This window comes from Mobula birostris, unplaced genomic scaffold (assembly GCF_030028105.1).
Source record: "Mobula birostris isolate sMobBir1 unplaced genomic scaffold, sMobBir1.hap1 scaffold_348, whole genome shotgun sequence".
Lineage (NCBI taxonomy): Eukaryota > Metazoa > Chordata > Chondrichthyes > Myliobatiformes > Myliobatidae > Mobula > Mobula birostris.
In genome coordinates, this window is record NW_027276549.1 from 9,576 (window position 1) to 586,291 (window position 576,716).

Below are 576,716 nucleotides of genomic sequence, written 5' to 3' on the forward strand. Positions count from 1 at the left end.
CTGTCACTCGTTGTTCATCAGTCTCACTCTGTCCTGTCACTCTCCATCATCAGACTTCCTCTGTCCTATCACTCCCTACTCATCAGTCTCAGCCTGTCCCATCACTCTTTGTTCATTAGTCTCACTCTGCCCCGTAACTCTCTACTAAGTCTCACTCTGTCCCGACAATGTCTTCCATTAGTCTCACTCTGTCATGTCACTCTCTACTCAGTCTCACTCTGTACCGTCACTCTCTATCATCAGTCTCACTCTGTCCCGTCACTATCTATCCCCAGACTCACTCTGTCCCGTCACTCACTGTTCATCAGTCTCACTCTGTCCCATCACTCTCTATCATCAGTCTCACTCTTTCCCATCACTCCCTATCATCAGTCTCACTCTGTCCCGTCAGTCTCTATCATCAGTCTCACTCTGTCCCGTCACTCTCTATCATCAGTCTCACTCTGTCACGTCACTCTGCTCAGCAGCGTCCCTCCGTCCCGTCACTCTCTGTTCATCAGTGTCCCTCTGTCCCGTCACTCTGCTCAGCAGTGTCCCTCTGTCCCGTCACTCTCTGTTCATCAGTGTCACTCTGTCCGATCACCCTCTATCATCAGTCTCACTCTGTCTCGTCACTCACTGTTGATCAGTCTGACTCTGTCCCATCACTCTCTGTTCATCACACTCATTCTGTCCCATCACTGACTGCTCACCAGTCTCACTCTGTCCCGTCACAGTTTGTTCATCAGTCTCACTCTGTCGCGTCACTCTCTAACATCAGTCTCACTCTGTCGCATCACTCCCTGTTCATCAGTGTCCCTCTGTCCCATCACTCTCTGTCATCAGTCTCACTCTGTCCCATCACTCTCTATCATCAGTCTTACTGTGTCCCGTCACTCTTTGTTAATCAGTCTCACTCTGTTCCATCACTCTCTGTCATCAGTCTCACTCTGTCCCGTTACTCTCTATCATCAGTCTCCCTCTATCCCGTCACTCACTGTTCATCAGTCTCACTCTGTCCCGTCACTCTCTATCATCAGTCTCACTCTGTCACATCACTCACTGCTCATCAGTCTCCCTCTATCCCATCACACACTGTTCATCAGTCTCACTCTGTCCCGTCACTCTCTATCATCAGTCTCACTCTGTCCCATCACTTTCTATCATCAGTCTCACTCTGTCCCACCGCTCTTTGTTCAATAGTGTCCCTCTGTCCCGTCACTCTTTGTTCATCAGTCTCACTCTGTCCCATCTCTCTGTTCATCAGTCTCCCTCTGCCCCGTCACTCTCTATCATCAGTCTCACTCTGTCCCATCACTCACTGTTCGTCAGTCTCACTCTGTCCCGTCACTCTTTGTTCATCAGTCTCACTCTGTCCTGTCACTCTCCATCATCAGTCTCATTCTGTCCTGTCACTCTCCATCATCAGACTCCCTCTGTCCTATCACTCCCTACTCATCAGTCTCAGCCTGTCCCATCACTCTTTGTTCATTAGTCTCACTCTGCCCCGTAACTCTCTACTCAGTCTCACTCTGTCCCGTCAATGTCTTCCATTAGTCTCACTCTGTCACGTCACTCTCTACTCAGTCTCACTCTGTCCCGTCACTCTCTATCATCAGTCTCACTCTGTCCCGTCACTCTCTATCATCAGTCTCACTCTGTACTCATCAGTCTCAGTCTGTCCCGTCATTCTCCATCATCGGTCTCACTCTGTCCCGTCACTCTCAGTTCATCAGTCTCACTCTGTCCCGTCACTACTTGTTCATCAGTCTCTACTCTGTCCCGTCACTCTTTGTTCATCTGTCTCACTCTGTCCTGTCACTCAGTGCTCATTAGTCTCACTCTGTCCCGTCACTCTCTGTTCATCAGTCTCCCTCTGTCCCATCAGTCTCTGTTCATCAGTCTCCCTCTGTCCCGTCACTCTTTGTTCATCAGTCTCACTCTGTCCCGTCACTCTCTGTCATCAGTCTCACTCTGTTACATCACTCTCTGTCATCAGTCTCACTCTGCCCCGTCACTATCTGTCAGACTCACTCTGTCCCATCAGTCTCACTCTGTCACATCACTCTCTGTTCCTCAGTCTCAGACTGTCCCAGCACTCTCTATCATCAGTCTCACTCTGTCCTGTCACTCTCTATCATCAGTCTCACACTGTCCCGTCACTCTATGTTCATCAGTCTCACTCTGTCCCATCACTATCTATCATCAGTCTCACTCTGTCCCATCACTCTCCATCATCAGTCTCACTCTGTCCCATCACTCTCTGTTCATCAGTCTCACTCTGTCCCGTCACTCTCTATCATCAGTCTCACTGTGTCCCGTCACTCTGTCATCAGTCTCACTCTGTCCCGTCACTCGCCGCCCATCAGTCTCACTATGTCCTGTCACTCTTTGTTCATCAGTCTCACTCTGTCCTGTCACTCTCCATCATCAGTCTCATTCTGTCCTGTCACTCTGCATCATCGGACTCCCTCTGTCCTATCACTCCCTACTCATCAGTCTCACTCTGTCCCATCACTCTTTGTTCATTAGTCTCACTCTGCCCCGTAACTCTCTATCAGCAGTCTCACTTTGTCCCGTCACTCACTGCTCATCAGCCTCACTCTGTCCCGTCACTCTCTGTTCATCAGTCCCACTCTGTCCCATCACTCTCTGTTCATCAGTCTCACTCTGTCCTGTCACTCTCTGTTCATCAGTCTCACTCTGTCACGTCACTCTCTACTCAGTCTCACTCTGTCCTGTCACTCTCTATCATCAGTCTCACTCTGTCCCGTCACTCTCTGTTCATCAGTCTCCCTCTGTCCCATCATTCTCTGTCCCGTCACTCTCCATCATCAGACTCCCTCTGTCCCATCACTCTCTATCATCAGTGTCACTCTGTCCCATCACTCTCTGTTCATCAGTCTCACTCTGTCCCATCACTCTCTACTCATCAGTCTCACTCTTTCCGGTCACTCACTGCTCATCAGTCTCCCTCTGTCCCATCACTCTCTATCATCAGTCTCACTCTGTCCAGTCACTCTTTTCTTCAGTCTCACTCTGTCCCGTCACTCTCTATCAGCAGTCTCACTCTGTCTTGTCACTCTCTATCAACAGTCTCACTCTGTCCCATCATTCTAGTTCATCAGTCTCACTCTGTCCCGTTACTCTCTGTTCATCAGTCTCACTCTGTCCCGTTACTCTCTGTTCATCAGTCTCACTCTGTGCCATCACTCTCTGTTCATCAGTCTCACTTTGTCCTATCACTCTCTATTTATCAGTCTCCCTCAGTCCCATCACTCTCTGTTCATCAGTGTTCCTCTGCCCCATCATTCTCTGTCCCGTCACTCTCCATCATCAGACTCCGTCTGTCCCATCACTCTCTATCATCAGTCTCACTCTGTCCCATCACTCTCTGTTCATCAGTCTGCCTCTGTCCCATCACCCTCTAATCAGCAGTCTCACTCTGTCCCGTCACTCTTTGTTCATTAGTCTCACTCTGCCCCATAACTCTCTATATCAGCAGTCTCACTTTGTCCCGTCACTCACTGCTCATCAGTCTCACTCTGTCCCGTCACTCTCTGTTCATCAGTCGCACTCTGTCCCATCACTCTGTGTTCACCAGTCTCACTCTGTCCTGTCAATCTCTTCCATCAGTCTCACTCTGTCACGTCACTCTCTACTCAGTCTCACTCTGTCCCTTCACTCACTGCTCATCAGTCTCACTCTGTCCCGTCACTCTCTGTTCATCTGTCCCTCTGTCCCGTCACTCTCTGTTTATCAGTCTCACTCTGTCCCATCACTCTCTGTTCATCAGTCTGCCTCTGTCCCATCACTCTCTATCATCAGTCTCCCTCTGTCCCATCACTCTCTATCATCAGTCTCCCTCTGTCCCGTCACTCACTGTTCATAAGTCTCACCCTGTCCTGTCACTCTCTATCATCAGTCTCACTCTGTCCCATCACTCTCTGTTCATCAGTCTCACTCTGTCCCATCGCTCTCTGTTCATCAGTCTGCCTCTGTCCCGTCACCCTCTGTTCATCAGTCTGCCTCTGTCCCATCACTCTCTGTTCATCAGTGTTCCTCTGTCCCATCATTCTCTGTCCTGTCACTCTCCATCATCAGACTCCGTCTGTCCCATCACTCTCTATCATCAGTCTCACTCTGTCCCATCACTCTCTGTTCATCAGTCTGCCTCTGTCCCATCACCCTCTACTCAGCAGTCTCACTCTGTCCGGTCACTCACTGCTCATCAGTCTCACTCTGTCCCGTCACTCTCTGTTCATCAGTCGCAGTCTGTCCCATCACTCTGTGTTCACCAGTCTCACTCTGTCCTGTCAATCTCTTCCATCAGTCTCACTCTGTCACGTCACTCTCTACTCAGTCTCACTCTGTTCCTTCACTCACTGCTCATCAGTCTCACTCTGTCCCGTCACTCTCTGTTCATCAGTGTCCCTCTGTCCCGTCACTCTCTGTTTATCAGTCTCACTCTGTCCCATCACTCTCTGTTCATCAGTCTGCCTCTGTCCCATCACTCTCTGTTCATCAGTGTGCCTCTGTCCCATCATTCTCTGTCCCGTCACTCTCCATCATCAGACTCCCTCTGTCCCATCACTCTCTATCATCAGTCTCACTCTGTCCCATCACTCTCTGTTCATCAGTCTCACTCTGTCCCATCACTCTCTATCATCAGTCTCCCTCTGTCCCGTCACTCTCTATCATCAGTCTCCCTCTGTCCCGTCACTCACTGTTCATAAGTCTCACCCTGTCCTGTCACTCTCTATCATCAGTCTCACTCTGTCCAATCACTCTTTGTTCATCTGTCTCCCTCTGTCCCATCACTCTGTGTTCATCAGTCTCACTCTGTCCCGTCACTGTCTATCATCCTTCTCCCTCTTTCCCGTCACTCTGTTCATCAGTCTCACTCTGTCCCATCACTCTCTATCATCAGTCTCACTCTGTCCCATCACTCTCTATCATCAGTCTCACTCTGTCCCGTCACTCTTTTCTTCAGTCTCCCTCTGTCCCGACACTCTCTGTTCATCAGTCTCACTCTGTTACATCACTCTCTGTCATCAGTCTCACACTGTCCTGTCACTCTCTATTCATCGGTCTCACTCTGCCCCGTCACTATCTGTCAGACTCACTCTGTCCCATCACTCTCTATCATCAGTCTCACTCTGTCACATCACTCTCTGTTCCTCAGTCTCAGACAGTCCCAGCACTCTCTATCATCAGTCTCACACTGTCCCGTCACTCTATGTTCATCAGTCTCACTCTGTCCCATCACTATCTATCATCAGTCTCACTCTGTCCCATCACTCTCCACCAGCAGTCTCACTCTGTCCCATCACTCTCTGTTAATCAGTCTCACTCTGTCCCATCACTCTCTGTTCATCTGTCTCCCTCTGTCACATCACTCTCTGTTCATCAGTCTCACTCTGTCCCGTCACTCACTGTTCATCAGTCTCACTCTGTCCCATCACTCTCTGATCATCAGTCTCACTCTGTCCCGTCACTCACTGTTCATCAGTCTCACTCTGTCCCATCACTCTCTGATCATCAGTCTCACTCTGTCCCGTAACTCACTGTTCATAAGTCTCACCCTGTCCTGTCACTCTCTATCATCAGTCTCACTCTGTCCCATCACTCTCTGTTCATCAGTCTCACTCTGTCCCATCGCTCTCTGTTCATCAGTGTTCCTCTGTCCCATCATTCTCTGTCCCGTCACTCTCCATCATCAGACTCCGTCTGTCCCATCACTCTCCATCATCAGTCTCACTCTGTCCCATCACTCTCTGTTCATCAGTCTCACTCTGTCCCGTCACTCTCTATCATCAGTCTCACTGTGTCCCGTCACTCTGTCATCAGTCTCACTCTGTCCCGTCACTCGCCGCCCATCGGTCTCACTATGTCCTGTCACTCTTTGTTCATCAGTCTCACTCTGTCCTGTCACTCTCCATCATCAGTCTCATTCTGTCCTGTCACTCTGCATCATCGGACTCCCTCTGTCCTATCACTCCCTACTCATCAGTCTCACTCTGTCCCATCACTCTTTGTTCATTAGTCTCACTCTGCCCCGTAACTCTCTATCAGCAGTCTCACTTTGTCCCGTCACTCACTGCTCATCAGCCTCACTCTGTCCCGTCACTCTCTGTTCATCAGTCCCACTCTGTCCCATCACTCTCTGTTCATCAGTCTCACTCTGTCCTGTCACTCTCTGTTCATCAGTCTCACTCTGTCACGTCACTCTCTACTCAGTCTCACTCTGTCCTGTCACTCTCTATCATCAGTCTCACTCTGTCCCGTCACTCTCTGTTCATCAGTCTCCCTCTGTCCCATCATTCTCTGTCCCGTCACTCTCCATCATCAGACTCCCTCTGTCCCATCACTCTCTATCATCAGTGTCACTCTGTCCCATCACTCTCTGTTCATCAGTCTCACTCTGTCCCATCACTCTCTACTCATCAGTCTCACTCTTTCCGGTCACTCACTGCTCATCAGTCTCCCTCTGTCCCATCACTCTCTATCATCAGTCTCACTCTGTCCAGTCACTCTTTTCTTCAGTCTCACTCTGTCCCGTCACTCTCTATCAGCAGTCTCACTCTGTCTTGTCACTCTCTATCAACAGTCTCACTCTGTCCCATCATTCTAGTTCATCAGTCTCACTCTGTCCCGTTACTCTCTGTTCATCAGTCTCACTCTGTCCCGTTACTCTCTGTTCATCAGTCTCACTCTGTGCCATCACTCTCTGTTCATCAGTCTCACTTTGTCCTATCACTCTCTATTTATCAGTCTCCCTCAGTCCCATCACTCTCTGTTCATCAGTGTTCCTCTGCCCCATCATTCTCTGTCCCGTCACTCTCCATCATCAGACTCCGTCTGTCCCATCACTCTCTATCATCAGTCTCACTCTGTCCCATCACTCTCTGTTCATCAGTCTGCCTCTGTCCCATCACCCTCTAATCAGCAGTCTCACTCTGTCCCGTCACTCTTTGTTCATTAGTCTCACTCTGCCCCATAACTCTCTATATCAGCAGTCTCACTTTGTCCCGTCACTCACTGCTCATCAGTCTCACTCTGTCCCGTCACTCTCTGTTCATCAGTCGCACTCTGTCCCATCACTCTGTGTTCACCAGTCTCACTCTGTCCTGTCAATCTCTTCCATCAGTCTCACTCTGTCACGTCACTCTCTACTCAGTCTCACTCTGTCCCTTCACTCACTGCTCATCAGTCTCACTCTGTCCCGTCACTCTCTGTTCATCTGTCCCTCTGTCCCGTCACTCTCTGTTTATCAGTCTCACTCTGTCCCATCACTCTCTGTTCATCAGTCTGCCTCTGTCCCATCACTCTCTATCATCAGTCTCCCTCTGTCCCATCACTCTCTATCATCAGTCTCCCTCTGTCCCGTCACTCACTGTTCATAAGTCTCACCCTGTCCTGTCACTCTCTATCATCAGTCTCACTCTGTCCCATCACTCTCTGTTCATCAGTCTCACTCTGTCCCATCGCTCTCTGTTCATCAGTCTGCCTCTGTCCCGTCACCCTCTGTTCATCAGTCTGCCTCTGTCCCATCACTCTCTGTTCATCAGTGTTCCTCTGTCCCATCATTCTCTGTCCTGTCACTCTCCATCATCAGACTCCGTCTGTCCCATCACTCTCTATCATCAGTCTCACTCTGTCCCATCACTCTCTGTTCATCAGTCTGCCTCTGTCCCATCACCCTCTACTCAGCAGTCTCACTCTGTCCGGTCACTCACTGCTCATCAGTCTCACTCTGTCCCGTCACTCTCTGTTCATCAGTCGCAGTCTGTCCCATCACTCTGTGTTCACCAGTCTCACTCTGTCCTGTCAATCTCTTCCATCAGTCTCACTCTGTCACGTCACTCTCTACTCAGTCTCACTCTGTTCCTTCACTCACTGCTCATCAGTCTCACTCTGTCCCGTCACTCTCTGTTCATCAGTGTCCCTCTGTCCCGTCACTCTCTGTTTATCAGTCTCACTCTGTCCCATCACTCTCTGTTCATCAGTCTGCCTCTGTCCCATCACTCTCTGTTCATCAGTGTGCCTCTGTCCCATCATTCTCTGTCCCGTCACTCTCCATCATCAGACTCCCTCTGTCCCATCACTCTCTATCATCAGTCTCACTCTGTCCCATCACTCTCTGTTCATCAGTCTCACTCTGTCCCATCACTCTCTATCATCAGTCTCCCTCTGTCCCGTCACTCTCTATCATCAGTCTCCCTCTGTCCCGTCACTCACTGTTCATAAGTCTCACCCTGTCCTGTCACTCTCTATCATCAGTCTCACTCTGTCCAATCACTCTTTGTTCATCTGTCTCCCTCTGTCCCATCACTCTGTGTTCATCAGTCTCACTCTGTCCCGTCACTGTCTATCATCCTTCTCCCTCTTTCCCGTCACTCTGTTCATCAGTCTCACTCTGTCCCATCACTCTCTATCATCAGTCTCACTCTGTCCCATCACTCTCTATCATCAGTCTCACTCTGTCCCGTCACTCTTTTCTTCAGTCTCCCTCTGTCCCGACACTCTCTGTTCATCAGTCTCACTCTGTTACATCACTCTCTGTCATCAGTCTCACACTGTCCTGTCACTCTCTATTCATCGGTCTCACTCTGCCCCGTCACTATCTGTCAGACTCACTCTGTCCCATCACTCTCTATCATCAGTCTCACTCTGTCACATCACTCTCTGTTCCTCAGTCTCAGACAGTCCCAGCACTCTCTATCATCAGTCTCACACTGTCCCGTCACTCTATGTTCATCAGTCTCACTCTGTCCCATCACTATCTATCATCAGTCTCACTCTGTCCCATCACTCTCCACCAGCAGTCTCACTCTGTCCCATCACTCTCTGTTAATCAGTCTCACTCTGTCCCATCACTCTCTGTTCATCTGTCTCCCTCTGTCACATCACTCTCTGTTCATCAGTCTCACTCTGTCCCGTCACTCACTGTTCATCAGTCTCACTCTGTCCCATCACTCTCTGATCATCAGTCTCACTCTGTCCCGTCACTCACTGTTCATCAGTCTCACTCTGTCCCATCACTCTCTGATCATCAGTCTCACTCTGTCCCGTAACTCACTGTTCATAAGTCTCACCCTGTCCTGTCACTCTCTATCATCAGTCTCACTCTGTCCCATCACTCTCTGTTCATCAGTCTCACTCTGTCCCATCGCTCTCTGTTCATCAGTGTTCCTCTGTCCCATCATTCTCTGTCCCGTCACTCTCCATCATCAGACTCCGTCTGTCCCATCACTCTCCATCATCAGTCTCACTCTGTCCCATCACTCTCTGTTCATCAGTCTCACTCTGTCCCATCACTCTGTGTTCACCAGTCTCACTCTGTCCTGTCAATCTCTTCCATCAGTCTCACTCTGTCACGTCACTCTCTACTCAGTCTCACTCTGTCCCTTCACTCACTGCTCATCAGTCTCACTCTGTCCCGTCACTCTCTGTTCATCTGTCCCTCTGTCCCGTCACTCTCTGTTTATCAGTCTCACTCTGTCCCATCACTCTCTGTTCATCAGTCTGCCTCTGTCCCATCACTCTCTATCATCAGTCTCCCTCTGTCCCATCACTCTCTATCATCAGTCTCCCTCTGTCCCGTCACTCACTGTTCATAAGTCTCACCCTGTCCTGTCACTCTCTATCATCAGTCTCACTCTGTCCCATCACTCTCTGTTCATCAGTCTCACTCTGTCCCATCGCTCTCTGTTCATCAGTCTGCCTCTGTCCCGTCACCCTCTGTTCATCAGTCTGCCTCTGTCCCATCACTCTCTGTTCATCAGTGTTCCTCTGTCCCATCATTCTCTGTCCTGTCACTCTCCATCATCAGACTCCGTCTGTCCCATCACTCTCTATCATCAGTCTCACTCTGTCCCATCACTCTCTGTTCATCAGTCTGCCTCTGTCCCATCACCCTCTACTCAGCAGTCTCACTCTGTCCGGTCACTCACTGCTCATCAGTCTCACTCTGTCCCGTCACTCTCTGTTCATCAGTCGCAGTCTGTCCCATCACTCTGTGTTCACCAGTCTCACTCTGTCCTGTCAATCTCTTCCATCAGTCTCACTCTGTCACGTCACTCTCTACTCAGTCTCACTCTGTTCCTTCACTCACTGCTCATCAGTCTCACTCTGTCCCGTCACTCTCTGTTCATCAGTGTCCCTCTGTCCCGTCACTCTCTGTTTATCAGTCTCACTCTGTCCCATCACTCTCTGTTCATCAGTCTGCCTCTGTCCCATCACTCTCTGTTCATCAGTGTGCCTCTGTCCCATCATTCTCTGTCCCGTCACTCTCCATCATCAGACTCCCTCTGTCCCATCACTCTCTATCATCAGTCTCACTCTGTCCCATCACTCTCTGTTCATCAGTCTCACTCTGTCCCATCACTCTCTATCATCAGTCTCCCTCTGTCCCGTCACTCTCTATCATCAGTCTCCCTCTGTCCCGTCACTCACTGTTCATAAGTCTCACCCTGTCCTGTCACTCTCTATCATCAGTCTCACTCTGTCCAATCACTCTTTGTTCATCTGTCTCCCTCTGTCCCATCACTCTGTGTTCATCAGTCTCACTCTGTCCCGTCACTGTCTATCATCCTTCTCCCTCTTTCCCGTCACTCTGTTCATCAGTCTCACTCTGTCCCATCACTCTCTATCATCAGTCTCACTCTGTCCCATCACTCTCTATCATCAGTCTCACTCTGTCCCGTCACTCTTTTCTTCAGTCTCCCTCTGTCCCGACACTCTCTGTTCATCAGTCTCACTCTGTTACATCACTCTCTGTCATCAGTCTCACACTGTCCTGTCACTCTCTATTCATCGGTCTCACTCTGCCCCGTCACTATCTGTCAGACTCACTCTGTCCCATCACTCTCTATCATCAGTCTCACTCTGTCACATCACTCTCTGTTCCTCAGTCTCAGACAGTCCCAGCACTCTCTATCATCAGTCTCACACTGTCCCGTCACTCTATGTTCATCAGTCTCACTCTGTCCCATCACTATCTATCATCAGTCTCACTCTGTCCCATCACTCTCCACCAGCAGTCTCACTCTGTCCCATCACTCTCTGTTAATCAGTCTCACTCTGTCCCATCACTCTCTGTTCATCTGTCTCCCTCTGTCACATCACTCTCTGTTCATCAGTCTCACTCTGTCCCGTCACTCACTGTTCATCAGTCTCACTCTGTCCCATCACTCTCTGATCATCAGTCTCACTCTGTCCCGTCACTCACTGTTCATCAGTCTCACTCTGTCCCATCACTCTCTGATCATCAGTCTCACTCTGTCCCGTAACTCACTGTTCATAAGTCTCACCCTGTCCTGTCACTCTCTATCATCAGTCTCACTCTGTCCCATCACTCTCTGTTCATCAGTCTCACTCTGTCCCATCGCTCTCTGTTCATCAGTGTTCCTCTGTCCCATCATTCTCTGTCCCGTCACTCTCCATCATCAGACTCCGTCTGTCCCATCACTCTCCATCATCAGTCTCACTCTGTCCCATCACTCTCTGTTCATCAGTCTCACTCTGTCCCGTCACTCTCTATCATCAGTCTCACTGTGTCCCGTCACTCTGTCATCAGTCTCACTCTGTCCCGTCACTCGCCGCCCATCGGTCTCACTATGTCCTGTCACTCTTTGTTCATCAGTCTCACTCTGTCCTGTCACTCTCCATCATCAGTCTCATTCTGTCCTGTCACTCTGCATCATCGGACTCCCTCTGTCCTATCACTCCCTACTCATCAGTCTCACTCTGTCCCATCACTCTTTGTTCATTAGTCTCACTCTGCCCCGTAACTCTCTATCAGCAGTCTCACTTTGTCCCGTCACTCACTGCTCATCAGCCTCACTCTGTCCCGTCACTCTCTGTTCATCAGTCCCACTCTGTCCCATCACTCTCTGTTCATCAGTCTCACTCTGTCCTGTCACTCTCTGTTCATCAGTCTCACTCTGTCACGTCACTCTCTACTCAGTCTCACTCTGTCCTGTCACTCTCTATCATCAGTCTCACTCTGTCCCGTCACTCTCTGTTCATCAGTCTCCCTCTGTCCCATCATTCTCTGTCCCGTCACTCTCCATCATCAGACTCCCTCTGTCCCATCACTCTCTATCATCAGTGTCACTCTGTCCCATCACTCTCTGTTCATCAGTCTCACTCTGTCCCATCACTCTCTACTCATCAGTCTCACTCTTTCCGGTCACTCACTGCTCATCAGTCTCACTCTGTCCCATCACTCTTTGTTCATCAGTCTCACTCTGTGCCGTTACTCTCTATCATCAGTCTCCCTCTGTCCCGTCACTCTCTATCATCAGTCCCCCTCTGTCCCGTCACTCACTGTTCATCAGTCTCACCCTGTCCTGTCACTCTCTATCATCAGTCTCACTCTGTCCCATCACTCTCTGTTCATCAGTCTCCCTCTGTCCCATCACTCTTTGTTCATCAGTCTCCCTCTGTCCCATCACTCTCTATCATCAGTCTCACTCTGTCCAGTCACTCTTTTCTTCAGTCTCACTCTGTCCCGTCACTCTCTATCAGCAGTCTCACTCTGTCTTGTCACTCTCTATCAACAGTCTCACTCTGTCCCATCATTCTAGTTCATCAGTCTCACTCTGTCCCGTTACTCTCTGTTCATCAGTCTCACTCTGTCCCGTTACTCTCTGTTCATCAGTCTCACTCTGTGCCATCACTCTCTGTTCATCAGTCTCACTTTGTCCTATCACTCTCTATTTATCAGTCTCCCTCAGTCCCATCACTCTCTGTTCATCAGTGTTCCTCTGCCCCATCATTCTCTGTCCCGTCACTCTCCATCATCAGACTCCGTCTGTCCCATCACTCTCTATCATCAGTCTCACTCTGTCCCATCACTCTCTGTTCATCAGTCTGCCTCTGTCCCATCACCCTCTAATCAGCAGTCTCACTCTGTCCCGTCACTCTTTGTTCATTAGTCTCACTCTGCCCCATAACTCTCTATATCAGCAGTCTCACTTTGTCCCGTCACTCACTGCTCATCAGTCTCACTCTGTCCCGTCACTCTCTGTTCATCAGTCGCACTCTGTCCCATCACTCTGTGTTCACCAGTCTCACTCTGTCCTGTCAATCTCTTCCATCAGTCTCACTCTGTCACGTCACTCTCTACTCAGTCTCACTCTGTCCCTTCACTCACTGCTCATCAGTCTCACTCTGTCCCGTCACTCTCTGTTCATCTGTCCCTCTGTCCCGTCACTCTCTGTTTATCAGTCTCACTCTGTCCCATCACTCTCTGTTCATCAGTCTGCCTCTGTCCCATCACTCTCTATCATCAGTCTCCCTCTGTCCCATCACTCTCTATCATCAGTCTCCCTCTGTCCCGTCACTCACTGTTCATAAGTCTCACCCTGTCCTGTCACTCTCTATCATCAGTCTCACTCTGTCCCATCACTCTCTGTTCATCAGTCTCACTCTGTCCCATCGCTCTCTGTTCATCAGTCTGCCTCTGTCCCGTCACCCTCTGTTCATCAGTCTGCCTCTGTCCCATCACTCTCTGTTCATCAGTGTTCCTCTGTCCCATCATTCTCTGTCCTGTCACTCTCCATCATCAGACTCCGTCTGTCCCATCACTCTCTATCATCAGTCTCACTCTGTCCCATCACTCTCTGTTCATCAGTCTGCCTCTGTCCCATCACCCTCTACTCAGCAGTCTCACTCTGTCCGGTCACTCACTGCTCATCAGTCTCACTCTGTCCCGTCACTCTCTGTTCATCAGTCGCAGTCTGTCCCATCACTCTGTGTTCACCAGTCCCACTCTGTCCTGTCAATCTCTTCCATCAGTCTCACTCTGTCACGTCACTCTCTACTCAGTCTCACTCTGTTCCTTCACTCACTGCTCATCAGTCTCACTCTGTCCCGTCACTCTCTGTTCATCAGTGTCCCTCTGTCCCGTCACTCTCTGTTTATCAGTCTCACTCTGTCCCATCACTCTCTGTTCATCAGTCTGCCTCTGTCCCATCACTCTCTGTTCATCAGTGTGCCTCTGTCCCATCATTCTCTGTCCCGTCACTCTCCATCATCAGACTCCCTCTGTCCCATCACTCTCTATCATCAGTCTCACTCTGTCCCATCACTCTCTGTTCATCAGTCTCACTCTGTCCCATCACTCTCTATCATCAGTCTCCCTCTGTCCCGTCACTCTCTATCATCAGTCTCCCTCTGTCCCGTCACTCACTGTTCATAAGTCTCACCCTGTCCTGTCACTCTCTATCATCAGTCTCACTCTGTCCAATCACTCTTTGTTCATCTGTCTCCCTCTGTCCCATCACTCTCTATCATCAGTCTCCCTCTGTCCCGTCACTCACTGTTCATAAGTCTCACCCTGTCCTGTCACTCTCTATCATCAGTCTCACTCTGTCCCATCACTCTCTATCATCAGTCTCACTCTGTCCCATCACTCTCTATCATCAGTCTCACTCTGTCCCGTCACTCTTTTCTTCAGTCTCCCTCTGTCCCGACACTCTCTGTTCATCAGTCTCACTCTGTTACATCACTCTCTGTCATCAGTCTCACACTGTCCTGTCACTCTCTATTCATCGGTCTCACTCTGCCCCGTCACTATCTGTCAGACTCACTCTGTCCCATCACTCTCTATCATCAGTCTCACTCTGTCACATCACTCTCTGTTCCTCAGTCTCAGACAGTCCCAGCACTCTCTATCATCAGTCTCACACTGTCCCGTCACTCTATGTTCATCAGTCTCACTCTGTCCCATCACTATCTATCATCAGTCTCACTCTGTCCCATCACTCTCCACCAGCAGTCTCACTCTGTCCCATCACTCTCTGTTAATCAGTCTCACTCTGTCCCATCACTCTCTGTTCATCTGTCTCCCTCTGTCACATCACTCTCTGTTCATCAGTCTCACTCTGTCCCGTCACTCACTGTTCATCAGTCTCACTCTGTCCCATCACTCTCTGATCATCAGTCTCACTCTGTCCCGTCACTCACTGTTCATCAGTCTCACTCTGTCCCATCACTCTCTGATCATCAGTCTCACTCTGTCCCGTAACTCACTGTTCATAAGTCTCACCCTGTCCTGTCACTCTCTATCATCAGTCTCACTCTGTCCCATCACTCTCTGTTCATCAGTCTCACTCTGTCCCATCGCTCTCTGTTCATCAGTGTTCCTCTGTCCCATCATTCTCTGTCCCGTCACTCTCCATCATCAGACTCCGTCTGTCCCATCACTCTCCATCATCAGTCTCACTCTGTCCCATCACTCTCTGTTCATCAGTCTCACTCTGTCCCGTCACTCTCTATCATCAGTCTCACTGTGTCCCGTCACTCTGTCATCAGTCTCACTCTGTCCCGTCACTCGCCGCCCATCAGTCTCACTATGTCCTGTCACTCTTTGTTCATCAGTCTCACTCTGTCCTGTCACTCTCCATCATCAGTCTCATTCTGTCCTGTCACTCTGCATCATCGGACTCCCTCTGTCCTATCACTCCCTACTCATCAGTCTCACTCTGTCCCATCACTCTTTGTTCATTAGTCTCACTCTGCCCCGTAACTCTCTATCAGCAGTCTCACTTTGTCCCGTCACTCACTGCTCATCAGCCTCACTCTGTCCCGTCACTCTCTGTTCATCAGTCCCACTCTGTCCCATCACTCTCTGTTCATCAGTCTCACTCTGTCCTGTCACTCTCTGTTCATCAGTCTCACTCTGTCACGTCACTCTCTACTCAGTCTCACTCTGTCCTGTCACTCTCTATCATCAGTCTCACTCTGTCCCGTCACTCTCTGTTCATCAGTCTCCCTCTGTCCCATCATTCTCTGTCCCGTCACTCTCCATCATCAGACTCCCTCTGTCCCATCACTCTCTATCATCAGTGTCACTCTGTCCCATCACTCTCTGTTCATCAGTCTCACTCTGTCCCATCACTCTCTGTCATCAGTCTCACTCTGTCCCATCACTCTCTGTCATCAGTCTCACTCTGTTACATCACTCTCTGTCATCAGTCTCACTCTGTCCCATCTCTCTGTTCATCAGTCTCCCTCTGCCCCGTCACTCTCTATCATCAGTCTCACTCTGTCCCATCACTCACTGTTCGTCAGTCTCACTCTGTCCCGTCACTCTTTGTTCATCAGTCTCACTCTGTCCTGTCACTCTCCATCATCAGTCTCATTCTGTCCTGTCACTCTCCATCATCAGACTCCCTCTGTCCTATCACTCCCTACTCATCAGTCTCAGCCTGTCCCATCACTCTTTGTTCATTAGTCTCACTCTGCCCCGTAACTCTCTACTCAGTCTCACTCTGTCCCGTCAATGTCTTCCATTAGTCTCACTCTGTCACGTCACTCTCTACTCAGTCTCACTCTGTCCCGTCACTCTCTATCATCAGTCTCACTCTGTCCCGTCACTCTCTATCATCAGTCTCACTCTGTATTCATCGGTCTCACTCTGTCCCGTCACTCTCAGTTCATCAGTCTCACTCTGTCCCGTCACTACTTGTTCATCAGTCTCTACTCTGTCCCGTCACTCTTTGTTCATCTGTCTCACTCTGTCCTGTCACTCAGTGCTCATTAGTCTCACTCTGTCCCGTCACTCTCTGTTCATCAGTCTCCCTCTGTCCCATCAGTCTCTGTTCATCAGTCTCCCTCTGTCCCGTCACTCTTTGTTCATCAGTCTCACTCTGTCCCGTCACTCTCTGTCATCAGTCTCACTCTGTTACATCACTCTCTGTCATCAGTCTCACTCTGCCCCGTCACTATCTGTCAGACTCACTCTGTCCCATCAGTCTCACTCTGTCACATCACTCTCTGTTCCTCAGTCTCAGACTGTCCCAGCACTCTCTATCATCAGTCTCACTCTGTCCTGTCACTCTCTATCATCAATCTCACACTGTCCCGTCACTCTATGTTCATCAGTCTCACTCTGTCCCATCACTATCTATCATCAGTCTCACTCTGTCCCATCACTCTCCATCATCAGTCTCACTCTGTCCCATCACTCTCTGTTCATCAGTCTCACTCTGTCCCGTCACTCTCTGTTCATCAGTCTCACTGTGTCCCGTCACTCTGTCATCAGTCTCACTCTGTCCCGTCACTCGCCGCCCATCGGTCTCACTATGTCCTGTCACTCTTTGTTCATCAGTCTCACTCTGTCCTGTCACTCTCCATCATCAGTCTCATTCTGTCCTGTCACTCTGCATCATCGGACTCCCTCTGTCCTATCACTCCCTACTCATCAGTCTCACTCTGTCCCATCACTCTTTGTTCATTAGTCTCACTCTGCCCCGTAACTCTCTATCAGCAGTCTCACTTTGTCCCGTCACTCACTGCTCATCAGCCTCACTCTGTCCCGTCACTCTCTGTTCATCAGTCCCACTCTGTCCCATCACTCTCTGTTCATCAGTCTCACTCTGTCCTGTCACTCTCTGTTCATCAGTCTCACTCTGTCACGTCACTCTCTACTCAGTCTCACTCTGTCCTGTCACTCTCTATCATCAGTCTCACTCTGTCCCGTCACTCTCTGTTCATCAGTCTCCCTCTGTCCCATCATTCTCTGTCCCGTCACTCTCCATCATCAGACTCCCTCTGTCCCATCACTCTCTATCATCAGTGTCACTCTGTCCCATCACTCTCTGTTCATCAGTCTCACTCTGTCCCATCACTCTCTACTCATCAGTCTCACTCTTTCCGGTCACTCACTGCTCATCAGTCTCACTCTGTCCCATCACTCTTTGTTCATCAGTCTCACTCTGTGCCGTTACTCTCTATCATCAGTCTCCCTCTGTCCCGTCACTCTCTATCATCAGTCCCCCTCTGTCCCGTCACTCACTGTTCATCAGTCTCACCCTGTCCTGTCACTCTCTATCATCAGTCTCACTCTGTCCCATCACTCTCTGTTCATCAGTCTCCCTCTGTCCCATCACTCTTTGTTCATCAGTCTCCCTCTGTCCCATCACTCTCTATCATCAGTCTCACTCTGTCCAGTCACTCTTTTCTTCAGTCTCACTCTGTCCCGTCACTCTCTATCAGCAGTCTCACTCTGTCTTGTCACTCTCTATCAACAGTCTCACTCTGTCCCATCATTCTAGTTCATCAGTCTCACTCTGTCCCGTTACTCTCTGTTCATCAGTCTCACTCTGTCCCGTTACTCTCTGTTCATCAGTCTCACTCTGTGCCATCACTCTCTGTTCATCAGTCTCACTTTGTCCTATCACTCTCTATTTATCAGTCTCCCTCAGTCCCATCACTCTCTGTTCATCAGTGTTCCTCTGCCCCATCATTCTCTGTCCCGTCACTCTCCATCATCAGACTCCGTCTGTCCCATCACTCTCTATCATCAGTCTCACTCTGTCCCGTCACTCTTTGTTCATTAGTCTCACTCTGCCCCATAACTCTCTATATCAGCAGTCTCACTTTGTCCCGTCACTCACTGCTCATCAGTCTCACTCTGTCCCGTCACTCTCTGTTCATCAGTCGCACTCTGTCCCATCACTCTGTGTTCACCAGTCTCACTCTGTCCTGTCAATCTCTTCCATCAGTCTCACTCTGTCACGTCACTCTCTACTCAGTCTCACTCTGTCCCTTCACTCACTGCTCATCAGTCTCACTCTGTCCCGTCACTCTCTGTTCATCTGTCCCTCTGTCCCGTCACTCTCTGTTTATCAGTCTCACTCTGTCCCATCACTCTCTGTTCATCAGTCTGCCTCTGTCCCATCACTCTCTATCATCAGTCTCCCTCTGTCCCATCACTCTCTATCATCAGTCTCCCTCTGTCCCGTCACTCACTGTTCATAAGTCTCACCCTGTCCTGTCACTCTCTATCATCAGTCTCACTCTGTCCCATCACTCTCTGTTCATCAGTCTCACTCTGTCCCATCGCTCTCTGTTCATCAGTCTGCCTCTGTCCCGTCACCCTCTGTTCATCAGTCTGCCTCTGTCCCATCACTCTCTGTTCATCAGTGTTCCTCTGTCCCATCATTCTCTGTCCTGTCACTCTCCATCATCAGACTCCGTCTGTCCCATCACTCTCTATCATCAGTCTCACTCTGTCCCATCACTCTCTGTTCATCAGTCTGCCTCTGTCCCATCACCCTCTACTCAGCAGTCTCACTCTGTCCGGTCACTCACTGCTCATCAGTCTCACTCTGTCCCGTCACTCTCTGTTCATCAGTCGCAGTCTGTCCCATCACTCTGTGTTCACCAGTCTCACTCTGTCCTGTCAATCTCTTCCATCAGTCTCACTCTGTCACGTCACTCTCTACTCAGTCTCACTCTGTTCCTTCACTCACTGCTCATCAGTCTCACTCTGTCCCGTCACTCTCTGTTCATCAGTGTCCCTCTGTCCCGTCACTCTCTGTTTATCAGTCTCACTCTGTCCCATCACTCTCTGTTCATCAGTCTGCCTCTGTCCCATCACTCTCTGTTCATCAGTGTGCCTCTGTCCCATCATTCTCTGTCCCGTCACTCTCCATCATCAGACTCCCTCTGTCCCATCACTCTCTATCATCAGTCTCACTCTGTCCCATCACTCTCTGTTCATCAGTCTCACTCTGTCCCATCACTCTCTATCATCAGTCTCCCTCTGTCCCGTCACTCTCTATCATCAGTCTCCCTCTGTCCCGTCACTCACTGTTCATAAGTCTCACCCTGTCCTGTCACTCTCTATCATCAGTCTCACTCTGTCCAATCACTCTTTGTTCATCTGTCTCCCTCTGTCCCATCACTCTCTATCATCAGTCTCCCTCTGTCCCGTCACTCACTGTTCATAAGTCTCACCCTGTCCTGTCACTCTCTATCATCAGTCTCACTCTGTCCAATCACTCTTTGTTCATCTGTCTCCCTCTGTCCCATCACTCTGTGTTCATCAGTCTCACTCTGTCCCGTCACTGTCTATCATCCTTCTCCCTCTTTCCCGTCACTCTGTTCATCAGTCTCACTCTGTCCCATCACTCTCTATCATCAGTCTCACTCTGTCCCATCACTCTCTATCATCAGTCTCACTCTGTCCCGTCACTCTTTTCTTCAGTCTCCCTCTGTCCCGACACTCTCTGTTCATCAGTCTCACTCTGTTACATCACTCTCTGTCATCAGTCTCACACTGTCCTGTCACTCTCTATTCATCGGTCTCACTCTGCCCCGTCACTATCTGTCAGACTCACTCTGTCCCATCACTCTCTATCATCAGTCTCACTCTGTCACATCACTCTCTGTTCCTCAGTCTCAGACAGTCCCAGCACTCTCTATCATCAGTCTCACACTGTCCCGTCACTCTATGTTCATCAGTCTCACTCTGTCCCATCACTATCTATCATCAGTCTCACTCTGTCCCATCACTCTCCACCAGCAGTCTCACTCTGTCCCATCACTCTCTGTTAATCAGTCTCACTCTGTCCCATCACTCTCTGATCATCAGTCTCACTCTGTCCCGTCACTCACTGTTCATCAGTCTCACTCTGTCCCATCACTCTTTGTTCATTAGTCTCACTCTGCCCCGTAACTCTCTATCAGCAGTCTCCCTCTGTCCCGTCACTCTCTATCATCAGTCTCCCTCTGTCCCGTCACTCACTGTTCATAAGTCTCACCCTGTCCTGTCACTCTCTATCATCAGTCTCACTCTGTCCAATCACTCTTTGTTCATCTGTCTCCCTCTGTCCCATCACTCTGTGTTCATCAGTCTCACTCTGTCCCGTCACTGTCTATCATCCTTCTCCCTCTTTCCCGTCACTCTGTTCATCAGTCTCACTCTGTCCCATCACTCTCTATCATCAGTCTCACTCTGTCCCATCACTCTCTATCATCAGTCTCACTCTGTCCCGTCACTCTTTTCTTCAGTCTCCCTCTGTCCCGACACTCTCTGTTCATCAGTCTCACTCTGTTACATCACTCTCTGTCATCAGTCTCACACTGTCCTGTCACTCTCTATTCATCGGTCTCACTCTGCCCCGTCACTATCTGTCAGACTCACTCTGTCCCATCACTCTCTATCATCAGTCTCACTCTGTCACATCACTCTCTGTTCCTCAGTCTCAGACAGTCCCAGCACTCTCTATCATCAGTCTCACACTGTCCCGTCACTCTATGTTCATCAGTCTCACTCTGTCCCATCACTATCTATCATCAGTCTCACTCTGTCCCATCACTCTCCACCAGCAGTCTCACTCTGTCCCATCACTCTCTGTTAATCAGTCTCACTCTGTCCCATCACTCTCTGTTCATCTGTCTCCCTCTGTCACATCACTCTCTGTTCATCAGTCTCACTCTGTCCCGTCACTCACTGTTCATCAGTCTCACTCTGTCCCATCACTCTCTGATCATCAGTCTCACTCTGTCCCGTCACTCACTGTTCATCAGTCTCACTCTGTCCCATCACTCTCTGATCATCAGTCTCACTCTGTCCCGTAACTCACTGTTCATAAGTCTCACCCTGTCCTGTCACTCTCTATCATCAGTCTCACTCTGTCCCATCACTCTCTGTTCATCAGTCTCACTCTGTCCCATCGCTCTCTGTTCATCAGTGTTCCTCTGTCCCATCATTCTCTGTCCCGTCACTCTCCATCATCAGACTCCGTCTGTCCCATCACTCTCCATCATCAGTCTCACTCTGTCCCATCACTCTCTGTTCATCAGTCTCACTCTGTCCCGTCACTCTCTATCATCAGTCTCACTGTGTCCCGTCACTCTGTCATCAGTCTCACTCTGTCCCGTCACTCGCCGCCCATCAGTCTCACTATGTCCTGTCACTCTTTGTTCATCAGTCTCACTCTGTCCTGTCACTCTCCATCATCAGTCTCATTCTGTCCTGTCACTCTGCATCATCGGACTCCCTCTGTCCTATCACTCCCTACTCATCAGTCTCACTCTGTCCCATCACTCTTTGTTCATTAGTCTCACTCTGCCCCGTAACTCTCTATCAGCAGTCTCACTTTGTCCCGTCACTCACTGCTCATCAGCCTCACTCTGTCCCGTCACTCTCTGTTCATCAGTCCCACTCTGTCCCATCACTCTCTGTTCATCAGTCTCACTCTGTCCTGTCACTCTCTGTTCATCAGTCTCACTCTGTCACGTCACTCTCTACTCAGTCTCACTCTGTCCTGTCACTCTCTATCATCAGTCTCACTCTGTCCCGTCACTCTCTGTTCATCAGTCTCCCTCTGTCCCATCATTCTCTGTCCCGTCACTCTCCATCATCAGACTCCCTCTGTCCCATCACTCTCTATCATCAGTGTCACTCTGTCCCATCACTCTCTGTTCATCAGTCTCACTCTGTCCCATCACTCTCTGTCATCAGTCTCACTCTGTCCCATCACTCTCTGTCATCAGTCTCACTCTGTTACATCACTCTCTGTCATCAGTCTCACTCTGTCCCATCTCTCTGTTCATCAGTCTCCCTCTGCCCCGTCACTCTCTATCATCAGTCTCACTCTGTCCCATCACTCACTGTTCGTCAGTCTCACTCTGTCCCGTCACTCTTTGTTCATCAGTCTCACTCTGTCCTGTCACTCTCCATCATCAGTCTCATTCTGTCCTGTCACTCTCCATCATCAGACTCCCTCTGTCCTATCACTCCCTACTCATCAGTCTCAGCCTGTCCCATCACTCTTTGTTCATTAGTCTCACTCTGCCCCGTAACTCTCTACTCAGTCTCACTCTGTCCCGTCAATGTCTTCCATTAGTCTCACTCTGTCACGTCACTCTCTACTCAGTCTCACTCTGTCCCGTCACTCTCTATCATCAGTCTCACTCTGTCCCGTCACTCTCTATCATCAGTCTCACTCTGTATTCATCAGTCTCAGTCTGTCCCGTCATTCTCCATCATCGGTCTCACTCTGTCCCGTCACTCTCAGTTCATCAGTCTCACTCTGTCCCGTCACTACTTGTTCATCAGTCTCTACTCTGTCCCGTCACTCTTTGTTCATCTGTCTCACTCTGTCCTGTCACTCAGTGCTCATTAGTCTCACTCTGTCCCGTCACTCTCTGTTCATCAGTCTCCCTCTGTCCCATCAGTCTCTGTTCATCAGTCTCCCTCTGTCCCGTCACTCTTTGTTCATCAGTCTCACTCTGTCCCGTCACTCTCTGTCATCAGTCTCACTCTGTTACATCACTCTCTGTCATCAGTCTCACTCTGCCCCGTCACTATCTGTCAGACTCACTCTGTCCCATCAGTCTCACTCTGTCACATCACTCTCTGTTCCTCAGTCTCAGACTGTCCCAGCACTCTCTATCATCAGTCTCACTCTGTCCTGTCACTCTCTATCATCAATCTCACACTGTCCCGTCACTCTATGTTCATCAGTCTCACTCTGTCCCATCACTATCTATCATCAGTCTCACTCTGTCCCATCACTCTCCATCATCAGTCTCACTCTGTCCCATCACTCTCTGTTCATCAGTCTCACTCTGTCCCGTCACTCTCTGTTCATCAGTCTCACTGTGTCCCGTCACTCTGTCATCAGTCTCACTCTGTCCCGTCACTCGCCGCCCATCGGTCTCACTATGTCCTGTCACTCTTTGTTCATCAGTCTCACTCTGTCCTGTCACTCTCCATCATCAGTCTCATTCTGTCCTGCCACTCTGCATCATCGGACTCCCTCTGTCCTATCACTCCCTACTCATCAGTCTCACTCTGTCCCATCACTCTTTGTTCATTAGTCTCACTCTGCCCCGTAACTCTCTATCAGCAGTCTCACTTTGTCCCGTCACTCACTGCTCATCAGCCTCACTCTGTCCCGTCACTCTCTGTTCATCAGTCCCACTCTGTCCCATCACTCTCTGTTCATCAGTCTCACTCTGTCCTGTCACTCTCTGTTCATCAGTCTCACTCTGTCACGTCACTCTCTACTCAGTCTCACTCTGTCCTGTCACTCTCTATCATCAGTCTCACTCTGTCCCGTCACTCTCTGTTCATCAGTCTCCCTCTGTCCCATCATTCTCTGTCCCGTCACTCTCCATCATCAGACTCCCTCTGTCCCATCACTCTCTATCATCAGTGTCACTCTGTCCCATCACTCTCTGTTCATCAGTCTCACTCTGTCCCATCACTCTCTACTCATCAGTCTCACTCTTTCCGGTCACTCACTGCTCATCAGTCTCACTCTGTCCCATCACTCTTTGTTCATCAGTCTCACTCTGTGCCGTTACTCTCTATCATCAGTCTCCCTCTGTCCCGTCACTCTCTATCATCAGTCCCCCTCTGTCCCGTCACTCACTGTTCATCAGTCTCACCCTGTCCTGTCACTCTCTATCATCAGTCTCACTCTGTCCCATCACTCTCTGTTCATCAGTCTCCCTCTGTCCCATCACTCTTTGTTCATCAGTCTCCCTCTGTCCCATCACTCTCTATCATCAGTCTCACTCTGTCCAGTCACTCTTTTCTTCAGTCTCACTCTGTCCCGTCACTCTCTATCAGCAGTCTCACTCTGTCTTGTCACTCTCTATCAACAGTCTCACTCTGTCCCATCATTCTAGTTCATCAGTCTCACTCTGTCCCGTTACTCTCTGTTCATCAGTCTCACTCTGTCCCGTTACTCTCTGTTCATCAGTCTCACTCTGTGCCATCACTCTCTGTTCATCAGTCTCACTTTGTCCTATCACTCTCTATTTATCAGTCTCCCTCAGTCCCATCACTCTCTGTTCATCAGTGTTCCTCTGCCCCATCATTCTCTGTCCCGTCACTCTCCATCATCAGACTCCGTCTGTCCCATCACTCTCTATCATCAGTCTCACTCTGTCCCATCACTCTCTGTTCATCAGTCTGCCTCTGTCCCATCACCCTCTAATCAGCAGTCTCACTCTGTCCCGTCACTCTTTGTTCATTAGTCTCACTCTGCCCCATAACTCTCTATATCAGCAGTCTCACTTGTCCCGTCACTCACTGCTCATCAGTCTCACTCTGTCCCGTCACTCTCTGTTCATCAGTCGCACTCTGTCCCATCACTCTGTGTTCACCAGTCTCACTCTGTCCTGTCAATCTCTTCCATCAGTCTCACTCTGTCACGTCACTCTCTACTCAGTCTCACTCTGTCCCTTCACTCACTGCTCATCAGTCTCACTCTGTCCCGTCACTCTCTGTTCATCTGTCCCTCTGTCCCGTCACTCTCTGTTTATCAGTCTCACTCTGTCCCATCACTCTCTGTTCATCAGTCTGCCTCTGTCCCATCACTCTCTATCATCAGTCTCCCTCTGTCCCATCACTCTCTATCATCAGTCTCCCTCTGTCCCGTCACTCACTGTTCATAAGTCTCACCCTGTCCTGTCACTCTCTATCATCAGTCTCACTCTGTCCCATCACTCTCTGTTCATCAGTCTCACTCTGTCCCATCGCTCTCTGTTCATCAGTCTGCCTCTGTCCCGTCACCCTCTGTTCATCAGTCTGCCTCTGTCCCATCACTCTCTGTTCATCAGTGTTCCTCTGTCCCATCATTCTCTGTCCTGTCACTCTCCATCATCAGACTCCGTCTGTCCCATCACTCTCTATCATCAGTCTCACTCTGTCCCATCACTCTCTGTTCATCAGTCTGCCTCTGTCCCATCACCCTCTACTCAGCAGTCTCACTCTGTCCGGTCACTCACTGCTCATCAGTCTCACTCTGTCCCGTCACTCTCTGTTCATCAGTCGCAGTCTGTCCCATCACTCTGTGTTCACCAGTCTCACTCTGTCCTGTCAATCTCTTCCATCAGTCTCACTCTGTCACATCACTCTCTACTCAGTCTCACTCTGTTCCTTCACTCACTGCTCATCAGTCTCACTCTGTCCCGTCACTCTCTGTTCATCAGTGTCCCTCTGTCCCGTCACTCTCTGTTTATCAGTCTCACTCTGTCCCATCACTCTCTGTTCATCAGTCTGCCTCTGTCCCATCACTCTCTGTTCATCAGTGTGCCTCTGTCCCATCATTCTCTGTCCCGTCACTCTCCATCATCAGACTCCCTCTGTCCCATCACTCTCTATCATCAGTCTCACTCTGTCCCATCACTCTCTGTTCATCAGTCTCACTCTGTCCCATCACTCTCTATCATCAGTCTCCCTCTGTCCCGTCACTCTCTATCATCAGTCTCCCTCTGTCCCGTCACTCACTGTTCATAAGTCTCACCCTGTCCTGTCACTCTCTATCATCAGTCTCACTCTGTCCAATCACTCTTTGTTCATCTGTCTCCCTCTGTCCCATCACTCTGTGTTCATCAGTCTCACTCTGTCCCGTCACTGTCTATCATCCTTCTCCCTCTTTCCCGTCACTCTGTTCATCAGTCTCACTCTGTCCCATCACTCTCTATCATCAGTCTCACTCTGTCCCATCACTCTCTATCATCAGTCTCACTCTGTCCCGTCACTCTTTTCTTCAGTCTCCCTCTGTCCCGACACTCTCTGTTCATCAGTCTCACTCTGTTACATCACTCTCTGTCATCAGTCTCACACTGTCCTGTCACTCTCTATTCATCGGTCTCACTCTGCCCCGTCACTATCTGTCAGACTCACTCTGTCCCATCACTCTCTATCATCAGTCTCACTCTGTCACATCACTCTCTGTTCCTCAGTCTCAGACAGTCCCAGCACTCTCTATCAACAGTCTCACACTGTCCCGTCACTCTATGTTCATCAGTCTCACTCTGTCCCATCACTATCTATCATCAGTCTCACTCTGTCCCATCACTCTCCACCAGCAGTCTCACTCTGTCCCATCACTCTCTGTTAATCAGTCTCACTCTGTCCCATCACTCTCTGTTCATCTGTCTCCCTCTGTCACATCACTCTCTGTTCATCAGTCTCACTCTGTCCCGTCACTCACTGTTCATCAGTCTCACTCTGTCCCATCACTCTCTGATCATCAGTCTCACTCTGTCCCGTCACTCACTGTTCATCAGTCTCACTCTGTCCCATCACTCTCTGATCATCAGTCTCACTCTGTCCCGTAACTCACTGTTCATAAGTCTCACCCTGTCCTGTCACTCTCTATCATCAGTCTCACTCTGTCCCATCACTCTCTGTTCATCAGTCTCACTCTGTCCCATCGCTCTCTGTTCATCAGTGTTCCTCTGTCCCATCATTCTCTGTCCCGTCACTCTCCATCATCAGACTCCGTCTGTCCCATCACTCTCCATCATCAGTCTCACTCTGTCCCATCACTCTCTGTTCATCAGTCTCACTCTGTCCCGTCACTCTCTATCATCAGTCTCACTGTGTCCCGTCACTCTGTCATCAGTCTCACTCTGTCCCGTCACTCGCCGCCCATCAGTCTCACTATGTCCTGTCACTCTTTGTTCATCAGTCTCACTCTGTCCTGTCACTCTCCATCATCAGTCTCATTCTGTCCTGTCACTCTGCATCATCGGACTCCCTCTGTCCTATCACTCCCTACTCATCAGTCTCACTCTGTCCCATCACTCTTTGTTCATTAGTCTCACTCTGCCCCGTAACTCTCTATCAGCAGTCTCACTTTGTCCCGTCACTCACTGCTCATCAGCCTCACTCTGTCCCGTCACTCTCTGTTCATCAGTCCCACTCTGTCCCATCACTCTCTGTTCATCAGTCTCACTCTGTCCTGTCACTCTCTGTTCATCAGTCTCACTCTGTCACGTCACTCTCTACTCAGTCTCACTCTGTCCTGTCACTCTCTATCATCAGTCTCACTCTGTCCCGTCACTCTCTGTTCATCAGTCTCCCTCTGTCCCATCATTCTCTGTCCCGTCACTCTCCATCATCAGACTCCCTCTGTCCCATCACTCTCTATCATCAGTGTCACTCTGTCCCATCACTCTCTGTTCATCAGTCTCACTCTGTCCCATCACTCTCTGTCATCAGTCTCACTCTGTCCCATCACTCTCTGTCATCAGTCTCACTCTGTTACATCACTCTCTGTCATCAGTCTCACTCTGTCCCATCTCTCTGTTCATCAGTCTCCCTCTGCCCCGTCACTCTCTATCATCAGTCTCACTCTGTCCCATCACTCACTGTTCGTCAGTCTCACTCTGTCCCGTCACTCTTTGTTCATCAGTCTCACTCTGTCCTGTCACTCTCCATCATCAGTCTCATTCTGTCCTGTCACTCTCCATCATCAGACTCCCTCTGTCCTATCACTCCCTACTCATCAGTCTCAGCCTGTCCCATCACTCTTTGTTCATTAGTCTCACTCTGCCCCGTAACTCTCTACTCAGTCTCACTCTGTCCCGTCAATGTCTTCCATTAGTCTCACTCTGTCACGTCACTCTCTACTCAGTCTCACTCTGTCCCGTCACTCTCTATCATCAGTCTCACTCTGTCCCGTCACTCTCTATCATCAGTCTCACTCTGTATTCATCAGTCTCAGTCTGTCCCGTCATTCTCCATCATCGGTCTCACTCTGTCCCGTCACTCTCAGTTCATCAGTCTCACTCTGTCCCGTCACTACTTGTTCATCAGTCTCTACTCTGTCCCGTCACTCTTTGTTCATCTGTCTCACTCTGTCCTGTCACTCAGTGCTCATTAGTCTCACTCTGTCCCGTCACTCTCTGTTCATCAGTCTCCCTCTGTCCCATCAGTCTCTGTTCATCAGTCTCCCTCTGTCCCGTCACTCTTTGTTCATCAGTCTCACTCTGTCCCGTCACTCTCTGTCATCAGTCTCACTCTGTTACATCACTCTCTGTCATCAGTCTCACTCTGCCCCGTCACTATCTGTCAGACTCACTCTGTCCCATCAGTCTCACTCTGTCACATCACTCTCTGTTCCTCAGTCTCAGACTGTCCCAGCACTCTCTATCATCAGTCTCACTCTGTCCTGTCACTCTCTATCATCAATCTCACACTGTCCCGTCACTCTATGTTCATCAGTCTCACTCTGTCCCATCACTATCTATCATCAGTCTCACTCTGTCCCATCACTCTCCATCATCAGTCTCACTCTGTCCCATCACTCTCTGTTCATCAGTCTCACTCTGTCCCGTCACTCTCTGTTCATCAGTCTCACTGTGTCCCGTCACTCTGTCATCAGTCTCACTCTGTCCCGTCACTCGCCGCCCATCGGTCTCACTATGTCCTGTCACTCTTTGTTCATCAGTCTCACTCTGTCCTGTCACTCTCCATCATCAGTCTCATTCTGTCCTGCCACTCTGCATCATCGGACTCCCTCTGTCCTATCACTCCCTACTCATCAGTCTCACTCTGTCCCATCACTCTTTGTTCATTAGTCTCACTCTGCCCCGTAACTCTCTATCAGCAGTCTCACTTTGTCCCGTCACTCACTGCTCATCAGCCTCACTCTGTCCCGTCACTCTCTGTTCATCAGTCCCACTCTGTCCCATCACTCTCTGTTCATCAGTCTCACTCTGTCCTGTCACTCTCTGTTCATCAGTCTCACTCTGTCACGTCACTCTCTACTCAGTCTCACTCTGTCCTGTCACTCTCTATCATCAGTCTCACTCTGTCCCGTCACTCTCTGTTCATCAGTCTCCCTCTGTCCCATCATTCTCTGTCCCGTCACTCTCCATCATCAGACTCCCTCTGTCCCATCACTCTCTATCATCAGTGTCACTCTGTCCCATCACTCTCTGTTCATCAGTCTCACTCTGTCCCATCACTCTCTACTCATCAGTCTCACTCTTTCCGGTCACTCACTGCTCATCAGTCTCACTCTGTCCCATCACTCTTTGTTCATCAGTCTCACTCTGTGCCGTTACTCTCTATCATCAGTCTCCCTCTGTCCCGTCACTCTCTATCATCAGTCCCCCTCTGTCCCGTCACTCACTGTTCATCAGTCTCACCCTGTCCTGTCACTCTCTATCATCAGTCTCACTCTGTCCCATCACTCTCTGTTCATCAGTCTCCCTCTGTCCCATCACTCTTTGTTCATCAGTCTCCCTCTGTCCCATCACTCTCTATCATCAGTCTCACTCTGTCCAGTCACTCTTTTCTTCAGTCTCACTCTGTCCCGTCACTCTCTATCAGCAGTCTCACTCTGTCCCATCACTCTCTATTTATCAGTCTCCCTCAGTCCCATCACTCTCTGTTCATCAGTGTTCCTCTGCCCCATCATTCTCTGTCCCGTCACTCTCCATCATCAGACTCCGTCTGTCCCATCACTCTCTATCATCAGTCTCACTCTGTCCCATCACTCTCTGTTCATCAGTCTGCCTCTGTCCCATCACCCTCTAATCAGCAGTCTCACTCTGTCCCGTCACTCTTTGTTCATTAGTCTCACTCTGCCCCATAACTCTCTATATCAGCAGTCTCACTTGTCCCGTCACTCACTGCTCATCAGTCTCACTCTGTCCCGTCACTCTCTGTTCATCAGTCGCACTCTGTCCCATCACTCTGTGTTCACCAGTCTCACTCTGTCCTGTCAATCTCTTCCATCAGTCTCACTCTGTCACGTCACTCTCTACTCAGTCTCACTCTGTCCCTTCACTCACTGCTCATCAGTCTCACTCTGTCCCGTCACTCTCTGTTCATCTGTCCCTCTGTCCCGTCACTCTCTGTTTATCAGTCTCACTCTGTCCCATCACTCTCTGTTCATCAGTCTGCCTCTGTCCCATCACTCTCTATCATCAGTCTCCCTCTGTCCCATCACTCTCTATCATCAGTCTCCCTCTGTCCCGTCACTCACTGTTCATAAGTCTCACCCTGTCCTGTCACTCTCTATCATCAGTCTCACTCTGTCCCATCACTCTCTGTTCATCAGTCTCACTCTGTCCCATCGCTCTCTGTTCATCAGTCTGCCTCTGTCCCGTCACCCTCTGTTCATCAGTCTGCCTCTGTCCCATCACTCTCTGTTCATCAGTGTTCCTCTGTCCCATCATTCTCTGTCCTGTCACTCTCCATCATCAGACTCCGTCTGTCCCATCACTCTCTATCATCAGTCTCACTCTGTCCCATCACTCTCTGTTCATCAGTCTGCCTCTGTCCCATCACCCTCTACTCAGCAGTCTCACTCTGTCCGGTCACTCACTGCTCATCAGTCTCACTCTGTCCCGTCACTCTCTGTTCATCAGTCGCAGTCTGTCCCATCACTCTGTGTTCACCAGTCTCACTCTGTCCTGTCAATCTCTTCCATCAGTCTCACTCTGTCACGTCACTCTCTACTCAGTCTCACTCTGTTCCTTCACTCACTGCTCATCAGTCTCACTCTGTCCCGTCACTCTCTGTTCATCAGTGTCCCTCTGTCCCGTCACTCTCTGTTTATCAGTCTCACTCTGTCCCATCACTCTCTGTTCATCAGTCTGCCTCTGTCCCATCACTCTCTGTTCATCAGTGTGCCTCTGTCCCATCATTCTCTGTCCCGTCACTCTCCATCATCAGACTCCCTCTGTCCCATCACTCTCTATCATCAGTCTCACTCTGTCCCATCACTCTCTGTTCATCAGTCTCACTCTGTCCCATCACTCTCTATCATCAGTCTCCCTCTGTCCCGTCACTCTCTATCATCAGTCTCCCTCTGTCCCGTCACTCACTGTTCATAAGTCTCACCCTGTCCTGTCACTCTCTATCATCAGTCTCACTCTGTCCAATCACTCTTTGTTCATCTGTCTCCCTCTGTCCCATCACTCTGTGTTCATCAGTCTCACTCTGTCCCGTCACTGTCTATCATCCTTCTCCCTCTTTCCCGTCACTCTGTTCATCAGTCTCACTCTGTCCCATCACTCTCTATCATCAGTCTCACTCTGTCCCATCACTCTCTATCATCAGTCTCACTCTGTCCCGTCACTCTTTTCTTCAGTCTCCCTCTGTCCCGACACTCTCTGTTCATCAGTCTCACTCTGTTACATCACTCTCTGTCATCAGTCTCACACTGTCCTGTCACTCTCTATTCATCGGTCTCACTCTGCCCCGTCACTATCTGTCAGACTCACTCTGTCCCATCACTCTCTATCATCAGTCTCACTCTGTCACATCACTCTCTGTTCCTCAGTCTCAGACAGTCCCAGCACTCTCTATCAACAGTCTCACACTGTCCCGTCACTCTATGTTCATCAGTCTCACTCTGTCCCATCACTATCTATCATCAGTCTCACTCTGTCCCATCACTCTCCACCAGCAGTCTCACTCTGTCCCATCACTCTCTGTTAATCAGTCTCACTCTGTCCCATCACTCTCTGTTCATCTGTCTCCCTCTGTCACATCACTCTCTGTTCATCAGTCTCACTCTGTCCCGTCACTCACTGTTCATCAGTCTCACTCTGTCCCATCACTCTCTGATCATCAGTCTCACTCTGTCCCGTCACTCACTGTTCATCAGTCTCACTCTGTCCCATCACTCTCTGATCATCAGTCTCACTCTGTCCCGTAACTCACTGTTCATAAGTCTCACCCTGTCCTGTCACTCTCTATCATCAGTCTCACTCTGTCCCATCACTCTCTGTTCATCAGTCTCACTCTGTCCCATCGCTCTCTGTTCATCAGTGTTCCTCTGTCCCATCATTCTCTGTCCCGTCACTCTCCATCATCAGACTCCGTCTGTCCCATCACTCTCCATCATCAGTCTCACTCTGTCCCATCACTCTCTGTTCATCAGTCTCACTCTGTCCCGTCACTCTCTATCATCAGTCTCACTGTGTCCCGTCACTCTGTCATCAGTCTCACTCTGTCCCGTCACTCGCCGCCCATCGGTCTCACTATGTCCTGTCACTCTTTGTTCATCAGTCTCACTCTGTCCTGTCACTCTCCATCATCAGTCTCATTCTGTCCTGTCACTCTGCATCATCGGACTCCCTCTGTCCTATCACTCCCTACTCATCAGTCTCACTCTGTCCCATCACTCTTTGTTCATTAGTCTCACTCTGCCCCGTAACTCTCTATCAGCAGTCTCACTTTGTCCCGTCACTCACTGCTCATCAGCCTCACTCTGTCCCGTCACTCTCTGTTCATCAGTCCCACTCTGTCCCATCACTCTCTGTTCATCAGTCTCACTCTGTCCTGTCACTCTCTGTTCATCAGTCTCACTCTGTCACGTCACTCTCTACTCAGTCTCACTCTGTCCTGTCACTCTCTATCATCAGTCTCACTCTGTCCCGTCACTCTCTGTTCATCAGTCTCCCTCTGTCCCATCATTCTCTGTCCCGTCACTCTCCATCATCAGACTCCCTCTGTCCCATCACTCTCTATCATCAGTGTCACTCTGTCCCATCACTCTCTGTTCATCAGTCTCACTCTGTCCCATCACTCTCTGTCATCAGTCTCACTCTGTTACATCACTCTCTGTTCCTCAGTCTCAGACTGTCCCAGCACTCTCTATCATCAGTCTCACTCTGTCCTGTCACTCTCTATCATCAGTCTCACACTGTCCCGTCACTCTATGTTCATCAGTCTCACTCTGTCCCATCACTATCTATCATCAGTCTCACTCTGTCCCATCACTCTCCATCATCAGTCTCACTCTGTCCCATCACTCTCTGTTCATCAGTCTCACTCTGTCCCGTCACTCTCTATCATCAGTCTCACTGTGTCCCGTCACTCTGTCATCAGTCTCACTCTGTCCCGTCACTCGCCGCCCATTAGTCTCACTATGTCCTGTCACTCTTTGTTCATCAGTCTCACTCTGTCCTGTCACTCTCCATCATCAGTCTCATTCTGTCCTGTCACTCTGCATCATCGGACTCCCTCTGTCCTATCACTCCCTACTCATCAGTCTCAATCTGTCCCATCACTCTTTGTTCATTAGTCTCACTCTGCCCCGTAACTCTCTATCAGCAGTCTCACTTTGTCCCGTCACTCACTGCTCATCAGCCTCACTCTGTCCCGTCACTCTCTGTTCATCAGTCCCACTCTGTCCCATCACTCTCTGTTCATCAGTCTCACTCTGTCCTGTCACTCTCTGTTCATCAGTCTCACTCTGTCACGTCACTCTCTACTCAGTCTCACTCTGTCCTGTCACTCTCTATCATCAGTCTCACTCTGTCCCGTCACTCTCTGTTCATCAGTCTCCCTCTGTCCCATCATTCTCTGTCCCGTCACTCTCCATCATCAGACTCCCTCTGTCCCATCACTCTCTATCATCAGTGTCACTCTGTCCCATCACTCTCTGTTCATCAGTCTCACTCTGTCCCATCACTCTCTACTCATCAGTCTCACTCTTTCCGGTCACTCACTGCTCATCAGTCTCACTCTGTCCCATCACTCTTTGTTCATCAGTCTCACTCTGTGCCGTTACTCTCTATCATCAGTCTCCCTCTGTCCCGTCACTCTCTATCATCAGTCCCCCTCTGTCCCGTCACTCACTGTTCATCAGTCTCACCCTGTCCTGTCACTCTCTATCATCAGTCTCACTCTGTCCCATCACTCTCTGTTCATCAGTCTCCCTCTGTCCCATCACTCTTTGTTCATCAGTCTCCCTCTGTCCCATCACTCTCTATCATCAGTCTCACTCTGTCCAGTCACTCTTTTCTTCAGTCTCACTCTGTCCCGTCACTCTCTATCAGCAGTCTCACTCTGTCTTGTCACTCTCTATCAACAGTCTCACTCTGTCCCATCATTCTAGTTCATCAGTCTCACTCTGTCCCGTTACTCTCTGTTCATCAGTCTCACTCTGTCCCGTTACTCTCTGTTCATCAGTCTCACTCTGTGCCATCACTCTCTGTTCATCAGTCTCACTTTGTCCTATCACTCTCTATTTATCAGTCTCCCTCAGTCCCATCACTCTCTGTTCATCAGTGTTCCTCTGCCCCATCATTCTCTGTCCCGTCACTCTCCATCATCAGACTCCGTCTGTCCCATCACTCTCTATCATCAGTCTCACTCTGTCCCATCACTCTCTGTTCATCAGTCTGCCTCTGTCCCATCACCCTCTAATCAGCAGTCTCACTCTGTCCCGTCACTCTTTGTTCATTAGTCTCACTCTGCCCCATAACTCTCTATATCAGCAGTCTCACTTTGTCCCGTCACTCACTGCTCATCAGTCTCACTCTGTCCCGTCACTCTCTGTTCATCAGTCGCACTCTGTCCCATCACTCTGTGTTCACCAGTCTCACTCTGTCCTGTCAATCTCTTCCATCAGTCTCACTCTGTCACGTCACTCTCTACTCAGTCTCACTCTGTCCCTTCACTCACTGCTCATCAGTCTCACTCTGTCCCGTCACTCTCTGTTCATCTGTCCCTCTGTCCCGTCACTCTCTGTTTATCAGTCTCACTCTGTCCCATCACTCTCTGTTCATCAGTCTGCCTCTGTCCCATCACTCTCTATCATCAGTCTCCCTCTGTCCCATCACTCTCTATCATCAGTCTCCCTCTGTCCCGTCACTCACTGTTCATAAGTCTCATCCTGTCCTGTCACTCTCTATCATCAGTCTCACTCTGTCCCATCACTCTCTGTTCATCAGTCTCACTCTGTCCCATCGCTCTCTGTTCATCAGTCTGCCTGTCCCGTCACCCTCTGTTCATCAGTCTGCCTCTGTCCCATCACTCTCTGTTCATCAGTGTTCCTCTGTCCCATCATTCTCTGTCCTGTCACTCTCCATCATCAGACTCCGTCTGTCCCATCACTCTCTATCATCAGTCTCACTCTGTCCCATCACTCTCTGTTCATCAGTCTGCCTCTGTCCCATCACCCTCTACTCAGCAGTCTCACTCTGTCCGGTCACTCACTGCTCATCAGTCTCACTCTGTCCCGTCACTCTCTACTCAGTCTCACTCTGTTCCTTCACTCACTGCTCATCAGTCTCACTCTGTCCCGTCACTCTCTGTTCATCAGTGTCCCTCTGTCCCGTCACTCTCTGTTTATCAGTCTCACTCTGTCCCATCACTCTCTGTTCATCAGTCTGCCTCTGTCCCATCACTCTCTGTTCATCAGTGTGCCTCTGTCCCATCATTCTCTGTCCCGTCACTCTCCATCATCAGACTCCCTCTGTCCCATCACTCTCTATCATCAGTCTCACTCTGTCCCATCACTCTCTGTTCATCAGTCTCACTCTGTCCCATCACTCTCTATCATCAGTCTCCCTCTGTCCCGTCACTCTCTATCATCAGTCTCCCTCTGTCCCGTCACTCACTGTTCATAAGTCTCACCCTGTCCTGTCACTCTCTATCATCAGTCTCACTCTGTCCAATCACTCTTTGTTCATCAGTCTCACTCTGTCCCGTCACTGTCTATCATCCTTCTCCCTCTTTCCCGTCACTCTGTTCATCAGTCTCACTCTGTCCCATCACTCTCTATCATCAGTCTCACTCTGTCCCATCACTCTCTATCATCAGTCTCACTCTGTCCCGTCACTCTTTTCTTCAGTCTCCCTCTGTCCCGACACTCTCTGTTCATCAGTCTCACTCTGTTACATCACTCTCTGTCATCAGTCTCACACTGTCCTGTCACTCTCTATTCATCGGTCTCACTCTGCCCCGTCACTATCTGTCAGACTCACTCTGTCCCATCACTCTCTATCATCAGTCTCACTCTGTCACATCACTCTCTGTTCCTCAGTCTCAGACAGTCCCAGCACTCTCTATCATCAGTCTCACACTGTCCCGTCACTCTATGTTCATCAGTCTCACTCTGTCCCATCACTATCTATCATCAGTCTCACTCTGTCCCATCACTCTCCACCAGCAGTCTCACTCTGTCCCATCACTCTCTGTTAATCAGTCTCACTCTGTCCCATCACTCTCTGTTCATCTGTCTCCCTCTGTCACATCACTCTCTGTTCATCAGTCTCACTCTGTCCCGTCACTCACTGTTCATCAGTCTCACTCTGTCCCATCACTCTCTGATCATCAGTCTCACTCTGTACCGTAACTCACTGTTCATAAGTCTCACCCTGTCCCGTCACTCTCTATCATCAGTCTCACTCTGTCCCATCACTCTCTGTTCATCAGTCTCACTCTGTCCCATCGCTCTCTGTTCATCAGTGTTCCTCTGTCCCATCATTCTCTGTCCCGTCACTCTCCATCATCAGACTCCGTCTGTCCCATCACTCTCTATCATCAGTCTCACTCTGTCCCATCACTCTCTGTTCATCAGTCTGCCTCTGTCCCATCACCCTCTAATCAGCAGTCTCACTCTGTCCGGTCACTCACTGCTCATCAGTCTCCCTCTGTCCCATCACTCTTTGTTCATCAGTCTCACTCTGTGCCGTTACTCTCTATCATCAGTCTCCCTCTGTCCCGTCACTCTCTATCATCAGTCCCCCTCTGTCCCGTCACTCACTGTTCATCAGTCTCACCCTGTCCTGTCACTCTCTATCATCAGTCTCACTCTGTCCCATCACTCTCTGTTCATCAGTCTCCCTCTGTCCCATCACTCTTTGTTCATCAGTCTCCCTCTGTCCCATCACTCTCTATCATCAGTCTCACTCTGTCCAGTCACTCTTTTCTTCAGTCTCACTCTGTCCCGTCACTCTCTATCAGCAGTCTCACTCTGTCTTGTCACTCTCTATCAACAGTCTCACTCTGTCCCATCATTCTAGTTCATCAGTCTCACTCTGTCCCGTTACTCTCTGTTCATCAGTCTCACTCTGTCCCGTTACTCTCTGTTCATCAGTCTCACTCTGTGCCATCACTCTCTGTTCATCAGTCTCACTTTGTCCTATCACTCTCTATTTATCAGTCTCCCTCAGTCCCATCACTCTCTGTTCATCAGTGTTCCTCTGCCCCATCATTCTCTGTCCCGTCACTCTCCATCATCAGACTCCGTCTGTCCCATCACTCTCTATCATCAGTCTCACTCTGTCCCATCACTCTCTGTTCATCAGTCTGCCTCTGTCCCATCACCCTCTAATCAGCAGTCTCACTCTGTCCCGTCACTCTTTGTTCATTAGTCTCACTCTGCCCCATAACTCTCTATATCAGCAGTCTCACTTTGTCCCGTCACTCACTGCTCATCAGTCTCACTCTGTCCCGTCACTCTCTGTTCATCAGTCGCACTCTGTCCCATCACTCTGTGTTCACCAGTCTCACTCTGTCCTGTCAATCTCTTCCATCAGTCTCACTCTGTCACGTCACTCTCTACTCAGTCTCACTCTGTCCCTTCACTCACTGCTCATCAGTCTCACTCTGTCCCGTCACTCTCTGTTCATCTGTCCCTCTGTCCCGTCACTCTCTGTTTATCAGTCTCACTCTGTCCCATCACTCTCTGTTCATCAGTCTGCCTCTGTCCCATCACTCTCTATCATCAGTCTCCCTCTGTCCCATCACTCTCTATCATCAGTCTCCCTCTGTCCCGTCACTCACTGTTCATAAGTCTCATCCTGTCCTGTCACTCTCTATCATCAGTCTCACTCTGTCCCATCACTCTCTGTTCATCAGTCTCACTCTGTCCCATCGCTCTCTGTTCATCAGTCTGCCTGTCCCGTCACCCTCTGTTCATCAGTCTGCCTCTGTCCCATCACTCTCTGTTCATCAGTGTTCCTCTGTCCCATCATTCTCTGTCCTGTCACTCTCCATCATCAGACTCCGTCTGTCCCATCACTCTCTATCATCAGTCTCACTCTGTCCCATCACTCTCTGTTCATCAGTCTGCCTCTGTCCCATCACCCTCTACTCAGCAGTCTCACTCTGTCCGGTCACTCACTGCTCATCAGTCTCACTCTGTCCCGTCACTCTCTACTCAGTCTCACTCTGTTCCTTCACTCACTGCTCATCAGTCTCACTCTGTCCCGTCACTCTCTGTTCATCAGTGTCCCTCTGTCCCGTCACTCTCTGTTTATCAGTCTCACTCTGTCCCATCACTCTCTGTTCATCAGTCTGCCTCTGTCCCATCACTCTCTGTTCATCAGTGTGCCTCTGTCCCATCATTCTCTGTCCCGTCACTCTCCATCATCAGACTCCCTCTGTCCCATCACTCTCTATCATCAGTCTCACTCTGTCCCATCACTCTCTGTTCATCAGTCTCACTCTGTCCCATCACTCTCTATCATCAGTCTCCCTCTGTCCCGTCACTCTCTATCATCAGTCTCCCTCTGTCCCGTCACTCACTGTTCATAAGTCTCACCCTGTCCTGTCACTCTCTATCATCAGTCTCACTCTGTCCAATCACTCTTTGTTCATCAGTCTCACTCTGTCCCGTCACTGTCTATCATCCTTCTCCCTCTTTCCCGTCACTCTGTTCATCAGTCTCACTCTGTCCCATCACTCTCTATCATCAGTCTCACTCTGTCCCATCACTCTCTATCATCAGTCTCACTCTGTCCCGTCACTCTTTTCTTCAGTCTCCCTCTGTCCCGACACTCTCTGTTCATCAGTCTCACTCTGTTACATCACTCTCTGTCATCAGTCTCACACTGTCCTGTCACTCTCTATTCATCGGTCTCACTCTGCCCCGTCACTATCTGTCAGACTCACTCTGTCCCATCACTCTCTATCATCAGTCTCACTCTGTCACATCACTCTCTGTTCCTCAGTCTCAGACAGTCCCAGCACTCTCTATCATCAGTCTCACACTGTCCCGTCACTCTATGTTCATCAGTCTCACTCTGTCCCATCACTATCTATCATCAGTCTCACTCTGTCCCATCACTCTCCACCAGCAGTCTCACTCTGTCCCATCACTCTCTGTTAATCAGTCTCACTCTGTCCCATCACTCTCTGTTCATCTGTCTCCCTCTGTCACATCACTCTCTGTTCATCAGTCTCACTCTGTCCCGTCACTCACTGTTCATCAGTCTCACTCTGTCCCATCACTCTCTGATCATCAGTCTCACTCTGTCCCGTAACTCACTGTTCATAAGTCTCACCCTGTCCTGTCACTCTCTATCATCAGTCTCACTCTGTCCCATCACTCTCTGTTCATCAGTCTCACTCTGTCCCATCGCTCTCTGTTCATCAGTGTTCCTCTGTCCCATCATTCTCTGTCCCGTCACTCTCCATCATCAGACTCCGTCTGTCCCATCACTCTCTATCATCAGTCTCACTCTGTCCCATCACTCTCTGTTCATCAGTCTGCCTCTGTCCCATCACCCTCTAATCAGCAGTCTCACTCTGTCCGGTCACTCACTGCTCATCAGTCTCCCTCTGTCCCGTCACTCACTGTTCATCAGTCTCACCCTGTCACATCACTCTCTGTCATCAGTCTAACTCTGTCCTGTCACTCTCTGTTCATCAGTCTCCCTCTGTCCCATCATTCTCTGTCCCGTCACTCTCCATCATCAGACTCCCTCTGTCCCATCACTCTCTGTTCATCAGTCTGCCTCTGTCCCATCACCCTCTAATCAGCAGTCTCACTCTGTCCCGTCACTCTTTGTTCATTAGTCTCACTCTGCCCCATAACTCTCTATATCAGCAGTCTCACTTTGTCCCGTCACTCACTGCTCATCAGTCTCACTCTGTCCCATCACTCTTTGTTCATCAGTCTCACTCTGTGCCGTTACTCTCTATCATCAGTCTCCCTCTGTCCCGTCACTCTCTATCATCAGTCCACCTCTGTCCCGTCACTCACTGTTCATCAGTCTCACCCTGTCCTGTCACTCTCTATCATCAGTCTCACTCTGTCCCATCACTCTTTGTTCATCAGTCTCCCTCTGTCCCATCACTCTTTGTTCATCAGTCTCCCTCTGTCCCATCACTCTCTATCATCAGTCTCACTCTGTCCAGTCACTCTTTTCTTCAGTCTCACTCTGTCCCGTCACTCTCTATCAGCAGTCTCACTCTGTCTTGTCACTCTCTATCAACAGTCTTACTCTGTCCCATCATTCTAGTTCATCAGTCTCACTCTGTCCCGTTACTCTCTGTTCATCAGTCTCACTCTGTCCCGTTACTCTCTGTTCATCAGTCTCACTTTGTCCTATCACTCTCTATTTATCAGTCTCCCTCAGTCCCATCACTCTCTGTTCATCAGTCTCACTCTGTCCCATCACTCTCGGTTCATCAGTGTTCCTCTGTCCCATCATTCTCTGTCCCGTCACTCTCCATCATCAGACTCCGTCTGTCCCATCACTCTCTATCATCAGTCTCACTCTGTCCCATCACTCTCTGTTCATCAGTCTGCCTCTGTCCCATCACTCACTGTTCATCAGTCTCACCCTGTCACATCACTCTCTGTCATCAGTCTGCCTCTATCACATCACTCTCTATCATCAGTCTCACTCTGTCCCGTCACTCTTTGTTCATTAGTCTCACTCTGTCCCGTCACTCTCTGTTCACCAGTCTCACTCTGTCCTGTCAATCTCTTCCATCAGTCTCACTCTGTCACGTCACTCTTTGTTCATTAGTCTCACTCTGCCCCATAACTCTCTATATCAGCAGTCTCACTTTGTCCCGTCACTCACTGCTCATCAGTCTCACTCTGTCCCGTCACTCTCTGTTCACCAGTCTCACTCTGTCCTGTCAATCTCTTCCATCAGTCTCACTCTGTCACGTCACTCTCTACTCAGTCTCACTCTGTCCCTTCACTCACTGCTCATCAGTCTCACTCTGTCCCGTCACTCTCTGTTCATCAGTCCCTCTGTCCCGTCACTCTCTGTTTATCAGTCTAACTCTGTCCCATCACTCTCTGTTCATCAGTCTCCCTCTGTCCCATCACTCTGTTCATCAGTCTCCCTCTGTCCCGTCACTCTCCATCATCAGACTCCCTCTGTCCCATCACTCCCTATCATCAGTCTCACTCTGTCCCATCACTCTCTGTTCATCAGTCTCACTCTGTCCCATCACTTTCTATCATCAGTCTCCCTCTGTCCCGTCACTCTCTATCATCAGTCTCACTCTGTCCCATCACTCTTTGTTCATCTGTCTCCCTCTGTCCCATCACTCTGTGTTCATCAGTCTCACTCTGTCCCGTCACTGTCTATCATCCTTCTCCCTCTTTCCCGTCACTCTGTTCATCAGTCTCACTCTGTCCCGTCACTCTCCATCATCAGACTCCCTCTGTCCCATCACTCCCTATCATCAGTCTCACTCTGTCCCATCACTCTCTGTTCATCAGTCTCACTCTGTCCCATCACTCTCTATCATCAGTCTCCCTCTGTCCCGTCACTCTCTATCATCAGTCTCCCTCTGTCCCGTCACTCACTGTTCATAAGTCTCACCCTGTCCTGTCACTCTCTATCATCAGTCTCACTCTGTCCCATCACTCTTTGTTCATCTGTCTCCCTCTGTCCCATCACTCTGTGTTCATCAGTCTCACTCTGTCCCGTCACTGTGTATCATCCTTCTCCCTCTTTCCCGTCACTCTGTTCATCAGTCTCACTCTGTCCCATCACTCTCTATCATCAGTCTCACTCTGTCCCATCACTCTCTATCATCAGTCTGCCTCTATCACATCACTCTCTATCATCAGTCTCACTCTGTCCCGTCACTCTTTGTTCCTCAGTCTCACTCTGTCCCGTCACTCTCTATCAGCAGTCTCACTCTGTCCTGTCACTCTCTATCAGCAGTCTCACTCTGTCCTGTCACTCTCTATCATCAGTCTCACTCTGTCCCGTTACTCTCTGTTCATCAGTCTCACTCTGTGCCATCACTCTCTGTTCATTAGTCTCACTTTGTCCTGTCACTCTCTATCATCAGTCTCACTCTGTCCCATCACTCTTTGTTCATCAGTTTCCCTCTGTCCCATCACTCTGTGTTCATCAGTCTCACTCTGTCCCGACACTGTCTATCATCCTTCTCCCTCTTTCCCGTCACTCTGTTCATCAGTCTCACTCTGTCCCATCACTTTCCATCATCAGTCTGCCGCTATCGCATCACTCTCTATCATCAGTCTCACTCTGTCCCGTCACTCTTTGTTCATCAGTCTCACTCTGTCCCGTCACTCTCTATCAGCAGTCTCACTCTGTCCTGTCACTCTCTATCAGCAGTCTCACTCTGTCCTGTCACTCTCTATCATCAGTCTCACTCTGTCCCGTTACTCTCTGTTCATCAGTCTCACTCTGTGCCATCACTCTCTGTTCATCAGTCTCACTTTGTCCTGTCACTCTCTATCATCAGTCTCACTCTGTCCCATTACTCTCTGTTCATCAGTCTCACTCTGTGCCATCACTCTCTGTTCATCAGTCTCACTTTGTCCTATCACTCTCTATTCATCAGTCTGCCTCTGTCCTGTCACTCTCTGTTCATCAGTGTTCCTCTGTCCCATCATTCTCTGTCCCGTCACTCTCCATCATCAGACTCCGTCTGTCCCATCACTCTCTATCATCAGTCTCACTCTGTCCCATCACTCTCTACTCAGCAGTCTCACTCTGTCCGGTCACTCACTGCTCATGAGTCTCACTCTGTCCCGTCACTCTTTGTTCATCAGTCTCACTCTGTCCCATCACTCTCTACTCAGCAGTCTCACTCTGTCCCATCACTCTCTACTCAGCAGTCTCACTCTGTCCTGTCAATCTCTTCCATCAGTCTCACTCTGTCACATCACTCTCTACTCAGTCTCACTCTGTCCCATCACTCTCTATCATCAGTCTCACTCTGTCCCGTCACTATCTATCACCAGACTCACTCTGTCCCTTCACTCACTGCTCATCAGTCTCACTCTGTCCCGTCACTCTTTGTTCATCAGTCTCACTCTGTCCTGTCACTCTCTATCAGCAGTCTCACTCTGTCCTGTCTCTCTCTATCATCAGTCTCACTCTGTCCCGTTACTCTCTGTTCATCAGTCTCACTCTGTGCCATCACTCTCTGTTCATCAGTCTCACTTTGTCCTATCACTCTCTATTCATCAGTCTCCCTCAGTCCCATCACTCTCTGTTCATCAGTCTCACTCTGTCCTATCGCTCTGTTTATCAGTCTGCCTCTGTCCCGTCACTCTCTGTTCATCAGTCTGCCTCTGTCCCATCATTCTCTGTCCTGTCACTCTCCATCATCAGACTCCGTCTGTCCCATCACTCTCTGGTCATCAGTCTCACTCTGTCCCATCACTGTCTACTCAGCAGTCTCACTCTGTCCGGTCACTCACTGCTCATGAGTCTCACTCTGTCCCGTCACTCTTTGTTCATCAGTCTCACTCTGTCCCATCACTCTTTGTTCATCAGTCTCACTCTGTCCCATCACTCTGTGTTCATCAGTCTCACTCTGTCCTGTCAATCTCTTCCATCAGTCTCACTCTGTCACGTCACTCTCTTCTCAGTCTCACTCTGTCCCGTCACTCTCTATCATCAGTCTCACTCTGTCCCGTCATTATCTATCACCAGACTCACTCTGTCCCTTCACTCACTGCTCATCAGTCTCACTCTGTCCCATCGCTCTCTGTTCATCAGTCTGCCTCTGTCCCGTCACTCTCTGTTCATCAGTCTCACTCTGTCCCATCATTCTCTGTCTCGTCACTCTCCATCATCAGACTCCCTCTGTCCCATCACTCTCAATCATCAGTCTCACTCTGTCCTATCGCTCTCTGTTCATCAGTCTGCCTCTGTCCCATCACTCTCTACTCAGCAGTCTCACTCTGTCCAGTCACTCACTGCTCATCAGTCTCACTCTGTCCCATCACTCTTTGTTCATCAGTCTCACCCTGTCCTGTCACTCTCTATCATCAGTCTCACTCTGTCCCATCACTCTTTGTTCATCTGTCTCCCTCTGTCCCATCACTCTGTGTTCATCAGTCTCACTCTGTCCCGTCACTGTCTATCATCCTTCTCCCTCTTTCCCGTCACTCTGTTCATCAGTCTCACTCTGTCCCATCACTCTCTATCATCAGTCTGCCTCTATCACATCACTCTCTATCATCAGTCTCACTCTGTCCCGTCACTCTTTGTTCCTCAGTCTCACTCTGTCCCGTCACTCTCTATCAGCAGTCTCACTCTGTCCTTTCACTCTCTATCAGCAGTCTCACTCTGTCCCATCACTCTAGTTCATGAGTCTCACTCTGTCCCGTTGCTCTCTGTTCATCAGTCTCACTTTGTCCTATCACTCTCTATTCATCAGTCTCCCTCAGTCCCACCACTCTCTGTTCATCAGTCTCACTCTGTCTCGTCACTCTCTATCAGCAGTCTCACTCTGTCCCGTTACTCTCTATCATCAGTCTTCCTCTGTCCCATTACTCTCTATCATTGGTCTCCCTCTGTCCCGTCACACTCTGTTCATCAGTCTCACTCTGTCCCATCACTCTCTGTTCATCTGTGTCCCTCTGTCCCGTCACTCTCTGTTGATCAGTCTGTCTCTGTCCCATCACTCTCTATCATGCCTCACTCTGTCCCATCACACTCTGTTAATCAGTGTCCCTCTGTCCCGTATCTCTCTATCATCAGTCTCACTCTGTCCCATCACTCTCTATCATCAGTCTCACTCTGTCCCGTCACTCTCTGTTCATCAGTCTCACTCTGCCCCGTCACTCTCTGTTCATCAGTCTCACTCTGTCCCATCACTCTCTATCATCAGTCTCACTCTGTCGCATCACTCTCTGTTCATCGGTGTCCCTCTGTCCCGTCACTCACTGTTCATCAGTCTGTCTCTGTCCCATCACTCTCTGTTCATTGGTGTCCCTCTGTCCCATCACTCTCTATCATCAGTCTCACTCTGTCCCATCACTCTCTATCATCAGTCTCACTCTGTCCCGTCACTCACTGTTCATTAGTCTCACTCTGTCCCGTCACTCTGCTCATCGGTGTGCCTCTGTCCCGTCACTCTGTTCATCAGTCTCACTCTGTCCCGTTACTCTCTGTTCATCAGTCTCACACTATCCCATCACTCTCTGTTCATCAGTCTCACTCTATCCCGTCCCTCTCTGTTCATCAGTCTCACTCTGTCCCGTTACTCTCTGTTCATCAGTCTCACTCTGTCCCGACGCTGTCTATCATCCTTCTCCCTCTGTCCCGTCACTCTGTTCATCAGTCTCACTCTGTCCCGTTACTCTCTGTTCATCAGTCTCACTCTGTCCCATCTCCCTGTGTTCATCAGTCTCACTCTGTCCTGTCAATCTCTTCCATCAGTCTCACTCTGTCACGTCACTATCTATCACCAGACTCACTCTGTCCCTTCACTCACTGCTCATCAGTCTCACTCTGTCCCGTCACTCTCTGTTCATCAGTCTGCCTCTGTCCCGTCACTCTCTGTTCATCAGTCTCACTCTGTCCCATCATTCTCTGTCTCGTCACTCTCCATCATCAGACTCCCTCTGTCCCATCACTCTCTATCATCAGTCTCACTCTGTCCTATCGCTCTCTGTTCATCAGTCTGCCTCTGTCCCATCACTCTCTACTCAGCAGTCTCACTCTGTCCAGTCACTCACTGCTCATCAGTCTCACTCTGTCCCATCACTCTTTGTTCATCAGTCTCACTCTGTCCCATCACTCTCTATCATCAGTCTCCCTCTGTCCCGTCACTCTCTATCATCAGTCTCCCTCTGTCCCGTCACTCACTGTTCATCAGTCTCACCCTGTCCTGTCACTCTCTATCATCAGTCTCACTCTGTCCCATCACTCTTTGTTCATCTGTCTCCCTCTGTCCCATCACTCTGTGTTCATCAGTCTCACTCTGTCCCGTCACTGTCTATCATCCTTCTCTTTCCCGTCACTCTGTTCATCAGTCTCACTCTGTCCCATCACTCTCTATCATCAGTCTGCCTCTATCACATCACTCTCTATCATCAGTCTCACTCTGTCCCGTCACACTTTGTTCCTCAGTCTCACTCTGTCCCGTCACTCTCTATCAGCAGTCTCACTCTGTCCTGTCACTCTCTATCAGCAGTCTCACTCTGTCCCATCACTCTAGTTCATCAGTCTCACTCTGTCCCGTTACTCTCTGTTCATCAGTCTCACTCTGTGCCATCACTCTCTGTTCATCACTTACTTTGTCCCATCACTCTCTATTCATCAGTCTCCCTCAGTCCCACTACTCTCTGTTCATCAGTCTCACTCTGTCTCGTCACTCTCTATCATCAGTCTCACTCTGTCCCGTTACTCTCTATCATCAGTCTCCCTCTGTCCCATTACTCTCTATCATTGGTCTCCCTCTGTCCCGTCACTCTCTGTTCATCAGTCTCACTCTGTCCCATCACTCTCTATCATCAGTCTCACTCTGTCGCATCACTCTCTGTTCATCGGTGTCCCTCTGTCCCGTCACTCACTGTTCATCAGTCTGTCTCTGTCCCATCACTCTCTGTTCATCGGTGTCCCTCTGTCCCATCACTCTCTATCATCAGTCTCACTCTGTCCCATCACTCTCTATCATCAGTCTCACTCTGTCCCGTCACTCACTGTTCATTAGTCTCACTCTGTCCCGTCACTCTGCTCATCGGTCTCACTCTGTCCCGTTACTCTCTGTTCATCAGTCTCACACTATCCCGTCACTCTCTGTTCATCAGTCTCACTCTATCCCGTCCCTCTCTGTTCATCAGTCTCACTCTGTCCCGTTACTCTCTGTTCATCAGTCTCACTCTATCCCGTCACTCTGCTCATTGGTGTCCCTCTGTACCGTCACTCTGCTCATCGGTCTCCCACTGTCTCGTTGCTCTGTGCTCATCAGTCTCACTTTATTCTGTCACTCTCTACTCTTCTAAACCCTGTTGAGTTGGCTGTTTCCCACCTCTTCATTGGCGAGGGCTGTGATGAGGAGTGAAGCCCGTGACAGCCTGTGGGTGGTCTGCAGCTTGCGGGCAGCCAGAGCCTCCTTCTGTTCCAAGGCTTTGTTGAAGGCCTGTTGTAGTGACAGCTGATGGTCCTCAACCTACAGGGTAGAATGGAAACCATGTATTGACTTTCGTAATGCTGACCAGGCAGAGGTGAATAGGAAGGATGTCTAGGGTTGCTGTGAATGGGCTCATAAAAGTGGTCTGGGTAATGCTCATGATTTCAAGGCACTTCTAACAGCTTCGACTTAGTTGGCTCAGCTTCTTTCATTGGTTGGACTGGTTTGTCCTCCTCCCTTGATAGCTTGATCCCACTGAGAAGGATTGAGATATGGATCACCACACCATGAAATGTGGCAAGAACTTTCCCTTGAATCTTTTCTGGAAATTCCCTTCTGTAAAACTGATGTTTTCCATGTTGGTGATTGATTCAACTGGAGTTCCCATTCACAGAGGTGTGCACATGTGTCCTTAAGTGCATGGGCATACTCATTTTATGTGTAGGCCCATGCATGAATCTGCAGGTTGCATGTGTAAATCTGTGTGTGCTTGAGTGAGAGAGTGACTGTGCCTATGCCTACTTGTTTGAGGTGTGCGTACACCTGTGTGTTTGTGTGTTCATGCATAAGTGCATTTATTGTGTATATGTGTACGTGTGCATGTGTATATATGTGTCTGAACACCTGTGTATGCGTACATCTGTATGTGTGTGCACGTATATCCGTGTGTATATGTGTGCATGTACGAGGGGTGATTGATAAGTTCATGGCCTAAGGTAGAAGGAGTCCATTTTAGAAAACCTAGCACATTTATTTTTCCTACATTTACACACTTAGTCCAGCGTTCGTGGAGCATACTGATCCCTTCTTTGTAGAAGTCAGCGTCTTGGACCTCCAGAAAGTGGTCCACAGCAGGGGTGACTGATAAGTTCATGGCCTAAGGTAGAAGGAGATGAGTTATACAGCTCTCGTGCAGTTTGAAGTTATTAACTTGAAAGTGTGAGTGTGCATGTATGTGTGTATATTTGTGTGTGTATGTATGTATTTGTGAGTGTGAGTGTGTGTGAGTGTGTGTGTGTGTGAGTGTGTGTGTATATGTGCATGTGATTACTATCTGAATGATATCAAGTTAGGAAAAGGGGAAGTACAAAGAGATCTAGGTGTTCTTGTTCATCAGTCACTGAAAGCAAGCATGCAGGTACAGCAGGCAGTGAAGAAAGCTAATGGCATGCTGGCCTTCATAACAAGGGGAGTTGCGTATAGGAGCAAAGAGGTCCTTCTGCAGCTGTACAGGGCCCTGGTGAGACCCCACCTGGAGTACTGTGTACAGTTCTGGTCTCCAAATTTGAGGAAGGACATTCTTGCTATTGAGGGAGTGCAACGTAGGTTCACATGGTTAATTCCCGGGATGGCGGGTCTGTCATATGTTGAAAGATTGGAGCGACTGGGCTTGTATACTCTGGAATTTAGAAGGATGAGAGAGGATCTGATTGAAACATATAAGATTATTAAGGGATTGGACATGCTAGAGGCAGGAAACATGTTAGTCATAGTCATTGATCCCGGGGGAAATTGGTTTTCATTACAGTTGCACCATAAATAATAAATAGTAATAGAACCATAAATAGTTAAATAGTAATATGTAAATTATGCCAGTAAATTATGAAATAAGTCCAGGACCAGCCTATCGGCTCAGGGTGTCTGACCCTCCAAGGGAGGAGTTGTAAAGTTTGATGGCCACAGGCAGGAATGACTTCCTATGACGCTCTGTGTTGCATCTCAGTGGAATGAGTCTCTGGCTGAATGTACTCCTGTGCCCACCCAATACATTATGTAGTGGATGGGAGACATTGACCAAGATGGCATGCAACTTAGACAGCATCCTATTTTCAGACACCATCGTGAGAGAGTCCAGATCCATCCCTACAACATCACTGGCCTTACGAATGAGTTTGTTGATTCTGTTGATGTCTGCTACCCTCAGCCTGCTGCCCCAGCACACAACAGCAAACATGATAGCACTGGCCACCACAGACTCATAGAACATCCTCAACATCGTCCAGCAGATGTTAAAGGACCTCAGTCTCCTCAGGAAATAGAGACGACTGTGACCCTTCTTGTAGAAAGCCTCAGTGTTCTTAGACCAGTCCAGTTTATTGTCAATTCGTATCCCCAGGTATTTGTAATCCTCCACCATGTCCACACTGACCCCTGGATGGAAACAGGGGTCACCGGTACCTTAGCTCTCCTCAGGTCTACCACCAGCTCCTTAGTCTTTTTCACATTAAGCTGCAGATAATTCTGCTCACACCATGTGACAAAGTTTCCTACTGTAGCCCTGTACTCAATCTCATCTCCCTTGCTGATGCATCCAACTATGGCAGAGTCAAGCGAAAACTTCTGAAGATGACAAGACTCTGTGCAGTAGTTGAAGTCCGAGGTGTAAATGGTGAAGAGAAAGGGAGACAGACAGTCCCCTGTGGAGCCCCAGTGCTGCTGATCACTCTGTCGGACACAGTATTGCAAGCACACGTACTGTGGTCTGCTAGTCAGGTAATCAAGAATCCATGACAGCAGGAAAGCATCCACCTGCATCGCTGTCAGCTTCTCCCCCAGCAGAGCAGGGCAGATGGTGTTGAACGCACTGGAGAAGTCAAAAAACATGACCCTCACAGTGCTCACTGGCTTGTCCAGGTGGGCGTAGACACGGTTCAGCAGGTAGACAATGGCATCCTCAACTCCTAGTCGGGGCTGGTAGGCGAACTGGAGGGGATCTAAGTGTGGCCTGACCATAGGCCGGAGCAGCTCCAGAACAAGTCTCTCCAGGGTCTTCATGATGTGGAAGCTCAATGCCACCGGTCTGTAGTCATTAAGGCTGCTGGGGCACGGCGTCTTCGGCACAGGGACGAGGAAGGACGTCTTCCACAGTACAGGAACCCTCCGGAGCCTCAGGCTCATGTTGAATACATGGCGAAGTACTCCACATAGCTGAGGGGCACAGGCTTTGAGCACCCTGGTACAGACACCATCCGGTCCTGCAGCCCTGCTTGGGTTGAGACGTTTCAGCTGTCTTCTCACCTGTTCAGCCGTGAAGCCCATCGTGGTGGTTTCGTGTGGGGGAGGGGTATAGTCATGAGAGCAGGGTGGGGGACTGTGAGGAGGGGTAGGAGGGGAGAGTGGAATATGTGTTGGTTGGGGGCCGACAACAGATGGCTCACGTGGGGGATGGGCAGGGGCCACAATGTCAAATCTGTTAAAGAACAGGTTAAGTTCGTTGGCTCTGTCCACACTGCCTTCAGCTCCTCTGTTGCTAGTTTGCCGAAACCCAGTGATGGTCCTCATCCCACTCCAGACCTCTCTCATGTTGTTCTGCTGGAGTTTCCACTCAAGCTTCCTTCTGTACCTGTCTTTAGCCTCCCTGATCCTGGCTTTCAGGTTCCTCTGTATCGCCCTCAGCTCCTCTCTATTTCCATCTCTAAACGCCATCTTTTTAGCATTCAGGATGTCCTTAATGTCCTTTGTCACCCATGGCTTGTTATTTGAATAATAAAGGACAGTTCTTGTTCCCGATGTTGGGTGAGTCCAGAACCAAAGGCCACAGTTTAAGAATAAGGGGTAGGCCATTTAGAACAGAGTTGAGGAAAAACTTTTTCACCCAGAGAGTTGTGGATCTGTGGAATACTCTGCCTCAGAAGGCAATGGAGGCCAGTTCTCTGGATGCTTTCGAGAGAGAGTTAGATGGAGCTCTTAAAGATAGCGGAGTCAAGGGAGATGGGGAGAAGGCAGGAACAGGGCACTGACTGTCGATGATCAGCCATGATCACAGTGAATGGCAGTGCTGGCTCGAAGGGCTGAATGGCCTATTCCTGCACCTATTGTCTATTGTGTGTGAGTGTGAGTGTGAGCGTGTACATGTCCGTTTGTATTTCTATGTGTGTGTATTGATATATCCAAGCATGTACGTGCATGTTTTTTGTATGTGTGTGTGTGTGTGTGTGTCAGTGTGTGTGTGTGTGTGTGTGTCAGTGTGTGTGTGTGTGTGTGTGTCAGTGTGTGTGTGTGTGTGTGTGTGTGTGTGTGTGTGTATATGCGCGCATGCCTGTGCATGCGAACAAGGGGCTGTTTGCAAAGACGAGTAGAGCTGCAGAGAATCAGTAGGCAGCTTATCCCTCCATGAGAGAAGGAGGAAGGTAAAGGGGTGTGAATGGAAAATGGTGACAGCTTCTTACCAGCTTCAGGGCTGTATTCTTTTCTCGAAGGTTATTCCTGGCGATTACAAGAACTTCCTGGGCGTCCACCACTTTCTGCTGCTTCGGCTCCATTGCCTGTCACACAGAGTTGGACGGGTTACTGTGGCGGTTTTGAACTGGGTGACACCACTTCAGCCTGCAGGTCACATACCAAGCACTGCAGGCACAAAGAGCTCCTATCTTCAGCTTTCCAATGGGCTCACGTGGAGTCAGACTCTTGTATATGGCTGGCTATTTCACCACCTTCACCTCTAACCTCCTGTGACATGGTCCACACATTCTGTGTATCATGGCTTGGTATGGCAACTGCTCTATCCAAGACCACAAGAAATTGCAAAGTTGTGGCCATTTTCCCGTCCCGTCTGTCATGCATACCAGCCTTCCCCTTCGTGACTCTGTTTACAATCCCCACTGCCTCAGGAAAGCAGCCAACATAATCAAAGACCCACCCCCCCCCCCCACCCTGGATGCTCTCTCTTCTCCCACCCCTCCCATTGAAAGCATGTACCACCAGACTTGAGGACAACTTCTATCTTGCTGTTATCAGAATTTTAAATGGACCTCGCAGTTGATAATGAATTCTTGATCTCCCATTCTACCTCATCTTGTGTCTTGTTTTGAATTCTCTGTAATGGCAACACTACTGTTTACATCCTGTTTCCTTTTTACCACCATGTACTTATGTCTGGATGGCATGACATACAACAGAAGTTTTTCCACTGTGTCTCAGTACATGACAAAAATAAACCAATTCTGCAATCTCACTGGAAAAATGTGGAACTCTATAGTCAGAGACCAGAGAATTGATGATGGGGCAGGAAGAAACAGCTGAAGAATAAATTGTGCCCATAATGGAGAACAAAAGTCCAATGCAAATAAGGAATAAATCAATCATTTTATCAAAAAATATGAAGTTATTAAGCCTCAAAATTGATAAACAACAAGGACCCAATGGTCCAACTCTGAGAGATCATAAACAGGAATGTGTGGAGACTAGAAAATGTGAACACACCACTCTTTTCATAGGGCAATGGAGTAACTGTGGAGTTGATCTACCTGACTAGGATGTCTAAAGCTAGTGTTTAAGGTCTCAACATAATGGGTCATTAATTCAGAATTATAATGAGAAAAACATTCCTGCAAGCAACAAGCATTAACGCTGATATTCCTGAAGTAAGACGGCTATTGAAGGGTGAGTTGCTGAAGGCATTAGTCCTGGTTGCCCCTTTGTAGGAAGGAAGTGGAAGCTTTGGAGGGGTGCAGAAGAGGTTTGCCATGATGGTGCCTAGATTAGAGGGCATGTGTTGTAAGGAGACGTTGGACAAAGTTAAGTTGTCTCCTCTGGAGTAGTAGAGGCTGAGGGATGACCTGATAGAGGTTTATGTGATTATGAGGCATCTACAAGGTAGGCAGCTGTTATCTTTTTCCCAGAGTCAAAAAGCATTGGTCAGACCGTACTTGGTGCATTGTGAGCAGTTTGAGGAAAGATGTGCATACATTGGAGGGAGTCTAGAGGAAGTTCACAGGAATGAAAGGGTTAATGTACGAGGAGCTTTTAATGGCACTGGGCCTGTACTCACTGAAGTTCAGAAAAATGAGTGGGGAGCTCATTGAAACCTATCAAATATTGAAAGGCCTAGATAAAGCGGATGTGAGGAGGATGCTTCCTATATTTACTCAATCTAGGATTTTTATTCTGCCACTGATTTTTGTAATAACTTTTTCGGGTCTATTTAGAAGATTGAGGGGGGATCTGATTGAAATGTATAAGATCCTAAAGGGATTGGACAGGCTAGATGCAGGAAGATTGTTCCCGATGTTGGGGAAGTCCAGAACGAGGGGCCACAGTTTGAGGATAGAGGGGAAGCCTTTTAGGACTGAGATTAGGAAAAACTTCTTCACACAGAGAGTGGTGAATCTGTGGAATTCTCTGCCACAGGAAACAGTTGAGGCCAGTTCATTGGCTATATTTAAGAGGGAGTTAGATATGGCCCTTGTGGCTACGGGGGTCAGGGGGTATGGAGGGAAGGCTGGGGCGGTGTTCTGAGTTGGATGATCAGCCATGATCATAATAAATGGTGGTGCAGGCTCGAAGGGCCGAATGGCCTACTCCTGCACCTATTTTCTATGTTTTCTATGTTTCTATATTGTGGCATCTGGGACCAGAGGGCACAGCCTCAGAATAGAGTGGCATTCCTTTAGAACAGAGATGAGGAAATTTTTTTTAGCTGGATTGTGGTGAATCTGTAGAATTAATTGCCACAGATTGCTCTGGGGTCATTAGGTATATTTAAAGTGGAGGTTTATAGGTTCTTGATTAGGAAGGGTTATGGGAAGAAGACAGCAGTTTGGGATTGAGAGAGATAATAAATCAGCCATGATGGAATGGTGGAACAGCCTCAATGGGCCAAATGATCAAATTCTGCTCCTATGCCTTATGGTCTTCTGTCTCATAGCAAAGGGTGTGCATTTAAAGTAAGATGGGGTACCTGAAAAGTGCTGCCAGGGTTGGTTGTAGAGGCAAATTCAACAGAAGTATTTAAGAGGGATATGAATGTGCACAGAATGGGGGGCTAGGGACATTGTGTAGGCAGAAGGGGATTGTTCAGTTAGGCATTTAAATTACTTATTGAATTAGTTTGGCATAACAGCAAGGGCCAAGGGGCCTGTTCCTGTACCGTAATCCTCTGCAGAGTCCTCTTTGATCTCTCAGTTTCATGTCAGCACTGTTGTGCTCTTTGTGGATCTATCAGCCAAGTTAGTTTGACTTATGACAATTTTAAAAATTTAAACCTATAAATAGTCACATTCAAAATCATAGAATTGCAGTGTCATTAGGCATGAAATCTGGCCTTTTGGCCCACTGAGCTCATCAGCCATTTACACTAATCTCATTTTATTCTCCCCCATTCTTATTAACTCCCCCTAAACTCTACTATTCACGTAGACATTGGTGGAAAGTTACATTAGCCTGTTAACCCAAAAACAGAATATTCAAACTGCAGACATACAAAAAGACAACAGTGGATGTCAATATTGAATTTAGGTGACTCAAGACATGAACTAGCAGCTCTACGAAATTATGCAGGATTCATCTCCTCCCACTCCTGACGCTTCAACCCATCAACAATCCTTACACCCATGTACAGCACAGCACAGCACAGGAATAGGGCCTTTGGCCTTTGATGTTGCATTAAACTAATTAAGCAAGTAATTAAAAGACTACTAAGGCAACACGCCATCCTAGTGTCTCTTTCGAGACCAGAGATCCTCCTGTCCGTCTCCTATCACTATCGCTCTGCCTGGCTTTACCTTTTCCTGCTAAGCCTCAAGATCCAGCCTCAGTGCCACAAGCCTGGCTGCTGCCACTGTGCCTAATAGGTCATTCCCCCACCAGCAGTATCCAAAGGGATACACTTGTTGCTGAAAGGAATGGCCACAGGGGAACCCTGTACTGACTGCTTATTCCCCTCATATCTCCTGGTGTTCACACATCGACTATCTGATGCCTGCACGCTGAGTGTGACCACCTCAGTAAAAGTTTCATCTATGACGTTTTCTGCTTTCCAGATGGTCCCAAGTACATCCAGCTCCAGTTCCTTGACATTGTTAGTAAGGAACGAAGTTGGGTGCACATACCACAGATGTAGTCATCAGGGAGACTTTTGGATGCCCTGATAGCCCACGTGGTTATAGAGTCATATAAAACTGCAACACAGAAACAGGACCTTCAGCCTACCTATTCCATGTCAAACCATTTAACCTGCCTACTCCCATTAACCTGCACCTAGACCACAGCCCTCCATAGCCCATCCTAACTTCTCTTAAACGTCAAAATTGAAATCACATCCACTACTTGCACTGGCAGCTTGTTTCACACTCCCACTATCCTGTGAGTGAAGAAGTTCCCCCTCAGGTTCCCCTTAAACATTTTACTTTTCACCCTTAACCCATGACCTCTAGTTGTAGTCTCACCCAGTCTCAGTGGAAAAAGCCTGCTTGCATTTCCCCTCTCTATACTCCTTATATTTTGTATACCTCCATCAAACCTCCTCTTAATCTTCTACGTTCTAGGAAATAAAGCTCTAACCTATTCAATCTTCCCTTATAATCAGGTCATCCAGTCCCAGCAACATCCTTGTAGATTTTCTCTGTACTCATTCAATCTTATTTATATCTTTCCTGTAGGTAGGTGACCAAATCTGAACACAATACCCCTATTTGTGCCTCACCAAAGTCTTATACAACTTCAACATAACATCCCAACTCTTGTATTCAGTACTTTGACCTAGGAAGCTTTCTGAATGACCCTACCTACCTGTGATCATAAGACCACAAGATATAGGAGCAGAATTAGGCCATTTGGCCCATTGAGTCTGTTCCTCCATTTCATCATGGCTGATCCATTTCCTGCTCAGCCCCAGTCTCCTGCCTTCTCCCCATATCCCTTCATGCCCTGACCAATCAAGAACCTGTCAACCTCTGCCTTCAATACACCCAGTGACTTGACCTCCACAGCTGCCTGTGCAAAGAATTCCACAGATTCACTATTCTCTAGCTAAATAAATTCCTCCTCATCTCTTTTCTAAAAGGACACCCCTCTAGTCTGAGGCTGTGCCCTCTGGTCCTAGACTCCTCCAACATAGGAACCATTCTCTACACATCCACTCTATTCAGGCCTTTCAATATTCAGTGAGGTCACTCCCTCATTCTTCTGAATTCTAGTGAGTACACTGACGATGCAATAGTCTCTGCCCTCCACTCTGTCCTGTCCCACCTGAAAAATGGGGTCCAATATGCCAGACTGCTGTTTATAGACTTCAGTTCAGTGTTCAACACCATCATAACTAGTGGGGCAACTGTCCTCGCCGGGTCTCAACATCTCGCTCTGCAATTGGACTTCTTAACAGTAAGGCCACAGTCTGTCTGTGTGGGCAGCAATGCCTCTAGTCCCATTACACTGAGCACTTGTGCTCAGTGAGTGGGCCAATGAAGGAGTGGAGCTTTGTGGCTTTGACTCGAGAGGCTTCGATGAGAAGAGGCGGAGGACGAGCTTGTTCCCAATTAGTCTTTATAATGACTCCTGAGACGGTGATGCGCCTCTCATGTGAGATGTGGCAGTCGTGGGGGAACTCCCCTCTCCCGCAGAGTTACATCTGCCAGAAGCGCATAGGGCTGGGCGATCTGGAAGATCGTGTAAGGAATCTGGAGCAGCAGCTGGATGACCTTCGACTCGTAAGGGAGAATGAGGCAGTCATAGATGAGAGCTACAGGGATGTAGTCACACCTAGGCTGTCGGAAGCAGGTCGTTGGGTGACAGTCAGAGGGGGGAAAGCGAAGGTGAATAGACAGGTAGTGCAGAGCACCCCTGTAGCCATTCCCCTGAATAATAAGTTTACCGTCCTGGATACTGTTGGCGGGGACGACTGACCAGGTGTGAGCCACAGTGACAGGGCCTCTGGCATTGAGTCTGACCCCGTGGTGCAGAAGGGTGGGACGGAGGAGTGCTGTTGTCATTGCAGACTCTATAGTCAGGGGAGCAGACAGGAGATTTTGTGGACGTGAGAAGGACACCCACATGGTTTGTTGCCTCCCGGGTGCCAGGGTCCGGGATGTCTCTGACCGGGTGCATGACATCCTGGTACGAGAGGGAAAGCAACCATAAGTTGTGATACATGTTGGGACCAACGACATAGGCAGGAAGAGGGATGAGGTCCTGAAGTGTGAGTTTCAGGAACTAGGCAGAAGGCTGAAGAGCAGGACCTCAAGGGTGGCGTTCTCAGGATTGCTGCCAGTGCTACGTGACAGAGATGGTAAGAATTGGAGGAGATGGCAGTTGAATGCGTGGTTGAGAAGTTGGTGCAGGGAGCAGGGTTTTAGATTTTTGGATCATTGGGATCTCTTCTGGGGAAGGTGGGACCTGTACAGATTGGATGGGTTGCACCTGAACTCGAGGGGGAGCAATATCCTTGCAGGTAGGTTCGCTGGCATGGTTCGGGAGGGTTTAAACTAATTTGCAAGGGGGATGGGACCTGGAGCAATAGAGCAGTGGAAGAAGTGCGTGGAGTAAAGCCAGATCTAACATATAAAGAGTCTTTGAGGAAAGAGAAGCAGAATAAAGCGTGTAAAGGTAGTAAGGTAGAAGGGCTAAAGTGTGTGTACTTCAATGCAAGAAGCATCAGGAACAAAAGTGATGAACTGAGAGCTTGGATACATACATGGAATTATGAAGTAGTGACCATTACAGAGACTTGGCTGGCACCAGGGCAGGAATGGATTCTCAATATTCCTGGATTTCAGTGCTTTAAAGGGGATGGGGGGGGAGTGGAGGAGAGGTGGCATTACTGGTCAGGGATACTATTACAGCTACAGAAAGGGTGGGTAGTGTAGCAGGATCCTCTTTTGAGTCAGTATGGGTGGAAGTCAGGAACAGAAAGGGAGCAGTTACTCGATTGGGTGTATTCTATAGGCCCCCTGGTAGCAGCAGAGATACCAAGGAACAGATTGGGAGGCAGATTTTGGAAAGGTGCAAAAATAACAGGGTTGTTATCATGGGGGACTTTAACTTCCCTAATATTGACTGGCACCTGATTAGTTCCAAGGGTTTGGATGGGGCAGATTTTCTTAAGTGTGTCCAGGACGGATTCCTGTCACAGTATGTTGACAGGCTGACCAGGGGGAATGCCATACTAGATCTAGTATTAGGTAACGAACTAGGTCAGGTCACAGATCTCTCAGTGGGTGAGCATCTGGGGGACATTGACCACCACTCCCTGGTCTTCAGCATTATCATGGAAAAGGATAGAATCAGAGAGGACAGGAAAATTTTTAATTGGGGAAGGGCAAATTATGAGGCTATAAGGCTAGAACTTGCGGGTGTGAATTGGGATGTTTTTGCAGGGAAATGTACTATGGACATGTGGTCGATGTTTAGAGATCTCTTGCGGGATGTTGGGGATAAATTTGTCCCGGGGAGGATGATAAAGAATGGTAGGGTGAAGGAACCATGGGTGACAAGTGAGGTGGAAAATCTAGTCAGGTGGAAGAAGGCAGCATACGTGAGGTTTGGGAAGCAAGGATCAGATTGGTCTATTGAGGAATATAGGGAAGCAAGAAAGGAGCTTAAGGGGCTGAGAAGAGCAAGAAGGGGGCATGAGAAGGCCTTGGCGAGTAGGGTAAAGGAAAACCCCAAGGCATTCTTCAGTTATGTGAAGAGCAAAAGGATGATAGGACTGAAGGTAGGACCATTAGAGATAAAGGTGGGAAGATGTGCCTGGAGGCTGTGGAAGTGAGCGAGGTCCTCAATGAATACTTCTCTCGGTATTCACCAATGAGAGGGAACTTGATGACGATGAGGACAATATGAGTGAGGTTGATGTTCTGGAGCATGTTGATATTAAGGGAGAGGAGGTGTTGGAGTTATTAAAATACATTAGGATGGATAAGTCCCCGGGGCCTGACGGAATATTCCCCAGGCTGCTGCACGAGGCCAGGAAAGAGATTGCTGAGCCTCTGGCTAGGATCTTTATGTCCTCATTGTCGATGGGAATGGTACCGGAGGATTGGAGGAAGGCGAATGTTGTCCCCTTGTTCAAAAAAGGTAGTAGGGATAGTCCGGGTAATTATAGACCAGTGAGTTTTACGTCTCTGGTGGAAAAGCTGTCGGAGAAGATTCTTAGAGATAGGATCTATGGGCATTTAGAGAACCATGGTCTGATCAGGGACAGTCAGCATGGCTTTGTGAAGGGCATATCATGTCTAAGAAGCCTGATAGAGTTCTTTGAGGAGGTGACCAGGCATTTGGATGAGGGTAGTGCAATGGATGTGATCTATATGGATCTTAGTAAGGCATTTGACAAGGTTCCACACGGTAGGCTTATTCAGAAAGTCAGAAGACATGGGATCCAGGGAAGTTTGGCCAGGTGGATTCAGAATTGGCTTGCCTGCAGAAGGCAGAGGGTTGTGGAGGAGGGAGTACATTCGGGTTGGAGGGTTGTGACTAGTGATGTCCCACAAGGATTGGTTCTGGGACCTCTACTTTTTGTGATTTTTATTAACGACCTGGATGTGGGGGTAGAAGGGTGGGTTGCCAAGTTTGCAGCCAACACAAAGGTTGGTGGTGTTGTAGATAGTGTAGAGGATTGTCGAAGAATGCAAAGAGACATTGATAAGTTGCAGAAGCGGGCTGAGAAGTGGCAGATGGAGTTCAACCCGGAGAAGTGTGAGGTGGTACACTTTGGAAGGACAAACTCCAAGCAGAGTACAAAGTAAATGGCAGGATACTTGGTATTGTGGAGGAGCAGAGGGATCTCGGGGTACATATTCACAGATCCCTGAAAGTTGTCTCACAGGTAGATAGGGTAGTTAAGAAAGCTTATGGGGTGTTAGCTTTCTTAAGTTGAGGGATAGAGTTTAAGAGTCGCGATGTAATGATGCAGCTCTATAAAACTCTGGTTAGGCCACACTTGGAGTACTGTGTTCAGTTCTGGTCGCCTCACTATAGGAAGGATGTGAAGCATTGGAAAGGGTACAGAGGAGATTTACCAGGATGCTGCCTGATTTAGAAAGTATGCATTATGATCAGAGATTAAGGGAGCTAGGGCTTTACTCTTTGGAGAGAAGGAGGATGAGAGGAGACATGATAGATAGAGGTGTACAAGATAATAAGAGGAATAGATAGAGTGGATAGCCAGCGCCTCTTCCCCAGGGCACCACTGCTCAATACAAGAGGACATGGCTTTAAGGTAAGGAGTGGAAAGTTCAAGGGGGATATTAGAGGAAGGTTTTTTACTCAGAGAGTGGTTGGTGTGTGGAACGCACTGCCTGAGTCAATGGTGGAGGCAGATACACTAGTGAAGTTTAGGAGACTACTAGACACGTATATGGAGGAATTTAAGGTGGGGGGTTATATGGGAGGCAGGGTTTGAGGGTCGGCACAACAATGTGGGCCGAAGGGCCTGTACTGTGCTGGACTACTCTATGTTCTATGTTTTCCCCAAGGCTGTTCACACTGCTGATGTCTGACTGCGTTGCAGGATTCAGCTCAAAACATGTCATCAAGTTTGTGGATGACACAACAGTGATTAGCCTCATCAAGAATGATGATGAGATGGAATATAGAGAGGAAGTGGAGCAGCTGATGGAATGATGTCAGAACAACCTGAGCCTGAACATGGAGAAGACAAGGGGAATCATTGTGGACTTCAGGAAGGCGCAGACAAACTTTCCCCCTCTGTAAATATATGGCTCCTTCTTAGAGAGTGTTAAGTGCACCAAGTTCCTGGGAGTTTGTGATGCCACTTTAAGTAAACTGTAGACATAATTCCCAGATCCCTTTGTTCTACCTCCCTCCTCAGTGCCCTACTGCTCACTGTGAAAGACATACCGTGGTTGGTCCACCCAAAGTACAACACCTCACATTTGTCTACATTAATTACCATCTGCTATTTTTTCAGCCATTTTTCCAGCTGGTCCAGATCTCGCTGCAAGATTTGATAGTCTTCCTCACTGTCCACTACTCCCTCATTCTTGGTGTCATCTGTAAATTTGATGATCCAGTTAACCACATTATCATCCAGATCATTGATATAAATGACAAACAGCAGTGGACTCAGCACCCATCCCTTAACAGTCCACTAGTCACAGGCCTCCAGTCATCTGCTTCCACTCTCTGGCCTCTCCTGCAAAGCCAATGTCTAATCCAATTTACTACCTCACCTTGAATGTCAAGCAACTGAACCTTCTTGACCAACCACGCATGCAGGTCCTTGTCAAACGCCTTACTGAAGTTTATGTAGACAACATCCACTGCCTTGCCTTCATTAACTTTCCTGGTAACTTCCTCAAAAAACTATAAGATTGACTAGACATGACCTTTTGTGCACAAAGCCATGCTGACTATTCCTAATCAGTCTATCCAAACACTTATATATACTGTCCCTTAGAATACCTTCCAATAACTTTCCCACCGTTGATGTCGGGTTCACCGGCCTATAATTTCCTGGTTTATTCTTAGAGCCTTTCTTAAACAGCAGAACAACATTAGCAATCCTCCAATCACCTGGTGCCTCACTTGTCGCTTAGAATGATTGAAATATCTCTGCAGGGGCTCCTGCAATTTCTGCACTTGCCTTCCACAAGATCTGGGGGAATACCTTATCAGGCCCTGGGGACTTGTTGACTTTAATTTGCCTAAAGACAGCAAACATCTCCTCCTCTGTAATCTGTATAGGGTACATGAACTTGCTGCTGCTTAGCCTCACTTCTATAGACTCTGCATCCATCTGCTGAGTAAATACCGATGCAAAGTCCTTTTAACATTTTCCCCAACTCTTTTGGCGCCACACATAGATTACCCTTGTAATCTTCCAAAGGAGCAATTTTTTCCCTTGCAATCCTTTTACTCTTAACCTATCTCCAGAAGCCCTTAGGATTCTCCTTCACTTTGTCTGCTAGATTAACCTCATGCCTTCTTTTAGCCCTCTAGATTTCTTTCTTAAGTGGTCTCTTGCATTTTTATACTCCTCAAGTACCTCATTTGTGCCTACCAAGCTATACCTGCTCCACACCTTTTTTTTCCCTTAACCAGGGCCTCAATATCCCTTGAAAAACAATGTTCCCTAAACTTTTATCCTTACTTTTATTCTAACAGGCACATACAAGCTTTGTACTCTCAAAATGTCACTGTTGAAGGCTTCACACTTATCAAGTACACCTTCGCCAGGAAACAGCCTTCCAATAAGAATCTCAGTTGAGGACCAGACCTAACTTTTTCCATAACTACCTTGAAACTAATAGCATTATGACAACTAGATGCAAAGTGTCCCCTATACAAACTTTTGTCAGCTGGCCAATCTCATTCCTAATAGGAGATCAAGTCTTATACACTGTCATTGGGACTTATATGTACAGATTAAGGAAACTTTCCTGAACACATCTGACAACCTCTATCCCATCCAATCCTTTTACAGTATGGAATTTCGCGTCACTGTGTGGGAAAGTTAAAATCACCTACTATTACAACCTTATGTTTCTCGCAATAGTTTGCAATCTGTCTACAAATTTGTTCCTCTAAATCTTGCGGATTGTTGGGTGGTGTATAACATAGCCAATGTGGTCATACTTTCTTATTTCTCATTTCTACCCATAAAGCCTCACAAGATGAGTTCTCCAGTCTGTCCTGACTAGTCCATAACATCTTCCCTGACTAGTAAGACCAACCATCAACTTTTAATCCCTCCCACTCTGTCATGTCTAAAGCAATGGAGCCCTGGAATATTGAGCTGCAAGTCCTACCCTCCTGCAACCAAGTCTCACTAACGGCGACAATATCATAATTCCATGTGTTGAACCATGCCCTGGGCTCATTTCCCTTTCCTGCAATAGAAATATGCACAATGCAGAACATTAATCCCACTATACTCAGTCTTTTGATTCCTGACTTTGTCTGACGTCTTAACAACATCTGTCTCCACAACCTCTCCACTGTCTGTCTGGCACTCTGGTTCCCATCCCTCTCTTTGGCTTTTGTTGGCTTTAACTTCTCTTGTTGGCCATAGTTGTGTCATTTTGCCTTTAAAATACCTCTTCCTTTTGGGATGTATACACTCTGCACTTTACAAATTGCTTCCAAGGGCTTCTCCCTTTGATAGCTTGTGAACCCCGTTTGTCATGAGGTCGAATATTGGCTCGTAGTGGAAGTGGGGCTGGAATCAAGCACAGACCATGCCTTCAGTACAAGAGGAACACCCCAAAGCTGCACAGAAATTATAGGGGTTACTGCTTTGTTTTTGGAACATTAGTACAATTGTGTTATCCATGTTATTTTGTTTCCTGTGAGATATTGCCCAAATACTTGTCTATAATGGAATCATTGGGCAACACAGCATGGATACAGGCCCTTCAGCCCTACCAGTCTATGCCAACTACGATACCCATCCAGGTAGTTCCAATTTCCTGCTCTTGGCCCACATTGCACTAAGCCCTTCCCATCCATATGCTTTTTAAATGCTAACAGGTACAAACACTTCCTCAGGCAGCTTGTTCTATATAATAATCCTCTGCACGAAGAAGTTGCCCCTCAGGTCCCTTTTAAATCTTTCCCCTCTCACTGTGAATCTATGTGCCCTAGATTTGGACTCCCTTGCCTTGGGGAAAAAACTGTTACCATCCACCGTACCTATACCCATCTTAATTTAAATACTTCTATAAAGTTGCCCCTCATTCTCTTACATTCCAAGGAATAGAGACATAGTTTGGCCGACCTCTCCCATAACACAGACTCATCGACCTGGCAGCATCCTTTTACATCTGGAGATACAGTGTACCCTCCCCTCCAATCCCCTGTACCAGCCATCAAACCTTCTCCTACTCTACACACTGACCCTCCTGGAATGAACACATCGTGCCCCCAGCATCACCTGCTCGAGTTGTCAGTACAGTCTGAAGTATTGAAGGCCAGGTGACATTGTCACAGAGGAGTTCCCAATCCCACAGGAAACAGGAAGTATGAGCGATCATTCGCTGCCCCTACCTTGCGGACTTCATGATAATGTTCCAGCGCCAGCACCCACTGGCAGAGGGAGCGGCAGGCAGTCGAAACCTTACCCACTCGCTCAGGGCTGAAATCAGGCTGCTTCGAATAAGTTTTTAATTTCAAGAACACCTGGAAAGTGGAAAGTGAAGTTCCACATTAAATATGATGGTGGTTCAGGACAGTGTGTGTGTTTGTGTGTGTGTGTGTGTGTGTGTGTGTGTGTGTGTGTAAGAGAGAGAGAACTCAACTTAGGAGTGAGTATATATGTAGGAAGGGGGGAGGGGGGTAGGGAGGTAGAAGGGGAGGGGGAGGGGGAGAGGGGGAGGGTGGAGAGGGTGGAGAGGAGGGAGGGAGAAGCTGGGAGGAGGCAGAAGCGGAGAGGGGGAGAGGCGGGAAGGGAGAGAGGAGGGAGGGGGGAAGGGAGAGAGGAGGCAGAGGTGGGAGTAGGGGAGGGGGAGGGGGGATGGGGCAGGGGATAGCGGGAGGGGGAGAGGGGGAGAGGGAGGAGAGGGAGAGGGAAAGAGGGGAGAAAGGGGGGAGGGGTGGAGAGAGAATGAATGAATCTCACCTTCTCAGGTATTTTATCCTTGTCTAGGCTGAGCAGGTGCTTCAGGAAGGAAGGGTCACTGAGCAGTAATTTAGCTGTTGCCCACTGGGGTGGTTTCTGCAGCAGCACACACACAGCATTCATTACAGTCAGGACCAGAGTGGGTGGGCTGTTGTAAACCCTGTACACATGACAATAAGATCAGCGTTGTCAAACAATCGTGGTCATACTGGGACAATGCACATTGACGGAGTTGCTAGATGATGGCAGAAGAGCTGGATTTTCATCAGCAGTTCGGGGAGCAATGTGTTGGGGCAGGGGTGTTTACTGAGGAACAGTTTGAGAAGTTGGATTAATATCAGTAACGATACAGTGACAGAGGGTGTGGGAGAGAGTAGTTATTGTGGTGCTTTGGAGGGATCCAATTGAGCAAATAAAGAAGAAATCCCTTATTCCCAGATTAGCCAGCCCCTACAAATGACTGCCAAGGTTTGGCTGTCAAAGCTGCTTAGGTTTCCAGTGTTGAACTGGTTGAAATGTAGAATTAGCAGCACAGGAGAGTATTTGCTCTACTATCCTTGGTACATTCACAGACTTGTAGAACCACTTTTGCTCAGGGGATGGCCATGTTCATCTCATTTTTCAGATTTTTCAATTTTCCACCTCAGGTTACTCCAAATCTTCAATATTTTTCCTTGTAATCTAATTTCTCCATATTCTCATCTACTGTCCCTAGATTCTACCACTCATCTATACACTATGGGGACAATTTATAGCAGCCAATTACTCTACCAACATACAGGTCTTTGAAGGAAGCTGGCGTACCAAGGAGAAACCCTATCACAGGGAGAGCATGCAAATTCCACAGAAACAACATGTTGCTCTTCTATTTGCACCACTGTTCCATTCATGGTGTCCTCAGGGATAGTGGTGACAGATGAGCCTTAATGATAGTCAGTAACTGTTTTTCTTTAAATTCAGCTGTAACCACCCTTCCATAAAGCCATTTGCACTTGCAACTCCAGATTACTGGTTCAAGCTTCTCTTTCTTGTCAATAACAGACACTAAGTGGCCATTTTATTAGATACCTCCTGCAGACCATACTCTTCAAGGTTCAACGTGTGAGCTCAGAGATGCTGTTACTTTTGGTTATTCAAGTTATTGTTGCCTTCCTGTAAATTTGAACCAGTTTGGCCATTCTCCTCTAACCTCGCTCATTAACAAGGCATTTTTGCTCACAGAACTGGTGCTCACTGTATGTCTTTTGCACTATTCTCTGTAAACTCGAGACTGTCGTCATGAAAATTCCAGTTTCTGAGATACTCAAACCATCCCATCTGGCACCAATTATCATTCCACAATCTAAGTCATTTAGATCACATTTGTTCCCCATTCTAATGTTTGGTCTGAACAACAATTGAGCCTTTTGACATGTATTTATACCATGAGTTTCTGCCACATGATTGACTGATTAGATATTTGCATTAATGACCAGGTGTATAGGTGTACCTAATAAAGTGGCCACTGGATGTAGTCATACTGCTACTGTTCACTGCACCTCTCTTCCTAATGTACAATACCCAAAATTAAACCATATTCACACTGACACATAAGAGTTTGCTTTCACATCCTTGCTTCATCATAGTCATAGAGTTGTAGAGTGCAGAAACATGTTCTCCCCACCTAATTAAAGTCCTCCAATCCAGGCAGCATTCTCTGCACAATCATATCTCTTCCTTTAGTGTGGTGACCAGAACTGTACACAATACTGCTAATAAGATCTAACCCATGCTTTGTAATGTTGCAACATAATATCAACTTTTATATTCTCTGTCCCAGTCTATGAAGGCAAGTGTTCTATCTGCCTTCTTCACCATCTTACCTACCCATATTGCTACATTCAGGGAGCTATAGACTTGAAATTAAGGATGTTTACCAACATTCCTGTATCCTTTCATTCACCTCATACGTATTGGGGTTAAATTTTATCTGCCAGTGCTCCAACAAACTTACCGTCTGATCTACATCCTGAGGAGTCTTAATATCTTTTTCACTACCCACAGCACCACCAACTTTCCTGTCATCAGCAAACTTACTGATTATATCTCCTAGATTCACATTTAAGCTGTTAATATATACCAGAAAGAATGAGGGTACCACATAGTACAGTGGATTCTGGTTAATTGGGACACATGAGGATCAGTACATTTTGGCCCAATTAAGTGGCTGTTGTGATTAGCCAAAGTTTCATGGAAATAGTTAAAAACAAAAAAGCCACACTACCATTTAACTGAGTAACAAATTATGTATTTAAATAAAATATAGAACAAGTTAGAACACTAGGAATACTGCTATAGAACTATACAACAGTGTATTAGTTTCTAATAGTTATCGATAGAGGAATTTATCCAGTGCATGCATTCTTTTGATTGACTGTAAATGAACAAAATCTGCATGGACACCTAGTGCAGATAATGGACTATCTTCATACAATTCCATCGATGATTGCATTCTCCAAATCTTCATTTTCATTGTAATACTCAAGATGAATTTTTCATAGTCCTAACTTGTTGAAGTAGTAAAAATGTTTCATTTTCACCCCTGGCCATTTCTGGCATTCCAAGCCTGAATGCTTGAAGACACAGTAAGCAAAACGGTTCTGAATTGTCTTACTGCTTGGTCCTCATCAACGATCAGTGATAAAAATCACTGCTTTTTGAACACAAGCGCATACAACTGACACTATTTAAAAGCTGTTTGCTCTACGCATGGTGCAGTGTCTAACAGCTACACAAGTGCACATGTCTGAGGCTAGTTAGAAAATGTTCAGCAACAGTCTCCTGCCCCAATTAAGCGGCAGGGTGTCCCAAATAAACAAATGGAATCTCAGCTATTTTCTTGATTAGTTTTTGTTCTTTAAGAATTGTCCCACATAAGTAGCTACCCCAATTAACTGATAGCCCAATTAGCCGGAATCCACTGGCATCCTTCCAGCACTACCCTCTTCCCCCTATGACCAAGTCAAGTTTGAATCCTTTTAGCCAGCTTACCTTGAATTCAATGTGCTTTAAACTTCTGGTCCAAGTTATCATGTGAATCCTTGTCAAGGCCCAACTAATTGTAATTGTTAGATGGTTATATGGTTAAGATCTATTTAGAAAATGTCGACTGCCATCAATCTTCTTTAGTTACCTCCTCAAAAATACCCTATCAAATTAGTGAAACTAATATTTTTCTGCAAGAAGCCACCACCTCCTTCCTGTAATGGGGTGGCTAGAATTAAACACAATACTCTAAGTGCCAAAGTTTTATATCACTGCAACAGAACTTCCTTACCCTTATACTCAGTGCCTGAACCAATGAAGGCAAACATGCCATACACCTTTGGGAAAAAAGTACAGTCGACGTTTCGGGCCGAAACCCTTTGGCAGGACTGGAGAAAAAAAGCTGAGGAGTAGATTTGAAAGGTGTGGGGAGGGGAGAGAGAAACACCAGGCGATAGGCGAAACTCTCTCTCACTACTCCCCTGCTGCAATCCCTGCTGCCTTCCAACCCTTTGACCATGTGCTTACCCAGATCTTCTACTCCTCAGCTTTTTTTCTCCAGTCCTGCCGAAGGGTTTTAGCCCGAAACATCGACTGTACTCTTTTCCATAGATGCTGCCTGCCCTGCTGAGTTCCTCCAGGATTTTTTGTGTGTTGCTCGGATTTCCAGCATCTGCAGATTTTCTCTTGTATGCCATATACCTTCTTTACCACCTTATCTACTGAACTTACGTGCTCACTTTCAAGGAGCTATGGACTTGCACCACAAGATCTCTGCACATCACTGCTTTCAATGGTCCTGCCACTTTCCTTTTACATTTGACCGCCTAAACTCAACTCCTCACATTTGCCAAACCTGCCAGGGTGCTAACTGTACCTTCAACAACCTATTCTTCACGCTCAACCATTTGTGTGCATACTCCTCAGATGCCTGCTCCCACTTCAAAACCATTCCACTTAAAGTTGTTAGTCCTGACATTAAACAGTTTCGAGGTTTGGTATACCATGGTTCCACCTGGCGCGGACAATGGTAGAGTTTGATGTGACACACCTGATCTCTGAAATGTCGCTCTTGTCCAGTGCTTGGAGTGCACTAATGGCCTGGCCCAGGATGGGAAGAACATTTTTCAGCTCACTGGTTGCCTGCTGCAGATCAACAAAGGAACAAAACAATGCATACATCAGGATGCTCTTCATTGATTACAACTCTGCATTCAACACTATCATCCCCTCTAAACTAATCAATAAGCTCTAAGACCTAGGACTCAATACCTCCTTGTGCAACTGGATCCTCAATTTCCTCACTTGTAGACCCCGGTCAGTTTGAATTGGCAGCAACATCGGTGCACCCCAAGGCTACGTGCTTAGCCCCCTGCTCTACCTGCTTTACACCTATGACCGTGAGTCTATGCATATCTCCAATGCCATACTTAAGTTTGCTGATGACCCCTTTCATTGACCGGATCAAATGTGGTGACAAGTTAGCATATAGGAGGGAGATTAAAAATCTAGATGAACAGTGCAACACCTATTGTACCTCTCAGCAAAACCAAAGAGCCAATTACTGATTTTTGAGGTGGAAACTGAAGGTCCATGAGTCAGTCCACATTGAGGAACAGAAGTGGAGAAGGTCAATAAGTTAAAATTCCTCAGTGTTATTTCAGAGGATCTGTCCTGGGTCCAGCATGTAAAGGGAGTATGGAGGATGAATACAGGGCCCTGGTGGAGAGCTTGGTCAAATGGTGCAAGCTGAATCATCTGAAGGTCATCATCAGTAAGCCAAAGGAGATGGTGATGGACTTCAGGAAGACTAAGCCTACACAGCTCCCTGTTACTATTGATGGTGAGGACATGGATGTGGTGAGGACCTACAAGTACATGGAGGTGCAATTGGATGGCAGACTTGAACAGATCATCAACTTAGAGGGCTGTGTATAAGAAAGGCCAGAGTCACCTATCCTTCCTGAGGAGACTGAGCTCCTTTGGAGTATGCAGGCCTCTCCTTCACATGTTCTACCAGTCTGTTGTTGCCAGTACAATTTTCTATGCGGTGGTGTGCTGGGGCGATGGCATCAACACGGGTGATGCCAACAGGCTCAGTAAATTGATTAGAAAGGCTGGCTCTGTTACAGGAGTCAAACTGGACACAGTGGAGGCTGTGGTAGAACAAAGGACCCTGTGGAAAATCCTGGCAATTCTGGACAATGTTTCTCACCCTTTGCATGCCATCTTATCATAACAGAGAAGCACTTTTAGTAATAGGCTAAGACAACTGCACTGCTCCAAAGAGTGCTATATGAGGTCATTAGGCTCAATAATGAGTCAACCTACAGCCAGGGAAGTGATGACCTCCTCTTGTTTTTTATTCTTTCTTACTTCTCTTCCAATATTTGTATATCTGTGCACTTGTAATGCTACTGTGACACTGTAACTTTCTTTGGGATCAATAAAGTATCTATCTATCTATCTATCTATCTATCTATCTAAAGAAGGCATGCAAGCAACTCTACTTTCTTAGAGGTTTGTGAAGATTTGGCAATCCATCTGAAACCTTGACAAACTTTTAATAGATGTGCTCTGGAGAGTATAATGACTGTTTGCATCATAGTCTGGTGTGCAAACACCATACCCTGGAATGGAAAAGCCTATAAAAAGTAATGGATACAGCCCTGTCCATCACAGTAAAGCCTCTGCACCATTAAGCATATCTTCACAGAGTATTGTTGCAGGAAAGTGGCATCCTTTATCAGGGACCCTCATCACCCACCTCACCCACATCGTGCTCTCTTCTTGCTGCTGCCACCAGGAAGGAGGTACAAGAGCCTTAGATCCCATCGCACCATGTTCAGAAAGAGTTATTTTCCTTCAACCATCAGGCTTCTGAACCAGAGTGCAAAACTTCACTTACCCTAACACTGAATCATTCCATCTATGAAATCACTTCCAAGGATTCCACAATTCTTGATCACAATGTTATTTATTTGTTTGTTTGTTTATTATTAATTATTTTGTTTTTTCTTTTTGTATTTGCACAACTTGTGGTCTTTTGCACATTGGCTGTTTATCCATCTTTGCTGTGTGCAGTTTTCATTGATTTTATTGTATTTCTTTGTAGAATTCTGGATGCTCCCAAGACAATGAATCTTAGGGTGACATGTATGTACTTTGATAATAACTTTCCTTTGAACTTTGAACTGGTATAAATCAGTGAATGAATGTCAACAGACATGGTCAATGCACACAGTCTCCTCCCCAGGGTGGGGGAAATCAAGAACTAGAGTGCATAAGTTTAAGATGAGAGGGGAGAGATTGAACAGGAAGGACAATTTCTTCACCCAGAGAGTGATCAGTATGTGGAATGAGCTGCCAGAGAAAGTGGTTGAGGCAGGAACATTAACAAAATTTAAAAGCCACTTGGACAGGTTCATGGATAGGAAAGGTTCAAAGGGATATGGGCCAAACACAGGCAAATGGAACCAGCTTAGATGGTTATCTTGGTCGATACTGACCAGTTGAGCTAAAAGGCCTATTTCCATGTTGTATGATTCTATTTTCATGATTTGTCCAGGGCTCACAGGTCTTGAGCACCTTCCACAACCTCAGGGCACTCCAGTCAGGACTTGGGAGCTGGAATTTAGGTTCTGATTATGGTGACAGGTGATTTCTGCATGGCAGATTCCCACATATGGCAAAGTGAAAATGACTAAACAATCTGCATTTACGATGCTGATTGAGGAACAGGGCAGGGGAAGCTCTTCTGGTCTAAGAATCTTTCATGTGTGTAGCTGAAGACATAAGCGGGTCTCAGTTGAAGCACTGCATTCAGAAGGCAGAGCAGCATTAGTGGGCTGCAGCTTACCGGGGTTCACTGGCACTGGGTAATGATGGGCTGAGGTCAGCTAGAACATCAACACTGGGCCAGTGTCAGATTGAAATAGGCTGAGATTTACTCACTCTGGGCCAGTATTGGGCTGAAACTGGCTGGGACATTGCTAGGACTGACTGAAGCTTTGGAACTGCCTTAGGGGGCCGTAGGAATATTCAGTCCCTGATTCTCTTTGCTCTTGTAGTATGGCAGAGCTGGTTTGAATGGCTGAATAGCCCTGAGTTGTGTGCTTCTTATGTCCTCAGTACTGATTACTGCAGGAAGACCTAGAACATGACTTCACTACTCATTGCCAACAAATTTATCGATGTCATATCTTACATGTTTCTCAGTAATCCTCCAGTGACTTTGGGCATCAATTTCCTGACTTCTGGTGAACAATTCCCTGTTCTTAGCACATTGATGCACTCTACTGGTCCGGGTCAAACTGATAAATCAAATTTTGGCTGCATGATTAGCAGGGAGGATGAACTTAGACAGCAAGAAGATATCGGTAGCACATTGAATTGGACAGTTATGCTCTCTGTAAAAAAATCTTGCTCTGCACACCTCCTTTAAATTATCCTCTTCTCACCTTAAAGCTATGGCCTCTAGTATTTAACATTTCTACCCTGAGAAAAATACTCTGACTGTCTACCCTTTTCTACCTCTCAAAATTGTATAAGCTCTGCCATGTCTCACCTCAGACTACGATGTTCTACAAAGAACAATACAATTTTGTCCAGCCTTTCTTCATACAGTATCTAACACTCTTTAATCCACACAACTTCCTGGTGAACCTCTTCTGCACCCTCACTAAAGCCAGACCCTTCCTATAATGTGGCAACTAGAACTGCACATTATACTCCGAATGCAGACAAACCAAAGTTTTATATTTTGGTTGTGTTGCTAGGATTGGGAAATTGTATTTATGAAAAGGTATGATGGAACAATCCTACATTCAATTGATGCCACTAAAATGCACAGAGAAATATCAACTAATTAAATGTCACAAGAAAAGCCAAGGCACAGCCACATTACATCACTGAATAACTAGCAACTTGAAAGATAGACATGCAAATTTCAGGCCAATGAAACATGGGAAAAGGATGGAATAGAATAATTTGCTTACCTCGGCGTATTCCTGCACAACTTGTGTCTTCTCAGCCATAATCTCCTCCTCCTGTTTGACTATAGCTCGAACCTCCTCCATAGCATCAGTGTCATCCTGAAGTTTCTTCATTAACTGTTCAACTTCCTGGGGAGAGCAGATATCAGTCAGTTCACTCGGTATGTGGCTCTCGGCAGAGAGGGACACTTAGATAAATTTCTACTTTGTGTTATGAGCAGTCAACAGAGCACACAAGCATCCAAAGTGATGATGGTTAATCAATGACTATATCACACTACAGCTGTCCAGAAATGCCCATCTCCAATGTCCAAACAATTATTGTCCTTGATGTTTCACCATTATTGTCCACAAAAGGGCTATTCTCTTCAAATACTGTCCAACCAAGTGACCGTTCTTGAAATCCCAACCAATGTCCCTCTGAGTAACCATTCCCAATTTCCTATCAGATATCCTATCCCAGGGGTCAAAGATTTGTATCTGAGGAAGTTAAACTTCCAACCAATGTTCCTTGTTTAGCTTCTTGTCGTAAACAAGTGAATAGGGTCCTCAGCGGCTTAATTAAAGAATGCATTCAGCTGGTCTGATGAACATAACTGAAAAACATCACATGCGTGTGATGTCACCAAACAGCCAAAAGAGTAAAATGTTAAAGAGCAGTCAGTCTTGTTAGGAATGGTTAAGGAACAAAAAGAAGAATGACAGATAGGGTGACTAGAATCCATTTATTCTGCCTTTGATTTCTGTGAAGAGAACTCAGGGCTGTGTGCTAGGGAGATTCTAGGCAGTTTCTAGAGTAAGTTACATGGTTGGCACAACATTGTGGGCTGAAGCGCCGGTAATGTGCAGTAGATTTCTATGTTCTATGATCTATCTGCAATTCACTGGTATGTCTTTTTAACTTATAGGAATTGTACCTGTATTTTGGAAATCCTTTGAGTTTTAGAAATTGCTTGTAATTTGGAAATTACAAAATAGAAATCCTCTGTGAGCTTTAAGTGTGTTTTAAGAATTTTACCCAAATTTGAATAATTGGGTAACAGTTCATTTATATCACTAAAAAGAAATGAACTGTGTTTAAAATACTTTGTTAGCTGTAAGTATCTCATCTAGGTGGAAGGTGGGGTGACCTACAGCTCAAATAGTGGGTATAAACAACTAAACTCCCTTTAGTGAGGGTACCCATAGCTATCTATATTAGATAGGACCTAAGACCTTCATTTGAGTTCAGAACTTCATGGACAGCAAACCCTATACAATCACATTTGACAGCCAATGTGATCACATTATATCAAAATTATTAATTTCAAAATGGTTGTTATTTAGACCATACGACCTCAGAGCAGAATTAGGCCATTTAGCTGATCGAGCCTACTTCGCCATTCCATCGTGGCTGATTTACTTTCCCTCTCAACCCCATTCTCCTGCCTTCTCCCTGTAACCTTTGACACCCTGATTAATCAAGAACCTATCAACCTCTGCCTTAAATATACCCAATGACTTAGCCAGCACAGCCATCTGTGGCTAATAATTTTGCAGATTCACTCCCTTCTAGATAAATAAATTTTTCCTCATTTCTGATACTACATTGATTGGCCTAATCTCAAATTATAACAAGGCAGCCTACAGAGAAGTCATCACCCTGACACAGTGGTGTCAAGAAAACAACCTCTCCCTCAATATCACAAAAACAAAGTAGCTGGTTGGGGACTACAGGAGGCATGGAGACAGGCTAACCCTATTGACATCAATGGATCTGGGGTTGAGAGGGTGAACAGCTTTAAGTTCCTCAGCATACACATCACCGAGAATCTCATGTGGTCTGTACGTACCAGCTGTGTGGTGAAGAAAGCAAATAGCACCTCTTTCACCTCAGAAGGTTGAAGAAGTTTGGTATGGGTCTCCAAATCCTAAGAACTTTCTACAAGGGCACAATTGAAAGCATCCTGACTGGCTGCGTCACTGCCTGGTATGAAAACTGTACTTACCTCAATTGCAGGACCCTGCAGAGAGTGGTGTAGAAAGCCCAGCACATCTGTATATATGAACTTCCCACTATTCAGGACGTTTACAGAGCCAGGTGTGTAAAAAGGGCCCGAAGGATCAATGGGGACCTGAGTCACCTTAACCACAATCTGTTTCAGCTGCTACCACTGGGAAACAGTACTGCAGCATAAAAGCCAGGACTAACAGGCTCCGGGGACAGCTTCTTCCACCAGGTCATCAGACTGATTAATTCATGTTGATACAATTATATTTCTATGTTATATTGACTGTCCTGTTGTACGTACTATTTATTATAAATCGCACATTGCATATTTAGATAAAGACACAACGTAAAGGTTTTTACTCCTCATGTATGTGAAGGGTGTAAGTAATAATGTCAATTCAATTCATCCTAAATGGACATACCTCAATTCTGAAGCTATGCCCTCGATTCCTAGACTCCCCACTATGGGAAACATACTTTCCACATCCACTCAGTTCAGACCTTTCAATGAGACCCACCCCTCATTCTTCTAAACTCCAGCCATCAAATGCTCCTCATATAGTATGTTAACCCTTTCATTCCTGAGATCATGCGCATGAACCTCCTTTGGGCACTCTCCAATGCCAGCATACCCTTTCTTAGAAAAGGGACCCAAAGCTACTCACAATGCTCAAAGTGCGGTCTGACCAATGCCTTATAAAGCATTGCATCCTTTTATATTCTAGTCCTCTTGAAATGAGTGTGAACAATGCATTCCCCTTTCTTACCACGGACACAACATGCAAGTTAACCTTTAGGGAATCCTATACAAGGATTCCAGAGTCCTTTTGCACCTCTGATTTTTGAATTATCTCCACATTTATAAAATAACCATGCCTTTATTCGGAATCAGAATCAGGTTTATTATCACCGGCATGTGACATGAAACTTGTTAACTTAGCAGCGGCAGTTCAATGCAACACATAATCTAGCAGAGAGAGAGAAATAAGAATGATAATAATAAATGAAACAAAAATAATAATAATCATCATAAATGAAATTAAAAAATAAACAAGTAAATCAATTATGTATATTGAGTAGATTAAAAATGTTCAAAAACAGAAATATTGTATATTTAAAAAAAAGTGAAGTAGTGTCTAAAGATTCAATGTCCCTTTGGGAATTGGATGGCAGAGGGGAAGAAGCCGTTCCTGAATCACTGAGTGTGTGCCTTCAGGTTTCAATACCTCCTACCTGATGGTAACAGTGAGAAAAGGTCATGCCTGGGTGCTGGAGGTCCTTAATAATGGATGCTGCCTTTCTGAGACACCACTCCCCGAAGATGTCCTGGGTGCTTTGTAGGCTAGTGCCCAAGATGAAGGTGACTAGATTTACAACCTTCTGCAGCTTCTTTTGGTCCTGTGCAGTAGCTCCTCCCCTGTCAGAATGCTCTCCAAGGTACAACTATAGAAGTTTTTGAGTGTATTTGTTGACATGCCAAATCTCTTCAAGCTCCTAATAAAGTATAGATGCTGTCTTGCCTTCTTTATAACTGCATCAATATGTTGGGATCAAGTTACATCCTCAGAGATCTTGACACCCAGGAACTTGAAGCTGCTCACTCTCTCCGTTTCTGATACCTCTATGAGGATTGGTATGCGTTCCTTCGTCTTACCTTTCCTAAAGTCCACAATCAGCTCTTTCACCTTACTGACGTTGAGTGCCAGGTTGTTGCTGTGGCACCACTCCACTAGTTGGCATATCTCACGCCTGTATGCCCTCTTGTCACCACCTGAGATTCTCCCAAGAATGGTTGTATCGTCAGCAAATTTATAGATGGTATTTGAGTTATGCCTAGCCACACAGTCATGTGTATATAGAGAGTAGAGCAGTGGGCTAAGCACACACCCCTGAGGTGCGCCAGTGTTGATTGTCAGCGAGGAGGATATGTTATCACCAATCTGCACAGATTGTGGTCTTCCAGTTAGGAAGTCGAGGATCCAATTGCAGAGGGAAGAACAGAGGCCCAGGTTTTGCAACTTCTCAATCAGGATTGTGGGAATAATGGTATTAAATGCTGAGCTATAGTCAATGAACAGCATCCTAACGTAGGTGATTGTATTATCCAGGTGGTCTAAAGCCATGTGGAGAGCCACTGAGGTTGCGTCTGCCGTTGACCTATTGTGGCAGTAGACAAATTGCAGTGGGTCCAGGTCTTTGCTGAGGCAGGAGTTCAGTCTAGTCATGACCAACCTCTCAAAGCATTTCATCACTGTCGATGTGTTGGCGCGTGGCCAACTGGTTAAGGCATCAGTCTAGTGATCTGAAGGTTGCTAGTTTGAGCCTCAGCTGAGGCAGCGTGTTGTGTCCTTGAGCAAGGCACTTAACCACACATTGCTCTGTGACGACACCAATGCCAAGCTGTATAGTTCTAGTGCCCTTCCCTTGGACAACATCGGTTGCGTGGAGAGGGGAGAATTGCAGTATGGGCAACTGCTGGTCTTCCATACAACCTTGCCCAGGCCTCAGTCAACATCGAAATCGATGCAGCCGAAGAAGAAGAAGACACTGTCGATGTGAGTACTACTGGACGATAATCATTAAGGCAGCCCACATTATTCTTCTTAGGCACTGGTATAATTGTTGCCTTTTTGAAGCAAGTGGGAACTTCCGCCCATAGCAGTGAGAGGCTGAAAATGTCCTTGAATACTCATGCTAGTTGGTTGGCACAGGTTTTCAGAGCCTTACCAGGTAGGTACTCCATCAGGACCTTCCGTCTTGTGAGGGTTCACTCTCTTTAAAGACAGCCTAACATCAGGCTCTGAGATGGAGATCACAGAGTCATCAGGTGCAATGGGATTTTCACAGCCTTTAGCTGTAGTTGTGTTCTCCCTTTCAAAGCGTGCGTAAAAGGCGTTGAGTTCATCTGGTGGTGAAGCATCACTGCCATTCATGCTATTGGGTTTCGCTTTGTAGGAAGTAATGTCTTGCAGACCCTGCCAGGGTTGCCGTGCATCCGATGTTATTTCCAACCTCGTTCAAAATTGTCCCTTCGCCCTTGAAATAGCCCTCTGCAAATCATACCTGGTTTTCTGGTACAGGCCTGGGTTGCCAGACTTGAATGGCACAGATCTAGCCTTCAGTAGACGATGTACCTCCTGGTTCATCCATGGCTTTTAGTTTGGGATTGTACAATAAGTTTTTGTGGGCACACACTCATCCACACAGGTTTTAATGAAGTTGGTAACAACTGCAGCATACTCATTCAGGTTCGAAGATGAATCACTGAATGCAATCCAGTCCACCGATTCAAAGCAGTCCTGTAGGTGCTCCTGTGCTTCCCTTGTCCACACCTCCTTGGTCCTCATTGCTGGTGCTGCAGTCTTCAGTCTCTGCCTATACTCAGGGAATAGAAGTACAGCCAGGTGATCAGACTTCCTGAAGTGAGGGCATGGAATAGCATAGTAGGCATTCTTGATGGTGGTGTAGCAATGGTCCAGTGTGTTGTTTCCTCTTGTATTGAAAGTGATCTGTTGATGGTAGATGCTTAGTGATTTTTCCAGACTGGCCTGGTTAAAATCTCCCAAAACGATGATGAGTCTGATTCGTGCATGTTGATCTCATTGCTCAGATCATTTAAAGCCTGCTTGACATTGACCTGAGGTGGAATGTAAACTGCTACCAAAATGACCCCAGAGAACTCCTGTGGTAGGTAAAAAGAATGGCACTTTACTGCTAGATATTCCAGGCCTGGTGAGCAGAATTGGGACAGCACTGATATATTCATGCACCCAGAGTCGATCATGAGGCAAACTCCTCCACTTCTGCTTTTGAGAGACTTCTGCCAAAGTGCATGACTATGTGCTTCCTTATACTATATTCCATTTGCCACTTATTTGCCCATCCCGCATTCTGTCTAAGACCTGTTTCCTCAACACTAACTGCCCCTCCACCTATCTTAATATCATCTGCAAACTTGGCCACAAAGCCATCAATTCCTCCTTCTAAAATCATTGACATACAACATGAAAAGAAGCTGTCCCAACACCAATCCCTGCAGAACACCACTAGTCACCAGAAGCCAACCAGAAAAGGTCCCCTTTATTCCCACTCTTTGCCTCCTAGCAGTCAGCCAATCTTCTAACCATTCCAATACCTCTCCTATAATACCGTAGGCTCTTATTTCGTTAATGAGCCTCATATGCAGCACCTAATCTAAGGCCTTCTGAAAATCCAAATAAACAGCATCCACTGACTTTCCTTTGTCCATCCTGCCCGATATATCCTCAAAGAATTCCCACAGATTTTTCAGGCAAGATTTCCCCTTTAGAAAAAATCATGCTGACTCTGGACTATTTTACCACTCGCCTCCAAGTACCCCAAAACCACACTCTTTAATAGACTCCAACAACTTTTTAGCCACTGAAGTCAGGCTAAATGGCCTATAATTTCCTTTCTTCTGCTTCCCTTCTCTTATTAAAGAGTGGAGTGATATTTGCAATTTTCTAGACCTCAGAAATCATTCCTGAATCCAGTGATATTATAAGGATCATTACTAATGCCTCCACAGTCTCTTCAGCTACCTCTTTCAGAACCCTGGGGCTTAGATCTTCTGGTCCAGGTGACGTATCTAGCTTCAGACTTTTCAGCTTCCCAAGCACCCTCTCCTTAGTAGTAGCAATGACACTCACTTCTACCCCTTGACACTCCCCCATTTCTGGCCTTCTGTGAGTGCTTTCCAACGTGAAAACTGACACAAGATACTTACTAAGTTCCTCTGCCATTTCTTTGTCCCCCATTACTACCTCCCCAGCATATTTACCAGCGATCTGATATCCACTCTCATTTCTCTTTTACCCTTTACTATCTGAAAAAAACTTTTTTTTTTAACCTTCATTTATATTATTGTCTGGTTTAGCTTTACAGTATACTTAATTGTTTCTTGCCTTATGGTGTTTTAGTTGCCGTCCATTGCTTTGTAAAAGCTTCCCAATCTTCTACCTTCCCACTAACTTTTGCTATATTATTTTCCCTCCCTTTTGCTTTTATGCTGTATTGATTTCGTTTGTAGGCCATAGTTGCCTCATCCTCCCTTTAGAATACTTCTTTATCTTTGGGATGTATCTTTCCTTCAGCTTCTCCCAGAAACACCAGCCATTGCTGCCTGCTGTGATCTCTGCTGTGTCCCTTTCCAATTAACTTTGGTCAGCTCCCCTTTCATGCCTCAGTACTCAACTGTAAAACTGATACATTCGATTGTAGCTTCTCCTTCTCAAGTTGCAGGTTGAATTTTATCATATTATGATCACTACCTCCTAAATGTTTCTTTACTTTAAAACTTTCTAATCAAATCTGGGTCATTACATAACATGCAATCTAGAATTGCTATTCACCAAGTGTGCTCTACCACAAGCCATATTGTAGACATTCTACAAATTCCCTCTCTTGGGATCTAGCAGTAGTCCAGCTGAAAGAGCTTTTCACAAGTGCCGCAGCAGTCCACCTAGTACTATAAAATGGCTGAATTCCTGGTTCCAGTAGCTGTCCAAGCATTTGCTGGTCAATATTATGAATATGTTAATATTATAGCAGAAATATTGCATAACACTCCAAATGTTCCTCAATTTTTAAAAAATTTTCTTTGCTCAGCATAACAAAACTTCCAATCTACAGGTACATTTACATTTCTTCCCCTCACAGATATCAACTATCAGAACACTTCCATCAAAATACAGACATCACCCCAACATCCTACACAAAAGCCCTTATTAGTATAGCAGACAGATTTACATCTACATACTGCGGAAAAGGTTGCCATGTTTTATGAAAACTATTTGCTTTTGAGTGTACCATACACGTCAAAAAGTCCAAAGGAATGTATTCCATGATTAATTTACGCTAACCAAAAAGTCCAGGGGCCTTGTTGGGTATCCAACAAAGTAAAATCTTCTTCCTCGTACATAAAGTCAGCATGTTAAAAAGTTTTTCTGATGTGCATTAATAATATGACTGCTGAGTAAGCCTAAGAGAAAAGACACTGGATCCAGTTCAAGCTCCACCTTCAGAATCTTTTCCATTTCACCCAAAATATCACTCCAGTATGCCTGAGGCTTGGGACAAGTCCAACAACAGTGGGTGAAAGTTCCAGTATTTACTTTACATTTAGAACACATTGGAGAAACCCCCGTCTTAAATTTTGAGAGATGAACTGGAGTCAGATGGGCTCTATGCAGAACTTTGAGTTGCAGTTTTTTAGTTCTATTACAAACTGAAATTTTCTTTGCATTATCACAGATGTCTTCCCATGTTTCAGCTGTAATTTCTACTCCCAGCTCTTCCTCCCAGACCCTTCCCAGCTGCTCAGCCTCTCCACAAGAATATTCCCTCAGGATGCTGTAAAAAGTACGAATGGAGACTTCACCCTTAGAACAAAGCATCCTCTTTTCTATGTCAGAACTACAGAAATCAGATAACAATGATTTTTTTCTGTATATAATCTCTTATCTGAAAGAAACGAAACATATCCTTGTTGGGTATGTTAAATTTCTGTACTATTTGACTAAAAAACATCATTGTTCCTTCATCAAACAAATCTCCTAGATGGAAAATATCCTTAGAAATCCAAAGTTTAAATCCAGAATCCATTATGCCAGGCTGAACATCTGGACTGCCGGTTATTGGAGTGAAGGGTGATATTTTCGCTGCGTTGCCCTCAATTTGTCGCACTGCCCTCCAAGCCCTGACTGTATTAATTGTTATTGGATTGCGACAATATTCCTTAACTAGTTTCATCTTATTGAGGAAAAGCAAATTAATAAGAGGGCATTTTGCTTGTGAAGCTTCAATGTCCAGCCAAATTGAGGAGGGGTCCCTGCAAATCCAGTCAACCACATAAGATAAAAAGGAACTTAATTGATATTTTTTGATGTCTGGAAAATCCAGACCCCCTAGACTAATGGGAAGCTGTAACTTAGACACTTTAATACAGGGTTTTTTTTTGTTCCAAATGAAAGAAACAAACCAGCCATTTATTTTTTTAAGTATTTGTTGGGTAAAAATGACTGGAATCATTCGTATTGGGTAGAGCAGACGAAGGAGAATGCTCATTTTGAGCAAGGATATTCGGCCAAGCCAAGAAATGGGAAGAGTGCTCCATTGCTCAAGATCCTGTTTGATTTTGTCAAATAACTGTGTAAAGTTAGCTTTGAACAATTAATCGAACGTAGGTGTGATAAATATACCCAAGTAAACAAAACCTGTCTACGACCATTCAAAGGGGAAAACACCCTAAGTGTCAGGTACCTGCTGCAGATTCCCCAGAGACATAGTCTCTGATTTAGTAAAGTTTATTTTATAACCTGAACAGGCGCTAAATGAATCGATGCAAGGTGGTTCACTGATATAGCAGGGTTTGATAAGAAAATTAGAACATCATCTGCATACAATGTAATTTTATGTGACTTTAGTCCTATGTCTGAAACAGATATTTTAGGATCTCGCCGAATCGCCTCAGCCAGTGGCTCAATCACTAGTGGTGATAAAGGGCAGCCCTGCTGGCTGCCCCTCAGAATACTAAAATTATCCAACCTAATACCATTAGTGAGAATCACAGCCAAAGGGTCATTATAAAGAACCTTCACCCACTTAATAAAATTATTGCCCAAACCAAATCGTTCTAAAGTAACAAAAAAGATAACAGCCATTCAACACCATCAAAGGCCTTTTCTGCATCTAAGGAAACGACCATGCCGTCCACTGCCTGTTGCTGACATGCCTGAATCACATTAAGTAATCTTCTGATATTGTTAGATGATCTACGTTTTTTTACAAAACCCGTTTGATCCTCTCTTATGATAAAAGGTAACACAGTTTCTAATCGCAATGCTGAGGTTTTAAATAAGATTTTAAAGTCAACATTTATTAATGAAATAGGCCTGTAGGAGGCACAATCTTCAGGGCTGTTTCCTTTCTTAAGAATTAGGGAGATATTAGCTTCTCTCAATGATGGTGGGAGGAGACCACAATTAAATGCATGATTGAACATGTTTAGCATAGGCTCTGATAATAACCCTGTGAACTCTTTATAGAATTCACTACCGAGTCCATCAGGACCAGGGGCCCTCCCACTTCGGAGCTGTCTCACAGCTTCCTGTATCTCATGTATAGATAACGGAGCATTGAGGAGGGACTCTTGTTCAGAAGAAATGCCTAGGAGATCCAAGTTCCTGAAAAAGGACTCCATTCTGGATTGTCCATCATTACATTGCTGAGATTGATACAATTTAGAATAAAAATTCTTAAATACAACATTAATCATTTTAGAATTACTAGTGAGGGCTCCTGTCCCATCCCTAATTGAAGCTATAGTCTGAGAGGCATTTTTCTTTCTAGTTAAATAAGCCAAATACCTACCTGGTTTTTCACCATGTTCAAACAATTGTTGTTTAGCAAATGTCAATTTTCTTTTGGCTGCTTGTGTAATTAAAGAGTTTAGTGTACAGCGTACGGCTGTGATCTTCTATAACTTGGCTGCAGAAGGCTTATTAATATAATCCTTTTCAGCTGCCGCAAGCCTTGCTTCCGCTAGGTGCTGCCGTTCCGCAGCTTGTCACTTTTTGCTAGCAGAGTAGGAGATAATTAATCCCCTTGCATAGGCCTTAGCGGTTTCCCAGAGCATCGATGGACTACTAGCTGATTTGGAATTAATAGATAGGAAAGTTTTGAATTGAGAAGTAAAGTAATCTATAAATTTATTATCTTTTAGAATGAAAGGATTCAGCCTCCAATGTCTAGATCATGTTGAATTATCTTTGGGCTTACTATTTTAATATACTGCTGCATGGTAAGAAATAGCGATATTTCCAATTGTGCATGATACAACTAAATCTAGGAGCATTTTGGGGGTTAGAAAAAAATCTATTCTGGTGTAACACTTGTGTGGATTAGAAAAAAATGTGAAATCTTTGTCTGAGGGATGTAGCAACCTCCAGACATCCACAAGTCCTAGTTCTCCACATGGGCCCATGATTTGTTTGGACTGTGAGGAGAGCAATGGGGGACCACTATTCACTCTCTCCATCAATCGGTCTATGAGCCAATTAAAATCCCCACCTACAATAATGTTTTGTATTGAAAAGCTTGTAAGTTTGGAAAAAGCATCTATTAGGAATTTGAGAGGATGAGCTGGAGGGCAGTAAACATTGAGAATACCATATTCCTCTCCATATATTGAAGCCTTAACAATCACAAATCTCCCATACTTATCCTTAATGCAGTCTAGTAACTTAAAAGGTAGGTTCTTCCTAATTAAAATGGCCACCCCCATACTCCTGGTATTAAAAGATGAAAAATAAACTTGATCAAATTCACTCTGTTGCAGTTTTAGATGTTCTTTATCATTTAAATATGTCTCCTGCAGTAAGGCTATGTCCACCCTTCCTTTTTTTCAGGTTTAATGGGATTTTCTTTCTCTTGATTGGTGAATGATTCCCCTTAAATGTTCCAAGTGCACAATTTTAATATATTACTGGTCATAACCCTTTATAATAATCATTTGACTCTGGAGGAGAAGAAACTCAATTTAAGATCAGCTGAGCAGCAATAAGTGAATGAAAAAAAACACACAAAAAAAAACAAAGCGCCAACAGCGCTGAACAAGAGGACTTACACCACACTTAAAGGGGATATCTGAACCTTCTAGCACCCCATATTCTGTCCCACTGCCAATATGGCATTTAAGATAGTCAAAAATGAAAACAGGACATAATTTATCAATCCACCGATTTGTTACCGTCATGTTTAAGCTCCTTCAGGCTGGAGCAGCACCGCTAATTTAAACAAATAATGAAACTATATTAATGAAAACAAATACGTTACCCATCCTATAAGTTATCTTGTTGTCGAGTAATGAAAAGGTAAAATAAAAGTGACCATCGAGCATGTTATCGCCCGTAACCAGGGCTACACAATATATACATTCTTTAGCCCAACGTGTCTACAAAAGTTTTAGCTTTGCCAGGAGAATCAAATATCTTGGTGGTCCCATTGTAGGTGATTTTCATTGCCGCTGGGTACAGCATAAAGTACTGGATTCCGGATTCCCTCAGCCGCTTCTTTACCTGATCGAGTTCCTTGCGCTTCCGAATAACGGCTGCCGAAAAATCTTGAAAAAACATAAGCCTGGATCCCTCATATGTTAAAGCCTGGGCACCAGTCCCGCGGCATCTCAAAGCCTCCATCACTTTTTGCTTATCACCGAAATTATGGAACTGCATGAGGACAGGTCGAGGGTGTTGGTCTCGGCCCGGTTTTGGAGCCAGCGTATGATGAGCTCTTTCTACTTTAATGCGTCCATCCTTGGTTTCCAAATCAAGGAAATTAGGCAGCCAGCCCTCAAAAAAACTTCGTTAGCTGGCTGCTTTCTGTACCTTCAGGTAGACTGATAATTCGAATGTTTTTCCTCCTACCTCTATTCTCAAGATTATCGATATGGTCCGACAGGCTTTGAACTTGCTTTTCTAGCGCTCGGATGCGGCTTTGGGCTTGATCAGCTACAGTCTCAACCGCAGAGACTCGGCCCTCAGCCTCGGTCGTTCTCTTATCAAGATTTTTAAGCTCCAATGTGCGGTTCTGGAGTGTTCGAGAGAGTGGACCCAGCTTCTCGTCCATCATTTTGGATATGTTCTCTGTAACTTCCTGAATTAGTTGATGAAAAGCAGGGTCCAGCGTGTTAGCAGAGCTAGCAGCAGCTAGCTTCTCAACCCCGGGACAGCGCTCTGTGCAGTCCATCATGGCCGCCTTTTTAGTGCTTTTGGATGGCATGGTGTTGAAGCAGCTCAAAAAAAAATACTCATCAATGTTCATGTTATTAAATCCGACACTTCGCCATTTAAAAAAAAGTTGAAATGGATAGGCTTATATGCGAAATTATCAGAGTTGCGGTGCTGAGCTCAGCAAAGCAGACCTTTCACTGTGCCACCATCTTGAAATCCGCTCCTCAAATTTAACATGATGAATATTTTATTCTTCAAGTCAAAGACAGGAATGATGAAGGGATTATAAAATGACTTTTTAATAGAGACTGAAATTGAACCTCATAAGTTGCAAGCACATCCTTTAGGGAATCATATGGCTCAATTTGCAGAGGCCAAAGCTCTAGAATCATGTTTGAAACAAAGTCAATACACCAGAACCAGGCTTGATATGTACTGACTCTAATTATGTTAGGAATGCAGTAGAAAAACATCTTCCGATCTGGTTAGCTACAGGATGGAGAACACACAGAGATAAGCTACTTACACATTTGTTGGCTTGGAAGAATACTTATGAATTATTATTGACTTGACCATTTGTACAGGTGTTACACATCCTGATACATACTCCAGGCCACTTACATGGCTATAGTAATAAACTAGCTGATGAACAATCAAAACACATAGTCAGGATGGATCTTACAACAGCAAGAGAGGCTAGGCTTTTGTTAGTAACCAGGATTATGTTTTAAGAATTTTCCTGGATACTACCAAACCTAATCCCAGAAGATCTCCCACACAGTACAACTATGAAGCTGATGCTGAAGGTAGGTTTTCAGAAGATCTCCCACACAGTACAACTACGAAGCTGATGCTGAAGGTAGGTTTTCAGAAGATCTCCCACACAGTACAACTACGAAGCTGATGCTGAAGGTAGGTTTTCAGAAGATCTCCCACACAGTACAACTACGAAGCTGATGCTGAAGGTAGGTTTTCAGAAGATCTCCCACACAGTACAACTACGAAGCTGATGCTGAAGGTAGGTTTTCAGAAGATCTCCCACACAGTACAACTACGAAGCTGATGCTGAAGGTAGGTTTTCAGAAGATCTCCCACACAGTACAACTACGAAGCTGATGCTGAAGGTAGGTTTTCAGAAGATCTCCCACACAGTACAACTACGAAGCTGATGCTGAAGGTAGGTTTTCAGAAGATCTCCCACACAGTACAACTACGAAGCTGATGCTGAAGGTAGGTTTTCAGAAGATCTCCCACACAGTACAACTACGAAGCTGATGCTGAAGGTAGGTTTTCAGAAGATCTCCCACACAGTACAACTACGAAGCTGATGCTGAAGGTAGGTTTTCAGAAGATCTCCCACACAGTACAACTACGAAGCTGATGCTGAAGGTAGGTTTTCAGAAGATCTCCCACACAGTACAACTACGAAGCTGATGCTGAAGGTAGGTTTTCAGAAGATCTCCCACACAGTACAACTACGAAGCTGATGCTGAAGGTAGGTTTTGGGTATGCCACCCTAAAAAAGATAAGAAACAAATAGCTCCTGCCCACAAGCAGCAAGCCTGATTCAAGAAGCCCATCAAGGATTCGGACACAATCATGGTGGTGGACAGGACACTCACGTGAAATTAGCATGGTATACCGATGGCCTTACATGTTGAATGATTGTAAGCAATTCATTGCAAATTGTAAAGAGTGTCTGTCAGGCCTGTAATAAAGGAGCAATCACAAGACCGCCTCCTAAAGACAAACAAAACTAACTGCACCAATGAGGATGTGGCCCATTTTTGACATCCTAAGGCAATCCATTTTATCGGAAACCTAAGAGGTATATTTATGTGGTAGTTGATATTTGTATGGGAGATATGTGGTTAGTCCCCACAACTTCTTGTAGCGAGGCTACAGCCATCATAGCACTCCAAAACTCCATATTCCCACGTGCTAGCACTCCTGCCAGCATACATGCTGACTGAGGGTCTTTTGTTGTTGCTAAAGGCTTTCAAGCCGTGTGAACAAACAGGCATACAAATGGATTACCACACTTCATTCCACCCTCGATTCAGTGGTACAGAGAGACAAAGTAATCTAGAGATTAAGCAAAGCGTGGCAAAACTGGTCTATTTTAGAAACCAAGAGTGTATTACACTTGTCCTTGAAGTGCAACTGTCCGTAAACAATATGATAATTGCAAAAACAGGAGTACATGAGAATTTTACACCTTATTTGATAGTGTACAGTATACAGCTAAATATACTCTTGATTGCTAACTCAGGCCAACCATCACCTACATCCAATACAATTTTCCCCAAGGAATTGACAGCGTTTATGAGAATTCAAGAGAAAGCAAAAGAACCTGACAAAAAATTTGGATACCACAAAAAGGGGACTGGGTTCAAGAAAAGTAGTTCCATAAAAATTTTTTCCTCCCTAGTTTCTGTCCTAATCAGAAACCTCTTTCTCTTGTTACTAAGGTTATCAATAAATACAGCTGTGATAACTAAGACCAGTTGTGTAAGCAAGACTTGGTAAGTAAAACTGTCTCCCTAGATAATATCAAATCTGTCCCAGAATGAATTGGAACTCTCATATTAGACTAGTACGAGGGTCCACCATAGGACTGCTACATCTAGATGGGAGGTAAGATGTATTGAAAAGATAAAACACATATTTAAATCTAAAAAGAAGCATAAAAATCCTATTCAATTGAGGAAAATCTCATAGATACATTGCCCAGGAATAATACTCAAAAAGTGTTGTTACTGGAGTAAGAAAGACCCATACTCCAGGAAGAAATGTTGCTCTTGCTATACTTTTAATATCTGTGCTTACAACAATATTATTCAGTGCTGACTTACTTACCACTTTTTAGCAGATGAAGTAGCATTTACTATGGAAATTGTCTCATCTGGTTCAGACCCTAAACTTAATGACTTAGAGAATATTAGATTAAGAAGATCTGTAAGCAATGATGATTCCTATCTAAATATCACCATATGGTCCTTATCCCTTGGTCAAATGTGGACTAATAGACTGAAACCCTTAATCCTTCCCTCTGGCAAAGTGCTTGCTTTGTCCACTTCTTTAATTACAATATAATTCCTTTATTTAGTGATTCCGCTACCATGCCACCCCCGCAACCCCAGACAAGCCAATTAACCCTAATCTAATCACGGCACAATTTACAATGACATCTTTGTGGGAGGAAATTGGAGAATTAGGAGAAAACCTACGCGTTCCAAAGAGAGGATGTATAGAGAGTCCTTACAGTGTAGGAATTGAACTCTGAACTCGGGAAGTCCCTGAGGTGTAATAGTGCCACACTCACCATTACATTATCGTAGCGTTAAATTAAATAAAATTAAAATTCAAACATTCACTCTGACTGCATTGCGAATGAAATAAACATTTCATGGGAAGGCAAAGAATCACTTGTGAAAATGATTAATGATACCCTATCAAAACTGAAAGATTCCAGCCCAAATATTGAAGGTAAACTAATAGAGGAATCCCTTGACATCAATCCCTCTACACTTGAAGAAGTGTATAGACACTGTTATGTCATTGAATGGTCCCATTGATGGAAACATGACATTGAAACCATTAGACTAGAACATTGTGAAAAATAATTTTTAAATTAAGATTTTTCTACATTTGACAAATATCTCATTGCACTTTCCCTTTATGGTCAGCAAGTATATGAACAGACCTACTACAAAGATTTTAGACTTTTCCATTTCTCCAACTATGGACACTATTCCACTCCATTGTCAAATGTCAAAGGTAATTTGGCACTAGTAGGTTATATTCTAAATAGTTCAGTGAAGCCCTTGATCTGGTTTTTGTATGGGATAATAAGATGGAAAGATGCATTGAAGTAGAACGTAAGATAAAACAAAAATGTTTTCCTCTCTGGTCAATGAAACTGATAAACCCAATAAGCCTTTTTGAGATTTTAGTCCCATAGACTATTATATCTACCCAGATTTCCTATTTTCCCTTAATCAACGAGTCACAAATAGTTCATACAGTACTATTTTCTTGCAATAGGCTTGTATCCCTCAACAGCCGTCCTATACATGTGCTTGTCCAAACACTTTTTAAACATAATTGTATCTTCTCCACTATCTCCTCTGACAGTTTGTTCTGAATATTCACCTCCCTCTGCGTGGAAAAATCTACTCCTCGGTTCTTGAGTTATTTTAACTCTACTCTTCATGGTTTTAAACCCAGCTATTAAAAGTACCCCTTAACCTTCACTTCCTGAGGGGCTCTCCAATTTCTCCAAAGTTGAAAATATGAGGTAACCCATTAAGATGAACAAAAAATGTTTGTTAAATGATGAGAGATCAGGTAATGTTGATATTCAAAGGGGCCTAAATGATAATAATAACAAATATCTTGGTGTAAATTACTAGATTTTCCCCTCTCCATGTTGTGTTATTTACAACATCAAATGTCTTTGTCAACCTCTAACTGCCCTATTAACAACCTATCCTTTCAACAACCCTGACCAGAACTTATCACGTATACTTCCTTTGTCCAAACAATCCTTACCTGCCCCCCACCTTCTCTACATCTTAAAGCTAACCCTCTTCCCTCCTTCTCAGTTTTCATGAAAGGTCCCAAACCTGAAATGTTGATTCTGTCCCTCCATTCACAGATGCTGCCTCACCTGTTCAGTATTTCTAGCATTTGTTTTGTTTCAAAGAGACCTTGGTGTCTTTGTGCACCAGTCACTGAAAGTCATTACACAAGTGAAGCAAGTGATTAGAAAGGCAAATGGTACATTGCATTCTATTATGAAAGATGTCTTACTACACTTATATAGAGATGACTCCCATCAACAGTTTGGTCTCTGTATCTACCTCTCTTAGAGGGAATGCACCAAATTTGTTGCAGAGACAGTGGGTTTGCTGTATGAGGAGAGATGGAGCAAGGGGGGGTTGTATTCTCTACAGTTTAGAAGAACCAGAGGAGATCTTATGGAAACCTACAACAAGGATGCTTCCTCCTGACTGGGGAGACAAGCCCAGGGGGCACTGATCTGAGGAGAAATTCCCTCCCTCAGAGGGTGGTGACTCATTGGAATTCTCCCCCCCAGAGAGCAGTGGAAGATTAGTCAATTGGTTCATCCAAGCACAGATCCAGAGATTCCTGGAAATAAGCAAGTGAAGGGATGTGGGAATATTGCAGGGAAATTGCATGAGATATAAGATTAGCCATGATCTTGATGATTAGTGGAGTAAACTCAGGGGGATGGGGGGGGGAGCTGGATAGCTGACAATTGCTTTTGGTTCTTGTTATGTTCTTGCATTCTTACATCACTGAATGTATATATTTCCAGATATATTTCTGGAATGTGAGTGATTGTAAAGAATGAGAAACATATTTCTCAAACACCATTTGGCTGCACAGTACAACATTTTACTTCTGTGAACTTCCAAATGTTCATTCAATAGTACCTTGGTTTTCTTCTTTATCTGTGCTCCTAGTGGCACCAGTTCTTCCTGCATCACACCAATCAGTGAGCTGGCCTCTGATAGTTTCTCTAGACCATTGGCAAAGCGATTTCTAGGAACACAGCACAGAGTGGGGTGAAAGGTTGTGACTTGAAATGTTAACACTGTTTCATTTTCCACAGATGCTGCCTGACCTACTGACCAAACCCATGCTTTGTAGAGGCTCATTGTTACCTCTATTTATCCAAGCAAGCATCCTATGGGACCACTGGTCTGTTTTCTCAGTCTGACTTAGAGCAACACGGCATGGAAATAGGTCCTTTTGTTCACCTGATTTGTGTGTCCATCAACCCATCTACACTTATCTCATATTAGTCCCACATGTTTTATAATTCTTACATCCTTATCTGCTCCTTGGAACTCTTCAAGGATTAACCAAGAAGATAGATAAGGGTAGGATAATGGATGTTGTCTAGGGGAGATAATGGATTGGATTCATAATTGGCTCAGTGGTAGGAAGCAGAAGGTAATGTGTGACAGTTCTTTCTCAGATTAGAGGCCTCAGGATTTGGTGCAGGGCCTTTATTGTTTATAATATGTATATAAACAATTTGGAATATACATGGCATGGTTAGTAAGTTTGCAGATGTTACTAAAATAGGTGGTTTAGTAGAAAATGTAGAAGATTATGAAAAATGATAGAGGGATCTTGACCAGCTTAGTAAGTGGGAGAAGGATTGGTAAATGGCTTTCAGTCCAGATAAATATGAGCTACTGAACTTTGGAGGCTTTGGGGAGTGTTGTGGAACAGGGGGACCAAGAAGTTCAATGCTTAGTTCACGAAGCAGGCAGAGTAGTTCAGTAGATGACTGACACACTGACCTTCATTAATCAGGGGATTGAATATAGGAGTTAGGAAGTTATATTGCAGTCATCCAAGAAGTTGGTGAGGCTGCACTTGGAGTATTGTGTACAGTTTTGGTACTCCTGTTATAGGAAAAATGTTATAAAACTAGAAATAATGCAGAAAATATTTACCAAGATGTCACCTGAACTTGATGCCTGAGTTACAAGGAGACCTTGTGTAGACTAGGAGAGTCAAAGGGTGACCTGATGGGAAGCATATAAGTTCATGAAGGGTATAGACAGGATGAAAGCATACACACTCTATCCTAGGGAGTGTGTGCTAAAAATGAGGAGGCATAGGTTGAAAATCAGAAACAAAAGATCTGATCTTTTGTTGGTAGCTTCTTCACAGAATTGATGGCAGCTTCTTCACAAAAAGGGCGGTGCGTATTTAGAATGAGCAGCCAGAAATAGCTGATAATGAGGGGCATGTTAGCAACATTTAGAAGTCATCTAGATAATTACATGGGTAGGAGATATTTAGAGGGCTTTGGGTCTAACACAGGCAGATGGGACAAATTGGGCCAAAGCACTCGTTTCCATGTTGTATGAATCTATGAGACAAAGATAGTCATTGACCTTCATACCATCACCTACAAAATAGAGGCAATTTACTGTGGTTGTCCTGCTGCTTTAAGATTCTTCTCGTACAAAAATAGTGAATTTTTAACCTCACGGTTTTACCTTTGTAGTATCTTGATGTACTTGAAATGATCTGTATGGATGGCATGCAAAACGAAATTCTCTACTGCATTTCTGTACATGTGACAGTGATAAACCAATTCCATCTCCCTACCCACAAGTCTTGGGGACATGGGAAGAAACATAAGCACCCAGGGAAAACCCACGCAGTCACAGGGAGAAAACATACCTCTGACATTGTGAGGCAGTGGCTTTACTATTCTCCTTTACAGAGGGAGGACTGGATACAGTTCTGGTCACCGCACTACCAGATGAATATGGTTAAACTCAAATGGATGTGAGCGGATTTACAAGGATTGGGTAGAGTTGGAAGATTATAACCTCTAGTGGAGCCTGGCTAGGCATTCCGTTATTTCCCTTCAGATGAAAGGGACTGTAAGGACATTTAGTTCTCGTGTGTAAAATTGCAAGATGCTTAGATGGGTGAGAAGTGTCAGTAAGCTGGGACATTGATTTAAGTTAATTGTTAAAGGGCAGAGGGGAGAGGAGAAAAGTATAATTTCATTTAACATGTGGAAGTCACCTTGAGTGGCGGAAGCAGAAACAGTCCGGATAAACACTGAAGAGCAGTGGACTGCCGGGTGCAGACCCAGAAATGGGATGTGGGGTCACCTAGTACAGGCCATGAACTTTGCCTGCGCTGTAAGTTTCTGAATGTCTGGATGTCTTATTTATTCAGAGATACAGTGCAGAATAGGCCCATTTGGTGCTTTGAGCCTTGCCACCAGCAATGCCCGATTCAATCCTAGCCTAATCACGGGACAATTTACAATGACCAATTAAATTACTAACAGGTACATCTTTGAACTGTGGCAGGAAACCAGAGCACCTGGAGAAACCCACACATTCCACAGGGAGGATGTACAAGCTCCTTATAGAAGATGCTGGGATTGAACTCGAGCTCCGATGCCCTGAGCTGTAATAGTGTCATGCTACCATGGCACCATTATGAATAGTAAAAAGTGGATTTGGTAGGATAAACCCAAAGATATAATCTTGGAAGGAACGTTATCTTAGAAAGAACATTATCTTGGAAAGTAATCCCACTTTGGGTTTATCCTTCAAATACTGTTAACCTCAGGAGAGATCCAAAGAACAAGTGTTGGTATTATCCTAGATGGTCTAAGCCAGCAATTTTCTTACCCTATTGATCTTTGGTAATTCAGTACCAATATTCATCAATGAACAAATACACATCCATGAAATGATCTATTACCAAAGTACTGTTTTACCTTGAGTTCAAGATCTTCTTCTTCTTGGTTGTAAGCAGATTGGAGAATGTGCGTATCAGCTCCATGTATTTGCTGGGGGTGATGTAGTAGTGCCTTCTCATCTGCTGCCACATTTGCTCCAATGCCACTGAAACGCTGTTGTGAATGTCAACACAAGCCTTGGCCACCTTTTCCTTCAATACCTGAAATAACAAGTGACAGCCCTACTACTCAGCCTGAAGCAATACTTCCAACCAGGCAACACTGGGTCTGGAAATGACAGGAAACTAATATACAACAGGACAACCCATAGAGGCAGGAGTATTGGAAATAATCAGTGGGTCAGTCAGCACTTGTGCAGAGAGAAACAGAGAAACTGGAGAGATAAATAGAGTTAATGTTTCAGGTTGTGTTAACTGAAGATACGACTGCAGATGCTGGAATCTGGAATAACAAACAAGATGTTGGAGAAATTCAGTAGACTAACCAACATCTGTAGAGGGAAATGGACATTTTACATTTCAAGTCAAGACCCTTCAAGGTCTCAGTCAGAACCATCAATTGTCCATTTCCTTCCACAAATGCTGCCTGACTGCAGAGTTCTTCACATTGAATAAATGATTGAGTTAATGTTTTTCCTAAATCTATTTCTTTTACTTGACTGACATTATTTATTTTATTTCTGAATTCCAGCATACATAGAAACATAGGAAATAGAAGCAAGACAGGCTGTTCAGCTCTTCCAGCCTATTCCATTATTCAACTTGATTATGGCTGATCATCCAAATTTAGCGCTCTTTCTCCCCATTTTCCCTCATCTCTTTTCCCTAACAACAATATTTAAACTCCTTACTGAAATCACAATTTGGGTTTATTTGCTTTCTGTGATGAACAATTCCACTGGTTCTCCAGTCTCTGAAGGTGAAAACATTACTCCTCATCTCAGTCTTATATGGCTTCCCTCTTGGTGACCCCCCCAGTCCAAGATTTCCCTATCATCAGGAACTTCCTTCCAGCATCTAAACCTGTTTAATCCTGTCAGCATGTTGTAGCTTCTGCTGAAATCCTGTCTCGCTTTTCTAAATTTCAGTGTATATAATCCTAATGGTCTCAATCTCTCTTCATGTATCAGTGGTGATAGTAGTGATTCACAAGGTGAATCTTCACTTTGTTAGGGAATTGTCTGTATGTCTGTAATAAAAGGACATAAATGGAAGTGGAAATATAATACACAATAGGAGAATTTACCTTAGCTGGAGAAATTTTTGCCAAGTGAGAAGTTTTTACCAACTTGTAGGTTAATCTTTGATACTGTGCAGTGGTTTTGCGTTAGTCTTTTCCTTGCTAATATCAAGCAACAACCCTCCTTCACTCTAATTCCGTTACCACCCAAAACTCTGCTAGCAGTGTCCTAACTCACACCTCCTTCATCAGTTAATCTCACAACACCATTTCTGTGATCTCCAGCCCTTCTGTCTCCATTTCTGTAACATTTTTTATTCCTTGATCTTTAAGATTTCTACACTCTCTAATTGTCTCCCTGAACTTAATCGCTGTCCCACTGGAGGTGGTGCCTTGTGCTATTTCTTCTTGTGACCTCCACTCTTAAAACCTCCCTGTATTACTGAGATTTTGGTTACCTATTGCCTTTGGTGGCTCAGTGCCTTTTCAGTTTAATGGCACTCCTGTGAAGGGCCTCGGGGATGTTTTAAGGATGTGATACAAATGAAAGTAAATGTTTGTGACATGTTCGTCTAGATTAAGCTTTCTTCTTTATTTGTCCACTATTTTTTAAAGATCACCAAATGATTTCCTTTATTGAATCTTATATTTGTATACCCAGAAAATGTTCTAATCCCAGGACTTCCAAAACTTCACCCCAAAAGAAAAGTTCACAGCAAGAAAGGAGACACAAAAGATGCAGATGCTCAAATCTGGAGCAACAAAAAATTTACTGGATGAACTCATTGGATCAAGCAGCACCTGTGGGGTGAAAAAAGAACTGTTGATATTTCTGGTCAAACCCTGTCAAAAACCTGAAACATCAATAATTCCTTTCCCCCTCAGGTGCTGCACAACCTGCTGAGTTCCTCCAGCAATTGTTTGTTGCTGCGGCATGGAAGTTTCACTTGAACTGCTGTATGAATATACAGCACTGATTCACACAGACAGGCTAACCTCATACCTCCACAAGCTCTGCATGTGCGAAGTACGCATTGGCCACCTTGAGCTGAGCCTCCTTTGGCCACAGGTCATACCAGTCAATGGTGGAGCAGCTGACAAGGGAAGCATTCATCCGACAGCGCTGGCGAAACATCGGGCCAGTTGTGCTTAGAGCCAGTGCAATGTGCAACCTGTCGTGTACACGCTGGGAAAGAAATAAATAAACAGTGTCACTGAAGGATACTCGGTGTATCAGAAGGATAGGAAGGTAGGCAGAGGGGGAGGTGTGGCTTTATTGGTAAGAAATGATATTAAATCATTAGAAAGAGGTGATATAGGATCGGAAGGTGCAGAATCTTTATGAGTTGAGCTAAGAAATCGCAGGGGTAAAAGGACCCTGATGGCAGTTATATACAGGCCTCCAAACAGCTGCAATGATGTGGACTACAAATTACAACTGGAAATAGAAAAGGCTTGTCAGAAGGGCAGTGTTATGATAATTGTGGGGGATCTTAACATGCGAGTAGATTGGAAAAATCAGGTTGGCACTGGATCTCAAGAGAGAGAATTTGTAGAATGTCTGCAAGATGGCTTTTTAGAACAGCTTGTTGTTGAGCCCACTAGGGGATCGGCTGTACTGGATTGGGTATTGTGTAATGAACCGGAGGTGATTGGAGAGATTGAGGTGAAGGAACCCTTAGGAGGCAGTGATCATAACATGATTGAGTTCACTGTGAAATTAGAAAAAGAGAAGCCGAAATCTGATGTGTCGGTGTTTCAGTGGAGTAAAGGAAATTACAGCGGCATGAGAGAGGAACTGGCCAAAGTTGACTGAAAGAGACACTGGCGGGAAAGACAGCAGAGCAGCAGTGGCTGGAGTTTATGTGAGAAGTGAGGAATGTGCAAGACAGGTATATTCCAAAAAAGAAGAAATTTTCGAGTGGAAAAAGGATGCAACCGTGGTTGACAAGAGAAGTCAAAGCCAAAGTTAAAGCTAAGGAGAGGGCATACAAGAAAGCAAAAATTAGTGGGAAGACAGAGGATTGGGAAGTCTTTAAAACCTTACAAAAGGAAACCAAGAAGGTCATTAAGAGAGAAAAAATTAACTATGAAAGGAAACTAGCGAATAATATCAAAGAGGATACTAAAAGCTTTTTCAAGTATATAAAGAGTAAAAGAAAGGTGAGAGTAGATATAGGACGATAGAAAATGATACTGGAGAAATTGTAGTGGGAGATGAGGAGATGGCAGAGGAACTGAACAAGTATTTTGCATCAGTCTTCACTAAGGAAGACAGCAGGATACCGGACACTCAAGGGTGGTAGGGAAGAGAAGTGTGCGCAGTCACAATTACGACAGAAAAAGTACTCAGGAAGCTGAATAGGCTAAGGGTCGATAAATCTCCTGGACCAGATGGAATGCACCCTCGTGTTCTGAAGGAAGTAGCTGTGGAGATTGCGGAGGCATTAGTGATGATCTTTCAAAAGTCGATAGATTCTGGCATGGTTCCAGAAGACTGGAAGATTGCAAATGTCACTCCGCTATTTAAGAAGGGGGCAAGGAAGCAAAAAGGAAATTATAGACCTGTTAGCTTGACGTCGGTGGTTGGGAAGTTGTTGGAATCGATTGTCAAGGATGAGGTTACAGAGTACCTGGAGGCATATGACAAGATAGGCAGAACTCAGCATGGATTCCTTAAAGGAAAATCATGCCTGACAAACCTATTACAATTTTTTGAGGAAATTACCAGTAGGCTAGACAAGGGAGATGCAGTGGATTTTGTATATTTGGATTTTCAGAAAGCCTTTGACAAGGTGCCACACATGAGGCTGCTTAACAGGATAAGAGCCCATGGAATTACAGGAAAGTTACATACGTGGATAGAGCGTTGGCTGATTGGCAGGAAACAGAGAGTGGGAATAAAGGAATCCTATTCTGGTTGGCTGCCGGTTACCAGTGGTGTTCCACAGGGATCAGTGTTGGGGCCGCTTCTTTTTACATTGTACATCAACGATCTGGATTATGGAATAGATGGCTTTGTGGCTAAGTTTGCTGACGATACGAAGATAGGTGGAGGGGCCGGTAGTGCTGAGGAAACGGAGAGTCTGCAGAGAGACTTGGATAGATTGGAAGAATGGGCAGAGAAGTGGCAAATGAAGTACAATGTTGGAAAGTGTATGGTTATGCACTTTGGCAGAAAAAATAAACGGGCAGACTATTATTTAAATGGGGAAAGAATTCAAAGTTCTGAGATGCAACGGGACTTGGGAGTCCTCGTACAGGATTCCCTTAAAGTTAACCTCCAGGTTGAGTCAGTAGTGAAGAAGGCGAATGCAATGTTGGCATTCATTTCTAGAGGAATAGAGTATAGGAGCAGGGATGTGATGTTGAGGCTCTATAAGGCGCTGGTGAGACCTCACTTGGAGTACTGTGGGCAGTTTTGGTCTCCTTATTTAAGAAAGGATGTGCTGACGTTGGAGAGGGTACAGAGAAGATTCAGTGGAATGATTCCGGGAATGAGAAGGTTGACATATGAGGAATGTTTGTCTGCTCTTGGACTGTATTCCTTGGAGTTTAGAAGAATGAGGGGAGACCTCATAGAAACATTTCGAATGTTAAAAGGCACGGACAGAGTGGATGTGGCAAAGTTGTTTCCCATGATGGGGGAGTCTAGTACGAGAGGGCATGACTTCAGGATTGAAGGGCGCCCTTTCAGAACAGAAATGCGAAAAAATTTTTTTAGTCAGAGGGTGGTGAATCTATGGAATTTGTTGCCATGGGCAGCAGTGGAGGCCAAGTCATTGGGTGTATTTAAGGCAGAGATTGATAGGTATCTGAGTAGCCAAGGCATCAAAGGTTATGGTGAGAAGGCGTGGCAGTGGGACTAAATAGGATAAAATGGATCAGCTCATGATAAAATGGCAGAGCAGACTCGATGGGCCGAATGGCCTACTTCTGCTCCTTTGTCTTATGGTCTAAATACCATGAGCCACGATCATTCCACCAGAATATACAGAGTCAGTCATATCACTGGAATGCCCTGGGCCAGTGCCATAGCCATGAAATATCTAGAACCAGAGCCAGTAAGATATCACTAGCATACCCAGATCCTGAATAACATCACTGGAATGTCCAGAATCAGTGTGATATAATGAGATATCACTAAAATACCAAGACCCTGTGTCATAGCAGTGGAGTATTCAGAGGAAGAGACATCATTGGAATACTCTGGAGTAGTGAGGTATCACTGGAATCCTAGGAAGCAGTGACATATCACTGGACTACCTACAGACAGTGATGCATCAGAGACAGTATGGAGTGTAGCCTGTCTGTTAGTACTGAGAAAGGTATATGATATCCTTAGCTGTGGGCCAATGACCAGAAGAATTCTCTGGAAGGTCAGGTTGCATGGATTCTGGGGAGAGTTGGCTAATCAGATACACAATTAGCTTGATGGTAGGAAGCAGATGTTGATTACAGTGTGTTGGCGCATGGCCAAGTGGTTAAGGCGTTCGTCTAGTGATCTGAAGGTCACAAGTTCGAGCCTTGGCTGAGGCAGCGTGTGTCCTTGAGCAAGGCACTTAACCACACATTGCTCTGTGACGACACTGGTGCCAAGCTGTATGGGTCCTAATGCCCTTCCCTTGGACAACATTGGTGGCATGGAGAGGGGAGACTTGCATCATGGGCAACTGCCGCTCTTCCATACAACCTTCCAAGGCACAAATCCATGGTCTCACGAGACTAACGGATGCCTATTAATTAAGGGCCCACCTGCAGGAAGAAATGGTACAGAGCTTCCTTGTTGTCAGCGATGTTGCCTTCATACACATATTTCTTCAGCTCCATGATGACATTGTCCAACTCCTGACTTTCAAAGAGACCCGGCACCTGCCCCAAGTTCACCAAGCAGTTCAGGTCCTCCAGGAATGAATCCTGCACACAAAGAATACACCTGATCACCAGGGCTCCAGGTTCCACCACAGCTCCTTCATCGCTCTGAGCCACTAAGTAAGAGGGTTTGCTGTGGAAGCCTCCACAATTCACTGCACTCCTAATACAAGACATGGGTACACTGTTGGATATGTGATGTCTGAAATACTTCAAGCTCAAAGCATTAGAAATATGGCCCCAAGGCCAGATAGGGTAGATTAGACACCACATGGAAATCCTGGGTCAAAGTTCATTTAGATCACCGATTCCAGTTGGAGCATCTCTTGGATCATGAGTTGGGATACCATTCCCTGTATGAATCTAGCTCTAAGCCAGTTGGGATAGCATTCCCAGCTTGGAGTCACATCCACCTGTCCAAGCCCAGGTCATAGAACTATACAGCACAGAAACAGGCTCTTTAATGTACCTCACTCATGCTGACCACTGCCCATCTAGAACACTACAATTTGCTTGCATTTGGCCTATATCCCTCTAAACCTTTCCTTTCCATGTAACTCTCCAGCTGTGTTGTAAATGTTGTATTTTACCTGCCTGTACCATTTTCTCTGGCAGATTGTTCCATATACTCACCACCCTCTGAATGAAAAGATTTCCCCTTAGATCCCCTTTAAATCTTTCCCTGCCCTCTAATTTTAAATTACTCTAACCTGGAGGAAAGATTGTAACTACTGACCTTGTCTATGCCTCTCATGATTTTATTTCCCTCTATAACATCACCTCTCAGCCTCCTACACACTAGAGAAAAAGCCATTGCCTTATCCAACCTCTCCTTATAGCTAAACCCTCCAGATGGTAAAATCTCACAAATTGTTTTGGCAGCATCTCCAGTTTCATGACATCCTTCATGATAATCAGAACTGTACACAGTGGTCCAAACGTGGCATTACCAACATCTTGTACAAGACGTCCCAACTCAATATTCTGACCAATAAGGGTAAGCATGCCAAATGCCCCTTTCACAGCATTGCCTCACCCTGTGCCACAACTTTCAGGGAACGATGTACCTGCACCACTAGTGCTCTCTGTTCTACGACAGTTTCCAGGGCCCTACCAGTTACTGTGCAAGCCCTGCCCTGATTTGCCTTCCCAAAATGCAACACAGAGCATTTACCTGAATCCGTCTGACATTCCTCATCCAATTGGTCCAGTTGATTAAGATCTAATTGTTGCCTTAGATAACTTTCTTCTCTGCCCACATTAAGTTTAATCCTCAGACTGAAGGGCTCTGATGGGTAACACATCTTTTTCTGCTTTTCTTACCTTGAGGAGGTCAAATTCTGTCAGCAAGAGGACAGTGTTGACTCCATGGACACCGGTCTGCTTGAAGACTCTCTTCAGGTCCTCTCTGAAGTCACTGTGGTTATAATTATGTCCGATGGAGAGTCTGAAGAGCTCACAGCCTGCTATATAACAGGCCAGAGAGGAGTTGGTTATCTTGCCAGTGTTGTCCAAGCCAACCTGTTCCATGAAAACCACCAACAGGACAGAAATCCCTTCTTAGAACTCATTGAGCAAGGCTTTCATGTTTGGAAAAACACAGTATGCGAGGAGTACGAGTGGGGATAAAGAGAGGTAGAGAGTGTGTGAGAGAGGGAGGAAGGCACAATGTGAGTGGAGGAGACAATGTGTGGGTGAGAGTGTGTATGGGGTAGACTCTGTGAGAGATGGGGAGAGAGATGTAAGAGTGGGTGAGGGAGAGAGAGAGAGAAGGTATGACAGAGAGAGAGACACAGTACGAAGGGGGAAGAGTGTGAGGAGAGATACTGTAAGAGAGGGAGAAAAACAATGCAAGAAAGGGAGAGACAGAGTGAGAGGAGGAAACAAGGAATGAAGGGTGAACAGTGACGGGGGAGGGAGATGTTACCATCATGAGGTTGCCGCTGGGCTGGGTGAAGACCCGAACAGCTCTGACGATGTGCTCCACTGCCTCCTTGAAGAACACAGGCGGAGTGACCTGGTGGAAAACACACATTATTAGAGCCAATGGAACTGTTGTCTGTGCAACACAAGAACTATACAGTACAGAGCACAAGTGATCACAGAACGGGATGCAAATAGTATAGGTACCATGCAGAATGGAAACTATGCAGGGCAGGTACTGCACGAGACAGAACTTACTCGACTTCTATTCCGGTTTAGGATGGCGCTGGTGAAGCACTGTAATGGATGACTTGCTGGCAGCAAACAAACCTATTAACTACTTCATTAATGACATTTTTTCTCAGAAACAATCGCTGCAAACTTCCCTTTCGGAGTTGAGCTTTTGAACTGCCTGTATGACTTTCTATTTTTGCAGTGTGAACTGAAGTCTCAAAGATGCAGGATCGTTACTGCGTAGCGGGTGTGGGCCGAATTGAGGTGGTGGGGCCCAGGCCCAGGCCTGGGCCCTAGAGTAAGGATTGAGCCAATGTTTGGCCATTGCTGGAATGGACTTGGAGACGATTTGATGCAGCAATACCGAAGCGAGGCAGCAGAGCCCAGGCCCAAGATTAAGGAATAACCCACTGTTTGGTCAATTTAAGCACTGAGCCAGATCGGAACGGTTGGGTACAGGCTCAATCGAGGCAGTGGGGCCTGGGCCCGAGAGCTTATCAAGTCAGCGAGGCCTGGGTCTGAGAGCAAGGTGTGGTCAATTTAAGCACTGGGCCAGGGTGTTGGGGCCAGGTGGGAGGGATGGGCTGGCATTTAGCTCACTGCTCCGCGAGATTTACTCGTCTCTGCTCTGAACTGAGGCTGTGAACTGCAATTAACAAGCTTCTGGATTGGCTGTAGTGATGACTGGCTTCATGGCTGTGGACTCATTTTCATGAACTTCAGTTCTGAATGTTACTTGCTTACTTTTAACGTTTGCACAATTTGTTTATTTTTCCCCTGCACATTGAGTGCTTGACGGTCTTCTTTTCTAGTGGGTTCTACTGGATTTTTTGTCTTGTGGCTGCCTGTAAGGAGACGAATCTCTAGGTTGTATATAGCTTCATACTTAGATAATAAATGTACTTTAAATTTGAACAATGCAGGGGTTATACCAAACATCACTTATGTAGTTAGCTACTGCACGGTACAGATGTTGTATATAACAGGGAGTAAATGATACAAGTATTACACAGAACATGAACTACAAAGTATAGCTGCTGTGTGATCAGTATGATATTGAGCGATATAGAAACTATATAATAAAGGTGATGGGCTGGACAGGAAATATAGTGTACAGTACACAGTATAAGCACTGAGCAATACAGGAAGTACACAGTTCAGGTGCTAAGTGGTACAGGAATGCAATACAGTACACGTACTATTCTGTACGAACTCTACAGAGAACACATATTAAGTGCTATGAGAAGAACCAGTACACATGCTGCATGATACTGTAAGTACGTAGCACAAGTGCTGTGCAGTACACAAAATACACAGCACTGGTGCTGCTCAGTACAGAAAGTATACTATAAACACAAGATACTCTGCAGGCACTGCAACTCCAGCGTAACACACATAAAATGCAGGAGGAACTCAGCTGGTCATTCAGCATCACTGGAGAAGAATAAACCGTTTCAGGCTGAGACCCTTCATCAGGAAGTCCTCTCCATTGATGCTGCCTAGCCTGCCAGTTCCTCCACCATTTTGTGTGTGTTACTACAGAAAGTACCGTGTTGGTGCAGCACAGAACAGGAAAATGAAAATCCACGTGCTGCATGGAAGAGGAACGACACAGCAAAGGAACCAAGCAATACTGGTATAGCATGCTTCTGAAACTACACATATACAGGCTGTGTAAAACAGGAGCTACTGTATGCATTACAGTATAGGTGTTTTGCCAAACAGGATATTCTCAGTACAGTTGCTGCACAATATGCAGTCTACACACTGCAGGATCCACACTGTAGAGGTACTGCACAGTACAGGACCCACACAGTGGATTTACTACATAGTACGGGATCTACACACTACAGGTGCTGCACTGTAGAGGATGCACATTGTATAAGATCCAGCACTTATAGTGTGTGCAATGGGATCTACAATGTACAGTACAGGAGTTATGTGGAACAGGATCTACACTTTTACATGGCCCAGGTTGGGATGGGGGACCTTTGGCGTACCATCTAGCCATGCTGACTGGGAGGGTGCTGACATTCTCCAATCTTACCTTCATGTTCCCTAGGCTCTGCCTCAGGTGGTACTGCTCCAAGACCGATTCCAGTCTGGCCCTGTCTGTGATCTGTTGGTAAACTCTGCTGTCACTAGACGCTTGCAGATCCAGGAAGTCACCAAACAAGAAGCGGCTGTCAATCAGGTCGGCTGGACTCAATTTGCTCTATAAGAGTGAAGACAGGGCAAGGTAAGGCAGTCCACCCACACTGACACTGTGTCAATCAGAACCTAGTTATAGCCAGCATCTGGTGGACCTTGAGCAGGAATGACTTGCTGGAATGAGAAGGAACCAGGGCATTGAGAGTGTCCGCAACCCTGGAAGGTGCGGCCCATCTGAATATTCATGCACCACCTCTCTGCTGCTGTCATAAGACTCTTGAATGGACATTTTGTTTTCATGAACTCAAGACCTCAAAGTTTACCTCATCGTAGCTCTTGCACATTGTTGCCTGCCTGCGCTTTCTCTGTAATCTGTAACACTTTATAGTCATAGAACACTACAGCACAGAAATGGGCCCTTCGGCCCATCTAGTCCATGCCGAATCTTTAATCTGCCTAGTCTCATTGACCTGCATCCACATCATAGCCCTCCATACCCCTCCCATCTATGTACTGTCCAAATTGCTCTTAAATGTTGAAATCGAATCTACATCCACCACTTGTACTGACAGTTCATCTTACACTCTTACCACCCTCTGAGTGAAGAAGTCCCCCCTCATATTCCCCGTAAACTTTTCATCAGTAATGGGAAGGTTATTGGAAGGTATATTAAAGGACCCGACTATAAGTATTTGGATAGACAGACTGATTAGGGGTAGACAACATGGTAAGTCCTGTCTATCTACCTACAGGAAAGATTTTTACAAGATTGAAAGAGTGCAGAGAAAATTTACAAGGATGTTGCCAGGACTTGAGGACCTGAGTTATAGAGAAAGGTTGAATTCTTTAGGGCTTTATGCCCTAGAACATACAATATTGAGGGGAGATTTGATAAGATATATACAAAATTATGAGATGAATAGATAGATAGGATAAATGCAAGCAGGCTTTTCATAATGAGGTTGGGTGACACTAGAATTAGAGGTTATGGATTAAGGATGAAAGGTGAACTGTTTCATTTCAGGACTTGTTTCTGTGCTGTTGTGTACTTTGACTCAATGGTCTTACGACTCTATTGACATCAGGCTGACCAGCCTATAATATTCTGACTTATTCTTAGAGCCTTCCTTAAACAACAGAACAACATTAGCGATCCTTTGGCACTTCACCGTTGGCTAAAGATGGTTTAAATATCTCTGTTAAGGCCCCTGCAGTTTCTGTGCTAACCTCCCTTGGGGTCTGAAGGAACACCTTGTCTGGCCCTGGGGATTTATCCACCATAATTTGCCTCAAGACAGCGAACACCTCCTCCTCTGTAATCTGTATAAGGTTCATGACCTCACTACTGCTTTTCCTCACTTCTATAGACTCTGTGTCTGTCTCCTGAGTAAATACAGATGTAGAAAATTCATTTAAGATCTCCCCCATCTTTTTCAGCTTCCAAGCATAGGTATCCACTCTGATCTTCCAGAGAATGAATCTTGTTCCTTGCTATCCTTTTGCTCTTGATATATCTGTAGAAGCCCTTAGGGTTCTCCTTCACCTTGTCTGCTAAAGTCACCTCATGCCATAATTAAGTGGTCCTAATTTCCTTACATGTCCTCTTACATTTCTTATACTCAAATATCTTATTTGTTCCTCCCTGCCTCTACCTGCTGTGCACCTCCTTTTTCTTAACCAGGGTCTGAATATCCCTCAAAAACCAAGGTTCCCTAAACCTTTTTTCCTTGCCTTTTATTCTGACAGGAACATATAAACTCGGTACTCTCAAAATTTCACTTTTAAAGGCCTCCCACTTACCAAGTATACCTTTGCCAGAAAACAGCCTGTTCCAATCCACACTTGCTAGATCCTTTCTGATGCCATCAAAATATCCTTTCTCTATTTAGAATATCAGGACCTTATGATCACTAGATGCAAAGTGTTCCCCTACACAAAACATCTGTCACCTGCCCTGTCTTATTCCCTAATAGGATCTAGTATCGCACTCTCTCTAGTTGGCACTTCTGTGTACTGATTAAGGAAACATTTGACAAATTCTTTCCCATCCAGCCCTTTTACAGTATGGGAGTCCCACTCAATATGTGGAGAGTTAAAATCATCTACTATCATAAGTTTGTTTTTTGCAACAGTCTGTGATACCTCTACAAAGTTGTCGTCTAAATCCTGCGGATTGTTGGGTGGTCTATGATATAATCTTATTAACATAGTCATACTTTCCTTATTCCTCATTTCTACCTATAAAGCCTTACAAGATGAGATCTCCCTTCTGTCCTGTCTGAGCACTGCTGTGACATTGTTATCCAGATGCATTATGGTTTGGTATGGCCACTGTTCTGCCTGAGATGACAAGAAACTGCAGAGTTGTGGACACAGCTCAGCACATTACAGAAACTAATCTGCCCTCCATGGACTCTGTCTATAAATCTTGCTACCTCAGTTAAAAAACAGCCAACATAATCAAAGTTCCTACCCGCCCCAAACATTCTCTCTTCTCCCCTCTCTCATTGGGCAGAAGACACAAAATCTTGAAAGCATATTGACTCAATTGACTCAAGTTCAGCTTCTACCATGTTATAAGACTATTGATTATAAGGTTATTATAAGACTTGTATAATAGATAGTGCCTAGACTCTTGACCTCACAATCTATGTAGTTATGAGTTTCCACGTTATTTTCTGTCAGCACTACACTTTGTCTGTAGCAGTTACACTTTATACTGTATTCCATTATTGTTTTACCTTGTACTGCCTCAATGCACTGTGTAATGAATTAATCTGCATAAACAGTTTGCAAGACAAGCTTTTTATTGTACCTTGGAACATATAACAGTAATAAACTAATTCCGATTCCAGTTCCAGATACCAGTGTCTTACATGGTCAGTTCTCCTGCAGGTCATTCATCTGTGACAATTGGCTCAGAATTTCTCTCTCTATTAGCATGGGCTGACCTTGGTATGTCCTACAGCCTGGTTTTTCGCAGCTTTTATATTACTTTAATTAATAACCCTCAATAACCTATCAACCAGATGGCTCATCAGATTATCAACAGAGCAATCTTGGCCCCAATCTGTTTAAACTATTCTCTCCCAGCTCTCCTGAGTTTAATATTTGCACCTGTTCCCTCCCTGCTCAATCTGAAATGTAGCCTTTTGTTTTCCTGCTCACCTTGAAGTAGTTGTGGAGATCGTCCGAGAGGAAGGTATAAAACATCTGCCTATCCTTTGTATTACTGAGCCGATCATGGAAAACTCTGGTCACCTCGTGTGCAAAGAGAACCACTGCCTTGTTTTTGGAGACAATGTCTGTTTCGTCAGCTCGGAGTAGGCCATCGATCACCTGCAGAGAGATCAGCAACTGCTCTTCACAGACGTCACATGTAAATGAAAGGCCCATATGACACACACAGATGCATACACATATCCACACACACATGGACACAAACACCATCCTGCACACACAGATACATATATACACACATACATCATGCATGCATGTATACACAAATACAAGGAAGAAAAGCAGGAGTTGGGTATGTGCCCGTCATTCAGTGAGACAAAGCTGCTCCACTGCCTCATTCATTTCCTTGCTCAGTCCCCGTATTTTGCGTTTATAATATTTGATGTTTGATCTTACCCCTTACACTGCCATCTATGGACATCCACAGAGCATGTTTGCAGAACTGTGATAAGTGTTCAATCTCCAGGGAGAACAGATACCCCATCAATCTCTCAGTGCTCACACTTTCCTCAATTCCACTTTTCCACTAGTCTTTGATTCTTTAGGGAACAACCACTTCATTCTTGGAATTAACATGTTGAATTGACACTGCACTGAGTCCAAGGAACATGCCAGAAATCCAAATGAAGTCTCAGAAAAACCCTGTGCTGTCATAACAAGACTTATGTTTCCCCAGGAATCTCTGTGCAGTAAAGACCAACAAAAGGTCAGCCTTCTTATTACTTGTTGTATTTGTATCTCATGAACCACAGATCCGGATCCCTCACTGTATCAAAAACTAAGTAACCTCACATCTTTTTTTTAAATGTATCCACATTCTGCTACTTGGGTGTCACTGAGAAAGTCAGTATTTATGTTCATCCCTTGCGAAGTTGAGGGCTAGTCTCCCTTATGAACTACAGCAGTACTTGTTGTTCTATATACACAGTGTTGGCACGTGGCCAAGTGGTTAATGCATCAGTCTAGTGATCTGAAGATCACTAGTTCGAGCCTCAGCTGAGGCAGCATGATGTGTCCTCGAGCAAGGCACTTAACCACACATTGCTCTGCGATGACACCAGTGCCAAGCTGTATCGGCCTTAGTGCCCTTTCCTTGGACAACATTGGTGGCATGGAGAGGGGAGACTTGCAGCATGGGCAACTGCCAGTCTTCCATACAACCTTGCCCAGGCCTGTGCGCTGGAAACCGTCCAAGGCACAAATCCATGGTCTCCTGAGACTAACGGATGCCTATATATATATTTATACACATACACAGGAAGAGGACAACCCTCATGTGATTGCTATACATTTAAACAACTCAGAGTTTATAAACCAGAAAACTACCCATTATGGATCAGAACTGAAGAAGCTTCTTGGATGAGTGGCGAAACATCTTCTAGACAACACAACAAGACCAGTTGCCTGAATTTACTACTGCTTGATATGTTGTAGCCACAGTATTTAAGTGACTAGCCCAGCTGAGTTTTTGGTCAATATTTATAGTGGGGATTCACAAGGTCATAGAGCTATACAGCACAGAAGGTGGCCCTTTGGCCCAACTTATTTGTGCTGACCAAGCTGTCTAATGACCGAGTTCCAATTTCGTCCATATCCCACTTGGTGATGAATATGCCATTGTATGTCAAGGACAGGTGTTTAGATCTGATCTGCAGGACAAATTCTACCTGACACCTTTCCACCCATTCCTGAATATTGCCCAAATTAGGCATCAATTGCTTCATTTGTAGAGGAGCTGGGAAGGGAACTAAGCATTCTACAATCATGAGCAGACAGCCTCACTTGTGAATGAAGGTGACTGATGTAGCAGCTGAGGATGGTTGGAGCAGGTTCTGCACTAAGGAACTTCTACAACAATATCCAAGGACTGGGATTTCTCATATTCTCACACAGATGGAGGCAATTTGGCCTTTTGAGCATATGGCAATCCTATCAACCTCATCCTTCACTCTAAAGAAGAAAACAAGAAAATAGGAACAGAGATGGGTCAGCTAGCACTTCAAGCCTGCCCAAACAATTAATATTATCATGGCTGCCGCATTTTTGAGGCATCTCGTTTTGAAGGTGTCCTTGATGCTGGGGAGGCTAGTGCTCATGATGGAGCTGGCTGAGTTTACAACTTTTTGCAAGTGTCTTTGGTGATGTACCAATTCTTCTCAAATTCCAAATGAAATGTAGCCACTCTCAAGCCTTCTTTGTAATTGCATCAATATGGTGGGCCCAGGATAGATCCTCAATGATGTTGAACCCAGGAATTTGAAGCTGCTCATACTTTCCATTTCTGATAACTCGATGAGTACTGGTGTGTGTTCCCTTGTCTTACCATCCTGAAGTCCACAATCAATTCTTAGGTCTTAATAATGTTGAGTATTGAATTGACTTTATTTCTTACATCTTCACATACATGAGGAGTAAAAATCCTTACATTACATCTCCGTCTGAATGTGCAATGTACAAATTATAGTAATTTGTAATAAATAGTATGTATAGTAAGATATACAATGGAACAGTTAATATAGCTTAGAAATACAATTGTGTCAGTGTGAATTAATCAGTCTGATGGCCTGGTGGAAGAAGCTGTCCTGGAGCCTGTTGGTCCTGGCTTTAATGCCATGGTACCGTTTCCCAGATAGTAGCAGCTGGAACAGTGTGTGGTTGAGGTGACTTGGGTCTCCAATGATCCTTTGGGCCCTTTTTACGCACCTCTCTCTGTAAACGTCCAGAATAGTGAGAAGTTCACATCCACAGATGTGCTGGGCTGTCTGCACCACTCTTTGCAGAGTCCTGCAATTGAGGGAAGTACAGTTCCCATACCAGGCAGTGATGCAGCCAGTCAGGATGCTCTCAATTGAGCCCTGTAGAAAGTCATTAGGATTTGGGGACTCATACTGAACTTCTTCAACCGTCTGAGTTGAAAGAGGCGCTGCTGTATTTTTTTCACCACACGGGCAGTATGTATAGACCAAGTGAGGTCCTCGGTGATGTGTATACTGAGGAACTTAAAGCTGTTCACCCTCTCAATCCCAGATCCATTGATGTCAATGGGGGTGATCCTGTCTCTGTTCCTCCTGTAGTCCACAACCAGTTCCATTGTGACATTGAGGGAGAGGTTGTTTTCTTGATACCACTATGTAAGGGTGATGACTTCTCTGTAGGCTGCCTTGTTATTATTTGAGATTAGGTCAATCAATGTAGTATCATCTGCAAATTTAATTAGCAGGTTGGAGCTGTGAGTGGTGACACAGTCATGGGTGTACAGAGAGTAAAGGAGGGGGCTTAGTACACAGCCCTGGGAAGGAGCTCTTGTGTTGAGGGTCAGAGGGACAGAGGTGAGGGAGCCCACTCTTACCACCTCCCAGCGATCTGACTGGAAGTCCAGGATCCAGCTGCACAAGGCAGGGTGAAGGTCGAGGTCTCTGAGCTTCTTGACGAGACTGGAGGGAATTATGGTGTTGAATGCTGAACTGTAGTCCAAGAACAGCATTCTCACATAAGCATCCCTCATCTCCAAGTGTGTAAGGATGGTGTAGAGCTGTGGCTATTGCGTCACCCATTGATCAGTTGTGTCGGTAGGCAAATTGTAAGGGTTCCAGTTTGGGTGGCAGCATGCTGCAGATGTAATCTTGACCAGACTCTCAAAGCATTTGCTTATTATCGAGGTGAGTGCAACAGGATGACAGTCGTTCAGACATGTTACCTTGGTCTTTTTAGGTACAGGGACAATGGTGGATGTTTTGAAGCAGGTGGGCATTCTACACAGGAAGAGGGAGAGCTTAAAAATGTCTGAAAACACACCAACCAGTTGTGCTGCACACACTCTGAGTTCCCACCCTGGGGTGCCGTCTGGTCCTGCAGCCTTCCAGCTGTCCACTCGTTGGAAACGCCTGCATACGTCAGCCTCAGAGAAGACCAATGTGCAGGTTGCATTGGCAGCTCTCCTCAGCGGCTCAGTGCTGGCAATATTGAATCAAGTGTGAAAAAAATTTAGCTCATCAGGGAGAGAGGCAAGGATGTTGGCAGCACCACTGTGTTTAGCTTTGAAGTCTGTGATGGCATGCAGACCTTGCCATAAGCTGTGTTGTTGGTGGAGAGTTGTGTCTGGATCTTGTCCCTGTATTGTCATTTTGCTGCCTTGATGACTTTGTGTAGATCATAACTGCATTTCTTGAGTTCCTGGTGGTTGTTTCTGTGACACCACTGAACCAGCTGACCTATCTTGCTCCTGTATGCCTCTTTGTCATTATCTGAAATTCTACCAATAATCGTTGTGTCATCGGAAAAAATTATAGAAGGTGGTTGAACTGTGCCTCGTCACACATTTTTGTGGATGTAGGGAGAGTAGAGCAGTGGGCTAAGCATGCGTGCTTGAGGTGTGCCAGTGTTGATTGTCACCGAGGAAGAGATGTATTTCCAATCCGCACAGACTGTGGTCTCCCAGTAAGCAAGTCAAGGATCCAGTTGCAGAGGGAGGTACAGAAGTTCAAATTTTGGAGTTTTTTGATTAGAATTGAGGGTACAACTGTGTTGAACACTGAGCTGTAGTCAATAACTATAGCCTAATGCAAGTAGTACTATTGTCCAGGTGATCCAAGACCAGGTGGAGAACCAGTGAGATTGCATCCGCTATAGACCTATCATGGTGATAGGCAAATTGCAGCACCTCTGCAAGTGCTTCACTGCAGTAGATATGTGTGCCACTGGACGATAGTTGTTGAGGCAGCTCACCCTGATCTTCTTGGGCACTGGTATGATTGCCTCCTGTTTAAAGTAGACAGAAACCTCCAACTGTTGCAGTGAGAGATTGAAGATGTCCTTGAGCATTTCCACCAGTTGGTTGGCATATGGGAGTGAGATAAATCAGCTCATTGAGTGGTGTTGCAGAAACAAGCTTGCACTCAACGTTATTAAGACACTTCTGCAAGAAGTTTTCAGAGCCCATAGGGTAGTGCATATTATGCCTTTATTTAAGAAGGATGTCAAATAAAATGCCTGCAAGTGACAGACCAGTAAGTCTAACATCTCCTGGGGTTCTTTGAGGATGTAACAGGCAGGGTAGACAAAAGAAAGTCAGTGGATATTGTTACTTGGATTCTCAGCAGGACTTTAACAATTGGCGCACATGAGGCTGCTAAACAACATAAGAGCCCAAGTATTACAGGGAAGGTACAGGCATGAATAGAAAATTGGCTAACTGGGAGGAGTTAAAGAGTGGGAATAAAGGGAGCCTATTCTGGTTGACTGCTGGTGACTAGTGGTGTGCTGTAGGCATCGGTGTCGGGACCACTTCTCTTCACGTTGTATATCAATGACTTGGATGACAGAAGTTATGGCTTGGTGGCTTTATGGCTTTATTTGCAGATGATAGAAAGATAGGGAAGAGCCAGGTAGTGTTGAGGAAGCAGAGGGTCTTCAGAAAGACAGACAGATTGGGAGAAAAGGAAAAGAAATGACAGATGGAATATAGTGCAGGGAAGTGTATAGTCATGCTCTTTGACAGAAAGTAATAAAGACATAGATTATTTTCTGAATGGGGAAAAATTCAAAAAATGAAGGTGCAAAGGGACGTAGACCATAAGACATAGGAGCAGAAATAGGCATTCAGCCCACCGAGTCTGCTCTGCCATTTGAAATGGCTGATCCCAGATCCCATTTAACCCCATGCACCTGACTTCTCACCGTATCCTTTGATGCCCTGACCAATCAGAAAACTATCAACTTGCGCTTTAAATATACCCACAGACTTGGTCTCCACCACAGTCTGTGGCAGAGCATTCCACAGATTCACTACTCTCTGGCTAAAATATTCTTCCTCACCTCTATTCTAAAAGGTCGCCCCTCAATTTTGAGATTGTGCCTTCTAGTTCTGGATACTCCCAGCAGAGGAAACATCCTCACCACATCCACCTTATCTGGTCCTTTCAACATTCAGTAGGCTTCAATGAGATCAGCCCACATTCTTCTAAATTCCAGTGAGTACAGGCACAAAGCTAACAAATGCTCCTCATATGTTAACTCCTTCATCCCCGGAATCATCCTCGGGAACCTCCTCTAGACTGTCTCCAATAACAACATATCCTTTCTGGGATATGGGACCAAAACTGTTGACAATAATCCAAGTGCAGCCTGACTACTGTCTATATAAACCCCTAGCATGATATTCTTGTTTTTATGTTCTACTCCTCTTGAAATGACCGGCAACATTGCATTTGCCTTCTTTACCACAGACTCAACATGTAAACCTTCTGGGAATCTTGCACGAAGACTCCTAAGTCCCTTTGCACCTCTGATGTTTGAATTTTCTCCCCATTTAAATAATAGTCTGCTCTATTGTCCCTTTTACAAAAATGCATTATCATACGTTTCCCAAGACTACTCCATCTGCTACTTTTTTGCCCATTCTTTTAACTTGCTTAAGCCCTGCTGCAATTGCATTGCTTCCTCAGCAGTACCTATCCCTCCACCTATCTTCGCATCATCCGTAAACTTTGCCACAAAGCCATCAATTCCACTACCTAAATCATTGACAAACAATGTGAAAAGTAGCTGTCTCAATACTGACCCCTGATGAACACCACTAGTCAATGGCAGTCAGCCAGAAAAGGTCCCTTTTATTCCCCCTCGCTGACTCCTGCCTGTCAGTCATTCCTCTATCCATACCAGTATTCTTCCTGTAACACCATAGGATTTTATCTTGTAAGCAGCTTCATGTGTAGCACCTTATCAAATGCCTTCTGAAGATCCACTGCCTCTCCTTTGTCCACCCTGCTTGTTACTTCATTGAAGAACTGTAACAGATTTGTCAGGCAAGATTTCCCTTGACAGAAACCATGCTGACTTTGACTTATTTTATCACCGAAACTTCATCCTTAATAATGGACTCCAGCACTTTACCAAACACTAAGGTTCAGATAACTGGCCTATAATTTCCTCTTTTTTGCCTTCCTCCCTTCTTATAGAATGGAGTGACATTTGCAATTTTGCAGTCCTCTGGAACCATGCCAAAATCAAGTGATTCTTGAAAGATCATGACTAATGCATCCATTATCTCTTCAGCAACCTCTCTCAGGACTCTGAGATGTAGTCCATCTGGTCCAGGTGACTTGTCCACCTTAAGATCTTTCAGTTTGCCTGGCACTTTTTCCTTTGTAATAGCAATAACAGTCACTCCTGCTCCCTGACACTCATGGACCTCTGGCACACTGCTAGTATTTTCCACAGTGAATACTGAATCAAAGTACCCGTTAAGTTCATCTGCCATTTCTTTGTCCTCCATTATTACCTCACCAGCATCATTTTCCAGTGGTCCAATATCAAACCCCACCTCCCTTTCATTCTTTATATAACTGAAAAAACCTTTAGTATCCTGCTTTATATTATTGGTGAGTTTACTCTCATATTTCATCTTTTCCCTTCTTATGACTTTTTAGTTGCCTTTGGTTGGATTTTAAAAAACTTCCAGTCATCCAACTTCCCACTCACATTTGCTATATTATATGCCCTTTCCTTGGCTTTTATGTAGTCCTTTGCTTCCCTTGTCAGTCACGGTTACCTATCCCTGCCACTTGAGAACAACTTCTTCTGTGCAGCACATTATCCTCCGCAACTTCCGCCACCTTCAACAGGACCCCACCACTAAGCACATCTTTCCCTCTCCACCCCTTTCCACTTTCCGCAGGGATCGTTCCCTCCGCGACTCCCTGGTCCACACGTCCTTCCCATGGATCTCCCACCTGGCACTTATTCCTGCAAGCGCAAGTGCTACACCTGTCCCTACCCCTCCTCTCTTGCCACCATTCAGGGCCCCAAACAGTCCTTCCAAGTGAGGCAACACTTCACTTCTGAGCCTGCTGGGGTCACCTATTGCATCTGGTGCTCCCAGTGCAGCCTCCTCTACATTGGTGAAACCCGACGCAGATTGGGGGACCACTTTGTCGAGCACCTCCGCTCCATCCATCACAACAGACAGGATCTCCCAGTAGCCACCCACTTCAACTCTGCTTCCCACTCCCATTCAGATATGTCTATACATGGCCTCCTCTACTGCCACGATGAGGTTAAACTCAGGCTGGAGGAGCAACACCTCATATACCATCTAGGTAGTCTCCAGCCCCTTGGTATGAACATAGAATTCCCCAACTTCTGGTAATTCCCTCCCCCTCCCTTCCTCTATCCCTATGTCACTCTGCCCCCTCCCCCAGCTGCCTATCACCTCCCTCATGGTTCCGCCTCCTTCTACTACCCATTGTGTTTTCCCCTATTCCTTCTTCACCTTTCCTGCTTAACCCCTCCCTCATGGTTCCGCCTCCTTCTACTACCCATTGTGTTTTCCCCTATTCCTTCTTCACCTTTCCTGCTTATCCCCTCCCTGCTTCCCCTCCCCCACCCCTTTATCTTTCCCCTTACTGGTTTTTCACCTGGAACCTACCAGCCTTCTCCTTCCCACCCTCCCCCCACCTTCTTTATAGGGCCTCTGCCCCTTCCCTCTACAGTCCTGATGAAGGGTTCCGCCCCGAAACGTCGACTGATCTTTTCCATGGATGCTGCCCGACCTGCTGAGTTCCTCCAGCTTGTTGTGAGTGCTGCTTTGACCCCAGCATCTGCAGATTATTTTGTGTGAACTTCTTCTGTGGGACAGATCTATCCTATGCTTGTGAACTATTCCCAGAACTTCAGCCACCTCTACTCTGCCATCATCCTTGCCTGTATCCTGCTCCAATCCACCTGGGCAAGCTCCTCTCTCATGCCTCTGTAAGTACCTTCATTCCATTATGATACTAATAGTTATGCTTCTCCCTCTCAAATTGCAGAATGAATTCAATCATATTTTGATCACTGTTTCCTAAGGGTCCCTTTATATTAAGCTCCCTAGTAAGATCTTGGTTATTACACACCACCTAATCTAAGATAGCCTTTCCCCTAGTAGGCTCAAGTACAAGCTGCTCTAAAAAGCCATCTCATAGGCATTCAACAAATTCCCTCTCTTGTGATCCGATACCAACCTGACTTTCCCAGTTCCCTTGCATATTGAAGTCCCCCATGACAATTGTGACATTACCCTTATTACGTATCCTTTCCAGCTCTCTTTGGAATCTCAACTCCACATCTTGGCCACTATTTGGAGGCCTACTGATGATTCCCATAATGGTTTTTTAAATCTTGCAGTTTCTTAATTCCACCCACAAAGATTCAACATTCAAGGATTTAGGAGTCCTTGTGTAGAATTCCCAATATATCAACTAACCGGTTCAGTCAGAGGTAAGGAAGGCAAATGAAATGTTAGCATTCATTTTGAGAGGACTAGAATATAAAAGCAAGGGTGTTATGTTGAGGTTTTATAAGGTATTGATCAGACTGCACTTGGGAGTATTATGAGCAGTTTTAAGCCCCTTATCTAAAGAAAGCTGTGCTGGCATTTGAGACGGTCCAGAGGAGATTGACGAGAATGATTCCAGGAAGGAAAGGGTTAATGTACGAGGAGTGTTTCATGGCCTCTGGTCCTGTATTCGGTGGAGTTCAGAAAAATGTGAGGGGGGGGATCTCATCGAAATCTATCGAATATTGAAAGGCCCAGACAGAGCATATTTTTCCTATTGTGGGTGAGTCTAGCACCAGAGGGCATAGCCTCAGAATAGAGGGACGTCCATTTGCCTACGTCCACACTACGCCGGATAGTTTTGAAAACGCCGATTTCGAGTAAAAACCACAGGCGTCCACACTAAGCATTTTTCAAAATATCTCCGTCCACATTAGGCGGATGTTTGGGCGAATCTCGGAAACGGTATACTTAGTGCGTGTTTGTCCAGTTACAGAGTAAAAAAACTTTAACGGAATTGCTCTTGGCTGTCGCGCAGGAGGACTTAAAAAATAATACTGGAGCGTATGGAGGCAACCGACAGGGAGTTCACGGACAGTATGACCCAGCTGACAACGAACATTGAAAAACTGACTAACTCTAAAAAAAAAACGTCTGCATCAGCGTTATCTTGTATTTCCATACAATGTTACATTAGGCTGTTACACATCTATTGTCAGAGAAGTACTTACATAAATAGGTAAACCACCTTCATACAAGCAAGGACAGAAAACGGGGCGAAGTGAGTATACTTACTCACTTCTTCACTTCGTTGTTAAAACAACGAACATCTGTTCCGGCACGTCATGACAGCGTTTTTAAATTTAACTCTCACGCCGTTCACACCGACTGCGCGTTATAACAGCTTGCGCAGTACCAGGCAGAAGCAGAAAAAAAGCATTGTTGTTGTGTTGTCATGACAACGTTTTTAAATCTCTCCGGTTATCCCGTACACACTAAGCCGGATATTAAGCGTTTTCAGATTTATTCACTCTGGAGAGTGTCTTCGAAAACCTCCGTTTACGGGGGTTGAAAACGCCGGCTCAGTGTGGATGGGAGGGCAAAACGAAGAGAAAAAGCTTCGTTTTCAAAATTATCTGGCGTAGTGTGGACGTACAGCATGCAGAGAAATTCTTTAGCCAGACGGTGGTAAATCTGTGGAATTTTTGTCACAGACAGCTGTGGAGTCCAAGTTATTGACTATATTTTAAATGAAGATTGATAGGTTTTTGATTATTCAGGGCACCAAAGGTTACAGGGAGGAGGCAAGAGAAAGGAGATTGAGAGAAATAATAAATCAGCCATGATGGAATGGCAGAGCATATTGGATGGGTCAAATGGTCTAATTCTGTTCCTGTGTCTTATGGTTTTACCTATGGTCGGCAAGTTACTAGAGAAGATTCTGAGAGATAATCCGGAAAGACAAGAGTTGATTGAGGTAGTCAGCATGGCTTTGTACATGGGAGATCATGCTTATAAACTTGATAAGGATTTTTGATGATGTGACCAGGAAAGTTGATGAGGGAAGTGTGGTAGTTGTGGTTTATATGGACTTTGGCAAGGCTTTGGATAAGGTTCCACATGGTATGCTGCTTTGGAAGGTAGATCACATGGAATCCAGAGAGAGCTGACTAAATTGGATACACAATTGGCTTGATGGTAGAAAGCAGAGTTGATGATGGAAGGTTGTTTCTTGGACTCGAGGCCTGTAACTAGTGGTATGCCAGTGGTCAGTGCTGTATCATCTGAATCAATGATTTGGATAAGAATATAGAAGGCATGAATAGTAAGTTTGACGACGATGTTAAAATAGATGGTACAGTGGACAAAGAAAAGGTTTTTATCAAAAATTTTGGGATCTTGATCAGCTGAGCGATTCGGAGATCCGTATGGGCAATAGTCACAAGGGATGGTTACACCACCCACTCCTTCAGGCTATCAGGAGTAGAGGTCCATGCGAGTCCAGAATTTGAGGCCCAGGTGCTTAGTGGTAGAAAGTCAACAATTCTGGAGTTTGGGTTGGTCGAGACCTTAAAGTCAAATCTGTGACAAGCAAGTCCTGAGGTCGAGGCCCGAAGGTCAGACTTGTGATCAGCAAGTCCTGATGTCGATACTCCGACGTCAGCAAAGTTCAGAGGGCAAAGCCAAAGGTCAAAGTCCAGTGCTCAGCAAGTCAGGAGGTAGAAAGACTGAAAGGTTGATGACCAAAATTGGTGTGTCCAGAGATAGAGGGTGAGTTTGTGCCAGAGACTGGAGGTTGGAGACCTGATGTTTACAAATCTGTAAGTCTGTACCAGAGACTGGAGGTTGGAGACCTGAGTGTGTTAGTGGGTGCATTTCACTGTATGTTTCGATGTACATGTGATAAATAAATCTTAATCTGAATCTGAGTAAGTGGGCCAAGGAATAGTAAATGAAGTTTAACTCTTATGTGCAAGCTGTTGCATTTTGGAAAGTCAAATCCATGTAGGACTTTCACAGCAAGTGGCAGGACCCTGGGGTGTGTTATAGAATAGAAGAACCTTGGAGTACAAATACACAGTTCAATGAAAGTAAGTGGGTAGATGGGATGGTGAAGAAGGTTTTTAGCATGCTGGTCTTCATCAATCAGAGTATTCAGTACAAGAATTCGGAGGTTAGGTGAGGCCACATTTCTGTTCAAATTTGCTCACTCTGCTACAGGAGCATCGGATACTGTAGATGACCACAAGAAACTCACGGGTGAAGTATCACCTCACCTGGAAAGACCATTTGGGCCCCTGAATGATAGTGAGGGAGGAGGTGTAGGGGCAGGTGTGGCACTTGTTCCACTTGCAAGGGTAAGACCCAGGAAGGAGATCAGTGGGGAGGGATGAATGGAGAAGGGAGCCACGTAAGGAGTAATCCTTGTAGAAAACAGAAACTGGGCAGGGGGTGGGGAGGTTGGGAGAATTGTGCTTGGTGGTGGGATATTGGAGATGGTAGAAATTATGGAGAATTAGAGGGTATAGATTTACGGTAAGAAGGGAATGATTTTATAGGACTTTTAGGGGCAACTTTTTTCCCCATATAGCATGGTGTCTGTGTAGAGTAAATATCTGAGGCAAAAGACATTTGCACAGGTATGTGGATTGGAAAGATGTAGGTGGTTATAGGCTAAATGCTGGCAGATAGAACCAGCTTAGATGGAGCATTTTGTTCAGCATGGATCAGTTGGGTCAAAGGACCTATTTCAATGCTGTGTGACTCTGTGATGGCCTCAACTCCTCTTGTGAGCTATTTCCCTATACCCAATTTACTCACCTACTTTCAAACATCCAGCTACCAGCCAGGTCAGTGAAACCAGAGATTCACCATATCCTCTCACCATTCTCTCTTACACCACCTTTATTTTCCTACCATTCACATGAGAGGTAATTCACAATAACCAATTAACTTGCCAGTCTTTGAAATCTTGGGATGTGGGAGGAAACTAGAACACTCTGGGAAATACATGCAGGGAGAACATGCAACCTCCACACAGCAATGGAAGTAGAAACTGAACCCAGATCACTGAAATTGTGACCCTCACACAGGTCTACAAGAGCAAGTCAGAGGGTAGGAATCCAGTAAAATCTTGAAGCCAGTAACTCACCTTTTAACTCCCCAAAGCCTGCCCACCCTACAGAAAGCTCGAGTCAGGAGTGCAGTGAAACACTCGCCATTTGCCTGGACGAATGCAGCTTCAACAACGCTCTAGTGACTTGACACCATACAGGACATAGCAGCCCACCTGAGAAGAACCCATCCCAAACTATCCACTCGCTCCACCACTGATGCACCGTGGCAGTAATCTGTACCATTACAGGATGAACTACAGCAGCTTGCTAAGACACCTGCCACAGCCACCATCTCTACCAGCTCGAAGGACAGCCAAAGCTTGTGGAACTGCACACGTGGAACCGTACTATCCTGATATCACGGTTCCGTCACCATCACTGGGTTAAAGTCCTGGAACTCCCTGCCTATCAGCATTGTGGGGATACCTACTGCTGAACGGATCCTGACCCGGATCTGGGCCATACCCTCCAAATATCCGGACCTGCTTCTCATTTTTTTTTTTGCGCTATTTTACTTTCTCTTTTCTATTTTCTATTTATGATTTATAACTTAAAATTTTAATATTTACTATTGATTTGTACTCCAGGGAGCACGAAGAGCAGAATCAAATATCGCTGTGATGATTGTATGCTCTAGTGTCAACTGTTTGGCGACAATAAAGTATAAAGTATCTTAAGGGCTGCAGCAGTTCAAGAAGACAGTCCACGGCTACATTCTCAAGGGCAACTTGGAATGGACAATAAATGTAGACTCAACCTACGAAGCCCACATCCCTTGAATGAAAATAAACATTGCAATATTCAATCTTATTTCCACCTGCTGAACCTACTTGTATTTTTCTGCACACTCTTCATGGTGCTTTTCTCCACCAAGTTTCATGTCAGCAGCATAGAGTAGGACATATATATTGAACTGTTACAACCATGCTTACTTGCAAATATACACACTGGCATACATGGATACCCACACATACAGAAGAAGCATAAATAAATGCCAAATTGGAGTCTGATTTAGGCAAAATGTGATGGACTGGCAGTGTAGGAGACCTTACCTTCACCAAATCTCGCATGTTGAATGTGTAATGGGGATTGACTGGTGTGGGTAACATGTACCAAGACATTTTGTAATACATGCTAATCGCAGCAGATACCAACTGCTTCTTGCAGTTCTGGACAACTGGCATGAAGTTATGGCTCTCCAGATAACAGCCAACTTTAACCTGAGGAAACAAGAATTCCAAGAGTACCAAAATTCATAAACTGACCATGTGGATTCTAAACCTGTCACTGGGATGCTTTGGAACAGTTTGATGGGATAGTATAGAGGGAGCTTTACTCTGTACCTACAACCCTATGCTGTCACTGCAGTGAGAGTATGTGACAGGTGAGTCTAGAGGCAGCAACAATCTACTGGTAGAACTCAATGGGTCTGTGGGAAAGAGAAATTAATGTTCCTTGTTGAGCCCCTGCTTTAGCTAGAGAGTGGTGAATCTGTGGAATTCATTGCCACAGAGGGCTGTAGAAGTCAAGCTATTGGGTGTATTTAATGCAGAGATTGATCAGTTCATGATTGGTAAGAGGTTTAAGGATTTTTGAGGAGGAGGTGACAAAATGGGTTTTTAAAAAAAATCAGTCATTATTGAATGATGGAACAGACTTGATGGACTGAATAGCCTAATTCTGCTTCTATATCTTATGGCCTCATTGTTGCTTTGACAGGACAGCATTGAGGGAGCTTCAGTTTGTGTCTAACGTGTGCTGTTCCTGCCCTGGGAGTGTGTGATGGGACTGTGTAGATGGAGCTTCACTCTGTGTATAATCCGTGCTTTGATGTATGTTAGAGAGAGTTTCAGTTTGTATCTAATCGGCGCTGTCCCTGCCCAGGGGAGTGATGGAACCTGTGTCTAACATGTTCCCTGCAGGATCAAGCACTTACCTGGAAGATGTGCTGCATTGACTTGGTTGAGGGCTGGGGCAGGGTGAAGGTGCAGAAGTGTTTGAGCAAACGTTGACTGAGCTCACTCCGTGCACCACCCGGAGGTGCACAAGCTGCCACCAGGGTCAAATCCTCCACTTGCTTGGTGTGGGCCAGAGCGGAAAGAGCAGGAAAGACATGGTGAGACACCAGCAATCAACTTGAACATCTTGCACCCAAGCACAGGCACAAAACTCGCGGTAAGGGCCCATTTTGTCCCTGACCCTACTGGTGACCATAAAACCCATGCATTCAAGGGACTAAAATCTGGCTTGGTGATGGGCAGTGATAGTTGTTGAGTGTGTTTGAGAATGTAAAGATACCACTGGGGTTCCATAGGGCTTCACAGTAATTGTTCCCTATAGGAATGTCCTCCTTGAAAATATGTATCCATATTTCATAAATCAAAAAATATGGGTGAAATATATATTTTGATCCAATGCTTTGTGATGAGGGTGGGGAGAGTTAAGTTGAAAAGCAGCTTTCTAAATTGGAAACAAAAGTCCCAAAAAAAGAATCAATGGTGTTACAGCAGAATGTGTAAATCAAATAATTCCTAGTCTCTGGGACAGAGAATTTCAGATTTATCACCTTCTGAGAGAGAAAGTTCCTCCTCATTTCCAATTTAAGTGGATGGTCCTTATTCTAAACCTATGCTCCCTGGTTCTAGATACCCCCAACAGGAGTAAAATCCTCTCAGCACTCACCCTGTCAGACTCCTCATAATGTGATGTTATGATAAAATCCCCTCACAATCTTCTAAATTCCAATGGGTTTCAGCCCAATTTGCTCAACCATTCATCAACTCCTCCATCTTGAAGTCAACCCGATGAATCTATTCCCCACTGCCTCCACCATAACATAGAACATAGAATTGTACAGCACAGTACAGGCCCTTTGGCCCACAATGTTGTGCCGACTCTTAAATCCTGCCTCCCATATAACCCCCCACCTTAAATTCCTCCATATACCTGTCTAGTAGTCTCCTAAATTTCACTAGTGTGAAACGAATAAGCACATCCTTTCTTAAATACAGAGACCACAACTGTACATGGTCTCACCAAATCACTTATAAAAGTTGCACCAAACCTTTCCCACCTCCAGAGTCATTGAATCAAATAGCTAAACAGCACAGAAATAGGCCCTTTGGCCCAACTAATCTCTGCCAACCAAACTGCCTAACTGAGCTAGTCCCACCTACTCCATACACCTTGCAAGAAAAGTCAACATTTGTAACTGACAGCTGTCACCAGTGGGATTCTGCAAGGCTTAATACTCAGCTCTTTGCTTTTCTTTGCATATATTAATGATTTAGACTTGAAGGCAAAGTCTGAAGCGCAAGAAGGCAGCATCTATCATCCAAGATTCCCATCATCCAGCCAGATAACAGCTGCTTCCCTTCAACCATTCAGTTCTTGAAGCAATCTGAATAACCCTATTCACTACTTCAGTATACCAACACTACAACCCCTCTGATCACTCTGCACTACAATGGGCATTTTTTGTTTTAATTGTGTTCTTTCTTGTAAAACATGGGTATCAGTTACGCTTAGTTTATGTTTTTTTCTTGTGAGTGCTGCTTAACTGATACTTTGTGCCTGTGAAACTGCAAATAAGTTTTTCACTACACTCGTGGAAGATATAGGTGGCCTGGTTAATTGGGCAGAGAAGTCCAAATTGAACTAATTCAGCGAATTTAGGAAGTACGAGAAAGCAAGGGAATATTCAGTACGTTGGAGGATTGTGGGAAGTGCAGAGAGACGTGGGGACTTTACATTACGTGTTCACAGATTCTTAGAGGTAGCAGGATAGGCAGCCATATGATGCTAATTATTTTTGAACTACATACGTGGTTCTCAGGCCATAGCCTGAGGACCTTGTACAGTTCTGGTCACCACATTACACATGTGCTTGCACTGGAGAAGGGTGCAGAGGAAAGGATGATAGTATTAGCATGATTTGAAACTTTAGCTTCGAGGGGAGATTGGATAGGTCGTGTTATTTCTTTAGGAACAGAAGAGGCTGGAAACTTACTGAGGGGTATAGAATTATGAGGAGCCAAGTAATAAGAAATCAGAAGGCCTATTTCCCTAAACGAAGAATCAAGAAACTTGAAGGCATAGATTTAACATAACTGGTAAAAGGTTTGGAAGGAGGATAAGAATTTTATTTTCATCCAGAGGGTGGTGAGGTATGGAACCTCCCCACATTATACACTCAGTGTGTACTTGAAGAACTGTGACCTGCAGGGCTATGGAGCCAGTGCCGGAAAGTGGGAATAGGATAGGTAGTGTTGCCTTTGACCTGACAGTGCCACAATGGACTGAAAGCCACGTCTAATCTACCCCAGCGTATCCTTCAACCCACTGTATCTATGCCAACCTATGACTAATTCCACATCCTCTATTCCTACGTATTCAAGTACCTGTACAGATGACTCTTAAACAGTACCACTATTCCTGTCTCCACCACCTCCTCTGACAGCTCATTCTCAATACCAAACACTGTGAAAAATTTACCCTTTAGGTTCCCTTAAACCTCTGTCCCTCTCACCTTAAACCTATGCTGTCTAGTTTTACACATCCCTGCTATGGGAAAGAGGCACTGGCTATTTACCTTGTGTGTGTCTCAGTTTTGTGTCACCTCTGAGCCTCAATTGCTCCGACAGGAACAGACCTACACTATCCAATCACACCTAGTAACTCAAGTGCTCCAATCCAGGTACCATGCTTGTGAATCTTCTCTGCACCCTCTCTGTCTTAGTCACATCTTTCGTATAGTTTTGTGACAAGAACTGTACATAATACTGCATGTGCATAGAAACATAGAAACATAGAAAATAGGTGCAGGAGTAGACCATTCGGCCCTTCCAGCCTGCACCGCCATTTATTATGATCATGGCTGATCATCCAATCAGAACCCTGTACCAGCCTTCTCTCCATACTCCTGATCCCTTTAGCCACAAGGACCATATCTAACTCCCTCTTAAATATAGCCAATGAACTGGCCTCAACTGTTTCCTGTGGCAGAGAATTCCACAGATTCACCACTCTCTGTGTGAAGAAGTTTTTCCTCATCTTGGTCCTAAAAGGCTTCCCCTTTATCCTCAAACTGTGACCCCTCTTTCTGGACTTCCCCAACATCGGGAACAATCTTCCTGCATCTAGCCTGTCCAATCCCTTTAGAGTTTTATACGTTTCAATCAGATCCCCCCTCAATCTTCTAAATTTCAGAGAGTACAAGCCTAGTCGATCCAATCTTTCATCATATGAAAGTCCTGCCATCCCAGGAATCAATCTGGTGAACCTTCTTTGTACTCCCTCTATGGCAAGAATGTCTTTCCTCAGATTAGGGGACCAAAACTGCACACAATACTTCAGGTGTGGTCTCACCAAGGCCTTGTACAACTGCAGTAGTACCTCCCTGCTCCTGTACTCAAATCCTCTTGCTATGAATGCCAGCATACCATTCGCCTTTTTCACCGTCTGCTGTACCTGCATGCCCACTTTCAATGACTGGTGTACAATGACACCCAGGTCTCATTGCACCTCCCCTTTTCCTAATCGGCCACCATTCAGATAATAATCTGTTTTCCTGTTCTTGCCGCCAAAGTGGATAACCTTACATTTATCAACATTAAATTGCATCTGCCATGAATTTGCCCACTCAGCTAACCTATCCAAGTCACCCTGCATCCTCTTAGCATCCTCCTCACAGCTAACACTGCCGCTCAGCTTCGTGTCATCCGCAAACTTGGAAATGCTGCATTTAATTCCCTCGTCTAAGTCATTAATATATATTGTAAACAACTAGGGTCCCAGCACTGAGCCTTGTGGTACCCCACTAGTCACTGCCTGCCATTCTGAAAAGGTCCCGTTTATTCCCGCTCTTTGCTTCCTGTCTGCCAACCAATTCTCTATCCACATCAATACCATACCCCCAATACCGTGTGCTTTAAGTTTGCACACTAATCCCCTGTATGGGACCTTGTCAAAAGCCTTTTGAAAATGCAAATATACCACATCCACTGGTTCTCCCCTATCCACTCTACTAGTTACATCCTCAAAAAATTCTATGAGGTTCGTCAGACATGATTTTCTTTTCACAAATTCATGCTGACTTTGTCCGATGATTTCACCGCTTTCCAAATGTGCTGTTATCACACCTTTGATAACTGACTCTAGCATTTTCCCCACCACCGATGTCAGGCTTACCGGTCTATAATTCCCTGGTTTCTCTCTCCCTCCTTTTTTAAAAAGCGGTGTTACATTAGCCACCCTCCAATCCTCAGGAACTAATCCAGAATCTAAAGAGTTTTGAAAAATTATCACTAATGCATCCATTATTTCTTGGGCCACTTCCTTAAGCAATCTGGGATGCAGACCATCTGGCACTGGGGATTTATCTGCCTTTAATCCCTTCAATTTACCTAACACCACTTCCCTACTAACATGTATTTCCCTCAGTTCCTCCATCTCACTCGACCCTCAGTCCCCTACTATTTCCGGAAGATTATTTATGTCCTCCTTAGTGAAGACAGAACCAAAGTAGTTATTCAATTGGTCTGCCATGTCCTTGTTCTCCACGATCAATTCACCTGTTTCTGACTGTAAGGGACCTACATTTGTCTTAACCAATCTTTTTCTTTTCACATATCTATAAAAGCTTTTACAGTCAGGTTTTATGTTCCCTGCCAGCTTTCTCTCATAATCTTTTTTCCCTTACTTAATTAAGCCCTTTGTCCTCCTCTGCTGGACTCTGAATTTCTCCCAGTCCTCAGGTGTGCCGCTTTTTCTGGCTAATTTGTATGTTTCTTCTTTGGAATTGATATTATCCCTAATTTCCCTCGTCAGCCACAGGTGCACTACCTTCCCTGGTTTATTCTTTTGCCAAACTGGGATGAACAATTGTTGTAGTTCATCCATGTGATCTTTAAATGCATCCTAGCCAGAGTTTTGTACAATTATTACATGATGTCCCAAGTCTTACACTCAGTGCCTCAGCCGAAAAAGGCAAACATGTTATGTGTCTTCTTCAATGCTCTGTCTACCTGTGTTGTACTTTCAGGGAACTACGCACTTGTACGCCCACTGTTCACCAACATTCCCCAGGGCCCTGCCATTCACTCTGCAAGTCCTACCCTGATTTAAACTTTCAAAATGTACTTCTTCACACTTATTTGAATTAAATTCCATCTGTCATTCGCATACGCTTTTAATTGAGATCCTGTTGTGACCTTAGGCAACTTTCTTCAGCGACAACTACACCACCAATTTTGATGCCATTTGCAAACTCACTAATCATGTCACCCACATTCTCAACAAGTCATTAATGCAGAGTATATGACAAGCAACAGTGAAACCAGTACTAATTCCTGCAGCACACCTCTGGTCCAATAAACAACCCTCTACCACCACCCTCTGCTTCTGTCCACAAAAGGCTAGCTCACCCTAGATCCCATGGATGGCAGTGAACTTCCTGAGAGTTGTTGGATCTGTAATCTGCTTGGAAAATGGTGAGCATCAACTCCCTCTAACTTGTGCCTTGTAGATGGTGGGAAGGTGTCAAGAAGTGAGTCACTCACCACATGACCCTCAGTCTTTGACCTGTTCTTGTATACACAATATTTGTCTGGCCACATTATTTCATTTATTCTGATTAAATAGCTTGAAAACACATGAATAGAAAAATAAGAAACATACCAGCCACTTTAGATTCATAACATCGAAGAATCCACCGAGGTCAAGAAATTGACGGATTAGCTCAAGCGGAGGCTGAGCTCCATACTTCTCCACAGCAGGCATGTTCAGGTCATCGACAAACACAATCACCTGACAGGCACAGTGAGCAACCAACAGCACAGTGGTGACAAGCATGTACACTGACCAAGATCAATAAATACACAGAGCTGGGAGGACAGTGAGTAAACACAGAGTAACACTGTTTACTGATTGGGAATATACTGTGTGTGCACTGCTGCTACATGGAAAACACACCGGGAGTATTGAGAGACTGAGACACACTGGAAATGTACCGAATACACACCATGAGTATACACTGAACACACAGTGAGAGTATACAGAGTACACACTGGGAGTAAACTGAGGATACATTGGGGTTACATTGAGTACACACTGGTGGTACATCGAGAACACACTCAGGTACACTGAGACACTGTGGATACATTGAATATACAGTGTGAGTATACAGAGAACACACTGGGATTAACAGAGTAGACTGAGAACAGTGTGGGTGGGGGGAGCAGGGGTGCACTGAGAACCCATTGAGAGGACAGGAGGTAAACACAGGGTAGACACTGAGTAGGCGATGGCTGGAGGAACACTAAGACTACACTGTTTACTGATCGGGAGTATACTTCGTTCACATAAGGGGATATAGAGTATACATTAAGAGTATACTAAGTACATACCATGTGGGTACAGAGTACATACTGGGAGTACAGCAAGTATACATAGATAGTATGATGTGTACAAACCAGGAGAACACTGAGTGTCTGCCAGGAGATCACTAAGTACATACTGGGGTACACAAAATACACTGAGTACACATTGGGAGTACAGAGTAAGCACCTGGAGCACATTCAGTATACTGAGCATACATTGAGAAAACACAGAGCGCACCTGGTAGCAGATTGACTACATACCAGGATGGATTTTAGTAAAGTGGTTGACAAGGTTCCTTATGACAGGCTCATCCAGAAAGTCATCAGGCTGAGATCCATTGAAATTTGGCTGCATGGAATCGGAACTGGCTTGTCCACAGAAGGAAGAGGGTGGTAGCAGATGGGGTGTATTCTGCCTGGAGGATGGTGACTAGTGGTGTTCCACAGAAATCTGTCCTGGGGCCCCTACTCTATGATTTTTTATAAATGACTTGGATGAGGAAGTAAAGGGGTGGTTTAGCAAGTTAGCAGATGACACAAATGTTGTGGTTTTGTGGATAATGGAGGAGATTGTCGCAGGTTACAATAGGATAGACAGGATGCAGAGCTGGGCTGAGAGGTGGCCTATGGAGGTCAGTCTGAAAAAGTGTGAAGTAATACTCTTTGGAAGTTTGAAGTTGAAAGCAGAGTACAAGGATTAATAGCCATGTGGAGAAACAGAGAGTTTTGGGGTCCATCTCCAGAGATCTCTCAAAGTTGCCAAACAAGTTGTTAGGGTGGTTAAAAAGGCACATAGTGAGCTGGCCTTCATTAGTTGGGAGAGAGATTTCAAGAATTGCTGCTCTGTAAAACTCTTAGAGTATTGCTTTCAGTTCTGGGCACCTTGTCGCAGAAAGGATGTGGAAACTTTAGGGATGGTGCACAGCAGATTTACCAAATGTTACCTGATTAGAGAACATGTCTTAAGATGAAAGACAGAACGATCTAGGCTTTTTTCTTTGGAGTGACTTGATTGAGGTGTATTTGTTAGAGATTATGAGAGGGATAGATAGAGGGAACAGCTAGCTCCTCTTCCCCAGGGAAGCAATAGTCAATACTAGAGGATTTCTATTTAAAGAAAGCATAGGAATGTTTAGGGAAGATGTTAGACGTAGGCTTTTTACACAGAGTGGTGGGTTCCTGGAAAGCACTGCTGGGGATGGATTTAGAGGATGATACAAAAGGCAACTTAAAAGAGTCTTAGATAAGTACACAGATAGAAGAAAAATAGAGGGTTATGGGTTGTGTAGGAGGGAAGGATTAGATTGATTGTGGAATAGATTTATAAAGGTTGGGACAACATCATGGGCCAAAAACCAGTACCGTGCAGTACTGTTCTATGTTTTAGACCGCGCACATACTGGGAGTGCATTAAGTACACACTAGGGTTACACTGATCACACACTTGCGGTATACTGAGTCGACACACAGGAGTACATTGATTATACACTGGCGGTACTCTGAATACACACAGAGAGTATCCTGTGTACACATGGGCTGTATATTGAATACTGTATTCTGAATACACAGCAGAAGTTCACTGAATACACACTGGATGTACAATGAGAATACACTGAGGGTATACCAGGGTACACCAGGAGCAGACTGTGAGTACACCTGAGCACTCTCAATACACACTGACCTGGGATACTCTGAACACGCACTGGCTTTATGCTGAGTACACACAGGGTGTACATTGAGCACACGCTGGGAAGTCAATGGGTAAACACTAGGGGCATATGGAGCATGCACTGAGAGAACACCATGTAAAAGCAGGGGTTATACTGAGTACATACTGGAGGTGGACTGTGTACAAACTTGGAGAACACAGAATAAACACTGGGAGTACACAATGTGTTACACTGAATACACACTGAGACTACACATTTGGGGTACACTGAATACACAGTGGGACTACACATTTGGGGTACACTGAATACACAGTGGGACTACACATTTGGGGTACACTGAATACACACTGGGACTACATACTTGGGGTACACTGAATACACACTGGGACTACACATTTGGGGTACACAGAATACACGCAGGGGTCACACTGAGTGTGTACTCCCTCCCTCCACTGCTGGCCTACCAGGGCTGTAGGGTGTAGTATCTACAAAGTTCACACCTATTACTTACCCAGCCTGCTCTGTCAGCCCCTCCAAACCACTCCCCTTCCCCCACCTCTGGCAGCAGACACATGGAATATAAGTTTCGGGTTCACCTTTTAGGTTGTGCATCATCATGATCCAGCAGGGATTTGCTTCACCAGATGGCTCTCACCACTAGGCTCTCAAGAGTAATTATAGACGGGGAATAGTTGATGGCCCTGCCAACCACGTATAGCAGCACTAATTACAAACAATAAATGACTGTGTCTCTCACCTTTCCCTGACACATCTCATTTTCCTTAAATGGCACAGCGGCCATTGTGATTCCACTGTGGCTTGAGCTGAGCAGAGATGACCCATTCTCTGCGTACATCAGTGCACCAACCTGTTTGTTCCTCTCTGCGCTCCGCCTGCTCCTGCTTCTCTTCACCAGGTTCCTTAGGATCTGAGCCTGGGTTTGGGCTGAAGTGGTCTGGGTACTCATCAGCACAGTGCCAAACTTCACCTCCTTGTTTTCACGACTGGACAGGGTGGCTGCCTGAGCAATGTGCTTCTTAGCCAATTCCACACGTGTACCGCTGCAAACTGAGCCGGTTCAACAAGAGAAAGAAAATCCATTAAAAATGTACGCAGTCTCTGAGGGTGATAAATCCTGTGACTTAACAAACAATTTCCTGGAGGAGCTCATTTTGTCATACAACATCTGTGGAGGAAAGAAATTATTGATGTTTCAGGTCCAAAACCTTGCATCAGGACTGAGAGTAGAGAGGAGAAAGTGGACAAACATCTCACCTCTCCACTCCCACTCTCAGTCCTGATGCATGGTTTTGACTTGAAACACTGATAATTCCTTTTCTCCCACTGATCCTGCTCACCCTGTTGAGTTCCTTCAGTAGATCCTGTGTTGCTCCAGATCTAGCATCTGCAGTTATTTGTGTCTCCATTAGTAAGAAGCTGTTTATTCAAATGGAGATGAAGAAATACATTACTATCAGAGGATCATTAATATTTACAAGTATCCTTTCCAATGGGCCATAAATCACTGAGTATATTCAAGGTCAACAGACACTGATATTTGGTGTGCAGTGAAGAGGCAGGAAGTGAAACTAACACCATGACCTTGTTGACAGGAGGAGAAGACATAAGGAATCCATTCCTACTCTTTAGGGTTTTGAAGAATGAGGGGTGACCTTATTCAAATATATTAGATCCTAAAGGGGCTTAAAAAGGGTAGATGTAGTGATGTTTCCACCAGTGGGAAACAATCAAGCAGGTCACGTAGCTACAAAATATGGGGCTAGGCATAAAAAACTGAGGTGTGCCAACATTATTTTTCTTGGAGGGTAGAAGTTCATTGGAGATAGATAATATTTAAAAGATTGAAGAATTGAGAGTTCTGTGAAACTGGCACAGAAGAGGAGTTGAGGCCTAAAGTAGATCATCCACAATGGAAGGCCATCTTAAGGGACCTGATAGCACAGTGCTACGTTCTAATGCACTGTCATCCAACAGATGATGTTCTGTGTAGTCCACAAAGTCAGCAATCTGCTGTCTGAGAACCACAAGGCCCAAAGATATGGTGTGGGAAAATTTTTGTCAGCAGGTCAGGGCATCGTGTGTCGTACATAGTTCAAAAACAATGTCCTGATGCCACAGGTTGGCCAGGAGACCAATTATGGCTTCGCCTCATCTGAAGTAGTGCCGGGAGATTTTTTTTATCCCCTTGAAAGAGCAGATGGTGGTGGCAATGAACATTCCTACCAGCTCACCTCTATAATTACTGACACAGGTCTCTGTTGTCTATTTTTCTTCATTCACGTGCAGGACCAAGCCAAGGTTATTTTTACTTCAGGCTTAGCCCACATTCCTTGAGCTCTACCTAATGGTGTACTAGGGATCATATACTTAATGCTACTGGTTCATCACTCTGAGCACATTAATATCAGCTCTGTCCACCATTCCTTCCCAGGTGAAGGTGAACTTCAGTTTAAATAGTGGTAAAGACTTCCATCTGTGGCCTTCTCTTGGAACATAGGAGATTGAGGGGTGACCTGATATAGGCATATAAGATCACAAGGGGGATAGAGGGGAATGTGGATGAAAGCACAGTCTTTCTCCTAGGGAAAGGATTGCTAAAGATAAGAGGACATACTGCAGGTTTAAAATCAGAGGTGAGAGATTTAAAAGAATAGCTTATTTACATAAAGGGTGATATGCATTTGGAATGAGCTGTCAGAAATAGTGGCTGAGATGGATATGTTAGCAATATTCAACAGCCATCTAGATAAGTACATGGACAGGAGAGGGTTAGAGAGCTATGGGCCAAATGCACTAGATGGAACTAGTTCACTAGAGGCACAGTCAGCATGGACAAGTTGGGCTGAAGGGCCTGTTTCCATGATCTATGCCTATGGCTATAACTTTCTGTGTTTGTACAGTATTGTATCTCAGAGTTATGTGCTGTCAGGGCTCTAGATGGCAGTCTAGTCCACAGGTTCATCATGGAAGGTGGTAATCTGATTTACCTTGCATCTTGATTTACCTTGGATTTACAGGAACAAATCAACATGGGGAAATAGCCAGTTGTCTCACTGAAGGCTGCTTTGTTGACAGATCTTGTCCAAAAGTTGTCTGAGCTTTCATGAAGACACAAGAGCATTACTGATGTCCCTTTCTTGTATACTGATTCAGCACCGGCCTGTCACCAAACCTACTCACAGCACAATTTGTTCAAAACCTTGAACTACTTGGAACCTGACACTCACTGACACCCCCTCCACCACCCACTTTCTCCATTGAGAAGTGTCCTTTCGTTTCCTTCACTGATTCTGCTTGAGACCAATTAGATGTGACTCAGTTGCTGAAATTCAGTGACAGAATGTGGCCCTGATGTGTGAACTTATCACTGAACTGGCATTCTTGGGAATGAATGAATTGTTTAATTGTCTTACTTAACTGGAGATATTGGTTCATGTAGAGAACAGATCAGTCACTTTACACATTGTCTGCATGGTGCATCATTACAATGTCACAATGCAGATGGAGAGTGTAATGTGAGCTCATCTGTATGATTCCTTTCCAAGGTTGTGTAAGTGTTGTTACTCATAAGAACACAGGAAGCAGGAACAAGAGTTGGACGTCCACCCTTCCTGCCTGCACTCCCTTCACCAAAATCAGGCCTGATCTTGATGAAGGGAGTTGCGTGGAGGAAAGGTAGGATGTCCAGCTCAGCATGCATGACTTTCTTTATTTATCTCAAACCCCTTCATGCCTGGGAATCTATTAATCTTTGAGCTGAGTGACCGAGCTTCCACAGCCCATAGTACGTAATTTCAAAGGCCATGTAAGTAGATAAGGTGGTAAAGATGACAAATGACATGCTTGACTTCATTGGTTAGTACATTGACTACAAGAGTCAGGAAATCATGTCACAGCTGTTTATAATGTTACATACCTCAAGGAGATCTCGTGACTTTCTTGTGAGAATGATGTAATGGTCTTTTGGAGGTCACCTGATGTAATTTTCCCGCCGATGTGAGGTCACATGATGACATGTTCACCACGGGTATAAAAGGGAAGACCCCTGGTGACGCAGTTAGTTTTCCAGCTAGAACTTAGTGTCTCCGTTCCGTTGCGTATTTGTTTTATGACGCAGTTTCATTTTTAAAATGGAGTGTTACGTTCCATTGCAAGGTACAATAGTGCTGGATTGGCAGTTTACCCATTTCTGCCAGATTTGTCGATGTACCTTTTCAGTAGTATTGGAGAGTGAAGACTTTAATCGAAGTACGGGATATGAAGGATTAAGAGAAGTCGGTAATGTTCGGCAGTTTAATAAAGGATCGACTCTATTGAGTCTTCGTTGAAGAAGTAGCTACCTGCATTGAAGATAACTCCTGCCAAAAGAGAAAGGTAGTTCATGCAGGATTTGCTCGCCAGAAGAAAGGTCAGTTGTTTTAAGCCGTTTATTTTCTTCATCCTGAATCCTTTTGGACAGAACCAGCAGGAAAGTCAAGTCTATGAAGAAATCCTTCTCCAGAGAAGTTTCTCCCAATTGAATGTATAAATCTGTTGGACTTTAGAATTTACCATTTTAAGAACTGTATTTGACTTTACCGCTTTAAGAACTGTTTTCACATTTATCGCTTTAAGAACCAGTACCGAGTGGCGATTTGTTGAATGGCCGCATAGCGGTTAACTTCCAGTTAAGGTTTTCGTTTTTTTTTATTGTTTATCCGTGTTTAATAAATGTTTGGTTGTTTTTATATAACCTGACTTGATTGATATTCATTGTTGCCGGTTACGTAACAGAAATTGTAGGGGCTCGTCTGGGATTTTGTTCCAAAATTTTGAACTTAAGTGCTTGTTTAATTGCCATTCTGATTTGAAAAGGGAATTACCTGATTATTTTTTAGTTTGATTGGTGTGTGAGTGGTATTCAGCTGTAATGAATATTGACGACTTTATGGATTCGCCTCACCCAGAGTTTTTAGCGAATGCAAGAAAACCTGTTGTATCGGAGATTGCTAGGAGGTTGGATATTAAGGGAATTACGAAGAGTACTACAAAGGCCTTAATTCAAAGAAAAATCGCTGAGCATTATATCAGTTTGAAAATGTTTGATGATGAGATGTTAGATAAGTTTCCAATGAGCAATCTGGAAATGCAGTTACATCTTGAACAAATAAAGTTAAAGCAATTGGAAACTGATTTGGAAAGAAGTCGGTTAGAAGCTGAAAATAAACAGAAGAATTCAAGGCTAGAGAGGCCCATAAAATAAGGGAATTTAAAGAAAGAGAAGCTGAAAACCAGAGGAAATTTGAGCTAGAGATGGAGAAATTAAAGTCCGGAAATCAGTCTTCTGGTTCTAAGAAACAGTTTATTGCTAGTCGTGAGGTTATTTTGGCTCCTCCATTCAATGAAGCTGAAGTGGACAAGTATTTCCAGCATTTCGAAATTATTGCTCTGAGTTTAGGGTGGCCGAAAGAGCAATGGCTAGTGATGTTACAAAGTATAATTAAAGGCAAGGCACAACAAGTTTATACAGCTTTAAATGCTGAGCAGACATTGGATTATGATATTGTTAAACAGCATTTATTGAAGGCATATATGAGTTGGTTCCGGAAGCATATAGAGAAAGATTCAGAAATTTGAAGAAATCTGTGGAAAAAACCTATGTGGAATTTGCCTACGAGAAATCTGTGTGTTTTGAGAGATGGGTTTCCTCTAAAAATGTGAATGGGGAGTATAATAAATTAAAAGAGTTGATTTTACTGGAGGAATTTAAAAGGAGCATTCCTGTTGAAGTGAGGACATACTTAAATGAAAGGGACACTGCTGCATTGCAGGAGACTGCTAAATTAGCTGATGAGTATGCTTTAATTCATAAGAATAAATTTTCTCCAGGTAGAACTTTTAAAAGGAAAATAGCACAGAGAGTCAAAGTAAACCAGAAATTAAATCTAAAGTTAGTCAGAAAAGTAAAGATGAAGGGAGACATGTGAAGGAAAGACATTTTGGTATTATTGGTAATTATTGTAAGAAACCTGGACATGTAATAGCTAACTGTTTTCAATTGAAAAAGAAAGAGAAGGAAGCAGTCCCAGATGCTTGTGTGCAGCATATTAAAACACCTGTAAATTGATAGAGTTTGATAAATACTAATGAAGTTTTGTTAGAGTCTGACCAGGTTAAGAGGGGATATGAATCTTTTATAACAGAAGGCTTTGTATCCTTGAAAGAAGGGTCCAATTCAGTACCAATAAGAATACTTAGAGATACTGGAGCTTCTCAATCACTAATATTAGACAGTGTGCTAAAGTTTAGTGATGAGTCTGATGTTGGTGAGGTAAACAATATAAGAGGAGTTGGGAGTGCCCTTATGCTAGTACATTTACATAGAGTAAATTTAAGGTCAGGATTAGTTACAGGGGTTGTTAAAGTAGGATTACAATCCTGTTTACCTGTGAATGATGTTTCTCTTTTGTTAGGGTATGACTTAGCAGGTGGACAAGTTTTTCCTGAAGTGCATTTAACAATAAATCCTAATTCTGAGGAAACACAGAGGGATTCTAACACAGATTCTTCCTATGTTGTAACAAGAGCTATGGCTAAAAAGACTGATGTACGGGATGAGGTTGTTACCCATGACAGTTCAAATCAAGATTCGAATTTTGAGGATGTATCAGAAACTTTTTTACCTACATTAGTTGATCAGGATTTTGGTAGTAAGTCTGACCATGAAGATTTGTCTTTATCTCAGAAGGAGATGATAGCAGAGCAGGGTAGAGATCCTGAGATGGTTAAATTAAAGGAACAAGCTCTTCCAGATAGTGAAATTAGGACGGTGGCAGTAGGATATTATTTTGCAAAGGGAGTATTAATGAGAAAGTGGAGATCGCCTATAATTCCTGCTAGTGAGGAATGGGAAGTTAATCATCAGGTAGTAGTTCCTAAAGTTTATCGAAATGAGATTTTAACTATGGCTCATAGTATTCCTTTGGGTGGTCATTTAGGTATAAAGAAAACTATGAACAAGGTTTTTAAACATTTTTATTGGCCTAGTTTAAGAAAAGATGTAGCGACATTTTGAAGAACATGTCATACATGTCAAATTGTGGGTAAACCTAATCAAGTTAATCCAGTGGCCCCACTGCAACCAATTCCAGCATTTGGTGAGCCGTACTCAAAAATCATTGTAGACTGTGTAAGTCCTTTGCCAAAGACTAAAACTGGACATCAATACTTGTTAACTGCTATGTGCACAGCATCTAGGTTTCCAGAGGCAGTACCTCTTAGGAATACAACAGCCAAAACTGTGACAAAGGCTCTTATAAAATTCTTTACTTATTTTGGGTTGCCTAAGGAAATACAATCAGATCAAGGTAGTAATTTTATGTCGGGATTGTTTCAGCAGATAGTTTATAAACTGGGCGCAAAACAGATTATTTCAACAGCCTATCATCCAGAATTGCAAGAAGCCTTGGAGAGATTCCATTCTACATTAAAAACTATGATTAGGACATATTGTGTGGAAAATGAAAAGGACTGGGATGAAGGTGTACATTTACTACTTTTTGCAGTAAAGGAGCCAGTACAGGAATCATTAGGTTTTAGTCCTTTTGAACTTGTGTTTGGGCATAGAGTTCGAGGACCTTTGGCCTTGTTGAAGGAATAGTGGATTAATAAAGAAGTACACACTAATTTGCTAGATTATGTTTTAAAATTTAAAGAAAGATTATATAAAGTTTGTAGCTTGGCAAAGGAAAATTTAAAATTGGCTCAAGAGAAGATGAAGACGTGGTATGATAAGGAAGCTAGGATGAGGTTATTTAAGCCTGGAGATAAGATGTTGGTTCTTTTCCCAGTGCAAACAAATCCATTACAAGCTAAATTTCATGGTCCTTATGAGACTAAATCTAAGGTAAATGATGTGGATTACGTGATAAAAACCCCAGATCGAAGAAAGCCAATACAGCTGTGTCATATAAATATGATAAAATCGTATTATGAGAGAGAAGCTGCTACTATGACTGTTGTGGTCAATAATGAGTCTGATCTTTATAAAAACTTAATGGATGATTCATCTGAAACTCATTTTAAACCCAACATTATTTCAGCCAGGTTACCAAGTTCAAAAATTCTAAAAAATATTGATGAAAAATTAGCTGATTTACAGCCAGAGCAGAGAGAGCAGATGAAACAGTTAATTTTTTTATATAGAGATTTATTTCCAGACATTCCTAGAAGGACCACTGTAGCTACGCATGATGTAGATGTTGGAGATGCAAAATCCATAAAACAACATCCGTATCGAATGAACAGGGAAAAATGTGAACTTGCCGAACAAGAAATTAAGTATATGTTAGAGAATGATATTATTAGATATTCTAATTCCAATTGGAGTTCACCGTGTGTTATGGTGCCTAAGCCAGACAATAGTATTAGGTTTTGTACGGATTACAGGAAGGTGAATGCTGTGACGAAAACTGACGCATATCCAATCCCTAGGGTAGATGATTGTGTGGATAAAGTTGGACAAGACAAATTCCTTACAAATATTGATTTGTTAAAAGGTTATTGGTGTGTTCCATTGACGGATAGAGGTAGAGAGATTTCTGCATTTGTAACCCCATCTGGGTTATATGAATATAATGTTCTTCCATTTGGGATAGAGAATTGCACCAGGTACTTTTCAGAGGATGATTAATAGTGTGATTCATGAATTAAAAGATACAGATGCCTATATTGATGATTTAGTTACAGGAAATAATACGTGGAAAGCACATATTACTGCGGTGGAGAAACTATTTGAGAGACTTTCAAAAGCAAACTTAACTATTAACTTAGCTAAAAGTGAATTTGGTCATGCCACAGTGACTTACCTTGGTTATGTTGTGGGTCAAGGAAAATCAGCTCCTGTTCAAGCAAAAGTTCAGGCAATCTTAGAAGTACCCACTCCAACTAGTAAGAAAACTCTCAGAAGATTCTTGGGTATGGTAGGATATTACAGAAAATTTTGTAAGAATTTTGCGAGTATTGCTCTTCCATTAACTAATCTCTTGAAGAAAAATGAGAAGTTCATTTGGACAGAGTCTTGTCAGGAAGCCTTTGATAAATTGAAAACTATAATATGTAGTCAACCTGTACTCAAATCTCCTGACTTTGAAAAGCTGTTTTTGTTAGCTGTAGATGCTAGTGATGAAGCTGCAGGAGCAGTGTTACTTCAAAGAGATGATGGTGATGAAGTTGATCGTCCGGTAGCTTATTTTTTTTAAGAAATTTAATGCTCATCAAAGAAATTATTCAACAATAGAAAAGGAATTATTATCTCTTGTTTTGGCTTTACAACATTTTGAAGTGTATGTTAGTACTACTCATAAACGACTCACAGTTTATACCGATCATAATCCGCTAGTGTCATGGTCCGGTCCATGAAGTTCGCATTCCAGTTCATGGTCCGGTCCATTGACCTTTGCTCCAGGTTTTCCTGTCTACCCAGTTTCTGCTCCTGTTAAGCACTAATTAAGGCAGCTGGTTCTCGTTGGGGCTGGCTGCATAAATACCTTCAGAAACCAGGGCGTGGCTGCTGGATTGTTCTTGTCCTTACTCCTAGTATCCCTTCCCCTGCCTTCTGCTTTCTTGCCTTGCCTGAAGTTCTTGTCTCGCCTTGCATTGCCTGAAGCCTTGCCTTGTCTTGCCGGTAACTCTCGCCTCGCCTGAAGTTCTTGCCTCACCTTGCATTGCCTGAAGCCTTGCCTTGTCTTGCTGGTAACTCTCGCCTCACCTGAAGTCTTGTCTTGGAGCCATGCTGTACTTAGCTCCCTTCCTGTCCCTTGCCTCCGTCGGGTAAGCCAAGCCGTATTGCCGTTACCCTGCGGTGGGTTCGGTCCCTTCCTGTCCCTTGACTCCATCGGGTGGAGATCCGTGCCCTGCCCAGGAGGAGCTACAAAACCTCAAGCCTCGAGCCTCGCCCCAAACCAAGCGAACCAGTACCAAGTGGCGATTTGTTGAATGGCCGCATAGTGGTTAACTTCCAGAAAGTGCATTTCTCCACTTTCAGTTTTGTCTATTTTTTAACCAACAGTTGTATATAAAAATTGATGGATGACAATCCAATTCTAAATCAGGATCTGAGTTATGGGTTAAAGTAACAGATGGTAGAGATGGATGAGTGATGATGTTGGTAAAGGATTGAACATTACTCTACATGGTAACTTTGCCAGCAACACCTCAAGACCTAACATCATTCACTTGATTCTTAAATCAATTATTTGATAGCTCAGAAGTGATCAAAACACACCAGTCTCCAGAACCTAGAGGCTCAGTGCAAATTGAAGTAGGCTATAAAAATTATTCTGAGCTCCACACTCAGTGGCCACTTATTAGGTATCTTCTGTACCTAGTAAAGTGTCCACTGAGTGTATGTTTGAGGTCTTCTTTTGCTGTAGTCCATCCATTTCAAGGTTTGACATGTTGTGCTTTCAGAGATCTCATTAGCAAGGTGTTTTTGCCCACAGAACTGCTCACTGGAACTTTTTTTTTTGTTTTTCACACCATTCTCTATAAACTCTATTGTAAAAATCCCAGGAAATCAGCAGTATCTGAGATACTCAAACCACTCTGACTGGTATTCCATGGTCAAGGTTATTCAGATCACATTTCTTTCCCATTCTGAAGTTTGGTCTGAACAACATCTGAACTTCTTGACCATGTCTGCATGCTTTTACGCATTGAGTTGCTGCCATGTGATTGGCTGATTAGATTTTTGCATTAATGAGCAGGTGTGCAGGTGAACCTAATAAAATGTGTAGCTGACAGAGCAATGCTCAGACGCAATGCTTGTTTAATTGCTGAAAGGTGTTTATGTGCAGTGCTGTACACTAAAATAATGATCGAGAGCTGGGCTAGGGTGGATGTTTATTGCACAGCTTCGAGATAGTGCACAGAAATGAGAGTTACATTGTTAAATCACCTACTGAGGCCTCAGGAAATGATAAACCCTTTTACAATCAACTGAAATACTCCTCTAGTGTGCTTGCTGTTATAATCTACGTTTACCATACTGTGAATGGGTGCAGTGAATGCATAAATCAAAGTAATGAGTACAGGAGATGGGATATTATGTTGAAGTTGTATAAAGCATTGGTGAGGCCTAATTAGGAGGATCGTATGCAGTTGTGATCACCTACCTATGGGAAAGATGTAAGTAAGGGTGAAAGAGTACATAGAAAATTTACAAGGATTTTACTGGTTCTGGAGGACCTGAGTTACAAGGAAAGATTAAATAGTTTAGAACTTTATTCCTTGGAATGCCAAAGACTGAGGGGAGATTTGATAGAGGTATCCAATATTATGAGGGGTATAGATAGGGTAAATATAAGCAGGCTTTTTTAACTGAGGTTGAGTGGAACTACAACTAGAGGTCATGGGTTAAGGATGAAAGGTGAAAAGGCTAAGGAGAACATGAGGAGTAACAACTTCACCAAGAGAGTCCTGAGAGTGGAATGGTGCATGCAAGTTCGACTTCAACATTTAAGAGAAGTTTGGATAGGTACATGGTTGGTAGAGGTATGGAGAGCCATGGCCCTGGTACAGATCAATGGGAGTAGGCAGTCCAAATGATTTGGCACAGACTGAATGGGACAAAGGGCCTGTTTCTGTGCTGTGCTTTTCTTGACTCTGTGAAGGATAACAGGGTTTGAAAAATCAGGATTTAATATCAGGTGGGAATGAGGGAAAGATGTAGGAGAGAAAAAAATGGGGAGTGTCATTGAGTGTTCACTCATTAAACACTATAGCTTGTTTCAGAGAGCAAAGTGAACTTTTCAGCATGCTTATCATAAATTATGATCTCCATCCCAGGATGTGTGCTCAGTTTGAAAATAACTGGAGTAAGAGTGGACAGACTCTAGTTTTCTCAAGACTGAAAGCAAAGGGACTGAATCATAGGCTTTTGAGATTGTTCATCTGGATATAGAAATTATGTATTCTTGAGGCAAAACTTAATCCATCCAATTCACAAGGAGTGACTAAAACTGTAAGAGATTCATGTATTAAAGACAAGGAATTCTGCAGCAACTTCTCGGGCCAGTAATGAGAATGTCCAACTTTCCCATGACAGCCAGGAGCCCATCTAAACTAATCCTATTTGCTTGTGTTTTGCCCATATCCTACTAAAGTTTTCCTATCAGTATAGATTCATTTAGTCAAATAGCATGGAAACAGGCCCATTGGTTCCATTGAAACATCAAAGGAAATGAGGAATGAAGTCCAACAGAAGAGACAGCAGACGCTGGAATCTGGAGCAATAAACAACTAGCTGGAAGAACTCAGTAGGTCGGAGGCATCTGTGGGAGGAAAGGAATCATTGATGTTTTGGGTCAAAACCCTGTTCTGGCATAGTTTCTTTATTTTCCATTCCTTTTCTTTTCTTTACCTTTTTTTATATAGATATTGCTCGACCTCGTAGTGTGCAATGTAGGACAGATATTGCTTGACCTCGAAGTGTGCTACCAGGGAACTGTTTTTGGACCATTAATTCACCAGATAATCTTAATAATACCAAAAGATATGCATTTTCGAGGATTATAAATTCTAGGAGACAATGTTCCAATGTCATGGGGTCATACAGCACAGAAACAGGATCGTCAGCCCAATTTGTCCATGCTGATCAAAATGCCCAACCAAGCTAGTCCTATAACTTTCTAAAACTTTCCTATCCACTTACTTGGCTAATTGTATTTTATAAGTTGTAATTGTACCTGCCTCAAACAGTTCTTCTGGCAGCTCATTCCATATACTGACCACACTATGTGCAAAGAAGTTGCCCCTCAAGTTTTATTAAATCTTGTTCTTCTCATCTTAAACCTACTCCCTCTAATTTTTGATTCCCCAACTCTGAGAAAACGACTGAATGCATTCACCCTAACTATGCACCTCATAATTTTATACACCACTATTACCATTCAGCATCCTACATCCCTTCATTTTGAAACCTCCGAAATTTCTACTCCAAAAGCTGAGGTGGCTCTGTCGTTGATTGACAGGTATCCCCTGACTAAGGCAATGGAAGGAAGATGGGGGCAATGCAGGAAAATGACATGGAGGTGGAAAGTCAACCATGATCTGGATAAATGGGGAGCAGGTTCGAAGGGCCAGAGTACTTCTCATATGTGAGGGACAAGGGGTTGCAGATGCTAGAATCTGGAGTAACAGTTACTAACAATCTACAGGCATTCTGCTCCCTGCCACCCAGACCTGTAGTGATTTATGTTATGGATTTATCCCCACTGGCCTCCAATGAAACATCTTACCCTTCTTACAATTCTCATAATTCTCTTTACTCCATGGCTGGGACCTTAAATGTTTAAGTGAAGTGATGCCTTTTGAATTGCTCAGCAGAAACCTATGTTGCCCTGCACCACTTTGCGATGCAAGAGATAATGATTTGGATTAAAATGGTTTCAGCTACCAAGTGATAAAGAGGAACTTTTGGCAGCACAACACTGGTGAAGAACAGTCCATAATATTTCATCAGTTGACATTTACAACTTGTTGCAAACTCTTGTTGAAGGATTATGGAAAACAAAACAATCAAGATCAATACAATTCACGGCCGACCTGCTGATGGAGGGTGAGATGGACAGAGGGAACCATGATTCAGTGAAACTACTCGGTAACATTCTGAGAACAATGACAGTTGCAGTTTGTTTCCTTGATCACTCACTACACTTGTACAAGGGAAATTAGGGATAGTATCAATTCCAAAGAAGAAACATACAAATTAGCCAGAAAAAGCGGCACACCTGAGGACTGGGAGAAATTCAGAGTCCAGCAGAGGAGGACAAAGGGCTTAATTAGGAAAGGGAAAAAAGATTATGAGAGAAAGCTGGCAGGGAACATAAAACCTGACTGTAAAAGCTTTTATAGATATGTGAAAAGAAAACGATTGGTTAAGACAAATGTAGGTCCCTTACAGTCAGAAACAGGTGAATTGATCATGGGGAACAAGGACATGGCAGACCAATTGAATAACTACTTTGGTTCTGACTTCACTAAGGAGGATATAAATAATCTTCTGGAAATAGTAGGGGACCGAGGGTCTAGTGAGATGGAGGAATTGAGGGAAATACATGTTAGTAGGGAAGTGGTATTAGGTAAATTGAAGGGATTGAAGGCAGATAAATCCCCTGGGCCAGATGGTCTGCATCCCAGAGTGCTTAAGGAAGTAGCACAAGAAATAGTGGATGCATTAGTGATAGTTTTTCAAAACTCTTTAGATTCTGGATTAGTTCCTGAGGATTGGAGGGTGGCTAATGTAACCCCGCTTTTTAAAAAAGGAAGGAGAGAGAAACCAGGGAATTATAGACCGGTACGCCTGACATCGGTGGTGGGGAAAATGCTAGAGTCAGTTATCAAAGATGTGATAACAGCACATTTGGAAAGCGATGAAATCATCAGACGAAGACAGCATGGATTTACGAAAGGCAAATCATATCTGACGAATCTCAGAGTTTTTTGAGGATGTAACTAGTAAAGTTGATAGGAGAGAACCAGTGGATGTGGTATATTTGGATTTTCAAAAGGCTTTTGACAAGGTCCCACACAGGAGGTTAGTGTGCAAACTTAAAGCACACGGTATTGGGGGTATGGTATTGATGTGGATAGAGAATTGGTTGGCAGACAGGAAGCAAAGAGTGGGAATAAACGGGACCTTTTCAGAACGGCAGGCGGTGACTAGTGGGGTACCGCAAGGCTCAGTGCTGGGACGCCAGTTGTTTACAATATATATTAATGACTTAGACGAGGGAATTAAATGCAGCATCTCCAAGTTTGCAGATGACACAAAGCTGGGCGGCAGTGTTAGCTGTGAGGAGGATGCTAAGAGGATGCAGGGTGACTTGGATAGGTTAGGTGAGTGGGCAAATTCATGGCAGATGCAATTTAATGTGGATAAATGTGAGGTTATCAACTTTGGTGGCAAGAACAGGAAAACAGATTATTATCTGAATGGTGGCCGATTAGGAAAAGGGGAGGTGCAACGAGACCTAGGTGTCATTGTGCACCAGTCATTGAAAGTGAGCATGCAGGTATAGCAGGCGGTGAAAAAGGCGAATGGTATGCTGGCATTCATAGCAAGAGGATTCGAGTACAGGAGCAGGGAGGTACTACTGCAGTTGTACAAGGCCTTGGTGAGACCACACCTAGAGTATTGTGTGCAGTTTTGGTCCCCTAATCTGAGGAAAGACATTCTTGCCATAGAGGGAGTACAAAGAAGGTTCACCAGATTGATTCCTGGGATGGCAGGACTTTCATATGATGAAAGACTGGATCGGCTAGGCTTATACTCTCTGGAATTTAGAAGATTGAGGGGGGATCTTATTGAAACGTGTAAAATTCTAAAGGGATTGGACAGGCTAGATGTAGGAAGATTGTTCCCGATGTTGGGGAAGTCCAGAACGAGGGGTCACAGTTTGAGGATAAAAGAGAAGCCTTTTAGGGCCGAGATGAGGAAAAACTTCTTCACACAGAGAGTGGTGAATCTGTGGAATTCTCTGCCACAGGAAACAGTTGAGGCCAGTTCATTGGCTATATTTAAGTGGGAGTTAGATATGGCCCTTGTGGCTAAAGGGATCGGGGGGTACAGAGAGAAGGCAGGTACAGGGTTCTGAGTTGGATGATCAGCCATGATCGTGCTGAATGGTGGTGCAGGCTGGAAGGGCCGAATGGCCTACTCCTGCACCTATTTTCTATGTTTCTATGCTTCTACTTCCATGGAAGTTTCATACCTCCATCAATGCAGGCAGTACTCTTGTCTATTTTCCTGTTGAAGCCCTCAAACATCTGGGTGAGGCCAGACACCAGGCTGTGGAATGAAGCACACAGAAAGCAGTCATTACTAAACCTGACCTTCTCCCTCCCTGTAAATATGAAAAGGAACACACACACATCTAGAGTAATTTGCATTCCTTTAGAGCATAGAGGAATGCAAGAAAATAGGAGCAGCAGTAGGCCACTCAGCTGTTCAAGCCTGTCCTATCATTCAATATGATCATGGCTGATCTATGTTGGAACATACTCGTCCTTTTTGCCAGTTTCTTATACCCCTCAATTCCTTGACCTTTCAAATACTTATCTAACACATAGAATCATAGGGTTGGATGGTGTTGAATCATTGTAGATAGAGCTAAGTAACTGCAAGGGTAGAAAGACCCTGAAGGGATCGGTATACAGAAGTCCCATACAGTAATAAAGATATGGCCTACAAATTACCAAGGGAGATAGAAAGTGCTTGCCAAAAGTCATGCGTGATTTCAAAATGCAGGTATATGGGAAAATCAGGTTGGTGCTGGATTACAAGGGGGGAATTTCTAGAGTGCCTATGAGATGGCTTTTTAGAGAAGTTCATGGTTGAGCCCACTGGAGGACCAGCTATTCTGGGTAGGAAAGGGAATTATAGAGGCATGAGAGAGGAGTTGGTTCTTGGGAAACTGAAAGGTCTGAAGGTAGGTAAGTCACCTGGACCAATGGTGTATACCCCAGAATTCTGAAAGAGGTGGCTGAAGAGATCATGGAGGCATTAGTTATGATTTTTCAAGAATCCCTAGATTCTGAAATGGTTCCAGAGGATTAGAAAATTGCAGATGTCACTCCATACTTCAAGAAGGGGCAGAAGCAGCAGAAAGGAAACTATAGGCCAGCTCGTTTGACCTCAGTGGTTGGGAAGATGTTGGAGTTGATCATTAAGGACGAGGTCTCAGAGTACTTGGAGTCACGTGATAAAATAGGCTGTTATCAGCACAGTTTCCTTAAGGGAAAATCTTGCCTGACAAATTGTTGGAATTCTTTGAAGAAATATTAAGCAGGATAGACAAAGGAGAATCGGTTGATGTTGTATACTTTGATTTTAGGGCCTTTGACAAGGTGCCACTCATGAGGCTGCTTAACAAGCTATGAGCCCATGGTATCACAGGAAAGATGCTAGCAGGGATAAAGCAGTGGCTGATTGGCAGGAGCCAAATGGTGGGAATAAAGAGAGCCTTTTCTGGCTGGCTGCAAGTGACCGGTGGTGTTCCACAAGGGCCTGTGTTGGGACCAATTCTTTTTTACATTATATGTCAATGATTTAGATGAAGGAATTGATGGCTTTGTTGCAAGGTTTGCAGATGATGTGAGGATAGGTGGAGGAGCAGGCAGTTCTTTCTTTCTTTTTAAATCTTTTTATTGAATTAGTACACAAAAGGTAAAACATACAGAAACTAATACACTGTTGCGATATAATTTTACAAGAGATATTAATACATAGAAAAACAATACAAACAGTGCAGTTTAGTTATAAAATAATGGAGTAATATAGTAGTATACTAATTTTCCATATATATCAATAAAGAGAAGAAAAAACCCCCAAAAACCCACCGTGCAACAAACCTAAAAAGCAAAGCAAAGCAATGGGCTAACTAGGTACCAAGTAGACTTAAACAGCTTAAACAATCACGTCCTCAAACCCAACCTCCATTAATAACAGTTAAAAACCAAGAAGGGAATGTAAATATGGTCAAAGAGAAAAAAAAGTTACATTAAATGAAAATGTTGAATAAAGGATCTCCAGGTCTGTTCAAATTTAACTGAAGTATCATAAAGATTACTTCTGATTTTTTCCAAATTTAAACATAGTATCATTTGAGAAAACCAAAAAAACGTAGTTGGGGCATTAATCTCCTTCCAATGTTGTAAAATACATCTTTTCGCCATTAAAGTAAGGAATGCAATCATCCTACGGGCTGAAGGGGAAAGATTACTGGAGGTTTTAGGTAATCCAAAGATAGCAGTAATAGGATGGGGAGAAATATCTATATTCAATACGTTTGAGATAATATTAAAAATGTCTTTCCAAAATGTTTCCAGAGTAGGACAGGACCAAAACATGTGAGTTAAGGAAACTATCTCCCCATGACATCTATCACAAAGAGGGTTAATATGAGAGTAAAGACGAGCTAATTTATCTTTAGACATATGTGCTCTATGAACAACTTTAAATTGGATTAGGGAATGTTTGGAACAGATAGAGGAAGTATTGACTAGTTGTAAAATATGCGCCCAGTCATCCGCCAAAAAAGTAAAGCCCAATTCCTTTTCCCAGTCGGACCTAATCTTATCCACTGGAGCTTTCCTAAGTTTCATGATAGTATTATAAATAATAGCCGTTACACCTTTCTGACACGGGTTAAGGTTAATTATAGTATCTAAAATATTTGTAGGGGGTAACGCCGGAAAGGAAGAAAGTATGGTACTTAGGAAATTTCTAACTTGCAGATATCTAAAAAAATGTATTCTTGGTAATTTATATTTGTTAGATAACTGTTCAAAAGACATAAGGGAGCCGTCTGAAAATAAATCCAAAAACCGTGATATACCATTGGTCTTCCAAATTTGAAAGGCACGGTCCGTAGAGGAAGGGGGAAAGAATATATTGCCTAAAATAGGAATCGCTAGCCCAGATTGATTAAGATCGAAAAATTTTCGGAAGTGAAACCAGATGCGTAAGATATGTTTATAGGAGCAGGTAGTTCTGAGGAAGTAGAGGGGCTACAGAAGGACTTAAGTAGATACTTGGAAGTTCTCATGCAGGATTCCCTAAAGGTTAATTTGCTGGTTGAGTCTGTGGTGATGAAGGAAAATGCAATGTTAGCATTCATTTCCAGAGGACTAGAATATAAAAGCAAGGATGTAATGTTGAGACTTTATAAAGCACCGGTGAGGCCTTGCTTGGAGTGTTGTGAGCAGTTTTATGAGGCAAGTCTTTTTTTTAAAAAGAGAGTGGTAGGTGCCTGGAACTGCCAGAGGAGGTGGTAGCAGGAGATACAACAGCAACATTTAAGATTTTTGATCAGCACTGAATAGATGGGGAATGGAGGGATATATATCATTTGCAGGCAGGTGTGCAGCTTAAATTGGCATTATGGTTGGCAAGTGCATCAAGGGCTGAAGGGCTTGATACTGTGCAGTACTGTTGTATATTTAGGAATCTTTACCATGTTGAAGAATTCTATCAGCAGTTTTTGTAATAGCAATTTGATTAAATTCATTGCCAGAAACTGACCCATAGATCAATCAGCTCACCCATTTCCTCTTTCTAACCATGGAAGTATTCACCTTTCATGTTTCATCTCATTGTAAAGGAAGACATTGCCCAGGATAGTCTCTGACTGGATCAATGAGCCTTCTGATTTCTCAAGCGTTGAAAGCATTTCCCGAATAAGTGCGGATTTTCCATTGCCTGATTCACCTGGAGAAGGTAAGGACAAAGCTGAGGTCAAGCTTCAGTAATGTTCCACCCATTTTACCAATCAGTACACAGACACCTCACCCTCCAGTGTGGTGGGCAGAGAGTGCAATCCTCATCTGTGTGACCGTTTACCGAATGATTTTACAATGTTGGGGCATAGGGATCATTGGCATGGTAGGGATTTATTAACCCTCCACAAATTGCTTGGTCCTCCATCAAGGTAGTTACCAGTCAACCATGTTGCTGTGAGTCTGTCTTCATATTGTGGTTAGACCAGGCAGGATAGTGAATCCTTGTTCCTCCACTATAGCAATGAACCAGAGGGGTTTGTAATGTTAATCTTAGTGTTTCAGAAACACTATTATTGATATCAATTCTGAATCACTGAGTTCCTTCTCAGCCATCATGGTGGTATTGACACTCATGTCTTCCAGTTATTAGCTGCATCTCTGGAATGTAACTGCTAAACTACGATATTGCTATGGCGAAGGGAGAGATGTCTGGGGTAACAGTTGATTAGCCTTCAGAATCTAGTCCAGTATTATGCAACTGCTCAAGGCAAATCTCAGCAAGGACGGCTGCATCCCCTTCCTGACCTGTGCAATTGCACAGGCTTTGAGGAGGTCACACCATATCCTCCTTGAGGACAGGGTGCACAGGGGGTGAGTCTCTGACTGTGGCTGAAGGATCTGACATTTTTGGGAGCAGGGTATTTTTTTTACCTTAACCCTATCAAATCTCCTCCTTCCACTGCCACCACTGTAGAGATCATTCTCAAAGACAACTGAGGTGTTTACAGTTGAGTCTCTGGTGCCTCTGCCAGCATTTAAACATTTTATGCTAGAAAGCAGTTTTGCAGACAGTGGGTGCAGGTGCAACTATGTGACACTTCTCCCACCTACTGTGTTGCCAATTTCAGTACTGGGACAGGTCGTTGATCATTATGCAAATCCAGCGAGAGATGTTGAGTGTATAATGCTTGAGATAAGTGGCTTTTAGTGCTTGTCTAAACAGACATTTGCATACCATTTTGAATTCCCCCTGCACCTTCTCAATTCTGTCGGATGCATAATTAGAGGCTCTATTTTGAGAAAGGACTGAGGTAAAGCATTATCGCAAGTTGTAGCATGCAGGAAGAAGCAACTCCCCAAAGCCTCATTGCCCCCAAGGGCAGAGCATTAATGTACAGCCTTCAACTCCACTTTGGCATGGATCAATGTAGTTTCAAAATCAGATACAAAGGACCAAAGTATAGGACAGCACAAAGGAGCAGTGGGCAGAAACAGGGAGGGAAATGTTGGTACATGTGACAGTAATAAACCAATTTACTAATTTACATGGTCATCTTACTTGGCATTGACCAGCTGGGCCAAAATGTCTGTTTCTGTGACCTTTGATGCAATGAACCTTTCTCCCTCTGATTCACAGACAGTGCTGCAGTTTCATTACTTCAAGGACTCAGCCTTTTACTTGCTTATGTTCAGCCATCGGGTTTCCAGAGATTGGGGAATATTATCTACGAGAAGAGCAAATTTTGACCATGTCTGTGACCAGCAAGTCACGTCCTTGGCGTAAATTAACCACCTGCTCTTGCTGTATATCAAAGTAAAATGGAAAAGTTCTGATTCTGAATGAGTTTGATTGCAACAGACCCACCTTGCTGCAAACTGTTTAAATTATTATAAAACACAAACAACAGGAATTCTGCAGATGCTGGAAATTCAAGCAACACACATCAAAGTTGCTGGTGAACGCAGCAGGCCATGCAGCATCTCTAGGAAGAGGTACAGTCGACGTTTCAGGACGAAGGGTTTCGGCCTGAAGCGTCGACTGTACCTCTTCCTAGAGATGCTGCCTGGCCTGCTGCATTCACCAGCAACTTTGAAGTGTGTTGTTTAAGTTATTAGTTAAGATTCAGCTGATTAATCCTCATTGTTGTCTGTGTGTTTTCTCCAATATCTACAGCATCTTACCTTTGCCTTAGACATTTGTGCCTTCTTGAAAAGTTTTGTGAGGTTTCCAATCAAACAAAGCCCATTGCACGACCTTCATTCACTAAGTTCTGATTAAATTTAGAAGTCAAGGATACCTGTGATCACCCAAGTAAAAAATCAGTTGAAGTTTTCAGTCTTGGGATCCCAAACTTTAAAAGGACAGATTAAATGGTTCCTTTGTTTCAGTGAGTGATGGGGAAGATAATTCTACTGAGCATTGCTACAGATCGATTAGAGTGATGAGTTGATTTAATCCAATGAAATTTGTTCAACGCTGATTACATATGCATTTGTGCAGTTGCTGCTGTAGGAACCCTGCTAATTGTATTGCGAGTTGTAATCTTGGCAACTACTTATTTTGATCACACTACTTCAAATGAATTCACCAGTCAAAAGCATTAAAATGAAAATGTAAATTATGTATAAATACAGGAGCTTGATCGACCACTGGAGATTTACATCAACCAAATCCAAAGAAAGAAATCTTCTATACATACAAGACCTTTCTCAACATTGCTGATGTTGTAAGGGGTTATTAAGCAAACCCTCACTGATTAGATTTCTGTGCTTTATAGAAAGTACCCATAATAAACTTCTCTAATAAAAATGTCCTTTATAAATGCCTAAATGAAACTATTATGATTAAAATGAACATTAAATCTGACAAAAGGACACAAAGCATTGTCAGTTTCTCATTCTGCAGATGTGCATGTTGATACCAGTCAGACAGCTGAATTGTCTTGTAAACTGATGTTTAGATTGGAAGTCACAAGCAATACCCTCTGGTACATTGTCTGACTTAGTTTTGCAAGCCATCCACACAGATTATTTCTACAGATATAGATCAATGGAAGAGAAACCAACACCCACTCCATGGAAACACACACAAAATACCTGCAGAACTCAGCAGGTCAGGCAGCATCTCTGGAATTGAATAAAGTCGACATTTCAGTCCAAGACCCTTTATCAGAACTGGAGAAGAAAGGAAAGGAGTTTGAATAAGAAGGTTGGGGGAGGGGGAGGGGACAAGCTAGTAGGTGATAGGCAAAGGCAGGTGGGTAGAGGAAGGGGGGGGATGAAATAAGAAGCTGAGAGATGATAAGTGGAAAAAGCAAAGGGCCGGACAACAACGAATCTGATAGGAAAGTAGATCATGCAAGAAAGGGAAGGAGGAGGGGCACCAGGGGGAGGTGCTATGCAGCTGAGGAAAAGAAGTAAGAGGCCAGAGTGTAGAAATGAAGAAGATGGAAGGGGGATGGGAAAAATACTGGAAGTTGGAAAAATCGACGTTCATGCTGCCCGGTTGGCTCCTCTTCATGGACTCTGTTTATAGTTCGTGATGTCTCAGTAAAGCAGGCAACAGAGAAAAAAAATCAAAGACCTCAGACATTCTCTCTTCCCCTTCCTTCCATCAGGCAGAAGAGACAAAAGCCTAAAAGCACATACCCCTACATTCAAGGATAACCTCTATCCTGCTGTTAGAAGACTATTGAGCAGAACTCTTGACCCACAATCTACCTCGTTGTGGCCTTGCAACTTATTGTCTACTTGCATTTCACTTTTTCCATAACTGTAACACTTCAGCCTGCATTGTTATTGCTTTTCCTTTATACTACCTCAATACATGTCATCGTCGTCTGAACCCTTAGTGCCTAGGTGGCACATGGGGCCTCCTCAATACACTGACGTGACTAAATGATCTGTATGGATAGCATGCAAAATAAAACTTTTCACTTTACCTTAGTACATGTGACAATAATAAACCAATTTAACTATTTCAATACACAAGTACATCATTGTGCATGGGTCCCTCTGGGTGATCTGGGTTACTTTCACATCGCAGAGATGTGATTCGGTAGGTTAACTAGCCACTATAAATTGCTCCTAATGTGGGGTTGAGAAGTAGAATCTGGGGAGAGTTAATAAGAAAGTGTGAAGAATTTAAAAATGGGACTACTGTAAATGGGAGATTGACACAGTGGGCTAAAGGCACTGTTCCTGTGCAATATTGTTCTATTTTGAAACACAACAAATTTGTAGAGAACAGATTTGTAGAATAACCTGTATTATTCAGGTCACCCATTCCATTTTCCAGTTCAGTTTTGTTCAGAGAACCATAGATCAAGGACACTGACCACAAAAGGAAGTGATGTTGAAGAAGCTAAGTAGAGTCTGGTGCTTTCATTTATTGTCTGGGTAATGGAAGATCAATCTTCGGCAACACCTTGACCGTGGGTTTACTCAGGAGAGCTCTAGCCTCAACGTAGCTGGACAGCAGGTGGAGAGGTCGAATAGAGGCAGTGCCTAAGGTATTTTCTCCAATGAGACAGCGAGTGGATTGATAGCAAGGGCTGATAGGTGATAAAAAGAGAGGCGACATATCGTTTTGGGATTGGAAGAGGAGGAGGAAAATCTGGTAACAAGTCTACACAACACAGCAGTGCTAAAAGGCAACCAAATTCATGACTATTACATTTGTACTTACAATATTTAGCAGATTGCCAAATGCACTTAATCAGAGTGACTAGAGGTTTGTGTTAAAGATTATGTAAACAGTGCACAGCATACAGTTTCTTAAAATGGAGGCCAGTATCTAGTGGTGTGCCACAGGGGTCAGTGTTGCAACCCATGTTATTTGCTATTAATATAAATTATATGGATGTGAATGCATGGAGTTTACAGATAACACGAAAGTAAGAGGTGTTATTGACAGTGAAGAAGGCTATTGTAGATTACAGGGGGATCTTGATTATTTAGGGAAGTGGGCTGAGGAATGGCAGATGGTTTTCAAAACAGACAAGTGTGAAGAGATGTGTTTTGGAAAGTCAAACCAGTAAAGGTCTTATACTATGAATAGGAGGGGATTTGGGAAAACAAGTGTATAGTTTGTTGAAAACAGCAAAATAGGTAGACAGGTGGTGAAAAAGGCATTTTGCATACTGGCTTTCATCAGTTATGGAATTGAGTATAAGAATTACAACATTCAGTAGGTTTCAGTGAGATCCCATATATCCTTCTAAATTCCAGTGAGTACAGGCCCAAAGCTGCCAAATGCTCCTTATATGTTAACCCCTTCATTCCCAGAATCATTGTCGTGAACCTCCTCTGGATTCTCTCCAATGACAACACATCCATTCTGAGAAAAGGGGCCAAGATTGTTGACAATGCTCCAAGTGCAGCCTAAATAGTGCTTTATAAAGCTTCAGCATTATCTCCTTGTTTTTATATTCTGTTTCCTTTGAAATAAATGCCAACATTGCATTTGCCTTCTTTACCAAAGACTCAACCCGTAAATTAAACTCTTGGAGGAATGAGGAATTCTAAGGTCCTTTGCAGCTCTGATGTTTGAATTTTCTCCCTATTTAAATAACAGTCTGCACTTTTCTTCCTATTACCATAATGTATTATCATACATTTCCCAACACTGTATTCCATCTGCCACTTTTTTACCCATTCTTCCGACTTCTCTAAGACCTTCTGCAGTTACATTGCTTCCTCAGCACTACATACTCCACCAGCTATCTTTGTATCATCTGCAAACTTTGCCCCACAAATCGATTATCTAAATCATTGACAAACAATATGAAAAGTAGCAGTCCTTATACTGACCGCTAAGAAACATCACTAACGACTGGCAGCCAACCAGAAAAGACCCCCTTTATTCTCACTCACTGCCTCCTGCCTGTTAGTCATTCCTCTATCCATGCCAGTATCTCTCCTGTGGTGCCATGGGATTTTATCTTGTTAAGCAGCCTCAAGTGTGGCACCTTATCAAATGCCTTCTGAAAATCCAAGTAAATGACATCTACTGCCTCTCCTTTGTCCACTCTGCTTTGTTGCTCCCTCGAAGATTTGTCAGGCAAGATTTCCCTTTACAGAAACCATGCTGACTTTGACTTATTGTGTCATTAGTTTCCGACGACCCCAAAACCTCATCCTTAATAACAGACTCCAACATTTTCCCAAACACTGAGGTTAGGCTAAATGGCTGATAATTTTCTTTCTTTTGCCTTCCTCCCTCCTGAAAGAGTGAAGTGACATTTGCAATTTTCCAGTCCTCCAGAACTATGTCAGAATTAAATGATTCTTGAAAGATCATAATTAATGCATCTGCTACCTCTTTAGCAACTTCTTTCAGAACTCTGGGATGTATATCCTTTGATATTAGGCTCCCAACTATAGGTCAAAAGTCCTGTATTCATGTTGCATTGCTTTATTGCTGTAGGACTCTATTCTAGTTTGGAGAGAATTATAATTTTAATATACAAATTGTGGACTATGGATATTGTTGTAATTGCTCCTGAATTGAGGAGACAGTTAAAATCAACCCGTTATAGAGTCACGTTTTGACCACACCAGCAAGGGCAGCAGATGTCCTTCCCTGGAAGGCAGCAGTGAACCTGATAGACTTTTACATCAGTTCATGGTTAACTTTGTTAGCTTTTTTTAAAATTCCAGATTAATTTAAGTACTTGAATTTAAATCCCCTAGTTGCCGTGGTGAAACTCAAACTTGTTTCTAGGACTGGACAGTGGTACAACAGTAGAGCCACTGTCTCACAACCTTAACAACTCAGGTGCAATCATAACCTCATGTATTGTGTGGAATTTGCAATGTTCTTTCTGTGACCATGTAGGTTTTTGGCAGGTGCCCTGGTTTTTTTTTCTCACACATCAATGAAATGTTTTTTTTTGTGTTGATTGGCCACTGCAAATTGGCCATACAGTATAGGTAAGGGGTGGAATCCCGGGTGGAGCAGGGGTACTGTGAGGAGAACAAAATGGGATTAGTGTAAATGGGCATTTCTTGATTGGCACATGTATTTGTGGGTTTAACCGTCAATTTCCATATTATGTTATTGGTAGTCTAGAGCTCCACTGCCTTCATATTAACATAATCAGTTTAGTGTAACAACTGCAAAAATGCTCTTGAAATGAAAGGATTTCAGATGACTGAGAAATTGGTTAGCGTTCTGGTTAAGTTCATATATATTTATGTAAATAGTTTACTCAATAATTTTATTGATGTGAATAGTTATCTCATGGCATGATTTGTCTGACTTACCTATATACCACTAAAACTCTCATGCTCTGTCTGTCTGTTTCTGTTTGTGACCTCCAATTCACGCAAACGGTGCATTACAGCGGCACTTTTTTTGGCTAAATCAAATTAAAATGCGCTAACTTACAGAATGCAGGCAAAGTTCAGGGTTACATATTCGTATAAAATTGTTCATTCGCCAAAATAAATAGGCTCCCTTTTAACCCGAGACCCGATCGGCCATCATGGAAATCGGTATGCGACAGCTTGACACATGCGCACAGCCAGCCTCAGCAGTGACACTTACTGGAGCAAAAGGGCAGGGCAGCTCTATTTCGAGGGGTCACATTCTGCTAATGACCATCAGCATGTGCAGGATTGGGACAGATCTAACTGCCACCCATCAATAAGAGATAATTAAATCTTATTGTAATGACATACTTGGACAACCATAAAACCCTTTGCTGCAGTCAAAGGACAGTGGTGCCTATATCACGTCCATTTAGGAGAGGGCCAACCACATCATCAAGAATAATCAGCATCCTTTGGTGTTACTGCTTCGTATCTTCTATCCAACATTAGGGTAAAAAAGATGGTCAGCCTAATTATGCCACATGGAAAGAGAAGAGGGACATTATGGTCAAGAGATGACGCCAAACAACGTCGGGAAGCGGCAAGGAGAGGGAGAGAACAAGAATCGGATGAGGCCAGGGCTGCACGAGTACAGGATCAAAGAGTCAGGACAAAAAAAGATGAGAGAAGAAGCGACAGAGGAGGGGAGGCATGCACGTCTCCAGGATCAGAGACAAACAGCAAAAGAAATGAAGAGACAGGGGATGAAAGGGCTGCATGTCTCCAGAATGACAATCAGAAGCACAAGGGTGGCAGATAAACCAGAAATGATGCCATCAAAAGTGTCCTTCATTAAATGAGGAACAGCTATATTTGCTTTGCTACCTGTCGTTCTTCTTTAATAAACTGAGGTTTTCTACTTCAGTTTCCAAAGCAAAGCGATACCAATAGCATTCAGGAAAATTTAATGTTTATTCTGGTCACATCAGACTGTACTACCCTTCTCTCAAAGGGTGACCCAATGGGTCACCCCGTTGTCTAGTTGCTTTTAAAAGGGAAGCAGTGCAGTGTTAGCGAGCGTGAGTGAATTTTTAAGAACTGACTGTATCACAAGGCATGACTTTTCAAGCTGCTGCTTCAGTTCAGTCTGAGTGGTGGTATTTGCAGCAACATTAATGAAACCTCGAAGGACTTTGAGGCCATTCATTTAACTAATGTATCATTACCTGTTAGCAGCACGGGGCAATTATTGAGCAACAGCAGGCTGATGAGGAAAGAATATCGCACAGTGTCTACTGTATGCACAAGACCTTGAATAGTTGGCTTTGATCTGGGAGGTTCAGGAATAATTGGCTCAGCAAGACTTGCTAAATGGGCCCCTGTTAATAACAAAATGATCAAGAATTAATCATGTGTCAGTTCAGAAAAAATCAGTAATAAATTCAACCACTTTTTCTGATTCATAAAGTTAATGGCATGAAATGTTACATAAGAACATAAGAAATAGGAGCAGGAGTAGGCCATCCGGCCCATCGAGCCTGCTCCACCATTTAATAAGATCATGGCTGATCTGGCCATGGACACATCTTCACCTACCAGCCTTTTCCCCAGAACCCTTATTTCCCCTACTATGCAAAGATCTATCCAACCATGTCTTAACTATATTTACTGAGGTAGCCTCCACTGCTTCATTGGGCAGAGAATTCCACAGGTTCACCACTCTCTGGGAAAAGCAGTTCCTCCTCATCTTCGTCCTAAATCTACTCCCCCCAAATCTTCAGTCTATGTCCCCTGGTTCTAGTCTCACCTACCAGTGGAAACAAATTTCCTGCATCTATCTTATCTATTCCTTTCATAATTTTATATGTTTCTATAAGATCTCCCTCATTCTTCTGAATTCCAGCAAGTACCATCCCAGGCGATTCAATCTCTCCTCATAGTCTAACCCCCTCATCTCTGGAATCAACCTGGTTAACCTCCTCTGCACCGCCTCCAAAGCAAGAATATCCTTCCTCAAGTAAGGAGACCAGAACTGCACACAGTACTCCAGGTGCGGCCTCACCTGTACAGTTGCAGTATAACCTCCCTGCTCTCAAATTCAATCCCTCTAGCAATGAAGGCCAACGTTCCATTTGCCTTCTTGATAGTTTACTGCACATGCAAACCAACCTTTTGTGATTCATGCACAAGCACTCCCAGGTCCCTCTGCACAGCAGCATGCTGCAATCTTCTACCATTTAAATAATGACCTGCTCTTTCATTTTTCCTTCCAAAGTGGATGACCTCACGTTTATGAACATTCAACTTCATCTGCCAGGCCCTTACCCACTCACTTAACCTATCTATATCTCTCTGCAGACTCTTCGTATCTTCTGCACAATTTGCTTTCTCACTCAATTTAGTATCATCAGCAAGTTTAGATACACTACACTCGGTCCCCTTTTCCAGATCGTCAACGTATTTCGTAACAGTTGTAGGCCCAGCACCAACCCCTGCAATACACTGCTCACCACTGATTGGTTACTCACCAACCAGAGTAACACACATACATCTCACCCTCTGCTTTCTGTTAGCTAACCAATCCTCTATCTAGGCTAATACATCACCTCCAACTCTATGCATCCTTATCTTATGGATAAGTCTTTTACGTGGCACTTTATCAAATGCCATCTGTTCTCGTCTATCCACTGCACTTGTTATATCTTCAAAGAATCTTCAAAAGAACCCATTTAAAAAAACTGTCAAGCACCCAATGCGCAGAGACAAGAAAACACATCATGCAAACAACAAAAGCAAGCAAACAGCTTCAGAATTGAAGTTTTACAAAAGACACAAAGCCAGGCATCCGCAGCCTCAGTTCAGCACAGAGCTGAGCAGCGAACTGAACAGGGCAGAACTGGCAAAGTTATTTCCATAAACAAGAGCATCACTCTGGCAAAATTGTGCCAAAGGGCAATGGGTCAAATAGATCATCACTTCCTACAGAACACCCCCTGGAAAACTAACACACACAGAGCAGCTGGTTGTATGGTGGTTGTCATATTACCACATGCCCCTCAGCACTTATTGCTCTCCCAGTATCAGTTCCTACTACACAGTCTTGGGTAAAACTTCCTGTACAATGGTGCAACAGCAGCTTTAAATCACAACACATTTCTTTCATTGTGCATGGTGTCATAATGGATCACAGTAACATTGTCAAAAATAATTTCATTTCAAGATATATAAGATATTAAAGTTATGGATCAAGTTCCTGGTTAAATAAGTGGTTTGTGAAAAACATAGTGAAAGATAATCTTGGGGAGTGAATTCAGGAACTGGGTTCCAGACAGCTGGAGATGACTGAAGTCTGCAGGAAATTGTAGAAGGAGGGAGAAGTTGGTTGAACGTTGCCACAACAACCGCCTCTAACTCAATGTCAGCAAAACCAATGAGCTGATTATTAACTTCAGGAGGAAGAAACCGAGGGTCCATGAGCCAGTTCACATGAGTAGATTGGAGGTGGAGAGGGTTTGTAACTTTAAGTTCCTTGGCATTATCATTTCAGAGGATCTGTCCTGGAATCAGCATGCAAGTGCCTTTACAAAGAAGGCACGGCAGCACCTCTACTTTCTTAGAAGTTTGCATGTCATCTAAACCATTGACAAATTTCTCTAGATCCACAGTCGGGGAGTATCCTGACTGGTTACATAGTGGCCTGGTATGGAAACACCAATGACCAAGAATGGAAAAGCTGACAAAAAGTGGTGGATACAACAGAGTCTATTACAAGAAATGTCCGCCCCACCACTGAGCACATTAAAAGGAGTGTTTTTTTTGTAATTGCACAGTTTGTTTTCTTTTGCATATTGACCGTCAATCTTTGTTCAAAATTGAAAGTTCAAAGTAAATTTATTATCAAAGTACATTTATGCCATCATATGCAGCTCTGAGATTCTTTTTTTTGTGGGCATAAAACGTAAATCTAGAAACACAATTGAATCAACTAAGGACTGATCCAATAGGACAGACAAACAACCAATGTGCAAAGGACAACAAACTGTGCCATCTGAAAGAGAAATAATAATAATAAATAAATAAGCAATAAATATCAAGAAAATTAGGTGAAATATCCTTGAAATTGTGTCCAAAGTCTGCAATGGGGTGAGTGAAATTGAGTGAAGCTATCCCCACTGGTTCAAGAGCCTGATGATTGAGGGGTAACAACTGTTTCTGAACTTGGCGGAGTGAGTCCTGAAACTCCTATACCTTCTTTCTGATGGCAGCAGCGAAAAGAGAGCATGCCCTGCTTCTTACAAAAGGGCTGGACAGTCCACATCCAGGCTGTGTAAAAAGTGCTACCTTTTAATCAGAAGGGTGATCAAGATTTCAAAGGCAGAGTTTTGCGACATTTTCTCTGATTTGAGGAGAGACAAATCAGCAAGAGCGCTTCATTAGAAAGGGCCAATAAAAATAATTCAAGTACAAACGGAGTAGCTATTCTTTTGGCAACACACATCAAAGTTGCTGGTGAATGCAGCAGGCCAGGCAGCATCTCTCGGAAGAGGTACAGTCGACGTTTCAGGCCGAGACCCTTCGTCAGGACTAACTGAAGAAAGAGCTAGTAAGAGATTTGAAAGTGGGAGGGGGAGGGGGAGATCCAAAATGATGGGAGAAGACAGGAAGGGGAGGGATGGAGCCAAGAGCTGGACAGGTGATTGGCAAAAGGGGTATGAGAGGATCATCTCTCAGTGGCCACACATTTTAATTCCACATCCCATTCCCATTCTGACATGTCTATCCACGGCCTCCTCTACTGTAAAGATGAAGCCACACTCAGGTTGGCGGAACAACACCTTATATTCCGTCTGGGTAGCCTCCAACCCGATGGCATGAACATCGACTTCTCTAACTTCCGCTAATGCCCCACCTCCCCCTCGTACCCCATCCGTTATTTATTTTTATACACACATTCTTTCTCTCACTCTCCTTTTTCTCCCTCTGTCCCTCTGACTCTACCCCTTGCCCATCCTCTGGTCCCCCCGCCCCTTGTCTTTCTCCCCGGACCTCCTGTCCCATGATCCTCTCATATTCCCTTTGCCAATCACCTGTCCAGCTCTTGGCTCCATCCCTCCCCCTCCTGTCATCTCTTATCATTTTGGATCTCCCCCTCCCCCTCCCACTTTCAAATCTCTTACTAACTCTTCCTTCAGTTAGTCCTGACGAAGGGTCTCAGCCTGAAACGTTGACTGCACCTCTTCCTAGAGATGCTGCCTGGCCTGCTGCGTTCACCAGCAACTTTGATGTGTGTTGCTTGAATTTCCAGCATCTGCAGAATTCCTCGTGTTTGAGCTATTCTTTTGGAGTTGCCAGTGTTTTGAGGGGCTGTGGCGAGACCAGGTTTGGGTGGGGTAAAGTACCCAGTAATGTTTCTTTTCCTCTCTCTCTCCCTCTCTCACTCTCTGTCCGTACTTGTTCATTCCTCATCTATTAGTGCATAGTAGTTGAGTGAGAATGGCTCCAGGGGCAGTGTTTTGTACTCTGTGTGGGATGTGGGAAGTCTGGAAGACATCCACGCTCCTGGTTAAACACATTGCAATAGGTGCACTGAGAGAACGTATTAAGACTATTGCAAGCAAGGCGGCAGTGCGGCTGGTCGCAGGGGCTTCTATGGGGTTAACAAAAGGTGCTACTGTTCCACTTAAACATACATCTAATGACTGCAAGATCCTGTTGTATGTTAAGTACTGTAGGTCTACACCATCAGTGAGCTGCTTGCTGGTGGAGATAATGAAAGAGCTGTGCAACGTGCTGCTGCCTGAGTCCATGGAGGCTGACAGTCAATTAGCGAGTGGCCACCATGGTTGCTTTTCTCGTGATCGCAAGACCCCTTTGGACATTGTTAATTTGGTACGCAGCAGGTTTGATTCACTGATTCATTGGACGTGAGCAGGGGCGGATGCAGGGGAACTGCCTGAAGCCATGGTGTCACCTGTTTGTAGCCGCTCAGGGTGAGGGACGAAGCCACTGTGCTTCACTGGGGCTGATATGGTGCAGTGTCCAGAAAGGAGTCGGAACTGCCCACCCAGGATTTTGCTTGGCAGGAGACAAGCTGTGTTGTAGCCAGCTGCAGATGTTATAGCCGCACTCAGCGGACTCAGGACTCAAGCTGCGGGGTTGCTTGCTTTTCAGCTGCCGGAGAGGCATCCGAGCCGCCGCACCAAGGCAGCACAGTGCAGTTGTGGCAACAAAAGAATTAAAATGGACTGAGAGAGAGTGTGTGTGAGTGAGTGTGAGAGAGAGAGAGAGAGAGAGAGAGAGAGAGAGAGAGAGAGAGAGTGTGTGTGTGTGTGTGTGTGTGTGTGTGTGTGTCTATATATATATATATATACACACACACATATACACACAGACATACATATACACACAAACACACACATGAACATACATATACAAACACATACACACACACATATATATACACATGCATACATATACACAACACATATATACACACACATATACAGTACATATACACACATATATACACATATTTATATACACACATACATATACATGCAGATATATACACACATATGCTCATACATATATATATACACACACACATACATACACACATGTATACACATGGACATACATACACACACACACGGATATACATATACATACAACACACACACACAGCGGGAAGATGGCAGCGTGACGCAGCTCACAGCGGCCACTCCAGTGGTGATGTCTGTTATTTGTCAAGTAGGGTGCCGTGCACAATCCTGATTTGATGGAGATGGACGTGAGAGCACGGAGGAACATCTGGTGAAATTTCTGAAATGCCTTCTTCGCAGCTGCTGCTACTGTATGATCCAGAATCTCCGGAGGAGAAGGCCCTGAGTCCTCGGCTTTGCTTGTTGCTTGGCGGCCGGGGCGGGGTCGAAGCGCTCGGTAGAGGATGTTGCTCAGAGAGGCTATGTCAGAGGGGCTGGTCGGAGGCTCGAAGTTTTCAGACCGACTCACAGTCTGCTGCGGTCGGGTGCTTCCAATGGTGCTGCAACAGCAAGTTGGCTGTGCTTGGAGGTTCATGGCGGGGAGAGTTCCTCCCTTCTGCCGCCTGCGTGGGACGATGAGTCTATTGGGACTTTGAGCCTTTTTTTTACCATGCCCATGGTCTGCTCTTTATCAAGTTATGGTATTGCTTTGCACTGTTGTAACTATATGTTATAATTATGTGGTTTTGTCAGTTTTAGTCTTGGTTTGTCCTGTGTTTTCTTGTGATATCATTCTGGAGGAACATTGTATCATTTTTAATGCATGCATTTCTAAATGACAATAAATGGAAACTGATCTGAACACACACCCACAGACATATATATACACACACACACACACACACATATACATATATATATATATATATATATATATATATATATATATACACACACACACATACGTATACACACAAACACATATATATACACTCACATATACACACATATATATTTATACACAAACACACACATATATACACACTCACCTTCTCTGTGGATTGTCACCTTGTCGCGGTGGAGAAGCTTGTGTGGTCCTGAGATCCCGAGAGCGATGCTGTCTGGAGCTATGCTCCTGGCAGGGTCACCCACGGCGGTAAGGTCAAGGGTGAGGTCCCTGACAAAGAACAATCCAACCAAGACCTCAACGGTGGAACAGACGGACGAAGTTACTTCGAACTCAATGGCTGTGAAGGCAGATGAAGGCTGCAATAAATCCATCAGCTCCAATCGTCGTGGTTTCCATGCCATTGGAATCAGTTGGTTGATTTGTGAAGTATCGTGTGGTTCTTGGAGTGCAACATCAAGTACACATTAAACAAATACATGCACAGGCGTCTTCGCTCTGTATGGAACGAAGACCATAATCCTCGACCTCGAGGGATAGCCATGAAGACACACTCACATATACACACACACATATATACACACACGCACACATATATACACACAAACATATATATACACACCCACAGACATACACACACATATATATACATAAATATATATACACACACACACACACAGTGCCTCAGTGCCTATAAAAAGTAGTCATCCCTCCACCCCCTGTAGGTTTCAAAGTTTTAATGTTTTACAACATTGCATCGAAGTAGATTTAATTTGTGTTTTTTACACTGATGAAGAGAAACGACACTTCCATGTCAAAGTGAAAACAAATTTCTACAAATTGGTCTAAATTTATTACAACTATTAAACACAAAATAATTGATTGCATAAGTTTTCATCCCCTTCAAATCAGTATTCAATAGATGCACCTTTGGCAGCAATTACAGCCTTGAGTCTGAGTGGAAATGTCTCTATCAGCTTTGCGCATCTGGACACTGCAATTTTTCTCCATTCTTCTTTACAAAACTGCTCGACCTCTGTCAGATTGCATGGGAATCGTGAGTGAATAGCCCTTTTCAAATCCAGCCTCAAATTCTCAATTGGATTGAGGTCTGGACTCCGACTTGGTCACTCCAGGACATTACTTAACCTTGTTGTTTTTAACCATTCCTATGTGGCTTTGGCTTGATCTTGGGGCCATTGTCTTTCTGGAAAACAAAGCACCCAAGTGACAAAGAAAGAAAATCTGCAGATGCTGGAAATCTGATCAACGCACACAAAATGCTGGAGGAACTCAGCAGGTCAGACAGTATCTATGCATTCTATCTTTAACTTCTTAATGACTTTTCCGGTTGTCTTCTGTTGGTATTTGAAAGCTTCCCAATCCTCTAACTTCCCACTAAGTTTTGCTCTATTATATGTACTTTCTTTGGTTTTTACATTGGTTTTGACTTCTCTTGTTAGCTACAGTTGTGTCATCTTTCCTTTAGAATGCTTCTTCCTGTTTGGGATGTATATATCTTGTGCCTTCTGAATTGCTTCCAACCATTGCCTCTCTGCCGTCATTCCCGCCAGTGTTATTTTCCAATCAAATCTGGCTAACTCCTCTGTCATGCCTCTATAATTCCCTTTCCTCCACTGTAATACTGATACATCTGACTTTAGCTTCTCCTTCTCAAATTTCAGGGTGAATTTGATCATATTATGATCACTTGCCTCTAATGGCTCTTTTACCTCGAGCTCTCTGATCAATTCTGGTTTATTGCACAACACCAAATCCAGAATAGCTGATCCCCTAGTGGGCTCAACCATGAGCTGCTCTAAAAGGTCATCTTGTAGGTACTCTAGAAATTCCTGCTCTTGGAATTCAGCGCCAACCTGATTTTCCTAACCTACCTGCATATTGAAATCCCCAATGACTATTGTAACATTGCCCCTTTGGCATGCATTTGCTATCTCCCTTTTTAATTTGTAGACAAAGTTCTAACTGCTTGGGAACCTGCATTTAACTCCCATCAGGGTCTTTTTATCCTTGCAGTTCCTTAGCTGTATGCACAATGTTTCATCACCTTCCGACACTACGTCACCTCTTTCTAATGAATTGATTTCATTTTTACCAACAAAGCAATACCACACCCTCTACCTTCCTGCCTGTCCTTCCAATACAATCTGTATCCTTGGATATTAAGCTGCCAGCTATAATCTTTTTTCAGCCATGATTCAGTGATGCCCACAATGTCATTCATACCTGCCAATCTGTAAGTGTGCTCCAAGTTCATCTATCTTGATCCATAAACTGCACACATTCAAATATAACAGCTTCAGTTCTGTATTCACTTGTTTTGATTTTGTCCATCCTTTATGCTGCAACTCAACCTTTTGACTGCAATTTTGCCCTATCGTCAGCCTTTCCTTGCTAAGAATCTCACCACACATTGCTTCTGTTTGTAAAGCAACTACCTCATCTTCAGCACAATTACCCCGGTTCCCATCCTCCTGCCACCTTGGAAATAGTATTACTGGAGTAATTACTCCTTGTTAAATCTAATTCTTTAACGAGCCCAAAGACAAGAAAATCTGCAGGTTCTGGAAATCCAAGCAACACACAAAGAATGCTGGAGGAACTCAGCAGGCCAACATCTGCTTGACCTGCTGAGTTCCTCCAGCATTTTGTGTGTGTTTCTTTAATGAGTTGTTGGAGATTGGACAAGAGCAATTCAAAGCTATAACAACCTGCCTATGAGTTTAAGAAAGAAACATACAAAGGGACCACAGGTAGTCTGCACACTATGGACCAATACAATCAGGAAGAGTGAGCAGATTTTGAGATTTGAGCTTGTTCATGAAACAATAGAAAATGGTGGCAATGAAAGAGGCCATTTGGTGCACTCTTTCTGTCAATTAATTGAGATTTATTTAGGATGTTCCCGCTTCCGAGGTCTAGGTTTGCAGCTCTACACACTATTGCATGTTAACTGGTTGCCAGAACTTGTTTCAAATGTGTTCATGATTTCTGCCTCCACCACTCAGGCAGTCCCAGACCCACAAACTGCAACCATCATAAATCTACACCTTTTAGCTATTGTGGACAAGATACAGCTGGGATTTTTTTCACTTTGTCTAGAGGATGACAATGGTCATTGAGTCAGAGTTATTTGGTGTTAAATTGGCCCTTTCAGCCCAACTCCTCCATGTTAACCAACTTGCCTATACTATATGAGCGAGTCCCAATCACCGGCATTTGAGCCACATCTCTCTAAGCCAGTCCTATCCATCTACCTGGTGAGGATTGAGCTAGTTCTGGAGCTCAGGTCTCCAGCACTGCAGCTGGGATGTTGTCTGCTCCCACAGCCTTTGCAGTGCTTTGTGCTCTCAGTGGTTTCTTCATATTAACTGGAGTGAATGGAATTCACTCCATTCACAATTGGTTTCTGTGAAGATGAAGATCTTAGGATAAGGTGGTGATGCATCAACTGCACAGGACTTTTGACTGAACATGGCTGGAAACATATTGCCATTCTTTCAAAATCCAGGAACCCTCTCCTTAATGGCATTGTCAGTAGTCTCACCCCTGCAGTGGTTCAAGAAGGCAGCTCACCATTACTTCCTCGAGGGCAACTAGGATTGAGTAATTGAAGGGTGGTTTAGCTTGCGAAATCCCTGTCCAATGGTTCTGAGCTGAGAGCTATTTTAGTAAATGAAACTGAGCATGATGGTAATGATAACAGTATGCATCCAGTGAATAAGGAACCACACCAGGAGATAATCAGGGTCAGGGTCAGAAGTGGGCTGTGGAGGACAAAAGATTCAGAGTGAAGGAATACAAGTATTGATCAAATTGACAGCATCAAAACCATTTTGGTAGATGGCGGAGGAGGTGGACAAGCCTGGGTGGTCAAAAACGAAGAAATTGCCTTACAGTAATGCAATGTCTCTGATATGACCCTGAGAGAATGTTCTCAGGGTTCACAGTCCTACATACTTTCATGTCTCTCTGTATTCGAACTGTAGCATGTATTGTCAGAAACAGCCCTTTGGACCAGCATATCCATCCAACCATCAAAATACCCATTGATATTGATCGCATGATGCATTTTTGTCTAGAAATCTATCCACTTCCTCCTTAAATATACTAAGTGTTTTGGCCTGCATAGCCTTCTGTGGCAGAAAACTCCAGCGGTACAAAACCAACTCAGTGAAGGAATTTCTCCTCAGTTCTGAAATTCTTATGCTGCATCATAGAGCAAATAACATAGAACAGCACAGTCTGGAAAAGGCCTTTTGGCCTACCATGTCTGTGCCCACCATGACACTAATCTAAACTAATTCCATTTGCCTGCCCATGGTCAATATCCCTTCATTCCTGGCCTGTTATCTGTTTGTCTAAATGTTTCTTAAATGTTGCAGTTAAATTTTTTCCGCTGCATCCCCCATCAGTATATTCCAAGCTCCTGACACCTTTTGTACTCATCAGCAAGATTATCCCTTATTCTCCTTTTGTAACTCAAGGAAACATGAAGAAGATCAAAAAGTGGGTGGGAACAAGGAGAGAGTGGATGGTAAGTAGAGTTAAGGTTCATAAAATCAAACTAAAGATAATTATATCGTGTCAGGTTAGTTCTGGTCAACAACACATTAACCTCCAATTAGCACACACAGATGTACTTTCATGAAAAAATAAGAATCTGGATTCTGATTACCTTTAGAAATTAATGTCTGAGTGGGTGGAACCAGCTTGTCCCAGGTTACATATTTCCCTGTTTGCATATCCATAAAGTATTCAAAGACAGTGGCCTTCCCAGGAGGAAACTGAACCGCTGTAACAAAGATGACAATAGAATCAATTGTTCCTCCCGTCAAGCAATGTGGTTGCAGCCCTCACTATTACTTTTTACACATCTCTCCCCACCACTGGTAGATCTGCAGGATGCATTGCCTCAAGAAGGCAAAATCTGTCATTACATTCAGGCTATGCCATCTTCTCACAACTACCACTGAACAGGAGCCTGAAGCCCCACGCCACCAGGTTCAAGAACAACTACTTTCCTTCAACCATTCTGTTCTTGAACCAGCTGGCAGAATCCTAATCACTGCAATTCAGAAATACTATGACTGCTTTGATCACTTTGCAATGAAGTAGAATTCTTCTTGTTGTAATTGTTTTCTTTCTTGTAAAAAGTGTGTACAATTAGTCTAAATTACAGTATTTATTGTGAATGTTGCTTATATGATGTTATGTGCCTGTGATGCTGCTCCAAGCTTTTCATTACACCTGTGCATACACGTACTTGTGCATATGACAATAAACTCAACTTTCACTTTGAAAGTCAATGATCTGGATGATAATGTGGTAAATTGGATCAGCAAGTTTGCTGATGATACAAAGATTGGAGGTGTAGTAGACAGTGAGGAAGGTTTTCAGAGCCTGCAGAAGGACTTGGACCAGCTGGAAAAATGGGCTGAAAAATGGCAGATGGAGTTTAATACAGACAAGTGTGAGGTATTGCACGTTGGAAGGACAAACCAAGGTAGAACATACAGGGTTAATGGTAAGGCACTGAGGAGTGCAGTGGAACAGAGGGATCTGGGAACACAGATACAAAATTCCCTAAAAGTGTCGTCACAGGTAGATAGGGTCGTAAAGAGAGCTTTTGGTACATTAGCCTTTATTAATCAAAGTATTGAGTATAAGAGCTGGAATGTTTTGATGAGGTTGTATAAGGCATTGGTGAGGCCGAATCTGGAGTATTGTGTTCAGTTTTGGTCACCAAGTTACAGGAAGGATATAAATAAGGTTGAAAGAGTGCAGAGAAGGTTTACAAGGATGTTGCTGGGACTTGAGAAACTCAGTTACAGAGAAAGGTTGAATAGGTTAGGACTTTACTCCCTGGAGCGTAGAAGAATGAGGGGAGATTTGATAGAGGTACATAAAATTATGATGGGTATAGATAGAGTGAATGCAAGCAGGCTTTTTCCACTGAGGCAAGGGGAGAAAAAACCAGAGGACATGGGTTAAGGGTGAGGGGGGGAAAAGTTTAAAGGGAACATTAGGCGGGGCTTCTTCACACAAAGAGTGGTGGGAGTATGGAATGAGCTGCCAGACGAGGTGGTAAATGCGGGTTCTTTTTTAACATTTAAGAATAAATTGGACAGATACATGGATGGGAGGTGTATGGAGGGATATGGTCTGTGTGCAGGTCAGTGGAACTAGGCAGAAAATGGTTCAGCACAGCCAAGAAGGGCCAAAGGGCCTGTTTCTGTGCTGTAGTTTCTATGGTTTCTATGGTTTGACTTTAAAAAGATATTAAATAATCTCTCTCCATAGATACAGCCTAACCAACTGAATATTTAGATGATTGCTTTTATTCTGCAAAGAGACAGAATAAATTTATTCTTTATACATTTATATTAATTTAAATGTGGAGATAAATTTAATCAGATCTCAGAGGGGGATTTAAACTGAGTTGGAAAGTTCAATGTTCATTTAGGGTTTCAGGTTTTCACTAAGATGAGGAAACAAGCTGGTGTTGTCTGTGTGGGAAAGGGATTGAAAGCTGCTCAAAGGCAGGACCAGTCATTAATTTGATATTCAGCCGTGATTTCTTGCCCCTTCTTCTTGGTCGGAGGTGGCAGAGAAACATTACTTCTAACAAGCAGCAACTCAGAGACACAAAAGACAGCAGGTACTGGAAATTGGCAGTAACACAAAAAAGGCTGAAAGAACTCAGCAGGTCAGGCAGCATCTATGGAGGGAAATAAACGGTTGGCATTTCAAATTAAAACCCTTCATCAAGACTCACAGGATTCTGATTTCCCCCCGAAGATCTTTTGGACAAAAGTGTTGAAGTCCAGCGTGACCTTAATCGCCATGTCCTCTTTGACTCTGTCACTGACTCCAACCAGGTCATCCTCCTCACAATCATCCTCGTGTTTCAAGCAGCCACCAACTGCCCAGGTAAAGGAAAAGACGTAGAGCTTTGCCAGCAGTGAGGGAAGCTGGTTTGGTTGCTTCTGTAAAAACCACCTTGCAGGCCTGCAGTCCCATGGAACATCAAACATCATGCAATTATTAAAAGTTAAAAGGAAATTAAGGAGGCAAAGGAAGCACATGGAAAGTTATTAGCAGGAAAAATCAAAGAAAATACAAATGTGTTTCATATATAAATGAAGGGTAAGAGGATTAAAAAGGGAAGATTGGGACCCTTTAATGACTAAACCCGCACCTAAGTGAAGGGGCAGAGGATGTATAAAGCTCTGACTGAATGCTTTGCACATGAACAACTAGGCACTGATATTAAGGACAAAGAGCATGGAGTATTAGGAAAGATGAACATGGAAAGTGTGGACATATATGAGGACTTGACATCTTTAAAAGTATGAATAAGATGTATCCCACATTTTCAGTCACTTGGACAAACTTTGGCTGTGTTCTCTAGTCTGTTGGAGAATCTCAGCCTTTCTGAGATAATGCTCCTTGAAGGTGTCTTGGATACTAAGAAAGCTAATACCCAAGATGGAACTGACTAATTTTACAATTTTACAACTTTCTGTAGCTTCTTTCGATCCTGTACGGTAGTTTCCCTCCCCCATACTAGAATGCTGTCCATGGTACATCTGTAGAAGTTTTCAAGTATTTTAGGTGACAGTCCTAACCTACTCAAACTCCTAATGAAATATAGCTGCTGTCTTGTCTTCTTTATAGCTGCATGGATATGTTGGGACCAGGTTAGATCCTCAGAGATCTTGACACCCAAGAACTTGAAATTGCTCACTCTCTCCACTTCTGATCCCTCTATGGGGATTGGTTCATGTTCCCTCATCATACCCTTTCTGAAATCCACAATCAGCTCTTTGGTCTTCCAAGGTCTTACATTTGGTTGAATGCAAGGTTGTTGCTGTGACACCACTCAACTAGCTGGTGTATCTCACTCCTGTACACCCTCTTATCCCCATCTGAGATTCTGCCAACAAAGGTTGTATCATCAGCAATTTATCATGACATTTGAGCTATGCCTAGCCACACAATTATTGGTATAGAGAGAGTAGAGCAGTGGTCTAAGCACACACCACTGAGGTTCGCCAGTGTTGATTGTCAGTGAGGAGGAGGTATTATTACCAATCTGCACAGATTGTGGTCTTCCTGTTAGGAAGTCGGGAATCCAGTTGCCGAGAGAGGTACAGAAAGGGGCAACACTAAAAGGTACATCATATCTCTTAGAAAATTGACCTCCAAGACAGTCAAAAAATTTTCTCTCTAAGGCATGTGAGTGAAACCAATTAAGGGCACAATAGAGAGGCCAACCTAGTTCCCAAGGTGATCTAGGAGAATATGTGGTCAACTGTGTTGAAGGCATCACTTAGATCTTGAAGAATTTGAACTGAGACTCTGTTAGCATCAGTGCTGAGCCTGAAATCACTGACAACTTTGATAAGGGTGGTCTTTGTGCAGTGGTTTGCTCTAAAACCTGATTGAAACTTTTTTAGAATATTGTTCTTATTCAGAAAGTTGTTGATTTGGTTGAAAATGACTTTCTCAAGTATCTTGCTCAGGAAGGGAAAATTTGATTATCAGCCTTTAGTTAGCTAGTCCTTCGCTATCAAAGTTTGGCTTTTTACGTAGGGGTATGACAGCCTCAATTTTGAATGCATCTGGAAAAACTCCACTTTCAAGAGTCATGTTAATAACAGAATTAAAAATACTAGTTTTTAAAAGGCGTCCTCAAAAAGTGGCATAGGAACAGGGTTTAGACAGCAAGTAAACTATTTGCTCTTTGTAACAATCTTATAGAGTTTAGAATTGGAAATACTTGTAAATTTTGACACGGTTGCCATCTTTTTATGAGTCTGGCTATAGAGGTTACCAGTATCTGCAGCAATACTCTCCCTAATGGAAGCAATTTTGTTGATAAAATTATTGTGAATTCCTCACATTTTATGGCAGAAGCTTCACCGAAGACATTATATGTTGTGGCAGGATTCATCAGCCGGTTTATAGTTGAGAACAATATTCTTGAATCATTGCTATAATGCTGGAAAATAGGCTTTTCTTGCAGAGCCTATCAGAGTGTTAATGGAGGCTAGTTTTTTCTTGAAAATATCACAGTGGACTTCTAGTCCATTTTCCTCCATTTTTCACAACTACTTTACATAATTTCTTGAGGACAGAATTATTTAACCATGGCAACATTTTACTAAGTGATTTTTTAACCCAAAGTGGGGTCACTGTGTTTAAAGTATTTGTCAAGTTATTGTTGAAAGAATTAATCATTTCATTTACTGAACAGTTTACCTCACATGGGTCAGATAAACCAGCTAGCTCAGAGAACTTAAGTTGAGTACCAGGCCCCTTGCTTTTCATAAATGATTTGGACAAATGTAAAAGACACAGTTAAGAAGAATGCCAATACTACAAAAACTGGCAGGCTGGTTGGTAATGAAGAAGCCAGATCTGGACGACAGTGGCCTGGAAAATAGAGCTGCTGCCTCAACATCAAAATGCAAAATATGCACTGAGTGGCTACTTTTTTTTTAGGTACATCTGTGCATCTGCTCATCAATAGAATCATAGAAACATAGAAAATAGGTGCAGGAGTAGGCCATTTGGCCCTTCGAGCCTGCACTGCCATTTAGCACGATCATGGCTGATCATCCAACTCAGAACCCGATACCTGCCTTTTCTCCATATCCCCTGATCCCTTTAGCCGCAAGGACCATATCTAACTCCCTCTTAAATATAGCCAATAAACTGGCCTCAACTGTTTCCTGTGGCAGAGAATTCCACAGATTCACCACTCTCTGTGTGAAGAAGTTTTTCCTCATCTCGGTCCTAAAAGGCTTCCCCTTTAACCTCAAACTGTGACCCCTCGTTCTGGACTTTCCCAACATCGGGAACAATCTTCCTGCATCTAGCCTGTCCAATCCCTTTAGAATTTTATATGTTTCAATCAGATCTCCCCTCAATCTTCTAAATTCCAGACAGTATAAGCCTAATCGATCCAGTCTTTCATCATATGAAAGTCCTACCATCCCAGGAATTAATCTGGTGAACCTTCTTTGTACTCCCTCTATGGCAAGAATGTCTTTCCTCAGATTAGGGAACCAAAACTGCACACAATACTCTAGGTGTGGTCTCACCAAGGCCTTGTACAACTGCAGTAGTACCATCCTGCTCCTGTACTCGAATCCTCTCGCTATAAATGCCAGCATACCATTCGCCTTTTTCACCGCCTGCTGTACCTACATGCCCACTTTCAATGACTGGTGTATAATGACACCCAGGTCTCGTTGCACTTCCCCTTTTCCTAATCGGCCACCATTCAGTTAATAATCTGTTTTCCTGTTCTTGCCACCAAAGCGGATAACCTCACATTTATCCACATTAAATTGCATCTGCCATGAATTTGCCCACTCACCCAACCTATCCAAGTCACCCTGCATCCTCTTAGTATCCTCCTCACGGCTAACACTGCCGCCCAGCTTCGTGTCATCCGCAAACTTGGAGATGCTGCATTTAATTCCCTCGACTAAGTCATTAATATATATTGTAAACAACTGGGGTCCCAGCACTGGGCCTTGTGGTACCCCACTAGTCACTGCCTGCCATTCTGAAAAGGTCCCGTTTATTCCCGCTCTTTGCTTCCTGTCTGCCAACCAATTCTCTATCCATATCAATATCATACCCCCCAATACCGTGTGCTTTAAGTTTGCACACAAATCTCCTGTGTGGGACCTTGTCAAAAGCCTTTTGAAAATCCAAATATACCACATCCACTGGTTCTCCCCTATCCACTCTACTAATTACATCCTCAAAAAATTCTATGAGGTTCGTCAGACATGATTTTCCTTTCACAATTCCATGCTGACTTTGTCCGATGATTTCACCGCTTTCCAAGTGTGCTGTTATCACATCTTTGATAACTGCCTCTAGCATTTTCCCCATCACTGATGTCAGGCTTACCGGTCTATAGTTCCCCGGTTTCTCTCTCCCTCCTTTTTTAAAAAGTGGGGTTACATTAGCCACCCTCCAATCCTCAGGAACTAATCCAGAATCTAAAGAGTTTTGAAAAATTTTCACTAATGCATCCACTATTTCTTGGGCTGCTTCCTTATGTAATCTGGGATGCAGACCATCTGGCCCTGGGGATTTATCTGCCTTCAATCCCTTCAATTTACCTAACACCACTTCCGTACTAACATGTATTTCCCTCAGTTCCTCCATCTCACTCGACCCTCAGTCCCCTACTATTTCCGGAAGATTATTTATGTCCTCCTTAGTGAAGACAGAACCAAAGTAGTTATTCAATTGGTCTGCGACGTCCTTGTTCCCCATGATCAATTCACCTGTTTCTGACTGTAAGGGACCTACATTTGTCTTAACCAATCTTTTTCTTTTCACATATCTATAAAAGCTTTTGCAGTCAGTTTTTATGTTCCCTGCCAGCGTTCTCTCATAATCTTTTTTCCCTTTCCTAATTAAGCCCTTTGTCCTCCTCTGCTGGACTCTGAATTTCTCCCAGTCCTCAGGTGTGCTGCTTTTTCTAATGTATGTTAATATAAATATCTAATTAGCCAATCATGTGGTGGCAACTCAATGCATAAAAACATAATCAAGAGGCTCAGTTGTTGCTCAGAACAAACATCAGAATGCAAAAGAAATACGATCCAAGTGGAGTGATTGTTGATGCCAGATGGGGTGGTTTGAGTATCTCAGAAACTGCTGATCTCCAGGGATTTTCGTACTCAAAGGTCTCTAGAGCTTACAGAGGGTGGTGCAAAAAACAAAAAACATTCAATGAGTGGCAGTTCTATGGGTGAAAATGCCTTGTTAATGAGAGAGGTCAGAGGAGAATGGTCAGTCTGGTTCAAGCTGACTGGAAGATGGCAGTAACGTAAACAACCATGTGTTACAACAGTGTTGTGCAGAAAACATTTCTGAATGCAAAGCATGTTAAACCTCAAAGTGGATGGGCTACAGCAACAGAAGACCACAGACATACACTCAGCAGGAACTTTATTAGGTACAGGAAGTACCTAACAAAGTGGTCAATGTGCGGTGTGTTACCAATGGAGAGAAAGGGCGGTGCAAGTAGACAGCTAAGGTATAAGGGCCATAATGAGGTAGATTGGGAGATCAAGAATTCATCTTTATTGTACAAGAGGTCCATCTAAAAATCTACTAATACTGTGATGGAGGCTATCATCGAGTCTGGTGGCATGTGTTCTCAAGCTTCTTCCCAATGGAAAAGAGGTGAACATAGAATGAGTGGATAATGGGTACACTCTGCTGGATAGTGACATGCATTCAATGGGCTGAATGTTTCTTCAATATCATAATAGATAAGCAAATAATCCACTGAGATAATAGATCAGCCATGATCTCACTGAATATCAAAGCAGGCATGAGAGGCTGAATACCTTACTCCTGCTTCCACTTCTGACTTACTAAGACTTGGTCTGGCAATAACCCACTGCACACCAGAGACTCGCACACAACTCCATGTGATTGGTGTTGCATCAGATGGACAAACCAGGACTGTGTTAAACCTCACCCGGATCCAGAGCTGGCCTCATTGTCTTGTCCACCTGGACTTTCCTCAGGGGTTATCATCATGGAGAGCCCTTTGGGGTCACTGACTTCTTCATTAAAGCCAGCAGAAACACCTGATGAAAGAAAGACATTCAGTATCTTATTTCACTCCTCCAAGTTCTGAGGTAGTTGATGAGATCAACGGGGGATCTAGAGACCAGTCCACAGGGATTGGGAATGCTTACTGGGATGGGTGAGTGTTAGTTTTAGATATAGTGCATTGTTCCAATATTTTGCTGGGCTTCAGCATGCTCCCAACAAACAGACTCAATAGTCTCAGTGAAATGTCGAATACTCCTTCTGTCTATTTTGAGCAGTCATGAGTTGATATGAGTTGTCCCACTATACCAAAGAGGCCTCTGTATTGTTCCCTCTTTAAATCACTCTTATGGTCTGCCACTATTATTTGAATACAATCTCAGGACTTTGCTGAGTTTTATATGCAACTACTAATACTACTTCACATTTGAAAGGTTGTAGTAAAATAATTTTACTGCTTATTCAACATTTTTGAAGTGCAGCTTACATTGCAGTTTAAATAAAACAAGAAATGTGTGCTCAGCAATTTCCCCATCTTGTGATGTTGACTGTGGGATAAATAATGGCCAGGATCCTGGAGAGAACTCCCCTGCTTTTCTTTACAATGATGCAAAGGAGATTATTGTGGTAGTGCAGGATTACATTGGAGCATTAGCTTGGGTTATGCACTTGGAGTGGGGTTTGAAGTCAAAACCTTCTGACTCAGAGTGAAGATAATTTCTAGTCATCCATAGCTGACAAAAGAGGCAGAGCATATGTACTTAGTGGTCAGGATGCATTCCCAGGACTTGGTGCTAAAAGGAGTTATAGAATATAGAGCATACAGCACAGGAACAGGTCCCTCGGCCCACCATGACTGTGCTGACCTTGATGTTAATCTAATTAATCACATCTGCCTACATATGGTCCATATCACAGAATTCCCTGTTTATTCACGTGCATGTCTAAACACTTCTTAAACGTCACTATCATATCTGCTTCCACTACCATCCCTGAGAGCACAAACCAGACAGCTACCAACCTCTGTGTAAAAAAAACGTACCTTCACATCCTCTTTAAACTTTCTCCCTCCCACCTTAAAAATATGCCCTGTTGTATTAGACATTTCTACCCTGGGAAAAAATACTCTGCCTATCATAATTTTATAAAGTTCTATCAGGTCACCCCTCAGTCTCTAGTGTTCCAGAAAAAAAACAATTCAAATTTGTCCAATGTCTCCTTATAGCCAATACTCTTTAATCTATACAACATTCTGGGGAAACCTGTCTGAGCACCACTCCCCCCCCCCCCGCCAACAATTTCCATACACTTCCTGTAGTATGGTAACTGGAACCTCAAACAATACTCAAATGTGGCCTAACCAAAATTTTATACAGCTGCAACAGGGCTTTCTGAATTTTATACTCAAATCTGTAGAGCATTATATTGCATGTACACCTGCACTCCCACTGCTGTTCATGAACCTATCGCGAACTCCTGCCTTCTTTACTGCTGTTTAGGGACCAGGTGTGAATCCCTGTCTCTGCGCTAAATGATTTGCCCATAGTTCAATGTGGAGAGACTCCCCATGAGAGTTGGCATTGATTGGGTTGGGTGGAGCTCAGCAGTTGCTCAGTGCTGAGAAGTGGGGCCTGCCTCTATTGACATCATGGAGTGGATGCTGCCAGTCGCCAGCGACAGCACACAACTCATGGTGTCTGTGAAGGTGTGGCCCTGAAGCTCCACATCTTAGCACTGAGGGTCCATGTTCATTATTGATAGCCTTGTAAATCCATCCTCCTGCCTGGATTGCACATCTACACTGAGGCTTTTCTACTGGTGCAAAACTGCAGCCTCAATAGTCGCAAACACCACGAGGAAGATTACCAACCTGCTCCAAAACCACCATTCCTGCTCAGGAAGTCCAGAAGAGCTTGGAGAATGCGGCAAAGAGTCATCACAATGCCCAGCTCTGGCACATTGAACTGGCACAGTTGTCGCCACTTCCTCACAAAGCGTAGGCCCGCTGACATGCTTTTGTCAAAGAGGGTCTGTAGGCACTCTCTGCCACCCTGAGGCAGCTGCTCTGGGAGCTTGGCCAGCCAGGTCCTCACGTAAGGTTGCCAGCCAAGATCAACTGGGTCCTGTTGTGAAAATAACAGAGAGCCATTCTTAACAATGTCATTAAATACAAGGCCATAACTAAGCAATTCTCAAACAGAATTCTTCCTTCTTATTAGCTGACTGTATTTCAAGCATTTCGCCCAACTGCAGGCAATAGCAAACCACCGTTGCTAGATACTAGGTTTCCTAGAATCTATTTGCGAAGAAAACTATGGTCAAACTCACAAAATGTATCACTCAACAACAGCGTCAAGAGGATCTTCAAGACAATCCTGAAGATGCTTCGCTCGGTAGGGTTGATCCTGGGCAGCAGGGGATCCCTGACTGTCATCAAGCTACTGCTCATAAAATTCAAGTAACACAAAAGAAAATTATTGCAACTTGGAATGACAGAACCGTATATCAAGCAGGAAGATTGGACAATGTGATAAATGAAATGGAAAGACTAAAGATTAACATCATGGGAATTAGCGAAGTTCGTTGGATAGGTGTTGGAACATGTCAGAATAGAAATAAAATACTAATTTATTCTTGTGGAACATCCCATACTAATGAAGTAGGAATTCTTATGGATGAAAACATGGCAAAAAATATTTTAGGACATTGGGCAATATCAGATAGAGTGCTCCTTGTAAGATTCAGAGGGCAACCATTTGATTTAGCAAATATACAGATATATGCACCAACAACAGATGGAACAAATGAGGATAATTCTATGAAGAGCTTGAACAAGCAAAGAATGGATGCAAACCTCAAGATATTGTTATTGTCAAGGGAGATCTAAATGCTAAAGTGGACAAGGTGCTGATGGAAATATCATAGGAAAATTTGGACTAGGGGAAAGAAATGAAAGAGGTGAGAAATGGGTAGAATGGTGCAAGAAGAATAATTAGGTCATTATGAATACCTACTTTAAAACCATCCAAGATGCTTGTGGACCTGGAAGAGTCCAGGTGATAACACTAGAAATCAAATTGACCTTATTCCCGTAAACCAAAGATTTAGAAAATCAGTGAATCAATGCAAAACATATCCAGGTGCAGACTGTAATAGTGACCATAACCCAGTAGTATGTCATGTAAAAGTAAAACTTAAAAAAACTAAAGAAGCAAAAACCTGAACAATCCCTTGACTACTTGCAATTAATTAAAAAAGAAAACTTAAGACAAAAATTTACATTTGAAGTAAGGAATAGATTTCAAAGTCTAGAAATGGAATCTGTTGAAGATGATAGCAATCATGTAGAAATGAAATTTAACTCTCTAAAGGATGCCTTGGTAGAATCAGCAAATTCAGTGATTCCTAAAAAAGAAAAAAGCACAAAGAATAAATGGATGACAGATGAAATCAAAAATCTAATGGAAGAAAGGAGATGGAAGAAAGGAAATCCTATAGAATACAAGTCCTTAGATAAAAAAAAGTTAAAAGCTTATGTCAAAAAGCCAAAGAAGAATGGTTAAACCAGGAATGTGAGTAAATAGAAAGAATCCCTATTACTAATCCAAAAAGGTTACATCAACAAATCAAGAGTATCACAGGTAAAAAGCTCCTCTGTTCTACAGGTGGATGTTTGAAGCAAAGGACGGTACCATTATCATGGAAAAAGATGAGATTATGAACAGATGGACTGAATATATTCAGGAATTGTTTGAAAATGATCGAGGCGAAAAAACAGAAATTAAGAAAAACATTGAAGGTCCGAGTATTTTAAAATCTGAAGTTCGTAATGTAATAAATAAGATGAAGAAAGGAAAGGCAGCAGGGCCTGATGAATTAGTAATAAAACAAATTATCGCCCTTGAAGATTATGGAATTGAAAAACTTACTGATTTAATCAATGACATTTATGAGACTGGAATAATACCAGAAGAGATGAAAAATCAGTATTTATCACTCTTCCTAAGAAACCTGGAGCAATAGAATGTGAATTACATAGGACCATAAGTTTCATGAGTCATATCACCAAGATACTTCTAAGAATTTTGATGACAAGAGCTAAAAGTAAGATACAAGCTGAAACAGGTAAAAAACAATGTGGTTTTGTGAAAGACAAAGGTACAAGAAACACAATATTGATGTTAAGGATACTATCAGAATGAGCTATTCAAGTGCAAAAAGATGTGTTTGTTTGTTTTATCGACTACACAAAAGCATTTGATAAAGTGAAGCACAGTAAGTTATTTGAAACATTACAGAAAACTCTAGATCTAGATTCGAAAGACCTCCACCTAATCAGAAATCTGTACTGGGAGCAAACTGCCGCTGTAAGAATAGCTGGAGAAGTGAGTCAGTTTACAAAGATCAAGAGAGGCATTAGACAAGGATGTGTTTTCTCCCCTGATTTATTTAATGTGTACAGTGAAACAATATTACAAAAAATAAGAGACATCTTGGGAATCAAAGTTGGTGGTGAAAACATCAATAATTTCAGATATGCAGATGACACTGTGTTAATTGCAAGTACGGAGGAAGAACTACAAAACTTAATTGATATAATTGTTGAAGAAAGTGCAAAAATGGGTATATCTATCAATTGCAAAAAGGCAGAATGTATGGTGATATCCAAAAAGAAGGAGAATCCTATCTGCAGGCTGAGAATAAATGGGGAAGACATAAAACAAGTACAGAACTTTTGCTACATAGAAAGCTGGGTGACATCAGATGGCAGGTGTGACATGGACATCAAAAGAAGAATAGGGATGGCAAAAGACACCTTTACGAGAATGAAGAGTATACTGACCAATACTGAACTAGGCTTGACAACCGGCCAAACAGTACCGAAATGTTATGTTTATCCAGTTATGTTATATGGCTCAGAATGTTGGACAATATCTAATAACATGAGGAAATGAATTGTAGCAGCAGAGATGTGGTTTTTGAGGAGGATGCAAAGAATATCATGGACAAAGTGAATATCTAATGAGGATGTCATGAACAGAGCAAACACGAAAAGAGAAATAATGTATGAGATCATGAAAAGGCAATGTAACTTCATTGGTCATGTGATTAGGAAAGAGGAGTTAGAGTGCATAGTAATTATGGGAAAGATTGAAGGGAAGAAAGCAAGAAAAAGATAAAGACAAAGACAAATGATGATGGAGACAGCAGCCAGAGAACTGGAAATGAATACCAATGAATTAATCCACTTGACCCAAAACAGGAGTGTGTGGGCCATGGCAGTCAAAGCTCAAACTGGGCATGGCAGCTGATGATGATGACGATGATTTCTAGTAATGGTACACAGATAACAATTTGGGATTCACCCATATACAGTTTTCCCTGCTTGGCACATGTATTTGTAATCTGTGTTGCAGCTTCACCAGAATGGAACCTCGTACAATTCTCACAGGGAAATCTCTCATTCAGGAACTAGCCCGGTGAATCTCCCTTTGACTGCTTAGTTATGGAAGTGAACTTGAATTGTGCACTGTACACTGTACAGTTTGTCAACAACACACTGTGCAACTGTAGCAAAACATCCCTATTTCCAAGTTGGACTCACTTTGCCATATGGTCCAATAAGCCACTGTGTCAGTGGTGCTGAGGTGGAGTTGAGTTGAAAGCTTCAAGTTCCTGTGTATAAATATCATCAGTAATTTCTCCAGAACCAGTCACTTTGTCACTACGGCCAAGAAAGTACACCAGCGCTTCTACTTGCTTAGAGGGTTAAGGAAATCGGTATGTCCCTGATGACCAATTTTTACAGATGCACCACTGAAAGTATCTTAACCAGATGCATTAAAACTTGGTATGGCAACTGTTCTGCCTAACACTGCAAGAAATCGTAGAGTTGTGAACACTGCCTACTGCATCACACAAACCACCTCATCTCCATTGACTCCGTTTACACTTCTGCTGACTTGGAAATGCAGCCAACATAATCAAGAGCTGCTCCTATCCTAGTCATTCTCTCTTCTCTCCTCTTGTGTGAGGATGTACTATCAGACTCAAGGACAGCTAAAATATACTGTTGTTATCAGATGGATCTATCACATTCTAAAGATGAACTCATGATAGTCTACCTCATCAAGGCCTTTGCACTTTATATGATTACCTGCACTGCACTTTCTACGTAACTACAGCATTATATTCTGCATTCTGTATTTCTTTTATGACCTTGATGTACTTATGCATGGAGTGAACTGCTTTGAAGTAAGTAGGCAAAAGCCTTTCACTGTATCTCGGTACATATGACAATGATAAGCCAATACCAACACCAAATCAACGACTTGCTGCGCCAGTCTGTTATCTTTTTGCAATTCCTGCACTCTAATGCCTATTTACTCATAGTATCTCGCTATTTAAATTATAATTCACCTTTAGATCCTTCTTATCAAAGTGCAGGATCCAACACTTTCTGACAATAAATTCCAGGCTTTCACCAAACACTCAAACCCATTTAAATCCTGTTGCAGAGAACAATATCCACAGCACAATTTGACATTTCATCTTATGTAGTTGAAGCAGTAGGCTTAATTCCACAGTGGACTTAATTCTCCACAAATAATTAAATCTCTCAAATGTTCACAAGTACATGCATTTTGCTATTTCTGTTCTGGTACTAGTGCAGATGATATCTTACCATATAGACCATGGCACATCTGCTGATACTGGCAGGGCTGGCTTGGGAAAGGCTGTCCACCTCAAACAGGAGCCTCATGCCAGGCGGAAAACTGATGCGTTCCCCATTAGATAGGCACAGGGTTTTTGTATCATCCAGCACCGTGTTGAGGTTTTCAATCCAGACTGTGTCCACAGGGCCATCCATGATTATCCACCTCCAACTGTTCATCAGTGTCATATCTGGAGCAGTGCAGAAAGCGGCAGATTTTAGAAAAGCTTGCAGAAATTTATAGATTTTTAGATGTTAGGGGGAATCTAGGGACACAGGGTTATTGTAACGAAGTGGCAAAGGGTGAAAGATGAGCCATGACCTTACTGATGAAACAACGGGCACGAAGGCCTGAAAAACCAAATTCTGCTTCTATTTCTTATTCAGCCCATTGTTAACATACATTTCTCTGGATCTGCCTGAACCTGACAAGACCAAATTTTTATGGTTCAATAATGTTCCTCAAGAGATTAAATCATTCATCCTTACAAGCAAATCAGTCACCAAATTTACATTATGTGCCTTCTGGAATGATCCGGCAAGCCACCCAGATCAAGGTGGGAACATCCAGTAGGTCATGAAGCACCTGCAGATAACCTTTTGTCACAATGATTTCACAACAATGCAGAAGCTTGGTGGTCAACATTATGAGATGAACATAGAAAATGCTGGGAGCATTCAGCAGGTCAAGCAGCTTCTGAGAAAACAGCATTCACATTTCAGGTCTGAGAACCTTCAAGTTTATTGTCATGGGCATACATACCCCAGAGTATAAATGCCTGAAAATTCATTTCATTTGCAGCAGCACAGTAACTTACAAATATGAGATATACATAACTTACATGACAAAATAAGCAAATGATACAATGAATAATGGCATTAGTACAAGCTGAGGGAAGTATACAAAAATGTAAAATTAGGATTTTTTTAGGTCGGCTTGAGAACCCATATAACAGTGGGGAAGAGATTGTTTGGGCTTCTGTACCTCCTGTTTGTTGGCATCTGGAAGAGGGCATGCCCCAGTTGGTCGAGGTTCATAATGATGACCTTTGCTGGAACAGATCTGATGATGGGTCTCAGACCTGCAACATTATTTCTGTTTCTCCTCCCACAGGCACTGCCTGACTTGCTAGGTAGTTCCAGCAGTTTATGTTTTAATGTCAGATTTCCAGCATCTACAGTGTTTTGATTTTCATTTGCCCTGAGTACCTTACCTCATGCAATAGGAGAGTCTGAGGTTAGGTTACCTCTTCCATTCAGAATGAATTCCTGAGCCGGGCAGAGACAGCTCCTCCATCAATTTCAATGGGAATGCCTGATTTTGTTTATTAAAATTTGAGGTATTTAACTGCTTTTGAGTGTTATGGATTTTTATTCTACATTTCCAATAAAAGTTTTAAAGATTCTTAATAGTTATTTACGTTTGTAAGTGTGTCTGAATGTCTCCAATGAGCCTAGCCAACAGAGCTGGGGAAGTTACCACAGGAAATTCTGAGTGGCAGCATCTACGTGCATCTGGAAAAGTAAGGACTGACTGAGGATAGTCAGCATGTCTCTGGAAACTCCTAAATTTGATTAAGTTCTTTGAAAAGGCGACACAGAAAATGGTGAGGGAGGGGTAGTAGATGTGGACTAATTACACTTTAGCAACCTCTTTGCTCAGATGCACCTACCTTCTCTTTCCTGACTCTTGTGATCTTGGAGCTCAGTCCAACTCCTCTCTACATTGCTGAACGAAGGAGAAGTCAGCTTCGTCTCAGGCTCATGGCCATGATCTTTGTGAAGGTCTTTGGCAAACTTTCGCATTGCCTGTGCCAATAGACCATCAGTCCAGGTCATTGTACTTGGGTTCAGATACCCATAGAGCTCTCGAACGCTGATGGACTTGGGATTCACAGTGAAGGTCTCCACCTTGCCTTTCTTACCAATGGAACTCTGTGGAGGATACAGAAAAATCTTGGAAACAGTTTGAGAGGTTTGAAATTGTCCTTCATCTCTGGGATTTAGAGTGAAGTTTTCCAGGTGAGATTCTTTTTTGCCATTCATATGTGGGATTTTAGAATATGTAACACAGAAGAGTTCAGCACTGGAACTGGCCTTTTGACCCACTGTGTCAATGCTGAGCATGTAGCCAAATGAATCTAATCCTTTCTTCCTGCATATGATCCATGGGTCTCCATTCCAGGCACATTTATGTGTCTAAGTAAGAGCTTTTTTAATGCACTGTGATATCTGCTTCCACACCTTTCCCTAGCAGCATGTTCCAGGCAACCACCACACTCTGTGTAAAAACTTGCCCTGCAGATGCCCTTTGAACTTTTCATTCACCTTAAAATTAATCCCTCTATTATTCAATATTTCTACCCTGGGAAAAGCACTGACCAGCCTATAACCAGACAGACTCTATTTATGCCTCTCACAATTTTATAAACTTCTATCAGATTTTCTCTCAGCTTCCAAGACTCCAGAGTAAACAACCCAAATTTGTTCAATCTCTCCTTATAACTAGTACTTTCTAATCCAGGTAGCATCCTGATAACCATCTTCTGAACCCTCTCCAAGGCCTTCACATCCTTCCTATATTTCAAACGTGGCCTTTCAGAAGTTCGATATTCCAAGTGTGGCCTATCAAAAGTTCAATATTCCAAGTGTGGCCTATCGGAAGTTCAATTTTCCAAGTGTGGCCTATCAGAAGTTCAGTATTCCAAGAGTGGCCTATCAGAAGTCGACATAGGAAAGGTAGACTAAGTGTTGCTGGGTAGAGTATTCAGGATTTAGATAATTGAAAATGGAGGTGGGTATTATATTTCTAAACCAATGTGGTCTGTGACATGTAGGAACACTTGGTGATGGTGTTTCTTAGCATTTTCTTGCTTTAGGTGCCAGAGATAGTTTGTTTGGAAAGTACTATCAAAATGCCTTGACGAGCTGTTACAGTACATCATGTTGACACTTTATGATGAAGCAACAATGGATGGATTAAATGTTCAGGATGGTTTGGATCTTTGGTTGCTAATTGATTAGGAATTGCTCCAAAGTTTCCAGGAATTAAAAATCTGACTCCCAGAACCTAAAATAAGGAAACTCACATGGGCAAGAAAAAGTATGCAACACTCACTCAGTACCTCCCCTAAAACAAAACTTGTTCAGAGCTGTAAATCCCCCATTTTCACTGCTTCACTGGCAATGCAGTTCTCCTTAAGTGTGAGCCTTCAAACCATGCAAAACTAACCCAATAAAAGCCCTCTGCCAGTGACCCACTCCTACAATACTGATTGCACAGCACTGCACCACACTCTCAGTGTTGCTCTTTTGTAGTGCAACATCCTTCAGCATTGCTCCTTGCACAGTGCAACCCCCCCTCAGTACTGCCCATCCAACAATGTGCATTAAGACCATAAGATATAGGGTCAGAATTAGGCCATTTGGCCTATCAAATCTGCTCCACCATTTCATCATGACTGATCCATTTCCCTCTCAGCCCCAGTCTCCTGCCTTCTCCCCATATCCCTTCATGCCCTGACTAATCAAGAACCTATCAACCTCTGCCTTTAATATATCCAATGTCTTGGCCTCCACAGCCACCTGTGGCAATGAATTCCAGAGATTCACCACTCTCTGGCTGAAGAAATCCCTCTTCATCTCCATTTTAAATGGGCATCCTTCTGAGGCTGTGTCCTCTGGTCTTAGACTCGCCACCATAGGAAACATCTTCTCCACATCCACTCTATCGAAGCTTTTCAACATTTGATGGATTTCAATGAGATTCTCCCTTATTCTTCTGAATTCTAGTGAGTACAAGCCCAGAAAAATCCAATAATCCTCATATGATAAGCTTTTCATTCAGAATAATTTTTGTGAACATCCTTTGAACCCTCTCCATTCTTTCTTAAATAAGGGCCCAAAACTGCTGATAATACTCAAGTGAGGCCTCACTAGTGCTTTATAAAGCCTCAACATGACATCCTTGCTTTGCATTTGTATTGCTAACTTTGCAATTGTCTTCCTCACCACTGATTCAACCTGCAAATTAAAGTTTTAGAGAATCCTGCATGAGGACTCTCAAGTCCTTTTGCACCTCAGAGTTTCGAATTTTTCTCTCCAATTAGAGTTCAATCAGTGCTGCCACTCTCACAGTATGACACTCCCTCATTACTGCCCTTCCTCAGTGTGACGTTCCCTCAGTACTGCCTCTCCCACTTTGACAGAGTTTGTGTTGAATTGACTGAGGCTCAGTTGCCCCTCAATGATGAGCAGCTTGGAAGTAAACAAATCAGTGATGATAGTTAACATATTGTTACAGAATACCAGTAATGTTCATTGCTGCCTGCGTCGTGGAGTGAACTGTTGAAGGTTATCACACTTCCGTGATCACCAGGTCAGGAGTAGACCAGCACTCAAGCAACATCATCTTCTCAATTTCTCTGGGGATTTCTACATAAATGAGTTCAGGATTGCGTCATCCCACCTTAATGAGTCTCCACTAGGAATAAGTGGGAGTGTCCAGTCATTGCCAATCCTGGTCTGGATCTGGACTGCAAAGAGAACATTTGAGTGGCATGAGACCCAACCACTACAGTAGGAAGATGATGTGAACTAATTTCATACAGCAGGTACAACATCTCACCTCCTCGGGATCTTATTCAAGCCCTTGCATCACAGCTCCAGAAACCCGGGGACAAACCTGACTTTGAGTGTTGTCTGTGTGTAGATTATGAGCCCAGTGTTTCCTCCCTGTGACCCCTGAACTTCTTCCAGATATTCTGGTTTCCTTGCACATCCCAAAGATTTGATGGCCAATAGATTAATTGGCTATGGTAAATTGCCTTAGTGTAGGTGAGTGGTAGAATCTTGGTTGAAGGGGAGTGGGGGAGTTAGAAATTGTTGTTGGGAATGTGGGAAGATTAAAACAGGATTAAGTTAGAATTAATGCAAGTTGGTGGTGATGGTCAATATGGACCTAGTGGGCTGAAGGGCCATTTCTGAGTTATATCTTTCTATTATTTTATGCTTTTTAAAGTTCAAAGCCTTTTTATTGTCATGATATTAGAGCCAATAATGATATTGGTTTAGTCTGAGCAGCCCTTCATAGTATGTTTGTAATGAATAAAAAATTCACTAACCGAGGGTGATTTGGCCTCAGCCATGGCCTCTGGAACAAGTCCTGGCAGGATGACCAGGGCCTTCTGCAGAATCATCCTAGCTACCGTCTTACCGCCACAGGTGGGGCCCACCAGCATCACGCCATGACGTACCTGTGGACAGAGGAAAGAGAAAACAGTAGGGACAATGTTACGTGGTGCTGAGTACTCTCCCTTGGATCGAAACTAGACCAAGAGCAGAGGGAAGCAGAACTCTTGAGGAAGCAGCTAGAATTAGTTTCAATAGTTATCAGAAATAAATTTAAATGATTATTAAATACCTTGTTGCATACATCTTTAACACAAGTAAACATTGTACAAAATGTATTCACATTATAATATTGGATGCAACACACATCAAAGTTGCTGGTGAATGCAGCAGGCCAGGCAGCATCTCTAGGAAGAGGTGCAGTCGACGTTTCAGGCCGAGACCCTTCGTCAGGACTAACTGAAGGAAGAGTTAGTAAGGGATTTGAAAGTTGGAGGGGGAGGGGGAGATCCAAAATGATAGGAGAAGACAGGAGGGGGAGGGATAGAGCCAAGAGCTGGACAGGTGATTGGCAAAGGGGACATGAGAGGATCATGAGACAGGAGGTCCGGGAAGAAAGACAAGGGGGGGGGGAACCCAGAGGATGGGCAAGGGGTATATCAGAGTGACAGAGGGAGAAAAAGGAGAGTGAGAGAAAGAATGTGTGTATATAAATAAATAACGGATGGTGTACAAGGGGGAGGTGGAAGTTAGAGAAGTCAATGTTCATGCCATGAGGTTGGAGGCTACCCAGACGGAATATAAGGTGTTGTTCCTCCAACCTGAGTGTGGCTTCATCTTTACAGTAGAGGAGACCGTGGATAGACATGTCAGAATGGGAATGGGATGTGGAATTAAAATGTGTGGCCACCGGGAGATCCTGCTTTCTCTGGCGGACAGAGCGTAGGTGTTCAGCAAAGCGGTCTCCCAGTCTGTGTCGGGTCTCGCCAATATATAATAGGCCACACCGGGAGCACCGGACACAGTATATCACCCCAGCTGACTCACAGGTGAAGTGTTGCCTCACCTGGAAGGACTGTTTGGGGCCCTGAATGGTGGTAAGGGAGGAAGTGTAAGGGCATGTGTAGCACTTGTTCCGCTTACACGGATAAGTGCCAGGAGGGAGATCAGTGGGGAGGGATGGGGGGGACGAATGGACAAGGGAGTTGTGTAGGGAGCGATCCCTGCGGAATGCAGAGAGAGGGGGGGAGGGAAAGATGTGCTTAGTGGTGGGATCCCATTGGAGGTGGCGGAAGTTACGGAGAATAATATGTTGGACCCGGAGGCTGGTGGGGTGGTAGGTGAGGACCAGGGGAACCCTATTCCTAGTGGGGTGGCGGGAGGATGGAGTGAGAGCAGATGTACGTGAAATGGGGGAGATGCGTTTAAGAGCAGAGTTGATAGTGGAGGAAGGGAAGCCCCTTTCTTTAAAAAAGGAAGACATCTCCCTCGTCCTAGAATGAAAAGCCTCATCCTGAGAGCAGATGCGGCGGAGACGGAGGAAGTGCGAGAAGGGGATGGCGTTTTTGCAAGAGACAGGATGAGAAGAGGAATAGTCCAGATAGCTGTGAGAGTCAGTAGGCTTATAGTAGACATCAGTGGATAAGCTGTCTCCAGAGACAGAGACAGAAAGATCTAGAAAGGGGAGGGAGGTGTCGGAAATGGACCAGGTAAACTTGAGGGCAGGGTGAAAGTTGGAGGCAAAGTTAATAAAGTCAACGAGCTCAGCATGCGTGCAGGAAGCAGCGCCAATGCAGTCGTCGATGTAGCGAAGGAAAAGTGGGGGACAGATAGCGGAATAGGCACGGAACATAGATTGTTCCACAAAGCCAACAAAAAGGCAGGCATAGCTAGGACCTATATGGGTGCCCATAGTTACACCTTTAGTTTGGAGGAAGTGGGAGGAGCCAAAGGAGAAATTATTAAGAGTAAGGACTAATTCCGCTAGACGGAGCAGAGTGATGGTAGAGGGGAACTGATTAGGTCTGGAATCCAAAAAGAAGCAGAGAGCTTTGAGACCTTTGGGACTGGACATCCATGGTGAAAATAAAGTGGTGGGGGCCAGGGAACTTAAAATCATCGAAAAGTTTAAGAGTGTGAGAAGTGTCACGAACATAGGTAGGAAGGGATTGAACAAGGGGGGATAAAACCGTGTCGAGGTATGCAGAAACGAGTTCGGTGGGGCAGGAGCAAGCTGAGACAATAGGTCGGCCAGGACAGGCAAGTTTGTGGATCTTGGGTAGGAGGTAGAAACGGGAAGTGCGAGGTGTGGGAACTATAAGGTTGGTAGCAGTGGATGGGAGATCCCCTGAGCGGATAAATTCGGTGATGGTGTGGGAGACAATGGCCTGGTGCTCCTTAGTGGGGTCACGATCGAGGGGTAAATAAGAGGAGGTATCCGCGAGTTGTCACTGTGCCTCGGCAAGGTAGAGGTCGGTACGTCAAACTACAACAGCGCCCCCCTTATCGGCGGGTTTAATAATAAGGTTAGGATTAGTGCGGAGGGAGTGGAGAGCAGAGCGTTCGGAAGGAGTGAGGTTGGAATGGGGACAAGGTGCGGTGAAGTCGAGACGGTTGATGTCCCGTCGGCAGTTAGCGATAAAGAGATCCAGAGCAGGCAGAAGACCAGAGCGGGATGTATATTTATATAAATATAAATATAAAGATAAATATTGGATGTATATTTATATAACAATTCAAGACACAAGAAAAACTGCAAATGCTGAAAATCATGAGTAACACACACAAAATACCGGAGGAACTCAGTGATTTAGCCAGCATCTATGGAGGAAATGGACAATTGATATTTTGGGTCAAGAAAGAAAGAGATAGTAGAAAAAGGTGGGGGAAATGGATGCCAACATGCAGGGGAGGGAGTGGAGAATGGAAATGATGTAAGAAGCTTGGAAGTGATAGGTGGAAGTAACAAAGGGATAAGGAAAATGGAATGTACGTTTGTAATAGGAGAAGGCAGTGCAACATGGAATAAAGGGAAAAAACGGTCGTAAAGAGGAATGAGTGGGTGATGGTCAGATTGAGAGAGCTGGGTAGGGGAAAGAGAAGGGTTGATGGGGGCTGGTGAGAAAAGAGAAAACAAAAGGAAGAAGAAAGGGGAATGATTGCCAGAAGTCATAGAAATCGATGTTTGTGCCATCAAAGGCAGAATATGAGGTGCTGTTCCTCTAATCTTGTGGTTGTACAAACAGTGAAAAGCAGGTTGTTGAAAAAGATATTCAGGAACATAGGGAAAGGAACTGGCTATTTGGCTCTTCTAGTCTGTTTTCCTATTCTTTGAGGTGTATTGGTTTATTATTGTTACATGTACAAGGTACAGTGAAAAACTTTATTTTGCATACAGATCATTTCATCACATCAGTGCATTGAGGTAGTACGAAGGAAGCAATAACTGTTACAATTACAGTGTAAGTGCAGTGCAAACAGACAATGAGGTGCAAGGTCATAACAATGTAGATTGTGAGGTCAAGAGTTCATTTCTTGCACGAGATGACTGTTCAATAGCTTTATAAGGACCCACATAACCCACTTCATTCTCCTATCTTACCTCTGTATCTTTTCACATCCTTGGTTATCCAAAATCTACTAATCTCAGATTTGAAGTAAAAGTAGAAATGCTGGAAGCATTCTGCCCCTTCATCTCTGAACTGAAACATTAACTCTGTTCTCTCTGCAGATGCTGCCTGGCCTGCTGAGTGTTATTGATGTTTACTGATTTTTTATTTCAGATTTACAGTATCAAGTTTTTTTGCTGTTCTAAGGTTTAAAATTATGAATAATGCTTGTGTAGGGTAACATAATTGGGAGAAATGTACATAATTCACAACCACCGACACTGAATTGGGATTTCACTTTAAGAGGCTGGTCTGATATTATGATGTTGTTACATAAGGATTTTTAGCTCTTATGATTATGGGTTTCATTAAACATAAAATGTTTAACTTCATTTTATTTGTGAAAACCTACATTGGTGAACCCGACATGACAGGATGATTCCAGAGTTATTGAACACGTCAGCCAATGCAGTCATTTGAAGCTGCTGGAGTTTTCAGAGCAAAATGGCATCGCCTGTTTTGTACAAACTAAGGCCTAATTTGCTCTGCGAAAAATCACTGCCGACAACACCAAATTTTACTACGTAGTAGCATCACTCAGCAATTCCACAGCTGCGAGAATGGTAAGTCTGCTTGAACACCCACCTGAACACGAAAAATACCAATCACTGAAAACTCACCTTTTACAGACATGTGGTGAATACTAATGCCTTAACAAGGCCACCATCCTCGATCGTTACCCAGTCTTGGACATCCAAGACTTTTCACAGCATGTTTAGCTGGAAAGTTAATTAGTTCCAAACTTGATCTAGTTAGGAGGTACCAGCAGGTGCTTGTGTGCTTGGAGGACATTCTCAACACAACTCTAATAATCCCATTTGGCCTTTTTGAGTTTCTGCACATGCTGTTTGAACTGAAAGATGCAGCACAGACTTTCCAACGGTGATGGACTCTGTATTACCAGGATGACATGCTTGTTGCCAGTGCTTCCAAATTCAAACATGTATCTCATCTCCGCACACTTTTTGAGCACTTAAACCAACATGGGTTGATTATTAACCCTGCTAAATGGCAGTTTGGGGCATCAACCGTTGACTTTCTCAGCCACCACATCTCCACAGAAGGTGCAAAACCCATCCCATCAAAAGTAGCCGCTATTATGGATTTCCTACCAACACACATTACAAAAAAACCTACAGGAGTTTTTAGGTATGGTAAATTTTTTTCACCGCTTCATTCCATGAGCTGCTGAACTTATTCACTGCTCCTTAAAGGCTGCTCTGAGTATTAGCATGATCATCTCCCATGGTTCCTTCTGGGGCTCAGAACTGCTCCAAAAGAGGACCTGCAGTCATCCGCGGCTGAGTTGCTATATAGGCAGCCATTACGAGTGCCAGGTGATTTCATTCCTAAAGCCACACCGCCTGGTCGGCCTCTCAACAGTGTTTCACCCTCCTCAGTAAATTCAATTCCTTTTCACCTATTCCTACCTCCCATCACTCTTGGGTACAGCACTCTTGGGTTTCTGTTTCTGTTACCTACATTCTGCCTCGTTTGTTTTCATCCACTATGACGCACACCAACATCCCTTTATGTCCATTTACAATGACCCTTTCCGCATTTTGGAATGGGGAGAAAAGTCTTTTTATCATAGATAAATGGGTAAGCCTGAACATATTTCAGTAGATTGCCTTAAATCGGCCCACCAAGATTTGGAGTATTCCACTGCCATGCCCCTGGTGTCACAACATGACCATGAGCATGTCAATGCACCTCCAGATGAGCCAAATGCACCTGTGGTTCTTCCACCCATGGAACAGAGGACCTGAGCCAGGCGGCTCGTCTGAGGTCCAGACAAGTTCACAATGCTGGTTTTAGTGAATTCTGGTGGGAACTGTGTAGGGTAATGAAATTGGGAGAAAGGTACATAATTCACAACCACCGACATTGAGTTGGGGTTTCGTTTTAAGAGGCTGGTCTGATGTGATGATGTTGTTACGTAAGGATTTGTAGCATACTTCTGATTTTAGGTTTGGGAGTTCAATAAAATGTGTTACAGGTTTCATAACATAAAACACCTTACTTTGTTTTATTTGCAAAAACCTACACTAACATGTTTTACTTTTGGTGAAAAAGAGTGTCAACTTCATGCCAGCATTTGCAAGAAGTGTTTCCTGCTATGGAATCAGCACTATATTCCATCCAAACCCAGTATATCATCAATGAAGTATAGTGCCCAAAGTGCTCCAGATGTAATCTAACCAGAGTTGAGGATAACTGCAGTAAAACATTCTTCTCATTATATAGAACAGTAAACCTGGAAAACCGACAGCACAATACAGGCCCTTCGGTCTACAATGCTGTGCCAAACATGTACTTACTTCAGAAATTACCTAGGGTTACCCATAGCCCTCTGTTTTTTTAAGCTCCATGTACCTATCCAGGAGTCTCTTAAAAGACCCCATCATATCTGCCTCCACCACCATCGCTGGCAGCCTATTCCATGCACTCACCACTCTGTATAAAAAACTTACCCCTGACATCTCCTCTGTACCTGCTTCCAAGCACCTTAAAACTGTGCCCTCTTGTGTTAGCCATTTCAGCCCTGGGAAAAAGCCTCTGACTATTCACAGGATCAATGCCTCTCATCATCTTATTCACCTCTATCAGGTCACCTCTCATCCTCCGTTGCTCCAAGGAGAAAAGGCTGAGTTCACTCAACCTATTCTCATAATGCATGCTCCCCAATCCAGGCAGCATCCCTGTAAATCTCTTTTGCACCCTTTCTATAGTTTCCACATCCTTCCTGTAGTGAGGTGACCAGAACTGAGTGCAGTACTCCAAGTGGGGTCTGAGCAGGGTCCTATAAAGCTGTAACATTACCTCTCGGCTCTTAACCTCAATCCCACGGATTGATGGAGGCCAATGCACCGTATGCCTTCTTAGCCATACAATCAACCTGCGCAGCAGCTTTGAGTGTCCTACAGACTCGGACTCCAACTCCAAAATCTCTCTGATCCTCCACACTGCCAAGAGTCTTACCATTAATACTACATTCTGCCATCATATTTGACCTACCAAAATGAACCACCTCACACTTATCTGGGTTGAACTCCATCTGCCACTTCTCAGCCCAGTTTTGCATCCTATCAATGTCCCGCTGTAACCTCTGACAGCCCTCCACACTATCCACAACACCTCCAACCTTTGTGTCATCAGCAAATTTACTAACCCATCCCTCCACTACTTACCCCTTGCATCTCCTCTGTAACTACTTCCAAGCACCCTAAAACTGTGCCCTCTCGTGCTAGCAATTCCAGCCCTGGGAAAAAGCTTCTGACTATCCACACGATCAATGTCTCTCATCTTATATACCTCTATCAGGTCACCTCTCATCCTCCGTCGCTCCAAGGAAAAAAGGCTGAGTTCACTCAACCTATTCTCATAAGGCATGCTCCCCAATCCAGGCGACATCCTTGTAAATCTCCCCTACACCCTTTCTATGGCTTCCACATCCTTCCTATAGTGAGGCGAGCAGAACTGAGCACAGTGCTCCAAGTAGGGTCTGACCAGGGTCCTATATAGCTGCATCATTACCTCTCAGCTCCTAAACTCAATCCCACGATTGATGAAGGTCAATGCACCATATGCTTTCTTAACCACAGAGTCAACCTGCGCAGCAGCTTTGAGTGTTTTATGGACTCTGACCCCAGGATCCCTCTGATCCTCCACACTGCTGAGTCTTACCAGTAATACTAAATTCTGCTATCATATTTGACCTACCAAAATGAACCACCTCACATTTATCTGGGTTGAACTCCATCTGTCACTTCTCAGCCCAGTTTTGCATCCTATCAATGTCCCACTGTAACCTCTGACAGCCCTCCACACTATCCACAACACCTCCAACCTTTGTGTTATGGAGAAGATGGCCGCGCGACGCAGTGCGCGCAGCCTCTCTGGTGAATGATTTCTATAATCTGTCAAGTAGGGGACCATGCACAATTCTGAATTGATGGAGACAGACGTGAGAGTACAGAAGAACATCTGGAGAAACTTCTGAAATGCCCACTTCGCTGCTGCTGCTACTGTGTGGTCTGGAATCTCTGAAGCAGAAGGCCCCGAGTCCTCGGCTTTGCTTGTTTCGGCGGCCAGGGCAAGGTCGAAGGCGCTCGGCAGAGGATGGCGCTCGGGAGGCTGTATCGGAGGGGCTGGTTGGAGGCTCGAAGTTTTCGGATGGACGAATTCAGTGTCGGCTGTGGTCGGGTGCTTCCAATGCATCGGCAGTTGACGGTGCCTGGAGGTTTATGGCAGGGAATTTCTCCCTTTTGCCGCCTGCTATCGGGGACTTGGGAGTCGATCGGGACTTGAGACTTTTATTTTTTTACTGTGCCCATGGTCTGTTCTTTATCAAATTATGGTATTGCTTTGCACTATTGTAACTATATGTTATAATTATGTGGTTCTGTCAGTGTTAGTCTTTAGTTTGTCCTGTTTTTCTGTGATATCATTCTGGAGGAACATTGTATCATTTCTTAATGCATGTAAGCATTTCTAAATGACAATAAATGAGGACTGAGTGTTCTCATAATCCAAAATCAGCAAATTTACTAACTCATCCCTGCACTTCCTCATCCAGGTCATTTATAAATATCACAAAGAGAAGGGGTCCCAGAACAGATCCCTGAGGCACACCACTAGTCACCGACCTTCATGCAGAATATGACCTATCTACAACCACTCTTTGCCTTCTGTGGGCAAGCCAATTCTGGATCCAATAAGCAAGGTCCCCATGGATCCCATGCCCTCTTACTTTCTCAATAAGACTTGCATGGGGTACCTTATCAAATGTCTTGCTGAAATCCATATACACTACATCTACTGCTCTACCTTCATCAACGTGTTTAGTCACATCCTCAAAAAATAAAAATCAGGCTCATAAGGCACAACCTGCCTTTGACAAAGCCATGTTGACTATTCCTAATCATATTATGCCTCTCCAATTGTTCATAAGTCCTGCCTCTCAAGATCTTTTCCATCAATTTACCAACCACTGAAGTAAGACTCACTCATCTGTAATTTCCTGGGCTATCTCTACTCCATTTCTTGAATAAGGGAACAATATCTGCAACCCTTCAATCCTCCAGAACCTCTTCCGCCTCCATTGATGATGTGAAGATCATTGCCAGAGGCTCAGCAATCTCCTCCCTCGCCTCCCACAGTAGCCTAGGGTACATCTCGTCTGGTCCCAGTGACTTATCCGACTTGAAGCTTTCCAAAGGCTCACGCACATCCACTTTCTTAATATTTTTAAGCTTTTCAATCAGCTGCGTCATCCCTACAATCACCAAAATCCTTTTCCATAGTGAATACTGAAGCAAAGTATTCATTAAGTACCTCTGCTATCTTCTCCAGTTCCATACACACTATCAGACTTGATTGGCCCTATTCTCTCATGTCTTACCTTCTTGTTCTTCACATACTTGTAGAATGCCTTAGGGTTTTCTTTAATCCTGCTCGCCAAGGCCTTCTCATGGCCCCTTCTGGCTCTCCTAATTTCATTCTTAAGCTCCTTCCTGCTAGCCTTATAATCTTCTAGATCTCTATCATTACCTAGTTTCCTTGAACCTTTCGTAAGCTTTTCTTTCCTTCTTGACTAGATTTTCAACAGCCTTTGTACACTACTGATCTTGTACCCTAAAATCCTTTCCCTGTCTCATTGGAATGTACCTGTGCAGAACACCACTCAAATATCCCCTGAACATTTGCCATATTTCTGCCGTACATTTCCCTGAGAACATCTGTTCCCAATTTATGCTTCTAAGTTCCTGCCTGATAGCTTCATATTTTCCCTTATTCCAATTAAACTATTTCCTAGCTTGCCTGTTCCTATCCTTCTCCAATGCTATGGTAAAGGAGAGAATTGTGATCACTATCTCCAAAATGCTCTCTCACTGATAAACCTGACACCTGACCAGGTTCATTTCCCAATTCCAGAAGAAGTACAGCCTCTCCTCTTCTAGGCTTATCTACATAGTGTGTCAGGAATCCTTCCTGAACACACCTTACAAACTCCACACCACCTAAACCCCTTGCTCTCGGGAGATGCCAATCAATCCCAGATTTCTAATTACAGTGGGGACCATTTTGTTAGATACTCTGATTATTTTCATTCCCGACTAATGAACTTTAATGATGTGCACTTGGAGCTCTAAATCGAACATGACTTCTCCTTAAGCTTTAAAATTGAAATTTCTAGTCTTTCTCAGTCTGAATTGAACAACCCCACACACTTTGGGTTGAAGTCTGCAGGACAGTTATGTATGAACATCATCTTTTAAGAAAAGTGCTGAAGTTCATTAGTAACCACTAACTGCTGTCATTAAGAAACTGTGACATGTGGTCATCCACTATAACATGGTTATCTTCATATAACTGATTGGTGACCTCAAAGATCCCGTAATTCAGACTACCTTAAAGAAAGGAGGAAATCTATTTGCAGTGACTGGGAGGGAACATCATGCAGACTGCTTGAAGAAAAGACATCACAGTTGTCCTCCTAATCTATCTCCTTTCAATAATCAGAGAGCTGCTCCTCAAATCAGAGAGGTTTCATTCATAGGCATGATCTTCTCTGCGTGATGACTCAAAGAGGAATCTGGGCGGCATCAATTTCTCTACATTACTGTCTTTATTGCACACAAAAGCCTTCAGCACTTGTAATCAAGAGGAACTTTATGCATTGTTTGCGACATGTCCTCTAATTATTGTCTTAATTACCCTGGAGGAGGTCAATAGAAGCAAGTGCATGAACTACTGAAGTGTGGAGTATCTTTCTGAAAGAGAATTCCTGCCGAGTATCCTTCTCAAATTTCACTGCCCTTAGAAATTCATCTCCATCCCACACCTGCTACGTGACGGCACACACACCAAACTTTTCACTTTCAGTTTCATTGGATGTTCATGATTAGGCTTGTTCCATGTGAGGGTAGTGTTGTTTCTTGCACTCATATAAAACTCAGAAATGTTATCACCTTTCCACCCTGTCCCTAATTTCAGATGTTTTTTCTTTACTCTCTCCTGATATTTTTATCATCATCACAGGGGATAGGATAAATAGTCCCCAGCTCTCACAGCTATCTTCACTACACTTGCTCTAAGAGAACATACAGGATGCTGAAGGAACTCAACAGGTCAGGCATCATCTATGGAGGGAAATGAACAGTCAATGCTTTAGGTCGAGACCCTTCATTTGGACCTCTTCTCACCCTGCTTTCTCCTTATTCACTGTATAGGCTCTGACTATGAGATTTTCTAATCAGATTGGATTAAAATATTGTTATATACACCAGGTGTTTGAAATTCCTTGCTCACATGGATTTTTAAGGTGTCTGTATCATGGTCCAGTCCGTGGGCTCTGCATTCCAGTTCATGGTCTGGTCCATGGATTCCGCATTCCGGTTGTTTCTGTTTTCCTGTGTTCCATTGAGGCACCTGCTTCACGTTTCGGGTTTGCAACATAAATAGCTCCGGGGTTCAGTTATTCCTTTACTGGACCATCCCCTCAGAAACTCACTCCAAGAAGCTCAGCATCAGGAACTCAACAGAAATTCACACCAAGAAGCTCGACAGCAGAAACTCACACCAAGGAGGAGTCCCGGCTCTGTGCCCAAGTCAAGTCAAGTCCGAGTTCCAAGTCAAGTCAGGTCAGTCCTAGGTCAAGCCAAGTCCGAGTCCCAGGTCTAGCCAAGTATGAGCTCCAGGTCATGCCTAGTCCGAGTTCGAAGTCATGAGCCAAGTCAAGACCCAGGTACCGAGTCCCTGCCGCGACCCAAGTTCCCATTCTAGTCCGTGTCCAAGCCAAGCCAAGTCCAAGTTCTACGTCAAGAACCAAGTCAAGACCCAGGTACCGAGTCCCTACCAAGACCCGAGTTCCGAGTCATGATCCGTGTTCTCAGTCAAGTCCAAGTCCCAAGTTCTAGTCCTGGTTTTCCGGTTTGTTATTCAGAGTTTACATCCATGTTGACATTTTGTCCTCGCTCCTTGGACCCCCTGGTAATTCTTAATAAACATAGTCCTGTTTATACTACTTCAGTGTCTGCGTCCTGCATTTGGGTCTGCTCCCCAACACCCCCTTGCAACAGTCTGCCTTTTCCCTGAACTATGACTTTCTCTGCCATGACCAAGAGGACACTCAGCCACATCTACTTGATTTCTTGCATTTCTACTCTCACCATCTCTCCTCCCAAAAGAACAAAAGTAGGGTTTACATTGTTAATTGCTGCTCATTACATTCACCTCCACATTCAACAGATTATATCTAGTGTAACATCTGCTGTTTACCTTATGCCCAACCACCATCTGAGGTCCCAGAAGTTCTTCCAGGAGAATTGGAGAACCACCTGCACTACTTCTAACTTGATGTTGCATTTGGAGTGCACGATGTGATCTCCTCTACAATGGAGAAATCAAACACAGATTCTCAAGTAGCTTTCCAAACTCCCTCTATTCAGTATGGAAGGGTGATTGTGAGCTATCATAAGACCATAAGACATAGGAGCAGAATAAAGGGATGTCCTTATATTCGGATGCTATGACCTTTGCTTGTAGACGTCCCCACTATAAGAAATATGTTCACTCTGTCCACTCAATGTAGGCTTTTCAATATTCAATAAGATCTACCCTCACTCTTCTAATCTCCATGAGTACAGCCACTGAGCCAACAAACACTTCTCATATGCTAATCCTTTCATTCCCAGGATCACTCTCATGAACTCCTACGGACGCTCTCCAATGTCAGCACATCTTTTCTCAGATAAGGAGATCAAAACTGCTCACGATACTCCAAGAGTGGTCTGACCAATGCCTTACAAAAATTCAGCATTACACCTTTGCTTTTGTATCCTAGTCCTCTTGAAATGAATGATAACATTACATATACCTTTCTCCACCTGCAAGTTAACCTTTAGAGAATCCTGAACGAGTGTTCTCAAGTCCCTTTGCACATCTGATTTCTGAATTTGTTCCCTGTTTAGAAAATAATCTACACCATTATTCCTTTTACCAAAGCACATAACCATACACTTCCCTATACAGTATTCCATCTGCCACTTTTTTGTTCATTCTCCTATTCTCTCTAAGTCCTTCTGCAGACTCCCTGCTTCCTCAACACTGCCTGCACATCCACCTATCTTTGTATCGTCTGCAAAATTGGTCACAAAACCAGCAATTCCTTCATCCAAATCATTGACATACAACATGAAAAAAATAGTCCCAATACCAACCCTTGTAGAACACCACTAGTCACAGGTGGCCAACCAGAAAAGGCCCTCTTTTCTCCCACTCTTTGTCTCCTGCCAGTCAGTCAATCTATCCATACTAATATCTTTCCTCTAATACCATTGGCTCTTATCCTGTTTAGCAGCCTCATGTGCAGCAACTTGTCAAAGGCTTTCAGAAAATTCAAGTAAACAACATCCATTGACTCCCCTTTGTCCATCCTGCCTGTTATTTCCTCAGAGTTCCAAACTATTTTTCAGGGTAAGGTTTCCTCTTGACCATGTTGACTTTGGCCTACAGTATTTTATCATATGCCCTCAAATATCCCGAAACCTCATCCTTAATAATGGACTCCAACATCACTCCAACAACTCACTGGTCTATCATTTTCTTTCTTTTGCCTCCCTCCCTTCTTAAAGAGAAGAGTGACATTTGTGATTTTCCAGTTCTTGAAAGATCACTACTAATGTCTTCACAATCTCTTCAGCTACCTCTTCCAGAACTCTGGAATGTAGTCTATCTGGTCCAGGTGACTCAGAGACCGATGGCTAAACATTTTCAAGAGAGTGAACCTTTACAAGGCATCAGGCCCCAATAGTGTACCCGGCTGAGTACTGAAAAGCATTGCCAACTACCAGCTGGAATATTCAGGGGCACCCTCAATTTCTCAACTGCTGTATTCTGAGTTTGCCATCTGCTTTGAAAGGGAAGCAATCATTGCAGTGCAAAGAAGAGTATGTTGATCTGTCTCAATGACCATTACCTGTTAGCAACCCCTTCTTTGAAATACTTTGAGAGGTTGCTTAAGGCTAGAATTAATTCCTGCATTAGCAAGGATCTGGACCCTCTGCAATTTGCCTGCTTCCACAACAGGTCTACAGCAGGTGCAATCTCACTAGTTCTATACTCTACTTTGGAGCACCTAGACAACTGAAAGACATATATGGCAGTAGGAAGGGTGAGCATTTCAAATTCCTAGGCATCAATATCAGGGGATCTATCCTGGGACAGATTTGGTATGTCACCAAAGACTCTTGCAAATGTCTGTAGATGTACAGTGAGAAGATTCTGACTGGTTGCATCACATCCTGGCATGGATCCTCCAATCCCCAGGATCACAAGAGGCTGCAGAGAGCTTTAGACTTACAGATCCATCATGGGCACAACCTCCCCACCACTGACAACAGTTTCAAGATGTGGTGCCTCAAGAGATGCGGATAACAGAAGCTTTCTCTGGGGCAATGTGCTAAATTTTAAGTCTTTGCACAGTACTGCTACTGCAAAGCAACAAATTTCTCATCGTATGTATATCAATGATAATAAATCTGATTTTGATTCTGATGGTGTTGGTCATATCTGTTCAGTACTTTACTCCAGAGGAATAGGCCAAACAGTGTGGATCTGATATGAAACCTCTGGACAGTGCAACTGCACAGGAACAACATAAGATAGACCCAGAGCTCACATGGTGTGGGTCTGATTCTGAACGCTCTGCACAGTGCTGCTCCACAGTAATAGGATGAGATAGACCAGATCTCACATGAAGTGGGGCTGATGTTGAAGCCTATGGGCTGTGTTCCTCCACAGTGACAATAGTGGAGTAGAGCCACACAGGGTGGGTTTGATATTGAAACCTGTAGACAGAGATATGCCACAGTGACAAGAGGAGATTGACCAGAGCTCAAATGCAGTGGGGTTGATACTGAAATCTGTGAACAGTATTACTCCACAGTAACAGGATGAGACAGAATAACCATATGAAGTGTGGTTGATACTGAATTAACTCAATGGGCAGTGGTTCTTGGCAGTGACAATACATGACTCAATCAGGCTCAGTTCCAAGTTCATGATGAGCCAGAATGATACTGAACACAGTGGGCACTGTTATATTAAGCTGTGACTTTATCTCTCACCTGAACAAAATTTCACTTATGTCATTTCTCACACACATAAATAAAAAGAACATCACGCTTTTGTCAATATATGACTCAGTGATTTGATTCAGTCTCGTGGAGATTTTATTTTAAACTGAGCCTTGAATTTTATGCCTTTCAATGGCTGTTTTATGTAATAAATGTTTTGAATTTGGCTTGATGATAGGTCTACTCCTTTCTGCCGAGCTGTGAACGTTGCCCTCAGCTGTGGAAGTGTTACCCTTTAGGGCTCCTATCTTTCAGATCACCTGATGTGCTGTACACTCTTTTGCCTGAACCTAAAATAACAAACAGTATTCAGAAGGAAAGGCAATTCACCCAAGGGTTCCCACTTAAGGATATATGAATGTAAAACACAGGAGTGGGAGTTGACTATCCAACCCTTCAAGCTGCCTCACCAGTCACCAAGATCCTGACTGATCTCACCCAGTGCCATTTTTTCAGTACTATCCCCAAATCCTTTCATTTCCTTGTCAAGAAATCTATCAATCTCTATTTTAAAAGAACATAATGATCGATCATCCACACCTTCCTTATCTCAGTCCTAAACAACTTCCTCTTCTCAACATGTCCGCTGATCATAGATTCCACAGCCCAAGGGACACATTTCCTTGCATCTAGCCCCTTGACCCTTTAAGAATTTTCCATGTTTATTGGTCAGCTGAGATCAAGAAAGCACTTTATTTGCAATAATGACTCGATTCCATTCTCCCGGCTTCTTTGCCCACTTGTTCTAGTGAACACCACTTTCCTCACCAGTGATCTTGATGTATCTTCCCTTCTTGTTCAACCTTGCTTTCTCTCTGCCACAGGTAACAAGGGTCTCAGTCAAGTCTACCTTATTTGCTGCACTCCTGCTCCCACTGTTCCCAGTTGAGATCAAGGATATGATTCCCCTTATTTCACTCCACTGGCCTCCACATTCAACAGGAATTTCTAGCATTTGCACCGCATTCCACCAGTGTCTTCCCTTCCACTCCCTGGCATGCTATAGGGACTGTTCCCTTCAGGGGAACTCTTCCCTTCCTCTCCTGGCATGCTATAGGGACTGTTTCCTTCAGGACTCTGGCTCATTTCCCGTCAATCCCATTTCCCATTTTGCAGCACCTTTCCTACATAACTGCAGGAAGTACAAAACTTGCTCTCTTACCACTTCCCTTTCTCCCATCCAGCCACTAAACATTCAGGATGAAGCAGCAAATCGTTTCTCACCTGGATCCACTTATCCAACTCCTACTCCACCCCTTCTCCTTCCTACCTTTTTATACTGGCCATTTCCCTTGTCCTTTCCAGTCTCCATGGTTTTGATCCAAATGTTTCTTTCTATAGATGCTGTCTGACCTGCTGTTCCACCAACATTTTTTATGTGATTGGTGTAATTTAGTTGCACCCATTGTGATAAATCCTCTACGTCAGTGAACTGGAATCTCCCAGAGGCCAGCCATTTTAATTCCACTTCACATTCCCACACCAACATGTCTGACCACACCCTCCTTCTACTGCCAAGCTGAGGCCAGACGCAGATTAAAGGAACAGCATTTCATATCCTGCCTTGGTATCCTCCAACCTGATTGCATGATCATCAATTTCTCTAACTTCCAGTAACCACTCTTCTGTCCCTTCCCCTTATTTTTCTTCAGTTCCCACTGGCCCTATCACCCCATCTCTTTCCCCTGCTCTACTCTTTGAATTTGCTCATTGTCCACATATTCCTCCCTCTGGTTCCTCTTTCTAGCTCCTTCCCTTTACTCTATGCTCCACTGTCATCTCTTATCAGATTCCATCTTCTTCAGCCCTGCTTCATTTCCACCTATGTCCTCTCAGCTTCTTACATCATTCACAATCTCCTCCCTCCCTCTCACCTGGATCCACCCATCTCCCACCAGCTCTTGTTCCACCCCTTCTACTCCCTTCTCTCCACCTCCTTATACTGCCTATCTCCCTTTTTTCAGTCCTGAAGATGGGTCCCCACCCAAAACATTGAATGTCCATTTCCCTCCATAGATGCTGCCTGACTGCTGAGTTCCTCCAACTCCTTTATATCTTGCTCCAGGTTTCCAGCATCTCTAGTCTCTTGTATCCCTCACTTAAACTTCTTACAATTTGGTGTCCTGTAGCCAGTGCACACTTCCACAATAACAAACACATATTGTTTGACTACAAAATGTAATCCTTAACTTCCAGCAGCCTGACACCTTAAATCTTCATCCCATCTCACTCTGAACACCATCTTTGGCCTCCTGCACTGCTCCAACAAATTTCAATACAAGCTTGAGATACTTAAGACACCAATGAATTCAACTATTTCACTGCCATCCCAGTTGTGGTCCTTCCATTTTAAGCCTTCAGGGGTTTGTCCCGGAGACACAAAAGATGCACATGCTAGAATCTGCAGTAACAAACAATCTGTGGAGAGGGAGTAGTGGTATGTAGAGAAGGAATAACTTGATGCAAGGTTTAAACCTAAGACCTAGTTAATTCATCTAGTAGATTGTTCGTTGCTAGAAAAGTTTCTTTTCCCAGTATTTCAGATTTTACACTTCACTTTCTACCCACACCTTCCCATAGAAAGTCTGTTATTCACCACCCTCTCCCAGCCAGCCCCACCACTTCCTTCAGTCGCTCTTGGTCCCCAATCAATCATAAACATTTCCTTCTTTCCTTTGCAACTTCAAGTTCGTTTTATTTTATCATCAGACATGTTAGGGAAGCACAGCGAGTCAGCTCATTGAGCCGCTAACTCATAGCTCCAGCAGCCCGTGTTCGATCCTGACCTCCAATGCTGCCTATGTGCAGGCTGCATGTTCTCCCTGTGAACACATGGGTTTCCTTCACATCCCAAGGATTGACAGGCTCATTGGCTATTTAAATTCCCTCTAGCATGGAGAAGGATCAGGTGGCAGATCAGAGACAGCTGACATAGATTTGATGGGCAAAACCTACTTCTATGCCATAACAGGAAACTCCTCACAGATGATGACTGTTTGAATGTTTCAGATTTCCAGATATGCAGTATTTTAATTTCACACTATTACAGCAAGTTTGCAAGATTCATTTGCACAACCACATATCTATGCAACTGAGAATCATTATTTTTTTATAGGAAGCACAAGAGTCATCACTGGATTAGTTCTCCTCGCCCTATGGACAAACTATCTCCATGTTTCTTACAGCATTACAGTTTTCATGTATTCATTTATTATAGCCTGTTCCCTTTCAGTGAATGATGTCGTCCAATAACAAACATCAAACCACAATGACACCAAATCCCAAAACCAAGTTTTTGTGATGTGAACATCAGGCATGGGTAATGGCGCTCAAAGGATAATATGAGACAGTCCCAAATGCAGAGATGACCTGAGAATGTGAAAAGTGTTGGAGAAATGTGTGGCACTGTGAGGCAGGCACTTAATCTTCCACAGTGACGTTTTAGCATCAGTCCACTGAATTCAGGTCCTGGAATTTAATATTAAGAAACATCTACAAAATTAACTTGGGCACTGCACCTCATAGTTGGGTGAACTATCTGACAATACACATTTTGAGCTGAATTTGTAATCATTCTTTTGATAATGCACAACATCTAGAAGGTAGTTAGATAGATATCTATGTTTCATTAGAATTATCTTAAGGGAAGACAGGAATGAAGCTGGTGAGATGAAGGATTTTAGCAGAATTAACCATACCAGAATCTGACTGTACAGTTGGATTATCTTCTCCTCTTGGCTTGGGCAGCTCTGGAAGCCTAGCTCCAATGTTGCAATGCCTATCGCTTTCTATAATGAATGGACCAAAACAGAAATGTTTAAGAAACAATGGATGATGGATATACAGCTTTGAAGTTCTTAAGTCCTCTGCTGCATCCTTGCTCTCTCCCCAAACCTTCTATACTTCCGGACCAACCCACCATGTAGGGCTTCATCAAATGTTTTGCCTCCATGTAGACAATGTCCACACCCAATCCTCTTGGTCATTTTTCCCAAATACTCAAATTCATGAGATATGATCTCCAACGAACAAAGCTATGAATTTATCCATAATAAATTTTTGACTTTACAAATGCAAATAAACCCTGGCCTCAGAATACCATCCAGTGACTTTCCCACCACTGATACAAGTCCCGCCAGCCTGTAGTTTCCTGGCTCATTCTTGTAGTGTTTCTTGAATAAAGGCACAATATTAGTCAGTCCCCAGTCTCTTAGTACCTCATCTATGGCAAACAAAGATACAAAGATCTTTGTTCAGCTCCAATCTCCACCCTTAGTTCCCAGAATATTCACTTTTATGTGCTTTAAGACCACCAACACCTCTTCTGTTGATATGTTTCAGAATAACAGTGTTTTCTTCCCTACTAACATGGGAATCATTGGCCTGTGACTGCTCAAAGTGGAAAAGGGTCATTCAGGATGGTTCCACTCTCAGTGGTTTACCTGGGAATGGTGACATTCTGGAATGGTCCGAAGTTTTGTGAGGCTTTCAAATCTAGGTGTAGCATTACAGTGAAGTTTATCTACAAGCAATATGTAGTTTTATATTCAATTGTCTTGGTAATAAACCCTTCCTTTGTATTTTAACAGTATGTATGAGCCTTAAGCATATCATTAACTCTCAGTAGTAGAGCTACTAGGACTTGATGTTTCAATCCCTATGGTAAGTCGGCACTCTCAATGTTGGCAGTGGGTTTGGAGTGGTGACAAGGAGGGAGGGTAGGTACATCATCGGGGTCATCAGGTGGGCACCCTCCTTCTTTGACGTTTCGTTGATAAGCCTATGATGTCTCCAGAGGGCTCGACGGTGCTACCTGGTGTCCCAGATACACCCCCCTCAGTTCCATACCCTCCTGTCTTCATCTTGCAGCCCAGTTGTTGTCTTTCCTTTTAATCCAAATCCAATTTCTGCTTTCTTCTGCTGCATTTGACAAGGACTTGATTGCTTGTTGGAGGGAGTGACCCGTCACCCCCATCTTCCTCAATAGACTGGTCGTAGGTGTAGCAACGAATCCCCTGCATCCCACTTCTACAGGGGAAATCTTGGTCTTCCAGCCATTCTGGGCAGCTTCAGTTGCCAGTTCAGAGTACTTGGTCTTTTTCCTCTCATAAGCTTCTTCGACACCATCTTCCCATGGTACTGTCAATTCCACAACATATGCCAGCTTGGCTGTTGTGGACCACAGGACCATGTTTGACCGGAGTGTTGTAGCTGCAATGTCTGGGGGAAACACAAGCTTTTTTTTCAAGTCCATGTCCATTTTCCAATCCCGAGCAACCTGCAGAATGCTTACATCTTTTGATGTTATATGGTGCTCTGGAGGTTGGCCTGCTGGTACAAATCGTGTGATGTAGACATTTCCTGCCGATGTTTGTTGGAGAGCATTTGTGGTGGTTCGCCTCTGTTCCAAGATTGATGCCAGCTATCTGAGAACTTGGTTATGCCACCAAGTGTACTGCCCCTGGGTGAGGCTCATGGTGCATTCTGTTAAAATGTGCCTTAGTGATCCAGGTGCTTGACAAAGAAAGCAAGCGGGGTCTTCTTCCTACCACTGGTTCAGGTTCTGGGGTGTGGGTAGGAGGTCATAAGTGGCTCTGAAGACAAAACTCAGCCGAGATCCCTCCATCTCCCAGATGTCACGCCAGCTAAGTTGAAAGTGGATGAACAGCAACTTATTTAATTATACATATGGGTATGTATCTATTTACATATTGCCAGGACTTCGGAGGAAATGAACCATCTCAGCCAGATCTGAGATTGACTGTTTGAATAAAAAGTACAAGCTGTCACTAAGCTGCCTCATACACACACTCACAGAGCTGGCAGAATAATTTGGAGTACTCGTGGGAAAATAGAGAACTTTATACAGCATCTTATTAAGAACAAACCTCTAGTCCAAGCTCCTAAAATCGACTTTATATCCTTTGGTTTACTTTTAAAGCTGTATTAAAGTTTGGTCAGGCCAAATTTAGAGTATTGTGTGCAGTTCTGTTCACCCATAACAGAGAGGATGTAGAGGCTTGGGGAGGACATAGAAAAGTTTCACCAGGATACTGCCTGGATTAAAGAGTATTAGCTATAAGGAGAGGTTGGACAAACTTGGATTGTTTTCTCTGGAGCTTTGCATGCTCCAAAGTTCAATGCAAATGTATAATCAAAGTACGTATGTGTCACCACATACAACCCTGACCTTTGTTTTCTTGCGGACATACTCAGTAAATCCAAGAACCAAATAGAAAGACTGCACCCATCAAGGCAGAAAAACAAACGATGTCCAAAAGACAACAAACTGTACAAATACAAAAGAGAAAAAAAGTAACAATAATAAATAAGCAATAAATATCAAGAACATGAGATGAAGAGTCCTTGAAAATGAGTCCATAGGTGGTGGGAACATTTCAGTGATGTGGCAAGTGAAGTTCAATGAGCTTATTCCCACTGATTCTGGGGTAATAACTGTTCCTGAACCTGATAGTATGAGTCTTGAGGCTCCTAAACTTCCTTCTTGATGGCAGCAGAGAGAAAAGAGCATGATCTGGGTAATGGGGTCCTTGATGATGGATGCTGCTTTCCTGCAATTGGTGTGCTCAATGGAGGGGAGGGCTTTACCCATGGTGGACTGGCCATATTCCCTGCTTTTGATAGAGGATATGCTGGTGGAAGACCTGATAGAAGTTCATAAAATTTTGAGAGGCATAGATAGTGTGGACAGTCAGAGTCTTTTTCCCAGGATGGTAATGTCAAATAGAAGAGGGCATGGCTTGAATGTGAGAGGGGAGATGTTTAAAGAGGATTCCATGGGAAATTGTTTTTACAGTGAGTGGTAGGTGCCTGGAATGCTCTGCAAGGCATGGTGGTGGAAGCAGATACAATAGCGACATAAAAGGGACAATTTGACAGGCACATAAACATACAGAAGTAAGGGGATATAGATCATGTGCAGACAAATATGTACTTTAAATTAGCACCATGGTTGGGACAGGCATTATTTGCTGAAGGGCCTGTTTCTGTGATATTCTTTCCTAGGTTTAATGTTAATAAATATGAATATAAGCATATTAAAGGTCCATTAAAAGTATGAATACAGGAGCAGCTGTTTACACAGTCACTAGGGCATGGGGAAGTTTGTACATGGACAGCATGCGAATGTTAATTGCAGAAAATGAATGCTGACAAACTCACAAGGTGTGAGCACTGTGTGTTGGGACTGAGAACTTACTCCAAAGGCCATAAGATGCAATGTTAACATATGCATCCTGCACACTTCTGTCTGTTATAACTAGTACCTCAGGGTTAACAGAGGGTTTCTAGCAATGCTGTCTCTGCATATCTCCAAATTTGCTGGCTGGATAAGCAATAGAGCAATAAGTCTCCAACAGTAGTTGGTTCAAATGGACAGGCTACTTTGTTCACACGTCTAATGTTAGACTCCTGGCATAGGCATTCTGAACTCCACCATGGCAAAAGATTACCAAGTAAACATTCCTGGAAAACATGTAACCCCAATTGGTTGTCCTGGTCCAACCATATAGATACTACGACCAAAAAAGCACATTCGTGCCTCTACTTCCTCAGAAGGCTGAGGAAATTTATTATATCCCCATTGACCCCCATCAAGTTTTATAGATGCACCATTGCAGACATCCAATCTGCATGCTTCACAGTTTGATGGTCTTGGGCAACCTCTCTGCCTAAGACCCCAAGAAAGTGGTTGAGTTGTGGACACAACCTAGTCTATCACAAAAAAACAGTCTCCCCTCCATGGACTCTGTCTATACTTCTTGTTACCATGGGAAAGAGCCAACATAATCATCAGCTCCTCCCACCCTTAGAATTTCTCACTTCTGTCCCCTCTCATCAGGCAGAAGATTCAAGAGCTTGAAAACACCATGATGGTGAGCCGGGACCACAAAGCTCCAGGACAGCTTCACTCTCACAGTTCTAGAGTGGACCTTTTGTGCTCCTGACCTCACAATCTGCCTTGTCACGATCTTGCACCTGCTCGTCTCCCTGCACTGCTCTTTCTCTGTCATTGTAACACTGTATTACGCACTCTATTATTGCTTTTCCCTCGACGTACTTGAGTTTTCATGGTATGCAAAACAAATTTTTCACTTTATCTCAGTACACGCAACAATAATAAAACAATTCAAATTTCCCCTTACTAACATGGGAATCCGTAGCCAAAGTGAAAAAAGTGCATCCAGGATAGATGGTGCTGAGGAGGTCTAGAACATTGTGTCTGTTTGTTGGGAGCACACAAACAGTCCAGTACTAGAGATAGAATGAGTTCACCACCCCAACTTGCCCTGTTAGGCACCTTCTTCAGCTTCTTCAGAACTCAACAAACTAAAATGGGTGCAAATTATCCTTGACTTCATCGAAGTTCAAAGCTCAAAGTACACTTATTATCTAAATATGTATACATTATATAATCTTCAGAATTGTTTCATTACCACCCTGGGAAATACCAGAGGATGAAGGGGAAACCTGCAATTTAAAAAAGGAGGAAGAATATTTAAGGAAGTTGTCACCTGCAAAAGAAGGGTTTCATCTTTGGGTGGAGTCAGTCCTGGGAATAGGTCATTCAGAATGCTTCCAAACAAGGGCACATCTTCAGCCAGGAACTTGGTCAGATTTGCATCCTTTAGTGCATTGATGAGAATGTGTGATTCATCAGTGTGGTTCAGCGACTTCTTTGTATCTCTAAAGAGAAAAGAACATGTTAAATTATCAGAGGAAATGCTAGATTATGGGCAACATACTGGAGGAAGACAGCAGGTTAGGCAACATGTACAGAGGGAAATGAAGTCTTGGCCTGAAACATCAACTGTTCATTTCCCTCCGTAGATGCCGCATGACATGCTGAGTTTCTCCAATGTTTGTAGTGTTGCTTCAAAATCCTAGCATCTGCAGTCTCTCTTGTGTCCCTAAATTAGAGACTGCAACTTTCTGCCTGCTGTGATTGCAACACAGAAAGTGATAATGAAATGAAATTCACAGAGCTGACATGAACACTTGCATTTACAATCATTTTGCTATTACATTAACCTTTTCAATGCTGCATACGGTTTCTATTGCTAGGTAACTGTTCAAATAGTTGACCAGACTACAGTATCTCTCAGGTAATAGTCACACAAACAGATCAAACTACATTATCTTTTGGGTTAGGGTCACATTGGCAGGTCAGACCATGGTGTCTGCTGGGCAGCAGTTATACTGGCAGGTCAGACTATGAGCAGGTTTGGCCTACACTATCTCCTGGGTAATACTAATTTAAAAAAAAAATTAGAAGTAAGCATATTACCCAAGTGGTAAGAATATTCTACCTTTCATTCCTTACTCTGCTCTCCCCCCCCCCACCCTTTTTTACATTCTCAACCTCCCATTTCCCTGTCCATAAAAACTAAACATTCCCCTAGAATACTGAAAAACAACCTCCTCCTCTCCCCAAAAGACTTCTCTGAGGGCATTGGTCCAGGCTCTGTTGAGGTGCAGTCCCCTGCATTCAGAGGAACTGAAAATGGGTTGGATCACAAAATGTGCTCAAGGAGCTCCTGAATACTTACCTGTAAGACAGTCACCCCTTCCCTCCCACCTGGCTCTTTGTCCATGTCACAGAAGTTTATAGCATGGGAACAGGTCCTTCAGCCCTAACTCATCCATAATAGGCAAGGTGCTCACCTAAACTAGTCCCATTTGCTCACATTTGGTCCATATCCCTCTAAGCCATTCCAACTTATATACATACCTGTCCAAATGTCTTTTAAATATTACAATTGAACGGCTTTCCCTAGCAGCTTGTTCCATATACCCACCATCCTTTGTGTAAAAAACTTGAATCTTAGGACCCCTTTAAATCTTTCCCCTCTCACATTAAACCTACACCCTCTAGTCTTAGACTCTCCTATGTTGGGAAAAAGACTTTGACTATCTGTCTTATCTATGCCCTTCATGTTATAATTTGCTGTAAAAGTCACCACTCGGCCTCTTTTACACCAGAGGAAACAATCCCAGACTGTGAATCCTGCCTCATAACGAAAGTTCTCCAGTCCTGGCAATATCCTTGTGAGTTATTTCTGCACCATTTTTAGCTTAATCACATCCTTCTACAGTATGTCAAAAAGAACAAGGGAGGCAGACAAGTGGGTCACGGTTAGGAGGGGGAAGGGGAAAAGTCAGGTAATAGGGAGTACCCCGGTGCCTGTGCCCCTTAACAACAGGTACTCCTGTTTGAGTACTGTTGGGGGGGACAGCTTACCCAGGGGAAGCGACAGTGGCCGTGCCTCCGGCACAGAGTCTGGCCCTGTAGCTCAGAAGGGTAGGGCAAGGAAGAGGAGGGCAGTTGTGATAGGGGACTCGATAGTAAGGGGGTCAGATAGGCGATTCTGTGGACGCAGTCCAGAGACCCGGATGGTAGTTTGCCTCCCTGGTGCCAGGGTCCGGGATATTTCTGATCATGTCCAAGATATCCTGAAGTGGGAGGGTGAGAAGCCAGAGGTCGTGGTACATATAGGTACCAATGACATAGGTAGGAAAAGGGATGAGGTCCTGAAAGGAGAATATAGGGAGCTAGGAAGGGAGTTGAGAAAAAGGACCGCAAAGGTAGTAATCTCGGGATTACTGCCTGTGCCACGCGACAGTGAGAGTAGGAATGCGATGAGGTGGAGGATAAATGCGTGGCTGAGGGATTGGAGCAGGGGGCAGGGATTCAAGTTTTTGGATCATTAGGACCTCTTTTGGCGCAGGTGTGACCTGTACAAAAAGGACGGGTTACACTTGAATCCTAGGGGGACCAATATCCTGGCAGGGAGATTAGCAGGGGCTACTGAGGTGACTTTAAACTAGAATGGTTGGGGGGTGGGAATCAAATTAAAGAGGCTAGGCGTGAGGAGGTTAGTTCACAACAGGGGGATGGGAACCAGTACAGAGAGACAGAGGGGTGTAAAGTGAGGGTAGAAGCAAAAAGTACTAAGGAGAAAAGTAAAAGTGGCAGGCCGACAAATCCAGGGCAAGCATTAAAAAGGGCCACTTTTCAGCATAATTGTATAAGGGCTAAGAGAGTTGTAAAAGAGCGCCTGAAGGCTTTGTGTGTCAATGCAAGGAGCATTCGTAATAAGGTGGATGAATTGAAAGTGCAGATTGTTATTAATGATTATGATATAGTTGGGATCACAGAGACATGGCTCCAGGGTGACCAGGGATGGGAGCTCAACGTTCAGGGATATTCAATATTCAGGAGGGATAGACATGAAGGAAGGGGAGGTGGGGTGGCGTTGCTGGTTAAAGAAGAGATTAATGCAATAGAAAGGAAGGACATAAGCCGGGAAGATGTGGAATCGATATGGGTAGAGCTGCGTAACACTAAGGGGCAGAAGACGCTGGTGGGAGTTGTATACAAGCCACCTAACAGTAGTAGTGAGGTCGGAGATGGTATTAAACAGGAATAGAAATGTGTGCAATAAAGGAACAGCAGTTATAATGGGTGACTTCAATCTACATGTAGATTGGGTGAACCAAATTGGTAAAGGTGCTGAGGAAGAGGATTTCTTGGAATGTATGCGGGATGGTTTTTTGAACCAACATGTCGAGGAACCAACTAGAGAGCAGGCTATTCTGGACTGGGTTTTGAGCAATGAGGAAGGGTTAATTAGCAATCTTGTCGTGAGAGGCCCCTTGGGTAAGAGTGACCATAATATGGTGGAATTCTTCATTAAGATGGAGAGTGACATAGTTAATTCAGAAACAAAGGTTCTGAACTTAAAGAGGGGTAACTTTGAAGGTATGAGACATGAATTAGCTAGGATAGACTGGCAAATGACACTTAAAGGGTTGACGGTGGATATGCAATGGCAAGCATTTAAAGGTTGCATGGATGAACTACAACAATTGTTCATCCCAGTTTGGCAAAAGAATAAATCAAGGAAGGTAGTGCACCCGTGGCTGACAAGAGAAATTAGGGATAGTATCAATTCCAAAGAAGAAGCATACAAGTTAGCCAGAGAAAGTGGCTCACCTGAGGACTGGGAGAAATTCAGAATTCAGCAGAGGAGGACAAAGGGCTTAATTAGGAAGGGGAAAAAAGATTATGAGAGAAAACTGGCAGGGAACATAAAAACTGACTGTAAAAGCTTTTATAGATATGTAAAAAGGAAAAGACTGGTACAGACAAATGTAGGTCCCCTGCAGACAGAAACAGGTGAATTGATTATGGGGAGCAAGGACATGGCAGACCAATTGAATAATTACTTTGGTTCTGTCTTTACTAAGGAGGACATAAATAATCTTCCAGAAATAGTAGGGGACAGAGGGTCCAGTGAGATGGAGGAACTGAGCGAAATACATGTTAGTAGGGAAGTGGTGTTAGGTAAATTGAAGGGATTGAAGGCAGATAAATCCCCAGGGCCAGATGGTCTGCATCCTAGAGTGCTTAAGGAAGTAGCCCAAGAAATATTGGATGCATTAGTGATAATTTTTCAAAACTCGTTAGATTCTGGACTAGTTCCTGAGGATTGGAGGGTGGCTAATGTAACTCCACTTTTTAAAAAAGGAGGGAGAGAGAAACCGGGGAATTATAGACCGGTTAGCCTAACGTAGGTGGTGGGGAAACTGCTGGAGTCAGTTATCAAGGATGTGATAACAGCACATTTGGAAAGCGGTGAAATGATCGGACAAAGTCAGCATGGATTTGTGAAAGGAAAATCATGTCTGACGAATCTCATAGAATTTTTTGAGGATGTAACTAGTAGAGTGGATAGGGGAGAACCAGTGGATGTGGTATATTTGGATTTTCAAAAGGCTTTTGACAAGGTCCCACACAGGAGATTAGTGTGCAAACTTAAAGCACACGGTATTGGGGGTAAGGTATTGGTGTGGGTGGAGAATTGGTTAGCAGACAGGAAGCAAAGAGTGGGAATAAACGGGACCTTTTCAGAATGGCAGGCGGTGACTAGTGGGGTACCGCAAGGCTCAGTGCTGGGACCCCAGTTGTTTACAATATATATTAATGACTTGGATGAGGGAATTAAATGCAGCATCTCCAAGTTTGCGGATGACACGAAGCTGGGTGGCAGTGTTAGCTGTGAGGAGGATGCTAAGAGGATGCAGGGTGACTTGGATAGGTTGGGTGAGTGGGCAAATTCACGGCAGATGCAATTTAATGTGGATAAATGTGAAGTTATCCACTTTGGTGGCAAAAATAGGAAAACAGATTATTATCTGAATGGTGGCCGATTAGGAAAAGGGGAGGTGCAACGAGACCTGGGTGTCATTATACACCAGTCATTGAAAGTGGGCATGCAGGTACAGCAGGCGGTGAAAAAGGCGAATGGTATGCTGGCATTTATAGCAAGAGGATTCGAGTACAGGAGCAGGATGGTACTACTGCAGTTGTACAAGGCCTTGGTGAGACCACACCTGGAGTATTGTGTGCAGTTTTGGTCCCCTAATCTGAGGAAAGACATCCTTGCCATAGAGGGAGTACAAAGAAGGTTCACCAGATTGATTCCTGGGATGGCAGGGCTTTCATATGAAGAAAGACTGGATGAACTGGGCTTGTACTCGTTGGAATTTAGAAGATTGAGGGGGGATCTGATTGAAACGTATAAGATCCTAAAGGGATTGGACAGGCTAGATGCAGGAAGATCGTTCCTGATGTTGGGGAAGTCCAGAACGAGGGGCCACAGTTCGAGGATAGAGGGGAAGCCTTTTAGGACCGAGATTAGGAAAAACTTCTTCACACAGAGAGTGGTGAATCTGTGGAATTCTCTGCCACAGGAAACAGTTGAGGCCATTTCATTGGCTATATTTAAGAGGGGGTTAGATATGGCCCTTGTGGCTACGGGGGTCAGGGGGTATGGAGGGAAGGCTGGGGCGGGGTTCTGAGTTGGATGATCAGCCATGATCATAATAAATGGCGTTGCAGGCTCGAAGGGCCGAATGGCCTACTCCTGCACCTATTTTCTATGTTTCTATGTTTCTAGAAATGCACACAATAATTCAGTGACGGTCTCACCAACATCCCATACGTCTCTAACATAACGGCCCAACTCTTGTACTCAGTGTCCTGTACAATGAAAGCAAGTGTGCCATATACTTTCTTCACCACTTTGTTTATCTCTGTCACCATTTTCAGAGAATTATGTACTTGTACCACTAGGTCTCTGTTCTACAACACATTTTTGGGTCCTACTATTTAGTGTGTAAGGCCTGCCCTCAACTTCCCAAAATTTGACACTTCGCACTCAAGTGAGTTGAACTCCATCTGCCATTCCTTGGCCCATTTTCTCATTTGATCTGGATCCTATTGAAACCTTAGACAGCTTACTTCACTGTCCACTACAACTTCAATTTTGGTCATCCACAAACCTACTAATCATACCAATTCCACTCTCATCCAAATCATTACTACAGATGACAAATAGCAGGGGATCTGGCACTGATCTCTGCCACACTCCACGGGTCACAGGTCTCCAATGTGAAAAATATTACTTCATTACCACCTCTGACTCTTTCCACAAAGCCAATTTTGTGTACAACTGACTAATGAGCCAATTTGCCTGCCACTGCAGGTGTGTCAAGATATCAAACTAATCAGCACATTTAGTGAGCCTGAAAGACATGCCTGATCTAGAAATTCAGTAAAAAGTGCACAGGCAAGGGGTAACAGCTATATAGCTAAACATAGAGCTCTGACTGAGAACATAGCTAGCACCTGCACTTGAGTGAAATTATGTACCTGGGTGGTTTACTGAACTCAGTCTGGGTTGCCACCCTCACTGACAAAAGCTGAAATGCACTGAATATCTGCTTTGACTGAACAATCTGAGAACTGTAGATCAGTTCTCCACTCAAGGACAATAGAATTAAGGTGAATCCTACCCCCTCCTGACATAATTCAAGCACAGCATAACATCTTGGGAGAAATGTGCTCGAGGTTTTAGAAATGATCAGGCAAAAATAAGTCTCCAGCTTATTTAATGTTCTCCCACAGGGAGAACATGTTCTTCCACACTTCCTTTTGCTGTGCCTTTCCATGGCACTATCACTCAGCACACATTGCAGACTGAAATAGAATCAGAAAATGCTGAAAATCCTCAGTGGCTCAGAATGATCACTTTCAGATTTTGAGTGTCTAGATTTCTTGCATTTTGCTTTAAGTTACCATGACCTCTCTTAGTGATTGTTATCCTAGGTGATACTGAAAGCTGGGCTCGCGAGACTAATGGATGCCACCACCAACTGAAAGCTGACCTACCAGTACGACTATCAGCAAGGAGACATACTGGCCATCACCCCTCTCTAATCTTAGTCCTCATGAAGGGTTTCAATCTGAAACATTGATGATTTCTCCCATGAAATCCCTCACTTCCAACCCCACCGGGGCCACTGTGACTCATTTATTTCTTCTAATTTATTGGAGACACAAGAGACTGCAGATGCTGGAATCTGAAGCAGCAAACAATCTGCTGGAGGAACTCAATGGGTTTAGCATGTGTGACTGTCACCTGGGAGATTCCCTAGGCTGACTTGTCCATGTGCCTTTTACCTAGGATACACTGTGGACTGATTAAACCATGTGACTACCACTCGGGAGAAACTGTGGACTGACATGTTCACGTATCTGCATTCCAGGAGAAACTGTATTACCCCTGTATTATCAGACTGACATGGATAGTTGTCTCCCCATCCCAGTTACCTCCTTTTTAACCCAGACTACCCCCCTCCTTGTCACCCTGGTATTTTCCCTTAGCAGAAGGTAGAGGTTTAAGGTGAGGGCTGAGAGGTTTAGAGGGGATTTCATAGACTCAGTGTCATACAGCATGGAAGCAGGCCATTGGCCCATTTTGTTCATCCCAATGGTATTGCGCAGAGAGTGAGTCTTACCAGCCCATGTTTAGTTGTTAGCCCTCTAAACCTCTCCTATCTATGTACTTATCTAGATGGCTGTAAAATGTTGCTAATGTGCAGTCACCAACCACAAACTCTGGTAACTCATTCCAAATATGCACCATCCTTTATGTGAAGAAGGTGGCCCTGATACCTCCTCTAAATTTCTCATCTCTAATCTTAAATCTATACCTTCTCATTTTTAGCACACAAGAAAAGACTATGTGCTTTCACCCTGTCCATGCACCTTATTATGTCTTATATGATCTATCAGGTCGCCACTCAATCTCCTTTGTCCTCGGGAATAAAATTTTAATTTCCACAATCTCTCCTTGTAACTCAGGTTCACAAGTGAGGCCACATCCTGGTAAATCTTTACTGCAATTTTTCTTATTTAATAGCATCTTTCCTATAACAGGGTGACCAAAATTGTTCGTCGTGCTCTAACACCTGTGTAAGAATTTTTCACCCAGGGTAGTTGGAATCCGGATTGCACTGCCTATGGGGATAATGGCAGAAGATGCTCTCATGACATCTAAGAGGTATTTAGACAAGGCAGAGAAGGGCATGGGATAGCTGCTGGAAAGGAGAATAGTAGGAATCCGGATTGCACTGCCTATGGGGATAATGGCAGAAGATGCTCTCATGACATTTAAGAGGTATCTGGACAAGGCAGAGAAGGGCATGGGATAGCTGCTGGAAATGAGAATAGTATGCATGGGTACTCAGCTGTTGGTGTTGCACTTGGAGGGCTGAAGGGCCTATTTCCCCTCCATAGGACAGCATGACACTGTATGGGTGACTACAGCATTAAGGCAGCTCAGTAATAGGAATCTGTCCTAACAGAAATCAGAAATCAATACCAATATTGATTGAGGTAGAGAATAGAAATTCACTCCTATGAGATTTACGTGAAAAAAATAAATAAACTACGTTTTTTTTCAACTTGCCTTCTTTTACACAAGATGACACGTCTTCACATATCTAATATGTACAGTTTTCTAGGAACACAAAATCCCTTTTAATAAAAGAGTGAACTATACAGTAATTTAATTTCCTCAAATTTACTATAGTTTGGGAAGTTCTATTAGATTGGAAAATAACTGACACAATTCTTCTATTCAAAAAGGATGGAGACAAAGAGTGTGAGGAAACAGGGTAGAAATGTTAGAGCTCAAAACTAGTCAAGGCAATTTTAAAATTAAAGGTAATCAAGTATTAAAGCAGTCTCATGAAAGGGAAAATACGTGTGACCAACTTACTGGGTTTTTTTGAGAACAAGTAGCATGTGCTGCATATAAAGAGATACTGGTGAATGAACTGTACTTATATTTCATAAATGAATTTGATGAGACACAACATCAAAGGTTATTGCAGAAAATAGTCTATGGTGTAGGAGGTAACATATTGGTGAGAATAAAGATTGGCTAACAGGAAGCAGAGACTAGTTATAAAGTGGTCTTTTTCTGGTTGGCAAGTTATTGCAAGTGGCAATGAATCATTCCATTGCCCCCAATATTTTACAGTTTATAGAAATAACTTGAAAACAGAATCAGAATTATTATCATTGACTTAGATGATGAGAAATCTGTTGTTCTGCAGCCACAGTACAGAGCAAAGACACAAAATTACAATAAATTATAAAAATAAAAAATACTGCAAACAGAAGGAATGTTTAGGTAGTGCTTATGGACTGAAAGTACGGTTGCTATATTTTGTTGCTGACATGTAGATAGGTAGGTTAATAAGTTATGCTGATGATGTCAGGAGGCTAGAAATAGATAAAAAAAAAACTTATCCCTGTTTTAAACATAATCCACGGCCTTACAGGAAGAGATTTCCAAAGACATACAGTCCTCTGAAAGTAGAAAATTCACCTCAACTCTGTCTCAAATGGGCAACTCATTATTTTAAGCATTGACACATAATCCTAGATTCTTCCAAAAGAGAAAACACTTTCCACATCCACCCTGAGCTTTCATCACTAAATATATTTAAGATACAGTTAGATAGGTTTTTACAAAGTAAGGGAATTAAAGTTTATGGGGAAAAGGCAGGTTGATGGAGCTGAGTTTACGGACAGATCAGCCATGATCTTATTGAATGGCGGGGCAGGTTCGATGGGCCGGATGGCCTACTCCTGCTCCTATTTCTTATGTTCTTATGTTAGGACCTCTTATGGTGTTCCTTCTCCTGAATACCACTGGATTAAAGTTTGCCTTTCCTCATCAGACACCTTGTCCATTCTAGGTGTCCAGTTGAGTAAACTTGTTTCCATCTTCCCTAAGTAAGGAGACTAATACTGTCTAGAGTACCTTAAATATGCACTATGCAACTGAGGGATAACTTCCTTACTTTTGCATTCAATTTTCCTTGCAATAAACAGCATTAGTTTTCCTGATTATTGGCTGTACTTGCATACTAACCTTTAATAAAGCATGCAGTAGGACACCAAGATCCCTCGGTATCATTTGTATGCAATTCTTTGCATTGTGTGCAATTCTGGTCACACTATTACATTAAAAATGTGGAAGCCTTGGAAAGGGTATATGGGACATTTACCAGGATGCTGCCGGGATTAGAGGGATGAACTCTTAAGAAAACCTGTGCAAACTTATGTTGTTTTCTCTGGAGCATCAGAGACTGAGGGGAAAGCTGATATAAGTATATAAAGACACGAGAGGCATTGATAGTGTAGACTGTCAGAATCTTTTCCTAGGTTAGAAATGTCAAATACTGGAGGACACACATTTTAGGTGGGGGGGGGGCGGAATTTTAAAAGTAATGAGTGGAGCAAGTGATTTCAGAGAGGGTTGGTGCTTGGAATGGGCTGCCAGAGACATTGGTGGAAGCAGATATGATAGTGGTGTTTAAGGGGCTTTTAGACAGATACAACAACATGTAAGGAATGAAGGCAGAGGCTCTTTTTTGACTTCAGAAGATTATCTTCTTGGTGCTCTGCTTCAGAATTACAACGCTGATCATGGGGGTCCCTCTGACAAACCAGTGAGATGTAGTCACTTAGTGCAGTCATCCTCTACTTACCTAATCTCCAATGCTCTCTTCCTCTTCCCTGCCAGCAGTAATACAGACTTCACAGACCGCATTCCAAAGTCATAATGGTCCTGCAGAGACAGGAGCGATTGATGAGTTCCTAGGTTAAAAGTAAAGCCAGGCTTCTTTTATTTTGACAGTCTGAGCTGAACCTCCACCTTCCAATCTTCTTTATATACCACATCTTAGTCAATTACTCCCAGCAGGATATTACAGAATCTCTGAGTGGTTACAGTACAGGAGCACATTACAGTTCTGTGTAAAACAATCCTGCTTTGTCCTCAAAAAAATATTACAAGGGACCTAAGGGCAACTTTTTTTTACACAGGAGGTATACAGAGTCAAAGAAAGTGATTTAAGTGGTTTAATTATAATGTTTAAGGGACAGATACATACATAGATAAGAAATGTTCAGAGGGATATAGGCCAAATGCAGGCAAATGAGACTAGTTGATCACTAACACTAACCCTAATTAGCTTTATCATTGCACCTGTGCATGCATCTCATTGTGCATATGTCAATAAATTAGCTTTGAGCTTAGATGGTCAAAGTGGATGAGTTGGGCCCAGTTTCCATGTTGTATCACACTATAACTCTAGTTCAAGACCCCAGGAGCCTCTATCAGTCTCTGTAGCTGAGCCCATCACAATTCCAGAATTGAGGCAAGGATGATGCTAACATCTGGGGCTGCTGTAACTCCAGCACAGAGTGACCAGAGAACCACCAACATGGACATCAGTAAACCATAAAGGGAGACAATGTAACCATGTCAGAATCTGGGCACTCGGGACTGGGAGAATGTCCTGTATTCAAGGTGATAGCTGTATAACATTAGCTCTGAATGTGTGTATTCATTGGCATGTAACTGACTGGTCGGGGCATCAAAGGGATCTGGTGTTGAAAGGGCTAGATCAGAGAGCTGATCCTGGGAGAATGTGACTCCTTACCTGCTGAGAAAGCTGCTGGCGGGCCAGCTGGTAAAGATTGATGACCTTTCCAGAGAGAGACCTGGCTGACTTAAAGCCCTGAGAGAACAACGTGACTTCAGCAATGAGCTTGGCGTCAGGCACCATCATGGCAACTGGTCTAAACAGGGACTTTAGGTTGTCCGGCAGCTCAACACGGCCCTTGTACCTAAAGCAGGGAAACAAAAATCCTGCTCCAAATCTGTGTCAGGAATGCCCAGAGGGCAGGTTAGCAGTACAGGGGGAAAGACGACACACTCACCCCACAGGTCAACACACTGTGACAAACTCATCCCATAGATCACACTGGGACACACTCACACCACAGGTCATTCTAGAGCACACTCACCCTGAAGATTTAATATCACTGCCATATGTTGTGAAAACTGTTAACTTAGCTGCAGCAGTACCATGCTATTTTATATAATAGTATAAAAAAAAGTAAATCAATTACACAAAATATATATAGATATTAAATACAGTAGTTAAATTAAATATAGTGCACAGAAATAATATTTTTAAAAGTGAGGTAGCATTTATGGGTTCCATATCCATTTAGGAATTGGATGGCAGAGGGGAAGAAGCTGCTCCTGAACAGCTGAATGTGTGCCTTCAGGCTTCTGCACCTCCTTCTTGACAGTAATAATGAGAAGAGACATGTCCTAGGTGATGAGTGTCCTTAATAATGGGCACTGTCTTTCTGAGGCACCAGTCCTTAAAGACATCTTGGATACTACAGAGGCTAGAAATCAAGCTGGAACAGACTAATTTTACAAATTTCTGTAGCTTCTTTCGACCCTCCCCACCCCCATGCTCTCCACAGTACATCTGTAGAAGTTTGAGTGCTTTAGGTGACAAACCAAACTTCCTCCATCTCTTAATGAAATATAGTTGCTTTCTTGCCTTCTTTATAGCTGCATTGATATCATAGGACCAGGTTAGATCTTAAGAAATCTTAACACCTAAGTACTTGAAATCGCACACTCTCTCCACTTCTGATCCCTCTGTGAGGATTGGTTCGTGCTCCATCATCCTATCCTTCCTGAAGTCCACAATCAGCCTCTTACTGATGTTGAGTGCCAGGTTGTTACTGTGACGCCACTCCACTAGTTGGCATATCTCGTTCCTGTACACTCTCTTGTCTCCATCTGAGATTCTACCAACAATGGTTTTACCACCAGCAAATTTATAGATGGCATTTGAGCTGCACCCAGCCACACAGTCATGGGTATAGAAAGAGTAGAGCAGTGGGCTAAGCACACACTCCTGAGGTGCACCAGTGTTGATCATCAGCAAGGAGGAGATATTATTATCAATCCACACAGATTCTGATCTTCCAGTTAAGAAGTCAAGGATTGACTTGCAGAGGGAAATACAGAAGCTCAGGTTCTGTAGCTTATTGAACAGGACTGTGGGAATAATAGTGTTAAACACTGAGCTATAGTCAACGAACAGCATCCTGCCATAGGTGATTGTATTGTCCAGTTGATATAGGGCCATGTGAAGAGCCATTGAGATTGCATCTGCCATAGACCTATTGTGGCAATAGGCAAATTGCAGCGAATTCAGGTCCTTGATGAGGCAGGAGTTGATTCTAGCCATAACCAACCTCTCAAAGCCATAGATGTGCGTGCTACTGGACGATAGTCATTAAGGCAGCTTACTCTATCTTCTTGGGCACAGATCAACAGACTGTGACATTCACCCCACAGGTCACACTGAGACTCACTAACACCACAGGCTGATACACAGACACACTCACACCGCAGATTGAGACTACAGCACACTGACACACTGAACCTACAGACCATGCCTCCATCCACAGCCCCAACACAACACACATACACAATCAGACTTACACAATAAACTTTCCCATTCCTACACAGCACTAACACTAGACTGTCTCACTATCTCAGGATCATCTTCACAGATAGTCACACACACACATCACCAGCAGCAGCCCTGCACACTAGTTTTCATCAGTCAGGGCAGTGACTGTAGGAGTTGTGTCTTCATGTTGCAGTTGTATAAGTTGTTGGTTTGGCCACACTTGGAGTACTGAGTACAATTTTGGTCACCGTTATAGGAAAGATGTGGTTAAACTGAAAAGAGTGCAGAAAAGGTTTATGAACATTTTGCCAGGACGAGAGAGCCTGTGTTGTAGAACGAGCTTAGCCAGGCCAGGTCTTTATTCCTTGAAATGTTGGAGAACAGAGATTTATAAAGTCATGAGGAGCATTGACGTTGGATAGAAAAAGTCTTTACCCTAGGGTGGAGCAGTCCAAAACTAGGGGCATAGTACAGTATGGAACCAGGTGTCAGAGGAAAAGATTGAGTCAAGTTCAATAGTATTGTGGTGACTCACTTTCCAGCACACTCAAACTGGCTCACAAAATGGCGCGCGCCGGCAGAGAGGTCAGCCCCAAAAAGGGCGCCAGGCCATCTTCACCAGCAGGGGGAAAAACACGCGCGCAGAAAGGGTCTGCGAATATGCATTCCCCACAGCAGTCCCGCCCGGGGAGGGCAGGAACGGGAAGGCTTGAAAGGAGGCCGCGAAGTCTGAATAAACCTCTTTTTTCGCAACTACAACTCACCGCGTACGTGTCGTTATTCTAGCGCTATGTGTAGCACACCGCTACGTTTGGTGACCCCGACGGCCCAAATGATATTTGGACCAGAGATGACTGACGTCGCATCTGTTCATGCAGTTTTGTTAAAACTGCCAAGCTTCTGGACGCTGCGACCTCGCCTATGGTTCAAACAAGCAGAAGCCCATTTCCACATTCGGCAGATAACCTCGGATTCCACTCGTTACTATTACGTGCTGAGCTCCCTCGACCAGGAGGCAACTGCACAAGTTGAGGAGTTTATACAGTCGCCCCCGGAGGACGGCATATACACAGCATTCAAAACCCTGCTCATAAGGACTTTTGGACTCTCACGGCGCGAGTGAGCTGTCGGCTTACTGCACCTGGATGGTTTGGGAGACAGGCCGCCGTCGGCATTAATGAACGAAATGCTGGCCCTGGCTAAAGGACACAAACCCTGCCTCATGTTTGAGCAGGCGTTCCTAGAGCAACTGCCCGAGGACATATGCCTGTTGCTGTCTGACGCAGATTTCAGCAACCCCCGGGAGGTGGCGGCCCAGGCAGATGTGCTGTGGAATGCCAAGAAGGAGAGAGGGGCGTCTGCCGCACAGATCAGCAAGCCGCGTGCCCAACGGCAGCCCAGACCAGGTCCGGCAGCAGAGCCTACAAAACCCCGCGACAGGAGTGAGGAGCCCAACGAACAATGGTGCTTCTACCACCAGAGGCCCGCCGCTGTAGACTGCCCTGCAAATTCCCGGGAAATGCCAGTCTGCTGATGGCTACGGTGGCTGGCCGTCAGAATAGCCTCTTGTATGTCTGGGACAAGCAGTCGGGACGCCGCTTTTTGGTCAACACCGGAGCGGAGATCCGCATTTTACCTCCAACGAGTTACGACACCCGCGACAGAGAACCGGGACCCACCCTGAGGGCCACAAATGGCAGCACAATACGAACCTACGGCACCCGCACGGTGAAGCTACAGTCCAGCTCCAGCCGGTTCACCTGGGACTTCACACTGGCCGCCGTGGCCCAACCACTCCTGGGGGTGGATTTTCTGCGAGCTCACAGCCTGCTGGTCGACCTGCAAGGGAAGCGATTAGTCCATGCCAAGACTTTTCAAACGTTCTCCCTGGGTGAAGCCAAGTTGCCAGCCCCACACCTGAACTCCATCATACTGTCCAACGACAAATTCATCAGGGTCCTGGCAGATTTCCCATCAGTACTGACACCGCAGTTCACGGCAGCCATGCCCAGACATGGAGTACAGCACCACATCCCGACCCAGGGACCACCCCTCCACGCCCGTGCTCGAAGGCTTCCCCCGGACAGGCTCCGACTGGCGAAGGAGGAGTTCAAGAAGGTGGAGGAATTGGGGATCATACAATGGTCCAACAGAGAATGGGCCTCCCCCCTGCACATGGTGCCCAAGGCAACGGGGGGGGGGCTGGAGACCATGCAGTGACTACCGCAGACTGAACGAGGCTACAACACCAGACCGCTACCCTGTGCCGCACATTCAAGACTTTGCAGCAAAACCTACACGGCGCAAGGATCTTTTCCAAAGTAGACCTCATCCAGGGATACCATCAAATCCCGGTACACCCGGACAACACCCCCAAAACGGCACTCATCACTCCATTCAGACTTTTTGAATTCCTCCGAATGTCGTTCGGTCTAAAGAATGCTGCACAGACGTTCCAGCGGCTAATGGACGCAGTGGGACGAGACCTGGACTTTGCATTCATCTATTTGGACAACATCCTCATAGCCAGCAGTAGTCGTCAAGAGCATCTGTCCCACCTCCGCCAGCTCTACGCCCGACTGAGCGGATTCAGCCTTACAATCAACCCGGCCAAATGCCAGTTCAGACTCGACACCATCGACTTCCTGGGCCACAGGATTACTAAGGACGGGGCATCCCTTCTGCCCACCAAGGTAGACGCGGTCCGCCACTTCCCCCGACCCAACACAATCAAAGGCCTGCAGGAATTCGTGGGTATGGTGAATTTCTACCACCGTTTCCTCCCCTCAGCAGCCCAAATCATGCGCCCCCGTTCACCCTGATATCGGGTAAGGGCAAGGACATTACCTGGGACGAAGAGGCCACAGCTGCTTTCGTTAAAACCAAAGAAGCCTTGGCAAACGCCGCGATGCTAGTGCACCCCAGAACGGACGTTCCTACTGCCCTCACGGTGGACGCATCCAACACAGCAGTCAGTGGAGTGCTGGAACAACTCATCGAGGGTCGTTGGCAACCCCTGGCATTCTTCAGCAAACACCTACAACCACCCGAACTGAAATACAGTGCTTTCCACCGGGAGCTATTGGCACTATACTTGGCAACCCAGCATTTCAGGCACTTCTTAGAAGGTAGGCCCTTCACTGCATTCACGGACCACAAACCGCTTACCTTTGCATTCACTAAGGTGTCCGATCCCTGGTCGTCTCGCCAGCCGCGACATCTGCCCTACATCTCCGAATACACAACGGACATCCAGCATGTTTCAGGAAAGGACAACGTCGTGGCGGACGCACTATCCAGACCGACCATACAGGCCCTGTCCCAGCGCTGTCGGAGGCACAGCAGGCAGATGATGAGATCCCTAGTTTCATAACTGCGGTCTCTGGTTTGCAGCTCCAAGACTTCCCCGTAGGCCCAGGTGAGAGGACCCTACCGTGTGACGTAGCTACCGGCCAACCCCGCCCCGTCGTCCAGGCAGCCTGGCGGCAGTGAGTTTTCAACTCCATTCACAACTTAGCGCACCTCTCCATCAGGACAACTGTCCAGCTGGTCTCCAACAGGTTCATTTGGCATGGACTTTGTAAACAGGTCAGTGAATGGGCCAAAACGTGCATGCAGTGCCAAACGGCCAAGGGGCAGCAGCACACCAAGGCTCCAACGCAGCAGTTCGAACCCACCCGCCGGAGGTTCGACCACATTCTTGTGGATATCGTGGGGCCCCTGCTAGTGTCATGAGGAGCACGGTACCTCCTAACTATGATAGACCGGTTCACCAGATGGCCAGAGGCAGTCCTGCTCACCGACACCACCTCCGAATCCTGCGCCCGAGCACCGATCGCAACCTGGGTAGCCCGCTTCGGGGTACCGGCCCACATTACCTCCGACAGGGCGCCCAGTTCACCTCCAGCCTGTGGTCAGCTATGGCCAGCCTTTTAGGAGCACAGCTACACCACACAACTGCCTACCACCCACAGTCGAACGGACTAGTGGAGCGTTTCCACCGTCACCTGAAGTCGGCTCTCATGGCCTGCTTGGAAGGGTCTAACTGGGTGGACGAACTTCCCTGGGTCCTGCTCGGAATCCACACGGCGCCCAAGGAGGATCTGCACACCTCGTTGGCCAAGTTGGTGTACGGCGCACTCCTGGTAGTCCCAGGAGAGTTCGGCCCCAAGGGGGCAAGAGGAAGAACCCACAGCAGTCCTGGACAGACTATGTGAGGGGCTCGGTAACCTGGCCCCCATCCCCACTTCACAGCACGGACAGAGCCCGACCTGCGTACCCAAAGACCTGCAGAACTGTAAGCTTCTTTTTGTACGACGGGGCGGACACCGGGCACCACTGCAGCGGCCCTATGAGGGGCCATTTAAGGTGATCAGGAACAACGGGTCCACGTTCGTGCTGGACATTGGGGGGAGGGAGGAGGTTTTCACAGTGGACCGACTCAAACCGGCCCATGTGGCGCAGCCGGTCCAGGCTCAGGCACCACGGCACAGAAGCGGACCTCCCAAACAGAGGCCGATCCAGACTGTGGACATTGGGGGATGTATCGCCAGTTCTGGCGGGGGGTTATGTGGTGACCCACTTTCCAGCGCACTTGAACTGGCTCACAAAACTGCACATGCTGGCAGAGAGGCCCACCCCAAAAAGGGCGCCAGGCCATCTTCACCAGCAGGGGGAAGAACCCGCGCACGGGAAGGGTCTGCGAATATGCATTTCCCACAGCAGTCCCACCTGGGGAGAGTGGGAACGGGAAGGCTTTAAAGGAGGCCACAAAGTTTGAATAAACCTCTTTTTTCGCAACTACAACTCACCGACTACGTGTCGTTATTCTAGCGCTGTGTGTAGCACACCACTACAGTATCACATAAGAAGCACTTGGATGTGTACTTTCAGGGACGGGCTTAGAGGGATAGGCCAAACACAGGATATTGGGACTAGCTGGGTGGGCACCGTGATAAGCATAGAGTTGTTGGGCTGATGAGCTTGTATCTGTGCTGTATTACTCTGTGACTCTATGACAATAGGCCATACGCATTGGCACACGACTCACCAAGCAACAACACAGTCACATCATCATGAAAACAGAGAAGTGTTAATGGCACAGGCCATTCACCCCATTTATGCCATGTCCTAGACCTTTCTCTCAAAAGTGAATAACTTCCAGGGAAAATCCATAGCTGTGTCTCAATAGGCACTATTTCTATCTCCCTGCAGGTCACAAGTACCAATAATCACCACTCTCTGTGTGAACTGCTTTTCACCACTGTATCTTTTGCACATTTTAAATTCAAACCCCTTGGTTCGTGAGCAGCAGCATACTAATGGAAATGGCTTCCATCTACTCACGTCTTCACTGCCCTCTGTATTAAATTTCACCTGTCACCTGTCAATTTTTCTAAAATGTTGCACTGTTGAACACACCCTCTATTTTAATATTCCCGCTCTTATTAAGCTCCTGTATGGACCTCTTATATGGAAAAGATGAACTCTTGATATTTCAGACTACCTGTCATGGCTTTGTTACATACCTCATGGATATCTTGTGACTCTCTTGCGGGGATGATGTAATGGTCTTTTGGAGGTCACCTGATGTAATTTTCCCGCCGATGTGAGGTCACGTGATGACATGTTCACCATGGGTATAAAAGGAGTCCCCTGGGGTGACGCAGTTAGTTTTCCAGTTAGAACGTTAGGCAGAGACTCCTCTCCATTGTGTATTTGCTTTATGATGCAGTTTTGATTTAAAACAGAGTTTTACGTTCTATTGTAAGGTACAAAAGTGCTGGGCAGGCAGTTTAACCAATCGCTGCCAGGTTTGTTGATGTATCTTTTCTGTAATATTGGAGAGTGAAAACAGGAACCTGAAGGAGTCGTTTGATGGTTGAAAGGATCGACCATCATTGAATTCGTTCAAGAAAGAGTGATCTGCATGAGATAGCCTATGCTAAAAGCAGCAGAAAAGGCTGTGCAGGATCTAGCACACAGAGGGAAGATCAGTGCCTTTAAACAGTTTTATTTTCATCGTCGTGAATCCTGCGGACAAGGCAGGATCCGGCTGGGACTGGCATGACATCGTGTCTTCGAGGAATTCTTTACTTCAGGAAAGTCTCTCCTAATTGACTGTATAAATCTCTTGGACTTTCGAATTTACCATTCTAAGAACTGTTTTCGCATTTATCGCTTTAAGAACTAGTACTGAGTGGCGGTTTGTTAAATGTCCGCATAGCCGTTTATTTCTGGTTAAGATTTTCATTTGTTTATTTTTTATATTGAGCAGAGTTTAGTAAGTGTTTAATTGTTTTTATAAAACCTGACTCAATTCAATTCTATATTCATTGTTGCCGGTCACGTGACAGCATGTGTACTTTACTTGCCTATCTGCACTGCATTTCTTTTGTGACTGTGTAATGCCGTGGTTAAGATTTCTACTGTAATGCTATAGGTATTCCATTTCAGCAGTTTTCTTCAAAAGCAGTGCATTAAGCTGATAGAATGTTTTGGTTTTGGCAAAAGATAAGAAGCCCTGTTGTTCTACTTAGCATCGTTGTGTCAGCTAATCAGGATGGTGGGATCTGGAGAAGTTTCCAGAGGGAGTGGGGTGCAGAGAGTTTTGTGGTGGATAGTGGTCTGGTTTGCTCAAATCGAGGTTCCTTTAATCAGAACATCACAACGTTCCTGTTTGGTTGAACTCCAAATCATACCGAACCTAGATGTATCTTGTTTATGAAAGGTGGCCCTCTCACACTGAATCACATTGCTGTTAGCAGAATGAGCTAACAAGCCAAGTTTGTATACGAGCCCAATGAGAGAACCACAATTGCAACATTCTGCATTCTGGTTTTCTTTTCCTGCTATACTACTTAATGCACCTTTTACAGAATGATCTGTCTGGACACAAGCAAAACTCTACACATAAACATATCTCAGAACATGCTACAATAATAAACAAATTTCTATTTACCACTTGCATCAAGGTCTTGCCATCCTGTACTTGCCTCCAGTTTTGTTTGAAATTCTACCTTACCTATTTCTCAAGATATTGATAAATATTAAAATAATACTGATCCCTTGGGAGTACTACTATCCAGCTGCTTCCAGTCCAAAAACCTAGACTAGTGCAGACCTTTGCTGTATTTGCTGATCCCTGATCCATGCTGCCACTAACCTATTATTCTATGGTTCACAATTTTTGTTTATTCTGCATGAATCCACTTAGCTGGCAGTAAGTAACCCTGTCACACTCAACTGACAGTAACACCACAGATGGACATCCAGGTCAATGATCATAGAGTAGACAGAGGTGGAATGAATTCTCTCCTGGGTCAAGGCTTTGAGCCCATTGCCTGAAAAGACTCATGTCATAGTCATAGAGCATTACAACCCGAGAAGATATAAACTGTTTGTGCACTTTGTATAATGACTTTTGCCCAGCATTTTGAACATCGAGTCTCATCACAGACCACACACAAACCTCAAGGCTACTCGAATAACCAATGAAATAGCAACAAAAAAAAATCACAGTAAAGCAAAATCCATTCACAAAGGATGAATGAGGAAAATATTCAGGTTAAATCTGGACAGACAATCACCATCAGGGGAATGGTCTCACTCAGTCTGTTCACTAGTACTCAGAATCATTCACCTCCAGGTATCCAAGAATGGAAAGAGAAAGACTTGTGTTCTTACATCACCTTAATCTATTAAAAATGTTTTACCAGAGCTTTATGGGAGTTTTACCATACAGGATTTGTTAGTAATGAGTTATTAGGACAGGTAAATAAAGGCTTGCTCAAAGACGAGGTTTTAAGAAGTTTCTTAAAGGAGAAAAGAAAATCACAGAGCAGATTTGGGTGAGAACTCAAGATCTTAGATCCTGGCCAGTTAAAGTCATGCTGCTAATGTGGACGAATTAAAATCAAGATGAGCAAGAGCCCAGTAGTGGAAAGCACAGAGATCTCAGAAAGAAATAGGGCTAGAAGTGACCACAAGATGGAAAGAGGGTGACTGTGGGGTGACCTCCAACTAGGATAGGATTATAATAGTTACTATAATAGCAGTTCAGAAATCAATACAGTTCACATACACAGAATGACAAGCCCTGGGTACAAGTGGTAATTGGTAATTGCTACATTATTGCCGTATGTTCTGAGATACATTCATTAACTTTGTATTGCATGCCATCCGTAAATCAAGGCAGTACAAGAGGAAAGACAATAACAGAATGCAGAATGTAGTGTTAGTGTTACAATTACAGCAAAAGTGTGGTATAGAATGACAAATACAATGCAAAGGCCAGGATGAGGTAGAAGGAAAGATCAAGAGTTGATGTTTATTGAACGAGAGGTCTATTCAAAAGTCTTATAACTGGGGACAGAAGCTATCCTTGAGCCTGGTGGTGCATGTTTTCAAGCTTTTGAATCTTCTGCCTGAGGAGTGGAGAAGAGAGAATGAGCAGGGTAGGAAAGGTTTCATTATGTTGGCTGTTTTCCTGAGGCAGTTGGAAGTATAGCCAGAGTCCACGTAGGAGAGGCTGGTTTTGTAATAATCTGGCTGTGCCCGCAACTCTGTAGTCCGCAACTTCTTGTAGCCTTGGGCAGAATAGTTAGCATATCAACCAGTAATGCATTGAGGTAAAACCATTAGAATGAGTTCATCTATAGAGGGCACAACAAAAAAGCTGGGCAACAGTTGGGTAAAATATTCAAATCCAGAAGCAGTAAGAGAAATCTAAGGATTTCAGCAGCATTGCAAAGACCAATGTTGCTATGAAGTAGATAAAATAAGCAGCCTAATGATGGAGTGGGTGAGTTCAAAATATCTTAACATCAATGGAAGATGGAGGGTGAAGAGACTGGATCAGCTTGCAGAAAGATGGTACCTAACAAAGAAGTCTGGAGGGCGAGGAGGGAATGGCAATAACAGAGATTACTTAAAAACATAAATCACTTCACAAAAAATTGTTCGTTAACTTCTAATCTTGCTCAAATTACATTGTGACACATATAGTTTCACTGCAGAGGATTAGCGTAGAGAGATTTAATCCTCAGCGTAAACTGAACAGAGGCAGCAGAACTTTATTATCAAGACAACAGCTGACATCAATCCAGTAAGTACAAACCAAGGAAAACAGCAAAGCTTTAGAAAAATGGCTTTGATAGAAAATAAATCTACTAATCCAACTGGATTAAAACACTAAACTGTGTGTCTCAACATCAAAGTCTCCTTCAACACCACTTGAACGTTAAAATCAAGTTTAATGTTGGTCACTAAATCAAATCAAGAGGCCAAGAGAGGGGATAGGCTTGGAGTGAATTTGTGACCAATATTTTCCTGACTCTTCCAACAGAGATAATGGGATCTCTCCTTCGTCTGGCAGAACTGGTCCTCAATAATATCTCCTTCAGCTCCTCCCACTTCCTTCAAACCAAAGGTGTAGCCATGGGAACATGCATGGGTCCCAGCTTTGCCAACATTTTCGTTGGCTGCATGGAACAGTCCATGTTCCAAGCCCACACCAGCACCACTCAGCAACTCTTCCTACACTAGACTGACGGTCGCATTGGTTCTGCTTCCTGCACCCATGCTCAGCACATCGATTTCATCAACTCTGCCTCCAATTTCCACTCCGCCTTCAAATTTACTTGGTCCATTTTCAACACCTCCCTCCCCTTTCTCGATCACTATCTACTGATATCTCTTGTAAACCTACTGACTCTCACAGCTACCTGGACTATACCTCTTCCCAACCTGTCACTTGTAAAAATGCCATCCCCTTCTCTCAGTTCCTCCGACTCCAACACATCTATTCTCAGCAAGAGGCTTTTCATTTCAGAACTATTGAGCATCCCTTTCTCCACCCTCAAGGCTACACCCACCCGCATCTCTTCTGTTTCGCACACATCTGCCCTCACCCTATCCTCCCGCCACCCCACCAGGAAAAGGATTCCTCTTGTCCTCACCTACCACCCCCTAGCCTCTGCATCCAGCACATAATTCTCTATAACTTCCGCCATCTCCAACGGGACCCCACCATCAAGTACATCTTTCCCTCCCTTCTCCCCACCTTCTGCAGGGATCGCTACCTACATGACTCTCTTGTCCACTTGTCCCTTCCTACTGATCCCTTTCCTGGCACTTATCCTTGCAAGCGGAACAAGTGCCACACCTGCCCCTACACGTCCTCCTTTACTACCATTCAGGTCCCCAAACAGTCATTCCAGGTGAGGCGTCACTTCCCCTGCAAGTCTGTTGGGGTTATCTCCTGTACCCAGTACTCCTGATGTGACCTCCTGTATATTGGTGAGACCTGACACAAATTGGGAGACCGCTTTGCTGTGCATCTCTGTTCCATCTGCCAGCAAAAGCAGAATCTCCCGGTGGCCACCCATTTCAATTTTACTTCCCATTTCCATTCCAACATGTCAGTCCAAGGCCTTCTCTGCTGCCACACTGAGGCCACACTCAGGCTGGAGGAGCAACACATTATATTCTGTCTGGGTATACTCCAACGTGGTGGCATGAACATTAATTTCTCAAACTTCTGGTAATTGCCCCCCCCATCTTCTTCACCATTCCCCATTCCTGTTTCCCTCTCTCACCTTATCTCCTTACCTGCCAAACACCACCCTCTGATGATCCCCTCCCTTCACTTTCTTCCATGTCTTCTGGCCTCTCCTATCAGATCCCTCTTTCTCCAGCCCTTTGTTGATTTCACCAATCAAATTCTCAGCTCTTTACTTCACCCCTCCCTCTCTCTCTCTCACTTTCACCTATCACCTACCACCTCGTACTCTTCCTCCCCTCCCCCACCTTCTTACTCTGGCTTCTCCTCTTTCTTTCCAGTCTTGATAAAGGGTCTCCGCCCAAAATATCAACTGTTTACTCTTTTCCATAGATGCTACCTGGCCTGCTGAGTTCCCCCAGAATTTTCTGTGTGTTGCTTTGGATTTCCAGCATCTGCAGATTTTCTCAAGTTGGAGATAATGGGAGATTATCTATCTACACTGCCCCCAGCCTTCTTCAACCAGTGTATGATCTTTAAGTGTGTAAATCAATTATCTATTGAAAGGATGAGACAAGGGCTAATGTTAGTTTATGCTAAAAAAGAAGACTGAAAACACATCTGTCAGTATCACTCAAACCTCGAATGGGCCACCCACAGCTGATGAGCTGCTGCTCTTGGGCAGTGACTCCTGTCTGATTAAATTGTGTCACAACTGCTTTACTTCTTCAAGTCTTGGAAACATAGTTCATCTCTGCTCCAGTTTCTCTGATCTTTCACTTCCAACACTTCCCTCTTTCATTTCTATTTCTCTCTCTCTCTCTCTCCCTCTCTCTCCCCATTATCACCCATGAATCCCTCCTCCACCATTGGCAAAATCTCACTCTCCATCAACTATCTTTTTTATTCACCTGTTTTTTATTTTCATTTTTACCTCTTTCTCCTCCATTTCCTCTTCCTCTTTACCCTTTGTTTCTCTCAATCCTCTACCTTCTGCAGTTAGTTCTTCGGAATCCAGAGTTTTGGTCACTTTTGTTAAGAACCAAAATTGGAACAGTCCATGGATTGGGAACTGGGTTGAAGATTTGGAGTTAGATACTCTGGACTTAAAGGTACAGGAAGTTAGAGAAGGACTAATGCAACATCAAGCGTTTGGAGAAACATGGTCTAGTTAGACACATTTAGCATACCATTGTGTGGGGCAGGTCGCATTTGACTAAACTGATTGAGTTTTTCCAAGAAGGTGACATGGATTTTAGTAAGGTATACAACAAGATTCCACATGGTAGGCTCATCCAGAAAATTAGTATGCACGGGATCCAAAATTGGCTTGTCCACAGAAGACAGAATATAATTGTGGATGAGTCTGGACTGAGGCCTATAACTAATGGTGTTCTACAGAGATCTGTATTGTGAATTCTATAGTTCTATCTATACTGTATATATGATTTGGATGAAGATATAATAGGTTGCATGAGTTCATTTCCAGACAATACTAAGACTGGCAAAATTGGTGTCATTGTGAATTGCATAGAAGATTGTCAGCTGATAGATCAGCTTAGATCAGCTGCAGATATTAGTGGACAAGTAAAGACTGATGTTTAATCTGGGCAAACGTGAGGTGCTACACTTTAGGATACCCAACATAAGGTGACAGTACAACATCAGTAGCAGGATCCTTAACAGTGTTGATGGACAGAGAGATTTTGGGGTCCAGGTACATGCCTGGACACCAGCCCTTGCTTTACCTTAAGAATGTGGTAATGAGCTCTTTCTCCAACCTGGGTGTTTTCTACCTTGGTAGACAGGATCAAATAATTGCAGCATTGTCACAGCACTTGGTCTATTCTCTCACTTGACACCCTCATTCTACAGCTCTGCAGATTTCTTCCTTTCAGACACTAGCTGACTATAATTGAATCTGTCTTCCACAATTTAACAAGAGCGAGGACTTGGCACACAAGGCACAAGACTTCAAAAGGTGCAGGTCCCAATACTTTCTGGTGAGTTTCACTTAAAAGTACCCTAAAAGTGGCACAACTGCAAATTTTGAGTGAATAGTTGTCGGCTAATAAAAATAAGCTAGGGTTACTCAGAGCAACTGTTTTGGAGTGGCCCTGCGTAAGAAGGGGAAGCTAAGGTTGTGGTGTGACGAGACAGAGTAAGGGGAGTAGGCAGTCAGTGCAGGGTTCCCCTGTGGCCATTCCTCTCTGAAACAAGAATGTCCATTTGGATACTGATTGAGGGTGGGAGCTGCAGTAACAACATCCTGGTCAGTAGCACTATGGCCTTCTCTGAGATAGTCAGGCAGAGTAATAGTGATGGAAGACCTCTTAATAAGCAGGACAGACAGGAGATTCTGTGCTGGTAAAAGAAACACCAGGATGGTGTCTTGCCTCCCAGGTGCAAGGGTTGAGGATGTATCAGAGCAGCTGCAGAACATTCTCAAGAGGAAGGGTGGGTAGCCAGAAGTTGTGGTGCATGTTGACATCAATGACATGAGGAGAAAATGGGAGGAGGTCCTCTGCAGTGAGTATATAGAGTTAGGAAAGATGCTGAAAATTAATTGAATGTAGTAAACTTGGATTTCGCCTGGTGCCACATACTAGTCAGGCCAGGAACAGAAAGATAGATCAAATGAGTGACTGAGAAATTGGTGCAGGGAGAAGGACTTCAGATTCTTGAATCATTAGAATCTCTTCTGGGGCAGAGATGACCTGTACAAGATATGACAGGTTTACAATGAGTGGGGACTGTTGGGACTTTCTGCAGAGCTTGATACTGTTTAGATTATTAGACATTTTGTAAGGGCCAGTGTGCATGGAACCAAAATAGATGGTGGAGATATTAAATAGATTTTTTGCATCTGCATTTACTCAGGAGATGCACACAGTCTATATAAATAAGGCAAAACAGTAGTGAGGTCATGGATTACAGAAGAGGTGCTTGTCGTCTTCAGGCAAATTAAAATGGATATATCACAGGGACTGACAAGGTGACCCCTTTGAGCTTGTGGAAGGTTAGCACAGAAATTGCAGGGAACCGGCAAAGGTATTTAAAACTTATCTAACCACAAGTGAAGTGCCAGAGGACTGGAGGATAACTAATGTTGTTCTGTTGTTCAGGAAAGGCTCTGAGAATAAGCTTTGAAATAATAGGTTGGTGAGCTTGATATCAGTTGTGGGTAAATTATTGGATGGTGTTCTACGGGACAGGATATGTTAAGTATTTCAATAGACAGAGCCTGATTAATGATAGTCAACATGGCTTTATGTCTAACAAATCTTGGAGACGTGGAGGCGACCAAGAAAGTTGAAGGAAAGGCAGCGGATGTTGCCTACATGGACTTTAGCAAGGCATTTGACAAAGTTCTGCTTGGGAAGCTGGTCCAGAAGGCTCAGGTGCTTGGCGTTCAAGTGGAAGTGGTAAGTTGGATTCAACATTGACTTAGTGGGAGATGTCAGACAGTGAAGTAAATAGTTGTCTTTCTGACTGGAGGCCTGTGACTAGAGATGCGCTGCAGAGATTGGTGCTGGGTCTGTTGTTTGTCATCATACTATCCAGATAATGTGGTAATTTAGATCAGCAAAGTTTCAGATAACACCTAGATTGGGTGTGTAATGGATGGCAAGAAAGACTATCAAGCCATGCAGTGGGATTGAGAGCAGATGGGGAAAAATGGCAGATGGAATTTAATTTACACAAATGTGAGGTATTTCACTTTGGGAGAACAAACCAAGGTAGGAATTAGTGAATGTTAGGGCACTGGGAGTGTAACAGAGTGGTTTCGGGGGCTTGTAGTATAATCCCTTCAGAGTGATTGCACCTTTTTTGAGTTTTAACCATATAGGTTTAGTGGCTGAGACCTCCATTAATTACCCTCTGAGTGCGGCTGTAATATTCTCCCGGATTAATGGCACAACTCATCACACCCCCTTAGCTTATCTTTTCTAAAACATCAAAACCTAAAGTATTTTTCTGCTAAGTCTGTATGGCCACAACGTCATAGTTCCGTGTACCAATCCATGTTCTAATTTCATCACTATTACCTATAATACTCTGAGAATTAAAATACACACACTTCAACCCATCCATCCCATAATGTATTACCTTGTTTGTTCTGTTCTTCCTGGTTTTGACATCTACCTTTCTCTCAATCCCTCCACTTTCTGACTTAGTGCTCTGGTTCCCACACCTCTGCCAAACTAGTTTAAACCCTCCCTGGAACAGTAGCTAACCTCCCAGCCAGGTTATTGATTCCCTTTTGATTAAAGTGAAACCTGTCATAGTCAGAGCACAGACTTCAGCACATCTAGTCTGTGCCAAACTATTATCTGCCTAGTCCCATCAACCTGCTCCTGGACCACAGCTATTTCATCCATGTACTTATCCAAACGTCTCTTAAATGTTGCAATCAAAACTGCATCCAGCACTTGTGCTGGCAGCTTATTCCACATTCACACTGCTATCTGAGTGAAGATGTTTCCTCTCAGATTTTTCTTAAATATTTCACCTTAACCTACGACCTCTAGTTGTAGTCTCACACAACCTCTGAGGGGAAAAAAAAGCCTGATTCCATTTATTATGTCTATAACCCTCATAATTTTGTATACCTCTATCAAATCTCCCCTTATTCACCTATGCTACAGAGGAGGGAAAAAAGTCCTAATCTCTTCAACCTTTCACTATAACACAGGTCTTCAGGTCTCAGCAACATCCTTGTAAATGTTATCTATACTCTTTCAATCTCATTGATATCTTTTCTATGGTTAGGTGACTAGAAATGCACACAATACTCCAAATTTGGGCTCCCTAAAGTTCTGTACTACAGGTACTTCTTCATCCCAACTCCTATACTCAATACTTATGAAAGCCAACGTACTAAAATTTCTATAGCCATGTCTATCTGTGAGTATTTTGATCTCTTACTTGAAGTGCTCTCCACTGCGCACTGTCACTAGCCTGCAGAAACTAACTTAGTCAAGAAAAACATCATTGCTGTACAAGATATTTTCTTTCTGTTATGTCTTAATCAAAGCCACAATTAAGAGCGATTGAGCCTCACATGAAAGCAGATTTGGAGTGCAGGTTTAATACACATTCTTCCAAAATGATATGATGAATGGCAGCATTGTGGATATTGTAGAAGACTGGCAAATGATACAGCAAGACATAGATCACTTGCAGATCTGGGTGGAGAAATTGCAGATGGAGTTTAACCAGGCGAATGTGAAGTGTTGCCCTTTGGGAACTCAAATGTAAAGAAACAGTACCTTAACAGAGTTGATGTGTAGAGTAATCTTATGTTCAAAGGAGATGTGTGCAGCTGAAATGCATTGCCTGGGGTGGTGGTGCAGGCAGATAGGATTGAGGCACTCAAGATGTTCATAGGCATATGAATGTGCAGGAAATGAAAGGATATGGGCATTAGGTAGGCAGAAGGGATTAGTTTAGTTGGGCATTATATTACTACTGCAATTAGTTCAGCATAATATTCTGGAGTGAAGGGCTTGTGTCTGTGTTCCCTTAGCAGTTCCATAGACCATTAAGATAATGAATACTGGTCTAGGACTAGGTCACTGGGTATAGACTGAAAAAAAAATACATATCACGATAGAAAGGGTGCAGACGAGATTTACAGGGATGTTGCCTGGATTGGGGAGCATGCCTTATGAGAATAGGTTGAGTGAACTTGGCCTTTTCTCCTCGGAGCGACGGAGGATGAGAGGTGACCTGATAGAGGTGTGTAAGATGATGAGAGGCATTGATCGTGTGGATAGTCAGAGGCTTTTGCCCAGGGCTGAAATGGCTAACACGAGAGGTCACAGTTTTAGGGTGCTTGGAAGTAGGTACAGAGGGGATGCCAGGGATAAGTATTTTTATGCAGAGAGTGGTGAGTGCGTGGAATGGGCTGCCAGCGCCTGTGGTGGAGGCGGATACAATAGGGTCTCTTAAGAGACTCCTGGATAGGTACATGGAGCTTAGAAATATAGAGGTATGGGTAACCTTAGGCAATTTCTAAAATAAGTACATGTTCAGCACAGAATTGTGGGCCGAAAGGCCTGTATTGTGCAGCAGGTTTTCTATGTTTCTATATCACAGGTAGATAGAAACAGATAACATGGGTTTATAGTAAGAAAAAGTAGATTTAGAGTGGATCAGAGGGATGGTACGTGCCTGGAATGCAATTGAATTACAATACCAAGGCACAAAGCTATGGGCCAGGTACTGGAAGATGGGATTGATATAAATGTGTACCCACGAGTCAACATGGCTTGATGGCCTGTCTCCATGTGTTATGAATCTATGACAAGGACTGAAGGGAACACTGCTCCAAGGTGGGGGTCACATGATGGGGCAGGTGGGTCTAGACCCCAACTGGTTTCTTAGATCTACCTGTCTCTTCACCCTACCCCACCCACCATCTGGAATGCAATATCTTCGAGAAATGACCCACCAAAGTTTACCAAATAGAATTTAGGTACAGGTGTTATTGACCCAGATCTCTTTCCTGAAACACAAACTGAGAGCTAAAGCAATGGACGCACTCAGGTCTGTCCCCAACAATATTCTGCCCATTGCAGGACAAAGCAGTTTCTCCCTAAATCAAACTCAGCAGACCCTGTCTGGGAGGCTTGGTGTTCATTCTGGGTGACCAGAATAGAAAGAGCACTTCATTTTGCTACATACATTTCTATTCACTTAATGTTACTTTAAAAATAAATGTTCATATATGTTCTACATATTGTACATATTGTAAATCACCTTAGCTTCATATCCACACAACCAAAGATTTCTTCTGAACAGAAGCTTACCCAGGATTCATGGTTGCAAAGAAACCACAAGACATATTCAGCCGCATTTCTCTGCCTCCAAACACCAATCTGGAAGAAAAGAAACAATCTGTTGGTGAGAGTGTGGGGAGAATAGATTGGGATTTATGTAAAACCAGTATAAAAGATTAGCTGATGGTCAGCACAAGTTCAGTGGGCCGGAATGCCTGATTCCATCTTGTATCTGTCTGTCAGTTGATGATGACATGATGCTGTCATCTCTAACGGCAGGCTTCAATTTTCAATTATCCAATTGTCATGACACCTATTAAATGTTTTATTCTTTAAAAATGCATGTTACTGCTTATGTATAGAATCCTGCAAATACTGAAAATAAAACTGTTACTATGGCATCCACTGCTTTAAGAAGACCATTTATGCCCTTGTCAAACAGGAGATCAAACTTAGGAATAAATGTCTCAACATATCCCAGGTACATGTTTTTCCCAAATTAAATTGCTGATTTTTTTAGTGCACTCAATGAGCCTAGGGGTATATGAACACACAGGTAGGACTCTGACAGCTCTCTGGAGCCATCTGTCACATTCTAAGTACTGATGGCCTGCAGTGTATTTAACTTGCTATACCTTCCTACAATGGGAAGAGGTGAACAGAGTACAGTACATCAAGGAACAAGCCTTTCAGCCCACCATGTCTAACCTGACCATGACGCTAGATTAAACTATACAGTATCTATTTGCCTGCATGTGATCCATTTCCCTTGATTCCCTGCTCATGTGTCTGTCTAAATGCTTCTTAAATGCCACAATTGTGCCTGTTTTCACCGCTTCTCCTGGCACTGTGTTATAGGCACCTGTGTGTGTTTGGCGGGAAACTTGCCCTGCTTATCTCCTTTAAACTCCCCTGCACACCATGCCCCCCCACCTTAAAATTACATGCTCTTTTTTGATAACTTTATCCTGCTTAAAACTGACTATTTATCCTAATATTGGTCTTTTCTAGGCCTCTCATAATTTTATAAACCATTTAGTTTCTTCCACATTCCAAGGACATATAGGTTAGTAAGTTAATTGGTCACATAGGTGTAATTAGACACTGTGGACTCTTTGAACAAGGAAGACCTGGTATTGTGCTGTATCTCTAAATAATAAATAAATACCTGCACAGAAAATATGCCCCTCCAGCTTTTAAAGCTTTCATCTCTCACCTTAAACCTAGGCCCTTCCATGGGAAATAAAATTGTGTTTAGCCCATCTGTGCCCCTCATAATTTTATACACCTCTAAGGTCACCCTCAATCTCTATGTTCCAAGGAAGAAAGTCCTGGCCTGCCCAATGTCTTCCTCTAGCTCAGGATCCTGAGTACTGGCAGCATCCTCGTAAATGCCTGCACTCTTTTTAGGTTAACAACGTACTGTATTTCCTATACAAAAGACAACCAAAACTGTACACGATCACAATGTACATTTCCATTGCTGTTAGAAACTACATGGAAAGTTAAACACACATTAAGCTTCAATATATATAGGCTGAATATTATGATGCAATTTGCTACTGAATATGTGGTCAAAAACATTTGGGCTGAATAAATATAAATGGGTTAAGATATGTAAAATTTGACTGTACATACAGCAAACACTTTCTTTGGCAGTCCCTCTGAATAGAGGGAGACATGCTTCTTCTAATCTGGTTTTATGGATTTGATCAATTAGGAAGCCATGGATTCTTCTACACATGGGGTAGGAAGTGATTAATGACAGGAGCAGGTGTGGTACTATGTTCTCCTGATGCATGGATTCAGGATTCTAATTTCCGTCTCAAAGCTCTTCCACTTGAGTGGCAATAGGCCAGAACTCCCCATGAATCAGTGGGGAATTTAAACATCCTTAGGGAAACATTGAGTATATCCTAGAATCTTCTCCTCTGTCTACCTGGCAATCTCTTCCCATGGTAATTAGACGATAAGACATAGGAGCAGAAGTAGGCCATTCAGCCCATCAAGTATGTTCTTCCATTTAATCATATGCTGATCCAATTCTTCCAATCATCCCCACTCCCCTGTCTTCTCCCCATACCCTTTGATGCTCTGGCTAATCAAGAACCTATCTATCTCTGCCTTAAATGCACCCAATGAATTGGCCTCCACAGTCGCTCGTGGCAACGAATTCCACAGATTTACCACCCTCTGACTAAAGTAATTTCTCCGCACCTCTGTTCTAAATGGACTTTCTTCAATCCTGAAGTCGTGCCCTCTTGTCCTAGAGTCCCCTACCATGGGAAATAACTTTGCCGTATCTATTCTGTTCAGGCCTTTTAACATTCAGAATGTTTCTATGAGATCCCCCTCATACTCCTGAACTCCAGGGAATACAGCCAAAGAGCTGCCAGACATTCCTCATACGGTAACCCTTCCATTTCTGGAATCATTCTCGTGAATCTTCTCTGAACCCTCTCCAATGCTAGTATATCCTTTCTAAAATAAGGAGCCCAAACTGCACACAATACTCCAAGTGTGGTCTCATGAGTGCCTTATACAGCCTCAACATCACATCCCTGCTCTTATATTCTATACCTCTGGAAATGAATGCCAACATTGGTTTTGCCTTCTTCACCACTGACTCAGCCTGGAGGTTAACCTTTAGGGTATCCTGCACAAGAACTCCCAAGTCCCTTTGCATCTCTGCATTTTGAATTCTCTCCCCATCTAAATAATAGTCTGCCCGTTTACTTCTTCCACCAAAGTGCATGACCATACAATTTTCAACATTGTATTTCATTTGCCACTTCTTTTCCCATTCCCCTAAACTACCTAAGTCTCTCTGCAGGCTCTCTGTTTCCGCAATACTACCTGCTCCTCCATCTATCTTTGTATCATCAGCAAATTCAGCCACAAATTCATTAATCCCATAGTCCAAATCATCGACATTCATCATAAAAAGCAGCAGTCCCAACACCACTGGTAACAGAATAGAATCCCTTTATTCCCACTCTCCGGTTTCTGCCAATCAACCAATGCTCCACCCATGCTAGTAACCTCCCTGTAATTCCATGGGCTCTTATCTTGCTAAGCAGCCTCATGTGTGGCACGTTGTCAAAGGCCTTCTGAAAATCCAAGTACACCACATCTATTGCATCTCCTTTGTCTACCATGCTTGTAATTCCCTCAAAAAATTGCAGTCAGGCAGGATTTTTCTTTCAGGAAACCATGCTGGCTTTGGTCTATTTGTCATGTGCCTCCAGGTATTCTGTAATCTCATCCTTAACAATTGATTCCAACAACTTCCCAACCAATGATTTCAGGCTAACAGATCTATAGTTTCCTTTCTGCTGCCTCCCACCCTTCTTAAATAGCGGAGTAACATTTGCAATTTTCCAGTCGTTTGGTACAATGCCAGAATCTATCAATTCTTGCATTAAATTACGTTTATATGTGTGATTAAATACTGAATGCACCATCTCTCTCCCTCTACAGATACTACCTGAATGCTGAATTAGAAGGGTCTCGACTTGAAATGTCAACTGTCTATTTTCATCCATAGATGCTGCCTGACACACTGAGTTCCTCCAGTGCTTTGTGTGTTGCACAAAATTACTGTGGCTACAATAGTAGGTCTGGTATCCTGTTGCATGCATTTCACCTCCGGACAGCACAAGACCTTTACATTTTCTATAGAGTACATATGTGATTGAATATTCTACACTTGACTGGATGGGTGCAGCCCCAAAACACTTAAGAAGTTCCATCCGATACAGCTTCTTAGAGAAGAACCACATTCTTCACCTTAACCATTGATTCCCCCACCACTAGCACACTGTGGTTGCTTGGTGTATCATGAATGAAGTGCACTACAGTTACTCACAAAGGCTATCTTGATAGCAACTCCCAAATGTGAAATCTGCCCTGCCTGGAAAGACAAGGGTTTCAGGTGCATGGGAATACTACGTTTTATAAGTTCCTTTCCATGACCTCTACAGAATTATGGATCATTTACTTACATGTATTGAGAATTGGTAATTGTACACAAAACAAAAATTGAGAGTAAATGATCATTCTCATGTTGACAAGCGTGGACTGGTGCCAACTCCCAGCTTTTACAATCTACAATCAACAATTTAGCTGAATGACACCAAATGTCACATTTCCAGATTTCCTGAGGATACAAAACCAGGAGGTGGAAGAAGGTGGTACAGAGAATTCAAGGAAATATAAACACGCTGACTGAGTAGGCGAGAATGTGACAAGTGAAACACAATGTGGAAATATGTGAGGTCATCTACTGTGACACCTAATAAATTAGCCACTGAGCGTATATTGTTCATGGAATCACTTAACACAAAGCAGGCCCCTCAGCCCACCAAGTCTGAACTGACCACCGAGCACATATTTACATGATTCCTATACTAACATCATTTTATTCTGCCATGAACATGATACAAACTCCCCCAGATCCTACCACTCCCCTACACACATGGGGAAATTTATAATGGCCAGTTACCATCTCTGAGATGTAGGAAGAAACTGGAGAACCAGGGGGCATAGGGAGAACGTGCAAACTGCACACGGGCAGCACCAAAGGTTAGGATTGAACACTATCCACTGAAATTGTGCAACCACTGCTTTTTCATCATTACTAGTTCTAAATTCTGGAACCCCTTACCCAGCATCACTGTGAACCACTGTCGAATTGCAGACTGCATTGGGTAATTGAGTAATTCATAAGAAATTACAATGTTTGAAATACATTCGGATAAATACATGGATAGGAAAGGTTAGGTGGATATTAGGCATATAGGACTAACTCATGTAGTAACTAGTTTGGTATGGACGAATTGGGCTGAAGGTCCAGTTTCCATGCTGCATAACTCTGTGACTCCATGAAAGGGTGACATAATGGCACGGCTAGTAGAACTGCTGCCTCACAACTAGATTGAGTTTTCAGTCCCATCCCACCAAACTTGTCCCACAAGGCCTCAGAGACATATTTTATTATTATATTTGATATCTGTGGCAGATGTGAGAAGAAGGCAAATGCATCTCCATGCTGTGCGTGTAGAAATACTCACTTCATTGCTTCACTGTCCTTGGCTGCCTTAATTGTTTGGATCTGTGAGGCAGTTACAGACAGGACTTCCACGTCAATCCGATTAAACTCATCAAAGCAAATCCATGCTCCAGACTGAGCTATTCCAGAGAACAAATTCGCCATCATCTGCAGAGACAAGAAGAAGGCAAATAGGTGGAGAGACAAGAGGAGAGAAAATAAAGGGAAGGTCACAATTATGCCAGCCCTGATTAGCACAGTTACTTGCTGAAGACAGTGTCTGCACAGCAGCTATCTGCTCACTTCTACTTCAATGAGATTTTAATTAAACAGATGACAGTGCTTAGCCATAGGTCACAGCCATGGATGATCAGAGTGACAGCTTTGCAGCTTCCAAATTTATGAAATGTGCTTGTGTGCCAGTAACTAACCTATTCCACTGTGCGCTATAGTCTTACACTGACATGGGGGCAATTGTTCCAAGTGAGATGAGCAAAAACTTCTGATGATGAAAGATGCTGACAGATGGGAAGGAAAACAATAAAGTGAAACACAGGTACTCAGATAGCAGGACCTGGATACGTGCTGGAAAGGCCAGAGATTTGAAAGAGCATTAAAGAGGCACCATATTTTAGGGCCATGGCCCCAGAACCACTGAATACCCTCCTGACCCTCACACAAACTTATTCTTAGGCTTACTCAGAAAGTCAGAAGGCATGGGATCCAGGGAAGTTTGGCCAGGTGGATTCAGAATTGGCTTGCCTGCAGAAGGCAGAGGGTGGTGGTGGAGGGAGTACATTCAGATTGGAGGATTGTGACTAGTGGTGTCCCACAAGGATCTGTTCTGGGACCTCTACTTTTCGTGAGTTTTATTAACGACCTGGATGTGGGGGTAGAAGGGTGGGTTGGCAAGTTTGCAGACGACACAAAGGTTGGTGGCGTTGTAGATAGTGTAGGGGATTGTCAAAGGTTGCAGAGAGACGTTGATAGGATGCAGAAGTGGGCTGAGAAGTGGCAGATGGAGTTCAACCCGGAGAAGTGTGAGGTGGTACACTTTGGAAGGACAAACTCCAAGGCAGAGTACAAAGTAAATGGCAGGATACTTGGTAGTGTGGAGGAGCAGAGGGATCTGGGGGTACATGTCTACAGATCCCTGAAAGTTGCCTCACAGGTGGATAGGGTAGTTAAGAAAGCTTATGGGGTGTTAGCTTTCATAAGTCGAGGGATAGAGTTTAAGAGTCGCGATGTAATGATGCAGCTCTATAAAACTCTGGTTAGGCCACACTTGGAGTATTGTGTCCAGTTCTGGTCACCTCACTATAGGAAGGATGTGGAAGCATTGGAAAGGGTACAGAGGAGATTTACCAGGATGCTGCCTGGTTTAGAGAGTATGAATTATGATCAGAGATTAAGGGAGCTAGGGCTTTGCTCTTTGGAGAGAAGCAGGATGAGAGGAGACATGATAGAGGTGTATAAGATAATAAGGGGAATAGATAGAGTGGATAGCCAGCGCCTCTTCCCCAGGGCACCACTGCTCAATACAAGAGGACATGGCTTTAAGATAAGGGGTGGGAAGTTCAAGGGGGATATTAGAGGAAGGTTTTTTACTCAGAGAGTGGTTGGTGCGTGGAATGCACTGCCTGAGTCAGTGGTGAAGGCAGATACACTAGTGAAGTTTAAGAGACTACTAGACAGGCTAATGGAGGAATTTAAGGTGGGGGCTTATATGGGAGACAGGGTTTGAGGGTCGGCACAAAACTGTGGGCTGAAGGGCCTGTACTGTGCTGTACTATTCTATATTCTATGTTCAAACTTCACCTTTGCACTTTACAGTGTTGCGTCATAACTCTGCCCTAGCCAGAGAGTTGATGCCATCACAGTCTCTAGTTGGCATCGGCCTGCTGACCAGGATTAGACCCAGGAACTTCTAGATTTTGTCGGCTAATTACTTGATAATAAAGTTCCTTCAATCCATAGCTAGTCCTGCAGACAATGGATCAAGCAAAACAGCAACTTGACTAATAATGATGAATGTACATTGCAGTTAATTGCATTGCTATCCACTTTTTTTCTGCACTGTGGCAAGGTTGATTCCTACTCTAGTAGGACCCAGGTTTGAATCTAGACCAGAGTCTTATTCAATTAACAACAAAGATCAAAGAGCGATATAGCACATAAGCAGCCTTTTGGCCCAAACAGTCTATGCTGACCAAGATGCCCATTCAGGCTAGTCCCATTTGTCTGTGCTGGGCCCACATCCTTCTAAAACCTTCCTATCCATACGGTCACACAAACTCTCCACATATTTTCACTCCAATTGTAAGAGCTATAACACTTGTCCTTACATCTCCTCCCTCACCATTATCCAAGGACATAAACATCTCTTTTAGGTGAGGCTGGGATTCACATGCACCTCTTCCAAACTTGTTTATTACATTCAGTGTTCTTGATGTAACATCCTCCATATTACTCCTTGCCAGCACTCCTCAGATAACTTGTGCCTTAACCTTCTGTGCCAAACTATGAATTTATCAAAAGCTTTACTATAGTCTATGTAAACCACATCTACCTCCTTGCCTTTACCTATTTTTTTAGTTACATCCTTGAAAACTCAGTCATATTTATGAGGCATGATCTCCCTTGCACAAATCAAGAGAGGCCCAATCAGCATCAGGAGCAGAGCACTTCGAAGAGGTTACACGCAGGTCACCGAAACTTGTTTAAAAGAAGAGCTCCAAAGGCGTTCGGACATTCCGGAGGCCCAATCAGCGTCAGGAGCAGAGCACTGTGAATTCAAATAAAAGTGGGGTGGCCATTGTCAGGGCAGCCATTGATGGGTGTAGGCCAGCAGTGAAAGTAGAAGCGACAGGCTTTGACTCAAGATGCTTCGATGAGAAGAGGCTGAGGCCAAAGACATAGGGAAGTGCAGCAACTCCAACTCGTGAAAGACCACTTTAAGGGGCTGGAGATTGAGTTGGATGAATTTAGGATCATCCAGGAGGCAGAGCAAGTGATAGATATGACTCTTGAACAGATAGTTACACCTAGACTGCAGAATTCAGGGAGTAGATGGGTGAACACCGAGAGAGGTAAAGGGAGAAGGAAGTGAATGCAGAGTCTCCCTGTGGCCATTCCCCTCAGCAACAGGTCTACACCTTTGGATACTGATGAGTGGGATGGCCTATCTGGGCAAGGCAGCAGCAGCCAGACCAATAGCACTGTGGTCAGCTCTGAGCCTCAGAAGGGTAGGGTGAAGTCAGGCAGAGCAATAGTCATAGGGGCTCGATAGTTAAAGAGACGTCAGGATAGTGTATTGCCTCCCGGGTGCTTGGGTTAAGGATGTCTCTGAGCGGTTGCAGAATATTCTTGAAGGGGAGGGTGTGCAGCCAGAGGCTGTGGTACATGTTGGTACCAATAACATCGGCAGGAGAGGGGCAGAGGTCCTGCGCAGTAAGTTTAGGGATTTAGGAAGGATGCTGAAGAGCAGGACCTCCAAGGTGATAATCTCTGGATTACTTCTGGTGCAACGAGCTAGGGAAGGTCAGAATAGGAAGATAGCACAGATGAATGAGTGGCTGAGGAGATGGTTCAGGGGGCAGGATTTCAAGTTCTTGGATCATTGGAACCTTTTCTGGGGAAGGAGTGACCTGTACAAATGGGACGGGTTTCACCTGAACTGGACGGGAACCAATATCCTGGGAGAGAGGTTTGCTTATGCTATTGGGGAGGGTTTAATCCAGATTTGCAAGGGCTTGGGAACTAAAGTGAAGATGCAGAGGATGGGGTGGTTGGTGCACAAGTAGAAACAGCTTGTAGGAGTTTGCAAGGAAGAATAAGCAGATGATAGCGCAAAGATACACTCAGTTAGCTTGTTTGAGATGTGTACATTTGGAGTTCAACCCAGGTAAGTGTGAAATGGTTCGTTTTGGCAGGTCAAATTTGAAGACAGATTATAACATTAATGGTAAGACTCTTGGCAGTGGCCAGGATCAGCAAGATCTTGGGATCTGTGTCTGTAGAACACGTAAAGTTGCTGCACAGGTTGACAGTGTTGTTAAGAAGGCGTATGGTGTGTCAGCCTTCATTAACCTTAGTTACACCCCACTTGGAGTATTGTGTTCAGTTCTGGTCACCTCACTACAGGAAGGATGTGGATACTATAGAGAGAGTGTAGAGGAGATTTACAAGGATGTTGCCTGGATTGGACAGTGTTCCTTATGAGAATAGGTTGAGTGAACTTGGCCTTTTCTCCTTGGAGCGACGGAGGATGAGAGGTGACCTGATAGAGGTATATAAGATTATGAGAGACATTGATCGTATGGATAGCCAGAGGGTTTTTCCCAGGCTGAAATGGCTAACTTGAGGGGGCCTAGTTTTAAGGTGCTTGGAAATAGGTACAAGGGGGTTGTCAGAGGTAAGTTTTTCACACCGAGAGTGGTGGGTGCATTGAATACACTGCCAGTGATGGTGGTAGAGCTGGATACAATAGGGTCTTTTAAGAGACTCTTAAATAGGTATATGGAGCTTAGAAAAATAGAGGGCTATGCAGTAGGGAAATTCTAGGCAATTTCTAGAATAGGTTACATGGTCAGCACAACATTGTGCGCCAAAGGGCCTGTCATGTGCTGTAGATTTCTATGTTCTGTGTTCTATGTTCTAAAACTATGCTGACTCTTTCTAGTCAACTTCTCCCTTTCCAAGTGAACATAAATCCTGTCCTTCAACTTCCTTTCCAGCAACTTCCCTACCATTGACATAAGGCTCACCAGCATGTAGTTTCCAGGCTTATCCCTACTGTCCTTTCTGTACAAGGGATAATATTAACTCTCCTGCTGTCTTTTGGCATCCTACCTATGGTTAAAAAAGTTGAAAACTCTCCATTAGAGCCCCAGCTATCTTCTCCCTCGGCTTATTTAGTATTGTGATTTAGATCCCATCGACCGTAAGTCTTTGTTCACCCACACTTCTAACGTGCACAACTTTTCTAATATTTTCTCCTTGCCATTACAGGCATGTTATAGGTACTTCTGTATTCCTCTCTTGAGCAAATACCAATGAGAAGTTTTCATTTAGGACCTCAGTCATATCCCCTGGCTCCATGCATTAATTACCCCTTTTGGGCCCTGAGGGAACCTACTCTTTCCTGAGCTGCTCAATTACTTCTAACATATTATAACAGATTTAAAATTTCACCTTACTGCCCTCCATATTTCTTTCTTAGTTTTGTTATCCGCTATGAACTTCAGCAGACTCATCTCAGTGGAAAGGTAAGGAAGTGCCCATGGTTAATTTGAAAGTGAGAGCTATTCAGATAAAGTAAAGGCAAAGGAAAATTAATCAAGCATACATGAATAAAGATCAGTGCAAGAACAGTTTTGACTGTGTTATCCCATTTTAAAGATGCATTGTAACAGGCTCAGAAACTCACCGTACTCCATCACTGACTTTCATTAAACCCTTCCAATAAGAGGGATGGTCACTTGGGCAGAATTAGAAGGTGAATTAAAAGAAACCCATGAATGAGAGAGACAGGATTCGGAATGTCTTCTTGGTATTTACAGTATCAGCATTTCAGGTGCAGAGGTGTATAAACACAGCAGAAACAGCTGTGGACAGGGCTGTGCTCTCGGCCTTGACAGAACTCCTTTTCCCAGGTGGAGGAGTGAAGAGGAGAAATGAATACTAAACAAGAACTTCTGTACAGTCTTAGCTAATGTCAGCATCATGCAACTCCCAGATGTCAGAGCAGGCACAACATAGGCCATTAAGTCACATGACACTTACTCTGCTTCAGACAATGTGCTTTTGCCCAGAATATACCAACTACTCTCGGCTGTTCAGGGAGAAGGAAACACAGCAGAAATTCACTGGGAATTCTCCTGCTCATGCACAGTGTTTCAGAAAATACATGATGATCTTGTACTTCCAAGGCTTTTGCAGGAGTTTCAGAAGAAAGCTCCTATTGACTTTAGTGGGCATGGATATGATAAGCTGAAGGACTAATTTCTGTTACTTGTTTCAATAGTCACAGAGTCATACAGTATAAAAACAGGCCCTTTGGCCCAACTCATTGACTGTGCTTTGTTCAGCAAGCTAATCCTATATGCCCACATTTGCCCCGTAGTCCTCTAAATCTCTCCTATCCACATACTTACCTAGATCTTGCTGTTAATGTGCCTGCCTCAAGCACCAATACGCACCAGCCTTTGTGTGAAGAAGTTGTCCCTGATGCTCCTTTTAAATCTCCCATCTGATCTTAAACCTATGCTCTCTTGTTTTAGCATCCGCTCCCTGGGAAAAAGAGTGCATGCTTTCACCCCCATGACTTTATACACCTCTATTAGGTCACTCCTCAATCTCCTACAACCCAGTCTAAACAACATCTCCAAGTCCAGGCAACATCTTGGTAAATCTTTTCTGCATTCTTTCCAGTGTAATAACATCTTTCCAATACAGGGTGATCAAAACCGTAAACAGAATTCCAACATCTTATATAACTTCCTGACTCCTAAACTCAGTCAATAAAAATTTTAAATGTGTAGATGCTGGAAATATGAAATATAAACAGGAAATGCTGGAAACAGTAGATCAGAGAAATTAAAACAGTCAGTTTCAGGTTGGAATCCCTTCATCAGAACTGGGAAAGCAAAAATAAAAGTTATCCCCTTTGATCCATCCATCCATCTCCACCTTTTCTGCAACTAAAAACAGATTTGTTTTCTTTCTTTCTCAGCTCTGATGAAGAGTCTTTAACCTGGTGTGTGTTCCAGCATTTTCTCATTTTGCATTCACTTGGTGACTTGAAGAAGGCATCACTTCTTGACATGTTTTGGTAGAAATGCATGTCACTGCTTCCACAATCTCCCTCTGGCTCAGATGTTCCCAACCTGGAGTTCCTGGACCCCTTACTTGATGGTATTGATCCATGGTATAAAAAAGGTCGGGAACCACTTCTGGAATCCACTTATGATTACAAAACTCTTCAATATTCCTTCTCCTACCAAAATTAAGTGATTTTCACTTCAGACTCCATTCTCTTGTATCCCTAATATTGTCCCCTCTTTTCACAAAATTTCACTTTGTACCACATGCTTCAACCATCATCTCAATACCACTTTTATGAATGTTAGACTTGCTAAGTGGTGTTAACACACCATAATTATCAAGCTGTTTATATTATTTTTCTGTGACTTGAGACATATTTTTTGTTTCTGTTTCTTTGCCTACCTTCCAATTTCCTTTTAAGAGTATTAATATTCTGTCTTCATTGCATTAGTAACTTAATGAAGAATATCATTCTGTAGTGGGTCAAGGGGTTTGCTAATCAATGTCTCATTGTTAAATCTACACCCCGAAACACTTTGTTCATCAGTACTTCTTTGACAAGTTTCACAAATCATTTGGTTGCACTATTTGACACTGAATACAGTGGTGAAGTAAGTGCATTCTTGATGTCATTTTGTTTTATAAACAGCTGAACTAAAAATGAAAAATAACGAGGACTATCATCCAAGACCAGGTTTTTTTGGTAAGGGATGGGATAAGGAAATTCTTCAAGGGCATACTTTGCTGTAACTGGACCCAACATATACTCAGAGTCCACTTTATTGGTACACTTGTACACTTGCTCATTAATGCAAATATCTAATTAGCCAATCATGAGATAACAACTCAATGCATAAAAGCATGCAGACATGGTCAAGAGGTTCAGTTGTTGTTCATCTAAACATCAGAACGGGGTAGAAACATGATGTAAGTTACTTTGACTATGAAATGATTATTGGTGTGAGACGGGGTTTGAGTATTTCAGGAAGTAGTGATCTCTTGGGATTTTCATACACAACAGTCTGTGGGCAGAAACACCTTGTTAATGAGAGAGATTAGGGGAGAATAGCCAGAGTGGTCCAAGATGACAGGAAAGCAACAGTAACTCAAATAAATACACATTACAACAGTGGTGTGCGGAGGAGCATCTCTGAACACACACCTCGAATCTTGAAGTGGATGGGCAAGAGCAGCAGAAAACCTAGAACATACAGTACAATCAGTGGCCACTTCATTAGGCACAGGGGGTACTACCACGGTAGCGTAACATGACACTATTACAGCTCTGAGGCTCAGAGTTTGGTGCTCAATCTTGGCATCCTTTGTAAAGAGTCTAACAGGTTAACTGGTCATTGTAACTTTGTACTGACTAATGGGTTAACTGGTCATTGTAAATTGTCTCATGATTAGGTTAGGGTTCATTGGTGGCTGTGGGAGTTGCTGGGTGGTGCATCTCAAAGGGCCGGAAGGGCCTATTCCACTCTGTATCTCTAATAAAAATAAATAGATAAAGTGTGGCAGCAACTCAATGCATAAAAGCATGCAGATTTGGACATGAAGCTTCAGCTGTTGTTCAGACCAAACATCAGAATGAGGAATGATTGTTGGTGCCAGATGGGGTGGCTCCAGACTGCAGGAATACAGTGTAGCTTGGTGCAGCCACTTCAAGGGCTCGGTGGGGAGGGGCCACAGGATACAGTTCTTCTCCTATTGGAGAGGGAGGGCCAGGTTCAGGGAGGAAGCCCCTTAATTATTAGTGCACCCAGAGCGCCACATGCGTAACAGCAGTGCTATTAATGTATATGAATGCAATAGCACACTACAGAAAATATTGACAATGAATGTAAATAATGAAAAGGCATTGAATGGTTTACTCGTGTAATTTTTATATTATGAATAAAGTTTATTTGGTCAAATAAAACAAAAAAGGAAGTGATTGAGAGAGCTACAACTTTTAAAAAGCAATACACAAAGTGCTAGAGGAACTCAGCAGGCCAGGCAGCATCTATGGAAAAGAGTCAACGGTCTATGTTTCGGATTGAGACCCTTCATCAGGACTAGAAAGGAAGGCGGAAGGAGTCAGACTAAGAAGGTGGAGGGAGAGGAGGGAGAGGAGGGAGAAGTACAAGTTGGTGAGTGATAGGTGAAACTGGGAGGGGGGAGCAGGTAAAGTAAAGAGCTGGGAAGTTGATGGGTGAAAAAGATAAAGGGTTGGAGAAGGGGAAATCTGATGGGAAATGACAAAAGATCGTGGAAGAAAGGGAAGGGGGAGGAAAACCAGAGGGAGGAGATGGGCAGGTAAGGAGATAAGGTGAAAGAGGGAAACAACAATGGAGAATGATGAAGGAGAGGGGGTGGGGCTGGAAGTTCAAGAAATCAATTTTGGAGGTTGGAGGTGACCCAGATGGAACGTAAGGTGTTGCTCCTCCAACCTGAGTGTGGCCTCATTGTGGCAGTAGAGGAGGCTATGGACTGATTATGTTGGAATGGGAATGGGAAGTAGAAGTGAAATGGGTGGCCACCGGGAAATCCCACTTTTTGTGGCGGACAAAGCGAAGGTGCTCGATGAAGCGGTCTCCCAATCTACATTGGGTCTCATCAATATACAGGAGGCCACACCAGGAAAAACAGGCACAGTAGATGACCCCAACAGATTCATGGGTGAAGTGTCTCCTCACCTGGAAGGACTGTTTATGGTAGTGAGGGAGGTGGTGTAGGGGCATGTGTGGCACTTGTTCTTCTCATTTACCTATTTCAATTCAACTGATGTTCTAGTGATCCTGCCCCTGCCCCTTCTTCAATAGTTTTCTGTTGTCTCCTATCAGATTCCTCCTTCTCCAGCCCTTTATCTCTTTCACCAATCAAATGCCCAGTCCTTTACTTCACCCCCTCCCCTTCTCCCATGTTCACATATCACATGCCACCTCATACTTCTTCCTCCCCTCCACCCACCTTCTTGGTCTGACTCCTTCCCCTTCCTTTCCAGTCCTGATGAAGGGTCTTGGACTGAAATGTCGACTATTTACTCTTTTCCATAGATGCTGCTCTGGCCTGCTGAGTTCCTCCAGCACTTTTTGTGTATTTCTGTAGATTTCCACATCTAGAGATTTTTTCGTGTTTGTGGAACAACTTTTAAAAGACAGCTGGACAGATACGTAAATAAGAGTTTTTTTTTAGAAGAATATGGACAAATTGGAACAGCTTGGATGGGTATCTTGGTCAGCATGGACCACTTGGGTCAAATGTCTATTTCCTTGTTTTATGGCTCTATGACTAACATTCCTTCAAGCTTCACAGCCATAAAACTAAATTCAAAATTGCCTTATTGCCTTGTTAAGCTTGTTATGTACTAGCTAAAGATATTCACCTGAGGTAATTTAAGAGTTTTCAGTTCTCTCTTGCTCTTGCACTGACAAATCCAAGTTAATTTTAGGGTGACTGAAATCTCCCACTTTTACAGCTTTTGTACTTTTGCTCTTGTGAGAAAAGTTCCTAAAAGTTGACTATTGTCACCACTAGTTAGTTTCCAGTATGCTAATTTCCCCAACAACATGTGTTCGAAGCATTACTTAAAGTTCCTGCATCTAACTATATGTCAAAGCTTCCAATGCATCTTCAGTCTGAACATGCATTTTTCCCACTCTTACTGCTTCTGCTAAAGGTAGGGAGGAAGGGAGCCTCAACCACATTCTCTGGTTGGACTGTTACCCCAAAGTTCTTTGGTACAATTCATTAACCTCTAGAGCCCTTGGTCCTGATATCTTCTGTAAATTCTTCAGCTCTTTAGGAGAGGGTTGACTAAGGGGGGTCTCAACTTCAGGTGCCATTCTTCAGTCCCATCAGTCTCCCTGATTGGATGGAGTTTGCCATGAATCCAGACAGTTGCAGTTGGTACTTTCAGCTTTCAACCCAATTTGGATTGCAAAATAATCTAACGACCCTTTTTCATAATAGCTGGAAGAACAGCCAAATGTTAATAGTCAGTTATTATTGGATTACAAAATAAGGGAATCTGATAATTCCTGATTTTCCATATAATTCTCATAATGTGCCAGCAGGAATAAAACCATGTGCAACTTACCCAGAGCAATCACAGCACGGATTAAATAGAAACAAAAGTTTCCTTTACACTGCCCTTTTAAAACACTCCCGTAACAGGTGTTGAATGAAAACAAAAGTTCATTTTAAACTACCCCACTGAAACTCTCCAAGGGACAGGTTAAATACAGAATTTTTTGACATCTAGAAGTACTTAATTGCTGCAATGCAATTTGGGTGTTGTAAAAGGGACAGGAAAGGCAAGTTTTCTTACTCTCCTTTCAAACTGCCTAATGAAACTCTACCAGGCTAGATAATGACCTCAAGCATGCCATTCATTTCCAATACTAAACATAGTAACAGCCTGTTGTGACAAAATAGAGATGGGGAAAGAAACTTAATACATGTACAGTAGTTACAACCAGAGCCACGAAGCAGAAGATACATGATGTGGAAAATCCAAGCCTTTGTCTTGCCAAAATACTTAAGAGAGCAATATTTGATACACGTTCAATGCCAGACAATACTTACTTATATAAGCTTACTTGTTTACTTATATAAATTTACTTGTTGAGCACAGGAAATGATACCTTGTAATCCAGGCCTTTGGAACAGTTGAAGACAACACAAAACTTTCCCAGGGCCTAAAACGAATAAAGCAGATAACATTTCTTTACAGAGGTCTATTTAAAAATGCATCACCACTTTTTTTGTGCATGGAATCAGAACATGGAGAAAATGGAGTTGTTCTTCTCGGGGACTGAGGGAGATTTGATAGTTCAAGTTAATGGGGAGTTTAAATAAAATAATTCAAGGAGAAACTGTTTCCTGAAACTAGAGGTTGCTAACCAGAGGGGATAGGGGCATGAGAAGAATAGGAATCAAGTTGTTGCAATCTGTAATGTACTGAGTCAAAAGTCAGTGACAACAGCTTCTGTAATGACCTTCAAAAGGGGATTCAGAATCAGAATCAGAATCAGGTTTACTATCACCGGCATGTGATGTGAAATCTGTTAATTTAGCAGCAGCAGTTCAATGCAATATGTAATCTAGCAGAGACAGAAAAAAATAGTAATAATGAATAAAATAAAACATAATAATAAATAAACAAGTAAATTACACATATTGAATAGATTATTAAAAACGTGCAAAACCAGAAATACTGTATATTAAAAAAGTGAGGTAGTGTCCAAAGCTTCAAGGTCCATTCAGGAATCAGATGGCAGAGGGGAAGAAGCTGTTCCTGAATCATGGAGTGTGTGCCTTTGGGCTTCTGTATCTCCTACCTGATGGTAACAGTGAGAAAAGGGCATGCCCTGGGTGCTGGACGTCCTTAATAATGAACGCTGCCTTTCTGAGACACCGCTCCCTAAAGATGTCCTGGGTACTTTGTAGGCTAGTGCCCAAGATGGAGCTGACTAGAGTTACAACCTTCTGTAGCTTCTTTCGATCCTGTGCAGTAGCCCCTCTATACCAGACAGTGATGCAGCCTGTCAGAATGCTCTCAACAGTACAACGATAGAAGTTTTTGAGTGTATCTGTTGACATACCAAATCTCTTCAAACTCCTAATGAAGTATAGCCGCTGCCTTGCCTTCTTTATGACTACATCAGTGTGTTGGGACCAGGTTAGATCCTCAGAGATCTTGACACCTAGGAACTTGAAACTCTCTCCACTTCTGATCCCTCTATGAGGATTGGTATGTGTTCCTTCATCTTACCCTTCCTGGATAAATATACTCCATGAAAATAACAGGACTACAGGAAACTGCAGAGCTTTGAAGTTATTCTGATCAGCGGCAGCGGAAGGCAGATGGAGCACCATCAAACACAGTGAGTTCTTTCTCCTTGTGTGGGGGGATTTCTTAAAAACAGTAACCAGTGCACAGGTATGGGAAGCATCAGAGGTATCGGTGGCAGCAGAAGGCAGGCGGAGCAACACTAAACACGGTGAGTTCTTTCACCTTGCGTGGGGGTTTCTCTTATTTTTTAAACCGTAAAGGAGAGATAGGGTCTAGTGGAGCAGCCACTGGAGTGGGGGCTAGAGTCAGAGTGAGAACTTAGAGGCTTTGACGAGAAGAGGCTGAGGCCAAAGAAACAGGTAAGAAGGGGAGGGTTTTCCTTTCGTTATTGCTGATTTGGTCCTGGTTGCCGATAGTACAGTGCAGGCCGGATGGCAGATATGGCAGAGGAATGCTCCTCCTGTAGGATGTGGGAATTCATGCAACCTGATGATTTCCCTGATGGCTGAGGTATACAAGATATTAAGAGGAATAGATAGAGTGGACAACCAGCACATCTTCCCCAGGGCACCACTGCTCAATACAAGAGGACATGGCTTTAAGGTAAGAGGTGGGAAGTTCAAGAGGGATATTAGAAGAAGGTTTTTTACTCAGAGAGTGGTTGGTGCGTGGAATGCACTGCCTGAGTCAGTGGTGGAGGCAGATACACTGGTGAAGTTTAAGAGATTACTAGACAGGTATATGGAGGAATTTAAGGTGAGGGGTTATATGGGAGGCAGGGTTTAAGGGTTGACACAACATTGTTGGCCGAAGGGCCTGTACTGTGCTGTACTATTCTATGTTCTATGTTCTACAAGTACGCCTGTGGGAAATGCAGCCAACTCCAGCTCCTGAAAGACCACATTAAGGAGCTAGAGCTGCATTTGGATGAACTAAGAATCATCTAGGAGGCAGAGTAAGTGATAGATAAGACTTTTGAGCAGGTAGTTACATTCAGACTGCAGAATTCAGGGAGTAGATGGGTGAACACTGAGAGAGGTAAAGGGAGAAGGAAGTCAGTGCAGGGTCTCCCTGTGGCCATTCCCCTCAGTGAGCGGGATGGCCTATCTGGGCAAGGCAGCAGCAGCCAGACCAATAGCACTGTGGTCAGCTCTGAGCTTCAGAAGGGTAGGGTGAAATCAGGTGGAGTGATAGTCAAAGAAGACTCAATAGTTAGGGGGGCAGATAGGAGATTCTGTGGCGGCAAAAGAAATGCCAGGATGGTGTGTCGTCTCCTTGAGCTTAGGAGCAGTTCTTGAAGGGGAGGGTGAGCAGCCAGTATTCATGGTACATACTGGTACCAATGACGTAGGCAGGAGAGGGTTAAAGGTCCTGTGCAGTAAGTTTAGGGAGTTAGGAAGGAGGCTGAAGAGCAGGACCTCCAAGGTGGTAATCTCTGATTACTTCCGGTGCTACAAGCTAATGAAGGTCAGAACAGGAAGATAGCACAGATGAATGAGTGGCTGAGGAAAAGGGGCAGGGGACAGGGTTTCAAGTTCTTGAATCAGTGGAACCTTTTCTGGGGAAGGGGTGACTGGTACAAGTGTGGCGGGTTGCACCTGTACTGGAGGGGAACCAATAGCCTGGAAGAGAGGTTTGCTTATGCTGTTGGGGAGGGTTTAATCCAGATATGCAGGGGTGTAGGAACTGAAGTGAAGATGCAGAGGATGGGGTGGTTGATGCACAAATAGAGACAGCTTGTAGGGAGTTTGTGAGGAAGCATAAGCAGATGTTAGAGCGAAAATGCACTCAGCCAGATGGTTTGAGATGTGTCCATTTTCATGCAAGAAGTATCATAAATAAGGCTGATGAACTTAAAGGGTGGATCAATATGTGGAACTATGACATTGTAGCCATTAGAGACTTGTGTGTCTCAGGGGCAGGAATGGCTGCTGAGTGTGCCGTGCCATGCTTTAGATGTTTCAAAAAGGACAGGGAGGAAGGTAACAGAGCTGAGGGCGAGGCATTGCTGATCAGGGTTAGTACTGTGGCTGCAGAGAAGGAAGAAGTCATGGAGGAATTGTCTACTGAGTCAATGTGGGTGGAAGTCAGAAACAGGATGGGGCAATAACTCTACTGGGTGTTTTTTATCGACCCCCCCCCCCCAACAGTCGCCGAAACATCAAGGAGCAGATACAGAGGCAGATTCTGGAACAGTGCAAAAATAGTAGGGATATTGTGATGGGTGATTGTAACTTTCCTAATACTCACTGGCACCTCCTTAGAGCAAGGGGTTTGGATGGGGTGGAGTTTGTTAGATGTGTTCAGGAAGGCTTCTTGATGCAATATATAGATAAACCAAATAGAGGAGTGGCTGTACTTGATCTGGTATTGGGAATTGAACCTAGTCAGATGTCAGATCTCTTGGTGGGAGAGCATTTTGGAGGTGGTGATCTCAACTCTATCTCTTTTACCATAGCGCTGGAGAAGGATTGGTGCAGACAGTCTGGGAAAACATTTAATTACAGTGGGGGGGGGCAGTGAATATGATGCTATTAGACAGAAACCTGGGAACATAAATTGGGAACAGATATTCTCAGGGAAATGCACGGCAGTAATGTGGCAAATGTTCAGGGAACACTTGCATGCTGTTCTGCATAGGTATGTTCCATTGAGGCAGGAGGAGGATGGTAGAATAAAAGAACCATGGTGTACAAAGGATGTAGAAAATCTAGTTAAGAAGAAAAGAAGAGCTCTGGAAAATTACAAAGGTGCCAAGAAAGAGCTCAAGAATGAAATTAGGAGAGCTAGAAGGGGCCATGAGAAGGCTTTGGTGAGCAGGATTAAGGAAAACCCCAAGGCGTTCTACACGTATGTGAAGAGCGAGAGGAAGAGCCATGTGAGAATAGGACCAATCAGGTGCAATGGTGGAAACGTGTGCATGGAGTCGGAGGAGGTAGTGGAGGTACTTAATGAATACTTTGCTTCAGTATTCACCAAGGAAAAGGACCTTGGTAATTTTGGGGATGACTTACAGCGGACTGAGATGCTTGAGCACGTAGACATTAAGTAAAAGGATGTGCTGGAGCTTTTGAAAAGCATTAAGTTAGATAAGTCGCTGGGTCTTGACAAGACATACCCCAGGCTATTGTGGGAAGCAAGGGAGGAGATTGCAGCGCCTCTGGCGATGCTCCTTGCACCACCAATAAGGATGCGATTAGTACCTGAAGATTGGAGGGTTGCAAATGTTGTTCCCTTTTCAAGAAAGGGAGTAGTGATAACCCAGGAAATTATAAACCAGTGAGTCTTACTTTAGTAGTGGGTAAGTTGTTGGTGGAGATCTTGAGAGGCAGGATTTATGAACATTTGGAGAGAAATAATCTGATTAGGATTAGACAGCATGGCTTTGTCAAGGGCAGGTCATGCCTTATGAGCCTAATTGAATTCTTTGAGGACATAACAAAACACATTGATGAAGGTAGAGCAGTGGATGTAGTTTATATGGATTTCAGTAAGGCATTTGATAAAGATCCCCATACCAGGCTCATTCAGAAAGTCAGGAGGCATGGAATCCACAGAGAATTTGCTTTGTGGATCCAGAATTGGTTTGGCCAGAGAAGGCAAAGGGTGGTTGTAGATGATTTGTATGCTGCATGGAGGTTGTTGGTGATCAGCGGTGTTCCGCAGGGATCTGTTCTGAGACCCCTCCTCTTTGTGATTTTTACAAATGACCTGGATGAGGAAGTAGGAGGGTGGGTTAGTAACTTTGCTGATGACACAAAAGTTGGACATGTTGTGGATAGTCTGAGCATTGTCAGAGGTTACAGTGGGACATCAATAGGATATAGAACTGGGTAGAGAAGTGGCAGATGGAGTTCAACCCAGATAAGTGTGAAGTGGCTCATTTTAGTAGGTCAAATTTGAAGACAGAATATAATATTAATGGTAAGATTCTTGGCAGTGTGGAGGATCAGAGAGATCTTGGGCACCCTGTCCATAGGACACTCAAAGCTTCTGTCCAGGTTGACAGTGTTGTTAAGAAGGCATATGGTATGCTGGCCTTTATTGACAATGGGATTGAGTTCAAGAGCCATGAGGTAATGTTACAGCTATACAAGACCTTAGTTTGACCCCACTTGGAGTACTGTGTTCAGTTCTCTTCACCTCACTACAGGAAGGATGTGGATACTATAGAAAGAGTGCAGAGGAGATTTATGAGACCATAAGACCATAAGGTATAGGAGCAGAAGTGGGCCATTCAGCCTATCGGGTATGCTCCGCCATTCAATCATGTGCTGAATCAATTCTTCCAGTCATCCCCACTCCCCTACCTTCTCCCCACACCTTTTGATGCCCTGGCTAATCAAGAACCTATCTATCTCAGCCTTAAATACACTCAATGACTTGGCCTCCACAGCTGCTCATGGCAACAAATTCCACAGATCTACCACCCTCTGTCTAAAATAATTTCTCCGCATCTCTGTTCTAAATAGATATCCTTCAATCCTGAAGTCGTGCCCTCTTATCCTAAACTCCCCTACCACGGGAAATAACTTTGCAAAATCTAATCTGTTCAGGCCTTTTAACATTCAGAATGTTTCTATAAGATCCCCCCTCATGCTCAGGGAACACAGCCCAAGAGCTGCCAGACATTCCTCATACGGTAACCTGTTCATCCCTAGAATCATTCTTGTGAGTCTTCTCCGAACCCTCTCCAATGTCAGTATTTCCTTTCTAAAATAAGAAGCCCAAAACTGCACACAATACTCTGTGTAGTCTCACGAGTGTCTTATAGAGCCTCAACATCACACCCCTGCTCTTATATTCTATACCTCTAGAAATGAATGCCAACATTTCATTTGCGTTCTTTACTACCGACTCAACCTGGAGGTTAACCTTTAGGGTATCCTGCACAAGGACTCCCAAGTCCCTTTGCCTCTCTGCATTTTGAATTCTCTCCCCATCTAAATAATAGTTTGCCCATTTATTTCTTCCACCAAAGTACATGATCATACACTTTCCAACATTGTATCTCATTTGCTACCTCTTTGCCCATTCCCCTAAACTATCTAAGTCTCTCTATTTCTTCAACATTACCCGCCCCTCCACCTACCTTTGTATCATCGGCAAATTTAGCCACAAATCCATTAATCCGATAGTCCAAATCATTGACGTATATCGTAAAAAGCAGCCGTCCCAACATCAACCCCTGTGGAACTCCACTGGTTACTGGCAGCCAGCTAGAATAGGATCCCTTTATTCCTACTCTCTGGTTTCTGCCGATCAGCCAAAGCTCCATCCATGCTAGTAAATTCCGTGTAATTTAATGGGTTCTTATCTTGCTAAGCAGCTTTATGTGCCACACCTTGTCAAAGGCCTTCTGAAAATCCAAGTACAACACATCCACTGTATCTCCTTTGTCTACCCTGCTTGTAATTTCCTGAAATAATTGCAATAGATTAGTCAGGCAGGATTTTCCTTTCAGGAAACCATGCTGGCTTTGGCCTATCTTGTCATGTGCCTCCAGATACTCTGTAATCTCATCCCTAACAATCGATTCCAACAACTTCCCAAACACTGATGTCAGGCTAACAGGTCTATGGCTTCCTTTCTGCTGCCTTCCACCCTTCTTAAGTAATGGAGTAACATTTCCAATTTTCCAGTCATTGGGTACAATTGCAGAATCTATCGATTCTTGAAAGATCATTGTTATGCCTCCACAATCTCTCCAGCTACTTCCTTCAGAACCCAAGTGTGCATTCCAACAGGTCCAGGAGACTTATGCGCCCTGAGACTTTAAGCTTCCTGAGCAGCTTCTCAGTCATAATTTTCACTGCACAAGGATGTTGCCTGGTTTGGAGACCAGGCCTTATGAGAATAGGTTGAGTGAACTTGGCCTTTTCTCATTAAAGTGACAGAGGATATGGGGTGACCTGATAAGAGGTGTATAAGATGAAGAGAGGCATTGATCATGTGGATAACCAGTGACTTTTTCCCCAGGGCTGCAATGTAATGGCTAACATGAGAGGGTGCAGTTTTAAGGTGCTCGGAAGTAGGTACAGGGGGTATGTCAGGGGTAAGTTTTTCACACATAGAGAGTCTTGGGTGTGTGGAATGCACTGCCAGCTTGGGTGTTAGAGGCAAATACAATAGGGTCTTTTAAGAGACTCTTAGATAACACATGGAGATTTGATAAATAGAGGGCTATGCGGTAGGGAATTTCTAGGTAGTTTTTAGAGTAGGTTACATAGGCGGCAGAACATTGTGGGCTGAAGGGCCTGTAATGTGGCATAAATTTCTATGTTCTGTTCTATGTTCTATGATCCAAAGAGCCATTTGGAACGATAAACCAAACTGTCCCCTTCTCTATTGTCTCAGACGGAATATAGATTGACTCCACAGAAGCTATGTGATAAAGATATGGAAGGCTGGTGGGAAGCCTTATTTACATAGTGTACCCAGAGTTCCCATCCATTTTGGATGTAGTGGTAGATGAGAAAGAAAACACTGAAGAAATTCCCAGCACCTGTTTGCCTATGGAATAAAGAGGAAGATGTCAGTCAGCTTCAAGAAATGTGATACATTGTCAAAGGAGAATGAAAGCAAGAAACATTATATGAGACGCAATTCTAAGTGAGTGCAGTATACGAATGTATCTGGATTATACTTTAGGGTCGGAATGTCAGATGTGAAAGTTTTGAAAAAGCATAAGATTTCTTGGTCTGGCTACCAGTGGAGTACTGCATCTAATTCTGGTCACTCACTTATTTATTACATGGCTCTTCTGCCCACTGGATCCATGCCAGCTCTTGTATCAGTTCTACTTACCCTTAGTTTCCTGTACCCTAACACTTATTCTTTCTCACATAGACACTCACATACAGGAGTAAATTACAGTAGTCAACTATCCTATCAGCACATGAGCAATTTGGATATGAATATATGACACGATTAGTAAGTTTGTGGATCATACGTCGGAGGTTGCAGCAAGATACAGATCAGATAGAGTTGAGCAGAGCAGAGCTTTGGCATTTTGGGAAGTCAACTACAGGTAGGACACTTACAGGAAATGTTACAGCACTGAAGAACTGGATGGACAGAGGAACTTTGAGGTTCAAGTCTACACTACTCTGAAAGTACCAACAGAGGTTGATACAATGGCCAAGAAAGTATATGGCATGACAGCAAAGTGAGATAGAAAAGCTTTAAAGAGAACATAAAGACCAACTTTTTTCTAACACAGATGGTAGTGGCTATATAGAACAAGCTGACAGAGGACATGATAGACGTGAGTACATTTACATTAAAAAACATTGAGACAGCTATATGGACAGAAAAGATTTAGGAGGACACAGAACAAATGCAGCCAAATGAGATTAGCTTATGTTGGCTACTTGGTCAGCATCAATGTGTTGGGGTATTTCCATGCAGTATAAATCTAGAGCTTTACAAAACACTCGTTGGGTTGTAGCAAAAAAACAAACAAGCTGCTGGTGGAACTCAGTGGATCAGGCAGCATCTGTAGAAACAAAGACATAGTCAATGCTTCGGGATAAGGATCATTCATCAGGACTACATCAGGAATACTGTGTGTAACGCTGGTCTCTACACTACAGAAAAGATGAGATTGTACAGCACATAGCAGTTGTAAAATGTGATTCAGCAGGATGCTGTCTGGATTGGAGGCCCATAGTTATGGGGAGAGATTGCAGAGGTTGAGCTTATTTTCCTGGCGTGAAGGAGGCAGAGGGCTGACGTAATAGAAGTATCTAAGATGATGAGAGGGTAGATACTCAAAATCTGTTCTCCAACACAGCTATGCAAGACAAGACTCTATTTCAGAGTTAAGGGATTGCAAGTGAGTGTTGCTGAATTTACATAGATCAGCTAACCAAAATGGGACAGCAAGTTATAATGGGATGCTTCATAGGGTATGGTAAAGCACAGGGTTTATGTTTCAATGTGTCAAGCTGCATCCAGTCAATGTAGAGTTCTATATGGTGGATTCATGCAGGAGGTCATTGGCTTTACTAAACAAATCTAGCACATTCCTTCAGATCCTTCAGAGAAAGGAACTTGCCACTTTCTTTCTGCTCTGGCCCCACACATTCTTTTATACTGTACATGGGTATTCCTGTTTCCTGAGTCATCACTAACTCCACATGTAGCTAAGATGGCACCACAACACTGAAAAGACTCTGCCAGAGGCTGGCCAAACATTCACCCAACCTGCGGAATGAAAGTTGTTGCTCATTAATGGGGAAAGCCAGTCGTGGTTTGTCAGGCTAATAAAGGGCCTGAGTTACAGTGACAGGCTGGTCAGGCTAGGTCTTTATTCCTTGGAATGTAGGAGAATTAGGGATAATTTTACAGCAGATTTCTATCTTTCATATATCTTTTTTTCCTTTTCAAGGTTCTTTTGATGTCTCTGACCTGGAGTTATACTCTGACTTCGGTTCTTTGCGGGAATGGGACCGGCTCTCAGGGTTTCATGATATCCCAAGGACATGGCCTGGAAGACTAGCACATCTTCAGGGTGCCAGATTTTCGTGGCTCTGGAGATGGGCTGATTCTAGGCCAGTGCCCCTGACTGAGGTGTTGTGGGAAAACACAGAACATCAGGAGCAGTGGGTTAGCTGCCGGGGGCTGCGTGTCCAGAGAGCTGAGCCTTTCTGGGGCTAACTCTCTGGGTGCAGCGCTCGGCAAAAGCAACGCAACAGACTTTAACATTGTAAATCAGTGAGTTGTTTGTTATGTCTCCCCTCTCGCTGTGAAACGGGGACACCCCTTTTTCTCATTTATTAGGGAGAGAGAGAGAGCCTGTGGTATGTTGAATTACCGGGTGAACCAGTAGTCTTTGGGGTACTGCAAGTCTGGGTCTTTATTGAGGCTTTGCTGCATGCCTGAGTGCTCAGTGGAGGGCGCTGAAGCTTTTTAGCTGGTGGGAGTGGGGGGTTGAGGGTCATTGCCTTGCTGCTGCTTATGCACAGGAGGGTGGAGCTGGGGGGGCTCTGCGGTTCTAATATTTAACTGTCATTCATTCTTTGGAGCTCTCCTCTGTTTTTGTAGATTTTGTGAAGAAAAAGAATTTCAGGATATACATTGTATACATTTCTCTGACATTAAATGTACCTATTGAATCCTATTGAAGTAATTAGAATTATGAGAGACAAACATAAGGTGGGTAGGGTAAGGAAGTTCGAATCTAGAGACATAGGATTAAGGTGGCAGGGAAAAGATTTAAAAGAGACCTGAGGAGCAACTTTTTCATACAGAGGGTAGTGAGTAAATGGAACGAGCTGTCAGAGGAAGTATTTGAGGTATGTACAATAATACCACTTAATAAGCACTTGGGGGAGGGCGGCAGAGGGATATGAGTAGAATGCAGGAAATTAGATTGACATTTTAAGCTTATGCCCTTTGTAGCAGAACAGCCTCAGGCAGGAGCAGGTAATAAATCTGGAGACACATGAGACTGTAGATGCTGGAACCTGGAGCAACAAGCAAGATGCTGGAGGAACTCCGAGGATTGAACAGCTCCTATGGGAGGGGGGAAGGACCTGCCAGCATTTTGGGTTGAAACCCCACATCAGGTCCTGCATCCTGTTTATTGGTACAGGTGACGTTGGGCACAATGCTTTACTTTTCCAATGATTACACTGCTTGGTTTTAATGACTTTAAGTCTTCACTAAAACAGGAGATAAAGAAGCCCAGTACTGAATATCATGCTATAAAATGTTAGAAGGGAATTAGAGTTATGGGAAAGATCATTTTCTGATCATTGCTCAGCACTGAACACTTACTTTAGCGAGGTCTTTGACTGTTGCTGTTTTGCCTGTCCCTGATGGTCCTGATGGCAAGCCTCCAAGGTTGAAGTTCAGGGCTCCAGTCAGAGTTAGCCAGCAGCGGTCAGTCAGTGGAGTGATTACTAATCGGGGAGAGCAGCCAAGATACTCATAGCCATAGATGAAGGAGCTTTTGGCGTGCATGACGTAGCAAGAGTTGTTCTGCGTGTTCCATTCATAACGCAATTGCCTGAAACACAGATTTTCTGTCAGAGCTCTCCATGCCTTTCAAACACACATATTTCAGTGGGATGACAATAACCCCAAGTCACAATGCATCTTACAAGTGCACCCACTAGGCTTCGAGCTGCAGCAGAGACTGTCAATTACTGGTTCTTTATGAATATACTCAATTCATAATACTGTTACAACACAAAAAGTTACCTTTGTGGAAGGTCTATCCACCTACCCCTATGTACGCAAGAACATATATACAGATGCATACACAGTATAACATGCATAAATAAATAGTGTACATTCTCTATGGATGCATACACCATGTGTTTAAACATCTACACAATTTATATTATGTATAAACAAATGCATACCATAGTGTGCAGATGCTGCCTCTATATATCAGGCAGTAATAAATGAGAAATAATTGCTGGGATAGCTCAGGAATAAAACATTCTGCAAGAGTTAGTGTGTCAGGGTCTTCAGATAACTTTGAATATAAATGAACAATGCAGTAACATCATGTCTTTAAAAATGCTGCAAACACTCAGCAGTTCAGGCAGCATTTGTGAAAAATGAAAGCCCTTTCAACAGAACTTTCCCAGGGAAGAGGAATCAAAAACTAAAGGGCATAGGTGTAGGTAACACTCACAACACGCTGGAGGAACTCAGCAGGTCGGGCAGCATCCGTGGAAATGATCAGTCAACGCTTCGGGCAGGAACCCTTCGTCAGGACTTCCTCAGGTTCCGGCCCGAAACGTTGACTGATTGTTTCCTTGGATGCTACCCGACCTGCTGAGTTCCTCCAGCGTGTTCTGAGTGTTGCTTTGACCCCAGCATCTGCAGAGTATTTTGTGTTTACATAGGTGTAGGTGAGAAGAGAAAAATTTTAAAGGGACCTGAAGGGCAACTTTTTCTCAAAAAGCATGGTGCGTATATGGAAATGTGCTGTTAAATCAAATGGTTGAGCTAGGTGTAATAAAAACACTTAAGAGACACTTGGACAGGAACATTGATAGGAAAGGTTTATGTGGAAATGGGTCAAACACAACCAAATGGGACTAGCTTAGATGGGAATCTTGGCTGACATGAATTTGTTTGGCTAAAAGCCCTATTTCTTTGTTATTTTACTCTATGGTTTCCTTTTGCATCAATGGCAGTGAGGCAGAGTTTCAAGTTCCTAGGAGTCTCCATCACTGACACCCCGTCCTGGTTCAACCAGATAGGTGCCATGCCCTAGAAGGTGCACCTGTGCCTCTACATCTTTAGGAGGCTAAAGAAAATTGGCATGTCTCTTTTAACCCTTACTGATTTTTATTGATGCACCATAGGAAGGATCCTATCCATAGGCATCAAAACTTGGTATAGCAACTGATCTGCAAAGATTGCAAGAAACCGCAGCGAGTTGTGGGCACAGTTCAGCACATCATGGCAAACAACCTCCGCTCCATGGACTTCCTTATATACTTCTCGCTGCATCAGGAGAAGTGGCCAAAATAATCAAATGAGGAGGGAAGAATGTGCAGGGATGGAAAAGTTGAGTGACTAATGGTAGGGGAGATATTCAGCAAGAATGGTGAGTTGAATGACCAAATGGTAGATAAGGAATGGTTGGCAAGTCAGGTGATGAATGGTTGGAGCTGGTGGGCAGGATAAATGGAAGAGGGAGGGCATATAATAGTCACTTAAGGACTATATCCAGTGAGGGCTGAACAGCTGGCTGAATCTCAGGCTGGACAACCCCATCCCAAGTCTCTACTCCTGAAGGAAACCTGACTGTCTAGGAAGAGCTGACGTTAAGCCAGCTGGTCAATGCAGACCCTCCACATTACCCAAGGCAACTACCTTCTATCCACAGAATCACTGTACTCCATCGATTGATATTTAAATTACGCCATCCTGCCCACAACCCTGATGGAGACTGGAGACAGAGGGGCTGGCAGATTTCCCAGTGTGTCTAACTGCATTATTGCTTTTCAGGCTGATTATTACCTGGTCCACTCAAAATCTTCTGTTTTGAAGACCTTCTTAACAATTATGTCACCCAGCACATCACGGCAGTGTACATTGATGGTTACCAGACTCTCCAACACTGTCTCTTGGGAGGGTCGCAGAGGCGCACACACAAGCTCAGCCAACATATCAAGCCTATTCATCAGCTCTAGATGGACTTCCTGTAGCTGGCTTTGTGGCTTGGTCCCACTGAAGCAGTTCATGCAATCTTGGTTGAACATTATCTGGCTCTGCACCAACACAAAAACAGCAAATTTCAGATGGGTAAGGTGCTGCTTGTCCTTTTGTTTTGAAACAGAAAATACCAAACCCAATGAGATTTGAGGCCTTGCATGCTATATTAACCATCTTAAGCTATTGTGGTCTAGAAGGATAGTGCCAACATCATCAATAATTGCTTTCAAAGGGAAATCAGCTATGAAATGTTGTGCTCTGGAGGGGAGGACAATTAGATAACTCATGATGAGTCAGGACAGACAAAACAGATTGAAGGATTCTTGAAGAGACTTTCCACATCAGTGCCTTGAAGAATTTGTTTTCCTCAACAATGATTTTCTCCTATCACACCTGATACAGCTCACAAATGTACCTCTTCTATTTCCTACATTTATGTTCTCACCCTTCTTCTCTCAATCAGAACAAGGATAGGATTTCCCATGTCTTCACCATCCTCCCCAATTGGTTCCATATTTAACAGATCGTCCTCCATAATTTTTTCCCCCTTCAACGGGATTCCACCACCACACATTCCAGCACTCTTGTAGAGTAAAGATAAACTCTTGATCTCACAATCCACTTCATCACACCCCTTGTACCTTATTGTCTGCCTGCACTGCACTTTCTCTATAGCTGTTACATTATATTCTACAATCTACTATTGCTCTTCCCTCTGTAACACCCTGATGTATGTGTGCTTTGAATTTATCTTTGAAATGCAAAACAAAGTTTTATATTATATGTGACAATAATAAACCAGTTGCCAATTGTCAATGAAACAATTGCTCTCTCTGTGATTCCCTGGTCTCTTTAATCTCCACCAACTACTCCCTGTCTCATGACACTTCCCCACGCATCCTTTGGAGATGCTACACCATCCAGGAACCCAACAGTCCTTTCAGGTAAAGCAAAGATACACTTTCACTTAAAGTCATAGAGTTGTACAACATTGAAATAGTCCCCTTGGTCTAACTGGTCTATGCCAACCAACAAGTCCCATCCAAGCTAGTACCATTTGCCAACATTTGGTCCATAACCTTCTAAAACTTTTGGATCCATGTTCCTGTCCACTTCTGATTTCTAGTAATGAATTCAGTGCCTGTGTTGTGGTCTCTTCTGTATCAAGGCAAACTAAAGCAGATTGAGGGACTACAAAGGTGACTCTTCCCAATTAGTTCTCTGCCACACACTCACTCTGAGATCCCTGTTTCTGGCTCCTATTTTGCACCAGCTGTTTAAGATACAGCATTCCACCTTTTGTATTACAGCTTTCGGGCCATAATATGGAACTTTCAGTTTTAGCTACAATCCCTCCCTCTTTTCCCATTCTCTGCCAAAATGGCTGCATCTTTCTGTTTCAGGTAGTTTCATTTTACTTTTCTGCCTCCCAATGTCACCTTTCCAATTAATTTTCACCTGACAATTTTGGTCAGCACCCTATAGCAGACACTCCCTCCCTTCTCCCCCTCTCTGTAGCTTAAATACACTTGTTTTCTTACATTTCCAGTTTTAAATAAGATTTTTGTCCTGAAACATTGACTATATTTTCCTCCTCCTCACCCACTGAGTGTTTCTAGCTTTCTCTGTTATCCCTGTAAAAGGCTTCCTTCTTTAACATGAAAATCCACAGATATTGTGGACAAGAATGCTCACCGGTGCCTCTACTTCCCAAACAGTCTAAAAAAATTTTCATGTCCCCTTTAACTTTTACCAACTTTTATCAATGTACCATAGAAAGCATCCTATGCAGATACATCACAGATTGTATTGCAATTGCTTTGTTCAAGTCTGTAAAAAAACTGCCAAGAATTGTGTACACAGTTCAGCACATCATGGAACACTCCCCTCCATAAACTTTGTCTACACTTCTTGCTGATTCAATAAAGCAGCCAACATGATCAAAGACTCTCACCCACCCCAGACATTCTCTCTTCTCCCATCTCCTATTGGGCAGAAGATACAAAAGCCTGAAAGTGCATTGCACCAGGCTCAAGGACAGCTTCTATCCCACTGTTATAGGATTATTGAATGATCCACTAGTACGGTAAGATCAACCTCATTATGATGTTGCAAATTATTGTCTGTCTGCACTGCACTTACCCTGTATCTGTAACACCTTTTTATTGTTTTTACTTGTACTACTTCAATGTATTGTTATAATGAAATGATCTGTATGGATGACATGCAAACAAAGTTTGTCCTGTACCTAATAACATGGCCGGCCACCGAATACATGTTTGTGGCCTTCTGCTGCTGTAGCCCATCCATTTCAAGGTTCAATGTGTAGTATGTTCAGAGATGCACTTCAGTACACTGGGATTGTAATGGATGGTTAATTTAAGTTACCTTCGTCTTCCTGTCAGCTTTGAACAACAACTCAACCTCTTGGCCATGTCTGGATGTTTTTATGCACTGAGTTGCTGCCACTTGATTGGCATTAACAAGCAGGTGTATAGGTGTACCTAATAAAGTGGCCACTGAGTATACATAGAGGTAAGGATTTGCTTACGCAAAGTCTTTCTGCCCTTAGTACACATATGGGTCCTTGCTGTGAACAGTAAGTCTCTGTCGCTGCACACGTACTCAAAATAAAATGCACAAATATTTTGTTGGCACATGGTGTGCAGTGACAACCCTCGAATCTTTAAACACCAGCCATAATAAAAAGATACATAATGATCATCTTTCCGTCCATGTTTAAAGAATCGGGACATTCCCTGAATTAAGATCCATAGTAGATTACATGCCTAATCCCATGAAGACATAGCATGTTTCCAGCATATGATGGAGATTTTACAAGTGGATATTGAGGTAATGATGGACCTTAGGAACTAGAAACAAGTATGCAGAAAGTGCAACTGGTTAGAAGGTACTGTTGGAGGCCAAACTAAATGGGGTAATGTTCTGACTAGAGTGAAGGATGTTCAGTGTCCATTACTGATTAGCACAAAATCAGATGAGGACTTGGTGATCATGTTGAGCACATGTGAGAAGTATTTGACAGTCATTCAGGCCTCAGCCCCAATCAGGGCAGGCCACGTTGATTAAAACGATTGTAAATGGGTTGCAACTGCATATTAAGCAAATATTCTTTACTACTTATATTGGATGGGAGGACATAGCATTGCCTAAGGTTATGAGTGTTTTACAGCATTGCCAGCACCAAAACCACCATCAGCAACAGAAACAGAGGGGTCCATTTGATAAAGTTTTATTGATGAAGTGGCAAGTTTGCAAAATGATGACAATGGGGGGAAATCAAATTTGCAGAAGACTGTCTGTTATCAAAACAACCAAAATTCTTTGGATCACCCACAATGGCTATGTGGTTGACCCCAGGAACCTTCTCTTTTGGCTTGCCCATATGTGTCATTCTTTTACACGTGACAAAAGTAGGGTTGAGTCATATCATTCAACAAAATTGATTTGCAACAGGCTTTGCTGCTTGCACTGATAACTTAGTATGAAATGCATGATTTGTCAAAAATATAACGTGGCAAAAACACCTGGCAAAAATGTGTACCTGTTTTAAAGCCCCAACATGGGGCCCTTTTGTGCATATAGATTTTATGCTGATTCCTAAATGCAAGGTGGATGCATTATGTACTGGTGATAATAAATATGTTTTCTAGAAACTTATCCCACAAGGAGAAAAGATGGTTTTGCTAAAAGACATTGTTCCTCGATTTGAAATACTCAAGATGATGTTGAGTGATAATGGATCACACCACCAGGGAACTGGTGAAAGAAATGAGGAAAGGTTAACAGTGATAACTTGCTAAACTGGATCAGGAAATGTGTGGATTATGCCAAAATTTGAGGAGTAGTGGACAGCAAGGAAGGCCATCAATGGTCCAGATCCAGAGGAGTGTCTAGACTGTCTCCCATGAGATAGGAATGGGCTGCCCATGAAGTTGCCTGTCAGTGCTCCTTTGAGCAAGGACATGTTGACCTACTTACTGCATAGCATTGACTCAGTTCTTGAGAGGTTTCCTTCTTCAGGTATTGGAAGCACAGAAGGAAGTAACCAGAGACCTGCCTCATCTATAATCTGTGATTTGTGGATCATTGTGATCTCTTAAGGAAGGAATGAGCTGTACAAAAGGGATGGGTTACACTTGAACTCTAGAGGAATCAATGTCCCTGCAGGCAGGTCGCTAGAGCTACTGGGGAGGGTTAAAACTGGCTTGGCAGGTGGTTGGGAAGCAGAGGATAAATCAGATGATGGTGCTCTTACTGCAAAGGTAGGTACAACGGGAGAGAGAGTGTGAAGAAAGGTGGGTAGTGAATAGGGCATAAATACAATCAGTTGGATGGGTAGCAAGGTATCTACTTTAATCCAAAAATTATTAAGAATAAGAGTGATGAGTTTAGAACATGGATTGGTGCTCGGAATTATGATGTTGTGGCCATTACAAAGACTGACTTTGCTTTCACGAGTGCAGAATTGGCTGCTTGATGTTCCATGGTTAAGTTGTTTCAAAGGGACAGGGAGGGAGGTAAAGAAAGAAGGGTGAGTGGCATTGTTGATCATGGGTATTATCACAGCTGCAGAAAGGGAGGACATCATGGTGGGATCGCGACTGAGTCAGTGTAGGTGGGAGTCAGAAACAGGAAGGAGCAATCACCCCGTTGTGGATATTCTATATGTCCCCAATAGTTACAAGAATACTGAGGAGCAGATCAGCAGAAAGATTTTGAAAAGGCGCAAAAATGACGGGGTTGTTGTCATAAATGACTTCATCTTCCTAAGTGACTGAAACCTACAGAACGTTGAAAGGACTGGATATGGAGAGGATGTTTCATATGATGGGGTTATCCAGAACTAGAGGGCACAGCCTCAAAACTGAAGGGTGACCCTTTAGAACAGAGATAAGGAGCAATTTTTTTTAGCCAGAGAGTAGAAAGCCTGTGGAATGCTCTGCCACAGACTGTGGTGGAGGCCAAGCCCATGCATATATTTAAGGTGGAAGTTGATCGGTCAGGGCATCAAAGGATATAGTGAGAAGGCTGGTGTATGGGGATGAGTAGGATCTGGGATCAGCCATGACGGAATGGCGGAGCAGACTTGATGGGCTGAATGACTTAATTCTCCTCCTATGTCTTATGGTCTTATGGTCTTCCCTAATATTGTTTGGCACCTCTGTAGTGCAAAAGGGCTAGACAGGGAAGAATTTATTAGGTGTGTCCAGGAAGGACACCGGGCACAGTATGATGGCAGACAGATTAGGGGAGAGACCATATCTACCAGGCAATGAACCATGTCGGGTGCTAGGCTCTCTGTGGGCGAGCATCTTGGAAATAGTAACTGCAGCTCCCTGGGCTACAGCATTGCCATGGCCAAGGATAAGAACAGATGATATGGAAACTATTTAATTGAGGGAGGCTTTATTATGATGGTATTAGGCAAGAACTTTGGAGCGTAAATTGGGAACACAGATTCTCAGGAAAATGCACAGCAGAAATGAGGAGACTGTTTAGAGAAAACTTGCATGAATTTCTGGATTGATTTGTCCCACTAAGACAGGGAAAGGACAATAGGGTAAAAGAACCATGGTTGACAAAAGAAGTGGAGAACTTAATTAAAGGAAGAAGGATGCATTCTTAAAGTTTAGGAAGTTAAAATCAGACAGGACTCTTGAGAATTAAGAGTCTCAAGAGTCTAGGATCTAGGAAGGAGTGCAAGATGGGATTTAGGAGAGCTAGAAGTGGACATGAGAAGGCCTTTGTAAGTAGGATTAAGGAAAATACCAAGGACGTTCTACAAATATGGGAAGAACAGGAGGATGACTAGAGTGAAGGTAGGGCTGCTAAAGGACAAAGAAGAAAACATGTGCTTGCAAGCAGAGGAGGTAAGGTAGGTTCTTAATGAATACTTTGCTTCAGTGTTCACCAAGGCAGTTTACATAATAACGTAAATGATCTTGCAGCGCAGTTAGAAATTGGCAGGTATGATGTTGTTGTGGGCATCACTGAGTCATGGCTGGAAGAAGATCATAGCTAATATCCAAGGAACTTAACATCCAAGAATACATATTGTATTGAAAGACAGACAGGTAGGCAGAGGAGGTGGGGTAGCTCTGTTAGTAAAAAATTAAATCAAATGATTAGAGGGAGGGACATAGGATCCTTGTAGGTAGAATTAAGAAACTGCAAGAGTAAAAAAAAACCTGATTGGAGTTATATACAGGAGTCCAAACAGTAGCCAGGATGTGGGCTACAAACTAAAGGAAGATAGGAAGAACAATGTTATAAGAGTCACAGGGGGTTTCAATATGTAAATAGTTTGGGAAAATCAGGTTGGATTGGATCCCAAGAAAAGGAATTTATAGAATGCATACAAGATAGATTTTTTGAACATCTTGTGGTTGAGCACATTAGGGAAAAGATTATTCAGGGTTGGGTGTTGTGTAACAAACCAGATTTGATTAGGGAGCTTAAGGTGAAAGAACCTTAGGAGGCATTGATCATAATATGATAGAGTTCACCCTGCAGTTTCAGAGGGAGAAACTAAATTAGATGTATCAGTTTACAGTGGAGTGAAGGGACTTAAAGAGGTATGAGAGAGGATCTAGCCAAAGTTGATTGGAAGGGGACACTAGCAGGGATGAACAGCAAAGGCTGGAGTTCCTGGGAGCAATTCGGAAGCACAGGATAAATACAATCCAAAGAAGAAGTAGTATTCTAAAGGGAAGATGAGGTGACCTAGGCTAATAAGGGAAGTCAAAGTAAAAAAAAAGCAGCAAATTATAGGCCAGTTAACCTGAATTCAGTGGTTGGAAAGATGTTGGAGTCCACTATTAAGGATGAGGTTTCATGGTCCTTGAAGGAACATGATAAAATAGGCCACAGTCAGCATGGTTTCCTTAAGGGGAAATCTTGCCTGACAAATCTTTCGGAATTTTTTGAGGAAATAACAGGCAGGATAGACAAAGGAGAGTCAATGAATGTTCTTTAGTTAGATTTTCAGAAGGCCTTTGACGAGGTACCATATATGAGACTGCTAAATAAGATAAGAGACCATGGAACGATACCAGATAGAAGATTGGCTTACTGGCAGGAGGCAAAGAGTAAGCACAAAGGGGCTCTTCCTTCAGTTAGTCCTGACAAAGAGTCTCGGCCCAAAATGTCGACTGTACCTCTTCCTAGAGATGCTGCCTGGCCTGCTGTGTTCACCAGCAACTTTGACATGTGTTGCTTGAATTTCCAGCGTCTGCAGAATTCCTCGTGTTTACAAAGGGGACCTTTCCTGGTTGTCCGTGATGACTAGCAGTGTCCCACAGGGGTCAGTGTTACGACCTCTTCTTTTCATATTATATGCCAATGATTTAGATGACGGAATTGATGGCTTTATGGCCAAGTTTGCAGCCAATACAAAGACAGGTAGAGAGGAAGGTAGTGTTGATGAAGCAGGATGCCTGCAGAAGGACGTATACAGATTGGCGAAGAAGAGGCAGATGGAATATAGTATATGGAAGCGTATGGTCATACACATTGATAGAATGAATAAGGATGTACACTATTCTCTAAAATGTGAGAAAATTCAGAAATCACAGGTGCAAAGGGACTTGGGTGTCCTCGTGTAGGATTCCCCAAAACTTAACTTAAAGGTTGAGTCAGTGGGAAGGAAAGAAAATGCAATGTTAGCATTCATTTTAAGAGGACTAGAATATAAAAGCAATACAAGGATGTAATGCAAGGGCTTAATAAGGCATCAGTCAAACTTCATTTGGAGTATCATAAACAGTTTTGGGTCCCATATCTAAGAATAGTTGCGCTGGTGTTGGAGAAGGTCCAGAGGAGATTCATGAGAATGATCCTGGGAATGAAAGGGTTAACATATGGGGAGTGATTGATGGGTCTAGGCCTGTACTCGATGGAGTTAAGAAGAATAGATGGATCTCATTGAAACCTATCAACTATTGAAAGACTAGAGAGGTGGACATGGAGAGGATGTTTCCTATAGTGAGGGAATCTAGGACCAGAGGACACAGCTTCAGAATAGAACAACATTGCTTCAGAACAGAGATGATGACAAATTTCTTTAGTTGGAGGGTGGTGAATCTCTGGAATTGATTTTCACAGGTGGCAGAGGAGGCCAAATCATTGAGTATATTGAAAGTGGAGGTTTATAGTTTCTTGATTAATGAGAGCATCCATGGTTATGGGGAGAAGGCAGGAGCATGGGGTTGAGAGAGAAAATAAATCAGCCATGAGAGGATGGTGGAGTAGACTCAATGGGCCAATTGGTCTAATTCTGCTCCTATCTCTTATAGACTTTTGGTCTTATGATCTTAGTTCTACTTCAGCGGTAGGCAAACTATTGGAGAGGATTCTTAAGAACAGAATTTATAAGCATTTGGAGAAGGTTAGTTTTATTAGGGGAAGCCAGCATTGCTTTGTGATAGGCAGATCATGAGCTTCATTGAGATTTGAGGAGGATACAATACAAGTTGATGGAGGTGGAGCAGTGCATGTGGTGTGTATAGATGTTAATGAGGTGTTTGTCAAGGTTGCAGTGGTAAGCTCATCCAGAAAATCATGAGGCCTAGGATCCATGGAAACATGGCTGTGTGGATTCAGAATTGGTTTGCCCATAGATGTAGTGTATTCTGCCTGGAGATTGGTGATCAGAGGTGTTCTGCAGAGATCTGTCCTGGGACCCCTGCTCTCTGATATTTTTATAAATTATTTGGATGAGGAACTAGAAAGGTATATCAGCACGTCTCCATATGACATGAAGTTTGGATGTGTTGTGGATAGTGAGCAAAGTTGTTGTAGTTTAAATGGATTATAGACAGAGTGCAGAGTTGGACAGAGAAGTGGCAGATGGAGTTTAATCTAGAAAAGTGATTCACTTTGAAAGATTGAATTTGAAGGCGGAATACAGAGTTAATAGCATAATTCTTAGCGGTGTGAAGGAACAGAGGAATCTTGTGGTCCCAACCCATAGATCTCTTGAAGTTGCCACATAAATTGCTAGGTGGTTAAGAAGAGGTATGGTTTAGTGGCCCTCATTATTTGGGAGATAGACTTCAAGAGCTAGTATTGCAGCTCTATATAAAATACACAAGATTAAGCAAATACTGGAAAATTCGATCTGTGCACAGCACTCAAAGTGCTGAGGAACTCACTAAGTCAGTATCTATGGAGAGGAATAAACAGTCGGGGTATTGTTTATTCCCCTCAATAAATCCTGCCTGGCTTACTAAGTTCCTCCAGCATTTTGTATGTGTTGCTATATAAAACTCTGGTTAGACCACATTTAGAATATTGTGTCATTTCTGGTTGACCCTTTATAGGAAGGAGGTGAAAGCTTCAGAGAAGGTACAGAGTAGATTTACCAGGATGCTGCCTAGATTTGAGAACATGTTTTATATGGAAAGCTTGAGCAAGCCAGGGCTTCTATCTTTGGAGTGACAGAGGATGAGAGGTAACTTGATAAGGGTGTATATGATTATGAGAGGCACAGACAGAGTGGACAACACGCAACTTTTTTTTTAAGGATAGCAGTGGCCAATGCCAGAGGACATGCATTTAAGTTGAGCAGAGGAAAGTTTAGGGGAGATGTCAGAGGTAGTTTGTTTTTTTTACACAGAGAGTGGTGGATGTCTGGAATGCACTACCGGAGAGACTGGGACAATAGGATCATACAGAAGAATCTTATATAGGCACATAGATGTAAGAAAAATAGAGGGTTAAAGGCTGTGGGAGGGAAGGGTTAGATTAAACATGGAGCAGGTTTATACTGCTCAGTACAACATCGTGGGCCAAAGTGCCCATACTGAGTTGTACAGTTCTATGCTCTATGAATGTTCCAATGTGGAGGTGTGAGCATCTGTGTCGGAGGAACTTTACTCAATGGAATATTAGGGTGGAGGATTTAATATCAGTATCTCACTGACTATAAGACCAGCAAGGCCCAATTTAAAGTCCTTAGCTTAAAATTTATATGGCTTTCCAACACCTAGGAATATAAAGAAAGGAACCACATCTGTCAAGGGATGGCTCTTAAAAGTGACTTTATTCTCCACTACAAGGATAAAGGTAGGGGATATAACTGTCAGCAGAACACAGTCTCAGTTATGAGGGAGGTCATCATTAAATGGCTAATTCAGTGAGAATAATTCCACCTACTGTACAGGGGTAGGATCAAACTGTACTCTGCCTTGCTGTTAGCTGATAGGTCTCAGAGCCCTGAGACAAGCAGGCACCTACAGGAACAGATGGCACTGACTACAGAACTTCTCCACCGATGCCCCTAACTGGATGAGGTTCTGCCAGAATTACATTGACTTGTACCCCACATTGATTTGGCCCTGAATTATTCCAGATTTGTCAGAACAATGCCTTTAAAATTCTACCACTGCATTGGGCAAGGATATGTACTGTAAGAATAATGATGGGGTAAAGCAGCTTTATGCTATGCTCTTCACAACCATTTGCCTGCCCTCGACTTCCTTATGAAGCTAGTGAAGGTGTCTGCATTGCTATTAATAAAGCCTTCTGCTGCTTTGTTGAGCAGAGTGGATGAGGAAGCAGTACAAAATCAAGAAGTGAAAAAGGAAAGGTGGGGATGGATACTAGATGTTGAGAGGCACTGTTAAGTGTCTGATAAGGTATGTCCTTATCACGCTGGCTCTTATAGTTATAACCTACATGTCTATCCAGATACAGCTATGCCTAGGCTGTGCCTTAAGTGGGATTGTAAGACAGCGAAGGCCCCCTGAACCGTAGCAATCACTATGTTCTCTATAACTAAACTTTCAACAGAAAGCAAGCAAGAGGCACTCGATACCTTGATGAATATTCAATATGATGATGATTAAGAGCTATCTTGATTGTTCTTAGTGGATAAAAAGGGGGACCGTGGAGAAATATGAAGAATATGGCTCCAAAAGGGTTAATGATTAACTGCATATCCTTGCTACAGCACTGCAATACCGTTCAATGTTCCTTATCAGTGGCTTTGCCCATCTTCATCTAACCTCTATGTAACCTAGCACAGGTCAGGAAAAATTACTGGACAAGAAGAAACTATATAAAAAGGAATTGCAAGAAAGTGGGTTGAGTCAGTTTGGAGGAGATCTTGGTGCTTTCTCTTAACTACTCCCTTGCTAGAAAGTTATTAAAAAAAGAAATTTGCAGTAAATAGTCAAGATTTACAACAATACCAGAATGGCATTCTCAGGTATGTATGCTGCTGTGACCTGCTAGATAACATAGGGGTTACAGGTTTGGGAAGTGCATCAGAAAAGTCCAGCCATATTGCTGCAGAGCTGGTTTGTATTACAGCCTCAAATCATTGGTGTGAGGCATGGGGATAATAGACTCAGGCCGAGTGAAACAAGTGAACCAAACTTAGAAACATCAAGTATAGATAAAGTCCTTTTTAAACATAAATTTATTGGCAATGCATGAAAGACCATAAATCATAGTGGATTTAATAGGTGTTCACATCGTTAGAATCTGTCAGACAATAAATCATTTCCTCAAACACTTATGGAATAGCAGTCTACTTAAGGAAATATTGCAGCAGCTTTTGAGATTTTCCTAAGTGTTTGTTATAACTATTGAACACCTCCAGCTTACAGACGAAGACAGGTCTGTGATTAGGGTCTTCAGAACCTCTCTGACATGCTGATGGTGACAGTGAGGCATTTTCCAGCCTCAAGAGACTGGCTACTGGAGTGATGCACCCAATTCCAACTAAATCCATCTCTGCTGGGCTGGTGTTAGATTCTATTCCATAACTAGCAAAGACATGTGCAGTATAATGTCTCAGCATTACTCCCAGATGATCCATCCAAACATTTCAAATAATTATCCTCTCCCTCACGTATTCACCTTCGGAAAATGGACCATCTTTGACCTGTTCAGTTCAAGTGCTTTCAGCCTGGCTTTTGTCCCATTCAGACACAGCATTCCAAAGCTCTTTTATCTAAACCTGACCATCATATATTGCTGTAACCAATGAGGATCATTGGGATCTCTTCTGAGTGAAGTATGACCTGTACAAAAGTGATAGTTTGCACCTGAACCTGAGGGGGACCAATATTCTCATGGGGAGATTTGTTTGAGCTGTTGAGGAGGGTTTAAGCTAATTTGGAAGGGGGATGGGAACCAGAGTGAAGAGACTCAGGATGGGATGGATGGCAAAAAAAGCAAAGAACATGCATTCAGACTGTCAGGAAGGACAGGCAGATGACAGGACAAAATTGCAGCAAGCAGGTCAAATATCAGTGCATTAGGGATGCAGAATCAAGGGTAGGAAATACAGTACTCAAAGTGTTATATCTAACTGCACAGAGTATAGGAAATAATGTGGATGATCTTGTCGCACTTTTACAGATTGTCAAGTATGATGTTGAGGCCATCACTAACTCTTGACAGGATGTTTGTAGTTGGGAGCTGAATGTCCAAGGTTACACGTTGTATCAGAGCAATAAGAAGGTAGGCAGAGGCGGGTGGCATGGCTCTGCTGGTAAAGAATACCGTCAAATCAGTAGAACGATGTGACATATGATTGGAAGATGTTGAATCCTTGTGAGCTGAATTAAGAAACTGCAAGGTAAAAGGACTCTGACAGCAGTTATATACAGGCCTCTCAACAGTAGCTGGGATGTGGACCACAAATTACAATGGGAAATAGAAAAGGCATGTCAAAAGGGCAATATTATGATAGTCATGGGAGATTTCAATATGCAGCTCATTTGGGAAAATTAGATTGGTAATGGATCTCAAGAGAGCGAGTTTGTTGAATGCCTATGAGAAGGATTTTTAGAGCAATTTGTTGTTGAGCCTACTAGGGGATCAGCTATACTGGATTGGGCATTATGTAATGAACCAGAGGTGATTAAGAAGCTTAAGGTGAAAGAAACCTTAGGAGGCATTGATTGAGTTCAACTTTGAAATTTAATAGGGAGAAAGTAAAATCTGACGTAGCAGTATTTCAGTGGAGTAAAGGAAATAACAGTGGTATGAGAGAGGAGTTGGCCAAAGCAAATTAGAATGATATACTGGCAGGGATGACAGCAGAGCAGCAATGGTGTAAGTTTCTAGGAAAAATGAGGAAGGTACAGGGTAGATGTATTCTAAAAACCAAGAAATACTCAAATGGCAAATTAGTACAACTGTGGCTGACAAGGGAAGTCAAAACTAATGTAAAAGTGAAAGTGAGGGCATACAACAAAGCAAAAATTAGCAGGAAGATAGAGGATTAGGAAACTTTTAAAAACCTACAGAGAGCGACTAAGAGAATCAGGAGGGAAAAAATGAAATATGAAAGCAAGCTAGTGAACAATATCAAAGTGGAGAGTAACAGCTTATTCAAATATGTAAAAAATAAAAGAAAAATTAGAATAGATATAGGATCACTAGAAAATGGGCCCAGAGAAGTAATAACAGGGGACAAGGAGATGGTAGATGAACTAAATGAGTATTTTGCATCAGCCTTCACTGTGGAAGACACAGCAGTGTGGCAGATGTTGAAAGATGTGAGGAAAGTAAAGTGAGTGAGTGCACTTATTATGACAAAGGAGAAGGTGCTCAAAAAGCTGGAAGACACAAGAATACATAAGTCATCCGGACCAGATGAACTGCACCCTAGGGTTCTGAAAGAGGTAGCAGTAGAGATTGTGGAGGCATTAGTAATGATCTTTCAAGGATCATTGGACTCTGGCATGGTTCAGGAGGACTGGAAAATTTCAAATATCGCTCGACTCTAAGAAAGGAGGGAGACAGTAGTAAGGAAATTATAGACCAGTTACTCTGGCCTCAGTGATTGGGAAAATGATGGAATCAATTGTTAAGGATGAGATTATGGAGTACTTAGTGACAGAGGACAAGATAGGACAAAGTCAGCATGATTTCCTTAAGGGAAGATCTGGCCTGATGAACCTGTTGGAATTCATGGAGGAGATTACATGAAGGATAGATAAAGGGGATGCAGTGGATGTTGTATATTTGGACTTTCAGAAGGCCTTTGACAAGGTGCCATACATAGGGCTGCTTAACAAGTTAAGAACCCAATGGTTTTTACAGGAAAGTTACCAGCATAGTTACAGCATTGGCTGATTGGTAGGAGGCAGCGAGTGGGAATAAAGGGATCCTTTTCTGGTTGGCTGCCAGTGACTAGTGGTGTTCCGCAGGGGTCAGTGTTGGGACCACTTCTTTTTATGCTACATATCAATGACTTAGATTATGGAATAGATGGCTTTGTTGCCAAGTCTGCAGATGATACGAAGATTGGTGAAGGGGCAGGTAGTGTTGAGGAAACAGGTAGGCTGCAGAAGGACTCAGACACATTAGGAGAATGGACAAGAAAGTGGCAAATGAAATACAATCTGAGATGCAAAGGGACTTTGGAGTCCTTGTGCAGAGTACCCTAAAGGTTAACTTGCAGGTTGAGCTGATGATGAGAAAGGCAAATGCAATGTTAGCATTCATTTCAAGAGGTCTAGAATACAAGAGCATGGGCGTGATGCTGAGGCTTTATAAGGCACTGGTGAGGCCTCACCTTGAGTATTGTGAACAGTTTTGGGCTCCCAGCTAAGAAAAGATATGCTGGCATTGGAGAGATTCAGAGGAGGTCCACAAGGATGATTTAGGGAATGAAAAGGTTATCAAACAAGGAACATTTGATGGCTCTGGGTCTGTACTCATTGGAATTTAGAAGGATGAGAGGGGATCTCATTGAAACCTTTCAAATGTTGAAAGGCCTAGACAAAGTAGATGTGGAAAGGATGTTTCCCACTGGTAGGGGAGTCTAGGACTAGAGGGCACAGACTCAGGATAGAGAAATTTATTTAGCCAGAGGGTGGTGAATTCGTGGAATTTATTACCACAGGCAGCTGTGAAGGCCAGGTCGTTGGGTGTACTTAAGGCAGAGCTTGATAGGCTTTTGTTTGGACACAATATCAAAGGTTACGGAAGAAGGCTGGGGAGTGGGGCTGAGGAGGGGAAAAAAGGATCAGCATTGAATGGCAGAGCAGATTCGATGGACCGAATACCCTAATTCTGCTCTTATGTCTGATGGTCTTATGATTACTCATGACAGAATTGATGGCTTTGTGCCAGGTTTGTGGGAGATACATAGTTAGGTGGAGGGCAGGTAGTTTTGAGGAAAAAGAGATTTTGCAATAGGACTTGGACAAATTAGGAGAATGGGCAAAGAAGTAGCTGATAGAATAGAGTATAGAGAAGTATATGGTTATGTATCTTGGTAGAAATAATAAAGGTGTAGACTATTTCTTTAGGGAGTCCTTGTGCAGGATTCCCTAAAAGTTAACTGGCAGGTTGAGTCAGTACTAAGGAAGGCAAATGCAATGTTAGCGTTCATTTCCAAAGGATTAGAAACTAAAAGCAAGGATAAAATGCTGAAGCTTTATAAAGCATTGTTCAACCCACATTTGGAGTATCATGAGCAGTTTTGGGCCCCATATCTAAGAATAGTGATGCTGGGATTGGAGAGGGTCCAATCCTTAGTAAGGCATTTGACAAGGTTCCACATGGTAGGCTTATTCAGAAAGTCAGAAGGCATGGGATCCAGAGAAGTTTGGCCAGGTGGATTCAGAATTGGCTTGCCTGCAGAAAGCAAAGGGTGGTGGTGGAGGGAGTACATTTGGATTGGAGGGATGTGATCAGTGGTGTCCCACAAGGATTGGTTCTGGGACCTCTACTTTTCATGATTTTTATTGACGACCTGTATGTGGGGGTAGAAGGGTGGGTTGGCAAGTTTGCAGACGACACAAAGGTTGGTAATGTTGTGGATAGTGTAGAGGACTGTTGAAGATTGCAGAGAGACATTGATAGGATGCAGAAGTGGGCTGAGAAGTGGCAGATGGAGTTCAAATCAGAGAATTGTGAGGTTGTACACTTTGGAAGGACAAACTCCAAGGCAGAGTACAAAGTAAATGGCAGGATACTTGGTAGTGTGGAGGAGCAGAGGAATCCGGGGGTACATGTCCACAGATCTCTGAAAGTTGCCTCACAGGTAGATGGGGTAGTTAAGAAAGCTTATGGGGTGCTAGCTTTCATAAGTGGAGGGATAGAGTTTAAGAGTCGCGGGGTAATGATGCAACTCTATAAAACTCTGGTTAGGCCACACTTGGAGTACTGTGTCCAGTTCTGGTCGCCTCACTATAGGAAGGATGTAGAAGCATTGGAAAGGGTACAGAGGAGATTTACCAGGATGCTGCCTGGTTTAAAGAGTATGCATTATGATCAGAGAATAACGAGCTAGGGCTTTACTCTTTGGAGAGGAGGATGAGAGGAGACATGATAGAGGTATACAAGATATTAAGAGGAATAGATAGAGTGGACAGCCAGTGCCTCTTCCCCAGGGCACTACTGCTCAGTACAAGAGGACATGGCTTTAAAGTAAGGGGTGGGAAGTTCAAGGGGGATATTAGAGGAAGATTTTTCACTCAGAGAGTGGTTGGTGCATGGAGTACGCTGCCTGAGTCAATGGTAGAGGCAGATGCACTAGTGAAATTTAAGAGACTGCTGGACAAGTATATGGAGGAATTTAAGGTGGGGGGGTTATATGGGAGGTAGAGTTTAAGGGTCGGCACAACATTGTGGGCCAAAGGGCCTGTACTGTGCTGTACTATTCTATGTCTTATGTTCTAAAGGAGGTTTATGAGAATGAACTCAGGAATGAAAGAGGAGTGCTTGATTCCTTTGGATCTGTACTTGCAGGAGTTTAGAAGAATAAGGATGGATCTCATTGAAACCTACCAGATATTGAAAGGCTTAGATAGAAAGATGTTTCCAATAGTGGGAGAGTCTAGGACCAATGGGCATAGCCTCCGAATAGAGGATATCCCTTTAGAACAGAGATGAGGAAGATTTTCTTTAAGCAGATACTGGCGAATCTGTGGGATTCAATGCCACAGACAACTATGGAGATCAAGTCAATGGGTAGATTGAAAGTGGGGGTTCTTGGGTTTTTGATTAGTAAGAGTCTCAAAGGTTTGGGGGAGGATGCAGGAGAGTGGGATTGAGAGAAGAAAATAAATTAGCCATGATTAAATAGCCAAACAGATTTGGGCTGAATCTCCTAATTCCGCTCCTATGTTTTAAAGTCCTTTTACAAAGTGGCTACTGTACAAAATCTATCCTAATCTCAACACCACTACCTAATTTAAAGTGTAATAAATTGTCAATTCATTGGAGTACTTTTTCCTTTAAATAAAGATATTCACCTTTTATCACTTAAGACCATAAGACATAGGAACAGAATTAGGCCATTTGGCCCATTGAGTCTGATCTTCCATTCAATCATTTTTTTCTTCTCCTCAGCCTTCTTCCCATAAACTTTGATGCCGAGCCCGATCAAGAACCTATTGAGCTCTGTCTTAAATACACCCAACAACCTGGCCACTACAGCTGACTGCGGTAATAAATTCCACAAATTCATCAACCTCTGGCTAAAGAAATTTCTCCGCATCTCTGTTTTATATGGACGCCCCTCTATCCTGAGCCTCTGCCCTCTTGTGCTCGATTCTCCCACCATGGGAAACATCCTTTCCACATCTACTCCGTCTAGGCCTTTCAACATCTGAAATTTTTCAATGAGATCCCTCCTCATCCTTCTAAATTCCTATGAGTACAGACCCAGAGCAATTAAGCGTTCCTTCTATGATAATAATTGAAACAATTTATACACAGATCTTAGAATATTCTTTACAGAGGAACAGATTTTGTATCATCTTCCCACTTTAGTGAGCCCTCCTCAGCCCAAATGAAATCTTCTGATATCTAGGTTGTCACATTATGAAATTAGAGAAATGCTTTTCTCAACCATTCTGCTCAGAATAACTTTTAAAAATAGAATATATTTTTCAATAGGAAGTGTGTTAGGTATAGCTGTTCTTTCTCCCTGGGGGTGTCCTCCTCAAACTGGGCTGAGAAATGCAAGAATCAATGTCACAAACAGCAGTGCCTGTGACAAGCCTTGGTGACACAATGGGATAAGAGCCAAGGCAGCAATTCTACTGTAAACATAAGAGATTTGGCAGATGCTGGAAATCTTGAGCAATACATACAACAGTCAGGCAGCATCTACAGAGGGGAATGAACAGTTGATGTTTAGGGAAGAGACTATAAGGACCATTATCAAAGAACTCAGCCCAAAACTTTGATTACTTATTCCCCTTGTGACACCAGACCAAATTATCAGAAGATTGATGCCGATAAGAGGACAATGGGGGAACATTCAGAAATGTTAATGAGAGACGAGAGGGATTAACGAAAAGGAGACACAGTTCCGAGTATTGTCAGAGACCGGTGGCTTTGAACCCTGAACTGTTTGAAGTTTGATGGACAGGCAATACCCCAGCAGGGGGATAAAAAGGGACAGGTTCGCTGAGGCAACAGACACACGACACCACGAGGTAACGAGACCCTGGAAGCAGTGTGCCCCCACAAGTTGGTGGGAGTTTTGGCGGTCTGATTGCGGGACCAGCCATAGATGAACAGGGTGGAAAGATATGGTCGGGCGGGAACCCGGTGTGTGTGTCTGCCCTTGCCTGGGTGCCAGGTTCACCGCAGAAGAACGATCGTATCTGGAATGGAGGGGTCACAGTCGGTGACCTCAGAAGACATTACAAAGGGCTCGCCCGAAAGCTAACTGCAAGGAATATCGAAGGTCTGTTTGGAATCCGATTTGCATATTCATTCGTTCTCTCTCCCTCTCTCCCCCCAACGGCACGACGGCGATTACTGCGAACTGAATTGAACTGAACTCTGTGTCACTTGATGACTGATCATTTTACCCCTAGACTGCGATAGAGCTTGATTGATCCTATTATCCTAGTTCTGTGTACATGTGTGTTTAATCATTGCTAACCTGTTGCATTTATATCCTTACTATTAGAGTACTGTATTGCTTATTTCTTTAATAAAACTTTCTTAGTTCCAGTAATCCAGACTCCAACTAAGTGGTGCATTTCTGCTGGTTTGGCAACCCAGTTATGGGGTACGTAACGCCCTCCATAGATGCTGCCTGACTTGCTGAGTTTCTCCAGCACTCCAGAACTGACTTGCTGGTTCCAGTAACAGCAGAAGGAACAGATTTAAGGTGATCACTAAACAAACTGGAGAGGATAAAGGAACTTTTATCTATCATCTGTCACACTCAGGAATATGAGTGGTAGAAGATGATTCAGTAGTAACTTTCAAAAGGTAATAGGATAATTACACGAAATACACCTCAGAGGCTGATGTCAGAATATCCTTCAAGAGAATGAGTTGCCTCAATGACTATTGTCCAGTTGCATTCACATCTATTGTGATGAAATGCATTAAGAATCAACTCCTGCCTAAGCAAGGACCTGAACCCACTGCAATCTGACGATCACCACAATATATTCACAACAGAGGATGCAATCTCACTGACTCTCCACTCAGCCTTGGATCACCTGGACAATAGTAATACTTACATCAGGCTGCTGTTTATTCATCACCTGGACAATAGTAACACTTACCTCAGGCTGCTGTTTATTGATTACCATCATGCACTCGATTCTAATCAACAAGCTCCAAATTCCAAGTCTCTGTATCTCCCTCTACAACTGGAACCTTGACTTCCTCATTGGGAGACCACAGTCAATGTGGATCACCAATAACATCTACTTGCTGACAATCAACACCGGTGCACCTCAAGGGTACGTACTTAGTTTACTGCTCTCCTCTTTCTACACCCACAACTGTGTGGCTAGGCTTAGCTCAAATGCAATCTATAAATTTTCTGGTGACATAACTGTTGTTGGCACAATCTCAGATGGTGACGAAGAGAGGTACAGGAGTGAGATAGATCAGCTGGTTCGATGGTGTCGCAAGAACAACATTGCACTTAGTATCAGTAAGGCCAAGGAATTGACTGTGGACTTCAGGATGGGGAAGACAAGGGAAGGCATACAGATTGCCATCGAAGGATTAGCTGTCAAAAGGGTGAGAAGTTTCATGTTCCTGGGTGTCTATGCTGGGTCCAACATATCAGTGGCTATACTCCATTAGAAGTTTACACCGAATAAACTGGATGCTAGATTTAAGGACTGGACAGTTGAAGGAATAACAGTTCTTTGCAATTTAATGAAAGAAGGAACACTGTCCAGTTTTGAAATGCTTAAAGAGAAACATTTATTAGAAAAATAAGACTTTTACTAGTATTTACAGATGTGACAGTGTGTTAATAGAAGGATTAAAAATGTAACCAAAGCAAGTGCATGTTTGATAGAGCTATTTAGAAAAGCATATAATTCAGATAATGGTAGTAGAATCATTTCAAGCGTGTATAAGGGTTTGTCAAATCTTAAAACACATTTGACTTCATACATTATAACAAAATGGGAGAAGGAAGGAGAGATAATAATATCTGAGGAAGAATGGACAATAATATGGAGGTATCAATGGAAATGTACCAGTTCACAGAAATGGAGGGAGTTTGGTTGGAAAAACTTGCTAAGGCATTTTATTACACCCTCTCAGAAATCCCATTATGATAGTAACCTCCCTGTTTGCTGGAGAAATTGTAGAAATCAAAATACAAACTATTATCATATTTTCTGGGATTGCCCCATTATCGAAGACTATGGGAGTGGGATACACAATGCCCTACAAGACATTTTTAAATGTGAAATACCCTTAGAAAGTAAGACTATATATTTTGGGTATGTACTTCAAGAATGGTTGAAAAGAGATAAATACTTAATGAATATACTGCTGGTGGCTGGTGAAAAGACTCTTACCAGGAAATGGTTATCACAGGAGAGCCGAACTTTAAGTGCATGGATAGAAATTACAATGGACATTTACAAAATGAAGAAGGTAACAGCATCTGTTAATCATAAGCTGGAACAATTTGATTCATACTGGGAAAAATGGTTCAATTACATAGCACCTCATAGGCCTGATTTTATTCTCACAAATCAATGAATGTTGTAAAAAAAAGATCACTCACTACTTGTACATAGTTTTCTCCTTTTGCTTGTTTTTTCTTTCCTCTCTTTTCTATAGATGTATACCTCAGATAAATATTATGTGGTGATTCGTGGCAAATATGACTATATGATATATATGTATAATATCTGAAATACATCATTTGAAATACAAACATTTGTATATGGAAATGTTTGTCTGATGATGAACAATAAAAAAATAAATTACCAAAAATAAAAATTCACAAACTATGGAATTGATTCAAATACATTTTTGAAAATTAAAATTGTGAATAAAATGTTCAGTAACTCAAAAAAATAGCTTGAAGAGATTTGGTACGATACCAAAGACTAGCAAATTTCTACAGATGTACCGTGGAGAGCATTCTAACTGGTTGCATCACTGTCTGGTCTGGAGGGGCTGCTGCACAGGATTGAGAAAAACTGCATAACAGAACATAGAAATCTACAGCACATTACAGGCCCTTCAGCCTACAATGTTGTGCTGACCATGTAACCTATTCTAGAAACTGCCTGGAATTTCCCTAACACATAGCCCTCTATTTTCAGTTAGTCCTGACGAAGGGTCTCGGCCTGAAACGTCGACTGCACCTCTTCCTACAGATGCTGCTTGGCCTGCTGCGTTCACCAGCAACTTTGATGTGTGTTGCCCTCTATTTTTCTAAGTTCCATGTACCTATCTAAGAGTCACTTAAAAGACCCTATTGCATCCATCTCCACCACCATCACAGGCAGTGCATTCACGTACCCAACACTCTCTGTGTGAAAAATTTACTCCTGACATCCCCTCTCTACCTACTTCCAAACACCTTAAAACTATGCCCCCTTGTGTTAGCCATTTCAGCTCTGGGAAAACCCCTCTGGCTATCCACACAATCAATGCCTCTCAACATCTTATATGCCTCTATCAGGTCACCTTTCATCTTCTGTCGCTGCAAGGAAAAAAGCCCTAGTTCACCCAACCTATTCTCACAAGGCATGCTCCCTAATCAAGGCAACATCCTCGTAAATCTCCTCTGCACCTTTTCTATAGTATCTACATCCTTCCTGTAGAGAGGTGACCAGAAATGAGCATAGTACTCCAAGTGGGGTCTAACCAAGGTCTCATATAACTGTAACATTACCTCACAGCTCTTGAACTCTATCCTACAGTTAATGAATGCCAACACACCATACGCCTTCTCAACAACACTGTCAACTTGCATAGCCACTTTGAGTGTGCTACGTACATGGACCCCAAGATCTCTCTGATCCTCCACACTGTCAAGAGTCTTACCATTAATATTATATTCTGTCTTCAATTTTGACCTAACAAAATGAACCACTTCACACTTATCTGGATTGAACTCCATCTACCACTTCTTAGCCCAGTTCTGCATCTTATCAACATCCCATTGTAACCTTTGAAAACCCTCCAGGCTGTCCACAACACCCCCCAATCAGAGGGTTACAAACTCAGCCACCTCCATGGGCACCAGCCTCTCCAGCTTTGAGGACATCTTCAAAAGGCGAAGCTGCAAAAAGGTGGCATCCATCACTAGGGACCCCCATCACTTAGGACATACCCTCATCTCATTGCTACCATCAAAGAGGAGAAACAAGAGCCTGAAGGCACACACTCAACATTTTAGGAACAGTTTCTTCCCTTCCACCATCAGATTTCAGATGGACAATAAACACTACTTCACTATTTTTGCTTGCTTTTTGCACTACTTACTTAACTTAATTTTTCTCCACTGAGTGACCATTTCATATAATGTAATGTTGAGACTTTATAAAGCACTGGTGAGGCCTAACTTGGAGTATTGAGAGCAGCTTTGGCCCCATATCTTAAAAAGTATGTGTTGAAACTGCAGAGGGTTCAAAGGAGGTTCACAAAAATGATTCCAGGTTTGAACAGCTTGTTATATGAATAGTGACTGATGACTCTGGGCCTGTATTCACAGGAATTCAGAAGAATGAGGGGTGGCCTAATTGAAATCTATCAAATGGTGAAAGGCCTTGGTAGAGTGGATATGGAGAGGATGATTCCTATGGTGAGAGAGTCTAAGACCAGAAGACACAGCCTCAGGATAGCGGGACAGCCGTTTAGAATGGAGATGAGGAGGAATTTCTTTAGCCAGACAGTAGTGAATCTGTGGAATTCATTGCCACAGGCAGCTGTGGAGGCCAAGTCTGCATGTATATTTTAGGCAGAGGTTGATAGATTCTTGATTGGTCAGGGCATGGAAGGATAGGGGGAAAAGGCAGGAGACTGGGGCTGAAAGGAAAATGGTGAAATGGTGGAGCAGTCTCAATGGGCCAGATAGCTTAATTCTGCTCCTATATCTTGCAGCCTTATGGTCTTTATTAGATGTATCCTACATCTAAGAAAGTGGTCACTGAGTGCACGTTCATGGCCTTCTGCTGCTGTAACCCATCCAGTTAAAGGTTTGACATGCTGTGCATTCAGAGATGCTCTTCTGCACATCATGGCCACTCACTGGATGTTTTCTGATTCTCACATTCATTCGCTGAAAACTCTGCAGACAGTTGTGTGTGAAAATCCTCGGACAGTAACAGTTTCCCAGATACTCAAACCACCCTGTCTGACACCAACAATCAATCTACAGTCAAAATCACTTACATCACATTTCTTCCACATTCTGATGTTTCATCTGAACAATAACTGAACCTCTTGATATGTCTGGATGCTTTTATGTATTGAGTTGCTGCTACATGATTGGCTAATTAGATATTTGCATTAATAAGCAAATGTGCAGGTGTACCTAATAACACAACCCTCTCAGTGCATGTATTTATTTGCTTATTATTGTAATTTATAGTTATTTATGTATTGCGTTATATTACTGCACCAAATTTGATGACATATGTCAGAGATGCTAAACTTTATTCTGATTACAAAATAACATTGCAGATCAAATAAGCAGTTTCATAGGATTGGTAAATCACAACTATAATGCCCCTATCCAAGTCAAGATGGAGACTAGAATCAGGAAACCAAAAGTCATTGCCACTGGGAGAATACCAGTATCTATTACTAATGAAGTAGCAGCAGGGTATTTAGAAATCATAACCCAATTAAACAGAGTCTCCATTGTTTTATGGAAGGGAAATCAGTTTCACAAAATCTGTTGGAGAATTAGCAGAGCAGACAGAGTTTAATGCAGAAGGTAAGAGCTAATGGTATAAGGGGTGATAGTTCAGCAAGCAGAGGACTGACTCACTAACAGAAAATAGAGCCTATTTTCTACAAAACTATTGAAATGTTGCAGGCCCATATTTGGTTGAAGAATGACCTTCAGGAAAGGAGACTTGCTATCTGCCCTCTGTCCACATGGTTATCCCTGAACTAGCCAACAGAGTCACTCAGTTGAACCATAATCACTATAGTGAAACAGTAAGAGAATAAAATCAGATGGCATTAATTCAGACACAAAATTTGGGTACAGCAATGTCCCTCCCAAACCAGCTGACCTTACAAAGTTCTCACGAACACTTGGAGACTGATGAGCCACCTGACAGAGTTGTCCCACAAATTTCTCAAACTAGCCTACTTTACGGCCAGACTTCTCCATCACAATTCCTGCATGTATGACAGGACAGACTCACCAGAGATGACAGCACAGTTGGATACAAATGACAGGAGAAGCCCTGAGAATTCCCAATATTAACTCCAGACCCATGGTTTCATAACATTAAATTAAACTTGGGCCAGGAAATTTCCCAATTTTCAAATTACCTATCACCATCCACAGCTGATGAGTCTATGACCCTCCACATCAAACAACACTTGAAAGAAAGCCACTGTGTGGGACATTTCATGTCCATCACCAGGGTGTGACCTAGAAGCACCACTGCTTTCCCAGCTGGTGAAGGCCAGAAGGATATAAATGTCAGACTGAGTCATACTTGAACCATCGAGAGAGATAAGCTCATTTGACCTTATCTCCACAGATTTATTTGTGGCAGATGCCTGTCCATGTAGAACTGTAGTAGAGACCAGTGTATGTCCCTCATGTCTGTATAATGCTCTATATTCATATCGAGAACATCCTGCATAGTGTGGTGTGGCACTACAATCATGTTACACAAAGCAGACTGCAGATGCTTCAAACCTGGGCATTCATGAAGTGCTGTGGACCATCAGCAGCGGTAGAAATACATACTAGCCCAACCTCAAAGACACTCACTCTACCATTACTATCAAGCCAAGGAATCAACCCTGGCCTGGTTGAATGAGGCATGCAGAGGCCTGCTGGAAGCATACCCAAAAAATAATGCCAACAGGGTGAAATTTAACACTGAGCTGTTGATGTACTAAATAGCTAAATGCTCTCACACCAAAAGATCAGATCAAAGCACTGCTATCAGTCAGGTCCGGTTTTCAATAGAGGTGGATATTTTAAACAACTGATGTGAGGAGGACGTTCCCAAGGAAGTCATGGTCCTTAAATGATTGGGCCCAGAATGAGTGCTAGGGGCAAAGCTGAAGTGCCAAGTGGATAATCCATCTCCACTTCCTCCCAAAATTCTCTCCCACATAGAAGCTAGATCAATTCATACCATGCAATATCAAGAAACAACTGAGGGTACGGGGTACTGTGAAGGCTATGGGATCAGACAATATCCCAGTGTAGTACTGAAGACCAGAGCTTCAGAAATAATGTCACCTCTCACTAAGTTGTTCCAGCACGGTTACAATACTGATGATGTGGAAAATTGCCCAGTCATTTTTTTGTCCTAAAATACAGGACTAACCTGATCAGGCTAACTACAATACAGTCTACTTTCAATTGTCAGACTGATAGAAGGTGTTTACAATAATGCTGTCTAGCAGCACTAGATACTAGTTTGGATTTCATCAGGACCACTCAGCTTCTGATCTCATCACAAACTTGGTTCAAACATGGAGCAAAGAAATTATTTCTAAAGAACAAGTGAGTGTGACTACCCTTGACATCAAGGCAGTAGTTTACCAAATGTGGTATCAGAGAGACCTGTGGTTCCTGGAAGTCAATTACACCCAACTCCATTATATCATTACAGAGATGGATAAGCCCAATCATCTTTAGTTGCTTTATCAAGAACCTTCCTTCCATCATCAGGAGAGAATATAAATGCTCACCGATGATTGTTCCATATTAATTTCCATTGAATCATGCTTTCAATAAGTTGGCACAAGCATTATAGGGAAATGGCTATTATCACTGCTGTTCAACTATATGATACTAATGAACTAAATGATGACTTGGCTTACCACGGTGAGGACTACCTGCCCTGGATGAGACAGCACCCACTTTTTGAATTGTGTTGATCCCCAGTCGGTTACTCCCATCTGGAGATGCCTAGAATAATATTCGAAGAAGAATATCAGTGCCAAAGGCCCACAGGCAGTATTTGTCCTGAATACCATCATTCTATAGTCTCATTGCGTGGCATGTATCTAATTGGGGGATATCAGCATATAGCCTTGGATGATGGTGACTGGATAAAAACAACGAACAGGAAGACTATGGGCCAAGTGCTGAAAGATGGGTTTAGTGTGGATGGGTGCCTATTGGTCAGTGTGGATGAGGAGACCAAATGGCCTTTTCTATGCTGTGTGGATGTATGACTCCAGGAAGAGATGATTCTTTTTATCCAATGAGCGGTAATCTAGAACCTCCTGTACAAAAGGCAGCAGAAGCAGATTTTATTAATAATATACAAACGTAGAAAAAAGGACACCCATAAATATTTAATGTGGAAAGGTATCAAGGATATGAAAAAACAGCAAGGATTGGCACAAAGAAATGTGAGATTCAATGGTCAGTCCAGACTGCCAATTACACTGGCAACTATTTTCAATAAATAAATTTTCTCCATCAATCCAGACAAGGTTTTCAACAGTTTATAGAGTGTAATAGCACAATATTCCACATATTAGTATGAAATCCTGCAGTACTGGCAATACTTTTCCTTTCTAATAGTATAGTACTCAATTAACAGGTGAAATCTCACACTGTCACTGAGTCTCTCCACACCAAGAGAAACCTTTCCTTTGCCCTTGTGCATAGGGTAGAGTGGAATGAGTCAGCAGCGCACTTCACCTGCATTTCTAGTTGTGAGGCAATGGACGCATGTTCAATAGCTGACCATTCTGTAACATTCAGCACGTTTCTTAGGCATCACACAGCTTTGGGTACACAATCCCACAGCAGTCAAAACTGCACCAAACCTTTACCTCACCTTTACTCCGACCAGCTGCCAGAATAAGCAAGGAGGGATATCCTCACTGGGCATTGTTCCTGATGGTTGTGTCATGGAATTGGTGTTTGCCTCCCTTCTAAGAGCTGCTACCTTTAGGTGACGTCCTGAACATTTACCACTGTGACAGATTTTTAGAGTCACGGACTCAGAGAGTAATGAGCACAGAAACAGATCCTTCAATCCAACTTGTCCATGCTGAATAAGATTCCCATCTAAGCTAGTCCCATATATCCGTGTTTGGCCATATCCTTCTCAACCTTTCATATCTATTAACTCATCCAAATGTCTTTGAAATGTTGCTAGTGTACAAGCCTCAACCACTTCCTCTGTCAGCTTATTAATTATACTGACCACTCTACATGAAGAAGCTACCTCTCAGGTCCTACTTAAATCTTTCCACTCTCACCTTAAACCTATTCCCTCTAGTTTTTGATTTACTTACCCTGGGGAAAAATCTGTAAATTCAATTTAAGGTCACAATCGCACAACCAGTCCATGGTGACCACCGTGCCCTCCCACAAGTCCCAATTTCCTGCATTTGACCCGTATTGCTCCAAGCCCCACCCTTCCATATACCTTTCCAAGTGTTTCTTAAATGATACTATTGTACCTGCCTCAGCTACTTCCTCTGGCAGCTCGTTCCACATACTCACCACTGTCTGCATGAAAATATTATCCCTCAGGTCACTTTGAAATATCTCCCCACTCACTTTTAAACCTATGCCCTCTAGTTCTTGAGTACTTTCTTCTGGAAAAAAAGTGAGCAATCACCTCATTTACTCCCCTCATGATTTTCTACTTCTCTATAAGGTCAATTGGTATATTTTGGTTTTAACCAGCAAATAGCACTATTTTCCTCACAGGTTACTACCGTCAATAAGCAGCATGGTAATTATTCACTGCCTGCACTGACAGTAACTGGCACCAACTATCCATTCCCTACACCCACCAGCCAGCCTGAACTGAATCACAAACACGAGAAAATCTGCAGATGCTGGAAATCCACTCTTGTCCTCACCTATCACTCCACCAGCCTTTGCGTCCAGCACATAATTCTCTGTGATTTCTGCCACCTCCAAAGGGATCTTACCACCAAGCACATCTTTCCCTCCCTCTTACTTTCCACTTTCCACAGGGATAGCTCCCTACGCAACTCCCTTCTCCATTTATCCCTCCAGACTGATCTCCCTCCTGGCACTTATCCTTGCAAGCAGAACCAGTGCCATACCTACCCCAAAACCTCCTCCCTCACTACCATTCAGGGCCCCAACAGTCCTTCCAGGTGAGGCGACCCTGTGTCTTTTGGGTCATCTACTGAATCCGGTGCTCCCAGTGTGGCCTCTTGTATATCAGTGAGACCCAAGGCAGACTGGGAGACCGCTTCGCAGGGTACCTACGCTTAGTCTGCCAGAAAAAACAGGATTGCCTGGTGGTGTCATACAGAGGTGGCTAGGAACGGACCCAAATGCAAGACACAGACACTGAAGTACTAGGGACAGGACTAGGATACAGAGCGATGGCAAGGACATGGACAGGAAAACCTGGAACAGGACTGGACAAGAGAGCTAGGAGCCCGGGCTTGGACTCCAAGCCAGAGATTGGACAAGGACCCAGTACCTGGGTCTTGCCTCTGGCTCGGACCCCAGAACTGGGCAAGGACGAGGCTAGGCTGGCAGGCAGGACGAGGCTGGAGTCTTCAGGCTTGAGGCTAGGCAGGAGGCTGGAGTCTTCAGGCTTGACGCTAGGCAGGAGGCTGGAGTCTTCAGGCTTGACGCTAGGCAGGAGGCTGGAGTCTTCAGGCTTGACGCTAGGCAGGAGGCTGGAGTCTTCAGGCTTGAGGCTAGGCAGGAGGCTGGAGTCTTCAGGCTTGACGCTAGGCAGGAGGCTGGAGTCTTCAGGCTTGACGCTAGGCAGGAGGCTGGAGTCTTCAGGCTTGACGCTAGGCAGGAGGCTGGAGTCTTCAGGCTTGACGCTAGGCAGGAGGCTGGAGTCTTCAGGCTTGACGCTAGGCAGGAGGCTGGAGTCTTCAGGCTTGAGGCTAGGCAGGTGGCTGGATTCTTCAGGCTTGAGGCTAGGCAGGAGGCTGGAGTCTTCAGGCTTGAGGCTAGGCAGGTGGCTGGAGTCTTCAGGCTTGAGGCTAGGCAGGAGGCTGGAGTCTTCAGGCTTGAGGCTAGGCAGGAGGCTGGAGTCTTCAGGCTTGATGCTAGGCAGGTGGCTGGATTCTTCAGGCTTGAGGCTAGGCAGGAGGCTGGAGTCTTCAGGCTTGAGGCTAGGCAGGTGGCTGGAGTCTTCAGGCTTGAGGCTAGGCAGGAGGCTGGAGTCTTCAGGCTTGAGGCTAGGCAGGAGGCTGGAGTCTTCAGGCTTGACGCTAGGCAGGAGGCTGGATTCTTCAGGCTTGAGGCTAGGCAGGTGGCTGGATTCTTCAGGCTTGAGGCTAGGCAGGAGGCTGGAGTCTTCAGGCTTGAGGCTAGGCAGGTGGCTGGAGTCTTCAGGCTTGAGGCTAGGCAGGAGGCTGGAGTCTTCAGGCTTGAGGCTAGGCAGGAGGCTGGAGTCTTCAGGCTTGACGCTAGGCAGGAGGCTGGAGTCTTCAGACTTGAGGCTAGGCAGGAGGCTGGAGTCTTCAGACTTGAGGCTAGGCAGGAGGCTGGAGTCTTCAGGCTTGAGGCTAAGCAGGAGGTTGGAGTCTTCAGGCTTGAGGCTAGAGACTTGAGGCGAGGCTTGGCAGGAGGCTGGAGACTTGAGACTTGAGGCGAGGCTTGGCAGGAGGCTGGAGATGAGATGAGGCGAGGCGAGGCTGGAGGCAGGAGACTTGAGGCGAGGTGAGGCCGGAGGCTGGAGCAGGAGACTGGAAGCTTCTCCTGGGCAGGGCGCAGTACTCTAGGGCAGGGTGCGGATCTCCACCCGACGGAGGCAAGGGACAAGAAGGGACAGAACCAACCGTAGGTAACAGCAAGACAGCCTGGCTTACCCTATGGAGGCAAGGGACAGGCAGGGAGCAAGGTACGGAGTGGCTCCAGGACAAGACAGCAAGACAAGGCAAGGCTTCAGGCATTGCAAGGTGAAACGAGAACTTCAGGCGAGGTGAGAGTTACTGGCAAGGCTTCAAGTGAGGAAACAGAGGGCAGAGGAAGGGATACAAGGAGTAAGGACAAGAACAATCCAGCAGCCATGCCCTGGTCTCTGAAGGCATTTATGCAGCCGGCCCCAACGAGCATCAGCTGCCTCAATCAGAGCTCAACAAGAACAGAAACAGGGTAAACAGGAAAACCTGGAGCAAGGGTCAATGGACCGGACTGTAAACCGGAATACGGTGACTTCACGGACCAGACCATGACAGGTGGCCACCCATTTCAATTCTACTTCCATACCCATTCCAACATGTCAGTCCATGGCCTCCTCTACTATTGCGATGAGGCCACACTCAGGTTAGAGAAGCAACATCTTATATTCTGCCGGGGCAGCCTCCAACCTGATAGCATGAACATTGATTTCTCTAATTTCTGCTAAATTTCACCCCCCCCCACCATTCCCCATTCCAGTTTTCCTCTCTAATCTTACTTCCTTACCTGCCCAATGCCTCCCTCTGGTGCTCCACCCCCTTCCCTTTCTTCCATTGACTTATCAGATTCCCACTTCTTCAATCCTTTATTTCTTTCACCAATCAACTTCCCAGCTCTTTACTTTACTCCCTCCCCCTCCCAGTTTCACCTATCACCTAGCACCTGTACCTCTTCCTCCCCTCCCCCCACCTTCATAGGCTGACTCCTTCCCCCTTCCTTTCCAATCCTGATGAAGGGTCTTGGCCTGAAGCACAAGCTGTTTACTCTTTTCCACAGATGCTGCCTGGCCTGCTGAGTTCCTCCAGCACTTTGTGTGGGTAGCCTGAATTGAATGCCAGGACCACTTACTTTCTCACAGCTTCGAACATTGCACTTTCCATGTTACCCAGCCAGCTTTCAATAGGTCCCCGTATCCGAACATTCCTGCAAAAGATAATTTTAAGAGTTGTCAGAATCGCCATGATCCAACCTGCCGCAGATTCAGTTGCAGCCACTTTGATCACTTTGTACTTAACTGCACTTTGTTTTTTGTTATAATTCTGTTTTCTTATAAAATCTGTGTATAATTTAATTTATGTTTTCCTTGTGAATGCTGCTTATGTGATGCTGCTGCAAATAAGTTTTTCTGCGTAAATGCACTTATGCAGATAACAATAAACTGCACTTTGATTTTCAGTTCTGACTTCTCGGCAACTGCATAGGAAACTTCACATTGACAAAGTTTGTTAAAAATAACCACCAATACAGGATAAAAATGAAATTTAACTGCATCAGGTTCACACAATCAAATGCTAGCAAAAGCAACAAGAAAGAAAACTCACACATGAATACAATTTATCTGGTTAGCTAGGAAAAGGAGCAATTTACTGAAGTTATTGATAATATTTGGGTTCTGAAATATTTTTCTTATTAGGTTATGGCTTTAGATCCAAAAGAATGAGAGGCATAAAAAGACGTCAGAGTATCCACACCTCAAGAGGAAACTACCTGCCAACTAGCCTGTGAGCTGCATGTCCTTCCATCTATAGGAATCCACTTCAGTACCATGAAGGTGTGCAGAAATGTACTGGGAGCCTACGCCTACAGGTACCCAACTTAGTGAAAGTTAAACAGCAAAAACATAAGGCAACAGACAGACAGGAACAATGTTATGGCCAGTAGGTCAGATTCACCATATCCTGTTAGACGATTCAACAGCTGACAGGAGGGAACAACTCCATGAACACCAATTCCTCAATTTAAAAGCAAAACACATGCAGATGTTGAAAATCTGTAATTAAAGTAGATAATAAAGTTCCAAGACCAGCAATGTACTTGCTTTTGTTATATACATGCAGTGGACACTTTATTAGGATAACCTATACACCTGCTCATTAATCAAAAGTCTGATCAGCCAAACATGTGGCAGCAACTCAAAGCATAACAGCATGCAGACATGATTAAGAGATTCAGTTGACGTTCAGACCGAATATCAGAGTGAACTAAGTGTCTTTGACTATGGAATGATTGTTGGTGCCAGATGGAGTGGTTAAATCTCAGAAACTGCTGATCTCCTGAGATTTTCATGCACAATAGCCTCTAGAGTTTACAGAGTATGGTGCAAGAAATGCGTTGTTATGAGAGAGGTCAGAGGAGAATAGCCAGACTGGTTCAAGCTGACAGGAAGGCAACAGTAACTCAAATAACCATGCAACAATGGTGCGCAGAAGTGCATCTTTGAACCTTGAAGAGGGTGGGCTATAACAGCGGATGACCACAAATATACACTCATGTTTGAATATTATCTATTTCAATATGAATGTAAGAGGCGTGATTAGCAACATTCAGAATCAAAATCAAGTTTATTATCACTGAAATTTATTGTTTTGCAGCAGCGGTACAGTGAAAAGCCATAAAATCACTACAAATTATAAAATAGATAAATAGTACAAAAAAAGGAACAAGGTAGTGTTCATAGGTTCATGGACAATTCAGATACTTGATGATGGATGGGAATATTCTGTTCTTAAATTATTGAGTGTGGGTCTTCAGGCACCTGTACATCCTCCCCAGTAGTGAACTCTGGAGATATCACAAAAATAGGTGGTGCAGTTGATAATGAGGAGGATTGTCATAGGTTACAGGATGAAGTTGATCATTTGGTGAATGTGGGTAGAACAGTTGCATATGGAATTGAACCTGATCAATGTGAGGTAATGCACATAAGGGTTAGACATGTGCTATGAACGTTGGGAGTACAGCAGAACAGAGAGACATTGGAGCATGTCCAAAGATCCCTAAAGGTAGTAACACCAGTGGGTAAGTTGGTATAGAATGTTGGCCCTCATTTTCCAGGGCATAGAATACAAGATTAGGGCGATTGTGGGGCAATGTAATAAACATTTGTTAGGCCACAGCTGTAGCAATGTGTGTATAGGAAGGGTGTAATTGAACTGGAGAGGGTGCAGATAAGATTCACAAGAATGTTGCCTAAGGCAGAGTCTTCCACAGTTAGGAGGGGAAGCTGGATAGGCTGGATTTGTTTTCTTTGGTGTGGAAAAGTCTAAAGGGGAACCTAATTGATGTACATAGAAGTATGAGGGGTGTAGATGGAGTAGATAGCAGAGACATCTAACACTAGTGGGCATAGGCTTAGGGTAACGAGTAAAAATTTAGAAGGGATTTTAGGAGGGTTTTTTTTTGCACAATATGGGTGGCTGCAATATGGAAAGCACTGTCTGAGGGGTGATAGAGTGGACAGAGTGGTTGACTTCCGGTCAAGATGGCGCCAGCATGCAACACTCCTTCGGTCAACATCTCACAGATTGCACATGAAAGTGTCTATTTAACTTCTTTCACATTAGTATTTCACCTTAAATGTGTTTCTGGGACTTGTAGAGCCTGCAATTTACACTGGAGATCATTTGAGATATCCAGCACTTCGCTGTCTTCAAGAAGATTTCAGGAAGCAAGTGCATACTTAATTGGCCTCAAAACAAGAAAACTTTGGGACGGGCCACAAGCCAATGTTTCACTCCATTTTGTCAATTAAAGCGTCCATTTATCACCGATTAAAGCATTGAGGAAGATGGAGACATCAAGCGAATGTGGAAGGTAAGCAAGAGTTCAGCGCTGACTACCTTCCTTTTAAATGCTGCCAAGAGGAAGTCCGTGAGTGGCCTATCGCTGTGTGGTTTGCTGTGGCAGACAGGTAGGCATCTACACTTGTGCGGTGAGGCCTCATCACTTTCTTCATTGCCAGAGGAAGATGTTATCGTGGTTCTGCATTATGGATTGGACTATTATGTTTATGGACTGTGGACTTTCTCAGACTTATGCTTTTTATATTCTGTGTCTCCCCCCCCCCATTTATTTCCACTTTGTTGTGCAAGGGGAGGGAGTTTAGGGGTTGATGTTCTTGTTCCATTTTGTACGGTGGCAGAGGGGTTTGGGCGTCGATGGTCTCGTCCTGTTTGTGCAGGGACCATTTGGGATTGATGATTGGCATGCCATTCTTTTTAATGCGGGGGGTGGGTTTGATATTTTTCTCGGAATAATTTTCATGTTCTTTTTGTGTTTTGTGGCCATCTGGAGAAACAAATCTCAGAGTTATATATGGATACATACTTTGATAATAAATGAACTCTTGAACCTTTGAACTTTGAATGGTAAAGACAAGGCTAAAATACAGTGGATTCCGGTTAATTGGACCATTGGTTAATCAGGGCAGCTGCATACTTAGCACAGCTCTTAAAGAAAAAAACCTAATCAAGAAAATAACTGGGATTTCTTTCATTTACTTGGGACACATTGATGAAGGTAGAGTGGTGGATGCAAAGTATATGGATTTCAATAAGGCATTTGATAAAGTTCCCCATGTAAGGCTCATTCAGAAAGTAGGGAGGCATGGGATCCAAGGAGAACTTGCTTTGTGGATCCAGAATTTGCTTGCCCACAGAAGGCAAAGGGTGGTTGTAGATGGTTCCTATTCTGCATGGAAGTCGGTGACCAGTGGTGTTCTGCAGGGATCTGTTCTGGGACCCCTTCTCTTTATGATTTTTATAAGTGACCTGGATGAAGAAGTAGAAGGATGGGTTAGTAAGTTTGCCGATGACACAAAGCTTGGGGGTGTTGTGGATAGTCTGGAGGGTTGTCAGAGGTTACAGCAGGACATCAATAGGATGCAGAACTGGGCTGAGAAGTGGCAGATGGAGTTCAACCCAGATAAGTGTGAAGTGGTTCATCTGGAAGGTCAAATTTGAAGGTAGAATATAATACTAATGATAAGACTCTTGATAGTGTGGCGGATCAGAGAGATCTTGGGGTCCATCTCCATAGGACACTCACAGCTGCTGCGCAGGTTGACAGCATTGTTAAGAAGGCGTATGGTGTGTTGGCATTCATCAACTGTGGGATAGAGTTCAAGAGCCATGAGGTAATGTTACAGTTATATGAGACCTTGGTTAGACCCCACTTGGAGCACTGTGTTCAGTTCTGGTCACCTCACTACAGGAAGGATATGGATACTATAGAAAGTGTGCAGAGGAGATTTACAAGGATGTTGCCTGGATTGGAGAATGTATCTTATGAGAATAGGTTGAGTGAACTTGGCCTTTTCTCCTTGGAGCGACGGAGGATGAGAGGTGACTTGTTAGAGGTGTATAAGATGATGAGAGGCATTGATTGTGTGGATAGCCAGAGGCTGTTTTCTCAGTGCTGAAATGGTTAACACGAGGGGGCATAACTTTAAGGTGCTTGGAAGTAGGTACTGAGGAGATATCAGGGGTAAGTTTTTCCACACAGAGAGTGGTGGGTGTGTAGAATGCACTGGTGGCAATGATGGTAGAGGTGGATACAATAGGGTCTTTTAAGAGACTCTTAGATAGGTACATGGAGCTTAGAAAAATAGAGGGCTATGCAGTAGGGAAATTCTAGGCCATCCTTAGAGTAGGTTACATGGTCGGCACAACATTGTGGGCCGAAGGATCCGTAATATACTGTAGATGTCTATGTTCTATCATCTATGTTCTATGACACTATGCCGCTTAATTGAGGCAGGAGACTGTTACCAAACAGTTTCTAACTCACGTGAGATGCGTGCACTTGCATGGCCGCTAGACACCACACCATGTTTAGAGCAAAGAGTTTTTAAATTGTGTCAGTTGAATGTGTTTGTATTCAAAAACAGTTTTTTTTGTCACTGATAGTGAGAAATAAGACAATTCAGTGATACCTAACACTGATTTGCTCTCTGTGGTTTCAAGCATTCAGGCATGGAGATGCCAGAAATAGACGGTCGGAGAGAAAATGAAATAACTTCGCTCCTTCAACAGGTTAGGAACTACGAAAGATATGAAGGAATCAGCAATAATCTTGAATGTTACATTAAAATGAAGATTTGGATGATGCAATCATCAATAGCATTGTATAAAGACAGTTCATTATCTACACGAGGATGTTTGTGCAGATCTTGTTCACTTACAAAAGAATGCAGCAGTTTTATAGTACTGTAGTAGTATTGATAGTATTCTAATTTGTTTTGTATATCATTCAAATACATAATTTGCTACTCAGTTAAACAGTAGTTTGTCTTTTTAATACCTTTTTAACTATTTTTATGAAACTTCGGGTAAATGGGGCACCACTTAATTGGGCCAAAATGTACTGGTCCCAATATCTCCCAATTAACTGGAATCCACTGTAATTGCAAATATGTTCAGGCAGAAGTGTAGGTTAGATGATACTTCAGGTTTTTTTCTCCTAGATCTGCTCCATCATGAAAGGTAGCCTCCAGTCATTTTGATTCTGCATGGGAACCTGCATAGAAGCACCACTACCCACAGATTCCCTTCCAAGTCCCATATCATCCAGACTTGTAAATGTATCACTAGTCCTTCTTAATTATTGGGATTCCTTTCCTTGCAACACTGTAGGAGTACCTTATCTCAAGGTAATGACTCACCACAATCTTCTCTATAAGACCAGATGATATGGAAGAAATATTAGACAATTTGGACCATCAAGTCTGCTCCACCATTCAATTATGGCTGATTGTTTTTCAACTGCATTATCCCACCTTTTCCCCTTACCCTTAGCCCTCTACTAATCAAGAACCTATAAATTTCTGCCTTAAATACACCCAATGGCTTGGACTGCACAGTCCTCTATAGCAAAGAATTCCACAAATCCACCACCCTCTGGCTGAAGAAATGACTAGTCCTCTGCTTCAAGGGGATGTTCCTTTATTCTGAGGTGGTGCCCTCAGATTTTAGACTCTCCAGCCAATGGAAACAACCTCCCCACACCAATCCTATCCAGATCTCTCAAGTGTAAACAGGAAATAGGTAGGTAAATAAGAATGCCATATACTAAAAATGAGTAGTTTGAAAAACATGATGATGAGGAACAAGGTGCAAAGTCAGAAATCAAATGTGTGACAACCCTGAAGAACATAATGGGCTGAGATATAAAAGAAGCCTCACATTCAACTCAAATCCCTGAAAATCAGAGGAATGAAAACTGGAAATGTAAAAGATTAACGATGAAATATACTGTTGTAAAGGAAAGAAAATTTCTTCCTTTTATGGCAACAGATTTCAGAAACTCTGTATACCTCGAAGTTCATTATAGGTGATGAACCCCTCAAAGTCTGGTTACTGTTGTAATCCGTGGCATTTGACAGCTAATTTTTACACAACAAACCCCTATAAACTGCAATGAAAAAGATGTCACGGTGTGCTCATGGGCTGGCATTGCTTCTCCCTACACCAGGCATGAAATAGGCTGTACTGATGTATTTCCTTTACGCTCTAGTCAATATCAGTATCAGACAGCCAGCACAGTCATAGAGCATGGAAACAGGTCGTTCGTCCAACTCGTCCATGCTGATAGTGCTGCACAGCAAGCTAGTCCCATTTGCTCACATTTGGCCCATAAACCTCAAATGATGGGCTATGTGATCAAGTAATGGGATGAATGTCTACTGCACTTCTGGAATCATCTTTGAAAATATAATTGTTGACCAGGTAAACTAAAATACGAAATATGAGATGCAAAAAGGAACAAGCTCAACCAAAGAGTAGTAACTGTATTAATTAGGCTGCACAGTACCTTGGCAGGGGCAGATTTTCATTTTCTGCAGACTTGACCATTAACACAACAGGAGGTCTAGCAGACTGACTGCTGATTTCCAAAGACCTGATATTTTCAAAGCATTTTGCCAAGTAAGGCTAATGAAAGAGGAAAGAAATCAGTATCAGAATCCGTTCATTTGAAGGCTGCTAATTGGGAACTCAGAGTACTTTCGAATGACATCATTGGCTCCCAGTGGTCAGTTGACCCACTGAGATAATGCCAACCTTTGTCAAGCCACCCAGTTAATTCTACACCATTGTTCTTTTCCCTATGCCTTCAATGTTCTCTAAAAAAGAAAGTAAGTTCCTTTGAATCTATTTCCACTGCCTTTTCAGGATAAACATTCTAGATAACAAAAATAAAATATTAAATATGGTGTTAAAATATTTTCTTGATACTTTGATCTGTTATATTAAGTAATATGTAAGAATATAGGCCTTTACTCTTTCTAAATTGTATAAACAAATGGATAACCCAATAGTAAAATATACTTTACAGATATGGTTTCAATTTCGAAATTTTTTTGGGTTGAATCAATTTATTCTAGCAAGTCCTATTATATCTAATTTTTTCTTACAACCCTCTATCATGGATCAAGCCTACTTGGCTTGGAAAACTAAAGGTATAGTATGATTTTGTGATCTATTTTTGGATAATTGTTTCATGTCCTTTGAACAATTATCTAACAAATATAACTTGCCTAGATCCTTTTTTTTAGGTATTTACAGATTTACAGATTAGAATTTTTTTTAAATACTGTTCTTCCTACCTTCCCGAATTTATATTCAACAGATATTTTGGAAAAAAGTTTAGATTTAAATCCTTTTCAGAAAGGTGTAATAGCAACTATTTATAATATAATTATGAAAATACGCCAGACGTTTCTAATAAAGTTAAGACTGATTGGGAAAGGGAACTTAAGATTACTTTACCGATTGAAAAATAGGAAAAAAATTCTTCAATTAGTTAACTCATCCTCTATATGTGCTAAATATGGGTTGATACAGTTTAATTTAGTGCATATGGTTCATATGTCTAAGGATAAATTAGCTCATTATTACTCTCATATAAATCCTGAATGTGATAGACGTCACTCTGAGATAGATTCTTTAACTCATATGTTTTGGTTTTGTCCTTTTTTGAAAAAATATTGGAAAGATATTTTTGATATTATTTCAACTGTTCTGAATATTGATTTACAACCTCACCCTATTACTGCAACTTTTGGGTTACCAATGATAGAACCAAGTCACTTAACCTCCTCAGCTCGTCGGATGATTGTATTTTTTACGTTAATGGCTAGAAGTTCCATTTTGCTGAATTGGAAAGAGATCAATCCACCCACCACATTTCACTGGTTCTCTCAAACTATGTTGTGTTTAAACTTAGAAAAAATAGAAGTGTTATTTATGATCCCTCTATTAAATTTGAAAAGACTTGGAGGCCATTTATTCAACACTTCCATATGATGTAATTTGACCTTTTCGAAACCTATTCTATTTCTTTTTAGTATATGTTGAGAGGAGCGGAGTCAACAACACTAATGGTTCTTTTTTTTGATTTTTTTTGATGTTTTGATGACAATAGCTCTTGTCTTTCTTTCTTTAGTTTAGTTGGTTAGCATTGTTTAGATTAGTTTTACTTTTGGGGTATTTTTTCCCTTTTTCATGTTTTTTTTTGTATATTATATTTGTATCCTGTATGATTGGGAGGTTTAATACCCGTGTGTCAATTGAGTTTATATTTAAATATGTTAATTACAACAATGTAATCCCAATAACTTTGTATCCATACTATGTTATGTTTATCATTATGAAACTAATAAAAAGATTGAAAAAGAAAAAGAATATAGGCCTCACATCATTTCCGCCAACATAGTTTATTAAAAGAAATTTAACATTTCTGAACTGCTGTAAACTACCAGCAAATGTTCTTCAAAACCAGGGAATGTGATGTTCTTATCTGCACCAGTTATTTCCTATTTAGTCAGATAGGACATAGAACGAGGCCATTTAACCTATTGTGCATTAATGAAAGGATTTTCTATTTCCCTAACAACCAAAGATCTGGTGATTTTTCTCTTGCAATATATCTAAGGTACAACTCTACAGAACATAGGGTACACCACAGCTGCAGTATGGTGTGCAGCTCTGGTCACCACATGACAAGAAGAATATGGTTGCTCTGAAGAAGGTGCAGAAGAGATTGACCAGGATACTGATGGGACAGAGTATTTCAATTATGAGAAATTGGATAAACCAGGGCTTTTTTCTTTAGAGTGGAGAAGGCTGAAGAGAGCCCTAATTGAGATACACAAAATTATGAGTTACACAGAAAGCAGAGACAATAGTAAACTTTTCCCCGTAGCAATGGTGTCTAAAACTTGAGAGCATAGGTCTAAGATAAGAAGTAGAGATTTAGAAGGGATTTGTGGGAAAATTTTCATGCAGAGAGTGGTTGGAGTCTGGAACACACAACCTAAGGGCAGTGGTGGAGGTGGAGGTGGCGGTGGTTGTATGTTCTGCGTTCTATGTTCTATGTACTCTGTAGCTGTTGAACTTTCTGTTATTGGGGACACATACCTAAACTAAATAGTTGACGATCTTGTACATTTCTATCAACCCTCCTTTTAATCATCTTTAAGGAGCAGAACCCCAAGTTCTCCTTTCTAATTCTGCAGCTGAAACCCTTCATTCTAAAACCAACCTTATGATTCCAGATTTTTGCTTCATACCTGTATGGCATCAAGATTTCTGCTCTGAGACAAGATATCCAGCAGATCATTATTGCTGAGAAAGTAGAAACGTGGGAAAGCAATCCGCTTAGCTTCTAAGTAATCCTGCATAGCAACAAGAGCAAATTGCCTTAGTTTGCAAATTAGTTCTCAAGTTCCACTTCATTTACTCAAACATCAACATTCACCACAGTGATCCCAGCACAATCCCGTGGTTGTTGATAGTTCCATGGAAAGAGATCCTTTGTCACATCGTCTGACAGCAATGCCTAATGTGTCCTATTCTCATCTCTTCATTACCTATGGAAATCTTTTCCCTTCCCTTTTGGATGTTAGTATTGAATCAACTCCACCAGCCTTTCCATCAGCACATCCAATATTGGAATATCAAATGGTAATAAATGTTTTAACTGACCTTCCATTCTTACCATTTTTATAACCAACTCTATTAAATATATTAGTTCATCACATTGGTGGGACAGCCACGAACATGAGGGTCATGGCTACCAGAAAATGAATCAGTCATTTAAAACTGAGATGCATAGAAATTTCTCCTTTCAGAGGGTGGTGAATCTCTAGAATTCTCTGTCTCAAGGGTATTGGAGGCTGCATCATTAAAGGAGATAGATAAATGTTTGAAAGTATAAAGCATTGAAGGATCTGAGGAACTGGCACAGAAGTGAAACTGAGGCCAGTACATATCAGTCATTCTAAATAGCAGGCCAGTATTGAAGGGTCTAGTCGGCCCCTATTTTTTTTTCCACTTTGTACACTTGTGTTCCTATGGTGTGTCTGGATTCTCGCTCTGAACATAGATTCTGTGATAAGCAATTAGAAGTGCACAGAACATGGGACAAAAAGCAGGAGATCAAGTTCTTTCTTCCTCCAGAATACTTTACCTCCAGACACTTCAGTAATTTTTCCAGGTTAGCATTGGTGGCCTGCAGGAGCTCCAGGATCCCTGCTGTACTGGTAATCTTCAAGATATTTGAGTTTTTCTGAACTCGCATCACCAACTCATTCCATGTTACTTCAATCTGGGCGAAGAGTTTGGTCTCTGTTACTAGTTGCCTGTGTTATGAAATAATACCGCAATCAAACACGTGGCTGAGTGGTCAGCATGGATTAAGCTCCATTTTAAGTCACTTAAACTCATTGACTCCTCAAGCTACGCAAAAAAGTAGACCATTTGTAAATTGGTAAATTATTGCCACAAGTACCATAGCATCATGAAAAGCTATGTTTTGCAGATCATTTTATCACATCAGTGCAATAAGGTAGTACAAGGGAAAAGCAGTAACAAAATGCCAAATAAAGTGTTACAATTACAGAGGAAACTCAATGCTGACAGAAAAGTGCAAGGTAGATTGGGAGGGCAAGAGTCCATTTTATCCTACTAGGGCAGTGGTCCCCAACCACAGGGCCGCAATGATGTGCTACCGGGCCGCGAGGAAACGATATGATTTGGCGATATAAAACGATATGAGTCAGCTGCACCTTTCCTCATACTCTGTCACACACTGTTGAACTTGAACACCGCTCCCCCCCCCACCCCACCTGGCCAGTCCGCAAGAATATCGTCAATATTAAACCAGTCCGCGATGCAAAAAAGGTTGGGACCCCTGCTCTAGGGGACAGTTCATAGTCTTATAACATGGGATAAATGTTGTCCTTAAGCCTGCTGGTACATGCCTTCAGGCTTTTGTAACCTCTCAATCCCACTGAAATCAAAGGAATCTTAAATACTGTGCGAATCTTAAGAAGCAGATATGATGCCTCACTAACTTCAGAAATAACTAAGTTTAAGGCATGTGCCAGATGTGGAATGATTCTTACCTCTGGATGTCAGCTGCTTGGAAGATGGGCTTGAGGTAGAGCCAGTTTCGCTGACAGGTCATCAACTCTTCTAACGTAAGTGCCATCTGGGTCAGTTTATGGTCCCAGTCAATCACCTCATTCTGCATTCAGGGAAAGTTTGCATTTAATAAATACTAGCTTGGAGTTACTATGTTAACGAACATGCAAAATGCATAATGCTTCACCAGAAACTTGCTCCATACATCCCATTTCTCACTAGGTTTCTGTCCATTGCTCCATACTCATCATTTCCCTTATCTCATAGAAGCAAAAATAGGAAGATACCAATAGCCAGTTAATGAATGCCTCCCAATCCTTCTATTTTGGCTATCAAAAGCATTCATGCAAATCTCAATCCAAAAGCAATTTTCAAGCATGTATGTAGATGTTGTTTGTGAATATACTACGCTGTCTATGCCCCCATCCATTAGGTGCAAGTCTGTGGATTACATGCTATATGTATTAGTGTTACATGAAGGGTGACTTTAACCAGAATCACTGGACAAACACTGAGCAGCAAAACATTTTAAATTGGGCACAGGATATCTTGCCAATGTTCCTATCAGTTAAACGCATCCAGACAGGGACCTCTTTTCAATTTGCAGATTAAGCTCTGATATGCATATACATATTAAATATGCAGATCAAGGCTTGCTGCAGCATAAGGTGCCCAAGAAAGACAAGTTGTTTTTTTAAATTTCTTTGCTAGGAGAGGTAGGAGAGCTCCTCCACACACGACAATGGCAACTTACACCTACCTGCAGCTTGCTGTCTACTCGCTGGGCATTGTCTACGCCACCCCGAGCTACCTACCAGCCTAGTCATCATATGGGAGCCCAAGCATGGGAGGATGAACCCTGGGCGCCCTCCTGAGACTATGGTCAACACGCTGCTAGAAGACAGCAGCGTGGCTAATGTAGATGAACTGAACACACTGATGAGGGAGAGGGAGAAGCGGAGAGTCTGTCATCGTGCCCGACTCCGGCCCCCTAGGCCTGAGTCGACGTAGTAGTAGAAGTAGTAGTGCAGCTCGCTCCAGTTTTCAGAATATGGTCAGTGCGTTCACTTCTCACTTGGGCCGGCAGAGCCTAGTGTTGGATCAGCCACTGGGTACTCATTGAATTTAATTAGCTAAATAGCACCGCAAAGCCATTTCCAACTCTTTTCCCCTGGGACCATAGATAGGAAAGATTTAGAGATGGATAGAAAGGTTTGGAGGGATCAGGACCAAATGTGGACACTAGTTTAGATGAGGACCTGGTAGGCAAGGGTGAGATGGGGCAAAGGACCTGTTTCCATGATGTATTACTCTATGACTCTAAAACCACATGAAGCAGTGTTACTCTAAATGTCCTTCTGAACGATTGGGAGCAGAGTAGCAAAAATCTTGGCTTCAAAAGACAAACACGTTATTTCATAACCGAGTATAACTGGCTGCTTTGTCACTAGAGTCTTGCCTCCTTCATGCAATATAAGCACAGTCTGTGGCTGCAGCAGTGATGTGCATTTCCTGGGAATGACAAATTTCCATTTAAAACAGATGGCCTCTTGCCTAAAGACATAGGCAATATCTATTCAAACTAACAAACACTGTACCTCAAATGGTCCCATATAACGGGAGCTCTTAATGGTGGAGATGATGGTTAGACTCTCTTCCAGCTGAGTAATAACCTCTTCAGTGGACCCAATAATCAGTACAGTGGAGGTCTCGAGCTGCTGACTCACCAGCTTGAAGCTGGTTTGTTTCCACTGCATAATGACTTCTTTCAGCATGCTTCTCAGCGTTGCCTGATTGGTAGCTAAGTTGGATGCATTAACAATCACATCCTTATGCTGGAACACCTGGAAAAATATTTTTAAAAGTGATGAACACAAGAGATTCTGTATGTGCTGGAAATCCAGAGCAACACATATAAAATGCTGGAGGAACAATGGGAATAATAAACAGCCAACATTTCAGGCTAAGGCTCTTCATCACAATTTAAAAAACTACTTAGCAGCTTGAAATCTCATTTGCATATTCTCCACTTGTTTGTCCATTGGTTCACATCCAATGATTAGAGTCAGGTATTACTTTTGGTTTCAGATAGAATAAAATGTCCACTTTCAAAACATTAATATTGCTTCAAAGATGAATGCTAACAGATTTTCACCTCAGGGCTTCTTTTTAAAATTTGCCGTGTCTTCTTTGATGCTCTCCAGTTTTTACTGATGTACCATAGAAAGCATCCTATTTGAATGCATCATGGCTTGGTAGGGCAAATGCATAAGGTAACCCCAAGAAACCACGGAGTTGTGGACAAAGCTGAGCACAATACAGAAACCAATCTTTCCTCCATGGACTCTGTCTGTAATAGCCACGGCCTCAGTAAAGCAGCTAACAGCATCAAAACTCCATATACGCAGCAATTTTTCTCTTATCCCTCCCTTCCATCCGGTAGAAGATAGAAAAGGCTGAAAATTCATACCGCTAGGCTCAAGGATAACTTCTATATTGCTATTACGAGACTATTGAATGGTAGTCTAGTACGATTAGATTGACTATTGATCTCACAATCTACCAGGTTATGACCTTGCACCTTATAGTGCAACGAGAGCAGACAATCTCTGTAATGGTAACACTTTATTCTGCATGTTGTTATTGTTTTCCCTTTAATAACATAAAGCCATTGTGTAATGAAATGATCTACATGGACAGTATGCAAAAAAACATTTTTCCCTGTTCCTCAGTACATAGAACATAGAATAGTACAGCATAGTCTAGGCCCTTCGGCCCACAATGTTTTGCCGACCCTTAAACCCTGCCTCCCATATAACCCCCCACCTTACAATAATAAACTAATTACCAACTTAGCACGCTGCAGGCTATCTTTACATTAATAGAACGAAGTGGGTGTACAAAGAGAGACATTGTGTCCAATATATATATATATATATATATATATATATATATATACATACACATATGTGCGTAAGAGAGAGAGAGAGACAGAGAGACAGAGACAGAGAGAGAGAGACACACACAGAGAGAGAGAGACAGAGACAGAGACAGAGAGAGAGAGAGATAATATATATATATTAGAATATTAGCAATTTCATCTACATGAACTGGGAAGGTGAAACCAAGGAATGGCAACTGGAATTTAATTCAAATAAGTGCAAGGTGTTACATTTTGGTCAATTAAAACAGGCAGAACTTACAGTAAAAGGTCGGGCTGTAGAGAGTGTTGGAGAACAGAGATCTAGAGTACATAGTTCTCTGAAAGTGGCAACACAGGTACATAGGATGATGAAGAAGGTTGATATGTTTTGTTACACCAAAATAGTAAACTTAAAAGAGAAACACAGAGCAAGGAGTAATGAGTCTACTCTTGGTTTTGTTTTTATATTTAGTGCCATGACATATGGCATTCACGTGCTTTTACATGTAATACATATAACCTCTAATGAATCATGTAAGCAACAAAGAATGCTTAATCAAGCAATATTCTCTCTCTCTCTCTGTGTATATATGTATATATATATGTGTGTGTGTGTGTGTGTGTGTGTGTGTGTGTGTGTGAAAGTGTGTGTAGTAGGTAATTATAGACCAGTGAGCCTTACGTCTGTGGCAGGAAAGCTGTTGGAAAAGATTCTTAGAGATAGGATTTAAGGGCATTTAGAGAATCATTGTCTGATCAGGGACAGTCAGCATGGCTTTGTGAAGGGCAGATGGTGTCTAACAAGCCTGATAGAGTTCTTTGTGGAGGTGACCAGGCATATAGATGAGGGTAGTGCAATGGATGTGATCTACATGGATTTTAGTAAGGCATTTGACAATGGTTCCACACGATAGGCTTATTCAGAAAGTCAGAAGGCATGGGATCCAAGGAAGTTTGGCCAGGTGGATTCAGAATTGGCTTGCCTGCAGAAAGCAGAGGGTCATGGTGGAGGGAGTACATTCAGATTGGAGGGTTGTGACTATTGGTGTCCCACAAGGATTGGTTCTGGGACCTCTACTTTTCGTGATTTTTGTTAATGACCTGGATGTGGGGGTAGAAGGGTGGGTTGTCAAGTTTTCACATGACACAAAGGTTGGTGGTGTTGTGGATAGTGTAAAGGATTGTCAAGGACTGCAGAGAGACATTGATAGGATGCAGAAGTGGGCTGAGAAGTGGCAGATGGAGTTCAACCCACAGAAGTGTGAGGTGGTACACTTTGGAAGGACAAACTCCAAAGCAGAGTACAAAGTAAATGGCAGGATACTTGGTAGTGTGGAGGAGCAGAGGGATCTGGGGGTACATGTCCACAGATCCCTGAAAGTTGCCTCACAGGTAGATAGGGCAGTTAAGAAAGCTTATGGGGTGCTAGCTTTCATAAGTCAAGGGATAGAGTTTAAGAGTCGTGAGGTAATGATGCAGCTCTATAAAACTCTGGTTAGGCCACACTTGGAGTACTGTGTTCAGTTCTGGTCGCCTCACTATAGGAAGGATGAAGAAGCATTGGAAAGAGTACAGAGGAGATTTACCAGGATGCTGCCTGGTTCAGAGATTTAGGGAGCTAGGGCTTCACTCTTTGGAGAGAAGGATAATGAGAGGAGACATGGAAGAGGTATACAAGATATTAAGAGGAATAGATAGAGTGGACAGCCAATACCTCTTCCCCAGTGCATCACTGCTCAGTACAAGAGGTCATGGCTTTAAGGTAAGGGGTGGGAAGTTCAAGGGGGATATTAGAGGAAGGTTTTTTACTCAGAGGGTGGTTGGTGTGTGGAATGCACTGCCCAAGTCAGTAGAGGAGGCAGATACACTAGTGAAATTTAAGAGACTACTAGACAGGTATATGGAGGAATTTAAGGTGGGGGTTATATGGGAGGCAGGGTTTAAGGGTGGACACAACATTGTGGACCAAAGGGCCTGTACTATGTTGTACTATTCTATGTTCTATGTTCTATTTCCAACATCCATTTGTGATCACCTCTGTAGTCCCTCACCAGAACTGCTTGGCCAGGAGTGAAACATTGAACCCCCTGGTTTGAGGATCCCTCAATTTGTCTCAGCTGTTTGTCCTGCACACTCCTTCTGAGATTGGATTTGAGGAGATCTAAAAATGAATGCAGGTGATGTCCCAGGAACAGCATAGCTGATGACTTGTTGGTTGTGGAGTGTACTGTATTGCGACATGAAAGGAAGAATTGTTGAATTTCTGATTCAATGTCATTGTGGCGTGTTTGAACATTACTCACATCCTTTAGATTCTGGACAAATCTTTCCACCAAGCCATTTGTAGCTGGGTGGTATGGTGCAGGTATAATATGTATCATTCCATTTATTTACAAGAATGATTGAAACTATTCTGCAACAAACTGGTTCATTGTCACTGACTAAGTGTTCTTGAACATCAGTGTTTGAGAAGAGGCTTTTCAACATATCAACAGTGTGGCAAGGCTGTAGTGGAGGCTATTGTGAACACTTCTGGTCACTTTCAGTTGCATCCACTACAACCAAGAAATTTATGCCCATGAATGGTCAAGCAAAATCCACGTGACTCCTCTGCCAAGGCAATGCAGGCCATTCCCAAGGATGGAGAGATGTTGCTCTTGGCATCCTATGGGCATTTTGGCATCCTGAACTGTGCATGGCAAGCTGCTCATCTGTTGATCTATCCCAGGCCACCAGACAAAGCTTCAAACCAACACAAACACAAGGAAATCTGCAGATGCTGGAAATTCAAGCGAAGAGGTACAGTCGACGTTTTGGGCCGAGACCCGAAACGTCGACTGCACCTCTTCCTATAGACGCTGCCTGGCCCACTGTGTCCCACCAGCATTTTGTGTGTGTTGCTTCAAACCAACACTTTCATTTTAACCACATCTTGGTAACTGGCATGTAGCTTCTCCAACACCTTAAACTCTCAGCTTGGATGGTACAACAACTCTCAACCCCCACATAAGGCATTACCATCAAGGTCAAGTTCATCCTGGCACTGGTAAAATGGGATTTTTGCTGCATATTCCAGTCATTTTGGGTTGCCATGTAGACCTGACACAGTGTGGGGTTGTTTCTGATTTGCCACTGTGTCCTCCAAGAAACAGAGCTGATCCCTTCATTCATTCTGCTGCTGTTAGTCGAACACTCTTCAATGGATTGAAAATGTGATGCAAAGGCTATGGGGCATTCACTTCCATTACTCATAACATGTGACATGTTTGCACCTATACCATTATGCAAGGGTCACAGGCAAGCTTCACTAGGTGATGTGGATCATGTGTGAGTACAGTGTCTGATCTCACCACTTCCTGTGCCTTCTTGAAAGCCACCTCACACGGCTTTGTCCATTGTCATTTCTTTCGGTCTGCTGTTCAAGGGGTGGAACACAGTAGCCAGGTTTGGCAGGAACCTGTGATGGTAATTGACAAATCCTAAAAAGGACTCTTCCTAGAGATGCTGCCTGGCCTGCTGCGTTCACCAGCATCTTTTATGTGTGTTGCCACAACTGTGACACATCCTTTGCCCTTGGGCATCCACTACTGCTTGAATTTTCTCCTTTTGTATCAATGGTGTGGCCATAGTAGATCCTTTGTTTAAAGAATTCACACTTGTTGCATCATGCTCTGAGCCCTTCTAATCTTTTTAACACTGCTTTGAAATTTTGGAGATGTTCTTTGTTATCCTGACCGGTAAGAATAATATTATCAAGATAATATTGAGTGCCAAGGTAGTCTTGTAGCACTTGGCCCATAGCTTTCTGCCAGACAGCAAGTGCAGATGCGACATCAGACATAAACCTATTATTGTAATAAAGACCTCTGTGAATGTTTATGGTGAGAAACACTTTGGACACTTCTTCCATCTCCATCTGTAGGTAGACCTCAGCTAAGCCCACTTTGCTGAAGTATTTCCCACCAGAAAATTTGCAAAGATATCCTCTATCCTAGGCAGAGAATACTAATCTACTTTCAGTACTAGATTGATTGTGTCTTTAAAATTACTACAAATCCTGACAGACCCATCCTTCTTGACTACTGGGAATACTGGCTTTGCCCATGGGCTCCACTCAACCTTGGAAAGAATTGCTTCAGCCTTCATGCAATCTAGCTCACTAGCTACTTTATCCTGGATAGTATAAGGAACCAGACAGGATTTGTAAAACCTGGTTTTGGCATTTTCACTTAACACCCTTGATATCTTTGAGTTTTCCTATGCTATCCTTGAACATTGCTGTGGCATTCCTGAGGATTTTTCTTAATTAGCTTTCAGTTGACTCTGTTGTAGAGGATGTGACATACAAATGGTGGATGGATCTCCAATCAAGTTATAGTTTTATACTGTGTGGCTAAGTACAGTTCCCACAACATATAAAAGTTTGCTGACGCCAGCACCATTGTGGGCTGTTTTCAAAGGGGATGATGAATCAGAATAGAGGAGAGAGATTGAAAACTTAGCTGAGTGGTGTAATAACAACAACCTCTCACTCAATATCAATAAGACCAAGGAGTTGATTGTGGACTTCAGGAGAGGGAAACCAGAGGGCTCTGAGCCAGAACTCAGAGAGTCAGAGGTGTAGAGACTCAGTAACTTTAAATTCCTGGGTGTCACTAGCTCAGAGGGCCTATCCTGGATCCATCATATAAATATTATTGCAAAGCAAGCACAATAGCACCTCAATTTCCTCAGGAGTCTGCAGAGGTTCGGCATGTCATCGAAAACCTTGGCAAACTTTTATAGATGTATTGTGGAAAGAGTGCTGACTGGCTGCATTATGGTCTGGTATGGGAACACCAATGCCTTTGAGTGGAAAATCCTACAGAAGTTAGTGGATTCGGCCCAGTACGTCACTGGTAAAACCCTCCCAACTATTGAGCACATCTACATGAAAGGTTACCGTAGAAAAGCAGCATTCATCATCAAAGATCCTCACCACACAGGCCATGTTCTTTTCTCACTGATGCTATCAAGTAGCAGGGCCAGGTGCCTCGGGACCTGCACCACCAGCTTCAAAAAAAGTTACTATCCCTCAACCATCATGCTCTCAAACAAAAGGGAAACAGCTACACTTATTTAGGACTCATTTATATTGATGAATGTTGTCATTTCTTGCTTGTTATTTATTGCTATTTTCATATATCTGCATTTGCACAGTTTATTTACAGTTTACAGTTACTGTTCTAAAGATTTGCTAAGTATGCCCACAGAAAAAGAATCTCAGGATTGTATGTGGAGACATGTATATACTCTGTCTCAGCCAATCACATCCCCACAATGCTGCCCCTCTTGTTTTTACCACGTACAAGCCCAGTGTGGCTTGTTGTTTGTAGTATTTCACTGTTACGAATTTCATTCCCACAGGTATTATCTTTTCTCCAGTACAAGTTCTGCAGGCTTCAGTTCAGTACCTAATTATTTATTTAGCAGAACCAATCTGCTCCAACAACCCCCAACAAACCCAATTAACCCTAACCTAATCATGGGACAATTCACAATGACCAATTAACCTATCCGATACATATTTGGCATATTGCTTGAATTTTCACATTGTAAGTCTCAAGTACTACTGAGTCCTGCGTCACTCCTATCATTATCAGATTTTTCATCAACAGCATGCAGATTAACATTATTTTTGAAACTCAACTCAACTTTTTATTTCTTCTTTTCTTTGTGCGTCCATTTATTTTTGTCTGCCCAACATGCTCTTTGTATGTGCCCTACTTTGTTGCATTTTCTGCAAGTTTTGCCTTTAAACTTGCATTGGTCTGGTGTTTGTGAGCCCCTGCTATAATGGTAACACAGACAGATTTCTGTTTAGATGTTGCAATTATGTTCAAGCTCACTTTCATTCCTGACTGCAACTCAGTCGCATCTCTGACTGCTGTTTCCATTGATACAACTATTTCAACTGCTCTTTTAAATGTTTTTGAATGTTTTCTTATAAGATTCCATGAACTAAATGATCTCTTAGTGCATCGTTATGCCCATTACTGAACTGACAATGCTCGGATAATTTCTTCAATTCAGCCACGTAAGATGAAATGAACTCCTGTTCCTTTTAATTTCACTTATGAAATCTAAAGCTTTCTGCAGTCAACAGTGGTTTCGGTTATAAATGTTCCTGCACTACTTTCAAGATATCAGCAAAGCTCATTTTGGCTGGTTTCATTGGAGCAGCTGAACTTCTAAGCAAACTAAGTGTTTTTCCACCTATTACACTCATCAGAACCGCTTCTAACTTTGCATTGGCTATTTCACTTGCATCAAAAGCTGCTCAATCCATTCAGTATACATCAACCAGTTAACCTTTGTGCAATCAAATGCATCTATCTTTCTGATATAGCTAGCCATTTCTGTGTTTGTTTATTATTATTATCATCATCATCTGGTACTCACTAATGAACCCTCGAGTTTTGCCTATTTTCTGCCTTTTTTAAGTTTAACTCAACCATCTCTCTCTCTTTCTAACGAAGCCACGTGCTGTGCTTTTCTTTAACTCAAACATCTCACTACACTTTCTTTTAACTCAAATGTCTCGCCGCACTTCAACAGTTAGATAATCATCTCAGGTTCATTTAAAACTTATTTATCACCACTGTTATGTTTTGTAAATCCAAAAACACAAAACCAATTGAAATCAAAACACAAAGCCAGGAATAATGTGTCTACTTTTCATTTTGTTTTCACTTTTTGTGAGGCATGGACCTATACGTGGTGGCATGATGACATTTGCCATTCACGTACTTTTACATATAACCCATAAAGAATTATGCAAGTGATAAAGAATGCTTAATCGAGCAAGATATTTACAATATTTTCCTCAAATATTATTGAAATATTAAATATACAACAGAGGTGTTAGGCATGTTTGCCTTCATCAGTCAGAACACTGAGTACAGGAGTTGTGGCATTATTTTGTGACTACTAGTTGTTGTTGAGCTCACACTTTGGAGTACTGTCTGCAACTCTTGTCACCCAGCCACAGAAAATGTGTCATTAAGCTGGAAATGGTGCAGAAAAGATTCACAAAGATGGAGCTGGGACTGTAGGCTTGGGTTATACAGAAAGGCTTGATAGCATAGGAGGCTTGAGCATAGGAGGTTGAGAGGTAACTTTACAGAGATATATAAAACCTGAAGAGAGTAAATAAGGTTGATAGTCACAGTTTTATCCCAGAGTAGGGCAGTCTAAAACTAAAAGGCATAATTTAAGGTGAGAGGTGAAAAACTTAACAAGATCTGAGGAACAACCTTTCAACACAGAGTGGTGGGTATATGAAACAAGCTGCCAAAAGAAATTGTGGAGCTGGGTATCATTACAATTGAATTGTAAAGGCTTAGAGAGATACAAGCTACACACAGACAAATTGGACTAGCTTAGATCAACATCTGAACAGCATAGAAGCGCTTAGTTGAAGAGTCTGTTTGCATACTGTATAACTCTGACTCTATTGAATAGCTGATTCAGATTCTCTGAAACTGAATGCGATTCTCTAATTCAAGTACAGGAATATAGGTTTAGTTTAATTTGGCAACATGGTCAGCACAGATATGATGAGCCAATGGGTCAGTTCCCATGTTGTTTGTATTGTTCTAAGCTACTCAGTTCATTGGCAACTAGGGATGCTCAATCTTTAGCAGCCATGGTAGTCATGCCCACCATCTTTGAAAACTTAAAAATATACTATTCTTTAACATACATGGAAACAAACCATCATCTAGGACCAGGTAGGGGACACAACAGGTGTCAGCAACCTTGCACTAGAAAAGAAGCTTTAGTCATTATCAATGTGGAATGAGAGGGCTCCTAAAATGTCTGCTGCGCAAGTTGCTGGAGGGTATTAAATTCAAAAACTCCATTAAGAAGCAATGAGAAGAGGAATGAGAAGAATGTGTCTCTGTCAGTTGTGTATACCTTCTAGAAGGGGAAGGGCAGTGAGAACATTGGCTCAGAATCCAGCAAGCATCCACAAGTTCAGAGATGCTCACCATTGCTGGGCCTACTGTAATCTGTCAACCCTTCTGTGACAAGTCTTACCCTGAGCTTCATGAAATTTTCCAGCGTGAGGTGTTTATCCTTGATTGAGCGCCCAACTGTATACTCAATGGTGTCCCAGTGCTGGGATTCCAGCCAAGGATTCCTCAGGGCCATAATGATTGGCAACATCTCTTTAAAGTCAAACACTGCCTGCTTCAAAAGAGGAACGCTATCATTTGGTGGCAATCCTAAAGGAGAAAGAAAATCTTAGCAGTGAAAGGGAATCCAACAATAACACGATGATACACTACTGTGCAACAGTCTGCTCCTGGCAGCGTTAACAACAGAGCAAAAGTTTGCCAATAACCTAGCAGCATAGGATTGTGATCAGAATACCATTTTATAATTATATAGGATAATATAAAGATAAGCCTTCCACAGTGGAAAATTTGTTTGCCATGAATGTTGCTTAATCTCATAATTGCTTGGTATTTAATCTGAATTTGAGTATGAGATAATGCACTTTGGAAAGTCTAGTAGGATATATAATAGAATAACTGACATGGTCATTAGGAGCATTGATGTACATCGAGACCTCGAGGTACAAGTCCATAGCTTGCTGCAAGTAGCAACACAGAGAGATAGAGTACCAACAGTGTACATTTGATATGTTTGCCTTCATAGGCCAAGGCATTGAGTATAAGAGCTAGGATATCATGTTACAGCTAAACAATTATTTACAATTTTGTATAATCCCAATCACCAAACTATAGGAAGGATATGGTAGCAATAGAGTGTGCAGCAGAGTTTCACCAAGTGGGAGAGCTAGTGGATGAAATGTGTGTGTACTAGGTGGATGAAACCAGGAAGTGCCTGGGGGGGTGGGGGTGTAGAAACAGGTAATGGTGGTCGAGGAGAATAGATATGAAAAAGGGTACAAAACAGGGAGAATCAGAAGAGGATTGGAAGAATGAGGAGAGGACAGAAATGAGGGTTACCTGAAATCCTGTAGGCATTTAATGGATAGGATTAGCACAAACCTGCATCATAGTTGGCATAGAAAAATAGACTGAAAGGATCTCTATGTTAAATTTGAATCCTTTAGACCCTCTCACTTGGGATAACAAGCACAATAACAGTTTCGGTTACACAGAAACATATAAACTAAACCATTTAGCACTCAAAGAATCACAGAATATTAACAACACAGAGGGCTATTTGGTTCATCACATCCAACCAGCTTCTTCACTGCCTGATTTTACCTTTAAAGCACTCGATCCATGGCCCTGTAGCTGAAGTGTCTTCTCATACTTTATCACTTTATCCAAGAACATTATGGAGATGATCTTGGTTCCTAACCCCATCATCTTTGTAGGCTGTCATTTTCAGACCCCTAGCATCCCCTAGATGCATATAGTTTCCTCATCTCCTCATCAATTTTTCTACCCATCACTTTGAACTCTACACCCTCCAGTTTTTGACCAATCTACTAAGCAAAATAGGTCTTCCCTACATATTCTGCTGAACATCTCATAAATCTACATGCCTCAGTTAAGTTCCCTTCAGGGTCAAATTTTCCAAAGTAAATAATTCAGGTAGGTCTATCCAATCTTTCCTTATAACTAAAATTATCTAGTCCTAGCAACATTCACACCCCTCTCTTCTGTACCCTCTTCAGTTCAACCATTTATTTCCCATAATGTAATAACCAGAACAAATACAATTCCAGATTCCAACTGAACTAGTCTCGCATATTCTCCCTGCTGTTATGTTCTGCCTATCCCCAACTCCATTTCTCTGAAATGGATTCCATTTTTTCCTATCTGTGTCATTTTCCCCACATGGGTCACGCAATTAATTTTTCCCCTCCAACCTTAAACCTGGCATCAGACATTCAATATGGTCTTTAGGAAAGCAGGATAAAATGTCAGAGCTAGCACCACAGTCATGAACCACAGACCTTTTTCCAGCAAATGTATTGTCTGTGTGAATCTGTTGACATCCTTTTGAATGGCATCAACGTTCAGTTCATCAAACCAGGTCTCCATCCAGTTTGCAAGCAGATTCTTCCAATCCTTCTCTGATTCCCTCAGCAACTTCATCAGCATCAACTCACACTCGGTCTCAGACAGCAGTGCTTTCAGCGACTGGCTGCTCACCCTTCCTGGCCATTTCTGCATTGACCCAGAAATGGTAATGATAGAGCAGACTATGCTACCTGAGCTGCAGAAGCGATCTTGATAGTTGCTGTAGGTTCGTGCCCTGCCGGCAATTGAGGAGACTTCCAGTATCAGAGCATTGATGGTCTCCAGGGCATTGTGTGGTCTGGTCGCAGCCTGGAGGAGAGCAGGATTTCTCACCTAAAAGACCAAAACATGGTTTATTATTATCATTGGTTCATTATTACCACATGCACCAAGTTACAGAGAAATGTTTTATCTTGCATGCATCCAGCCAGATCATTCCAGGTAGTAAAAAGAAAAAACAGAGAGCAGGATATAGTGTACAGTTACAGAACAAGTGTCATGCAAGGAGACAAATCATTTTCAAACATTTTTAACCTCCCCAGCTTTATTCTGAGGTTCCCACCTGCTTTAAGAAGATCACTATCATCCAGATGCTTAAGGAAAGCAAGGTAATATGCCTTAATGCATACCACCTTCTGACATCCACCATCATAAAGTGCTTTGAGAGAGACTGGTCATGGTGCATGTTAACTCCAGCTTCCCAGACAACCTTAACCCACTGCCATTCATCTACACCAAAATATGGCGAATGGCATCTCCCCGACCCTACACTCACCTCTGGAGCATCTGGACAGTAAATACATCTACAATTGACTACAGCTCCACCTTCAATACTATAATTCCAAGCAAGCTCATCTCCAACCTCTTACAACTGTGACTTAACACCTCCCTTTCTAACTGAATCCTTGAGTTCTTGGTGAGCAGACACAATCAGTAGGAATACACAGCTACACCTTACCCATGTCCATTCTCATCCTCAGTCCCACTCTACTCCCTATACACTCAACTGTAGCCAGAATCCATTCTAACTCAAACTACTAGCTTCAGAATCAGAACCAGGTTTATTATCATCAGCATGAGTCATGAAATTTGTTAACTTAACAGCAGCAGTTCAATGCAATACATAATATAGCAGAGCAATAAATAAATAATTTACAGTATATGTATATTGACTAGATTAAAAATTGTGCAAAAATAGAAATATATATTAAAAAAGTGAGGTAGTGTCCATAGATTAATGTCCATTTAGGAATCGGATGGCAGAAGGGAGGAAGCTGTTCCTGAATCATTGAGTGTATACCTTCAGGTTTCTGTATCTCCTACCTGACGGCAACAATGAGAAAAGGGCATGCCCTGGGTGCTGGAGGTCCTTAATAATGGACGCTGCCTTTCTGAGACACCGTTCCTTGAAGATGTCCTGGGTACTTTGTAAGCAGGTATCAAGATGGAGCCGACTAAATTTACGACCCTCTGCAGCTTCTTTCGGTCCTGTGCAGTAGACCTCCATACCAGACAGTGACACAGCCTGTCAGAATGCTTACAGATGATACCACCATTGTGAGCATATCTCAGATAATGATTTCATCATTATCAGATTTCTGAATGGTCTATGAACACATGAACACTATCTCACTATTTTGCTCACTTTTTGCACTATTTATTTATTACTATACACAGTATTCTTATTATAACTTACAATATTTCATTTAGTATGTATTGCTCTGTACTGCTGCTGCTGCAAAACAACAAATTTCATGACACATGTCAGTGATAATAACCTGATTCTGAATGATGAGTTAATATTGGAAAAAGACAGAGAGCTTACTGAGATGGTGTCATGACAACGTGCTCAATATTAGCAAAACCATAGAGCAGGACATTGACCTCAGGAAGGGGCAGTGTACACACTCCTGTTTACATCAACTGATGTCAAGGGTTGAGAGATTCAAGGGTTGGGAGTGAACATCACCAGAAGTCTGTGCTGGTCCACCCATACAGATGCCGCAGCCAAGAAAGCTCACCAAGTGCCTCTGCTTCCTCAGGAAGCTAAAGAAATTTGGCATATCGCCTTTGACCCTTGCATTTTCCATGGAAAGCATCTTGTCCAAATGCATCATAGCTTGGCAAGGAAACTGCTTTACCTGTGAAACTACGGAGAGTTGTGGAAACAGCTCAGCACATCACAGGAAACAGCCTCCCCTCCACTGACTCTGTCTACACTTTTCAATGCGTTGGTAGAACAGTCAACGTAATCAAGACTCTACACACCCTGGACATTCTCTCTTCTTCCCCCCACCCCACCCCTCATTCAGCAGTAAAGGCAAAAGCCTGAGAGCATGTATCACCAAGCTCAAGGGCAGTTCCTACTCTACTGTAATAAGACTATTGAATAGTTCCTACTATGAGATGCAGATAAAGATGGCTAAAAAACTGAGCAAATAGTCAAATATAGAGTATGTAAAAATGAAAGTAGAGTGCAAATTAGCTAGAAATGTAATGCTATTTAAAATGAATTCTAGTGTAGGAAGCAACAATGTTGTAGTCATTCATATATTGAAAAAAATAAGGAAGTGATGTGAATCTCTGTATCCATTTTGGGGTAAGCACTATTTACCTTCTATTAATTGCATCAAGTGGTCAAGAGGGAGATCAGGGAATTGGAGATCAGTCAAGGGGAGAGATCAAAATAGAAACATGACTTTGTGGGATCTGCACTACGTCAATTTAAGTACAATTACTTCTGTCTCAGCTGTTTTGAATCTGCTAGTTGGCTTTTGTTAGAATATATATTCACTTCCCAAAAAAATTGTTTCAAATGAAAAGCATAAAGATGAAAGCAGCATTTTCCAACCACCCCACTGTTCACACTCAGTTCTCTGTGGTATTACCTTATATTTAACTTGCATTAGATCATTGTAAAGGTTACTGATGTCTCTCTCCAGGTTTGCACTGAATTTTTTGATGTTGCTTTCTTTTATGGCCTCAAAGTAGAGGATGTTGGATTTCAGGCTGTGGAAAGTTGGAACCAGGATTTGATAGAGTGCCACTTCTTCAGGAGGGATGGAGACACCATACTCATTGGCAATACCATACAGCTGAGTCACAGTTTGAAACTTTCTCTCCAATTTGGGCAATTCTATCTCCATTCGAGACAGGAACAGCAAGTGTTCCCCAAACATGTCAATGGTTTCTGGTTCCTTACTGAGATTCTGCTGAGCTTCTTCAATCACCTAAAAATGAAACAAAGAACATGTTGAGTTCTGACCACACCAACAAAGTTCTCTAAGTCCTCAAAGTGAAGGTCCTTAATGATGGACACAAACTTCTTAAGGCACCACCTCTTGAAGATGAACTTAATGATAGGGAGTGATGTGCCCCTGATGGAGCTGGGTTGAACCTCTTGCTATCCTCTGCATTAAAGCCTCCATACCAGGAGGTGATGCAACCAGTCAGAATGCTCTCCACTGTACATCAATCGAAATTTGTAAGTACAGTATCTTTGGTGACATGAAGGGTCTCAGCCCAGAAATTTTGTCAGTCCATTTCCCTCTATAGATGCTGCCTGATCCATTGTGTTCCTCCAGCATCTTGCCTGTTGCTGCAGATTCCAGCATCTGCTGTCTCTTGTGTCTCCTCTAATTCCTTTCCCCATGAACTTAAATCTATGTTCCCTTGTAATGAACTGCTCTGCGAATGAAAGTAGATCCTTTCTGCTTACCCTGAAAATATTACAGGATTGTCAAATTGCAAAAAGCATTCCAGAGATAGGATCTCATCAACGATCCAACACAGAATGAAATGAGGGACTTTGACTTTGACTTTCATCAGGTCCAAGATGTGTCATCTCAAGGTTGTTAACTGTGCTAAATACCTGGATTTTGCCATGGGTTGTGTGAGCCCTTCTTTCCACCCATTTTTAGCACCAGATAGGCTACTTGCCTTACTTTATTGCCTTGCAATTTTTCAGCCCATAGCCCAATACAGACTATATAAAAATAATAATAATAATAAATGTAGGACAGCCATTGCTGAGAGGCGCTATCCCACTGGAAACCAGGCACAATTTAGGGTTTAAGAAACATTAGTAAGGCTACATTTGGAGTTTTGTGTTCAGTTTAGGTTATTCAACTATAAGAAAGAAGTTACTCAACTGAGAAACATGATAAAAAGATTTACCATAATGTTGGCAGGACTTGAGGTACTGCATTAAGAGAGAGGTTGAGCAGCTTAGGCCTTTTCCTTTGGCTGTAGAAGACTGAGGGGACCTTACAAAGTTGTATAAAATCAAGAGGGTTTTATTTTTTATATATATATATATATTGATTGAACACAGTCAATTTCCTAGAGTTGCACATTCAAGAGATAGAGGGCATATGCTTGAAGTAAGAGGGGAAATAATTAATAGAAATGTGAAAGTAACTTATTTTAAGATAGGCGGTGGGAATATATACTGCCAGAGGAAGTAACTGAGGCAAGTACAATAACAATTTTTAAAAAATCAGTTGGACAGGTGTATGGATAGGAGATGTTTAGAGTGATATAGGCTAAATCCAGGCAAATGAGAGCATCTAGGTCGTTATTTACCAGTTGGGCTGAGGATCCTGTTTCCATGCTGTATGACTCTATATTAGCCAGGCATCCAAGGGAAGGGGTGATTCAGTGCAGGAACATGCAAGCACATAGGCCTGCCAGAGACAGAGTCTGCACTGGAAGTGTCTCTTGCAGGTGCTGGAAGATATTAAACTGAAACTCACTGACAGTGATAACATTAATAAACTACAATAATGGTGAACAAGTACTCACACTTAGCAGTTCACTAGACTTTTTGTAAGCAGTGTTCTTCAGGTGGTTATACAGTTCATGGGTCACCATTTCCAAATAGAGAAAGCAGTCCGCCTGATACTGCCGGCTCACCACCTTCACCAACCGGACCCTTCTCTCCACTGTCATGTTTCTTACACTCATGACATATTCTGTGTAAGCCTCCAACATGCTTCTGAATTCCACTGGGCTCCACTCCTGCTGCCTTACTAAAGCTTCAAGATCCAGATTCATGGCCTGATCCACCATAACAGAGTATTGCTCAAATGTTCTGCTATACTGTGTTACTTCTGCCATTGAGGCACTTATCAAATTCTGCAGTTTAGTGAGCTAGAAGCCAAAGATAAACATGTTATGATATCAGTCAAGGAAGAGATCTGAAAACAAGACAAACAAAAGTAGAGAGAGAAATGGAAATTGTGTAGAATTCCTGGATTTGCAAGAGGTCCTTTCAAGAGATGTTGGCATTCTATTGGTATCAAATATCTTCAGATAACAACAAAGAAGGAATAACTAGAACTGCTACATTTAGAGTGTATTACTCAACGATAACATATACTGAACAGTACAGTTATGATGTACAAGAGCAACTCAGAGACAGTGGAAAAAAGAGATAGGGACAATTTTGGACAGGAATGGGGAGAACACAAGAAAATAAGAGGAGTAAGCCACTTGGCAACTCAAAACCTGCCCCACCATTCAATATGATCATGGCATATTTATTCCAGACCTCAGCTGCTGTGTGCCAGATCTTTGTTATCAAGATATCTGTCTATCTTGAATTAAACTGAACCGAATTGACTCTATTACTTACATCCTTCATCTACAAGAGGAGTAAAAATCTTTACATCTCCATCTAAATGTGCAATGTGCAATTATAGTAATTTATAATAAATAGTATGCACTTAAGTACTTCTAATCCACTTTTGTGTAGGACAGAGAATTTCAGAGATTCAACAACCCCCGTGAGAAGGGATTTCTATATATCTCTATTTTAAATGACTATCTAATCCCACCTTATAGCACCTAGTTCTTTTTCCTGCATGTAACAGCTATGTAATTACATCCAAGTACTGTTTAAATATAAAAAGGGTTTCTGCTTCTACAACCCTTATCTGCGAGTTCCAGGGCTCCATCACCCTTAGGTCTTCTCTAATCCTTCTACAAATTATTTTAGAGGCACAGGGGCTGCAGATGAAGTTTGTCAACCAAAAACATCAACTACAATTTTGCACCATAGACTCTGCCTGACACACTGAGTTCCTCCAGCAGCGTCCTACCCACAGTCTTATATCCAACCTCTTCTGTCCAAAGAAAACAGAGTCATAGACTCATACCATATGGAAACAGGCCACTCAGCTCAACTCATTCATGCTGAACAGTGGGCACCCGTTCATATTAATCCCATTGCTCAGCAGCTGGTCCATAACCTTCTATGCCTAAATGCTTATCAGGTGCATATTTAGACACTTCTTAAATAATCTCAGTTATCCAGCTTTAACCATTCTCTCAGGCAGGGTATTCCAGGTGCTCACCATCTCTGGTGAAAAAGATCTTCCGTACATCCCCTTGGAATGTCTTCCCACCTCCAATATGGGAAAAAGTTTCCTGCAGTCTACTCTTTCTGTGCCCCTCCTAATTTTATATAGCTTAATTATGTCCCTCTTAACATCTCCCACTCCAGAGAGAACAGATCTACTATAGCTTCTCCAGTCTCTCATCTCAACTAAACCGTTCCATCTCAGAACACCTTCAACTGATCCAATATTTCCTCCTAGCTACACTCCACTCAAATTTCCTCTATAACTTATCCAGGGTAATGACAGCAGTCACCAAAACTAAAGAGTGCAGGCTGAGGTCTATCTGGTGTAACATACCGTTTTGGAATAACCTCCCTTTTTATTCTTCAACAATTTGGCTAATGAATAAATATCTTGTTGATCATTTTATTAACCATGCACTTCAAGGTCCTGCTGTTCCCTCCACTCCTCTCAAAATCCTCCCATTTACTGTGATTTTGCACCTCCCAGTTGCATTACCTCACATTTGACTAAACTGAATCTGTTTTGAACAATGAAATTACAAGATATATCTGCTACACTTTAAAGTTTTCCTCCTCATTATTAATCAGATTTTTTAAAACATTGTATCATCTGTAGATGTCTTTATCGAGCATCCGACACTTAAGAGGTGTGGTTGGATATTTGGCGTTTGGAGTACATGTTCATTGATAGTAGTAAAGTCAATGAGCTGGTTACGGAAAGTATAGAATAGTCATCATCTATGACATAATAAAGGGTGGGTCTGGCTTAAAGCACTGAGTGATTTCTTCCTTCTCCAAATGCATATGCTCATAAATAAATACCAAAACACAAGTAGACAGGTTACTGAAGACATTTCTTTAATTCAAGTACACTTTGGTCTCATTAAGAATAGTCCTGTGCAACATCACCCTGTAGCTAAACATTTTGTTATTCACTTTTTATTGTTCATTTAATGTCAATGCCTATTTTACTTCTGGGGTGGGGGAGGGGTGCCTTTTAATTATTTGGGCCATTTTACCATCAATTAAGATTATGGGCCTACACCCTTACATTTAGAAAATTTGAGAAGTGAACATATTGAAACATACAAATCCTTGTGGATTGACAGGGTAAATGCAAGGACAGTATTTCCTAAGGCTGGGATGTCCAGAGTGATGGAAGGGTCTGCCCATCCTGATGAGAATTGATTTTTCACAGAGAGACCTGTTAATCTTTAAAATTCTCCACCCAAATGGCTATGGAGATTCAGTCTTTTAGTATACTTTAAAACAAAGATCAAAGCTATTTGTTATGTTAAGGAAATTAAAGCATTTAGGATATGGCAGTAGTAATGTGATGCTGAAGTGAAAGATCACCTTTGGCACAAGGAACCCAGCTCACCCCCTCCTTCTCCTATGCCTTAGGAGTGACCAGTGATCCATCTTTATATTTCTACCTTTATCTATGACATCTTGGCTAATGAAAATCAACCTTAAATTTGAAAGGAATCATTGTCCAAGGAAAACTGCTGTTTAGAGATGAAAGTTGCAAACTTATATGCCCTGTTTCCTAACCTCACTCCTGAAAGACTGGGCTCTGATTTTTACATCTATTGGGTCTGACCAATCAACTAACCAATCCCTTGAATATGCAAGATTGAAAATTTCAATCAGATTCACCCTTAGTCATTCCGTCTTCTTGGAATACAACCCTGGTTTCAGTGATCTCACTGACCTCCTGAGATGACAGACGACCGCCTTTCTGAAGCAACAGCAATCTATGAACTACAGCTGCTCACAGTGATTTTAACATAATTGACTGGCTGACCATAATTGACTAGCTTGGATGAGGAATTTGGTCAGCATGAACCAGATGGGCTGAAGGACTTCTTTCCATTATGTATAATTCTTTGTCTAACAAACAGTAAAAGTCCCTACACCTGTCCCCGTGATACACCACTGATCATGAACTTCCAATTACAAACAAACCCTCCACCATCACCTCTTCCTCAATCTGTCTGATTTGTTAAATTGGATTCTGTAGGCTTTTGGACCAGTGTCAATAGTATTCTCATAATCAATATACTTAGTCTCCTCCAAATCAATCAGATAGGATGTTCTCTTAACAAGTTCCTCTGATTCTTCTTAATGCTTACTCTCCAAGTTCAGGTCAATTCTGTCACTCAAAAGTTTTTTCCCCAATAACTTCCCAACCACTCGTGAGACTCACAGGCCTGTAACTAATAAGCTTCACTTGCTGCCTTTCATGATTAAAGGAACCACATTTGCTGTCCTCCAGTCATCTGGCAACCTCACCTGTGGTCAGCAAAGACCTGAAAATTCTGTCCCAGCAGTTTCCTCCCATAATTCCCACACCAGCCTGAGAGATATCACATTAGTGCCTTCTAGTATCTTTAAATCTACTAAAATGTGCCTTCTATTTTCTTTCAAAATTGCTATCTGAACAGCTATTTCCAATTTCCAGCACTATTGTGCTGTTACCCACAGTTCCAGCATTGTTTTTTTTCTTCTCCCCTCTATTACATAAGACAAAGATGTCCAGCACAGAAACATGCCTTTCAGCCCATAGTCTATGTGCTTAACATGATGTCAATTTAAACAAATCCCATCTACCTGCATTGGGTCTACACCTCTATTCTCTGTCTGTCCTTGTGTCTGTCTAAATGCCTCTTAAACATCACTATCATCTTTATTTCCACCATTTCTCCTAGCAGCACTTTTCAGGCAGCTACCGCTCTGGAAATTTCTTGCCTCATAAATCTTCTCTAAACTTTCCCCTTCTCAACACAAAGCTACACCTTGTAGCATTTTCAAACGCAAACAACAGGAATTCTGCAGATGCTGGAAATTCAAGCAACACACATCAAAGTTGCTGGTGAATGCAGCAGGGCAGGCAGCATCTCTAGGAAGAGGTACGGTCAACTTTGATGTGTATTCCTTGTAGCATTTGATATTTCTACCCTGGAAATGATTCTGACTATTGACTTTTTCTATGACTCTGATAACTTAATTCATTTATATAAGTTTTCCTCTATTTACTCCTCTTCAGACAATAACAATTGTGATTAAAAAGTCTATACCACCCTTTCTCAGATATCAGCAACAGTATATTTTTCTTGGTTTCCATCCTGCAATGGATATACTCCTCACCTTCTCTATAATTTAGAAAACTTTAAACATGCCTTTTTTCCCCATTTTGAATGAAGGGTGTTTGGACTGCAGTGCCAACTCTGTTTCCCTCTTGACAGATGTTGTTTAATTTGCTGGGTACTTCCAGCATTTGTTTTTATTTCAAACAGACTTCCCTCACCGACCCTCTTTAATTAAACCAAGTCTGGTTTACAAGTTAGCTCCATCTACATTCCATAACCCTTAGTTCCTGTAACGCAACACTCCCCCTTTCTATAACAAAACTTAATTTCACTTTGGCAAATTCAATATTGCTCCCGTATCAACAGCATTTTTGGGGGGAGGTGGAAGAGTTCAATTAGGAGAAGTTTTCATCTTTCCGATGTTCTTCAGTGCTCAGGTTGAGTTCCATGTGTTCTAATCCTGTTGACAAATATCCTATACAGAACTTTATTAAATATGTCAGGAAGTCAGGTACGCACACCCTCTAGTTCCTCTTTATCTATTCCATCAGTTACAACTCCACTAGATTAGCCAAAAATAGAGTCATATTTCATGGACATGGGCCCTTTGGTTCAACTCGTACATGCTGACTATATTGCCCAACAATCTCCTAAATTCCGGGGAATAAAGTCCTAGACTATGAAACCACCCTTCCCCATGTAATCCATACCCAAAAGTCCAGAAAATATTTACTGAACTCACTATAGTTTAATAACATCTTTCCTATAGCAGGGTAACTAAAACTGGACACAGTTCTAGAAGTGAAGCCTCACCAACATTTCACTGTGTAACTGCTATGTAACTTCCCAGCTCCTAAAGTCAATACACTGAGTGATGAAGGGCACCACGCCAAACACCTTCTTCAGCACCTTGTCCACCAATGACACTGCCTTCAGCAATCTAAGCACTTGTACTCCTAAGTCCCTCTGTTTCATGACACTCCTCTGGTCCCTACCAGAGTTGAAAATACACTGAAATTATCAATCCAGTATTTTAACAAATTGAGCAATAACATGCTACAGACTCTGGTATTGCCAGGGAGGCAAGTACTTATAGCCCTCAAAATGGTGGTAAACCTTCAAGAGTTATGGGAGTCTGAACGGGGAAGATGAATGCTAGTTTAGGTGCCTTTTATGCCAGCACAGAGTAGATAGGTAAATATTCTGTCTGTGCTGTAAATTTCACATAAGTCAGTCATTTCTCTTAATAAGGGTTAAATATTTGCAATATTTGACCAAATGAAACCACACAGATAAATTCTAATGGGCAAATTCTTGACCTACGTGTTGTTGGTAGATTGGATCTTGGCCAAACAGTATGTCAGCATTGAGCGAGAACTGCTTTGTCTTCTTTGCTTCCAATTCCTGATCACTAGAGAGCTTCAGTTCATACAAAGACCGTGAGTTAAACATGGACAAGCGAGGCTCGTTGGTAAAGGTGACCAGCTTGGCTGAAATAATGATGGTTGATTTCACATCAGCACATTACTCATGAGAAAATGGAATTAGAATTGGTTTATCATTGTCACATATACTGAGATACATTGAAAAGCTTGTCTTACATGCTGGTTATACAGATGAAATCAATACATGGGCATTGAGGTAGAACACAGTTAAACAATAACAGAATGGAAAATTAAGTGTACAGCCACAGAGGAAGTGCAGGTCAGATAAAAAATAAGTTGTAAGGTCATAATGAAGTAGATTCTGAGGTCAAGAGTTGATCTTATCGTACCAGGGAACCATTCAATGGATTTTATAACAGCAGGTAAAAATGTCCTTGAGATAGGTAGTATATGATTTTAGTTTTTTGTATCTTCTGCCCAACAGAAGAGGGGAGATGAGAGAATGTCCAGGATGGCTGGGATCCTTAATTACGGAAAGGTTTATAAGTAGTGAGCTATTAAACATGCACAGAAACTCCTTCCCCAATTAAGTGCTGTCACAAGAACACAGGAATAGAAGAAGAAAATAGCAGAAGGAGGCCATCAATCCCTTCAGCTTATCACACCACCTAATACGATTATACCGGCCTCAATTCATCTTCTATGTCACTTATCCATACCCCTTTATTTCTCAATCTATCAAATACCTATGCAGTTCTACTTCTTATAGTTCTAATGATTCAGCTTCCACCTCCAGGACAGTGATTTCAAAAGATGCACTATCTTCTACCAGAAGAATTCTCTGTGTACCTCAGTTTTAAATGACTGCCCCACTGTGGAAGACACTAGCAGTATGGTGCAAGCTCCAGCTGTCAGGGGTTGAAGTTACCATAACTAGAGAGAAGGTTCTCGAAAACTGAAAGGTCTGAAGGTAGATAAGTCACCTGGACCACATGGTATACACCCCAGAGTTCTGAAAAAAAAATTAGCTGGAGAGATCATGGAGGCATTAGTAATGATCTTTCAAGAACCAGTAAATTCTGGAATGGTTCCAGAAGACTGGAAAATTGCAAATATCACTCCACTCTTCAACAAAGAGGAGAAGCAGAAGAAAGGAAACTATAGGCCAGTTAGTTTGACCTCAGTGGTTAGGAAAATGCGGGAGTCGATTATTAAGGATGAGGTCTCAGGGTACTTGGAGGCACATGATAAAATAGACTATAGTCAGCATGGTTTCCTCAAGGAAAAATATTGCCTGACAAATCTGTTGGAATTCTTTGAAGTAGTAACAAGCGGGATAGACAAAAGAACATTGTTTGTTTTTGTGTACTTGCATTTTCAGAAAGCCTTTGACAAGGTGCCACACATGAGGCTGCTTAACAAGTTACAAGCCCATGGTGTTAAAGGAAAGATTCTGGCATGGATAAAGCAGTGGCTGATTAACAGGAGGCAAAGAGTGGGAATAAAGGGAGCCTTTTCTGACTGGCTGACTGACTAGTGGTGTTCCACAGGGGTCTGTGTTGGGACCGATTCTTTTTACGTTGTATGTCAATGACTTTGTTTATATGAAGATAGCTGGAGGAGCAGGTAGTTTTGAGGAATTAGAGAGGCTACAGAAGGACTTTGATGGATTAGGAGAATGGGCAAAGAAATGGCAGATGGAATACAATGTTGAGAAGTGTATGGTCATACACTTTGGTTGACAAAATAAAAGGGCTGTTTTCTAAATGGAGAGAAAATACAAAAAACTGAGTTGTAAAGGGACCTGGGAGTCCTTGTGCAGGATTCCTTAAAGATTAATTTGGAGGTTGAGTCTGTGGTGAGGATGGCAAATGCAATGTTAGCATTCATTTCAAGTGGACAAGAATATAAAACCAAGGATGTAATTTTGACACTTTATAAAGCACTGGTGAGGTGTATTGTGAGTAGGTTTTAGCCTCTTATCTTAGAAAGGATGTGCTGAATCTGAAGAGGGGTCAAAGGAGCTTCATGAAAATGATTCCAGGATTGAATGGCTTGTCATATGAAGAGCGTCTGATGGCTCTGGGCCTCTATCAACTAGGATTCAGATGAATGAGGGGTGACCTCATTGAAACCTAGCAAATGGTGAAAGGCCTTGATGCAGTGGATATGGAGAGGATGTTTCCTATGGTGGGAGAGTCTAAGACCAAAGAGCACAGTCTCAGAATAGAGGGGTGTCCTTTTCGAATGGAGATGAAGAGCAATTTCTTTAGCCATAGTGGTGAATCTGTGGAATTCTTTGCTACAGGCAGCTGTGGAGGCCAAGTCTTTAAGGCAGAGGTTGATAGATTCTTGAAGGTCAGGGCATGAAGGGATATGGGGAGAAGGCAGGAGATTGGGACTGAGAGCAAAATTGGGTCAGCCATGTTGAAATGGTGCAGCAGACTCAATGGGCTGAATGGCCTCATTCTGCTCCTCTCTCTTATGGACTTATGGTATTATAGAGAAAACATTTCAACATCTATCCTGCCAATCCCCCTGAGGATATTATATATGTAAATTAGGTCTCTCCTCTGACTTCTAAATTCCAAGAAATGCAGGCCCAAGTCAATTCGTCTTTCTTGTTTGGATAACCCTTTCGCCCCAGGAATAGCCTGGTGAATCTCCTTTGTATTCAGAGTGAAGCATGGAAACCAGCCCTTCACGCCATTTCATCCAAGATGCACATCTAAGCTAGGTCCATTTGCCTGCATTTGGCCCATAGTCCTCTAACCCTTTCCTATTCATATACCCATCCAACCAACCTTTAAACATCATATTTATACCCACCTTCCACCATTTCCTATGGTAGCTCATTCCACATAGCCATCACCCTGTGTGGAAAAATATACTCCTCAGATCTCCCTTTAATTCTTTCCCTTCTCAGATGAAACTAATACCCTCTGTTTTAGATTCCCGTGCCCTGGGGAAAAGACTGACTTTCTACCCTATGTATACCCCTCAAGATTTTATAAACCTCTAATTGTTACCTTTCAGACCCCTTTGATCCAAGGAAAACAGGCTCAGCCTTTCCAGTCTCTCCATATAACTCCTGCCCTTCAGTGCAGGTGGACTGCCTCCAACATTACTGGATTTTTTTTAGTAAGGGGAACAAAACTGGACACAGTATCACAGGTGAGGCCTCACCAATGCCCTGTACAATTGCAATAAAACCTCCTAATGTTTAAACTCCAACCCCTTTGAAATAAAGGCAAAAACGCTCTTTGCCTTAACTACCTGCTGGACCTGCCTGCTAGTTTTCTGCAATAGATGCATTAGAAAACCTAGAACCCTCTGAACTTCACTTACTTTGCTCTCTGCACTTACAGTAGATAATAATAATCAGCCTTTTTATTTCCCTTATCGAAGTACTCAGCCTCCCATTTCCCCACATTGTGACATGAGAGTTGACAATGTCCCGTCACAAATATTCAACATATTTCTACAAGCACCACCCACTTGTGAGCCTGACCCTTGCCCAAACCCCAATACTTACCCTCCAACCTAGAAGCAAGCTGTTGGCTCACAATTGCTTTGGCACATTGCTCCCTCCCCCAAAAAGATATAGTCCTTATTTTGGGGATAAACAGTCGATGTTTTGGGTCTGATGAAGAGTCTCAGTCCGAAAAGTCGACTGTTTATTCCCATCCATAGATGCTGCCTGAACTGCTGAGCTCCTCCCGCATATTGTGTGTACTCCTCTAGATTTCCAGCAACTGCAATACCTCTTGTGTCTAGTCCTTTTAGTGTTTGATATGTCTGATTTATAATGAGTGACGGACTGCTGACCTTTGATCTAAGCATTCATTTGCCCACAGGGCTAGGTCACTTTAATGTCTTTGGAACTCCTTGGCGCAGAGCTGTGCAGAAGAAATCTTGTGTACATAAAGGCAGAGATAAATTTTGAATCAGAAAAGGAATCAAAGGTTATAGAAAAAAGTGATTTGAAATTATTTAAAATGACTTCCTTGCTTTCATTTTCAGCGGCCCTGTTTACAAACACAAGCACCCTGTTTCTTAAGTGCCTAATAATTTGCCCATTCATCATTCATGTATGGATACATTCTGTGAATTTATTTTAACATTTGAAATAACAGATTCTGGTTATTTGTTCCTTACCAACGATCTCTTCTAGTACTCTGACTATATTATGTACTTGTGTCAGTAGATCTTCTGAAGTGGGCGACAAGATATACTGAGCAGGATGCTTATATTCAGGCCTGGAGGTTGAAAATGCATGGGTTTATCACACAAATACATTTTTCTATTGGTTCAGAAAAACCTAGAAAAATCCAATGATTTTAGGTACTGAGTCATTCACAGATCTGGCTAGACAATCGAACAAAGCAAATATATTGATCACGGTTAGAAATGAAGTCTATATCTGGAGTTGTCCAATCAATGGGCTAAAAAAAGGACTGTTAGAAAGAGAGAATATTATCAAAGGAATGTATGAGCTGTCAAATTTAGACAGTGAGAAAGTAAGAGCACAAACAAAGGAATGTAAAATATATGAAAGGCAAAAGTGTAGGACAAACCTGGAAGGTCAGGCTGGGCAAGTACCACAGACAAAGACCTATAGCATAAGTGATCAGCTCTGACATTGATAGAGAAAGCAAATTACATCTTGTTGTAGTCTGAGGGCTGCAGTATGATCAGACAAAAGATGAGGTGCTGTTCATCAAGTTCTCATTCAGCCTCTATATAACAGTGGAGGAGGCTTCAGACAAGTCGGTCAGAGTGAGAGTGAAAGGCGAATTGAAGTGGCAGGCAACTGAGAGTGCAATGTACTTTCTGCAGACTGGTTCATATTCCCCCCAAAACAGTCACCGAATGTGCATCTAGTTTCCCCAGAGTACAGACCATATTGTGAACACGGTAGCCAATACACTAGATTAAAAGAAGTGCTTCACCAGGAAAAACTGCCTGTGTCTCTGAATTGAGTAGGGAAAAGGTAAAAAGACAGATTTTGTATCCCCTGTGGTTGCATTGAAAAGTGTCATGAGAAGGGTAATGGATGATATGGATAAAAAAACAGACCAGGAATCCATGAAGGGAATAGTTCCTCCAAAATGCTATAAAGAGAGGGGAATATAGATATATAGATATATATATTCGGTGGTGGAATCTCTATGAAGGTGGCTGAATCTGCAAAGGATAATTTGTTTAATGCAGTGGTGGATGGTGATGTGGAAGACTAGGATGAAAGTAGGCGCATGGGAAATAGATGATCAAAGCAAAAAAAAGGCATTTTATACCATTTATGTCTCATTATCAGAGCAATTACAGCAGAGATGGAGAAACTGGGTGAATGGAATGGAATCCTTATACAAAGCAGGGTGAAAGGAAGCGTGGTTAAGTTAGTTGGGGAGATCTGTGGGCTTCAATAAATGTTAATGGTTAGTGTATCCTTTGAATTGGATACAGAGGAATCTCGAAGGAAAAGGAAGTGTCAGAGATAGTTCATGTGAAGATGTGAGAAAGATGGAAATTGGCAGCAAAATTAAGGAAGTTCAAGTTCTGTATAAATGCAGGTAACAGAACCAATGGAGTCAGCAAAGAGCTGAAAGGGTGGACAAATAGGACTTAATAGAACAGAGTGGAGAATGCTAATGTGCTGGGACATGTTGAGAATAAGGAGAAAGTAGTGATGGGTCTTCTGAAAAGCATTAAGGTGGATAAATCCCCAGGGCCTGCTGCCATATATCCTGGAATATAGAAAGAAGTAAGTGAGCAGATTGCTGGGGCTATGACAAAGATCTTTATGTCCTCAGTAGCAACAGATGAGGACTTAGAAAGAGAACCAGAGAGTAGCAAATGTGGTACCTTTGTTCAAGAAGGGAATAGACATAATTAAGGTAATTATAGGACAGTGACCCTCGCCCCAGTGGTAGAGAAGCTATTGGTGAAGATACCGAGGGATAAGATTTATGGGCATTTGGAAAGGCATACCCTGCTTAGAAACAGTCAGCATGGCTTTGTGAGGGGCATGCCTTACAAACTTGATCACATTTTTTATGGAGGTGCCAAAGAAGCTTGAGGAGGGAAGGCAATGAACACTATCTAGGTGAACTTCATGAAGGCAATTGAGAGGGTCCCTTGAGCTAGGTTGATTCAAAAGATAAAGATGCTTGGGATCCAGGGTGAATTGGAAGTTTGGATTCAGAACTGGCTTGCCCATGGAAGAAAGAGTAGGGGTGTTCTACTACAGCCTACTAACAGAGTAGGCAGCTATTCTGTCTCGGGCCTGTGATCTGTAGTGTTTCGCAAGGATCAGTGTTGGGACCTCTGTTGTTTGTGATATATATCAATGACTTGAATGAGCATTTAGATGGGTGAATTAGCAAAATTGAGGATAACACCAAGATTGCTGAAGTTGTGGACAGTGTAATGACCAATCAAAAATGCATCAGGATATACAGTAGATCAGTTACAGATACAGGTACAGAAATGGTAGATGGAGTTTAATCCAAGCAACTTGAGCAGTTGTACAGTACCTTGTGAGATCAAATGAAAGGAGAAAGAAGACAGTTAATGGTATACCACTTAAAAGCATTGAGGTACAGAGAGATCTTGAGATCCAGGTCCATGGGAAGATGGTAAGAGTCAATTGTTAAGGATGAGGTGATGGAGTACTTGGTGACACAGGTCAAAATAGTACAAAGTCAGCATGGTTTCCTTCAAGGAATTCTTTCAGGAGATTACAAGTAGGATAGATAAAGGGGATGCAGTGGATGTTGTATATTTGGACTTTCAGAAGGCCTTTGACAAGGTGCCACACAAGAGGCTGCTTACCAAGTTAAGAGCCCATGGTATTACTGGAAAGTTACGAACATGGTTAGAGCATTGGCTGATTGGTAGGAGGCAGCAAATGGGAATAAAAGGATCCTTTCCTGGTTGGCTGACAGTGACTAGTGGTGCTCCACAGGGGTTGGTTTTGGGACCACCACTTTTTATGCTGTATATAAATGATTTAGATGATGGAATAGATGGCTTTGTTGCCAAGTTTGCAGATGATACGAAGATTGGCGGAGGGACAGGTAGTGTTGAGGAAACAGGAAGGATGCAGAAGGGCTTAGACAGATTAGGAGAATAGGCAAGAAAGCGGCAAATGAAATACAACGTTGGAAAATGCATGGACGTGCACTTTGGTAGTAGAAATAAATGTGCAGACTATTTTCTAAATGGGAAGAAAATCCAAAAATCTGAAATGCAGGGGGACTTGGGAGTCCTTGTACAGAACACCCTATAGGTTAACTGTGTAAAGGTTAAGAGTCACTGGTGAGGAAGGCAAATGCCATGTTAGCATTCATTTCAAGAGGCCTAGAATACAAGAGCAAGGATGTGATGCTGAGGCTTTATAAGGCACTGGTGAGGCCTCACCTTGACTATTGTGAACAGTTTTGGACTCCTCATCAGAGAAAAGATGTGCTAGAATTGGAAAGGGTCCAGAGGAGGTTCACAATGATGATTCCAGGAATGAAAGGGGCATTTGATGGCTCCGAATCTGTACTCGCTGGAATTCAGAAGGATGAGGGGTGATCTCATTGAAACCTTTTGAATGTTGACAGGCCTAGACAGAGTAGATGTGGAAAGGATGTTTCCCATGGTGGGACAGTCTAGGGCAAGAGGGCACAGCCTCAGGATAGAGGGGCGCCCTTTCAAACCGGAGGTACAGAGAAATTTCTTTAGCCAAATGGTGGTAAATTTGTGGAATTTGGTGCCACATGCAGCTGTGGAGGCCAGGTCATTGGGTGTATTTAAGGCAGAGATTGATAGGTTCTTCATTGGACGTGGCATCAAAGGTTACGGGAAGAAGGTCAGGAATTAGGGTTGAGGAGGAAAAGAAAAAGAGATCAGCCATGACTGAATAGTGGAACAGACTCAATTGGCCAGATGGCCTAATTCTGCTCCCATGTCTTATGATCTTATGAAAGTGGCTACCCAAGCAAATAAATTGGAAGAAATAAGTTCAGGAGAGGGGCAAAAGCTATGTTGTAAAAGCAGGTTCATTGAATCTGGGAACTAGACACTGGAAGCTCTGTAAAGTAGAGATGCAGTAGGATCATGGTCAATAGGAAGTTAAGAGGAATTGTCTGACAGCTAGCATTTGGACCTTGTGAGAGAGAGAGAGATCAGTTTTCCAGACTACACTGACCCCAATGCAGCAGGGAAACAGGCTCTTCAGCTCACCAAGTCTGTGCCAACCTTTAAACATCCAGTTGCACTAATCCTACCTTAACCAATTTTATTCTCCATATATTCCTACCAACATCCCCAATGGTATTCAATTCATCTCCATAGAACTGGTTCATCTGAGAGACATATTTAAAAATTAATAGTGTGGAGCTATAAAAAGGATGGATGAACCTTAAGGTCACTAAGAGCAGGTGGCATGCATTCTATGATTTAAAGAGAAGTACTGATGAGATCCTGTGGACACTGCTCTTAATCCTCTAATGCTTTCTGGATACAAAGTGATGCCAGAGGGCTGGAGACAGGTGAATATTATTCCATTGTTAAAAAAGAGAATAAGGATAAGCCAACTGCAAAACAGTTAGATTAGGAAAGCTTTTAGAAATTAAGAACAGGATTAATCCTCATATGGAGAAAGAATTAATTAAGACAAGCCAGCATTGAATTGTAATGGACAAATTGTGCTTAATATACTTGGAGATCTTTGATGAGGGAGTAGATAGTGTTGATAAGGGTAACACAGTCAATGGGGCACATGTGGAAATTCAGAACGGTTTTGATAATAGGTCACATAACAGCTATATCAGCAAAGTTAAAGCAAGGGGCACAAAAGGCACATTGATGATGTGGATATAAAGTTGGCTGTATTACAGATGACCAAACGCCATGGTGAATGATTGTTTTCTGACCTGAGAAGGTGAATATTGGCATGCCCAAGGATTATAGTTGGAGTTAATGCTTTTTTAATCTATATTAATTAGCTCATGTAATTTGCTCGTAGTGTGAAAGTTGTGGTAAGGCAAGGGGTAAACACAACATCCAACAAAGCTAAACCTGAGGCAGCTGTAGTCAACTCGAACCTTTTAAGTGAGACCACTGGAGCCAGCCTTGCTTACTGCAGGCAAGATAGGAGAGACTGACTATGGCTGTGAGTAATCAACCTAGAACAGAGATTATCAATCTTTTTTATGCCATGGACCCCTGCCATTGACTGAGGGGTCCATAGACCCCAGGTTGTGAACCTCTGACCTAGAAGGATATACAGTAGCTTTTCTTTACACAGTAAGGACACACACACACACACACCCACCCCAATTGCTTTACTAACTTCAGATTGCCATCAGATGTTAGCTTGTAGTTTCTATCGACTTTGAACTTCTCTATTGTGAATGGTAATTGATCTTCCATGTAAGGAATTCAAAAATACACAATTTACCAAATGGTCATTATCTGTAACTGATAAGCCAGTTCTGTATAAAAATAGTAGTTTTATTCCCTAGCTTCAGAACAGTTGGCGACAGGGGCCACGCTGTTCTCCTTGTGTACAAGTAAAGCATGGATGAGTTGTAAGAGTGCATGTGTTCTGGGTCCAGTTATTTTATTTTATTATCGGCGATGACTATGGAATCTGAGGTAGAGTGGATTGGAATGTGGGAAGAATAAAATGGGTAATGGTATGATTAGCGTAAAAAATAAATGCTTGATGGTTGGCATGGTCTTGATGAGGTAAAGTGTTTGTTACTGTTCTATTTCCTTCTATGAGGTTTTGGGTTTTGGTAGACCAAGAGACTCTTAGATAGGTACATGGAGCTTAGAAAAATAGAGGGCTATGCAGTAGGGAAATTCTAGGCCATTTTTAGAGTAGGTTACATGGTCGGCACAACATTGTGGGCCCAAGGATCCATAATATACTGTAGATATACTGTAATATACTGTAGGCATCTACAGTATATTAAGGACACTCTGTATTTGGTAATATAGAATTAAATAACACAAACAAAATGCTGGAGGAATTCAGCAGGCCAGACAGCATCTAGGAAAAGATTACAGTCGATGATTTGCGCCGAAACCCTTTAGTAGGACTGGAGAAAAAAAGGTGAGCAGCAGATTTAAAACAACATACAAAGTTGCTGGTGAATGCAGCAGGCCAGGCAGCATCCCTAGGAAGAAGTACAGTCGTTGCTTCAGGCCGAGACCCTTCGTCAGGACTAACTGAAGGAAGAGCTAGTAAGAGATTTGAAAGTGGAAGGGGGAGGGGGAGATCCAAAATGATAGAAGACAGGAGGGGGAGGAATGGAGCCAAGAGCAGGACAGTTGATTGGCAAAAGGGATATGAGAGGATCATGGGACAGGAGGCCCAGGGAGAAGGAAAATGGGGGGGGGGAACCCAGAGGATGGGCAAGGGGTATAGTCAGCGGGACAGAGGGAGAAAAAGGAGAGAGAGAGAAAGAATGTGTGTATATAAATAAATAGCAGATGGGGTACAAGGAGGAGGTGGGGCATTAGCGGAAGTTAGAGAAGTCAATGTTCATGCCATCAGGTTGGAGGCTACCCAGATGGAATATAAGGTGTTGTTCCTCCAACCTGAGTGTGGCTTCATCTTTACAGTAGAGGCCGTGGATAGACATATCAGAATGGGAATAGGATGTGGAATTAAAATGTGTGGCCACTGGGATATCCTGCTTTCTCTGGCAGACAGAGCGTAGGTGTTCAGCAAAACGCTCTCCCAGTCTGCGTCGGGTCTCACCAATATATAGAAGGCCACATCGGGAGCACTGGACACAGTACATCACCCCAGCTGACTCACAGGTGAAGTATCGCCTCACCTGGAAGGACTGTCTGGGGCCCTGAATGGTGGTAAGGGAGGAAGTGTAACGAAGGGTCTCAGCCCGAAACGTTGACTGTACCTCTTCCTAGAGATGCTGCCTGGCCTGCTGCGTTCACCAGCAACTTTGATGTGTGTTGCTTGAATTTCCAGCATCTGCAGAATTCCTCCTGTTTGCGTTAGTAGATTTAAAAGGTGAGTGGAGGGGAGAGAGAAATACAAGGTGATGGGTGAAACCTGGAGGGGGAAGGATGAAGTAAAGAACTGGGAAGTTAATTGGTGAAAGATTCAGAATGCCATGGAAGAAAGAAAAGTGGGGGGGAAGAGCACCAGAGGGAAGCAGTGGGTGGGCAAGAAAATAAGGTGAGAGACCGAAAATGGGATGGAAAATGGTGAAGGAGTGCGGAGGGGTGTGTGGGGAGGATTACCGGAAGTTCGAGAAATTGGTGTTCATGTCATCAGATTGGAGGCTACTCAAATGGAATACAAAGTGTTGTTTCCTCCAACCTAAGTGTGACCCCATCATGACAGTGGAGGAGGCCATGGATAGACGTGTCAGAATGGGAATGGGAAGTGGAATTAAAATGGGTGGCCACTGGGAGACCCTGCTTTTTCTGGCAGTCAGAGTGTAAGTGCTCAGTGAAGCAGCCACCCATTCTATGTCAGATCTTACCAATATACAGGAGGCCACACAAAGAGCATCGGACACAGTATATGACCCCAACAAATTCGCAGGTGAAGTGTCACCTCACCTGGAAAGACTGTTTAGGGCTTTGAATGGTAATGAGGGAGGAGGTGTAGGGGCAGATGTAGCACTTGTTCCACTTGCAAGGATAAGTACCAGGAGGGAGATCAGTGGAGAGGGATGAATGGGCAAGGGAGCCCATTTTAATTCTACTTCCCATTCCCATTCTGATATGCCTATACATGGCCTCTTCCTCTGTCGTGATGAGGCCACAATTAGGTTGGAGGAACAACACCTTAATTCTATTTGGGTAGCCTCCAACCTGATGGCATGAATATTGGTTAACTGAACTTCTAGTAATGCCATCCACCCTCCCCCAACCTTCATCATTTCTCATCCCCTTTTCCCTCCGTCACCTTATCTCCTTGCCCCCCCCGCCCTTTTATTTCTTCCATGGACCTGTCTCTTTCACCGATTTACTTCCCAGCTCTTTACTTCATCAGCTCCCCTCCAAGTTTCACCTACATCATGTGTTTCTCTCTACCCTACCCCCACGTCTTAAATCTACTCCTCAGTTTTTTTTTCTCCAGTCCTGCTGACGGGTTTCAGCCCGAAACACCGACTGTACTCTTTTCCTAGATGCTGCCTGACCTGCTGAGTTCCTCCAGGATTATGTGTGTGTTGCTCAGATTTCCAGCATTTGCAGATTTTCTCTTATTTGTGATAAAATTAAATAAGCTGTTCTCAAAGGGGGCAGGAATGGAGGCGCCTAAGGCATGGTTAGACAAGTCATTGTAAGTGTCAGGGAAGATTTGGAAAATGTTTGCTAAGAATTACACTATTGTGGGCTTTATCAGTACAGACCTACAGTATAAAAGAATAGAAGTCATGTTGAACCTTTGTAAAGCACTGGCTCCGCATCAGCTAGAGTATTATGTCCAATTCCTGTTGCTTCATTATTGAAGGAAAGTGATGGCATTGAAGAAGGTCCAGATGACATTTTTTTGATTTGTCCCTGAAATGTGGATCTACAGTTAGAAGAACGGATTGGAAAGCTTGAGACTGGAAAAGACTGAAGGGAAATTTGATAGAAGTATGTAAAAGAATGAGAGGTCTGGACAGAGGGTAGTTGTTTCCATCGGTGGAGAGGTTGTAGAATTGAAGTCACTGGTATAAATTAAATTAAAGTAACCCAGGTAAGGTACCATGGACCAAATGGCTTCCTTCTGTGCTGTAACCATTCTATAATTCTACCTATTCTGATTCCCATAATCAAAGTTTAGCAAACCACCATCCCATTACAAAACACCATCGCCTGTACTCCATCAATGATCATCTCCCTAACCCATCATAATAATCCCTAATCTTTCAACCCCTGAAACTCTCCTCCTGACATTCGAAGACTCAGACGACCTCCTCCTCCTCCAAATTCCATCATTAACAATAAATCCTCTCAAGTTGTGACCTCCTCAGATGACTAATACTCTGCCTACACACTTTTTTACGGTAAAGGTGCTTTGTTATGAAGTAGATCCTTGTTCTCTCCACTTACCCTTCTTCCATCTCTTCCTGAATGTCTATTCCACTTTCTATAAAAATAACATGAGAAGCTCCTTGTTAGACAATCTGTTCACACATCATAAGCTTCATTTTTGTATGTACAATCAGCCAAGAGTTACCAGATCCATATCAGTATAAACTCTCTCACACATACTTACATATACTAATGCATGCACACTCTCATGCACACCCAGATACAACCCAACACTAAAACAGGTACAACACACACAAAATGCTGGAGGAACTCAGCAGACCAGGCAGCATTTTTTCCAAAAGAGTACAGTCAACGTTTCAAGCCGAGACCCCTCAACATCAAATGTACACTTTTCTATAGCTGCTGCCTGCCCTGCTGAGTTCCTCCAGCATTTTGTGTGTGTTGCTTGGACTTCCAGCATCTGCAGATTTTCTCTTGTTCGTGACCAAAATGGGGCAATCAGAATTGCACAGAATACTCCATAAAATGTTATGAAGAAAAGATTCTTACTATTCCCTGTCTATTTTCTTCATTACCGTAATCTGGTTACAATATTTAGCTACTGATAATTAAGTAATTAGTTCCTTCTGTAAATTATCCCATGAATGGGTAAAGTAATCCATCAATATGTGACTGCAGTACACTTGCAAGCTATAGGTTGAACTTAAAAACAAAGCTGAGATTTTAGTTAAAAAAATTTGTACCTGAAGAATCCTGGAGAGTGCAATCTATATCCCTTGATTCATCAGAAATCTGTAAGTGGTCCAAAGATAGCCTGACTTTAGCTGTCCGACACACTTTGTTACGGGCTCGGCATTTAACCTTTGTGCTGTCTCGAGGAAGGATTATATGTTTAGATGGAATATCGAGCATCAAATTTACAATGAACATCGGTGCCATCTTCACTGTCTTTGTCTGTTGTTTAACATCTTGGAGTACCTGCAGAATAGAGATAAGTGGTACATTCATTTGGCAGATTAATGCCATGCAGCATGTTTCTCATCAGACTTCACACTGAACAAACATAAATCTCAAGTTTATTTGACTGCAAAAGGCAGAGCTTATTACTGGTGATTCCAGTGCAGAAACAACTTGTTTTAGGAAGAGTAAGCTTTGCCGAGATGGTGATTAAAACAGGACAAGGACCAACAATTGATTAATTCAATCAAGGATCATATGGCTTGCCACACTGTTCAGGGGATGGCACAGGAATTTAAATTTGCTGGAATTTGGAGAGACACACATATCATTTTCATTTTGCACACCTTTTTTCAGAATCACAGTCAGAGTTATTATCACTGACATAAACGCCATGAAATTGGTTGTTCTGCAGCAGTACTACAGTCCAAATGACTATTTCAGAGGGTGACAAAAGTTGCTGGTGAACGCAGCAGGCCAGGCAGCATCTCTAGGAAGAGGTACAGTCGACGTTTCGGGCCGAGACCCTTTGTCAGGACTAACTGAAAGAAGAGATAGTAAGAGATTTGAAAGTGGGGAGGAGGGGGAGATCCAAAATGATAGAAGACAGGAGGGGGAGGGATGGAGCCAAGAGCAGGACAGTTGATTGGCAAAAGGGATATGAGAGGATCATGGGACAGGAGGCTTAGGGAGAAAGAATGGTGGGGGGGGGGAATCCAGAGGATGGGCAAGGAGTTATAATGAGAGGGACAGAGGGAGAAATTAGAGAGAGGCTAAGGGGGCGGGGGGGGGAGGAATAAATAAATAAGGGATGGGGTACAAAGAGAAGGCGGGGCATTAATGGAAGCTAGAGAAATCAATGTTCATGCCATCAGTTTGGAGGCTACCCAGACGGAATATAAGGGGTTGTTCCTCCAACCTGAGTGTGGCTTCATTTTGACAGTAGGGCAGGCCGTGGATAGACATATCAGAATGGGAATGGGACGTGGAATTAAAATGTGTGGCCACTGGGAGATCCTGCTATGTCTGGCAGACAGAGCGTAGGTGTTCAGCAAAATGATCTCCCAGTCCGCGTCGAGTCTCGCCAATATATAGAAGGCCGCATCGCAAGCATCAGACGCAGTATATCACCCCAGCCGACTCACAGGTGAAGTGTCGCCTCACCTGGAAGGACTGTCTGGGGCCCTGAATGGTGGTGAGGGAGGAAGTGTAAGGGCATATGTAGCACTTGTTCCGCTTACAAGGATAAGTACCGGGAGGGAGATCAGTGGGGAGGGATGGGGGGGACGAATGGACAAGGGAGTCGCATAGGGAGTGATCCCTGTGAAAAGCAGAAGGTGGGGGGAGGGAAAGATGTGCTTAGTGGTGGGATCCCGTTGGAGGTGGCGGAAGTTACGGAGAATTATATTTTGGACCTGGAGGCTGGTGGGGTGGTAGGTGAGGACAAGGGGAACCCTATCCCTAGTGGGGTGACAGGAGGATGGGGTGAGAGCAGATATGTGTGAAATGGAAGAGATGCATTTGAGAGCAGAGTCGAAGATGGAGGAAGGAGAAGCCCCTTTCTTTAAAAAAGGAGGACATCTCCCTCATCCTGGAATGAAAAGCCTCATCCTGAGAGCAGATGCAGCAGAGATGGAGGAATTGCAAGAAGAGGATGGCATTTTTGCAAGAGACAGGGTGGGAAGAGGAATAGTCCAGGTAGCTGTGAGAGTCTGTAGGCTTATAGTAGACATCAGTAGATAAGCTGTCTCCAGGAAAGAGACAGAAAGATCAAGAAAGGGAAGGGAGGTGTCAGAAATGGACCAGGTAAACTTGAGGGCAGGGTGAAAGTTGGAGGCAAAGTTAATGAAGTCAACTAGCTCAGCATGCGTGCAGGAAGCAGCGCCAATGCAGTTGTCGATGTATGTAGCGAAGGAAAAGTGGGGGACAGATACCAGTATAGGCTTGGAACATGGACTGTTCCACAAAGCCAACAAAAAGGCAGGCATAGCTAGGACCCATACGGGTGCCCATAGCTACACCTTTAGTTTTAAGGAAGTGGGAGGAGCCAAAGGAAAAATTATTTGGAGTAAGGACTAATTCCGCTAGACGGAGGAGAGTGGTGGTAGAGGGGAACTGGTTAGGTCTGCAATCCAAAAATAAGTGGAGAGCTTTGAGACCTTCCTGATGGGGGATGGAGATATATAGGGACTGGACATCCATGGTGAAAATAAAGCAGTGGGGGCCAGGGAACTTAAAATCATTGAAAAATTCAGAGCGCGAGAAGTGTCACGAACATAGGTAGGAAGGGATTGAACAAGGGGGGATAAAACAGTGTCGAGGTATGCAGAAATGAGTTTGGTGGGGCAGGAGCAAGCTGAGACAATGGGTCTACCTGGACAGGCAGGTTTGTGGATCTTGGGTAGGAGGTAGAAACGAGAAGTGCGGGGTGTGGGAACTATAAGGTTGGTAGCAGTCAAGAGATCCCCTGAGCTGATAAAGTTGGTGATGGTGTGGGAGACAATGGCCTGGTGCTCCTTAGTGGGGTCATGATCAAGTGGTAAATAAGAGGAGGTATCTCTGTCCCTCTCATTATAACTCCTTGCCCATCCTCTGGGCTCCCCTCCACTTTTCTTTCTCCCTAGGCCTCCCGTCCCATGATTCTCTCCCTTCTCCAGCCTTTTATCCCTTTTGCCAATCTGCTTTCCAGCTCGTAGCTCCATCCCTCTCCCTCCTGTCTTCTCCTATCATTTCGGATCTCCCTCACCCCCTCCCACTTTCAAATCTCTTACCATCTCCTCTTTCAGTTAGTCCTGACAAAGGGTCTCAGCCCGAAACGTCGACTGTACCTCTTCCTATAGATGCTGCCTGGCCTGCTGCGTTCACCAGCATTTCTTGTGTGTGTTGCTTGAATTTCCAGCATCTGCAGATTTCGTCGTGTTTGCATATCAGAGAGTGTATGTGTTGTGTCCTTGCCTATCCTACCTCATGCATGGCCCCATGTTGAAGCTGGCAAGAAATGGAAGTTGAAAGCTACTTGTTAAGATAGTACAAAATAGAATTAGGAAGCTACAGGTGAGTCTCTAGGCAAAATTTAAAGACTGCTCCACTAACACCAAAGAAAATCAATGACTACCTATCTATTTTGGTCAGACTGCATTTGGAGCACTATGTGCAGTTCTGTTCGCTGCATTACAAGAAGGATGCAAAGTCTTTGGAGAGAGTGAAGAAGAGGATTACCAGAATATTGCCTGGATAAAAGAGCAATGGTTATAAGGACAGGTTGAACAAATGTGGAACAGGCTGGCAGTGAAAGCAAATATAGTAATTTTTAAGAGGCATTTAGACGGTACATGAATAGGAAGGAAATTGAGGGAAACAAACCATGTGCATAGAGATGTTCAGTTTAAATTGGCAGCATGTTCAGCACAAACATCCTGGGCTGAAGGGCTGCTTTCTGTGCTGTTCTGTTCTACATTCTGAGTTCTACAGCAGGTTCCTCAAGGCATCAGAAAGGTAAGCTTCTGAGACCTGGACTACATACAGCACATAACTCAACACACTGGAACAAGGCCAGAACAATGTTTCCACAAAATCCTCCAAGTTAACTAGAAGGACAAGTGAATCAAGGTCAGCATCCTTGCCCAGCCAACAGCTTCAGCACTTAGGCCTTGGTTACACTCAGCCAGTTACATTAGGCATGTTCACATATCTGACACCAGACTCCAAAACAGTCACCTTCCTTCCAGCTCTGTCAAGGGAATTAATTACCAAGCAAACAGAGAAAACATTTCAATGATATGTAGAAAATTCCTTGATGAAGTGCAACATTCCTACTGGGAACCTGTAGCCAATGACCATGCAATATGGAGAAAGAGCATTTGGGATAACATAGAAAATCTCAAGCATCAGGAGTAGACTGAGACTATGTATGTATTGGATGGAGTGGACCACCTCATAAACCTTCTAAACTGTGACCCGCTAGTTTTAAATTTTCGTAGAAGAGGAAATATTCTTTCCCTACCCAACCTGTAATGGTTTTCATTCAAGTCTTCTCTCATCCTTCTAAACTCCAGCAGATACAGGCCTAAACTGCTCAAAAGTTTCTAATAAGGCAGCTTGACCTTCTAGATACGAGTCCAGTAAACCTTCTCTTTACTGCTTCCAGGTATTAGTATCTGTAAGACCATACACAGTACAGCAGATTTGGTAGCATCAATTAAGTAAACCTCCTACTTCTGTATTCCATTCTGCCAACAATAAGCAGTAACATCCTGTTCACTTTCCTAATTACTTGCTCTCTGTATACCAGCTTTTTGCACATCGCGCGGCAGGACACCCAGCTCCTTTGATATTGCTGAGCTCTGCAATCTCCCACCATTTAGATATTTATTTTATATTTTCTTCCAAAATAAACATATTTGCATTTTTCCACATTATACTCCATTTGCCAAGTTCAGTGGAGTATTAAAGCATTGCACTGTCACCAGGACTTCCTTCCTTCATGGCTTTAAAACCAAACTCAAGGGGTTCCAGTGACATCATCATCCAGAATGGCAGCCTAAAATAATAGCTCCTCCAGAAAAATGCTTATTTTGCCAAGTTAATCCGCCAAACACAAAATCGCTCGAAAATATCTGAACTGGTAAGGGGGGCAAGAATGGCGAAAAGGAATGGAGATAAAAAAAAGCGTCACTGCGGAGCCTGTGGACGAGGAGGGTGCAACGAGCGACTCTCCTACACGAGCACGTGGTAGTGAGGCTGAGACTGGGCCTCATTCAGGCGAAGCGGCAAATTTAATAAAAATTCTGGAAGAGATATAGGAATTCCAAAAAGACAAAACAGCAATTAAATGATATCAAGTTAGCGCTCACCAACGTTAATCAAAAAATAGCGGTGGCAGAGGCACGAATTGAAAAGGTGGAAGATCGCGTTCAAAACATGGAACGGTTGCTAAGTGAGATGATAAAGGTGTTAAATCAACAGGAAAATAAACTACTCAACCAAGAAGGAAGGTCACGACAGAAGAATATCAGGATATATAATGTTCCCAAAGGAGCGGAGGGGTTGTCTATGGTGGAGTTTGTAGAAAGGTTACTACAGTTCACGCTGAAGGTTCCCTTGACTATGGAACTTGACATTGAGAGAGCACACTGCACGCTCGTCCCAAGGCCTTCTGGAGACAGGGAAAATAAGCCACGATCAATAGTAATTAGATTCCTTTGGTACAAAACCAAAGCAGAGATTCTGCACAAGGCCTGGGGAAAGAAGAAGGTATTTTTGAACAGGAAATGAATATATTTTGATCAAGATTACCCCCCAGCGGTCCTGCAGAATCGTAAGGAATATTCTGAAGCAAAGTGAGTATTAAAGCAAAGAAAGATTAGCTTCCAGACTCCGTACCCTGCTAAACTGTGAGTGTTTTATCAGCTGTATCAGACAGTGGAAGAAACGACTGCCGACATGAAGGACAGAGGGTTGCCCATCAGCATGATCAAACCGAGGGAAAGCCTGGCTGAGCAGCTATCCCGCTCTGCTTGGGAAATAGTGAGAGAATCGAGGAAGCAGGGGACGGGAGGAGGGTGAGAGAGGAATATCAGGAAGAGACTGAATTTTCAGAAGACAGCCCTCACCCCCTCCAGAACAGCCATAAGGTCTGACTAATTTCAAAAGTGTTGATAAGCTAAACAGAAGCAAACATAGACGGTGCTATACTTACCTCAAGAGATACATATTACAATGTGGATTTTATATTACTCAATTAATTTATTTTTTATTCATTCATTCACTCCTTTTTCCCCACCTAAATGAGAATATATACATGGGAGGAATACACAGGGAAATCTTTTCTGTGTAATGGACATAGTTTTTTTCACTTACTTTTATGGGTACTGCAGTGGGGCCTCAACTCACAGGTAGAAGCTATCCTCCATGGCTAGACTTTTCCTCTAGCTCAACCCAGGGTCATCTACTAGAGACCTCAGCCTTGGAATCACACCTTCCTTACCTTTTTTTTTCATTCACGTTTCTTGGTCCTTATTGGTTCAGGGAATAGATTGATTAAGATTTATTCTGCCAATTTCAACGATATACTGACAGATAAATACACATGGCTAAGGACAAAGTAAAATTCATTTCTTTTAATGTCAATGGGCTGTTAAATCCAATCAAATGCAGTAAAATTCTATCAAAAATGAAGAAACAACAAGCCCATGTAGTATATTTACAGCAAACTCACTTTAGTAATAATGAGCATGGAAAACTAAAGAGAATGGGCTTCACTAATTTGTTTTTCTCCTCATATAAATCAGGACATTGGAGAGGAGTTGCTATTCTCATCTCAAGCAAGCTAAATTTTGAAAAAGTATTCGAAATGGGAGATAAGGAGGGCAGATAAGGAGGGAGTACATTCAGATTGGAGGATTGTGACTAGTGGTGTCCCACAAGGATCTGTTCTGGGACCTCTACTTTTCGTGATTTTTATTAACGACCTGGATGTGGGGGTAGAAGGGTGGGTTGGCAAGTTTGCAGACGACACAAAGGTTAGTGGTGTTGTGGATAGTGTAGAGGATTGTCGAAGATTGCAGAGAGACATTGATAGGATGCAGAAGTGGGCTGAGAAGTGGCAGATGGAATTCAACCCGGAGAGGTATGAGGTGGTACACTTTGGAAGGACAAACTCCAAGGCAGAGTACAAAGTAAATGGCAGGATACTTGGTAGTGTGGAGGAGCAGAGGGATCTTGAGGTACATGTCCACAGATCCCTGAAAGTTGCCTCACAGGTGGATAGGGTAGTTAAGAAAGCTTATGGGGTGTAGGCTTTCATAAGTTGAGGGATAGAGTTTAAGAGTTGCGATGTAATGATGCAGCTCTATAAAACTCTGGTTAGGCCACACTTGGAGCATTGTGTCCAGTTCTGGTCACCTCACTATAGGAAGGATGTGGAAGCATTGGAAAGGGTACAGAGGAGATTTACCAGGATGCTGCCTGGTTTAGAAAGTATGCATTATGATCAGAGATTAAGGGAGCTAGGGCTTTACTCGTTGGAGAGAAGGAGGATGAGAGGAGACATGATAGAGGTGTACAAGATAATAAGAGGAATAGATAGAGTGGATAGCCAGCGCCTCTTCCCCAGGGCACCACTGCTCAATACAAGAGGACATGGCTTTAAGGTAAGGGGTGGGAAGTTCAAGGGGAATATTAGAGGAAGGTTTTTTTACTCAGAGAGTGGTTGGTGCATGGAATGCACTGCCTGAGTCAGTGGTGGAGGCAGATACACTAGTGAAGTTTAAGAGACTACTAGACAGGTATATGGAGGAATCTAAGGTGGGGGCTTATATGGGAGGCAGGGTTTGAGGGTCGGCACAACATTATGGGCCGAAGGGCCTGTACTGTGCTGTACTATTCTATGTTCTATGTTCCATGATATATTCTGGTAAGGGGGAATATAGACAGAAATTCAGTTACTCTATTGAATATATACGCACCTCCAGAAAGTGATATTAGTTTCTTCCAGAAAATCACTAATATTATGGTAACGGAAACAAAAGTTCTCTTGATATGTGGGGGGCACTTAAATTTACAATTACAACCAAACTTACTCTTTCAATAGAAAAACCTATGAAATAAGTCCTTATATAAGAAATTTAACACACTTTTTGAAGATGATGGTCTAATTGATATAAGGAGGGACATTTTCCCCGACAGAAGGGATTACACTCATTATTCTGCACCCCCCCATTCTGTATATACAAGAATAGACTATTTTATAATATTTGCAAAAGACAAAGACAAAATAAACATCTGTGGAATTGGGACAATAGATGTAAGTGACCATGCACCTATATATTTATCTGTTGATTTTGACCTACAACCAAAGAATACTATTTGGAAACTAAATTCAGTTCTACTCAATGATCCCTATTTTAAGGAATAAATTAAAAAAGAAATTGGTCTTTACTTAGAATTCAATGATAATGGAGAGGTTTCACCTCCCATTCTATGGGATACTCTGAAGGCTGTTTTAGGCGGGAAAATTATAGCGATATCTTCATATAAGAAAAAAATATGGAATAAAACATTAGCGGAATTAAAAATAGGCTGAAGGAACTAGAAAAAAAACACAAATTGAGTTTGACACAGAATACATTAGAGGAAATTTTAAAAATTAGGAATGAAATTAATAGCTTGGCTACACAAGAAATCAGGAAAAATTTAATGTTTCTGAAACACAGACACTATGAAAGTGGATCTAAATCTATGAAAATACTGGCATGGAAACTGAAAAAAAAATAGCAGAAAATACAATTCACAGAATTAGGGATCCAAGAACAAAAGTGATAAAAAAAAAAATAAGCTAAGTGAAATTCAAGAAGCTTTTGAAGTGTTTGACAAAACTCTATATTCCAAAGTTCCAGGGGGAAGCATAATCCAAATTGACACCTTCCTGAATTCTTTAGAGTTACCCACTTTAAGCGAAGAACAAGATAGAACGATGACTGCTGACATAACTGAAGCTGAAATAAAAACTGCAATTAGTAGGCTTAAATCAAGCAGGTCACCAGGATCAGATGGATATAAAGCAGGGTGGTATAAAGAATTTTAAAAAGAGCTAATTCCTGTTTTACTCTCCACACTGAACTGGGCTCTAAGAAAGGCACAAATGCCACCCAGCTGGAAGGAGGTGATAATCTCAGCTATACCGAAAGAAGGCGAGGATAAAATGGAATGTGGGTCATTTAGACCAATATTCGTTCTTAATGTGGATTATAGATTTATCTCCATCATGGCCAAATGATTAGAAGAGTTTCTACCCACACTGATACATAATGATCAGACAGGTTTTATACAACAATGCTAAACACAAGACAATATACGAAGGACACCACATTATGGATCATATACAAAAAAATAAAATTGAAGCAATAGTGATAAACATGAATGCTGAAAAGGCATTTGATTCGGTTAATTGAAATTTTCTTTAGAGTTTTACATAGATTTGGTTTACATGACACAATTATTAAAACAATACAGACAGTATATGACAATCCTACTGCTCGGATTAAGATCAATGGATATTTATCAAATAGTTTTACCCTAGAAAGGGGCACGAGACAGGGTTGTGCATGGGCACCGCTACTCTTCACATTATGTTTGGAACCATTAGCTCAATACATCAGACAAAATGAAGATATCAGGGGAATTACTATTAAAGGGACAAAGCATAAATTGGCCTGTTACACGGATGACATTTTGATCGATCTTGGGCAATCAACATACTCTTTACCTAAATTGAGGCAATCCTTTGAACAATAGGGTCAATTTTCAGGATACAAGATCAACATAAATTACTTTCATATAACTATAGCCCACCAGGAGAAATTGAAAGTAGATATCCCTGGGCATGGCAAACAGAGTCTGTCAAATATTTAGGCATCATTATGCCAAAAGATTTGGCAAAATTATCAGAATGTAATTATCCGCCTACATATATAAAAAATTAAGGAAGCTATGACTGATTAAGGAAGAGACTGGTGCAAGGGGCAGGGCTTCAGATTCTTGGATCATTGGGATCTCTTCTGGGGGAAGTATGGACGGATTATACCTGAACCCGAAGGAGACCAATATCCTGGCGGGAAGGTTTAATAGAGCTGTTAGGGAGGGTTTAAACTAATTTGGCAGGGGGATGGGAACCAGAATGATAGAGCGGAGGAAGGGGAAAACAGAAATAAATCTAAGATAGTGAGCAGTAAGGATGTCAGGAAAGTCAGGCAGGTGATGGGGCAAATTTGCAACCATTGGGATGAGTTGCAGTGTAATAAAGTTGCAGTGCAATCAAAACAAAAAGTATCAAATACTGGTCTCAAGGTGTTGTACTTAAATGCACACAGCATAAGGAATAAGGTGGATGATCTTGTCGTACAGCTACAGATTGGCAGGTATGATATTGTGGTCATCACTGAGACGTGGTTAAAGGATGCATGTCTCTGGGAGCTGAACGTCCAAGGATACACGGTTTATGAGAAGGATAGCCAGGTAAGCAGAGGGGGTGGCGTGGCTTTATTGGTAAGCAATGATATCAAATCATTAGAAAGAGGTGACATAGGATTGGATGGTGCAGAATCTTTATGGTTGAGCTAAGAAATCGCAGGGGTAAAAGGACCCTGATGGCAGTTATTTATTGGCCTCCAAACAGCTGCAGTGATATGGACTACAAATTACAACAGGAAATAGAAAAGACTTGTCAGAAGGGCAGTGTTATGATAATTGTGGGGTATTTTAACATGCCAGTGGATTGGGAAAATTAGGTCCACACTGGATCTCAAGAGAGAATTTATAGAATGTCTGTGAGATGGCTTTTTAGAACAGCTTGTTGTTGAGCCCAGTAGGGGATCGGCTGTACTGGATTGGGTATTGTGTAATGAACCAGAGGTGATTAGAGAGATTGAGGTGAAGGAACCCTTAGGAGGCAGTGATCATAACATGATTGAGTTCACTGTGAAATTTGAAAAAGAGAAGCCGAAATCCGATATGTTGGTATTTCAGTGGAGTAAAGGAAATTACAGTGGCATGAGAGAGGAACTGGCCAAAGTTGACTGGAAAGGGACACTGGCGGGAAAGACGGCAGAGCAGCAGTGGCTGGAGTTTATGCGAGAGGTGAGGAAGGTGAAAGACAGGTATATTCCAAAAAAGAAGAAATTTTCGAATGGAAAAAGGATGCAACCGTGGTTGACAAGAGAAGTCAAAGCCAAAGTTAAAGCAAAGGGGAGGGCATACAAGGAAGCAAAAATTAGTGGGAAGACAGAGAATTGGGAAGTTTTTAAAAGCTTACAAAAGGAAACTAAGAAGGCCATTAAAGGGGAAAAGATGAACTATGAAAGGAAGCTAGCAAATAATATCAAAGAGGATACCAAAAGCTTTTTCAAGTATATAAAGAGCAAAAGACAGGTGAGAGTAGATATAGGACCAATAGAAAATGATGCTGGAGAAATTGTAATGGGAGATAAAGAGATGGCAGAGGAAATGAACGAGTATTTTGCATCAGTCTTCACTGAGGAAGACATCAGCAGTATACCGGACACTCAAGGGTGGCAGGGAAGAGAAGTGTGCACAGTCACAATTAGCAACAGAGGAAGTACTCAGGAAGTTGAATAGTCTAAGGATAGATAAATCTCCCAGACCAGATGGAATGCACCCTCTTGTTCCGAAGGAAGTAACTGTGGAGATTGTGGAGGTATTAGCAATGATCTTTCAAAAGCCGATAGATTCTGGCATGGTTCTGGAGGACTGGAAAATTGCAAATGTCACTCCACTATTTAAAAAGGGGGCAAGGAAGCAAAAAGGAAATTATAGACCTGCTAGCTTGACAGCGGTGGTTGGGAAGTTGTTGGAGTCAGTTGTCAAGAATGAGGTTACTGAGTACCTGGAGGCATATGACAAGATAGGCAGAACTCAGCATGGTTTCCTTAAAGAAAAATCCTGCCTGACAAACCTTTTACAATTTTTTGAGGATATTTCAACTAGGCTAGACAAGGGAGACGCAGTGGATGTTGTATATTTGGATTTTCAGAAGGCCTTTAACAAGGTGCCACACATGAGGCTGCTTAATAAGATAAGAGCCCATGGAATTACAGGAAAGTTACATACGTGGATAGGGCATTGGCTGATTGGCAGGAAACAGAGAGTGGGAATAAAGGGATGCTATCCTGCTTGGCTGCCAGTTACCAGTGGTGTTCCACAAAAGTCCTTGTTGGGGCTGCTTCTTTTTAAGTTGTACATCAACGATTTGGATTATGGAATAGATGGCTTTGTGGCTAACTTTGCTGATGATACAAAGATAGGTGGAGGGGCTGGTAGTGCTGAGGAAACAGAGTCTGCAGAGAGACTTGGATAGATTGGAAGAACAGGCAAAGAAGTGGCAAATGAAATACAATGTTGGAAAGTTTATGATTATGCACTTTGACGGAAGAAATAAATGGGCAGACTATTATTTAAGTGGGGAGAGAATTCAAAGTTCTGAGATGCAACGGGACTTGGGAGTCCTCGTGCAGGATACCCTTAAGGTTAACCACCAGGTTGAGTCCGGTGGTGAAGAAGGCGAATGCAATGTTGGCATTCATTTCTAGAGGAATAGAGTATAGGAGCAGGGATGTGATGTTGAGGCTCTATAAGGCGCTGGTAAGACCTCACTTGGAGTACTGTGGGCAGTTTTGGGCTCCTTATTTAAGAAAGGATGTGCTGACATTGGAGAGGGTACAGAGAAGATTTACTAGAATGATTCCGGGAATGAGAGGGTTAACATATGAGGAACGTTTGTCCGCTCTTGGACTGTATTCCTGGGAGTTTAGAAGAATGAGGGGAGACTTCAGAAACATTTCCAGTGTTGAAAAGCATAGACAGAGAGGATGTGGCAAAGTTGTTTCCCATGATGGGGAGGTCTAGTACGAGAGGGTATGATTTAAGGATTGAAGGGCGCCCATTCAGAACAGAGATGCGAAGAAATTTTCTTAGCCAGAGGGTGGTGAATCTGTGGTATTTGTTGCCACGGGAGGCCAAGTCATTAGGTGTATTTAAGGCAGATATTGATAGGTATCTGAGTAAGGGCATCAAAGGTTATGGTGAGAAGGCAGGGGGACTGGGACTAAATGGAAGAATGGATCAGCTCATTATAAAATGGCAGAGCAGACTCAATCGGCCAAATGGCCGACTTCTGCTCCTTTGTCTTATGATCTTACATAACAAGATGGAGCCTAATTCCCTTTTTATTCTCAGTTCAAGGATTGAATCCATTAAAATGAATATATTGCCCAGACTATTATATCTCTTTCAGACCCTACCAACAGAGATTGACCAAAATCAATTCAATGAATGGAACAAAATGTTATCAAGATATATATGGCAAGGTAAAAGGCCTAGAGTTCGTCTTAAAACTTTGCAATTAGTCAAGGAAAAGGGGGGGATGGGGCCTACCTTCTCTTAGAGATTATTATTTTGCAGCACAGTTGAGAGCTGTGATATGCTGGTGCAACCCATCATATGATACTCAACGGAAAAACATTGACGAGAGGATACTTTCCATCCCTATGCAGGCAATTTTGGCTGATAACAACCTACAAGGTTACATAAATACTACTGATAACCCATGGGTGAAATAGACTCTGAAAATATGGAAAACTATTATAAAAGAATATAAACTAGAGGGAGATATTGTAATTCTTAAATGGTGTGCATATGACTCGGATTTTAAGCCAAATAAATTGGATGCTAGATTTAAGGACTGGACAGCTAAAGGAATACCAGTTCTTTACAATATAATGAAAGAAGGAACACTGTCCAGTTTTGAAATGCTTAAAGAGAAACATTTATTAGAAAAACAAGACTTTTACTAGTATTTACAGATGTGACAGTACGTTAATAGAAGGGTTAAAAATGTAACCAAGGCAAGTGCATGTTTGATAGAGCTATTTAGAAAAGCATATAATTCAGATAATGGTAGTAGAATCATTTCAAGTGTGTATAAGGGTTTGTCAAATCTTAAAACACATTTGACTTCATACATTAAAACAAAATGGGAGAAGGAAGGAGGGATAATTATATCTGAGGAAGAATGGACAATAATATGGAGGTATCAATGGAAGTGTACCAGTTCACAGAAATGGAGGCAGTTTGGATGGAAAAACTTAATAAGATATTTTATTACACCCTCTCAGAAATCCCATTATGATAGTAACCTCCCTGTTTGCTGGAGAATTTGTGGAAATCAAAATGCAAACCATTATCATATTTTCTGGGAATGCCTCGTTTTCAAAGACTATTGGAGTGGGATACACAATGCCCTACAAGGCATCTTTAAATGTGAAATACCCTTAGAAAGTAAGACCATATATTTTGGGTATATACCTCAAGAATGGTTGAAAAGGGATAAATATTTAATGAATATACTGCTGGTGGCTGGTAAAAAGACTCTTATCAGGAAATGGTTACCACAGGAGAGCCCAACTCTAAATGCATGGATGGAAATTACAATGGACATTTACAAAATGGAGAAGATAACAGCATCTGTTAATCATAAATTGGAAGAGTTTGATTTGTACTGGGAAAAAATGATTTAACTACATAACACATCATAGGCCTGATTTTATTCTCACAAATCAATGAATATGATGTTAAAAAAAAATCACTCACTACTTGTACATAGTTTTCTCCTTTTGCTTGTTCTTTCTTTCCTCTCTTTTCTATAGGTGTATACCTCAGATAAATATTATGTGGAGATTTGTGGCAAATGTGATTATATGATATATATGTACAGTATCTGAAATACATCTTATGGAAATGTTTGTTTGATGATGAACTTCAATAAAAAATAAATTACAAAAAAAAACAAAGTCAAAGTCTATTCTCATCTGTACATGTATGCACAGCTGCAATGAAAACCCTACTTACAATGTCATATGCACATAGCATTATATAACCAGCATACACAAGAAAAACAAAAATATGCCCATTTTAATGCAAAATTACTGAAGGATCATAGTGCTGCTGCATTAATAATTAGAGCTATTCTGTTTGTTACTTCCCTTCTTGAACCTAGTGGTGTGGGAATTCCTGCCAAATGGTAGCTGGAAGAACGTGGCAAGGCCCAGATACTGGGAATCTTTGATAATGGATGATGCCTTCTTGAGGCTACACCTCCTATAAGTACTACCGATGGTAGGGAGGGATATGCCTGTGATGTATTTATGTGATTTATATCCACTACAATATTGAAGCATTGCACTGTCAGCCAATCTCCCTCACCTTGCAGCCTTACCTGATCTATATGCATTGCACCTTGATCAGCGAGCTCCTCAGGTTTGCTTTCATTTGTATCTACTCCTTTGTTTGTTTTATAGTCCTGAGAAGATGCCTCTGAATCACCCAGTATATTATGGAGGCGCCTGTCCAGGTGTGCCCTTATTCCATGTGGGAATGTGCTAAAAGTAGAATTACAACAGATTTACAAACAGAACCATAGCTGGAGCCTTGTGCAATGTTCCCAAGGAATCCTTATAATCTAAAAAGTAAACCACTACTTTCCAAATCATGTTTTGGAAGACAAATCTGAATTTTTACTGCAGCGACATCTAGTGATTTCCTTGGATGTCTATCAATGGAATTTATTGGAACCTGTTCTCACTGTTAAAAGATTTTGTCCCTGAAGGCTTGATGGTGGTGACGGAGTAGGTGAGTTTCAGGCTAATAAGCTTACAGAGACACAAGTGACTGCAGATGATAGGGGGGTTTTGACATAATTCTCACACCCCACTCATTTGCCTACCATCCCCCCTCACCTGGATCTACCTCTGCTGCCAGCTTTTGCTCCACCCCTTACTCCTCAGCATTTTTATACTGGCTATCCTCTTCATTCTTTCAATCATATGAAGGGTCTGACACAAAACGCTGACTGTTCATTACCTTCCATATATCTGACCAGATGAGTTCTTACAGGAGTTTGTGTGTTGCCAATAAGCTTACAGCTTGGCTAGCAATCCAGAGATATGATTTTAAACCTTGCTTCAGCAATGGTGGAATGTACTATTAGTTAAAAAATAATTTGTAATTGAATTTTGAAAGAAAAAATATCCTGAGTAGTGTGGATCATGAAATAAGCAGATTATTGTGAAACTCAATCGGTTCTCTCAAGTCCTTCTTGGAGAACATCAGCCATTCTCACCAGGTCTCTACTGTATGCGACCCAGACCCAGACAATAAGTTTGGCTTTAACTTCCCTCTGGGCCCAGCAAGCTACTCAATTACTACTATATTAATGCAGAGAAAGAGAAATGTCAGACAGACTAAACAGCATTTAGTAAATCACCAAACTTGGACATAGCAAGTCACTCCAAGTCTGGTTGACCTTCTTGTGAATACCTGGGGACTGTTATCTAAAGTCAGGGGGCTGACCCACAGATTAGTCAAACAATGGCCTAACGTGGAAGCTAGTGAGTTCAGGGAAGAGAACAGAGTTGTCGTGAAACATCTACATTACAAAGGAGGAGGTATTGGTACTGCTGAAACATATAAAGGTGGCTAATTCCCCAGGAACTGACCAAGTGTATCCAAGGAACCCGTGGGAAACAAGGAAAGGACCCCTGCCAGAGATGTAATCACGGGTGAGGTAACAGAAGACATGAGGGTGGCTAATGTTGTGCCTTTATTTAAAATGGGCTACAGAAAAAAAAAAGCCAGGGAATAACAGTCCAGTGAGCCCAACATCAGTAGTGGGGAAGTTACTGGAAGAGATTCTGAGAAACAGAATCTATCTGCATTTGAAAAGGCTAAAGTCACTGTGACTATGTTCATGTCTCATGAGTTTGACGGAGTTTTTTGAAGAGGTGACGAAAGGGACCGAGAAAGGTAGAGCGATAGTTATTGTCTACGTTGACTTTATAAAGCCCTTTGACAAGGTCCCCATGGGTTGGCTCGTCCACAAGGTGACAGGGATCTTCAGTGAGCTCGTCAATAGATACAAAAGTGGCTTGGTAGTAGAAGTCAGAGGGTGATAATGAAGGATTGTTTTTCAAACTGAAGGCCTGTGACCAATACAGTACTGGGTCCTGTATATTATTGATCTGAATGAGAACATGGATGGCATAATTAATATATTTGCAGATAACACCAGAACTGATGACATAGCAAATAGTGAAGAAGGTCATCCAAGATTACAACAAGATACAGATCAACTGGGAAAATGGGTAAAGAAATGGCAGATGGAATTAACTCAGAGAAGTGTGAAGTAAATCTTGGTAAGTTAAAACAAGTTGGGATGTACTGAGAACCCTGGAAAGTGTTGCAGAATAGATGAGACCCAAGGGTACCATTACATAATTGCCTGAAAGTGGCAAAACAGGTAGACAGGTGGTGAAGGTGGTTTTTTGAAATGAATTGAATTGATTTTATTGCTTACATCCTTCATGTACATGAGGAGTAAAAATCTACATGTTACATCTCTGTCTAAATGTGCAATGTGCAATTTATTGTAATTTATAATAAATTGTATGTACAACAGGACAGTTGATATAACATAGAAATATAATCGTAACAGCATGAATTAATCAGTCTGATGGCCTGGTGGAAAAAGCTGTATTGGACCTGTTGGTCCTAGCTTTTATGCTGCAGCACGGACTAGAAGGGCCGAGATGGCCTGTTTCAGTGCTGTAATTGTTATATGGTTATATGGTATCATTTCCCGGATGTAGCAGCTGGAACAGTTTGTGGTGGGGGTGATTCGGGTCCCCAGTGATCCTTCAGGCCTTTTTCACACATCTGCTTTTGTAAATGTCTTGAATAGTGGGAAGCTCACATCTGCAGATGCTCTGAGTTGTCCACACCACTCTCTGCAGAGTCCTGCAACCGAAGGAAGTACAGTTCCCACACCAGGCAATGACGCAACCAGTCAAGATGCTCTCAATTGTGCCCCTGTAGAAAGTTCTCAGATTTGGGAGCCATACCAAACTTCTTCAACTGTCTGAGGTGAAAGAGGCACAGTTGTGCTTTTTTCACCACACAGCCGGTATGTACAGCCCACGTTAGATCCTCGGTGATGTTTATGCTGAGGAACTTAAAGCTGTTCACCCTCTCAACCCCAGATCCATTGATGTCAATAATGGTTAGCCTGTCTCCATTCCTTGTGTAATCCACAACCAGCTCCTTCGTTTTTGCGACATTGAGGGAGAGGCTGTTTTCTTGACACGACAGTGTGGGGGTGATGACTTCTTCTCAACACTCATAACACGCTGGAGGAACTCAGCAGGCCGGGCAGCATCCGTGGAAACAATCAGTTGACGTTTCAGGGCAGAACCTTTCGTCAGGACTGAAGAGGGAAGGGGCAGAGGCCCTATAAAGAAGGTGGGGGGAGGGTGGGAAGGAGAAGGCTGGTAGGTTCCAGGTGAAAAACCAGTAAGGGGAAAGATAGTGGGGGAAGGGAGGCAGGGAGGTGATAGGCAGGAAAGGTGAAGAAAGAATAGGGGAAAACACAGTGGGTAGTAGAAGGAGGCGGAACCATGAGGGAGGTGATAGGCAGCTGGGGGAGGGGGCAGAGTGACATAGGGATGGGGGAAGGGAGGGGGAGGGAATTATCGGAAGTTGTAGAATTCTATGTTCATACCAAGGGGCTGGAGACTACCTAGACGGTATATGAGGTGTTGCTCCTCCAACCTGAGTTTAGCCTCATCATGGCAGTAGAGGAGGCCATGTATGGACATATCTGAATGGGAGTGGGAATGAGATAGCAGCTCGTTCCACACTCCCACCTCTCTCTAAGTGAAGTTCCCCCTAAGCCTTTCCCCTTTCACCCTAAAGCCATATCCCTCTCGTACCTAGCTCTCCTAATCTAAGTGGAAAGAGACTACTCACATCTACTCTGTCTATACCCCTCATAATTTTGTAAACCTCTATCTTCTACGCGCCAAGTCACAATGTTAATAACAAACTCAGAAACTTTGATGAGACTTAAGTTCTATATACTTCCTTTTATTTTACAGCATAATTTTAAATTATTGCTATATTATTGTGTCATTTAAGTCATTAATGAATGCTATGACTACTTAAGGTTCTAGTTCAGTTCCTTGTGAGATACCCTTAGTCAGAGTCATAGAACAATATAACACAAATACAGGCTCTTTAACCAATGAATCCATGCCAACCATAGTGCCCACCCAGCTAGTCCCAATATCCTGCGTTCGGGCCATAGCCCTTAAGCTCTGACCCTCCATGTGTGTATCCAAGGGCTTCTTAAATGACACAATTGTACTTGCCCCAACCACTTCCTCTTTCAGATCATTCCATATACTCACCACCCTCTGCATAAAAAAGCTGCCCCTCAGATCCCTTTTAAATCTTTCTTTTCACGCTCTAAATCTATGCCCCTAGTTTTGGACCCCCTGCCCTAGAGAAAAGACAGCAACCATTCACCTTATCAATGCCCCTCATAATTTAAAAACATTTCTATACTATATTCTTTCTCTCAATTAAAATTCCAAATGGCACCATATATTTTTTCCCAGTATCTAGTGGGATTGAAGCACTTACTCACCTCAGCAGTTGCTCATTCCTTCTTGCATCTGTTGAAGTCACTGCATATGAAGCAGTTATGGCTTCAAGTAATAGCCGGACAGCAGTTTTCACCAGTCGACTGATAAGCTCTTGGAAGAGGTGATCTACCAGTTTCAGGAACCTGATGAACACCATGAGGAGGGGTCTTGACTCCACAATCTCAGTAAATGTTGGCCTCTCACTCAAATTGCTGGGTTCTGCTGTGAATAACTTCCTGAATCCTTCTGCTGTGGCTTTCTGCAGAGTTGGAGAGCAAGGAAATCACAAGCATAAATTAGAAATTCCACTTTGTGTTGATTTAACAAAATGAAGTTAAATCCAAGACCCTGTAACTCAACAGGAAATGCAGCTGAGGTAAAAGCTAGGTCTTACTCACTTGAGGATTACACAATGCACCAGTTATTTAGGAGTAATAAAAGGTTTCTTCAGTGGAATTCTGCATCCCTGGAGGTTGTGCACACTTAGAGAATCCAACATATGGGATGGAGCAGTAAAGTGGGATCAATGTAAAAATTCATCTGTGGTCTCAGGAGGTCAAATAGACTTCACCTGCTCCCTTCTCCTTCCTGGTCCATTCAGCCACTAAAGAGGTCACTGAGTGTATGTTCATGGTCTTCTGCTGCTGTAGCCTATCCACTTCAAGGTTTGACATGTTGTGTGTTCAGAGATGCTTTTCTGCACACCACTGTTATAACACATGGCCATTCGAATTACTGTCGCCTTCCTGTGAGCTTCAACCAATCTGGCCCTTCTCTTCTGATCTCACTCATTAATAAGGCATTTTCACCTACAGAACTGGTGCTCACTGTATGTTTTTTTTTTGTTTTTCGTACCATTCTCTGTAAACTCTAGACACTGTTGTGTATGAAAATCCCAGGAAATCAGCAGTTTCTGAGATATTCAAACCTCCCTGTCTAGCACCAATAATCATTCCACAGTCAAATTCACTGAGATCACATTTCTTCCCTATTTTGATATTTGGTTTGAACAACAACTGTACCTCTTGCCCATGTCTGTCTGCTTCTTTGTTTGAGTTGTTGCCGCATGATAGGCTGATTAGATATTTGCATTAGTAAACAGGTGTACAGACGTACCCAATAAAGTAGTTCATCTATTGTTCACCACACTCCCCCACCCCCACCATCCTTGCCTGGTTCTGATTCCATCTGCCATTCATCCCTCTCCTAATGATTCTCATTATTCTAAACACAGAAGATTCTACAGATCTTCAAATCTTGACCAATACACACAAAATGCTGGAGGAACTCAGCAGGTCAGGCAGCATCTATAGCGGGGAATAAACAGTGGATATTTTGGGTGAAGGCCCTTCATCAGCACTAGAAAGGAAAGGGGCAGAAGCCAGAAAAAGGTAGAGGGAGGAGGAGAAGTAAAAGCTTGGTGAGACCAGGTGAGGGGAAAGTGGGTGGATGGGGCAAGAGGGGTATGATGCAGGAAGTTGGGAGGTGATAGGTGGAAGAGGTAAAGGAATGCAAAAGCTATAGAATGAAGAAATAACAGGAGACGACAATGGACCATGGAATAACAGCAAGGAAATGGGAAACCAGAGGGAGATGATGGGAAGGATGAACAGAGGTGAGTGATTACCAGAGTTAGAAAAAATCAGTGTTCATGCCATCAGATTAGAGGCTACCTAGATGGAATAGGAGGAGTTGCTCCTCCGACTTGAGTTTGGCCTCATCATGGCAATGGAGGTAGGCGATGGACAGACATGCCAGTGTAAGAATGGGAAGTCAAATTGAAATGGATGGCTACCAGGAGATTCTGACTGTTGCAGTGGCAGAGAAAAGGTGCTTAACCAACCAGTCTCCAAATCCATATTGGGTCTCATCATTGCCAAGGATACAATAGATAACTTCAACAACTTGCAGGTGAAGTATCACCTCACCTGGAAGGACTGTTTGGCATCCTGAACAGTGGTGAGGAAGGGGGCATGGGGGCAGGTGTAGCACTTGTCACTGTCACAGGGATAACTGCCAGGACAGAGATCAGTGGGGAGGAATGAGTGGACAAAGAAGTAACATTGAGAATGACCCCTACAGAAAGCAGAGGGGAAGAAGGAAGGATGTACTTAGTGGTACGATCCTTTTAGAAACGGTGGAAGCTGTGGAGTACTGGCTGGATACAGAGGCTCAGAGGGTGGAAGGTAAGGACAAGGGGAATTCCATCCCTGTTATAACGGTGGGGGCAGATGTGCAGGAAATGGAGGAAATAAGGGTGAGGGCAGCAGTTATAGTGGTGGTAAAAGAAGACATCTCAGTTGGAGGAAGAAAAAGGAGTTGTTGCCAGAAATTGTTAAATTGACTATTAAGTCCTGAGGGCTGCAATGTTCCCAAATGGAAAATGAGGTGTTGTTTTTCAAGCTTATTTTGGGTATCATTAGTTCAATGTGGGAAGCCAAAGCCAGATATGGCCATAAGTCTCCATTTGAATTTTTTTCCTGTTTTTAACTACTGTTTTTTTAAAGTAGCTGTTACCTTGACAACTTTAGTCTGAACCCTAACAGCAGATATTTCCCTTGGTTCTCTCCACCCATCTCCCTATCTCCAGATTAAACACAGTTGTTTATTTTACTTTTCCAGTTCTGATGAACCGAAGCATTGACTGTTTTTTTTTCCCATGCTGATGCAACTTGACCTGCTGAATGCTTCCGGTATTTTCTGTTTCATGACAACAGAAGCATGTCCAAAGGCGATTGCTGAGATTGTCACAAACGTTAAAGTCTATAGAAAGGTTGTATTTTCCTGAAGAACAAGAAAGCAGTGTCTCCGTCCTAAGTAACATCTTGTGTTAATATCTTCCTGTCTGACCGTTATGAATTGAATCATTTTATCAAATGTCTTGTCCTTTATTCCCTCCGAGCTCCTTCTTCACCTGCACCATTGAGACAAGTAAGGTTGGGATACCCAATCTCACTCATTCTTCAGGAGAGCAACTGTGGTAAACCATATATATGTATGTTGTAACTGGGTTACCTGTCTGGACACGCCCCTCTGCTGACTGCCCCTGTGGCTCCTCCCACAGATACCTGTATAAAGGTGTTTCACCTTGCCCCCCCCACCCTCTCAGTCCGGGGGCAGACACTCACCGTGGAGGTCGTATTGTACAGCGAATAAAAGCCTTTCAGTATTTTACCCAACTTCAGTTATTGGAGTTATTGAAGGTGCTTCAATTTTATTCACTGTACATTTTAAAGCATGGAACACGCACTAAGACCCGACAAATTAGACCTCAATCCGCAAATGCCTGAAGCTGGAAACGCTTTCGAACTCTGGCTGGCCTGCTTCGAAGCATACCTAGAGGAGATTAAAGCCACCGACCCCGTAGCAAAGCGCAGAGTTCTACTCTCCAGGGTCAATCCACAGGTCTATTCACTGATCAGAGACCAGTCATGCTATGATGGCACGATGAGCGCCCTCAAAAGACAATATCTGCGGCCGATAAACAGCGTCTATGCTCAGCACCGCTTAGCGACACGGCAACAACGGCCCGGGGAATCAAGTGCTGAGTTCGTCCAGGCCCTACGGACACTTGTGCAAGCGTGCAATTGCCAGGAGCTGATGGCGGCGCAGCATGCAGAGCTCCTAGTGAGAGACGCCTTCGTCTTGGGGACCAGGTCAGTGTATGTGCGCCAGCGGCTGTTGGAAAAAGCCGATCTTACCTTAAGTGCGGCGATCGAACTGGCTGACACGCTGGAGGCCACTCTGCATAACTCTGAGGCTCTCCAGGTACGCGATTCCCTGATGACCTTGTGGACGTCGCAGACCCCGCAACCTGCTGGCAAATCGACCTCGGCTGCCGCCAGTCGCAAGTCCCTGCAACCCGCCGGCGAATCGACCTCGGCTGCTGCCAGTCACGAGTCCGCGAAGTGCTACTTCTGCGGACTGGAGAAGCACCCCAGAAACGCTGCCCGGCCCGAGAAGCTACCTGCTCCAGCTGCAGAAAGAAGGGCCACTTCGCAAAGGTCTGTAAGTCCAAACCACGAGCGGGATCGAGCAGCGCTGCGTGCGAAACATGCGGGTTGCCATCATCCCTGAACGCTGCCACCACGTGTGAGACATGGGGGCCGCCATCTTCCCTGTACGCCGCCACCACGTGTGAGACATGGGGGCGGCCATCTTGGTCGGCGCCACCTCCCACCGCCTATGACCAACGGGTGCTCCCGGGGCACCCCACTGTGCCGGACTAAGACAGTGACCCAACCCTGGCTTCCATGACCCTCAACCAAAGCGCTGCCCACCAGCTCGCAAGGTCAATGATGGACATCCTGGTGGAGGGGCGCAGGACAAGCTGCCTGTTTGACACAAGCAGCATGGAGAGCTTTATCCACCTGGACACGGTGCAGCATTGCAGACTCGTGATACGGCCAGTAAGTCAGAGGGTCACCATAGCTTCCGGGTCGCATACAACAGACATCCGGGGGGGTTGTGTAGCAACACTAGTGGTGCGGGGCACAGAATATCGAGACTTTACGTTACTGGTTATACCTCAACTGTGTGCCCCTGTGCTATTGGAGCTCAACTTCCAGAGCCACCTGAAGAGCGTGACAATGAAGTATGATGGGCCCCTCCCACCAATTACCATTGTAAATCCCCAGTTTTGTAGGGATACGTCACATACTCTGCTACAGACCACGCACACACACCGACCCGCACATCCCACCCAACACCACACCAACAGCCACACTACCGACACCACTTGCGGCCTCTCCACCCTCAGGATCCCTCCCCCATCGCTGTTCGCCAACCTGACCCCCGACTGTAAACCTGTGGCAACTAAAAGCAGGAGGTACAGCGCAGGGGACAGAGCTTTCATTAAGTCGGAGGTGCAGCGGCTGCTCAGGGAGGGGGTCACTGAGGCAAGCACAAGTCCTTGGAGGGCGCAGGGGTCGTTGTTCGGAACGGGGAGAAGAATAGGATGGTCGTGGACTATAGCCAGACCATCAATAGGTTCACGCAGCTCGACGTGTACCCTCTACCCCACATCGCGGATATGGTCAATCAGATAGCACAGTACAAGATGTACTCGTCCATGGACCTAAAATCCGCTTACCATCAGATCCCCATCTGCCGGGAGGACCGCCCTTACACCACCTTTGAGGCAGACGGCAGGCTTTATCAATTCCTGCACATCCCCTTCAGTGTACGAATGGTGTATCTGTCTTCCAGAGGGCAATGGACCGGATGGTGGACCAGTGCCAACTGAAGGCCACGTTCCCATATGTGGATAACATCACCATCTGCGGTCACAACTGGCAGGATCACGACAACAACCTCCAAAAATTTCTCCAAGCAGCCAAAGCTTTCAATCTCACCTATAACAAGGACAAGTGTGTATTCGGGACCACCCGACTTGCTATCCTTGGGTGTGTCGTGGAGAATGGAGTCATTGGCCCTGACCCCAACTGTATGCGCCCCTTGTTGGAACTCCCTCTTCCCAATACCCTCAGAGCCCTCAAAAGGTGCCTAGGCTTCTTTTCATATTATGCCCAATGGGTCGCTAAATACGCAGACAAGGCCCGCCCCCGGTCAAGTCCACCACATTCCCCCTCTCTGCCGAGGCCCGCGCGGCCTTCAGCCGCATAAAAGGGGACATTGCCAAAGCAGCAATGCATGCGGTGGATGAGTCCATTCCCTTCCAAGTGGAGAGTGACGCCTCCAACTTTGCACTGATTGCTACCCTCAACTGGGCGTTCTTCTCCTGTACTCTTCAAGGCCCTGAACTTCCGCACTCTTCAGTGGAGAAAGAGGCCCAGGCCATAGTGGAAGCTATTAGGCATTGGAGGCACTATCTTGCCGGCAAAAGATTCACCCTGCTAACGGACCAGTGGTCAGTCGCTTTCATGTTTAATAACCAACGGCAGGGCAAAATCAAAAATGATAAAATTCTGGGGTGGAGAATCGAACTCTCCACCTGCAACTATGACATCATGTACAGGCCTGGGAAGCTCAATGAGCCCTCTGATGCCCTATCCCGGGGAATGCACGCCAGCGCGCAGATCGACCGGCTATACGCCCTACATGTAGATCTTTGCCACCCGGGGGTCACCCGGCTTTTCCACTTCGTGAAAGCCCGGAACCTGCCTTACTCCCTTGAGGAGATCAGGATGATGACCAGGGACTGCCAAGTCTGCGCAGAGTGCAAACTGCACTTCTACCTACCCGAAAAGGCACAACTCATCAAGGCCACCCGCCCCTTTGAGCAACTGAGTGTTGAAGTTAAGGGCCCCCTTCCCTCCACTGACCATAATGTGTACTTTCTTAACAGTATCGACGAGTAAGTACTCGCCATCCCCTGCCCCAACACCACTACCATGACAGTTATGAAAGCCCTGCGCAAGTTCTTCACTCTGTTTGGATACCTATGCTATATCCACAGTGACAGAGAGTCCTCGTTTATGAGTGACGAGCTGCACCAATACCTACTGGCTAGGGCAATTGCAACTAGTAGGACTGCAAGCTATAATCCCCGGGGGAATGGACAGGTGGAGAAGGAGAATGGCACGGTGTGGAAAGCCACACTCTTAGCCTTCAGGTCAAAGGGCCTGCCAGTCTCCCGCTGGCAGGAGGTCCTTCCCGAGGCACTCCACTCCATCTGCTCCCTGTTATGCATGGCCACCAACGCCACCCCTCATGAGCGGCTCTTTTCTTTTCCCAGAAAGTCGACCACTGGAACCACCCTACCAACTTGGCTGACGTCCCCAGGGTCAGTGCTGCTCCGGAAACATGCGAGGAGCAATAAATTCTCCCCGATGGTCGAGAGGGTTCACTTACTTCATGCGAACCCTCAGTATGCCTATGTGGTTTTACCTGATGAGCAGGAGGACATGGTCTCCATCCGCGACCTGGCGCCCGCAGGAGCACCGGGCCCCTACCCTGAACACTCCGTGGTGACTATTGACCCTGTACCCACCGATGTATGTACCCATAAGACACTGCGCACTCCAAACCCTACACAGACACCACACGTCACTCTCATACCAGGCACGACGCACACACACAAGGGATTAACAACACCTAACGTGCTGGCACCTCAAATCAGGCCGGAGCCAGTACAACCGCCATCGCCGATGCAATCACCACCGGTGCTACGTAGATCACAGCGACAGACTCGACTGCCTGATAGGTTTGACCTGTAAATATACTTGTTTTAAATAATGTCAGTCACTTCACCCCGCGGGACTCTTTTTTTTAAAAAAAGGGGTGAATGTGGTAAACTATATATATATGTTGTAACTGGGTTAACTGTCTGGACACGCCCCTCTGCTGACTGCCCCTGTGGCGCCTCCCACAGATTCCTGTATAAAGGTGTTTTGTCTTGCCCCTCCCCCTCAGTCCGGGGGCAGACACTCACCGTGGAGGTCCTATTGTACAGCGAATAAAAGCCTTTCAGTATTTTACCCAGCCTCAGTCTTTTGGAGTAATTGAAGGTGCTTCAGGAACCTCTGCAGGTCTTCCCCCTTTTGCCATTAATTCTTTATACAGCTGGCACAGGAGGGCTCAAGACAATTCTATAGCCACTTCAAAGGAACAACCTGCCATCAGTACTGATCCTGGTCACTCTGTCATATATATAAGTAAGTGTGTCACATTCCCAACCACCAAACTGCCAATTCCAACTGCATGATATAGGATGGTGCTGCTGCTTCTCACTCAACCTTGGACAGGATGTGGTAGGTGTGGATGTGGTGGGTGTGGCTATGAAGCTATAAGTCAACAAGAGAAGAAATGATGAAGACTATTTATCAAAGCTTGATTCTGATATTGGACTTCCCTTGGCTACTTTCCTTCTAGTTCAGACTATTAGCATTTTAAGTTCTATATTCTTTATTAAAAATTTAAAGTGATGACCGTTTCCATAGCTTTATCATAGAATAGCACAGAAATACATTTTCACATTTATCTGAACTTAAGTATGCCAGTGTTAATATTCTTCCTTAACATCAATTCCTCTCCTCATTATTCACACCAGTTGCATTTTGGGAAGTTAAACCGGGGCAGGACTTGGCGCAGTTCCAAAGAGAGTTGTAGAACAGAGATACCTAGGAGTCTAAGTACATAGTTCCCTGGAAATGGCAACGTGGTGAAGGTGTTTAACACACTGGCCTTCATCAATCAGAGAATTAAGTACAGGAATTGGGATGTCATTTTACAACTGTACCACACTTCATGCATTGTGTGCAGTTCTGGCTGCCCAGCTATAGATTTAGCTATCTTATAAACACTTTCAAAATCGTGTGGTGTAGCTAAGGAGGTTATCAAATTTTTATTTTCGTGGGCACATTTCCATGTTGCATCAATTTATGTCTTTTCTCCTCTTCATCTCAACCATCCCAGCTTCTTACCATGCTCAGAGAAAATTGTTTCTCCTGAAATCTCTATTAGATTCACTCATGACTCCTCTTTTTGAGCTCTTCTGTGTTGGTTAAAGTCATGGAACAAAGATGGACAAAGGGAGTACAGTACATTACACACAAATGGCAAAACAGCTCAAGCAGCTAAATTGTCAATTCCTATTGATATCAAATAGCCATGAGGAGAAATGGCAATGGTGCTCTTCCTCCTGGATGCTTGGAGTTCAATATCTGGCTCTGACACTGCTTATCAATGCTGTCATAGTGGGTGTGAGGTGCATGGGGTGTCCAGGGAGGGGTAGCACCTCTGGTGAAGGAGTTTGTTGTGTTCAATCTGGGCCAGCTCATTCACTTTTTGTCCCCACTGGACACTCAGCTCTCACTTGTAGCTCCAAGTAGCTGTTTGCAAGCAACAGAGCCACACTCTGGTACACCCCTCCAACAGGCGGGCTAAACCAAGTGAGAGCAGCCGGCTGGCCTCGCACCCCAGGGAGATAGGAGCATGTCTGTCCTAGCGATGTGAAGTCAGCACCAGTAGCCTGGGCAGATGAGGTCCACAGTGAGATCCAAGGGTCAGGAAAGCGGTTCTGCAATGCTCCGTGAACACTGAAGGGTATGAAGAACCAGAGAAGATCTTATGGTCATCTACTGCAACCAAGACCCCAGTTATGATGACTACTCAAACCACTGGACCAGGACTTCCAAGGTCAAGAGAGTGGAACTACCCCAGTGTGATGGCTCTTCCATTTCAAAAAGTTTCCCACACAGGTTTCCTGTGATAGTCATAGTCACAGTCATACTTTATTGATCCTGGGAGAAATTGGTTAATTTGGTCATATCGTTGGATATGACAGACAACCACCAATATCGTAGAGTAATGCAACATGGAAACAGGCCCTTCAGCACAACTTGACTACACCAACTAAGGTGCCCTCCTTAGGTAGTCCCATTTGCCAGCATTTGGCCCATATTTCCTATCCATGCACATGCCCAACTGTCTTTTAAATGTTGCTATTGTACCTGCCTCATCTTCCACTGGCAGTGCATTCCATATATGGACCACCCACTGCATAGAGAAGTTGCCCCTAATATACTTTTTAAATCTATCCACTCTCACCTAAATCTATGCCCTCTAGTTTTTGGTTCCCTTTCCTTGGGAAAAAGTCATTGAGTTCACCCTGTCTATGCCTCTCATGATTTTATAAGGTCATGCTTCAGTCTCCTCCACTCCAAGGAATAAAGTCCTAGCTTGCCCGACAACCTGCCATAACTCAGGCCCTCAAGTCCTGGCAACATCCTTGTAAATCTGTGTTGTTTTTCCCAAATGTCTTATCAGCTGTGAGTGGTTTCCGATTACAAGGCAAGCTGGAAGGATGACAGTGGTTGTGAAATCACCTGCAAACAGGTCTCTTTGACAGACTGAATTATCTTGTATCTGAGGTCGCAAAGTTGTTTCAGTGCATATTTACGTTGCTCACTCTGAATTTCAGCAAACTCCTCGCAGGAATAGGAGTTATTTCTGTCCAGCTGGAAGTGAAAAAGAAAACACTGATGAAGCATTTCACAGAAAAATCTCAGCCTGTCCCCGGAGAACAGACAGCAGGATGGATTCTCCATCTGCTGATTGTGTAACAAGGCTGAATGTTCTCTGTATTTAGGGAGCATGTTAGTAGAGGCCTCACAGTAACTCACAGATTGTAGGAGTTGTCTGTGTGAAATTTGCATGGTCTCCACATGGATTTTACCTAGTTTTCACTCATACCCCGAAGAGGTGGTTTTGGATTAAGTATCCCTTATCTATCTAAATGGCAAAAGAATAGAGTGAGTGGTTAGACAAACTTAGGGCGTTTTCTCTGGAGCACGCAAGTTGAGAAGAGATCTGATAGAGATGTAGAAGATTATGAGAGGTCTAGATACAAAGCCCATATCTTTTTCCTAGGGTTGAAATGTCTCATATTAGGGGGCATGCATTTAGGGTGAGAGTTCAAAGGAGATGTGTGGGACATATGTTTTATACAGAGAGAGATGGGTGACTAGAATACACTGTCAGGTGTGGTAGTGGAGGTAAATATGATAGAGGTGTTCAAGAGGCTCTTAAATAGGTATATGAAGGTGCAGAGAATGGAGGGAAATGGACCTCCTGAATCAGAATTAGGTTCCATAACACTGTCTTATATGACATGAAATTACTTGTTTTGTCTAAGTATAAAGGATTTAATTATGTTTAATTAGCTTGGCACAACATTGCTGGCCAAAGGACCTGTTCCTGTGCTGCACTGTTCATGTTCTATAAGAATTAATGAACACTGAAGAGAGAACAGATTGTTGGGGTACAGAGTACAAGGAGAGGGTTCTGTTGGAATTGCTCCTCTGAGATCCATCACTGACCCAACAGACCAAATGAACTCCTTCTGTGTCATTGTATGTAATAAATCAATATGGATTTTATCCCTTGAGGTATTTACAATAGATCTGGAGAGAAAATCCACAGCTACTCAGTATCTGTAAGGCAACTTTAATGTAGTAAAATGTCTCAAATCTTCATTGGACTGACTGCAGAATTCAAATTTCAGCACTTATGCAAAACCAGTGAAAAGAAAGTAGGGAGGGTACAACAAGCATCTGAGAAGAGAGAGAAAGAACTACCAGAGAACAGTGCCTAGCGGTTGCAGTGCCACGACAAAGAATGACGGAGCCAAAAAAACAGCAGTATAGAGTTCTCTGAGGTTTATATAGTAGAAGGCAGCCAAACACTTGATAAGAATTTTAAATCACTGTACCTGGTCAGTAAGCTCAAGAGGTAACAGGAAAATATTAGTTTAGACATAGACAGCAGCATGATTATCCAGTGGGAGGCCAGCAAGGTCACAAGTGGAATAGAGTCTGAGGGTGATGAACGGTGGATGAAGAGTAATGGAAGCAGGAGTGGAATGGGAAACACTGCCGAGTGGATGCAGATGTTCATGGTTGAGTGGACTGAGAGTAGTAATTCAGTTGCTTCATTTTGAACCCACAACATGATAAGCAGACTTACTTTCACAAAAACAATGGCACTCTCTGCAGATCCTAGACCTCCATTACTTGAGCTGGCTGCTTCACACAATGCCTGTATGTAATATAGGCAGCGCATGAAGATCACATCGGCAAAAAACAGTTGCTTCGTCATAATCATTCTAAAAAACAAAAACATAATGAACAATCAAAATTGGGAAAGACACTTAACTTTCTGTCCCAGCATTCATTCTTATTTACAGTTCCTCCACAGCCTTACAGCATTCTGTGAACTCTTCCAGACCCCCATTCACTGAAACATCTAATTATGCTTCCTTCTCAGTCTGTCTTCATCACTCCACCACTCACAAATCTGCTCTAAACTCTCCACCCTTCTTTAAAATGCTTCCTAAAATGTTTCTCTTCGAGAAGTTTCTGCTCCCTGTCATGTGCCCATTCAGAGTTACGCAGTCCATAAGTAAATCATGTTGATGATTGTTTTCAAGTGAAATCATGCCAATCATAAAAGTGGTCTGGACACTTCCAGCTAATACCAAGCCTGATATTTTTCCAGCATCAGACACAAGCCTATCATCATGCAATGCCAGTTTCAGTATATTTTACATAAACTACATCTCAAAGCTACATGAAACAACCACTGTGATAGCTAGGATTTAAAATACCATATCCTTGGTTAAGTTGTGGCTTAAAGGGACACCTTCTTGACCTCCCACTGCAGCTTCAAAACTGACAGAAGATTGCTCAAACACCAGTCAAATTCCATAGGGTGCGATAAATCCCAGGGAGTATTTAACTGTTGTGCTACTCATTTAATGGGCATTTCAGCATAACAGTTCATGTAGCATTTCAATACTGAAGACTTTAGGACTGGTATTGTGGGTCACTCAGGCAGGATTGGAGTCCTGAAGTAAGCAGTCACAGAGTCGGTCACCTATGAAATGCCCACAGGCAGAGAGAGCACCTGATGCCTGAACCTATCTGGTTATCTAGGTCTGTTGACATTCAATTAGGCTACCTATGTTCATGTACCTGGACTATTCTCCTGATGAAGCTGAAGGTTAGAGTAAATCTCAAACAGACAGGTTACCAGATCTAATCTATTCCTCAGGAGACACAAATCCTGTCATCTGGAGCAACAAGCAGTCTGCTAGAGAAGCTCAAGCAGTACCTGTGGGTGGAAAAGAACTGTTGCCATTTCAGGTCAAAATCTGTATCTGGACCTGTTCCTGACAATTCCTTTGCCCCACAGATGCTGCTTCACCTGCTGAGTTCCTCCAGCAGATTATTTGTTCCTGAGATACTCCTTAGTTTGTTGCCTTCATTGGAGACCACACTGGCTCTGGTTCTTGACTTATGGAACTATTTTTCTTTTATATTTCAGTAAGACTTCACCGAGCCTCGAATTTTCCAGCTTCGCTTGCTCCCATGAGTACCAGCAGCATTGACTTCACTCATGTTTTTCTTAGGCCTCTATTGAACAACCCACATTTTTCAATTAAGAAAATGGCCTTCCTCTCCCTGAATACCCTACCGCTGATGGAACATGAGAAAAATTAGAAGATGGTGAATACCATAATTCTTGGTAGCTGCAAGGCTCACAATTGACACCAGTGTAAAACATGGAGTCATGGAGAGATATAGCACAGAAACAGGTCCTTTGGTCCAGCAGGTCCATGATTATCATCTATTCCAGCTCTCACCACCCCCCCTTGACTTATACTAATCTTACATAAATCACATTGCTATTCTCCCCACATTCTCATCAACACCTCCATGCCCTTAGAAGACTAGGGCCAATTGTCCCTACACAAAAAAACAATCTACTTACCCACCTGCACATATTTAGGATGTAAGAGGAAACTGAGCACCAGAGAGAGAAGTGCATATGGTCATGAGAAGATCATGCAAATTCCACATTGACAGCACTTAAGTTCTGGCTTGAACCCTTCTCTGGTTCTGTGAGGCTCTGCTAGCTGGGCCACCATAATGATAGAAAGACAAAATGATATTTCAATGCACCAAAATGAGGTGCAATCAAATTTCTAGGAACTAATCTTTTCAAGTGATAGGTTACTGACCTGAAAATTCACTCCAGCTTTCTCTTCAGATTCCACCTGTCCTGCTGTGTGTTTTCACAGTTTTCTATCTATATTTATGTACAGTAGCTTGGTGTTAAATTTTGTCTGATAATGCTTCCGAGAATTTTCTTGCAGTAATTAACTAAATTATGTATGCTGTGTCACCCTAAGGTGTTTTTATAATGTAATAAAGAAACTGTTTTTACCAATCTCTGTGGACACTGTCAACACTTCTCATTGCCTCAGTAAAGCAGCCAACATAATCAAAGACTTCATCCACCCCGGAGCATTCTCTCTTCTATCCCCTCCCATTTTGTAGAAGATACGTAAATCTGAAAGTGCATACCACTAGACTCAAGGACAGCTTCTATCCTACTATAAACCTATTGAACAGTCACTTGTACAATAAGATGGACTCTTGACCTTCTGGAGATGCCACCAAATGTATCTTTACCTACCCCCCCCCCACTTCAATTTCCAGAGGGATCGTTCCCTCCACAATTCCCTTGTTAATTTGTTCCTCCCCACTAATCTCCCTTCTGGCCAAAGTGCTACACCTGCCCATTCACCTCTTCCCTCACCTCCATTCAGGGCCTCAAACAGTCCTTCGAGGTGAGGTAACAGTTCATGTGCAACTCTGCTAGAGGGTCATCTATTCGGCCTTGTGCCTCCAGATGCAGTTTCCTCTACATTGGTAAGATGGAGGACCGCTTCGTCAAGCACCTCCACTCCACAAGCCAAAAGCAGAACTTCCCGGTTGCCAAACGTTTTAATTCCAATTTCCATTCCCATTCTGACATGTCAATCCATGTCCTCTTCTTATACCAAGATGAGGTCACTCAGAGGTTGGATGATTTCATCTGGGTAGCCTCCAGTCTGAAGACATGAACCCTGATTTCTCCATTCAGTTAAAAAAAAAAAAAAAATCCCTCCTACTCCACTCTTCTTCTATTTCCCACTTTGGTCTCTTTACTCTTCTCAACTGCCTGTCAACTCTCCCAGGTCCCCTCCTCCTTGCCTTTCTCCTGTGATCCACTCTGCTCTCCTGTCAGATTCCATTGCTCTAGCCCTTACCTTTCCTATCCACCTGGCTTCACCTATCACCTTCTATCTATCCTCTTTCCCCTTACCCCACCTTTCTATTCTGGCACCTTCCTGCTTCTTGTCCAGTTCTAAAGGGTCTCAGCCCGAAACATCAACTATTTATTTATTTCCCTAGATGCTGCCTGACTTGCTGTGTTCCTCCAGCATTTTATGTGTGTTGCTTTGGATTTCCAGCATCTACAGATCTTCTTGTGTTCCTAGAGGCTAGGACTTTATTTCTTAAAACACAGGAGACTGAGTGGTGACCTTAGAGAGGTGTATTAAATCATGAGGGGCATTTAGGGTGAATGCACATGGTCTTTTTCCCAGGAAAAGGAAACTAAAACTAAAGGTTCAGGTTTAAGATGAGAGAGGAAAACTTAGAAGGAACCCGATAGGCAACTTCTTTCCACAGAGTGCAGTTAGTATATGAAACAAACTGCCATAGAAAGTATCTGAGGTAGATACAATAACAGAACTTAAAATGTCTTGGACAGATACATAGATAGGAAACCTTTAAGGTACAAACATGGGAAATGGAACTAGCTTAGATTGGCACCATGGATAATTTTGGCCAATGGATGTGTTTCTGTGCTATATGACTCTATGGTTCTAAATCTCTTCTGGAGAAGGGTTAGGCAATAGGCCAAAAGCTCTCATTCTATGCTGTAATATATACTTCCATTGTTCCCCCTGCTCAGTGTTAAGATGAGGAAGGGGAGTAATGTGTCTGAAATTATGGAAGGCAAAATTACTCAGAGTCCTTCTCAACAGCTCTTCGCCCTTCTTTATGAAAATACATGGATGTTCTCTAAGACAAGATAAGGAGTTTCCCAGCTCCACCACAACACACCACCCCCAACTATTCCAACACTGACACAAACTCTACCATCAATAATCTTGTGTGAAACATAGAACACTACAGCACAGTTCAAGCCCTTAGGCCCATGATGTTGTGCAGACCTTTTTAATCTACTCTGAGATCAATCTAATCCTTCCCTCCTACATAGCCATCTATTTTTCTATCATTCATGTGCCTATCTAAGAATTTGTTAAGTGTCCCTAATGTATCTGCCTCTACTACCACCCCTGGTAGGGCATCCACACACATACCACTCTCTATGTAAAATTATTACCTCTGACATTCCCCTATCCTTTCCTCCAATCACCTTAAAAATGTACCCCTTGTTTAGTCATTTCTGCCCTCAGAAACTGTGTCTGGCTATCTACTTGATCTATGCCTCTTATCTTGTACACCTCAAGTCATCTTTCATCTTCTTTTGCTCCAAAGAGAATGCTCTAGTTTGATCAACCTATCCTCATAAGACATGCTCCCTAATCCAGGCAGCATCCTGGTAAAACTTCTTTGCACCTTCTTCCACATCTTTCCTATAAGGAGGTGACCAAAACTCAAAACAATATTTCAAGTGTGGTTTAACCAGGCTTGTACAGAACGACAGCATCACCTCATGGGTCTTGAACTCAACTCCTGGCTTATGAAAGCCAACACACCATATGCCTTCTTAACAACCCTATCAACCTATGCGTCAACTTTGAGGGATCTATGGACCTAGTCCCCAAGATCCCTCTGTTCCTCCACACAGCCAAGAATCCTGCCATTAATCCTGTATTCTGTCTTCAAAATTGACCTTCCAGAGTGAATCACTTCACTCTTTTCCAGTTGAATTCCATCTGTCTCTTTTCAGCCCAGCTCTGAATCTTGTCAATGTCCTGTTGTAACCTACAACAACCTCCAATCTTCATGTCATCCACAAACTTACTAACCCACCCTTCCACTTCTTCATCTGAGTAATTTTATAGGGGTCCCAGTTCACATCCCTGCAGTAACTACTGGTCACTCACCTCCAGGCAAAAAACTCTCCATCTACAACTACCCTCTGCTTTTTATGGGCAATCAATGCTGAATCCACACAGCCAAGTTTCCTTGGATCCTATTTCTCCTGACTTTCTGAATGAGCCTATTATGGGAAACCTCATCAAATGCCTTACTAAAATCCATATACACCACATCACTATTCTACCTTCGTCAGATATGCCTTGTTACATCCTCAAGGAATTCAATCATACATGTGAGGCATAACCTACCCCTCACAAAGCCATGCTGATTATCCCTAATTGGACTATGCTTCTTCAAATGCTCATAAGTCCCACTTTGAAGAAACTTGTCCAATAATTTGCCTAATACTGAAGTAAGGCTCACCAGTCTATAATTCCTAGGGATATCGCTACTCCCATTCCTGAACAGAGGAATAACACTTGCCACCCTCTAATCAATTGGTACTATTCCTGTCACCAGTGCAAATGTAAAGGTCATCGATAAAGGTGCAGCAATCTCTCCCCTCACTTCCTGTAGTAACCTGGAGACTTACTGTATTTATATTCATATTTTTCTTAAGTTCCAGCACATCATCTTTCTTAATGTCAACATGTCCTAGCATATCAGCTTGCTTTACATTCTCCTCATACATTTCAAGGTTCCTCTTACTGGTGTATACTGAAGCAATGTATTTATTAAGGGCTTCCCCTACCTCCTTCAACTCCTGGCACATGTATTCTCTTCTATCTCTGATCAGTTCTACCCTCCCTCTAATCGTCCTCCTGTTCTTCACATAGGTGTAGAATGCCTTAGGGTTTTCCTAAATCCCACTCACCAAAGCCTTCTCATGCCCCTTCTGGCTCTCTTAAATCCATTCCTAAGCTCCTTTTTGTCTACCTTGCAAATCCCTGGAACCCTGTTTGATTCTTGCTTCCTAAACCCTAAGTAATCATTTTCTTCCTCTAGACTACAGTAGATATTCTACATCTCATGTCAAGATTGATTCCTCCATTCTACCATCCTTTCCCTGCCACAAACTTATCCATAATCCCATGTAAGTGCTCCCTAAACAAAACTCCATATTTATGTTATACATTTCCCTGAGTAAATCAGTTCCAAATGTATGATCCCAAGTTCCTGCCTAATAGCATCATAATTCCCCCCTCCCAATTAAATACTTTCCCATATCGTCTGCTCCTATCCCTCTCCAAGGCTATGGTGAACATGGAGAAATCTCTCATGAAACTATACACAAGCACCAGACAGTGTCTTGAGTAGAAGCAAAGGATGAATTAACTTTTAGTATGCGTTAACTGGGTATGAGTTGCATTGTGAAAGAGTTGGCACCCTGTTCACTAATTTCTGCTCAAGTTCACGAGTGAATCAGATTTAACATGTCGTATAAGTCATGAAATTTGTTAACTTTGCAGCAGCAGTAGAATGCAAAACATAATAATATAGAAAAACAAACTGAATTATAGTATATAATATAGTATGAATGTTAAATTAAATATAGTATAGAGTATGTATATTAATTTAAACAGCAAAAAATGAAAGAGTAATGAGATAATGTTTGTGGGTTCAATGTCCATTCAGAAATTGGATGGCAGAGGGGAAGAAGCTTTTCCTGACTCACTGAGTGTGTGCCTTCAGGCTTCTGTATCTCCTACCTGATGGTAACAATGAGAAGGGGGCATATCCTGGGTGGTGGAGATCCTTAACGATGGATACCACCTTTTTGAGGTACCACTCCTTGAAGGTGTCTTGGATACTACGGAGGTTACTACCCATGATGGAGCTGACTAATTTTACAACTCTCTACAACTCACTTTGATCCTGTGCAGTTGAACCCACCGCCCCCCGCCCCATACCAGACTGTGATGCAGCTGGTAAGAATGCTCTCCACAGTACATCTGTAGAAATTTTCAAGTGTTTTAAGGAGACATACCAAATCTCCTCAAAGTCCTAATGAAATACGTATAGCGACTGTTTTGCCTTCTTTATAGCTGCATCGATATGTTGGGACTGGGTTAAGTCCTCAAAGATATTAACACCCTGGAACTCACTCTCTCCACTTCTGATCTCTCGTCTTACTCTTTCCGAAGTCCACAATCAGCTCTTTGGTCTTACTGACGTTGAGGGCAAGGTTGTTGCTGTGACACAACTCATCTAGCTGGTATATCTCATTTACTTACACCCTCTCATCATCATCTGAGATTCTGCCAACAATGGTTGTATCATCAGCAAATTTACAGATGGGATTTGAACTGTGCCTTGTCACCCAGTTATGGGTGTAGGGAGAGAAAAGCAGTGGGCTAAGCACACATCCTTGAGGTGCATCAGAGTTGATCATCAGCAAGGTGGAGATGTTATTACCAATTCGCACAGATTGTGGTCTTCCAGTTAGGAAGTCGACAATCCAGATGCAGAGGGAGGTACAGAGGCCCAGGTTCTGTAGGAATGATGGTGTTAAATGCTGAGCTACAGTCAATAAATGGCATCCTGATACAGGTATTTGTATTGTCCACTTGATCCAAGGCCACATGGAGAACCATTGCGATTGTGTCCACTGTAGACCCATCACAGTGATAAGTAAATTGCAGAGGGTCCAGGTCCTTGCTGAGGCAAGAGTTAATTCTAGCCATGACCAACATCTCAAAGCACTTCATCACTGCAGCTGTGAGTGCAACTGAATGATTGTCATTAAGGCATCTCACTCTGTTCTTCTTGGGCACTGGTATAATTGTTGCCCTTTTGAAGTAGGTGGGAACTTCCAATTGTAGCAGTGGGAGATTGAAATAGGCTCTCTTATCATTTTGTGAACCATTAGTTTTCCAACATACCTACTTCTGCTGGTCTTTGAGCTGCGGACATTGACCTTCCAAATATTGAAAGCCTTCCATTTTCTGGAAAACATTGATTACAAACAGGATATTAGTAACACTAAAATTATAGAGGAAAAGCCCTGTCTTTAAATCAAACCCTGGTATCTGACTACCTTTCACTGAATTTTATCCTTTCTACAAGTCCTGTATTAAAATCTGCTGTCATGAATCTTTCAGCCAAGCTGAACTTACATATCATCTATTGGAGTGTAGTTAACTGTCAGCAAGGCTGACCTAAACATAAGACTCAGATTATTCTAACATCTCAGGGTTGGTTAAGGGTTACTTGCTGCACAGTTCAAAATTGACAAAGAGTGCCTATTTGCAACCAAGTGAGTGGCAAAGGTGAAGCAAATTCACCTTTGGGAATTCTGCACAGCCACTTGGGAAGGTTGAGACTTTTCTTGTGGGAAAAATGGAGTCTTAGGCTCACTAAAGGGGATTACCTCTGGTTTGCTTCTTCCCAGGAGGTAAACTGTGATCATTTCCACTCTCAGATCCCAGTTAAGATGGTGTCAAGGCACCACCCAGGTGTGATTGGCATCAGGCCTTTTCATAGGGCATTGGTGAGTCAATAACAATACAATCTGACATTAATGAACCATGGATACAAGAGACTGTAGATACAGGAATCTGGAGTAACAAGCAATCCACTGTCTCCAACCTTCACCCTCCCTTCCACCCCATTCCAATTCCACCTGCCTCTCATTTTCTCTTTGTCTGTCTCAATCTATCATCTACCTCCCACTGTTTTCTAACTCCATTTCCTCCCCTTCCTCCCAGTGCAATGTATTTGTCATCTCATGCCTCTCCTCAGTCCACTAATCACCTTGAACTTCTGTCTTCCCTTCTCCTTTTTATATTGGTCATCCCCCTTGCCATTCCCAGTCTTATTAAAGGGTTTTAACCCAAAATGTCAACAATTCCTTTCCTCCCACAGATGCTGCTCAGTCCATTGAGTTTCTCCAGCAGACTGCTTGGTGATAAATGTTCTAGATTGTTTTAGTAAAATCTCTCATCATTAACATTTTTGAACATTAACAGAATTTATTCCATAACTAATGGTGAATTTATATTCCATAACTAACAACTGTATCAAGGAAATACAACTGCATTGTGGAAATAATTTTATTCTTAATTGTGCACTGTATCCATTCTTACTAGACACATGCTTTTAAAATCCTCACCAATTATTACTTCACATTCCAGTCAAGCTTTCTGTGGTGCATTTTCAGACATGGAATGTTTTCCTGGACAGCACTAAGACCATAAGACCATAAGACCATAAGACAAAGGAGCAGAAGTAGGCCATTGAGTCTGCTCCGCCATTTTATCATGAGCTGATCCATTTTATCCTATTTAGTCCCACTGCCCCGCCTTCTCACCATAACCTTTGATGCCCTGGCTACTCAGATACCTATCAATCTCTGCCTTAAATACACCCAATGACTTGGCCTCCACTGCTGCCCGTGGCAACAAATTCCATAGATTCACCACCCTCAGACTAAAAAAATTTCTTCGCATTTCTGTTCTGAAAGGGCGCCCTTCAATCCTGAAGTCATGCCCTCTTGTACTAGACTCCCCCATCATGGGAAACAACTTTGCCACATCCACTCTGTCCATGCCTTTTAACATTCAAAATGTTTCTATGAGGTCTCCCCTCATTCTTCTAAACTCCAAGGAATACAGTCCAAGAGCAGACAAACGTTCCTCATATGTTAACCCTCTCATTCCCAGAATCATTCTAGTGAATCTTCTCTGTACCCTCTCCAATGTCAGCACATTCTTTCTTAAATAAGGAGACCAAAACTGCCCACAGTACTCCAAGTGAGGTCTCACCAGCGCCTTATAGAGCCTCAACATCACATCCCTGCTCCTATACTCTATTCCTCTAGAAATGAATGCCAACATTGCATTCGCCTTCTTCACTACTGACTCAACCTGGAGGTTAACTTTAAGGGAATCCTGTACGAGGACTCCCAAGTCCCGTTGCATCTCAGAACTTTGAATTCTTTCCCCATTTAAATAATAGTCCGCCCGTTTATTTTTTCTGCCAAAGTGCATAACCATACACTTTCCAACATTGTATTTCATTTGCCACTTCTCTGCCCATTCTTCCAATCTATCCAAGTCTCTCTGCAGACTCTCCGTTTCCTCAGCACTACCGGCCCCTCCACCTATCTTTGTATCGTCAGCAAACTTAGCCACAAAGCCATCTATTCCATAATCCAAATCGTTGATGTACAATGTAAAAAGAAGCAGCCCCAACACTGATCCCTGTGGAACACCACTGGTAACCGGCAGCCAACCAGAATAGGATCCCTTTATTCCCACTCTGTTTCCTGCTAATCAGCCAACGCTCTATCCACGTATGTAACTTCCCTGTAATTTCCTAAACATGGGAACGGTCTGGTTGTTTAAAATGAAGAGGACCAATGTGCAGGGTTATGTGTTGACTGTTAGGATGTGAGATTGAAGCATTCTTTCAAAGAGCTGACACAAACAATGAGGAGCCAGAGGGTTCCTTCTGTGCTGATAGATCCTACAATGCTGTAGATTGTGAAGCTTTTCCTTTGATAGAATGGCAGCTCCCAGAGTCAGAGTAATAGAAACAGGTCACTTGGCTCATCTAGTCCATGCTGAACTGTTATTCTGCCCAGTCCCATCAACATGCACCTGGAACATAGCCCTATATATCCCTCCCATCTTTGTACTTATACATGCTTCCTTATAACCTATGTATTTATTTACTGAGGTACTGCGCAGGATAGGCACTTCTGGCCCTTCGAGCAGCACTGCCCAGCAACCTCCGGTTTAACCCTAGTCTAATCATGGGACAATTTACAACAACCGATTAGCCTACTAACCAGTACATCTTTGGATTGTGGGAGTAACCCAGAGCACCCAGAGAAAACACATGCATTCCACATAGAGGACATACAGACTCCTTACAGATGACGTCGGAATTGAATCTTGAACTCCAGAGTCCCGAGCTGTAACAGCATTGTGCTAACCACTACGCTACAGTGGCACCCTCCTTAAATGTTGCAATCAACCCACATCCACCACTTTTGCTGGCAGATCATTCCACAATCACACCAACCCCTGACCCTCAGGCTTCCCTTATATATTTCACCTTTAACCCTTACTTTGTGAACTCTAGTTCTAGTCTCACCCAACCTCAGTGGAGAATGTCTGGTTGCCTTTACCCTATCAATATTCATGATTTTGTATACTTCTATCAAATTTCCCTTTTCTCTTATGCTCCAGGGAACAAAGTCCTAACCTATGCAAACGTTTCCTATAACTCTGGTGGATAATCACCCGGACCAGATTAACTGCACCCTAGGATTCTGAAAGAGGTAGCAGTAGAGATTGTGGAGGCATTAGTAATGATCTTTCAAAAATCATTGGAGTCTGGCATGTTGCAAGAAGACTGGAAAATTGCAAATGTCACTTCATTATTTAAGAAAGGAGGAAGGCAGTAGAAAAGAAATTATAGACCAGTTAGCCTAGGAAGATGTTGGAGTCAATTGTTAAGGATGAGGTTATGGAATACTTGGAAACAGAGAAGATAGGACAAAGGCAGCATGGTTTCCTTAAGGGAAAATCTTGCCTGATGAACCTGTTGGAATTCTTTGAGGAGATTACATATAGGACAGATAAAGAGGATGCAGTGGATGTTGTATATTTGGACTTTCAGAAGGCCTTTGACAAGGCGCCACACATGAGGCTGCTTACCAATTTAAGAGCCCATGGTATTACAGGAAAGTTACTGGCATGGTTAGAGCATTGGCTGATTGGTAGGAGGCATCAAGTGAGAATAAAAGGATCTTTTCCTGGTTGGCTGCCAGTGACTAATGGTGTTCTGCAGGGGTCAGTGTTGGGACCACTTCTTTTTGTGCTGTATATCAATGATTTAGATGATTGAATAGATAGCTTTGTTTCCAAGTTTGCAGATGATATTAAGATTTGTGGAGGGCAAGTAGTGTTGAGGAAACAGGTAGGCTGCAGAAGGACTTGGACAGATCATGACAATGGGCGAGAGAGTGGTAAATGAAATACAATGTTGGAAAATGCATGGTCATGCACTCTGGTAGGAGAAATAAATGTACAGACTATTTTCTTTTAATGGGAGAAGATCTAAAAATCTGAGATGCATAGGGACTTGGGAGTACTTGTGCAGAACACCATAAAGATTAACTTGCAGGTAGAGTCGGTGGTGAAGAAGGCAAGTGTAATGTTCACATTCATTTCAAGAGGTCCAGAATACAACAGCAGGGATGTGATGCTGAGGCTTTATAAGGCACTGGTGAGACCTCTCGAGTATTGTGAACTGTTTTGGGCTCCTCATCTAAGAAACGATGTGCCAGAATTAGAGATGGTTCAGAGGAGGTTCACAAGAATGATTCTGGGAATGAAGGGTTATCAAATGAGGAACATTTGACAGCTCTGTGTCTGTACTCAGTGGAAGGATGAGGGGGGATCTCATTGAAACCTTTTGAATGCTGAAAGGCCTAGACAGAGGAGATTTGGAAAGGATGTTTCCCATGGTGGGGTGTCTAGGACAAGAGGTTATAGCCTCAGGATGGAGGGGTGTCCATTTAAAACAGATGTGGAGAAATTTCTTTAGCCAGAGGGTGGTGAATTTGTGGAATTTATTACCACAGGCAGCTCTGGAAGCCAGGTCGTTGGGTGTATTTAAGACAGAGATTGATAGGTTCTTGATTGGACACAGCATCAAAGATTACAGGGAGAAGACCGGGGAGTGGGGCTGAGGAAGGGAAAAAAAGGATCAGCCATAATTGAATGGCGAAGCAAACTCAACGGGCCAAATGGACTAATTCTACTCCCATGTCTTTTGGCCTTATGTTCACGGCAACATCCTTGTAAATTTTCTGTGTATTCTTTCACTCTCACTGATATCTTTCCTGTAGATAGATTACCAGAACTGTACAAAATACTCCAAACTTGGCCTCTTCATTGACTTAAACAATCTCAACAAAACATCCCAACTTTGTTTTATGAAGGCCAATGTGCCAAAAGCTCTCTTAATTACCCTATCTACTTGTGATGCCACTTTCTAAGAATTAAGGATCCTAATTCCCTGATCCCTCTGTTCTACCACACACTACAGCGCGGGAAGGAGATCAACTCCTCGAGCTTGCAAATGACAGCGGGCTGAAAAGTATGTTTGACATAACATCTCTGCTGGCATTCTGGATCAAAGTCAAGGCTAAATATCCTGAGATAGCCACGAAAGAACTGAAAACGTTGCTTCCATTTCCAACATATCTCTGCAATAAATGCGACTAAAACTAAACAGACTGGACATAAGGAACCTCCTTCGAGTATCGCTGTCTCCCATCACCCCTCGATAGGACCGCCTTGTTGCAGGAAACAAGCCCAGGGCTCCCACTGATTCAGCGATACTGGTGTGTTGCAATGATTTTATATGTTCATACGGGGAAAATATGTGCTGTGTGTTTAATATCCAAACGTTACTTAAAATGTTATGATGCTAATGACTGATAAGTGACTTATATAACCATATAACAAATACGGCATGGAAATAGGCAATCTCGGCCCTTCTAGTCCGTGCCAAAAGCTACTCTCACCTAGTCCCACCGACCTGCGCTCAGCCCATACCCCTCCATTCCTTTCCTGTCCATATACCCATCCAATTTTTCTTGAAATGATGATATCGAACCTGCCTCTACCACTTCTACTGGAAGTTCTTTCAACACTTCAAACTCCCCGTCCTCCCCTGATGATTGACTTATCACTACATTCATGCGAGGAAAATATGCGCTGTGTGTTTAATATTAAATTCGTTAGATAAACCCTTTTAGAAACGAAATTGAGTGTATTAGCCCCTTATTACCAATATTCCGGTCGTGAAGAACACCCCCCGCCCCCGAACAGAATTGCCAAAAAACGCTTTGCAGAGAATAATATCGGCAGGTACACATATGCGCACTGGTGCCCGCGCAAGGCTTCATGGTCATTGTAGTCTTTCATTGACTGCTACTCTTGTCCGTTGGCAACCCTATCCCCACCCCCACCCCCGGGTTGGCCGGTCCGCAAGAATATTGTCAATATTAAACTGGTCCGCAGCGCAAAAAAGGTTGGGGACCCCTGCTATAGACTATGTTCATATCTCAAGTAAATACAGATGCAAGAAATTTATTTAAGATCTCCCCCATCTCTTTTGGCTCCATGTATAGATAACCATGCTGATCTCCAAGCAGACCGATTTTGTCCCTTACTATCCTCATTATTAATATATCTGTGGAAGCTCTTGGGATTCTCCTTCAGCATCATGCCTTTTTTTTTAAATAGCTCTGCTGATTTCCCTCATGTGTCCTCTCGCAATTCTTATACTCCTCAGGTGCTTTATTAGTTACTTGCTGTCTATACCTACTATGCACCTCCTTCTTCTTAACAAGGGCCTCAATATCCCTCAAAACTCTAAACCTGTTAGCTTTGCCTTTTTTTCCCTAACAGGAACATACAAACTCTGTACTCTCAAAGTTCCACTTTTGAAGGCCTCCTACTTACCAATCATCCCTTTGCCAGAAAACAAACAATCCCAATCCACACTTGCCAAATCCTTTCTGATGCCATCAAAATTGACCTTTCTCCAGTTTAGAATCTCAACCTGAGGACCAGTCTTACCCTTCTCCATAATTATCTTGAAACTAATGGAATTATGATCACAAAGCAGACCCAAAGTGTTCCTCCACACATGCTTCTGTCACCTGCCCCATCTCATTCCCTAACAGGAGATCCAGTATCGCACTCTCTAGTTGGGACCTCTATATAGGAACCTCTTGGTTCCTGTCTTTATATGTGGGCTTAATATCATCTTTCCCCACAACCACTTCACTCTTTACCTGGCACTCTGGTTCCCATCCACCTACAACTTTAGTTTAAACTCCACTGCTCTAATTATGCATTAAGAAAAAAAAACTTAACAGAAATTACCTTAGCCTCCACTTCTTGCTGAAGCCTCTTGAGCCAAAACATCAAGCTCCCTAACTAACCATGTCCCACTCCATCAATGGCCTCTCCCACAATGGCTGCTCCACTTAAACATAACTTCATTTTTATTGGTCCTTGCCAAATGCCCAATTACCCAGCAATCTCAAGTCCTCTGAATATCCCAACTAGCCTTGTTTGCTTTTTAAATCTCATACTCACTTGTCACAAGCAACAGCTCATGCAATCTCAAGTCGCCAAATATGCATCACTGCTGATCCCTCTTCATCTAACTTTGCTCGTGTACCTACACAGCTTCTTTTAAAGTAGTGGTCCTACTTGTCTTTGCATTATTCTCATTCCACCTCAGTTTAGAAGCACTCCCACCACTGAATGTTCAACCATATAATCAAGCTGTTATATTGTTAATTGTTCAATAGTGTGTCTGTTCCAACACACTGAACAAAAATAAAGGATCCCAATGAGCAATGTTGAAAGACGACAGCAGCTGAACACAACAACCTACCTCTAAATGGTGTAAGACCCATTTCACAACTTAAGCACTCTGTCTGGTCTGCCACTTAGTGCAGTCCTGAGAGAGTGCTGTACTTTATGTAAAACTGTATAACAAAGATAGATTGAAATAATCATATTCTCACATTTGAGAAATGGAGCAGACCTGTAGTTTCTAGACTAGTCTTTAGCCTTCAGCCCACACCAGTGCAAACCAATCATCTGGGCATTTGCCAAATTACTATATAGGGGTCCGTGCAGTGGCGAACAACTAATCGGATTTCACATCAAATAAAATTATGAATATTGAGAGGGATAACAAGATAATTAATACACTTCATATTGTATTTAGGGGAAACTTTGAAGCAAATTAATATTAATTAATAAAGGTAGACAATCTACTGGTGATAGCAGGGAGTCACAGATTATAATCCATTCTGTGCAGTTTACAAAGTATATTTACCTGATGTTCCTGTCTCCTGAAACCACCAAGTCTAATCTTTGTCATAATACTAATGGAAGGAAATTGAACCATCTGGAGGAACCCACACATATCCAGAGAGAACCTGCAAGCTTTGCACATCAGAGGACAAGATTGAACCTGTGTTGCTGGATTTACTAGTCACACTACTGTGTTGTTTCCATTACTTCCCCTCCTACAGCACAGTTCTCCCTTGATCCTGCCCCTCCGTTATTGCAACAATCCCTCTGAATAGCCTAGAAGTGCAGCACACCTTCAGCACTGCCCATCTATTTCATGTATAAAAATCCTACATAAAATAGTGGATACAGCCCAGTACATCACAGGTAAAGCCCTCCCAACCATTAGGCACATCAACACTACATGAAACACTGTAGCAGGAAAGCAGCATCCATCATCAGGGACCCCACCACCCAGGATATGCTTTCTTCTTGCTGCTGCCATCATGAAAGCACAGCAGCTTCAGGACTCACACCACCAGGCTCAGAAACCGTTATTACTCCTCAGCCATCAAGCTCTTGAACCAGAGGGGATAACTTCACTGAACTTCACACCCAATCATTAAAATGTTCCCACAACCATTGGACACACTTTCAAGGACTCGTCATCTCAAGTTCTCGATATATATTATTTATTTTTTTAACTTGAAGCTTGTTTTCTTCTGCACTCTGGTAATTATTCTACAGATTTATTGAATATGGCAACAAGAAATTGAATCTCAGGGTTGTATATGGTGACATACATGTATTTTAATAATAAATTTACTTTGAAATTTGATCTGAACGTGCAGCCCTTCCCTAGCACTGTCTCTCCAATAGCCCAGTCACTCCTGGTAGTTCATGCTTGGCACAGGCTCTCTGACAGCAAGAACACTCAGTGCAGAAATTAGATTTTGAGTTTATATTTTATGCTTCAGTTTATTGATGCTATATAAAGATTAACTTTATTTGTCAAATGCACATCAAAACATACAGTGAAATAAGTCATCTGTGTCAATGACCAACAATGTCTGAAGGGGCAGCCCGCAAATGTCAATGCTTCTGGCGCCAATAAAGCATGCCCACAACTTATTAACCCTAATTCGTATGTCTTTGGAATGTGGGAGGAAACCAGAGCACCCAGAGGAAATCCACACAGTTATGGAGAGAACATACAAACTACTTACAGATAATGGGGGGAATTGAACCCCGATCACTGATCATTGGTACTGTAATTTGATGCTCTAACTGCAATACTAATGTGCTGCCCCAGAAATCTGTCTCATTCAGAACCCATAGAACTATCCAAGACAGGAAAGTGGAAACATAATAGACTACTGATACTGTGATCTGAAGCAATAAACAATCTGCTGGTGAAATTCAGTTAGGCAAGCAGCAGCTGTGGGGTAAGAGAAATTGTCAGTGTTTTGAGTGGAAACCCTTCGACTGGTTTGGATGCATGGTCTCAGCACAAATCATCAATTGTCCATTTCCCTCTAAAGTTGCAGCCTGGTAAAACTGTCGCATTAACCTTGATGGGGGTGACAAATGGATATCAGTGGTGAAAGAATGAGGATATTGGACAAAATCAAGAGCAGAGTAACTACTAAATAGTGAAAATCCAGAGGCAGTTGTGGTTCAAAGAAATTCATGAATGCAAAGAATAAAATCATAGAAATCACCACAGAAGGAGCCTATTAAGCATTGTGTCTTTAGTTATTGAAGTATCCATCTGAATTCTACTACTAGAATGATTACCAACGCCTTGTGAGTTACAATATTCAGTTCTTGAATCAACGTTAAAAACTCTCATCACGAAAGTTTAGCAAGGCTATAACCTCTTTGATCACTTTGTTCTGAAACTGATTTTCTTTATTTTTGTTCTAAGTGTGCTCCTTCTTGCAAATCTGTGTATACTTTATGTTTAATGTATGTTTTTCTTGTGTGTTCTGCTTATGATGCCATATACCTGTGATGCAGCTGCAAGTTTTTCAATGCACCGGTACATACCTGTATTTGTGCATGTGACAAATGCTTTGACTTCAAGTATGAACAATAGCTTTCAATCTTTCACTGCTCCAGTCCTCAATCACTCTCTAAAAGAAGAATAAATTCTTCTCAGCTCTCCTCCTTTCTTATACTGATTTCTTTAGATCAGGTTATTGAACACTATCTGCTCTTTCTCAGCCTCATTATTTTATATATCTCAGATCTCTTCTCAAGTGCAATTCTTCCGAGATAAAAATATTCCAGTGCAGCCAACCTTACCTGAAATTTTCTACTCCTGGCAATATTCCTATAGATCTCTTCTGCACCTTCTCTAATGTCATGACGTTTGTTTTCTAGAATGTAGTGACAGAGATTCAGAGTTCTTGAGCTGTAGGTAAACTATTGTTTCCTATAGTCCTAGTTTAACCTTCCAAATCTAGTATTGTCTGCCTCAGCTAATAATCAAATGTATCTTCCAAGCTTTCTTACCACACCCATTTATGTGGATTGTTAAGCGCTGTCTTCATTACAAGTGAATAAAACTGATATTTTACAATTAGAACACGAAGGGATGGAAGATATTATTCAGTTATACAGAGCCCTGTTTAGAAAACAGTTATGTTTAGATCACAGCCTTCAACTTTATATCAACAATTTAGATTAATTCTGTGACATACTACCTGAACTTCACAAAGACAGGCAGTTGATGAATCTTGTAAAAAAGATATCGTTCCAGCAACCAATCCAATACTGAAATGGTTTCTATTCCATCGTTTTCAGTTATAGAGGTGACCTGCAAATCAAATCATCACGGAAAGTTAGATGTATGAGAATGAAAGGCAACTTGGTAGAAGAGTTTAGAATTATGAGGAGCATGAATAAGGCAAATGATAACAGTCTTCCTCAAGTAGGGAGTCCAAAAATAGGGTCATAGATTTAGGATGAGCGAAAAAAGATTTAAAAAGGGAGCTGAGAAGTAACTTTTTCAACTGGAGGGTGGTGAGAATATGGAATGAGCTGCCGGAGGTGGTTGAGACAGGTACAATTGTATCATTAAGAAGCACTTGAATAGGTACATAGAGAGGCAGGGCTTAGATGGATGTGTGCCAAAAGCAGGAAATTGGGACTAGATTGGTGGGCAACATGGTTGGCATGGAATTGTTGGGATGAAGGCTCTGTTTCTGAACTGTATTGTTCCAAGACTTTTTGACTCTAATAAGGCTGTAATCATAACTGAAGCTATTTCAGGGATGGAACAAAGTTCAGCATTCAGAGCTGTTCGAAATGCTTTTCATTTATTTAAAGAATAACATTTGTTGCCCAAATGCCCTTGAACTCAATAATTTTCTAACCCATATCAGAGGACAGTTAAAGGAATAAGCACCAATCATTCCAGGTAATCTTTATTGGGCAACCATAGTCAGTGCAGATTGGAAATAATATCTCCTCCTTGCTGACACTCAACACCAGTACACCTCAAGGATGCGTTCCTAGTCCCCTGCTCTCCTCTCTGCATCTATGACTGTGTGGCTAGGCACAGCTCAAACAGCATCTATAAATTTGCCGATAACACAACTATTGTTGGCAAAACTTCAGGTGATAATGCGAGGGCGTACAGGAGTGAGGTAGATACCACTAGTTGAGTGGCATCACAACAATAACTTTGCACACAATTTCAGTAAGACAAAGGAATTGATGTGGACTTCAGGAAGGAGAAGTCAAAGAAACACACATCAATCCTCATCAAGGGATCAGCTGTGGAAAGGGTGAGTATTTTCAAGTTCCTGCATGTCAATGTCTTTGAAAATCTAACCTGGGCCCAACATATTGATGAAATTACTAAGAAAGCACAACAGCAGCTATATTTCGTTAGGAATCTGAGGTGATTTGGTATGCCAAAGAAATTTGAGGGGAGATTTACAAAGGAGTAAAACTTCACTACTGGTTTGGATAGGTAAATAGAGGAAAGATTATCAAATGATTCAACTCAAAAGATAAAATTTTGAACAAAGATTCAAAGGGTTTGTGAGGATATTTTTCTATTCTGGCAACAGTTATGGAGAGGAATATATGGGTGTAAGGGTGTAGTGAATAAAATAGCAAGAGTTTGGATATGTACTTGAGAGAATAATTTACAGGGAGCCAGTGAGGGATTGAGGAAATGGGCTGAAAGGATTGCTCTAATAGGACTATCATAGGCTTGCCTATTTGAATGATCTCCTGTGCCAATTTCTGAATAAAAGGCTAATGCTTCAGGAAGAACATCATGACAGGAGCACTGCCCTACACTGATCTATCATTTGCTTTTCAGTTACCTATGAATCAGCTCTGAATTGAGTGCAGTTTCCGTGTCTAGAATCAAACAGCACAGGAGGGACTGATTCAGCTGATAATGCCTATGCCAGTGTTTGACAAGAGATGTCCTATTAGACCTACACCTTCCCTTCTCCACACAGTGCATATCTACCATCTAACAATCTTAACTCTCCAATATCTCACAATTCTTCTCTAAACAATACTGTTTTGTTAATTTATGTGGTGTGGGAATTGCTGGACCATTCAAATTCCACATGTACATTGAAATCAGGCCACTGGAGGTGTGAGCCAGCAGCTCTACTAGCCACAGCATCATTTTGTCAAACACACTACACTTATAGAAAAATCCATTCTGGCAGCTCTCTTCACTGAAGCATTGCAGTCCTTCCTGACACTGCTTTCATGTGTTCTGAGTATAAGGTGCTAGGAATTATCCCTACTGAGATCTGTCCAAATAAAAAATGTTTAATAAAGGAGAATTGAGTCATGTTGACAAACCGGATCCATTGTTGGCCTGGTGATAGACAGCAAAGAGTAATAATGGATGGTTTTATTTTCTGACTGGAAGTTTATAACAAGTGGTATACTGCAGGGATACTGCTTTGTAGCATATACATACTATGTAACAAGAATGTAGAGGAATACAGATAAAAATGGAGGAACTAAGCTAGCAGCTATGAGGGAAGTGAAACATTTTAGGCCAAGACCCTTCATTGACTTCTTATTCCCTTTCATAGATGCTGCCTAACCTGCTGAGTTCCCTCAGCATTTTGTGTACATTGCTCAAGATTTCCTGCATTTGCCAAATCCTTTGCATCTCTGATGAGAATATAGTGGTCTGATGAGCAAGTTTGCAGAGCATGAAAATTGATTGAGTCATACGTAGCAAATTAGGTTGTTGACAGATACAGTATATTGATCAACTGGAAAATTGGGCAGAGTGGTGGAAAATGGAATTAATCTAGACATGCAAAATAATGTACTTTATGAAGTCAATCGCAGCAAGACATACTGAGCAAATGACGAACTTAGAAGCAGTTTTTTTTTATTATTATATAAACATTGAAATCTTGGAGCGCAAGTCCATAATTCCCTAAAAGTGACAATGCAGGTAGATAGGGTACAATTTTTAAAAGGCCAATGAATTGAGTATAAGAGTTAGTTCATTATTTTACAACTGTACAAAACATTGATTGGATATTCAGGGCAATGTTCGAGGCCCTAAAGTTTAGAATTAGACATGAAGACAGTCTTCAGTTTCACTTGCAAACTGTCAAGTAATGAAGCTGTTCTTGTCTGCATGCAGCAGGATCTAAACAACATTTACATAGGCACTGATGATTGGCAGGCAGCATTTGAACTACCAAAGAAAATCTCACCATAGTGTCATAGAAACACAGAATCATACAGCACAGAAACTTATGGCCCACCTTGTACTGAGTATATTGACTGTGATGCCTATCTGTGCCAATTCCATTGGCCTCTATTTGGTCTATATCCCTCTACTTAGAGTATTGTACACAGTTCTGGAAGGAAGAGAGACTGGTTGCATTTAATTTATTCTCACCAAAATGAAGGAAGTTGAGAGGTGACCTTATATGGATTTATTAAATCTGAAGGGACACAGATAGGATAATGTCTTTTTCTCAGGTTAGAGAATCTAGAATAGGTTTAAGGTGTGAGGTGAGAAATTCAAAGGCAAGAGGTAAGTTTATTGCACACAGGTTGGTGGTTATCAGAATGAGCATCTGGGGGAGGTAGTAGAGACAAATACAATGGTGTTTAAAAAGCATTTTGATAGGTAGTTAGACAGGAAAAGAGTAGAGGGATATAGGCCAAATAGAGGCCCATGGAATTAGCACAGATAGGCATCACAGTCAGTATATACTGTACAAGGTGGGCCAAAGGTGTTTGTGCTGTATGATTCTGTGCTTCTATGACACTATGGTGAGATTTTCTTTGGTAGTTCAAATGCTGCCTGCCAATTATCAGTGCCTATATGAATGTTGTTTAGATCCTGCTGCATGCAGACAAGAACAACTTCATTACTTGAAAATTTGCAAGTGGAACTGAAGACTGTCTTCATGTATAATTCTAAACTTTTGGGCCTTGAACATTGCCCTGAACATGTAATCTGCAGCAATGTTACATTTAGAAAGATGAGAGTATACAAATAGTAAAGAACATTAATGTTTAACTGAGCTGTATGACTTCTGAAAGACCAGACATTTCTGTTACCTTGGAAACATGGGATGCACTAATTGTCCAGTATGTTTTATAGGATTTGGCTGTTTTTGCAGAAACAACTTGTAGATTGTAAGGATCATAGCGAGCTCTTGGGTCATTCAGAGTCCTTGAGAGACAGTACACAAAATCACCAGTGTCTTCCTTTGGTGTCATGACATCCACCTGGGAAATAAAAGTCATTGTGTTATGCAGTACTGTGCGTGAATGAAGGAAAAAATGTTACAGGTCAAAGCTCCACTAATTAGACCACTCTGCATACTGTTGCAGCACTTGAGTCAACTCACCACATAACTTATCACCTTATATCCCATGAAAAATGCAATTTTGATAGAAAGGCCCAATCTGAAACATCAAATCTTTTCTCTTTTAAAGTAACTACTCCATACACCACACCAGTGAAAAAATGGGAAGTGGGCTGGACACAAAGTGGCAACATAAAATCCAACAATATTAAAGCTAAGATCAAGTTTGCTCCTGTTGAGATTGACAAAGTGATCTTTTTAAAAATTAGTGGTTTCCAAGTACAGTCTACCCAGAGCATGGGGTTCAGTTAAGGGATGAACATTAATTTTTTTTAAATTTTAATTTTGTCTCCTCCATTTTAGGAGACAAAACTAGTATTTTTTTCCCCACTTAATTCCTGGGGGCCAGAAGATTTTAGCTGGAGTTTGCAGTTCCAAGAAAGAAAGTACCATAAGAGTGCCCCATTTTTTTTTTTTAAATATAACCTTTTCAATTGAGGCCAGTGAATTTCAGCTGTCTGATCTCTTGCATTCTGAGTGTTAGGAAGCTAGGCAGAGAATGCATAGCATGTTTCCCCTCAAAAAAAAAAAAAAAAAAAAATCAGTCGGTTCTGGAGCGCAGAGGACTCAGAGTGTAGGCTTTGGTGAAGTGGTGAAATGGGTAATTGGTAAGTCCCTGGTGAATCAAAGAGATACAGGAAGAAACTGGCCCTTTGGTCCAACTTGACATTGCTAACTAAATTGCCTACCTGCACTATTTCCATTTTTTGTGTTTTGTCTGTATCTCTCTAAACCTTTACTATCAATGTACCTATTGAAATGTCTTCCAAGTGTTGTAATTGTACCTGCCTCTACCACTTTCTCTGGGAGCTTGTTCCATACTCCCATCACCTACTGAATGGAAAGACCTTGCCCCTTTAGATCTTTTCTCTCTCACTTTGAACCTCTAGTTTTATATTCCACTACTTTGAGATAAAGGCTGAGACCATTCACCTTCTCCAAGCCTCTCATGGTTTTATAAGCCTCCATAAAGTCTCCTTTGTTCCAAGGAAAACTGTTTTAAACCATCCAGTTTCTTGTTGTAACTCAAGTTGACCAGTCTCGGTGAAGTTCTGTGCATATTATTGCTCAGCTAGAGTTGCAAATGGATTCAATATAGAGCAGATGGTGCAGATATTGTGAAACACATGTTTAGTGGGCTAGTCATCCTACGATTAGAAATATGTAAGGTGACCACTAGGTGAAGCAGCAGGTAGTGTGGGGGTTCCCTGTGGCCATCCTTCTCTCAAACAGGTAAACTGTTGAGGATACTGATAGGGGTGAGAGGGGAAATAGCCTCTCAAGGAAAAGTAGCAGCCGCCAAATTTGTAGCATCACGGCTGTCTCTGCTGCACAGGAGGAGGGAAAGAGTGAGAGATAGGAGACTCAGTTGCAACAGGAGCAGACAGGTATTTGTGGTCATAAAGGAAATTCACAGGTACCTGGGCATCTCTGAGCAACTGCAGGACCTTCTAAAAAGGTTATGCTAGTACATGGGTAAAAAGAGGAAATTAGGTCCTGCAATGTAAATTTTGTGAGCTAGCTCATTCATTAAAGAGCAGAACCTCGAAGGCTGAACTCTCGAAGATGGAACTTTACAGAAGGAGTAGATAGGCTGGATTGTTTTCCTCGGAGCAGAGGAGACTGAGGGAGAACCTGACAGAGGTAAACAAAATTAGGCAGGGCAGATGGAGGAATTTCTTCCCCATAACAGAGGCATCTAAAACTAGAAGGCTTAGATTTAGAGTAAGGATGAAGAGGCTTAAAGAGAATCTGAGGAAGAATTTTCACTCGGTGTGATTGGAATCTGGGTATACACTACCTAAATGAGTGGCAGAAGCACTTGAGAAGATTCCATATAAGCACTTTAATTGCCAAGGCATTGTAGGCTATGGATCAAATGGCTAAATGTGGGATTATTATAGATGTATTATAGATAGGTAAATAATGGCCTGTACTGTGCTGTATAACTCTGATATAGGAGGGAGAATGAAAATCTGGCTGAGTGGTGCCATAATAACCTCTTCCTCATTGTCAGCTAGACTAAGGAGCTGATTATTGACCTCAGGAGAAGGAAACCAGAAATTCATGAGCCAGTCCTCATCAGAAGATCAAAGGTGGAGAAGGTCAACAACTTTAAATTCCTCGGTGGTATTATCTCAGAGGACCCGTCCTGGGCCCAGCACACAAGTGCAATTCTGAAGAAAGCACGGCAGTGCCTCTACTTCCTTAGGAGTTTGCGAAGATTTGGCATGACATCTAAAACTTTGACAAACTTCTATAAATGTGTCATGGAGAGTATATTGATTGACTGCATCACAGCCTGATATGGAAACATTAAAGTCCTTGAATGGAAAATCCTACAAAAAGTAGTGGAAATAACCCAATCCATCACAGGTAAAGCCCTCTCCACCATTGAGCACATCTACAGAAAACACAGACAGAAAAGCAGCATCAATAAGGATCCCCACCACACAGGATATGCTTGCTTTTCACTGCTGCCATCAGAAAGAAGGTACAGAAGCCTCAGGACTAACAATAAAAGGTTCAGGAACAGTTATTGCCCCTCAACCATCAGGCTTCTGAACCAAAGGGGATAATTTCACTCAACTTCACTTGCCCCATCATTGAAACGTTCCCACAACCTTTGGACTCACTTTCAAGGTCTCCATCTCATGATCTCAATATTTATTGTTTATTTCTTTGTTACTATTTCTTTCTTTTTGTATTTGCACAACTTGTTTTTTTGTACACTGGTTGAATGCTCAGGTTGGTGTGGTCTTTCACAGTTGCATAGCTCTCGCACAATAGCCATCTTCCCAGTATATCTCCCTGCCCCTAAACATTAGAGTATAATCAGTGAAGTTTATTTCTGGAAATATCAGTTGCCATGGTGATGCAGTCCTTTTAATGGCTCATCAAACTGCCTGGTCTTCTGTGTACTTATTTTCATCTGAGACTACCACAGCATTGAATCCAGTAGGTAGGTAGTTAGATGAAAGAGATCAACATGTAGCTTTAGGAAATCAGAGTTCTATCAGCTTTACAAGTGTTGCTGTTGGATTAAAGGTCAGCACACTGGCCAAAGTGCTATAAGATAAAAGCAAGTGCAACCAACTGAAGCAAACTAGAACATCGCCCTTCATAATTACTATACATCATACCAATGTAATATGCAGCGATGATGCCACTACTATATACATGTCCAGAACATTATTGTTGGGTTTTGTACCTAACTGACCATCAGATCTTGCAGACACAAAAGACTGCAAATGCTGGAATTTGATGCAATAAACTTCGAGGAGGAACTTAGCAAATCAGAGTATCTACAAGAGAAAAGAAATTATTTACATTTTGGCTCAAAATCCTACATCGAGACAGAGTAGAGAGGTGAGATAGCCAATATAGAGAGGATGAGAGGATTAAATAAGGTGAAAATGGGAACCATTAGGGTAGAAGTGACCAGTTGAACCAAATGAGGAGTGGGGACAAGGGAAACCCTGGAGTAAAGTGGATAGATGGAGCCAGGAGGAAAGAGGGGAAGATGGGTGAAGACAGGTTGAAGGAAGGGAGGGTGGAAAGAAGGACAAAATTGGAGGACTGGACATTTAGAAGGAGATGGGGGTAATGGAGAGAGGTGAGAAGAAATAGAAATAAAAAAAGTCATCAAAAATTAGAAAACTCAATATTCATGTCATTGGGTAGTCTAGCCTGACAGAATACAAGGCATTGCTCCTCCAGATCTTGCACTTAGCTGACCATCAGATCAAAGGTTCCATTAATCATTGTGTCCCATTGATCTTCAGACATCACAGCTGACTGACTGATTTTGTGTTTGACTGACCATGTCTTGTATCAAAAACACAAAATAATCTGCAGATGCGGTGATCAAAACAGAAACACTTTCAGTACACTGGATGAACTCAGCAGGTCCTGCAGCATCAGTTAGAAACGATGAGTCAACATTTCAGGCCGGAACCCTGATGAAGGGTTCTGGTCCGAATGTCGACTCATCATTTCTAACTGATGCTGCACGACCTGCTGAGTTCATCCAGCGTACTAAACATGTCTTGTATCAAACTAGCCATCAAATTCTGAGTCAACTTTTTTTTTTATTGTAAAATCTGAATGTGCCTTCATTTGTCTTCCAAAAGGGGTCTTTGAAAACAGAGTTAAATCAAAATTCTTTTGGGTTGTACCTGTAGCTGATTTATTGTCAAAAACTGAGCAGTACGGATTTTGAGACTTGGTCCATCATTTGGCAATACTGTCTCCCAGCCAAGTGAACTTCGTAATCTTAGGATGTGGTGCATGGCCCCATCCTCAAAATTATCCTCTGGTTCTGATGAAATCAAGATGGTATCTGAAACACAAAAGATTCTGCTGATGTTGAAAGTCTTGAACAATGCACACAAAATGCTGCAAGGTCTCACTAGGTTAGACAGCATCTATGGTGGGGAATAAACAGTCAACATTTTGGGCTAACATCTTTCATCAGTAGTGGAAAGAATGGGCTAAGAAACCAGAATAAAAATATGGGGAGGGGGGGGGGGGGGGAGTATAAACTGTTTGATGAGCAGGAAGGGAGGTAGATGGGGAAAAAGGGGGAAGGTATGTGAGTAGGGGATGCAAAAAGTGAAAGAGATACAGGGCTGAAGAATGAATCTGATGAGAGGACAGTGGACCATGGAAGATAGGGGAAGAGGAGGATAATCAAAAGGTGAGGAGAAGAGAAGGAGTAAGAAGGTAACCAGAGTGGAGAATGGAAAAGGGAGGGAAAGAAATTACTAGAAATTGGAGAGATCAATATTCATACCATCAAATTGGATACTACCAAAAAAGAATGTGTCACAATGGGGTCCTGGGAACAGACCCAACTGCAAGACACAGACACTGAAGTACAAGGAACAGGACTTGACTAGAGTGGAGACATGACAGGATTCAGACCAGGAGCAGGGACAAGAACACAGATTAGGGCTAGGGAAAGTGGGACCAGGACTAGAAACCATGGACTAGGAGACAAGGCTTGGACTCCAAGCCCAAGACTGGACAAGGACCCAGAACCTGGGTCTCGCCTCAGGCTCAGGCCCCAGAACCAGGCAAGGATATGACATGGTTTCAGGACAGGACGTAGCTGGGGTCTAGAGACCTGAGCTTGGAGACAGGCTGGGGTATTTGCTCGAGGCCAGGGTCTTGGGCTTGGCTGCGGGATGCTCAAAGCTTGGGTTCTTGGAGCTTGGCTGCAGGATCTTCATCTTGAAATGCAGAGGCTGATAACTTGGAGGCTGTAGCTAAGACACCAACTGGGAACTAAACATCAACATAGAGCCAGGACTTGTCCTTTGAAAAGCCAGGACTCATCATTAACACCACACCAACATGAGACAGGACAGTACATAAACAGAGCCAGGACTTATACTTAGACAAGCCAGGACTCAACCTCTCCACACCAAGGTGGGACATATCCACCTGTTGGATAACAGCAGAACAGCCAGATTTACCCAACAGAGACAAGGACAAGACAAGACCCCCTGCAGGGCAACAGCATGATAGCCTGACTTACCCCACAGAGGCAAGGACAAGACAAGACATGACCACCCCCCCCCCCCCACAAGGCAATAGCAAAACAGCCTGACTTACCCCACAGAGGCAAGGACAAGACAAGACAGGACCCCCCCTCCCCCACAGGGCAACAGCAAAATCTGACTTACCCCCACAGAGAAGAAACAAACACCAAACAACAACAGACAGTTCCATCTCTGCTTCAGAGTAGCTCCAAGTCTCAGTTTGGCCAGCAACCTCAGCTGGCTACAGAAACAGCCAGATCCCTACCAAGCTCAGAGTGGCTGGCAGTCACTCAACTGGCCCAGGAAACAGCCAAATTCATACCATAAAGACAGCTCCAACTACTGACAGCAAGGATCCATGAGGGGATGATTCCCCAACACAGCCTAAAGATGGCAAGTAGCTACTTTAACCTTCCACCAGCAAGTTACTCCCAGGAGATCTTGACAAAACAAACCAGCAGCCCACACTCAACCCCAAAGCTACTTATATTCCAAGCCCTAAGGTGGGAATCAGATGCTTATGATTAACTCAATCAAGGGACAGCTGGAAGACCCGGAGTCCGGAGTCCACGGACCGGACCGTGAACCAGAATACAGACTTCATGGACCGGACCATGACAATATGATGTGTTGCTCCTCCAGTCTGTGTTTGGCCTCATCAGGAGATTGTGCCTTTTGCAGCAGTTCAAGAGTAAAGGTGTTCTCAAAGCAGTCCCCCAATCTACACTGAGTCTCTCCTCTGCCCCTACACTTCCTCCCCCACTACCATTCAGGGGCCAAACAGTCCTTTCAGTCTCAGCCTGAAATGTCAACTGTTTATTCCTCTCTACAGATAATACCAGGCCTGCTGAGTTCTCCAGCAATTTGTGTGTGTTGCTTAAGATGGTATCAGAATTAGGATCATGGTTAAAGCAATACATCACTCCAGAAATTATTTCATTGTCAATAGTTAATATGGTATTGCACCTGCAAAGTAAATACATTTTCTGTACTACATAAAAAACATACAAAATAAAGGAGTGAAAGAGAAGATGAGCTATACCAGAGAGCAGTGATCATGTTTACACTGTACCTCAATATTAATACATCAATATGAAGCAGTTGAGAGTTGCAGGATTGTCATATTAAATTCATCATGGAAAATTTTGCAAAAAAATCAAAGAGAGAATTTAAATCATTGAGAAATAAAGGCATTCAGTATGGATTTGTTGAGACATGTATGACTAACAATTGAAATTTTTAAGGGAACAAAGAGTTCATGAACTAGTGTAGTTTATTTGGCACTCCTGCACCTAACTGCATCTTACAAAGCCTTAACTAACAAACAGGAAGCCTGCAGGACCCAGAGCAAAATGACAAACTAAAAACCAACTGAGGGAGGAGTCAAAGGATAATGATCGAGGAGAATGAGAGAGCCACAAAACGTCAAAGGGAGGGGAGTCCTCCTTTCCACCAGTAGAGTAATAATTTAGACTTAAATAAAATGTTTGTAAATGAAACTAAAACTGGCAGAGTGATTACTGTTGTAAGGTCACAAAAAGAGGACTTGATCAGATGAATCAAAATGCTTCACATAGTAAATTCTATAGGATGAAGATGACTGGTAAAAGAAGCAAAAGTGACATGAGGAAATATTTTTTTTACACAGTGGGAAATGAGGGTCTGGACTGCTCTGCAGCGATAGTGGGAACAGACCCAGCTGTAGAGTTCAAAAGCAAGCTGGTTAAGTAACTGAAAGGAAAGGCCACTTTTGGAGTTCTGGTCATCCTCCTATGGGAAGAATGTTATTTAACTAGAAAAGGTAAAAAAAAATTAGGAGAATGTTACCAGGACTGGACGGTTTGATTTATCTAGGCTAAGACTTTCTACCTTGGGGTATAGGATGTTTATAGAGGTTTATAAAATCATGAGAAGCATAGGTAAGTTAAGTAACCAACCTTTTACCTAGGGTAGGGTAGTTCAAATCTAGAGGACATAGGATTAACATGTGAGGTAAAGATTTACCGAGGGTCAACATTTTCACAAGGAGGGTGTACATTTTTGGAATGAGATACCAGAGGAATTAGAAGAGACAGGTATGATTATGACATTTTTAAGAAACTTGGACATTTCTAATTACATTAATTTGGCAGAATATAGATCAAATGCGGGCAAATAGGATTAGCCTGCATAATCCGATGGGGCTAACATAATCAAAGATCCCAACTATCTTAGACATTCTCTCTTCTCCACCTCCCATTAGGCAGAAGATACAAAAGCCTGAAAGCACATACCACCAGATCAAGGACAGCTTCTATTCCATAGTTAAAAGATTAGTGAATGGTCAGCTAGCATAATTAAATGGACTCTTAACTTCACAATAGCTTTACACCTCTTATTTCCTCTGCAGGTGCAATACCATATTTCCTATTGACAATGAAATAATTTCTAGAGTGGATATGTCATAGCTTTACACCTACTGTCCAGGCCTTTGTACCTATGCTTTCTTTGTAACTATAACATTTTATTTTAAATTCTGTTATGTTTTCCCTTGCACTACCTCAAATCACTCATGTAATGAAATTACCTGCATGGGTGGCATGCAAACAAAGTCAGAATCAGGTTTATTATCACAGACAAATGTTTTGAAATTTATTGTTCTGTGGCAGTAGTACAGTGCAAGACATAAAAAAAATTACAGTAAGTTAAGTAAAAGTTCAAAATAAAGTCCCTTATCAAATACAGCTAAATAGTGCAAAAGAAGAATAGCCAAGTAGTGTTCATGGGTTCATGGACCGTTCAGAAGTCCAATGGCAGAAATGAAGAAGCTTTTCCTAAAGCATTGAGTGTGCACCTTCAGGCTCCTATGCCTCTTCACTTTTTACAGTACCTCAGTAAATGTGATAATAATAATCCATTTAGTTACCAATTTACCATTGGGCGGCATGGTTAAATTGAGCTGAAGAACCAGTTTTACATACTGTATAGCCCTATGACTACAAGAATCTAATTTGAAAGTCTATTGGAGGGAGGGTAAGAGAGTGGAACTAGATGGATCACTCTTACACAGCTGGAGTGGCCTATTTCCATGCCATAACTATTCCATAATATGAAGATTGTTCATCAAGAGGGTGGGAATAGATAATGGAACATGCAATAAATGACAGGAAACTGAAGTGTAGAGAACAAGAAGGGCTCTGAGGTTGTCTGTTTAGAAACCCTTGAAGGTAACAGGATACTTGGCTTTACTCATTTAAACCCGAAACATAATTGTATAAATCATTGATAGGCCTCAACTAGAATATTCCATGCAAGAAAAATGTGACCACACCGGAGAGGGTGTGAAAGAAATATACAAGAACATTGCCATGGCTGGAAATTTTGAGCTATAAGAAACCAGATAGCCTTCTGTCATGCCTATGATCTGCTTTAGAATTGTTGCAGGTACAATCACTCAAGCTAGACGGAACCAACATCAGAATATTCTTCACTGAAAACAGCCTATCTCAAAACATCAGAATCTGTTAAGTATCCTGATCATATGATGTGGTACACTTGGTTCTTAAAAACAAAATTACACTTGCACATTCCATGGGTAGGATTGTTTCCTTTGGTACAAAAGAAACCTGGGAGATATTTAATAGAAGTGAATAAAATTATGAAAGTCATACACTGAATTTTTTGGGAGGGGGATCTTATCCCAGGGGGGTGTGTGTGTGTGTGTGTGTGTGTGTGTGTGTGTGCCCAGCAAAGTGGGAGAGGGTGAAAGCTCTATCACAGCACTTTCAATGCTATTATAATCTGTGTTATTAATATAAGACCAAGACTTTTTTCATTTATGAAATGTGTGTTAATTGTCTATCTCTAATTATCCTTAGAAAAATCATGCTGAAGCATTTTCTTGAATTCCAGCAGTGCTTCTAGGGAGGGCACTGTTGGGTAGTGAATTTCAAGGAAGTCATTGACGAAGCAGCTAAAGATTATTGTGCCAGAGTGCAGCATGAAGAACTCCTGGGCATAAGTATATTTGAACTTCAACAACCACAAATATCTATCGCTGTACAAGGTATGACTCCAATCAACAGTGTTTTCCCTATGATTCCCACTGAGTTCATGGGAAGACCAAATACCTTCAACTGACATGCAGAATTTAATGCTCCTCTACCTGTTTAGGTCAAAGTTGTCACAAGACCTAAAGGCCAATGGTTCAGCTGAGGAGGTTTCTGGTGAGTGACACTTGATAGCAGTATTGATTAAGAAACAGATGATTGAATGTTGACTAATGGAATGGTAATTGGGCAAACTGGTTTTGATCTGCTTTTGTGGGGAGAATATACCTGGCCAATCTCCCATTCTGTTGCAGCCCTACTGGGAAGATGCCTTTATTCCACATCCAGCCTCCTGTATAAATTGAGCAAACGTGGGCACGCTAGAAGCAGCTCATATCAACTGAGCCAATCTTTCTAGAAATTAATACCTGGAAGATGGGAATCACTGCAAGGTCAGCATTTAATGCCAATCCTTTTGAGAAAGGGTGGAAAGCTGCTTTTCTGAGTGTGTGCAATCTAGGTACTCTTGGATAGGTCACTCCATGGTTTTTATCAGAAACAATGATGGCACAGTGAAATATTTCCAAATCAGGTTAATATCCAATTTGGAAGGAAGTATGTAATTTGCAACATGGAAATGGGCACTTTGATTTATCACATTTATGCCAAACTTTTTTTCACCTACACCAATCCCATTTGCATGAATTAGGTCCATATCCTATGTTTTGCACTTCCAAGTGCCTATCTTCTAAAGTTAGTGATTGTATCTCATTCCACCACCTCCTATGACAGTAAGTTCCAAGTATCAACCATTTTGTATGTAACTAAACTTTCTGCTAAACCCACTTTACACACCTTTTATGTTAAACCTATGCCCTCTCAGTTTTCATACCCTGAACATGGGGAAAATATTCTGACCATCTATCCTATCTATGTCTCTCATAATTTTCCATACCTTTATCAGATCAAACTTTGACCTTTTTAACTCCAGGGAAAGCATACACTGTCCATCCAATATCTCTCCATAACTCCAATCCAGGCAAATTTCTGAATGTCCTCTCACTCTCTCCAGCACAACTATATATTGTGTCCAGAACTGTACACAATACTCCAAGTGTAACCTAACCAGTGTTTTGTAAAGTTACAACATAACGTCCCAACTTTTATATTCTGTGCCCTGAACTATGAAGGCAAGCATGCCATATGCCTTTTTCACCAATTTCAGGGATTATGAACTTGAAGCCCAATATTGTTTAGTGCCCTATTTACAGTATATGGCCTATTTCTATTCAATTTTCCAAAGTACATCACCTTTCACATGTTGGCATTAAGTTTCATATGCCAACATTCTGCCCTGATTTCAGTCTAATCTATGTCCTGTTGTAGCCTTGGACAACTTTCCTCTATCCACAAAATAACCAACTTATGTGTCATCTGCAAACTTACTAGTTTCTTGTCAAGGATCTCAGCAGTATCCCTGAAGATATACAGGAACAGGGGCAAGCTAGAAAATAATATTACAGTCATTAATTGTTGGCTTTGGTTACTCTCCTGTAACACTGAAATCTTTATAGAACATAGAAATCCACTGTACACATTACAGACCCTGCGGCCCAAAATGTTGTGCCAAACATGTAACCTATTCTAGGAACTGCCTAGAATTACCCTACCACATAGGCCTTTATTTTTCTTAGTTCCATGTACCTATCTAAGAGTCTCTTAAAAGATTTTATTGTATCCGCCTCCAACACTGTCACTGGCAGTACATTCCACACTCCCACCGCTCTCAAACTGAAAAACTTACCCTGACATTCCTTCTGTACCTGCTTCCAAACACCTTAAAACCGCTTCGTGTTAGCTATTTCAGCCCTGGGAAAAAGCCTCTGGCTATCCACACGATCAATGCCCCTCATCATCTTATACACCTCTATCAAGTCACCTCTTATCCTTCTTCACTCCAAGGAGAAAAGGCCTAGTTCACTCAACCTATCCTCATAAGGCACGCTCTCCAATCCAGGCAAGATCCTTGTAAGTTTCCTCTGCACTCTTTCTATAGTATCTACATCCTTCCTGTAGTGAGGTGACCAAAACTGAACACAGTACTCCAAGTGACCAAGGCCTTGTATAGCTGTAACATTACCTCATAGCTCTTGCACTCAATCCCACAGTTGATGAGTGCCAACACACCATACGCCTTCATAATAACACTGTCAACCTATGCAGCAGCTTTGAGTGTCCAATGGACATGGATCCCAAGATCTCTCTGATCCTCCACACTGCCAAGTCTTATCTTTAATGCTATATTCTGTCTTCAAATTTGACCTAACAAAATGAACCACTTCACGCTTATCTGGGTTGAACTCTATCTGCCACTTCTCTGCCCAGTTCTGCATCCTATCGATGTCCTGCTATAACCTCTAACAAACCTCCGACAAACCTCCAGACTATCCATAACACCTCCAACCCTTTATGTCATTAGCAAACTTACTAACCCACCCTTCTACTTCTTCATCCAGGTCATTTATGGAAGTCACAAAGAGGAGGGGTCCCTGTGGAACACACTGGTCACCGACCTTCATGCAGAATACAAATCCTCTACAACCACCCTTTACTTTCTGTAGGCGAGATAATTCTGGATCCACAAAGCAAGGTCTCCTTGGATCCCATGCCTCCTTACTTTCAGAATGAAATCTCACCAAGTATGAGAAATGGTTAATCACATAATTTAGTGGAGTAAGTGGAAGCAGTAAAATACATAAAAAACAGACAACAAATGACCAGGAAATGACAAGTACCTTTTTGGATGACCTTTAAAAAGAAAATTTTGCTTCAATTACCAATTCTAAATCAGGTGATTAATGTGACAGTATGATTAACATGACTTGTGATATTTTGTTCAGAGAAAAGACAAACTCAAGCCAGCCAAAGGCACTAATTACTCCACATTCAAGAAGAAATTAGGTTTACAAAGCTCAAGCACGTTCTAACAATTAAAGGTTCTTGCAGTAATCTGGTTATCATTGATTAAGGATTTGGCCTCCTTAAGTATTTTATCCTATGTTCCATTTTCTAAATCCCGTTGCAGTAGTTACACACAACTTCCTGATCCAGGATTGAGGCAACTGCCTCAAGGCAACATCCATCATCGAAGATCCCCACCATCCAGGCTATGTCACCTTCTTGCTGCTATCATCAGCAGGAGGTATAGGAGTCTGAAGTCCCCCACCACCAGATTCAAGAGCATCTACTTCCCTTCGATCATTTAGTTATTGAATCAACCAGAAAACCCTAATCACTACAGTTTAGCGACATTATGACCATTTTAAACTAAAATGGACTTTGTTTCTTTTTCTTCTAATTGTCTTCTTTCTTGTAAAACTTGTGTATAATTCATGTCTGGCCAGGGATTTGGATGATGGAAGCCCAGTGCCTGTGAATCTGAGAGTCTGGGTCCAAGGACTAGAGGCCCAGAGATGGCCTGGCCTGGTGTTGGAGGCCTGTGTGTGGGGAGAGGGAAGTTGAAAAGAGGTTTGTTTGCTATTGTTGTTATCTTGTTTTGTTTTGTTATTGTTGTAGCTCTTTGCGTTGTTTTGCTGAACATTGTGAGCATACTATGTTGGCACCTGAATGTGAGGCAGCTTTTATGGGTTGTCCCCAGCACATCATTATAAACACAAATGATGCATTTCATTGCACATTTCAATGTACATGTGATAATTTAATCTGAATTAGCATCTGCTCTTTTTGTGAATGCTGCTTACATGATGCTATGTGCTGTGATGCTACTGCAAGCATGTTTTTCATTGCATCTATGCATACATGTATGTGTGCATATGATAATAAACTTGACTTTGACTTTGATCCAGAATGTGGCTGGTAACTCTGAATATTACCTGCTGATATTGAAAGAACAGATCCACTCAAATTTCCCAGCCACTGGGTCAACATACTTTCACTGCCACCACTCCTACACCTGACCCTGACCACATCCTTCTCATTCTGTACAAAGAAAGTTGGTCTGGGACTCATGCATTCACTAAAGAGGTAATTGAAACTTTGGTGATTTTTTTTCAAAGGTCATTCAATAAAGTACTTGTTATTTTATGGTCATTTTTTGTCTCTGTTTTATGTATTTTATTACTTCCATTTACTCCACTAAATTATGTTGATTAACCATTTCTCCACTGATCTCTTAGTGAAATATCACTTCAGCATTACAGGAGAGTGAAGCAAGCCAACAGTTAACGACTGTAATATTATTTTCTCACTTGCTACTGTTCCGCATATCATTAGGGACCATGCTTGTTCATGGATACCTGCACTGCAATTTTCAAGAAATTTTTGATATGCACACCAAGGTGTCTCTGTTCCTCAATACTTTCTAGGAACTTATCATTCATGTAGTATGTCCTAGCCTCATTATTACTCCCAAAATGCATCACATATTTATGTAAGAACTTCTATTTCACAGATTTACTGTTCTTATTGGCAAAACTCCATGACTTCCCAATCTACATCTATCCCACCCCTCCAAGTCTCAGGAAAGCATATTACATGCTCATGTCAGACACTCAATTACTTTCACAAAGTGCTGAATTTCATTTGACTTTTCTGACAATAATAGGAACAGTGAATAAATTTGACATTCAAACCATTTTCAGGCTAGGCTTAGGCATTTTTGTATGAGCTGATGACATTTCTCAGAATACCAAAATCAAACCTGGACTCTGAAATGGTTATGCAAGTGTGGAAATCAGATCTAAAATCTGAAAGTCTGGAAGTTTATAGCATTAATATTTTGGGCAGAAATGGATTTGCAATTGTCAGGGTGAAGGGTCATTTGATGTATCACCTCTCAACTAGGGGTTTTCACACATTTTCTGTAATACAGCATCTGCTCATTCCTACATTTGCAAAGTATTTTATAGCTATTTCACTCTCTGAACTGTATCAAAGAGGTTTTCTGTTCAGCAGCCAACAGCTTGTGGCTGGACAGCACTTATCAATTCCATCCCCATCTGAAACACACACGGCTCCTAGAATTATGGTGAGCTGTGTACATACATCTACTGATGCTTCTGGACACATCTTTAGTGATGTTCCTGGAATCATTGGGTGTTTCGGGTCTTTCAACATCATACAACCTCCTCCAGGTGACCCAGCCGGGGCTGATCAGACCCCAGCTTGTGTCCAGATGGCTAGCTACTTATGACTCCATGGCTCCCCTCTTTGGAACCACAGGCATCTTGAGGCCCTCTCTGCCGCACCTGTGGTACTGCAGATGGCTCTCCTCTTCCTCTCTCCCTCGATGCCCAAAATGCTGAAAGGTCTAACGAAGGAACGGGCTATGAATCCCCTACAACCAACCTCCACTGGGAGACACCTCACTCTCCATCCAGCCTGCTGACAGTTGCTGACCAGTCCTGCGTACTTGGAGAGCTTCCTTTCAAAGGCCTCTTCCAAGCTATCTTCCCATGGGACTGTCAGCTCCAGCAGCACCACTTGCTTAGTAGACTCAGACACTAGGACAATGTCTGGTCACAGGGTGGTGGCTGCAATATGGTTGGGGAACTTCAGCTGCCCTTCGAGGTCCACCAACAGCTGCCAGTTCCACAGTAATTGTTACAAACTTACCTCCCAAACCCATAGCCTCTGCCTCCAAGAAAGGCAAAGGAAGCAGGTGCGTTGGACTACCAGAATTTTCATGCTTCCCTCCAAGTCACAAAATGTCCTGATTTGGAAAGATGTTATTGTTCCTTCATCATTGCTTTGTCTGAATAATGGTTCCCCTACTGAGGAAGCATTTTTACAGCACAGATATATGGGCAACAAACCAAGAAAGAGATTTGTCTAGAGAAATGTTGGTTATCTCACAGTGAATATCAGGTTGGCTGCATGGCAGAAAATACTTAAATGGCCATGGAATAGATGGCATGTGGTGAATGTTTGACTTATTTCAGGAAACCATCTGCTCTGACGTCTTAGCTTTTTATCTTTAGACAAAGGCACAGCATCTATAAAGAACATTTTTACATCTCTGATTGAATTTCTAAAAAAAATCAAGCATTCACAAGTAAATGTCAGCCAATTCTTTGTCAAGCAATCATTTTAAAAAGTTGTATTAACTGTTAGTTTTAGACTCTGTATTAGAAAAATCTTCTCAAACAATTTCAGGTTATTCGAATCATTTAATTATTCTCACTCCTTTTGGGAAAGATCTCCTGAAACACAAATGAGGAAACAGACACCCAGCATAGTGGCAGTGGTGTGTTACCATTACCAAATTCGGCACATACCACATAAAAGTCTTACCTTACCCTTGGCTCTATAGTTCAATGCCATCAATACACAGAATGTAAAACAGACAACCATCTTTTAACTACAGAATTAGATTACTAGCCTGACCTGCTGAGCAACCCCAGCAACTTCTGTTTTTATATCAGATTAGCAGTCTTTAACTTGAGAGCAATGATCACAGAGGAAGCTGTGAGGATGTTGCCTCATTCTAGAGAAGCTACAATGAAGGAATATGGTCCGTGATAAGAGGCTGGCCATTTAGGACTGAGAAAGAAAGATATCCCTTACTTAAAGGATTGTAAATCTTTGGATTTTTACAGTCATAAACCTTTAGCTGCTCAGCAGCTGGATATACTTAAGGCAGAAGCTGATATTTTTTCAGATTCTAAGGGGATCAGCAAATATAAGAATTGGATAGAGGAGCGTAGTCAAAGAAAGGAAGGCACTATTATCTTGGTGGAATGTAGCAGGCCAGGCAGCATCTATAGGAAGACCCTTTCTCGGCCCAAAACGTCACCTGTACCTCTTCCTATAGATGTTGCCTGGCCTGCTGCGTTCACCAGCATTTTGTGTGTGTTGCTTGAATTTCCAGCATCTGCAGATTTCCTCGTGTTTGCACTATTATCTTACTCTCATGCAATATTATTCAGAGAAATAATTTTTTTATTATGAGGTTTTTATCCACTCCATATGCAATCCAGATCTGCCAGGAAGCAAAGTTAATACACACAAAATGCTGGAGAAACTCAGCAGGCCAAGCAGCATCTATAGAAAAAAGTAAACAGTCGTTGTTTCAGGCTGAGACCCTTCATCAGGACTCCACATTAGTTGATTATAGGATCTTGAACACAATTGACTGATCACATTGTATAAGAAGCTTGCATCACAGAAGTAATTCCAGTGATGCCAAGTCCTAACAATAGTATGGAAGTGATTCTCTGTTTTGCCATATTTGTTGAACTGAAGAGCATTGGAGTTATGTACAAAACAGGTAAAACTTATGACTAATAAAATCACACTTACTATTTCTATTCCTTGTATTAATTATGGTAATCTAAATACTTAAATACTTAAAATTAAAAATCAGAACAATGTTGGAAATCTGAAATAAAAACAGAAAGCACTGATAAACCTTAGCGGACCAGACAGCATCTGTGGAAAAGAAATAAGCAAACATTTCAGGTCTGCAACTCTTCTTCAGTTCTGATTTTATCCAGCATTTACTGTTTGCATTGCTTAAAAGATACACAGACACAATGCAACCTAATAAGACCTAAGGATCTTTATCTAAGGAGGGTCGTATCTGAAGGACTGTACCTAACTGTGGTGCAGATTCATGAGATTGATGCTAAGGATGTGAGTGTTTTTCTAGGAAGACAGAAAGAGGAAGTGATGTAAATTTATGAAAATGTTGCCAGGGTTGGTGAATTATGAAGTATCTCTCTAGGCTGGTGTTATTATTTGGAAAAGAAGAGGATGAAAGGAATTTTAATTAAGATGTATAAAAGTGAGGTGGGATTATGCGGTATCAGCAAGATGGGCCTAATTAATTTTGCAATGAAGCCAAAATATTGGGGGTATAGATTTAAAAGTAATTGGATGAGAAGGAAATTGAGGAATAGATTTTTTACTCAATCAGTAAGGGAGGATTGGAGCTCACTGTATGAAAGAATAGAGGAGGCAGAAACTCACAACGCATGTAAAGCATATTGGAAGGCTAAATGAAGATCCATAACCTGCATGACTAAAGATCAATAACTGAAAAGTGAGACTAATCTACTGTAGATCCTATTTTTGACAAGCATGGACATGATTGGCTGAGGGACATCATTCTGTGTCGTACATTTCAATGATAAATTGTTTTTTTATTGTCACATGTACTAACCACAGTGGAAAAACTTGACTTGTATGCAGTTCATGCAGATCATTTCATTACAACAGTGCATTAAGGTAATTTAAGGTAAAACAATAATAGAATGCAGAATAAAATGTTAGTTACAGAGAATGCAGATAGACAATAATGGGGTATATTGTGAGGTCAAAAATCCATCATATTGTACAAGGGACCATTCAATGGTCTTCTAACAACAGGATAGAAGCTAACCTTGAGCCAGGTGGCGTGTGCTTTCAGGCTTTTGTATCTTCTGCCAAATGGGGAGGTGGGGGGGGGGTAGAAGATAAAATATCCAGGGTGGGTAGGGTCTTTGATTATGTTGGCTGCTTTAGTGAGGTAGCTAACTTGTTGACAGAGTCCATGGGGGAGAGGCTGATTTCCAAGATGTGCTGATCTATGTCTACGACTCTCTGCAGTTTCTTGTGTAAGATTCCCCCAGGTTGATGGGTCACTATCTTAGGGTAAAGACTCAACTATTTGGAATTGCCTATGTACCCTGTAAGACTTGTGTTATGAACAGCCTTCACTGTTGGGAGGAGTGGCCTTAACCTCCATTCAGGTTCTATTAAAAACAAAGTTTAGCTAAGGAAATAGACCTGATCCTGGAGATACTACAAACTCCTGATAAAAACGTTTATTCCCCTCACTTGTGAAATTGGGGGAAGCATCAGATTGCACAGCATTTACAGCAGTACTGAAAGAGGCTATTTAGCCCCAAAAATCAATCCACCCTATCAGCATATCCTGTTAGTAGCAGCTATGCCTACTACAACATACTCTTACACAGAGGGGGTGGCAGTTTCTTTTCTGGCATTGACCTTTATCCGCCATTTATGGTAGAGTCTGCGACCATCTCCAGGAGTCCTTCTCCAGGTTTGTTTAAGTTAGGGTATTCCCAGAAATTTTGGATGTACTAAGAGCAAAGTCAATTCAACAGAAACGAGCAGTGAACCTATACAGGAAACCAACTCAGAACAATTTGGATCAGTGATTTCTCTCTATATCAGGGAAGGACAAAAAGCAGAAACATGATTCATTTGCCTCCTTTTTAGTAAATACCCATGAAAAAATACTAATTATTATTCAACACAATTATGGACCAGTGCATCTCTGGACAGATTGGAACAGCCTACCTTTATCATCAAGGGACTGCTCCTGATATTCCTGCTCTTCAGGGTGAGGAAGAAACTTGGACTCCAGGCTCAATTCTGTTTCAGAAACAGGATTCAGTTCTTGCTCTGTCTGCTTGGAAGGATGCCCTTCCTGTCTTTCCTCTAGTGACCTGAGACTGGGTGAAAAAAAAAGCAAATTAAAAACATTACCAAGGGATTATTCCATGAACAATCCTTATCTAAATATCTCAGAATAACTAATTACTTTGATCAGAAATGCTAGCTTACTGTGTTTATCGTACCAAGCATATAACTGATACAGATAATCAGACTTGTGTACTTAAGTATTGCTTCAAAAATACAATTCAAAGGAGAAAAATTATTTTTAATGGAGCCATAAAGAGATACAGCACTGAAACAGACCTTACGGACCACTTAGTTCATGATGACCATCAACCACCCATTCATATTAATCATAGATTACTCCCTTTTTTAAAAAAAAACTTTCCCTAATTCTCATCAATTCAGCCCATATTCTATCATCCATCTTCAATCAAGAAACAATTTGCAGTGGTCAATTCACCTATCAACCTGTACATCTTTGGGTTGATGGAGAAAACCTACACACAGTCATGGGGAGAACATGCAGACTTCACACAGGCAACAATGGAGGACAGAATATAACCTGAGTCTTTGGCACTGTGAGGTAGTGGCTCTACTAGCTACACTACTGTGCTGGCAGATATTATAGAAATGGCCAAATCAACTCAAGAGCTCCATGTACAAATTACACACAAACAGAAGTGGATAGATTGGGAGCTGGAACAAAAACTGGTGACACTGTAATACTGAAAGGGAAGGAGCAGAAGTGTTTCATGATAGAATCATGTTAAAATAGTAAAGGCTATGGAGAATGGACCACTAAATATAGAGGCTGTGGGATGGATAGTGGCTCAAGGTTAAAGACTGAAAGCAGTTGTACAGGAGGTGAAGTTCAAAGTGCTGTCAACCATGGTAGAGGAAACCCATGTTTAAGGAAGCTATCTATAAAGCGCTGGTGTGGAACATCTTATAATCAAAACAGATATAGCAGAGGCAGAAATGTTAGGAGAATGGAATAAAATCCTTTCAGGATAACAGCATCTGTTAATCATAAGTTGGAACAATTTTATTCATACTGGAAAAAATGGTTTAACTACATAACACTTCATAGGCCTGATTTTATTCTCACAAGTCAATGCATATGTTGTTAAAAAAAAATCACGTCCTACTCTGTACATAGTTTTCTTCTTTTGATTGTTCTTTCTTTCCTCTCTATAAGTGTGTACCTCAGATAAATATTATGTGGAGATTTGTGACAAATATGATAATGCAGGTGTACAGTATCTGAAATACATCTTATGGAAAAGTTTGTTTGATGATGAAATTCAATAAAAATAAATTCAATAAAAAATAAATTACAAAAAAAAGAAATCCTTTCAGGAAGCAGGATGGGAAGAGGTGCAATATAAACAGAAAATGCTGGAAACACTCAGTGGGTCAGGCTGAATCTGCAGACAGGAAAGCACTTTGGGTCTAAGAGGCTGTGGGCCATACTCTCTAGGTCAGGCTGAACTAATGCAGAAAATCTAACCTCTAACCCAGTATTACAGATGAATAGTCTGCATCAGAAATGGTCTGTCTTGGATACAAAGAGAGACATTCAGTGACCTGCAGCTGGAGAATTTGCTATTAGGTCCAAAAGGCTCAGGACTCATATCACCAGGTTCAGGAACAGTTTTTAACCCCTCAACCATCAGGCTCTTGAACCAGTGGGGATAATTTCACTTGACTTCACTTGCCCCTTCACTGAACTGTTCCCACAATGTATGGACTCACTTCCAAGGACTCTTCATCGCATATTCTCAATATGGTTTGCTTATTTATTTATTAATATTCTTTCTTTCTTTTTCAATCTGCAGTTTGTTGTCTCTTGCACACTGGTTCTCCACCCTATTGGGTGCAGCCTTTGATTGATTCTATTATGACTATTGGATTTATTGAGTATGCCCACAGGAAAATGAATCTCAGGGTTGCATATGGTGACGTACATGTACTATGATAATAAATTTACTGTGAACTTTGAAGGTTGCAATGTGCTTGGATGGAAGATGAGATGACGTGCCTCAAGCTTACATTGAAGCATTACTGTAACAGTGCAGGAAGCCACAGACAGATAGGTCAGAGTGGGAATAACAGGTAATGGGAAGCTCAAGAACGCCCTTGAGTAACCAGGAACTAGTAATCTCTGTAAGATACCAGACCAGTATTTTAGGAGGTTGAACTAACAATCCAGAGGATCAAGCTGAAACTTAAAGGAGAACAGTCACAGAGATGGTGACAATAAAACAGTTGATACAACAAATTGCTGCAAAACAAACCAAATGATGCTCAATGCACTTCAAAAAGGAAATCTGCCATTCTTGCACAGTCTAGAATCTGTTCATCTAAGGACCCACAGCAATGTGGTGGCAGTGGGAGAGGGGCATGACTTGGATGGTGGAGATCTATTAAAGTGTTGGCACTACGTTGTAGGCTGAAAGGCCTGCACAGTGCTGTTTTGTTCTGTTCTAATATATTTGATTCTCAAATGCCCTCTGAAATGACAGAGCTAATCATTCAGCTTTGTCATATTGGCTGGAATTGAACAGAAAACAGAGGAACAAATGATCAAGGGTGTGCTGCAGAATGAATGCTAGGGCCACAGCTGTTCTTAGCTGAAAAGATCTGGCAATTTGAAACTGAGCATCCATGAGCCATTCAATCATCAACAACCACAGAAATGTACATAGTGTTACGTACCCCGTAACTGGGTTGCCAAACCAGCAGAAATGGACTACTAGTTGGAGTTTGGATTACTGGAAGCTAATAAAGTTTTATTAAAGAAATAAGTAACACAGTACTCTAATCACATGGATATAAATGCAACAGGTTAGCAATGATAAAACACACATGTACACAGAACTAGGGTAATAGGAATCAATCAAGCTCTATCGCAGTCTAGGGGTAAAATGATCAGTCTCAAGTGACGCAGAGTTCAGTTCAGCTTAGTACAGTTCGCAGTAATCACTGTTGTGCCGTTGGAGAGAGAGAGAGTGCAAATTTGATTCAGCAGACCTTTGATGTTCACAGGTGGTTTTGGGCAGACCCTTTTATGTCTTCTGTGGTCACAGACTGTGACCTCTCCGTTCCGGATACGACCGTTCTTCCGCGGTGAAGCCGGCACCCAGGCAAGGGCGGACACACACACCAGGTTCCCACCGATCGTACCCTTTTCACCCTGTGTGACTATGGTCGGTTCCCGCGAGCAGACCTCCAAACTCCCGCCAACTTGTGGGGGCACACTGCTCTTCCAGGGTCTCATTATCTCGTGATCTCGTGGTGTGTGTCGTGCCTTAGCGAACCTGTTCTTTTTATCCCCCTGCTGGGGTATCGCCTGTCCGTCAAACTTCAAACAGTTCAGGTTCAAAGCAACCGTTCTGTCAATATTCTGAAATGTGTTTCTTTCTCGTTAATTTCTCTCTTCTCTCTTATTAGCATTTTGAATGTTTCTCCATTGTCTCACTTATCTCTCTCTCATTAGCATCAATCTTCTGATAACTTGGTTTTTCGTCACAATAGCCATACCTATAACCTTTTGGCCTGGTATATTCCTCATTCTACCAACAATGTCCCGCCAAGGAATCAACCCTATCTCAGTGAGCAGTGTGGAAGAGCATACTGGGAACAGCAATAGGATTACCGTATCTAAAAATTACCTAGTGAAGGTGGAACACAGGACTTCTTTGTACTTTGACTTTAAAGAGCAAAAATAGCACAGAATAAACAATAGATCCCTTAACCTACAGACTGAGCCAGCCAATCTATTTATGAATGAAGCTAGACAATTAAACTGCCACCATCCTTGATGTCGACTGACAAACACACTGTGCCAGTGTGCCAGTATTGACGAACATATGCTTTGTTATTAATGAATGACATACACTGTGCCAGTGAGCCTAACACACACTTTGTGTCATGATGACTGACACTCACACACTTTGCCAGTGATGACTGGCACACACACACACTGTGACAACGATGGTTGAAATATACACCACCAATGATGACAGGAACTTACTTGCTCTGTCCTCAAAACAAGGCTGGAGGAAACCCAACAATCTTGATCCAAGAATAGAGCAGATGAATACTAGACTTGTGGAGAAGACCGTAATTAATAGCACATGGACATTAAGGTCTCCAATAAAATTTTATAAAATACTCATATTCATATACAGATCTTTATCCAGAGAAACTGCAACTCCTATCAATTGGAGCAAGTAGCATAGATGTACTTGACAGGAAACTAGATAAACACGTGACAGAGAAAACATATTCTGCTCTATTTGCACTCACAACTACATGGCCAGATTCTGCTCTAACTCCATCTAGTAGTTTGCAGGTGATCCCACTGTATTGGGTCAGATCTCCTATAATGATAAGTCAGAGTACAAGAAAGAAGGAAGGAAGACTAGTGGCATGGTGTCATGACAAAAACCTTTCGCTAACGTCAGCAAAACAAAAGAGCTAGTTATTGATTCAGAAACAGAGTGGTGTACTTTCTCATGTTTAGATTAGATTATGTAGATTAGCTTTATTTGTCAAATGTACATCGAAACACTTGTTGTTTGCATCAAATCAAATCAGTGAGGGTTATACTGGGCATCCAGCAAATGTAGCCATGCTTCCAATGCCAACATAGTCAATTCACTAATCCTAACTGTATGTATGTCTTTGGAATGTGGGAGGAAACCCAAGCAGTGACAGAGAGAGTGTAGAAATTCCTCACCGACAGCAGCAGGAATTGAACCCCAATCTTACAGCCAGCCTTATAATAGCATGACACTACATCATCAGTCAAGACAGTTGAGAGACTGAAGTTTCCTAGAATGAACATCACAAATAGCTTGTCCTGGTCCAATCAGTTTGATGCCACAGCCAAGAAAGCTCCCCAGCACCTCTGCTTCCTTAGGAGGATAAGGAAATTTGGCAACCTATCTGAGACATTTTCTCTTGTCCCTCTTCCTGTCAGACAGAAGATACAAAAGTCTGAAAACAGGTACCACCAGGCTCAAGGACAGCTCTTGAAAGACTATTGAACAGTTCCCTGGTAGAATAAAATGGACTCTTAACTTCACAATCTACCTCCTTATGACCTGGCACTGTAACACTTTATTTGCACTGTTATTGTTTTACCTCACACTATCTCAGTATGCTGTTGCAATTAATTAATCTGTATGAACAGTTTGCAGGCCAAATTTTTTTCACTGTACCTCCCTCATGAGTCAATGATAAACCAATTTACCTATTTAGAAGAATAGATGGAGCATGAACCCCAGCATGGCCTTGTGCTGTATACTCCATGTAAATCAAACCTCGACCTTACCTTTTTGACTGGAAATCTTTTCCTCTCTCCTCCCATTTCATCCACTGCTGTCTCCTGTTTGGTATGTCCCTTCTGTAGATGGATGTTCGGAGAGTGCAGGTGGTATTATTAGGAAGCTGTTGTGAGGGAGTTGCTGGGTGAAAAACCTGAAAGAGAATTTTTAATACATGACACTCTGGCAGTAAAATCAGTTATTCACAATTGGCAATTGTGGATAAATTACACAGCAATATAGACTGGAAATCACACACGAAGACCTGGAATGTGCTTTGTGTCATAGGAAGGAATGATAATTGAATGTTTATAGTAATTATCACTACTCTAATTATCACTGCTGTGTGATACAGCCACACTAAGGCATCAGAAACAACAGAGCTGAAAGTCAGAACAGGTTCCAAAGACAGTGTGCCCAGCAAACTACAGTGAGGCAAAATTTAACTGGTGTGTACATATAACTTCATACTGATCCAAAGATAACATTGACTGCCATAACAGGTTAATCCTCTTCAGCAAATTATCTATGAAGAAGAGACAGATACTATATATGAAAAGCTTGAGCAGGTAGATATTAAGAAAGAGGATGTGCTGGAGCTTTTGGAAAGCATCAAGTTGGATAAGTCTCCGGGACCAGAGGAGATGTACCCCAGGCTACTGTGGAAGGCGAGGGAGGAGATTGCTGAGCCTCTGGCAATGATCTTTCCATCATCAGTGGGGACGGGAGAGGTTCCAGAGGATTGGAGGGTTGCAGATGTCATTCCATTATTCAAGAAAGGGAGTAGAAATAGCCCAGGAAATTATAGACCTATGAGTCTTACTTCAGTGGTTGGTAAGTTGATGGAGAAGATCCTGAGAGGTAGGATTTATGAACATCTGGAGAGGCAGTAATATGATTAGGGATAATCAGCATAGCTTTGTGAAAGACAGGTCATGCCCTACAAGCCTGATTGAATTTTTTGAGGATGTGACTAAACACATTGATGATGGTAGAGCAGTAGATGTAGTGTATATGGATTTCAGCAAGGCATTTGACAAGGTACCCTATGGAAGGCTTACTGAGAAAGTAGGGAGGCATGGGATCCAAGGGGAAATTGCTTTGTGGATCCAGAACTGGCTTTCCCACAGAAGGCAAAAAGTGGTTGTAGACGGGTCATGTTCTGCATGGAGGTTGGTCACCAGTGGTGCACCTCAGAGATCTATTCTGGGACCCCTACTCTTTGTGATTTTTATAAATGACCTGGATGAAGAAGTGGAGGGATGGGTTAGTAAATTTGCTGATGACACAAAGGTTGGAGGTGTTGTGGATAGTGTGGAGGGCTGTCAGAGGTTACAGCGGGACATTGATAGGATGCAAAACTGAGCTGAGAAGTGGCAGATGGAGTTCAACCCAGATAAGTGTGAGGTGGTTCATTTTGGTAGGTCAAATATAATGACAGAATATAGTATTAATGGTAAGACTCTTGGCAGTGTGGAGGATCAGAAGGATCTTGGGGTCCAAGTCCATAGGACACTCAAAGCTGCTGCGCAGGTTGACTCTGTGGTTAAGAAAGCATATGGTGCATTGGCCTTCATCAATCGTGGGACTGAGTTTAGGAACCGAGAGGTAATGTTGCAGCTATATAGGACCCTGGTCAAATCCCACTTAGTGTACTATGCTCAGTTCTGGTCGCCTCACTATAGGAAGGATGTGGAAACCATAGAAAGGGTGCAGAGGAGATCTACAAGGATGTTGCCTGGATTGGGGGGCATGCCTTATGAGAATAGGTTGCACGAACTTGGCCTTTTTACCTTGGAGCGATGGAGGATGAGAGGTGACCTGATGGAGGTGTATAAGATGATGAGAGGCATTGATTGTGTGGACGTCAGAGGCTTTTTCACCAGGGCTGGAATGGCTGGCACGAGAGGGCACAGTTTTAAGATGCTTGGAAGTAGGTACAGAGGAGATGTCAAGGGTAAGTTTTTTACACAGAGAGTGGTGAATGCGTGGAATGAGCAGCTGGCAATGGTGGTGGAGGTGGATATGATAGGGTCTTTTAAGAGACTCCTGGACAGGTACCTGGAGCTCTGAAAAATAGAGGTCTATGGGTAACCCTAGGTAATTTCTAAGGTAAGGACATGTTCGGCACAGCTTTGTGGGCCAAAGGGCCTGTATTGTGCTGTAGGTTTTCTATGTTTCTATGTTTCTCACTGCTACCATCAGGAAGAAGGTACAGGAGCCTCAGGACCCACACCACCAGGTTCAGGTATAGTTATTACCCCTCAACCATCAGGCTCCTGAACCAGTGGGGTAACTTCACTCAACTTCACTCACCCATTCACTAAACTACCTATGGACTCAATTTCAGGGACTCTTCATCTTATGTTTCCAATATTTATTGTTTATTTATTTATTATATCTTTTTCCTTTTGTATTTGCACAGCTATTATCTTTTGCATATTGGTCATTTGTCTGTCCTGTTGGGAGCGGTCTTACATTGATTTCATTGTGTTTCTTGGATTTACTGTGTATGCCCACAAGAAAACAAATCTCAGGGTTGTATATGGTGACATATATGTACTTAGATAATAAATTTACTTTTAACTTTGACCTTTTACTTTGAACCTTCAAGAGTCAGATATTAGGTATGTTAATAAGATGGCCCACACGTTAGAGCGGATTGGACAATATTGGAACTTTAGTTTTGACTGGAAGGGTATGCCAAATTGATTTGCTATACTTAGAGGATTTTGAGGAAAAAATGTTGGTAACTTTTCTCAGTCCTTTGAGTTTCCAGTTGAAGGTAGTCCATGTCTCTGAATCATACAGGAGGATGGAAATTAGTGTGTGCAGTAGACCATGAGGTTGATGATAAGTTTGAGTTCTTGATCTCAAAACATTCCTCAGATGGCTAAAGACAATACTGCTGGGGATGGTGGTGGACTTTGCCATCAATGGCTTTGCTGAGAAATGAGTCCTGAGCTATGTAAAGTGATCTACACTTCTAATAGGCAAGTTGGTGAAGGACCTCTATCCAAAATGTTTAATGCAGTTGAACTCTGTTTTACAATTCAGTGAACAGAGTAAAACTATTTGGATGTCAAACTCCAAGTGTGCAGGTGAACAAGCGTTGTTTGTATATTATAGCTAGGTGATAGTTGGACTGAGCTTGGTTTTAGAGTTGAGGTTGAATGGTTTCCCACCTACGGATGAGCTGAATTCATGTAGAAATCTTGTTGGAGGTGAAAATTATGGATAAGGGAACCAGTAGCCTAAGCAGTGCTCTGCAGAGGGATTTAAATGACAGATGGAGAGAAGGAATCTTGATTATTCTGTAAATCATTGTCAGCAATGTGCCTACTGGTTAAAAATTCTGACATTTACAGAGAAGCATTTATAGTCACAGTTTTTTTTAGTCCTTGCAATTCATAGAGATGTAAAGTCATAGAGTTGCAAACACAGAAAATGGCCCTTTGGCCCAATGTCTATACCAACCATTTTGTCCATCTATACTAATCCCATTTGCTATACCTTTACATGCATTTAAGTGTATATCTAAATGCCTCTTAAACATAGTGATTGTATTTAACTGTACCATCTCCTCTGGCAACGAGTTTCAGATACCAACAACTCTCTGTATTAAAGTCTTACCCTCTCAGCTCTTCTTCTTCTTCTTCTTTGTTTTATGGCAGTTGGCTACCAGTTTTCAGTGCATTACTGCCACCTGCTAGACTTGTGGTGTTCCAACCAGATATGTCCTGGAGTTCTCTAGACAATCTAGTTCAGCCTGCAGTTCTCTATTAGAATCACTCTGTAGTTGCAATTCCTCATGAATGCTTAATGCGCTCATCAAATAATGTCGCAAACTGCTATTCTTCCCTAATTACGTCACATGTTTTTGCATAGTTGCATTACCTCAATTACATTGCTTTCACCTACATCACTTCTAAGACTAAACTCGTCTTGTTAAAGAATAGCAATTATCGCACGTTATACTTTTACAATTGCTGTTTTTCCAAGTCTATCTGCTTTTTCAGGTTTTCCTTTTCTGGGAGTGTAGCCTGCAGTTGTTTACTGAGACTTCGGAGTTCTTCTTCATTTGCTTCCATGTTTTCATTTTATAACCTGAATGTAGATAATTCACTTTGCAACAAATTCCTTTTCCTTTTGTATCCTTGTAATAATTTCCTCCATTTTCCAATCTCTTTCCAACTCACCATTGTTCTTGTCAGGTACTTCTATTTGTTGTTGGAGTTCTGCACATTTACCCTGGGCTTCAACCATAAAATCTGAGGATTTTCCTTAAGTTCTGAAACATTTCTTAAATTCTTGACCATTTACGATAAATATACTGCGATTAAGATTCCATCTCCCCTGCCTGTGAACTGGTGGATCCTCCATTCAGTGTTTCTTTGACTTCTTCCCACCTAATTCCTTTAGTACCAAGATACTTTTCTGCAGACTTGATGATAATTTTAATTTTCTCAGTTCTTTTGCTTGTTTGTGCTGAACAATTAATTGCATCCACCATAAAAAGCACAAACTCCTTTCTACTCATTAATAGTGTATTCTTATTTTTCATATTACACCTCTCACAATTCACCAGTTCATTATTCCCTATACTTGTTTGCTTAACAACCTTTTTTTCATCAAATTCTTTCACTGCCTCTGCATAACTGATTCCTTGAGTTACTTTTACATATTGTATCTCAGCTGCCTTCCTGCTATAAATGCACCCTCGATAACCTGCGCTGTGTTCCTCGCCACAATTGCAGCATTTCAGCCTAGCTCCCGCTTCACATTTCCCATATTCATGTTTTCCAGCGCATCTCCCACATCTTTGTTTTCCTCTGCAGACCGCCGCAACGTGCCCGAATTTCTGACATTTATAGCATCTTAAAGGTGGTGGTATATATATTCTAACCACATAACACATATACCCTAAGTAAACGTTAGTCAGCAATCTCTCTTCATCAAAGTTAATCATTACCAATATCGGTAATGAATCATTACCGAAACTATCACACTTTTTCCGTTTCTTGTAACTTTCAAACGTTTGGCCTCAATAATTTTTGCTCCTTTTATGTTCTGTTTAATCTCATCCATAGCAACTTTTGTTGGTGTCCCCGAAATAACTCCTGTAGTTCACTTTCTGTTGTTGGGTATTGAGCATTGTACTTCTTTGCCGTTTATTTTACATAACCTTATCACTTTACCTTGCTGAGCACTATCCCGACAAATCACTAATAGCGATCCATTTCATAAAATCTTTGCTCCTTTAATCTCGCCTATAATTTTGTTGAGCATCTTCGTCAAACAAATCAGGTTCCAATCACCAAATGACACCTCGTCTTCATTTAGTTTTATAATTGCTTTAATCTCATCTTCTTCCCATTGTTTTGCTGTCCTGCTTTGATTATCCGCTGACTCCTCAGAGTTTGATATCCCATACCTCTGCTTTCTTTTCTTCCTCTTTCCATTCCATTCCTCTTTCCCGCTGACCTCCATCTCTAGTTCACTTCCACTCTCGCCAAAAACTTCCTTCAACAGCTTGGCTCTTTCCTTGATGTTCTCTCTCTCTCCACCATTTTCCAGTCACAACTTTCAGTCTCTTTCAACAACCACTCCTGGCCCTGTCCAGCGTGAGAACCTACCTCTCAGCTCCTTAGACATTTTCACTCTTAAATTCCTACCCATGCACACATACTTGCTGAGAAAGCAATCATTGTCTTGTGTAAGTATGGTGATCAGTTTTTAAACCACTTATGTTAAATGGCTATTAGCTGTGTGTGATATCTCAGCTGCTGTTTTCATAGAGAGCAGGTTGTTCCTATTACAACTGTACCTTGTGATTTCAAAATGGTCATTGGAAACCTCACCTCCATGAACTCTATCTATACTTGCTGCCTTGGTAAACCCTACATAAATAAAGACTACAGCCACCCCAGACATCTTCTCTTCACCACTGCTCCCCCCCCCACCCAATCAGACAGAAGATACAAACACCAGAATACACATACTACCAAGCTCAAGGAGAACTTCAATCCTGCTGTTGTAGGACTATTGAATAGTTCAATATGGTAGAAATGGATTCATGGCCTCACAATCTACCACATTATGACCTTGCACCTTATTGCTTAATTGCACTAAACTTTCTCTGTAATCATAATACTTTATTTTGCACTTCTTTTTTTATCTTATATTACCTCAATGCACTGTTGTATTGAATTGATTTGTATCAAAACTCTGACAGTCTGTAGTCTTATGGATTAAGACACTTCAAATTCTTATTAAAAAAGCGACTTATTAAATGTGATGGTCTTTGCTTATACCACTTTTTTGGGCAGTGAATTCGAAACTCCTTCCAGTCAATGGATGAAAGCATTATTCTTCACCTTCCCAATATTCCTTCCACTAATTCCTTTAGTTTATGTCTTTGGCATGATGAGGTCTCTATTGAGCTCATGTAGATATGCTCAACGGCGTTCAGAGAGGAGGGACTGCGCAGGCGTGTGACGTCGGGCAGTGCAGCACAGCAGTTTTAAAAGGGCAGAAATCCTACTTTGGGTTTGATTCGAAGAAGGAAGTCTGAGAGTCGGAGCGGGAGTGCGGAGAAAGACATTTTTGAAATTTTCGTTTTTTTTTCTCTCCAACTGCGTTCAGAGAGGAGGGACTGCACAGGCGTGTGACATCGGGCAGTGCAGCGCGGCAGATTTAAAAGGAACAGAGCCTCATACAGCGGGCAGCGTAGTTTGCGGGCTGCGGAGTGAGCCGGGAGCAGAGTGAAGGCTTAAGGGCTTCGGCTCAACGGGCCTAGGCGGAAACGGGCGAGGCGAGGAAGGTTTGGTATTCATTTTCTGTTGTTATTTGAGAGGGGTAGTATGAGTGTGAGGGGAGTTTGTTGTTCTCGGTGTCGGATGTGGGAGGCCCTGGAGTCTCGAAGCCTCTAGGACGTCTACGTCTGCGCCAAGTGCATCGAGATGCAGCTCCTAAGGGACCGCGTTACGGAACTGGAGCTGCAGCTCGATGACCTTCGTCTGGTCAGGGAGAGCGAGGAGTTGATAGAGAGGAGTTACAGGCAGGTGGTCACACCGGGGCCACGGGAGGCAGACAAGTGGGTCACGGTTAGGAGGGGGAAGGAGAAGAGTCAGGTAATAGAGAGTACCCTGGTGGCTGTGCCCCTTAACAATAGGTACTCCTGTTTGAGTACTGTTGGAGGGGACAGCTTACCCGGGGGAAGCGACAGTGGCCGTGCCTCCGGCACAGAGTCCGGCCCTGTAGCTCAGAAGGATAGAGAAAGGAAGAGGAGGGCAGTTGTGATAGGGGACTCGATAGTAAGGGGGTCAGATAGGCGATTCTGTGGACGCAATCCAGAGACCCGGATGGTAGTTTGCCTCTCTGGTGCAAGGGTCCGGGATATTTCTGATCGTGTTCAAGATATCCTGAAGTGGGAGGGTGAGGATCCAGAGGTCGTGGTACATATAGGTACCAATGACATAGGTAGGAAAAGGGAAGAGGTGCTGAAAGGAGAATATAGGGAGCTAGGAAGGGAGTTGAGAAAAAGGACTGCAAAGGTAGTAATCTCGGGATTACTGCCTGTGCCACGCGACAGTGAGAGTAGGAATGCGATGAGGTGGAGGATAAATGCGTGGCTGAGGAATTGGAGCAGGTGGCAGGGATTCAAGTTTTTAGATCATTGGGACCTCTTTTGGCGCAGGCGTGACCTGTACAAAAAGGACGGGTTACACTTGAATCCTAGGGGGACCAATATCCTGGCGGGGAGATTAGCGAGGGCTACTGAGGTGACTTTAAACTAGAATGGTTGGGGGGTGGGAATCAAATTAAACAGGCTAGGCGAGAGGAGGTTAGTTCACAACGGGGATGGGAACCAGTGCAGAGAGACAGAGGGGTGTAAAGTGAGAGTAGAAGCAAAAAGTAGTAAGGAGAAAAGTAAAAGTGGCAGGCCGACAAATCCAGGGCAAGCATCAAAAAGGGCCACTTTTCAACATAATTGTATAAGGGCTAAGAGAGTTGTAAAAGAGCGCCTGAAGGCTTTGTGTGTCAACGCAAGGAGCATTCGTAACAAGGTGGATGAATTGAAAGTGCAGATTGTTATTAATGATTATGATATAGTTGGGATCACAGAGACATGGCTCCAGGGTGACCAAGGATGGGAGCTCAACGTTCAGGGATATTCAATATTCAGGAGGGATAGACATGAAAGAAAAGGAGGTGGGGTGGCGTTGCTGGTTAAAGATGAGATTAACGCAATAGAAAGGAAGGACATAAGCCGGGAAGATGTGGAATCGATATGGGTAGAGCTGCGTAACACTAAGGGTCAGAAAACGCTGGTGGGAGTTGTGTACAGGCCACCTAACAGTAGTAGTGAGGTCGGAGATGGTATTAAACAGGAAATTAGAAATGTGTGCAATAAAGGAACAGCAGTTATAATGGGTGACTTCAATCTACATGTAGATTGGGTGAACCAAATTGGTAAAGGTGCTGAGGAAGAGGATTTCTTGGAATGTATGCGGGATGGTTTTTTGAACCAACATGTCGCGGAACCAACTAGAGAGCAGGCTATTCTGGACTGGGTTTTGAGCAATGAGGAAGGGTTAATTAGCAATCTTGTCGTGAGAGGCCTCTTGGGTAAGAGTGACCATAATATGGTGGAATTCTTCATTAAGATGGAGAGTGACATAGTTAATTCAGAAACAAAGGTTCTGAACTTAAAGAGGGGTAACTTTGAAGGTATGAGACGTGAATTAGCTAAGATAGACTGGCAAATGACACTTAAAGGATTGACGGTGGATATGCAATGGCAAGCATTTAAGGATTGCATGGATGAACTACAACAATTGTTCATCCCAGTTTGGCAAAAGAATAAATCAAGGAAGGTAGTGCACCCGTGGCTGACAAGAGAAATTAGGGATAGTATCAATTCCAAAGAAGAAGCATACAAATTAGCCAGAAAAAGTGGCTCACCTGAGGACTGGGAGAAATTCAGAGTTCAGCAGAGGAGGGCAAAGAGCTTAATTAGGAAGGGGAAAAAAGATTATGAGAGAAAACTGGCAGGGAACATAAAAACTGACTGTAAAAGCTTTTATAGATATGTAAAAAGGAAAAGACTGGTAAAGACAAATGTAGGTCCCCTACAGACAGAAACAGGTGAATTGATTACGGGGAGCAAGGACATGGCAGACCAGTTGAATAATTACTTTGGTTCTGTCTTCACTAAGGAGGACATAAATAATCTTCCAGAAATAGTAGGGGACAGAGGGTCCAGTGAGACGGAGGAACTGAGCGAAATACTTGTTAGTAGGGAAGTGGTGTTAGGTAAATTGAAGGGATTAAAGGCAGATAAATCCCCAGGGCCAGATGGTCTGCATCCCAGAGTGCTTAAGGAAGTAGCCCAAGAAATAGTGGATGCATTAGTGATAATTTTACAAAACTCGTTAGATTCTGGACTAGTTCCTGAGGATTGGAGGGTGGCTAATGTAACCCCACTTTTTAAAAAAGGAGGGAGAGAGAAACCGGGGAATTATAGACTGGTTAGCCTAACGTCGGTGGTGGGGAAACTGCTGGAGTCAGTTATCAAAGATGTGATAACAGCACATTTGGAAAGCGGTGAAATCATCGGACAAAGTCAGCATGGATTTGTGAAAGGAAAATCATGTCTGACGAACCTCATAGAATTTTTTGAGGATGTAACTAGTAGAGTGGATAGGGGAGAGCCAGTGGATGTGGTATATTTGGATTTTCAAAAGGCTTTTGACAAGGTCCCACACAGGAGATTAGTGTGCAAACTTAAAGCACACGGTATTGGGGGTAAGGTATTGATGTGGATAGAGAATTGGTTAGCAGACAGGAAGCAAAGAGTGGGAATAAACAGGACCTTTTCAGAATGGCAGGCAGTGACTAGTGGGGTACCGCAAGGCTCAGTGCTGGGACCCCAGTTGTTTACAATATATATTAATGACTTGGATGAGGGAATTAAATGCAGCATCTCCAAGTTTGCGGATGACACGAAGCTGGGCGGCAGTGTTAGCTGTGAGGAGGATGCTAAGAGGATGCAGGGTGACTTGGATAGGTTGGGTGAGTGGGCAAATTCATGGCAGATGCAATTTAATGTGAATAAATATGAAGTTATCCACTTTGGTGGCAAAAATAGGAAAACAGATTATTATCTGAATGGTGGCCGATTAGGAAAAGGGGAGGTGCAACGAGACCTGGGTGTCATTATACACCAGTCATTGAAAGTGGGCATGTAGGTACAGCAGGCGGTGAAAAAGGCGAATGGTATGCTGGCATTTATAGCGAGAGGATTCGAGTACAGGAGCAGGGAGGTACTACTGCAGTTGTACAAGGCCTTGGTGAGACCACACCTGGAGTATTGTGTGCAGTTTTGGTCCCCTAATCTGAGGAAAGATATCCTTGCCATAGAGGGAGTACAAAGAAGGTTCACCAGATTGATTCCTGGGATGGCAGGACTTTCATATGAAGGAAGACTGGATGAACTGGGCTTGTACTCGTTGGAATTTAGACGATTGAGGGGGGATCTGATTGAAACGTATAAAATCCTAAAGGGATTGGACAGGCTAGATGCAGGAAGATTGTTCCCGATGTTGGGGAAGTCCAGAACGAGGGGTCACAGTTTGAGGATAAAGGGGAAGCCTTTTAGGACCGAGATTAGGAAAAACTTCTTCACACAGAGAGTGGTGAATCTGTGGAATTCTCTGCCACAGGAAACAGTTGAGGCCAGTTCATTGGCTATATTTAAGAGGGAGTTAGATCTGGCCCTTGTGGCTACAGGGATCAGAGGGTATGGAGGGAAGGCTGGTGCAGGGTTCTGAGTTGGATGATCAGCCATGATCATAATAAATGGCGGTGCAGGCTCAAAGGGCCGAATGGCCTACTCCTACACCTATTTTCTATGTTTCTATGTTTCAACGGTGGGGAGGGCTTTACCCATGAAGGACTGGGTCATATCCATTACATTTTGTAGGATTTTCTGTTCGAGGACATTGGTGTTTCCATAATGCAACCAGTCAATATACTCTCACACAGCTATAGAAATTTGTCAAAGTTTTAGATGTCATGCTGTATCTTCGCAAGCTTCTAAGGAAGTAGAGGTGCTGCCATGTTTTCTTCATAATCGTAGGATTGATCCTCTGAAATGATAACACCGAAGAATTTAAAGTTGATGACCCTCACCACCTCTGAACCTCGATGAAGACTGGCTCATGTACATCCAGTTTCCTCCACCTGAGGTCAATAGCTCCTTAGTCTTGCTGACGTTGAGTGAGAGATTGTTATTGTGTCACCACTCTGCCAGATTTTCAATCTCCCTCCTACGTACTGATTCATCACCACCTTTGATTCAGCCAGCAACAGTGGTATTGTCAGTAAACTTAAATATGGCATTGGAGTTGTGCATAGCCTCACAGTCATAAGTATAAAGCTTGTAGAGCAGGGGGCTAAGGACACAGCTTTGTGCTGCACCTGTGCTGATGGAGATTGTGAAGAAAATGTTGCCAACCTTTACTGACTGGGGTCAGCAAGTGAGGAAATCAAGGATTCAATTGCACAATGAGGTATTGAGGCCAAGGTCTTGAAGCTTATTGATGAGTTTTGAAGGGATGATAGTATTAAATGCTGAGCTATAGTCGATGAAGTACATCCTGATGTATGCATCTTTGATGTCCAAACGTTCCAGGGTTGAATGAAGAGCCAATGAAATGGCATCTGCTGTGGACCTGTTGCGCCAGTAGGCAAATTGGAGTGGATCCAAGTCACTTCCCAGGCAGCAGTTGATATCTTGCATCATCAACATCTCAAAGCACTTCATCACAGTGATGTAAGTGCTACTGCATGATAGTCATTGAGACAGATTACCACATTCTTCTTAGGCACTAGTATAATTGAAGTCTGCTTGAAGCGGGTGGAAACCTCAGAGTGCAAAAGCGAGAAGCTAAAGGAAATCAGTGAACAGCTAGTTGATCAGCACAGGTCTTTCATACTTGGCTGGTACCCCATCTGGGCCGGATGCTTTCTTTGGGTTCACCTTCCTGAAGGATGTGCTCACATCAGCCTCAGAGACTGAAGTCACAGTGTCATAAGTGGATGTGGGGGTTCATGAAGGTTCTTCCATGTTTTGGTGGTCAAGGTGAGCACAGAAGACATTGAGCTCATCTGGAAGCAAAGCCTTGTTGTCACCTATGTTGCTTGGTTTCACTTTGCGAGAGGTAATAGCATTCAAACCCTGCCACAGCTGTTGAACGTCCTTTAGTGATTCAAGTTTGGTCTGAAATTGCCACTTCACATGTGAGATGGCTTTCCAGAGAGCATACCTGTACCTCTTGTATCTTACTTGGTCTCCAGACCTGAATGTCACTGATCTAGCCCTCAGCAGATTGCAGATCTCATGGTTCATCCAAGGCTTCAAGGCTTCTGGTTGGGGAAGACTATGAATGATTTTGTGGGGACACACTCATCTATGATTGTTTTCTAAAGTCCATGACAACTGTGGTGTGTTCATTCAGATCCTCTTGAAGCAATCCAGTAGCTGCTCCTCTGCCTCCTGCAGCCACCTCTTCATTTTCATTATCTCTGGAGCCTTGCTCTTTAGCCTCTGCCTGTATGCAGGTAGGAGAAGGTCAGCCAGGTGATTGGATTTCCTGAAATGCAATCTAAGCTTAGAACAGTAGGCAGTAGTACAGCAGAGGTCAAGTGTGTTGGGACCCCTGGTGCTACAGGTTATATGCAGATGATAATTGGGCAGAGATTTTTTCAAAGACCCTGAAGTCCCTATGATTTGAAATGTATCAGGTTGAGTGGTTTGTTGTTTGGTGATGGCAGCATTCAAAGTCTCGAGTGCCTGATTAACATTGGCTTTTGGCAGTATATAAAGTGCTTTCAGAATCACAGAGGAGAACTTACTTGTTAAGTAAAATGGTCAGCACTTAATCATTAGGAACTCTACCCTGAGCTCCAGTATATCAAGTCAACAAACAAACCTTTATCACTAAATGTGAGATGTTTGTTCAGGAAGAGCAGCAGGAAAAAGAAAGCCAGGCTAGTAAGTCTAATGTCAGTGGTTGGGAAATTATTAGAAAAAGATATAGGGGATAGAATTAATTTACACTTGGATAGGCTGGGATTAGTAAGATATTCAACTTGGCTTATTAAATAGAGATCCTATCTGACCAATTTCAAAAATTCTGAAGAGAAAGCAATTGGGCACTCATAGTCTAAATGGACTTCAGTAAGAACTTCAGTAACAAGGTCCTGCATGGATGACTAGTGCAAGTAATTTGAAGCCTTGTGACCAAGGCAATTGGTAAAATGGATCCAAAAATAATTTGGTAATAGGAAGCAGAAGGTATTAGTAAAGATTGTTTCTGTGATTGAAAACTGGTATCGGCGGCATAGCACAGGGATCAGTACTGACCCCCTTGCTATTTGTCATATACATTAACAATTTTGATTAAGAATTAGTTAGTAAGTTTATAGACACAAAAATTGCTACTATGAGGAAGTTAATCATGGACTATATAGTATGATATTGAATCTTTTGGTTAGAGGAGCACAGTGATGGCAAATGAAATTTAATTCTGATGTAATGCATTATAATGGTAGGAAATACACAATGAATGGTAGGATCCTAGGGAACACTGAGGAACTAGAGAAATTTGGTGTACATGTCCAAAAATCCTTAAATATAGCAGCACAGGTTGATTTGGTGGTGGGGAGTAATGAAAACAGGCAAGAAGCTGGCCTTCATTAGCCAGGACATGGAATTTAAGGGCAGGAAGGTTATAGTCAACTTTGTACAACATTAGCTAGGTTGCAGCTGGAGTACTATCCAGTTCTGGTTGCCATACTACAGGTAAAATGTGGTTGCACTCTAGAGGGTACAGAGAATATTCACAATTGTGGACAATCTTTGAATGTGGGCATGTGGGCGATATGTTAATTTTTGTGCAAGGGAGGGGATTTTCTTTGTTTCGTGACTGCCTGGAGAAGACAAATCTCAGAGTTGTAAACTGCATACATACTTGAATAATAAAACAAACTTTTGAATCTTTGAACATCTTTGAACCTTTGAATAGGTTGCAATCGAGCCTTTTGGTTATGAGAAGAGACTGGTTAGGCCAGATTTATTTTGCCTAGATCAGAGAATTTTGAGAGGGGACTGAATAGAGATATACAAAATTATCAGAACATTGATAGTGTAAAGAGTAAAAAGGGAGCATCGTTTTAGGGTAAGCAGTAAGAGGAGATCACAGGATGATTTTTTTTCACCCAGAGAATTGGTAGGGTAGTGGTAGCAAGTAACCTCATAGCACTTAAAAAGTAACTGGGTGCAGAGAGTATAGAGAGCCTCTGACCAAGTACTGGTAAATTGGTACTTGACAGTTAGCGTGGATAGGGTGGACTAATGGGTTCATTTTGGTCCAATAAATCTATGACTCTAAGTTACCAGGGCTGAAAAATGCTTCAATGCTATTCTCAAAGCTTTGGGAAACACCTTATAAGCAAAGAAATAGATAGATTGGTTAGGGAGAAATTTCAGGTAAGAGGAACCAGGAAGCTGAAGGCACAGCCACCAGTTATGAAGCAATTGAATTGAGGAGGTCAGGATTTGTTAACCAAAGTATCAGAGGTTATAGGGTTGGGAAATATTATATAAGTGAGAATCTGAAAGAGTTTGAAACTGAGTCTGAGAATTTTTAAATTGTAGCAAACATAGGGAGTTCAGTGGAAGCAGATGAACAGGACTTGCATGAGTGAGGACACAGGCCTCAGCTTTATGATGAATGCAAGTGTAGAATAAAGCAGGTGTCCACTGGAGTAGTCAAGTCTAGTGGAAACAGTGGAAAAGTCTTCTCCAACCATCCTGAGTGATCAAGAGCAGATTAGAGCAGGGGTCCCCAACCATTTTTGTGCCACGGACCGGTTTAATATTGACAATGTTCTTGCGGACTGGCCGACGGTGGGGTGAGGGGTATTCAAGTAGGGTTAAACTCACCTCAACATGCCTTTTACGGTTAGGGTTGCCAACTTTCTCACTCCCAAATAAGGGACAAAAGTAGCAGTCAAATCCCGGACACTTTACCCCAGGAAAGACTACCATGAGCATGAAGCCTTGCACGGGCACTTGTGTGTGCATGCGCATACGTGCCGATTTTTTCCCCCACAAATCGGCTTTGCCTTCATCTTCCCGACTATACTGTACATACATTATTTCTACTTTATATAGGCTGTGTATTTATCACATCATTCCTGCTTTTACTATATGTTAGTGTTATTTATTTTTGGTTTTATGCATTACTTGGTATGATTTGTTAGGTTATTTTTGGGTCTGGGAAAGCTCAAAAATTTTTCCCGTATAAATTAATGGTAATTGCTTCTTCACTTTACCCCATTTCAGCATGAAAGGTTTCATAGGAACGCTGTACCTTAGCGGGGGAAATACGGGACAAGGGAGGTTCCGCATGGGACAAACCAATTTAGCCCAATATACGGGATGTCCCGGCAAATACGGGACAGTTGGCAACCCTATGTTCAAGTTCAACAGTGCGTGACAGGGAATGAGAAAAGGTGCAGCTGACTCATATCGTTTCCTCACGGCCCGGTAGCACATGCTTTGTAGCCCGGTACCGGTCCGCAGCCTGGTGGTTGGGTACCGCTGGATTAGAGCATTTGGACTAGATGTACTCTGTAAAACACTTACTATCTGTATGATAATCTATTTATGACACAAGAGACTGCAAATATGGAATCATGAAGAGTCGGGGTTCCAGAACAGATCCCTGAGGCACACCACTGGTGACCGACCTCCATGCAGAATATGACCCGTCTACAACCACTCTTTGTCTTCTGTTGGCAAGCCAGTTCTGGATCCACAAAGCAATTTTCCCTGGGATTCTATGCCTCCTTACTTTCTCAATAAGCCTTGCATGGGGTACCGTGTCAAATGCCTTGCTGAAATCCATATACACTACATCTACTGCTCTACCTTCATCAATGTGTTTAGTCACATCCTCAAAAAAATTCAATCAGGCTCATAAGGCATGACCTGCCTTTCACAAAGCCATGCTAACTATTCCTAATCATATTATGCCTCTCCTAATGTCCATAAATCCTGCCTCTCAGCATCTTCTCCATCAACTTACCAATCACTGAAGTAAGAGTCACTGGTCTATAATTTCCTGGGCTATCTCTACTCCCTTTCTTGAATATTGGAACAACATCCGCAACCCTCCAATCCTCCGGAACCTCTCCCGTCCTCATTGATGATGCAAAGATCATCGCCAGAAGCTCAGTAGTCTCCTCCCTCACCTCCCACAATAGCCTGGGGTACAGCTCATCCACTCCTGATGACTTATCCAACTTGATGCTTTCCAAAAGCTCCAGCACATTCTCTTTCTTAATATCTACATGCTCAAGCTTTCAGTCCGCTGTAAGTCATCCCTACAATTGCAAAGATCCTTTTCTGTAGTGAATACTGAAGCAAAGTACTCATTAAGTACCTCTACTATCTCCTCTGGTTCCACACACACTTTTCTACTGTTACACTTGATTAGTCCTATTCTATTACGTCTTATCCTCTTGCTCTTCACATACTTGTAGAATGCCTTGGGTTTTCCTTAATCCTGTCCACCAAGGCCTTTTCATGGCCCCTTCTGGCTCTCCTAATTTCTTTCTTAAGTTCCTACCTGCTAGCCTTAAAATCTTCTAGCTCTCTATCATTACTTAGCTTTTTGAACCTTTTGTAAGCTCCCCTGAACATTTCCCACATTCCTTTCGTACATTTCCCTGAGAACATCTGTTTCCAATTTATGCTTTCAAGTTCCTGCCTGATAACCTCATATTTCCCCTTACTCCAATTAAATGCTTTCCTAACTTGCCTGTTCCTATCCCTCTCCAATGCTATGGTAAAGGAGATAGAATTGTGATCACCATCTCCAAAATGTTCTGCGATATAATGAAGAGCGTTTTTTTTGCATGCCATCCTGATATATCATGTTGTACATAATCATATTGTAGTAGTAAAAAGAAAAATCAGAATGCAAAATATAGTACTACAGTTACAGGGAAGGTGCAGTGCAGGAAGACATATAATTTATAAGGAGCATGATGAAGTATATTGGGAGATCAAAAGTTCATCTTCTAGCATCTAACAAGTCTATTCAAGAATCTGATAACAGGATATAAGCTGCCCTTGAGTGTGGTGCTATGTGCTCTCAAACCTTTGTATATTCTGCCTGAGAGGACAGCGAAGAAGAGTAAATGACCAGGAGTGGGAGAGCTCTTTGATTATCTTGGGTATTTTCCTGAGGCGGTAGGAAATGTAGAAGAGACTGGTGTGTGTGATAGACTGGTTTATCTTCACAACTCTGTAATTTCTTGTGGTCTTAGTCAGAGCAGTTGCCATACCAGGCTGTGATACATCCAGATAAGATGCTAAAATGATATCAAAAATCACAAAACTTATTGTTATTGTCATTGGATCAGGAACAAAATGATTTTAGATTCAAAAATATGACTAAATAATTAAGTGTAAGAGAAGCAGGTCTAACTGTGCTGAAGTGCCAAAAATTTCTGAGTTATCAAGCTAGAGTGATTAAGGGCGGATGTAAAAATAGGTGAAACTCATCCTAAACAATATTATCAAGGCTTGAGATAATAAATTCTGGTCAAACATGATAAAAAAAGTTAATTTCCTCAATGAAACATAAGGGATGGAGTGGAATATCGGGTTGAATTTCTGCAGGCTGTGACACTAAGAATAGATGCTGCACCATACAGAATGGAAATCTCACTTCTACATGGTTACAGTAAAAATTGCCACTCACTGCTCACAGAATTGAGATAAGTTATTACCTAAGCAGCAGAAAATGGAAAATAGGAATAATCACCTAGTGTTCAAATTGGCTAGGATGTCTTCCTCAAAGTGTGTAGTTGGGGCCATGACTATTCATGATACTTATGAATCGCTTACATCATACAGCTTTAAGATCATCAGTGACACACAAATATATAGTATTGTAAGCAGTTGTAGGTGGAAGCAAATGGATTTCAATATAATTAATTATTCCCCCATCAAGTCAAAAAGAGTACATAAAATTGGAAGAAGTAACATTTTAAAGTGTTTAAGAGTCCATGTTCATGGATGATTAAAATATCGCAGGATATTTACAGGAAATAAAAGACTAATGGAGGGCTGGTATTTAATCTAGTGGACAGCAGTATAAGAGATCTGAAAAACAGTACATTTGTCTTCAGAGGAAACGATAACTTAATTCTAAGGGTTAAATTACTAAAACAGATAATGCGAACCAAAATGCTATTCATTGAATGTAGAAAGTTATTGGTGACCTGTTCAAAGTTTTCAAGATTAACAGGTAATGACTAAAAGAGATTTGGAACTCATTTCCATATATGGCAGCGGTAGCTGGGTTAATTTTACTACTGACATTGATGGATTTTTATTTATAAAAGATCTTAAGAACAGATATTTAGAGTTAGGTTATGAATCAGTCATGATCTCACTAAATAAGAGGGCTAGCTGAATGGCTTAGCCCTGCTCATATCTTGCTACATTCTGTAACATATTATTACCAACAATAGGTCTAATTTTTTATCGAAGAAAGAATAGCATTTATGAAGTAATTTTCGTCATATCCCAAAGCATCCCACAGACAAAGAAGTACTACTGGAAGTGTAGTCACTATTGCGATGTGGGAAATAGGGCAACCAATATGCACGCAGAAAGCTGTAACAAAATGGTGATAAGCATCAGGTAGATTGCTTTATCAATGCTACTTGACAGAAATGACTGAATTTTGTTCCTCATTCCTCAGTTTTTTACTTCTTTTGAAAATATCATATCATTTAGTTGAATAAAATTACAATTCATCACAGTTGTATTCAGTGCCATATACTTTGTTGAAGTATCCAGTCTATAATTAGCAGTGTTAGTTTAGTTTACACACTCCACTGTAATGTAGCATCAGTGGAAGCCTAATGGTAATTCACCAGCTACTCAGCCCTACATTCACTTCAAACTCCTAAGACCCAAGCTCCAATGTTAAACATCCATCATGACCCCTGGCCTTTGGAAGAGTGGTCATCTTAGACCGCTAAAAACGAACCTAACAAAGCAGTTCAAAATCTGAAATAGAACATAGAATGCAGCACAGGGACAGGCCATTCAGCCCACAATGTTGTGCTAAACCAGCTAAAAAATCAAAGTAAAAATACCCAAACATTAATCCCGCCTACCTACATCATGTCCATATCCCTCCATCTTCCTTACATCCATGTGCCTATCCAAACATCTCTTAAAAGCCTCAAATGTATTTGCCTGTACCACCAAACCAGACAGCACATTCCATGCATCCACAAGTAAAAAAAAACTTACCCCACACATCTCCCGTGAACCTACCCCCTTTCACCTTCAATGCATGCCTTCTGGTATTAGACATTTCAGCCCTGGGAAACAGATACTCTCTCCACTCTACCAATGCCTCTCATAATCTTAAGAGCTCCCCTCAGCCTCTGGCGCTCCAGAGAAAACAACCCAAGTTTATCCAGCCTCTCATGATAGCACATGCCCTCTAAACAAGGCAGCATCCTGGTAAATCTCTTCTGCACCGTCTCCAAAACCTCAACATCCTTCCTACAGTGGGGTGAACAGAATTGTATGTAATACTCTAGATATGGCCTAGTCGCAACGTAACCTCCTGCCTTTTGAACTCAGTGCCTTGACTAACGAAAACAAATATTTCATATGCCTTCTTTATCAACTTATCAACCTGTGTAACCACTTTCAAGAGGCTAAGAACATGGATCTCAAAATCTCTCTGTTCTGCAATACTGTTAAGGATCTTGCCCCTAACAATGTACTGTCTCCTTGCAATTGTCCTAACAAGGTGTAACACTTCACAATTATCTCAGTTAAACTCCATCTGCCATTTCTCAGCCCATATATGCAATTGATCTATATTATGCTGTGTTCTTTGCCAGTCTTGCACTCTATCCACAACTCCACCAATCTTGGTGTCATCCACAAATTTGCTAACCTACCCATCTACATTTTCATTCAGGTCATTTATACACAGCAGAGGTCCCAGCACAGATCCCTGTGGAACTCCACTAATTACAGACCTCCAGCTCAAATAAGTCCCTTCAACCACTACCTTCTGTCTTCTATGTGCAAGCCAGCTCTGAATCCAAACAGCCAATTCACCACGGACCCCATGCATCTTAATCTTCTGGATTAGCTTCCCATGATGGACTTTGTCAAACACCTTACTAGACAGCATCCACTGTCCTATCCTCATCAATTTCTCTCATCACTGTCAAAAAAACTCAATCAAGTTGGGAAGGCACGACCTACTATGCACAAAGCCATGCTGGCTTTCCTTAATCAGGCCATGGGTTTCCAAATGCTCATCTATCCTATCCCTGAGAATTTTCTCCAGCAATTTCCATACAACTGATGTGAGACTCATTGGTCCATCGTTCCCAGGATTTCCCCTTGTTCCTTTCTTAAATAGAGGTACAACATTAGCCACTCGCCTGTCCTCCAGGACATCAGCTGTGGCTAGAGAGGACACAAATATACTGGTGAAGGGCCAAGCAGTCACATCGCTTGCCTCCTTCAATAACCTGAGGTAAATCCCATCAGGCCCTGGGGACTTATCCATGATAATACTCATTAGCAGGCCTAACACTTCCTCTTACTTGACCTCTAAACACCCTAATGTATTTATATATATACCACTGATCTCCTGGTCCTCCACATTCTTTTCCTTGGTAAATACTGAAGCAAAATACTCATTAAGTACCTCACTCGTATTCTTTGCATCCAGGCAAATGTTCTCCCTGTATTCTTGAGTGGTCCCATTCACTCCTTAGTTATCCTGTTGCTCTTGATGTATGTATAGAATGCCTTGGGATTCAGCTTAATCCTACTTGGCAAGGACTTTTCATGGCCCCTTAGGCTTTCCTAATTCCCTTCTTTAGTTGTCTTCTGGCTTCTTTATACTCCTCATGTGTTTCGTTTGATCCTATGTTCTGAAGCTTTACGTACTTTTCCTTTTTCTTCTTGACTAAATTCATCATCTCTCTGGACATCCAAGGTTCTCTTGTCTTTTCAACCGTCCTTCATTCTAACAGGAACATACCTTACCTGTACTCTGTACAATTGATCTTCAATCACCCTCCACATGTTTAATGTGGACTTGCCAGGGAAAACATGTTCCCAATTAATGCTTCTTAGTTCCTGCCTAATGCCCTTGTAATTTGCCCTACTCCAATTTAAAACTCTCTCACAAGAACCATAGGTATCCTTATCTATAGCTATCCTGAAAGTTAAGCAGTTGTGGTCACCATTCCCTAACTGTTCACCCACTGAAAAGTCAATCACCTCGCCAGGTTCTTTACCCCACACCAGATCCAGTACAGCCCCTCCTCTTGTTGGACAGTATACATATTAATTTGAAACCTTCCTGGATACACTTAACAAATTCTTCCCCATCTAAACTGAGAAGGCCCCGGGAAATTATAGGCCGGTGAGTTTAACGTCAGTAGTAGGTAAGTTATTGGAGGGAGTACTAAGAGACAGAATCTACAAGCATTTGGATAGACAGGGGCTTATTAGGGAGAGTCAACATGGCTTTGTGCATGGTAGGTCATGTTTGACCAATCTGTTGGAGTTTTTCAAGGAGGTTACCAGTAAAGTGGATGAAGGGAAGGCAGTGGATATTGTCTACATGGTTCAGTAAGACCTTTGACAAGGTCCCGCATGGGAGGTTAGTTAGGAAAATTCAGTCGCTAGGTATACATGGAGAGGTGGTAAATTGGATTAGACATTGGTTCAATGGAAGAAGCCAGAGAGTGGTGGTAGAGAATTGCTTCTCTGAGTGGAGGCCTGTGACTAGTGGTGTGCCACAGGGATCAGTGCTGGGTCCATTGTTATTTGTCATCTATATCAATGATCTGGATGATAATGTGGTAAATTGGATCAGCAAGTTTGCTGATAATACAAAGATTGGAGGTGTAGTAGACAGTGAGGAAGGTTTTCAGAGCCTGCAGAGGGACTTGGACCAGCTGGAAAAATGGGCTGAAAAATGGCAGATGGAGTTTAATACTGACAAGTGTGAGGTATTGCACGTTGGAAGGACAAACCAACGTAGAACATACAGGGTTAATGGTAAGGCACTGAGGAGTACAGTGGAACAGAGGGATCTGGGAATACAGATACAAAATTCCCTAAAAGTGTCGTCACAGGTAGATAGGGTCATAAAGAGAGCTTTTGGTACATTGGCCTTTATTAATCGAAGTACTGAGTATAAGAGCTGGAATGTTATGATGAGGTTGTATAAGGCATTGGTGAGGCCGAATCTGGAGTATTGTGTTCAGTTTTGGTCACCAAATTACAGGAAGGATATAAATAAGGTTGAAAGAGTGCAGAGAAGGTTTACAAGGATGTTGCCGGGACTTGAGAAACTCAGTTACAGAGAAAGGTTGAATAGGTTAGGACTTTATTCCTTGGAGCGTAGAAGAATGAGGGGAGATTTGATAGAGGTATATAAAATTATGATGGGTATAGATAGAGTGAATGCAAACAGGCTTTTTCCACTGAGGTAAGGGGAGAAAAAAAACAGAGGACATGGGTTAAGGGTGAGGGGGGAAAAGTTTAAAGGGAACATTGGGGGGGCTTCTTCACGCAGAGAGTGGTGGGAGTATGGAATGAGCTGCCAGACGAGGTGGTAAATGCGGGTTCTTTTTTAACATTTAAGAATAAATTGGACAGATACATGGATGGGAGGTGTATGGAGGGATATGGTCCGTGTGCAGGTCAGTGGGACTAGGCAGAAAATGGTTCGGCACAGCCAAGAAGGGCCAAAGGGCCTGTTTCTGTGCTGTAGTTTCTATGGTTCTATGGTTTCTAAGTTGAAATTGTACGTGGCCTATCAGCGGCATCAACAGAGCTCTACCAAGAGGTAGTTCTCACAGGTCAGTGGCGATTATTTAAAAAGGGAGCTTCAAGGGTGTTTGTCCATTGTACAGGGCCTATCAGTGACATCAACAGAGCTCCACAAATTAAATAGTACAGAAGGGATAAGTGGAGTGGCCATGGGCGGAGCAACCATTATCAGGAGTAGGCCAGTGGCGAGAGTAGAAGCAACAGGCTTTAACTCAAAAGAGGCTTCAGCTAGGAAGAGGCATCGGATCCCTGTAAAGCGTCTGTTAAGGTTTCCTTTTTGTTATTTTTCATCTCTTACTGTATCGTTTAAGTAGCTGTGGTGTGCTCCTCATGCCAGATGTTGGAGAACTGGGAGACCCAGAGTATGCCGGGGAGCTACATCTGCGTGAAGTGCATCCGGCTGCAGCTCCTTGAAGACCATGTTAGGGATCTGGAGCAGCAACTGGATGAACTTTGGCTTGTACGGAAGAGCAAGAATATAATTGATCAAAGTTACAGGGAAGTAGTCACCCCAAAGTTGCAGGAGGCGAGTAGCTGAGTGACTGTCAGGTGAAATGGAAATAGGCAGTTAAAGCAGAGCACCCCTGGGGCCATTACCCTCAAAAACAAGTATACCACTTTGGATACTTCTGTGGGGGATGACCTCCCAGGAGAATGCCACAGCATGCCAGGAGAATGTTACAGGCACTGAGCATGGGCCCGTGGTGCAGAAGGGAAAGCGAGAGAAGAAGGGAGCAGTAGTGATAAGGGACTCAATAGTGAGGGGAACAGACAGGAGATTCTGTGAATATGAACAGGACACCCGGATGGTATGTTGCCTCTAAGGTGCCGGGGTCAGGGATGTCTCAGATCACGTTCACAACATTTTGAAGAGGGAGGGGGAGATATTGATACCAATGACATAAGAAGGAAAAGCAATGAGGTCCTGAAAAGAGTATTGACAGAGCTAGGTAGAAAGCTGAGAAGAAGGACCTCCTGGTTAGCAATTTCTGGATTGCTGCCTGTGCCATGCACCAGTAAGGGTAGAAACAGGATGATTTGGCAGATAAATATGTGCCTGAGAAGCTGGTGCAGCGGCAGAGCTTCAGGTTTTTGGATAATTGGGATCTCTTCTGGGGGAGGTATGACCTACTCAAAAGTGACAGGTTGCACCTGAACGTGAGGGGGACCAGTATTCTCACAGGCAGGTTTATTAGAGCTGTTGGGGAGGGTTTAAACTAACTTGGCAGGGGGTGGGAACCGGAGTGAAGGGACTTGGGATAAGACAGAGGATAAAAAAGTAAAGATAGCATGCAGTCAGATTGTCAGGAAGGGCAGGCAGGTGATGGGACTTAGTTGCAGCCAACAGGCTGAGTGAGGCGGATCTCATTGAAACCTTTTGAATGTTGAAAGGCCTAGACAGAGTAGACGTGGAAAGGGTGTTTCCCATGGTGGGAGAGTCTAGAACAAGGGGGCACTGCCTCAGGATAGAGGGGCACCCTTTCAAAGCAGAGATGTGGAGAAATTTCTTTCACCAAAGAGTGGTGAACTTGTGGAATTTGTTGTCACGTGCAGCTGTGGAGGCCAGGTCATTGGGTGTATTTAAGGCAGAGATTGATAGGTTCTTGATTACAGATCATCAAAGATTACAGGGAGAAGGCTGGGAACTGGGGCTGAGGAGAAGATGTATAAAAAAAGGATCAGCCATGATTGAATGGTGAGGCAGACCCGAAGGGCCAGATGGCCTAATTCTGTTCCTATGTCTTATGGTTTTAACCCCCATGACAGCAACATTATTATTTTTACACATTTCCTTAATCTGATTACATATCTGCACCCTTCCTATTCCTGAGTTCCACCCATATGGACTCAGAATCAGAATTTTAATCTTTCTTACTACCCCTCCATTATGTCTCCCCTGAGTGCAACTGTGATATTGCAGAATAAGTGCAGAAATTGATAGAACTACACAATAGGTTAAGTAGCAGATGTGGTAAGAAAGAGCTAACTTTGAAGAATAAAGCACATAATTGTTCCAGAATTTTCTATTTCTATTTCTTGCAAAATAATAAGATAGAAGAGCTAACAATCAATCTTCCATTCTGTCCTTTACTTCAGTCTTCTCAACCTTGAAAAGTCTAAAAATCCCAGCACTCCAATTTACTCTTTACACAATGAAAGCCATTTCCCATTTGTTCTCCTAGCTGTTGCTGCAAAACAATCCTAAGCCCAAACACCTTCAGCTGCTCCATAATTCGATCCTAAAGTCAGAAGCGTGGATGTCCATAGATAAGTGAACAATACACTCCATCCTCATTATATGCGGGGGATACGTTCCTCGCAGTTGACGCATAACGTGAAATCACATAATGTGAATAATTATTTAAATGGAGAAAATAGGGATGCGTTCCAGGGGGCTTCCTAAATACGTTTGATCTGTAATTTATTCACATTTTCATTCCAATACGACACAAAAGCAGTACCACAAGACAACATTTGTATTATATTTCATCAATTTAAGGTAATATTCAATGTAATAAGTCATAGAAAGTTAACATCCTAGGGTGTACAGTACTCACCAACTGTGGCAGGTGTGTTCGTTCCGGGAGAGGAGTGGCTGTTGTGGTGTTGGGCAGCTTTACATGGAGAAGGTGGATTGTTGTGGTCATTAGGATAATATCAAGCACAGCAAGGGGTGAAGGAACACTCACAGAACTCTTAGAACTGCCAGCAGCAGGAGATGACACCGATTTGAAGAAAGTGGTGAGGGTTGTTTGCTTGGCAGCATTCTGTTTTTCAGCATAAATTTGCTTGTAGGGAAGAAGGGTTGACGGCAGGGATCGACTGAAATGCTGACTCCGTTCTAAACTTGGGTCCATGTCCATCGCCATTTGTGCCAAATATTCCGACTTCCACCATTCCCTCACCGTTGGTAAACTCCCGGGATTTTTCAAATCATCTGTTGCTTGCAGCATCTGAAAGATAGTTCGCCATAAAAAAAGTACCTACGCCTTGAATGTGGATCACACCTTGGTCGAGTGGTTGAATCAGCGATGTTGTGTTAGGTGGCAGGAAACATACTGTTATGTTAGGATGAATGCTGTCCAAATGTTTAGGATGGTCTAGTGCATTGTCAAGCAACAAAAGAACTTTAAAGGCAAGATTCTGTTCCCCACAGTAGCGTCCCAGAGCTGTGTTACCTTCAGCCGATGCCGCGCTGTTAATAATTTCCAACATTTTTTCAAGTGTTAAAGCGGTTCTCTGCCGCTTGGCTGATGGCTCAGGACGTGACATTGGACACTTAGGAGGCATAGTTAAATATTTCAAGCACAAAATCACTGCACCGTAGGTAAAACCAACAAAAGTTTAAGAGCGCAATATCACACATCCACATCTTGCCAAAACCAACGCAAGACTGGTGGGAGTGAGATTGTGAGGCGCGCGCACGTGACTTGTATTGGCGGGAAAGCAGTGCTTCTCGACCCAACAGTGAGACTGTGAAGCATGCACACGTGACTTGTGTTGGTGGGAAAGCAGTGCTCCTTGCATAACTGTGAGTTTTGGACGCATATAAGGAGACGTTGGTAGAAATGGGTTCCTCGCATAACTGTAAATCCGCATTGTTTGAAGATGCATATAACGAGGATAGGATGTATTCAATTTCATTTACAATCCCTCAACAAATGAACCAATTGACATTTATATACAGTAAGACATAAATAACACTCAAGTGTAGACAACATATGTGCCGCTAAATTGCCAGATAATGACCATCTCTAGCGAGAGTGAATCCAGAAACCTATCAGTGACATCCAATAGCATTACCATCATTGAGTATCCACCATTAAACATGCAGAGTCACAACTGTCTAAAAACTCAACTGCTCTGACTAGATAAATGCTGTGGTTGCAACAGCAGATGAGGGGCTGGGTATCCTGTAATAGATAAAGAGAGAGATACTTCACGGATCCCAAAGGAAATTACAGTGTCACAGTAGCATTACAAGTGCACAAATAAACAAGTATACAAATATTAGAAGAGAAGTAAGAAAGAATAAAAAAATAGGTTACTACAAACAGTCTGACAGGAAGGGGTCATCACTTCCCCAGCTATAGGTTGACTCACTATAGAGCCTAACAGCGAGGGTAAGAATGACCTCATATAGCACTCTTTGAAGCAGCACAGTTGTCTTAGTATACTATCAAAAGTATTTCTTTGTTCTGACAAGCTGGCATGCAGAGGGTGAGAAACACTGTCCAGATTTTCCGTAAGGTCCTTTGTTGTACCACAGCTGCCAGTGTGTCCAGTTTGACTCCTATAACAAATCCAGGCTTTCTAATCAGTTTATTGAGCCTGTTGGCATCAGCCATGTTGATGCCCCAGCACACCACTGCATCGAAGACTGTACTGGCAACTACAGACTGGTAGAACATGTGAAGGAGAGGCCTGCATACTCCAAAGGACCTCAGTCTCCTCAGAAAGTAAAGGTAACTCTGGCCCTTTTTGTACACATCCTCTGTGTTGGTTCTCAACTCTGTCATCCAGGTGCACCCCCAAGTACTCATAGGTCCTCACCACATCCACGTTCTCACCATCAATAGTAACAGGGAGCAGTGCAGGCTTGGTCTTCCTAAAGTCTACCACCATCTCCTTTGTCTTACTGATGTTGAGCTGCAGATGATTCAGCTTGCACCATTTGCAACCATGGCTAACAAGGGAAGTCAAAGCTAATGTAAATACAAAAGAGAGGGCATACAAAAATGCAAAAATTTGTGGGAAGATAGAGAATTGGAAAATTTTTAAAAACCTACAGAGAGCAACTAAAAGAATCATTAGAAGAGAGAAGATGAAATATGAAAGCTAGCAGGTAATATCAAAGTGGATAGTAAAAAGTATGTAAAATGTAAGAGAGATGAGAGTGGATATAGGACCACAAGAAAATGAGCTTAGAGAACTAATAATGGGGAACGGGGAGCTGGCAGATGAACTAAATGAGTATTTTGCACCAGTCTTCACTGTGGAAGACACTAGCAGTGTGCCAGATGTTGTAGTGTGTGAAGGAAGAGAAGTGAGTGCAGTTACTATTACAAGGGAGAAGGTGCTCAAAAAGGTGACAGTCCTAAGGGCACGTAAGTCACCCGGATCAGATGAACTGCACACTAAGGTTCTGAAAGAGGTAGCGGTAGAGATTGTGGAGGCCTTAGCAAGGATCTTTCAAAAATCATTGGACTCTGGCATGGTGCCAGAGGACTGGAAAATTGCACATGTCACTCCACTCCTTAAGAAAGGAGGAAGGCAGCAGAAAGGATTATAGATCAGTTAGTCTGAACTCAGTGGTTGGAAGATGTTGGAGTCAGTTGTTAAGGCTGAGCTTATGGAGTACTTGGTGACACAGGACAACATAAGACAAAGTCAGCATAGCTTCCTTAAAGAAAAATCTTGCCTGACAAACCTGTTGGAATTCTTTGAGGGAATTACACGTAGAATAGATAAAGGGGATGCAAGGGATGTTGTATATTTAAACTTTCAGAAGGCCTTTGACAACGTGCCATGCATGAAGTTGCTTACTAAATTAGGAGCCCATTGTATTACAAGAAAGATATTAATATGGTTGGAGTACTGGCTGATTGGTAGGAGGTAGCAAGTGGGAATAAAAGGATACTTTTCTGGTTGGCTACTAGGGATTAGTGGTGTTCTGCAGGGTTCGGTGTTGGGACTGCTTCTTTTTATGCTGTATATCAATGATTTAGCTGATGGAATAGATGGCTTTGTTGCCAAATTTGCAAATGATACTAAGATTGCTGGAGGGGTAGGTAGTGTTGAGGGAACAGGTAGGCTGCAGAAGGATTTAGACAGATTAGGAGAATGGGCAAGAAAGTGGCAAATGAAATACAATGTTGAAAAAACAAGTGATGCACTTTGGTAGTAGAAACAAGTGTGCAGGCTATTTTCTAAATGGGAAGAAAATCCAAAAATTTGAGATGCAAAGGGACTTAGGAGTCCTTGTACAGAATTCCTAAAGGTTAAATTGCAGTTTGAGTCGGTGGTGAGGAAGGCATATGCAATGTTAGCATTCATTTCAATAGGTCTTAAATACAAGAGCAGGGACGTGATGCTAAGGCTTTATAAGGCACTGGTAAGGCTGCACCTTGAGTACTGTGAACAGTTTTGGGCTCCTCATTTAAGAAAGGATGTGCTGGCATTGGAGAGGGTCCAGAGGTGGTTCACAAAGATGATTCCAGGAATGAAAGGGTTGTCATACGAGGAATGTTTGATGGCCCTTGGCCTGTACTCGCTAGAATTTAGAAGGGTGAGGGGGGATCTCATTGAAGTATTTTGAATGTTAAAAGGCCAGGCAAAGTAGATGTGGAAAGGATGTTTCCCATGGTGGGGAAGTTTAGGACAAGAGGGCACAGTTTCAGAATAGAGAGGTGTCCATTTAAAACAGAGATGCGGAGAAATTTCTTTAGCCAAAGGGTGGTAAGTTGGTGGAATTTGTTACCACATGCAGCTATGGGAGGCCAGATCGTTGAGGTGTATTTAAGGCAGATATTGATAGGTTCTTGATTGGACATGGCATCAAAGGTTATGGGGAGAAGTCTGGGGAATGGGGTTGAGGAGCAGAAGAAAGGATCAGCCATGATTGAATAGTGGAGCACACTCGGTGGGCCAAATGGTATAATTCTGTTCCTATGTTTTATGGTCTTATTTGATAAAGACCTCCACCAGGGCCCTTTCTTCATCCACTGTCCTCCCTTGAATTGAATGACTCATCTCCTGAAATTCAGATCCTTTCCATCAACTACAAATCACAAATCACAAATCACAGGAATAATTTAATTTAATTTAATTTAGTGATACAGCAAGGCAACGAGTATGACATAATACACTCCACTTGCCCAGATAAGTGCAGCTCCAACAATTCTCAAAATAATCTGCTGAAGAAACTCAGTGGGTTAAGCGGCATAGAGTATATTTATTTAGAGATACAGCACAGTAACAGGCCTTCCCAGCTCAACGAACCCACACTGCCCATTTACACCCTCTCTCTGGCTATCCATCCCATAGGATGACGATGGTTCCTTTCAGTCAGTTAGTGGAGTTTGATATGTGCATCCTGGAGTGGCTGTACAGGCCGATCCTTGACAGGCACTGCTTGCCACATACTTGGCAGGTGAGGCTTGGGGGGGCAGCAGGGACAGAAGCTCTGTTGTGGCGCTTCCTGTGCCTTTCCTCTGTTGCCTCATTGAGCTTGTTTTCAACAGTGTCCACACCTTTTCTGATGGCGTCCCTCCACTGTGAGCAATCTTGAGCCAGATCCTTCCATGTTGATGGGGCAATGTCAGTTTTTTTGAGGCTCCTGTGCAGAACATCCTTGTACTGTAGTCGCTGGCCTCCTCGTTTTCGGGTACCACTGGACAGTTGGCCGTACAAGATGTCCTTGGGCAGTCTTCCATCAGGCATTCTGACAACATTCTGAAAGGAGGGGGAGGAGAAGATGGCGACGCAACGCAGTGTGCGCGACCGCTCTGGATGATATCGTATGTGTTAACTAGGGGCCGTGCACAATCCTGATTTGATGGAGACAGACGTGAGAAGCACGGAGGAATACCTGGAGAAACTTCTGAAATGCCTGCTTCGCTGCCGCTGCTGCTGTGTGATTGAGAATCTCCGGAGGGAAGGCCCAAAATCCTCGGCTTTGCCTATTGCCTGTTGCCGGGGCCGGGGTCGAAGCGCTCGGCAGAGATGGTGCTTGGTGCTCGGTGTCGGAGGGCTGGTCGGAGGCTTGAAGTTTTCGAACAGACTCAAGAGTTGGCTGTGGTCGGGTGTTTCCAGGATGCTGCATCAGCAAGTTTGCGGCGCTGGACGCTCATGGCAGGAAGAGTTTTTTTCTTCCTTCTACAGTCTGCGTGAGATGATGGGACTTTCAAGAAACTTTGAGATTTTTTTTTACCGTGCCCATGGTCTGTTCTTCATCAAATTATGGTATTGCTTTGCACTGTTGTAACTATATGTTATAATTATGTGGTTTTTGTCAGTTTTTCAGTCAGTTTGTCTTGTGTTTCTGTGATATCATTATGGAGGAACATTGTATCATTTCTTAATGCATGCATTACTAAATGACAATAAAAGAGGACTGTGTGTCCTCATAATCTGAAAAAAAAACATGTCCTGCCCAGCGCAATTGGGCTGACATCACCAAGGTTGAAACTGCTGGCATTCCGGCTTGAGAAAGGACCTCGGTATTGGAGACATTGTCTCACCAGGTGATCTTCATCAGAGAATGTAGGTGACGCTGCTGCAGCTGGTCAAGCTGACGTAAGTGTCTCGGATATGGGCACCATGTCTCACATCCATATAACAAGGTTGATATGGCAACGGCCTTGTATACCTTGCACTTGGTAGCCAACCTGATGTTCTGTGACCAAACACAATCTTCCAGCTGACTAAAGGCAAAGCAGGCTTTTCTGGTTCTTGACTCGATCTCTACATCCACAGAAGCTGAGAATGTTATTATGCTTCCCGGATAGCAAAACTTGTCAATAGCATTGAGACAAGTGTCATCAATGAGGACAGTTGGGTCTTCATAGCTTGAGCCAGGAACCGGTTGGTACAAAACTTCCGTCTTTTTCAGGCTGATTGTCAGTCCGAAGCTTTTGGCTACACTGGCAAAGTGACTGGTGATCTCCTGTAAGTCTTCGAGAGAGTGGGCAACCAGTGCATAGTTGTCAGCAAAATGTAGCTCATGCGCCACAATGTCCCTGACTTTTGTTTTTACTCTCAATCTTGCGAGGTTAAGGAGCCTGCCATCAACCCTCGTTTGTAGGTCTGATGTGGCTTCCTGAAGGACAGCAGCAAAGAATAGTCCAAACAGAGTAGGAGCCAGAACACAACCCTGTTTTACGCCATTGCTGATGGAAAATGGGTCTGACAACTCACCACACATGTTGATGCGGCCTTCCATGCCTTCGTGGAACTGACGGATGATGTTGGTTAGGTGTGGAGGGCAACCGAATTTTGGTAGGAGCCTCCACAGGCCATCTCTACCAACAGTGTCAAACGCTTTGGTTAGATCAACAAATGTGACATAGAGACTTCTCTGCTGCACAACGGATTTCTCTTGGAGCTGCCTCAGTGAAAAGATCATGTCCACTGTGCTACGGCCTATTCAAAAACCACACTGGCTTTCTGGAAAGATGTTGTCACTGATGTGGACACCAAGCGTCTAAGGATGATCTTCGCAAGGCATTTTCCCGCAACTGACAGAAGAGAGATGCCACAGTAATATTGTTGCAGTCTCTCTTGTCTTCCTTGTTTTTGTAGATGGTCACGATTGATGCATTTCTGAAGTCTTGTGGTAGTTCTGCAGCTCCCCACAACTTTGTGAACAGCTGGTGCAGGCATGATGTCAGTGTGTGAGTACCATACTGGTAGATCTCGGCTGCGATATCGTCAGGCCCTGGTGCTTTGTTGGGTTTTAGCTGTTTGATGGCTTTGATGACCTCGTGAAGAGTAGGGGGAGCATCTAGCTCGAACAGTATGGGTAGAGGGTGTACTCTGCCCAGTGCTTCATCGGTGATAGTTTCTAGTCTGTTCAGTAGTTTGTGGAAGTATTCTTGCCATCTTTTCACGTGCTCTGACTTCTCAGTGAAGATGGATGTACTATCCTTGCTCAGGAGTTGTGAGGTGCCTTGTTTTGATGGACCATACTCAACCTTGATTGCTTAATAGAAGCTACTTGAGTCATTACAGTCAGCGATGGCTTGTAACTCCTTGGCCTTGTTCGCCCACCACTGGTCTTTCATAGCTCTGAGTTGCCTCTGCAAAGTTGATTTTGCACTCAAAAAGGCACGTTTTTTGGAACTTGAGTCTGGGTGTCGAAGAAGAGCCTGGTGTGCAGCTGCCTTAGCTCTTAGAAGGTCTTGCACAGATTGGTTGCTCTCATCAAACCAGTCCTGATGCTTGTGCTTGACTTTCCCCAAGGTGTCCCAGGTAGCGTTGTAGACCGTTTCTTTGAAGGCTTTCCAGTGCTCAGTAATATCGTCTGGTGGATTCTCAATCAGTCTGCCCATTTACACTCATGTGACCAATTAACCTACTAACTTCTATGCCTTTGGAATGTGGGAGAAAACCAGAGTGCCAGGAGGAAACCTACAGGGGCATGGGGAGAACATACAAACTCCTTACAGACAGCGGAAGAATTGAGCCCATGTCACTGGCGCTATGATAGCATTACACTAATTGCTAAACTATCGTGCCGCCCAATCTGTGGAGGGGAAGGAAATGTTGATGGTTTCGGTCAAAACCCTGCATCAGGACACAAAACCTACAGCAAATTGTTTGTTGCTCCAGCATCTATCATCTCTTGTGTCTCTAACAGCTTTTAAGACATTTAATACCAACAAAGGCAAAGCAGCCCATTTCATTGACACTTTATACTCATTTATTCCCTTCACCACTGGCACTCAGTGGCTGCCACCTACAAAGTACACTGCAGTTACTCACCCAGGCAATCCCAACAGTACATCCCAAACCTGTGAAGGAAAACAAGGTTTTCAAATGCAAGGGAGCATCACTACGTTTTTTCACCTCCAAGCTGCACACCTTCCTGACTTGGAAATATATTACAGATCCTTTATCATCATTGAGTCTAAATCTTAGAACTTTCTCCCCAACAACACTATGGGAGCAGCAGAAGGACTGTTGTGTTTAAAGAAGGCGGTTCAACTGCACCTTCTCTGGGACAATTAAGAGACAGCAATATACAGTATGCTGGTCTTACTAACAAAGGCCAATTTTGAAAAATATATACATAGGGAAAAAGACAGTCACCAGAAAGATTGGAAGATTATGTAAATTATACTGCTGCTAGAAAAATAAATGATACCAAAAGTGTTTCATTTTCACTACTTAGCGGGATGGATTAGATAAAAATGCAAATTAATGTTAAATAAACCAGAAATTTTCAACTAGCTTAGAAGTCCAAAACAGTGATTGAAAGCCACAAAATGCATAAACAATCACTGATCCACCCAGTGCAACTGTGCAAACGGAATCTTGCTTTTCACCCACTGTGTTCGTAGGCTTGTAACAACAGATATTCAAGTTTCAACATGCTGTCAAGCAACATAATTTTGCAGTCTGAAACTGTCTTTCAGCTGAACACTGTGTGCTCTGAAGGTGATCTGGTCAGTCCCGAGCCAAAAATGTAAAATAATAAAATCCCCATCAAGGTGCCAGGTTACTCCAATTCTGAGTTCTGCAAATGGCTCTGCATTTTCTTTGAAATAAATACTTGGCAGAATTAAGGAAGCAGTCTTAAAAAACAAACGCAATTGTAGAAAATAATATCTTAAAATACAAGTCTTCACTAGATTTTAACTGCCTCAGCAATCAATTAAATGCATTGCATAATTATTAAAATATTGTAGTTATTTTCACATCATTGAAAACTTTAAAAAATTCATGAAAAATTGTCTTGGTGGTAGGAGACTGAGGGTAGCGGAAGCTTGTATTTCATATTGGGAGCCTATGACCTGTAATGTGTCACAGGGATCGGTGCAGGGCTCACCTGCTCATCACCTATAGTTATGATTTGGATGAAATATTGATGACATGATTAGTAAGTTTTGGATGACACCAGAATTAATGGGCGATGTGGAAAGCAATTTGGGATAACTACAGGATCTAGAAAGTGGGTCAAGGAATGGAACGGAACTCAAACAAATGTGAAGTGATGCATTTTGGTAACTTAATCCAGGGCAGGATTTACACGGTAAATGGCTGAGAATTGTGGAGTATTGTAGAATAGGCACCTAGCGGGGGGAGGGTGTTCAGGGAAAGGTATATAATTCCTTGAAAATAATTACATAAGTCGATACACTTGCCTTCAGCAGTCAGAGCATTGAGTACACCAATCTGTATGTCATATTACAACTATATAGCACATTGGTGAGACCATATTTTAAGTACTGTGTGTAACCCTAATCACCCATCTATAGGAAGGATGTCATTAAGGGTTTTAGAAAAGATTCACAACATTGTCACTAGCATTGGACAATTTGAGTTATAAGGAAAGGCATTTTTCCCTGGAGCACAGGAGATTGAAGGGTAACCTTATAAAGTTATGTGGGTCACACATAGGGTGAATGGCCGCAGTCTTTTTCCAAGGATAAGTTAAAAGTAGAGAGCATAGATTTAAGGTAAGATGGGAGAAAATAAAGGGAATGTGAGGGGCAATTTTTTTCCACAAAGGGAGGTGGGAAAATGGAATGAGCTGCCTAAGAAAGAGATAGAGGCAGGTATAATTACAATGTTTAAAAGGCATTTAGACAGGTACATGGATTGGAAAGGTTTAGAGAGAATCGGGTCAAACACAAACAAATGGGACTCGCACAGGTAGGCAACTTGTTCAGCATGGATGAGATGCACAAATGAGCCTGTTTCCATGTTGTTTGACTCTGTGACTCTGTTCACTTCCATCCTCAAAGCACTCTTAATTATCAATAATTCTCTAAAGAAAGATGGTTTTATCCACACAAGTCATTTAAGACAAGTTTCAAAAAATCTTTTGATAACAATGAATGTAATTAATATTACAGTACTGCAGAGAAGGCACTGGAGAAAACACAACCAAACAGTGAGATCTGATGGCCATTAGAAACTGTAATCTAAGACTCTAAAAGAAGTGGCTTCAGAGAGAGTAGATGCATTTCTAATGAGCTTTCAAAGCTCCTTATTCTCTGGAACAGTCCCAACAAAATGGAAGATACAATATACAACATCACAATATAAATGAAAGAAATAAAAATAGAGAACTGTGGGCCTATTAACCTGACATCAACAACAAAATGCTGGAGTTCATAATTAAGAACACAGTAATAGGGCACATAGAAAATATTATGATTTAGTGAAAGGAACATTTGACAATTTAATAACAAACAAGAGAAAATCCACAGATGCTGGAAATCCAAGTAACACACACAAAATGCTGGAGGAACCCAGCAGGCCAGGCAGCATCTAGGAAAAGAGAACAGTCGACATTTGGGGCTTAAACCCTTCAGCAGGACTGGCAAACATCATAACATCGACTGTACTCTTTTACAATTTAATAGGTTTTTTTGAATGCATAGGGAGTACAGTAAATCATGAGGAAATTGAATCTGGATTTTCAAAAGGGGTTTAATAAGATTACACATGAAACAAAGATTACATTAAAGTAAAACATCAATTATGTATGAGTGTACTATTGAGGGTGTAGAGGAAACTTGCCATACGTTACCTGAGATGGAATGTTTCAGCTATAAGGAGAGACTGGGTAGGCTGGATTTATTTTTCTTGGAGGTGAGAAGTCTGAGAGGGTTCTTACAGAAATGTACACAATTACAGGGTGGCAAATCATAGATGAGAAACTTTTCCCTTTGGCAAAAAATGTTTATAACCAGAGAGCATAAATGTATGAGGCAGGAAATTTAGAGGAGATTTGAGGAAGACTTAACCACCCTCTGGGTAAAATAAGTTCTGGACCACACTGCCTGAGGGGGCAATGATAGCAGATAATATGGCAACATTTAAGAGCTATTTAGATAAAGATTTGAAAGTCATGCCACTGAAGACAATGGGCAGAGTGTTGAGAACTTGGGATTAGAATAGCAAGGTACTTAATGGCCAGCATGAACACAGTGCTGCACAGTGCTTGGACAAAGGTTCTGATTCCATGTTGCATGGCTCTTTTTTATTTGTCATCTATATCAACAATCCAAATGAAAATGTAGTTAACTTGAGCAACAAATTTGTGGATGACATCGTTTGGGGGCATATTGGACAGCGAGGAAGACTATCAAAGCTTGCAGTGGGATCTAGACCTGCTGAAAAACTGAGCTGAAAAATGGCAGATGGAATTTAATGCAGACAAGTGTGAAGTGTGGCACTTTGGGAGGACATACCAGGGTCATAAAGAAAGCTTTTGGCACATTGGCCTTCATAAATAAAAGTACTGAACAGGAGATGGGATGTTATGTCGAAGTTGTAGAAGATGTTGGTAAAACATAATTTGGATTACTGTGTATAGTTTTATTCTCCTAACTACAAGAAAGATGTCTGGCGTATAGGAGCAAGATAGATCAGCTGGTTGAGTGGTGTCACGACAACCTTGCACTTAATGTCAGTAAGACCAAGGAACTGATTGTGGACTTCAGGAAGGGGAAATCAAGAGAACACACACCAGTCCTCATCAAGTAAGCTGCAGTGGAAAGTGTGAGCGGTTTCAAGTTCCTAGGTGTCAACGTCTCTAAAGATCTATCCTGGGCCCAACATATTGATGCAATTACAAATAAGGTACAACAGTAGCTATATTTCATTAGGATATTTGACGAGACTTGGAATGTCACTAAAGACTCTTGCAAATTTCTACAGATGTATTGTGAGGAGCACTCTAACTGGCTGCATCACTGTCTGATATGAAGGGGCCACTGCTCAGGATCAGGAAAAACTGCAGATAGTTGCAAACTTAGACAGCTCCATCATGCGCACTAGCCTCCCCAGTATCAAGGACACCTTTAAAAGGTGATGCCTCAAAAAGGCAGCATCCATCATTAAGGAACCCTATCACCAGGACATGCCCTCTTCACATTGCTACAATCAAGGAGGTGGTCCAGGAATCTGAAGACACACAGTCAACATTTCAGGAACAGCTTCTTTCCCACCCAGTCTCCTACCCCACTATCAGATTTCTGAATGGACAATGAAACAATCCGTGAACATCACCTCATTATTTTTGCATTACTTATTTAATTATTTTTATATATACTTCTTATTGTAATTTATACTTTTTATTATTATTATGTACTGCAATGTACAGCTACCACAAAACAACAGATTTCATGGTATATGACAGTAACATTAAACCTGATTCTGAATAAAATTTAAAGAATGCAAAAAAAATTTAGGAAGGTGTTGCCAGGACTTGAGTTCTAGGGAAAGGTTGAATAGGTTAGGACTTTATTCCCTGGATCCTAGAAGAATAAGAGGAGATTTGTTAGAGGTATATAAAATTATGAAAGGTGAAAATGCAAGCAGGCTTTTGTTACTGAGGTTGGGAGATACCAGAACTAGACGTCATGGATCAAAGGTGAAAGGTGAAATGTGAAATGTTTAAGAGGAACATATAGGCAAATTCCTTCACTCAGAGGGTGTTGAGACTGCCAGCAGAAGTGGTATGCACAGGTTCGATTTCAGCATTTAAGAGACATTTGGATAAATACATAGATGGCAGGGGTATGGAGGGCTATGGTCCAGTTGCAGGTCTATGGGACAAGGCAGATAATAGTTTGGTATGAACTAGATAGATTGAAGGGCCTGTTTCTGTGCTGTGCTATAGTGTTCTATAACCCAAAGACTCTATGATGCCATAATCTTTTATAACAAAAACAAAAATTTCATGGTATTGATATTAGCATAGACTGTGGATTAGTTTATGGACAGAAAGCAGAGATTAGAAATAAATGAGTCATTTTCAGATTTGGAGGCTGTTACTACTGAATTGCCACTGAATGATAGTCTTGGGCTTTCAGCTATTCAAAATAATGACTCAGCCAAAGGTACTGGATGTAATATTTTCAAGCTTGATAAAGACACAAGGCTAGGACACAAAAAGAGTGCAAAGTATGTAAAGAGGTTATCTGTGGACACATGAAAATGGCAGAAAGAGTATAATCTGGAAAATAAGAACACAAGAACACCAGCAGACAAAAAATAGGAGCAGGTGTCAGCCACTAAACCCTTCAACCCTGCTCCATCAATCATGGTTGATGTATTCTGGCCTCACTTCTTTTATGCCAGTTCCCCATAAATCTCAGTTCTTTAATCTTTTCAATATTTATCTATCACCTTGAATATATCTGAAGATCTATGTTCCCTTTAAGCTGTGCGCGTGTACACATGCACACACGTTTTTCAACCAGCGCACAAAGGAAATTAATATGCACACAAAAGGTTAGTTACCTAAAAAATAATGTGGTAATTAATAATTATAGTCATAGTCATAGTCATACTTTATTGATCCCGGGGGAAATTGGTTTTCGTTAGAGTTGCACCATAAATAATAAATAGTAATAGAAATAGTAATAGTAATACTACTATTAGTAAATAGTAAATAGTAATAGTCATGGAAATAATAACGTAATAGAATAGTAATAGAAAAATAGTAATAAATAGTTAAATAGTAATATGTAAATTATGCCAGCAAATTATGAAATGTCCAGGATCATCCTGTCGGCTCAGGGTGTCTGACCCTCCAAGGGAGGAGTTGTAAAGTTTGATGGCCACAGGCAGGAATGACTTCCTATGACGCTCTGTGTTGCATCTCGGTGGAATGAGTCTCTGGCTGAATGTACTCCTGTGCCCACCCAGTACATTATGTAGTGGATGGGAGACATTGACCAAGATGGCATGCAATTTAGACAGCATCCTCTTTTCAGACACCACCGTCAGAGAGTCCAGTTCCATCCCCACAACATCACTGGCCTTACAAATGAGTTTGTTGATTCTGTTGGTGTCTGCTACCCTCAGCCTGCTGCCCCAGCACACAACAGCAAACATGATAGCACTGGCCACCACAGACTCGTAGAACATCCTCAGCATCGTCCGGCAGATGTTAAAGGACCTCAGTCTCCTCAGGAAATAGAGACGGCTCTGACCCTTCTTGTAGACAGCCTCAGTGTTCTTTGACCAGTCCAGTTTATTGTCAATTCGTATCCCCAGGTATTTGTAATCCTCCACCATGTCCACACTGACCCCCTGAATGGGAACAGAGGTCACCGGTACCTTAGGTCTCCTCAGGTCTACCACCAGCTCCTTAGTCTTTTTCACATTATGCTGCAGATAATTCTGCTCACACCATGTGACAAAGTTTCCTACCGTAGCCCTGTACTCAGCCTCATCTCCCTTGCTGATGCATCCAACAATGGCAGAGTCATCAGAAAACTTCTGAAGATGACAAGACTCTGTGCAGTAGTTGAAGTCCGAGGTGTAAATGGTGAAGAAAAAGGGAGACAAGGCAGTCTCCTGTGGAGCCCCAGAGCTGCTGATCACTCTGTCGGACACACAGTGTTGCAAGCACACGTACTGTGGTCTGCCAGTCAGGTAATCAAGAATCCATGATACCAGGGAAGCATCCACCTGCATCGCTTTCAGCTTCTCCCCCAGCAGAGCAGGGCAGATGGTGTTGAACGCACTGGAGAAGTCAAAAAACATGATCCTCACAGTGCTCGCTGGCTTATCCAGGTGGGCGTAGACACAGTTCAGCAGGTAGACGATGGCATCCTCAACTCCTAGTCAGGGCTGGTAGGCTAACTGGAGGGGATCTAAGTGTGGCCTGACCATAGGCCGGAGCAGCTCCAGAACAAGTCTCTCCAGGGTCTTCATGATGTGGGAGGTCAATGCCACCAGTCTGTAGTCATTGAGGACACTGGGGCGCAGCGTCTTCGGCACAGGGACGAGGCAAGACGTCTTCCACAGTACAGGAACCCTCCGGAGCCTCAGGCTCAGGTTGAATACATGGTGAAGTACTCCACATAGCTGAGGGGCACAGGCTTTGAGCACCCTGGTACTGACACCATCCGGTCCTGCAGCGTTGCTTGGGTTGAGACGTTTCAGCTGTCTTCTCACCTGTTCAGCCGTGAAGCCATACTTATTGAAAATAATCTTTTAGCTAAATGTTTCTGTTAACTAGATAGTCAGTTTTTCAAATACCACAATGTACGTCACCGATTGATTCACTTAATTTTGCATGAGGCAAAATTAACAAGATAAGAAATCAGTATCTGGGAGACAATGTTTCGTGGAGTGACAAAGTTAAAGTTTTGCTAAGCCAACAACGTGAAGAAAATGTCACAGTAGGTACAAGTTCACTGGTGACTTTTATAAATAGTCTTCGTGTTCATTTAGAAGAAAGGTTTCCTGAAGATGAGGTACAAAAATGGTCAGCTTTTGATTTCTCCGCAATTGCAGATTGTGACTTTACTTTTGGTGATGAACAAGTTAATGCCTTATGTCTACAATATCATAATTTTCTAGCTGAAAACACTGTAATAGTCAGACAGTTTAATGATTTCAAATTTTCCGTGCAAGAAAAAATTAAATCCAAACTGATTTCAAACTTTGCTCAAATGGTGGCATTTGTACTTCAAAATGAACAGTTTTGTGACCTTGCACAGTTGATGGACCTTGGGGGAACCTTTCTTGCGGCTGGTGCGGACTGCGAGTGAGGCTTTAGCCTAATGAATCAACTCAAAAACAGGCTGAGAAACCGTTTAGGGGAATGTCATTTGGATATGTTAATGAGAATCAAAAGCTATCAATTGGATGGAAGTCCTATTAGTTGAGATAGAGTTTTCAAAGAATGGGTAAATGCCAAAGACAGGAGAGAGAAAAAAATAACTGAGTGACTTAAATATGTATGTTATTTTGTGCAGTTTTATGTCAGATATTTTGTAAACCTACATAAACTGTGCCATGTGTGCATTCAGTGTGCACGTACTTTTGTCACAGGAAAAAAATTTGCACAACATAAGATTTTTGTGCACACTGACTACTAAACATTAGAGGGAACATTGCTTAAGATCTGGCCTCCACCAACCTCTGGGGCAGAGAATTCCACCGATTCACAGCTTTCTGAGAGAGGAAATAAAAAGTACATTAAAAGACTGGTAGATTGGATTCAAAATATATTTTTAAAAAGGAATAACTAGGAAAAGGAAAGGGCCACTCTACAGCAAAGGAGAAAATTTATGCCTGGAACTAGAGAAAGTGAGTGTATACTAAACAAGTACCTCATTTTGGAGAAAGACATGGAGGACAGTGAAATCAGGGAGGGATATGCTGATATTCCGGGGCACATTGATATAAAGAATAGGGAACATAGAACATAGAATAGTACAGCACAGTTCAGGCCCTTTGGCCCACAATGTTGTGCCAACCCTCAAACCCTGCCTCCCATATAACCCCCCCCCACCTTAAATTCCTCCATATACCTGTCTAGTAGTCTCTTAAATTTCATTAGTGTATCTGCCTCCACCACTGACTCAGGCAGTGCATTCCAAGCAGCAACCACTCTGAGTAAAAAACCTTCCTCTAATATCCCCATTGAACTTCCCACCCCTTACTTTAAAGCCATGTCCTCTTGTATTGAGCAGTGGTGCCCTGGGGAAGAGGCGCTGGCTATCCACTCTATCTATTCCTCTTAATATCTGGAATGTTGAGTCTCTTGAAGAACATGAAGATCAATAAATCCACAGGGCCTGATGCAATGTATCCCACGTTATTGAAAGAAATATTGCTAGGACTTTCACAGAGATCTTTGTATCCTCTTTAACCAAAGGTGAAGTCCCAGAGAACTGCAGACTAAAACTGGCAAATAAGGATCACCAAACAAATTATAGGTGGTGATATATTATTCTGGCGTCATCCCCCTTCCTTTCCAGTCATGAAGTAGGGTCTTGATGCTGCCTGACCTGCTGAGTTCCTCCAGTATTTTGTATGTGCTGCTTATAGATGGTGAGCCTTGCATCAGTGGTAGGAAAATTATTGGAGAAAGTTATGAGGAATAGGATTTATGCACACATGGATTTATTAGGCATATCCAGCATGGTTTTGTGTCGGGAAGGTCATGTCTTAGAACCTGGAAACACAAATAAATTAGAGTGATGAAGAAAGTATATGGCACGCTTAGTTTCATAGGTTGGGATCTTGAGTAGAAAAGTCAGAAAGTCGTTTTGCAACTGTATGAAACTTTGGCCAGGGCACATTTGGAGTATTGTGTGCAGTTCTGGTCACCACATTATAGAATGGATGTGGAGGCTTTGCAGACTGTAGAGAAGACATTCTCCAGGTGTTGTCTGGATTAGAGAGCATTGATCATGACGAGAGGTTGGACAGACTTGGATTGATTTCTCTGGGGCATCAGAGGCACAGGGGCAACACAATCAAAGTACATATTAAAAAATATAAGGTGCATAGATAAGGTAGATAGGCAGAGTCTTTATCTCAATACGTAAAGTACTAGAGGACATAGTTTTAAGGAGATGGGGAAGGTTTAAAGGAGAAACTTTCAAGAGGGTGGTAAATGTCTGAAATATGCTGTTGGGGAAATGGTAGAAGCAGATGTGATCGCCATTTAATGGACATTTAGACAGACTCATGAACAGTCGGGGAATTGGCAGGTACAGACTGCATATAGAAGGATGTGCAGTTCAAACTGGTATCATGGTCGACATAGACATTGTAAGCCTAAGGGCATGTTCCTGTGTTGTGCTGTTCTATGTTCTATGTACTAGTGACAGCTGAAATGCCAATCTCATACACAGTAAAATGAATGAAGCAGGAGTGTGGAAGAAATAAAAATGCAGGCTTGGAAAAAGCAGTTAACAACCATTTTTACAGCTCCTACATATTCTATAAACTTTTTATTAACCTTTGTGTTCATTTGGTTACAGATAATATGCATCATACTATTCCATGATCTCATCTCATATAACCAGTCACTTAACATTCAATTTTAACTTACAGTAGATTTTTTAAATGCGTCTGGGCTCCCAGGTTTAGAGTATATGCGGTGTAAAAGATCTTCTGGAGGCTCCATGTTTATTGCACAATCTGTGGCTTTGTCAAAATACCTAGAAAATAATCCAAAAATCAATTCTCAGAGACTGCCCCACAAACCACTCTTATCCCTCCATCAACATGGAACTTTCACACACACAGATTCCAATGCACAAAGAAAATGGTTACCAGGTAAAGTTTGAAAATAATAAACATCAACTCCCACGTTCTTTTGTCTATGTTCTCATTTTCCACCTGCTCCCATTCACTCACTGACCAGATAACCTTGTTTACAGCTTATCCCCATGGTCACCCTGGTTTGATCCTATCAGGGACACTGCCATCCCACACCTGCCCTTCTTTTGTCTCCTTCCAATTCTAACAAGAGTCTAACATGACCTGCCAAGTATTTCCAGCATTTTCTGGTTTCATTATGTGTAAATTGAGCTTCTGATGCATATGAGTGTGTGTGCACCTACAGGTGCCTAGCTTTACTTACTCATGGACAGAATTTAACATGGGTGGCAAGGCTGGAATTATTTGCTCTCAAGAATTTAAACCTCTACATCTGTACAGTGAAAGTACTTTCAAAACTGGTTGTTCAGTTTTTCTGAACCCAGCAGCAAAGACAGATTGGAGATGTATTTCTATGTAAGATTTGAAAAGAAAGTCAGCCGCCTCTTTCATTGTCTTTCTAAACTGCAGGTTTGGGAGTTGCTGTCATTGAAGCCTTGGTAAATAACTGCTGTCTATTTTTTAGATGTCGGACAAAAAAACTGATGAAAGAAGTTAATATTTAGAGCAGTGGGTAAGAATGTAGCAGGTAGAAGCAACAGGAGGCCATTTGGCCATTCATGCTCAATTCAATAAAGTCATAGTTGATCCCTTGCCTCTATACTATTTACCTGTACTAATTTCATATTCCTTGATTCCCTGAAGATCAAAACAGTTATCCGTCTGTCTTGTAAAAGCTCAGCAACTAACTTTTTGTTGATAGTTGTAGATAGGGTATCAATCAAGTTGCCATGGTTGGTATTAATGTTTGAATTGCCCTCATCTAGGCAAATGGAAAATAGTGCTTCTCACTCCTAGGAGATGGTGGAAACGATATAAAATATCAGGAAGAGAATCATATACTGAAGAGAATTTGGCTTCTTGCCTACTCTTATACTACAGTATCTGGTGCAATCAGGTTTCTAGCAGGATTCGCTCTGCAGATACTGCCTAACCTGTTGAGTAGAGTCAGAGTCAAACAGCAGAGATACAGGTCCTTTAGCCTAACCAGTCCACACTAACCAAGGTACCCATCCAAGCAAGTCCTGTGCTTAGCCCATTCCTCTCTAAATCTTCCTATCCATGTACCTGTCCAAGTGTCTTTTAATGGTGTTCATGTATCCACGTGCACTTCCAATCTTTTCTGGCTTAGGCTCTAATTTCCAGAGTTTTACATTCACCCAAGCTTCATTTTTTTTCTCCTGTACGAGGGAGGAACTCATAAAATCATATAGGGAGCCCATTTGGACCATCAAGTTCACCCGGCCATAATGGACCAGATCTATTCCATCTCACATTCTTATTCAATGAACACTAATATTCAACAAAATTTGAAGGTTTCAAACTCAAAGTAATTCTCTTTGATAAGTTCAAAGCCTGTGTCTCACTTCTTCATTTCTGCCTATGCCAATAAACTGTTTCACATTTTGGTGGCTGCAGGGTGACCAGCCAAAAGTGCACATTCAGTTACTCTAATCAGGGGTTCCCAACCTTTTTTTATGCCATGAACCAATATTATTAAGCAAGGGGTCCATGGACCCCGGACTGGAAACTCCTGCTCTAAATAAATATGCAACTACCTCAACTCCAATCATTTCCCCAGTCATCTACTTGCTCCCCAACACTACAAAGAGAAACTCTCTCCTGATTTTTCATGCTTGCTGAACCTAATTTACAGTGTCAGTTGTGGTTCAGATACTCTCATCACTGAATGCCCTCCTTCTGTGCTGCATGATTCTATATGATTATAGCTGTCACAACTGATTCACAAGTTACTCGGTGAGCAAACAGGAAAACGGGGATGACCAATCATAGGAAGAAAAGGGTTATTCAACTGAATGACCTTTTGATATTTACAAATATTCCTACTATGACAGATCAAAAGCAATTTATCTCGGGGTAACTGCTGAGAACCCTTTTGTACAATATGCATTTCCTGAAAATCCCTCTGTCTACATTAAAAAATAGAATTAAGCCAGCTGGGTATTACAGAAGCCAAGTGCACAAGGGATGTTTCAGTAGTCCTTTGGGCTTTACAAACCATTTTGCTGCAGCTGAACAGATTCCCTCAGCTCTTTACCCATAACAAACAGCTTCTACAAAGTTCATTATCAACAAATTAAAAAAAGTTTGCTTCTGATGATATTCAGATATCATGCTTTTTTAAAGGAAAGAGACCCCATGAAAATCCAATGGACTATATGTTTAAAGGGGCTTCAAGATGGCTGAAGTTGATCTGTTCAGCGTTTTTATTCATTATATTTTAAAAATAGCAACTATGCTATTTAACAGATATAAAGGATAGGTTATATCTGAAGAACTATTTGTTCTACCATGTTACTGCTGTCAAAGACTATGCTCAGTGCTATAAGAGCAACCCTATATATCTCAATATTGAATTGCCCAAGGCCATGCCCAATTCTAGATGCCTCTAAAATTATACTTTCAAATGTTGATGGATTGATAACAAAAATATCTGTAAAAATAACTCGATGATACTGAAAGGCCTGAATAGACTGGATGTGGAAAATGCTTCCATTTGTGGGAGAGTTTATGATCCAAGGGCACAGCATCAGAATAAAGTACATCTCTTTAAAATGAAACCATGTTAACCTAATCCACTAAAAGGGCAAATGGGACCATTGATTTAAATTTCATCGATTTCAATCCACGTAGATTAACAGGTAAAACAGACTATCTGAGGACGTGGATTGCCTCTAATGACTGTGACATGCGGCCATAAGAGAGACATAGCCGAGGGACGGGCAGGATACAGGATACCGATACTATCGGTGCGACAAAGGAACAGGTAAGGATGGAGGTATTGCCTTCTTGATAAAGCAAGACATATATATAGGCATCCGTTAGTCTTATGAGGCCATGGATTTGCGCCTTGGAAGGTTTCAAGGGGGCAGGCCTGGGCAAGGTTGTATGGAAGACCTGCAGTTGCCCATGCTGGAAGTCTCCCCTCTCCACGCCACCGATGTTGTCCAAGGGAAGGGCATTAGGACCCATACAGCTTGGCACCAGTGTCGTCGCAGAGCAATGTGTGGTTAAGTGCCTTGCTCAAGGACACACACACTGCCTCAGCCAAGGCTCGAACTAGCGACCTTTAAATCACTAGACGAACATCTTAACCACTTGGCCACATGCCAACACGAGGTAAGACATAACAACAGTGCTTACAGAGGATATTCTTGAGGGATTATCTAACAAGGCCATTTGGGTAGAACTTAGAAATAAGAAGGGGACAGGACTATCACAAAGTTGTACTCACATCTACTATGTTGTTCTTTGAGGGATTGATCATAGCTAGAATTAATCCTGGACCCACTGCAATTTGCCTACTGGCACAATAGTTCTATAGCAGATGAAATCTCACTGGCTCTCCACTCAGCCTTGGACCAACAGCAATACCAACATTTGGCAGCTATTTATTGACTACAGCTCAGTGTTCAACACCATCATACCCTCAGTACTAATCAACAAGTTTCAAAGTCTGTGCCTTTGTACCTCCCTCTGCAACTGGATCCTTGATGTCCTCTCCAGGAGACCACAGTCAGGTTGGAATGGTAATAACATCTGCTCCTTGCTGACAATCAAAACCAGTGAACCTCAAGGATATGTGTTTAGCCCACTGCTCTACTCTCTCTACACCCATGACTGTGTAGTTAGGCACAGCTCAAACACAATCTATAAATTTGCCAATGACACAGCTATAATTGCCATAACTTTTGATGATGAGGAGATGTACAGTAGTGAGGTTGATCAGCTGGTTGAGTGGCATTACAACAGCAACCTTGCACTCAGCATTAGTAAGACCAAGGAACTGATTGAGGACTTCATGAAGGGGAAGTGGAGGGAACACATACAGGTCCTAATTGAAGCATCAGCAGTGGAAAGGGTAAGCACTTTCAAGTTCTTGGGTATTAATATTTCTGAAAATCTATTCTGGGCCCAACATATTGATGTAATTACAAAGAAGGCACATCAGCAGCTATATTTCATCAGGAGTTTGAGGAGACTAGGTATGACACTAGCAAATTTCTACAGCTGCACTATGAAGAGCATTCTAAATGGTTGCATTACCATCTGGTATGAAGGGGCCACTGCAACTCTACAACTTAAGTTCTCAGTATTATTTATTTAGTTAGTTATTAGTTAAGCCCATCATCCCTTCTGAGGTATAGGCTTCTGACAGTAGCATACCAGAGTCCTCTGTTCTGGTCCAGTCTTTCAAGTTATCCCCAGGTGTAGCCCATCTTCTTGGTGTATCCTTTCTCTTCCAAGGATGATGTCTTAGGTGTCCTATTGGCATTTCTGTAGCACTGGGTTTTTATTGGACAGAGTTGTTAGCCTCATGCCCTATCCTCCTCATTTGCAGCCAGCTTGGGACTGTCCATGGCAGAGTTATTATTATTTAATTACTTATTTATTTTTTATTATTATCATTTTTTGTATTTGCACAGTTTGTCTTCTCTTGCATTGGTTTCTTGTCACTCTTTGTATGTGTGTAGTTTTTTATTGATTCTATTGTATTTCTTTATTCTACTGTGAATGCCTGCAAGAAAATAAATTTCAGGGTAGTCTTTGGTGTCATGCACATTCTTTGATAATAAATTTACTCTGAACTTTGACATTGATCTTTGAAGTTTGCACAGGATCGGAAAAAGCTGCAGAGGGTTGCAAACTCAACCAACTCCTTCAATGGGCACTAGCCTTCCTTGCTTGGAGGACATCTTCAAAAGGTGATGCCTCAAAAAGGTGGCATCCATCATTAAGAACCCTCATCACCCAGGACAAGCTCTCTTCTCATTGCTACCAACAGGGGGGAGGCACAGGAACCTGAAGACACACACACATTTTAGGAACAGCTTCATCCCATTCACTATCAGATAAGTTGGATAGTGAAATGGATAATGAAATAACCCATACACACTACCACACTATTTTTGCTTATTTATTTACATTTATGGATATGTTTCTGTAATTTATAGTTTTCTATGTATTACATTGTACTGCTACCACAAAACAGCAAATTTCATGACATATGTCAGAGACATTAAACCTGTTCATGATTCTGGGATGGTAATCTGGATGGGGCTATATTATAGACCCTCTTCTCCACCCCCACTCCCAAAGCCAGCAGGAACTTGAGGAGTGGATGTGTTGAGAAATTGCACATAGTTGTAGAGTAGTGCTACTAGGAGATTTTAAGTTCTCTCGTATCAGTTGGGCCACCAAGAATGCAAATGGTCTAGATGGAGCAGACTTTGTGCAGCGCATCCAAGGCAATTTCCTCACATATTAGAGAAACCTACTCAGGAAGGAGCAATACTGACCTCCTCCTCGAGAACAAAGCAGGCCAAGTGATTGAAGTGACAGTTGAGGAGTACTTTGTGTCCAGTGACCACAAATTTATTAGTTTTAAAAAGGTTATGGAAAAAGATAGAATAAGTCCACAGGTTAAAGTTCTGAGCTGAAGCAGGGCCAAATTTGAGAGCACTGGGCAGGATCTAGCTGGGGTAACTCCATGTAGGCAAAGGAATAGTTAGCAACCGGGAGGCTTTTATTAGTGCCATATCAAGAGTCCAGGGGCAGCGTGGTCCTATTAGAGTGAAGGGGAGACATACAAAGTTTAGGGGAACACCGGTTAACAAGAGGTATCGAGGCTCTGGCAGGAAAAAGAAGGAAGCATACACCATCTTTCGGCAGCTGGGTACAATTGAATCCCCTGTGGATTTTGAACTCTGTCTCTTTGGATACAGCAGGGGAAACATTTTTACATTTCAAAAAGCATAAACCTCCAATTCTAACTCCAATCTTTCAAAGGAGTCATAAGAGACTGAAGATGCTGGAATCTGGAGCAACTCTTGCAGCTACTGATATTGACACTCTGAGAAAGTTTAGTATAAATCTCTAATTCATAAATGCTGAGAGGGTGATCACAAGTAGCTGCCAGCAGCAGATCTAGGGGCACAGATTCAATAATAAATCTGGGCACTAGTTATATAGAGCTTGTGTGGTTCTCTGTGATTCCATGAATTTCTGCTGTGTGTTCTAGTTCCCTCCTACATCCCAAATGCACACTTGTAGTATAATTGGCTCCCATATATTATCCCTAGTCCAAGTAACAGGCAAAAAACGTTGAAGAATGTTATGTCCCTATGCAAGGAAATAAACAAAAGTGAAAAAAGTTAACAATAAATGGACAGGGAAAGAAGGAGAGGGGTAAAGCTGCTCATGCCATTGTCTTATTTGGCAGATGGCATAGTCCTGATGAGTTGAATGACCTCCTTCTACATCATAAATAAAATAGCTGGAAACCAAAAAAAAGGCACAAGCTCTGTACAGATATCAGCTCATCAGAGAACAAGATTGCAGACAGATTCTCTATAGAGAACTCAAATGAGGACTTTAATAGAACAATATAAAAAGGGTGATTGCTGAGTATGTGCAATAAAGAGCTTATTGCATTAGAAAGCCTAGAAGAAATATTATATTCTGCATTACAGACAATGGAAGAGTCCTGCTAGGTTTAAACACTGCACATTAGTGGTGAATACCAAAGCACTGAAGCTAAAGTCAAATTGCCAGATGAAACCTTAATCTTCTACAGAACCCATTGTGCTTATTTCCAGCAGAGGCTGTTCCATGCACACTAAAGCACTGTTTGCAGATCAAAACAGTGTCAGATGTGATACACAGTGGGAGTGTGCTCAAGCTCATCAGACACCATTTTGGTCTACAAATAATGAAATAGAAAGGCCTAATTTTGCTCCCACCAAATATTACTGGGAATAAAAGTGTTAAATTTTGAGTTATGACTTTACAGCTTGGCCTGTAATTTCTTTTTAAAAACACACCTGTAAGCCGATTTAATTGTTCAAAATGATTAGAAGCTATGTGGTGAAACGTCTAGAAATATTTCCTCTTAGTGTAGAACTTGGGAACAGAAAATGAGGCAGCTTATTCAGATTGATATTAAGAAGCACATCTTAATTCAAGAGGTGATAGAAACCATTTATTTTTGTTGGATTAAGATGTGAAAGTCACTGGAATCAAGTGGATAGACTTAAGACACAAGTCAACCATGTCCTAATAGAAGGACAAAGCAGACTATATGCATTGACTGTTTCTTCTCATTCCCATGTCTGCCTCGGACTCTGAGCTACTCTCTTCCTGTTGTAATGATCTCTCTAGCACAAACGTCATGAAACAAGTCTTCTCTTTCACAACAGTATAGGTTCATGACTGAATTCCAAAGGCACAGTGCTGCAACATCAAATGCTTTCTAAAGGTCAAGGTATAAAGAATATCACTGACTAGTTCTTTTACACCCTTAAACCTGTCAGGCATGCTCTAGTCTTCTGCACTGCAACAGCAGAGACATCTTTGTCTTTAATTGTGTAACCAAAATGAAAGGTCAACATCCACAGTGCAGGTGACCACCTAGGCTGGACAAAGCAAAACTTATCATATCTTAAATCAGCATATAATGATTTAAAAGCTTGAAAGGTACTCAGAAGAAAGAAATGCAGAGGATCAGTTAGAGCAATGTGATCAATCATTATTCTCCGAACTGGTAGATAAGGTGGTCTATAGACAGCATATGGGATACTTCTGCACTGAGTATGGAAAATAAGAGCATGGACTTCATGCTGTCTAGGCACATTAGGCCACAGTTGTCATCGACTTCATCAAGACATGTGGATGAAAGTATGCCTTCGAGAACATATTGGTCATACCCAAACCTAAAGCTGTGGATGAACTAGATTTTGCAGTCTGCTGAGGGCTAGATCTGTGACATTCAAGACCAGTGTTCCAGAACTATACAAGATGTCCAGGTACAACCCAAAAAAGGCTATTTTAAGACCCAGAAAACAATTCCAATTGAAGTTAGAGACAGAATCATATGCACGTCAGCTCTCCCAGGATTTGCAGGCTGTTACTTTCTTCAAGGCGAAACCTAACATCATGAGTGGCTGTGAAGCTTCGCTCCTAGATGAGTGTGGTAAACCATATATATATGTTGTAACTGGGTTACCTGTCTGGACACGCCTCTCTGCTGACTGCCCCTGTGGCTCCTCCCACAGACCCCTGAATAAAGGCGATTGGGCCATGGCTCCTCCTCCTCAGTCCAGGGGCAGACACTCAGCATGCTGGAAGTCACATTTTACTGCTAATAAAAGCCTTTCAGTATTTACTCTATTTCCAGTCTTTTGGAGTTATTGATGGTGCATCAATGAGCTCAATGCCTTTTATGCATGCTTTGAAAGGGAGGATAAAATAACACCTGTGCAAATCACTGTAGCATCTGGTGACCCTGTGATCTCTGGCTTGGAGGCTGACGGCAGGTAACCTTTCAAGAGTGTGAACTGTCACAAGACGTCAGGCCCTGATGGTGTAAGTTTTTGCAAATAAAATGATGTGAGGTGTTTTATGTTTAAGAAAAACAGTAACAACTCATTTATTGTACTCCAAACACTGAACACAAAAACCGCGGTAACAGAACTTCAAGTACTATGTCCTCACATCCGATCAACCTCTTAAAGTGAACCCCAACTCAATGTCAATGATTGTGAATTATATGCATTTACACCAATTACATTATCCTACACAGATCCTCCCAGAATTCACTAAAACTGCATTGAGAACCTGTCAAGAGTCGGACGAGCTACCCTCAGAGCAGCCATTAAGGAATGGTGAAACCACTCACAGAGGCCATTGGACTGTGGGTGATACACCATGGTGTGATGTAACCTAACACTGAGATTCTGGCCATTGCAGCCCAGATGTCTGATATGAATTGGGGACCATGATCAGAGGAAATATCAGATGGAGTGCCAACCGAGCAGCCCAAATGCTGATGAATGCCCTAGCCATGTCTGTGCCATGGTGAACACTGGAAGAATGAGCTCTGGCCACGGTCCGCCATGGTAAGGAGGTGGGTGAAACCGCAGGAGGGGTGAATAAGGCCAACAAGGTCCACATTGACGTGGTCAAACTGTTGCACAGGGACCTCAAACATTGCCAATCGCACCTGGACATGACGGCTAATTTTTGCCCACTGGCACTCCACACAGGCTGCAGTTGAATCACATACATTCTTTCTAAGGCTGTACCACACAAACTTTAGTGGAACCAGTTTATGTGAGGCCCTCCAGCCCAGATGCAAAAGGCCATGCATGCAGTTAAAACCAGTCCACCTCCAGTTTGCAGGTACTATGGGGCGAAGGCAACCAGTTGAGACATCACACAGGAGAGAAACCCAATCTTCCCCAAAGTTAATGTCAGTCGGCCACAGGCCCGTAACTGCTGTTCATTAAGCCTGACTTCTGGGTCAGTAGCTTGGTCAGATGTCATCCCAGCATAGTCAAACCCTATATGTATGGCCTCAATGGCTGGCCATGAGAGGCAATCAGCCCCTGCATTATTTTACTCTTGAGATGTTGTATATCAGTTGTGAACTCGAATATGTAGGTGAGGTGGTGTTGTTGCCATGCAGACCAAGGTTTTGATATTTTGGCCATTGCGTGCACAAACGGTTTGTGGTCGATGAACACTGCGAAATGGCAACCCTCTAGAAGAAAACGAAAATGGCAGACAGCCAGCGAGATCAAGAAGCTCACGATCAAACAAATTACTTCCTTCTGGGGGGATGGAGCTCCTGGCTGAAAATGGCAACTAACTGCTCATGCACAGCACCCACAGCATAGTCTGAAGTGACAATAGACAATAGACAATGGGTGCAGAAGTAGACCATTCGGCCCTTCGAGCCTGCACTGCCATTCTGAGATCATGGCTGATCATCTACTATCAATACCCGGTTCCTGCCTTGTCCCCATAACCCTTGATTCCCCTATCCATAAGATACCTATCTAGCTCCTTCTTGAAAGCATCCAGAGAACTGGCCTCCACTGCCTTCTGAGGCAGCGCGTTCCACCTCCACAACTCTCTGGGAGAAGAAGTTCCTCCTCAAATCTGTCCTAAATGACCTACCCGTTACTCTTAAACCATGCTCTCTGGTACTAGACTCTCCCAGCATCTGGAACATATTTCCTGCCTCTATCTTGTCCAATCCCTTAATAATCTTATATGTCTCAATCAGATCCCCCCTCAATCTCCTTAATTCCAGCGTGTACAAGCCCAGTCTCTCTAACCTCTCTGCATAAGACAGTCCGGACATCCCAGTAGTAATGGCTATGTGTGCATTGGGGAGCGGGTGTGCCAGTATGGTCACATTGGAAAGAGCTTGTTTGGTATCATCAAATGCCCTGTTCATGTCTGCTGACCAGTCAAACATTTGATTACGGGTATTGTCTTTAAGCGCACTATACAGGGGAAGCATGAGTTCAGCTCCTGTAGCTTTTAGTAGTGCAGGACAATGGGAAATCCATAATAGCAGCTACTTTGATACAATGGTTGACAACCCAAACTGGCATTTAGCAGGGTTAATAATCAACCTGTGTTGGCTTAACTGCTCGAAAAGTGTGTGGAGATCAGATACGTGTTTGTATTTGGATACACTGGCAACAATTATGTCATCCAGGTAAACAAAAAGAAAATCTATGTCTTTTAATACAGAGTCCGTCAGCCGGTGGAAGGTCTGTGCTGCATTTTTCAGCCCACGTGGCATGCACAGAAATTCAAAGAGGCCAACCTTGTCCTCTGATGAGCTGATATCTGTACAGAGGTTATGCTTTTTTTCTGTTTCCAGCTATTTTATTTATGATGTAGAAGGAGGTCATTCAACTCATCAGGACTATGCCATCTGCCAAATAAGACAATGGCATGAGCAGCCTTACCCCTCTCCTTCTTTCCCTGTCCATTTATTGTTAACTTTTTTCACTTTTGTTTATTTCCTTGCATAGGGACATAACATTCCTCAACTTTTTTTGTCTGTTACTTACACTAGGGATAATATATGGGAGCCAATTATACTACAAGTGGGTTATCACAGCTGTTTTGGGAATGTTCTTCAAGCACACAGGCACCTGACAGTAACCCCTAACTAAATCGACTTTGAAAAAAATTAACTTTTCGGCGAAATGTGCTGAAAAGTCATTGATGTGTGGGACTCGGTAATAATTGGGGGTGGTGATCACGCTAAGGCATCAGTTAATGCCATATGTGCGGCAACCACAATTGGACTTAGGGACAATATGGAGGGGCAAAGCCTGGGGCTATTCGACTGGCATACACTGCCAAGTCATTCCATGTTGACAAACCCAGCCTTCCTGGTTGCCAGCTTTTCTGGGTCCAGTCTACACGTGTGGTCATGGACTGGCAGGCCAGTTATGGAAATGTGGTGCTCAACCCCATGTTTTGTGACTGTAATGGAGAATATAGGCTTGGTGATGTTTGGGAATTCACTCAGTTGTGGAGTAAACTCATGTGGTGGTGCATGCGCTTGATAGGGTCGTTTGGGGAACTTACTGGGGGAGCAGGGTAATGACTCACAGTCCTTGACATCCACAAGCCAGCAGTTCTTAAGATCGACTAATAGTCCTTGGCACACTGAAAATCTGCACCGAACTTTTGCCAAGATGAAGTCCCAGGTGTAATGTCACCCTCTGAAGCACAGCGTTGCCCATCATGTCCCATAAGTCTGGATTCTGCTGCCATTGGTGAGGTTTTGTCACTCTTTGCCTTTTCATTAATAGGTGATGCTGGCAGCACACACAGTTGAGCACCCGTGTCACAGAGGAAGTGTCGCTCAGAAAGGGTGTCTGTAATGAACAGTAGATGAACCTGGCAGCTGGAACCCATGGTGTTCACAGAGCTCTAATTTTCTGATGCACTGGCACTGTCGAAGCTGCAAGGCAGTCAGCACTTCCTAGCATTCATACCAAAGCGAGCGCGTAAAAACTGACCCGGCGTAGTCTGTTTCGCAGCATTAGTTAGTAGTCCATTTCTGCTTGTGTTGCAGGCTTTACTGACCAGGCTTATTAAGGCAGGGAAAAGAGGAGGATTTATGCACTGTTGCCTGGCAGGGTATAGATTATCAGCCAATTTAGCAAGCTCACTATAGACAGGTGCGTTAGCAAGGGTTATATGAACTTAATTGGGCATTTGCTGCATGAAGAGTTCTTTAAAAGTAAGACAAGGATGGTTATTTCCTAGGAGAGATTGTGTGTAGTCCATTAGCTCTGATGGCTTAGCATCACCGAGAATGGGCAAGAAGGACAACTGTTGGGCACACTCAATCTCCAGTAGCCCAAAAGTCTGTAAACAATGAGCTTTCAGCAATCAGTATTTATTATGTTCAGGCAGGTGTTCTAGTAGACTCGTCACTCTCACAGCTGTGGAGTTGCTGAGTGATGCTATCACATAGAAATATTTGGTGTTGTCAGCAAAGATTTCTCGCAGCGAACTGGACCTCAGTTTGTACAAACCAAGCAACAGCATTTTCAAAGGTTCATTTTATTATCAAAGTATGTATGTAGAATTCAACTCTGAGATTCATCTTCTCCAGAGAGCCGTGAAATACAGAAAAACCATAGAAGTCTTCGAAAGATAAGACATCAAACCCCACACTCCCACACAAAAAATGAAATAAAAGCTCACCAACCCCAACCTTTCCCTCAGACAAAAACTAACAGATCACCCACCCGGAAAATGGCAGCTAGAACATCAAACCCCAAACCCAGATCCCTTCCCTTGCAAAAAACTAACATATCACCCACAAGGACATCAAACCCCTAGTCCACCCATCGGCAACAAGAGAGAAAACACAGAAAACTGAAGGAAACCAATACAAACTAAAGTTCACATAATAATCACATAAATCTCAGAATTTTGAAAACATCCTCCATCAGCATCAAGGAGAGCGACCACTCGAAAACAGTCCTTCCGTGGAGAGCAACCGCCAACTCACAGCTTCCGTGAAGAGTAACCAGCAACCCACGGCTTCCTTGGAGAGCAACTGGCAAGCCGCAGCCTCCTCCGCATTCACCTTGATGTTTCAATCTTCCTGGACACTTTGATCAGTGAGAAACGGAGTCAATTATGGTTCAATGCCTCATCTCTGCTCTTCTCCTCAAGGGAGCTCTTGCTTGTGGTCCTCAACCTGGAATTTTCTTAGGGACATCTGAGCACTAGATCACTCAATCAAACTCCAAACTGTAAGACACAGCTCTAACAGTTCCAAAACACAATTAAAATAGAAATAAATAGAAGATGTAGTAAAAGTGATATATTTGACTATCTGGAAGATGTTGTCCAAGGAATCGTTGTTCACTGGTGCCATCTTGATACTATTTTGCTTCCAAAACTCCAGCAGTTTCAAAATGACAGCATTGGTCAACATGTTCAATAACTTTGGAATTGTCCCAGAACATTGATGTCATCAATGTAGAGTTCCACAAATAAGATTACATAAGGCATTTTATATTTAAGAAAAACCGTAACAACTCTCTTATTGTACTCCAAACATTGAACTCAAAAAGTGTGCAACAGAACTTCACATAACACATCATCACATCTGACCAGTCCCTTAAAGTGATCCTTAACTCAACATCGGTGGCTGTGAATTACGTACGATTCCACCAATTCCATTACTCTATAATGCTATACCTGGTAGAGCACTGAAAACGTGTACCAACCAAATGGCAGGTGTGTTCAACAACATTATCAATCTCTCACTGCTGCAGTTAGAGGTTCCTACCTGCTTTGAAAGCACATCAATCATACCAGAACCCAAGAAGAGCAGGGTGAACTGCTTCAATGATTATCACCCAATGGCACCCACATCTACCATGATGAGGTGCTTTGAGAGTTTGGTCATAGCCAGAATCAATTCCTGCCTAAGCAATGAACTGGACCCTGCCAACCACACAATAAGTCTACAGCAGATACAATCTCACTGCCATTCGGCTTTGGATCACCTGGACAAAAGCAATACTTATGTCAGGTTGCTGTTTATTGATTACAGTCAGTGTTCAACACATTGATACCCTCAGTTCTAATCAACAAGCTCCAAATCCTGGGCCTCTGTACCTCTCTCCATAACTGAATTCTTAACTTCCTCATCGGGCGACCGCAATTATTGCAAATAGGAAATAATATCTCTTCCTCGCTAAGAACTCAAGGATGCGTGCTTAGCCCACTGATCTACTCTCTCTACACCTACAGCCATGAGCTAAAATGCCATCTATAAATTTGCCAACAACATAACTATTGTTGGCAGAACTTCAGATGGTGACGAGGAGGCAGATAAATAAGCTGGTTAAGTGGTGCCACAACAACAAAGTTGCATTCAACATCAGTAAAACCAAGGAATTGATTGTGGACTTCAGGAAGGGTCAAGGGAACACACACCTGTCCTCATTGAGGGATCAGCAGTGGAAAGGGTGAGCAGTTTCAAGTTCCTGGGTGTCAACATCTCTGATCTATCCTGGGCTCAACATATTGGCCAAAGAAGGCATGGCAGTAGCTTTATTTCATTATGAGTTATAGGAGACTTGGTATGTTATCAAACACTCTCACAAATTTCTATAGATGTATCATGGAAAGTACTCCATAGTATGGAGGGTCCAGTGCACACGATCAGAAAAAAACTGCAGAAAGTTGTAAACTCAGCCAGCTCCATCATGGGCACTAGCCTCCCCAGCATCAAGGACACCTTCAAAAGGTGAAGCCTCAAGAAGGTGACCTATATCATTAAGGACACCTGTCACCTAGGACATGCGTTCTTCTTCCACATTCAACATTTCAGGAACTAGTTCTTCCCCTCTACCTTCAAATTTTTGAATAGATAATGAACCCATGTACACTACCTCACTGTTTTTTTCCCTTTTTCTCTAGTTGCACTACTTATTTAATTTAACTTATATGTATATATTTCATATTGTAAGTTATAACTTTTTTATATTATGTATTGCAATGTACTGCTGCTGCAAAACAACAAATTTCACTGCATATGCCAGTGATATTAAACCTGATTTTGATTCTGATTTAAGACTATAAGATAAAGGAGCAGAATTAGGCCATTTGGCCCTTCAAGGCTGCTCTGCCATTTAATCATGCTTGATCCAATTCTCCTTTCAGCCCCAGTCTCCTGCCTTCCCCCCCACCCACCCACCGTACCCCTTCATGCCCTGACCAATCAATAATCTATCAATCTCTGCCTTAAATATGCATAAAAACTTGGCCTCCACAGCTGTCCGTGACAATTAATTCCACATATTCACCACTCTCTGGCTAAAGAAGCTTCTCCTCATCATAGGAAACATCCTCTCCACATCCACTCTATCAAGCCCTTTCACCATCCAATAGATTTTTAATTAAGTCACCCCTCATTCTTTGAATTCTTGTGAATACAGGGCCATCAAACGCTCTTTGTATGACAAGCCATACAATCCTGGAATCATTTTTGTGAACCTCCTTTGAAACCTCTCCAGTTTCACACGTCCTTTCTAAGATAAGAGGCCCAAAACTGCTCACAATGCTCCAAACAAGGTCTCACCAGTGCTTTATAAAGTCTCAACATTACATCTTTGCTTTTATATCCTAGTCCTCTAGAAATGAATGCTAACATCACATTTGCCTTCCTCACCACAAACTCAACCTGCACATTAACCTTTAGGGAATCCTGCACAAGGACTCCCAAGACCCTTTGTGGTTCAGATTTTTATATTTTCTCTCCATTTAGAAAATTCTCAACTCTTTCATTATTTCCACCAAAGTGCATGAATAATTGGAACGTAGGAAGCTAAGGGGTGACCTTATAGAGATCTACAAAATTATGTGAAGTAGATAATTGACAGGATAGATAATCAGAATATTTTTTCCCAGGGTAGGGCTATCTAGAACTAGATGACACAAGTTTAAGGTGAGAGGAGTGACATTTAAAGAGATCTGAGAGGTAACTTTATCACGCAGAGAGTGATGAACATTTGGAACCAGATGCCAGAGGAAGTAGGTGGAGGCAGATGCTTTTGCAATATTTAAGGAGCATTTGTACAGGTACTTGGATAGGAAAGACAAAGAAGGAAACAGACCTATTCCAAGAAAATTGGATTAGCATGTATAGGCATCACAAATGGCGTGACGATTTGGGTGGAAGGGACTGTTTTCTGTGCAGAGCCTTTCTATAAACCTGTGAAAACTGAAATCAATGGGAATAAAGAGGAAATCTCACTGCTGACTTGGGCAAAATCAAGTGAAAGTTGTGGATGTTAGTAAAGGATCTCAGCACAATACTATAACAGCCCAACCATCTTCAGTTGCTTATCAAAGACCTTCCTTCTATCATGTTATAACTAATGATTGACGTTATCTACATATTTGCAGCTCCTCAAATAGTGAGGCTGTCTGTGCAGTGAATGCAGTAAATTCAGAACAACATTCATACAAGCCCCTGATGATGCGGATAGTAGCAATTGCACTACATGTTTACAATTTGCTCTGAAACAGGCTTGAGAGGATGTGATGAGGAGAGAACAAAAACAATTCTCTGCAATCAGGGTACAAGAATTAAACTACAATAACAAATCTGAAATGCTGTGGAATAAGAGACAGCTGAAAAATAAATAAGATCAACAAGGTGGCTAAGAGATTTCTCCTTTCAACAATTCCTCATATTGTGCAGCATTGTGTGTGTGAGTGACAGGTTCCTATTGGGCAAGAGAATATATTATTGTCACAAACTGACACGCTGATTAAAGCAGCATGATCAACCATCCAGCTGGAAGAAACAAGGCAGCAAAGTAGTGACTGAGAGAAAATGTAATGTATTTAGGTCAATACCTCATATACACTATCAGTCTTATTTTAGCAAGAGCTCAAGTATTTTGAAAATTACAAATACCAGACTGTAATTTCAAAATAAATCAAATGGAATCAATGCTGAACATCACAACAAAAAGAAGTCATCATAAACAATTTTTGAGTGCACTAATGTCATCAGGTCCATTTTGCACACTGCAGAAATTGGAAATGAATACCAATGAATTGATCCACTTGACCCGAAACAGGAGTGCGTGGGCCATGGCAGTCAAAGCTCAAACTGGGCATGGCACCTGATGATGATGATAATGATGATGATGCAGAAGGTTGGACTGGGCTGTAGTGAAAAATCGCCATAAAAATGTAGGAGTACAAGTTGAGCATTTGGCTCTTCCAGTCTGCTCCGCCATTCAATTTGATCATACGGTTCATCCAAATCTTGTATCCTTTCTCCCCATGTCCCTTAATCCTCTAACTCCAAGAACAATATCTAGCACCTCCTTGAATATATTTATGGTAACATCTGCTTTTTAGTTGTGGAGACTTCCACAGTTTCACAGGTTCTGGGAGTGAAGACATTTCTCCTTATCTCATTCCAATGTGACTTACCCCCTTATCCTTAAACTGTAACTCCTGGTCCTGGATTCCCCTAACATTCCTCATCATCAGGAACATCCATCTTGCACCTAATCTATCCAGTCCTGTTGGAATTTGGTATCTTCAGATGAGATACCCTATTGCTCTTCTAAACCCCTGTGAATAAATGCCTAATTTTTCCAATCTCTCTTGATTCATCAATCCCATCATCCCAGGATTCAGTCCGGCGAAACCTTACTGAACTCCTTCACAGCAAGAATATCCTTCCTCAGATATGGAGACCACAATAGCCCTTAATACTCAAGGTATGGTCTCATCAAGGCACTGTACAATTGCAGCAAGATATTCCCTGCTCCTGTACTCAAATCTTCTCACTGTGAAAGCCAGCACTGCATTTCCCTTTTAAATTGTCTGCTGCACCTATATATTTTAAGTAACTGGTTCACAAGAGCACCCAGCTCTCTTTGAACCTCCCCCCTTCCCAATCTCTTGCTATTCAGAAACCAAGAAGAAAACATGCTTTTTCAGAAGTTTGTGGAGATTCATAATGTCATTAAAAACTCTGACAAACTTCTATAGATGTATGATGGAAAGTATACTGACCAGTTGCATTATGACCTGGCATGGGAACTCTAATGCAGAGAAATACAAGACACAACAGAAAGTAGTGGACTTACTTCCATCATGGGTACAGCTGTCCCCACCATTAAGGACACCTCTAAGTCGTGCTATCTCTGAAGACAACATCCATCATGAAGGACCACCACCATTCAGTCCATGCCCTTTCCTCGTTACTGCGTTTGGACAGAAGGTATAGGAGTCTGGAGTTCCATGCTTCAAAGTTCAACAAAATAACAACAGCTTCTTTCTCACTGCCATCAGGTTCTTGAATTGAACTGAAGATCCTTTACAACACCTCAGACTATATTTCCCACAAAATGTATTAATATTGTTATTCTTATTTTTATTTTGCCATTTAAGTTACGTATAACATGATAACAACAGGAATTCTGCAGATGCTGGAAATTCAAGAAACACACATCAAAGTTGCTGGTGAACGCAGCAGGCCTGGCAGCATCTCTAGGAAGAGGTACAGTCAACGTTTCAGGCCGAGACCCTCACTCTTTCTCTCACTCTCCTTTTTCTCCCTCTGTCCCTCTGACTATACCCCTTGCCCATCCTCTGGGTTTCCCCCCCACCTTATCTTTCTCCCCGGACCTCCCGTCCCATGATCCTCTCATATCCCCTTTACCAATCACCTGTCCAGCTCTTGGCTCCATCCCTCCCCTCTCTGTCTTCTCCTATCATTTTGGATCTCCCCCTCCCCCTCCCACTTTCAAATCTCTTACTAACTCTTCCTTCAGTTAGTCCTGATGAAGGGTCTCGGCCTGAAACGTCGACTGTACCTCTTCCTAGAGATGCTGCCTGGCCTGCTGCGTTCACCAGCAACTTTGATGTGTGTTGCTATAACATGTTAATTTAAGTTTATAGCTTTATGTGTGTCATATTTGTAACATACAGTCCTATTCATGCAAAATAAAGTTAATTTTCTTGGAATTTATACCTTGGGAGTGTATCATCATGATAATTCATTTAACTTGATAATCTTCCTTCCTATTATTGTCACCAAAGTTGATAGCCTCATGTTGATCTACATTGTACTGCTTTTGCCAGGTATCCGTTCACTTTCTCAACCTGGCCAAATCACCCTGGAGCCACTCTCCATCCTCCTCACTGTGCACCCTTTCTCCCAGCTTTGTCATCTGCAGACTTGAGAATATTAACTAAACCATGGCAGCATGCAGCATGAAAAGCTGGAGTTTCAGCACTGATCTCTGTGTACCCACTAGTCACTACAAGCCATCGGGAAAAATACTTTCTTATTTTTACTCTTTGCCTCCTGTTGGCCAACCAGTTTTCTGTCAATACCCGCAGCTACCCCAATTCCATGTGCTTTAACTCTGAACACTAGTCTCAGACATGGGAGATTATCGAAAAATACTAAATGCCTAAATGCACCTCATCCACTGGTTCTCTCTCATCTGTCTGTTTGTTACATCTTCAAAATGCTCCTGTAATTTGTCAACATGATTTCCCTTTTTTCAATTAATTTTGACTTTCTCCTGTCATTCCTCTCCAAGTGCTCTGCTATTACATCTTTTGCAGTGGACTCCTGCATTTCCCCACTAATGATGAAGGATCCATAATTTTCCCTTTTCTCTCCTTCTGTCTTTTGAATGGTGGGGTTGCATTAACTACCTTCTAGAGAACTTTGGAAAATTATCATAATAGCTTCCACTATTCCTGGCACCACATCCTGAATACTCAGAAATGTTGTTTATTAGACCCTAGGGATTTCTTACTCGTTAATTCCCTCAATTTTCCTAGCACCATTTATCTACTAATACTGATTAGATTGAGGTCCTCCTTTTCACTGGACCCAGTATTCACCAACATTTCTAGGAGGTTCTTTGTATCCTTGTTTGTTAAGACAAAATCTGTATTTAAAGACAAAATCTGTATTTAATTAGTCTGCCATTTCTTGATTTTCCAATATGAATTCCCCTTTTTCTATTTGTAAAGGAACCACAGTAAATTTTTTGTATTACAAGCTTTCCTGGAAAACAAAAAGGTCCTAGTTTTACAGCCATCCATAAATCATTTTTGTCATAAGTCAAAAAATACTCAAAATTACTCAAAATGGTAAATACGCCTCCACAGTCGTGTAATTAGTGGCATCAAAAGCACACAAGGCTGATAAGAAAGAACAATTACTACAAGTGGAGAGAGATGAAACTATTTTTGCTGTTCATAGGAATTAATGTATGAACTTTACATTTTTATAGTTGCAGTCTCTGCAGACTTACTGTTTTCCCTTTCTTAATCAATCCCTTTTGTCTTGCTTTACTGAATTAAACTGTTTCCAGTCCTCAAGTTTGCTTCTTTTTCTGGCCATTTTTATAGTCCTCCTCCATGCATCTAATCCTATCCCAAAAGTATTTTGTAAGCCACATTAGAGCGACCTTTCCTGTTTTATTTTTGCTTCAAATATAAATGAATAATTGTTGTAATTTACCCACATTTTGAATGTGTGACTAAGCACAGCTCAAACACCATCTATTAATGTGTAGATGATACCACTGTTGTTGGTAAAATCTCAGATGGCAACGAGAAGACATACAGGAGTGAGATAATTGCTTGGCTGGTTGAACGGTGTCACAACAACAACCGCACACTCAGCGACAGCAAGACCAAAGAATTGATTGTTGACTTCAGGAAGGGGAAGTCAGAACACACACCAGCCCTCACTGAGAGCTCAATGACAGCTTCAAGTTTCTGGGCAGCAACATTTTGGAGAATCTATACTGGGCCCAGCACATTGATACAATTATAGAAGGAAGCACACTAGTGTCTCTACTTCAGTACAAGTTTGGGGAAATTTGCTATGTCGCCAAAGACTTTTGCACAATTCTAGAGAAGTACGATGGAGAGCATTTTGATTTATTGAATCACTACCTGGTATGGAGGGTCCAATGCACAGTATCGCAAGAGGCTACAGAGGATTGTAGACGCAGTCAGCTCCATCATGGACACAACACTATCTATAATTGAGGGCATCTTCAAGAGGTGGTGCATCAAGAAGACAGTGTCCATCATTAAGGACCCTCAGACTCTGAGACATGTCTTCTTATTACTAACATTACAGGGTCACGGTTAGACCCACACTCAATAAATAGCTTATTCTTCTCTGCCATCAGATTTCTGAATGGGCTGTGAGCCCATGATACTATTCCATTATTCCTCTCTTTGAGCTATTTCTCGATTTTGTAATTTATGGGAAAATTGTAAAGCTAGTTTACATTGATTTGCCTGACTGTTAAGGCAAATGAACTTAAAGCATTGGGAAGATGATATTGTTGCAGTCACTGAGACACAGTTGAAAGAAAAGTAGGACTGGCAACTAACATTCCAAGTTATAAAAGCTTCCTGTAGAAATGGAGAGGGATGCAAAAGAGGAGAGTCATTGCAACACTTTCATTACGCTGGATGAACTCAGCAGGTTGGGCAGCATCAGTTAGAAACGATGAGTCGACGTTTTGGGCCGGAACCCTTTGTCAGGACTGAAGAATGAAAGATGAGGAAGGATTTGAAGAATGCTTGTAGCTTCTGTTGAAAGACCAGTAATTTGAAAGACAAAGGGTGGGGGAGGGGAAGCATTGACATCATAGCCCTGAAAACAATGTTTCCAACAGAAGTGGTTGAGGCAGGTTCTATGTTGTCGTTTAAAGTTAAATTGGATAGATATATGGACAGGAAAGGAATGCAGGGTTATGGGCTGAGTGCAGGTCGCTGGGAATAGGATAGGGTAAGAGTTCAGCACGGACTAGAAGGGCCGAGATGGCCTGTTTCCATGCTGTAATTGTTATATGGTTATATGGTTATATGAGGTGTTGCTCCTCCAGCCTGAGTTTAGCCTTATCATGGCAGTAGAGGAGGCCATGTATGGACATATCTAAATGGGAATGGGAAGCAGAGTTGAAGTGGGTGGCTACCGGGAGATCCTGCCTGTTGCGGCGGACGGAGTGGAGGTGCTCGACAAAGCGGTCCCCCAATCTGCGTCGCGTTTCACCAATGTAGAGGAGGCCACACCGGGAGCACCAGATGCAATAGATGACCCCAACAGACTCACAAGTGAAGTGTTGTCTCACCTGGAAGGACTCTTTGGGGCCCTGAATGGTTGCAAGAGATGAGGTGTAGGGACAGTTGTAGCACTTACGCTTACAGGGTTAAGTGCTGGGTGGGAGATCAGTGGGGATGGATGTGCGGATAAGGGAGTCGCGGAGGGACCGATCCCTGCGGAGAGCGGAGAGGGGTGGAGAGGGAAAGATGTGCTTAGTGGTGGGGTCCTGTTGAACGTGGCGGAAGTTGCGGTGGATAATGTGCTGGATCTGGAGGCTGATGGGGTGGTAGGTAAGGACAAGGGGAACTCTGTCCCTGTTGTGGTTGGGGGAGGATGGGGTGAGAGCCGAAGTGCGGGAAAAGGAGGAGATGACCTGCTGAGTTCATCCAGTGTGCTGAAAGTGTTGCTTTGATCACAGCATCTGCAGATAAATTTGTGTTTAGGAGAGTCATTGCATTATACACCAAGATTATCACTGCAGCAAAAAGGCAAGATGATATCGTAGAAGGGTCTTAAAATAAGGTTGTATGAGCAGATGAAGTAAAAATCACTTAATTGGAATTCTATTGTAGATCTCCATCATTTAGCAAGAGAAAGTCGATCAGATTTTGTATTGCCAGGCAAATCACAGAAAGGCGACAGAAAAATAGAATTAGTAGCAGGCAACTTAAACTTTCCCAGTATTAATTGGGATTGCCTTAAGTATGATAAATTAATCAGGGTCGAGTTTTTAAAGTGTATCTAGGAGGAACTGAGCAAGGTGATCAAGTGTCTGTCGAGCACTTTGGTAATAATGACTATAACTCATAAGCTTCAAAGCAGTTATGGAAAGGGAGAAGGATAGCCTGGAAATTAATTGTCTACATTGAGTGAAGTCTCCTTTCAATATCATGAGACAGGACCTGCCAAACATAGATGAGGAGCAGCTACTCACAGGTAAATCTACACACTAACAACGAGAGTTCAGGGTCAACATGTAGCTGTCAGGGTTAAGAGTGAGGACAGGAAGTACAGGAAACCCTGCATGTCAAGGGATAACAAAGCTTTAATAAGAAAAACGGAAGCATATGGTGAGTATAGAGCAATAAGTTGAGTATGATAAGTGTAGGGAAGTATTGAAAATTATAGGCGGGCAAAAGGATTAAGGTAAATAATTCTAGGCTTGTTAGTCTGATATCAATGATAGGGAAATTATTGTACATAATTTTGAAGAACAGGATTAACCCACCAGAGGTAGTCACCACAGATTTGTTCATTGGAGATCCCGTTTCGACTAATTTAGTTTGAAGAAGTAACTAAATATACTGATGAACACAATGCAGTTGATGTAGTTAATCAGCAAATTCATCACTAAATTCACAGATGGTAGTGTGGAGGGTAGTCAGGCTAAAGGATGATATTGATGCATTGGTGAAATGGGCTGAGAAATGGCAGATGGAGTTTAATCCTGATAAATCTGAGGTAATGCATTTTTGGAGTACTAAGGAGGCTAGGACATTTGTCACAACTGGTAAAGTCCTGGGGAGTATTGAACAACAGGTGACAGTGCAGATGGATAACATAGTTAAGAAGGAATATGGGCTACTGAGCTTCATTAGTCAGGGCACAGAATACAAGACAATAGGTTTATGCTCAAACTTTATGACATATTGGTCAGACCTCAGATGAAGTATGGTGTGCGGTTCTGGTCACCACACTATAGGAAGGATATAATGGCAATAGAAAGAGTGCTGAGGAGATTCACCAGGATATTGCCTAGATGAAGCATTTTAATTATGAGGAGAGATTGGACAGGTTTAGTGTATTTTCCCAAAAATGGAGGAGGTTAAGAAGGGACATGACTGACCGATGTAAAATTATAGGGGTATAGATAGGGTAGCCTACAGGAAATGTTTCACCTTATCTGAGCTAGATAAAACCAGGGAACATTGATTTAGGGTAAAGGGAAAGAGATTTTGACAGGATATAAGTGAACCTTCTTCAGCTAGAGAGTGGTAAGAACCTGGAATGCAGCACTAGTAATGAGTGGTTGAAGCTTGGTCACTCACAGAATTTAAGAAGTGTCTGGACAAACACCTGAATTGCAAAGCATGGAAGGCTATGGAAGATAAGATGAGTACAGATGAGTGTGAGATCTTAATCAGTTAGGAAAGTGAGCCAAGGAAAAGTAAATAGATTTCAATACAAATAAGCATGAGGTGAGGCATTTTGCAAAGTGAAACCACTCCTTAGAAAGGCTAGCTCTGTTAAAGGAGTCTAACTGGACACACTGGAGGTTGTGGTACAACAAAGGACCCTATGGAAAATCCTGGCAATTCTGGACAATGTTTTTCATCCTCTGCATCCACCTTAGCTGAACAGAGGAGCACTTTTAGTATAGCGTAAGACAACTGTGCTGCTCCAAAGAGTGCAATATAAGGTCATTCTTACCCTCTGCTATTAGACTCTATAATGAGTCACCCTATAGCTGGGGAAGTGATGAATTCCTCCTGTTAGTCTGTTTGAGGTAACTAATTTTTTATTCTCTCTTACTTCTCTTCTAATATTTGTATATTTGTATACCTGTGCTCTGTAATGCTACCATGACACTGTATTTCCCTTTGGGATCAATAATGTATCTATCTATCTTCGTGCCCTACACTGGGTAGTGTCATGGAACAGGGGAACCTAGGCGTACAAATGTTCAGTTTGCTGAAGTGGCATCACAGGTAGACAGGGTGGTGAAAAAGGCACTTAGCATGCTGACCTTCATTGAGTATACAATTTGGGGTATAATGTTATATAAGTTGTTGGTGAGGCCACATTTGGAGTACTGTGTACAGTTTTGGTCACCCTGTTATAAAAAAAAATACATGGTTAAACTGAAAAGAGAGCAGAAAAGATTCACAAGGATGTTGGTAAGACTATAGGTCAGTCATGTCCCTTCTTACCTCCTCCACTGCAGGGAAAATAGACCAAACCTGTTATAGGGAGAGATTAGCCAGACTAGGTCTTTATTCTTGGAACACAGGAGAATGAGAGCAACCTTGTAGAAGTGTTTAAAATTATGAGAGGTATAGATAAGGTGGATGGCAACAGCCTTTTCTTCAAGGTAGGGGAGTACAAAACTTAGGGTTCTTGAGTTTAGGGTGATTAAGAAAAAATTAAAAGGAACCAGAGGGGGCAACTTTTGCACAGAAGGTGGTGAGTATGTGAAATGAGTTACCAGAAGAAATGATTAAGAGAGGTACAATAGTATCCTTTAAGAAGCACTGGAGGGGCAGGTTTAGAGGGATAAAGGCCAAATGCAGGGAATTGGTATTCGCCAGGTGAACACTGTGGTCAGCATGGATTGGTTGGGCCCAATGACCAATATGTGTTATATTACTCCATAAGTGCCTACGGGTTGCATTAATAAAGAAACATTTGCATTCATGGGTTGTGCCACTGAATATAAGAATCGCAAAGTCAGGTTGTGGCTATATGAAACTTTGGTCAGGCCACATGTGGAGCACTGTCAACAGTTCTGGTTGCCACATTACAAGGATTATGTGCTTTGGTGAGCGTACACAAGGGGTTTGTCAGGTTACTGCCTGGATTGGAGAGTATTAGCTATAAGGAGAGGTTGAACAAACTTGTTTTCTACAGAGACCTGGAGGCTGATAGGATTATATTAAATTATAAGAGGCATTGTTAAGACAGATAGAATCCTTTTCCCTGGGTGGATATGTATAACACTAGAGGGCAGAGGTTTAAGGTGAGATGTGGAAGTTCAAAAGAGGTGTGTGGAGCAAGTTTTATATTTATAGATACAGAGTGGTAGGTGTTTGGAAGAACTGAATGGTGGTGGTGAAAGCAGATATGATAGCGGGATTTACACAGCTGTTAGATGGACACATGAATATGCTGGAATGGAGGAATATGGATCCATGTGGAGGCAGAAAGGTTAGTTTAATTTGGCATCATGGCCAGCACAGACGGTGAGCCGAAGGGCCTGTTCTCTTGTCACCCTTCGCTTCCTTTTCAGGATATCCTAGCTGTGGACTACCATGTTCGAAAGTGGCCCCTGCTAACCTGAACCAAAATGAAAACAGATAGGCTAAATCAGCTATAAAGGCAGGTAAACACTCTATCGGGGAGCGCTGAGCGCTAAAAACGCCGGAGACCGGGCAGTAAATGCGCCCCTCGAGGGACGCCAAGGTTCCACATCCCCAGAGAGCTCCGCCGACTGTCGGGCGGGTTGAAAGGACCCCTGTCACCTCTGCTTCCCGGGTGAACGGCTCTCCGGCTCCGATCGGACGTCTGGGGCGAATCGACCCCCGAACTGATCCTTCACTCGTTCTGCGGCCGCCGAACCAACCGAGAGTTCAGGGCCAGCGTCGTGCCGTCGCCAGGCAACGGGGCGCGCGAAAGAGTGCGCGCTCACCAACGGCCAGATCGCAGCGTGACTGACAGCAACGGGCTGAGTGAGGGAGGGGAGAATGGCTGACAGCCACAGTCATGACGAGAGTGTGACTGACAGCAACAGGCTGAGTGAGGGGAGGGGAGAATGGCTGACAGCCACAGTCATGACGAGAGTGTGACTGACAGCAATCCGCTGAGTGAGGGGAGGGGAGAATGGCTGACAGACACAGTCATGACGAGAGTGACTGACAGCAACAGGCTGAGTGAGGGGAGGTGAGGGGAGAATGGCTGACAGCCACAGTCATGACGAGAGTGTGACTGACAGCAACAGGCTGAGTGAGGGTAGAATGGCTGACAGACACAGTCATGACGAGAGTGTGACTGACAGCAACAGGCTGAGTGAGGGGAGGTGAGGGGGAGAATGGCTGACAGACACAGTCATGACGAGAGTGTGACTGACAGCAACAGGCTGAGTGAGGGGAGGTGAGGGGAGAATGGCTGACAGCCACAGTCATGACGAGAGTGTGAATGACAGCAACAGGCTGAGTGAGGGGAGGTGAGGGGAGAATGGCTGACAGCCACAGTCATGACGAGAGTGTGAATGACAGCAACAGGCTGAGTGAGGGGAGGTGAGGGGAGAATGGCTGACAGCCACAGTCATGACGAGAGTGTGACTGACAGCAACAGGCTGAGTGAGGGGAGGTGAGGGGAGAATGGCTGACAGCCACAGTCATGACGAGAGTGTGACTGACAGCAATCCGCTGAGTGAGGGGAGGGGAAAATGGCTGACAGACACAGTCATGACGAGAGTGTGACTGACAGCAACGGGCTGAGTGAGGGGAGGTGAGGGGAGAATGGCTGACAGCCACAGTCATGACGAGAGTGTGACTGACAGCAACGGGCTGAGTGAGGGGAGGTGAGGGGAGAATGGCTGACAGCCACAGTCATGACGAGAGTGTGACTGACAGCAACAGGCTGAGTGAGGGGAGGTGAGGGGAGAATGGTTGACAGACACAGTCATGACGAGAGTGTGACTGACAGCAACGGGCTGAGTGAGGGGAGGGGAGAATGGCTGACAGCCACAGTCATGACGAGAGTGTGACTGACAGCAATCCGCTGAGTGAGGGGAGGGGAGAATGGCTGACAGCCACAGTCATGACGAGAGTGACTGAAAGGAGTGGGATTGACAAAGATGGGTTGACTGAGGGAAGGTGACTGACAGAAAAGATAAAAGAGATGAAATTCACAGCAAACGATCCATACCTTAGCAACACACATAAGCATCTGCAGGTTATCTCTTGTTTCTGAATCCATACCTCAGTAACAATTGGTGTAAACTCCTTTGGTTGATAAAGGTTAACAGAATTTTCAACTGCAGAAGCCAATTTTTCCACAGTGCCGACATTTACAGGGCGAGCACCACAAGATAGCAGGAGAAACATAATGAAATATGTATATAATTTGGCAGGAAGGTGAAATCTAATAGCAAAGGATTGTGAGGACATAATTTTATCAGAAATCATAAGGAAAGAAAATACTGATAAAATGGTTTTCAGTTGTAAGGGCTATGCAGTAACAGAGGGATCTATCTTTGAAATTTGTGGATACTTTGAAAGTACTGGTTTGGTCACAATTGGAGTATTGGTATACTTCTGATTATCTAAATTTATTAAGGGTATGTAGGTCCTGGAGAGACTGCATAAAAATCTACAAGAATAATTTCAAGATGAGGAATTTGGCTACAGGGTTAGACTGGAGAACCTGGACGTTTCCTTTGGAAAAAGGAATCTTGACAGGAGAATTTGTAGTGATGCAAGTTTCAATAGATAGGAACTATTCCCATTAACAGAGGAATTAAGGACCGCTTGATGGCAAGAGATTCAGGGGAAATATAAATAAATACTTATCTTAGGTATTGTATAGAATTGATTTGACTTTATTCCTTACATCCTTCATATACATGAGTAAAAACCTTACGTTACATCTCCGTCTAAATGTGCAATGTGCAATTTAGAGTAATTTACAATAAATAGTGGGTACAACAGGATAATCAATATAACATAGAAATACAGTTGTGTCAGCAAGCTTCCCGAAGCCTGTTGGTCCTGGCTTTTATGCTCCAGTACCATTTCCTGGATGACAGCAGCTGGAACAGTTTGTGGTTGAGGTGACTTAGGTCCCCAATAATTCTTTGGGCCCTTTTTACACACCTCTCTCTGTAAATGTCCTGAATAGTGGGAAGTTCACATCTACGGATGTACTGGGCTGTCCACACCACTCTCTATAGAGTCCTGCAATTGAGGGAAGTACAGTTCCCATACCAGGCAGTGATGCAGCCAGTCAGGATGCTCTCAATTGTGCCCCTATAGAAAGTCCTTAGAATTTGGGGACCCATACCAAACCTTTTAACCCATCTGAGGTGAAAGAAGCTCTGTTGTGCCTTTTTCACCATGCAGCCAGTATGTATAGACCAAGTGAGATCCTCGGTGATGTTTATGCCGAGGAACTTAAAGCTGTTCGCCCTCTCAACCCCAGATCTATTGATGTCAATAGGGGCTCGTCTGCCTCCATTCCCCCTGTAGTCCACAACCAGCTCCCTTGTTTTTGTGACATTGAGGGAGAGGTTGTTTTCTAGACACCACTGTGTCAGGGTGATGACTCCTTCTCTGTAGGCTGCCTCATTATTACTTGAGATCAGGCCAATCAATGTAGTATCATCAGCAATTTTAATTAGTAGATTGAAGCTGTGGCTGGTGACACAGTCATGGGTATACAAGGAGGGGGCTTAGTACACAGCCCTGAGGGGCTCCTGTGTTGAGGGTCAGAGGGTCAAATAGTTATGTATTTGAATGTACTAACTGAAAAGCTGGATATACAGATCCAATTTGAAAGAAGACTAGATAAATATTTGAAGGCAGAAAAAAATTAGGGCAGCACAGAAAGTGGAGAGAAATAGGACTGACTGCAATATTCTATAAAGGACTAGTATGCACTCAGTGGACCAAATTGCTGTGCTGTAAATTTTCTGAGATCCAAGATTACTATATAATGTGAAAATTTCAGACTTTCTCACTTGGAGGAATCCGTGATAAAAACCTGTTTAGACCCTGCATGGGAACAACATCTCCCATTTATCCAAAGGAAGATGAATGGCTGTGAGATTAAGAGATTATTGACTGGGTAACCCCAATGGGCAGACAAACCATTCACTGAAATTAATTTAAGCCAGAAAGTAACTAGGAAGAATATTTAGTGAAAAATAATTGATCACTGGGAAAAGCTCCTGAAGCACTGGAATACAGATTATCCTCAATGATAAGATAAACATTAGCTAATTTACAGTTTTGTATTAGTTGAACTTAGTTGCACACTTTTAATTGAAAATTAAAGTTAAGTGAATTTGTATTTAGTTTTTTTTTAATTTTGTACTTTTTTTTCTAAATTTGAAAAACAAAATGTATAAACGCAGTGGAAATTTCTACTTTTGAATGATTTTGCAGGTCCAAATGGATATTTCCAGTACTTTATTTCGCAAAAGTACAGCTCCAATGCCATATTTAAGTTTGCTGATGACACTAGTGCTGTTGGCCAAATCAAAGTTCGTGATCTATCAGTTTATAGGATGGAGATTGAAAATCTGAGTGAATGGTGCCACAACAACCTCTCACTCAACTTCAGCAAAACTAAAGAGTCAATTATTGACTACAGGAGGAGGAAACCGAAGATCCATGAGTCAGTCGTCATCAGGGGATCAGAGCTGGAGACAATCAGTTACTTTAAATTCTTTGGCATTATCACTTCAGAGGATCTGTCTTGGGTCCAGCGCATAAGTGCCATTACAAAGAAAGCACAGCAGCACCTCTACCTTCTTTGAAGTTTGTGAAGATTCAGCCCATCATCTAAACCTCTGACAAACATAGGTGCTGTGGAGAGTATCCTGACTGGTTGTATCACGGCCTGCTATGGAATCACCAATGCCCTTGAATGGGAAAACTTTCAAAAAGTAGCGGATACAGCCCAGTCCATCACAGGCCTCTAAGATGGTGCTGATAAGTGGTAACTCTTTGCTTGCTGCTCTGATGGGAATCATCAAATATTCCCATTTAGGACTACTACAGCTGAAATCCACAATCACAGCCATGGGTACTTCAGTAAGCGCACTGTCCTAAGGCATTTAAAAAATCTTTCGATTCTAAAAGTCGACAGGTACCGGACTGCAGAGTGCAGTTCCCCTTTAAGAAATTGGAAGCATGGAAGCCAAGCCGGTCTGCAGGTATGATTGAAATGCAGAGGCTTTAGACCCCCATTCCCGATTATCCCATGGTGAATATACAGTCTTTAGAAAATAAAACTGAAGACCTCAGAGCAAGATTGAAGTACCAGAGGGACATCAGGGACTGCTGTGTACTTTGCTTCACGGAAGCGTGGCTATCTCTCGCTATTTCAGATGTAGCATTGCAGACTGATGGCTTCACAATTCTCCCCAAAACAGGACAGCTTAGTCTTTTTAGGGTAAAGGGGGTGGAGTATGCTTTATGATTAACTCATTGTGGTGCACTAACGTGGCAGTCTGGCTCCATCCTGCTCATTTGACTTAGAGTCAAATACCGACCATTATATCTGCCGAGGCAGTTTTCACCATCATCCTGGCACTTCAGGCCAACGTCAAGTAGGCAGGCACTGGAGGAGCTGAGCAACGTAATTAGCAGACATGAAACAGGGTACTCTGATGCCTTCCCTATCATCGCAGGGGATATCAACCAGGCCAGCTTGAAGGTCTCTAAACAACTCCCACCAACATATCACCTGTGGAACCAGAGAAGCCAACACACTTGGCCACTATTACACCACCATCAAGAATGCTTACCAGGCCATCCCACGCTCACACTATGGAAAGTCCTATCTACTCCCGGCATATAGGCAGAGACTAAAAACCACAGTACCAGTGGTAAGGATCAAAAGGTATGGTCAAGAGAGGCAGAGGAGCACTTACAGGACTGCTTTGAGTCAGCGGACCGGACACTCTTTGGGGATTCATCTTTGAATCTGAGTGAGTACACCACAGTTGTCACCCACTTCATCAAGATCTGTGTGGATGAGAGTGTGACTTCAAAAACATACCTGACATACTGAAATCAAAAGCCATGGATGAACCAGGAGATGTGTAGTATGCGGAGGACAAGATCTGTCGCATTCAAAACCAGTGAACTACACAAGAAGTCCAGGTATGACCTACAGAAGGCTATTTTAAGAGCAAAAAAATATTTGAGTTGAGGTTAGAGATGGAATTGGATGCACATCAGCTTGGGCAGGGTTTGCAGGCCATTATTTCCTACAAGGCGAAACCTAATATCATGAATCATTGTGATGCATCAGATGAGCTCAACATTATTTATGCAGGCTTTGAAAGGGAGAATGAAACTACACCTGTGAGAATTCCTGCAGCATCTGGTGACCCTGCGATCTCTGTCTCAGAGGCTGACATCAGGACATCTTGCAAGAGGGTGAACCCTCACAAGGTGTCAGGTCCTGATGATATACATGGTAGGGTACTGAAAACCTGTGCCAACCAACTGGCAGGAGTATTCAAGGACATCTTTTCAATCTCTCACTGCTAGAGTCAAAGATTACCACCTACTTCAGGAGGGTGTCAATCATACCAGTGCCTAAGGAGAGCAGGGTGATCTGCCTCAACACTATCACCCAGTGCCACTCACATCTACTGTGATAAAGTGCTTTAATTGGTTGGTCATGGCGAGACTCAACTCCTGCTTAAGCAAGGACCTGGACCTGCAGTAATTTGTCTATCCCCACAACAGGTCTACAGCGGATGCAATCTTACTACCTCTCCACCCTGCCTTGGATCACCTGAACAATAGTAATACCTATGTCAGACTGTTGTTTATTAATTACAGCTCGATGTTCGACACCATCATAACCTCAGTTCTAATCAACAAGCTCCAGAACCTGTGCCTCTGTACTTCCCTCTGCAACTGGATCCTTGACTTCCTCACCAGGAGACCAGCCTGTGCAGATCAGAAATAACATCTACTCTCGCTAAGAATCAACACTGGCTCACCTCAAGGATCTGTGCTTGGCCCACTGCTGTACTCTACATCATGAATGTGTAGCTAGGCACAGCTCAAACACCATTGATAAATTGTTGTTGGCAGAAATTCAGATGGTGAAGAGGAGACGTACAGGAGTGAGATAGGTCAGTGGTTTGAGTGATGTAATAACAACAACCTTGCACTCAACCTCAGTAAAACCAAGGAATTGATTGTGGAATTCAGGAAGAGGATGTCGAGCAAAAAAACACATCAGACCACATGGGGGGGGGGGGTCAGCAGTGGAAAAGGTGAGCAATTTCAAGTTCCTGGGTGATAGATCTTCAAAGATCATCTTTGAAGATCTATCCTAGACCCAACATATTTATGGAATTACAAAGAAGGCACAACAGTGTTTATATTTAATTAGGGTTTTGAGGCGACTTAGTATATCACCAGAGACAATTGCAAATTGCAGACCTAATGCTGGAAAATGGGAATAGGCTAACTAGTTTTTTTTTAACCAATTTACACACAATGGCCCAAATAACATTTGTCTGCATAACTTTTCTCAGTCAGTGATTCTGTGACTTTGCTTATCCCAAACCCTACTTCCTGTCCCAGCCTTCTCCTTAGCTTGGTGATGTTTGAGGGTCAGGAAGAGAGCCATTCCCTACAGATTTACCATCACTTGTCCAATTCCTGCATCCATGGAATTCCTGGTCATTGTTGGCACCAAAGAAGTTGTTTGTGGGGGCTTGGGATAGTAATTCCAAAAATGTTAAGTGCGGGTAGATCATTACTTGACATTTCTGTAGTGCAAATGTTACTTGCCATATACCCAATAAAGCTTGAATGTTGTCCAATTCCTGCCACATGCTTGATTTTCTGAAGAAATGTGCTTGGGACAGACACTGTAATCAGGGAACAGACCCACCTCAGATCTTCTGATGAAGAGAAGGTTATTGAGGAAAGGTGGTTGTAATTAATGACAAAGAAGATAATAATAGAAGTCAAACTATTAGTTTAATCCTGCCTGATTGACACTTTGAGTCAAATCACAAGTTTACACAGCTTAGAGGTCACCAAACATTCAGTCACAAACAAATCTCCTTGATGCACTGTTTATTATCAGAGTATATTACAAGTATCCCATACAAGAAATATTAAAGAGACCATTATTTCAATCTTACTTCTGTAGGCTCCATCAGACGTAGCCAACAAATGTGTGTTTGTCTCTTAAAGGTGTTAGTGTGGTGTAGGCCAATGAATGCGCCAAATTACATCTAAACATTATTACAGTTTCCTCATATTCCCCCACAGGCGTAAGCCTGGATAAATACTACTATCTAAAACAGTACAAAAATCACCTTGGTTTCCCACAGGATTGAATATATTCTAAATGTGGATGTCAGGAATCTTTATAGAATGGTATTAAGATACTGTAATGGTAAGTGCAGTTAGTTTGAAAATAGAACAGATTCATTCAGTGTTGACCATAGGAACGGCGTTGTGTTCAGCTTGGAGCAGTTTAGGTTGAGTTGTTTAATGAATTTTCTCATTGTGACGTGGTGAGGGTGGTTAAGGTTGGGATTAGAGGTCTGGATGGATTTCCCCTTCACTGAATGGGATCCAGAAGGATAGCACCCTCAGTGAAGGTGGTCCTGGTAGTTCCTGCCTCAGTGAAAGTTGTCCTAGTATATAGTTCCCTCGGTAAGAGGGGTCCCAGTGGATATCAATGGATATATGGAAGAAACAGATGGACGTTTTCGCCTTTAAAGATTTGCAAACACTGTGTTTGTCCTTCTTTTATAAGGAAGCTGCATTTAGTTCAGGAATTTAATCCTGTACAGTACCAGCATGGTAAATGTACCTTCTAATGGCAGCCATTGGCATTGAACACACAATTCTCACCCTCTGTCCATGGTTTGTTGTAAGAGAAGTTGGGGGTGAAGGGATGATTCTGAAGTTTAGCCACATGGTTTGGTTCCAAGGGGCAGGAGATGAGGAGGCATTTCAGACTCTTGGCCTCATTGTTTAGTATAAAAGAGGTTGGGAGTAAAGAGCTGATTCTGATCCACTATCTCATAGTTTGGTGTGGGAAGGGCAGGAACAAAGGGCTAATTTCAAATGGTTGCTCCAAGGTTTTGTGCAAATGTGGCAAGGATTGAATTCAGTATCTCCGCCATGTCAGTCTCTCAGGGTCTGATTCAGTCGCCACCACCATGTCCTCCTGGTTAGTTGCTGACCAGTGTGTCAATCATACTGTGGGAGAAAAAGAAAATCCACTAGTGAACCTCAACTCATGTTCACATTTACATGGAATTACATAGCAAGAAAGCACCCCATTCAACCCAACAGCTGGTAAGTCAGAGTATCCAGTCCACTCCATCAACTAGCCAAATAAGCTCAACCTTTTTCTTTCTTCTCATTCACTTATCTAACAACCCCTCCCAAACAGCACTAGTGCACCATGGTTGTGGAGAGTTATCCTACAAGATGCATTGCAGAAATTCCTCCATTCAACAGCTCCTTCCAAACCTTTCTATCATCGCCTCCCCCCCCCAACAAAAAAAGGACAACAGCTGTGGCTCTGGGAAGAGCATCACCTCCAGGTCACACACTACCTTGACTTGGATATCTATCATACTGAATCTCACTTCCACTTTTTTCAAAATCATGCATGTAAATACTTATGATTCACATTGTTGTAATCCCTTACTTTTTCCCCATTCTGTTTGTTTAAAAGACCCAAAAGAGTGCTTGTCTTCATACAGAGCAAACACCACCAAATGTTGCGAAGCTACTGAAGGAGTTTAGATGTATAGACAACCATCAGTACTGCAAGAAACTCAGGAGTCAGTTTGCAGCCAGTGCTCACCTATTAACAGCAGACTAGAACGTAACTAGAAATCAGATCATATGGGAGATCATTTCTAAGTGAAATCATGGGCAACACACATAAAATGCTGGAGAAACTCAGAAGGAGAAGCACCAACTGTTCATTTCCCTCTAGAGATGCTGCCTGACCTGCTGAGTTCATTCAGCATTTTGTGTGTGTTTGCTCCAGATTTCCAACTTGTGTAGCCTCTCTTAAGTTTCCTGGGTGAAACCATGTCAGGCATTAAAATGAACCAGGCACGTCTTCCTCAAAGCATGATGGGAATAGAGCTTTTGAATATTTTAAGGCAGCGATAGGTAGAGTTTTGATATGCAGCAAGATGAAAACTTATCACTAGAAGGAAGGAATCTGGTGGAAATGATGTTGCAATCACATCAGACCTAATCTTATTAAATGAAAGAGCAGGCTTAATGGGCCAAGTGGATTACCCCTCTCCTTAATTAATTTCTTGCTAAATATAAAGCTCAGCTACTACATAAATAATTACACCAGTCTATAGCATTATTGCTTCACTAATTAACAAAAATACTTAAAGGTTAATTTGTCTCTCAAAACAAAGATTAATCCACTACTTTTAAGATTACAAATTAAAATGCCATTCTTATATTTATTTCTAAATACAACTTTAAAAACAGAGTTAAGGCTCGTTCTTCTCTTATTAAACAGAGCCTTTCTTGGTCACACAGTTGTCAACCTTGCCACATAAATACAGTGTTGAGGCTTGACAACTGCTCCCACGGTATATAACTGAGGTCTGAATTTCCCATCAGTTGTCAGCAAACCTGAAAACCTCACACACTACTCTCAGATTCTTCAGGTACAAGTCAGAGGTCACACGACATCTGACACCTACTTACAAAGTATTTCTGCACTATGATGACTTGACTCTGACGATGGAGGAGTTGCCTAGATGGATTCCGGGTGGGAAGAGAATATATTACATTACATTCACTGTCTACAAATAGCAACAGAAACCATGAAGCCAACTTATTAAACCCTACAGTAGCCATATCTGTTTGTGATGTTCCTCCTCTTAATATCATTAGAATTGGGAACGGGTAGAGGCCATTTCCCTCTCTAGCCAGCTCTGCCATACAATAAGGCCACAGGTGATCTGATACTCAAGTCACTTTCCTGCCCTTTCATTATAACCCTCTCTGATTAGAGATCTATTTACCTCAGCTTTAAACATACATATGTGGAATCTTCCCCCACAGTTCTCCATGGCAAAGAGTTCCAAAAATTCACAATTTCATGAGAAAAGAAATTCCTCTTTATCTTTGTCTTAAATAGATGCCCCCTTATTCTGAGACCATACCCTCTTGTTCAGGACCCTCTCATGAGAGGAATCATCCATTAGGCATTTATCTGCATAGATCCATAAAAACCAGCTGATAAATTAGGCAGGACGATGATAAGTGGATTTTAATCCTGATTAGTGTGAGGTGATGCATATTTTCTTGGAGGAGCAATGTTAATTCAACATTGGCTTTGTGGGAGAAGCCAGAGGGTGACAGAAGATGGCTGCTTCTCTGACTGGAGGCCACACTGGGGGCGTGCCGCAGGGATTGGTGCTGGGTCTGTTGTTGTTTGTCATCTATATCAATAATCTGGATGATAACATAGTAAACTGGGTCAGCAAGTTTGCAGATGACACCAAGATTGGGGGTGTAATGGATATTAGGGAAGGCCAGCAAAGCATGCAGCTGGATCTGGACCAGATGGAAAAATGGGCTGAAAACCAAGAGAAAATCAGGTGGGTCATGGATGGGAGGGGTTTAAAGAGACATAGTCCAGACACAGGTAGATGTGACCAGGCAGATCAGGTCAACATGGAGATGGACTAGATGAGCCAAAGGGCCTTTTTCTGTGCTGTAAAACACCTTGACTCTGTGACTCTATGTACAACACAGTATGGAGAAAAAAAGCTATGGTATCACTTTATAAGACATTGGACAGATCATAGCTGCAGTATTATGTACAATTCTGGTCAGCAATCTACAGGAAGGACTTGATTAGACTGAAGAAATTCACCAAGGGTGATGGATGCTCCCTAAAATAGAGTTGATTTTCCCTGGAGTGGAGGAAGCTGATAGGGACCTGGCCTCATACAAATCTATGATGGGCATAGACAGGATAGATAATAGAAAATGTTTTCCCAATAATTGTGGGGTCTAAAGTTAGAGAACATAGGTTTAGGGTAATTTTAGGAGACCTGAGGAAGAGTTTTTCACCCAGAGTGTGGTTGGAAATTGGAATATGGAGATTGCTTAAGCAGAAATTCTCACAATATTTAATAATTATCTATATGAACACTTGAATCACCAAGGCATAGAAGGCTGTGAATCACGTGCATAAAAATAGGATTAGTGTAGATGGAACAGTGTAGACTTAATGGTCCAAAGGACTGTTTTGTGCTGCATGATTGTGTAGCTGTTGAGCCCTTTTACCACCCCCCTTTCCCCACCCCACTAACCACCTGGTGGTGTTGTTTTACAAGTAAACCCTGATCAAAACTCAGTTCTTCGTCAGGGAGACATGCTTTACCAGTAAAGGTAGTAGAAAAAGGACATCAGGTAGAAGGACATCTTGCACCAGGCTTCCTTCTGACAGTAGTTGAGAGTTTCATCATTCATCACTGTTGCTGGATCATACATTAATTCATTGCTCTCTGCAGGGCTGTGAAAGTATCTGCAACATACAAAGGACAGGAATATCTGATAGGCTTTATATCTGAAATTCCTTCTTTAAGTCTTGCCCATTCCCATCACCATCCTCACCGCCGCAATACCCAATTCAATAACATCTTGGTTCCCCTCTCTTCAATTCTCCTTTGGCTTAGGATCCTTCTGCAATGCAAGGGTGGAATATGTAAATATGGAGATGGGAGTTGCAAGAGAATCATAATAAAGCATGTTAAGCCTACCCTTCCATCCAATCAATTCTACCTTCCATTCCATTCATGTGCAAAACCTATGGACCTTAATGATGGAGTATCCACAGATCTCTGAAATTCAGAATTCAAAGATTTACAATCCACTCCAAAACTAAGTTTTTCTTTACCTCAATCCTAAAGAACCAACATTTTATCCTGGGAAACAGTCCAGATGAACGACCTCAATCCAAAAAAATGCTATCTATTTCCCTCCTTAGATGCTGCCTGACCACTGAATACTTACAGCATTGTGAGTTATTCCAGATTCCAGCATCTGCAGTCTTTTGTGTCTCAGTGATATCCGCATCATCATTAGCCATAGGTGAGGTACTGGAAGACTGCAGGACTTGCCTTTATTTAAGAAGGGCTACAAGGACAGGCCAGTAAGCTTAATGTCTGTGTTGGGAAGTTAATGGAGGAAATTCTGAGAAACAGAATTTACTTGCATTTGTAAAGGCAAGGACAGATTAGAGATAGTCAGCATGACTTTATCCATGAGAGATTGTGTCTCATAAACGTTTCGAGGAGGTGACCAAGGGGATTGATGATGGCAGGGTGGTAACCATTGTCTACATGGACTTCAGTAATGTTTTTGACAAGGTGCTACAGGATAGTGTGGTCTGGAAGATTAGATTACATAGGATCTAAGATAAGCTTGTCAGTTGGTAGGAGTCAGAGGATTTTTCTTTCAGATTGGAGACCTGTGAACAGCGACATGCTGTGGGGATTGGTGCTGGAACCACAGCTGGATGAACAGGGTGATGACAAAGGCATTTGGCATGCTTTTCTTCATTGGTCATGGCTTTGAATAGAAAATTTGCAGCATGGTTTTCTTATTTTTGTCCTCAAACCTTCCTGTAATAAAGACCAACACCCGCTGTACCTCTTTGGTTAATTTGTGCTCCATGAACCAGCCACCAAAATTGCTCCAAACTCTAGCAATTAATGGTTTCTTATCATTTAAAGTACTTTGCTTTCCTATTCTTCCTACCTAAAGACCCTGATGGGAGTTATATCATCATCATCATCATCATCAGGTGCCACACCCCGTTTGAGCTTTGACTGCCATGGCCCACACACTCCTGTTTCGGGTCAAGTGGATCATTGGTATTCATTTCCAGTTCTCTGGCTGCTGTCTCCATCATCATTTGTCTTTGTCTTCCACTTGCTTTCTTCCCTTCAATCTTTCCCATAATTACCGTGCATTCTAACTCCTCTTTCCTAATCACATGTCCAATGAAGTTATGTTGCCTTTTCATAATCTCATACATTATTTCTCTTTTTGTGCTTGCTCTGTTCATGACATCCTCATTAGATATTCTTTTTGTGGAGGGAGTTATATACAGACCTCCAAACTGTTGCAAAGATGTGGTCTACAAATTACAATGGGAGATTTAAAAAAAGGCTTGTCAAAAGGACATGTTATGATAGTCATGGAGGATTTCAATATGCAGGTAGATTGGGAAAATCAGGTTAGCGCTGGATCCCAAGAGGGGTAATTTATAAAATGTCTACGAGGTAGATTTTTAGAGCAGCTCATGGTTGGGCTCAGTAGGGAAACAGCTATTTTGGACTGGGTATTGTGCAAAGAACCAGAACTGATTAGAGAGCAAGGTAATGCAACCCTTAGGAAGCAGTGATCATAATATGATAGACTTTACCCTGCAATTTGAGAGGGAGAATCTAAAGTCAGATCCATCGATATTTCAGTGGACTAAAAGGAACAACAGAGGCATGAGAGAGGAACTGGCCTGAGTTGATTGGAGGAAAACACTAGCAGGGATGACAGCAGATCAGCAATGGCTGGAGTTTCTGGGAGCAACTTGAAAGGTACAGGATAGATACATCCCAAAGAAGAAGAAGTATTCTAAAGACAGGATGATGCAACCATGGCTGACAAGGGAAGTCAAAGCCAACATAAAAGCCAAAGAAAGAGCATATAATAGAACAAAAATTACTAGGAAGTTAGAGGATTGGGAAGCTTTTAAATACCAACAGAAGGCAACTAAAAAAGTCATAAAGAAAGGAAAGATGGAATACAAAGATAAGCTAGCCATAATATTAAAGATGATACCAAAAGTTTCTCCAGATATATAAAGTGTAAAAGAAAGGCAAGAGTAGATATTGGACCACTGGAAAATGATGCTGGAGAGGTAGTAATGTGGGATAAGGAAATGGCGGATGAACTCAATAAGTATTTTACATCTGTATTCACAGTGGAAGACACTAGGAGTATACAGCAGGTTTGAGAGTATCAGGGGGCAGAAGTGAGTGAAGTTGCCATTACTAGAGAGAAGGTGCTTGGGAAACTAAGGTCTGAAGGTAGATAAGTCACCTGACCCAGATGTCTGCTCTCCAGGGTTCTGAAAGAAAGTTCTGTTCTGGTTGGCTGCCAGTGACTAACGGTGTTCCTTAGGGTTTAGTATTAGAACCGCTACTTTTCACATTGTATGTCAATGATTTGGATAGTGGAACTGATGGCTTTGTGGCAAAGTTTGCGGATGATACGAAGATAGGTGGAGGGGTGGGTAGTGCTGAGAGAAGCAATGCAATTGCAGCAGGACTTAGACAAATTAGAAGAATAGGCAAAAAAATGGCAGATGGAATACAGTGTTGGGAAATGTATGATAATACATTTTGGTAAAAGGAACAATAGTGCAGATTATTATCTAAATGGGGAGAAGGTTCAAACATCAGAGGTGCCAAGGGAATTAGGATTCCTCTTGTAAATGATTTTGAAGCAAACACAATCAGGCATTCAGATCCATCTTTCACAAGGGGACGCATCACACGCCAGCCTGATGGGCGGGGATGGGTCATAATGGGTGAGCAGTTCATCGGATGTTATTAGTCTCTTTGTTTCCTTGAACACTTTTTCACATCTTTTTGACTATTCCTACTGTGCTCCTGTCTGCAACAGTGTGTTCAATGGGTGCAGCACTGTAGCAATGTTTGGGAGAAACCAGAGGTAGTAGTTTAAAAGGCCATAGTATGACCTGAGTTGTGTCACATTTTCTGTTTTGGGTGCCTGTAGCACTGCTTCAGTCTTCTCTTGTGACTTAGGTAAGCCAAGCTTCTCAATGACATGTTCACAATATGATATTTCATTCTTGAAAAACCCACATTTCTCTCTCTGTTTGTGCATAGACCATGCTCACTCAGCCTGGTCAGCACTTTACCAAGTGCTCTTCATCATTCTTACCGGTCACAATAATGTCATCAAGGTAACATTGTGTTCCTGGAATATCTTGGATTACTTAGCCCATTGCTCTTTACCAAATTGCTGGAGCTGATATGACGCTAAAGACAAGGCAATTATACTGGAACAGTCCCTTGTGCATGTTGATTGTGAGGAACTTCCTGCTTGACTCCTCAATCGCCTATTGCAGACATGCTTGTAACAAGTAAATCTTTGAAAACCTCTTCCTGCCTGTCAAAGATGCAAAAATGTCTTCTATCCATGCCAAGGGATACTGCACAATACATAGCACAGGGTTGATGGGTTAATGCTCACCTTGAAATCCCCACATATGTGAACATCTCCGGCCTTCCGTTTCTTGATTACTGAGACAATGGGCATGGCCCAATTGCTCCTCTCGACCTTGAAGAAAATTCCAATTGCCTCCAGACTCTGCAATTCAGCATCCTACTTTACGATGTAGTGCGTAAAGCACTGGACACATTTCATGGAATCTTGGTGTTGCTGCTTCATTGAATTCAATTCTGGCTTTCATGCCTTTGAGTTTACCAACCCCATCTTCAAACACCTTCTCATTATCATTAAGCAGCTGTGCCAGCCTTTGGTTAGTGCTACCATTTGGGCTGCTGTTGCCTGTTGATGTCACACTGAGAACTTTGATTGAGTGCCAGTCTAGTTTGATTTTTCTCAACCTTTCTCATCCGAGAAGTGCTGGCCCCCCATTTTTTAAGTGCATAAAGCTCTAACTATTGTGTTTGGCCTCCATACATCACATTCACTTTCAATTTGCCTTTGGGAGACACTTTTTCGTTTGTGTAAGTCTTTACCATCACTGAGGTCTTCTCTAGTGGTATCTTAGAAAACAGTCTGTTGTAGGCAGCCTCTGGAATTATGGACAAAGTTGCCCTGTATCCAGCTCCATTTTCTTTTTACTCCAGACACATCTATTGCAATCCAGCTGATTTTATGATCTGCTTCAGTTATATTGTGCAGTTTTAGGAATGACCGTTCACCTTTGTTAGACTCTGTGTTGTCTGATTCTGTTTTACATTCAGTAATTTTATTCATTTGCTTAGTTTTGTGTTCGAGACTTTTCACTCAGTTGGATTTTTGTCTGCCTAGCACATTCTCTCTATGTGACCTTGTCTGTGACACTTTCTGCAGACTTTTTCTTTGAACCAACAGTCAAAGTGGGAGGATTTGCCACATTGATATTTTTTGCTTTTTGTACCATTTCGTGCATTTCACATTCTAACCTCCTTTTCCTCCTTTGCTGCAGTCTCTAACAATATTGCAATGGTCAATACTCATTTTAAGGTTAGGTCTCTTTTTTCAGTAGCCTCTTTTGAGTGCTTTGACTGTGCATGCCACGTACAAGCCTGTCCCTTAATGCATCAAAAAGTCCATTTCTGAAGTCACAGTACTAGGAAAGTTTGCACAGTTCAGCAATGTATTCAAAACTGCTTTCACCTTTTGACTGGTTCCTTTTGTAAAATCTAAATCTCTCAGCTATTACCACCAATTTAGGGCTCAAGTAATTTTGTAAAACTAACAATTTCGTCAAATGTCTTGCTTGCTGGCTTTTCAGGGCTTACTAGTTTGCACAGGAGATTGTGTGTTCTTGAGCCTATTAAGAAGTTTAAGGGCTTTCTTTTGCTCTTCCACATTATTCGTGTTACAATACAGTTCAACCCTTTTGATATATGACTCCCAAGCTTCATTAGAGCAATCAAATTCACCAGCTTTCCTGACTGAAGCTATTGCCACATTATTTTCACTTGAAATTCAAATCATCTTTCACTGTTACTCACGTATTCCATTGTTAGCGTCTGTGACAGCCTTCTCGTGCTGTTTAACTCTTGTTTCGTCCTGTAACTGTCAGTGCAGTTCGTGATATTTTCTGACATTCAGGTTCATACTTGTCGCCAATTTGTTATGTCTCTGCACTACATATGAATTAAATAAAAGCACGGACGTGGGAGATGGCTTTAACTGGTGTATTCACATCACAGCGAGAGAGAGAGAGAGAGAGAGAGAGAGAGCAATGCACATGCATAGACAACAGCACACGTGCAGACAACAGATCAATACATATTGCTGGGTTGCTGGGGGGGGGGGGGGCGGGCGGTGGTCATTGCCTAAAAGAAATAGATACATTACACACAGTATTAGATTAAAGATATTAGCGTGGATAAAGAAGTGTTGATTGGCAGGAGGGAAAGAGTAGGAATAAAGGAAGCCTTTTCTGGTTGGCTGCCGGTGACCAGTGGTGTTCCATAGGAGTCTGTGTTGGGACCACTTCTTTTTAGGTTATATGTCAATGATTTGGATTATGGACCCTGATGAAGGTTCTCAGCCCAAAATGTCGACTGTTTACTCTTTCCCATTGGTGCTGCCTGGCCTGCTGAGCTCCTTCAGCATTTTGTGCGTATTCCTTTGACTTCCAGCATCTGCATATTTTATTTTGTTTGTGGATGATGGAATTGATGGCTTTATGGCCAAGTTTGCAGATGATATGAAGATAGCTGGAGCTGATGAAGCAGAAAGGCGCAGAAAGACTTAGAATGGGAGAGGGGCAAGGAAGTGGCAGATGGAATACAGTAGCTGGAAGCGTATGGTCATACACTTTGGTAGAAGAAATAAAAGCATAGACTATTTTTTAAATGGAAAGAAAATTCAAAAGTCTGTGGTGCAAAGGGACTTGGGAGTCTTCATGCAGGATTCCCAAGAAGTTAATTTACAGGTTGGGTCAGTAGTGAGGAAGTCAAATGCAATGTTAGCTTTCATTTCAAGAGGACTAGAATATAAAAGCAAGGATGTAATGTTGAGGCTTTATAAGGCATTGGTGAGGCCTCACTTTCAAAGATTTCAAAGGTACATTTAATGTCAGAGAAATGTATACAACATACATCTTGAAATGCTTTTTCTTCACTTGGAGTATTGTGAGCAGTTTGGTGTCCCTTATTGGAGAGGGTTCAAAGGAGGTTCACAAAAATGATTGAAAGGCTTATCATATTAGGAGCATTTGATAGCTCTGGGCCTGTACTCACTGGAACTTAGAAGAATGAGGGGGGATCTCATTGAAACGTATTGAATATTGAAAAGCCTGGATAGAGTGGATGTGGAGAAGCTGTTACCTTTGGTGGGAGAACCTAAGTCCAGAGGGCACAGCTTCAGATTAGCGGGGCATCCTTTTAGAATTGAGATGGAGGAATTTCTTCAGCCAAGAGTGGTGAACCTATGGAGTTCATTCCCGCAGGTGGCTGTGGAGGCCAAGCCATTGGGTATATTTAAGGCAGAGGTTGATAGTTTCTTGATTAGTTAGGGCATGAAAGGATACAGGGAGAAGGCAGGAGATTGAGGCTAAGAAGGAAATGGATCAGCCATGATGAAATGGCACAGCAGACTCGATGGGCCAAATGGCCTAATTCTACTACTGTATCTTATGGTTTTATGGACAAATCTCACACTTTTCCACATTACATTCTAACACAATCTTGTCTGCTCACTTATTCTGAATATAGCCCTTTATAGTTTCATTGCTTCCTTCCAAATCATTCTCCACTTACAGTGGCATGCAAAAGTTTGGGCTCCCCGGTCAAAATTTCTGTTACTGTGAATAGTTAGGTGAGTAGAAGGTGAACTGATCTCCAAAAGTCATAAAGTTAAAGATGAAACATTCTTTTCAACATTTTAAGCGAGATTAGTGTGTTATTTTTGTTTTGTACAATTTTAGAGTGAAAAAAAGGAAAGGAGCACTATGCAAAAGTTTGGGCATCCCAAGAGATTTGAGCTCTCAGATAACTTTTACCAAGGTCTCAGACCTTAATTAGCTTGTTAGGGCTATGGCTTGTTCACATTCATCATTAGGAATAGCCAGGTGATGCAAATTTCAAAGCTTTATAAATACCCTGACTCCTCAAACCTTGTCCCAACAATCAGCAGCCATGGGCTCCTCTAAGTAGCTGCCTAGCACTCTGAAAATTAGAATAAATAATGCCCACAAAGCAGGAAAAGGCTATAAGAAGATAGCAAATTGTTTTCAGGTAGCCATTTCCTCAGTTCGTAAAGTAATTAAGAAATGGCAGTTATCAGGAATGGTGGAGGTCAAGATGAGGTCTGGAAGACCAAGAGAACTTTCCGAGAGAACTGCTCGTATGATTGCTAGGAAGGCAAATCAAAACCCCCGTCTGACTGCGAAAGACCTTCAGGAAGATTTAGCAGACTCTGGAGTGGTGGTGCACTGTTCTACTGTGCAGCGACACCTGCACAGGTATGACCTTCATGGAACGGTCATCGGAAGAAAACCTTTCCTGCATTCTCACCACAAAATTCAGTGTCAGAAGATTGCAAAGGAACATCCAAACAAGCCTGGTGCATTTTGGAAACAAGTCCTGTGGACTGATGAAGTTAAAATAGAACTTTTTGGCTGCAATGAGCAAAGGTATGTTTGGAGAAAAAAGGCTGCAGAATTTCATGAAAAGAACACCTCTCCAACTGTTAAGCACGGGGATGGATCGATCATGCTTTGGGCTTGTGTTGCAGCCAGTGGCACAGGGAACATTTCACTGGTAGAGGGAAGAATGGATTCAATTAAATACCAGCAAATTCTGGAAGCAAACATCACACCGTCTGTAAAAAAGCTGAAGATGAAAAGAGATTGGCTTCTACAACAGGATAATGATCCTAAACACACCTCAAAATCCACAATGGACTACCTCAAGAGGCACAAGCTGAAGGTTTTGCCATGGCCCTCACAGTCCCCCGAACTAAACGTCATCGAAAATCTGTGGATAGACCTCAAATGAGCGGTGCATGCAAGACAGCCCAAGAATCTCACAGAACTAGAAGCCTTTTACAAGGAAGGATGGGAGAAAATCCCCCAAACAAGAATTGAAAGACTCTTAGCTGGCTACAGAAAGCATTTACAAACTGTGATACTTGCCAAAGGGGGTGTTACTAATTACTGACCATGCAGGGTGCCCAAATTTTTGCTTTAGGCCCTTTTCCTTTTTTGTTATTTTGAAACTGTAAAAGATGGAAGTAAAAAAGTAATCTTGCTTAACATATTAAAGAAATGTGTCATCCTTAACTTTATTCCTTTTGGAAATCAGGTCATCTTTTACTCGCTTAGCTATTCACAGTAACAGAAATTTTGACCAGGGATGCCTAAACTTTTGCATACCACTGTATTTTTGATCATCACTGAACAAAGTATAGTGTACATACCTCATTCACCATGAATAACTGGGAGCTTGTGGCATTCCATTAGTCTGCCAATCTAAAACAAAGATCCATTACTTCCTCCATTCTGCTTACTGTCCTTTAACCAGTCCTCTTTCACTGCTGGTATTATCCCTAACTCAAAATGTCTCTATTTAATATAATAATCTTTTGGATTATATTTTATCAAATGGCTAAGGAAAATTCTACACATGTTGTTTCTCCTTTTCCTACATTCACAAAAGAACTCAATCAGATTTGGAAAACCGGAAGTTATTTTCATAAAACCATGAAGACTTAGCCTAATTATGTTCCAGACTTTTTTTGAAAGCGCTCTGTTACCACATCCTTCATGATGGACTCCAGAATACAAATAAGCACAGATGTCTGTGGTGTATAATTTTCAATATTATCCATGCCTTCTTTTAAGTAGTAGTGACGGATCTGCTATTTAAGAACTTTTCTGCTGAACTGTGGAATTTTGGAAGGTCAACTCTCCTCTTTTGTGAGGGTACAGACTCTCAGGTCATATTGTTTCCTCTGGTATTAGTCCCCCTGACTTCTGCAATCTTATCTTGGCAATGACATTCATTATTTTTAGACCCTTCATTTCTATCCATTTCTGCTTCAGACTTTGCACTTTCTCTGGTGAAGATAAATATAATGCTTGTTGAATGCCTCAGCCATTTCTCATTTTACAAGATAAAGTCTACAATAGATGCAATCGTTGCCCTATGATATGTTGGACCAGAAACTTGCCCCAAATGTGTTCTATCATCTCCAAGAATTTTTTCCCATTTTGATTTTCTCAGTACCTATGAAGTTTAAGCTCTCCGTGGATTATGATGTAACTGTTGACATAAATTTCTTAATGACCAATTCTCTCTGCAGATGTTTTTGCTGTTAAGCACACTGTAAACTACTCTAACCAGTGATTTTTGTCCCTTGATAAACTCTTATCTCCACCCCTATTGATTCTGAACCCTGTCCTTTGGTCTAAGATCATTGCCTCTGCTTGCTCTTATCATCCTGTATCATCAGGTTCATCATCACCATTACACAGCAGCAGGTGCCATTCTCTTTCAGCAAGGACCCTGGAATACTTCACCCTCAGTCGTGTTCACCATATAATAACAAAACAGCTATTCCAGCAAACCCATTTGTGGTTTTTTTTTAACCATCGGTGTTTTAATTTTGTTACAAAAGCTCCATACATTCAAATACAATCTCTCACCTTTTCAGCTTTTATATTTTCCATATACTGACTTTGTTTATTGATACACCATTATTATAATGGTTTTCATACCTTTGTGACTCATGCTGCTTATTATTATCCAAACTGCTACTTTGTTCTTTGAACTTGATTTTTTTCTTAAGATCTACAGCATCCACTCCTGTCCACATCCTGCTTATCTCATTATTTGGAAGGCATTCCAAAAGAACAGCTCTCTGTTCTTTCAATACTGGTATTGACATGCCATGAGTTGAACCCCCTTCTCCCACACCATTGTTCCAAACATGCATTTCAGCTTGCACGTAACTTAGTAATGATATCAAGATCATAGAGTTTTGATCTTAGTTTAGACCCTATCTCTTCAAAATCTCCCAGCAAAACTGCTTCCAAGTGTTACATCTGCCAATAAATACCACCTTCATAAATGGATCATGACAATTGGATTCTCCTGCCACCATTCTGTTCCACTGCAGCCCCAAGGAGATATAAATTAACCCTGTCAGCAACAGGCAACACAGTCACTAGGACTTCAAGTTCATGGCTGCAGAGAACAGCTTCTATCCCCTGACCATACTGCCTCTTCACTTCTTTCATGTCATATGCAGTACCAGAATGTAGCAAGCACTTTGTCCTGCTTGGGTAAGGTTCCCGAATCACTACATCCCTGGAACCCCAAACCTGCTGGATTCACAGTCAAATCCTTCTGTCCCTGCTCAAATCCAGGTCACCCAGTAACCCAAAGTTTTAGTTTAACTAATTAGTTTATCAACCAGAAGTTAATTAGTCCATGATATTTATATTGTGACACTCCAAAAAGACATCCTTGTATTTGCCTTTAGTCCATAAGAAACAGAAACAAGAGTCAGTCAGTCAGCTCCTTGAGCCCTGCCCTCTCCCCATAACCCTTGTTCCCTTGCTGATTAAAGTACGTCTCAGCTTACCTCCAAAGGTTGTAGAAGAGCAGGGGAATGTTGAGACCTAACGTCAGCCATTCTTGCGCACACAGGAACATGATACAGAACAAGCCATGTATGGAATATTCTGGTAGCACCAGCTATGTTAGAAATAAAAGAAGCGTTAACACCAAAAGGTCAGTAACAAAACTTTCCCTTCTGCCCTTTCCTGGGAGTTTGCTCTCTCCTTCTCCCTTACTTTCAATTATGCCTATGCCCCACCTTTCCACTTCATTCTTGCCCACCTGCTTCAAGCCTCACTGCTTCTAGAGTCACAGTGCTACAACACAGAAACAGGCCTTTCAGCCCATTGAGTTCATACTAACCACAACCCATCCATTTACACTATTTCTATTGTCCCCACATTCTCAGCACCTTCACGAGGAGCACAACTGTGTCGTGGTTTGGAGGCTTGTGTGCCTCAGTGACCCAGAGAACTGTGTTGGCTGGAGTCAGGGCTTTATATTTCAGCTCTTGATAAGGTCACCCATGCCAAACAGGTCAAAAGGTAGAGGCCGGACTAAGAGTGGTTCACCAGTGCTCCAGGTTTGGGAGTTCAGCTCAGGGCTAACAACCCTGACCGGTACAACCAAACTGTTACAGATATAGCAATGAAGAATCCTTCTACATCTGTGTGTGAGGGAATTCCTAAGTGCCCAACCAGGACCTGCATGACTGACAGTAATGAGAACTGAGAGGAAGTGACTGACATGACGGACACCAGCAGAGCTCAAGGACCTTCATTGCTGTCCTAAACACTGTGGTGTACCGGGCAGTAAGTGAGTACATTCTTATGAACACTCCCAGATTCCACCACTCACTATGGACAACTTACAGAGGCCAATGACCTTATCAAGCGTATCTTTTGGACGTGGGAAGCCCACAAAGTCACAGAGAGAATGTACAAACTCCACTCAGTACTGAGCCCAAGCCTCTGCCTCCGTGAAGTGTAGCTCTACAAAGTGCACCATTTGTAGTAACAGATACAGCAGCATGTAGAATACAGGTTGAGTGGTGCCTCCTGTTATGGTCACAGGGGAGATATGACTGCACTGCAGGATTTATGAGGATGTTGCCAGAACTAGAAAAATGTGGCTGTGAAGAAAAAATAGTTACATTGTGTTATTTTTTGGGAATGAAAAACTAAAGGGAGACTTGACTGAAGTGTTTAAACTAATGAGGGTACTGAATAGAAAATTCAGATTGCATAGTTTGCTTGTCAGTTGGATCAAAAACCAGAAGATTTTATCTCCTCTGCATTTGAGGGAATCAAAAAAAAAATCTGAAGCACATTGTCCAAGAAAGTGATGGAGGCAAAGCCCTGATCATATCTAAACAGAGTTGGATATGTGATAAAGAGCTGTGAAATGAAGGACTAAGGACCCACTGCAGACGTGTGTGAGTTTCAATCAATGGCTTCCCTCTGCGTTACAAACCTGTTACTACTCTCTGTTGCTTTCTCTTTTGCCTTCTCAATTTTCTGTCACTCTCTCCTTCTCCACAACTTTCTCTATGCTCTTCATTTTATTTCTATCAGTTATTTTCCTGATCATTCATTATGCCTTTTTTTCTCTCTCCCTCCCCTCTCCCCCTCGCTCTCTGTCTCTTCTCCCCCCATTCCACCTTAGAACATAGAACTGTACAGGCCCTTCAGCCCACGATGTTGTACTGACCTATAGAAACCTAGTCCACGGTCAACCTAACCATTCCCTCCTACACAGTCCCTTTTTTTACATCCATGTGCTTTTCAATGTCCTTATTGTAACAGCTGCTACTGCTAACCACGACAGTACATTCCAGGCACCTCGCCCCCACAATCTGTGTAAAACCAACCTATCTCTGACATCCTCCTTATCTTTCCTCCACTCACCTTAGATGGATGCACACACAAAATGCTGGAGGAATTCAGCAGGCCAGGCACCATCTACGGAAAAGAGTACAGTCGCCGTTTCAGGCCGAAACCCTTCACCCATCCTGAAGAAGGGTCCCAGCCTGAAACGTTGACTGTTTACTCTTTTCCATAATGCTGCCTGGCCTGCTGAGTTCCTCCAGCATTTTGTGTGTGTGTGGCTTGGATTTCCAGTATCTGCAGATTCTCTTGATTGTGACCTTAAATGGATGTTCTCTGGTATTGGACATTGCGGCCTTGGAAAAAAGTTGCCACTGTCCACTCTGTCTGTGCCTTTCATAATCTTAGACATCTCTATCAAGACATGAAAGCTGAAGCAACATTGGAGTAGAATGTAGAAGCCTGTTCAACTTGGCACAGTCCTTGCTACCAGTGGCTTTGTTACCATCCGAGAGGGGCCTTGTTGCATTGGGTTGGAAGATGTTATAAAGGATTAACATTATTTCAGTCGGAGCAACTTTGGCACAGCAGGATGGTACACTGAACAGAAAGAGCTGAGTATGATTGTGCATAAATCCTTGAAAGTGGTAAGACAGTTAATCAGGAGGCATTCTGGAATTCATAAAGAGATTCATAAGTAACTCCTAATAAATTGCAGAGTTAACATTAGATAATCGTGGCTCATTTGCAGACAAAATAAACACAATTGCAGAAGAGAAGCATTTATTTCTATTAACTGCATTAAATGGCAACAGTGAGTAGGAAACAAGGGGAGACACGGGGAGCTACTGAAAGACAGGCAGGAGACCCTGAGACTGGCTGAGGGAGGCCAGGGAATCCAGGACCAGCCAAGAGGGAGGCCGGAAGATCCATGAGTAGCTGAGAGTGAGGCTGAAGACTAGATGTCTGGGATCATTCTGGAGTTATGACATTAAGGAGAGCATAATTATGGATTAACCAAAAAGAGAACCAGTCTTCAGGAAATAAAACCTGGACACAATTAAACATCTAACTGATACTTTGTGGCCAGTGAAACTAATTATGTGGGTGTGGGAGGGACATTTTGATTCTACAGGGAAGAGCAATAGATGAATGACTATGCAGTTCACACATTGTTAAAGGAGTATCCCTGACATTTAAGGCACAGTTCAGGACAGGTCTGTTTTGTCACTTCACCTTCTGGTTAGTTGTACAATACATTCATGGAGCCATCCCTCAATTACATTTTTATTAAAAATGGGCATATTTTCAGAGTCTGGCTTTTGGAACAGACCCCAGTATTGAATTTTCAAAGGTCTTCTGTTAGTTGGGATGTGCTACTATTTTAAATATGGAATTCTGTAAATTTTCCCAACTATATTCAAAATGTTATGGTTAATCGATGAACTACAGCATTTCATTGTTTATTGTTATCTTTGAGTTGAAGAAGTGTCAGGAGAGTGATTGTCTTGGATTTTCCTGGATGTTCTATTGGAGGTTTGCTGTGAGAAGAAAGAACATAGAATATAGAGCACCACAGTACCCACAATGTTGTCCCAACTTTTTAACCTACTTCCAAAACAATCTAGCCCTTCCCTCCCACAAAGACTTCCATTTTTCTTTCATCTATGTGCCTATCTAAGAGTGTCTTTACTGTCCCGAATGTATCTGCCGTTACCATCACACTGGCAGTATGCTCCAAACACCCACCACTCTCTGTGTACAGAAACTACTTCTGACATTTCCCCTATACTTTACTGCAAACACCTTTAAGTTATAGTCCCTTGTATCAGCCGTTCCAACCCTGGGAAGAAGTCTCTCTTTGTCCACTCAATCTATGCCTCTTAACATCTTATACATCTCTATCAAGTTACCTCTCCATCCTCCTTCACTCCAAAGAGAAAAGCCTTAGCTCACTCAACCTACCTTCATAAGACATGTTCTCTATTCCAGGCATTTTGCTGGTAAATCTCCTCTATATCCTCTTTACAGCTTCCACATTTTCCAATAATGAACACTCCAGGAGTGGTCTAACCAGAGTTTTATGGAGCTGCAATATTACCTTATGGGCCTTAAACTCAATCCTCCAATTAATGAAGGCCAACACACCATAGACCTTCATATCAACTTGCATGACAACTTTGAGGAACCTATAAATGTGTGCCTGAAGATCCCTGTGTTCCTCCACACTGTTAAGATTCCTGCCATTAACCCTGTATTCTGCCCTCAAGTTTGACATTTTATAAAAGACATTTATATTTCCTATTTTTGGCTTTGGTGTGGCTTGGTTTTTGTCTGTCACAACACCGGAAATAGCCTGAATGGAGACTGGATACCCTGGGAGCCTCCTAAAGGGAGACCGGAGACCCTGAAGGTAATGATCCTGGAGTCCTTCAGCAGATCAGATGATCAGTCCCCTATGAGATCTGCAGGTTCCACAACATTGCAAGTCAAAGGCAACAGACACAGAGGACCAAAGTAAGAATGTATAAACACTAGTTAGACCACAAATGGAATTTGTGAACACTTTGTGAAGGTCAGGATAAGTGAAGAAAAGGTTTCCTGCAATGGATTATGGAGTAGAAACTTAAAACAAGAGATGCTGGGAACATTCTCTTGAGTAAAGAAGGCTGACAGTGAATTTGGAAGAGGTGTGCAAGATCATATCTCTCTTGGATAAAGTGAAGATATTTTTAACTAAGTTGGTCAAGGACCAGGGGGAGCAGATGTAATCTTTTGGGTAAGAGCTACAGGAAGGTATGAGGTTATAATCAAGAACTTGCAATCTATATCAAAAATAATCAAAGCCAGATGGGAAGTGGATGGGCACCTGAGGATACGGGGAGAGAATGGGGGAATGGAGCCAATAGGAGCCAGCATGGACTCAGTGGACTGAATCCATAACATTCAAAAGTTATGGATCAACAGACCAATGGATCAAGGGTCCTGATTCCATGCTGTGTAGCTCTATGAGTCTGTTCTGTGACTATTATTCTACATCATCTACATCCTGTTTCCATCTGTGTAGCTCTATGAGTCTGTCCTGTGACTGCATTATTCTACATCATCCTGCATCTGAGACACACTGGTTTGAACTCTTGGCCTGCGTTCCATTGCCCTTTCTCTCGTTAGGGCAGTTTTATGATTGCTCCATATTGCCTCAGCCAAAGGCTTTGGGAAAAGGAAGAATCAGGGTGTTTGTTGTTCAATAGCTGCATGGAATCAGGGTAACTGCAGAAATGGACACTGCTCAAGGGCGGGTGGCTGGGGATACCGGAGAAAGAAAAGCTGTCATAGGTGACAGGATGCATCATTAAGGAGCTAGATAAAACCTTCTCAGCACAGTGTTGCTAATGATACCTTGATATGCCACATACGTCCCCAATGCACCAGGTCACACAGCATCCATATACACCAGCACCCCCCGAATGTCTTCTTCACCAAGTCACTCACCCTCCTCAGTAAGAAGCAGATCCGCTCGATATTTCTCAGTCTTTCTCGCTGGGAATTGTAAAGTAGAGTAAAAAAGTGTAAATAACAAAGTTAAACTCCTGATAATCAATACAGTTAAATGCTTGCTTGGAACAGGATTCGATTTGTTGAGGGAAAGGCCTAATCCAGGATAGGGGAGAGGGAGAGAGGACACTGAGAGTAAGTGAGGGGAGAGGGAGGAGAGAGGAGAGAGGGGCTTTGGTTCAGCAGTGAGAGCGAGGGGAGAGAGAATGAGAGGTGTGAGGGGAGAGAATGAGAGGAGTGAGGGGAGAGAATGAGAGGAGTGAGGAGACAGAGAATGAGAGGAGTGAGGGGAGACAATGAGAGGTGTGAGGGGAGAGAATGAGAGGAGTGAGGGGAGAGAATGAGAGGAGTGAGGAGACAGAGAATGAGAGGTGTGAGGAGAGAGAATGAGAGGACTGAGGGGAGAGAATGAGAGGTGTGAGGAGAGAGAGAATGAAGATAAATGAGGGGACAGAGAAAGACCAGCGTGAGGGGAGAGAGAAAGACCGGCGTGAGGGGAGAGAGAATGAGAGGTGTGAGAGGAGAGAGAATGAGAGGAGTGAGGGGAGAGAGAATGAAAGGACTGAGGGAAGAGAGAATGATAAGAGTGAGGACAGAGAATGAGAGGTGTGAGGAGAGATAATGAGAGGAGTGAGGAGACGGAGAATGAGAGGAGTGAGGAGAATGAGAGGAGTGAGGGATAGAGAATGAGAGGAGTGAGGAGACAGAGAATGAGAGGTGTGAGTGGTCAGAGAATGTGAGGAGTGAGAAGAGAGAGAATGAGAGGAGTCAGGGGAGAGAGAATGAGAGGTGTGAGGGGAGAGAGAATGAGAGGAGTGAGGGGAGAGAGAATGAGAGGAGTGAGAAGACAGAGATTAGAGGAGTGAAGGGAGAGAGAATGAGAGGAGTGAGGGGAGAGAATGAGAGGAGTGAGGGGAGACAAAATGAAAGGAGTGAGGACAGAGAGAATGAGAGATGTGAGGAGAGAGAGAATGAGAGGAGTGAGGGGAGGGAGAATGAGAGGTGTGAGAAGAGAGAGAATGAGAGGTGTGAGGGGTCAGAGAATGTGAGGAGTGAGGAGAGAGAGAATGAGAGGAGTGAGGGGAGAAAGAATGAGAGGTGTGAGGGGAGAGAGAATGAGAGGAGTGAGGGGAGAGAGAATGAGAGGTGTGAGGAGAGAGAGAATGAGAGGAGTGAGGAGACAGAGAATGAGAGCAGTGAGGAGAGAGAGAATGAGAGGTGTGAGGGGAAAGAGAATGAGAGTGTGAGGGGAGAGAGAATGAGAGGAGTGAGGGGAGAGAATAAGAGGAGTGATGGGAGAGAGAATCAGAGAAGTGAGGCGATAGAGAATGAGAGTGAGTGAGGGGAGACAGAATGAGAGGAGTGAGGACAGAGAATGAGAGGTATGAGGGCAGAGAGAATGAGACTGAGCGAGGAGAGGGAGAATGAGAGGTGTGAAGAGAGAGAATGAGAGGTGTGAGGGGAGACAGAATGAGAGGAGTGAGGGGAAACAGAATGAGACATGTGTCGGGAGAGGGGATGAGAGCAGTGAGGAGGCAGATAAAGAGAGTGTGAGGGGAGAGAGAATGACAGGAGTAAGTGGAGAGAGAATGAGAGGTGTGAGGGGAGGGAGAATGCGAGGTGTGAGGAGAGAAAATGAGAGCACTGAGGAGAGAGAATCAGGATAAGTGAAGGGAGAGAGAATGAGAGTGAGTGAGGGGAGAGAAAATGAGAGGAGTAAGGGGAGAGAGAATGAGAGGAGTGAGGGGAGAGAGAATGAGAATGAGTGAGCAGGGAGATTGAGAGGTGAGGGGAGACAGAATGAGAGGATTGAGTGGAGAGAGAATGAGAGGTGTGAGGAGAGAGAATGAGAGGAGCGAGGGGAGAGAGAATGAGAGGAGTGAGGGGAGAGAGAATGTGAGCTGTCAGGAGAGAGAATGAGAGGTGTGATGGGCGAGAAAATGAGAGGAGTAAGAGGAGAGAGAATGAGAGAATTGAGGAGAGAGAATAAGAGGAGTGAGGGGAGAGAGAATGAGGGGAGTGAGGGGAGAGAATGAGCGGAGTGAGGGGAGAGAATGAGAGGAGTGAGGAGAGGGAATGACAGGAGTGAGGGGAGAGAGAATGAGAGGAGTGAGGAGAGAGAATGAGAGGAGTGAGGAGACAGAGAATGACAGGTGTGATGGGAGAGAATGAGAGGAGTGAGGGGAGAGAAAATGTCAGGTGTAAGGGGAGAGAGATTGAAAGGAGTGAGGGGAGAGTGAATGAGAGGAGTGAGGGTAGAGAGAATTAGAGGTGTGAGAGGAGAAACAATGAAAGGACTGAGGAAAGAGAGAATGAGAGCAGTGAGGAGAGAGAATGAGAGGTGTGAGGAGAGAGAATGAGAGGTGTAAGGAGACAGAGAATGAGAGGAGTGAGGGAGAGAGAATGAGAGGAGTGAGGAGACAGAGAATGAGAGGTGTGAGGGGTCAGAGAATGTGAGGAGTGAGGAGAGAGAGAATGAGAGGAGTGAGGGGAGAGAGAATAAGAGGTGAGGGGAAAGAGAATGAGAGGAGTGAGGAGAGAGAGAATGAGAGGAGTGAGGGGAGAGAGAAAGAGAGGAGTCAGGAGAGAATGAGAGGAGTGAGGGGAGACAAAATGAGAGGAGTGAGGACAGAGAGAATGAGAGATGTGAGGAGAGAGAGAATGAGAGGAGTGAGGGGAGAGAGAATGAGAGGTGTGAGAAGAGAGAGAATGAGAGGTGTGAGGGGTCAGAGAATGTGAGGACTGAGGAGAGAGAGAATGAGAGGAGTGAGGGGAGAAAGAATGAGAGGTGTGAGGGGAGAGAGAATGAGAGGAGTGAGGGGACAGAGAATGAGAATGAGTGAGGGGAGAGACAATGAGAGGTGTGAGGAGAGAGAGAATGAGAGGAGTGAGGAGACAGAGAATGAGAGCAGTGAGGAGAGAGAGAATGAGAGGTATGAGAGGAAAGGGAATGAGAGTGAGTGAGGGGAGAGAGAATGAGAGGAGTGAGGGGAAAGAGAATGTGTGGTGTGAGGAGAGAGAATGAGAGGTGTGAGTGGAGAGAGAATGAGAGGAGTGAGGGAGAGAGAATGAGAGGAGTGAGGGGAGAGAGAATGAGAGGTGTGAGGGGAGACAGAATGAGAGTGAGTGAGGGGAGAGAGAATGAGAGGAGTGAGGGGAGAGAGAATGAGAGGAGTGAGGATTGAGAATGAGAGGTGTGAGGGGAGAGAAAATGAGAGTGAGTGAGGGGAGAGAGAATGAGAGGAGTGAGGGGAGAGAGAATGAGTGAGGGGAGAGAGAATGAGAGGTGTGAGGAGAGAGAATGAGAGGTGTGAGCGGAGAGAGAATGAGAGGAGTAAGGGAGAGAGAAAGAGAGGAGTGAGCGGAGAGAGAATGAGAGGAGTGAGGGGAGAGAGAATGAGAGTAGTGAGGGGACAGAGAATGAGAGTGAGGGAGAAAGAATGAGAGGAGTGAGGGTAGAGAATGAGAGATGTGAAGAGAGAGAGAATGAGAGGAGTGAGGGGAGAGAATGAGAGGAGTGAGGAGACGGAGAATGAGAGGTGTGAGGAGAGAGAATGAGAGGAGTGAGGGGAGAGAATGAGAGGTGTGAGGAGAGAGAGAATGAAGATAAATGAGGGGATAGAGAAAGACCAGTGTGAGGGGAGAGAGAATGAGAGGTGTGAGGGGTGAGAGAATGCGAGGTGTGAGGGGAGAGAGAATGAGAGGAGTGAGGAGACAGAGAATGAGAGGAGTGAGGAGAATGAGAGGAGTGAGGGAGAGAGAATGAGAGGAGAGAGGAGACAGAGAATGAGAGGAGTGAGGAGACAGAGAATGAGAGGTGTGAGGGGTCAGAGAATGTGAGGAGAGAGAGAATGAGAGCAGTGAGGAGAGAGAGAATGAGAGGTGTGAGGGGAAAGAGAATGAGAGTAAGTGAGGGGAGAGAGAATGAGAGGAGTGAGGGGAGAGAATAAGAGGAGTGATGGGAGAGAGAATCAGAGAAGTGAGGCGATACAGAATGAGAGGTGTGAGGGGAGAGAGAATGAGAGTTGTGAGGGGAGAGAATGAGAGGAGTGAGTGGTGAGAGAATGAGAGGAGTGAGGAGAGAGAATGAGAGGTATGAGGGGAGAGAGAATGAGACTGAGCGAGGAGAGGGAGAATGAGAGGTGTGAAGAGCGAGAATGAGAGGCGTGAGGGGAGAGAGAATGAGAGGGAGCAAGGGGAGAGAGAATGAGAGGAGTGAGGGGAGAGAATGAGAGGAGTGAGGGGAGACAAAATGAAAGGAGTGAGGACAGAGAGAATGAGAGATGTGAGGAGAGAGAGAATGAGAGGAGTGAGGGGAGGGAGAATGAGAGGTGTGAGAAGAGAGAGAATGAGAGGTGTGAGGGGTCAGAGAATGTGAGGAGTGAGGAGAGAGAGAATGAGAGGTGTGAGGGGAAAGAGAATGAGAGTGTGAGGGGAGAGAGAATGAGAGGAGTGAGGGGAGGGAGAATGAGAGGTGTGAGAAGAGAGAGAATGAGAGGTGTGAGGGGTCAGAGAATGTGAGGAGTGAGGAGAGAGAGAATGAGAGGAGTGAGGGGAGAAAGAATGAGAGGTGTGAGGGGAGAGAGAATGAGAGGAGTGAGGGGAGAGAGAATGAGAGGTGTGAGGAGAGAGAGAATGAGAGGAGTGAGGAGACAGAGAATGAGAGCAGTGAGGAGAGAGAGAATGAGAGGTGTGAGGGGAAAGAGAATGAGAGTGTGAGGGGAGAGAGAATGAGAGGAGTGAGGGGAGAGAATAAGAGGAGTGATGGGAGAGAGAATCAGAGAAGTGAGGCGATAGAGAATGAGAGTGAGTGAGGGGAGACAGAATGAGAGGAGTGAGGACAGAGAATGAGAGGTATGAGGGCAGAGAGAATGAGACTGAGCGAGGAGAGGGAGAATGAGAGGTGTGAAGAGAGAGAATGAGAGGTGTGAGGGGAGACAGAATGAGAGGAGTGAGGGGAAACAGAATGAGACATGTGTCGGGAGAGGGGATGAGAGCAGTGAGGAGGCAGATAAAGAGAGTGTGAGGGGAGAGAGAATGACAGGAGTAAGTGGAGAGAGAATGAGAGGTGTGAGGGGAGGGAGAATGCGAGGTGTGAGGAGAGAAAATGAGAGCACTGAGGAGAGAGAATGAGGATAAGTGAAGGGAGAGAGAATGAGAGTGAGTGAGGGGAGAGAAAATGAGAGGAGTAAGGGGAGAGAGAATGAGAGGAGTGAGGGGAGAGAGAATGAGAATGAGTGAGCAGGGAGATTGAGAGGTGAGGGGAGACAGAATGAGAGGATTGAGTGGAGAGAGAATGAGAGGTGTGAGGAGAGAGAATGAGAGGAGCGAGGGGAGAGAGAATGAGAGGAGTGAGGGGAGAGAGAATGTGAGCTGTCAGGAGAGAGAATGAGAGGTGTGATGGGCGAGAAAATGAGAGGAGTAAGAGGAGAGAGAATGAGAGAATTGAGGAGAGAGAATAAGAGGAGTGAGGGGAGAGAGAATGAGGGGAGTGAGGGGAGAGAATGAGCGGAGTGAGGGGAGAGAATGAGAGGAGTGAGGAGAGGGAATGACAGGAGTGAGGGGAGAGAGAATGAGAGGAGTGAGGAGAGAGAATGAGAGGAGTGAGGAGACAGAGAATGACAGGTGTGATGGGAGAGAATGAGAGGAGTGAGGGGAGAGAAAATGTCAGGTGTAAGGGGAGAGAGATTGAAAGGAGTGAGGGGAGAGTGAATGAGAGGAGTGAGGGTAGAGAGAATTAGAGGTGTGAGAGGAGAAACAATGAAAGGACTGAGGAAAGAGAGAATGAGAGCAGTGAGGAGAGAGAATGAGAGGTGTGAGGAGAGAGAATGAGAGGTGTAAGGAGACAGAGAATGAGAGGAGTGAGGGAGAGAGAATGAGAGGAGTGAGGAGACAGAGAATGAGAGGTGTGAGGGGTCAGAGAATGTGAGGAGTGAGGAGAGAGAGAATGAGAGGAGTGAGGGGAGAGAGAATAAGAGGTGAGGGGAAAGAGAATGAGAGGAGTGAGGAGAGAGAGAATGAGAGGAGTGAGGGGAGAGAGAAAGAGAGGAGTCAGGAGAGAATGAGAGGAGTGAGGGGAGACAAAATGAGAGGAGTGAGGACAGAGAGAATGAGAGATGTGAGGAGAGAGAGAATGAGAGGAGTGAGGGGAGAGAGAATGAGAGGTGTGAGAAGAGAGAGAATGAGAGGTGTGAGGGGTCAGAGAATGTGAGGACTGAGGAGAGAGAGAATGAGAGGAGTGAGGGGAGAAAGAATGAGAGGTGTGAGGGGAGAGAGAATGAGAGGAGTGAGGGGACAGAGAATGAGAATGAGTGAGGGGAGAGACAATGAGAGGTGTGAGGAGAGAGAGAATGAGAGGAGTGAGGAGACAGAGAATGAGAGCAGTGAGGAGAGAGAGAATGAGAGGTATGAGAGGAAAGGGAATGAGAGTGAGTGAGGGGAGAGAGAATGAGAGGAGTGAGGGGAAAGAGAATGTGTGGTGTGAGGAGAGAGAATGAGAGGTGTGAGTGGAGAGAGAATGAGAGGAGTGAGGGAGAGAGAATGAGAGGAGTGAGGGGAGAGAGAATGAGAGGTGTGAGGGGAGACAGAATGAGAGTGAGTGAGGGGAGAGAGAATGAGAGGAGTGAGGGGAGAGAGAATGAGAGGAGTGAGGATTGAGAATGAGAGGTGTGAGGGGAGAGAAAATGAGAGTGAGTGAGGGGAGAGAGAATGAGAGGAGTGAGGGGAGAGAGAATGAGTGAGGGGAGAGAGAATGAGAGGTGTGAGGAGAGAGAATGAGAGGTGTGAGCGGAGAGAGAATGAGAGGAGTAAGGGAGAGAGAAAGAGAGGAGTGAGCGGAGAGAGAATGAGAGGAGTGAGGGGAGAGAGAATGAGAGTAGTGAGGGGACAGAGAATGAGAGTGAGGGAGAAAGAATGAGAGGAGTGAGGGTAGAGAATGAGAGATGTGAAGAGAGAGAGAATGAGAGGAGTGAGGGGAGAGAATGAGAGGAGTGAGGAGACGGAGAATGAGAGGTGTGAGGAGAGAGAATGAGAGGAGTGAGGGGAGAGAATGAGAGGTGTGAGGAGAGAGAGAATGAAGATAAATGAGGGGATAGAGAAAGACCAGTGTGAGGGGAGAGAGAATGAGAGGTGTGAGGGGTGAGAGAATGCGAGGTGTGAGGGGAGAGAGAATGAGAGGAGTGAGGAGACAGAGAATGAGAGGAGTGAGGAGAATGAGAGGAGTGAGGGAGAGAGAATGAGAGGAGAGAGGAGACAGAGAATGAGAGGAGTGAGGAGACAGAGAATGAGAGGTGTGAGGGGTCAGAGAATGTGAGGAGAGAGAGAATGAGAGCAGTGAGGAGAGAGAGAATGAGAGGTGTGAGGGGAAAGAGAATGAGAGTAAGTGAGGGGAGAGAGAATGAGAGGAGTGAGGGGAGAGAATAAGAGGAGTGATGGGAGAGAGAATCAGAGAAGTGAGGCGATACAGAATGAGAGGTGTGAGGGGAGAGAGAATGAGAGTTGTGAGGGGAGAGAATGAGAGGAGTGAGTGGTGAGAGAATGAGAGGAGTGAGGAGAGAGAATGAGAGGTATGAGGGGAGAGAGAATGAGACTGAGCGAGGAGAGGGAGAATGAGAGGTGTGAAGAGCGAGAATGAGAGGCGTGAGGGGAGAGAGAATGAGAGGGAGCAAGGGGAGAGAGAATGAGAGGAGTGAGGGGAGAGAATGAGAGGAGTGAGGGGAGACAAAATGAAAGGAGTGAGGACAGAGAGAATGAGAGATGTGAGGAGAGAGAGAATGAGAGGAGTGAGGGGAGGGAGAATGAGAGGTGTGAGAAGAGAGAGAATGAGAGGTGTGAGGGGTCAGAGAATGTGAGGAGTGAGGAGAGAGAGAATGAGAGGTGTGAGGGGAAAGAGAATGAGAGTGTGAGGGGAGAGAGAATGAGAGGAGTGAGGGGAGGGAGAATGTGAGGTGTGAGAAGAGAGAGAATGAGAGGTGTGAGGGGTCAGAGAATGTGAGGAGTGAGGAGAGAGAGAATGAGAGGAGTGAGGGGAGAAAGAATGAGAGGTGTGAGGGGAGAGAGAATGAGAGGAGTGAGGGGAGAGAGAATGAGAGGTGTGAGGAGAGAGAGAATGAGAGGAGTGAGGAGACAGAGAATGAGAGCAGTGAGGAGAGAGAGAATGAGAGGTGTGAGGGGAAAGAGAATGAGAGTGTGAGGGGAGAGAGAATGAGAGGAGTGAGGGGAGAGAATAAGAGGAGTGATGGGAGAGAGAATCAGAGAAGTGAGGCGATAGAGAATGAGAGTGAGTGAGGGGAGACAGAATGAGAGGAGTGAGGACAGAGAATGAGAGATATGAGGGCAGAGAGAATGAGACTGAGCGAGGAGAGGGAGAATGAGAGGTGTGAAGAGAGAGAATGAGAGGTGTGAGGGGAGACAGAATGAGAGGAGTGAGGGGAAACAGAATGAGACATGTGTCGGGAGAGGGGATGAGAGCAGTGAGGAGGCAGATAAAGAGAGTGTGAGGGGAGAGAGAATGACAGGAGTAAGTGGAGAGAGAATGAGAGGTGTGAGGGGAGGGAGAATGCGAGGTGTGAGGAGAGAAAATGAGAGCACTGAGGAGAGAGAATGAGGATAAGTGAAGGGAGAGAGAATGAGAGTGAGTGAGGGGAGAGAAAATGAGAGGAGTAAGGGGAGAGAGAATGAGAGGAGTGAGGGGAGAGAGAATGAGAATGAGTGAGCAGGGAGATTGAGAGGTGAGGGGAGACAGAATGAGAGGATTGAGTGGAGAGAGAATGAGAGGTGTGAGGAGAGAGAATGAGAGGAGCGAGGGGAGAGAGAATGAGAGGAGTGAGGGGAGAGAGAATGTGAGCTGTCAGGAGAGAGAATGAGAGGTGTGATGGGCGAGATAATGAGAGGAGTAAGAGGAGAGAGAATGAGAGAATTGAGGAGAGAGAATAAGAGGAGTGAGGGGAGAGAGAATGAGGGGAGTGAGGGGAGAGAATGAGCGGAGTGAGGGGAGAGAGAATGAGAGGAGTGAGGAGAGAGAATGAGAGGAGTGAGGAGACAGAGAATGACAGGTGTGATGGGAGAGAATGAGAGGAGTGAGGGGAGAGAAAATGTCAGGTGTAAGGGGAGAGAGATTGAAAGGAGTGAGGGGAGAGTGAATGAGAGGAGTGAGGGTAGAGAGAATTAGAGGTGTGAGAGGAGAAACAATGAAAGGACTGAGGAAAGAGAGAATGAGAGCAGTGAGGAGAGAGAATGAGAGGTGTGAGGAGAGAGAATGAGAGGTGTAAGGAGACAGAGAATGAGAGGAGTGAGGGAGAGAGAATGAGAGGAGTGAGGAGACAGAGAATGAGAGGTGTGAGGGGTCAGAGAATGTGAGGAGTGAGGAGAGAGAGAATGAGAGGAGTGAGGGGAGAGAGAATAAGAGGTGAGGGGAAAGAGAATGAGAGGAGTGAGGAGAGAGAGAATGAGAGGAGTGAGGGGAGAGAGAAAGAGAGGAGTCAGGAGAGAATGAGAGGAGTGAGGGGAGACAAAATGAGAGGAGTGAGGACAGAGAGAATGAGAGATGTGAGGAGAGAGAGAATGAGAGGAGTGAGGGGAGAGAGAATGAGAGGTGTGAGAAGAGAGAGAATGAGAGGTGTGAGGGGTCAGAGAATGTGAGGACTGAGGAGAGAGAGAATGAGAGGAGTGAGGGGAGAAAGAATGAGAGGTGTGAGGGGAGAGAGAATGAGAGGAGTGAGGGGACAGAGAATGAGAATGAGTGAGGGGAGAGACAATGAGAGGTGTGAGGAGAGAGAGAATGAGAGGAGTGAGGAGACAGAGAATGAGAGCAGTGAGGAGAGAGAGAATGAGAGGTATGAGAGGAAAGGGAATGAGAGTGAGTGAGGGGAGAGAGAATGAGAGGAGTGAGGGGAAAGAGAATGTGTGGTGTGAGGAGAGAGAATGAGAGGTGTGAGTGGAGAGAGAATGAGAGGAGTGAGGGAGAGAGAATGAGAGGAGTGAGGGGAGAGAGAATGAGAGGTGTGAGGGGAGACAGAATGAGAGTGAGTGAGGGGAGAGAGAATGAGAGGAGTGAGGGGAGAGAGAATGAGAGGAGTGAGGATTGAGAATGAGAGGTGTGAGGGGAGAGAAAATGAGAGTGAGTGAGGGGAGAGAGAATGAGAGGAGTGAGGGGAGAGAGAATGAGTGAGGGGAGAGAGAATGAGAGGTGTGAGGAGAGAGAATGAGAGGTGTGAGCGGAGAGAGAATGAGAGGAGTAAGGGAGAGAGAAAGAGAGGAGTGAGCGGAGAGAGAATGAGAGGAGTGAGGGGAGAGAGAATGAGAGTAGTGAGGGGACAGAGAATGAGAGTGAGGGAGAAAGAATGAGAGGAGTGAGGGTAGAGAATGAGAGATGTGAAGAGAGAGAGAATGAGAGGAGTGAGGGGAGAGAATGAGAGGAGTGAGGAGACGGAGAATGAGAGGTGTGAGGAGAGAGAATGAGAGGAGTGAGGGGAGAGAATGAGAGGTGTGAGGAGAGAGAGAATGAAGATAAATGAGGGGATAGAGAAAGACCAGTGTGAGGGGAGAGAGAATGAGAGGTGTGAGGGGTGAGAGAATGCGAGGTGTGAGGGGAGAGAGAATGAGAGGAGTGAGGAGACAGAGAATGAGAGGAGTGAGGAGAATGAGAGGAGTGAGGGAGAGAGAATGAGAGGAGAGAGGAGACAGAGAATGAGAGGAGTGAGGAGACAGAGAATGAGAGGTGTGAGGGGTCAGAGAATGTGAGGAGAGAGAGAATGAGAGCAGTGAGGAGAGAGAGAATGAGAGGTGTGAGGGGAAAGAGAATGAGAGTAAGTGAGGGGAGAGAGAATGAGAGGAGTGAGGGGAGAGAATAAGAGGAGTGATGGGAGAGAGAATCAGAGAAGTGAGGCGATACAGAATGAGAGGTGTGAGGGGAGAGAGAATGAGAGTTGTGAGGGGAGAGAATGAGAGGAGTGAGTGGTGAGAGAATGAGAGGAGTGAGGAGAGAGAATGAGAGGTATGAGGGGAGAGAGAATGAGACTGAGCGAGGAGAGGGAGAATGAGAGGTGTGAAGAGCGAGAATGAGAGGCGTGAGGGGAGAGAGAATGAGAGGGAGCAAGGGGAGAGAGATTGAGAGGAGTGAGGGGAGAGAATGAGAGGAGTGAGGGGAGACAAAATGAAAGGAGTGAGGACAGAGAGAATGAGAGATGTGAGGAGAGAGAGAATGAGAGGAGTGAGGGGAGGGAGAATGAGAGGTGTGAGAAGAGAGAGAATGAGAGGTGTGAGGGGTCAGAGAATGTGAGGAGTGAGGAGAGAGAGAATGAGAGGTGTGAGGGGAAAGAGAATGAGAGTGTGAGGGGAGAGAGAATGAGAGGAGTGAGGGGAGAGAATAAGAGGAGTGATGGGAGAGAGAATCAGAGAAGTGAGGCGATAGAGAATGAGAGTGAGTGAGGGGAGACAGAATGAGAGGAGTGAGGACAGAGAATGAGAGGTATGAGGGCAGAGAGAATGAGACTGAGCGAGGAGAGGGAGAATGAGAGGTGTGAAGAGAGAGAATGAGAGGTGTGAGGGGAGACAGAATGAGAGGAGTGAGGGGAAACAGAATGAGACATGTGTCGGGAGAGGGGATGAGAGCAGTGAGGAGGCAGATAAAGAGAGTGTGAGGGGAGAGAGAATGACAGGAGTAAGTGGAGAGAGAATGAGAGGTGTGAGGGGAGGGAGAATGCGAGGTGTGAGGAGAGAAAATGAGAGCACTGAGGAGAGAGAATGAGGATAAGTGAAGGGAGAGAGAATGAGAGTGAGTGAGGGGAGAGAAAATGAGAGGAGTAAGGGGAGAGAGAATGAGAGGAGTGAGGGGAGAGAGAATGAGAATGAGTGAGCAGGGAGATTGAGAGGAGTGAGGGGAGACAGAATGAGAGCATTGAGTGGAGAGAGAATGAGAGGTGTGAGGAGAGAGAATGAGAGGAGCGAGGGGAGAGAGAATGAGAGGAGTGAGGGGAGAGAGAATGTGAGCTGTCAGGAGAGAGAATGAGAGGTGTGATGGGCGAGAAAATGAGAGGAGTAAGAGGAGAGAGAATGAGAGAATTGAGGAGAGAGAATAAGAGGAGTGAGGGGAGAGAATGAGCGGAGTGAGGGGAGAGAATGAGAGGAGTGAGGAGAGAGAATGACAGGAGTGAGGGGAGAGAGAATGAGAGGAGTGAGGAGAGAGAATGAGAGGAGTGAGGAGACAGAGAATGACAGGTGTGATGGGAGAGAATGAGAGGAGTGAGGGGAGAGAAAATGTCAGGTGTAAGGGGAGAGAGATTGAAAGGAGTGAGGGGAGAGTGAATGAGAGGAGTGAGGGTAGAGAGAATGAGAGGAGTGAGGGGAGAGAGAATGAGAGGTGTGAGGGGAGAGAGAATGAGAGGAGTGAGGAGAGAGAATGAGAGGTATGAGGGGAGAGAGAATGAGACTGAGCGAGGAGAGGGAGAATGAGAGGTGTGAAGAGCGAGAATGAGAGGCGTAGGGGAGAGAGAATGAGAGGGAGCAAGGGGAGAGAGAATGAGAGGAGTGAGGGGAGAGAATGAGAGGAGTGAGGGGAGACAGAATGAGAGGAGTGAGGGGAGACAGAATGAGACGTGTGTTGGGAGAGGGAATGAGAGCAGTGAGGAGGCAGATAAAGAGAGTGTGAGGGGAGAGAGAGTGACAGGAGTAAGTGGAGAGAGAATGAGAGGTGTGAGGGGAGGGAGAATGCGAGGTGTGAGGAGAGAAAATGAGAGCACTGAGGAGAGAGAATGAGGATAAGTGAAGGGAGAGAGAATGAGTGTGAGTGAGGGGAGAGAAAATGAGAGGAGTGAGGGGAGACAGAATGAGAGGAGTGAGTGGAGAGAGAATGAGAGGTGTGAGGAGAGAGAATGAGAGGAGCGAGGGGAGAGAGAATGAGAGAATTGAGGAGAGAGAATAAGAGGAGTGAGGGGAGGGGGAGTGAGGGGAGAGAATGAGCGGAGTGAGGGGAGAGAATGAGAGGAGTGAGAAGAGAGAATGACAGGAGTGAGGGGAGAGAGAATGAGAGGAGTGAGGAGAGAGAATGAGAGGAGTGAGGAGACAGAGAATGACAGGTGTGATGGGAGAGAATGAGAGGAGTGAGGGGAGAGAAAATGTCAGGTGTAAGGGGAGAGAGAATGACAGGAGTTAGGGGAGAGAGAATGAGAGGAGTGAGGAGAGAGAATGAGAGGAGTGAGGAGACAGAGAATGACAGGTGTGATGGGAGAGAATGAGAGGAGTGAGGGGAGAGAAAATGTCAGGTGTAAGGGGAGAGAGAATGAAAGGAGTGAGGGGAGAGTGAATGAGAGGAGTGAGGAGAGAGAGAATGAGAGTGAGTGAGGGTAGAGAGAATGAGAGGAGTGAGGGGAGAGAGAATGAGAAGTGTGAGGGAAGAGTGAATGAGAGGAGTGAGGGGAGAGAGAATGAGAGGAGTGAGGGGAGAGAGGAGGAGTGAGGGGAGAGAATGAGAGGAGTGAGGAGAGAGAATGAGAGGAGTGAGGAGAGAGAATGAGAGTTGTGAGGAGAGAGAATGAGAGGTGTGAGGAGAGAGAAGGAGAGGAGAGAGGAGACAGAGAATGAGAGGTGTGAGGGGTCAGAGAATGTGAGGAGAGAGAGAATGAGAGCAGTGAGGAGAGAGAGAATGAGAGGTGTGAGGGGAGAGAGAATGAGAGTTGTGAGGGGAGAGAATGAGAGGAGTGAGTGGTGAGAGAATGAGAGGAGTGAGGAGAGAGAATGAGAGGTATGAGGGGAGAGAGAATGAGACTGAGCGAGGAGAGGGAGAATGAGAGGTGTGAAGAGCGAGAATGAGAGGCGTGAGGGGAGAGAGAATGAGAGGGAGCAAGGGGAGAGAGAATGAGAGGAGTGAGGGGAGAGAGGAGGAGTGAGGGGAGAGAATGAGAGGAGTGAGGAGAGAGAATGAGAGGAGTGAGGAGAGAGAATGAGAGTTGTGAGGAGAGAGAATGAGAGGTGTGAGGAGAGAGAAGGAGAGTGAGTGAGGGGAGAGGGAATGAGAGGAGCGAGGTGGGAGAAAATGAGAGGTGTGAGGGGATAGAGAATGTTAGGAGAGAGAATGAGAGTGAGTGAGGGGAGAGAGAATTAGAGGAGTGAGGGGGAGAAAATGAGAAGTAGGAAGAGAGAGAATGAGAGGAGTGAGGAGAGAGAATGAGACGTGTGAGGGGAGAGAGAATCAGAAGTGTGAGGAGAGAGAATGAGAGTGAGTGAGGGGAGGGAGAATGCGAAGTGTGAGGAGAGAAAATGAGAGCACTGAGGAGAGAGAATGAGGATAAGTGAAGGGAGAGAGAATGAGTGTGAGTGAGGGGAGAGAATGAGAGGTATGAGGGGAGAGAGAATGAGACTGAGCGAGGAGAGGGAGAATGAGAGGTGTGAAGAGCGAGAATGAGAGGCGTAGGGGAGAGAGAATGAGAGGGAGCAAGGGGAGAGAGAATGAGAGGAGTGAGGGGAGAGAATGAGAGGAGTGAGGGGAGACAGAATGAGAGGAGTGAGGGGAGACAGAATGAGACGTGTGTTGGGAGAGGGAATGAGAGCAGTGAGGAGGCAGATAAAGAGAGTGTGAGGGGAGAGAGAGTGACAGGAGTAAGTGGAGAGAGAATGAGAGGTGTGAGGGGAGGGAGAATGCGAGGTGTGAGGAGAGAAAATGAGAGCACTGAGGAGAGAGAATGAGGATAAGTGAAGGGAGAGAGAATGAGTGTGAGTGAGGGGAGAGAAAATGAGAGGAGTGAGGGGAGACAGAATGAGAGGAGTGAGTGGAGAGAGAATGAGAGGTGTGAGGAGAGAGAATGAGAGGAGCGAGGGGAGAGAGAATGAGAGAATTGAGGAGAGAGAATAAGAGGAGTGAGGGGAGGGGGAGTGAGGGGAGAGAATGAGCGGAGTGAGGGGAGAGAATGAGAGGAGTGAGAAGAGAGAATGACAGGAGTGAGGGGAGAGAGAATGAGAGGAGTGAGGAGAGAGAATGAGAGGAGTGAGGAGACAGAGAATGACAGGTGTGATGGGAGAGAATGAGAGGAGTGAGGGGAGAGAAAATGTCAGGTGTAAGGGGAGAGAGAATGACAGGAGTTAGGGGAGAGAGAATGAGAGGAGTGAGGAGACAGAGAATGACAGGTGTGATGGGAGAGAATGAGAGGAGTGAGGGGAGAGAAAATGTCAGGTGTAAGGGGAGAGAGAATGAAAGGAGTGAGGGGAGAGTGAATGAGAGGAGTGAGGAGAGAGAGAATGAGAGTGAGTGAGGGTAGAGAGAATGAGAGGAGTGAGGGGAGAGAGAATGAGAAGTGTGAGGGAAGAGTGAATGAGAGGAGTGAGGGGAGAGAGAATGAGAGGAGTGAGGGGAGAGAGGAGGAGTGAGGGGAGAGAATGAGAGGAGTGAGGAGAGAGAATGAGAGGAGTGAGGAGAGAGAATGAGAGTTGTGAGGAGAGAGAATGAGAGGTGTGAGGAGAGAGAAGGAGAGGAGAGAGGAGACAGAGAATGAGAGGTGTGAGGGGTCAGAGAATGTGAGGAGAGAGAGAATGAGAGCAGTGAGGAGAGAGAGAATGAGAGGTGTGAGGGGAAAGAGAATGAGAGTAAGTGAGGGGAGAGAGAATGAGAGGAGTGAGGGGAGAGAATAAGAGGAGTGATGGGAGAGAGAATCAGAGAAGTGAGGCGATAGAGAATGAGAGGTGTGAGGGGAGAGAGAATGAGAGTTGTGAGGGGAGAGAATGAGAGGAGTGAGTGGTGAGAGAATGAGAGGAGTGAGGAGAGAGAATGAGAGGTATGAGGGGAGAGAGAATGAGACTGAGCGAGGAGAGGGAGAATGAGAGGTGTGAAGAGCGAGAATGAGAGGCGTGAGGGGAGAGAGAATGAGAGGGAGCAAGGGGAGAGAGAATGAGAGGAGTGAGGGGAGAGAGGAGGAGTGAGGGGAGAGAATGAGAGGAGTGAGGAGAGAGAATGAGAGGAGTGAGGAGAGAGAATGAGAGTTGTGAGGAGAGAGAATGAGAGGTGTGAGGAGAGAGAAGGAGAGTGAGTGAGGGGAGAGGGAATGAGAGGAGCGAGGTGGGAGAAAATGAGAGGTGTGAGGGGATAGAGAATGTTAGGAGAGAGAATGAGAGTGAGTGAGGGGAGAGAGAATTAGAGGAGTGAGGGGGAGAAAATGAGAAGTAGGAAGAGAGAGAATGAGAGGAGTGAGGAGAGAGAATGAGACGTGTGAGGGGAGAGAGAATCAGAAGTGTGAGGAGAGAGAATGAGAGTGAGTGAGGGGAGGGAGAATGCGAAGTGTGAGGAGAGAAAATGAGAGCACTGAGGAGAGAGAATGAGGATAAGTGAAGGGAGAGAGAATGAGAGGAGTGAGGGGAGAGAGAATGAGAATGAGTGAGCAGGGAGAATGAGAGGAGTGAGGGGAGACAGAATGAGAGGAGTGAGTGGAGAGAGAATGAGAGGTGTGAGGAGAGAGAATGAGAGGAGCGAGGGGAGAGAGAATGAGAGGAGTGAGGGGAGAGAGAATGTGAGCTGTGAGGAGAGAGAATGAGAGGTGTGATGGGCGAGAGAATGAGAGGAGTGAGAGGAGAGAGAATGAGAGAATTGAGGAGAGAGAATAAGAGGAGTGAGGGTAGAGAGAATGAGGGGAGTGAGGGGAGATAATGAGCGGAGTGAGGGGAGAGAATGAGAGGAGTGAGGAGAGAGAATGACAGGAGTGAGGGGAGAGAGAATGACAGGTGTGATGGGAGAGAATGAGAGGAGTGAGGGGAGAGAAAATGTCAGGTGTAAGGGGAGAGAGAATGAAAGGAGTGAGGGAAGAGTGAATGAGAGGAGTGAGGGTAGAGAGAATGAGAGGAGTGAGGGGAGAGAGAATGAGAGGTGTGAGGGGAGAGAGAATGAGAGGTGTGAGGGGAGAGAGAATGAGAGGAGTGAGGAGAGAGAATGAGAGGTATGAGGGGAGAGAGAATGAGACTGAGCAAGGAGAGGGAGAATGAGAGGTGTGAAGAGCGAGAATGAGAGGTGTGAGGGGAGAGAGAATGAGAGGGAGCAAGGGGAGAGAGAATGAGAGGAGTGAGGAGACAGAGAATGACAGGTGTGATGGGAGAGAATGAGAGGAGTGAGGGGAGAGAAAATGTCAGGTGTAAGGGGAGAGAGAATGAAAGGAGTTAGGGGAGAGTGAATGAGAGGAGTGAGGAGAGAGAGAATGCGAGTGAGTGAGGGTAGAGAGAATGAGAGGAGTGAGGGGAGAGAATGAGAGGAGTGAGGGGAGAGAAAATGTCAGGTGTAAGGGGAGAGAGAATGAAAGGAGTGAGGGGAGAGTGAATGAGAGGAGTGAGGAGAGAGAGAATGAGAGTGAGTGAGGGTAGAGAGAATGAGAGGAGTGAGGGGAGAGAGAATGAGAGGTGTGAGGGGAGAGTGAATGAGAGGAGTGAGGGGAGAGAGAATGAGAGGAGTGAGAGGAGAGAGGAAGAGTGAGGGGAGAGAATGAGAGGAGTGAAGAGAGAGAATGAGAGGAGTGAGGAGAGAGAATGAGAGTTGTGAGGAGAGAGAATGACAGGTGTGAGGAGAGAGAAGGAGAGGAGAGAGGAGACAGAGAATGAGAGGTGTGAGGGGTCAGAGAATGTGAGGAGAGAGAGAATGAGAGCAGTGAGGAGAGAGAGAATGAGAGGTGTGAGGGGAAAGAGAATGAGAGTAAGTGAGGGGAGAGAGAATCAGATGAGTGAGGGGAGAGAATAAGAGGAGTGATGGGAGAGAGAATCAGAGAAGTGAGGCGATAGAGAATGAGAGGTGTGAGGGGAGAGAGAATGAGAGTTGTGAGGGGAGAGAATGAGAGGAGTGAGTGGTGAGAGAATGAGAGGAGTGAGGAGAGAGAATGAGAGGTATGAGGGGAGAGAGAATGAGACTGAGCGAGGAGAGGGAGAATGAGAGGTGTGAAGAGCGAGAATGAGAGGTGTGAGGGGAGAGAGAATGAGAGGGAGCAAGGGGAGAGAGAATGAGAGGAGTGAGGGGAGAGAATGAGAGGAGTGAGGGGAGACAGAATGAGAGGAGTGAGGGGAGACAGAATGAGACGTGTGTCGGGAGAGGGAATGAGAGCAGTGAGGAGGCAGGTAAAGAGAGTGTGAGGGGAGAGAGAATGACAGGAGTAAGTGGAGAGAGAATCAGAGGTGTGAGGGGAGGGAGAATACGAGGTGTGAGGAGAGAAAATGAGAGCACTGAGGAGAGAGAATGAGGATAAGTGAAGGGAGAGAGAATGAGTGTGAGTGAGGGGAGAGAAAATGAGAGGAGTGAGGGGAGACAGAATGAGAGGAGTGAGTGGAGAGAGAATGAGAGGTGTGAGGAGAGAGAATGAGAGGAGCGAGGGGAGAGAGAATGAGAGGAGTGAGGGGTTAGAGAATGTGAGCTGTAAGGAGAGAGAATGAGAGGTGTGATGGGCGAGAGAATGAGAGGAGTGAGAGGAGAGAGAATGAGAGGAGTGAGGAGAGAGAATGACAGGAGTGAGGGGAGAGAGAATGAGAGGAGTAAGGAGACAGAGAATGAGAGGTATGAGGGGTCAGAGACTGTGAGGAGTGAGGAGAGAGAGAATGAGAGGTGTGAGGGGAAAGAGAATGAGAGTGTGAGGGGAGAGAGAATGAGAGGAGTGAGGGGAGAGAATAAGAGGAGTGATGGGAGAGAGAATCAGAGAAGTGAGGCGATAGAGAATGAGAGTGAGTGAGGGGAGACAGAATGAGAGGAGTGAGGACAGAGAATGAGAGGTATGAGGGCAGAGAGAATGAGACTGAGCGAGGAGAGGGAGAATGAGAGGTGTGAAGAGAGAGAATGAGAGGTGTGAGGGGAGACAGAATGAGAGGAGTGAGGGGAAACAGAATGAGACATGTGTCGGGAGAGGGGATGAGAGCAGTGAGGAGGCAGATAAAGAGAGTGTGAGGGGAGAGAGAATGACAGGAGTAAGTGGAGAGAGAATGAGAGGTGTGAGGGGAGGGAGAATGCGAGGTGTGAGGAGAGAAAATGAGAGCACTGAGGAGAGAGAATGAGGATAAGTGAAGGGAGAGAGAATGAGAGTGAGTGAGGGGAGAGAAAATGAGAGGAGTAAGGGGAGAGAGAATGAGAGGAGTGAGGGGAGAGAGAATGAGAATGAGTGAGCAGGGAGATTGAGAGGAGTGAGGGGAGACAGAATGAGAGGATTGAGTGGAGAGAGAATGAGAGGTGTGAGGAGAGAGAATGAGAGGAGCGAGGGGAGAGAGAATGAGAGGAGTGAGGGGAGAGAGAATGTGAGCTGTCAGGAGAGAGAATGAGAGGTGTGATGGGCGAGAAAATGAGAGGAGTAAGAGGAGAGAGAATGAGAGAATTGAGGAGAGAGAATAAGAGGAGTGAGGGGAGAGAATGAGCGGAGTGAGGGGAGAGAATGAGAGGAGTGAGGAGAGAGAATGACAGGAGTGAGGGGAGAGAGAATGAGAGGAGTGAGGAGAGAGAATGAGAGGAGTGAGGAGACAGAGAATGACAGGTGTGATGGGAGAGAATGAGAGGAGTGAGGGGAGAGAAAATGTCAGGTGTAAGGGGAGAGAGATTGAAAGGAGTGAGGGGAGAGTGAATGAGAGGAGTGAGGGTAGAGAGAATGAGAGGAGTGAGGGGAGAGAGAATGAGAGGTGTGAGGGGAGAGAGAATGAGAGGAGTGAGGAGAGAGAATGAGAGGTATGAGGGGAGAGAGAATGAGACTGAGCGAGGAGAGGGAGAATGAGAGGTGTGAAGAGCGAGAATGAGAGGCGTAGGGGAGAGAGAATGAGAGGGAGCAAGGGGAGAGAGAATGAGAGGAGTGAGGGGAGAGAATGAGAGGAGTGAGGGGAGACAGAATGAGAGGAGTGAGGGGAGACAGAATGAGACGTGTGTTGGGAGAGGGAATGAGAGCAGTGAGGAGGCAGATAAAGAGAGTGTGAGGGGAGAGAGAGTGACAGGAGTAAGTGGAGAGAGAATGAGAGGTGTGAGGGGAGGGAGAATGCGAGGTGTGAGGAGAGAAAATGAGAGCACTGAGGAGAGAGAATGAGGATAAGTGAAGGGAGAGAGAATGAGTGTGAGTGAGGGGAGAGAAAATGAGAGGAGTGAGGGGAGACAGAATGAGAGGAGTGAGTGGAGAGAGAATGAGAGGTGTGAGGAGAGAGAATGAGAGGAGCGAGGGGAGAGAGAATGAGAGAATTGAGGAGAGAGAATAAGAGGAGTGAGGGGAGGGGGAGTGAGGGGAGAGAATGAGCGGAGTGAGGGGAGAGAATGAGAGGAGTGAGAAGAGAGAATGACAGGAGTGAGGGGAGAGAGAATGAGAGGAGTGAGGAGAGAGAATGAGAGGAGTGAGGAGACAGAGAATGACAGGTGTGATGGGAGAGAATGAGAGGAGTGAGGGGAGAGAAAATGTCAGGTGTAAGGGGAGAGAGAATGACAGGAGTTAGGGGAGAGAGAATGAGAGGAGTGAGGAGAGAGAATGAGAGGAGTGAGGAGACAGAGAATGACAGGTGTGATGGGAGAGAATGAGAGGAGTGAGGGGAGAGAAAATGTCAGGTGTAAGGGGAGAGAGAATGAAAGGAGTGAGGGGAGAGTGAATGAGAGGAGTGAGGAGAGAGAGAATGAGAGTGAGTGAGGGTAGAGAGAATGAGAGGAGTGAGGGGAGAGAGAATGAGAAGTGTGAGGGAAGAGTGAATGAGAGGAGTGAGGGGAGAGAGAATGAGAGGAGTGAGGGGAGAGAGGAGGAGTGAGGGGAGAGAATGAGAGGAGTGAGGAGAGAGAATGAGAGGAGTGAGGAGAGAGAATGAGAGTTGTGAGGAGAGAGAATGAGAGGTGTGAGGAGAGAGAAGGAGAGGAGAGAGGAGACAGAGAATGAGAGGTGTGAGGGGTCAGAGAATGTGAGGAGAGAGAGAATGAGAGCAGTGAGGAGAGAGAGAATGAGAGGTGTGAGGGGAGAGAGAATGAGAGTTGTGAGGGGAGAGAATGAGAGGAGTGAGTGGTGAGAGAATGAGAGGAGTGAGGAGAGAGAATGAGAGGTATGAGGGGAGAGAGAATGAGACTGAGCGAGGAGAGGGAGAATGAGAGGTGTGAAGAGCGAGAATGAGAGGCGTGAGGGGAGAGAGAATGAGAGGGAGCAAGGGGAGAGAGAATGAGAGGAGTGAGGGGAGAGAGGAGGAGTGAGGGGAGAGAATGAGAGGAGTGAGGAGAGAGAATGAGAGGAGTGAGGAGAGAGAATGAGAGTTGTGAGGAGAGAGAATGAGAGGTGTGAGGAGAGAGAAGGAGAGTGAGTGAGGGGAGAGGGAATGAGAGGAGCGAGGTGGGAGAAAATGAGAGGTGTGAGGGGATAGAGAATGTTAGGAGAGAGAATGAGAGTGAGTGAGGGGAGAGAGAATTAGAGGAGTGAGGGGGAGAAAATGAGAAGTAGGAAGAGAGAGAATGAGAGGAGTGAGGAGAGAGAATGAGACGTGTGAGGGGAGAGAGAATCAGAAGTGTGAGGAGAGAGAATGAGAGTGAGTGAGGGGAGGGAGAATGCGAAGTGTGAGGAGAGAAAATGAGAGCACTGAGGAGAGAGAATGAGGATAAGTGAAGGGAGAGAGAATGAGTGTGAGTGAGGGGAGAGAATGAGAGGTATGAGGGGAGAGAGAATGAGACTGAGCGAGGAGAGGGAGAATGAGAGGTGTGAAGAGCGAGAATGAGAGGCGTAGGGGAGAGAGAATGAGAGGGAGCAAGGGGAGAGAGAATGAGAGGAGTGAGGGGAGAGAATGAGAGGAGTGAGGGGAGACAGAATGAGAGGAGTGAGGGGAGACAGAATGAGACGTGTGTTGGGAGAGGGAATGAGAGCAGTGAGGAGGCAGATAAAGAGAGTGTGAGGGGAGAGAGAGTGACAGGAGTAAGTGGAGAGAGAATGAGAGGTGTGAGGGGAGGGAGAATGCGAGGTGTGAGGAGAGAAAATGAGAGCACTGAGGAGAGAGAATGAGGATAAGTGAAGGGAGAGAGAATGAGTGTGAGTGAGGGGAGAGAAAATGAGAGGAGTGAGGGGAGACAGAATGAGAGGAGTGAGTGGAGAGAGAATGAGAGGTGTGAGGAGAGAGAATGAGAGGAGCGAGGGGAGAGAGAATGAGAGAATTGAGGAGAGAGAATAAGAGGAGTGAGGGGAGGGGGAGTGAGGGGAGAGAATGAGCGGAGTGAGGGGAGAGAATGAGAGGAGTGAGAAGAGAGAATGACAGGAGTGAGGGGAGAGAGAATGAGAGGAGTGAGGAGAGAGAATGAGAGGAGTGAGGAGACAGAGAATGACAGGTGTGATGGGAGAGAATGAGAGGAGTGAGGGGAGAGAAAATGTCAGGTGTAAGGGGAGAGAGAATGACAGGAGTTAGGGGAGAGAGAATGAGAGGAGTGAGGAGACAGAGAATGACAGGTGTGATGGGAGAGAATGAGAGGAGTGAGGGGAGAGAAAATGTCAGGTGTAAGGGGAGAGAGAATGAAAGGAGTGAGGGGAGAGTGAATGAGAGGAGTGAGGAGAGAGAGAATGAGAGTGAGTGAGGGTAGAGAGAATGAGAGGAGTGAGGGGAGAGAGAATGAGAAGTGTGAGGGAAGAGTGAATGAGAGGAGTGAGGGGAGAGAGAATGAGAGGAGTGAGGGGAGAGAGGAGGAGTGAGGGGAGAGAATGAGAGGAGTGAGGAGAGAGAATGAGAGGAGTGAGGAGAGAGAATGAGAGTTGTGAGGAGAGAGAATGAGAGGTGTGAGGAGAGAGAAGGAGAGGAGAGAGGAGACAGAGAATGAGAGGTGTGAGGGGTCAGAGAATGTGAGGAGAGAGAGAATGAGAGCAGTGAGGAGAGAGAGAATGAGAGGTGTGAGGGGAAAGAGAATGAGAGTAAGTGAGGGGAGAGAGAATGAGAGGAGTGAGGGGAGAGAATAAGAGGAGTGATGGGAGAGAGAATCAGAGAAGTGAGGCGATAGAGAATGAGAGGTGTGAGGGGAGAGAGAATGAGAGTTGTGAGGGGAGAGAATGAGAGGAGTGAGTGGTGAGAGAATGAGAGGAGTGAGGAGAGAGAATGAGAGGTATGAGGGGAGAGAGAATGAGACTGAGCGAGGAGAGGGAGAATGAGAGGTGTGAAGAGCGAGAATGAGAGGCGTGAGGGGAGAGAGAATGAGAGGGAGCAAGGGGAGAGAGAATGAGAGGAGTGAGGGGAGAGAGGAGGAGTGAGGGGAGAGAATGAGAGGAGTGAGGAGAGAGAATGAGAGGAGTGAGGAGAGAGAATGAGAGTTGTGAGGAGAGAGAATGAGAGGTGTGAGGAGAGAGAAGGAGAGTGAGTGAGGGGAGAGGGAATGAGAGGAGCGAGGTGGGAGAAAATGAGAGGTGTGAGGGGATAGAGAATGTTAGGAGAGAGAATGAGAGTGAGTGAGGGGAGAGAGAATTAGAGGAGTGAGGGGGAGAAAATGAGAAGTAGGAAGAGAGAGAATGAGAGGAGTGAGGAGAGAGAATGAGACGTGTGAGGGGAGAGAGAATCAGAAGTGTGAGGAGAGAGAATGAGAGTGAGTGAGGGGAGGGAGAATGCGAAGTGTGAGGAGAGAAAATGAGAGCACTGAGGAGAGAGAATGAGGATAAGTGAAGGGAGAGAGAATGAGAGGAGTGAGGGGAGAGAGAATGAGAATGAGTGAGCAGGGAGAATGAGAGGAGTGAGGGGAGACAGAATGAGAGGAGTGAGTGGAGAGAGAATGAGAGGTGTGAGGAGAGAGAATGAGAGGAGCGAGGGGAGAGAGAATGAGAGGAGTGAGGGGAGAGAGAATGTGAGCTGTGAGGAGAGAGAATGAGAGGTGTGATGGGCGAGAGAATGAGAGGAGTGAGAGGAGAGAGAATGAGAGAATTGAGGAGAGAGAATAAGAGGAGTGAGGGTAGAGAGAATGAGGGGAGTGAGGGGAGATAATGAGCGGAGTGAGGGGAGAGAATGAGAGGAGTGAGGAGAGAGAATGACAGGAGTGAGGGGAGAGAGAATGACAGGTGTGATGGGAGAGAATGAGAGGAGTGAGGGGAGAGAAAATGTCAGGTGTAAGGGGAGAGAGAATGAAAGGAGTGAGGGAAGAGTGAATGAGAGGAGTGAGGGTAGAGAGAATGAGAGGAGTGAGGGGAGAGAGAATGAGAGGTGTGAGGGGAGAGAGAATGAGAGGTGTGAGGGGAGAGAGAATGAGAGGAGTGAGGAGAGAGAATGAGAGGTATGAGGGGAGAGAGAATGAGACTGAGCAAGGAGAGGGAGAATGAGAGGTGTGAAGAGCGAGAATGAGAGGTGTGAGGGGAGAGAGAATGAGAGGGAGCAAGGGGAGAGAGAATGAGAGGAGTGAGGAGACAGAGAATGACAGGTGTGATGGGAGAGAATGAGAGGAGTGAGGGGAGAGAAAATGTCAGGTGTAAGGGGAGAGAGAATGAAAGGAGTTAGGGGAGAGTGAATGAGAGGAGTGAGGAGAGAGAGAATGCGAGTGAGTGAGGGTAGAGAGAATGAGAGGAGTGAGGGGAGAGAATGAGAGGAGTGAGGGGAGAGAAAATGTCAGGTGTAAGGGGAGAGAGAATGAAAGGAGTGAGGGGAGAGTGAATGAGAGGAGTGAGGAGAGAGAGAATGAGAGTGAGTGAGGGTAGAGAGAATGAGAGGAGTGAGGGGAGAGAGAATGAGAGGTGTGAGGGGAGAGTGAATGAGAGGAGTGAGGGGAGAGAGAATGAGAGGAGTGAGAGGAGAGAGGAAGAGTGAGGGGAGAGAATGAGAGGAGTGAAGAGAGAGAATGAGAGGAGTGAGGAGAGAGAATGAGAGTTGTGAGGAGAGAGAATGACAGGTGTGAGGAGAGAGAAGGAGAGGAGAGAGGAGACAGAGAATGAGAGGTGTGAGGGGTCAGAGAATGTGAGGAGAGAGAGAATGAGAGCAGTGAGGAGAGAGAGAATGAGAGGTGTGAGGGGAAAGAGAATGAGAGTAAGTGAGGGGAGAGAGAATCAGACGAGTGAGGGGAGAGAATAAGAGGAGTGATGGGAGAGAGAATCAGAGAAGTGAGGCGATAGAGAATGAGAGGTGTGAGGGGAGAGAGAATGAGAGTTGTGAGGGGAGAGAATGAGAGGAGTGAGTGGTGAGAGAATGAGAGGAGTGAGGAGAGAGAATGAGAGGTATGAGGGGAGAGAGAATGAGACTGAGCGAGGAGAGGGAGAATGAGAGGTGTGAAGAGCGAGAATGAGAGGTGTGAGGGGAGAGAGAATGAGAGGGAGCAAGGGGAGAGAGAATGAGAGGAGTGAGGGGAGAGAATGAGAGGAGTGAGGGGAGACAGAATGAGAGGAGTGAGGGGAGACAGAATGAGACGTGTGTCGGGAGAGGGAATGAGAGCAGTGAGGAGGCAGGTAAAGAGAGTGTGAGGGGAGAGAGAATGACAGGAGTAAGTGGAGAGAGAATCAGAGGTGTGAGGGGAGGGAGAATACGAGGTGTGAGGAGAGAAAATGAGAGCACTGAGGAGAGAGAATGAGGATAAGTGAAGGGAGAGAGAATGAGTGTGAGTGAGGGGAGAGAAAATGAGAGGAGTGAGGGGAGACAGAATGAGAGGAGTGAGTGGAGAGAGAATGAGAGGTGTGAGGAGAGAGAATGAGAGGAGCGAGGGGAGAGAGAATGAGAGGAGTGAGGGGTTAGAGAATGTGAGCTGTAAGGAGAGAGAATGAGAGGTGTGATGGGCGAGAGAATGAGAGGAGTGAGAGGAGAGAGAATGAGAGGAGTGAGGAGAGAGAATGACAGGAGTGAGGGGAGAGAGAATGAGAGGAGTAAGGAGACAGAGAATGAGAGGTATGAGGGGTCAGAGACTGTGAGGAGTGAGGGAGAGAGAATGAGAGGAGTAAGGAGACAGAGAATGAGAGGTATGAGGGGTCAGAGAATGAGAGATGTGAGGGGAAAGAGAATGAGAGGAGTGAGGAGAGAGAGAATGAGAGGAGTGAGGGGAGAGAGAATGAGAGGTGTGCGAAGAGAGAGAATGAGAGGTGTGAGGGGTCAGAGAATGTGAGGAGTGAGGAGAGAGAGAATGAGAGGAGTGAGGGGAGAAAGAATGAGAGGTGTGAGGGGAGAGAGAATGAGAGGAGTGAGGGGAGAGAGAATGAGAATGAGTGAGGGGAGAGAGAATGAGAGGTGTGAGGGGAGAGAAAATGAGAGGAGTGAGGGGAGAGAGAATGATAGGTGTGAGGGGAGAGAGAATGTGAGCTGTGAGAAGAGTGAATGAGAGGTGTGAGGGTGAGAATGAGAGGAGTGAGGGGAGAGAGAATGAGAAGAGTGACGGGAGAGAGAATGAGAGGAGTCAGGAGAGAGAATGAGGGGTGTGAGGGGAGAGAGAATGAGAGGGAGCAAGGGGAGAGAGAATGAGAGGAGTGAGGCGAGAGAATGAGAGGAGTGAGGGGAGAGAGAATGAGAGGTGTGAGGGGAGTGAGAATGAGGCGTGTGACGGAAAGAGAATGAGAGGAGTGAGGGGAGAGAGAATGAGAGGAGTGAGGAGGCAGATAAAGAAAGTGAGTGAGGGGAGAGAGAATGAGAGGATTGAGAAGAGAGAATGATAGGAGTGAGGGGAGAAAATGAGAGGAGTGAGGGGAGAGAGAATGAGGAGTGAGGGGAGAGAATGAGAGGAGTGAGGGGAGAGAGAATGAGAGGTGTGAGCAGAGAGAATGAGAGGAGTGAGGGGAGAGAATCTAAGGGGTGAGAATGAGGGGAGTGAGGGGAGAAAGTGAACGAGGGGAGAGACAATGAGAGCAGTGAGGGGAGAGAGAATGAGAGGAGTTAGGGGAGAGAGAATGAGAGGACTGAGGAGGCAGAGAATGATAGGTGTGAGGGGAGAGAATGAGAGGAGTGAGGGGAAAGAGAATGAGAGGAGTTAGGGGAGAGAGAATGACAGGAGTGAGGGGAGAGAATGAGAGGTGTGATGGGAGAGAGAATGAGCGGAGTGAGGAGAGAGAGAATGAGAGGTGTGAGGAGAGAGAGAATGAGAGGAGTGAGGAGAGAGAGAATGAGTGAGGGGAGAGAGAATGAGAGTGAGTGAGCAGGTAGAATGAGAGGAGTGAGGGGAGATAGAATGAGAGTGAGCGAGGGGAGAAAGAATGAGAGGCGTGAGGGGAGAGAATGAGAGGAGTCAGGGGAGACAGAATGAGAGGAGTGAGGGGAGAGAGAATGAGAATGAATTAACACGGAGAATGAGAGGAGTGAGGGGAGAGAATGAGAGATGTGAGGTTGGAGAATAACAGGAGTGAGGGCAGAGAGAATGAGAGGAGTGAGGGGAGAGAGAATGAGAGGAGTGAGGGGAGAGAATGAGAGGAGTGAAGGGAGACAGAATGAGAGGAGTGAGGGGAGAGAGAATAAGAGGTGTCAGGGGAGTGAGAATGAGGCGTGTGACGGAAAGAGAATGAGAGGAGTGAGGAGGCAGATAAAGAAAGTGAGTGAGGGGAGAGAGAATGAGAGGATTGAGGAGAAAGAATGAGAGGAGTGAGGGGAGAAAATGAGAGGAGTGAAGGGAGACAGAATGAGAGGAGTGAGGGGAGTGAGAATGAGGCGTGTGACGGAAAGAGAATGAGAGGAGTGAGGGGAGCGAGAATGAGAGGTGTGAGGAGGCAGATAAAGAAAGTGAGTGATGGGAGAGAGAATGAGAGGATTGAGGAGAAAGAATGAGAGGAGTGAGGGGAGAGAGAATGAGGAGTGAGGAGACAGTGAATGAGAGGAGTGAGGGGAGAGAGAATGAGAGGTGTGAGGAGAGAGAGAATGAGAGGTGTGAGGGGAAAGAGAATGAGAGTAAGTGAGGGGAGAGAGAATGAGACGAGTGAGGGGAGAGAATAAGAGGAGTGATGGGAGAGAGAATCAGAGAAGTGAGGCGATAGAGAATGAGAGGTGTGAGGGGAGAGAGAATGAGAGTTGTGAGGGGAGAGAATGAGAGGAGTGAGTGGTGAGAGAATGAGATGAGTGAGGAGAGAGAATGAGAGGTATGAGGGGAGAGAGAATGAGACTGAGCGAGGAGAGGGAGAATGAGAGGTGTGAAGAGCGAGAATGAGAGGCGTCAGGGGAGAGAGAATGAGAGGGAGCAAGGGGAGAGAGAATGAGAGGAGTGAGGGGAGAGAATGAGAGGAGTGAGGGGAGACAGAATGAGAGGAGTGAGCGGAGACAGAATGAGACGTGTGTCGGGAGAGGGAATGAGAGCAGTGAGGAGGCAGGTAAAGAGAGTGTGAGGGGAGAGAGAATGACAGGAGTAAGTGGAGAGAGAATCAGAGGTGTGAGGGGAGGGAGAATACGAGGTGTGAGGAGAGAAAATGAGAGCACTGAGGAGAGAGAATGAGGATAAGTGAAGGGAGAGAGAATGAGTGTGAGTGAGGGGAGAGAAAATGAGAGGAGTGAGGGGAGACAGAATGAGAGGAGTGAGTGGAGAGAGAATGAGAGGTGTGAGGAGAGAGAATGAGAGGAGCGAGGGGAGAGAGAATGAGAGGAGTGAGGGGTTAGAGAATGTGAGCTGTAAGGAGAGAGAATGAGAGGTGTGATGGGCGAGAGAATGAGAGGAGTGAGAGGAGAGAGAATGAGAGGAGTGAGGAGAGAGAATGACAGGAGTGAGGGGAGAGAGAATGAGAGGAGTGAGGAGAGAGAGAATGAGAGGTGTGAGCGGTCAGAGACTGTGAGGAGTGAGGGAGAGAGAATGAGAGGAGTAAGGAGACAGAGAATGAGAGGTATGAGGGGTCAGAGAATGTCAGATGTGAGGGGAAAGAGAATGAGAGGAGTGAGGAGAGAGAGAATGAGAGGAGTGAGGGGAGAGAGAATGAGAGGTGTGCGAAGAGAGAGAATGAGAGGTGTGAGGGGTCAGAGAATGTGAGGAGTGAGGAGAGAGAGAATGAGAGGAGTGAGGGGAGAAAGAATGATAGGTGTGAGGGGAGAGAGAATGAGAGGAGTGAGGGGAGAGAGAATGATAGGTGTGAGGGGAGAGAGAATGTGAGCTGTGAGAAGAGTGAATGAGAGGTGTGAGGGTGAGAATGAGAGGAGTGAGGGGAGAGAGAATGAGAAGAGTGACGGGAGAGAGAATGAGAGGAGTCAGGAGAGAGAATGAGGGGTGTGAGGGGAGAGAGAATGAGAGGGAGCAAGGGGAGAGAGAATGAGAGGAGTGAGGCGAGAGAATGAGAGGAGTGAGGGGAGAGAGAATGAGAGGAGTGAGGAGGCAGATAAAGAAAGTGAGTGAGGGGAGAGAGAATGAGAGGATTGAGGAGAGAGAATGATAGGAGTGAGGGGAGAAAATGAGAGGAGTGAGGGGAGAGAGAATGAGGAGTGAGGGGAGAGAATGAGAGGAGTGAGGGGAGAGAGAATGAGAGGTGTGAGCAGAGAGAATGAGAGGAGTGAGGGGAGAGAATCTAAGGGGTGAGAATGAGGGGAGTGAGGGGAGAAAGTGAACGAGGGGAGAGACAATGAGAGCAGTGAGGGGAGAGAGAATGAGAGGAGTTAGGGGAGAGAGAATGAGAGGACTGAGGAGGCAGAGAATGATAGGTGTGAGGGGAGAGAATGAGAGGAGTGAGGGGAGAGAGAATGAGATGTGTGAGGGAGAGACAATGAGAGCAGTGAGGGGAGAGAGAATGAGAGGAGTTAGGGGAGAGAGAATGAGAGGACTGAGGAGGCAGAGAATGATAGGTGTGAGGGGAGAGAATGAGAGGAGTTAGGGGAGAGAGAATGACAGGAGTGAGGGGAGAGAGAATGAGAGGTGTGAGGAGAGAGAGAATGAGAGGAGTGAGGAGAGAGAGAATGAGTGAGGGGAGAGAGAATGAGAGTGAGTGAGCAGGTAGAATGAGAGGAGTGAGGGGAGATAGAATGAGAGTGAGCGAGGGGAGAAAGAATGAGAGGCGTGAGGGGAGAGAATGAGAGGAGTCAGGGGAGACAGAATGAGAGGAGTGAGGGGAGAGAGAATGAGAATAAATTAACACGGAGAATGAGAGGAGTGAGGGGAGAGAATGAGAGATGTGAGGTTAGAGAATAACAGGAGTGAGGGCAGAGAGAATGAGAGGAGTGAGGGGAGAGAGAATGAGAGGAGTGAGGGGAGAGAATGAGAGGAGTGAAGGGAGACAGAATGAGAGGAGTGAGGGGAGAGAGAATGAGAGGTGTCAGGGGAGTGAGAATGAGGCGTGTGACGGAAAGAGAATGAGAGGAGTGAGGAGGCAGATATAGAAAGTGAGTGAGGGGAGAGAGAATGAGAGGATTAAGGAGAAAGAATGAGAGGAGTGAGGGGAGAAAATGAGAGGAGTGAAGGGAGACAGAATGAGAGGAGTGAGGGGAGTGAGAATGAGGCGTGTGACGGAAAGAGAATGAGAGGAGTGAGGGGAGCGAGAATGAGAGGTGTGAGGAGGCAGATAAAGAAAGTGAGTGAGGGGAGAGAGAATGAGAGGATTGAGGAGAAAGAATGAGAGGAGTGAGGGGAGAGAGAATGAGGAGTGAGGGGAGAGAATGAGAGGAGTGAGGGGAGTAAGAATGAGAGGAGTGAGGAGACAGAGAATGAGAGGAGTGAGGGGAGAGAGAATGAGAGGTGTGAGGGGAGAGAGAATGAGAGGAGTGAGGACAGAGAATGAGAGGTATGAGGGGAGAGAGAATCAGACTGAGCGAGGAGAGGGAGAATGAGAGGTGTGAAGAGAGAGAATGAGAGGCGTGAGGGGAGAGAGAATGAGAGGGAGCAAGGGGAGAGAGAATGAGAGGAGTGAGGGGAGAGAATGAGAGGAGTGAGGGGAGACAGAATGAGAGGAGTGAGGGGAGACAGAATGAGACGTGTGTCGGGAGAGGGAATGAGAGCAGTGAGGAGGCAGATAAAGAGAGTGTGAGGGGAGAGAGAATGACAGGAGTAAGTGGAGAGAGAATGAGAGGTGTGAGGGGAGGGAGAATGCGAGGTGTGAGGAGAGAAAATGAGAGCACTGAGGAGAGAGAATGAGGATAAGTGAAGGGAGAGAGAATGAGAGTGAGTGAGGGGAGAGAAAATGAGAGGAGTAAGGGGAGAGAGAATGAGAGGAGTGAGGGGAGACAGAATGAGAGGAGTGAGTGGAGAGAGAATGAGAGGTGTGAGGAGAGAGAATGAGAGGAGCGAGGGGAGAGAGAATGAGAGGTGTGAGGGGAGAGAGAATGAGAGGAGTGAGGAGAGAGAATGAGAGGTATGAGGGGAGAGAGAATGAGACTGAGCAAGGAGAGGAAGAATGAGAGGTGTGAAGAGCGAGAATGAGAGGCGTGAGGGGAGAGAGAATGAGAGGGAGCAAGGGGAGAGAGAATGAGAGGAGTGAGGGGAGAGAATGAGAGGAGTGAGGGGAGACAGAATGAGAGGAGTGAGGGGAGACAGAATGAGACGTGTGTCGGGAGAGGGAATGAGAGCAGTGAGGAGGCAGATAAAGAGAGTGTGAGGGGAGAGAGAATGCGAGGTGTGAGGAGAGAAAATGAGAGCACTGAGGAGAGAGAATGAGGATAAGTGAAGGGAGAGAGAATGAGAGTGAGTGAGGGGAGAGAAAATGAGAGGAGTAAGGGGAGAGAGAATGAGAGAAGTGAGGGGAGAGAGAATGAGAATGAGTGAGCGGGGAGAATGAGAGGAGTGAGGCGAGAGAATGAGAGGAGTGAGGGGAGAGAGAATGAGAGGTGTGAGGGGAGTGAGAATGAGGCGTGTGACGGAAAGAGAATGAGAGGAGTGAGGGGAGAGAGAATGAGAGGAGTCAGGAGGCAGATAAAGAGAGTGAGTGAGGGGAGAGAGAATGAGAGGATTCAGGAGAGAGAATGAGAGGAGTGAGGAGAGAGAATGAGAGGAGTGAAGAGAGAGAATGAGAGGTGTGAGGGGAGAGCGAATGAGAGGAGCGAGGGGAGAGAGAATGTGAGCTGTGAGAAGAGTGAATGAGAGGTGTGAGGGTGAGAATGAGAGGAGTGAGGGGAGAGAGAATGAGAAGAGTGACGGGAGAGAGAATGAGAGGAGTCAGGAGAGAGAATGAGGGGTGTGAGGGGAGAGAGAATGAGAGGGAGCAAGGGGAGAGAGAATGAGAGGAGTGAGGCGAGAGAATGAGAGGAGTGAGGGGAGAGAGAATGAGAGGAGTGAGGAGGCAGATAAAGAAAGTGAGTGAGGGGAGAGAGAATGAGAGGATTGAGGAGAGAGAATGATAGGAGTGAGGGGAGAAAATGAGAGGAGTGAGGGGAGAGAGAATGAGGAGTGAGGGGAGAGAATGAGAGGAGTGAGGGGAGAGAGAATGAGAGGTGTGAGCAGAGAGAATGAGAGGAGTGAGGGGAGAGAATCTAAGGGGTGAGAATGAGGGGAGTGAGGGGAGAAAGTGAACGAGGGGAGAGACAATGAGATCAGTGAGGGGAGAGAGAATGAGAGGAGTTAGGGGAGAGAGAATGAGAGGACTGAGGAGACAGAGAATGATAGGTGTGAGGGGAGAGAATGAGAGGAGTGAGGGGAGAGAGAATGAGATGTGTGAGGGAGAGACAATGAGAGCAGTGAGGGGAAAGAGAATGAGAGGAGTTAGGGGAGAGAGAATGACAGGAGTGAGGGGAGAGAATGAGAGGTGTGATGGGAGAGAGAATGAGCGGAGTGAGGAGAGAGAGAATGAGAGGTGTGAGGAGAGAGAGAATGAGAGGAGTGAGGAGAGAGAGAATGAGTGAGGGGAGAGAGAATGAGAGTGAGTGAGCAGGTAGAATGAGAGGAGTGAGGGGAGATAGAATGAGAGTGAGCGAGGGGAGAAAGAATGAGAGGCGTGAGGGGAGAGAATGAGAGGAGTCAGGGGAGACAGAATGAGAGGAGTGAGGGGAGAGAGAATGAGAATGAATTAACACGGAGAATGAGAGGAGTGAGGGGAGAGAATGAGAGATGTGAGGTTAGAGAATAACAGGAGTGAGGGCAGAGAGAATGAGAGGAGTGAGGGGAGAGAGAATGAGAGGAGTGAGGGGAGAGAATGAGAGGAGTGAAGGGAGACAGAATGAGAGGAGTGAGGGGAGAGAGAATGAGAGGTGTCAGGGGAGTGAGAATGAGGCGTGTGACGGAAAGAGAATGAGAGGAGTGAGGAGGCAGATAAAGAAAGTGAGTGAGGGGAGAGAGAATGAGAGGATTGAGGAGAAAGAATGAGAGGAGTGAGGGGAGAAAATGAGAGGAGTGAAGGGAGACAGAATGAGAGGAGTGAGGGGAGTGAGAATGAGGCGTGTGACGGAAAGAGAATGAGAGGAGTGAGGGGAGCGAGAATGAGAGGTGTGAGGAGGCAGATAAAGAAAGTGAGTGAGGGGAGAGAGAATGAGAGGATTGAGGAGAAAGAATGAGAGGAGTGAGGGGAGAGAGAATGAGGAGTGAGGGGAGAGAATGAGAGGAGTGAGGGGAGAGAGAATGAGAGGTGTGAGCAGAGAGAATGAGAGTGAGTGAGCAGGTTGAATGAGAGGAGTGAGGGGAGATAGAATGAGAGTAAGCGAGTGGAGAAACAATGAGAGCAGTGAGGGGAGAGAGAATGAGAGGGGTGAGGGGAGAGAGAATGAGAGGTGTGAGGAGGCAGATAAAGAGCGTGAGTAAGGGGAGAGAGAATGAGAGGATTGAGGAGAGAGAATGAGAGGAGTGAGGGGAGAGAATGAGAGGAGTGAGGGGAGTAAGAATGAGAGGAGTGAGGAGACAGAGAATGAGAGGAGTGAGGGGAGAGAGAATGAGAGGTGTGAGGGGAGAGAGAATGAGAGGAGTGAGGACAGAGAATGAGAGGTATGAGGGGAGAGAGAATGAGACTGAGCGAGGAGAGGGAGAATGAGAGGTGTGAAGAGAGAGAATGAGAGGCGTGAGGGGAGAGAGAATGAGAGGGAGCAAGGGGAGAGAGAATGAGAGGTGTGAGGGGAGAGAATGAGAGGAGTGAGGGGAGACAGAATGAGAGGAGTGAGGGGAGACAGAATGAGACGTGTGTCGGGAGAGGGAATGAGAGCAGTGAGGAGGCAAATAAAGAGAGTGTGAGGGGAGAGAGAATGACAGGAGTAAGTGGAGAGAGAATGAGAGGTGTGAGGGGAGGGAGAATGCGAGGTGTGAGGAGAGAAAATGAGAGCACTGAGGAGAGAGAATGAGGATAAGTGAAGGGAGAGAGAATGAGAGTGAGTGAGGGGAGAGAAAATGAGAGGAGTAAGGGGAGAGAGAATGAGAGGAGTGAGGGGAGACATAATGAGAGGAGTGAGTGGAGAGAGAATGAGAGGTGTGAGGAGAGAGAATGAGAGGAGCGAGGGGAGAGAGAATGAGAGGAGTGAGGGGAGAGAGAATGTGAGCTGTGAGGAGAGAGAATGAGAGGTGTGATGGGCGAGAGAATGAGAGGAGTGAGAGGAGAGAGAATGAGAGAATTGAGGAGAGAGAATAAGAGGAGTGAGGGGAGAGAGAATGAGGGGAGTGAGGGGAGAGAATGAGCGGAGTGAGGAGAGAGAATGACAGGAGTGAGGGGAGAGAGAATGAGAGGAGTGAGGAGAGAGAATGAGAGGAGTGAGGAGACAGAGAATGACAGGTGTGATGGGAGAGAATGAGAGGAGTGAGGGGAGAGAAAATGTCAGGTGTAAGGGGAGAGAGAATGAAAGGAGTGAGGGGAGAGAGAATGAGAGGTGTGAGGGGAGAGAGAATGAGAGGTGTGACGGGAGAGAGAATGAGAGGAGTGAGGAGAGAGAATGAGAGGTATGAGGGGAGAGAGAATGAGACTGAGCAAGGAGAGGGAGAATGAGAGGTGTGAAGAGCGAGAATGAGAGGCTTGAGGGGAGAGAGAATGAGAGGGAGCAAGGGGAGAGAGAATGAGAGGAGTGAGGGGAGAGAATGAGAGGAGTGAGGGGAGACAGAATGAGAGGAGTGAGGGGAGACAGAATGAGACGTGTGTCGGGAGAGGGAATGAGAGCAGTGAGGAGGCAGATAAAGAGAGTGTGAGGGGAGAGAGAATGCGAGGTGTGAGGAGAGAAAATGAGAGCACTGAGGAGAGAGAATGAGGATAAGTGAAGGGAGAGAGAATGAGAGTGAGTGAGGGGAGAGAAAATGAGAGGAGTAAGGGGAGAGAGAATGAGAGAAGTGAGGGGAGAGAGAATGAGAATGAGTGAGCGGGGAGAATGAGAGGAGTGAGGGGAGACAGAATGAGAGGAGTGAGTGGAGAGAGAATCAGAGGTGTGAGGAGAGAGAATGAGAGGAGCGAGGGGAGAGAGAATGAGAGGAGTGAGGGGAGAGAGAATGTGAGCTGTGAGGAGAGAGAATGAGAGGTGTGATGGGCGAGAGAATGAGAGGAGTGAGAGGAGAGAGAATGAGAGAATTGAGGAGAGAGAATAAGAGGAGTGAGGGGAGAGAGAATGAGGGGAGTGAGGGGAGATAATGAGCGGAGTGAGGGGAGAGAATGAGAGGAGTGAGGAGAGAGAATGAGAGGAGTGAGGAGAGAGAATGAGAGGTGTGAGGAGAGAGAATGAGAGGAGAGAGGAGACGGAGAATGAAAGGTGTGAGGAGAGAGAATGAGAGGAGTGAGGAGACAGAGAATGAGAGGCGTGAGGAGAATGAGAGGAGTGAGGGAGAGAGAATGAGAGGGGTGAGGAGACAGAGAATGAGAGGTGTGAGGGGTCAGAGTATGTGAGGAGTGAGGAGAGACAGAATGAGAGGAGTGAGGGGAGAGAGAATGAGAGGAGTGAGGAGAGAAAGAATGAGAGGAGTGAGGTGACAGAGAATGTGAGATGTGAGGGGAAAGAGAATGAGAGGACTGAGGAGAGAGAGAATGAGAGGAGTGAGGGGAGAGAGAATGAGAGGAGTGAGGGGAGAGAATGAGAGGAGTGAGGGGAGACAAAATGAGAGGAGTGAGGATAGAGAGAATGAGAGAATGAGAGGAGTGAGGGGAGAGAGAATGAGAGGTGTGAGGGGTCAGAGAATGTGAGGAGTGAGGAGAGAGAGAATGAGAGGAGTGAGGAGAGAAAGAATGAGAGGTGTGAGGGGAGAGAGAATGAGAGGAGTGAGGGGAGAGAGAATGAGAATGAGTGAGGGGAGAGAGAATGAGAGGAGTGAGGAGAGAGAATGAGAGGTATGAGGGGAGAGAGAATGAGAGGGAGCAAGGGGAGAGAGAATGAGAGGAGTGAGGGGAGAGAATGAGAGGAGTGAGGGGAGACAGAATGAGAGGAGTGAGAGGAGACAGAATGAGACGTGTGTCGGGAGAGGGAATGAGAGCAGTGAGGAGGCAGATAAAGAGAGTGTGAGGGGAGAGAGAATGACAGGAGTAAGTGGAGACAGAATGAGAGTGAGTGAGGGGAGAGAGAATGAGAGAAGTGAGGGGATAGAGAATGAGAGGAGTGAGGATTGAGAATGAGAGGTGTGAGGGGAGAGAGAATGAGAGGAGTGAGGGGAGAGAGAATGATAGGTGTGAGGGGAGAGAGAATGAGAGGAGTGAGGGGAGAGAGAATGAGAGGAGTGAGGATTGAGAATGAGAGGTGTGAGGGGAGAAAAAATGAGAGTGAGTGAAGGGGGAGCGAATGAGAGCTGTGAGGGGAGAGAGAATGAGAGCAGTCAGGAGAGAGAATGAGAGGAGTGAGGAGAGAGAATGAGAGGAGTGAGGGGAGAGAGAATGACAGGAGTGAGGAGAGAGAATGAGAGGTGTGGGGGGAGAGAGAATGTGAGGTGTGAGGAGACAGAATAGGAGGAGTGAGGAGAGAGAATGTGAGGTGTGAGGGGATGGAGAATGAGAGGTGTAAGGAGAGAGAATGAGAGTGAGTGAGGGGAGAGAGTATGAGAGGTGTGAGGAGAGAGAGAATGAGAGGTGTGAGGGGAGAGAATGAGGATGAGGGGACAGAGATTGAAAGTGAGTGAAGGAGGAGAGAATGAGAGGAGTCAGGGGAGAGAATGAGAGGAGTGAGGGGAGACAGAATGAGAGGTGTGAGGGGAGAGAGAAGGAGTGGAGTGAAGGGAGAGAGAATGAGAGTAAGTGAGGGGAGAGAGAATGAGAGGAGTGAGGGGAGAGAATCAGAGGAGTGATGGGAGACAGAATCAGAGAAGTGAGGCGATAGAGAATGAGAGTGAGTGAGGGGAGACAGAATGAGAGGAGTGAGGGGAGAGAGAATGAGAGGTGTGAGGGGAGAGAGAATGAGAGGTATGAGGGGAGAGAGAATGAGAGTTGTGAGGGGAGAGAATGAGAGGAGTAAGTGGTGAGAGAATGAGAGGAGTGAGGAGAGAGAATAAGAGGTATGAGGGGAGAGAGAATGAGACTGAGCGAGCAGAGGGAGAATGAGAGGTGTGAAGAGAGAGAATGAGAGGCGTGAGGGGAGAGAGAATGAGAGGGAGCAAGGGGAGAGAGAATGAGAGGAGTGAGAGGAGAGAGGATGAGAATGAATTCGCAGGGAGAATGAGAGGACTGAGGGGAGAGAATGAGAGATGTGAGGGGAGAGAGAATGAGAGGTCTGAGGAGAGAGAATGAGAGCAGTGAGGAGAGAGAGAATGAGAAGAGTGATGGGAGAGAGAATCAGAGAAGTGAGGCGATAGAGAATGAGAGTGAGTGAGGGGAGACAGAATGAGAGGAGTGAGGGGAGAGAGAATGAGAGGTGTGAGGGGAGAGAGAATGAGAGGAGTGAGGACAGAGAATGAGAGGTATGAGGGGAGAGAGAATCAGACTGAGCGAGGAGAGGGAGAATGAGAGGTGTGAAGAGAGAGAATGAGAGGCGTGAGGGGAGAGAGAATGAGAGGGAGCAAGGGGAGAGAGAATGAGAGGAGTGAGGGGAGAGAATGAGAGGAGTGAGGGGAGACAGAATGAGAGGAGTGAGGGGAGACAGAATGAGACATGTGTCGGGAGAGGGAATGAGAGCAGTGAGGAGGCAGATAAAGAGAGTGTGAGGGGAGAAAGAATGACAGGAGTAAGTAGAGAGAGAATGAGAGGTGTGAGGGGAGGGAGAATGCGAGGTGTGAGGAGAGAAAATGAGAGCACTGAGGAGAGAGAATGAGGATAAGTGAAGGGAGAGAGAATGAGAGTGAGTGAGGGGAGAGAAAATGAGAGGAGTAAGGGGAGAGAGAATGAGAGGAGTGAGGGGAGACAGAATGAGAGGAGTGAGTGGAGAGAGAATGAGAGGTGTGAGGAGAGAGAATGAGAGGAGCGAGGGGAGAGAGAATGAGAGGAGTGAGGGGAGAGAGAATGTGAGCTGTGAGGAGAGAGAATGAGAGGTGTGATGGGCGAGAGAATGAGAGGAGTGAGAGGAGAGAGAATGAGAGAATTGAGGAGAGAGAATAAGAGGAGTGAGGGGAGAGAGAATGAGGGGAGTGAGGGGAGATAATGAGCGGAGTGAGGGGAGAGAATGAGAGGAGTGAGGAGAGAGAATGAGAGGAGTGAGGAGACAGAGAATGACAGGTGTGATGGGAGAGAATGAGAGGAGTGAGGGGAGAGAAAATGTCAGGTGTACGGGGAGAGAGAATGAAAGGAGTGAGGGGAGAGTGAATGAGAGGAGTGAGGAGAGAGAGAATGAGAGTGAGTGAGGGTAGAGAGAATGAGAGGAGTGAGGGGAGAGAGAATGAGAGGTGTGAGGGGAGAGAGAATGAGAGGTATGAGGGGAGAGAGAATGAGAGGAGTGAGGGGAGAGAGAATGAGAGGAGTGAGGGGAGAGAGGAGCAGTGAGGGGAGAGAATGAGAGGAGTGAGGAGAGAGAATGAGAGGTGTGAGGAGAGAGAATGAGAGGTGTGAGGAGAGAGAATGAGAGTGAGTGAGGGGAAAGGGAATGAGAGGAGCGAGGTGGGAGAAAATGAGAGGTGTGAGGGGAGAGAGAATGTTAGGAGAGAGAATGAGAGTGAGTGAGGGGAGAGAGAATGAGAGGATTGAGGGGGTGAAAATGAGAAGTGGGAAGAGAGAGAATGAGAGGAGTGAGGAGAGAGAATGAGACTTGTGAGGGGAGAGAGAATGTGAAGTGTGAGGAGAGAGAATGAGAGGTGTGAGCAGAGAGAGAATGAGAGGAGTAAGTGAGAGAGAAAGAGAGGAGTGAGCGGAGAGAGAATGAGAGTACTGAGGGGACAGAGAATGAGAGTGATGGAGAAAGAATGAGAGGAGTGAGGGTAGAGAATGAGAGATGTGAAGAGAGAGAGAATGAGAGGAGTGAGGAGACAGAGAATGAGAGGAGTGAGGGGAGAGAATGAGAGGAGTGAGGAGACGAAGAATGAGAGGTGTGAGGAGAGAGAATGAGAGGAGTGAGGGGAGAGAATGAGAGGTGTGAGGAGAGAGAGAATGAAGATAAATGAGGGGATAGAGAAAGACCAGTGTGAGGGGAGAGAGAATGAGAGGTGTGAGGGGTGAGAGAATGCGAGGTGTGAGGGGAGAGAGAATGAGAGGTGTGAGAGCAGAGAGAATGAAAGGACTGAGGGAAGAGAGAATGAGAGGAGTGAGGAGAGAGAATGAGAGGTGTGAGGAGAATGAGTGGAGTGAGGGAGAGAGAATGAGAGGAGTGAGGAGACAGAGAATGAGAGGTGTGAGGGGTCAGAGATTGTGAGGAGTGAGGAGAGAGAGAATAAGAGGAGTGAGGGGAGAGAGAATGAGAGGAGTGAGGAGAGAAAGAATGAGAGGAGTGAGGTGACAGAGAATGTGAGATGTGAGGGGAAAGAGAATGAGAGGAGTGAGGAGAGACAAAATGAGAGGAGTGAGGACAGAGAGAATGAGAGATGTGAGGAGAGAGAGAATGAGAGGAGTGAGGGGAGAGAGAATGAGAGGTGTGAGAAGAGAGAAAATGAGAGGTGTGCGGGGTCAGAGAATGTGAGGAGTGAGGAGAAAAAGAATGAGGGGAGTGAGGGGAGAAAGAATGAGAGGTGTGAGGGGAGAGAGAATTAGAGGAGTGAGGGGAGAGTGAATGAGAATGAGAGGGGAAAGAGAATGAGAGGAGTGAGGAGAGAGAATGAGATGTATGAGGGGAGAGAGAATGAGACTGAGCGAGGAGAGGGAGAATGAGAGGTGTGAAGAGAGAGAATGAGAGGCGTGAAGGGAGAGAGAATGAGAGGGAGCAAGGGGAGAGAGAATGAGAGGAGTGAGGGGAGAGAATGAGAGGAGTGAGGGGAGACAGAATGAGAGGAGTGAGGGGAGACAGAATGAGACGTGTGTCGGGAGAGGGAATAAGAGCAGTGAGGAGGCAGATAGAGAGAGTGTGAGGGGAGAGAGAATGACAGGAGTAAGTGGAGACAGAATGAGAGTGAGTGAGGGGAGAGGGAATGAGAGGAGTGAGGGGAGAGAGAATGAGAGGAGTGAGGGGAGAGAGAATGATAGGTGTGAGGGGAGAGAGAATGAGAGGAGTGAGGGGAGAGAGAATGAGAGGAGTGAGGATTGGGAATGAGAGGTGTGAGGGGAGAAAAAATGAGAGTGAGTGAAGGGAGAGAGAATGAGAGCTGTGATAGGAGAGAGAATGAGAGCAGTCAGGAGAGAGAATGAGAGGAGTGAGGAGAGAGAATGAGAGGAGTGAGGGGAGAGAGAATGACAGGAGTAAGGAGAGAGAATTAGAGGTGTGGGGGGAGAGAGAATGTGAGGTGTGAGGAGAGAGAATAAGAGGAGTGAGGAAAGAGAATGTGAGGTGTGAGGGGATGGAGAATGAGAGGTTTAAGGAGAGAGAATGAGAGTGAGTGAGGGGAGAGAGTATGAGAGGTGTGAGGAGAGACAGAATCAGAGGTGTGAGGCGAGAGAATGAGGATGAGGGGACAGAGATTGAAAGTGAGTGAAGGAGGAGTGAGGGGAGAGAATGACAGGAGTGAGGGGAGACAGAATGAGAGGTGTGAGGGGAGAGAGAAGGAGTGGAGTGAAGGGAGAGAGAATGAGAGTAAGTGAGGGGAGAGAGAATGAGAGGAGTGAGGGGAGAGAATCAGAGGAGTGATGGGAGACAGAATCAGAGAAGTGAGGCGATAGAGAATGAGAGTGAGTGAGGGGAGAGAGAATGAGAGGAGTGAGGGGAGAGAGAATGAGAGGTGTGAGGGGAGAGAGAATGAGAGGTGTGAGGGGAGAGAGAATGAGAGTTGTGAGGGGAGAGAATGAGAGGAGTGAGGGGAGAGAGAATGAGAGGTGTGAGGGGAGAGAGAATGAGAGGTGTGAGGGGAGAGAGAATGAGAGTTGTGAGGGGAGAGAATGAGAGGAGTGAGTGGTGAGAGAATGAGAGGAGTGAGGAGAGAGAATGAGAGGTATGAGGGGAGAGAGAATGAGACTGAGCGAGCAGAGGGAGAATGAGAGGTGTGAAGAGAGACAATGAGAGGCGTGAGGGGAGAGAGAATGAGAGGGAGCAAGGGGAGAGAGAATGACAGGAGTGAGGGGAGGGAGAATGAGAGGAGTAAAGAGAGAGAATGAGAGGCGTGAGGGGAGAGAGAATGAGAGGGAGCAAGGGGAGAGAGAATGACAGGAGTGAGGGGAGGGAGAATGAGAGGAGTAAAGAGAGAGAATGAGAGGCGTGAGGGGAGAGAGAATGAGAGGGAGCAAGGGGAGAGAGAATGAGAGGAGTGAGGGGAGAGAATGAGAGGAGTCAGGGGAGACTGAATGAGAGGAGTGAGAGGAGAGAGGATGAGAATGAATTCGCAGGGAGAATGAGAGGACTGAGGGGAGAGAATGAGAGATGTGAGGGGAGAGAGAATGAGAGGTCTGAGGAGAGAGAATGAGAGCAGTGAGGAGAGAGAGAATGAGAAGAGTGATGGGAGAGAGAATCAGAGAAGTGAGGCGATAGAGAATGAGAGTGAGTGAGGGGAGACAGAATGAGAGGAGTGAGGGGAGAGAGAATGAGAGGTGTGAGGGGAGAGAGAATGAGAGGAGTGAGGACAGAGAATGAGAGGTATGAGGGGAGAGAGAATCAGACTGAGCGAGGAGAGGGAGAATGAGAGGTGTGAAGAGAGAGAATGAGAGGCGTGAGGGGAGAGAGAATGAGAGGGAGCAAGGGGAGAGAGAATGAGAGGAGTGAGGGGAGAGAATGAGAGGAGTGAGGGGAGACAGAATGAGAGGAGTGAGGGGAGACAGAATGAGACATGTGTCGGGAGAGGGAATGAGAGCAGTGAGGAGGCAGATAAAGAGAGTGTGAGGGGAGAGAGAATGACAGGAGTAAGTAGAGAGAGAATGAGAGGTGTGAGGGGAGGGAGAATGCGAGGTGTGAGGAGAGAAAATGAGAGCACTGAGGAGAGAGAATGAGGATAAGTGAAGGGAGAGAGAATGAGAGTGAGTGAGGGGAGAGAAAATGAGAGGAGTAAGGGGAGAGAGAATGAGAGGAGTGAGGGGAGACAGAATGAGAGGAGTGAGTGGAGAGAGAATGAGAGGTGTGAGGAGAGAGAATGAGAGGAGCGAGGGGAGAGAGAATGAGAGGAGTGAGGGGAGAGAGAATGTGAGCTGTGAGGAGAGAGAATGAGAGGTGTGATGGGCGAGAGAATGAGAGGAGTGAGAGGAGAGAGAATGAGAGAATTGAGGAGAGAGAATAAGAGGAGTGAGGGGAGAGAGAATGAGGGGAGTGAGGGGAGATAATGAGCGGAGTGAGGGGAGAGAATGAGAGGAGTGAGGAGAGAGAATGAGAGGAGTGAGGAGACAGAGAATGACAGGTGTGATGGGAGAGAATGAGAGGAGTGAGGGGAGAGAAAATGTCAGGTGTACGGGGAGAGAGAATGAAAGGAGTGAGGGGAGAGTGATAGAGAAGAGTGAGGAGAGAGAGAATGAGAGTGAGTGAGGGTAGAGAGAATGAGAGGAGTGAGGGGAGAGAGAATGAGAGGTGTGAGGGGAGAGAGAATGAGAGGTATGAGGGGAGAGAGAATGAGAGGAGTGAGGGGAGAGAGAATGAGAGGAGTGAGGGGAGAGAGGAGCAGTGAGGGGAGAGAATGAGAGGAGTGAGGAGAGAGAATGAGAGGTGTGAGGAGAGAGAATGAGAGGTGTGAGGAGAGAGAATGAGAGTGAGTGAGGGGAAAGGGAATGAGAGGAGCGAGGTGGGAGAAAATGAGAGGTGTGAGGGGAGAGAGAATGTTAGGAGAGAGAATGAGAGTGAGTGAGGGGAGAGAGAATGAGAGGATTGAGGGGGTGAAAATGAGAAGTGGGAAGAGAGAGAATGAGAGGAGTGAGGAGAGAGAATGAGACTTGTGAGGGGAGAGAGAATGTGAAGTGTGAGGAGAGAGAATGAGAGGTGTGAGCAGAGAGAGAATGAGAGGAGTAAGTGAGAGAGAAAGAGAGGAGTGAGCGGAGAGAGAATGAGAGTACTGAGGGGACAGAGAATGAGAGTGATGGAGAAAGAATGAGAGGAGTGAGGGTAGAGAATGAGAGATGTGAAGAGAGAGAGAATGAGAGGAGTGAGGAGACAGAGAATGAGAGGAGTGAGGGGAGAGAATGAGAGGAGTGAGGAGACGAAGAATGAGAGGTGTGAGGAGAGAGAATGAGAGGAGTGAGGGGAGAGAATGAGAGGTGTGAGGAGAGAGAGAATGAAGATAAATGAGGGGATAGAGAAAGACCAGTGTGAGGGGAGAGAGAATGAGAGGTGTGAGGGGTGAGAGAATGCGAGGTGTGAGGGGAGAGAGAATGAGAGGTGTGAGAGCAGAGAGAATGAAAGGACTGAGGGAAGAGAGAATGAGAGGAGTGAGGAGAGAGAATGAGAGGTGTGAGGAGAATGAGTGGAGTGAGGGAGAGAGAATGAGAGGAGTGAGGAGACAGAGAATGAGAGGTGTGAGGGGTCAGAGATTGTGAGGAGTGAGGAGAGAGAGAATAAGAGGAGTGAGGGGAGAGAGAATGAGAGGAGTGAGGAGAGAAAGAATGAGAGGAGTGAGGTGACAGAGAATGTGAGATGTGAGGGGAAAGAGAATGAGAGGAGTGAGGAGAGACAAAATGAGAGGAGTGAGGACAGAGAGAATGAGAGATGTGAGGAGAGAGAGAATGAGAGGAGTGAGGGGAGAGAGAATGAGAGGTGTGAGAAGAGAGAAAATGAGAGGTGTGCGGGGTCAGAGAATGTGAGGAGTGAGGAGAAAAAGAATGAGGGGAGTGAGGGGAGAAAGAATGAGAGGTGTGAGGGGAGAGAGAATTAGAGGAGTGAGGGGAGAGTGAATGAGAATGAGAGGGGAAAGAGAATGAGAGGAGTGAGGAGAGAGAATGAGATGTATGAGGGGAGAGAGAATGAGACTGAGCGAGGAGAGGGAGAATGAGAGGTGTGAAGAGAGAGAATGAGAGGCGTGAAGGGAGAGAGAATGAGAGGGAGCAAGGGGAGAGAGAATGAGAGGAGTGAGGGGAGAGAATGAGAGGAGTGAGGGGAGACAGAATGAGAGGAGTGAGGGGAGACAGAATGAGACGTGTGTCGGGAGAGGGAATGAGAGCAGTGAGGAGGCAGATAGAGAGAGTGTGAGGGGAGAGAGAATGACAGGAGTAAGTGGAGACAGAATGAGAGTGAGTGAGGGGAGAGGGAATGAGAGGAGTGAGGGGAGAGAGAATGAGAGGAGTGAGGATTGAGAATGAGAGGTGTGAGGGGAGAGAAAATGAGAGGAGTGAGGGGAGAGAGAATGATAGGTGTGAGGGGAGAGAGAATGTGAGCTGTGAGAAGAGTGAATGAGAGGTGTGAGGGTGAGAATGAGATGAGTGAGGGGAGAGAGAATGAGAAGAGTGACGGGAGAGACAATGAGAGGAGTCAGGAGAGAGAATGAGGGGTGTGAGGGGAGAGAGAATGAGAGGGAGCAAGGGGAGAGAGAATGAGAGGAGTGAGGCGAGAGAATGAGAGGAGTGAGGGGAGAGAGAATGAGAGGTGTGAGGGGAGTGAGAATGAGGCGTGTGACGGAAAGAGAATGAGAGGAGTGAGGGGAGAGAGAATGAGAGGAGTGAGGAGGCAGATAAAGAAAGTGAGTGAGGGGAGAGAGAATGAGAGGATTGAGGAGAGAGAATGATAGGAGTGAGGGGAGTAAATGAGAGGAGTGAGGGGAGAGAGAATGAGGAGTGAGGGGAGAGAATGAGAGGAGTGAGGGGAGAGAGAATGAGAGGTGTGAGCAGAGAGAATGAGAGGAGTGAGGGGAGAGAATCTAAGGGGTGAGAATGAGGGGAGTGAGGGGAGAAAGTGAACGAGGGGAGAGACAATGAGAGCAGTGAGGGGAGAGAGAATGAGAGGAGTTAGGGGAGAGAGAATGAGAGGACTGAGGAGGCAGAGAATGATAGGTGTGAGGGGAGAGAATGAGAGGAGTGAGGGGAGAGAGAATGAGATGTGTGAGGGAGAGACAATGAGAGCAGTGAGGGGAAAGAGAATGAGAGGAGTTAGGGGAGAGAGAATGACAGGAGTGAGGGGAGAGAATGAGAGGTGTGATGGGAGAGAGAATGAGCGGAGTGAGGAGAGAGAGAATGAGAGGTGTGAGGAGAGAGAGAATGAGAGGAGTGAGGAGAGAGAGAATGAGTGAGGGGAGAGAGAATGAGAGTGAGTGAGCAGGTAGAATGAGAGGAGTGAGGGGAGATAGAATGAGAGTGAGCGAGGGGAGAAAGAATGAGAGGCGTGAGGGGAGAGAATGAGAGAAATCAGGGGAGACAGAATGAGAGGAGTGAGGGGAGAGAGAATGAGAATGAATTAACACGGAGAATGAGAGGAGTGAGGTGAGAGAATGAGAGATGTGAGGTTAGAGAATAACAGGAGTGAGGGCAGAGAGAATGAGAGGAGTGAGGGGAGAGAGAATGAGAGGAGTGAGGGGCGCGAATGAGAGGAGTGAAGGGAGACAGAATGAGAGGAGTGAGGGGAGAGAGAATGAGAGGTGTCAGGGGAGTGAGAATGAGGCGTGTGACGGAAAGAGAATGAGAGGAGTGAGGAGGCAGATAAAGAAAGTGAGTGAGGGGAGAGAGAATGAGAGGATTGAGGAGAAAGAATGAGAGGAGTGAGGGGAGAAAATGAGAGGAGTGAAGGGAGACAGAATGAGAGGAGTGAGGGGAGTGAGAATGAGGCGTGTGACGGAAAGAGAATGAGAGGAGTGAGGGGAGCGAGAATGAGAGGTGTGAGGAGGCAGATAAACAAAGTGAGTGAGGGGACAGAGAATGAGAGGATTGAGGAGAAAGAATGAGAGGAGTGAGGGGAGAGAGAATGAGGAGTGAGGGGAGAGAATGAGAGGAGTGAGGGGAGATAGAATGAGAGTGAGCGAGGGGAGAAACAATGAGAGCAGTGAGGGGAGAGAGAATGAGAGGGGTAAGGGGAGAGAGAATGAGAGGTGTGAGGAGGCAGATAAAGAGCGTGAGTGAGGGGAGAGAGAATGAGAGGATTGAGGAGAGAGAATGAGAGGAGTGAGGGGAGAGAATGAGAGGAGTGAGGGGAGTAAGAATGAGAGGAGTGAGGAGACAGAGAATGAGAGGAGTGAGGGGGAGAGAATGAGAGGTGTCCGGTGAGTGAGAATGAGAGGTGTGTGGGGAGCGAGAATGACAGTGAGTGAGGGGACAGAGAATGTGAGGTGTGAGGAGAGAGAATGTAAAGTGTGAGGGGCGAAAATGAAAGGAGTGAGGGGAGACAGAATGAGATGTGTGAGGGAGAGAGAATAAGAGGAGTGAGTGGAGAGAGAATGAGAGGTGAGGAGAGAGAATGAGAGGAGTGAGGGGACAGAGAATGAGAGGAGTGAGGGGAGAGAGAATGAGAGGAGTGAGGGGAGAGAATGAGAGGTGTGAGGGTAGAGAATGAGAGGATTGAGGGGAGAGAGAATGAGAGGAGTGAGGGGAGAGAGAATGAGAGGATTGAGGAGAGAGAATGAGAGGAGTGAGGGGAGAGAATAAGAGGAGTGAGGGGAGAGAGAATGAGAGGAGTCAGGAGAGAGAATGAGGGGTGTGAGGGGAGAGTGTGAGCGAGGGGAGAGACAATGAGAGCAGTGAGGGGAGAGAATGAGAGGAGTTAGGGGAGAGAGAATGACAGGAGTGAGGGGAGAGAATGAGAGGTGTGATGGGAGAGAGAATGAGAGGAGTGAGGAGAGAGAGAATGAGAGGTGTGAGGAGAGAGAGAATGAGAGGAGTGAGGAGAGAGAGAATGAGAGGAGTGAGGGGAGAGAGAATGAGAGTGAGTGAGCAGGTTGAATGAGAGGAGTGAGGGGAGATAGAATGAGAGTGAGCGAGGGGAGAAAGAATGAGAGCAGTGAGGGGAGAGAGAATGAGAGGAGTGAGGGGAGAGAGAATGAGAGTGAGTGAGCAGGTTGAATGAGAGGAGTGAGGGGAGATAGAATGAGAGTGAGCGAGGGGAGAAAGAATGAGAGCAGTGAGGGGAGAGAGAATGAGAGGGGTGAGGGTAGAGAGAATGAGAGTGAGTGTGCAGGTTGAATGGGAGGAGTGAGGGGAGATAGAATGAGAGGTGTGAGGGGAGACAGAATGAGAGGAGTAAAGAGAGAGAATGAGAGGCGTGAGGGGAGAGAGAATGAGAGGAGTGAGGGGAGAGAATGAGAGATGTGAGGGTAGAGAATGACAGGTGTGGGGGCAGAGTGAGTGAGAGGAGTGGGGGAGAGGGAATGAGAGGAGTGAGGGGAGAGAGAATGTGAGCTGTGAGGAGATAGAATGAGAGGTGTGGGGGTGAGAATGAGAGGAGTGAGGGGAGAGAGAATGAGAAGAGTGAGGGGAGAGAGAATGAGAGGAGTCAGGAGAGAGAATTAGTGGTGTGAGGGGAGAGAGAATGAGAGGAGTGAGAGGAATGAGGGGAGTGAGGGGAGACAGAATAAGAGTAGTGAGGGGAGTCAGAATGAGGCATGTGACGGGAGAGAGAATGAGAGGAGTGAGGGGAGAGAGAATGAGAGGAGTCAGGAGGCAGATAAAGAGAGTGAGTGAGGGGAGAGAGAATGAGAGGATTGAGGAGAGAGAATGAGAGGAGTGAGGGGAGAGAATGAGAGGAGTGAGGAGAGCGAATCAGAGGTGTGAAGGGAGGGAGAATGAGAGGAGTGAGGGGAGAGAGAATGAGAGCTGTGAGGGAAAGAGAGTGAGAGGAGTGAGGGGAGAGAATGAGAGGAGTGAGGGGAGGGAGAATGACAGTGAGTGAGCAGGGAGAATGAGAGGAGTGAGGGGTGAGAGAATGAGATGTGTGAGGGAGAGAGAATGAGAGGAGTGAGGGGAGAGAGAATGAGAGGTGAGGAGAGAGAATGAGAGGAGTGAAGAGAGAGAATGAGAGGTGTGAGCGGAGAGCGAATGAGAGGAGCGAGGGGAGAGAGAATGTGAGCTGTGAGAAGAGTGAATGAGAGGAGTGAGGGGAGAGAATGAGGGGAGTGAGGGGAGACAGAATGAGAGGAGTGAGGGGAGAGAGAATGAGAGGAGTCAGGAGGCAGATAAAGAGAGTGAGTGAGGGGAGAGAGAATGAGAGGATTGAGGAGAGAGAATGAGAGGAGTGAGGGGAGAGAATGAGAGGAGTGAGGGGAGTAAGAATGAGAGGAGTGAAGAGACAGAGAATGAGAGGAGTGAGGGGAGAGAGAATGAGAAGTGACAGGTGAGTGAGAATAAGAGGTGTGTGGGGAGCGAGAATGACAGTGAGTGAGGGGACAGAGAATGTGAGGTGTGAAGAGAGAATGAGAAGTGTGAGGGGTGAAAATGAAAGGAGTGAGGGGAGACAGAATGAGAGGAGTAAGGAGACAGAGAATGAGAGGTGTGAGGGGAAAGAGAATGAGAGGAGTGAGGGGAGAGTATGAGAAGAGTGAGGGGAGGGAGAATGACAGTGAGTGAGCAGGGAGAATGAGAGGAGTGAGGGGAGAGAGAATGAGAGGAGTGAGGAGACAGAGAATGATAGGTGTGAGGTTAGAGAATGAGAGGAGTGAGGGGAGAGAGAATGAGAGGTGAGGAGAGAGAATGAGAGGAGTGAGGGGACAGAGAATGAGAGGTGT

The 576,716-nt window shown here is 43.7% G+C and overlaps 2 protein-coding genes across 2 annotated transcripts; both read right to left on the reverse strand.

Moving 5' to 3' along the window:
• Nucleotides 1–47,284: 47,284 nt before the first annotated feature.
• LOC140193014 (dynein axonemal heavy chain 6-like) lies at nucleotides 47,285–430,062 on the reverse strand (the record flags this gene model as incomplete). The annotated part of the gene is made up of 60 exons (XM_072250467.1): nucleotides 429,998–430,062; nucleotides 424,555–424,709; nucleotides 409,835–409,998; nucleotides 405,346–405,516; nucleotides 401,472–401,584; nucleotides 390,808–390,870; nucleotides 382,989–383,127; nucleotides 381,350–381,481; nucleotides 371,564–371,820; nucleotides 367,301–367,463; nucleotides 332,498–332,845; nucleotides 330,583–330,924; nucleotides 327,628–328,027; nucleotides 325,728–325,915; nucleotides 316,321–316,566; nucleotides 314,704–314,825; nucleotides 313,767–313,938; nucleotides 312,868–312,972; nucleotides 310,110–310,228; nucleotides 303,369–303,443; nucleotides 298,469–298,556; nucleotides 272,009–272,259; nucleotides 269,801–270,032; nucleotides 258,867–258,920; nucleotides 247,436–247,581; nucleotides 242,394–242,462; nucleotides 223,230–223,416; nucleotides 222,273–222,352; nucleotides 218,914–218,926; nucleotides 211,874–212,032; nucleotides 207,038–207,127; nucleotides 188,539–188,655; nucleotides 185,074–185,335; nucleotides 183,371–183,591; nucleotides 178,556–178,808; nucleotides 176,609–176,720; nucleotides 170,861–171,093; nucleotides 168,761–168,877; nucleotides 157,899–158,051; nucleotides 149,434–149,566; nucleotides 146,070–146,146; nucleotides 131,165–131,364; nucleotides 127,926–128,054; nucleotides 122,185–122,325; nucleotides 121,301–121,468; nucleotides 107,247–107,417; nucleotides 103,975–104,142; nucleotides 101,698–101,787; nucleotides 101,094–101,291; nucleotides 99,654–99,815; nucleotides 95,902–96,084; nucleotides 94,310–94,318; nucleotides 93,738–93,919; nucleotides 90,901–91,009; nucleotides 72,701–72,826; nucleotides 68,755–68,849; nucleotides 64,680–64,839; nucleotides 64,109–64,240; nucleotides 51,556–51,651; nucleotides 47,285–47,425 (listed from the first exon to the last, which is right to left on the reverse strand). Coding segments are annotated over exons 1-60 (9,222 nt in total), but the record flags the coding sequence as incomplete, so codon positions are not given.
• A 78,437-nt stretch (nucleotides 430,063–508,499) lies between these two features.
• Nucleotides 508,500–528,037, reverse strand: LOC140193015 (protein cornichon homolog 3-like; the record flags this gene model as incomplete). The annotated part of the gene is made up of 5 exons (XM_072250468.1): nucleotides 508,500–508,527; nucleotides 511,712–511,855; nucleotides 522,434–522,436; nucleotides 522,697–522,809; nucleotides 527,990–528,037. Coding segments are annotated over 5 exons (336 nt in total), but the record flags the coding sequence as incomplete, so codon positions are not given.
• Nucleotides 528,038–576,716: the final 48,679 nt, after the last annotated feature.